The 527,012-nt window shown below is 40.2% G+C and overlaps 25 protein-coding genes, 16 long non-coding RNA genes and 24 other non-coding genes across 88 annotated transcripts; 39 read left to right on the forward strand and 26 right to left on the reverse strand.

Annotated features, from left to right (window-relative positions):
* Positions 1 to 12,769: 12,769 nt before the first annotated feature.
* Positions 12,770 to 99,395, reverse strand: LOC136178147 (uncharacterized). The gene is made up of 3 exons (XR_010665512.1): positions 99,194 to 99,395; positions 88,715 to 88,831; positions 12,770 to 12,918 (listed from the first exon to the last, which is right to left on the reverse strand). It is a non-coding gene; the product is annotated as an uncharacterized lncRNA (long non-coding RNA).
* Positions 99,396 to 109,066: 9,671 nt separating this feature from the next.
* Positions 109,067 to 118,446, reverse strand: arl13b (ADP-ribosylation factor-like 13b). Of its 4 annotated transcripts, none has more exons than XM_029281459.2 (10): positions 117,864 to 118,446; positions 114,415 to 114,485; positions 114,066 to 114,312; positions 113,453 to 113,558; positions 112,996 to 113,198; positions 112,512 to 112,626; positions 112,256 to 112,415; positions 111,970 to 112,092; positions 111,096 to 111,164; positions 109,067 to 110,533 (listed from the first exon to the last, which is right to left on the reverse strand). In XM_029281459.2, the coding sequence occupies exons 1-10, from the start codon at positions 117,920 to 117,922 to the stop codon at positions 110,457 to 110,459; spliced, it is 1,230 nt and encodes a 409-aa protein (XP_029137292.1). In that variant the 5' UTR covers positions 117,923 to 118,446; the 3' UTR covers positions 109,067 to 110,456. The 4 variants fall into 4 exon arrangements, with proteins under 4 accessions (XP_029137292.1, XP_020510864.1, XP_020510863.1 ...); XM_020655208.3 differs by having other exon boundaries at positions 109,067 to 110,409; positions 114,066 to 114,315; positions 117,864 to 118,444; XM_020655207.3 differs by having other exon boundaries at positions 114,066 to 114,315; positions 117,864 to 118,444.
* A 1,691-nt stretch (positions 118,447 to 120,137) lies between these two features.
* On the forward strand, positions 120,138 to 122,547 carry LOC110000002 (gamma-glutamylaminecyclotransferase). Its single transcript, XM_020655205.3, has 2 exons — positions 120,138 to 120,258; positions 121,435 to 122,547. Exons 1-2 carry the CDS (start codon positions 120,253 to 120,255, stop codon positions 121,933 to 121,935), a joined length of 507 nt encoding a protein of 168 aa, XP_020510861.3. The 5' UTR covers positions 120,138 to 120,252; the 3' UTR covers positions 121,936 to 122,547.
* Positions 122,548 to 122,559: 12 nt separating this feature from the next.
* On the reverse strand, positions 122,560 to 178,076 carry LOC110000001 (FERM, ARHGEF and pleckstrin domain-containing protein 1-like). Of its 3 annotated transcripts, none has more exons than XM_065951827.1 (28): positions 177,798 to 178,076; positions 171,255 to 171,483; positions 151,156 to 151,260; positions 149,296 to 149,338; positions 149,043 to 149,121; positions 146,163 to 146,260; positions 144,856 to 144,970; positions 143,489 to 143,636; positions 143,112 to 143,207; positions 142,856 to 143,022; positions 142,701 to 142,769; positions 142,532 to 142,607; positions 142,204 to 142,384; positions 134,332 to 134,543; positions 133,833 to 133,919; positions 131,572 to 131,705; positions 130,683 to 130,764; positions 130,475 to 130,536; positions 130,097 to 130,272; positions 129,868 to 129,998; positions 129,693 to 129,761; positions 129,510 to 129,599; positions 128,879 to 128,961; positions 128,264 to 128,376; positions 125,509 to 125,669; positions 124,704 to 124,811; positions 123,594 to 123,745; positions 122,560 to 123,438 (listed from the first exon to the last, which is right to left on the reverse strand). In XM_065951827.1, exons 2-28 carry the CDS (start codon positions 171,426 to 171,428, stop codon positions 123,363 to 123,365), a joined length of 3,087 nt encoding a protein of 1,028 aa, XP_065807899.1. In that variant the 5' UTR covers positions 171,429 to 171,483; positions 177,798 to 178,076; the 3' UTR covers positions 122,560 to 123,362. The 3 variants fall into 3 exon arrangements, with proteins under 3 accessions (XP_065807899.1, XP_020510860.2, XP_065807898.1); XM_020655204.3 differs by having other exon boundaries at positions 133,833 to 133,922; XM_065951826.1 differs by lacking the exon at positions 177,798 to 178,076 and adding an exon at positions 173,815 to 173,943 and having other exon boundaries at positions 133,833 to 133,922.
* Positions 178,077 to 178,995: 919 nt separating this feature from the next.
* Positions 178,996 to 179,069, reverse strand: trnai-aau (transfer RNA isoleucine (anticodon AAU)). The gene has a single exon. It is a non-coding gene; the product is annotated as a tRNA-Ile (tRNA).
* Positions 179,070 to 179,296: 227 nt separating this feature from the next.
* On the forward strand, positions 179,297 to 197,425 carry LOC110000003 (N-chimaerin). Its single transcript, XM_020655206.3, has 15 exons — positions 179,297 to 179,336; positions 179,647 to 179,718; positions 182,365 to 182,403; positions 182,499 to 182,554; positions 185,371 to 185,402; positions 185,603 to 185,716; positions 186,896 to 187,022; positions 187,698 to 187,859; positions 191,472 to 191,549; positions 192,257 to 192,341; positions 192,758 to 192,931; positions 193,871 to 193,948; positions 194,567 to 194,704; positions 194,838 to 194,943; positions 195,047 to 197,425. Exons 2-15 carry the CDS (start codon positions 179,700 to 179,702, stop codon positions 195,216 to 195,218), a joined length of 1,380 nt encoding a protein of 459 aa, XP_020510862.1. The 5' UTR covers positions 179,297 to 179,336; positions 179,647 to 179,699; the 3' UTR covers positions 195,219 to 197,425.
* A 2,060-nt stretch (positions 197,426 to 199,485) lies between these two features.
* Positions 199,486 to 199,558, forward strand: trnam-cau (transfer RNA methionine (anticodon CAU)). Its single transcript has one exon. It is a non-coding gene; the product is annotated as a tRNA-Met (tRNA).
* A 3,886-nt stretch (positions 199,559 to 203,444) lies between these two features.
* Positions 203,445 to 203,517, forward strand: trnak-cuu (transfer RNA lysine (anticodon CUU)). Its single transcript has one exon. It is a non-coding gene; the product is annotated as a tRNA-Lys (tRNA).
* A 210-nt stretch (positions 203,518 to 203,727) lies between these two features.
* trnag-gcc (transfer RNA glycine (anticodon GCC)) lies at positions 203,728 to 203,798 on the forward strand. Its single transcript has one exon. It is a non-coding gene; the product is annotated as a tRNA-Gly (tRNA).
* Positions 203,799 to 206,205: 2,407 nt separating this feature from the next.
* Positions 206,206 to 206,276, forward strand: trnag-gcc (transfer RNA glycine (anticodon GCC)). Its single transcript has one exon. It is a non-coding gene; the product is annotated as a tRNA-Gly (tRNA).
* A 1,183-nt stretch (positions 206,277 to 207,459) lies between these two features.
* Positions 207,460 to 207,530, forward strand: trnag-gcc (transfer RNA glycine (anticodon GCC)). The gene has a single exon. It is a non-coding gene; the product is annotated as a tRNA-Gly (tRNA).
* A 1,406-nt stretch (positions 207,531 to 208,936) lies between these two features.
* trnag-gcc (transfer RNA glycine (anticodon GCC)) lies at positions 208,937 to 209,007 on the forward strand. Its single transcript has one exon. It is a non-coding gene; the product is annotated as a tRNA-Gly (tRNA).
* A 1,482-nt stretch (positions 209,008 to 210,489) lies between these two features.
* Positions 210,490 to 210,560, forward strand: trnag-gcc (transfer RNA glycine (anticodon GCC)). The gene has a single exon. It is a non-coding gene; the product is annotated as a tRNA-Gly (tRNA).
* Positions 210,561 to 213,612: 3,052 nt separating this feature from the next.
* trnag-gcc (transfer RNA glycine (anticodon GCC)) lies at positions 213,613 to 213,683 on the forward strand. Its single transcript has one exon. It is a non-coding gene; the product is annotated as a tRNA-Gly (tRNA).
* A 997-nt stretch (positions 213,684 to 214,680) lies between these two features.
* On the forward strand, positions 214,681 to 214,751 carry trnag-gcc (transfer RNA glycine (anticodon GCC)). Its single transcript has one exon. It is a non-coding gene; the product is annotated as a tRNA-Gly (tRNA).
* Positions 214,752 to 215,249: 498 nt separating this feature from the next.
* trnad-guc (transfer RNA aspartic acid (anticodon GUC)) lies at positions 215,250 to 215,321 on the reverse strand. The gene has a single exon. It is a non-coding gene; the product is annotated as a tRNA-Asp (tRNA).
* A 1,269-nt stretch (positions 215,322 to 216,590) lies between these two features.
* trnag-gcc (transfer RNA glycine (anticodon GCC)) lies at positions 216,591 to 216,661 on the forward strand. The gene has a single exon. It is a non-coding gene; the product is annotated as a tRNA-Gly (tRNA).
* A 1,051-nt stretch (positions 216,662 to 217,712) lies between these two features.
* trnag-gcc (transfer RNA glycine (anticodon GCC)) lies at positions 217,713 to 217,783 on the forward strand. Its single transcript has one exon. It is a non-coding gene; the product is annotated as a tRNA-Gly (tRNA).
* Positions 217,784 to 218,655: 872 nt separating this feature from the next.
* trnam-cau (transfer RNA methionine (anticodon CAU)) lies at positions 218,656 to 218,728 on the forward strand. The gene has a single exon. It is a non-coding gene; the product is annotated as a tRNA-Met (tRNA).
* A 1,117-nt stretch (positions 218,729 to 219,845) lies between these two features.
* On the reverse strand, positions 219,846 to 224,172 carry LOC110004991 (uncharacterized). The gene is made up of 3 exons (XM_020660471.3): positions 222,940 to 224,172; positions 221,598 to 222,793; positions 219,846 to 221,280 (listed from the first exon to the last, which is right to left on the reverse strand). Exons 1-3 carry the CDS (start codon positions 223,974 to 223,976, stop codon positions 220,220 to 220,222), a joined length of 3,294 nt encoding a protein of 1,097 aa, XP_020516127.3. The 5' UTR covers positions 223,977 to 224,172; the 3' UTR covers positions 219,846 to 220,219.
* A 54-nt stretch (positions 224,173 to 224,226) lies between these two features.
* On the reverse strand, positions 224,227 to 226,420 carry LOC109999104 (uncharacterized). The gene is made up of 6 exons (XM_065952265.1): positions 225,730 to 226,420; positions 225,533 to 225,604; positions 225,365 to 225,430; positions 224,814 to 225,217; positions 224,446 to 224,565; positions 224,227 to 224,286 (listed from the first exon to the last, which is right to left on the reverse strand). The coding sequence occupies exons 1-4, from the start codon at positions 226,418 to 226,420 to the stop codon at positions 225,180 to 225,182; spliced, it is 867 nt and encodes a 288-aa protein (XP_065808337.1). The 3' UTR covers positions 224,227 to 224,286; positions 224,446 to 224,565; positions 224,814 to 225,179.
* A 2,037-nt stretch (positions 226,421 to 228,457) lies between these two features.
* On the forward strand, positions 228,458 to 228,530 carry trnam-cau (transfer RNA methionine (anticodon CAU)). The gene has a single exon. It is a non-coding gene; the product is annotated as a tRNA-Met (tRNA).
* A 1,220-nt stretch (positions 228,531 to 229,750) lies between these two features.
* On the forward strand, positions 229,751 to 229,821 carry trnag-gcc (transfer RNA glycine (anticodon GCC)). The gene has a single exon. It is a non-coding gene; the product is annotated as a tRNA-Gly (tRNA).
* A 917-nt stretch (positions 229,822 to 230,738) lies between these two features.
* trnam-cau (transfer RNA methionine (anticodon CAU)) lies at positions 230,739 to 230,811 on the forward strand. Its single transcript has one exon. It is a non-coding gene; the product is annotated as a tRNA-Met (tRNA).
* Positions 230,812 to 232,031: 1,220 nt separating this feature from the next.
* Positions 232,032 to 232,102, forward strand: trnag-gcc (transfer RNA glycine (anticodon GCC)). The gene has a single exon. It is a non-coding gene; the product is annotated as a tRNA-Gly (tRNA).
* Positions 232,103 to 233,019: 917 nt separating this feature from the next.
* On the forward strand, positions 233,020 to 233,092 carry trnam-cau (transfer RNA methionine (anticodon CAU)). The gene has a single exon. It is a non-coding gene; the product is annotated as a tRNA-Met (tRNA).
* Positions 233,093 to 233,497: 405 nt separating this feature from the next.
* trnag-gcc (transfer RNA glycine (anticodon GCC)) lies at positions 233,498 to 233,568 on the forward strand. Its single transcript has one exon. It is a non-coding gene; the product is annotated as a tRNA-Gly (tRNA).
* A 375-nt stretch (positions 233,569 to 233,943) lies between these two features.
* Positions 233,944 to 234,014, reverse strand: trnag-gcc (transfer RNA glycine (anticodon GCC)). The gene has a single exon. It is a non-coding gene; the product is annotated as a tRNA-Gly (tRNA).
* Positions 234,015 to 237,341: 3,327 nt separating this feature from the next.
* Positions 237,342 to 237,414, forward strand: trnam-cau (transfer RNA methionine (anticodon CAU)). The gene has a single exon. It is a non-coding gene; the product is annotated as a tRNA-Met (tRNA).
* An 888-nt stretch (positions 237,415 to 238,302) lies between these two features.
* On the forward strand, positions 238,303 to 238,375 carry trnam-cau (transfer RNA methionine (anticodon CAU)). The gene has a single exon. It is a non-coding gene; the product is annotated as a tRNA-Met (tRNA).
* Positions 238,376 to 243,294: 4,919 nt separating this feature from the next.
* Positions 243,295 to 264,323, forward strand: zgc:65895 (uncharacterized protein LOC393546 homolog). Of its 4 annotated transcripts, none has more exons than XM_065951797.1 (3): positions 243,303 to 246,085; positions 260,938 to 260,989; positions 262,498 to 264,323. In XM_065951797.1, exons 1-3 carry the CDS (start codon positions 244,071 to 244,073, stop codon positions 262,762 to 262,764), a joined length of 2,334 nt encoding a protein of 777 aa, XP_065807869.1. In that variant the 5' UTR covers positions 243,303 to 244,070; the 3' UTR covers positions 262,765 to 264,323. The 4 variants fall into 4 exon arrangements, with proteins under 4 accessions (XP_065807870.1, XP_065807869.1, XP_065807871.1 ...); XM_065951799.1 differs by lacking the exon at positions 243,303 to 246,085 and adding an exon at positions 257,269 to 257,381; XM_020658333.3 differs by lacking the exon at positions 243,303 to 246,085 and adding an exon at positions 260,300 to 260,646.
* Positions 264,324 to 282,144: 17,821 nt separating this feature from the next.
* LOC110002663 (coiled-coil domain-containing protein 122) lies at positions 282,145 to 285,929 on the reverse strand. Its single transcript, XM_065952266.1, has 6 exons — positions 285,902 to 285,929; positions 285,436 to 285,551; positions 284,119 to 284,517; positions 283,847 to 283,963; positions 283,406 to 283,479; positions 282,145 to 282,301 (listed from the first exon to the last, which is right to left on the reverse strand). The coding sequence occupies exons 1-6, from the start codon at positions 285,927 to 285,929 to the stop codon at positions 282,205 to 282,207; spliced, it is 831 nt and encodes a 276-aa protein (XP_065808338.1). The 3' UTR covers positions 282,145 to 282,204.
* A 713-nt stretch (positions 285,930 to 286,642) lies between these two features.
* Positions 286,643 to 290,447, forward strand: mtrf1 (mitochondrial translational release factor 1). 2 transcript variants are annotated; one of them, XM_020658337.3, is made up of 10 exons: positions 286,643 to 286,780; positions 286,862 to 287,193; positions 288,166 to 288,263; positions 288,342 to 288,423; positions 288,498 to 288,605; positions 289,179 to 289,351; positions 289,432 to 289,549; positions 289,644 to 289,780; positions 289,882 to 289,980; positions 290,133 to 290,447. In XM_020658337.3, the coding sequence occupies exons 2-10, from the start codon at positions 287,025 to 287,027 to the stop codon at positions 290,274 to 290,276; spliced, it is 1,128 nt and encodes a 375-aa protein (XP_020513993.1). In that variant the 5' UTR covers positions 286,643 to 286,780; positions 286,862 to 287,024; the 3' UTR covers positions 290,277 to 290,447. The 2 variants fall into 2 exon arrangements, with proteins under 2 accessions (XP_020513993.1, XP_020513992.2); XM_020658336.3 differs by having other exon boundaries at positions 286,716 to 287,193.
* Positions 290,448 to 290,794: 347 nt separating this feature from the next.
* On the reverse strand, positions 290,795 to 293,724 carry wbp4 (WW domain binding protein 4). Its single transcript, XM_020656912.3, has 10 exons — positions 293,589 to 293,724; positions 293,354 to 293,426; positions 293,210 to 293,272; positions 292,857 to 292,983; positions 292,595 to 292,777; positions 292,434 to 292,504; positions 292,274 to 292,349; positions 291,945 to 292,168; positions 291,609 to 291,862; positions 290,795 to 291,513 (listed from the first exon to the last, which is right to left on the reverse strand). Coding segments are annotated over exons 1-10 (1,275 nt in total). The 5' UTR covers positions 293,591 to 293,724; the 3' UTR covers positions 290,795 to 291,311.
* A 1,199-nt stretch (positions 293,725 to 294,923) lies between these two features.
* LOC110001431 (tripartite motif-containing protein 16-like) lies at positions 294,924 to 297,632 on the reverse strand. The gene has a single exon (XM_020656923.3). The coding sequence runs from the start codon at positions 297,294 to 297,296 to the stop codon at positions 295,632 to 295,634; it is 1,665 nt and encodes a 554-aa protein (XP_020512579.2). The 5' UTR covers positions 297,297 to 297,632; the 3' UTR covers positions 294,924 to 295,631.
* Positions 297,633 to 304,721: 7,089 nt separating this feature from the next.
* On the reverse strand, positions 304,722 to 314,347 carry LOC110001420 (uncharacterized). Its single transcript, XM_065952267.1, has 2 exons — positions 312,575 to 314,347; positions 304,722 to 307,171 (listed from the first exon to the last, which is right to left on the reverse strand). Exons 1-2 carry the CDS (start codon positions 314,243 to 314,245, stop codon positions 305,429 to 305,431), a joined length of 3,414 nt encoding a protein of 1,137 aa, XP_065808339.1. The 5' UTR covers positions 314,246 to 314,347; the 3' UTR covers positions 304,722 to 305,428.
* A 3,241-nt stretch (positions 314,348 to 317,588) lies between these two features.
* On the forward strand, positions 317,589 to 317,660 carry trnae-uuc (transfer RNA glutamic acid (anticodon UUC)). Its single transcript has one exon. It is a non-coding gene; the product is annotated as a tRNA-Glu (tRNA).
* A 1,310-nt stretch (positions 317,661 to 318,970) lies between these two features.
* Positions 318,971 to 328,811, forward strand: gk (glycerol kinase). Of its 2 annotated transcripts, XM_020656920.3 has the most exons (21): positions 318,971 to 319,187; positions 321,018 to 321,091; positions 321,191 to 321,297; positions 321,389 to 321,466; positions 321,657 to 321,736; positions 321,919 to 322,056; positions 322,136 to 322,245; positions 322,380 to 322,446; positions 322,682 to 322,699; positions 324,331 to 324,366; positions 324,456 to 324,523; positions 324,615 to 324,657; positions 324,748 to 324,828; positions 324,926 to 325,004; positions 325,192 to 325,288; positions 325,368 to 325,452; positions 325,550 to 325,670; positions 326,365 to 326,508; positions 326,587 to 326,673; positions 326,986 to 327,072; positions 327,531 to 328,811. In XM_020656920.3, exons 1-21 carry the CDS (start codon positions 319,095 to 319,097, stop codon positions 327,539 to 327,541), a joined length of 1,704 nt encoding a protein of 567 aa, XP_020512576.2. In that variant the 5' UTR covers positions 318,971 to 319,094; the 3' UTR covers positions 327,542 to 328,811. The 2 variants fall into 2 exon arrangements, with proteins under 2 accessions (XP_020512576.2, XP_020512577.2); XM_020656921.3 differs by lacking the exon at positions 322,682 to 322,699.
* Positions 328,812 to 328,960: 149 nt separating this feature from the next.
* Positions 328,961 to 334,411, forward strand: nfkbiz (nuclear factor of kappa light polypeptide gene enhancer in B-cells inhibitor, zeta). Its single transcript, XM_065952211.1, has 11 exons — positions 328,961 to 329,980; positions 330,067 to 330,209; positions 330,942 to 331,036; positions 331,367 to 331,692; positions 332,152 to 332,257; positions 332,344 to 332,490; positions 333,082 to 333,145; positions 333,238 to 333,407; positions 333,518 to 333,628; positions 333,723 to 333,890; positions 333,991 to 334,411. Exons 2-11 carry the CDS (start codon positions 330,131 to 330,133, stop codon positions 334,027 to 334,029), a joined length of 1,305 nt encoding a protein of 434 aa, XP_065808283.1. The 5' UTR covers positions 328,961 to 329,980; positions 330,067 to 330,130; the 3' UTR covers positions 334,030 to 334,411.
* Positions 334,412 to 334,815: 404 nt separating this feature from the next.
* Positions 334,816 to 336,210, reverse strand: n6amt1 (N-6 adenine-specific DNA methyltransferase 1). 2 transcript variants are annotated; one of them, XM_020656918.3, is made up of 6 exons: positions 335,867 to 336,207; positions 335,698 to 335,784; positions 335,508 to 335,598; positions 335,333 to 335,416; positions 335,119 to 335,260; positions 334,816 to 335,046 (listed from the first exon to the last, which is right to left on the reverse strand). In XM_020656918.3, the coding sequence occupies exons 1-6, from the start codon at positions 336,001 to 336,003 to the stop codon at positions 334,940 to 334,942; spliced, it is 648 nt and encodes a 215-aa protein (XP_020512574.1). In that variant the 5' UTR covers positions 336,004 to 336,207; the 3' UTR covers positions 334,816 to 334,939. The 2 variants fall into 2 exon arrangements, with proteins under 2 accessions (XP_020512574.1, XP_020512572.1); XM_020656916.3 differs by having other exon boundaries at positions 335,119 to 335,416; positions 335,867 to 336,210.
* Positions 336,211 to 341,133: 4,923 nt separating this feature from the next.
* Positions 341,134 to 356,672, forward strand: LOC110004720 (dynein intermediate chain 2, ciliary-like). Its single transcript, XM_020660217.3, has 21 exons — positions 341,134 to 341,258; positions 341,355 to 341,420; positions 341,560 to 341,637; positions 342,698 to 342,778; positions 342,974 to 343,091; positions 343,340 to 343,395; positions 343,545 to 343,703; positions 343,883 to 343,942; positions 344,039 to 344,167; positions 344,426 to 344,510; positions 344,621 to 344,738; positions 344,923 to 344,966; positions 345,132 to 345,379; positions 345,711 to 345,800; positions 346,405 to 346,483; positions 346,628 to 346,725; positions 349,184 to 349,332; positions 351,169 to 351,268; positions 351,673 to 351,852; positions 353,827 to 355,467; positions 356,514 to 356,672. Exons 1-20 carry the CDS (start codon positions 341,229 to 341,231, stop codon positions 353,926 to 353,928), a joined length of 2,070 nt encoding a protein of 689 aa, XP_020515873.2. The 5' UTR covers positions 341,134 to 341,228; the 3' UTR covers positions 353,929 to 355,467; positions 356,514 to 356,672.
* A 496-nt stretch (positions 356,673 to 357,168) lies between these two features.
* Positions 357,169 to 358,713, reverse strand: LOC110001423 (uncharacterized). Its single transcript, XR_002278773.3, has 4 exons — positions 358,651 to 358,713; positions 358,352 to 358,533; positions 357,681 to 357,758; positions 357,169 to 357,379 (listed from the first exon to the last, which is right to left on the reverse strand). It is a non-coding gene; the product is annotated as an uncharacterized lncRNA (long non-coding RNA).
* Positions 358,714 to 358,844: 131 nt separating this feature from the next.
* On the forward strand, positions 358,845 to 361,027 carry LOC136178154 (uncharacterized). The gene is made up of 2 exons (XR_010665526.1): positions 358,845 to 359,655; positions 360,327 to 361,027. It is a non-coding gene; the product is annotated as an uncharacterized lncRNA (long non-coding RNA).
* Positions 361,028 to 361,632: 605 nt separating this feature from the next.
* On the reverse strand, positions 361,633 to 362,154 carry LOC136178152 (uncharacterized). The gene is made up of 2 exons (XR_010665524.1): positions 362,053 to 362,154; positions 361,633 to 361,849 (listed from the first exon to the last, which is right to left on the reverse strand). It is a non-coding gene; the product is annotated as an uncharacterized lncRNA (long non-coding RNA).
* Positions 362,155 to 362,965: 811 nt separating this feature from the next.
* On the reverse strand, positions 362,966 to 364,010 carry LOC110001429 (uncharacterized). The gene is made up of 3 exons (XR_010665521.1): positions 363,856 to 364,010; positions 363,579 to 363,755; positions 362,966 to 363,348 (listed from the first exon to the last, which is right to left on the reverse strand). It is a non-coding gene; the product is annotated as an uncharacterized lncRNA (long non-coding RNA).
* A 5,733-nt stretch (positions 364,011 to 369,743) lies between these two features.
* Positions 369,744 to 371,312, forward strand: LOC110005817 (uncharacterized). Its single transcript, XR_002279182.3, has 4 exons — positions 369,744 to 369,824; positions 369,942 to 370,202; positions 370,752 to 370,829; positions 371,128 to 371,312. It is a non-coding gene; the product is annotated as an uncharacterized lncRNA (long non-coding RNA).
* A 219-nt stretch (positions 371,313 to 371,531) lies between these two features.
* LOC114920669 (uncharacterized) lies at positions 371,532 to 373,358 on the reverse strand. Its single transcript, XR_003808993.2, has 3 exons — positions 373,206 to 373,358; positions 372,728 to 372,912; positions 371,532 to 371,956 (listed from the first exon to the last, which is right to left on the reverse strand). It is a non-coding gene; the product is annotated as an uncharacterized lncRNA (long non-coding RNA).
* A 1,226-nt stretch (positions 373,359 to 374,584) lies between these two features.
* Positions 374,585 to 375,359, reverse strand: LOC110005816 (signal transducer and activator of transcription 1-alpha/beta-like). The gene is made up of 3 exons (XM_065952209.1): positions 375,245 to 375,359; positions 374,774 to 374,909; positions 374,585 to 374,692 (listed from the first exon to the last, which is right to left on the reverse strand). Exons 1-3 carry the CDS (start codon positions 375,338 to 375,340, stop codon positions 374,610 to 374,612), a joined length of 315 nt encoding a protein of 104 aa, XP_065808281.1. The 5' UTR covers positions 375,341 to 375,359; the 3' UTR covers positions 374,585 to 374,609.
* A 5,452-nt stretch (positions 375,360 to 380,811) lies between these two features.
* Positions 380,812 to 382,842, forward strand: LOC110001426 (uncharacterized). Its single transcript, XR_010665542.1, has 3 exons — positions 380,812 to 380,997; positions 382,052 to 382,228; positions 382,459 to 382,842. It is a non-coding gene; the product is annotated as an uncharacterized lncRNA (long non-coding RNA).
* Positions 382,843 to 385,157: 2,315 nt separating this feature from the next.
* Positions 385,158 to 388,918, forward strand: LOC114921712 (uncharacterized). Of its 2 annotated transcripts, XR_010665516.1 has the most exons (5): positions 385,158 to 385,232; positions 385,472 to 385,552; positions 387,201 to 387,487; positions 388,067 to 388,144; positions 388,442 to 388,918. It is a non-coding gene; the product is annotated as an uncharacterized lncRNA (long non-coding RNA). The 2 variants fall into 2 exon arrangements; XR_010665515.1 differs by lacking the exons at positions 385,158 to 385,232; positions 385,472 to 385,552 and adding an exon at positions 386,871 to 387,079.
* On the reverse strand, positions 385,339 to 432,258 carry LOC110005164 (uncharacterized). Its single transcript, XR_010665520.1, has 7 exons — positions 432,064 to 432,258; positions 431,209 to 431,358; positions 412,420 to 412,476; positions 387,546 to 387,586; positions 387,301 to 387,462; positions 386,181 to 386,342; positions 385,339 to 385,480 (listed from the first exon to the last, which is right to left on the reverse strand). It is a non-coding gene; the product is annotated as an uncharacterized lncRNA (long non-coding RNA).
* On the reverse strand, positions 389,082 to 391,554 carry LOC136178151 (uncharacterized). The gene is made up of 3 exons (XR_010665522.1): positions 390,533 to 391,554; positions 390,055 to 390,239; positions 389,082 to 389,276 (listed from the first exon to the last, which is right to left on the reverse strand). It is a non-coding gene; the product is annotated as an uncharacterized lncRNA (long non-coding RNA).
* LOC110004785 (uncharacterized) lies at positions 400,379 to 400,988 on the forward strand. The gene is made up of 3 exons (XR_010665573.1): positions 400,379 to 400,514; positions 400,596 to 400,651; positions 400,876 to 400,988. It is a non-coding gene; the product is annotated as an uncharacterized lncRNA (long non-coding RNA).
* LOC109977827 (uncharacterized) lies at positions 404,154 to 407,604 on the reverse strand. 3 transcript variants are annotated; one of them, XR_010665519.1, is made up of 5 exons: positions 407,590 to 407,604; positions 405,533 to 406,426; positions 405,141 to 405,340; positions 404,514 to 404,591; positions 404,154 to 404,217 (listed from the first exon to the last, which is right to left on the reverse strand). It is a non-coding gene; the product is annotated as an uncharacterized lncRNA (long non-coding RNA). The 3 variants fall into 3 exon arrangements; XR_010665517.1 differs by having other exon boundaries at positions 405,141 to 405,415; XR_010665518.1 differs by having other exon boundaries at positions 405,141 to 405,415; positions 405,533 to 406,543.
* LOC136178153 (uncharacterized) lies at positions 407,857 to 411,739 on the forward strand. The gene is made up of 2 exons (XR_010665525.1): positions 407,857 to 408,774; positions 409,622 to 411,739. It is a non-coding gene; the product is annotated as an uncharacterized lncRNA (long non-coding RNA).
* LOC110004602 (signal transducer and activator of transcription 1-like) lies at positions 417,913 to 419,009 on the forward strand. Its single transcript, XM_065952046.1, has 4 exons — positions 417,913 to 418,054; positions 418,390 to 418,525; positions 418,607 to 418,662; positions 418,887 to 419,009. Exons 1-4 carry the CDS (start codon positions 417,959 to 417,961, stop codon positions 418,980 to 418,982), a joined length of 384 nt encoding a protein of 127 aa, XP_065808118.1. The 5' UTR covers positions 417,913 to 417,958; the 3' UTR covers positions 418,983 to 419,009.
* LOC114919855 (uncharacterized) lies at positions 420,026 to 423,286 on the forward strand. Its single transcript, XR_010665523.1, has 5 exons — positions 420,026 to 420,084; positions 420,376 to 420,560; positions 421,332 to 421,388; positions 423,001 to 423,041; positions 423,140 to 423,286. It is a non-coding gene; the product is annotated as an uncharacterized lncRNA (long non-coding RNA).
* Positions 432,259 to 433,869: 1,611 nt separating the features above from the next.
* On the forward strand, positions 433,870 to 436,063 carry LOC114921206 (otospiralin-like). 2 transcript variants are annotated; one of them, XM_029280869.2, is made up of 4 exons: positions 433,870 to 433,934; positions 434,642 to 434,708; positions 435,633 to 435,656; positions 435,747 to 436,063. In XM_029280869.2, the coding sequence occupies exons 2-4, from the start codon at positions 434,654 to 434,656 to the stop codon at positions 435,926 to 435,928; spliced, it is 261 nt and encodes an 86-aa protein (XP_029136702.1). In that variant the 5' UTR covers positions 433,870 to 433,934; positions 434,642 to 434,653; the 3' UTR covers positions 435,929 to 436,063. The 2 variants fall into 2 exon arrangements, with proteins under 2 accessions (XP_029136702.1, XP_029136701.1); XM_029280868.2 differs by having other exon boundaries at positions 433,890 to 433,934; positions 435,615 to 435,656.
* A 1,037-nt stretch (positions 436,064 to 437,100) lies between these two features.
* Positions 437,101 to 444,844, forward strand: LOC109997737 (NLR family CARD domain-containing protein 3). Its single transcript, XM_020652333.3, has 11 exons — positions 437,101 to 437,311; positions 438,190 to 438,269; positions 438,363 to 438,479; positions 438,725 to 438,847; positions 439,381 to 439,459; positions 439,580 to 439,808; positions 440,240 to 442,016; positions 442,097 to 442,270; positions 442,849 to 443,022; positions 443,145 to 443,191; positions 443,289 to 444,844. Exons 2-11 carry the CDS (start codon positions 438,223 to 438,225, stop codon positions 443,825 to 443,827), a joined length of 3,306 nt encoding a protein of 1,101 aa, XP_020507989.2. The 5' UTR covers positions 437,101 to 437,311; positions 438,190 to 438,222; the 3' UTR covers positions 443,828 to 444,844.
* Positions 444,845 to 444,999: 155 nt separating this feature from the next.
* Positions 445,000 to 461,433, reverse strand: LOC109997738 (potassium voltage-gated channel subfamily H member 8-like). The gene is made up of 15 exons (XM_020652334.3): positions 460,897 to 461,433; positions 457,152 to 457,385; positions 456,508 to 456,636; positions 456,278 to 456,423; positions 454,413 to 454,671; positions 453,237 to 453,394; positions 452,893 to 453,100; positions 452,371 to 452,703; positions 451,968 to 452,167; positions 451,269 to 451,518; positions 448,999 to 449,213; positions 446,505 to 446,782; positions 446,324 to 446,424; positions 446,192 to 446,244; positions 445,000 to 445,408 (listed from the first exon to the last, which is right to left on the reverse strand). The coding sequence occupies exons 1-15, from the start codon at positions 460,970 to 460,972 to the stop codon at positions 445,226 to 445,228; spliced, it is 2,823 nt and encodes a 940-aa protein (XP_020507990.2). The 5' UTR covers positions 460,973 to 461,433; the 3' UTR covers positions 445,000 to 445,225.
* Positions 461,434 to 462,718: 1,285 nt separating this feature from the next.
* On the reverse strand, positions 462,719 to 484,917 carry LOC109997733 (uncharacterized). 2 transcript variants are annotated; one of them, XR_010665572.1, is made up of 5 exons: positions 484,772 to 484,917; positions 484,572 to 484,647; positions 484,384 to 484,452; positions 484,260 to 484,290; positions 462,719 to 462,796 (listed from the first exon to the last, which is right to left on the reverse strand). It is a non-coding gene; the product is annotated as an uncharacterized lncRNA (long non-coding RNA). The 2 variants fall into 2 exon arrangements; XR_003809500.2 differs by having other exon boundaries at positions 484,572 to 484,917.
* Positions 484,918 to 487,369: 2,452 nt separating this feature from the next.
* LOC136178170 (uncharacterized) lies at positions 487,370 to 493,636 on the forward strand. The gene is made up of 10 exons (XM_065952121.1): positions 487,370 to 487,610; positions 488,377 to 488,505; positions 488,730 to 488,905; positions 489,064 to 489,223; positions 489,792 to 489,940; positions 490,242 to 490,369; positions 490,472 to 490,542; positions 491,163 to 491,300; positions 491,830 to 491,883; positions 492,131 to 493,636. Exons 2-10 carry the CDS (start codon positions 488,445 to 488,447, stop codon positions 492,235 to 492,237), a joined length of 1,044 nt encoding a protein of 347 aa, XP_065808193.1. The 5' UTR covers positions 487,370 to 487,610; positions 488,377 to 488,444; the 3' UTR covers positions 492,238 to 493,636.
* Positions 493,637 to 494,659: 1,023 nt separating this feature from the next.
* On the reverse strand, positions 494,660 to 497,315 carry LOC109997743 (ankyrin repeat domain-containing protein SOWAHC-like). Its single transcript, XM_020652343.3, has one exon. It carries the CDS (start codon positions 497,313 to 497,315, stop codon positions 495,693 to 495,695), a length of 1,623 nt encoding a protein of 540 aa, XP_020507999.2. The 3' UTR covers positions 494,660 to 495,692.
* Positions 497,316 to 498,250: 935 nt separating this feature from the next.
* cep70 (centrosomal protein 70) lies at positions 498,251 to 504,608 on the reverse strand. 8 transcript variants are annotated; one of them, XM_065952000.1, is made up of 18 exons: positions 504,565 to 504,606; positions 503,878 to 503,898; positions 503,448 to 503,547; positions 503,166 to 503,289; positions 501,840 to 502,029; positions 501,376 to 501,551; positions 501,148 to 501,207; positions 500,966 to 501,065; positions 500,807 to 500,895; positions 500,214 to 500,285; positions 500,065 to 500,134; positions 499,821 to 499,973; positions 499,435 to 499,587; positions 499,179 to 499,347; positions 498,817 to 498,925; positions 498,645 to 498,724; positions 498,383 to 498,475; positions 498,251 to 498,350 (listed from the first exon to the last, which is right to left on the reverse strand). In XM_065952000.1, the coding sequence occupies exons 2-17, from the start codon at positions 503,887 to 503,889 to the stop codon at positions 498,414 to 498,416; spliced, it is 1,719 nt and encodes a 572-aa protein (XP_065808072.1). In that variant the 5' UTR covers positions 503,890 to 503,898; positions 504,565 to 504,606; the 3' UTR covers positions 498,251 to 498,350; positions 498,383 to 498,413. The 8 variants fall into 8 exon arrangements, with proteins under 8 accessions (XP_065808072.1, XP_065808069.1, XP_020508000.2 ...); XM_065951997.1 differs by having other exon boundaries at positions 498,251 to 498,475; positions 503,878 to 503,958; positions 504,565 to 504,608; XM_020652344.3 differs by having other exon boundaries at positions 498,251 to 498,475.
* Positions 504,609 to 506,982: 2,374 nt separating this feature from the next.
* LOC109997753 (double-stranded RNA-specific editase 1) lies at positions 506,983 to 522,019 on the reverse strand. The gene is made up of 10 exons (XM_020652353.2): positions 521,864 to 522,019; positions 514,327 to 514,401; positions 511,749 to 512,713; positions 510,789 to 510,903; positions 510,321 to 510,489; positions 510,083 to 510,237; positions 509,832 to 510,000; positions 509,072 to 509,253; positions 508,710 to 508,888; positions 506,983 to 508,375 (listed from the first exon to the last, which is right to left on the reverse strand). Exons 1-10 carry the CDS (start codon positions 521,961 to 521,963, stop codon positions 508,199 to 508,201), a joined length of 2,286 nt encoding a protein of 761 aa, XP_020508009.1. The 5' UTR covers positions 521,964 to 522,019; the 3' UTR covers positions 506,983 to 508,198.
* Positions 522,020 to 527,012: the final 4,993 nt, after the last annotated feature.

A 527,012-nucleotide genomic window follows, 5' to 3' on the forward strand; every position in this document is an offset into this window, starting at 1 on the left:
TCGTCCTTTAAAAGACCTTTTTATCGCTGACATTTTGACATTAAGTGCAGAGGAAGTGGGTATGATTTGGAACAGTAACAACTACTGCTAGGAATTTAGTGAAATTAGTGCCAGGGACTGGTGCAATGTTACATTCTGTCTGATGGCCATCACACACTTTAGAATAAGTGTTCAAGGCAGGACTGTTTTGTCCTTTACTCTGGATCTCTGGTTCCAGCTTGAACCAAATGGTGACTTTAAGTCTGCAAGGTCAGGAGGAGAAGAACAAGAAACTGTAGTAGAAGAAGAACTGCTGGAGATAGAAATAAAAATTAGAAGTAGTAGAATATGCATAACCAGAGGAAGAAGAGGAAACATGTGAAGGGAAATGGGAAGAAGAAGAAGACCATAACTTACCAATTGGGGGGGACAACAAGGTGAAGGAAAGTCGTCAAGATAAACCTGACAGGAACAGCAAAGACATATTTATGATATGAAGAAGGTAAAGTCTTTGCACAAAGCACACGTTCGTCATCAGAGCAGCAGCATGTTGTGTTCAAGATGAGGGACTAATGTACAGCCTGATTGCATTTACTGTGTTATAAACTGAATGCTATAAAAACACTTCTTCCTCTAATGATGAGTCACACCTTCTGCCAGGAGAGAAGCTTGCTGCAAACACAGAAACACAACTTTAGAATCTGTTATGGAACAGAACATCTCTCCCATACTTCAAATACACTTAATTCAGAACCAGTAGCTTTTTCATAAATGAATCATAGATTTATGTGTTTCACACGCTTTGGTTAAGCGCACTATGAAACCAAAATAGAAAGTTTGATGCCGGCAAACCAAAACAATGAGCTGAAAGACATTAAAACCAATGCCGAGATCTGAAGGGTTCATCTACATTTAAAGGATGTTACGCAATCAAGACACCTTCAGTGTGTCTTCAGTGTGAAAGTGAACCATCAGACACCAAACAAAGATCAAAATGTGTTTGCAGTCTCAAACTTTCAAATGTATGTTAAAGGAGGAAGTTGCATCCATCACATATTTCTAGACGGTATCGCTGAGCATCAAGGCTTCAGATGATGCAGAATTTGAAGCAGATAAGAAAACACAGCAGCGAGTGAAGTGGATGATACTGCCGGCTCAACGGTCAACATTGTTCAATTGTTCAAGAATGACACCCAGCTAAAAAAATTAATTTAAAATAAAGTCCCGTACAGATGTCGCACCTCTTATCCCATTTCCTCTGTCTCAGCCAGCAGCAGATCTACTGAGACCGCCTCTATAATCAGCCTGGATCTATTTTCCTTTCACTAAAGACAAATCAGACACAAGCCCTTTTATCATCATTTAGCTGAAATCATCGAGTCAATCCTGTTTCTCAGCTCAGATGGAGCCCGATCTACAAGCGAGACAACTTTTTAATTCGCGGGGAATTTTTCTAGCCGCATACCACATCCATAATTAAGTGCCAGTCATAATTATGTGAATCTTTGTAGTGGTGTTTGAATTAGATTAAGGTAGTATGTGAATTAGATTTCAATCTCCAAATAGCCCCGTGTAGGCGAGCACCATCAGAGCTGCTTATGAAGCCCTCAGCAGCTCCATTTAGTTGTTTTCTCATTAATTCTCAGAGTGTGTGTGTGTGTGTGTGTGTGTGTGTGTGCGGGGTGTAAATATCACAGAGAAAGGGAAGTTGGGAAAGTCAGTCGACGCTGCAGGAGCTGGTGCATTTCACTCTGAACCTGCATCCACAAACAAATCCATCCTACTCTTTCTTCATGAGAGAATAACACATACGTCTTTATTAGACCGCGGGGCGAGAAAGAAAAGGCTTTATTATATGTTGGGTTTTTTTTGGCCTTTAAAATACACCTCTGCAAGTTCACTAAGCCCTGCTGATCCCAAATAATATGCATTGGTAGAGGTGTAAGGGAAAAGAAATGTGGAACTGCTTAACATAAAGATGCAGCTTGTCTCATCCATCAGCGTGAACACAAAAACACAACACACAGGAGGCTGCTTATTACCGCCCCACAAAGACAAACTGAAGTTAACTGAGTGTGCTGCATGTTTGAAAGGTCAAAAAGAAAGAGTACAGCTTCCATTTCTGCACATAGTTCACTCTCTTCTCCTGTGTTTATAATATTTTTGGAGTAATAACAGAAAAAGGAGCATTAGCTGAAGGGAAAGGTGTCACTGGATTTATTGAAATTTGCCTTCTGCTGCAGAAAACACACTGCGTGACAGTACATCGAGATACTTCCAGCGCATGTTTTGATGGTAGAAAATACTCCTGAAGCATCTAAAGGTGGAGGTGTCAGGTGTCTGAGTCAGAATCAAAGAGAAGAGGACTTCTTCCCAGATCCACCAATCACAGACGTTCAATGATCACAGAGGGAGAAATCCATCACAGAGGAGGAAAGGAGGAAAATGTCATCACTGACAGAAGACTCAAAAGACCAGGATGCAACGCAGCGAGTGCAGGTGTGTTGTAAGTCGTGGGAAATATCTTCTTTTTGGAGGCTGATTTGACAGAAATAAATGGAACATAATCGTTTATTTTTTTGTCCATGCTGAATAATAATGATGCATGTGTTGATCGGTCTTCTTGCCCCTACCTGGAGATCAAATGTTCTCCTTTTTCTTCTCACTAATGATGGAAAACTATTTTAATAATGTGGGGAAAAAAGTATTAAAATGCATTTTTAATCTAATTAAAAGATCTGCAATTGGAAAAATTACCTGTGAGAACTCCTTTGGCTGATTTCTAGTGTTAATCAATAAGCACTTTTCTTTTCATAACTTACATAAAGATGAATTTGATTTAAATAGTGGAGGGGAATTAATGCATTTTGATCTGCGCTCCTGCAATATGCAAAGATATTTTTTGCACTTTTAAGGATCTGAATTCATATCCACTGTATTAAAGGTTGGTCTCACTCTGAATCCTCATGGAGTTATGTTTTTTTTTTTTTAAATAATAGTGCTACAGCTACAGTTCAAAAAAGAAAAGGAAGAAAAGGCACCCTAAAGAGACTGTTGAAATAAATATCTACATCCTAACTATTCAAATTCACAAATTCAGGAGAGAGATGCTTGGTACTGAAGTCTTGGATGGTCCAGATAATCAGGTTTTCCTAAGGAGAGTATCAAGAGCTTTCAGAAAAGGAATAAAGCACTTTAGAAAACAAGAATTCAGGGTGCTTTATGAACACTGGAGGTCTCACTCACTCTTCAACTTCTATTCCACAATAAATTTCACCAGTTCTGCCTGTGAAATGATTCTTTCTTCATACCATGTACCAGGCATGGAAAGATATTCCTCAGAAATAAATACAGACAAAACATTTCATCATAAGTCTAAAAAAAAAAAGGATGAAAAATACACATTTCTGAATTTGAATCACAAGAAGAGGACCATGGAGGTGTAGCTAAATGTTATCTCTGAGGTTTTAAAACTGTAAACTGCATTTCAAAGTCTTTCTCTGGTAACACTTTCTATTACCAATATGAACAGAACACCAGCAGGTTAGCCTAGCTTAGCATGAAAAGCTATGATTTGCTTTTTTGGAGGGGTTTTTTGTTACCAATAAAAAACTAAATGTCTTCTGGTTTTGCCTAAGCTCACTTATTTCCATGATTTTCCCCGATTAGTTTGAAAGAACACAATGAAGCTTTCTTTCCCACTATCTTGGACTATTTCTTCAAGTTCCAGATGTACACTGAGCTAGCTTTAATGAAGTCCAACACAGGTGAGGATGGAGGCAATTTGCAACATCCATCTAATGAACTCATTGTCTCTTTGCCCCCTTTTTGCAGAGTGTTTGATTCATTCATTTAGCAGAAGCATTACGCTGTGTTTGGCTTTACATCCATCAGGGTACATAAGCTCGGAGGTGATTCATCTTAAATGGGCAAACGTCTTAAACCTGGTGGAGAAAATAGGCTCTGGAGTGATTTATTGGAATTTAAAAACTAGTGTTGTGTGGTAGATTTGAGTACTCGAGACTTCTTAGCATCATCAGAAAATTAAAATTAATTTAAACTGTAAGTGCTTCACGACAAAATAAAGGTTAAACATATCTTAAAGGTGTTCCACTCTAAAATAAAACTCTTCCCTTTCACTTAATTCACATAATTAATGAATTCCCATTAACCCTAATACATACTGAGTGCTTAAATCAAATAACCTTCTGGCGATTTACAGACAGATTAATTATTTTTAAAGCACTTCAGTACATTTCAGTTTAAAGAACTCCAGTTTGATGCTAATATTTTAGCTCTTGTGTCCACTGTAACTCTTTTAAAGGATAAGCAGCACTCCCATCATGTTCTCCTGATCCCTACTGGTTCACTGGAGACATTACTTAGAAAGACAAAAGAGCACAGAGGGGTGAGTAGAAGTAGTAAGACACCCCCTTAATGCTCATACTGCTGGAATAGAAGCACTGAGTGGAGGCTTCAAAACAAGTAAAGAAATCATACTTTTTAAATTCTTCTTGAGTAAAATAATTACGTTTTTTCATTAAGATTGACTTAAAGTTACAAACGCACTAAGGGGGGATAACAATGTGTAGGCACTACTTCACTTTCAAAGGTGTTCAGAGTGCAGGAGGTGCTTACCAATGTGAGTTTGATACATCAGCACATTGGTGTCCAATTGAAGGGAGGTGGGAGGTCTGAACAGTTATTGAGCCAAACAAAGTAAGAAGTTTAGATTTCTGCTATCAAGGACTCACAAAAAGAGGCTGCTTCCCTATGAGGCTTCAACTTTCATGGTAAACAAGATTTTGAAGATGAATGAACTTCCAAACTCCCTCTGCACCTTTAAGAAAAAGCTAAAGACCCAGCTCTTTATGAATACCTACTAACTTAATGATGATGGTCTCCATATTATTGATGATGATGATGGTAATGACGATGGTTTTTGTTTGATAACGATGACTTATAAGATGGTTTCTATACTGATTAGAGCTCTCAAGAACTGCCCTCAATGTTGTGCTTTGCCTCTGGTCACTTCCTGTCAGCACCTGTGTGTCCAATCAGACTCAAAGCTGATCGTTTGCTCTTACTCACATTGTTCCCTTTTTTCTAGATCCTTGCTTGTGTTGTTCTTACTCTCTGATGTACGTCGCTTTGGATAAAAGAGTCTGATAAGTGAATTGTAGAATTGTAGATGTTTCATATTTTGTGTTCAGGCAAAAGTCAATTGGCCCGCCCCCCCTCTTCCCCAAATTCCAATGTTTGAAAGTGTTGGGTGCAGGACAGTGAAGTAGCATCTCAAAACTTTCTTTGAGTATTTGTTAACATTCCAATATTGATGGGCAAAGTTTTCACATTTCTGTCTAAGTCTGGTAAACAAAAATGAAAGTTTCTGCTCTTGATTTTCAAACTGGAATGTGATTAATAGAGAGTGATGTAACAGCTGTACTTTCCCTCCCTCTGGCCACTCGGCTGTTTTGTGAGAAAAGATAGACGAATTAGAGGGTGTTCTATCAGGAGGCTGGCTTCCTCTGGGCTGTGTCTGTTTCAATGCGGCTGCCTTAAGGCCTGGTTCAAAGGCTGAGCAAAGATAAAAGCCTGGAGAGGAGGGGGGAAAGGAGATGATGTTGTTTGTCATTGCTTGTTAAAAACAAACTATTGAAGATCATTGAAGGTCCCATGCTTTCAACACTCAGACCCCAGGCCTTGAACAAAACAACCGAGGAAGTGAGGCACTCATAATCAAAACGAGAGTCCTCTCACACCCCCGTCTTGTTTCCCTCTCGGTAGTGACTGATGTTTTGTCTGCGGATGTATCACACAATCTATTACCAAGTATCCTCGGGGTACTGCACCATCATGTTGGGGTCAAAGCACTTCCAGAACAACATCTTCATAAATTTGCGGCTTCATTGCAATGTCTTAGATGCTTCAAGATATTTTTTCATCTCCAGGCGAGCTGCCCCCTGGGCTCAAAAAGAAGTGGGCATGTCTAGTGGCTGCAGGAAGGTATATTACTGAACAATGGGCAAGAGCACAGCAGCCATTTTCTTAAATAAGGGAGCTATGGGTGGGCTGGATTGTTTGTAGAAGGCGGTAATGATTCTGGATGCAACAATTAAAGATAATAATACTTGAAAAAAATAACAGATTCTTCCCATATCCTAGAAAGATCCTTTAAATGCACCTAAGAAAGCATGCAAAAAGATCCACAGCTATTCTGTACAGCATAATGATCGTATGTCATGATGGAAGAGAGCCCCTTGCTGCGGCCGCTGAATGTAAAAATATGGATAAATATGATTCAAAAGCTGCATTTTTGCATGTCTGGGTAGGGGAGCTAAGTGGGATCACAGCCTTTTTTAGATCAGATGTAAGACCCGGTTTAGCCGCCACCCCCCCTTTTTCTGCAGCCACTGGATGTATGAGAGAGTGATTCCAAAGTAGCATCCAGAATCAATGGAAATGGCTTTTGAGACATTATCTTGGTGCGACAAATATGTCCGTTAAAAGGCAGTTTTCATTAACGTGTGCTCAAAGTGGAAAAAAGAAAAGAAAAAGGAAGCCTTGTCAATCAGCATCAATGGGAGATTCATTGGACATTCAAGCCATGAAAATGCAAATGTGAACGTTTCCTTTTCATTTAACGTTTGTAATTAATTTCTTAAACAACAGAGGCCTTCTTCCTCCACACATTAATTTCATCGGTCTGCAGAGGCATATCGTAGCCTTTTACAGAATTAGCACAATTAACCACCGCTGAATAATGATCGCCCGGCCATTTCAGATCGCTCCTGGCTCTTTCCACTCCATTTCAGCGGCATTACATCTAACCGCCTGACAATAGTGAGCTCGTATTTGTCCAATATATGAACGCATGAATTATTGATACTCTCCGCTATATCTGTTGCCGCTTTCCCCCCGGGTGCTCTCATGTCGTCATGATGTTAGATAATGAAAAGAGTGAAGAGACAGATTTGCAATTTCTCTCCAAAGTGGCCGTCACCAGCTGTCTTAAGTCTTTTTTAAGAGTCCTGTGTTTCCTCATGTATTGAAGAAGCCACAGCAAGCCTCTCAGGAAAAGTGAAGGAATTGAAAACCATGTTTTTACTCTCAAATTCATCCACATGTTGACAATCTATGAAGCTACAATCTATTCTTATACCATATATATCAGGATTTGGACATTGAAGGAGCTGCGTGATGAATTCAGCAGCACTGGGAGAAGAAGTTTTCACAGAGTATATGATAACATAATTTAAAATGGCTCATGTATGTCAGAATATAACTGGCCTCTTGGCCTCTATGTGCAAAGAGAATAACTTCACAGCTACATGACAACAAAGATAAAAGAAACGTCTCATCCTTTAAAGACAAGTTGAGTGATTTCTAAAGTTGGGAAAAAAGTCTGAAGGCATCGTGCAAAAACCTTTCTAAGAAATTCAAAGAGAAATACTTTGAATTTCCTCTTAGATTAAAAAAGAAGCTCACAAGTGGGTCGGACCTGTAGAAGGGCTCGAACAAAAACAACAGCTGTCTGATTAATCATGTTCCATGAATGAGCCAAAAATGATCAAACGTTTGAAATGAAGAACTTGTTTTTCTCTCGCTCTATTCATAAACCAAGAGGTTGAAGACATTTTTCAACGTTTTGAAAAGAAAAAATGGAAGACCTTCAAGTGTCTTTACCAGTGGTTCTCAACTGGTGGGTCGGGACCCAAAAGTGGGTCACTGAGCCGTCGAAAATGTGAAAAAACTGTCAAAAGGTTTTTGAAACATGTCTGTTTTATTGCGTCTTTTCCCCTCGGCTTTCTGTCAGATGTTTTGTTCTGGCTGAAGCCCAAACACCATGATGCTGTTGCACAACCCGTGTCTTTTCACATTGGTTGAAAAGATATCAAAACATTGGGTTGCAATTCTCTTTAGGAGTTGGTGGTGGGTCCTGAGGCTAGACCGGTTGAGAACCACTGCTCTCTACTCCAACAAACTTTTTATTTTATTTTACAGCTGGAGTTTATTAACAGATTGAAATGATTATTGTCAATCTTTGGTCATATGTTTGTGTCACATCCTCATGCACAGGAAAGCTTGATTAAAGTATTATGAGTTTTCTTTGGGAATATCTCACAATTCTGTTGGTTTGATTACGAAACTTGTTTTTTTTTACTTTTTTCAAAGATTTGTCAAACTGAGTGGACTCGACTCCATCGCGTTCCTGGAAAGTCGACACAGCTCAGGGTTGCGCATGAACTTTTTCCAGAAGCATCTGAAAGTGTCAGTTCTACATTGTTGCTCTGTTTCTCTCATATTTCAGTCCGCTGTTGACAATCTGACATCACATCAAGACATTTCCAGGCGCTGAGCTGAAGTTTGAGGAGGCAGAAAAGAGAAAACTCAGCCTCACCTCAAGCCTCAAAGATAAATAACAGACTTTGACACCAGGCTCATTGGAATAAAGAGCAGGGTCGTCTTTCTAGACTCATCACTTTGCACCAAAAAGCATGTCGGGAGAAATCCATCTTAGAACACATTTCTCTCTGTAGACTATAATGCAAAACAGCCACAGGACTTTTTCACTGATCTGTCATGCTTTGTGAGGCAAGTACAAGCCTTTCTTGACATCCCTTTTTTTTGTAATTTGAACAAATTTTGCAACTCGCTCTCCACCTGTCCTGCATATTCTGCCTCTTTTCTTCAGGGGTTGGAAAGCTTTGAGGGAAAGGTGGTTAAAGGTCGACAAAGTCTGGGCCAATGCCGACTGTATTATGCTCATTTGAGCCAAACTGGTGTCAAGGAGGAGGTTTTGTGAAGTCTTGGAGTTAAAGTACATGGCTCTTAAAGGATTTCATTGAGGCTGAGGTTGGCGCTATTAGCCTGCAGCCAATGAGGCGGGTAACCTCAGGGCGAACAACTTTGTCTCAGAGTGGATGTCGTGGGCGTGCGGTGAAAAGAGGAGGTCAAGCACATAAAAACGATCAGCTTGTATGTAAATATATCATCAGTGTAGGTTTTGTAAGTGTTATCCGCCTTCCTCTGCTAATTGGATATTCGAATCCAATTTGGAATGGAAAGAACCAACCTTGTGAATAAAAAATTTAAAAAATGTGCCCACACGTTTCTCAAGAATCCTTATTTCTAATAATTCGTCCAAAAATCTTCTCAATGACTCCCTCCACTTATCTCCAAACGGCTGTGTGTAAAAAGGAAAAAAAGAGCCCTCCATCTCATTTCAACCGGCGTCTATAGATCTGCTGCTGCAGTCCTTTTTCATTCCTCCCCAAGGATCCTGGACCTTGATAGAGTCAGACAAGCGTATCAAGCCACAGAGTGACACAATCTTTATTACATGCATGGTGGCTTGGAGGGGGTGCAGGATTCCTGGGAGAGGATATGATGAGTTAATGGCAAGGAACTATGTTTGATATGGGATGGCAGTTGTTGTCCGGGGTGTATCTCCCTCTCACTGTGAATCTACCAGAAACTGTTGAAAGTTTGATCAGCAGCCACAGAGGACAGACGGAAATCTGACCACGTTTTTGGTTTTTTTTCACCATTATCTATTTAATAGAAGACGTTTACATGGAAGCAACCCACTGGATGAATGTTTCTCATTGGGTTTCAGAATTTGAGACACAGGGAGACCAATTAAACCAAAAATAGACAAAAGAAGTTAAAGTACAATCTGTGGGCAAAAGGCTGTGGACTACCATGAGACTACAAAAGCTGGAAACTATCTGCTGAAGATGGAAAGCTCAGGAACCCCACTGACACTGAACTTGACAACTTACCTCAACTCTAACTCTAACCCCAACCCTCAATATGGCCTGTACACAAAAAAAGTAAATTGGTTCATACAAATTCCCTTTGGGAAAATGATGTCTCAGCCAGTCTGCAAAATAAGTCAGTGTTCAACTTCCTAACAAGCAGACCAATAGCCTTTAAATGCCAACCTCTCAAGAACACCTTTAGAAACTCTCCACAATCATCCAAACCACTGCAAAAACACACTTTACTGCTCCGACAAACCGGGCAAAATGTTCCTCTGTGGGTATCTTTGATGTTCAATGTCAACTTTAAAAAGTAACTACATGAAAAGTTATCCATTTTTGGAACAAGCCTTTAAAATAGGAGAGTTGTGTGAGATTGTTGGCTTCAAATCTTATTTTTTTTTGGCATTTACATTGGAGAAAAACTCCCAGCAAGTTGTTATTTCAGACATCTGCTGAATCTGCCAAGATTTCTGTTCAATAGCCCTTTATTTGTAGTCTGAATAACATACAATTTTAGTGTGTTGGAGTTTCTGAATTCGGTCTTGAAACAGAAAAGCATATTTCTAAGGCTATATTAACTTAAATAAAAAAATTACTTTTTAGCCGGTGTCCTGGATGCATTCCTAACAACTGAGAGCTGTTAGAAAAGTCAGTTTTCACTCAAAGTCTCATCAAGGACATGACAAAAGTTGTCCATTTCCACAGACTGTTTGGATAAAGTCTTACTCTTGCTCACTTTGAACCAAACAAACAGCAGCAAACCTCTACATGCAGCATATTCATTAGTCTAATAACTGGTGAAAAAATATTCTGCCTCACAGAGGACAAAGTGGGCCACATGGGATTTGGGCTACATCTTACTGAAGGCCAACTGGAGCAAAGTTTATCCGGCACTGACAAAAGCAAAAAAGCTCAGCTTCATAAACCGAGTGGATCTCAGTCTGAGCCCGACCTTGGACTCGTATTGCATGTTGTGCCCCCTCTGCTCTTCCAGGCTGCACTGGCTACATCAAATAAAAGCACACACAAAAAAGTCCCAAAAACCTTTAGGGAAATAGCAGCACTAAGAAATAGAAGCTTCAGAAGCCTCAACCTTCCTCCCACAGCTCCACATGTCACTTCTGTCCTGAACAGAGCGAGTGTCTGTGCTGCATAAATGAATCACAAAACCCAGAATGAAGACCTCACTTTGTAAGAAATCTGAAAGGACCTGCAGCTGTCTCATGTCCCTGTCTCAACTTTTCAGTTACTTTTTAGAATTTTGGTGCATGCAATTGTTTGGCATTAGGAAAACAAGATTATGGTTTCACATCTTAATATATGAAAGTAAACTGGGTTCTTCAAATAATGCTCCCTGATGCTGTATCGTTGTGCATCATGCTGTTTTTATCTTTTTCACTGTTATAATACTAAATTATGTTATCGAGTTAGAAAGTCATCGTGGTTAATTGTATTTCATTGCATCATATTGAGTCATATATTGTTTTATTTTATTTTATGTATCGAATCATGTCGTATCATAAATGTCGTATGTTATCCTATTTGTGATATATCGTCTCGTCTCTCAACACGTCGTACAGGGAACACATTTTTTTGAAAAATATCTAGGCCTTAACTGAATTAAGCTGTGACGAATGGGGCATAATTAAAGATTTAACAGTTTTGTCTGCACGACTACAAAAAAAACCTGTTGGGAAAAACTGTGTTTAGGGAAGCAAGAAAAAGCAAGTTAATTGGGGACAACAGTAGCGGCTAGTATAAAAATAAATACTACAGTCTTCCAGTCTGAGATGGGACACGAGCCCAGATCTTCAGGGATCATGTTAAATTCCCAAATCCTTGAATAATCCAGTGATGTATGAATAAAACACTTCTTCCTGTGCTTGAACTAAGTTTATATTTGTAAATAATGAACGTAATTTACTGTAACTCCAAGGAGATGAGAATGCTTCACTTGCATACTTGTTTCCAGACTCAAATTTAACAATGGACTGCAGGTGAGACATCCACTGAACCCTTTTCACCTCCGACCATTGTTCTAACATGTCTAAAAATAGGATAATTACCTCCTTTGATGGTACTAAACATTACCCTTGGAGATAAATTATAACCTGTGAAATAGTACACTCTGAATGCTTTCTACCTGGAAAAAAAGGAAATGCAGTTTCTCAGCATTTGAGACCCAGCAGATGTCCCGTAGAGAGAGTGTATCTTAGTAGCATATGCTCTCTAAAACGGCAGAGTTTTTATTTTGAATACCCAGCTCTTTCCTGGCCTGCAGGCGTGAATGTAACTGGACGTCTTTTCAACAAATCCAACTGTGAAAACAGAAGTAACTGTGCGGCTCTGCACACCACAAACATGCAGTTGTTGTGGCCCGGGGTGCGGTTCTTAGAGGAGCGTTGCAGCATGGGAACACACTTTTCTAAACTAACAAAACTCCTGCAGAGAAGACGCTGGACCACAGATGATCACTTCACATCACTTACCTGACAAAGATACACATCAACTGATAAGTGATCAGCACAAAATGAAGGTAAACAAGAAGCAGGAGACAGTGTTTACAGAAGAAGGTCATAGTCTCTTCCCAACTTGAACCCTTACAGATATACCTCACATTTAAATCTTATTCTTCTAAAAAGTAGAATCTGAGTTTTGAGAGAATTCTAGATTTTCCCACATTAGGCTATGTGTGTTTGTTAAAGAGTAACGTGTGAGTCATTCCCCTTGAAGTGAAAGCTCTTTTCAGACAAATGCACACACATATTGAGATACTGCCTCCTACCAGTAAAATTAAAAAGCAGTTCATGGAATATGTGTCGTATGAAGGTGTTAAAGGTAGACTTTGATGTGGATGACAGGAGACGTGAAGAAGGGAAGTGGAAGGTAAGACGGGTTTTCTGTCTTGATGTATCAGGACATCAGGAGGAGAATGTTAAAAGTCAGCCTCGGAGAAGAAGCAGTGACTCAGTGATGTGTGTTACATGACGCTGATTATGCATTCTTACCAGCACACCGCTGCTGCTGCTGCTGCTGCTGCTGATGTTAGTGTCAAATCCAGCTTTTCTGAGTCACACCCAAGTGGGATGGAGTTTGGAGAAGCTGCGTGCCATTTTCTCATCTTACTTCTTCTACTTATCCCCCCGTGTGGCAGCAGATGGGGCTCCCTTGCCTGGTGACACAGACAGAAAACACACACAACAAAAACATGACGCTGCGGAACAATCTGTGGACGAGCCTGGCAACCAAAACCCAGGGGATGACGACGAGGCCTCCAGGAGTTCAGCTCCTCCATTATTGAGGCGGAAGACTCACTTTTAGTAGCATGAACGACACTGTAGGATGGTATATTTTCTTCATCCTTAACATGAAAGTTATACGCTTTCCAAACATTACACAATCCCACCAGGGTTTTGCAGGCTTTTCATTTTTTTCACATGACCAAAAATCACAGTGAGCAACTCAAATACAGAATAATATTGACACTTCTAGACATTGATGTGTGACGATGCCAAATTAAATGTGCAAAAACAGTAAGAAATTACAGTAAATAGCAACTGCATGTTAGATTTTGCACTCGGTGTGAGCATTAGAGTGACATCCAAATGTGCAATGAAGAATCTACACGTTATTTTTGGGTGCTGTGTTAGTATAAACCATTAATAAAGGGACAGAGGGGATTTCCTATCTCTGATTGGCCCAAGGATTCAACCCAAGGCAAAACATAGTGGCTAAGTGGAAAGCTAAATATATCAGCATGGGGAAATGGAACATGAATCAGAAGAAGACATCAATTGTTTGGTTTGCGAAAAAGAGTCTGAAAGAGAAAAACACTGACTTGATATTGAATCTCCTACAAAAGAAGCAACGACCTCAGTGAAGGCCTTGCTAGAAAGCATACAGTGTACTGAAGAATAAAATATAAGGAATGGTCAAATGGAGTAAAATTGCTGCGATTGGAGGCCACACTAAAATCACAGGTTTGGTTTTAATGTGCCAATTGTTGTGGTCAAGACATTGCAATAACAAAAAGGTATTGAAGTGAGTCTACTGAATCTATTGGACAAATACAACTTCATGTCTAAATTATAATAGGGTTAGTCTTCCATTAGAAGTTCCTGTGGGCAATATTTTAGGATGTATTAGGTTGTATTGTGGATCTTTTAAACACTAAGAGATGTTGATGGTCTATATTTAGAGAGATCATCCTTCAGGACGTGACTCAGGGTTAAGCCCAACATGTTGGCAAGGCTCCAGTCTGCTTTACTGTCCTTCAGAAAGAAGCTCCATTAGCTCCCGGGGTGTTTTGTTTTTTTCTTTCTCTGCAGCGTCTGACCCTGTGCATTGACCTTCCTGCAGAGAGGGGTGAAGCAAAAACAGAATTGCCCAGCAGGGATCACTAAAGCATGTAATTCATTCATTAATCCTCCTCGCCTTCAATTAGGAATATGTGCGTTCGGCTGATATGTGGGTTTAATATGAGTGTGTGATTTTGGGGAAAAAATGGTCCGGCCTTTGCAGTTAAAAAAAAAAAACTCTGGGTGTCTGTTCTGGTAGCAGGAATTGGATTAAGTTCCCATGACTGATTTGAAATATAAGGATTTAGCATTATTTCACAGAGAAGGTCAAATAATGCAGAAACAGGAATATTACTGACACACAAGACCCATGAGAAGCTTCAGGACCCTTTTTTATTAAAGCGACGCCTGACAGCATTATTATCAAAGCAGGATTTTACAGAGTTTCTCACTGGATTATTCTACTGACACCTGATGCAAAACACTGGCTATTGCATCACAAACATTGGAAAAGCCAAAGGTGCAGCTTGCTTTAAAGTTTCTACTCAGTTCACTCAAAGTTTTCTGCTCTTTGATACTGACAGGTTGTTGAAATTAGAAATTATTCATTTGAAATCGTTGCAACAGACCAGAAAGATACCTGCTGCTTTTGATGAAATAACATCTTCCACACTTAAACTATATCATGAATACATTCGTAATGGCAAGTTGATGAAATGTAGACACTAAAATATGCAAAAAACGTATATTTGCTGCAAGGGCGTGAGGTCAGGACACACAGATGGTTCTCAGTGTGAACTGGAACGAGCTGCAGCATAAAAATCTGACGCCCGGTCTCATCCCCTCGAAGCTAAATCAACTGCGGCTATCCAAGATGGGGCTCATCATTTAACAAGAGTCGACTCACCCCCCAAAAAAAGAGACTGCCATCGATAACCTCCACCCTGCACCCTCCTCAGGGCTGCATGACTCTGGTGACTTTGCAACAAAAAAAGACACGTCACCAGGCTTAATTTAATTATCTTCCATCTTTATTGGCTTAATTGTTTGTGACAAGATGTTCACAGACACACCGGCGAGGTGGGGGAGGGTCGAATGATATGCTGATGGGTAATTAATGTGTTTCTTAATCTGAATGGAAGCTGTTGGGTTATATGTGGATCACTTACCACCTTTAATTCAACAAACGAATCCTTGATCGAACAGATTTAAAGATTCCTACGTGTGATTCTTTTTGATGGGCATACAATGATGGAAACTGCTTTAGAGAAGTGATTATTCCTTTTGCAGAAGCCACACCTGAGCAGCTCTATTGTTTTCTATGCAGTAAAGCCGCCCCGCTGTGCTCCTCCAACTGGTTTGTTTGTGATAACCTGAGAGAACTGAGCCCAGAAAAAAACAATTAATTAAAGCGCCTTTATACATCAAGAAGGCTTTGAAAAACTGGAAAACTAAATGGTTCATTTGTCCTCGATGAATGCCACTAATACAAAGAGCGACCGATCCTATTCAAACATACTTCTCTTATGATTAATCCCGTTTTGTTATGAAAACTGAGGGGATGCATTCATCAAATAGTGTAGTCCGTCTGAGTGCTATTCCAATAAGGCTGAAGTGATCCAAAATTAAACTGCTCGCCATGTTCTCTGCTTCTCAGCGCAAACACAGCTGGACTAGTCTTTAAAAGACTCTTAAAGGGACAGTACACCAAATAAAGCCACCCATAAAGCAGTGGCAGAAAAAAGTTTGGATGCTTTATATTAGATTTGAAAGAAAAAAAAGGTTATGAATTAAATTAAATACTGTCAAGGTTTCCATCAATTTTGTGAATAGTGACAAAACTACCCAGCCTTCATTTGAAACAAGAGCGAAAAGATTTAAGGTCCCATCTCTTACAAAAGCCGATTTGAGCAGTATAATTGGTCGTGTTTGACTACAAGGTCTTTTTTGCTTCACCCCGTAAAAGTTCATTCATTTTTTTGTAAGTACAAACACATTTTTTTTTATCCATTCATTGAATTTTTTGAAAAGCCTCCTAGGGTTCTTGAGGCAAACTGGCAATTAACAGGGATACACTGCGATGGAAAACAATCAGTAATTTAATTTGTCTTTTGGCCTTTATTTGAGACCGATCTAATTGGTCAAGGCCCAGGCTATTATTGAAGTCAGGCTTTCATTTTTCAACCAGCTGTTTTTTGAGGCAACACTTATCGTCTTTATCGGGTTAAACAAAAGAAGACGACTGATAAATAATAATGCTAGCTATGATTTTTCCATGAAAGTGTGCACATATTTGCTGATTTTAACCTGCACAAACCGGTAGTGTTTGATGAAAATTCTAAAGAAGAGTTGTATGTAAATCTTTAAGCGTGCTTTAACCCGTCTTGTGTGATACCTACCCTATTGCACCGGTTAGATTCAGTTTGTTTCATTACCAGATTAAAAAATCCTCACTGGCGCTTTAAGGACTAAAAAAACAGCCAAACAAAAGGCAGCCAAACATTCCCCAAACACAATCTGTTTTTCTTTTTAAATGAGTCGCAGATTTTAATAGGCAATCAATAAAAAGAAAATAAATTTCTATCGTTTTATTTACACCAAAAAAGGAGAATTTTAGACTTGCTTATGAGAATTTCCTCAGTTGGCAACAAAAAAAAAAAACACAGAGCTTTTTTTTTTTTAACCCATTTCAAAGATCCACAATTAACACGATCCAACAACTCTGTTTTCCAGAGTACATTACAGTCATCAGTAAAAAAAAAGAGAAACAGGCTGAATATTTTAAAGCTTTGTCAACATCTTATGCTTCTTCTTTAAGCTCAACTTCTTCCATTAAACATGTGGATACACTTTAAATCATACAAAGACAGTCACCAATTGGGCCTTTTAATTTAACACCACTTGAACAGTGGTGTTTCTATTCAGGCATTTAAGTGAGAACAAAAGGGTGAAACGTGCAAGAAAACTAACCAGTGGAAAAATGAACAGTTGACAGGCAGGTTAGGGTTCTAATTAGCTGAGGCTGCTGGAGGTTTCTTTCATTATAGGGACTCTGTGGCACAAAGGACTCGTGTAGGGGTCTAAAAAGTACTGAAATACAAAAGGAATGTACTTTAAAGAGGCTGATTTTTTTTTGGTAAGGGTGAATTTCCTGAAGCCATGGGTAAAGACAAAGGACTAAACATTGACATGGCAATTCTGTCGTCGTGACTCTTATTCCTGTCAGGAAAGACTAAAAGAACATGATGTATAGACTAATCCGTCAATGCAAAGATGTTCCAGACTGTCCACGGTGTAATCAGAAGGTGAAATTTTCAATCAAAAAGGTGACGAGTTACACCTGACCTTACGCCTGTGATCCTGTCAGTGCATTTAATCCAGTGTCAGAGGGGAAATTTCTCACTTCTCTGCACTGATGATCAGTGGATTGGAAGATCCCACGTCCTGCATTGTTGGATTCTGACACTAATACCGAGTCTGTTCCCTCAGTGTAGTACAACATAATCCCTACAGGCAGGGCGGTGTGGTGAAATTTGGACCTGGTGTCTATGAATAGATACCGTCCAGTCTTTTTAATATGACACTGGTTCTTCCTCCGTTGAAGTAATGAGACAATAGACAGGACTTAAGGATAACAAGGCCGACCAGCGGTGGAAAGCCGAGATAACGAGGCCCCTGACAGACAGCTAAGGTAAGAAACGGCTGGGAACTCGCAGCTCCTCTCTCATTACCACTCTCTCGCCCTCGGAGTGTAAAGTTTTTTGCTCAATGTCGAGAATATGCCGGCGTGGGAGCTGTGACATCCCCTCGACAATGAGCAGAGGATGCCAGGAGCTTGTTTTGCCATTTTTGATGACAGGCTAGGATTTAGTCGAGCTGACAGCACAACTTTTTGGGATCAAATGCGATGGACATACATAATGTGGTTGGTTTTTCCGGGTTTAGAGCTGCTTTATTTTGAACGCAGTATGGAATTAGTGTAGAGCTGGTTTCATCCCTAATACACTGCATCATTCCTCCCAGTAAGTCATATTTGTATTTGACTGAGATGTTTTTCTCAGCGCTGTGAACACCTTGTTAGTGTCTGGGCAGAAACCAAGAGAAGGAAGCATTAGGCAGAGGGACGTTCTTCCATAATTGGCTATATTCCAGTAAATGTAGTTTCTTCTAACTTTAAGTAGGGACTTGTCTGGTTACTTGTGTACATCAAATTGAATGTGGGGTGTCAATTTAAGTGAAGAAACATCAAAATGTCTCCTCTTTGAAAACAAATACATGGCCTTGTCTGTCTGCAGTTATTGTGAGTATCAAACTGAGTTCTTGCATTTGATGCTCTGTTATTTTCATTAATGTTCTGTAGTTTTGAAGCAATCACAAAGCACTTACCTCCCCTGGAGAGTAAACACTCTCACTCCATTTGCACCAACAGGCGATTTAAAGTCTTAAGTTAATTCAACCTGCATGTTTTTTTTGGACTTTGTGAGACCTTCCAAAACCAAAAGGCCCCAAACTCTCCTTAATCAACAGTGCCGATAGTGCCATCCTTCATTTAGATTTAAATTCAAGGCAAGGTCCAATTATCTGCCTCTTCTGTCTATACCGACCCATTTTAGAGCTGTTTAGAGTGGTCCGGCTGCCAACAAAAAACCCTCAATGTCGTTGTGTGTGTGTGTGTGTGTGTGTGTGCGCAGGAATAAGAGAGAGATTCATGCGAGTGTTGGAGTAACTTTCCAAAAATCCTTCTGCTTCATTGGCACTTAAATGAACCGATCTGTCTCCGCACAAACATCGAGGGGTTAATAGGATGCTCACAAAAGCCCTCTGGGAAAAGTCCTTAGTACCCCTACCTTCCCATGACTCCCTGCACAGCGGGGCGGGGTCTGATTCATGAGGACAGCTCACATTAAACTGTAATGGCCTCACCTCCGTTTCTTACATTTCTTCTCCTTAACCCCATAATTCTCACCCTTGTTAGAATTTAGAGGTAACAAGCAGCATGTGTCTGAGTACATTCTGCAAGGAAATAGGAGCAAACACTAAATTTGAGACTCTGTTTGGGACAATTAAGGTGAAAGATAGTCAGTAACTTACTGCTAAAAAATAAAATATAGACTTAAACAAACGTAATGCAGCTCATACTGATGGGCCGCCATTCATGTGTGGTGGTGACTGTGTCTGCAGAGAAACTGTCCTCGGCCTGGATTTTCATGTTTAGGTCGACTCAGGACGTTTACCCCCACCCAATCACAACGCACAGGTGAGTTTTTGACTGGATACAAATAAGCGATTGGACGCCATTCAAACAATATATCGCATTGTGGACACGGGCATAACGGATATTAAGAGAAAATATTATCATATCGAGGTGGAATGCAAACATGTTCACACATCAGTTTGTTTAACCTTGTGGCACCTTTTTGTCTGTTTGCATCAGGTCTAAGAAGGCCAACGTTTTGTGTACTTTACCGTGTATTGTGTGTTTTTTGTGTCAACACGACTTGAGTGCTCACTTCATCGTTTGATCTGTAACGCTTGTATATTTGCTACTTTTTGAATTACGTCTGAGACAAAATCATTACAATGAAAATGATAATGAGCACCTACAATTCTACAATTCACTTAGCAGACTCTTTTATCCAAAGCGACGTACATCAGAGAGTAAGAACAACACAAGCAAGGATCTAGAAAAAAGGGAACAATGTGAGTAAGAGCAAACGATCAGCTTTGAGTCTGATTGGACACACAGGTGCTGACAGGAAGTGACCAGAGGCAAAGCACAACATTGAGGGCAGTTCTTGAGAGCTCTAATCAGTATAGAAACCATCTTATAAGTCGTCGTTATCAAACAAAAACCATCGTCATTACCATCATCATCATCAATAATATGGAGACCATCATCATTAAGTTAGTAGGTATTCATGAAAGAGCTGGGTCTTTAGCTTTTTCTTAAAGGTGCAGAGGGACTCTGCAGATCAAACACCTAATGTTTACAATCTGCTGAAGTCTTTCTTGTTGGATCTGAGTAGCCATGAAGGTCGCGGTATGGACGACATGAGCACCAAATAAAGACTTGTTTGAAAGCAGTCAATGCAAAGAGATCGGATTTCTATCCCCATATTTATAATTTGTCTTGAAGGAAGTATTGAACTGGCTGTTTAGCCAAACAACAAACATAGGAGTTCTTCTTTCTGTTGATTTTTGCTAATTAACACTTAACATAAAGTGCTGCTGAGGCTTGAGGGGATGTCATTAGTTTTGTAGGCATTTACTCAAGAAGCAAAGTAATGGACTGATAACATTTGTGACTTGATGATGAAGAGTCGGGGGATAGAATCACAGTCATCCTGTTATTGCAGTTCATCGAAATGGAGCCATGAGACTGTTCATCAATTTCATGACAATCCATCTACTTATTATTAAGACATTTCAATCAAAGAAGACACAGAGGATCATACCAATACGTGGGATTCATCCTCAGGGAACTATTAATTTGTGTACAGAATGGCAGAGCACTTCATCATTTTGGAAGTTGTGGACCCACCAACAGCAGGAGTGGGAAGTGACAAATTACATCTCATCATGTTACTGTAATAGAGTAGCTTTTGTTTTGTTTTTTGCTACTTGTAATTTTACTTCCATCTGCTGATGTTCAACTAGCTATCACTATCAAATAGATATTATATGTATATGGACAATGTTTTACTCCCGTCAGTGTTACCTGCAATTAAAGCTCCCTGCTCATGCTTCAACAAAACTAAGGCTGAGTTTCCAGACGCTTTTCGTACTACAACCGCATTTTTTCTGTATCTTCCCATGGACGGTCACCTCTAGAAAGGGGTGGAGCCAGAATTGGAACATCCCGTCCCAGACTAGATGGTGGAAACACATGTTGGAAAAACACGGTAAAAAGCCGTTTTACTGTAGATAGAGAAAACAGCCGTCCAATAAGTGTCTTTATTTGATGATTGCATACCATAACTTAAAAATGCAACTACTAAAAAACTGGTCAACAGTTAAGCTGAAACCAATTACTGATTTAGACGGTTTAAATTTGTTTCAGAATACAGAGTGGACATACTGCCTAGTCAAACAAGTCGTATGCTTTCTGAAGGTATAAACACCATATAAAATATGTCATGTAATAAATTCTTTATTGCACTAATGCCATGTATCTGTTCAATGAAATGCATGGACATGTTCATGTTTTAAACCTTCCTCTAAGATATGCTGACACACAAACAACGATAGACACACAAAGTGATAGGGTATCATTCTTTGCGGAGTGATAAATATATCTGTTTGAAAGTTGAATGTTTTCTATTAAAACTGTATCTCAAGCAGCTTTGTGCACTAACGCCTGCTTTCATTTTTTCTATGTATTGCAGATGATCTAATCTAACCTTACTGCCTGTTTTTTCTCTTTTATATATATATTCATGGATGCAATAATGCCAACATACTCAGACCTGGCGTTAATTTGCTCCGGTCTCTATCTGACATATAGAAATCTACCATGATACGCCATAGGTAGTGTAGCTGAGTTAATTAGTTTTCTTGAGCAGGCATGCTGGTAGCATTTATCTCAGTGAGAGATCTCAGTGACATTTGTCCCTGCAATACACAACTACAGTACACAGAGCCTGTAATTACTGTAATTGCTGCAAAAGGCCAGGGACATAATTTGAATATAATTTCTTTAGGTTATTTCTGCTATCTCTGCAAGCTAAAAGAAAAAAATATATATATAAAAGCATCTAATTTATTCTGTGACTAATCTCATTCATGTTCTTACAACCTTTCTGTGACCACTATGGAAGTACAGGAGTGGGGAATTTAATCACTTACATTAGATTTTATACTAAGATAAGTACAGCCGTGTAAGGCCCATAAAATAAGCTTCATTAGCTCGTAGGTTTTACAGGTGCTGTTGTGGTTGGAGCTGCCAGAGAGAAGGATGGACTGAAAAAAAACGAGCATGCATCGATTGAGACGGGGAGAAAAGAAGGAGAGAGAGAAAGGCAGACAGGAAGTGTGAAAGAGGCAGAGAGAGATTGATGTTCTTATCCCCCAAAGGAGAGCAGACTCTTGTGACAATAGTGCCAGTAAATCAAAAAACAGACAAACCCTTCTGAGTGTCCTTCCTCTACTTCAGACCCTAAATTTTGATCACAATAAGGCAGGTGTGTAAATACTGCTGGTTTAATGGAGTCAAGGTGTCCATCAGTATCCACGGAAATAAAGGACGTAGTATTTTATTATCCAACGAGCTGGCCTTTTCATCTATTACAACGTTTTTTGAAATAACATGTAAAGAAAAGACCTACATTACTTTGCATTTGTTATCTACCTTGACGTTATTTAAAGAGGGCTGCTCCTCTTGCAGTCTAGAAACAAATTTAGGGTAGCAGCCACACCTTACAAATTGTTCAATATCGAAAAAAACATTGCAGCAACAAAACTCAAAAAGATGATTCTGATGCCAATGGCAGTCAAGCGAGTGTGTTAGGAGCTCATCCACTCCTGATCAAATCTGATGGAGGAACTGCAAGAAAGTCAGAACGATTGAGTAGCAGAGGATTGTTTGGAAGGCCCGCTGTGAGTCGGATGAAGTGCTTTGGGGCTAATGCCAGCGATTGTGTTTTTTAGGATCAGACCCTTATGCCTAGTCTTAAAAAAAAGATGAAAGAACAAGATTGGTGATATTTTTCTGCCTGTGGAGTCCGTCATCCTTTCCCCTAACCCATTTCTTTTTATTTTCATAAAATGTGGAGGCAGAGAAAAGGCATGCTTGCATGTTTAGTTTTGCCCGTGTGACCTGCCAATGCTGCAAACAAGGGAATTGTGTGATTTACAATGAAAATTGTCACTGTTTACCACCTTAAATAGCTAGTGTAAAAGTGTTCATATGGGGTGGAAACACATGCTTTATTTAGAACAACACAGAAGTAAGAAAATAAAGTTGTTAAGCAATGACGATGCAACCCTAAACTAAGAGTGGCTATTGGTTCCGGCTCAAAGTGAAAATCTAAAGGACCCTGTAAACGGTGTCTATATATAGATGAACCCAGGTTGTACATGTTTGTGAAAGGGAACAAGCCACTATTACTGCTGTGGCATTAAAACCACAGCATAAACACAGTGAGCTTATAGAGGATTTACTTTCACTTCTTTGCCCTAGAAATCTGTCTATTTTGTAGAAAATGTAACAGGCTTTTCTTTTAAAGTCTGTGCTGTTATCAGTGCGGGCAAAATCCACAAGCCTGTGCTCCAGAAAAATTAACGTCACTTTAATTCATCTCTATTAAATCCTCAGGTTGGGATTTTAAGCAGCATGCGGATGGTGAATGCACCTGAGACACTTTGCTGCTGAGTTCTTACTAACTGAGCTGAGTTCCTCACTGACATTTCTTCCACCAATTTAAAGTGTTTCAAGTCAAATTATGTGTTTAATTTGATTACAATGCAAAAACTTCTGGATGCAACTTGGTTGACTTATAATCATACAGTACTGCAGCAAGCTGATTGGCCTGAGGAGGTTTTTCTCCGAGCTGTCTAAACGTATTTCAAAGCAGTGTTTTGACATTGGCAAAACTTCCACATTTACATTGGCAAACTCAATCTGTTGGTTGGGTGAAGGCTGACAGTGGTTGACCCACATATTGTTGCTTCTAGGTGATCACGGTAGAAATTGTGTGGGAAGAAAGCACAAGACATAAAGTAGCTGGAAGATTAATTATAGTAAGCGTTGGATGTCTGGGAAATGCAATTACGTACATCCATTGTTGAATGTCAGCAGCCCATAAAAAGCAAATACAGATAAACCTGAAGCAAAAGCTGAAGCACAGCATCAGCCAAGACAAGACAAGCCTTGCTATCAACAAAAACATAGCCAAGGCCAAGGTGCCAGCAACACCAGATACCACTCCATCCAACTGGAAGAAAGAGCTGGAACATTTTAAAACCTTCATCCATCTTGAAAGGATTCAGAAGCAAACATTCAAGCCCAAAATCTGAAGGCTATATCCGTGTTTGTTTCTGAAAAGGCACATCTGGATCTCAAAGGGAATGTTCCAAAACGATCAACTGGGGAAATGGCACAACAGTTTAGAAAGACATAGAGTAACAAATCATCGAACCACTGAAGTCCAGATCTTTGTCAACATCTTGAATATGCCAAACACTCCGACATCAAAATATGCAGGAGAAACTTTGAAAAAAAAAAAAAAGGAAGTGGATTGGGTTAAATACAAAATATTTGACAAAAGCCTCAAACCAATGTATTCAGACAGACTCTAACAACAATCCCACAAGGGAAGAGGAAACATAATTGGCCCTGAAACAGCTGGAAGATGTCAATGGACACAAACAAAGGAACCTAAGTACACTTTGACAGAGCTTTGTTTCTCGTTTCAAGGTCTCTAAAGGTAAGTAACACTTTGATTATTGGTGTTGGACCAATGTTAAGTGTCTAGCAGAATACTTTGGGAAATGGTCTGTAGAGCAATCTGTAGTTAATGGACAAAAACCTTAACCAAAAATAGCACCGTTAATCTAATTTTTAACATGGTGTGTGGGATTTATTCACCAACAGTTGTGAATTTACAGTTTTAACCTTCAACTTTTTTGGCAACAGATAAAACCTAAAAAATGTGAACTGTCATATCTGAGGATGTGCCATTTCTTTTGATATCAAGAAACGACCGTTTTGTTTTAATTTATTTATTGGCTATTTAACAGATTATCCTCTTCTTAAAACATATTTTTTGTGTAATTTTAGAGCATTTCTATTAGTTATTAATTATAATAACTGATTGGGGTGAGGTAACAAATCTCCTCACACACACTGGCGGCCAGCTTCTGACAGCCCAAGATGACACAGTTAACAGAAATTGGGTGTCAGTATGTCTGATCTGAAGAGGCCATAAGGCACATCACCTATGAATGAGATTAAAGTGCTTTTTTATGGTGAGTAAGGGGGAGAATTACTCGCACAAAGGGAAGTCTTGCCTTTCATGTCATTAATATCATAGATGTGCCCTTCAGTGACACATTACTATTATTAAAAAGCAGCGAGGATTGAGAGTCTTATAAAACATCCAGTAAGGCTGAAGAAACTCTGTACTTGGCTGGGAAATCTCAAGCAGTGCCAGTTGACACTTTGGGCGAAAAGCAGTGTTTCCTGTTTGCTTTTATAGGGCCTCTGCCTACTTACATGCTAAATTACCTCTATTAGCCTGAGATAGGTTTAAAAACAACCTTTTTGATTTTATATTAGAATGAAACCACTTATTAGTATCATGTATCAGCATAATAGTTTTTTTTATAATCCTTCCAAAGTGTGTTGTGTGAAAGAAAATATGGGAAAATCCTTCAATAAACAACACAAAAAAAGTATTTGTCTGAGCCACATATTTTGCTTGGATTGGTTGTTTTTTTTGTATAAACTTCAGCAAATAAATATTAAATAATAAGAGGACAAACTTGACTCCAGGCCACCATGATTCTAGTCTATAATGTAGCCAATGAGTGTTTCTCCTTGCTTGTATGAAAGTGATAGTATCGTCCATAATTCTTTCTGTCAAACCCATTATTTTCAGCATCCAGCTTCTGAGTGTTTTATGTCGTGTAGGAGAGGGTGACCTCTGTTAGCGAGAGCCATGTGAGATTTAGTTGAAGGCATGGTGGGTGCTCACGTTCATTAAGAAAGATGACTGATTGAGCAACAGGAGGAACAGTACATCATTGCCTCTGCAATGGAGAAAAGGGTTGTAGTAAGCAAACAGGAAATGACAGGGAGGTCAACATGCAAAGATATGAATCCTCAACTTCCGACAAACTTGACAGTCGAGATCAGCTCTGGGAGTTCTCACTGCACACGCTCTTTCTTCTGTCTGTCAATCAATTATTTGTTTTTGTCTTGCCCCATGACCTTGAGATAAATAAATGGTTCAGCTTGAATTCCCTCATCAATATGGGTGGGAAGATTAACTTCTAAATATCAGAAAATCTTTACAAGAGTCAGAGAGTAGCTACATCAATACAAAACAACGTTTACAGAACAATGGGAGCGAAAGAATCAGGTTTCCTTATTTGAGAGCTTCCAGGTTAATATTTAGCATTCTTATTTGAACAAAGATCAAAAACGATCCCTTCATTTAGCATTTGGTTACCATGGTGATTCAATCCTCTGGTTACTTAGTTATCACCTGGTAAATAACTTTATGGATATAGAAGACTAACTTAATCCATGATCATTTTCAAAACCTTACGGGGTTGTGCATGTATCTTAACATACCTTAACCTTGGCTTTTTAACGTCCTAAAACTCTATGACTTCTACTCATTTACAACTTTCACACATGCAAAGTTGTGTGGTTAATAGAAATGGTAATGCATCGTAATGCCTGACACGCATTGTGTCGTATTAAACCACATTTCTTCATAAATGTTAAGTGGTATCATTCGATATGTTGACGATACAACGCTCTTTGTTTCTAATTTCAGACGATGACATGCCTGTTAACAGGTAAGCTATAGGGAATAGCTTTCAACAGAGGCTGATAATGCTAGCCTTAGCATCTAACACCACTTCCATCTGTTTACTGAGGCTATATGTGTTTATTGGAATGACATAGACACTGACAGGGAACAAACCCAGTCTGGAGCATTTAAGCTTTTTAAATTGCTGAAACTGCTGAAGTTTTAGTAGATTTATTTCAGTTATTTATTATGAAATACAATTGAGAGAAAAAGAAAAACAATATTGTTTAACTAAGTTTGTGATCATTGGAATTGAATGGGTCATATAAAGTTTATACTGTTCTGCTTTTGGTCTTTGTTCCTATTATGTCAGAATACGTTTTTTCACTAATAACTCATTGTTAACAAAAAAAATGTTATTCTGCAATATATATTATATAAGCCAATAAGATTTTTAAATGCTCTTTTGTGGTTAAACAAACAGACTGTTTTCTGCTGCAGCCTTGTTAAAGAGCAGCCAGGCCAAGCCACTTTTATCCTCATGTGAAACACTCTCCTACATTGCTCTTTGCACCAATTAACTTTCTCCTTCTGTTTGTGGCCATTGTGTTAAACCTCACAACACGGCATGGTACATACAAAGAAGACTGGGTGCAAATTAACCAGCAGCCTTGAGGGGACACTAGTGTAAATGAAATGCCCTTGCATCATGATTTACATATGGAATAGGTACAAACACTTGAAAATTGCTTTTCCATTGTGATCTAATGGCTTTTAATTGCCAAACAGACTGGATAACAGCTTAACTCTCCAGAGGAGATCTGAGGTGTGATACGTGGTGCATATTTAATCTTTCTGCATTTGTGATGACATCAAATGCTAATGCTTTTTCCTACAGAGTGTTGGGATTACAACAACAAAATAAAAGATAACAACAGGCAAAAATGTTGTATCAAAATGAAGATGTTGGACAAAATAAATGTTGGTTTTAGAGGTCATGTTGTGAGTGTGCAGTTTATTTTCCTTTACATAAGAACACACCCTTAAAGCACTGACTTTCTATACTTTATTTCTAAAAGTTGTGACAGAAGTTTCAAACTATTGGTGTTTGACTGGGCTCATACTGGCACTCTGTCCCGTGGTTGAACTTGTGCTAGTAAAAGTTGTTGACTCATAGTGCTTCTGTCCCTTCATCATCCCTCCAAACTTCCATCTGCCTGCAAGTAATGAACTGCGTATCTGTGCCACTGACCTCTTTTGTCATACCAAAGGGACAGATTTGTTCTTTATCTTCTCTGTTCTTGAAATAAATTAGACTGGCCCAGTAAAAGACAAGCAGCAGAGGTTGTTTGTGTTTGTCAGGAGTGTGGTGTTTTTTAATGGCTTTGTTTGGCAGTGATCTTTCTGACTTCACTTGAACAGCTGGAAATCTATTTCCCCCTCTGCAAAGTTAAACATGCAAAGTGTTTGTTTCTATAATTCATGTTGTGTTTGCTGTAACAAACGTGTAGACGAAGATAAGCAAACAGAGCCTTCCTCCAACAGGGCTTAAGCACTTGACTTTGTGCATTTTTCATCAGCGGTGACTCAAATTTAAAGTGCTGCTGCCGGATACAAACCCAGGCTCTACAAAGGGTTGCTTTAAAGAAGGAAACTCTGATTTCCTTTTTGTGTCGCACATGTTTTTCAGAGCGAAGGGTCACTAAACTTCCATACAAAATATTTCCTTTTATAGCTTGCTATGCAATAATGAGTCTCTCTGGGTCCTCGATTGACCCTTCCCTTATCCTCACTTCCTTTACTTACTGTTGCTGTGCGGGTTTCTTTTCCCACAAGGCATAGCGGCAGTTATTGTGATAATGGTGGCAGATGTACTTTAAAATTAAAACTTCAATCACCGGTTCTCAAATATACAATCAGACGTGAACTTTAGCAGCTTCTGAATTTTATCCAACAACAGGGAACAGGACAGTGGAGGTTGTAGCTACCTAATGTACACTAATGCTTCAACTGAAACACCAGGAACTAAGAAAACTTGACAATACTTACATGATATGATACGATAAAATACAACACCATACGACACAAAATGACTCAGAGGTTTTAACAATGGCTCTAAGGAAGCAAAAACAACAAAAAGATATTGTGTGGCAACCAAATAACAAATGCACATGAGAGCCTGACCAGGTGAAGCTGACACACTCAGAAACACTTCATCCTCTTGTTACATCACTGTGGTGGTTGCTTTTGATTGCTGAATGTTAACGATGCCCTTGAGTTCTCAGTTCAAATAGATACGATTGCAAATAAGAAAACTGAATTGTAATCCTGAAGTGTCAGAGTTAAGTAATATAAAGCTGTGTTGAGTATGTGTGAGTCACCATGGTGGTGCTTTGAGATAAATGCTAACATGCTCAGAATGAAAACACACTCGCTTACTCTTAACTTACTCAAGCAGTGCATGATATCTAATTAAAATGTTCATTTAACTCATAAATCAGTGTTAGCAACTAGATCTTATATTTATGCCGTTGAAAAGAAAAGAGGCAAACCTCTTGTGCAGAAATCTTGATGCTAAGTTGTCTGTGATTGGAAGATCAATGTTTAGGCATAAGTAAGCTACATGGCCTTATTTTGAGATTCTCTTATACCAGAGTCAGCAGAACTTGAAATAAAACCTTAATTAAGACCACATGTTTGCAGATTTAGAGCGCCATTTATCACACCAAATGCCACAACATTAATATATCTTTAATTTCCTTCATGATGAATATGCTGGGGCAAGAAAAGCAGAAGGTTGTAATTTAAAGGAAGTAACACCAAAGAAGGAAAAGTCCTCCCCGGCTGCAGTGAAGCTCAGCTCTCAAAGCTCTTGCAAATCTCACAAAACCCCCGGCCGGTGCCTCGTAACAGACTTCATCAAGCCACGGCTTCCTGAGCAGCTGGGCCGAAGCCAGTGAAATGTCTCAGAAAGTATAACGTTGTGATGGGAAAATATATTAATATAAAAAAAAAAGAAGTTATCTGTCAGCCCTGTGACTCAGACACGCCGAGCTCCATGTTGGCTGGAGGGAAAAATAAAACTGACACAGGTGTCAGCTTCACTCGTCTTCTTCACAATTACATTTTATACCGCCAATAAAATTCATCATTTACTGCTATTTTTAGATAGCACGTATAGTGTATTTACTCATTTCTGCATGCAAATGAGTCCATTAAAACAGTTATGAGGGGAAAATCCATTATGCTGAAGTTACAATGGCAGGAATGCACGGTTGTTGTTATTCAGGTCAAAGTTTCGGTGGTGCTATTATGTCTGCCGAGCAAAACACGCCGGAGAAGCACGGCGGCGCTGCGCTTTCATCACCCGCTCATTTGCCAACTTATAACATTCACCATCATGCTGTTTATACCCATATAAATACAGCACATCCATTTAAATAAGGGTGGGAATTTAATCTAGAGGCAGGTTTATCTGCAATATCCCCCCATTAAATGTTGGGAAAATAAAAAATAAAGCAGTTGGAACAGCCGCCTGCTCGTTATTTTTTGTTATATTTAATTCATGTTGGGCACATTTTTTCCGCGTGGATGCTGCTACCCAAAAGTGTTGAAACAATAACAGCAGGAATCATGGCTGTGTTGAGGCATAATGTGGACGATCATGACAGATGCTGGCGGTGTAAGTAAGCCGCAGATTTAGGGCTTGGAAACAGCAGACGGTCACATTTGAGCTTTGGATTGTTTGCTGCTCAAACTTTATCAGAAAACAGGCCGTGACCAAAATGACCCCATCACAAGAAGAATAAAGGTCTTGGAAGATCTTTAGTGGCCTGGATCTGCTTCTTCAAAATGCCTTTTTTTCATCTTTAAGAAGCAAAGGTCATCGCTAATCAGCCAAGATATTTCTTTCTTGAGTGGCCATTCCGGCTTTAAATCTCAAACGGTGACAGCCTCGAATTATGCATCAAAAACACAGCTCCCCCCGTCCCTCAAAGATGCTCAGAGCACATTAAATATAAATCACACAGGATTATCCAGAAGGCTGTGTCACATTTTAAACATCATTTTCCGTCCAACATGACTTGTAGTGACCAAAAAGAGAGCATCGGGGGGAAGAACCCGACCAGGCGGAGATAATAGACGGAGCAAAAAGGGGGCGACGCAGGGCCGGGGAAATGTAAGCACACTGTTCCAAAAAGCGTCCTCCTCCATGATGTATTGTGCGCCTGCTGAATTGGATGAGGCTCATATGTAAATCAACTTCTCTCTCTCTAGCTGCTTTGTCTTCCTCCTCGGCAGGTGTGTAACCTCTGGCAGCTGAATTTACTGTAAGCCCGGGGAAGAGACAGGTATCAGACAAGCCGAGCCGTGCTTCTCCAACCTCTTTCTACTCCCTCTTTGGCTGTCAAGTACAGCTGTGTTTGAGTTGCTTTTTGATGCTCTGCTGCAGTCTTTTTGAGGGGAGAAACAATGATGCCACGCAGCAGATGTTGCATACTAATGCTTTGGGAAAGGTGGGCGGCTGTGAATGTTTTCTGCACTTTCCGAGAGTGCAACAAAGCGAACAAATATGAGTAAGTATTTTGATTAGAACAGATTAGTGGGCCCTTAAGAATCAGCTTTTTGCTGATGTTCCTGCAGTCCTTAAGCAACTAATTTAGTTAAATTACCACAAGCATCATCAAGTCTACAAGTGGGAGAACAATTTATCTGTTAACACTTAAAATTACATATAAAGATGAAATAAACAACATTCAGTAAACAGGAAAATAGCTTTATAAACCTGTTAAAATAAAACTCCATGTAGGGAACAAAATGCAGAAATGCTTCCTTGGTAAAGAGCAGGTACATTGAGAACGCACTAGAGGGGTAAAACAAGCTGTTTTTAGGGAAGCAGAAAATATCCCTTTGAGCACTTTAAATAATCAAACAGTTACTGAATAACTACAAGATGCAGACAGGAGGGGGCTTATCCCTGTCCTTAAAATAGGAAAAGAAAGTACTCATAACAATTAGCAGGCATACATCTATGACTCAGCCTCTGCAGGAATGACAATGTGCACCACCTTTAAGAAGAGGGTGGGTGATGAAGAAACTTGAAACAAGATCCTAATTTAACGAGATATTGAGAATAAATGTAGGACTAAATTAAAAACCAGGAATAATAAAATCTCTGCAGGTTTTTGATTCCATGTGAACTACATCCCATTGTCCTATTCTAAACGTTGTTTGAGCAGCCAGTGAATGTTATAGTTTAGGGGAATCAAGATGCACAGAAGAGACGGAGATAGTGAACTCACAGTCGACTCCAAAGATGTTAACAAAAAAAAAAGTCAGACGAGAGCCGTAGGCGTAAGCAGAAGCTCGGCCTGCAGCACGATCAGACGTGCTGATCTCAGCAAACAGTGTCGAGGAGACACTGATTATGAGACTATTCTACTCAGTGCTTTACAGCATTTCATCATCTCTACTTTACATCATAACACTACAGTCTTAACATGTGTGATAGTGTTAATCACACACACACACACACACGCTTTTTGTTGTTGTTTGTTTCCCTTTACTCTCAGCTTCTTTTCATTCTAGGATGGTATATAATATCATCCTTTTTTGTTTTGTTTTTTGTTTTTGTTTTTTGTTTTTTTGTTTTGTTTTTGTTGACCGAGTGGTTTCATATCTGCACACTTGTAAACAAATGTTTCTTTGTTATAGTGTGATAGAAACCTTAAACACATTTATAAATTTGATATAAAGGGATGTTTTTTGCTTTTGTTGAATGCTGTGGTGTGTCTTTCTTCTTAAAGCGCACACATGCATCGAGAGAGAAATGCATAGAAAGTGCAGAGCGATTAAGCCCCACTGTATGTAATAGGATTTCTCAATGGAGTTAAAGGAAGGCCATGTTGTGGGTTTCATTCTGAACTAAAGTGAATAAGAGAATAAAAGAGTCAAACACAGTAGAAAGCAAAGGATAAGTGAACACAGTGGATGAGCGCTCTGGTACAAAGGCAGCTTCTTGTGGGTTTACAGTGAAGACAGAGGGAACAAAGCGTATCTGCAGAGGGGGGTTTTTTCTGACCCATGGGCATTTTAAAGCCCTGTATGAAGAAACAACATGCTCCACTGAACTTTTTAACTCGAACCGGGCATTGAATCTTCGGCTGGTGAAATATTTAATAAATAAAAGAACACACGATAGCGCCAACATTAATATTTAATGTGCCGCACAGCAGCGTGGAGCCCAAGTCCCCTTCTCAGCATGCTATTGGCACAGGACGAGCGAGCGGTGGCCCACCAGCAGCTCCGAGTCATTCATATGCAAAGAGGGAGGGAGTGTTCTGCACGGATATCTCAATCTAACAATCAGAATATGGATGCCGTGCTATACATGGTATTTCCTCTGGGTGCGTTGAGGTTTTGAACTCGAAAGGGGAGATTTTCCTCAAATGTTTTTCTCTGCGACATCATACTTGCAGCAAGAACATCCCAGGATGTAGCACATTTTCTGTGGAGTAAAATTCAGCCTCACACAAAGACATGACGACTGATGCAAGGAACTTAAAATATGATTTGTACCCCAAAGTATTGAGTCAATATGAAAATAAGACCTCATTTCTGATTGTTATATCCTTTTTTTTGTTGCATAAATGATGGTAGTGAAATACCTTTAATATGCTTCTTAGCAGTTTACAGCACATCCTGAGTTCTGGTTTATTCCCTGTTTAGTGTTTGCCATTTATCACAATTATCCTCCACTGTTTGGGCAGCTTTTACATTATAAACACAACAGAACCGAGCAGAAATAATGGGCCAGGACAATTTGTCACACTGTGCAGCAGCATTAATGATAGCAATGTTGTTTTTCCCTTCAGCGCCAACAAGTGTTTATTCATCTTCAACCTTAATACACACTGTGTCATCTGCCACTATAAAACCATCAAAACGCTACAGACGCTTTGTTGTTAATAACTGGAGAAAAAAAAAAAAACAACACGAGGCGAGGGCCAGTCCGGACAAGCAGCCTTGTTGCAATTCTGGCAACACACTCCTCCGCCTGTCTCTCTAATGAACCTGCCGCATATTAATCCCTATCACTAATGAGGCCATTCAGAATGATAAGCTTCCCCAGCACTCGCTAATGAACACATGCTAAAGCTGCCCGGGCCTCTGCTGAGCGCTCGCCGGCCCGCCTAAATCACGCAGCAGCACCTGCCTGTCACCGGGCCTGACTTCAGCGAGGGGACGTCTGGAGACCAAACAGATTACAGCTCTGATGTGATGAGCAGTAAAAACTTGTGTTGCTTCAGAGGTCATGTTTGAACAAGGGGACCAGGAGGTCGTTTTTGCAACACGGCGGTGCAACACGGCCGAAAGAAAGATAAAGAAAGTGAGACAACATGATGTTTTACTGCTGTGGTTGTTATTGTAAGAAGATTTGATCATATCAGGAGATCAGAATATGTGAGTCTAATGACATCCACTCCTTTCTCATCCAGTATGAATACATAAATCAACATCTGTAGACAACAACAACAACAGAAATAATAAGAAGTTAATGAGGCCGCTCTCCAGCAAAATACATTATGAAGGTGGAGCCACTCTTTTACTAAAAAGGCTCCTTACAATGCATTAGATAACCTCTCATAAGGAAAAGTGGATAATGACTAATCATAGTAAATTGATAATGTAGGTGATTTCACAACAAGCCAACATGATGCTGAGTCATTTCGTCTTTTGACCAGACAGATCAGACCACACAGCGTACACCAAGGATACATCGTTTAGGATTCATTACTGTCCCAATGCCGAGATATTTATCAGTCTCTGCACAAAGGACCAGGATGTAGCAGTCAATGGAGATGACCACATTGGATGACAGCTTGTTTTGAGTCATGTCATTCTTAAGTATCTTGTATTGTGTTTCTTGTTTACTTTTTCTGGGTTTAAAAAAGTACATTTTATGAATAACGCCGTCAAACACGGCCTCTGTAAACATAGCAAACTAACAGGTGGGTGTTTTTATATCCTCGTCTAGTTTCACTATGCAATCATCTGTGCATAGAAATATACAAAGAAAGCATCCCAGACTGAATCAGAACAAGTTGTTGCATATTTTTAGGAATGTGGAGAGAAAGAAAATTGGTTTTAAAAGACGTGGCATCGGAGAAAATCAGGCTCAGTTATGTGCAGTTATGTCTTCTTGAATGTGGCCGGAAAGCTCCGCCATCAGGAAGGTTGTGTTCAAGCAATCGCCGCCAGGTAGTCTTTCACCTCCGCTGGGGTAAGTCTTTTGAAGCCGGCCTCATTACAGATCCCCACCTCGAGTCAGTGTCGCCTTGCATGCAGAGAGTAGGTCGCCTAAGGTGGCCCCGGACACATTAACATCCAAAGTGGGGCCTAGTCAATCGGTACCAGAGTCTTCTGCTGTTTTTCTATCAATTCTTCTGCAATCTTTTCCTTCAGTGAATTATTCCAGCTTAAGGGTTTAAGATTTGAAGAAAAGGTTTGTGCAGATTCTTAAATAAGTGTGTCATATTCAGAGTCAGACAGGTCGAACAAAGAGGGTTTTAAGTGGTCTGGAAAATACTACAGGTTTGAGTTCACCCTCCAAGTGTCAAAAGTGTTGTTACACCTTTGCTTTAACCTGTGAGCGTGTAATAAAATCATTCAGGAAGTGTTTGAATACCAGCTGCACACAGGGCCAGGGATGGCTGGAGTTTTGCCAGTCCTTTGTTTTAAAAAAAACAAAAAAAACAAGAGCTAGTGTTGAGTTTGTCTAAAAGTAATTTACAATGAGAGATTTAATAACTGCATATGAAAAGCTACTCAGAGCTATATGAGAGGGGTTTTCCCTGCCAAGTTTCTGACCGTGGAAAGCTGCCCAGTAAGCCAGGTAATCAGCAATCATCGCTATTCCACTTAACTCCTCTTGAGATCTGGGGAAACTCCTTTGGCAAACCACTTTTCTTTACAATATGTTTTTTTTAGTTGAAAATGTTTGGGGGTGAAATGTAATTTATGTCTGAATATGTTTTTACCTTCACTTTCAAATGAAGTTAATGTTTGTATACCTTAAAGGAAAACTGTACACTCAATTGCACAATACTCAAGACATTATTTATTTTTTAAAGTGTAATGAAGGCTAAGAAATGTTCTGCAGCCTTAACAGAACAACAAGCTGAAACTCTATTACTAAAGCTGATATAGGGAGGTGAATATTGTTACAGGCTATTCTGCTGCTGTGTGATCACTATGCAACGTTTCCTCATAAAGTTGATTTAAAATAAATGCAATTTGACTTTCCTTTTCTTCCCGGTGAAACCTGCAGTTGAAAATTACTTTTGAAAATAGGCAGTTAAAGTTGGGCTGCTGTATTTTCTCTGACTTAAATAAGATCCATTGTGGCTACGTGTTACACAAAGTAAATGTCAAGTAGCTCTTTTAAAGAAACCCAGAATTGGCCTTTCATCCTTTCTTAAATGAGTTGCCTCCCTGTGAAAATTAGGAATAGACATGAGAAATAAAAAGTGACCTTACAGCGTCTGTCAGAGAAGCGTTTCTGCAGCAGGATGTTTTACTTTAGCGACAGCAGATTGCTTCTTCCTCGAGTCACAGGACCTGCTATGACATCCTCATTTGTGACAACTTGACAACTGTTTCCCTTTCCCCACATCACATATCCAGATGTTAACTCTTATGTGGAGTTGTCATTTTGCTCTGTGTGTGTGTGTGATGAAGCCCACAGGGTGTCATGATATAGTGTGCAGCAGTTAGAATGACAATGCATGCTGGCTTTCAATCTGCTTACTGCTCAGCCAGAGAGACAGCTTCACCACCAGGACCCCTGACATGTCTCCCTGCAGAACACAAAGCCTGTGCTAGGTTAAAGGATTTTTGCAATGTAGTGATGTGTAAGGGTGTAAATGTATACACCTTGGCATGAGCCAAAGGAGTCAACAGCTGCACCATTTAGTCAAAAACAGACAGTGAACAACCACAAGTATTGATTAAGCCTCAAAACAGCAAATCTTTTCTCAAAAGCATCAAAATCTGAAGATCTAACTCTAGCATGCGACCTCAGACTGTACAAAATGTGGATGTAGTCTCAGTGATGTCACTAAATTGGATTCTTAAGAGGCTTTTTGAAGCCGTATACGACGGGAAATGCTGATTCCACCTCGCTTTTGATCCATCTAGGAACAGGCGAAGAGAAGGAGCCTCCTGACAAACATCTACAACACAGCCACGCGCCTAATTATGCAAATGTGTATATGACTTAACCTTAATGTCATCGAACCAGGTGAGTTAAAAATAACAAACCTTGTACAGTTCTAACCAATAGAGAAATAAGCTACTCAGAAGAGAACTGTTTTTCTTTGTCCCAGGCTGTTAACATGTTTATTTCTGATGTACAAATTGCCATTCTGTCATGGGACCTTACTTTGTTTTGAAACCTGCCTCATGTGGACAAACGAGGAACTGCATATTTCTTTTGCACTTCTGCATTGGCCTAATTTTTCAACAACAGAGGAATCAAAATATTGAAATCAAAATTGCACTTTTAGTTGGACACATATTAAGAATCAATACACGTCCATCAAATGTTATTAGATACACATTGTTAGTGAGACAGTGTCAACCATTGCCTTACTCTGAAGCTATTTCTCAGTTTTTGAGTCACTTAAAAGCAAATTCATTATTATAGGAGTTCAGAGAGAGAAACTATTCATTACTCAGCGCCTACAGCGGCTTTATATTTCTTTATATTCAACACTTTTAATTAAATTCCTGCTCTAGCGTCTGCAGATATTCAGATACAGATGCATCTGTTTCTAAGTTTGTCTCGTTCTCCCTCATCTGCATCGGCATGTAAAGGTCGGCTTTATTATGTCCGGCCTCCTTCAGCCCCACCACACCGGGCCACCTGAGCACGGTAGATGGGCGTATGAGCGTTGTGACATTTCCACTAACCAGAGAGGCAGTGGGCCTGTGAGAGAAGTCAGATCATGTCGCGCCAAATGAAACAGTCAATCCCTTATATGACGCCCCCACTGCCACATTCAATAACTTTCTCAAAGCCTCAAATAATTTGGCGCGTCATTATTAGAAAAACAGACACTGATGTCTTTGCTATAGACACCAAATGTCAGTAGATATTGTGCTGGTGTGGGGTTATTTCTCCCCATGGACAATGTTCAGCATTTAAGCCGCAGTGAGGGAGATTTATGTGATACCTTGACATTTTCAAGCCACGGCCGTCGGATAAGATGAGGAATTTAACAGCTTCTGTTTTTGAAAATAGAGGATAAGAGTCTGCACTTTCTTGAGTGAGCCCAGCTAAAAAGAAATAAGCAACCAAAATACAAAATGCCAGAGGGAGAGTGCGAGGGATTAAAGTTAATTTTTCATGTGGCCGTGTAACACACAGTAAGTGGGATTCTTGCACTGCAATGAGGAGCATTTACAAACCTCAACTAGCCTGCTGTACTGCTGCTACATCTGCTGAATGTGAAATGGAGTCGGAGACACTTTCAGCTGGCTGAGTCGATTACCAAATGCTCTCTCTGAATGCACCCCCCCCCCCCCCCCCCCTCACAATCGCGTTACGATCCTGCAAAAAACATAAAGCGGGAGGCGTGCACTTGCCAAATAGGCGTAGAGCGCATTATGGTCCTCCTCACTCTGCCTTTCTGCAAACACACCTACGTCCTCATATCACTATTTCAAAGTCAATCGTTGGTTTAACACATTTTGGTGTTAATGCATCACAGAGGAGGGGGAAAGGTGTCCGTGTGAGAGTAGGCCACTGGGAAGACTGATGGATAGCATTACGCCAAACGGGCCATTATGAGCGAGCCGTGGATCATAAACAAATGACATAACGATCACGAGGTGCTGTAGGAGTGGAGGGGAAGATGGGGATTCTATCTGGCTACACTAAACGCAGCCGTTAACATGCTCCACTTAAGATAAATCAAGGAGTTACTGAAGGGGGGCCATGCTGGTCCAACACTGGTGCTCTTAAACGCCAAACAGTCCGTCAGAGCTTCCTTTATCTCTCCATCCTTTTTTCTTTTTTGTCTACAATGTAGGAAAACACCACCCTCTTCCTCCATCTTCCTCTCTGTCTTTGTAGCAGCAGTTAAAAAGCGACGGAGCGGCTCGGTCATTCCGGGGCCTCCGTGATCTATGTTGATGACACCGACTCGCAAGCACCTACAGTCCCGCAAACTCCATTTGAAGTGACCTTAGTCATAACCCGGTCTCACACCGCTGGCTCCGATAGATACCGTCATATATTATAAAAGGATCCTCAAATTGGCCCTCTGACAATGACTTCCACATCACAGATTAGTAAATCAACAACTACATACATGCGGAAATATACAAATAGCTGTAATTAAGTGCACAGAGGGGTATTAATCATGATAATGGGCTGTAGAGATGTGGAGTTCTTAAAGGGACGGTCCCATTAGCTAAAGGCTTTGGAGTCTCACAAGGTGAACTTCAGCGGGACTTTTTTATTTACTAACAATGACTATTGTTCTTTCATTAGTACAAATAATGTGGGATAAAATTAAGACAAAAAAATGAAAAAGCCAATAAACCCGCTGGAAAAAGTACTGATATATTTGTTGAAGCCAAATAGTTGATTTTGTGATTTATTGGATATTTTGCATTTGTTTATCAATTTTGAGTTGTTAATTGATTATTTAAATGAATTATTAATTAACGCCGAGTGGTTGAGGAAAGGACAGTGCATAATAAAAACTCCGCGCCACACTTGAACGAGCTGCAGCGGCTGCTAATGAATATCAGCTGTGCCCAGTCGGGGACCTGTGTTCCCAGGTATGCAGTCACATTGTTTTTAGACTGCAGCAAAGCAGACACAGAATCTACACAAAAAAGAATCTATCGCACCGGCCTGTTTCTCCTCCACCCAGGTAAGAAAAGAATGCTAAAAGTGTCTGTTAAGAAGAGGAATAAACAACCTTAAAAACAAAGGGAAACTTGTGGTTAATTGGGCGCGTCTAGCAGCGCATATCCTGGAAACCTAAAGAAAAGTATTGCACTTTTAATATAATATATAAATCCCTTCTTAAAACGTACTTTTACAGACTTTCTTTTCTGTGATGTCGTCTTCTTAAAGTCTTCTCTTTCTGGTTTTACTATTTTTATCTTCTTTTACTTCTTACTCTCCTTTTATTTATGCTCTTATCTTAACTCCTTATGTTTTAACTTAAATGTTTTATCTTACTTTGTCTATTTATTTTTCATATTTATATTTACTTTGTATTTTTATTAATATTATAGTTTTTTATTTTTGATCCTTTATTCACTTGTTTCTATTTCTTTTTCTGCTCTTTCCTTCTTATTGCTGTTATCTCTTTATTTACTTTTATCTCTTTTAGTTTCTTACATCTTTTTAAATCTTTGGTTCCTCTTGGTCTCAGCTCGTGTTGTTGGGTTCTTGTGTTTCCTGGGTTCTTGTGATGGTTCTTGTGATGGTTCTTGTGATGGTTCTTATGATGGTTCTCGTGTTGGTTCTTGTGTTGGTTGTTATGATGGTTCTTATGATGGTTCTTGTGATGGTTCTTGTGATGGTTCTTATGATGGTTCTTGTGATGGTTCTTGTGATGGTTCTTGTGATGGTTCTTGTGATAGTTCTTATGATGGTTCTTGTGATGGTTCTTATGATGGTTCTTGTGATGGTTCTTGTGATGGTTCTTGTGTTTCCTGAGTTCTTATGATGGTTCTTGTGATGGTTCTTGTGATGGTTCTTGTGTTTCCTGGGTTCTTATGATGGTTCTTATGATGGTTCTTATGATGGTTCTTGTGATGGTTCTTGTGATGGTTCTTGTGATGGTTCTTATGATGGTTCTCGTGTTGGTTCTTGTGTTGGTTGTTATGATGGTTCTTATGATGGTTCTTGTGATGGTTCTTGTGATGGTTCTTGTGATGGTTCTTGTGATGGTTCTTGTGATGGTTCTTGTGATGGTTCTTGTGATGATTCTTATGATGGTTCTTGTGTTGGTTCTTGTGATGGTTCTTGTGTTGGTTCTTGTGTTGGTTCTTATGATGATTCTTGTGTTGGTTCTCGTGTTGGTTCTTGTGATGGTTCTTGTGATGGTTCTTGTGATGGTTCTTGTGATGGTTCTTGTGTTTCCTGGGTTCTTATGATGGTTCTCGTGTTGGTTCTTGTGTTGGTTGTTATGATGGTTCTTATGATGGTTCTTGTGATGGTTCTTGTGATGGTTCTTGTGATGGTTCTTGTGATGGTTCTTGTGATGATTCTTATGATGGTTCTTGTGTTGGTTCTTGTGATGGTTCTTGTGATGGTTCTTGTGATGGTTCCTATGATGGTTCTTGTGATGGTTCTTGTGATGGTTCTTGTGTTGGTTCTTATGATGGTTCTCGTGTTGGTTCTTATGATGGTTCTCGTGTTGGTTCTTGTGTTGTTGTTATGATGGTTCTTATGATGGTTCTTGTGATGGTTCTTGTGATGGTTCTTATGATGGTTCTTATGATGGTTCTTGTGATGGTTCTTATGATGATTCTTATGATGGTTCTTGTGTTGGTTCTTATGATGATTCTTGTGTTGGTTCTCATGATGGTTCTCGTGATGGTTCTTGTGATGGTTCTTGTGATGGTTCCTATGATGGTTCTTGTGATGGTTCTTGTGATGGTTCTTGTGTTTCCTGGGTTCTTGTGATGGTTCTTGTGATGGTTCCTATGATGGTTCTTGTGATGGTTCTTGTGATGGTTCTTGTGTTGGTTGTTATGATGGTTCTTGTGATGGTTCTTGTGTTGGTTCTTGTGTTGGTTCTTGTGATGGTTCTTGTGATGGTTCTTGTGATGGTTCCTGTGATGGTTCTTGTGATGGTTCCTGTGATGGTTCTTGTGATGGTTCTTGTGATGGTTCTTGTGTTGGTTGTTATGATGGTTCTTGTGATGGTTCCTGTGATGGTTCTTGTGATGGTTCTTGTGATGGTTCTTGGGTAAGGGTTAGGGCTAACCCCTAACCCTGCAAATTTGACAGCTGAAGCTGATGTGTGAACGCAGCAAGATCAATTCAGGGAAAGTCATCCCAGGTGGGCAGGTGATGACGTTTATAACCAGAGAACATCCAGTGAGGTCTTAATGCAGGTAATGAAACGGCTTCATTCTGTTTTCTGCTCACCAGGATGTCCTCATCCAGCCTTTTGTTTACACTGTGAATACATCCAATTACATGTAGCACTGATATAAAGAAAGACCCCCCTCCCTTTTCTACAGACTCTTCTTTGTAATCTGTATAGCTCCATCTATTGTAGCAGAAACTTAACAGCCTTTAATTAAATGACAATAGTTCATTATTTCTTGTTCAGTAGGTATTCATTTGAGTTCTATGCTCTTTATGTATCTATTTATTATTCTAATTTGTGGGTTTTTTCATGCTTGTGCATATTTTCTTTATTTTCTTCCTACTTTAAAAAGGCACAATAAAGGACAGGTAATGCAAATCAGCTCGGGCTATAAGCGCTGTGGTTGCATTTGATTACATTCTGGTCGCCATGCAAGTCATTTAATAAAATCATATTAATTAAACAGTACTCTGTTTTTGATTTTTAAAAGGCCTAAATGAAATGTCTCTCTAGTAAGAGTGGTTTAAATGAATCCACTTTCAGCACTTTTGCACTTGAGAACTCCACTTGTATCATGTATTTAGTCTATCATCCATTAAGAGTGCCAAACATTCAGGCTAAGTCATATTTTTAGAAGCCTTTAAGGTTAATTTTCTTTTGATTTTTTTATATTTTTTGCAGAAGCACCAGGTCAAAGTTTTATTCTGAGTGCTCCCATTACACATTCAGTACAGTAGGTATCTCTAGGTTTCAAAGTGTGTTCTTGGATTCAAACTGAACTTGAGTTGTTCTCTTTGCTTTACTCGACGTCTTTCTTGTTGAGTATCTGCCTGTCAATCAAAACTAGCAAGCAGAAGGGAGAAACATGTCAGTCCAGAGCTACTGCATGAAAGCAAAGAACTTCCTTTAGAACTGGCTGAGCAAATTCAACTTAAGCCAAATGACTTCAATTAATACTTGATGTGATCTCATTTGAGAAAATATTACAGAAAGGGCCAATATCAAAACATTGTAACTCCACATTTAAGTCCTCTATATTGAGTCACAGATGAAGTTTGAGACATTTGAAAGTTGCACAGAGGTTTTACACAAGCCCCAGAGTCCCATACTGTGTCTCTGAATTTATTCATTACTTTCTTTGTGTCTTCTTGCATTCACAGCCAATCATTTCTTGTAACCCTAGTCCCTTCAGAAAAGAACCATATGTTGGAAATATGAATTCAGCTGCCAGCAGACTCCATTCTGTGCCAATATTCAGTATTTTTCTCCCAACTTCTCGCCCATACTTTGACTGTTTTTCTCTCTTCTTGGCAGGATGGAGAAGTCGACTGAAACTCAAACTAATTAAATTGTGATTGATGAGTTAGAAACTCTTGAAGGCAGAGTGACCAGTCCCAGCGACTCAGCAGCAGGGAAACCCGTGGAATACATTAGGGGGATTAAAAGCAGAGCTAATATACTATGATATAATTTGACAGCTAAATGACTAAATGAACAAAGAAGAGAGCAAACCTCTTTATTTCTGAAAGGACCTGACTGTCAAATGAGGGCATCAACCAAAGCCCCTTCAGAAAGTGCTCGATTCAGCCGAGGTGAAATGAAATCAATAACAATGTTCTCACTTACAGATACGTAGCCTCCACACGCTGCTCGATGCTCTGCCCTGCAGGAGAACTGTGAAACACCATAACTGTGTATACGTGGAAGAGTGAGAAAAGATGATAATAATAGAACAATGGTTGGGAATATTCTCTGCTTTTTTTTTGTTCTTTTGATCTTGAAGTATACCGGTCCTTGCTAGTTGTTACTGCAGACACATTAGTCCTTCACAGATCAAATCTAAAAAAGAAGATATCTAACTTAAGAGCGAGATGTATAGCATGAAGATATAAAACACACGACTGTGCAGAGTTGTCCCTTACTTAGGATGTTGTATTTGTAATCTTCAACCATTTTTTTTGTTTTTGTAAGTGTTTTGCATGTCAAAAAGAGTTTACTTTTTCTGAATGGTAGTGCACAACCTGCACAAACAGATGTTATAAAGACTGCCCATTTTGAGATTTCAATACCGGAGGTGTATCACCTGCATTGTTTAGTCATCCATGCCTTTTAAATCTGACAGAGCAGATGCAATAAATATGTCGACACAGATTGCATGAGGAACTGTGCTGTCTTTTGCAGATGCCAAGTCAATTTTCCAGTGTCCAAAACCATCGCTTTGTCTAAGCCTGCTCATAGAGACGCACAAGGTACCTCTGCATAATGGCTTTCCGATGTAAACCCATCAATAATATATATATGACAATCACGGTAACTGCTCTTGCTGACATAGTAGAAAGATCGATGGGGTCCTTGGACTTGCTCCCAGGAGACCGTGGATCATAGCGTTGCCAGGGTTGAGTAATAATTTAAACCATCCCCACAATGTTTTCCTCAGCCATGATTTTTTTTTACAAATCGTTTCAGCGCATGTTTAACCACATGTCAGAAAGAAAGAAAAGAGGCTGCCTTGAGACGGCAAAGGGGGATTTGACAAAGCATTTAACATCCTAAAATGACAGTAATCCCTGTGCAGGCTGTTCCAGACTCTGCTGGTCACACCTGAACTTGAATTGAGGAGTCGTTTTCAATTTAAACCAGCACTCCACAAAGTGTATGTACTTAACAGAATGCCATCTTTTTCTCTAAATACATGATTACAAACTAATGGTGGAGAAAAGTTGTTTCAAAATGGCGCTGTAAGCATGGTCCGTATTTGTCTAAGCGTGATTTGTGCAGCAAAGCGACTGACTGCAGTACTCAATGAAATGATGGAAAACGGTTGCATGCAGTGGGTGATGGTGACGGCTACACTCTCAGGATTTCATATTGGACACGGCCAACTCTCTGGATGAAAACTGTCATCATTTGGTTTCTTATTTTCAGAGTTTAGATTTTCTTGTTGTTTTAAGTTCTCATTCTTGTGCTGTGCTGTTTCCCGTGTGTGTTTTCTAGGTTAGTGTTTCATGTGTTATTTTGTAACTTCATATCCTCGTGTATCTTTATGTTCTAGTGTGTTTTGTTTCATTCTTGAGTTCTGTGTGTCTTTAGTGTTTCATGATTTAGTTCGTAGTTGTCCTCTGTGTTTCCCTCCAGTGTGATAGCCCTGATTGTCCTCACCTGTGTTTGATAACCCTATGTCTATTTAGTCTGTGTGTTTCTTCCCCTCTGTGTCAGTTCATTTTTGTTTGTTGTTACGTCAGATGTTAGTTGTCAGTTTCCTAGTGCTTCCTTGCGGCTCCTCGTTTTCTCCTGTTGGATTTTGTTATGTTTTGTTTGATTATTAAATACTTTTAGTTTATTCTGCACTTTGTTTTACACACCAAACCATAACTAAAACAAAAGCTATTAAAATGTCTGTGTAGGCTCTCAGTCATCCAGGTCATGGTGAATTCCAAAGCTTGATCCAAAAGGCTGAACTGGACCGGTTGAAGATCTTGAAGACGTTTCACCTCTCCTCCCTTCTTCACTTCCTCTCTCTATCTCCGTCCACCACCAAGTTTAGAACTGAAGAAGCCTTTTGGAGGATAATGAGAAACGTTTTAAGATCTTCACCCGGTCCAGTTGCCTTTGGATCAAGCTTGAAAGGTAATAAAAGGTCATCTTATACACGGACTTTTACAGAACATGGAAGTGGATTACTAAATCTGTGACAAACTCCTGTAAAGGTCAGGCCAACATTTGTGTTTTGTAACATCAGTAACGTGTCCTGGAAGAGTTGTTGTTCCCTTTGTCTTCTTTATTAAATGATCAGTTTGGATTGGAAAGATGAACAAAGGACAATACCCAGCCACCTCTTTTGTTTTCTAAAAGGTTCCACAGAAGATTAAATGGAACGTAGAGTCAAATCAGATGTTTTACTTTCATCAAGTGTTTTTAGTTCAACAATCCTGCCTATTGTGTCTTCGCTGAGCTTGGCGTAGGAGTCAAACAAGGAAGGGATTGTTGAACATAAAAGAAGTCACCTTTGGATGATACTCGATTTCTTTGTCTATGTCGGACTGCTGAAGCCTCGTAATAACACATCATTTAGCTTTAGTGGATTTGTTACAGAGAGAGAGCTTTCTGCGCAGCTGGCCTTGTGAGCACTGTGAGACAGATTAAAGTTGAAATGTTTGTATCTGTTTCCACTAAACTGAGCTGGACATATCGTTAAAAATGTTAAACAATCCTCCCTCCTTCTTGTTACTGAGAAGAAGAGACAAACACACAGTATCTGACGCAGTGGTCAATTTACAAACGACAAAAATATAAAGCAAAGTGCAGCAAAAATTGCACTTAAACACCAGTTTCCATCAGCTCCGCCCTTAAACAAAAAATCAACACGTATACTTTGAATGGGGCATTTAGCATTTAAAAAAAAAAAAAGTCATCCCGCCTTTCAATCCTGCAATTTAAATTTTCAGCCGCATCAGATTGCCAATTACAACAAGTGTGTGATTACAGTGATCATTTTCAAAATGACCGTCCCTGAATGTGCTGTCACTCGGGCACATTTAATTAAACCAATCAGAGGGAGCGCAATGTTTGCCTCTCCAACCAGTCATCACACAATCACAGAGAGTCCCTTTCTACAAGCTGTTCGCCTTTTATTGGACACTTAAAGGCTTGTTGTGGACAAAGATTCATGCTTTTATAGCATAAAAGCTCAAATTGTGCTCATTTTGACGATTCAGTAAAATAAATAATACTATAGTTTGCATTTGATTGGAGGGCCTACATCTACTTGTTTTTGATGTTATCAAAATGGACCATTAAAATCCTTTCTCGCTATCAAAAATGAGAGTGGCACTGTGGTGAAAACACCATCTTGAAATTGTTTTTAAATTGTTCAAACCTGAAGTAGAAATCATCACAAATGTGTTCCAAAACTGACTCAAAAAGAAAAATATTCTCCTGTTATTCAAACATGAGGGAACTTTTAATGGCTGACAAGTTTGCAAAAAGGAAATTAAATTGTGTCGTTGCATGACCGGAGAAAAAAAGAAACTATTGATCTGATGAAAATCAATTAAAGCATTGTGAAAGTTCAAGGTGACGGATTTGAGTGTAAAATCAAACACTGACTAATGGAAAAACAAGTATTAATGATTGTTTAGGTGTACCATTCATGTTCTGACAGCTGTTCACTAAAGACCTCTAAATAAAGCTCATATATTCCTAAAGAGTCAGCACAACCTGCACCAACTTTAAAACAACAGTCCAATCACAGTCCATCGTTGATTTCTAAACTCAGAGCATTTCACCCGAGTTTGTTGAGGTGTAAAAGCTGTTGTTGTTGGAACTTGGTGTAGTCCAGGCCGACCACGCAGATGTGAAATATCCCCAGGCTGTGAACTGAATGATGTCATTGGTTAATTGAGCTATCATTACACATTATGACGAGTCATTACACGCAGCACAAATCACAGGAGAGGGATGTTGTGGTCTGCAGGGGAGGGAGATCTCAATCTCAAATAAAAAACAAAAAATTGCGAGTGCAACTTAAAGGGTGGATTCCACAAGTTTGACAGATAAGAAGGTGTGTTAAGTCAATATGTGGAGCGCTTTAAACGAGGAAAAAGAAAAAGGTTTCTCTGGCTTTTTTCTTAAAAACGTATCATCAGGGGTTATCTCGACCTTGACTTGGAGATGAACATTCTCTTTAACAGAAAGGCTTTCTGCTGGCAAAAATTAAGCATCACTAAGAATCAGACTTTTTTTTTTTAAGTTTGGCAGAGCATGAAAGCCAAAAATAAAGAAAAGTGCAATAATAACACAAACAGGATTTGGTTTTACATTCACTGGAAGCATCTCATGCCCTGTAAGATTAACTCAGTGATCCACTACAGGGGCCAGACCCCCAGGTTTGGAACCACAGGACAGACCAGTAACCAGTAAGTATAAGAAGATATCAGCAGATTTTCCTTGAATAAGCTGCAAGACTTCAAGAATACCACAACCAAGTAACTTCATCATACTCCAATGCAACTTTCATGCATAATTTGTCCCAAAATTCACTCATGCACACGTCATCTCAAGAGAGGACTAAAGTCCAAAACACATCGCCAACTCAGTGCAGCAGCTTGTCACATAACACGCGTCATTAAATAAAACAAGTCCTGTTCCATCCAGCAGGCCGGCATGAAGCATTTCATGTAGGTAGACTGCACAGACAAACGCTCTGCTTTCAACACATTGGACTGCATCACCTGGCATTTATAAAAAAAACAATTAAAAACATGAGCTCTTAAATTCAGACACCATTTAAATGCTCAGCTCAGAAAGAGAAAAGACGGCGTTCCAGGCTCTGTTTCCCACATTTTGAAAACATTTACGAGGTGAATGTCAAACCGTATGTGTCAGAAGCAATTCTTAATCAGGCTGCTATTTCTCCGCTTTGAGCGAAAATAAGTTATCAGCCTCACTTTGACCAAATGTTCCAGTTGCTATGGTTACCCGAGCAAAAGGATGCCAAATCTGCCGTTTCTCCTTCTCCTAGGAAATGATCTATGGCACCTTGATTGGTATATTCTATTGACATCCATCATTTTTTGTTTCTGTTTTCATCTGCAGAGCTTAATGTGCTGCCGTCCACAGAATGTTATGACTAATCTGTCCGGTCTGCAGCGGTCAGAAGTGTGGCGACCTTTGTTGAAATCCTCAGGGCACTTTCACAGAGGAGTTTTCACAGCATCAGATCTCCCTCTTTTATGTTTTCTATTTTTTTTTCACTTTGACTGGAGAGATTTTCCCAGTTAAAAAAAACAAACAGGATAAAACAAACATGTATTTCATTGGCAGCATCAGTGTGGTTGATCAATAAATCAACAGAGAACGCCCGGTCTGGAAATTCCTTCTGAGCCTATTAAAATTAAACCACAACAGCAAATAGAATTAGATAAATCACACTGTGTGTAACATGTGACTCCTCAGTAGAGTTTCTACTTTTAAAGACTCAACATAATGTACTGTATTTCAAAATAAATAAAGTTGTATCTCATGACATTTTTCTTGCAGGAACATTTTTTATGAAAGATGTTTTGGGGGCTTTTGGGGGCTTTTTTTTTTTTTTAGAGAAAGGACCGCAGTGTCCGAATCAGGGAGAGAGAATGACATGCCCAAAAAGGAGCTACAGGCCAAAGTCCAACCCGGGTCGACCTCTTTGCCACCTCCGTACATAAGGAGCGCGCACCAACCACTACCCTACCGGCGCCCCTCGCAGGAAATATCAAACTTTGTCGAGGATGTCAATTTCCTATCTTTTCAACTTTACTTTTCCTGCCTGACTTTGGGAAAAACTCTTTTTAAACATTATTTTAAAGTGATAAACTATTCGAGGGAGTAATGCATTTCATAACTTTGCTTAACCCAAATGAACAGAAACATTTCCATTGTGAGCATCATGAGGCCGAATCTTAATTGCAGGTAATAAAATGACTTTCTTGTAAGTTGCAAAAAGGCTTAGCCACAACATCTGGCACAGATGAGCATCATCAAATTACTCGCCTTTCTTTAAAATGTTGTTCAAGCTTCACAAAAAAAAATGATTGAGGTAGCCAGCTGCCGGTAGAGTCGGATGAAGGTTATATTTTACCCTGCTGCACAGTTCTCACAAAATATTTCACGATTTGTAAGAGGAAAATCATGTCTTTGTTTTTGTGAAACGCTCACTCTGATGAAGTGCAAAAAAACGGCTTTCGGTCTGATTTTGAGTTTTTTGTCAATTTTCTTGAAGACCTCTGCTGAAAGTCTCCTCATACATAAAGAACGTACACAGAGGGCCATTTGTCTGGCAAACTCCCTGCACATGTTTTGGGTAGAAAACAGAATAGAAGAATGCCAAACCATCAGTGTTTTAGTGTTGGTCCTCAACGCCATAAATATATTGTTTCAAAGCTATAACACAGTCACCCACCACTGCTAACATTAGCCACAGTCAGCAAACCAATTTGCCATTTAAGCCGTCATAAAACACACTCATAAGTCAGGCTTAAATCAAACAGTTTGCTCCTTTTCTTGGATTTTAAGCTAAGATAAGCTAACAAGCCCTTTAACTTCTTCGTTTAAAGTTTAAAAAATGTCAAACTTGTCCTCAAAGTATTTCAAAATATCGATTCAGTAAGTTTTTTTTTTTTAGTTTGGCGAGAAGTTGCAGGCGCTTTGATCTTTGCATTATGTTTGAGAAATGGGTTTTGAAAGGCACAGATTGTGTATAAAAGACAGAAGAAACCTCATTACGTTAAAAGTACTCTATATTCTGTTCTACACATTCTACCTGTTTATACAGTGACAAGAGCTCGAGCTTCTCAGGCAGATTTGTGCTTCATTAACACCTGAAACAAGGAGTAAATGCGACCTTCTGTTTTACCTCAAATTGGATAAAGTAGAACATCGCTTTTGATATGAATTCAGAGTTCAGAATATATCTGATTTACATGAGAAGCTGCCTCATTGCCTCTTTGCTTTGTACGAGTGGATTACTTCACCCTACGTTCCATCTGTTCATCCCATTTACTGTACATTTCCTTTCATGAGTAACAGCGTGCATGCTTTAGTGAAAACACAGCGCTGTGTTTGCAGCTAATGCTCCAGATTAGTGAGTGGAATCATCACGTGGCTTATTGTACAGTCAGGATAAATCAGCGCTAATAAAGCACTTGAAGAGAAAGGCATGCTTGCATTTTGCAGCTTTTGGAACTATTCTACCAATCAATGCAAAGTAATGAGCTCCATTACCATAAAACAAGAGCTATTTGCAGAAGTGTGGCTCTGTCAGATTCAGAGGGAAACTCGGCTTGATGTTATGGAAATGAAGGAGCTGCATGAATATGGACTTGATCAGGGCAAAACATGTGACATACAACGTGAAAAGATGGAGTGCAAAACAAACTCGTGTCTTAGAAATGCAGCAGTATGATTGCTCAAACAATGAGCCCTCTGGTTGTAAACAATGACACTGAGCTGCTGCTGCTGTATATTTCATTACTATCATGGTCTCATATCAAAATTCCTATTTTTACAGCAGAAATAAATAATCCTTCAAAACCTGGCAAAAAGCATGTATTTGGTTTCTTACCTCATGTCTTTGTGGTGCATGGGATGCTTTTTTTAACTCGTCTGTTTTGATTTTTTGAAGTCAGAGAGCTCCTTCTACATTTGCATGGTAAGAGGAAGAGCTGTATAGTTGTATGTAAAGGCTGCATCAGGTTAAACAGGCATATCGAACAGAGCAAAGTGTAACCACACTGAGCGTAGGCATGTTCAGTTCACCTGCGAGGAGGCCTCGAGGCAAGAGGTGCGAGCATTGCAAACATCATTTCTGAAAAGATGACACAGCTAATCATAAGACGATACACTGCAATAAATTGTGCTCAATTAAGACTTTTCATCTCCTTCGATTAGTCTGAATTAAAATTTCAGTTTAATCAACATGGAGATGAGTCAACAGGAACTTCCTTTGTCTTATTATCAAACTGTTTTAATCATTTCTGTGAGGATTGTTGAGCTATAATGAGCACATTTTGTGTCAAACTTTTATTTATCTTTTCAACAAAATCATCAATTATCTGTTTTGATTCTGTGTAATAAGACTTAGAGATACTGGATGCTGTTTTAATTTTGTGAAGGTGCACATCAGTTTCTTGTGTAACCAAAATGTGTTAATGTTGTGTCTTTGATTCACAGTCACAGAGAGAAGCAGAATGAAATGAAAAACCACAGAGAGGGAGCGACTGCGCACACTTCCAGCCTCTGAATGACTGAAAGTCAAGTAATGATTTAAGCAACACGACATTTAAGAACGGCAGGGGAAGCAACTTTAACCAAATCTAATATCACAGCTTAGGATGCTGTTTGTGATTCACAAAGCGCCGTGCATAATAAATGGCTTTTATTCAAACTCACACAAAAGAGGCACAAAGTTCTCCCTACAGATTACGTAACTCGCCTTGAGCATATAAAAGCAAATATGTACTCCGCAGTTTGCAGGATGAAATGAAATGAGAGGAAGAAACAAAACAAGGGAGGGATTTCAAATGTTTAGCAGAGCTGAACCCTGCTACCGCTGTTCCTCCTACATGCTGCATGATGCTGTCACTAGTTGTACTCTGATGTCTTGCTTCAGGGCAGGTGAGGACTCTCAGGATCAGCCATCCACCTCCACCTGTAACTTATCAAAACTCACTGTCAAAGTTCTCCGTCTGCAGCTAACTTACATTTTGGTATTGTTTCAACTTTGTCCTCATTATGCAGGATTCACTGAACGTAGGTTTTTCTGGTGCTGGGATGCAGCAGCAGCATCCTGCCCTTAGCTGCATGGTAAATAGGGGCACTTATGTAGCAATTTCTACCTAAATAGAACAAAGTGTTTCACACTTCCTGTCATTAATCCATTCATACACCATCCCTGTCTCGCAGTAATTACATTTATTTGCTCGTAATTGGCTCTCTGAAGTACGCTGTGATGAGAAATGTACAGGCTGCCTGCTTATGTCTTCCAGTAAAGGAAGCGCTACATTTATAAGCAGACTTGTCGGGGGACGTTGGACAGTTATTGGTGAATTAACAAAGACTTGATTTAAGATGTGAATAGCCATAAACACACCATTAACTGCTGTCATCACTTAGTATATTGAAACATTGACACTCCAGCACATAAAGCCCCTGAAGTTTCTCAGTTCTGTGCAACTCGGACTTCTAATGTGTCCGCTGCTGCTGCTGCTGCAGGAGTTGTGATTGCACAGTTGTGCTGCAACTCTCCTCACCTTAACTACATGTGGCTATTAGCACTGGTGCTAACTGGACTTTACGTTTTGATAATAAAGTCAATTTGCATAAAAGAAGAGCCAATGTGCCCACAAATGTACTCATGTTAACTCATTCTATAAGTGACATTTTGAAGGGTTATGAACTCCGCCTCCTCTATGTTAACAGGACCAACTAGATAAATCTAAATAAATGTAAAATACAGTTTAACATGGTTTATATTATTATCAGAATCAGAATTAGAAATACTTTATTAATCCCAGGGGGAGATTTGTTAAATATAATTGGTTGATATGATGCTGGTATTTGTTAAAGTTTACACTTTTCAGAGAGGTTTAGTTTTAATAAGTTATTTCATATTAAAACGTGGGTAAAAACAACATGATTGACAGGTTTGTTGACAAATGGGGGTCCCGTAGCGTCCCTTACATGACTAGCAGGATGAGAGGAAATATTAAAAATAAAATAACCTAAGAATCATTCAACTCTCCATAACCATGAGTGAATCCGTCCTGCTTTGGACTGCGCCGACCTGAAGGATCCGTTCTGTAAACAGTTTAAATGTGTGCTTTGGTTAGCAGAAAGGGCAACATGCCAAATCCACTGCAGAGTCTACTCCGGCAACTTCGGCTCCAGAGCAATATGTCAGCGCCTGTCGGGAGTTTTGGCTTCCCTTTTGTACCACAGGATGAGTGGGAGCTGTGTCGCTGATCTCTGAGTTTAACTAACACATCCATAATTTGACATTCAGCATTTCTCAACTCATCAGCTAGAACTTTTCTAAACATTGTGCAGATTACAGTACAGTACATGTATTTGGGAGCTAATGTAGGGACATGTAGCTAATGTTCCCCATGTGAGAAACAAACAGAATCTACCTGTGAAAACTGAAAATTCTCCTGTGACACGATAGTGAATAATTACCCGTTTCCATGGGAAACACTTACACAGCTCTCTCCTGTATAAGCAGCACAAAGCTCCTGACAATACCTCCCATTCACCTATTCAGACACGTGAAGCTGCCATGGAGGACGGCGGCCAATGTCTGGGTTTAGTGTTTCACTGGAGGAGACAATGACATGAAGCCCAGCAGGAGGAGACAAATACAACACACTCCAGAGCGTTGCTGCCGATCAATCACCTCTTGATTGATTTGTTAAATGTAGTTAATTGTGGATGGAATAAAATGGGATAAAAGCAGAACAAAACATGCACGGTTAGGGTGTCAAAAAGACAATTTAAGGTACTTTAACTTTGCATTTCCTGCCAATTTATACTTTAAACCAACTTCATGTCAGAGTGAAGCACTTCTGCACTTTTAAGAATTGATATACATTTTTTTAAACAAATTCTGAATCCTACAGCACAACACCTATTTGTGCTTTCTTCTTCTTCTTTTTTATTAAATGGTGGTTAACAAACAGCTTTCAGACGTGCTACAGCCACCATCTGGCAGTAATACCTCATCTCAATCAGACGCTGGTGAAAACAAAGTCAGAACATATATTTTTTTAACATGAGATTGTAGTCGCTTTTCAATTCTTTAGAAATAAATGAAAAGGTATTTGCTTAAAACCAGGCTCAGAAAGCTCAGAAGGTCTTTATCTCCTATTGTTAAGGTGGATTGCTGCAGGGAGATCCACAACATGTGCAGTTTAAATAGTGATTTGTTTAAATAGTGAATGTTTTACAGTCTATGAGTCCAGTGCCCTTTCTGTGTCTTGATGGAATTGGATCTGGATTACTTTGCTGTGTTTTTAGGCTAAGATTTGATGATATGCATTCTATGACCTTTTTACAGGAGCTAATTGTGATTATGGGAGCGGTAATAATAACACTGACAGCATTTGAAGCTGCTGTATTTATATTCACGGCTGCCGTCATCATCCCTGAAGAGTGAACTGTGAGTCCATAACAACACAACCAGCCTTCCTGTCAGCAATAAATATGAATTCACAATGCTCAGAGTCAGAATAACTTTACTGTAGGTACAGGGAGTTAGATTTAAGACTGACTTTAAGGTGACTGACCTTCATGAAGCTGCAGGTCGACTACACACTGCTGCTGGAAATGTGTAGGTGTAAGGACGAGGTTCATGTGCTGCAGCTACGCCGAACAAAAAGAAAGTTTCAAACCCTGAACTGTTGTAAAACGCTTCTTATGCTTTAACTTTTATATGCTGAAAATCAAAAGAGACTTATCTTGTGGTTTTCAAATAGTCACTATTATTGACCTGCTTGTTGTCGTTCCAAAAGGCAGCCGGGTTGACAGGTGAACTCTTTTTTAATAATCTCCCTTTTTAGTGCCAGCAAAACATTTTTGAAACCTATATTCCTTCTGATGTGTCATTTTGAAACCTAAAGAGAGGAAAATGTAATATTTTCAAAGGACTGACAAACATGGTACAGGGAAGCTGAATGGTTTTAAAGACGTATTTGAGGACTAGTAACTAAAAAAATAACAACATGCTTGTAATGTTACCTAACTGCTGCTAACTCTTCAATATTACTTGTGCAATAACTTTGTAATTCACTGCTTTAAATCGTCTATTTATTTACTCAGTCGCTGCACTTTAACTTTAACTGTCTTTTTATTTATTTACTCATCCAGTCACTGCACAATAATAACTCTATATACTCTGTCACTGCACTATAACTTCACTTATTTGCACTATATCTCTACATTTATATTTGTTTAATTAATCAGTCACTGCAAACTGATAACTGTATATACTCTTTCAGTCACCACAACTGTCTATTTATTTATTATTATTATCATTCATTCACTGAACAGCAACTGCTCTGGCCACTTTTTGCATATTTCTCTCGTTGTTTTTGTAAACGCTGCTGTTTAGGATTGCTGCTAACAAAGTTTTGTGTCCTTGTATACAATGATAATAAAGATTCTATCTGTCTATGTAGGATTATCTCAATGTTTTGGTAGTTACAAGTGACCTAATCCTTCATGAGAACTTGCTGATGCATCACCTATAATCTGCCACCCTAATTCTAAAATAAAATAGGTTTAATAAATTTATCTTAAAAATACAGAGGCTGTTCTCCCTCAGAGCGGGCGGCACTGATTTGAATCCATCCTGTGGCTCCTTTCCCGCATGTCATTCCCCACTCTCTCTCTCTCTCTCTCTCTCTCTCTCTCTCTCCTCAATTTCTAACTCTATCTACAGACTGTGAATGTTTTCAGTGGAAAATGTAATAAAAGGCCGTTTCTGCTGCATTCTGTTAATCTTCCAGTCAGACATCGCGACCCCCCGTCGGCAGCGGTTTCAGGCATTAGAACAACTGCATAGAACTGCAAAGACTTGTAAAAAGCCAACTTGAAGACATTTATTCATGGTCCATACTAATATATCAGAGCTTGTTGTGGTGTTATGGACAGCTTTATACAGGAACAGTTCAAAACCAGCAGAAACAGACTCATGCATGGTTGATACATTTAAATTTCCTTCCCCTGCTCACGCTGCCCAATGTTGGGTCCCAGCAGAGAGAATTATTAAGCAATCATCTCATTTTCAATATTTACCAAGGTTAATCCCCACAGATTAGATATTCCAACTGTTAATTGTGAAATTTGTTGGGCGACAAACAAGTATCCAGGTTTTCCCATGTTGTGATCTGTGAAGTCGACTCCGATTAGCAGCTACCCGCGCCAACTCTTGTAAGCAGCCAGCTGGTGCAGCAAGAATGAGTCGCCCAAAACATGCCAACTTGGATTTCTTTGCCGATGACACAAGCTAGAGCCAAAACACACATCTGAAGACGACGGCCAACACAGCAAAATGGACTGAGGACGATCTAAACACCACAATCATGAAATGAAATCTTAAGACGTAGATTCTCATTTGGAGATGTGTTCTAGTCGTCATTCTTCCTTCATGGTGAATCACAATAATGTCACTTTGAATGCATCTAATCTCAGGACTACATATCTGATCCAAATGGTTTGCAACCAAAGCCTTATTTGGCTCAAGACTCATGTGGTGAGAAAAGCTTGAAGCTGCATGAGCTGAGGAGAAAGAGCTTTAAGCTGCAGAGCATGATGGGACTTTTTGGACACTGTGGGAGAGGTGTGAATCTGATTTAAAATACGACTGTGTAATGACTTGGCTTGTGTCGCGACACAAGTGTTAAAAAGGAAGTAGGCAGTTTTTTGTCCCTACCCGATAGCCTGTGCCCAATTACCTCAGATCCACAAGTCCACTTCTTTCTGGTCCTCTCCATTAGAGGGGAAAAAAAACATTTTTTTTTAATGGCACTTCTGAATTAAAACCTTTTAGCAGTCTAACTATCCTCATTTATACATCTTTCAGTGAAGCATTTGAGTGGTTAAAGTGATCATATCCCTGTCAGACATCGCACCACTAGAGCTTGAATATGTTTGTAAAATGGTTGTTTTATTGTGTCTAATATTAAAATAGAGTAATAACCATTTGCTAAGGTCGAAGTTTAATTTCAAACAATAAAACAGACAAACCAGGAAGCAGTACTTAAATTTCCCTCAGGTACTCTTCCATATATAAAAGGAGTAAAAGAACAACCAGATACAGGACTTCCTGCACCATCAAATGCTGCCCCTTTGCCCTGCGCTGAGCCTTACAGGCAGTGCTTTACAGCCTGGGGCTGCTCAGTAATTAGTATGCATTTATAATCACAACAATCAAATATTAAAGGTAGGGGTTACAGCCTCTAAACTATATGATTAACACATCACTCAAATCAAGCATATGCACAGAACTGGAGTCTATTTCCTAACACAATGGGTGTGATTGTTTTGCATTTGTGTTTCTTTTAATCCCTCTCCATTAATGTTTATTCAAACTTTAGGTTTTACACCGAAAAAAGTTGCATCAACTGGTTGCATCAGATCAGCTCTGTGCAGATATGCATCTCACTACACTGATAACGGAGGTCCAATACTGTGCTTCTTTGTACCCACAGAAAGAGACAGATTCCACTCATGTCAGTGTGCCTCCACAGAGAGGCCCAAAGGTCACGCTCGGCTTTGGAGGCACTTGTTGTCTCGCTCAAGGACACCACAGTGTAGCAGATATGAACTCACACAGAGGCCTGAAGCTGTGGTTAGAGGTCAGTCTCTCATTCTTCCAGCCAACTGTCAACACTAGATGTAATATATCATCACACAAGTACTGCAAGAGTCTTAAAGGGCTTATTTCCTCGCTGAGTGGATTACTGTAATGGCCAAAGCTTCCTTTTAGAGACTCTTTAAAGCAAATCTTTACGTTTAATAACTTAATGTAAAAACTGTAACATTATCCTCATCGTGCACATGCAAACCTTTTATGAAAACATGTAAAACTCTACCTCAAGTTCATAAACCAGCTGTTAAATAATCACATATTCATTATCAAGCTCATCTCAGCATTTTTGCACTACTCCACCGAAGCCAAATTCCTCATGTGTGCAAGCATACATGTCCAATAAAGCTGATTTAAAGTGAAAAACATTCTTGTAAATGTTACATTTACAGCACTATGACTTAACATTTACAAATACTCAAAAGCAAAACAACTGATAAATACAACCGGGTATGTCAGGGACCCAGAGTAAAGCATCAAAGCATGCTGGTTGAATAGGTCAAGAAGGAACATTTTTCTGTGTTAACTCCTTCTGTAAGTGTCACGTTATGTACACAAGGCCATTTTGTGGATCCACTGTAAGTAGTTTAGAATTACAGCCATATGTTTGCTCTATTAGTCCCATTTTTGTTACACTCCTTGGGTTCAGCATCTTTTTTATGTTCATACCCTTTACCTTGATAAAAACTGAACACCACCATTTTAGGTCATCACACACTCAAATGGGAAAGTTATTGTGTGTAAAGAGCACTTCATTCCATTCATGTAATAAAGGCATTGGGGATGCAGTTTGGAGGCCACCAATCTTAATGGAATCTGGTAGTTTCCCCTTAAACGTCTCCCTCGCAGGCTTTACTCTCGGCAGAGCAGCAGATACAGATCAGACAGCGTCGGAGAGGATAAAGTTCAGCAATGAGGGAGATTTTTTCTTTCCCCTCACATTCACAGCTGATGGTTTTTCTCTCATACAGTACATGCTTTGTTACAGGTGTGACTTATCCTTTCAGGACTGATGTATGTCGAGGTATTTCCTTTCATTTAGCTGCTAAACAAACAAACGACAGCATCATATGAAAGATTGACACATGACCAGATTCATCACTGAAATCGATTGACAGCATCACACTGTGACATCTTGTTTGTTCTGAATGACAGAGGCAGCAGGAAGCATATGAAGCCTAAAGGTTCTTGGAAAGGAAAAGAGCCTAAGGGGGGGCCAGAGGTCCCCCTACCCACCAGGAATCAGTAAGTTAGTTGTGTTAATGTCTTTCATCCATGACTGAGTGTGGGGGGGTTCAGCCTCTGTATGAAGGTAGGAAGTAAACCACTAAGAAATCAAAGAAACGCTCATCATCAACAAATGGAATCAAAACTAGAATGTGAAGCACAACAAGTAAAAATAGGAGCTAAACAACAACAAAAGGAAGCAAAAGCACCACGAGAAGATACAACAAACTTTAGGGGACGCAAAACGACCTTAAAGAAACACCAAAGAACTACAAATCGACCACTGAAAAGACACAACATGACCACAACGAAAACTAAACAAACTGGAAGGGATGCAAAAATGCAAAGAGATTAAAAATGCACCAAAATGCATTGAAGGGATGCAAAACAAACTGAGTTAAAAAAAAAAAACAACCCAAAACTGAAACAAAATGACCAAAAAAAAACAACTAGTGACGCATACCAAAGCACAGAGGTAAGAAAAGCAAACTTTGAGGGTCAAACAGTAAAAAGAGAAGCACAACAACCAAAAAATGTAAAAAAGAAACAAAATGACGCAGAACTACTACAAATAAAAGCAAAAACAACAACAAGGAGAAGCTGTTTGAAAGGAGAGAGAAGCAACACACTAATGTGTGAAAAAGAGTTGTTAAATGACCTAAAGAAGCATGAAAGAATAAGAATAGTAAGGGTTATTTGGTATTTATTCATTACACCATATATGTGAATATTTATGAATTATGCATACTGTATTTCTACCCAGAGCCAGGGCTTTAACTGTGAGTGTTGGCAATATTTTTGCGAGCGTGCCCGGCTCTGACCCTCCATGCAACAGTTTTTAAACCCGCCTCTGCTCTGGAAGAGTGAGAACACTTAATGCAAGGCCGCTTCCACGATGCAAGGTCATGTCCCGCTGATGTTCAAACTGAGAGTACATTCATTCATTTCCTGAACTTTAACCCTCTCTATTACACATGCTTAACCTTCCTCTTCTTATGGAAATAATAAATCTATCAAAAAGTCCTCACGGGGGGGGGGGGGGGGTCACATTTAAGGTTTCCTGTTTTCTACTGGACCCATACACGCTGGCTGTTAAATAAATGTCACTCACAAAGGCACACAAGCAAATCATAGTCATTAATTTGAAAAAATCTAATTCAGTGTGACATGTTGTTTGTTTGATCGTTGTTACCCGTGTGTGTGAGTGTGTGTGTGTGTGTGTGTGTGTGTGTGTGTGTGTGGCAGAAACTGGCTGAAGACGGAGAGTTGCTTCCTGTAAGCGTCTGAAGCCAATGATCCATGACACTAATGATTCATGAGCGTGTGACATGTAATGTTTTATATTGCTGCAGTGAAACTTTTATAAATGTCACCAAAAAAAAAAAAAGGACAGCAGGATTAGCAGGCGGAGCTGTGCTAGTCATAGATGTAGATACCAGAGCTGAGCGACGGCTGGGATTGGTTGCATTTTTGGGAAATTATTAATGAGTCATGGTTTTAATGCACCGGGCGATTTCATGAAAAGCCATGTGTTGTGAGTTTTGTGCTGAGTGTCAACCTGCAACATGCTCGTTATATTTCATTAACTTGGAGTGTGTCGCTCTGCACACTCTCAGTTCGGCTCCTTTTATTGTGAAAGCTAAGCAGTTGTCTTAAAAAGGGCGAGGGAGACGGGAAAAGTGGGCAAAGACTTCAGTCCAGCACAGGCTAAGATGTGTCAAGGTCACCTGGTAGCATCAGCATAATGTGTATGCCCAGAAACACTTATCCTGACAGATGGAGAGCAGAGGTGCCAACAGTGTGACACCAGAACACTGCATCCTTTTAACCTACATTTAACTGAATTATTAGACTGCTTACATGCAAATGATGCATTTATTAAAACATGAAAAAGAGTCAGAAAAGTGTGGCCTGACACGGTTTAAAGTCTGTGAGGGGAAAACTACAGTTTTTACAGAAGTTTGTTAAACTTATGACAAGTTTCAGTTTATATTTTTCTTTATTGCATTCATTTATTTTTGTTTGAAAAATATAACAACAAAAAACAAGCAACCCACATAAAATTTTAAAAAATTAAAATAAAAAAACCCACACACACACAAACCCAAAACAAAAAGAGTGACACACACGTCACCAATGACATAACCATGATTCAGTTTTTGCAACCAAAGTAATGTTTACATACGTCCCCTTTTCATTATATATTTTATTAAATTAAGATATCACCACATTTTCCCCTGCCAACCTGTGTCTAAACATCCTCCATCACGTGTTGCCATGGAAACCACCTGTCAAGGAATTTTGTATTTTGCAGTCTTATTTTGAAAGTTATCTTTTCCATTATGTAAATTCCTTTGACAACTAATTTCCAAGACTTGTGGATTTGGGGGGGGGGGGGAGGTCTCTCTCGCCAGTTCAATGTTATTGCCTTCTTGGCTGCTACGAGACGTATATGTAATAAATAAATCTTATTTCTGCTTTTCATGGTTTCTGGGACAGCCCCGAGGATGGCCAGTAGAGGGACCCTTAGTAGGTGGAGGTTAAATATTCCATCTGGAGAATCAAAAATCTGTCTCCAAAAGTTTTCTAGGTGAGGACAGTCTCAAACTATATGAGCAAAGTTAGCAGATTCGTCTCCACAGTTCCTCCAACACAAACTTGATTTACTGAGGTCTATTTTTGAAAGGATGCTCTGAAAAATCTGTTCACTATTTTTCTTTATTTCAAAGGATAATCAGAGTGTAGTCATTTTAATTGAAACTGTAATCACAGTTCTTGAGTTTTGAAACCTCTCCAGTGAGAGCACAGCCTATTAAGACATGTAGAAGAATATCTGGCAGGACATCATGTTTCAGGAGTTTTCAGAACCACAGCTCACCTCGGACTGAGAAACTCGACATTTCATAAAAGGAATGAAAACATTTCTTGGCTGCTCTACTTTTCACAGCGCTTGAAGGTAATTATTTCAAAAGAGGATCTACAAAATGTTAGTTTTTAAATGTTTAGCACGTATCTTAAATGATGTTCAACATGGTTTTTTTTTTGTAGAAGTCGGAACATGATCTCAACCCATACATCAACCCAGTTTTTAAACTCCAGTGGGAGGATTCTGACTCAAAATCTATGACATCAGACAACATTCAATGGAGGAATAATCAATGTAAGTAAGGAGACAAGAGCTTGAATGCATGCTGCATACAAACAATCTATTATTTACCAGTGACAGAGATGATCTTTTATTATTCAAACGCAGAGTTTAAACATGTTAAATGTAGGTCTGATGATTTACAGATCGACACAGCAACAACCAAATGAGCTTTCTTTAATAACAGTTTTATTTTTACCAATAAATGTGCTCACATCCCTGTAAAAAAAAAAAAAAAAAAGAATCTCCTCAGGCATATTCACTGTATCCACAAAAACTTGGTCTGCCTTCCTCTGACAGCACAGAAGAGCAGCTCCAGTTCTTTTTTTTTTTTTTTGCCTTTTGATGATTTCTTGGCTCTGGTGCTCATGTTTGCAAATCTAGGCTGAGATTACAAAAATAACATTAATTCTGCTATAGACGGATTTTCTTTCACTCCCATAGGTTCTGAAACGTATGCGTAAGGGCATTTCTTTTGATTCAAATTGGAAATGTGCTACAGCGGGTTTATTTTTAGACAGGAGCTCCAAATATGTTTTTTTTTCCCCCGACTCGTACCTGCTGTCTTTTTGAAACTTTATGCTTGAAGTCTTATAGCCAAAGAAAAAAAACCTTTAGCAAAGCTGTAGAAGAATGCAGACAGATTTAAAAGACACTCCTTACACCAGAGCTGCTTCTCTGTATGACCCTACCTGCCAACATGGGTCAGAACCGGTACTGAACATTTATTTGCACAGCCTCGTCGATTTAAAAATATCTGGCCGGCTCCCCCTGTTCACCGGCTTGGTAATGAGACTGACTGTTTACTCTCAGATTGTTAGTGCAAACAACGACACTTGTCTGTGCCAACTTATCGGCAGAGCTCAAATTATTTATAATTAGCGTTTCATTTGTGCCCCAGGTCACGGGCACACTGGTAATTGCAAACCTCATTTTACAAGAAAGCATCCAGTATCTCCCCAACGTGGCAGAGAAAAGCTTTAAATCTTCTTTAGAGGCACAGCATTGTTGTTTGGCTCCAAGTTCCCTTGATTTCCTTCTCTGTTTGAAGGTATTACTCACACACACACACACACACTCACACTCACACACACAAAAAGATTCCCCTTAACTACAGAGGCAAATCCAAAAAAAAAAACAACTGCCACATTATTTACCAAATTATTCCCCTTGTCAAACTCAGAAGAATCAAATTTAAAACCTCACATTGTCAAGAGTTTTAGCATCTCTGTCAACAACAATGGTATAAATTACAATCCTAAAATATATTATGCAGGCTGTGTTGAACATCTATGGAGCCTATTAGTATACTAAAACAATCCCAGTGTAATAACCATATAACCTGTCGACAGTAAAGATCACCTCTTAGAATATTCTGTTTGACCCACATTTGAATTTTGAATGTTGCACAACTCGTTCAGTCCGTTCTTTCAGTTCAGAAACAACATGTTTTCATACATTTGGTCAGTCCATGCACGCTGTGTGTTTGAATCTGATGCATGTATGTTTAGATTCTGTTATGTGTGTAGGTAAGTTTGCATGCTTGCTTGTCTGCACTTTGTGTTTTTACTCATGCACGCTCTCCTGTATGTTAAGAACTCTGTAACTATGTTTTAAAGATTCTGCACAATTATATTTCCTTTAACAATTAAATATGTTTAAGCATGCAGCAAGCATAAAAAATGTATGAAGAGGCCTATACGGAAAGTCACCAGCCTGGACAGAATATACACAGTCTATTTCATGATCATGCATAAACAGCATTTCTGCAGCTTCTGCTCAGCCAGCGATTCCATATGAGGATTATTGGGGTGCAAAGTTACTCACAGCTTCCTACATTTCATCCAAAACTCAATCGCAGTTAAACCTTTGCAACATTTAATTTACTCATTTCATTTGGCTAAGTGTTAAAACCTGTAACAGACACTTCTGAATGCAACAGTGAGAAAACAGAAGAGGGTCATTGTAGAGCAAATCATAATTGAAACACTGATTAGCTTTGATGATATGGAATCAATGGATGGAAAGCAGAGATTCACTTCCTCAGCTCTGTACGCAGTGTGGTCTCACCCACAACAACTAACACCGTCTAAATAATTCAAAGACCTGGGCCACTGGAGCCGAGCTAAAATATTAATGAAATAACACAAGTTTCTGAATTCGAGCAATTAACTTGAGTCCCAGCATCTCTGCGGAGTTGTCCGCACAGTGGGAGGTGGAATCTAACCACTCGGAGCATTTGAGATGTTTTTATGAGGGGGGGGAAAAGTCCAAGTGAGGCTGAGGAGATTATTTCTTTGCTAATTATTGGATCAAACTACATAATAAAGTATAGTTGGTGCTGGGAATCATTGCGTTGGAATTTATTTGGTCCTTTTCTATGAACGTAACCTCTCACCTGATTCCACTGAACCAGCTGAAATTACTCCCGCTGCGGAGAGCAGTCGAAGACAAACAGCAAAGGAAAAGGTCTGGATTCCAGTCCCTGTGACCCAGGTTTAACTCTTTGCTCTTTAAAGTTGCTAACTTCTTTTTTCTTTTTTTATCATCACCAGAATTTGACCTTAGCTTCAAACTTAAACATACAAAGTTGTAACGTTGAGCGTCCTTCACTTCAGCTCTGTTTCTCAAAAGTTTATCTTGAAGGGAAATTAAGTAACTCGTGCCAAACAGCAGCCACTGTGGCTACAAGGTGCAATCACAGGCTAACAGGAAATTAATCTTAAATTCTCAGGATTCCATTTGATCATTTGCTTTAAATACATCCTTGTTGCTGATGTGAGTGCTAACATTGTACGTGTTGAATCAGGATGGATGACTAAAAACTTGAAGTCAGATCTATGTCCTGCCTTTATTTCTCTCCTTCATATTGTTTATGGAGGTAAGAGGAGGAAGACACATTAAACACACATGCATGCTGTTGCCACGGTGCTTTCAGTCTGCTGTTTTGCACAGGCCCTATAAGGAAAAAAGTTGTGGAATCGTCTCTTGGCTCTGCTCTCACTTTGCGAGAGTACGCAGTCCTATGACCAAAATTTCAAACATGCCAAGAATTCATCTGACCCCTCGTGCCCCGTGTTCACCGCACAGCAAACAAATCATGATGGAGCTGAAATCCGCCCCAGACTTCAATATGTATGCCCGGTCTGAGTGAGAGAAAAGAGATCTTTATTGTTTTTCAGAAGTTACAAAGTCTGACTTGGAGTAGTACAAAGAAGTGCAGAAACTCCAACATGAACCTTTGTGGTCGTGTTTCAGAAAGTGACGCACACCCTGTTGTGTTGCACAGTGCAAACAAAGCAAACTGTCTTTGAAGAGAGTTTGGAGACTTTGCTGCCAGTTTCCAAAGATCTTCTGACAACCAAAAAGTGTCTTGGAGTGTCGCTGACTGATCAACAGACCAAAGGTACAGCATGTGTGCTCCATCCACTTCCCTTTAATGGATCCCTTTAGTGAAGAGGGCCTGTTTATGTGTGTTCATACAGAATCGACTTGGCGTCTCGTGGTAGGTGGAAAAAAAAGGAAAAAGCTCTGTTTCAGTAAACTTGTTGACTTGTGACTGCAAATCGTCCAATCTGTGCCACCCAATGTTTGCAGAGACAAAGCTAAGAGCTGCTGCTGTTTACACAGTCTCCACTCGTCTGCAGCAAAAAATAGCAGCTCCCTGGATGTGGAAGGCTCGCTGTCAGATCGCTCTCCAAGAGAAAACTTGGCAACACCCAAAGGCTGCACTTTTTTCATTTAGCCATACCTCTGTTTGTGCATGATCTGATTCTTGCCGTGACAAAGGCTGATAAATTGTCAGACAGGTTGACTTCTGATTGGCAGGTGGAGAAGACAAAGCCAGCAGAATATCTTACTATTTCTCCCCTGGAAAACTATGACAGGCATCAGTTGGTGTTTGGGAAGTTTCTTTGAGCTAAGAGGGCCTTTGTAAGCGATTTTCTGTGGACTCAAACTGCCAGTCAAGTCGGGGTCACCTTTAGATCCCTTGAGAAGCTGGTGGACCCCCCGCTGGGTTGCCCAGCATCCCGCCAATCCTCGAATTAACTCCAAATGTCGGCTTGTGGACGGAAAAAACACAACTATACTTTTTCTTAATGAAAGATTCTTTAAGTGAGTAAAAGAAGAGTAAACCAGAAATCCAAAAACCAACACTGGTAATGATTAACTCCTCTGAACATCAGTTGTTTTTTCAGTAAGCTGCCTTTTGCTGAGTCCATAAAAACCTTGCTTAGGGCCCTGCCAGTCATTTTACAAGTGCTGATCCTCCTCCTCCTAAGCGGATTGGGGGGATGTTTTGACGTTTTTTGCCAGCCTCGGTCAGCGATAAGGATGACCCGGTCATCTCGCAGCAAGCTCCCAAACAACACTGTCTTTTCTTTGGAGAAAAAGACAACACACTGTGTCCTTAGTGGATGCCCTTGCACGGAAAAATGACAGTGTCTTGTGACAGCAACTACACAAGAGAGGAATAGGAAGAAACTGTCTTTTCAAGCAGTTTTCTTAGTTTTATTTTAGGGCAATTTCTAAGAAATGTTTGGCTTCTCTATGTATCAGCTCTAAAAAAAGACTTAGATAAAAGAGGTTAAGCCTCTGAAAAGGATTCTGTGACTCTTCACAATGAAGCATACTTAAACAAAGAAAGTCAAGGTGAGCAGCAGCGTAACTCGAGCCCACTGACAGATTTTTTTCCATTTCATTTCTAACCCTTTCATCTGCATTTATTAATTTAAAGTTCTGCCACCTACACAGCGCTTTGAGGTGTCAAAAAATTGCCAACTGTGCTCCAACGCTGAGCATTTCCCCAGAAACAAGATTGTGCAACCAATTGGGCGAGCAAATTGATCCAGTTTACAAAGTCATTTCTTTTGAGAATTAGTACGTGTAGCCAAACGAGGAGCAAAAAAAAAAAACGACAAATTAGATGGTGTAACCTGCGTTTAAATTAGAGCATGTTCCTTTATATTTTCAGATTTTATTGAATTTAAAAGCCAGCGAGAGAAAATATCACCTTTCATCGCTCAGCGGTGCATTCTGTGAGAAAGTGACACTAATAATGGCCTTGTGTCGAGACGTCTGTCAACTCTGCATTCTCTGCATCGAAATAAATTCTCCACAAAGGAACTATGTCGCCTGCTCTTTGATTGCAGCCAGCAACGTCTAATTTGGTAAATTTTCACCGCTGAAAGGGTGCCAATTTGCAGAGCCGGGAGAGGAATTTTCAATTTAGCAGAAATCACATCAAAAGTCTGCATCAAACCCACCGCTCGGAAGTCGAAGTACGTGAGATAGAGACCACACAGAGGAGCGATGAATAATACATCTATGGCAGAGTGGATATTGTTCCACAACTAAAGAACATTTTACACCTTACTTGATTTCATTTGGTCAATTATCTCCACTGTATAGACTTTAGAAACCTTAATTTAACTCACATCCCATTTATTTACTTACACTGAGATTTCATTCAAATTAAATTGTCTCATTAGTGAAAATTAGAGCAGAAATTAGAAACCTGCTGCAAGTTTTACACACGTAAGCGTCAATGGAGTTCATTTATTTGCTGGACTTAAATCATGAATTAAGATTTAAACTGCGTGTATGACCGTACAGCAGATATGAAGCTTCAACCAGCAGCTAGTCAGCTTAGCATTAAGATGAGAAACAAGGGTAAACAGCTGACCTTGCCCTGTTCAAAGATAAATAACTTTACCAACTACAACACTTTATATATAAAAATATATGTCCTTTTTTTCCATATGTACAAAAATTAGGTGTACAAATTCAAAATTTGAAGCTTTGATAGGAGCTAAACTCAAATGGATATATGTTTTTCCTTAAATCTTTGTGATTTAAAAGACTGTCTGACTGTCTGACTGGAGTATCTCTTTTGAAAGGGTTGACTAAATATCATAAAAATACATTATTTATTCCAATAAATCAATTAATTTCAAGGTTACAACAAAATAAATAAAAATAAGAAAGTCCTCTAAATGTATGTCACAGTGATAGGAATGCCTTTGACCTATGAAATGCATTCATTCTAGTGTTCCTGCTGTGGCTGGTGTCTACAGTCAAGTTAACCTGATAAATGAGTCGCGTTTCAAAGAAAGCCCGTGTCCTTGGTGGGCGCAGCTTGTGTTAGTGTTTCGCCTCGCTGATTGATAGTGGCGGATGCTAATTCCGTGGCAAATGATGCTATTATTCAGGGGCTCAAATTGAATTACTTCATCCATTGGATCTGCTTAACATTTTCCCCGTGGAGACTTTAGCAACCAGTGTAATCTCCCCGACTTACTTACAAGTCCCGTTTGTCATGCCTGGTGTCTCTGTCCCTCCTGCTGGATGTTTTCATCCCAGCGTTCATCTTAACATTCATCATTAAGTATTTGTTTGATCAGATTTCAGCGTTTTCTATCTAAGGACTCCCATAAAACCGTGTAGTTATAAATCTGCTTCTGAAGTCTTTTAGATAACTCAAATCTCTGCAAACTTCAAGTTAACTGTAATCATTTTATTCAGTTCTTCTATTACAACAGAAGCTTATTTTTAAGAATTTTGCCCTTCTCAAAAAGTAACTGAATGGACTTTTTTTTAAAGCATGGGTGTGTTTAATCACATGTTATGTATCCATTGTTTTCACAGTGAAAAACCAGACCTATTCTTTCCCTGTTGCCGCATGTACTCTTATGTCACAGCTCTGTTTTTCTGCTTGAAAGCATCCCCGCTATGACTAACAATTGGATTTATTTTCATTCCTAATGAGTCGAAAAAACAGTAAACAGCGAAACAATCCAGATAAATGAAAGCAGCAGTGGCTCAAATTAAAAAGCTGTCAACCTCTTGATGGATCAGCCAACAAGTGTTAACCATGTTTTAAAGAAATCTGTTGGGGGCACTTCAACACAAGGTGCAATGCTAGTGAGAGTGACAAGAGTAATGGTGTGGATGCAAAGAAAATGTAAAATACTAAGGCTAATTTATTCAGTAGAAAGAACAGTATCACAATTATTGTTTGATCCAGTGATGTGTAAGGCGTTGAGATAAAAAACAAAGATTGATCGAGCTGTGTGGGCGTAGATTGTCAATTTAGATATGATATGAAAATGTTAAATAAGAGGGTTTTTAGATTTGGTATGAAGGACACGGAGACTTCAACACCTTTGTTTCTTACAGCTGGGTATAAATACTAAAAATGATTAAATCCTGTGACTGACTTTTAATTACTAAAAACAAACTCTTTAGTTGTATCTGGACAATGTGCTAATCTATTCAATATGTGTTATATGTTGTATTGTAATTAGGCAGATTATATTTTGATGCATGTTCAACTGGAAAAATATGAAAGCAATGTCTGTGTATATGTTGAAATAGTATTATAACCCCTACAGGCCTCTGTATCAATACAAAACATGTTGTATATCTCATAAAAGGGCTGTCATGCTACCGGAATATTTAACTTCAAACTAATACTTCCAACCATATCTCTCACTCTGAATTAGTTTCTTAATTACCAAAGAATTGCAAGCCAACTCCTGACCTCTGTCTGAAAAGCACAAATACAGTATGTTGGAACCATATTGGCTCTGAAACGTTGCCAGTGTTTTTGTGCAATTAAGACGGTTCACTTCTTCTGCTGTCTGTTCTGAAGGGACGTAGATGTCAATTTCGATGGACCACAACTGCTCTCTCTCTCTTGCTCGCAGCGAACTCTGGTGAAAATATGACTGAAGTATGTTTTATAGGCTTCTGTTTTTTTAATACTAACCCTCCTGGTATCGAAAAAGACTCAAAATGTTAATAATCTTAGCTCAGAATAAGCTCAAATATGTCTCGCTAGCTCCCACTTCAGTTGCATATTTGACTGAAAAGCCGACGTTTATGAAAACCAAAAAAGATTAATATTATTAAATAGCAAAACGATAAGAGCTGTTGTCCTCTGACGATGAATAAATAACAACACAGTTTAACAGGGACCGTCAGGTAGCTGCAGTTTGACAAGGGTGCACTGTACTGTATTTAACAGCTGCTGTCCATTTCAGATGTCAGTTGATAAACATGTAATGGACAGATTTGTAAAAAGCATGGAAAGCACTGGCCTGCAGAGATGATGATGCATTTTGAGGACGGCTTCTGTGCTCTTGATGGATGATACACAAAACACCAGTTAAGGACCATTACTGCATGGAGCCAATTTTCCTGAAGAGCTTTGACATTGAGGCCATTGCCTGAGCTGCAATACAATCCAGAGGCCTTGTGATGGAGAGGTACAACTTAAAATAGTCCGGTTAGTGATGTCCCTGCATGGCCTCGGGCGGCTCATGGGCTCTGATTTGGTCGAGCGATTTAAATTCAGGATGTAAAATTTGCTGAGTAATGTTTGCATTAACTGGCTTTACTGCATCAACCACAGGAAAGGTTCAAATGCATCCCCACACTGGAAAAGGTATTCAGTCTCATACTCAGATGTTGATCGATCTTTTTCTGTGGTGGAACATGAAACATACAGAGGTAGCTACACAAACACACAGCAGGCAACCTGAATCAGTCACACAATGGGTTCAGCATTTTAACTCAAATGAGAGGAGGACTGACCTTTTCATCAGTGACAGCCAAAAACAAAAAAGACAGTTTACTAAATATACAGAACAAGAAATACATACTCTGGTGGATCACTTACTACCTTCCCTATCAGTTTATTTCCAGATGTTCAGATGTTGAATGACTGCATCAGCAACAGATGCAAAGGTAATTTGTCAGTGGACAGTTAATTTTTAAAAACTGCTTTGGAAAAAAAAAGAAATACCAATAGCTTTCAAACATATAATTCAAGTAGCTTTTTATTCATAGAAAGCAAGCAACAACAAAAAAAATGCAGCAAATGCATAAGTGACCTCAACGTGTCTACTGTAAGATTTATCAGACAGCAAGAAACCATGAGAGTTACTGTATTAAGTTATGGATACCTCTTGCGCAGCCTTGCTTCCAATTTCCCCTAGTGGCTACTCTTTGCATTGCAGTTCAAATTCACCATGTGGCCCAGAAAGATGAGTCAGTAAAACAAGACATCTAATATTGCAAAAAAAAAAAGGTACATTCTGACTCTTTAATGTTTTATCCAAACTTGTCTGGAGCAGAGAAATAAAAGTACAATTGAACTACAATGAGCTTGAACTCAGCATGTGCAGGCAGAAGAAACCCTACTGCGCATGTAGTTGTTGGCCACCTCAGAAATAACACTGAAGCCACAGCCTTAATTGATATATAAATCAGGGAGCAGTTAGAGTTGAGGTCCAGGTCTTAGAAATACATGGTTTTTCCAGAAACACAATTACAAATCAATGCCAAGTGACTCCGTGTCTGCTCGGTTTGTAAATAGTCAAATTGCATTTTTCCAGCAGCTTGTTATGCTGCCTCAAACTTGCAAAAAAAAAGTTACATTATAAAAAGGAATATCTGATGAATAATGCATTGCATATTCCTTTTTTTTTTATCATCAACATCACAAGAAAGTGTAAAAAAAAAAACAGCATCCAAACTATATATTTAGTAAGTTGTTGAATTCCGACTAGATGAGATCTCTGCACAAACACAAACAAAGCAATTTAGTCTATTCTCTTGGCTAACTTTGCTGACAGGATTTGCCTGTAATGTTTGTATTACTGTCACAGTTGCTCATCTGCAGCAAACCTGCAGGGCCTATTTGTGCAAGGAGTATCCAAGAGTGATGAGCCAGGACGGCTGAATATAGCCACAGAAACCAGTTGTCTTCACTCTGAAATGGGAAATCCCAGAGCGAGCGGCGGCCTGTCACTTCCATCAACGGTGGGATAATCCCAGAGAAGAGACGGCATTTTTATTGGCCTGTGTCTCGCTCCAGCGCCAAAACCACCCGTCTAATAAGTCAGTGATGCCTCTTTCTTTCCCTGCTCTCACTTCCTCTCGATCTGAGGCCTTCTTTTACTTACAGCTCTACCTTTTTTTTATTTTTTTTATCTTCTCTGACCTCAGGTAGACAGCGGAGTGATTTATGAACACCAGCCTCTTTGGCTGGTAGGTGAGGGACTGAAAACACTGACATAATAGTCCCCTGTTGAGGTCTTCTTTTATATAAGGGAACCTTAAAAGTAGAAGTTAAGTGAATGTTTTGAGTCTGGTGCTTTATTCTTTGTTTTGTTTTCCTATCAAATAGATTCCTGCAATTATTTTGTGCTTACACTTGCCTTCAACCCGGTTTATTTATTCATCTGTTGAACACACAGGTGGAGGAATTCACACAGTTATGAAAAGAGAGGAACATTCTTTCAGCATCGATTAAGAGTTTTATATAAATGTACCATAAAAAGGACTGACTTACCTGCTCTTTTACTTGAAAGGACCTTGCACGCTTTGGCCTTGATACATGCACAGGTTTATTAGATTCTTTGCAGGAATCAGCACAACCGCAATGATGTACGGCTGATTGTTGTGTTCAGGGTTTTCTGTAGCTTCAGCAAGTTGGTACTGATGTTTATGTCTTTATATTTTACTCCTAACTAACAATTATATGACATCTTCAGTCATTTACTTAAACTTTAACACACAATCATTTGTCTAAAAGTCCATCTAGTTTATTCCACTATTTAAGTTATTTTCACTGTAATTGTTTGTGTGGGCTGATCATGTGTGTAGCATGATGAATCTCTTAACATATACAATATCTAATTGTGCATTATTATTATTATTAAGGTTAAGAATCTGCTTCATTTGGACAAGCAATGTCATTAATAAATGCTGAAACAAATAAAGAAGAGGTAACACTTGGAGCATCAATGAGCTGAAGTCACATTAGATGCTGTCCATTGGTTTCTTAGGTATTGACCATGAGTATAATGTCATGAAAGACAGACAGCGTTCACTTGCTGTTGAACTCATATTGGAGTATTTGACTGCATTTATTTGCCATCTGTTTTCTCTTCTACCACACAATGGTTTAAAATCTTTTCTGAGTGAAATTCACAAATACGCCGGGTTTTTCAAACGAGTTTGAAATTGGACTTCCTAATGTTCAACAGCTGCTACGTTCATTCACGCCCTAATATTGACTAATTAGACATCCAGTTAGAAACCTGCAGCAGGTACCTGAAGTACGAGAGCTCTCCACCACCTACCTGCAAACCTCATTACGCAACACAATCGCTTTGTAAATGGCAGCAAAGTGCCTGACAACATTAACAAACAAAACACCTTTCACTGGATTTGATACCATTCACATGATTCTGTTTCCTTGCTTATTGAGTGAAGCGAGTGCCACAGTACATTTAGGAGTTTGCCCTACAGTGTCTTCAAAATAACTGCCTTTAATGTGTGTTACCCAACTTCAAAAAGTGTGAGCCATATCAATATGTCACTGGAAAGGTCTCAAAATAAGCTTCGAGGAGGGGAAGGGTTTGAGAGCAAGCTTCTCTAATCAGCTCTCTAAAACTCCAACCAACGACGGTGTGAAAGCGGCCACAAGCAGCAGTGAAAATGCAGACATTTAACACTTCTAACTGCAGCTACAGAACCTTCAGTCCGTTATTAACAGAATCGTTTCACAGCTCGTCGTGCTTTTTGTCTCAGCAGGCAGCTTCCTGCTTCACTCTAAAACGTGCATCGACAAAGTTATAGCATCTAGCTGGTGAATACAGCGGGGAGTATTCAGCAGATAATGACGCGTATGTTACCGTCATGAATCAGAGCGAAAGGAAAGTAAAGGTTGTGCTTAGGTCACAAAGTCTCCAGAAACAGATCAACCAGAATGATTATGTTGCTCTACATCTGTAAGAAGCAACTCTTTGCTAACATGTTTGTAATGTCGACTCTCAAAACACCCACTGGAGTCCTGTATAATTAAGTGCAATATATTTATTCTATACCTGTCACCTGCAAATGAATTGTATATTGTATACTATATTATTTAATTGTATTTCTTAATTGAATATTTGGTTTTAGTATTTGTATATTTCTGATATTAGGCATCTATAGGCTTGCTCCAACAATATTTCGTTGTACTTGTACAATGACAATAAACATATCTTATCTTAAAATGTGAGGATATGTAACTATTTTGTGAACAACTGTCACTAAGCGGTTAAAAATGGCACGTAAAATGAATATAAATCAAACCAACAATAAAACAGATGAGTGTCTGACTGTTTTATCTTGTTTTGTAATTTATTCAACTTAAATCTCTATTTTTGTCAAAGTTATTTTAATTAAATGGGTGTTGTGCTGTATGTGTTGTATATTGTTCTCGAGTCCAAGACAAATTTCAAAGACGATAAAGTGCATCGTATAATCTCATTTTGTATCGTGTATTTTGGTGTTGAGACGTTTGGTATTGTATTAAATCTTATCTTAAAATGAGCATTTTCAATATTTAAACACTAAATCAACAATGCTTAGTTTTCCTCTCTCCATGTCCATATCCTTTACCTCTTAACTTAGTTGCACCAGTGTTTTATGTGATGTTGGTATTATTTTCAGTAAATCCTACATACTGGTGCCATCAATGCTCTATCTATATTCGAGCATGTTATGCTGACACCTAAAGTACCAGGATGGCTGACGGATCACTTAGTGTTGTGTTATTTAATTATTTCGTTATCTCAATATACATTTGTGTGACTCGTTTTTTTCAGATTTACATCTTCAGTGGGAACAAATGTGCTTGAGGCTGAGTGGCACATTCAGGCTGGGGAAGTCAAAAAGTATAAAGAAAAAGACTGACATGTTGTTTGTTTTGGTCTTTTCTGTGGATTGACAGTAAGGAAGAAATATGGAAAAACATCAGCTCTATGCTTTTATGTTACGTCAATGGTGCTTTGAATAAAAATACAGCAATGCCTAAGTGTTTCATGATGTGTGACAAAGTGACAAAGACATTTTTAGCTGTGTCTCTGCTACATCTATAAAAGGGTAAAACTATTTACTTTTCTGCCTTCTTTTCATCACTTTTAAAAATTCACTTGTGCGGCAGCTTTTAGTGCGATCTGAGAGTCTATATTGAAAACAACAAAAAGCATCACATATGCAGAAATTCTATTTTACCCACCGAGCTAAAAACCTCCCGTTTCCCTCCCATTTCTTCCGCTGCTGTCTTAATGGATTTTTAATGGGTATTTCAGAGGATCCAAGAAAGGTTGTACTGGTCTTGCTTGAGTCACGGTGAACAGATGGCATCCAGGCAGGGAAAAAAAAGGGAGGGGGAAATCAAAGAGTTTATTGATCCAGCAGCTTAATTAAACAAGACTGAGTGTCAGTGCTTGGACTGCATAGTGACTGAACTTCACAGCATCTGGTATGAAACGGGCCAGACAGAGACAGCATAAAAAAGGTAGAAAATGAATGCAGGGCGCAGGAGATAATGCCGACTTCACTGACACACACGTAGTGTATGTACACACACCTACACACATGGTTCAAGTCTCCGCAGAGCTACAGGCTCAGGAAAGCATTTGAAGAGGAGGAGGAGGAGCACGACAACAATAACTCTACAAGCTCCCGATGGATTGTGGAATATCTCTTTGCAAAATAGACTCTATCTGCAGTTTGTCACCCGTGGGTTGCTTTGGCATTACATCTTGTTGTGCATGTTGATTTTTGTGTGTTGTGATTTTCTTCCAAAAAAATTTCAGTCGACGCTAAAAAAGAGCAGAAGTCGAACGAACTCGCGGCAGAAAATGAGCATTTTCCACGACAGCTAGTGACATCTTTTCAACACAAAATATGTAAATAACATGTTTTTAAGGAAGTCAGCGCACACACTAACACACACCTGAGCTTGTCCAATATCGAGCCAAGACTCTATCCCGGGTGGGTCTGTCAGAGGGAGACTGATGGAGGCTGGCAGACAGGCGTTTAGGGAGGAGTCCGTCTGTTCCACAGTGTGGCAGAGCCAGCCACCATCCATCTCCATTATACACATCCACATGCCACTGGGCAGGGAACAACTCCTCTGAGGGTGACCAGAGGAGGGTGTGCTGGGGGAGGAGGGGTTTGCAGAGATGGGTGCATGAGGAGGGAAAGAGGGGATGTCTGTCAAACTCTTGTTATGCTGTTGTTCCCGGCTCCTCCTCAGCTCCCTACATGTCGCGCATGTTTGAGTCGCTGACAGAGAAAGACGAGCCGTCAGAGGAGGGACATGATTTGAATGTCTGAAAATCCGTCGTCTCTTTATACCCAACGTTTCTATTGATTTATGTTATCTTGTTCAGACTTCTCACATTTTATTTATTCATTCTTCACTGGCTAGTCCCCTCTCAGGCCGAGGTGACTGCTGCCAACTCTGGACAAATTGGCAGCTGAGAAGGAGAGAGTAGCCTCAGGTTAAGTGCTGCGCTTAAAGGGAGACGATTTCACTTTTAAAACACAAAATAAGCCAATTTTCCTCTCACACATAAGGACTTTAATTCATTAGCAATAAAACCAATTCAATGCACTCAGGTGTTTGACACCCAAAGCCCTACTTGGGCTGAGATGACGTGTTTGATGGCTACTTCTTCTATGTATAGCTCAAGTTTTAGTCAGATAGGTGCTCACTTCACACTCCTTTTTGTTTCACCAGAATGTCGTCGAATGAAAAACTTTTAAGTGTCTTTTAATTTGAAAATTTCATGTCATTTTTTTGGCCACTTGTTGGGGAATTATGCAGCCCACAGAGGTAAGACGCAGATACAAAAAAAACACATTAAAAAGCTATTTGAACCATAATTTCCAAGGTTCAAAATTAACTTTCATATGCAAAGAAAAACACTTATGATGGATAAAGTGGAATTGCATTTTGTGGATTGTAAATATAGTCTTACCTCCACAAAGGTATTTTTTTAACTACATGACTGCAGAACATTTGTCAAACAGAGAAACAGGAAAAGCTGCCAGATATGAGAAAGACCATAACAAAACCTTTAATTACCAAACTCAGTGACAGCTGAGGCGGCAGGAAGAGACCAAAACTTGACAACAGTGAACTAAAAACTCTTCAAAATTCTCCACCAACTTTTCTCTTTGTGGTCTCTGACAGCGGGGCACAAGCATGATCTGTAATGGGCCTAAATGGATTTAGAAGATATGAATAAGCATAAGCTCCCACTTAAATGGCAGGCGGGGGGGATATGGTTACCATGGGAACAGCAGCCAAAGACTCCCGTGATGCGGGGTTTATCAATCACATCCAATCGATTTGAACTGAACAGGACTAATTATTGGGAAGCTGTGTGCATGTTTACTCCTCTCAAAAGCACCTCGCTGAACTGGAATATCAAAAGAATACAGTCTGAGCACTACTTTAAAATCCACATCGATTCATTTGAGTTATAAACATCTGTATTTGTCTCCATCTCTCCCCCTTGAAGACGCCACTTGATGAGCTAAAGTGAGCTAGCTATGGATGTTGCACGTGTCGATTCTCAGAGCCGTGTTGGTCCCAATATGAGACAGGCTTCTGTTCTTTGCAAAACACCTGAAAAAGCTGGATTGTGGTTTATTAAGGAGGTAGACGTCAAAAGAAGGTTAAATTCATGTGTAAAAGAGGTGGAGTTATGATGCCCTTTTAATGATGATGGTTATATTGTGCTAGTTAGCTGCACGTGCTAACAACTGCATCGTCACTCAAGTAATTCTCGCTTCACAAACTAGAAAAGCACAAAAGAATCTTTCTTGAATCCTCCTTTTCTTCTCTTTTCTCTTCTTTACGGATTACACCAGTTTAAGAGATAGCTTTCCCCTCAGACACAGGTGAAGAGGGTGTGATGTTAAAAATGGAGGCACGCCAGCTGGTGTGTAATCACTGTTTTAACCTCCCTCCTGGTCATTAATCAAAGTCAACACAGTCAGGCAGGAGATGTGATCCTCCAGCTTCGTCCGCCCCACACGGCGAGCCGACGACAGAGACAGGCAGCTAATCAGGGAGCCTACGGTTAAAACGCTGCGGACCTGGATAGAGTATTAATTTGAATAAGTAGTGATTTTAAAAAGCCAGTGAGTATTAGTTTAAATGTGTTGGAAGTGCAGAGCCTTGCCGAAGGCGAGACTTACACCTGTCATTTAAAATCTGCAGCCCAAGACCACAGCGCATCACATGGAGCTCAGCTCTTTTAATACATGCGTTTTGCACATCGAGAACGAAACCATTTTCCAAACCTATCCACTCAGTCTCTGTGGTGTAACATAAACAGCGTTTTGGTTGGTATGTTTTATCTTTAATCCTGCCCAAAAAGCATTAAGATAAAGCATAAAGGAGAGTCAAGCTCAAGGTTCAACCAGAAGTCATTTGCGATGAATGTGGGTTATCCGTTTATGCTACAATTGCACTAAAACGATGTTGAAATCGTAATGTGTTCTGCCACATTTTGATGGAAAATGTAATTGCTGCTTGGATTATGTTCTCAGACAATGTTTATTTGCTATGGATTTTGTATCGCACATAGGTCATTGGAGGTCCTTGGGCTGGATTGAGGGCATACAGAGTGCACACTACATCACAGTCTGGGGTTTGCATCCCTAGTTTTTGTATTTCTTCAACTAGAGGAAGCTTTTGTTAAGACATTTACGTTCTGGTTAAATCATTTAGAAAATACCTGCATTGAAGTTGTAGCAGAAATGTGCAATTCCTAAGGTATGTTACAGTTGATAAAAATGTAATCAGGGGAACATTACAAATCTATTATAATGAAAATTTAGATTCTTCTATAATTGGGTTGGCTGTTTATCTCTGTTGCATTTAATGTCACCAATAAACCAAACGTGTGGGTCTTCAGAGTTTGCAAATTAAGGTTGTTAATAAACACCAGTGTGATAGGTTCATGTTATTATCAGCCTTTTGTTGTTTTGTTAAATGAACCACAAATGTGTCTTAATTTAGGTGCTGCCGCCATTAGAGCAGATAAAATAAAGAGATATCTAAAATAATGCATTTAATGTGAGCTAACAGATCAGTACTGTTAAATCTGAAGATGTGTATCTATAAATGTAATTATTGTTCTTTTTTTCTGCATTTTTAGTCTAAAGTTTGATTTTAATTACAGGCCTACAAGCGTCACTTTCCACTAACTTTACTTCTGTTTGGTTTCTTTGTTTGTTTTCTGTCTTCTGTCCACGTCTCGTAAACCTCCTCGAGCAGTCAGTGGGGAGAAGTGTCGCACAAAGCTGCTCGAGTCATCATCGTGAGCTCGTAATCTCGGGTTTAAGTGAAACTAAAAACAAATATCTTGACTGAGCTGCGTCACAATGGGGAATTTAAGTCGACAAATAGTCCAAAAGTTTTAATAAATAGCCAAACACATGGCCTGTGTTTCTGGAATTGACTATATTTTTAGGATTTAGAGCTGCGGATTATCAGCTGGTAATAAAAGGCTCTTGATGTTTGTTTTGTTTGTGGCTGTGACGATCACAAGGAAACAGAAAGACAATTTTGAGAAAGTATTTTCTCCAGCTGAGGATTTACACAGCAAATAATGTTCAAAACCACTTTGTATCCTCGCTCTTGTAACGCACGAGGCCCACTTCCTCCTCATAATTCATTCCTGTGTTGAAACCAGGAACTTATTAGCTTCTTTAAATCTCAAGGATCTGGGTTCAAGAACCTGCGACCCCACAAAATCTGGGAATTGACGCGGCTTTAAATAATTCACTTTGGCTCCCCGAGTCATCATTTATGATTTATTTTCATTAGGCGAGGCGCTGCTGTCGTGCGACTCGTTTCTACGCAGTAAACAGCCTGCAAGACAAGCTGCAGCTTCATAAAAACACCACGAGCATCTTCTAAAGTCACGGCTGTGGAAAATGCAGCTAACAGGCGTCAGTTGTTGTCCTCAACACCTCCCGAACCCCCCCCCCCCCCCCATCCCCCTGCTGGTACTCCCTCCAACGGTTGTAAAATAAGAAGTGCATTAGTGAGATAACACCTCTATTACTTTTAACAATATTGCTGCTACTCGGTGGAAACCCGCTGTTGGTTGTTAGTCACACTTATCAAGTCGAGGGAAGCGCAACTTCAAAAGGCGCTCAGATCTGAGAGCCAAGCAGTCAGCCATTAGAGAAGAAACAACATATTAGGCCTGCTGTGTTTGATGGCTCCCTCTTCCAACTTAGAATGACAGTGTGAAATTACACTAAACTGATTTGGAACAGACCTTCAAAGTTCAACCTCAGGACAGCAGCATAGGTTCTTTATTTATTTTCTGCCGACATGGTTTATTGAGAGTGTTTGTTCTCACTGCAGCAGAGCTCTCCTTACACAGCGCTGTGTCCTGAGCCTGAATACATTACCATGTTATACAGAGGACGCATACATTTAATGCATGTGTTTTTTGTTTTTTTAATGGAAATGGCTCAGAGCAATCATGTTTGTTCCAGGTTGATTAGAAGGAGGTGGTTAATGAAGCTTTTTTTTTCTTTATTTCTCCTGCAGATTAATTGACATGTGAATATTGATTTAAGGAAATAAAAGTAAGGGCACAGAGAGGCTGAAAGGCATGTGCAGAGGGAGGAGTCTTCAGCTTTGAAAAGTCTCTTTTGGGTTCATAACACGTGTAAGGACATTTCTGCAAAACAACCGCAGCAGTGGAAAACTATCGAGGCAGGACTGAGGCGTAAAGAGCATAAAACAGCAAAACCATGACGTGCTCTAAAGGTTAGCATTCTTAATTTTGCAGCAGAATAAAAAAAACACATACCATGTGTTTGCATTTAAAACAGTTAAAGCAATCCAACTTGGTATATCTAGATGTTCAATAAAACTAAAAACAGATAGATATAACCGAGGTAAACAATTCTGTTGCAGCATCACACAGCATTACTTATTTAGCTGGTTTTATTTAATACTGTGCAGTGTTGAAAACAGAGCAGTCAATCAATTTGGGAGCGTGCAAGAGTGTGTGTGTGTGTGTGTGTGTGTGTGTGTGTGTGTGTGTGTGTGTGTGTGTGTGTGTGTGTGTGTGTGTGAGAGTGACGGCACCCTATTTTTCACTCCAGCAGTTGTACATTAAAGGCTTATACTGTACTTTGTCTTCTTCTGACTGTCTACACTGTCTGAGCTGCTGCCAAATGAATATAAAGTGCAGTATGTAAGACTCACAGGTAAACAGTTGGTGGTAGACGTGATTTATACGTGTACATTATATTTAATCTGCATGTGAGCGTCACCCTGCTCGTGCATAACTTGACGCCATACTGCGCCGGGTGATGGGGAGATGGGATCTTCTTTTGCCGAATGAGTGATGACAACAGAGAAGTAATCCATATCCACACCTACATGCTCTCCTGCTGAGGCTCATTAAAGATTTTGGCAACTCAAGTCACTGCAGACTCTGGGGAAATAAGAGAGGAAGCCAAGGAAACAGCGACCGCATTCTCAGTCACCCAAGGAACATGGTGACACAGAAATGAAAAAGTAAAATCAGCTGTGCTTCAAAATGTCAGAGATGTATGTGAAGCTCTTCCATAAAGTTCTTATTTTATGTTTGCAACGTAACTTCAAAAATCTTAGGTGTCTCTCTTTTGGGTAGATTTTTCTCCGTCTTCTATTATTTTATCCAAAAATCAGCTGGTGTACTGTATGTCGGTGTCAGATGTGTGGGGCGGTGGAGGGGTGCCGAGTTGGGTCAAGATAAGTTTGTTTGCCTGGAGGCAGATCCCGAGGGAGGGGGGGGGGGGGGGGGGGGGGGTTGCACGATACTGTCCGTTCAGCTATCACAGCAGTGAAGGGCGTTTGGACATCAGGAACAGCCGAGTGTCACAGCCTGTTGCTCTTACAGGCAGCGGGACAAACGGTCAGAGGAGAAGGTTACATTTAGAGTCAGAGACATTTGTGTTACAGTACATTACTGTAAAGCTGGCTCTACATAGGCAAAAGCTCAATCAAAGCCCCAGATTAGACCAGAAACTGAAGCACTGATGACATGCTCTTTAATATTTAGGGCCTGCAGTCTGCGTCTGTGTGTACAAAGTCAGAAAATGTCCCTCAACTCACTCTGTAATCAAAAAGAAGCCTCTGGCCTTGAGCTTCATTTAGTATCAGCCTGGGTTTTTCTAACACCATAGAAATTAGATTTATGCAATTTTCAGAGTCGCCAATTTTGCTGCAACTTTGTGTGCACCCGTTCAAATTGGAATGTCTCGAAAAGTGTGTTAAGGATTTTAGCTCCATCCACTGCGGCGCAGCTCAAATGTGAAAACTGAACATTAAATCTCGAAAATATAAAAAGGCACTCTTAAGAATTTCTATGGCTCAGGCAGGGCAAAGCTCCTGCAGAAATGGGCTCTTTTACTCCTCAACCTTCTGCATCTGTAGCCGGGGGGAGGGGGGCTTTTGTGAAGTGACAATGGAGTGGATGGCCTGGGTCATGTGCTATTATTGTATTTTTGTGTGAAATTGCCACATCAATGAGGGCAGGTAGGTTGGGAGTGGAGAGGCTCACTAAATGTGTTCCAGCTTTTCTGATATGCAGGAGAGGTTTTCTTTATTTCTTCTTCTGACTGAGAGAGCTGGAATAAACAGACTGCGCTGGTTTGATTATGACACACACATGTTAGACTCTGCAGGTAGCCTCATTTATAATTCATTGATTTTTTTTTTTACTGTGAAACTTGCATTAGTCTTTTAGGTCCGAGAGGGGAGAAATGCTGTAATGTTCATCATGTTCAAACCAATTTCATTTCCACAGAAGAAGAGCGGCGTTCTGATGATAAGGATTCAGACCTCGCTCTACGTATTCAAGTTCAGGCTGAGTTCAGAACTGGAACGCTCCATGTCTATTTAGCAAGCGACGCAGGCTTGCAAAAACATTTTTAAAGATTAATAAAGCAACTATAGTGACTATCTAATGTCCAAACTTCTTCTCTTGCCTTTAGTCACTCGTACAGGTGTATGGAAAGTTCTTGACGTGTAAAAAATAAACAAATGTCCAAAATTAAAGTACTTTCTGATGTTCCAGTTTGTTGTCACATATGAAGCAGAGACTAACGTGATGATGATATGATGAGTTGTTATTTCAGAGATTATACTGTTGTCGTTCTTTTGTTGTGTTAAATATCCTACTTGTGTTATCCTGTGTTACGTTCTGTTACGGTAAGAACCGGATGTTCCTGTTCACCTGTGACATATAAACACTCAACCAACCACCTGACCAATTAACCCAAATGATCAATTATCACCACCTAGTGCCCAAATTGAATAAATAAACCTATAAACTAAAGCCATAGAAATAAAACACACACAAACACTAAATTGGCTCCTACAGCAACGTTGACTCATCTTTTGGTAAACAAAAGCCGTGAAAGACTGAAACTGAGTTGCATCCTGCTCAAGGGTATCGCCCTTCTCATTTTAGCATCAAAAAACACATGAATTAGGAACACAATTATACAAAGCCACAAAAAAATCTGCAGTCCCTAAAGTGTCCACTTGAGGCGGTCTGCAAAAGCCAAAGAATCCCAAGTAGGTCCCATATTGAGTATTTTCACCTGATAATGCAGTACATGTAGGATGATACCTTACTTAAAAATAACATGAGCACATCAGCACAGACTCATTTAAATGTCCAGGTGGGGAGGTGGGGGGGGGGGGGGCGTCATGGCTTTTGTAAGCAGCTACTGGCTGTATTTTCCCCAAGATCATTTAAGTATCTATCTATCCTCCCTCAAGAGAACTTTGATATCTATCTTCTCAAAAAACGGTACAGTACTTTCAATAAAGCCTTTGACTTTTATATCTTCACCTTTGCAGTAATAAAATGTGCATCATTGTGTAAAGCATCTGCAATCCAATGGATGCATAAAAGAGGAAGAACATCCAGAACTTAGATCTTACTTTTCCTTTTCAAAAATCAACTCTGAGGACGCTCTTACCCTCGTCTCACTCACTGATTTATCCAATTTCCTGATTAATACCCCTCACCGAAAAATCAATCCAGGGCTCTCCCTCTCTCTCACACATGCTTCAGAGGGTAGCCATCTTAACAAGGCACATCTCCATCAAAAAGACTCTGATTGAGACATTAGAGCAAACATTTGATTTTTTTTTTTTTGGTTGCCAGAAGCGTCCTGAGTCTCACAGGTATAGAACTTGAGTAGATCAAGAGTGGAGCCGACCACGCTCGCTCTGCCCGTCTTCTTTGGCAATATCTATTATGTTGGTTTCATCAGGTCAAAATCCTGCTCTCCAGATCAAAACAATCTTTGAAGTCTTTTGATGCTCTGAAAAATATCATGGATGACTGATGGATGCACGCAAGGTCTTTAAATCCAGAGGTTAAGACGCAGAACACACACACACACACACACACACACACACACACACACGAGAGGCTTTTAGCCAAACATGTTGGGACACACTGGAGCTCTCTTGGCTCCTGGGTTTAAGAAACAATCTTCACATTTAATAAGAAGACAAGATAAAGGTGTCAGACTGAACTGGTTGCAGACACTGGGTAATGATGTTTTCTGTTTTTGTTCAGGGGAAATAAAACCAAGCAGAGAGAATAGACACAGTTTCAAGGAATGAGAAGAAAATCATTTCCTAATTACAATGAATGGACTAATATTTATTATGGAAAGCTAGGGAGACATTTTATTGCTAATTTAAATTGAATTTACTATTTTTAGTCGAGGTGCTGATACAACTCTGAACACACATTTCAAGGCGTAATTAAATGTGTTTTTTTAAACTTCTGAACATAATTTCCAATTGCCTGCCTCGTGTCTCTCAGTTTCTTTAATTTCTTCAGCTGACGGAGGAAAAAAAAAACACAAGCTTTGTATTTTTAGGTAGCGTACGGGTTTGAAAGCAAACACGATAGGAAATTGGTCGCTCATACTGAGTCGGTAACACATCATTCATATTTGAGCAAAGAAACACACTTCCTTGGGATATAGTGCCGGAGAATGGAAGCTTTGATTGTGAGCAGCTATCAATATCAGAGCCACTCAGCCTGACACCGGCGGCTATTTACATGCCGTTACCTCATGTGAACTTCCAAAATAAATCCACCAGCTACTGAACCTCAAGGTCAAGGATTTTATAGAGCAGCCTTTGTAACATCTCTCAATTACTGGACTCAGTGAGCGCCTCAGGAATACCAAGACAGTAAGGATCAAACACGAGCACAGACATCTTCCACGTCCTGCGCCCTTTCAACTCATTCGTCCTCTCTCCTGCTGTCTGCTGCAACACAGCCCAAAGCTGCAAAGTCTAGACTCAAGAGCAAAGGTCGTAAAGCACAAAGAAGTACGTTGCTCAAGGAGATCCACTGAAAACACTCAAATCTTAGATGAGGTCAGGTAGGGAGAAGTTTTAAGACTTTGAGGAACTTTAATAGTGCTGAGAGGCAAACTTAAGAACTTATCAAGCTTTCTTGTCTTGCCTCAAAATGTTTTATGAAAACAAAGCAGGTTAACGAGTTAAAGTGGAAGCAATTATCGAAAGGATTATAACTCCTCTGTTTCAGACAAAAGTAGACAAAAGCAGGCTTTTCATTTAAAGCGGTTAAGCAGAGATTTCCAGCTTTCTAACATTTGTTCCTGAGTTTTTGGAAATTTAAATGTGTTTTTTTGGGTCCTTCTGCACCTTCCCTTGGATGCTGGTTATTTTTTCCACATGCTTCTACCCCCCCTTAATTGAAATTCTGCTGTTTTTAAGATCATCTCTTCCTACTCACTTCATGCTTAGCACAGAAATATACTACAGTAGAGCACAGAGGTGGGCAATCCTGCAGCTCCAGCCTTGATCTGTAGTTACTTTCTTTCAAAGCAGTAATTCAAACACTTAGCAGCTGGACATTGAGAAGCCACAAAGCCACGAGTGTGCGGCTGAATAAAACATGCATCATAAAATCAGATATCAGGGACTCCTAAACCTCATGGGCCCGTGTAAAAGTTAGACTTCACTGATAAACAAAATTGATTGCCCTCGCTCTCTCTCTCCTCCCTGAGTTAATTGCCTTTGGGGCGTTTCATGTTAAAGCTTAGCACCGCGTTTGCTTTTAAATTATTTATTCATATGGCAAATTATCATCCTTTACGCTTCCTCTCTCTCTTATTTAGCTCTTACTCGATTTTCCTTTCCAGCGAATTTCAAAAGGTCCAAGGTGAGTGCCGTTAAAATATTTCTGTCATGAATAAACCATTTCATGTCCTCATGCAACACCACTATTAAGAAATTTACGGTTTGAATTAGTGCAGCCAACATGCCCTTGCATAGCATCACAGGAAATGTGTTACACCGCTGTGGGATGTGTGTTCACACAAAACAGTGGAGATGAAACATGCTCCTCTGGGGTGGCAGTCATGACAAACGTTCACAAATATGTTAAAACGCTGACATTTCAAATTGCACAAATAAGGGTTAAAAACCTTAAACAAAAAGGGTGGTATTTTATTTCCTGCCCTTCCTGGAGCCACACAGCTCTTCTACATTCCTCTGCAGCTCCACTACCAGCTGTGTCAGGTTGGAGGTTGTTTATCTTTTATTAAAGATTTCTTTGGCAGTGCTGTCTTCTCCCCATACCAAATTGTCACACAGGCATGCTTTACATTCCTGCCATGTTTGGGATTCATACAGCAGGCTGAATAATAAAGCAAAATGAGACCATTTACACCATAACACCGGCATATTTTGCTCTAATCGGCTTGTGGGTTTGATTTACTGATGGAAAAGCACATTTCTGCTGTTACAAAATGGATATACAAATAAGATATGATTGTTAAAGTGCATATGTATTAGGCTAAATGAAGGGATTTTGGATCTGCTTCTATAATTGCAAGTTTATCCATCTTAGACATCCAGCAGGTTTCCTTTTTGAATATCAATTGAAAACAATTTTAGCATACTGTAAATAATAAATATATTTCCACATTTTAAGAAGTCAGTCCAACCAATACACTGTAATTGGTAAACTCAAAGCAGATCAACTTTACAAGCAAGGATTCTCAACAATCAACACCTTCAGTCAGTGACTGTACTTTTTCTCTTCCATTCTTTGGCTTCAAATGCAACCAAACAACAAAACAAAAACTGAAATAAAGAAGCCGAGCACCGCTATCCATCTCTATTTACTCCCCTGACTTCTCTATCTCTCCACAGCTCAGTAACTTTCTGCCTCTTTTTTTTTTTTTCCAAGCAAAACTCTTTTTTTTCTGTATCTGTTGTTTCTGTTTATCACTCTGCAAACTTTCTCTTCTGTCTGCAGGAGACTTGATTTGTTTGCCACAAGAGAGAGAAGGTCCAAAGGGAAACAGGAAGGAACGTTAAAGAGGTATGAATTGTACATCTGGTGAGATCCATGAGGATGTCGGCTTTTGCATTAATTCAAAAAACTGCAAAGAAGTAGCAGCCTGGTGAGGGAGCTTACACGAGGCACATTTTTACAATAAATGATTTCTGACAGGAGACTCCAGCAAATATTTCAAACACTGTCACAACATTGGTCATGTCTCCCTATAAATGCCTTGACACCCACATTACCACTGGTGTCTGCTTAAAGCTGCCTCCACCTGCATGAGGAGTGCTCAAAGCACCCCAGAGGGCTGTATTGTCTCCGTTAATTCACTCTGGTGGATTATCATAATGCTCCCTGAGTGTTCGTTAACATGTTGCGGAGGATTTTGTGCTGCTATGCTGAATTCCCGCAGCAGGGAGCTTCTCCAAGAGCTGAATCATACCGACAGACCAAACTGAGCCTGAATTCACGTTTAGAAGTGTGTGTCTGTCAGACCTACAGCTGAGTCAGACACAGTGCGCAGCTTGTTCACAATGACCAGGAGTCTATTTTTGATTCTTTCTGTGGATAGCTAGGAAGAAGAAACTATGGATTACTGTTGCATTGTGACTTTACTTAAGCTAACACACTGTGTAGAGCATCAGCTGTTGGATCCAAGAGCTTTACATTCAGCAGTTTTTCATTTGGATAAACACAAGAAAAGATCCAAAAAAAGCCGAAGGCAAAAGCAGCCTGAGGACAGTAACACTGTCACATTAAAGGGAAGATGTTTTGAACCATCACTGCAGAAATAAAAAATCTAAAAGTCAAAGCAACCACCATGACGAAGTCCCGTAGAGGAGCTCTTAACAAAGAGGATCGACTTAGCATTTGGAATCAGTTGAATAACGTCGTCTGACAACCTAATTGATGTCATCAGCTGGGAAATGAAAAGCAGAGCTACAAGCTGATTGTGTGGAGTTGGAAAGAGGTTAGGCAGGGAAAGTTCAAAATGTGCTGAGTGATAAAGTAATGATTATAAACATAACATTAAGTTGTTTTTAACTGCGATTCATTTAAATGTGTTGACTGCAAAAGATCATATTGCCAAAATGAAACTGAGATTTCTTTTGCAGCTCTAGTTTTATAGTCTGCAGAGAAAAGCTCCTCTCACTCCACCAGTTAAAATATGACCAGACACATAACAACTACAGGCTCAAGTTTGATCCCGTCTATATTAAGGTCATCTTTTAGATCTCCAATAATCGCTGTCAGCCTTTTAATACTAATTACAACCTTTCATCTAGCAAAAACCCTGACTCTCGCAGAACACTCACACAGCCTTGATGTTATAATGAATGCGTTTTACTTGCTGCCAAAATAAGAAGCTTTGGAACGAAGACGCAGAGATCGGCGTCTGTGACTGCACCTTTAACCAGCAGAATAAAAAATAACATGCAGGCGAGGATAAATAGATTACATGCCCAATCGTCACTGTCTTTCAAAAACACATCATATCCTGCTGGTGTCCATGTCTCCGAGTGATTAATGGTGGTACACTGCACCTCGCACTCACCTGCATTCAGCTGCTTGATTGATGGGCCGCTATGCTTGACAGATGGACAGATGTGGCACGGCAGAGCACCCTGGCAGGGAGCGACACCTCCATCCTGACACCACCGGCTTCCACTTCCTGCTTAGCAAGAAGAGGGAGAGAAATAAAAGATAAGTCCTGCTTTGTTTTTTATACATTAGTTGGTCAAAACAGCGGTTTACATTGTGTAAATATCACAGAGAAAAACATGAAACACAAGTGACAGGTGACCAGGTTTATGCGTCCTCTGAGGACTTGTTTCCACTACAAGGCTTTTAGATAGGAAAAGCGTTGCCTGAGGGCTCGCTGTTGGCACCTTTTGGATATAGTGTTTGCTTCTCAACTCTGGTTTAGTGGAGGCTGGGTTCAAAAACAGATTCAGGAAGCAGCAGCAGAGACATGAAAAAACCATCTTAAGTAAAAACTCAAACATGGAGGCTGAGAAATCCAACGGAGTACAAACAGGAATATTTGAAGGTAGAAACTGTCAGAAAAGGAGGGAAAGTGCACACTCAAAACTGGAAATGGGCAGAGCTACTTTCAAATGCTCAACAGGTGAGCAGCCAGGTGATTGGTTCGGCTGGGGCCCTCTGGTGGACTGGAGGATGACTGACTCCTTAAAGAAACAGGAGCGTGTTTCCAGTATGAAGCTGGAACAGTTCAGTTGGTTAAGTGATCAAATTGTGCTTTAATTAAAAAACAGTAACTCAAAGAAATACAAAATGCTGCTTATAAATGTATAGACCTCGATGATGCATCATTAAAACTTCATTCATCACAGGAACTTGAAAAAGAAGCAAAGCTAAGACAAATAGAATAAACAAAAGAAGAATACATCGAGGCAGAATAAGATTAGATAAGTCAGGTAAAAAACTAAATGTGTATATTCTTGAATAGAAATATATCAACACTGTTTTGTCGGAGGTGTAAAAGGGACGACATTTTCAAGCTAAGCCTTGAAGTCATCGATGATTTCTGAAAGCTGAAATAAAACACAAGCCAAAGTTATGCATTTACTTTTAAAAACCGAGAGATGTTATTTCACAATATCAAGTAAACGTTTGGAATTTTTGCAACCGCGATACAACAAAGCACCGCCCGCCTACAGTCCTCTGTCATGTCGTGAAAACGATGGACTTGTAAGCTCAGAGAGGCTTTTGTGGTTAATTGAACGTCAATATCATCTACAAAGAAAATCCAACCTCCTCTGTCGGCTCACTGTGAATGCATCCCACACCATGTGTACGCTCAAAAATAGCTTCTTAAATCAAAAAAGCATCTCACTCAGCCTCCAAAAGAAGATTTTTCTTGTTTTATTTAAACCCGCTCCACATTTTTATATTATTGCCTTCTTTTAAAACATTTTTGCAACAGTGCTTTGTGACACCTTCCCTCAACTCTCCATCCACCCTACCAAAGCTCGCTGCTCTACATCTGAGCTACAGCACAGGAGCTGCTGAGAGACCCTCTGTTCTGAGCTGCTGGTGCTGCAGGAGTGAAAGCATTGGTTTCTGCAGACACAGTCATAAATCATACGTCTACTAATGGCAGTTCCAAATGAGCTCTCTCATCAGACGAGACATGTGCCTTGCTTTGTGGGCTACTTCGGGCCCCACTATAACATCTGTGCGCTCTCGAGCTGCTGTGCATGATACGGTGAGATGTTTGTCGCGCCTGTATTCATTAGGAATTGTCTACTGAGCTAGAACAGTTCAACTGAGTGTCACTTAGAGCAAACCTGGAAGAGCAGGCTGTGACAAACAATCAGGAGCACACAGTTCTCGCTGTACAATTTTAAAGTAATATCTGCAAAAAATGTTACATGAGCCATGCATGCAATGGATTTCAACGGAAACTGATAAATGTGCAAGCTCTGATTACTATTTGATGATAGTACTGCTTTATGTTTCAAGTATAACAACGTCACAGTTTTATGTCTTTACCCAAAATCAGGTTCAAGTTACAATGTTTTCCAGAGGAAGTTACAGTTAGCAGGACTGGACTTTTATTTTGAAAATATTTGACATTGAACGGATTAGGTTGCAACGTCACAGGATGGACTACCAGTAAAGTGTGCTGCAGGATCCATCACAGTTGAGATTGTTAGGCTGAGCGTGACACAAATATAACTTTTAAAGATTTAATATCCCTTTGAACTCTTGCTTCCTGTTGCTGAAGGACCCAAAAAAGAAACAGTACTCGCCCATATTAAAGTGACCGAAACCCGCTCAGGGCAAGGGTGAGAGCTTTAAAGTGCACTCATGCCAAAGTGATGATAATCCAGCAGCTGATGCGACACCCGGCTCTGCAACCATAAATTAAAAGTGGTACTGTATTCTGCAGCCTGTGAGACCGTGACACAATTTGATGTCTAACCCCAGAGGGGGTCAGTGTCTCTTTTTGAGTGCCAAAAGCATTGAATGTTGGGTCTATTGTTCCATTTGGCAAGCGTATAATGGAGTTTTAGAGGGGTGTGCTGGTGCTGTATGGAGATAGGGCTTGAATGGAGGGGAATGTAATTACTATACCTGTCTATGCAACAATGGATAACCACCTTTGTCGGCCCTCACTCCACTCTCAGAAGCCAGACGGCAGGAAGCTGTTGGACTGCAGGAACACAAAAGCCGCCCTTGCTGCGACGCCCAAATCAGTGTCCTGCACTCGCGCTCAGACAAGAGATATGTCAGAGTCCTCTTTAAGGAGATCTGTGTATCTGGATGTGGACGTCTGCTGTGCTGGCAGCACCGGCTTCTCCTGAGTTATTTAACTAAATTGTGGCTTAAAAGTGACATGTTTAAGATCGTACATAAACAAGAAAGGAGCGCTACGCTGCAGAATATTTAAGGTGCAGGGAAAGAAAAATGACAGGTTATAACTGCAAAAAACAGGGGAGGGAGGGTTTTATGACACGTCTGGTTAAAGAGGTCTAAGTTGAATCATAACTCTGTCACACTGTCAGTCATATATGTTTTGAGTACCTGATGTCTTTATTTGAATTTGTCACATTTTATTCTTTACTTACTGAGCCATCTGATGGATTTTATATCCCAGCACTGATTTTGTACGGAAGCTGAGGATGCTCATGTTGCACCTGTTTCTTTTTTTAGATGTTATTATCTTAAGATCACTGGTTCATTATTTCACTTTCTTGAGAAAACAGACGTCTTGAGATGAAGTTAATAAATCAGTTATCTAATTTTTAAAAAAAAATAGTTTTGTTTTTCAGATATCAGGAATGTGATTACAAAATTTATAGATGGCATCTTGATAACTGTGAAACCGATTCAAGCTGAAAAACAACGTCGATTTTAGAGTTCCCATTATTGATCACAAACTAGATCGTTCTTCTATCGCTCTTCAACACAGGCAGAAGCTCAACTGTTGGTTTCCTGTTTGAGATACCGCTCAGATCTGACTTCAGGAGGAAACTAGCAACAACAAAAATGGATAACTCGTTTGGGATCTTTTTACAGAGATAAGAAAAATGCACAAACGATCATGATAAGCCGAGCTCTGATCTCGAGATAGAAAATAAACTTTTGATCAGGAGATAATCTCATGAGTAAGACAAAAAAAAAGGGAAATTTCCTTCAAGTTTTGTGAATCGTTGCTTATAGATGTTATCTGTATTTTTGGTGCAGCTTATTTGCCGTCTTTAAAAGCATTACGATTCCAACAGGAATGAAAGAGGGAGTTTGAATCTTATCTGGCAGAACTGGAGGAGTTTTAACGACACATTAAGGGTCTGGCTTCTTTCACTTTTTAATGGTTGCACATCCATTCATTGTCTTCCACTTATCCAGGGCCGGGTCGCTGTGGCAACAGGAAGTTACCCCAGACGTCTCTCTCCCCAGCAACGTTTTCCATCTCCTCCTGGGGGATGCCAAGGTGCTCCCAGGTGAGGAGGAATATATAATATTACCTCCCTTGTTTATTAATTAGTCACAGAAAGTCTCCTGCCACGTGCTATTATATTGTTTTGCGTCCACTGAGGCCCTGGCTGGTTATCACTGTAACAGACTTATTCTACAGTATCTTTCATTAAAATTTCAAGTTACATCATTTACTACCTCCTCCCCCTCGCCTCAGAGGGATTTGCTCTTTTTAGGACTTCTAGGTCCTCTGGGTTATCATGCATTCGACCCACTGCAGCCAATTACAGAGGAAATGCTCCGTCAATGCCTCTTGATGTGACCCTGTCATTTGGTATCATGATAACAGGAGGAACAGAAGAGAGAGGACAACATGGCGGTGATTATAAGCATGCTGTGAATGATGATGAGTGATGTAATATCATGAAGAAAATGACACAAACTAGGCGAAGGTTGCATAAGGTCCTGTATCTGGGTTTTCAGTGTTCTCTTGTGATTCTCTCTGTAAAACCCGGCGTTCGAGCTTTATTTCGGTTATAGAAGAGTCTATAAATAAACTGAAGTTTGAAATCAAAGCCCCGTGCAGGAGGAATTGAAACTGTCGTCCTTCAAAGCGTGTGGCTGCTTTAGTCTGCACTTGAAAAAATAAAAGGAGCGGGAGCAGATGCTGTGGCTTGGCAGGTAAAAAGCACTTGTCTTGTAAACAACAGAGCGCTGGGCTCCATCCAGGAACCTCAGTGTTTTACCAAATTGTCAACCATCATGAGCTGCTGGAAGCATCCCTGCTGGCACATGCACTCAGACAGGTTTTAATCCATGAAGACATACTGTTTCCATGTTACATTTGAGTTCCACGTTTTATTCTTCTAATGCATTCAGAGGAGATCTTTGCATTAAGAAGACGTTACAAGAAGCTCTTAACGAGTGCAGCTCGGCACTATTAAATCTATTTTATTACTGCTTGAACTCATAACAAGATTGATTTCTTAATGCATCAGGTGAATAAGCTTCCACACGGCGCTCATAATGATAAAGTATGACTCCCCAGGTATTTGAATACACTTTGACAAAGCTGGTTTTGGTGAATGTCATGTATTAAGCACATTTGAATCACAGCACTCAGCACTTTGTTTTGGTTATTGGACGTGCAAATCACATGTCACAAGTGTTACCTTACTTGACCCTACCTGCCCAGTACTAAACAACAGAAGGACAACACCTTGAACATACAAAAATGCAGCTTTTAGCGGCTAATTATCTCAAAATGTTTCTTTATTTCAGTCCCGGCATCGGGCATTTGCGCAAAAATACTCACCTTACTGACTTTATAAGGTAAAGGGATGTCAGTATATAGACTTAAGAAGGTGTTTTGAAGGGCTAATAGTTAAGATAGTTAACCTACATAGTATTCAAATTCTAAGAAAAATCTGAAAAACAATCTACAGCCCAAATAGTTTACAAATGTTCAGTAGATTTTAAAATCCACAAATATTCAACGGAAATTTTAAAGCCACAAAGTTTGTAAATTCTGCTTACTGCTGGTGGAAACAGGTGGATGTAGTCTGGGGGAAGTTTTGCAGAATCCATCACGGCTGAGTCTGATTCTCCTGTCAATGGAAATACAAAAACAACCTTAACTTTTAAGACTCGTTTCTCTTTGAGAGCAAGGGGACAAAAATAAGAAGTGGTGCTACATACAAGGACTGAAATATTTCATACCTGTCTTAGCTTTCTTTTTTTCTTTGAGTGTAAAAAAGTTAACTCTTTTTTTGAGTACCAAAAAAGAAACTTACAAGCTCAAGTGCTAAAATGAAGAACCGTATAATAACACTGAAAAATGAATCACTCAAATTGAGGAAAAGCTGGAAAATTTGAAGAATTTTTTGATAATTTCAGTAAATTTCTGTCCGTACCAACTAGAACATCATTTTACACAGTATTTAAAATGCATGTTTTCTTTGCAAGTATTTAAAAAAGCTTTGTTTTTTTGTATGTTTTGCTAAGTTGTGTTGATTTTTAAGCACATGTAGCTGCCATCTGCATCAGCTGTGGTTCTGGTAACTTGTTAGCATGCTTGCTCTCACGTCGGGGAGTCGGAGTCTTGCTCAAGGACCCTTCAGGAGGGTGGACTCTTTCCAAAGTCTGGCTCTCTATTTCAAGCTGCAGGAGCCTGTTTACCCACTGGGCCTCCCTGCCACTCCACTGTGTTTTGCCATTCTTGCAAGTTGAAAAAGTGTCAAGCTGGAGCAGATTTCTTTTCATACCGTGGCCTTCCTCACTTTTTTCGGTGACAGCTGCTGACTTGGCACATGTGCATCACGCTCTTAAGCACAATCTCAGCTCGGACAGCAGCGCTGACGGTGCATCGACGCAGAGGACGCTTGGTGGATCTTTGTGATTGGCAAAAAAGATATCAAGTGGAAGGACCAGAGCTAAAAGCAATTTTCAGGAGCTGAGGGGGAATATATTGAGGTCAAGTGAACTTCATTTTTCCCATATTCACTTTACATGAAGTCTGGTCTTGAACACATTCATTATGTCTGAACAGCAGTCCCATAACAGCTCAACGCTCACTCCTGAATACTGATTTCCTTCAGCTCTCTTGATGATCTTATGAAATAATAAGGCTCTACGAGTGAGGTCTTGACAAAACATGAGACCTAATTTCCTTCTTTTTTTTTTTCCTACTTCTTTTGTGTTTTTTCTCCGACATTGTGTAATTGCCCTCATGTGGTATGATCATGTGACAAATAAACCTTCTAGTTCATTAGTTTGACTTGCACAGCAGATGTAGTAAACATGCAACGATATATTTTATTTTCTCTGCTTGTTTTTGAGATCTTGACTTTTATATCTTGTTTTTCTCATTATTTCGGCAAAGCTTCTTTTCCCTCGATAACAGGAGATCTAAAAAAAACCCTAACAGGCTGCTCGCTTTAGTGCTCATGTAACTTTTGGATTATGAGTTAAATCAGTCAAGATCTTAAAAAAAACAACAGGAAATGAACCGTTATCGCTATGTTATGTATCTGGTGTATGTTATTTCCACTGTTCCTGTTTCAGATTTTCACTTGTTTCAGGATTTTTTGTGTTCTTACATTGTACATCTGCCCCTTTTATTCTATAATTTTGAGCTTGATTAAAATGTAACTACACCAGTAACTATAATAAAAACAGCCATCTGCTCATCTGTAGACTTGTCGATAAAGTCAAAGAGGAAAACAGCCTTTTAGCTTTCAAAAAAAAAATCAAACGGCCGATAATTGCTCATCTTTTGAAGCTTCTTTTTTTTTTAAGTGCTCAGCTCTCCCTGAAGGGCCCTGAAGAGCCCTCACACCACACCCAAACACACTCACAGACAGATTGACAGAAAAGGTAAAATGTGCTCGGATGCATGATTTTATGGTTACTCCGATGCCTGTCTGCGATTCTGCAAAAGGCATCTCACTCTCTGGGTTTATTGACCTGCTTCTCTCTGCCTTGACTGCAGTGACCATCAGATCAGCCATCCTTTGCTTCGCAGTTTATGAACTTCAAAGCCGCGCGGCCACGAGCGAGCGAGATGATGGACTGCGGGGCCGTTAAGGAGAGATAGCACGGGGGGGAAGAAGGAGCCAAGGCTCTGCTCCTGGCTGTTTAATTTCAAATGAGGGGGATGACAAGGCATCCTGTGAGTGCAAAGTATGGGTGGGCTGATAAGTAGTAAATAAATCAGAGCAGCAGCACTCTGACGCACAGGACCCTGTGATGCTTCCTAAGTAGTAAGTAGGAGTTTCTGATCAATACCTACATTTATAGGGAAGACAGCAAAGAGGAGAGTTTGTTTGTGTTCTTGGAGAGCTTCGGCCGGAGAGATGAAGGAGTCGAGGCAGCAGAGGAGGAGGAGAGTTCTATTTTTTAGTGGTCAAAAAAAAGAATCGATGAGATGACTTGTGAAACTTTCACAGATATATCCGAGTTAGAAGAAGGCTTGCCTGTCCACATACGATGCATAGGTTTGTTGTTTTGGGAGAAAGACTCTTTTGCATTCTGGGTAGTGGAAGATAATAACCATTCTCCTGCCAGTGTGGTGAATATGAACAAGGACATGATTAGCTTAATATAATTTCTTGGCCATTTGTTGGCCAAAATGCATTTTTTGATAGCCCAAATGTAAACTTCTGGAAAAGGAGCAGTACAGCACCAGCAGTTCAAATAACTTAATGCGGCTTTTCAGTGACGATTTAATAAGGCGAAGGATCATTAATTATTTGCACCGAGCAAATGTTTTTTTGTCTTTCAATCAATGCTACATGTCAACATATTAACGGGATCAATCAAAGACCAAAGAAGAACATTTTGGCCAACAGAAAACCTATTGAAGCCGTTTCATTACATGCAAACATCCCATCAGTAGTGCGCTTTACAATCCGTGGTCGGGCATCTTTCAGAGGGTATACATGTCATCAACCCCTCCCACCCGCTGGCGGTGAATTATCCTGAGTTGTCACATCGGCTCACCCCGACTTCTTGTGGAAATCTGAGCTGAGACCAGCCGAGTCTATAGGTGAAACATCGCTGTTTGAGTTAACACATTCATCTCTTCCCAGGACTTTTTGGGCATGCATGCATAAGGCTTCAGTTCAGTCCAACTTTTTCAGCTCAGGGAGTTCTTTAATGGAGCACAAAGACTATTTGATGTTTCACTTTCAATAGCCCAGAGCAACAGAACTACCAACAAGACAAGAGTAAGCTGTGTAGCTGGAGGAGAGTGTTTGCTCAACCTGCTCAAGCTCTTCACCTTCTAGGTTATTGTAGGAGCCCAATAATTGGCACTCCCTAACGCCAGCAGCAGAAACTTTATGAACCGCGAGAGTGGGTTGTGGAAAGCTAGAACAATAGAAAGAAGAATTGTTTACAGGGAGAAATCAACATGTTATGCTTTTGGTATTAAAGCATGCTGAAAACATTGAGTTCAGAGTGGATACAAGATTTAAGAAAAACTAGATACCCAGAATAGACGAGATATAACGTGTTAATAAGTGAGCATGAGACGTGCTGGGAGGCTGATTCTGTCTCCTGTTGACAGGGAAAAGCTAGCTGTTTATTTTCATTATGCTAAGCTAAGCATTACCACACTGAGTAAAGATTGGTATCCATCTTCTCTAATCAAATTTAAATTAGAATTCAGATAAAAAAATGTTTTCTTTAAAGACAGATAATCAAGTGAAACGTCTTCTTCCTACATTTAACTTTGTTGTGCCTGATGTGGACACACACTAAACCGGTTGTTTCCTCTGCGGTAAAGATTATTTTGACCGAGATTCAATTCTATGCGAGGCCCGAGCAGAAAGAAAAGACAATCACATCTTTAAACGTGTCCAATTTCTAACAATTACAAGAAAAGTGTTTTCATAAAACATGATGCACAGGAGATATTGAAACTCCCATCATCCCCGAGCAGGTTTGATAATAAAAGTGGGCAACTCAGGGGAGGAAGACTGCAGGAGGATTTTATAAATACAACTAACACTCACTTCCAACATTCAGATTTCAGCACCTGGACGGCCAAGACCTGAATAAGTAATTTCTCCTTTATTTAATCTGAATAGACTTAGTTTGTCTTCAGATCTTGATTGCTAATTTCCAGCCAGACAATTGCCTGTTGCACGCGTGTGCACGTCTGAAACACTTTGTGCCTGCATGATGAATTTAATGAGTTTGGTCTTTGTGGAGAAAGATGACCTTCTAAAACGATAAAGAAAAAAGAAGACTGTCTCTGATCAAACAAAATAACAGCAAATGTCGTCCCTGAGGTCCAGATAGATGAAAGGTTCCATCTGCACCTCTCTGATTTCGTCTGGGTCTGATTAAAGGCGGTATTTCTCCACACCTCTACACCATGCATGCCCACACACACACCTAGAAACATCCGATGACACACACAGACAAACAACTACTGGAGCGCACAGATTGGCCGGCATAAAAAAAAAAAGACGGCAGAGGAGTTTCTGTTGTCAGCAACTCACTCTAAAAAAAATAAAATAAATCGACATCACGCATGAAATGAAGGAGCAAAAGGTCCTCTCATGGTCCTCTTCACAGTGCTTGTGTTTTGCAGTGCTCATCTCACATTAGGATCTCATCTGCATAGCCATATTGCACTCTGACACACCGACTGATTACACCATTATGTTTACCATTAGAAAATGGAGCATTAAACAGCAACTGAGTGTTTCATGTCCAGCTGTGCAGAGAGCGTGCTGACAGATATACGAGAGTCAGGGCAAGAGCAGGTCTTCACTCAAAAAGGGACCACAATTAAGCTCACAGTGAAAGAACAATCATAGCTTGGAAAAACAATTTTAAAGCTTGTTTTATAGAGTTTGAATGCTGGCCTGATTTTTCCTCCAAAACTAAAACATGTTCATTTTTGGAATCAAAACTTTCAGCATGACATATCTCCTGCTACTGACAAGCTCTCAGCTTGAGTACAAGATTCTTCAAAACCTTTCTGGAGGCCGACTTCTCACCTTGAGCATGTTGCCCATCATAAACTTTAAACTGAGTTGCTTTAGCAGAATATCACAAGGTCTAAAACAACACTGACCTGATGCTCATCCTCTCAGGTGATGATTTCCGCTCTGTGTGGCTGCTCTCCTCACTCCACTCTCACTCGTCTGTAATCTAAAAAAAAAATAAAAATCACATTTAGAGAATCTATCTGAGACTTGTTTTACAACATCCACTCCACAGTTAGCCCTGATTTGTTCACTTCTCATCTGGCACTGCACTAAAAAGCTTACAATGGCTTTGTGGGCCGTCCACTGGAACCGGTCCCAAACATCACAATGAAGAGCAGAGTTACATATTGATCAGGATAAGTACTGTCCTCTAACTACAAGGCTGGTTGAGCTTCTTTTAAGCACAGACTGAATTAACTCAAGATTAAGGCACAGAGTCCTGACTGTAGGGATCTCTTATTTACCTTCATCACACCCTTAAGAAAAGTATAAAGGGATAACTAAAACTCATGCAGCTGAACATGTTGTCTCCCTTAGCATTTTCACTGATTACCCTCTTGACGTAAATAAAGAGGAAGAAACGCTAACAATGCTAATGTTTATTAGCCTGCTGACACCTACGACTGTCTCCTTTCATAGCAACTCTCGCTTCACTAAGTCTGAGAAAGATTTGAAATAATTCAATTTGTTCCCTCAGCCACTCCAGCAATTCAAAGTTTTTTTTACAACCTTGTTTCTGCTGCTGTAAATAAATGACATGTTGGAGACCTTGAAGGGACCCAGTGTGTCTGTGAACTTGCAAAAGTAAAAACGATGAAAAGCTCGTCTTTGATGAATCTTATCAGATGTCCTCCTTTAACAATAGCCTGTATTTACGCTCTGCAAAGACCTGAGCTGCATTTTGCCGTGGAGGGGAAGAAGCCACACAGACTGGGTCACTTGAAGTGAAGCTCTATAAAAACATACATCTCTCCTTTTGGCAGATCACTCGTCCTGCTGTCTTCTTCATCCCCCAGTGAACAATCATTCTTCAGTACCTTCAATACAGTGCAGACACTTATTTCCCACTGCCTATTAACATCAGAGCTACAATTTTTGCTGTGATTTGCCTTCATGTGCTCTCAGAATCAGACACTGGACCGCTGCCGACATGCATTCATCATGCAACATAATGATTTCCTATTTCAGCTCTGACTCACTTCCTGAGGAGACTATCTGGCTGAATATGTATCTTTTGTTTTTTGCCTGGGGGCAAGGCAGTATAATTTAAAAACAATAATCAATATACCATGAATCAAATGACAAGTGCTGATTAAAACCAGAGACCACTGTTTCCCTCAACTCCAGGGAGAGTTTCAGCATCTTTTAGCTCATATCTCCCCTCGCTTTGATTTCCTGTTTTGGCTCAGTTTCACTCTTGGCAACCGTAGCTTTTGTTTTCAGAATTTACCAGCATTTATTTTATTCATTTATTTTTAATGTGTAAAGCTTTGATCAAATCTACAGTGTGCAAACTGCTGAGAAGCAAATAGCAGAGAGAAAAAAAAGTTAGTTTGTGAACAAAGTTAAGCATTTAATCATTTTTTCTCCAAAAGTAAAATAAATGTAATGTGAGGCAAAATGAGTGGAGCAGCATACTAACATTTATTAAGTGCTGAAGTTGAACGTAGCTCTTTATCTGCAGCCTGTGTAAATACAGAAACTACATTATCAGTTTGTGAAACATGACACACATCAGTGTTGTTTCTACATCTCTACTGTTACTCTAAAGTCTGGGTAACCATAGCAACAGACCAAATACATTAGGCACGTCTCCATGTTTATTAGTAGTAGAAGTTATAATATTTTTGCGTTGGTCGTTGTATCTTTTTGATAAACACAAACACTGGTCATTTGGTCAACTGTTCATGTTCAAATGTAACAAAAAAATATATAAAAATTCACATTTAGGGATTATAGCAACAGGTAAAAGGTAAAGCTCCCATAAAACCAAGAAGCAACCAGACAAGGTTAGCATCAAGCTACTGAGATAGTTAACACATTCAATTAATTGGTTAATTAGCAATATTATGTGTATTATGTTTACTTATCAGGAGGTAAAGGAGGTCAAATAGAGTAAATTGTGTTCTTATAAATACCAAACAGCCAGAAATGCGACTCAAGTGAAGAAATTAAAATTCACACCGTTTTTAGTAAGAGTTACTACTGCCCCCAAGTGGTAGTTTACAGTATTTTCAGTAACACTACTAGAGGTTATTCAGTCAAATATTCATTTTCAATTTAAGAAGGGGGACTCCTGTTGATATAAAGCTTTAAAACATCTCTAAAAATAAAGTTAGCTAACTGCAAAAAGTGAAAAAACAGACAAAGATAGCAACTGTTCCAACTCCAGCAACTCCATTTTTTTCATCAGGAGTTTAGTTAGATTAAAAATATACTTACATTCATGAAACTGTTGGACACATGACTTCAACTAGCAGCTAAAGTTGCTCCTGTGTGTGTTGGTTGATTTATGGCCGTCGTGTTATAATATGGTTATTTTTAGTTTAGTTTTAAGTTGATGGTCTTCCACACAGGTGTTAATGCTGTTCATTAATTAGTCAAATTTAACAGGTGCAAATCATATGGCTCCATACCATTTAGTGTCCCAGCAAACTGAGTCAATGAGTTTGCAGGAGCCGTTCCTGGAACTCAGCTCATAATTAATCGCACCTGTTACTCAAGAAAAGTGGTTAGAAAAGTAATAGAAATATTATCAAATACATTTTAAAAGTGTTTGGGAATGGTCCAGCTTAGAAAAGTGTTTTGGTTTTATTATTTCCAACAGTAGGATGAAGTTAGCCCCTGAAAGTTAGGGTTATATTTCTCACAGTAGAAAATACAATCCTCCTTCTTCTGAGCTGTGAAACATTTAACAGCCTGGCCTGAGAAACCCTGCCACAGAAAATGGATCAGAAAAGATCAGAAGTATAAATCAGATCCAAACCATAAAAGGCTTTTCAAAGAATCAAAACACTCAAATAAATTAAAATGAGGGAGTCTCAAGCTGAACTGTAAAGGGAGCCAGAGTGATTCATGAAATGCCTGACTGGGGGGTTATGTCTTTAAAAACCATTTAAACAACTCCTCACTATGTGTATTCTTGCTGCAAACTCATTGTTGCATCATGAAGGGTGTGCATCAGGGTTTTCTTTGTTGGTTTTCACATTCTCTCTCCCCCTCTCTCATCTTTCTTCTCTCCTGTGGGCTCTTCAGCAAAAGCAGGAAGGCTTAAAAACAACAACAACAACAACAACAACACCTTGGAGGACTGGCATCAGAGTGTTTTAGGTACCTGACAGCTCCCTAATGATTCCTTTCTGCCTTTATCCTCCACCGTCTGCAAGCAAGTAATTACGGCCCAACACAGCATGGATGGGTCCTACATTGGGAACACAAGTGTCTTCTGTGTGGTAGAAAAAAGTTGCACTTTAGATTAATCTCAGTTGTGTGCATGCTAGGACATAAAGCGACAAGATGGAAAAGGATAAAAATACATAGAAATCAAAGAAAAACAGCAAGCTTGTTTGAATTCGGCCTGTCAGAAAGAGCCACACAATGAAGAATAAATAACTCCCTTGAAAAATCTTTGTGTTGTGCTGACAGTTTCAGCTAAATGACGCTCTACTCAGCCTTTTCTTCAACCTGAAATTACTTCCGTTACTTTGCTCAGCAATTCCTATCATATGATTTGCAACTCAGTGACACATCTGCAATCAAAATTCAAAAAAGTTACATTGAGGGTCAAACACAAACGCACACTTTTCCCATTCATTGTCCTTGACCTTAGACCTGTAAGCTATCTCTCAGCCTTGCCTTATAAGCAGCTCTGTGGAGCATATAAACCAATACTTTAGTTCCACTCTGGCTGATTCCAGAGTATATTGATGCACACCCACAGCTGGGCTTTAATTAAACCTGTGTGCCATCGATGACCTGTTGAGCAACTGATATCAAACACAGAGATTCAGCAGTTGAAGGGAAACCTGCACAATCATCCCATTCACTTAGAACTGTGCTAGAAAATCATGAAAAAGCAGAACATGTCCTGCACTGCAAAAACATGCAAATGTATGTTTGGAGCACCTTTGTGTTTTAGGAAGGTTCTGATCATGACATTTCCTATTAAGGTTTGAGTCCCACCAGGAACCTTTATGTAACCTTTATGTAAAAGGGAAAAACAATCTCGAAAACAGGTTATAAGGATCTAAAGACGTACATGTTTTTCATCAGCAGTGATGCTGGAAAAGTTATTATGATAAAAATAAAAAATAAACAGTTAAACCACTTGGCAATGGAGCCTTTGTGCAAGATGCAAAATACAACAACTTAAAAAAAGGCAAAAAAAAAAGGGAAATTTACAAAAATAATATGCATGTGATGTATGTTTTATTGATGCTGCGTTGCCCCAAAATGAAGGCAAAAAGTATTCTTTAATTGTCCTTTAATTGTAAAATCTAAACCTTATCCTTCCTGCAGGATTTTAATTAGTAAATAAACACACCTGTTCCCGGTGCACCTCTCTTGCCCCTGTATTGCCTCAGAGCCGGCCCTCTTGTTCCCTGGAGCCACCCTCACACTGCCCTGTCAATCAAAGACCTATGGCTCCCTCTGTGTTGAGCTGTCTCACAATCCCCACACACACTAGCCCCCTGTTTTTCCCAGATATAACCTCTATCTCCTCATTCACCTTTATCTCCTGTCTTTTCCCCAAATTCACTCGCCCATTATTTGCGTTTTTTTGCTTCCTCTCTTCTATCATTCTCCCCGTGAACACCTCATTATCCCTTATCTGCTTTGCTTATTCTCTCTCCCATCTCTCATTGCCTTTCTCCTCCCTAATCTCCACATTTTACTGCCTCTCTGCATCTCCTTCTACCTCTCCTTTTTTTATTTTTCTGACCTCAATCAAACCCTGCATTGTGTCCCTTTCCAGGTGTGTTAAAACAGACCGCAGAAACGGAATTAAACAGCACACGAGCACATTGTTTTAGACGAGCACTCTGTGTACAGCGAGGCTATTGGATCAGAAATGATATTATAATGTGGCACTGAAATAGGTGCAGCATTAGCACAGCCGAGTGCATTTGTAGATAAGGGCACTAGATAGCGAGGGGCTTCGGCTGGAGTGCTCCACAGGGCGGTTTCTTCATTTACATTAAGCGTATTCATCTTCAGCAATGGGTGCAAATTGCTTTTGTGGAATCAGGCCTGAATCTCATGAGCCAGCACTTATCAGCTCTCCTTTAAACACACCACCTGGTGCCAGTTCTCACCCACAATCACTTTTAGTAGGTATAAAACTGGATATATTTATTTGATTATGTAATTTCAGTGACTACTCTGTGATTTAAAGTCACCTTAAATGGGATTTTTGTGACAGAAGCTGCCTTAGGGCTGCAGCAAATGATTACTTTGATTAACATTTAATTAAGTTCAGTCAATAAAACGTCCCAGGCACGAGTCGACGTCTTTTAACAGCTCCTTTTTATTTTTTATTTTAAACAACAGTAGAAACCCCAAAGGTATTCCATTTACAATCATATCAAGAACAAAAGCAGAAGAAAAAAAACATAATTGAGGTGATAATGCTTCTACAGGGGATACACTGCAGAATGGAAACAGCACATAAAGAGCACTTTCAAGTTACTAAATCACCATTGCTGCACTGCATAACGTCGGGTCATATTGAATTATAAGTAACAGCCTTTGAGCAGGAAGCGGTGCTTTAATATGGGAGTTTAGTGATGGTATGTAAGGCAGTGGATTCAAATGTTGGGACCCTCGACTTCCTTCAGGGGTCAATCATTTTTCTATAGGAGCAGGAAAATCTTAGTTGTAATTTCAGTTATGTGAAAGCAACAACCTTCCACATGAAAAGAGACTAACAAAATAAAAGTTTTCGATGTTTTTCATGCTATAATCATTCTTGCAAACGTCAGCTTTTTTGGCAACAAGTTAGCTATAGGGGACTATGGTCAATATTTTGGGGTTTCCTGTGAAGAAACATGTTAAGGATATCAAAGACTAAACTCCTCCTTCCTTACTACAGTTGGGATCTAACTCTTTTTATTAGTTTACAGTTTGATCCAATTTCAAATGTACCTATATCGAAGTCTTTTATTTTGAAAGGGTAAATGTCTGCAGGGAGATAGCGTTCTGCTATTGAAACATTTGACCTCTTGCAGATTGTGAAACAGGAATCAACATGTAAAAAAACAGAAAAACATATTGTTTTATAAGTGTCCAGTTTGCACCACTACATGATAAAACTTCAACTACACAGATTGCATTCAGCCAATGCATGATTCTGCCTCTTCCGCTCACCACACAGACTCGTTTTCCTGCAATCAACCGGCTCAAACCTGATTGGTTAGTACCTCTTGGAGTAGCAGCAGACACTAGAACACTTCTTCCTTATCTGCAGATGTTTGTAGAGATTGCATGAGAGCAAAGCTTCCAACTAGAAGACTACATAGCTGCTTGTGGCTTCATGATTTGGATGCCGTCTACACCAACAAAAACACTCAGTTTGCACTTTCACATACTCCCCTCTCTGCTCTGTATGGAGGCCTAATGTCCATTTAACCCATCAATGTGCACATTTAGCAGCTGCTGTGTAGCTGTACACTCTTTTAGGACCTCAGTACATCACATGCTTCAACTTTTCCCTTTTATCCCCTTTGTTAAGTTATATAATTAGCCATTAACACTGCTTCCATTTAAGGATGAAGGCTGGGTGATCTTGGGTTAAAATAGCTACTGAGCTGCTGAGCAACGTTTTGTTGTTTTGTTATCAACAGGATTCGGTCAGACACTCAGTCCGGCCCCTAGAAACATCCAGAAAAACATCATTCAGCTCAGACACACAGCAAGAATCACAAGTGTTAATGGTGCACCCAACTCTGTGGAGCTAGTTATGTTCAAGACGATTTCTGGCGCTGCACTGCCCTCTGCAGGTAATAAGATGTAACTGCACCGCTGTTTCTTTCTGATGGGGATTATCTGTCTTCTTCACTGTCTGTTTTAATGGAGCAGAGAGAGAGAAGTTGCTTCCTGCAGTGACCAGATGCCTGCAGCGAGTATTGTTGTTGCATTTCAAGAGCTGCAGTTTTAGAGAGTGATAAATGGCAGGACGACAAGACGGAGCTGAAGAGCTGATGGGGAATATTTTTGAGCAGATGCCAGAGAAATAATTGAGTCCAGATTTAGAAAAGAATGTTGGAAGGTTGCCGAAATTTTGCAGGTTTCCACGCTGAAATCCAATTTTGAACATCATATTAGGAAAATTTGAAGAAGTGGAAAAAAAAGTTATTATTCTTCCAGATTATTATTTTGGAAAAATTGGATCAAATTTAAGAAATAGAGCAGAGACTGCTTGACATTGACTTCACACTCCGGGGACCCCAGACATCCAAACCCCTTCAGCTTTTTGCTAAAACTATTATTTTATCAATCATGTGATCGTTTTTTTTTCTACCGTGTTGCAGATAAACATTCATTTTAGATCACTTTAAGGATATTTCATGTGTATTATTGTGGACAGAGGTAGAACAGCCAGGGTGAGATTTGACTTTTCTCAGTGTAAAGTAGGTACAGCCAGGTGAGTTTGTATTAACAAGGCTGAAAATGAATGCTGCACGCCTGATGCATGGATAAGATGCAGACAGAGATACTGCAAGTTTGTTTTTCTCTTTTCCTCTGATGCTTATTGATGTGTCTCAAATGTAATGATAATACAGAAAAACACGACATTGGGCAATACCACCGACCCAATAACTGATTATTGAGGCAAAAAATAAACCAAAAGATAGCTTATAAGTTATTGACACAGATTTAAGTGTGCATAATTCATGTTTTTCTGGAGATATTTTCTAAACTGGTTGTTCTGATAATGTGTTCTTGATGCTCTTATTGAACATATTTGCAATATTTTTAACCTTATCCAGGTACTTTTCTGCATATCCCTGTTACATCCTCTATTCTGCATGTTGTTTTTTTCACCGGTAGGAGTTTTTCTCAGAGTCTACACACACAGCATGTTGTATACTCTACAAATCCCTTTCAGGCACTTTTTGTCATTTGTGGTTTTATGAGCTAAATTGCCCCAAACAGCTTGACTACACAAATTGGTTTGAGATCTGTGGAAGGCTAACTTATGAGTCACACTTCTTTCACACACTTTAAACCATACACTGAGCCATGGGGCCTTGTATATAAGAATCTGTCTTTCTTCTGTAATCCATTTTTCCCTTCAATATAAGCTAAAGAGCCTGAGCAAAGTGAGAGTGTTTTGTGCAGGTTCACAGAATAAACTTGGTGTCAGATTGACATATTCCCCATACAGACGCCTGTAACAGCAGAACATTTTTATACGCTCAGACTCTGCAGCCACATTTGCACAACAATGTAGAGCGACATTTCATTGTGGCAGAGGGAGAGATATCCTCCACTGAAAAAACCCTCAATGCAGACTCTTTTTATAATCCTTCAGCTTTTGTGGCATTTTTGTAATTTGGTATACGCTCAAAACTTCTCAAACTACATCAGACACATGACAGGCAGATTTTTGGGGGCATTAAAGGAAGTCAATTAAAACACTTAATCACAACGCACCCTCCTGGAGAGTTCAAACAGATGGATGTGAGAGTGTAAGTATACAGAGAACGGGTATTGATGGTTTAAAGATTCTTCTTTAGGCAACGGCTGCATCTGCCGCCCTCGACCTGCAGGACAAAGCGTTGCTGCAATCAATTCCAGCTCCGTTGTCATGACATAATTCACCTAAATGAAGCCTGTCTGTGGAGAGCAGTAATGAGGCAGCAGCACATTATTGCAATGTTCCTGTTAGCAAGTGATGCGGCCTGTAGAAGCTCCTATCAGATGTTTGACAATGGCTACATTTATTTTTGCAGGAAGCCGATTGCTGATGCATTCTGGCCCCCCGTTTTTTCTGAAGTGAAACTGATGCCAAAGTGAAATTGTCCTGCATTCTTTCCACGACTAGCAGGGGCGATTGTTAAAACCTAAAAACTCTGTAAACATTCTATCTAGTGTCAAGTCTTGTCCATCTGTCGTTCTCAACTGCTCGAGCATCCGGACCCACAACAACCTCCTAACAGTGAGATGCTGACCCACATTTCTGAACATTTTCAACAAATCAAATGTATTTAATGTAAACTAAAAAATGTCTTATGAGACGGAACAAACACCACAAAACACATCAGTGTGAAAGTCAACCAAAATGACAGAGAATGAGAAGGAAAATGTTTCCTCTGACATGCGTTAGGTCAGCAGCCTTTTGTCAGCTGAAAAACAAAAATGTGCAACATAAATGAAACTTCAGTCGGGCTCATCAAGGTTCAAGTACGTACCTGTGCATCATCTTGCACACACAAGATAAAGACTTGCTTGTGAGGTAGTTGCGTTCACATTGAAGGAGCAGTGGGTTAATGAGCCACACATTGGAGGTTATCTTTGTGCATTTAATAACTAAAAGTGATCACCTAATGGGACGTCAGGTGCTCTAGTAGAGGCAGCTTCATAACATATTATTATAACCTCATCTGACTGTTTGCTGGCCACCATCTTTGAGTAAACTATGATTTTTTTAAACAGAAAACCATCATAAATTCAGTATTTAATAGATTCTCAGAGATTTAAGTGTTAAGTTAACAATAAAAACAGGTTCAGGCTTCTGCGTGTAAGATGAATATTTGCAGGAAGAATGCCAGAAATCCTCTGAGATTGTCTGAGACTCTAAAAGTGAAACCGCTCGAGGGTTTTTAAGATTAAAATCTGACACTATCCATCATTTTGTAGTTGTTCCCGACAAACACCTCCGTGCAGCTCTTTCTAATCTACTTGTATCTGTTAAGAACGTAGAAATACAGCAAATAGAAGAAAAAACCCAGCCAGGATTAAATTTAAAACATCTTTTATTACGCTGTTATAAAAATCCAACAGGGTAGAAAAAATATTTTGTTCAAACATTGATGTAGAAGAGTGAGTCGGTGCTGTACTGCAGATTGGAAATATAATTTTGTAGTTTTAAAGTGATATTTCGTGTGCTTACTTTTGCTACACATACTCTCAGGTGCTCTGACCCAATATCTGCTGCTCCAGGTGAAGATGTGCTGGAAAACTTTCTCCTCCTCAATCGTCCCGCTGTTGCTCTTCCAAAGCCTAATTGGGCCGATGGAGTGTTTTTTCTCTCTCCCAGATTTGTTTTTGTACGTTCATAGTTGAACTTTTAGTTGTTTTCGGCTCGTTTTAAAGTGAAGATGGGTGCAGGAAAAGTGAGGAAAGCTGGAATAATAAGAGTGCTGGCTCAGACCTGGGGGGCCGCCTGAGAGGCTGCAAGTCTGAGGCTGATTCCCGCCTCGGGAGAAATATCACTTTAAAAGCAGGTACACAGTGTAAACAGCAGAATGCGTAAAAAAATCTGTAGCCCTGTAGACAAATATATTTTTATACGTTTACATTTTTGACAATAAATAAAAAGACAAGATGATGCTGCCGGCGAGAGTACAGATATGACAGATTCTTTTCTTGGCCTCAAACTGCACAAATTACATTGAAATGTCGAGACATCCATGACAACAGCTGACCAATTAACAACCTTTATGTAGTGTAAGAATGGAAATTATTCCCGCAATGCATCTGTGACGACTACCTCCCCTTTCAAGCTGTGACTCTTGCTATAAGAGTGATGTTTCTACAAAATTAAAGCACTCAGCTGTGTGAAAAGCCACTTTAAACCTCTATCTGCCTTTAGCTCTACATTCAAGAACATCCCCAATGTCATATAACACTTCTCTTATAGTACTGGATCCAAGGTGTACAAATTTAACAGTAAAATATGGTCATGTTTAATGGCTGCGTGAATACAAATCTGTTGTTCTGTAACATCCATAAACATAAGGTTATAACAAACATATTTACATTCTTTGTCAAATAGAGTCCAAACTGTGTAACACTGACATCAACAGTAGAAAATAAAGTTTCAGGAGAGAGTTCGGCACCAAACGTGCTTTTGTGGAGTGAAAACAGAACCGGATATCAAACCAGGTCAGGCAGATTTCAAAGTTTTGCGCTGAAATGTGTCCATTTTGAAACGGGCTCCGAGAAGGACTTCAGTTCCCATGATGCTCTGTGACTGCAGTGTTTCGGTAACTCACAAGCTCCCGACGGCAGCAGTCGTCTGCCTGTCTGTCTGTAGTGTTTGTAGTGTCTCTCTGCCTGGCTGTCTACACCCCGCTCGCTTGAGACAGAAAGCAAAAAGATGATTGGACGAGCTCAATCTCAAGGTTAAAAAATGACATCATGAGTGTCGCCGTTAGGCCGCGGCCTGTTTGCGACAGGCGGGAGAGGCTTCTTGTAAAACTCTGTGGGAGGGAAAAGAAGGGTCGACTGTGTTAGAAAACTACATCCATGGAAACCTGAAAATGAAAACCACATGAGTCAGAGCGAGAGAATAAAAAGAGGAGAGATGTTAGAGGTGAGATGAGAAGAGTGGGCTGGATGAAAACACAGACAGGCCTTTGAGCTGATTAAGATGTCTGCCACCACGAAGGATCCAAACACATTCAAGCTTATTCCTGGTGAGAGGCAGGAGAAGAGAGACAGTGATCGGGGTCGGGGGGGGAGGCTAATTAACAGTCGACACACATCTGAAGGCAGACAGAGTTCAGTGTTTCCTCCGCAACATCACACTGACTCACAGCCGCTGCTAATATTCACTTCTTCTTTTTTTTTTTATGAGGAAAAACTAAATCCACAGCGTTATTTTGCAGAGGAAGCACTTGTTCATGTCGTGGCAGTTAGTCCACAAGATGACAGCGTTAATGAGAAGATGAGTTTAAAACAGATGCAGTAATGAGGTCATTCAAACGGTGAGTGACAGCGAGGGATGAAGGGTTAATAACCGGACGGCTCATGCGTCTTTACCGGAATGTTTCGTCTCCCCGAGCGGCTCGAGTTTTGGCAGCCTAGAAACTTTAGGCGTGGCCCATCCCACTAAAATACATGAAAAAAAAAAGAAACATGTAGAAAATAGTAACAAAGAAAGATCAACTTTTCAAACGGGCACTCGAATGACTTCTTTACAGATCAGAGCCGTCGCTCCAAAATGAACATCAACTTAAAGAGAAGACTCAAACTGGACAGAGACGTCATGAAGCAGCTACACATCATCTTATTTCATTGTTCTAGCACGCAAAAATACATCCACATCTCGTCGTGAGGAAGGGTTTTACATTTCATATTCGCAAGGCGGCTGTTTTTCAGTGATGTCACACTCAGGTGGGGAAGTCGACATTCTTCTGTGCAGCTACAAACTGACAAATGGGCTGAGCTTTGCTTCTTTTTGATTCAGTCGATTATGAAAAAAAAAAACAGATTGTATCATTTTAAAAAAGCATCCAAAAACTTTGACAACCTTGAAACTTGAAATGTGTTCCCACATCTCTGAAGATTGTACATAGTCTCTGTGGGTGCTTATCAATCAGGAAGCGATGAAATGAAAACAATTTGTCAGACTCTTGCCGTTTATAGGACTCGCAACTTGCGACAAAACAGCTTCCAACCCCGAGCGTGACCTTTATAGAAACATGGTCGCTGTGTGATTTTGATTTATTGCACAACAAGCCACTGCAGTGCTTTTTCTCCAGCTGCTTCCCCGTCAGAGCCTCCTGCTAATGCACAGGATGTAAACTGTGATGTGACGAGGCAGCAGGGGGACATTTGTAGTCCCTTAACATCATCACTTAAGGTGTTTAAATCAGGCTGATGTGGAAATAAGTGTGATGACACGCTGACTGACCTGGTGGAGGAGGAGGGGTGGGGCTCTCTGTCGGGCCGTCCTCGGTCCTCAGAGGGTCCACGCGGTGCTTCCTCTTCAGGTGCAGCTTCCTCGTCTTCTTTTTGTCCTGCTCTGCAGTTGGGACTGTGAGCATAGAGAGAGGTGTGACCCAGGATTCAGCACAGACAACAAAAGCACCTCCCAATTTATCCCTTAACATATTCTACTGCAGTCTTTACTACCCTGAATCTATCACCTTCTCAATCTCTAATATTCAGGGAGATGTTTGTATGCACATAATACTCACCTGAGCTGCCGTTTGCTGTCGTTTGTCTTGTGTCGTGTGGCCCTTCGTTCTCATCCTCGTACTCTTCTTCCTCTTGTTCGACATCTGCCATCTGCTGGTTGTTGCTCTGAGTCTCTAGCAGCTCTCTCTGCCTCTTCCTCTCTTTCTCCCTGTCCTCGTTCTAAGAGCAAATAACAAACGATTCAAGCTTCACAGGTCGACACTGACCATATGCCTGTTGTTGTTGTTGTTTTTTTGCCAAAGAGTTTCCACACACCTCACAGATCACGTTGTTGATTGGCTGAAACGGGCATGGCAGGTTTTCATCATCAGGATCCTCTTCCTGGATCTGCCTGCCCTCGCGTTCTGCCTCCTCTTGCTCCTCTCGGTCTCTGCAGGCAGAACAAGGTGTTAAACTTTTGGGGCGTAATGACTCACACCTTCTGGTTACATGTTCAGATGAACTGATCCCAGGTCAGATTTAATTAGTCTTATGTGTACTACTTTCCAATAAACACAATATTTGATGCATTTTTTTTTAATGCAGTTTTATGCATTCTGACATTTCTTCAAGTCTCTTCCTTCATTTGCTTTTCCAATGTGGTCACCCTCTCCCTCCTTCATATTTCCCTGCATGCATTTCATTCTTTATCTGGCTCTGAATGATCTAAGCTCCACAATACAACAACAACAAAGTCCTTGTACTCAAGTTTAACAATGTTGGATTTGTTTCCCCTTGAGTTAGCCCATCGTGTCCTCACCTCTCCTCTCGCATCAGCCGTACTCTTTCTGCCCTCTCCTTCTTGTCCTGATCCTCCAGAGCGCGCTGCTCGGCCGTGTCCTTCTGCACACGCTCAGTAATGGCCTCGTAGTCTTTGGCAATATTGTTGAGGAGCCACTTCAGGCCTTTTTTAATGGACTTGTCAATCTTTTTGCCGTAGCCCAGAACGGCAGAGCAAGGCTCCTGGGGCAGAAACACAAATGGAGACATCAGATTTAAAGACACAACACAAACTTAATGTGGTTTTTCATATTTAATTAAGCAAGAATCTGTGTCAGGAGAGCAGCCAGAAAAACTTTCTTCCTCCATCTGTCCAATATATAAATAACTGTTCTTTCTTTGTCTTTTTTTTTTTTTTATCTGAAACTGTATTTCAAATGGCAAACACCCTTAATGTCATTCAGCTGGCGTCCCACAACAGGTGCACAAACACTTACGATCTGACACAGACACTTGTTCTCGTTAACAAGCTTCTCTAACGACAGGTTCTCGATGATGTCTGCTTCGGCCAGCGCTCCCTCCTGGTCCTGTTTGTTGGCAAGCCTGAAAGCAGGAATCTAGAGTTATTGGAGTCTGCTGCTGTGAATGAAAATCCTCCCCCGAGAATCTGCTCAACTAGTTTCAGGAAAAAGAAAAGGTGAAGTAATTTCAAGGGCAGTTATCAAACTCAATTTCTGCAAGGTGCAAAGTTATTTTGCTTTAAAAATCTTATGGAAATCTTATGGAGATGTGACTGCGGCCTTATTATGGATTTTTGATTAGAACACTCGATGCATACCAGCCGAAACACTTTAAACTCTCCGTGCATCAACCTGTGCTTTGTGTCCTGATTACTAAGTAAGCAGACGTGTCCAGGAATCATCCTGCTGTGCACGTATTCACCAACAAATTCAGACATTAAGAGGGGGCAATTTCTCCAGAATGTCCTCGTCTTCTACATCTCTCTGCCTCCCCCCCTCAGGTGCATTATGATTCTACAAACATGTTCAATGCACAACACTTTTTTGTTGTTGTCTTAGGTTTACATTTCCTGGATGTAGGAGGACTCACACTAGCACAGGTTTCCCTGCGATGCGCGGATGCTGCAGGACCTCGGCCATGGTTTCCCGTGTCTCCTGGATCCTCTGAACGTCGCTCGAGTCCACCACGAACACCACGCCGTGCGACTCGGAGTAGTAGTTCTTCCAGATGTCGCGGATCCTTTTCCCTCCGCCCAGGTCGAAGATGGTCACCTCGAACTTGCCCTGCTTCAGGTCGACCTTGGAAAACCCCACTGTGGGAGCCACATCATGTGGATCTTCTGAGAAAATAAGCAAACAGGAGGATTTTACGACTTTAATAAAGGAAGACAATGCAGAATATTAGATGTCAACAATCATTTATAGCAAAAGGTCCACACCTCCTTTTATTCCTCGTACTGTGGAAGTCTTTCCTGCGTTATCCAGACCCACCATAACCAGAGTCACTTTCCTGTTGGGCAAGAAATGGAACAAAAATGAACACCAAAACAAGAGCCACGTGACGCAGCCTTTGGCATAACTAGCATTAGCTCTGATTACCATCTGCGGGCACAGATAAGCCAGATTTATTATCTGGATGACCAACGCAACCAGAGTCCTTTACTCTGACTCAGTGAGCAACTGCCCCGTGGAAAACTAAGAGCAATAAAACTAAGACAAAATATTTGTCATAAAACAATAATCACTCTCTTGTCTATTCTAGAGGTAGAGCCATCTTTTTTTGGGGGGGAGATAAATTGACTCTTTTTTTTTCTGTTGATCTGTAAACATTTCCAGTTTTCAGAGATAAACAACGCTTGTTATAAATCAATCTGGATGTTGACTAAAAACACAAATCAGGGCAGGCAACAGGTGATGCACTGCATGTGTGCATGCCAACACCTGGGCAGTAAGCTGGGAGACTTTCACACGCAAGACACTTAGTAGTCTAGACATCGAAATAATGAGACGTTTCCATCAAAGAGGGAATTTTAATGTGCACTTTTCCTACATTTTTACCCTAAAAGAAGACTCAATATAGTCTGACTACATTTACCCCAAAAGTATCAGTCATATAGAGAAGAAGAAGTTTAACATATGTGCTCTCGTTTTAGTACTTGAGGGCCTGGAGACACTCTTTAACGGTCTTTTGACACAAAATGAAAGAGTGAAAATTATGGCACCTTGAAAACCTGTTTCACTGAATTTTTAAGCTTCAATTAGAACAGCAATCACAGGTGTATATTATACTTTTTGGGGTGAAATGTTGTCTAGAAGTAAAACACAAACATAAACCAAAACAAAGGTCTGAGTTGCAGGATAAACAGAGACTACAAAGCTTCACTTAAACACAACCCATCGTTGTCTAATGGATGAGGACTTAACTTAGAAACTTGCGCCGAAAAGACATCAACCGCACTATCCATCTAACTGTCATCTGGAGCCAGCTGGCCTTCATCGGGGCAGCCACTTGACGTAAACCCTCCAAGAAGTGAAGAACTGCTCGCCCTGTGTCCGCTAACCCATAACCCTCCGTCCACGCTGTTACTAACCCCCTTACACAGCAAGATCAAGCCCAAAGAAAGAGACCCACTGACCAGACCTGGCTGTGGGATTAGGTGAGGATTTCTGACTAAGTCCAAAGGACCAGATGTCTCACATGCACCACGTGGTTTAAGGCCTCCCTATAACATTTTCTGGTCCTGCTATTTTACACCTGTAGTGTTTTAACGACTCTGTAACGAGGGAGAATCCCTTTTTCTTTTTTTTTAAATACACTGGAAATAATGACTGGAGGTTTAAGGCATGCTCTTAAAAAGCTCTGGACAATCAGGAATGTTGTATTGTCTTCACCCCAAGACGAGTCATTTCATTTCAGTATCACTTCATAAAAAAACATTTCCTAAATTACTTTGATCAATTATTGAGCTGTTTGCCATATAAATGTAGCAAACGGGCCTGACAAATAGATCTGTAATGGTTAACAACTCAGTCAATCAAAGCTAAATACACAGCTGATTATTGTGATAATGGTTTTTACTATTTTTTTAACAAGAAATGTTAAAAATGTGTTGGTTATAGCTCCTTAAATGTGAGTAGTTTCTGCTATATTTGCTGTGTATTGCAGAAAAATAAATATTCTTAGGAAAAGAAGCTATTTGAAGACATCACTTATGGCTCCTTGGGAACTTGTGATGAGTGTTAATCTTTAAAGTATAGTAAAAGGGAAGGCCCATTATAATTTCACGAAAAATTAAGCAGATGAAAAAACCCTCCTCAAAAGATGATATGAAACCATTTAAAATTGAATGTTGAATAAGTTATCTTTCTGTAAAACTCTGAAGAGATTTATTGAATAATGTTTTAAGTTCTAATAATAACTTGGGTCAAATAGGGAGTATTTCATATTAAAAAAAACATGTACCTCATGAAGAGGAGAGATTGAAGCAGTTTGAATCATTTGAACTTTGCTGTAAGAGCCTTCTTTGCATTACCCTGGTTGAATAGTTTCTAAAGAGCAACACAAGTTTATGAATCAACTATGTTTGATCAGTGTAACCTGTCATTGGCTATGATAGATAGATAGATAGAATCTTTATTATCATTGTATACAAGGACACAAAACTTTGTTCGCAGCAATCCTAAACAGCAGCGTTTACAAAAACAACAAAAATATATTTGTGTTGATATGAAAGAGAAATATGCAAAAAGTGGCCAGAGCAATTGATGTTCAGTGAATGAATGATAATAATAATAAATAAATAAATAGACAGTTGTGGTGACTGAAAGAATATATACAGTTATCAGTTTGCAGTGACTGATTAATTAAACAAATATAAATGTAGAGATATAAGATAAGATAATCCTTTATTTATCCCTCAACGGGGAATTTACAGTGTTACAGCAGCAAAGAGCAAAGATTGTAAACAGAAAGTGAACACAGGACACAATTTAAATATAAAAAGAAAAATTAAGAATGTACAAAAAAATAGATACTAAAAAATAGAATGTACAGGATTATCATATCTTTCTATATTTATATTTTTTTAATTAATCAGTCACTGCAAAATAATAACTGTATATATTCTTTCAGTCACCATAACTTCACTTATTTGCACTATATATATATATATATATATATAGTATTTATTTATTCATTTTATTTTAAAATCTATTTTTGTACATTCTTAATTTTTCTTTTTATATTTAAATGGTACTGTGTTCACTTTTGTTTGCTCTTTGTTGCTGTAACACTGTAAATTTCCCCGTTGTGGGATAAATTAAGGATTATCTTATATCTCTATATTTATATTTGTTTAATTAATCAGTCACTGCAAAATTATAACTGTATATATTCTGCCACTGCACCATAACTTCACTTATTTGCACTATATTTTTATATTTATTTTTTATTATTTTTTATTTATTCATTTTATTTTTTTAATCTATTTTTCAGTATCTATTTATTTTTTTGTACATTCTTAATTTTTCTTTTTTATTTAAATTGTTCTGTGTTCACTTTCTGTTTGCTATCTTTGCTCTTTGCTGCTGTAACACTGTAAATTTCCCCGCTGAGGGATAAATAAAGGATTATCTTATTATTGTGCAGTGACTGGATGAGTAAATAAACAGTTTTAGTGCAATGAATAAATAAATAAACAAACAAACAAACAAACAAACAGTTATGGCTGTTAGTAAAAGTTGTTTGAGAAAAGAGGATGGTGACAAACTGCTGTCATCCAGTGGAAATAAGAGAAAACAGGAGAATCTCTACTACAGCAGGGACTACAAACTACAAACTATAAAAACTACAAACTCCTGATTTAAACAGAATGACGTCATTGTGTACCTCGCAGGCTCTCGCCATCGTTTCAGCCAGTTGCAGCAGTTCGCCATCAGGCTGAACATCTCAGTCCGAGTCCAGAAGACTGAGGTCAAGAGGTCAAGAGGTCATCGCCCCCCCCTCCTCTTTAAACAGCTGATCGACTTTTCCTCTTAATTAGCCACATCGCTGGCTAACTTACGACAGCAGCAACTTAATCAACTTTTACCAACATAAAACACAACAAGTGTTGATGAAACAAGTAACCATTACCATGCGGTATAAACAAACGTAGTCTTAAAGATCCGCAATTTACAGAAATACCAAATGTTCGTCCCGTTATCTCCGGTTACCTGAAGCTAACGCAGCTAGCTATAACGGGACCTTAGTATCAGTCTCAGCATCTTGTAAACGAGTCTTCTACCATATTACAGCTGAAAGCGGAGCGTAGTGTTAGATTTAAATAGTTTGTAATGTAGCCGAATGCAGCGTAACTGCGTATTTCACTCAAAAACACGTTTGCTGCTTAGCGTTAGCTGATTCTGTAGCTGCCTGTTTTGTTTACGCCGTATCTTCTGCTGCTAGGCTGCAGACGTGCTGACGTCATCGTCCCCAACGTCAAACCAGCGTCAAATCAGCGTCAACAGTCCCAGATTTAGCCAAGCGCTTGGAGAGAGAGCGCCCCCTTGTGGGCAATTATAAGATAAGATAATCCTTTATTTATCCCTCAACGGGGAAATGTACAGTGTTACAGCAGCAAAGAGCAAAGATAGCAAACAAAAAGTGAACACAGCACAGTTTAAATATAAAAAGAAAAATTAAGAATGTACAAAAAAATAGATAGATACTAAAAATAGATTTATAAAATGAATTAAAAAAAAAGATAGTCCAAATAAGTGAAGTTATGGTGCAGTGGCCGAATATATACAGTTATTATTTTGCAGTGACTGATTAATTAAACAAATATAAATATAGAGATATAAGATAATTTATCCCACAACGGGGAAATTTACATTGTTACAGCAGCAAAGATTGCAAACAAAAGTGAACACAGTACAATTTAAATATAAAAAGAAAAATGAAGAATGTACAAAAAATAGATGCTAAAAAATAGATGCTAAAAATAATAATAATAATAATAAATACAATAAATAAATAAATAGAAAATCATAAAAAATAACAAATATAAAAAATATAGTGCCAATAAGGTAAATTATGGTGTAGTGGCAGAGTATATACACACACATAACTGGACAATTCACTCTGACTCTGTGCAATAATAATGTTATATTAATGTCATATTATATTTACCAAATCCACTTTGTGCAATAACATGTTACACTTTTAAGAATGTACAAAAAAATAGATAGATACTAAAAATAGATTTAAAAAAATGAAAAAAGGGTGTAAAGCATACATAAAAAAATATTTATGTATTTATATTTTCTTTAACTAATATACTTTTTATACTTCTAATTTCCTACAAAAGCTGACAGTAGGTCCAACAAAAGATGATTGATTTATCTTTTTTTTAAATCTATTTTTTAGTATCTATCTATTTTTTTGTACATTCTTAATTTTTATTTTTTTTATTTAAATTGTACTGTGTTCACTTTCTGTTTGCTCTTTGTTGCTGTAACACTGTAAATTTCCCCGTTGTGGAATAAATAAAGGATTATCTTATCTTATCTTATATTATGCATTGTAGGACTCTACTTTCTCTGTCATGTTTTTACACTTGTTTAGCAGCATCTTTACAGGTATATTGAGTTGTAGGTTCAAATTTGATTCATTCAAATAAATTACTGATACTTCTGTTTTAAAAAGGTTAAATATTATCTACATTTATTTAAAAAATAAAATTACATATTTACATATTAGAAAATAATTATAAAAAATATATTATTATTATATTACAAAAAATAAGAATTGTAATATAGTGCCTTTTGAGGCAAAGATGGATGCACTTTAAATCTAAAACTGAGTAATAATCTCAATTCAATCCAACAATTTCTCACATGAAACACTTCAATCTGCAGTCCCAGGAGAGTGGCAGAATGAATGAGTCTTGAAGCCCAGCATGATTTATTATCATAATAAATAAAGTCGTAGTAATCATAAAAAAGGTTAAAAAAATATATAATAAGATATGATATGATGCAATTTGGTTGAATATTAGTGATAGTAAGAAAGCAACATAATAAACGATAAACGTAAATAAATGAACAACAACTCGTAGCTTTGGCGCCCCCTTCTGTTCGCGTCAGGGATGTCTCGTTCTGTCATCTTTGAGTTGCTACTGCGCATGTGCATGCCCCGGATTTTGGCTTGAATGACGTCCTCTTATGTGAATTCGAAGTGACACGTTTCGTCGAACTGACCCCGATACTTTGAATAAAGTCATCATCTTCCTCACATGCAGGTATGTTTTCAGAGACAGTTTCTGCGTTTTCACTTGACTTGTACAACAGGTCATCTGTAGGCTGCAGCTTTAACAGGGTTCTCTGTTGTTCCGGATTTTCAAAGTACGATTTCATTTGTCACCCGAGCAGGAGTGAGGACTTTATTGGCCTGTCTTATTAATGATTGAATCAAAGATTATTGCAGCAGATGCTATGTTATCAGCAGTTATTATGTGTGCATGCATACAGTACGTACCTTAGGGAAATAACCCTGACACAGGTTATTGTAGTTGCATACATTTGTAAAACATATACATATATGCTTTTTCCCTGCTGCCGTGAGACTTGTAGCACAGGACACTAAGATGGGAAGGAAGTACTTCACCCCACACCTCACAGTGCAACACAAGTGTGCAACATTAACCTGAAAAACTAAAAACAGTGCAATTATATAATGTGAAAAATATGTGTGCAATAACCTCAGGTGCAATAAGAAAACATATTTATAGTTTCATCTCATTGTTCAGTGTTCCCCTTTGTTATTTTTTTGTATTATATCTTTGCTTTAATACAGTTTATAACTTCTGTACAGTTTATTTTAAATCACTTAGCTGTTACTACAACTTATTTAGTTTTACTTTTACATTTTTTACTCATTTTTTTCTTATGTTATTCTATTTTATATATAATTTTAACTTTTTTGTAGAAGCTGACTCAGGGAGAAACGCACAATAATTCCAATGTACCTGTACTGTTCTGTGCAAATGGAAATAAACATGTATTCTTTTCTATATGCCACCTATCCTGGCTGCAACATTAGGCTGAAGTGATGCATTCATTATTATGGTGCATTAACAGAATATGCTTTATTCTGAAATGTACTGGAGTAACATTTTGTAGGATGGATTTTTAAATGTTACAAATCAATTACAAACTAATTGAATCTGTCATATTGTTAGTGTTACTCCATGTGTTGTCCCCACACTGTGTAGTTGAGCTTCCACCTGATCAGGCTGTAAGGTCAGAGAGACGTTTCTGCATCTGAAATGTACTGAAAAGAGTAACTGGGACATCTTTTAAGACATCCCATAATGTAGCCTATGCATGAATTTATTCAATAAATTAAAGATATTTAGTAAATACAGAAAGGGATGTTCCTTTAGCATGACCCTGACACTTGTGTCTTTGTTTTAAAGGTGCGTCTGTCCTCCTGCATCCTCATGACTCGTGTCTTCGTCTACGGCACCCTGAAGAAGGGTCAACCCAACAACTACCGCATGTTCGACAGCTCCAACGGTAAGGCGGAGTTCCTCGCCTCGGCCTGCACCGTCCAGAAATACCCGCTGGTGATCGCCACCAAACACAACATCCCGTTCTTACTCGACCTCCCCGGCCAGGGCAGCCGGGTCCGAGGAGAGATCTACAAAGTGGACGACGAGATGCTGGACTTCCTGGACGACTTTGAGAGTTGCCCCGCCATGTACCAGCGGACTCTGGTGAAGCTGGAGGTGGAGGAGTGGATGGGGGAGGAGAAGGGGGAGGAGAAGCCGGCAGCAGGGAGCATCACGGAGGCGTTTGTGTACAGCACAAACACGTACCAGCCCGACTGGCCCACGCTGCCCTGCTACGGGAACTATGACACACATGGAGACCACGGGCTGGAGTATGAGACCAGAGAGTCACGAGAACAGAAATAACAGAAATAAGATTTATTAAACACTAATCCCTCTGTGTGTATCTGGATCCTGCTCCTTCAGAACATACTGTCTCTTTAAAACACTCTTCATGTTTACTTTATTAACAAGAGGCAGGTTGAGTTTTCTTAATGTCAACTGTTTTATTAAACTTGATTTATTTCCTTATTTACCGACCTGACGTGCAGCTGTTTAGAATCCAGGAGGATTTTCTTCTTGCCATGATTACTTTCAGCACCTCGCTTAAGAACTGAAATAACCATAACATCGGTCTTTGTGTTACTGTGAAGAAACGTTTACATGTGAAACAAAAGAGAGGACTTGGACCACTTACTTTAAAACACAAGAAATATGTTCTCAGGGTTTCTTTATGCTGTTAACTGTTTTCACTCCATTTAATAAAAAGAAGGAACACGTCCTTTAAAGCTGCTGTGAGGAACTTTCAGGTTATGTCACCTATGGCGCCCCCCTGTGGACAAAGTGTAGCTGACGGTGACATTCTTTAGATTTTTGCACTCAAATTCCAGTACTGTACTTCTTTTTATTAACATTTTCCTGAATGGTTTCTCACATTTCTGTTGTCTTCACCTCTTAATAAAGATCAAAACAAAAGAGCGCCGAGTCGTCTTATTTCTCTCATCAACACAACTGTTTCTCATCTTTATTAAGAAGTTTAAAATCTAGGAGAACCTCAGAGGATACAGAGGAGGAAGGTATTTGGCAAACAAACCAGTGAATCTCTGTTGGCGTATGAAGCAGATTTTTTTGTCCTTTGACGATAAAAAGCAACATGAGTGAAGGAAGCAGAAAAAAAAGAACATTTCACAGTGTATCAAAGAACTGTACAAAAAGTCGCCTTACAAGAAGGAAAAGATGGATGTTACGCAATTGTGTCCAAACTGGCAACACGTTTGATTCATCTAGTTCCATTTTCAGACAGAAATAATACTCTTGTAACCACGAGTGTGTTCACATGCACACCATTATTCAACAATTTTATATACATTTTCACTCTCATCGTCGTCGTTGCCAAGTAGAAATATGTGACGTCGAGCACAAACTGGTGCTTTGGTGTCTGAAGCAGTTTGTGTGTTTCAGTCAGGTTCATCTTTGCTTCCAGGGAGAAGAGAAAATCCATGTGTGTGCATGTGAACATTTAACAGCAAAAATCATAATTACAGTTAAAAAAAAGAAGATCTCCAGCAAGATTCTGTGTTGCCAGTTTGGCCTGGAAAAAAGTAGACTGACATCAGACACTAGTGGTGCAGAAAATGTGCGTACAGGGGGGGGTGAAGTGGGACGACCTCTTTTAATTGGAGTGGATTTAGCGCCTGCTGTGTTGCATCATGATTGGGTTTCTAAAACAAGAGTCTCTTTGTGGTGTTTGTGCAGCCTGAAGTCCACAGTCTCTCTAAGGGAGGATAGCTTCATCAATAAAGGTCTTTCCTGCTGCTGGGCAGCGAGCGGCTGGCGGAGCAGGTGGCGCTGCGGATCACCTCCATCCACCTGAAGAAGAGACTGAATTACTGAGGATTCTTTTTGAAAAGCATGTAACCTTGTTGGCATAACAGAACAAGTTGTTCTTCACCCAGCTCTGTTAGCAGCTCAAAAGAGACGTTTGTCTGAGTCAGATTTCTAAAAAGAAAGAATAAAAAACATACCTCTCAAACGTGTACTCGCTCTCTGATCTGAAGTAGTAGACGTGGGATTTGAAGTGGAGTTTGAAGACGTAGTCTTTGTGGATGTTCTCGGACTCAGACGGGACGGTGACAGAGTAGCCGAGCAGAGGGAGACTGGCCAGAGGATAATCATCCTGTGAGAAGACCAATAAGAAGGACAGGAGGTTCAACCAAGACTCAAGTCTTCATATCTGCTGACCTCTCTGGAGCTTTCTTTAAGACTACTGAGAGGGGCCATCATTCTACTCCTGTGTACATACATATAAAAGGGGTTCATTTGTGGAATGCTTATTAAGAATGTGTAGTTCACTTTCCAGATTTAAATTTTTGTTTAAAAAAAATGGTGCTTAACAAATATAAAAGGTCGGTTTAATTATTTTTTGAGAGTGTGACTTCTGTTTTTTTTTGTTTTTATTTGTTTCATTTGGTTTGAAAGAAATTCTTGGAACAAATGTTGTTCTGATGTGTTTTTTGTTTTTGTACCCAAACTACTCGTGTCTTAAATAATAAGATTTGTAATAAGGGGAGGTGGAATAAGATAAAGCTTCAACACCTTTTCAGTCAAGATGTTTTTGTTTTTTCTTGTGACTGAAATAAATGATTACTACTACTACATATCCAGAGAGAAGGTGACACAAAGAAATAAAAAGGGGGGAAATGATATTGAACAGAATTAAAGAAGCAATTTGACTTCACATATTTGCACATAAGAACAATTATATATTCCCTATGTTAAAAAAAATGAAGTGTCAGAGATTTGACATATTGCAACCACTTTGCCCATCATGTAAATCTCTGCTGTTACATCTCTATCTCGACCTGCATCATCCACCTCTTTCCTTTACCGCGATAAATATGCAGATTACAATTTTTGTCCAAACTTTTCACTTCAAGGGAGAAATAATTCAGAAATCTGGTTTTGAAATCAAAGGTGTTAAATGGTCTGTATCACCTTATGGTCATTTCCTGTTAAAGAACCCAAAGTCTGCCTCCTTTGCAGCAATCTAAACATTTAAACTTGAAAGTGTATGAAGACACTTTAAGACCCCTTCATAACTTCTTCACGATGATGCCGTTATCAGTGCAGCTTACCTGGTGTGACTTGTAGAAGAAGAGGCTGAAGTTAGTGAAGACAACCCAGAGCTTCTGCCAGCCGTTGCTGTTCTTAAACTTCCTCAGCAGGTTACCCGACAGCTGGTTCTGGAAACACAAAAAGACAAGCCAAGGATGAATAAAACCCAAACGTGTGTCACTTATCCTATTAAAGTTTGAGAACTTGGAGACAAAGCATGAACAAAAACAATACATGCAAAACAAAGACATCCACATACAGTTGCATGGCTGTAAGAGTAATCCAGAAATAAAGTGCACTTAAAATATAACAGGAAGAAAACATGTCCAGAAGTCTGATCCAGAAAACATATTCTCTCTTTTTTAATAACTTTTACCCTCCATTTATTAATATTCCTGGAACTTTCCCCACATGGATCAGTACATTTGAAGCGGTCGTGGCTTTTGCAGTACCTCTCTACTCCAGCAGGTGTCACTAAAGGACAGGCTGTTTGTTCTGTACCAGCAAACCACAGAGAGAGAAGAGACATGGGCCCTGGACTACTGGCCGCTAGTAACGTCAGCGTGAAAAGACAGGAGGTGGACAATGTGCAAAAAGACAAATGGAAGATGGAGAGAGGAAAGAAGAAGAGTGAGAGAGGCAGAGGTGAAGAGAGGAGGAGACAAAGACAGACATGAGAAAAGTAGGACAAAGGACGTTGAGTTAATGGTCCTTTGTCTGTGGAAAAGAGGACAACACACAGAGCTCAACATGACAACCACAGAGAGGAAAAAAACAGATATGTGATGTAAGAGACAACAAGAGACACTGAGCACAGACTGGTACCTCCACAGCCACACTGAAGTCCACCATGGACACGCTGGTGTTGCGATGCCAGCACACGTGCACGGTGGTGTTGCCACGGTGACCCTGACGCTCCAGAGAGGAGCGTGAACCGCCGAGCTCATCCTCCGACTCCAGATCAGCTCCAGTGTCCTCCGACAGCTCTGGGGAACGATGACACGTACAAACAAGCTGGTTCGATATATATTGGGTATAACACATCCATCATTTCATCAACATTTTTTATTAGAGAGCATTTCAGTCTTAAAAATAAAAATAAAGAGCAGAGATTAAAACTTCAGAAGGGAACAAAATGAACCGACTTTCTCTTCACACTGTCTTCATGATGAGATATAAAAAGCTGCAGAGAGGAGATCTTCTTCAACAGATATGAACACATTAAAGCATTCATCTCCACCTTGCTTCTCCCTGAGCTGAAGCGCCATGTAAGTTACACACACAGCTGGATGTATTAATAAATAACGTCGGCTAAATAATTCAGATTCAAATCATTTTTTCCATAAAGATCTATTTTGGGGATTTTTGCCCCAAGTAGAGAGAGTGGGGAATGACTTGTTGGAAAGGAGCCAAAGGTCGGACTCGAACCCAGGCCACGCACTTGGAGGCCAATATCCACCATGCACGTGGCGCCACAATTCAAAATGATCTAAAAACACAAATATGAAGCTTTATAAATGACATAACACCACCGATCAGCTGCTACATTTAAAGTATGTGCAGGTCAGTCAAACTTAAGAAACAGATTTAAACTGAGCGTTCAGTTGTTAAAGGATTAGAAATGATTCAAGTATCGACCTCCTGTGTTTAGTTAGCTATCAGGAGCTCTTACTGACAATGTTTTTCATGGAAGATTTGAAGAACTGCTGCGGTAAAGACAGCCGACGGTGTTTGAAGAGATCATGAGGATTGTTTAGTTATGTTTAACCGGCTAATGTTCAGATACTTTAACTGGTTGCAGATGGAGGTGAATTACCTCTGGACCCACTTGACAGCGTACAGCACTGAGTCTGGGTCTCCTGAACCTTTATTAGATCCCCTTTGGTTGTAGATGTGTAGATCTTTAATACAGAACAAGCTGCAAAGCTGTGATCAAAGCTACTTCAATACAATCTGGACAAAAGAGAAGAGTTAAATATCCCTTTTGTTGCTCCTTGTAAGCCAATACTCTTCTAGTGTTTGGGTTAAAAATCTACATGGCAGGTGATTTAGCTGAGGCACAATGGAGACGTCAAACCAAAAGGTCACCAGGTGGAGTCCTCGTGGAACATCATGACAGACGATTAAGATGAAGAATGAGGTAAAAGAAGAGAAGAGGAGGAGGAGGCGACAGCTGGAGCCTGGACCTGCTTATATCAGGTGACATTGGAAATATGATGAAAGACCACCTGGAACAATGAAGTGAAAATATTCATGAGGTGCTCAAAGAGGATTTTCTTAGCAGGAAGGGGAGGACTGATCGAGGAGATGATCTATTTCCCTTTGAGACAAACCTTAGAGGTGAATGTAAATATCATCAGACTGAACACATCACAGCTGTGTCACTTTAGATTTAGTCGCTGTGGGAGACAAGTCCTACATGAAAACATGTCTGAGAGTCTGTGTGGGGCTGTGATATGACTTCCTGGTTCCCTCAGGATCTCAGACAATTCTGTTCTTATTCTCACAGATCCATTAGTTAAACCCCAAATCTGGTTTAGTTTCCACTTTAAACGTGTCAAATATTAAATACTTGATTCAAAGCTTACCTGGATACCAAATCAATTTGTCAACGGCGATTAAAACTTTGAGAATATGACAAATAAGCATGCACTAAACAGCCAACCAGCCTTCAGCAGTCCGGCGTTTACCTGGAAGGTGTAGAGCTTAGTCTAGCTCATGAGTTTAAATATTTAGGCCTAACATTGGACCCAATGTTAACATTTAAAAAACACATCAAACAATTAACAAAGACGGTCAATTTTAATATAAGCAGTTTTAGGCAGGTAAGATCCTTCATGAATATCAACGCTGCTCGAATGTTTTTACACTCGTGGATTTTTTCACACTTCATACTGTATCACCACATGGTCACTTCCTGCTGGCAACAACATTTAAACCAACACAATCTCTTTTCAAAAAGGCCATAAAACTCTTTGACAAAAAGCCATTTTCGTTTCACCATTGCACTCTTTTAGATAAACATTATTTACTAAATTTCCATAATTTGGTTCATTTTAAAAATGTTTTATATATAAAATTTTGCACGGACTTGCTCCTCCTCCTTTGAAGGACTTTATAAATCTGAAGTCTGCCAGTGGGATCGGCACCAGGGGCCCCAGCCCGAGGAGACTGTGAGGCCCCCACACAGACGCACTACATTCAAACTGTTCTGTCAGTCAAAGGAGCTAAATATTAGAATATTCTCCCACTCACAATAAGAGACTCACAAACATATGCATCCTCCAAAACACACCTCAAACAAGTCTGTGACCACCTTTAACCTTTAACCTCGATTATTGTCTTGTGTCACTTGTGCCTTTGTATTTGTAATTTATCTTTCTGTTACCTGCCTAGAGACAACAGATGGAAACTAACACTTCTGCTATAATCTGGCACTTGTTACAGCTGTTCATTAATATGCACACTGTCCCTAACAACTAACTAACTAACTAACTAAATAAATAAATAAATAAATAAATGTAGCATGACACAGGTGTAATGTGCACGTGTTTCAAAACCTCTTCTAAAAGTCCCTTACTGTTCTCAGAGAGGCTGGTGGACAGCAGGTCAGTGTTCGGGCTGCTGCTCTGCTCCGCCAGGTCGATGGCCATCCTGATGTCCTCCACCCAGCGCTCCATCTCTGACGCACAGCTGGGTGAAGGAGGAGGAAGAAAGAAGAGGAAGATGAGGCATATGACAATGTGTGTCTTTATGCATCTGCATGTTCTGGTCATTCATCTTCCTTAAGCAAACAAAATGAAATTAAGGATGTCAAAGTATGAGAGGATGTTTTATTTTAATTCTAAATAGTCATAATAAAGTGGAGCCATAAAGGTTTTAATGAGTGACTGAAGGACAGGAGAGGACAACCAAACTGTGGTGGAGGATGAATCCATATTTAATGATCTTGACCTCCATGAATCATTCAAAGTGTTTCTTTTAGAGACACACTTTTCATTCATAATGGATGAGTCAGGAGAAATTATGTCATGTCTTTGTTCTCTCTCTTTCCCGCCCACTCCGCTTTGTTTTTGTATCTTCATTTCTTTTAATTTCCATTCTGCCTTCTGCCTCCAAAATCAATGAATCATCTTTCATTCGATTAGAATGATGTAACACAACATGTATGGGATGTTTGGAGGTTTGTTTTTACCTGGCTGCCACCACCACAGACTGGCGCTGTCCGAACAAGGTGAACGAATGAGGGACCCCCCACTCCTCCTCGCTTTCTCTGATCTGCACAAAACACATAAAACAAAAAAAAATCATTTACACGCACATCCAACCTGAGCTTAAATCAGGATGTGTCATGTGTAAAACATCACAAAGTTTAAGTCAAACACATGCAACTGTTTGTTTTCTCAGGATCATTAAATATGTTCCCCATTATCTCAGGATAACAAAGCTGGATTTCTCATTATAAGCGGTCGATTTATCTCATTATCGCAACAACAAAGCTTGCTTTCTCCTGATTATGGGATGATTTTCTGGTGATCTAGAAAACCAGACAATAGGCCGGTCACTGCGATGGGCCACACCACGATGTTGCCTTCACTAATGAAGGAAGTTAAGACTCTTTCTGTTGGTTTTGTGCTTTTGAAACTCTGTGGAAACGAGATAAACAAGTTGAGATCTTGAAAGTAAACAAAGTAAATCAAATGTGGGCTCAGATAAGATTTACAATCACAACGTTTGAATTTCTAACAAAATATTACCACATTTCAGAAACTGAAACATAATTATAGGACATCTAAGCATGTTGTCATGGGAACACGGTCACATACCGTCATGCCGAACAGGGGGAGCTGGCCGTGAACTTTAAACTGGTTGGACGGCGTCATTCCCCGACTCGTGTACACCAGAGAGTCACTGAACTGAACGTTAGAAGAGAGAAAAGAGGAAGAAGTGAAGCCTTTTGATTTCACTCTATGTGAGCTTTATTTTGAAAAGGAGCTGTGATGTCGTACCAGGAAGAACATCCTCTGCTGAAGGCCCTTCCCTGAGAGTTTACTGAGACAGCCGAGCCTGATGAACTCCTGTCAGTAAAACACAAGAACGAGGTAGAAAGAAAGAGATTCATCATTTAAGCCTCAAAGACGGATGATATTGTAAAGGAGTGGTTAACACATCAAAGCGTCTAACCCTTCCGGGGGTTGCGAGGTTCTCGATGCCGGTGAGGTCTTTCTTCAGCTCTAGGAGCTTCTGGAAGTTCTCCATCTTCATCATGGTGCCCTGGAGCTGCAGCGCCATCTCTGAAATATCTGCCAGTGCAGCTGAAGGGAGCGGGAGGCGGATGAGGAGACAGTTATGAAAAGGAATATGTGGGATGAAAGACGTGCGGGTTGAGGTGAAGACGATAAACAAACGTTACCTCTGCAGTCCCTGAAGTCTTCGTGTGTGGGCGGGTAGTGCTTGCAGAGCCGCTCCAGGATGAGTTTGTAGTGCAGCAGGCGGTGGAGAGGGCGGAGGAGGAAGATGTTGAAGGGCAGGTAGCACACTCTCTGCTGCTCAAAGTCTCGACACACGGCCTCCACCTTCCGACTAGACCTGAGGACAGAGGAGGAGGGACGGGTGTGGCTTTTTGAAAAGCTCTCCAACATTGTTTCTTACACTTTTCCTCTTCCTAGCTATTGTTTATTTCATACTGCAAATATGAAACTATAAAAACATGAATGAAGCATCAATACATTCATCATGCACACTGAACTTGGACTATTATTTGCGTCTTGTTTCGCTGCGTGTCACCGACCTGCAGGCTCGTTCAAGCTCCACCAGGCACTCTGAATGTTTCTGAAGATGAATCGTCAACTGCTGCAGACGCAAAACAAAGAAAATATCTCATTTACATCTTTTATAAGACAGCGTCTATCGTTTCTTTACATGTAAACCAATTCTTAAACTGACACTAAGACGTTACGGTGCAAAAAGAAAACGAGGGTGAGAGGAGATTTATTTACCCTGAGTCCCTGAATGTTCTTCAGAAGAATGTCACCAATTCGTTGATAGTCTCCTTTAATGTGTGCGTTGGAACGACCCTCCCTGAAACAGAACACAGAATTCAGAGCTTCTTATATGTGCAGTAACATTTCTTCACCAGGAGATGTCAGTAGAGAGCTGAGTTTGTGCTCACTAGAAAATCTTTACACATTTCCCACAATCTCATTTATGTTAGAAGAAAGTCCTTGGGCTGTGTTAAATTGGTGGGGGGTGTGTGTGTGTGTGTGTGTGTGTGTGTGTGTGTGTGTGTGTGTGTGTGTGTGTGTGTGTGTGTGTGTGTGTGTGTGTGTGTGTGTGTGTGTGTGTGTGTGTGTGTGTGCCCTCCCGTCTGTCATTACAGAAATAACAGAGACTAGATTTCCCAAAGGAGGGAGTGCCAGGGGAGTCATACACATACGTTTCCTCACAGCCACGGCTTCATTTCTATCAAAATGTGGACATTTAAATGTGGTCATCAATGATGGTTTGTGACTTAAATATGATGAGAATATTTTGTATTCTTCATTATCATCCTATGTGTCTCCACTTAATGAAAACAAACTAATACAGATAAATACAATCACAGTATTCTAGTTTTTGGACTTATGTAATGATAATTAACGATACAAACAGTGAAACAGAAACACTACAATGTGATGAAATTCTTTGTTTTTGTCCTGCCAAAGCACCACAACACCAATAATCTCTAATTCTTCTCATTACATCCAGAAATCCCATCCTATCCGATAAGATACTCTGAGGAGTCATTAACTCGTCTGTACAGAAAGACAAACAGTAATCATGGTGATGTGATTGATTGAGGCTGCAGGGTTTGCTGGTGTCTCTAAATAAGCTCAGTCAGATACTGACCACTGCGCCAGCCGCTGCTCCACCTCTTTCAGGAAGCCCTGGTGAAACTTGTAGACCGGGTCGTAGTTGGAAGAGATCAGGTCTTTAACCGAGTCCGGTAAGACCTCGTCTTTTTCTGCAACACTGTGGAAAGACTACAAGAGACAAAACACGCACCGTCATTAAAAACATTCAAAACAAGTTCAAGTGTGCTGCTCCCTGTACTTACAACGAATTACAAAAAGATCTGAAAGTCAATCTGGACGTTAAGTGACGGACACATCTGGCTGTAGATGTTCTCCCTGATGTGTTTGTGGACATTTGTGTCTTTTAATGTTTAATGATGTATTTTTTTATTGGTATGTTTGGCTGCTCGTTGTCTGTGTGAAACTATGTGAACTGTGCTGCTGCTGTCAGTGAGTTTCTTTCCTGGTTAAACAAAAGTAAAAAATAAATGTGCTCCAGCTCCTGACGATCTGAGCAGCCATTATCTGAGAGCAACAATGAGGCATTAATATGCAGGAGGTGAAATCTGAGGGATTTGTAAAACATCCAAATCTCCCCAAATCAGACAAGAGTGAGGAACAACACACATACAGAAACACACAGAAACACACACACACAGAAACACATAGAAACACATAGACACACACACACAAAGAAACACATAGACACACAAAGAAACACACACACACAGAAACACACAGAAACACATAGACACACACACACAGAAACACACACACATACCACTGATAAGATTCAACCAGACTCCTTCCAGGGTCAGAATGAGGGATTTGTAAAACATCCAAATCTCCCCAAATCAGACAAGAGTGAGGAACAACACACACACAGAAACACACAGAAACACATAGAAACACATAGAAACACATAGACACACACACACAAAGAAACACACACACAGAAACACATAGACACACACACACACCACTGATAAGATTCAACCAGACTCCTTCCAGGGTCAGAATGAGGGATTTGACTTGAAGGCAAAGTGATGTGTGTTTGCACTGAGGATCTCCACACACACACACACACACACACACACACACACACACACACACACACACACACACACACCTGAACCTCACAACCTCTGACACAGAGGTGTTATATTCCCCTCTCAGAGTAAATCACACACCGATATGACAGACAGGAGAGCGTCCAGCTGAGGGGGCAGAGAGGAAGGGTGACAGGGAGGGAGTGAGGGAGTGAGGGAGGGAGTGAGGGAGGGAGTGAGGGAGTGAGTGAGGAGAGACGGACGGTGCCAGCCTAAGAAAAGATTTAAGAGGGTTTAAAACAAAAAACAAAAAAGAAGTGCCAGCGCACGCCGTCCTCCCACATCAAAGACGGGGAAATGACTGAGGAGGAGAACAGCTGAGAGGAAGAAAAAGACACAACAGAAGGGAAACCTGATATTTCTGAGAGGTCAAAGGTCACCTACGTTTAATAAAATTGATCTTCAGGCAGGTGCTTGTGGTGGTCTCTACCCATTACCCTCCTGCTGCCTACTTTCCTCTGGTTTGTTTCAGACACACAGTAAAAACAGGCTCGTCTGAGCTTCACTTTCATCCCAGGAGCGTTCCCCTTTGTGTGCATTTTTGTGGTTTTACTTGTAAACTAAAAGAAGCGGGGAGCTAATAGTCAGTCTAGGAAAACAAAAAAACATGTTTGGTGGCTGAAAGAGAAGCTCACTTAGAAGCAGTTTTTTTTCTGTTCGTCATCCGTACTGTAGAAGACAAAGGCCTCACATGTTGAACCTCCAACATAAAAAACGCCCTTTTTTTAGGATGCGGGTCAGAAAAAAGAGAAAACGCTGTGTTTTATTAATCTTACATGGCAGAGAGGACAGCCAGCTTGTGATTTTGCTTCACAATAAAAAATAAAAACAGAGTATAGCTACTACTGTTGATGGTTAAGCTTTCCAAAATGAGGCCGCTCAGGCTGTAAAAGACACAGAACTCACGTCCATATTCCTGAACGAACAGACTCTGGTTCACTGTCCCGACACATGAGCTTGTAAAAGACCAATTTTAGTTCACCGTCCTGAAATTCTAACCAACTGTGAGTCACTTTTCCTGCTCTTAGGTTTTTGTTTGTGTACCACAGGGCTGTGTATTCAAGGAAACGTGTTTACTCCCAGCCGGTCCGGCCTCTGGGGAAGACGGCTTTTCAAACATCGCTCTCTCTCTTTGTCAGTCAGATGACAATGACCTCTCAGTTTCCACTGACAGAGAAAGATACAAAGTCAGAAGTGTGTGTCTTACCTCTGTGATGACCTGCAGGTCTTTGAGGTAGGTCCGCTCCGTTGTCAACAGTTCCTTGGCTATGAAGTAGGCCTTATCTGTGGGAAACTTCTGGACACAAACAGAAAGATGAGATCCATCCATCCGTCCAGTCGTTCAACAAACCACAGAGACATTTCTTTTTATTTCTATGGAAACAACAAGCTGGACTGCTGCAGGGCTGTGCAGCGGGAAATCTGCTGGATTGCATTTTAAATCGAGCAAATATTGACAGGATGTTTCTCCTTACTGTTGCTTTTCTGTTAACTTGAGATCTCTTTCTCTGTTTTTTAACTTGGTTCTTTAGTTTTGGGGCTTTCATTATCAAAACCGCAGATCAAGACTAGAGTGTGTGCAAATTTGTGATTTGGGAGGTATATGTAAAAGTGATTTTTGGATTTCTTATTTTATTTAAAGCTTGAAAAAGAAACCTTTTTATGAAAGTGTCAGAGTTTAGATTTTTCCATCTCTGCATGCCCACCTTCCTCCTCGCCTCCTCTTCATCATCATGGCGGACACACCCGGCGTCAGTGAGCAGCGGGCTGGTGAGAGGCGACAGCTGCTGTCTCTCCGGACTCTGACCCGGTCCGTGCAGGACGCCGATGCCGGCAATGCCTTGCCCGTGTACAGAGCCGTTGCCGTTGACGACCACGTGGGGACTTCCCGCTGGAGAGTCCTCTGAACCGGGACTTTCTGTGGCGTGGAGAGGGAGACGGGGACAGGGAAGAGAACAAAGAGTGAGATAAGGGAGGCGATGGCAAGGGAGGATAAGGGACAGAGTTAAAATAGTTTTTTGTATAATCCAACTACTTTCATGAAATCCACAGCCATCTGATTATCTTTTAATTCACACTGACACATTTAACACGTTTTCCTCAGACTCTTCTTTATTTAGTAAAGATTCCCCAAATACGTCCTCATGTGTAGTTTTGACTGTATGGCGATGAATTTCAAGGTCAGACAATCAGAGCTAAACTATGATCGAGGACTTTAGATGAGCCGCTGTCATGTTCAGGCAGGGCGCCAAAAAAATGTGCTACTCCAGAAGTGTTAGTAAAGAGCTATGGACGATCAGTTTGATTAGAAGAGTTCATAAAGATCATATCAGTGCGTTATAAGGGAAGGGGAAAGGAAAGATTAAACTAGAACACAACATAATATGATCTATAGATTTGCAATGACACCTTAAATCATGTTTTTTTTTTAAATGGAGTCTGGTCTGTAGTGCGGATCTACTTCTGGCAGCTGTTTGGTAGAATACAATCCAGACTAGAAAGTGACCTCTCACTACAGCTAAAGTCACTACAGAGGTTTTCTACATGATACTAAGTGAAGACTGTATACTTGCCCAGGTGCAAAGTTTCCACAGAGTCCACTGTTACACACCAAATTGGCAACCACTGAGTGCAGATCTGTGACGGGTGCTATAAAAGAACTTACCACAAAACACACAACAAGCTAACACACGCTTAAAAAAAAAAAACACAAATCTTTTGAACATAACACCCAGCGAATCAACAACAACTAATCTACAATCTAACTACGACGACACAAGACACAAGTGGAAGGAAGGGGTCACAAATCAGGCAGAGGTGGGTGGGTGGGTGTATGAGGGGCGGGGCAGATGACGATGGACATGGTTTTCTACTACAGAAAAATCTGGAGTCCCTTAACTTCGAACATATAACTTTTGTTTTTTATTGACACTAGTGCACACAATCAGTTACAGCGTTAACGAGAGATGAAGGAGAAAAAACCTTAAGGAAAAAAACATCCAGTCAGTGTTTTGTGAGGAAAACAAAAGGGACAGATGTGCAGAAATATAAAGTGTTACAAGAAAGACAGAAAACCAGTGAGTCAGAGCATTTTTCAGCCTTATAGTCAGTGTGTTAATTTACTTTTGTAAACGGGAATAGAAAGACTTCCTGGCAGCTCTTCGTCCAGTTAGGCCGCACACTGACCCTTTTTTTTTTCCATTTTTAGTATTCATTCTGATTTTATCCTTTTGGGATGTTGCAAGAAAGGAAAACCTGCCAACAATCCAAGAAGAAATGTAGAAGAACGGCCAGAAAGTCGATTTATTCCTCCAAAAGAAGTCAGTGCGTTATGTAAACAACAAAAGGAAACACAATGTGATGCTAAAATGCCACCTGGTACCATTTTCATGTCCTAAATTCATCAATTGTTTTGTTTCTTGCCAAGAGAAAGATGAGAGGATTGACACCACTGCTAAGCTTTTGTGGTAAATAATAAGCTTTTCAGCTTAGCTTAGCATAAAGAAACATAGATGGCTAAAGCAAAGCTAACACTTTGTTAAAATCGCAATTTTCTTTCTTCAATTTGTGCAGCTTTTGAGATGCTGAATATGTTGCCTTCAAACTGAGCCAGGCTAGCTGTTTCCACTGTTTCAAGTCTTTGTGCTAAGCTAAGCTAGCTGAATGCTGGCTGTCGCTACATATGTACTGGAAAACAGTCTTCAGTCTGTTTTGCTAAGCTAACTGTTTGCTGTAATTTCATTGTTTTTCAGTATTGTGCTAAGCTGAGCTACCTGGCTGCTAGCTGTAGCTTTATGCTCACTGTTTCCAGTATTTATGCTAAGCTAGGCAAACTGGCTGCAAGCTGTAGCTTTATGCTCACTGTATAGTCACTGTTTCCAGTTTTTATGCTAAGCTAGGCAAACTGGCTGCTAGCTGTAGCTTTATGCTCACTGTAAAGTCACTGTTTCCAGTTTTTATGCTAAGCTAGGCAAACTGGCTGCTAGCTGTAGCTTTATGCTCACTGTATAGTCACTGTTTCCAGTTTTTATGCTAAGCTAGGCAAACTGGCTGCCAGCTGTAGCTTTATGCTCACTGTATAGTCACTGTTTCCAGTCTTTATGCTAAGCTAGGCAAACTGGCTGCCAGCTGTAGCTTTATGCTCACTGTTTCCAGTTTTTATGCTAAGCTAGGCAAACTGGCTGCTAGCTGTAGCTTTATGCTCACTGTAAAGTCACTGTTTCCAGTCTTTATGCTAAGCTAGGCTAACTGACTGTTATCTGTAGCTTTATGCTCACTGTTTCCAGTCTTTATGCTAAGCTAGGCTAACTGACTGCTATCTGTAGCTTTATGCTCACTGTTTCCAGTTTTTATGCTAAGCTAGGCAAACTGGCTGCTAGCTGTAGCTTTATGCTCACTGTAAAGTCACTGTTTCCAGTCTTTATGCTAAGCTAGGCTAACTGACTGCTATCTGTAGCTTTATGCTCAATGTTTCCAGTCTTTATGCTAAGCTAGGCTAACTGACTGCTATCTGTAGCTTTATGCTCACTGTTTCCAGTTCTTATGCTAAGCTAGGCAAACTGGCTGCTAGCCGTAGCTTTATGCTCACTGTAAAGTCACTGTTTCCAGTCTTTATGCTAAGCTAGGCAAACTGGCTGCCAGCTGTAGCTTTATGCTCACTGTTTCCAGTTTTTATGCTAAGCTAGGCAAACTGGCTGCTAGCTGTAGCTTTATGCTCACTGTAAAGTCACTGTTTCCAGTCTTTATGCTAAGCTAGGCTAACTGACTGCTATCTGTAGCTTTATGCTCACTGTTTCCAGTCTTTATGCTAAGCTAGGCTAACTGACTGCTATCTGTAGCTTTATGCTCACTGTTTCCAGTTTTTATGCTAAGCTAGGCAAACTGGCTGCTAGCTGTAGCTCTATGCTCACTGTAAAGTCACTGTTTCCAGTCTTTATGCTAAGCTAGGCTAACTGACTGCTATCTGTAGCTTCATATTAACTGGACAGTTACTTTGTCTGTAGAATATGAAGCTGACATATCTGGGCAGTTTGCTTAGAGCAGAAGAAGGGTGTTAACATTCTCATCTAGTTCTTGGTGAGAAATCAAATTATTAACTATTTTACAATTTCAGTGTTTACTCCTCAAATTACAATCTGATTAACTTTAATTTTAGCATAAATCTAGAGTATTTGGTTCTGATTAACTCCATTAGCGTACAAATTACAACATGAATACAAACTCACAATCTATCAGTCTGTAAATGTACAATACAAGAAAATTACAAAATGCCTCAATGGAAGTGATTTGCTGCAAGCGCCGTTTGGTGACAAGTGAAAGGAAACACAAGGTGGACTCAACTCCAGTATCCGTGTGTGTGCGTGTGTGTGTGTGTGTGTGTGTGTGTGTGTCCATCATCAGACAATACTCAGACTTTCACACCTTACAATTAAAACGTCATTACTCTCAAATGTGTCTCTTTTTTTTCCCCCTCACGTACATTTGCATTAAGCTTAACTTTCACATGTCTGTCTACCATCGCCCTCTCACTCTGTTAATAAGAGAGCTGGAGTTGAGTCAGCCATGTTTTCTCATGGTGCACAGAGGAGAAACCCGGGGCAAAAACACTAAATGGTTTTGAAATATTTAAGAAAGAGAGTGCGGTGCATCATGGAGGGATAGAAACTGTGATAGAAGACGGCTGGTTAAGTTCTACAGCGGGTACGTTTGTGTTACACCGCATAAAAATACCTGTTAAACATTTAAAACCATTTGGAGCCCCGTCACAGAAACAACATGTGAGCAAAAAGCAGAATGACAGAAAAGCAGTGACTCTGCTCGTCTGGTTAACATGCATTCACAGTAAAGGAAACATGCTGAAAACAGTGGCTGTACAAAGCATGGAGCATGAACATTTGTATCAGGAAAAAAAAGCAAAAGCACTGAGAAAAGAAAAGAAAAGGTTTGGAAAGAGGGGGACTGTCTCATGACATCATGATTGTGACATCAATTTGCAGCTGAACCCTAACCTCACTCTTTAAAGGAGCACTAAGGCTCGCTGAGTCGTAATATATTTACCGACTAGGGGCCAAGAAAGTCCCTCTTCATTTGCTTCTTCTTTTTTTTTTTTTTTTACACAAAGTTAGTTAATAATTCATATATGTCTGAGTGGATCCAAATCAGAAAAATTCAGAATGCTCATTAACAATATAATCCATAGCACTGGTATGTAAGTGAAGGAAATTAACCAAAAATCCCCCTAAAACAAAGTCAGTAAAAAAGACACATGCTAACAGGCTCAGAGCGATGATGGGAACTGGCTGATGTTTGACAGCCGTGTTTGCAATCAAAGATTAAGGATGTTTACATTAGCTTATTAGTAAAATAGATTTAAAATATACAAAGCTGAGGCTGATTGAAAAATGTATCGGAAACATTGAAATATTGGCCAGCAGCAAAAAACTTCTGTTGGAAAGTTCAGTCAATCTTCTGATTTTTGTCTGGCTGTTTTCCACCTCTTGATCGTCTTTTTTACTGATTTTGTTTTGGTAGTCGTACAGACGTTTAAGTTTTATTGAGATGCAGAGCACACATGTGAAGTCCAGTGTAAGAAAAGAGCGCATCCCAATTCAATGTTCAAAAACATAAAAGCGTGTGTGTCACTGAACGTACAGCCAGTAAATGACATTCATGAGGATGAAGGGCCAGCAGTGCACACCTTCAATAAACAGCTCACTGAAACAGAAGTGAAAACAGCGTACCAAGAAATGAAAGGTAACAGTGAGAAAACGTTTGTTTGTGTGTTTTTAGTGCGTAACAGGGGCCAAGCCGTGCAAAGCAGACAGGTTTCCATAAAGATGTGTGTTTGAGAATCGCTGTGAAAGAAAGAAAAACGAACAAAAGAAAGAAATAAAGGATGATAATAGCCTGTGATCAACCAAGACAAGAAACATAAGTGCCTATAGTGCATCGTCATTATCAAAACACACACAAGTGTAATAATAGGTAGGTTCACCCTCTCACTACTGTTTAAATTGGTGCAGCTCTATTCCTCCATTATTGGAAAATACAAAAGAGAATCACTACAAAACTTCCTACCACAAACATTCAGATTACAGTGCAGGTTTCCCACGACAGACAGACAGACAGACAGACAGACAGACAGACAGACAGACAGACAGACGGACAGACAGACGGACAGAATTAAAGAGAAAGTGCTCCAAAGAAACAGACGTCCAGCTCAGCTCTAAACTCGAAAAGGCAGACCGGCCGATCTCTGGCTGATTTCCGCAGCTACACACACATTTTACACAACCAATCAAGTGTATTACTCTAAGTACAATCAATCCTCTACAATATACTGTACAATTAGAGGGGAATATCTCAAATTCAACAATCCACATTATCATCGTGTCTGTCTGATCAACCACAGACAAACTCTACAGACGTCTGATCTGACATTAAACTGTCTCCCCTGTGAAAAAAACCCTCCAATGACTCCCCTCAGCTATTCTCTGAAAGCCCTTCTATTGCACCACACAACAGTCAAATAAGTATAAAAGTTTGATTTAGACAAAATGCTACATTAGGATTCTACAAATGTGTAAATGTCAGAACAACAAACAGACTTCTAAAAAGGTACAACGGCTCTCAAAGTGAGCTATCAAGTAGCATTTATCAACAACAAGCAACCATTGCTGCAGACTGACCTGCAGGATATCAATACTATCCAATGATTCTTTTTTAAAACAATGCTTCATCCGCTGTAATCTGTAAATGTATTTGCACTCATCATCTACGCTGAATATACAGTTTTTACGACATGGCACATTTTAAGGAAGATTTATTTTTTTACCCCTGTGCCTCCAGGCTTCATTGACTCTGTTTGACAAAGCCAGCTAAGTTTAAACTAAAGTCAACCGTTTGCTTAAAGTGTTAAAACGTACAAAATTCAATACAAAATTGTGGATTATTGGGTTTAGAAACAGTAGACGTATTATCGGTTCAACCTAAAAGAGTGGAATCTACTTCTTATCTCAAGTAGAAAACCTACAAAATGTGAAAAAAAGTAGCTTCACATACTCTGAGAATGAGTTAAAAACTTTAGAAAAAGTGTTCCAGGTGTGTCACAGCAAGGCTAGAGTAAAGTGTTATCAGGATTCATGTTCTGTATTTCTGTAGTGACAGTCGACTGTTTAACACGTTAACAGTCTTCATTAATGTGGATGAATTTGATTTCTATGTACACACAGGACGAGGATCGGTTCTCGTTCAGCAGCTGAAAACTCTCCCTGCTACACTCTCCTCGTTAAAGTGATAACACACCTCCTCCTCCTCTCCCTCGCCGTCGCCCCCTTCCTCCAGCTGCAGACTCCCGAAGCTGAACTTACTACGGGGCATCGGGGACGAGTTCACGCCGTTCGAGTTCACCGAATTCATGGAGCTGACGGCGGCGGGGTTTCCGTACATTAGCGGCTGACTGTACGCGCTGCTCCCCGTGTCCGACTCGGTGTCGCTGGTGTCGGAGCCGCTGCTGGTGGAGCCGTCGATCATTTGGACCGGCTGGTTCAGATTGTTGTTGTTGTTACCGGGTTTCCCTTGACGACCGAACATTCGCTGAACCGTATTGGACCTCGCCTGACCCGGAGCCAAAAGGTTGCCCGTGTGATTGCCGTTAGTCATGATCATTCGCCGCTCTATTGGGGCGGAGCCGGGCGTTTGAGCGTGCACCCCTGAGCGATGGGCGCTGTGGTGTTTGATGGGAGTGGACGTCATCCCGCTGAGGATGAAGGGATCCGTGTCGGAGCGGTTTCTCATGTTGTTGTTGTTATACGGTTTGGCGAAATGTGGCGCAGTGCGGTTGGCGGTGATCGGGGAGTAGCTACCGTAGTGGTTTGGCGGGGAGATAACGGACGCTTCCACCTGGGCTCCGGGCCGTTTAGTGAAGTAATGCCCGGCGTCGTCCCAGCGCGGGGCGGAGCGCGGCTGCCCGTGCCCGTTTGTCACCTCGGTGTGACTGAGAGAGTTCGTGCGGTGGTGGAAGCTGCTGATCACGGGGCTCGAGCACTGACTGCGAGTGCCGGTTCCTAACGGTCGCCCGGCAGCTGCGCCGCGCTTCTCTCGACTCTGGAAGATTTCATCCAGGAGCGTGCTGTGGAGCGGGAGGCGACCGTGAAACGAGCCTCCGTTCGGGACGATTTCATCATCTGTCAGCTCGTGACTCCCATTAAACCTGTTAGCCTGCTCTACAGCGCTTCTGTTACCCACAATACCTTGCTGCTGCTGCTGCTGCTGCTGCTGCTGAAGCCCAATCATCCCCTGCTGCTGATGCTGCTGCTGCTGCATTAGCCCCTGGTGATTTGTGTGGTAGAACCCATTTACAACCCCAAATAAGCCCTGATTTTGCCCCCCATTGCGACCTCTCCCCCCGTCCTTATCACTGTTAAACACATGAGACTCGTCCGCGTTGCTGTCGTTTGCATTGCTGTGGCCCCTGGAGGCCCTGCTGTTCTTAGACACATCACATTCACTGTCTATGTCGCTGCAGTCTATGTAAGGGATAGACGAGCTGCTGCCTTTGTTTGCCCTGCAGGATGGACCTGGGTTGAGGAACTTGGGGTCCGCTCCTGTGCCGTTGTGGTTCTGCGGGGACTGAGTTGGCTCGGCGTCATGGAAGCCGTTGGCGGAGGACGCGGCCGCCGGTTGCTCCTCTGAACCGTCAGCTTGGTGGCCCAGTCTGGATGATTCCGGCTGGTCTGCTAACGGCACAGACATGGCACTCTACAGGAGGGGACGGGGGACAAAAACAGAGAAGAGGGACAAAGAGAAACAGTTAAAACGTCTGAATGTTTTATTTAAATACACAAAGGAGGATAAATTAAGAAATGAATGAAGATGAGTGTTTCTGATAGATTCTAAGTGTGTCACCTCTTTTGGCACTTGTGATCTGAAGGAAGACGACTGAGGAGACATGCCGAAGTTGGACAGGATCTTACTGTGCTTCCTGAGAGAAAAAGAAGGAGAGAATCCGGTTACTCGTGTATATTCAGAGTAGTTTCTGTTGTTGAAGTGAGTGAAACAAAAGAGGGAACTTCACCTTTCAAATGGGACCTTTTTGAGCTCAGAGTCTTTCACATAATCGATGATCTGCTTCTGGGTTCGCCCGCTACGGGAAGAGAAAAATACGAGATTAGAAAATAAAACACACACACTATGGCACAGATCCACGTTCCTTTCTTCTCCTCTCCTCACCTGAAGCGGAACGAGGATCCTCTGGTGAAGAGGATGGGCTTGGGTTTGGGTTTGGGCTCCTCGAAGAGTCGGAAGAAGGCGTGATACTCGACGCAGATCTTCCAGAAGATCTTACAGCAATCCCTGCTGGCCATGGCGAACTCCAGGGTGTCGTGGTGAGCACTCTGCTGCAAGACGGAGATGCAGATACACAGTGAGTATGACAGGAGGGATAGATGGATGAATAGACGACTGCATGAGAGTGATAGAGACTCACAGCGGGGTCAGCTCTCAGCTTGATCAGGAATCTTTTGCGTTTGAAGCTGAGCTTTCGAACCTTGGACCAGTTGAAGGCGTTGATTTTGGTGTATCCCTGAATAAAAGACAAAACATCATAAAAACCTGAGTAATTGTTTTGATTTAGATTACCTAGATAGAACACCTCCAAACTGCAGTTGAAGCTCCAGGTCCGCTCTAAATAAAACAAAAAGCAGCAGAACGATCTCCAGAGAATATGATATATCACTCCTTTCAAGAAAACATTTCAGGAATGTACAGCTCATGCCTCAAACCTGACTCTGGAACATGTCAAATTTCACAGAAACAATGCAAGGCCTCGAGGAAAACTGTGGAGTGTGAGGTCGATGGTTTTACCTGGAACACCAGCACCCCGGTGTGCGCCACAGCCAGGCTGAGCTTGGTCCCCTCCCGGTCCTTCGCCGGGTGCAGACGGACGCCGTACATCTCCAACCGCCGAGCGATTTCCAGCAGCTGGTAGTCCGACTCTGCAGGAGTCTGCCCGCTGTGGAGGAGAGAAATCGATCAACCCATCAATGACTAAACCTAAACCATGTATCGTCAACAAGCCAATGAATTAGCAGCTCATTTCATTCTTCTTCAAGCTAAAGCTAGAAAAATACTTTCTTGATTTCCCCCCCGTATACCAGATGTTAGACACGTCCCAGTCCAGATTTATCACGATTGTAGTAACAATAAACATTGCAGGATCAGATGGCAGCACCCTCTACACTATGGGAGGGGAAAAAAAAAACTGCCACAAAAGAAGTTTCCTCACAAATCTGAAAATAGCTTCCTGTTTCCTGTATAAGCTGCTGAATTAGCCACTTCCTTCCTGCGTCGGGTATGAGGGTGGTTGAAGGATGGGAGAGGGAGGGGGTTAAGGAGCCCGCAGTGTGGTGCAGGGTGTGAGTATGACAAATAATCAAGAGCGTGGTTTGGTTTTATGAGGCTCGTATGTGCGGTTAAAGGATCGACTTTGGGGGAATTGGAATCTCCAGAAAACAAAGACGTGTGTGATTTTTTTTATGTGTTTGCAAACAGCAGCAGCTTTAATGTAGATGAGGTGTGTTGTGTGAATGTGTGACCTCAGGGGGCACAGGGGGAGCGCAAAGTGGTGTGTTTAGTGGGCAGCCACCTCTGCGGGGGAGAGATTAGAAGTGTGTGTGTGTGTGTGTGTGTGAGTGTTTTTCAAAGATAAACATCTCAACAGGAGACAGACTTACAGTAAGGGTTGGGTGTAATGGGCGTGTTTGCGAGTGCACGTTTGGTTACACAGATAAACATCTGTGTGTAGAAGTGTGCAGGTATGTGTGTGGTTGAGTCGGTTTATGACACTTTTAAGATTAAAGCCAAACAGAAACTGATCCCCGGTCAGACTTAAGCTCGGCTCAGCATTGTTTTCCAGGCAAGGATAATCTTAGAAAGCTATTTTCGGGTAAACAATGCCGGCCCTCTAACCTTTACTTATTTGTCCTTTCCTGGGTCGTTAAAGCTGCGCTGTGCAGACAGATCTATCTGCAGAGTTTGACAATAGAGGTCTGCTTAAAAAGGTGAACGTTTACAGCGTAAGTGATCCTATACATAATCAAATTCATTCAATATTTTGCGGTTTTGCCACCATGCAGAGTGAAAACAGACTGCCCTCTTTTCATCTTCTAAACAAAGGATGCATATACTGCAGTAAAGGAGAAGCATGTGTGAACTAGTGTGTGATAACTCACACATGCTTGCGGTGGCAGTCGGTGATCTTATCTCTGATGGCGTCCTGGTCGGGCAGGTATTTATTGTGGAGGAGGTGCTGCCAGCTCTGGGTCTCATCGAAATCCCCGATCTCAGCTGAAGAGGGCAAACAGATGAATTATTTATTTAGAGTGCAAACAAAGAAATGAAATACAACCTAAAGAAATACATTCTTTGTTTATCCTCCCTCCTGTTGGATCTATTTTCTCTTCTACTGTACATCAGATGAAGAGTAGTGATGCGTTGGGACTCCATCTGTCCAAAACCAGCAACAATCATTGCGTACCACCCGCAGGTACACAAACAGGCACAGCACTGGCGGTTACCACGGCAACCGAGTGATATTCTTTAGCATGCTGCGCCGTGGTCGGCCGCTGCCTGCTCGACTGAATTGAATCTTCCAATCCGACATCCTCCACACACGGTGCAGAATAATAACAGGTAGCTTGACGGGCAGGTTGCATTTGATTCAAATAGCATGCATGATGTAAGTGAAGAAGTACTGATGCCCTATGAAGGGAGCAGGCGGGGCCAACAACATATCAAGTCCCTGCAGCAGGAAGAATTAGGATTATGGTCTCATCTGCCCTGCTGGAGTGAGCTGAATGCAAACAAAAGACCCCAAATCACAAGCTCCTCTTCCTTCTTGTGTCTCAAATCTCAATCACGTCTTTAATAAACATCTCTGCAGTGAGCGGAAACACTTTGACGGATATTCAGCACTAAAACTTGAACTGGAGACACACAGCCCAGTACAGTAAGTGCTGCTGAATTACCCCCGTAGGGAGCATCTGTCATGTGTTTGTGTGCTGGATGATTTATGGTCTTACACATAAGCACAGCATTCAGCCTTTTCTTCTCTTATATCGGATCTGACACTGAGAATAAAGCCCTCTGCAGACATGGAACATTTCAAATATCTGGCTTTAAAAAATCTGTTTTTCAGTATTAGACATGGGGGTCCCTTACATTTACGTTTGGCGTTATTAGGACATGATAGGACGTTTAACCCTCTGCTTTATTCTTGCATTTACAGCTTGTTTTTCCACCAAAGCCTTAATGAAGGATGATCATTTGTGATCAAGTTGCTTAAATTCTGCTGCGTATCAAAGCATCTGAAGCAATACATCAAGGAAAATGTAGAATATAAAGAGGGCAGATTGGATTTTGAACAGAAAAGGATTCACCTGAACAGTTTAGAATAGTTTCCTGACTTTCACATTAAAGGTCTCTATCTCCATCATATTCTTTTGACATCTTAACCGAGGCGTTTGTGAGCGGTTCTTACACTGTATGATGTGGGAGACCATGAGGGCCGCGCTGGTGTCGTTACAGATGAGGTGACCGCAGGCCAGGTCGCGTTTGATCTGCAGGGCGAACAGATACCTGGAGGAGGGAAAAACAGAGAGACGGAGACCATTAAAAATACAACACAGACAGGAAAAAAAAAAAAGAGTGAAGAAGAGAAGCCTTGAAGGTGAATGCATCTTTTATAAACTATCAAACTGCTGACATTTATACACCATAAACACACACATACGCTTTAATACTTTGAAGCTACTCACTTGTAACCAATCTCTATTTGAGAAATGCATTTTTGATACAAAATCAAGAACTACATGTATAAATTCTGCCTATTTATTAATTTTGGTACATATTTTCAGGCTAACATCAAAGCTAATAAAAGACCAAACACATCAGCAAATAAAGAAGGGCAAACTACACCACAGCTCAGAAACCATGAGCGCCTTTAAACAGAGTTTGGCCGCTTCAGCTGCTATTTTCATGCTGTTTAAGGACGAATAGAGGACTGGCTGCACATTCTACATCAGAGTGTATCTGAGTGTGTATGTGATTGGGAGATTAATGGTCCTGCAGCAGCTTTTTTTTTTTTTTTATGTGCTATCCAATTGAACCTTTTCATGCTACATGATTATCTCTTATAAAGTTAATGAGGTTCAGAGAGTTTTGATATCTTTATGTTTCAGCCTGGGGTCATTTTCTTCTCTGGAAAGCTGCAACAATTTCAGCGAAAACATCATGCAAATTTAAACTGTTGAAAAAGATACTCAGTTAAGGGGGCTGTAGTGCTGGCTTTAATGGATAAGATAAGATAATGGGAGAAATAATATCTAACCGCTGGAATGAAACAGTCATCCTCTAAAATGTCTCTAAAAGTCTAAACTTCATTATATTTGAGCAGCACTCATTTGAAAGTGTCCCATTGTCAATAAAAGGCTAATTGAGTCTGATGTCTTCACACAGATCTTTCAAACATCTGTCAGTCCGTCTCTGCTCACATTATCCATCAAAGGAAACGCAGACAACAGAGAAACACTGTGAGAGCCGAGCAAAGGAAATGAAGGCGGTGTGCCCATATCCTGTTTAAAGCTGGACTCAGCTGGCTCACTGTGGGACAACATGACATCAGGGGAGTAAACTGGCCGTCTGAGAGGCTAAAGAACGCCGATGGAAAACACATGAAGTGTTGATTCCAGGTACAGTCCTCAAACTTCTGAAGCAAGACTTGTATTTTGTTGTACTTCAGGATACTTTATGTTTTTCTCCACTGCTGCTTTTTCCTAAATGAAGCCCCGTACAGTCAGGATAAACTGATGTATCCGTTTACAGAGCAGCCAGGCAAACTCATTTTGTTTTAATACAGAACGCTGGTATTAATGATTGCTTCTGAACTCATGGTGCACAGAATCAGCAGCATCACGCCTGTTCAAAGACAGAGAGGGGGGTTATAACTTTAGAGGGAAACTAAACTTGAAACAGCATGATGCGCGGACCAATTTAAAAAGTATGTGTATTTCCATTTGTGGGCTGGTTCTGTGGAATGGTCTTGACGAAACGATTAAACAAAGTATGAACTTAATGCGATTTTAAAAAATGTACAAAAGATATATCTTTGAAAAGTACAGAAATGAGGAAGGAGAATGTAAATCTCACAGATGTTAATGGTGCCTGTTCATTTTGTTCTGTTTTTTTTTGTTTTGTTGTTTTTCTTAATTTTTTTGTATTGTCCGTTTAGTTTATTTTATTGGATTTTGCATTTGTTAATGGTGAAGAATGGAGGTAGGACTTGACAAGTCTAGACTTCTTCATATCCCTTTTCGAACGAGTCAAATGTGTATTATATTGAAATTGGCTTTTTATTTTATTTTTATTTTATACAGATTTTTTTTTTCCATTTGTTTATTCATTTTCATCTATTTTTAATCATTCGAAATAAAGAATTTAAAAAAGCTCTCGTTAACTGAAAATGTATCAATCATATCAACCACAACTATTGTTTTACTCTGCTTAGAAGTAAAACAAACGGTGATATAAGACTGAATTATTCAAACAGATGTTAAATCTGAATCTAAATGAATGTAGAAAGAATCAAATTGGGTTTCATTCACAAAAATGACTGAAGAGTTATAACTGTGGATCCCCTGACACAAGAGAAGCACGTTGTTCACTTCCTGTTTGGCTCTCTCTCTCTCTCTCTCTCTCTCTCTCTCTCTCTCTCTCTCTCTCTCTCTCTCTCTCTGTTGAATCCAGCTGGGCATTCAAGAGAGAACTGCAGCATCATGGGAAAATCAGGAAGGTCAAATCATTCTTCTATTTGTGTTTTGGTTATGTGATGCCAAATGGTGCCGAACTGGAGCTGACACTTGAAGTTCTGACTGACTTTAGAGAATGAACACTTCCTCGCCAAGAAATGAGGTGAAAGGTGGAAACTTTTAAACTTTCGAAAAGACTATTTTAAACAGTGTGCTTCACTGAGGCAGCTGGATGTCTTGGCCTTCCATAGCTTGTTTGTTTACAGAGAAACAACTAAATCACACGACACAACAAGTGGTCACAGAACTCTTTTTTTCACAGCCGGGCTGAAACAAGAGATTATCTAATGAGCCCTTGATCCCAGACAGGACCAAAAAAACTGTTAGATGGGATGCCATGTGGGTATAAACGTGTTAAAAATAATATGTGGCTGGCCGAGAGAGACAAAGGGTCCAAAATAAGATGCAAGCATGTTCTAAAAAGGTCTCTACTTTATGTTCAGACCCAGCTGAGAAAATCCTCGTGAAGGACTGAAAACCAACAGCAAAACAACACGTCTTTTAATCCATCTCCCTCCTCGGGTAGGTGTGGTTTCTGTGCCGAGAAGACCTACCGAGTCAGCTCCTCCAAGAGCTGCGTGTGGTCAGGAGGGAAGAACTTGACCACGAAGCGAAGGATGGTGTTTTTAGGCCCTGAGGGAGGGGAAAAAGAAGGGATGAGTGTATGTGAGTTATCCTTCAAGCAAGGACAGAATTATACTTTAAAGCTTGTGGACCACTTAAAGAAAACAAATGTAAATGTACAGCTTCAACATCAGCAGAGCTCATGAAGGTAATAAAGATCACATGTGTGTGATAACGACTTACTTCTGATTTGTTTCAGTGTCGGCTTCAGCAGGTCCAGCCACACCTAAAGAGGACAGGCCGAGACTTTAATTAGAGCGTGTTAAAAGACTGAGAAGTTCTCCTAATGTTCTGTTGTCAAAATGATTGTGGTCTTTGTGTCAAGTGAAGTAAAAAAATCCTGAAATAAGAACAGGAGTGAAGCTACGCCTGCATCTAGAAAGATAAAAACGTAGCTGTGATCTCACTAAATTTGCGTCCCACATGGTATATTAAAGCAAAATTGACAAAAAGAAAACCCAATGGTTTTGGTTTAGAAAGCTCAGTAAATAATAAAAACATTAAATCTTACAAACGTGTCTCTTTTGAGAACTCTGATGTAATCATATCTATTCAGAAGTACAATCAGTTTACTGCACATTGCACAAGTTTACTTTTTCTTTAAATTTTATTTTGTTTTGTACCTTTTGCACAATTTAGAATTTATTACTGTAAATATTATTTATCTTATTTATTTTATTTTATCTATTTTACCTTATTTTATTTTACCTCATTTTATTTTATCTATTTTACCTTATTTTAATTTACCTTATTTTATTTTATCTATTTTATTTTATCTATTTCACCTTACTTTATTTTACCTCATTTTATTTTATTTTATCTATTTTACCTTATTTTATTTTATCTATTTTACCTCATTTTATTTTATCTATTTTACCTTATTTTAATTTACCTTATTTTATTTTATCTATTTTATTTTATCTATTTCACCTTACTTTATTTTACCTCATTTTATTTTATTTTATCTATTTTACCTTATTTTATTTTATCTATTTTACCTAATTTTATTTTATCTATTTTACCTTATTTTATTTTATCTATTTTACCTTATTTTATTTTACCTCATTTTATTTTATTTTATCTATTTTACCTTATTTTAATTTACCTTATTTTACCTTACCTTATTTTATCTATTTTACCTTATTTTATTTTATCTTACCTTATTTTATTTTATCCATTTTACCTTATTCTATTTTATTTTACCTTACTTTATTTTATCTATTTTACCTTATTTTATTTTATTTTATTTTATATTGGTTGTATTGCACCGTGGGACGGAGACAAACGCAATTTTGATTCCACTGTATGTCTGGCATATTTTGAAATTGACAATAAAGTTGAGTTTGACTTTGATAACTGGCCGGTTTCCCAGGAAGTCTCCTTCAGATTAATGTTTAATCTAATCGTAATCAGAGCAGAGAAACTGGACAGTAATTATAGCAGTGTTGCAACACCAACATGAAAAACAGTACCACACAAATGCAGCTTGTAGAGGATCGCATCATGCAGTCGGGTATAATTTGAATCTTGGTTGTTTATCGCAGCTATAAAATCGTCACTGGCCTTCGTAAACAAGATAAGAAATGCTCAGTTATCTTTTTGATTTATAGCAGCTAGGTCTGTCTGCTCCTGTGTTTGCGGGCTGTCAGGATTTCGTCAGCATTACTTCATCTACTCTATCGATTTTCTTCTAAGCTGCTGCTCTTTCGCCTGAGGCTGTAAAACGCACAGAGAGTTTCTGTTCCAGCACACTGACGTGTTTGTGTGTGCATAGTGATAGATTTTTCTTTTTTTTCCGAGAGCTACAGACCGACTTTTCTCCTTCAAATCTGCTGCAGACTCTCGCAGCAGAAGAGACAAAACAGCATCTAAAATCTACAGACACACCCATGGAAAGTACAGCAAGTGTGCAAATCATTGCAAGCAGCTGCTCTGCCATGAAAACACATGGAATAACCGAGTCCAGGTGGAGGCTTAAACCAAGAAAAGATGGAAATGAAAAAGGAGATAGGTGTGCAGAATTTTAATGTTTGCGTCTCCTACCGTCATCTTGCGCTGGTCCTGGTACTCCAGTCCAAAGTAGTCTCCCTCTACCAGGTTGAGATGGACGCAAATCAGGTCGAACAGCACTTTGCCGGTGGAACGTTGCTGCAGGAAAAGAGCAGAGGAGGGAAAAGACTAATTAGATTAAAATAACAGAGGAAACCAGAGGAGAATATGTGTCACCTAGCGGGTGATTGGTCCTAAAAACACACACACAAAAGACCTGGGAAACAAGCACAAAATTTGCCCTTTCCCGGTTTAACAAGCAGCTGACCTTTGACCTTGCAGTGAGGTCTAGGATTGGGGTTTTGGGTCTAATGAGTAGCTGGAGGGCGAGGCTCAGCTGGGAGAGCTCAGAAACAACAGAAACACCAAGGAAAAAGGGTCACAGTGTTGCTATACCAGATCCTAGGACTGCAGAGTAAGCATGTTAGCATGTTAGCGGGAGGAACTAAACAACTTCTCCTCCAGAGTTTGGGGCTTTCCAGAAAAGACTGCAGCACCAAAGCCAAAATTAGACACTTAGAGCTAAATGTGTCAGCATGCTGTTCTACATTCAGAGATAATTGAAGATAATGTGTAGTTTTATGAGGGCAAGCATTCCTCCGCACACGCAAGATCATGACTGGATCAGCAGATCGGTTCAGTTCATGCTTCACTTGTAGTCAAAACATAAGCCATGTGTAGACCTTGAGATCAAGAGAGGCAGGTGTTGCTCTCTGAGGTTCTATGTAATGTCTGTGTTTCCACGTGTAATATGATGAATACACTATATGTGCAATTACTATAGAGAGAAAAAATGAAGAGGACTGGAATCAGAGCAGCGAAGGCCAAAGTGGGAGCCAAGTCTGTCACCATCTGGCTACCGTGTGTGTGTGTGTGTGTGTGTGTCCATCTGTTTCTGTGTGGTCAGCCTGTCTGTGGAGACACACCCTCCATACTCACTCTCACACCAGTCAGTCCTCATGAAAAAGTAACACTACTGGACCAGGTAGCGCAGAGTAACACTAAGCTACCTGTGTGTGACTAAGACGCTGTGAAAGTGACACAAGTTTGCACAGGATCCGGTTCTTGGTTGCTGTAATCTTGGTTTAAGTAGAGGTTAAAGGAGGAGAGGAGGGAGTGGGAGAACAGGTTGGAAGAGGATCCCAGAGCAGGCGGCTTAACGGTTATAAAAGTGGTTAAGAAGAAGAAACACAAAAGAGGTCTTGCTACTGAAGAAGTCCTCCCTTCCTCAAGCTTAAACCACAAATATGTTAGCTTGATTGGCTTTATAAACTGACTGTACTTTCACTCGGCTCTGCACAATTTACTCAACTGAAAACGTGCATGCAAACTTCTTGCACAAAATGTCCAATTTAAACAGTAGAAGGTCTTGTTTCTGCAAAAAAAAAAAAAAAATCTGCCTTGGAGGAGACACAGGAGCTTTATCATGTGACCCAGAAAACACAAAGCACATGCTGAGACAGAAAGAGGAGAAAGCTGGTGAAGTATGCTGGAGATTTAGACTTTTCAGTTTGAGGAAAAAAGAAGAAATATATCTCTCATACTTCCAAGTTGCAGAAATTAAGAGACTGAAGATAAAGACGGACAAAGAAGGGAAGACTTTCTGAAGTTATGAGAAAGTCAGCCATGTTTTTGTCGTCCTTTTTGTGCACTTGCAACTCACAGTTGAAATAAAGTTCATCTTGAAGCTCCTGATAGTTTTTTCTTTTTGCTTTTGCAGCTCATAAAGAAGCATCAATGTTACTTTCAGGGTGTTTCATAACCATTTAAAAACTCCTCACAGGAGCTTTAATTAGACTGAGGCAGATTCCAATTTCCTTTAATATCTGCAAACCATTCTCCGATCACTAAAGTAAGCCTGTGTGAATGCACTGGGGAGATATCCTATGTCACATTCAAGTAATGTAAGACACTGGAATGCAGAGGGGAATGTCATTGAAGGAACAGTGGTGAAATCTTTAAATATCAATTCTCACTTAAAATAACACCGGGTCACGAACACACCATGCGGCTTCTTCAAAATCAGGCAGAAAAACTCAATTTAACCGTGTGAAAAGAAGCTGTCATGAAAAGGAGAGTGCAGAAGAGCTGGAAAGTGAGGACGGCAGGATCTCAAAACAGACTTTAAAGCGAATGGGTGTGTTGAGAATTGACTCTTTTCGGGCACAGAAGCAACACACAGTAGAGCAGGGCCAAGAGCCTTAAATCTGTCCGACAGAGCGCTGACAGAAATGGCAGCAGAAGTTCTAATCTGTTTGAAGAGAGTGTGGAAAAGTCAAGTAGAAAGACTGAGATGATAAATCATGACCTGCAAAATCCCAAGAATACTCAATGTCATCCAGTTTTTTCAGGGTTTTATCTCAAATATGCAGCATTTCAGTTTCAGTAGTGGCTTAAAATCTTGTTTAAACCATTGTGGTTCCAATGTGCCTTTCACTTACAGGTATAGTTTCCAGTCATCTGAGGTAATGCCAGTTCTTAATCCCCCCCTCACCAGCAAAGCAGGTCCACTTTGTAGCACGCTGTGGTCAAGTCTTTAACGGTCAAGACTCAAGGTCAAGGATGGCCTGTCGTTTTCTCTCTAGCTTAAAACACATGAAATGCTGTGGGAATTAAACAAAGTTTCATACTAAGCAGCTCCAGAGTGAGCACACAAGGAAAACAGGGAGGAAGCGGCTCTTCAAAATGGGACAGACCAGCCTGTTTTCATGATGTGCCTTCATTTTGGCAGCAGCTTCAGAAGAGGAAATGGTCTCTTAGCAGAGGTCAAACATGACATATACAGTATTTGGAGGTTGTACTCTTTCTGGGTAACATGTAGGTACAGTTAGGGTGTAAGTGATAATACAAACCCTTCTGGAAGGTTCATAGTTTCAAAGTTTGAAGGCTCAGAAATAACACGTGCGTGTGTTTGTGAGTTGAAATGTTTCAGCTGACCAGAAGCAGACCGGGCCCTGCAGAGCGCACACTGAGAGCCTTTCAGTTCAAATCACAATCCCTTCATTCAGCGACGACCATCAATGAGCCTTTCTTAGTCAGCCAACAACACACACACACACACACACACACACTCTGATACACACAGCCACGTTTTTTTATCATGTCTTGGAGCGTGATTTTTGTCCTATCTAGCAGATGTTGTAGCGATACTTTGCAAACCCGGACATATTGAGCTCTCTCTCTCTCTCTCTTCTGCGTTTACATAAAACAGAGCATTCATTGGCTCGTGTGCTCGCATGCAGGCACACAATTAAAGAGGCTGAGAAAACAGTTGAAGTCAGAGTTTCCTGCTGCAGCACTGGACCGTAAAAGCAACCTGCAAAAGGCCAAGGTCGTGTCCTTAAAGGCCGTTTCACACAGCTGGCCTTTGCTCCTGACTTTTAGAGATAATTAGAAGGCTAGCAGGTCTAGCAGTGAGCCTTAAAAACCAAATGTCCATCAGCAAACTGCGCTGAGAGCTGGCTTCAAGTCCAAGTCCCCGAGCCAGAAAGACCTCCAAAAGGTTGAGCTTTAATAAGACGTTATCAAAATAGCTCTTGACATGGGAAAAGGCTCAACAATCAACACTTTGGTTTGCAAAGCATGATTCTAAGTGCAACCGATTCGCTTAAAATATTGAATATTTCTGCTTGTGACACTACTAATGAGGACAATTCTACACATTTTTCAAGTCAAAATTAAAGCAGAGGATGTCTCCATGTCTCCTCTTTCTGTTAATCTTTCAGAAAATGACTCATTTTTGCAGCCAACTAATGTCTAATTATGACAGTGGTGCCCCCACACAGAGTGTATGTTAGTGGGAGGTATAAAAATATACATTGCTGTCAGCTGGGAGGTTGACTGTGTTAGCTCCCCTGCGGTGTGTTACTGACAGATCACATGCCTCGAGTCAACTGTGTCCACACAAAGAACCCCCAAAGAGCAACACATTGGTGGCAAACGTGCAAACTGCCCCCCAAAAAAAGACACTCAAAATGTGTCAGCTTAATTCTAATCACACAATCGGCCTAAAGAAAGAGAGAAAGTGGGCTCATGGTTATGCCTTTTCCTAAATCTTTGATTTCTCTTTCACTTCCTTGTTACCTCAATTACTTACATAGCACCTTTAATTTAATGTTTGCACTGCCTGTTATTTAATGTCTGTTTTTTGATCATTTTGCACGATCTGCTTTTTAAACTGTAAATATATAAACAACACAACTTCAGAAGGTCAACACTTTTTTTTTTTTTTTCTATTTTTTTATTTTTTTTTTAATTCATTTTTATTTATTTTATTCTTATTTTTTATATTCAGGTCTAATTGCAGATTTTTTTTCCTCACCTGTTTTTAGGTTCTTGTTTTAATCTCACATATATTTTTATCCCTGCACGGGTTATGAACATTTCTTGTATAAGTCTATTTTTAATTGCACAGTTTAAGTTTGATTCATCTAGAGGTATTCTTTTAATCTTTTTTTCAGGTTAATATATATATATATATATATGTGAGGGGGGCGTCGGTTTTGTGGTTTAATTTGTAACAAATGTTTTATGTCATGTCTTTGTAACCTGCTACTGGATGCTTTGAATTTCCCTCAGGATCAATAAAGTCTCTCTCTATCTTGTTGGTTGTCTAAACTCCATTTAACCAATGACACTTTGCCTATTGAAGACACTCTGCCTATTGAAGACACTCTGCCTATTGAAGACACTCTGCCTATTGAAGACACTCTGCCTGCCTGTGTGGGGTGGGAGCGCCCCTAATCATAATATCATACATGTCTGAGATGTATGATTCCATACCTCCAACGGACTATTGCAAAAGCCAATGAGAGCGAGCAGACCCAGAGGCGTCACCAACTGCATGTTGCTTACTTTCACAGCTCACAGCTCACAAACATGGAAGCTGACAACAACACAACTTAACCCAGAGTCAGGAATGTGGAACAAGAAGACCAGCTCGTGGACATATGGCAACAACGCGAGTGCCTTTATAGTGTCTCATGTGAGACATACCACAACAGGGCGGACAAGGAAACGGCTAATACTGCAAGTGTTTGAAACTTTCCAGGGACAGAGACAGTTCTAAAGCACACAGAAATAATTAAATGCTTGCTATGTCGGAAAATAAATAAATAGAAATTCATCTAAACGAGAAAATGCTTTGACCAGAGCTTTAAAATCATGCAATTAGCTTAGCATATAGAGACGATGTGGTCTTGTTTCCTCCTCTATTTTGAGGTTTATTTTGCATTTTCTCCCATGTCTGGACTCAAGTTGACCGATTGCTCTCATCATATTAGGGACAGCTGCCAGTAAACTGTCAGCACATAATATTTAAGAGTCTTTCTGCCAAAACACAGCTCAATGCTACCCAGAAACCCCTCAGCCAGCAAAAACACACTACCTCTACTGCTGCTTTTTAATCCCACATTTCTCTCATGCTACAAGGTTAGTGCCTGCCTAAACTGGGATGTGGTATATCAAAGTAATTACTCCGCCTTTTTTTCCCTTTTGAGGCCTATAGAAAAGAAAGCCTCCACATATATCACTTCATTTTCTCTCTTCTTTGTCTCCTCCAGTCTCAGATGGAAAGTTAATGAAAATCTAAAGAAAGTGTGTATAAAAGTCACACCAGTCGTCTGCTTCTCACATATTCCACTCACTACATGAAAGGTCAAGATAGACGTATTTTACCTATTAATTATTTTGTTTTTCTTCCTCCGCTCTCCTTTTCTTCCCATCCTGTGTTGCCCTGCAACCTGGGGCCAAGCTAAATATTCTCACCATCTGTCGTGGCGTGCTGAGGGTTTACACAGCCTCCCACAAGCGTCATCGATTCAAATGACCTATGAAACCTCAAAAGAAATATACTTACGTGGCATTTGTAGTATTTAAAACCTTGAGTTACTTATGAATACATACTTCTTTTAATCAAAGTTGCTAAAAGTGGCCACCAATGTGCAGACTTTCCGGGAATTGAAATCAAGATGTCTTCCTTCTTGCCATTTGTTATTTTCAAAATAAGGTTTCAAGACACGCTAGAAACAACAGAACCTGACTGGGGGGCGAATTGGCATGCAGTAAAAGGATGTTTGAAAGGTCTGCAGTCCTGCACTCTGACTAATGTCAGCAGGGATAGAAAACAGATGGGTGAGACTGATGATAAGAAGTCTCCACGGGGGGAAAGACAGGAACAAAAACACCTCAAAGCTGCTCCGTTTCTTCTTCTTCTTCAGTTTCCCTGCTATATATTCCAGCAGGGATCATTTCAGTGAAAGTATGTGCTGTTATTACATCTGATATGTCTTTAAATTGCACTCTTACTTGGTTTTTGTCCTGACTCACAATTTAGCAGCAATGGCCAAAAAAAAATCGACTTTCTGTAAGAGAAAAATGTCCAAACAAATCAAACAATTTGTTCTTTAAAAAACAAAGTGCAGGGTTAGAGGACATGAGAGAGGTGTAATCGATGTGGAAAGATAAAGCCTGATAATGAAAGAGATAACTCCACCCTGCTGAGAGGCTGCCACAGAATCACCTGAACCTTGACTAAACCTCAGTGTGGCTGTGAGTGTCCATGCTAAGCAGTCATTTGAGCCGTAAATCTGTTTTTCTTTTCATGGTGAACCTTATGAACAAGGTGTTCTGGGGAACCAACAGTCCTTTTGGTTAGGACGCCACATTTCCAGACCATTTACTGAACAAAAATGTAAAATAAAATAAATTGGAGATTGTCAGACTTGTTCCCCAAGGCACCAAATAAAGTGTGTGTCATGTTTAATAGTGTGAACACACACACACACACACACACCGGCTCCTTTCTTACACAGTACATCATGCAATCTGTTTGAGTAGTTTCATGTAATTGTCAGAGAGCTAGTTGTTCAGCTTTGGAAGTGATGCTTGATTTGACACTTGACATGCTTTCCACACGAGAACAATCCCCCCCCACTGCTGTTCTTCACCCCCCCCCCCACACACACACACACACACACACACACACACACACAACTGCTCTGCTTTATGTCAGTGCAGGGAATCATTCAATGACACTGTGGTGCAAGCAGAAAAAGCAATGGTAGTTGGTCAGCAATCTGGTCATATTTTTTTAGTTTGGCAAAAAAGCGATAGTTGTATAGCACTCAGGTTGTTACATTATTTTTTATTTCACTGGAATCTGGTTGTTTTTTGCAATCAGCTGATGCAGAAGTTTGGGTACATGAATTTGAGGTGATATCACATTGTAAGCGTTATGTGCTATCTTTAAGTACGACAGCTTGTAAAAGATAAATACAGCTTGGGGAATATTTAACTGGGTCTGTTGCAAATTACCATCGGGGGGTTTAACTATTGCATTGCCACAGTTTACTATATAGAATAGGAACAGGAGCGTTTAATGCAAATGACTAATAAATATCTTTAATGTCTTTGTAGGACATTTCATATTGCATCTTGTCTTCCTTTTTTTGTGCCTTTATTAAGTTAAATTTCACCCTGGTGTAACACAACATGATACTGTACAATACTGTACAACTTACACCAAAATACCAGCGAACAGCAGGACAGATGGGAGAGGCTTCCTCCCTCCTCGACTGTCCACCAATCACATCCTGCAATTCAGATTACATTAAACAGCTTAACCTACTGGCAAGACGTCAGTCCTGGTTCCTCCACTCAGCCAGAAGGGAAAGGACTCAAAATCACAAACAGATGGACACACATGCACACACGTCCATGTGTCTAACTGGACTGTTAAATAAACTGCATGCTGGCAAAATACCTGCTACTATTGTCAGCAGCAGTGACAGCAAGGCACTGTGGGAGATCTGACTGGCAACACCCTGATGGGGGATGATGAAGAGAATGTGTACAGGCTTCTGGGAAGACAGCAGTGTGTCTGAGTGTGTGTGTGTACCAGACATTAAGGCCCACACAATACTGGAAGCAGACAATTAAATCAGGCAGCAGAGGGGAATACGTTCACACTGCTGTGCCATTAAAAAGCAATTGGCGTCTCGTGTAGGATTCACTTGTACGACGCCTCGTGCAATAATGAAGTCTGTAAATCTCGCAACAGGGCTTCTTTTGTTTCCAGAAAGCCTCCAGCGCTCCATCGAGAATCTGAATGATAAAATGGGAATGGTGGACCGCATGGCTCAAGCTTTTTCAGGCTTTTATCCTGAGTGTCTCACAGTACCAGGAGTGTAAATTCAGCGTGGGTAGCTGCTGTGGGAACTCGAGCACTATGCATGCTTTAGCTTCAAGTGCTGGCTGAAAATATACCAGAGGTCTACGATGATGAGTCAGGAAAGACTTTGGGTTTTAGGTTCACTTATTCACTACACTTTTAACTGCATTAGGTAGAAAAATAAAATCATGTTTTGTAGTTTGATGCAGTGATTTGGGGCCCAAACACTGATACATTAACACATACCTTATGGATGCAGCTCAATTAAACCATTAATCTCTGTTTGGCACACTTCTGTTAGCTGACTTTTGGGTCATAAGTCAACAAAATATGAGCACACATTGAGTAGGACTTCACTACCTCCTGCTGAGTCCGAACCAATTAGAATGGCTGAAGAATAATCATGTTTTTAGTTTTTCATCAGTGATAAAGTCATCCATTGATGGCCCACTGTAGATCATTGTTTGGACTCAAAGAAGACATACTCATTCTGGGGGTCATAAGTCAATCCCATCTGATTGATATGATTCAGTGTGTCGTGTACTTTCTGTGGAAGCCATCATTGTTTATGTGTTTGGCAACTGCTTGGAATTAATTAAAAAATGGTTCTTGTAACTACTACTGGAAATGTCATTCAGGGTTTCTTAAGTAACAGAGGATACCAGTGATAGCTGGCTGCACACCCATGGGTCCACTGCCAACAAGGTTGGCTAATAGCTAATTCGGCATCTTTTAAATGGTGCCAGTTGGCTGGAATGTAAACTTACATAGGCTTTTTAATGAGGCTCAATTTGTGGCCTGTTAGCATCACTGAAGACACATAGCATCTGTAGTTTGGAGAGCTCGGTTGTGATAATACAATAAATAAAAGCAATACATTAAAATATAAAAAATAAAACCTTTTCACGACCTCAGAGGCAACAACAGTATCATACAAGTTGTGGATACCTTCCATGCCGTCGTCTTTAGAGCTTTAGTTTACTCACCCCATTTAACCTCAGCTAAGAAGTAGCCCTTAAATCAACCCCCGAAAGCATGCCATGTGTTTCTGTTTTGCACGTGTTGCCCAAACGGACGATTTACGAGCCACAAAAAGGGTGTGGCAACACAACTGAATATACAAACTATGCCTGTGGTAAACATGTGTGTGTGGTAATGAGGGTATATGGATGATTAATAAGTAAGGGAGAGGGTTTAACCATGCCACAGCAGTCGCTTCTTTATGTAATTAAAGCTTTATATCTCAGTGATATTGAAACATGTCAATCAATTTATCTCAGTAGAATTTCTGCAGCCACTAAAGCTCAATTTAAATGTTGCAGAAAAGCAGTGCTGATTAAAAAAAAGCATCACTTCATCCATTTAGGAGTTAAAGTGACAGACTTAAATCAAATGAATCAATCACAGCCGGAGCTTGCAGTGCGGCGACAGTGATCCACGAGGGGATGCAAAACTGGGAATTCCCAATTAGGGCTGTGAAGGAAAAGTCCCTCCACACATTTGAAGTGAGTTATGATTGGTGTGACTTATAAAACTGCAAGAATGATGACACTTAGGCATGACGAAACATCCTGACAGACAGAGCAGCGTGATGTCTGGAAAAGCAGGAGGAAAAAAACAGAAAGGTGTAGAGAGGTGAAAAAACCCAAACTGCTCTTTCTCCCACACGTCTAATTGCAGCCAACATTCCTCTGCGAGTTTCTCTGAGAGACGAGCGGCGGGAGACTGAGGGACACAGCAGGGGAGAGTGGGAGACGCCATTGAATTCCACAGAGGCTTCTGGGAAACGTCCAAACTGAGGCGCGGGGGGAGCGAGGACGGAGATTAAGAAACACTTCACCTTTTGAAAATAGATCTCGGTGCTGCATGCTTCCACACAACAACACCAGGAGATTTAGAGGGGAGGGCAGGGCGCAGATCTGAGACAGAGATGTCACCGGACTCTATGAAGGGGAAGAAATCTCATTTAAGATACTGAAGCTGACACTGGGGATTTAAGGTGCTCGCTAAACTCTTAGCATGACTACTTAAGCATTTCTTTTCACAAAGTTCCAACACCAAGTTCAACAGACTCTCAGGTTGAGTAATTGCACTTCATATGTCTAGTATTAGATCCAATTAAAACACAAAAGTCACACAGTAAGACAAATAAGGCAACAAATCACTGAAGAGGTAGATCCGCAACTCCTCTGCTCTACAAAGTAAAAATTCTACTGTTGTTTTTATTAAATCAATGCAGTCTGGAGGCTTAAATAAAGCAATGTAAATGCTTTTTGTGGTTTAAAAAAAAAAAGGATTTTCTCTTTCAGTATCCTTTCTGTAACGAGGTCAGACACTAAACATAACATAAACAGTGTTTCAGTGGATGTAGTTTGGCTTGCAGGGTGCATGTGCCTGTAGGGATACAGTGGCAGCCATTCAAGCTGACGACTGGGTCAATCAACTGGACCAAACAGATTGGACCTACAAACCAACACATGCATGGGTTTTTATTCTAACATCAGATAAAATACCTGCAGGACCAGGGTGACATCGATTATGTGTTTGGTATGTTTGAGATTCTTTTTTAATGTATGGTGGAGCATGCAGTCAGGGGATATCACATACTGATGTTGAGATGTGAAAAGTAGAACCAGAGGGAAACAATAGAAAATATTCTTTAACTTCTCTCCAAAACAAAGCAGATATGTTTTTAACTGATGGCAAATCAATTCAAAAGAAGCAGAAGAAGGTTCAATCCACCACACCCACAATCAGTTCTATAGTACTGCCATGAAGATAAATGTGGATATGATGCTTTTATATCTGAGTTTATATCTGAGTGTTTCTGGTGTGAGAATTCCAGCCCTCATCCCTCTAACTCCAGCTAATTCGCTGGTGACTTTCTCACCTGTGCCAAGGGGAAACCCTGACACAAGCTAACTACTCTCCTCCATCATCAGCTGCAGAGACAGCTGGAAAGAGAAGCCACAAAACCCTAATGGCTTTGCACTTACAGACCTGTCCGACTCACAGCAGCGAGGGAAGAGAAAACGGCTAACCCCCCCTTAACTGCCTCAAATTCTAGCTTTCAGGTGGAAGAGAAAAATCTCAAGTCAAGCACCATAATGCAGCAGGAATGATCTGATAACAACAAACAGGAGTGCTGCCTGAAGCTCGCTCCCGTGTCCAACACCAACACTTCAATTGTAGCTACAATTCTTCTTTTTTAAATAAAACAGCCTCTGCCAAGTTAATTTTTCATATAGAACAGGAGCTCTAAATGAGTTTTGGCTGCCGTTCACGGTGTCTGGCAGTCATGATAAACCTACCAGCATTTGGCGAGCAGCTCATGATAATTTCCCATTGTGTTTAAAACAACAACATTGAGGTATTACAAAACCGAACTGGAATAGAGGTTGTGATGACAAGGAGACTGAGGTATTGTTATAGCATGTTAAGCATCAAGATATCACAGCGTTCATCAAATATAGGAAGCAATTAATATCCCACAGTAGAGGTGAAACTGCTATTTTTAAGCTTGTACTTGTAATCTGTAAAATCCTCTCATTTCCAGCTGGGGTTTGGTGCAGCACAGAGAATCAGGGGAGCAGTGATTACCCTAAATGGGGCCCAGCTCTTCCACTTTCTAGCCTCCTCACTGGGGACCTCATTCACTGCAATTACATCTGAAAAAAACAACAACAATCCCATCTGCAGGCAGACAGTGTGTGCACATTCATTCGCTTCTGTGGGAGACGGATGTGTGTCTGTATACATCATTCTCCCTCTGCCTGCGCTGTGATCAGGCCTCTTTCTCCGTCACAGTCAGCGACACACCATGTCTCTCTTTTGTCCCCTCAGCAGGGGCCCCTTCGCTTCTTTCCGGCACCATTTCAGTCACAATCTTTCAGTGATTGTCTCTCCATCAGCGATAGGAATAATCTCCACGTCTCCTTTGCTCATTCTCTCCTTCTTAGCTCGGAGGCAGCTCCGTCTGTGGCCCTGTCTTTGAACTCAGCACGGCTAAATGCTTCCACGTGGCTGCACGCGCACACACACCCACCTTGATGGCAAAGTTACAAAAAAAAAACCCTGTATTGCAACAGAAGGGCCTCAGTGACATGTTGGAGTTCCAACAGAATGTCAAGAAAGTGTCAAAACGAGTTAAATCACCTTCACTTTCAAATGTATTTGTGAAACTTAAATAGTATGTGACTTCATTTATCCTCCCTTCATTCGCTCCGCTAGCAGGTCAAAGTTTGGGCTCGAATAGAGAAGGGAAAGTAAAGACTCAAAGTTTCGGAGGGGAAAGTAAGTTCTCAGTCAGAAGTTGCTTTTTGTGGTCCCTCACCACAGGAATGAGACAGTGAATGCCAACCATTACATAACACAGAGCAGTTCCTCTGTTTGAAACTCTGTATGCAAGCATGCTGCATCTACATGTTACTCAAACTTTGAGTTATGACAGCATTATTCCAAAACCAGTTTTTAATGGATTAAAATCTCTTCTCTCGCTGGTGTTAATGGGATTGCAATGAAAAAGCAGCGTTTTCACCAATTCAAAAGAAAGGACAAAATGTTCAGAGTAATGTTTAAGTTGTTTCTCTCTCTCTCTCTCTCTCTCTCTCTCTCTCTCTCTCTCTCTCTCCTTTTTCACTCCTGAAAATGTCTTAAGGGTTCCAGGGCAGTCTGTCCCTGACATCTTCCTGAGTTGTCTGTTCACAAATGCACCTCAAGAGCCGCCATCCAATCATGCAACAAGGGTTAGCACGGGTACAATTAGAGACCTTAAAGGCTTTATATGCTAGCGATCTTTATTCTGCTGGTATCTTCACACTGCATGTAAATTTACCTGAAATGAGCGTGATCTAGAAACACAGTTAAGCAGTGAGTACAGTATGTTATTCTTCTTTTCTCTAGTCCCTCAATTAAACAACTTTTATACTCGAGGGGAGGAGTCAGCCGGCCGCCCAGGCGATGTAAACAAAGTGAAGATAGGACTCTGAAAACTCTGAAAACATCACAGACAGTGGGACATCCCATCAGCATTTAATGCAAATGACTAAGAAATATCTTTATTGCCTTTGGAGGACATTTCATATTGCATCGTGTCTTCCTTTTTTTGTGCCCTTATTAAGTTAAATTTCAGTCTGTCCCTGACATCTTCCTGAGTCAGTGGTTACACCCATTGTAGACAGTCATGACTCAGAGTTATTTTCAGAGGAGATACTTGATTTCTACATTTAAGTGTGAAAAATCACAAATAAAGACTTTAAGGTGATAGAAGCCTGGGAGTAATGATGTTTAGTTATTAAAATCTATGAGCTTAATAAATCAGTGTAGGTCTGTAGTGACTAAGAACTGAGGAGATGATGATGTGCCACTCATGTAATTAAACGATTAAAATAACAAAACATTATTAAGTCATGGTTATTCCCATTCCTGTCTATGAGCGTCATGAGGGGGAGAGTATTACATCTGTAAATCCTATCAAATATCTTTTTCAATAGGACTGTTACTAAATAGTCTTGAGTGTGTCAAAGCAGGTTCGAGCATGACCATTCCACACATGCTCTCGCTGTATGTTCATTCATATTGGCCTATAAAGTCACATATCCATGGTTTAATGAGTCTCATGTGAGCTCAACATAGGTTTAGTATGGTACAGTGCTGGATTGAGCAGACACAGGGGGGGGGGGGGTCTCTAAAGGACGATGATGAATGTGGCCTGCCAAAGCTACTGTTAGTTCTCTAAGCGCTCCAAGACAGCAGAATGAAAGGAAGAGATTATTCTGGAGATCAGAGGCGAGGGCTTAGAGATGGAGTGTGTGGATAGAGAGTGAGAGAAGGCTCGTCTCAGCGCGGGGTCATAAAGCGTTTGAGCCTCACCCTGAAATGACTACACTTTACCGTCTTTAAACATCACCTTGGCTCTGCCCACACATCCAAACCGCTGAAACTTAACTACCAGGAACACTGCCAACTTCAGTGCATGCACAGAAACACAATCATAGTTTGGCTCCGAGCTCCCAAACACACTTTTTCTCATCTTTTTCACATTGTCTCTCTTGTCTCTCTCTGGTGTAAATAACAGAAAATAAAGGAACAAAGAGGTGGAAATAAGAGAATCTCAGCTCAGTTTTAACATGCTGCAGGGTAAAATACTGCAAAAGGGGAGGTGAAAAGTCTGGCTGATTCTCGTAAAAAAGTAAAATACAAAGAAGTTTGTAGGATTAAAATAACTCCAGGACTTAGTCTGGACAAAATAATAACTGTCTGGTTTTGTGCATGCTAATTCACTAATGCGAGGCAGCATTACAACTAATTTCCTCTGTTCTTGTGAGAGGCATATTGCCAGGGTTTCAGCTGCACAATAAGGCAGACATACCAAAGGTTTGGAGAGGGAAAAGTGTGCCTCTGCAAAGAACAGAAAGGCCAGCTCTAAAATGCAAAGATCCTCCCTCAAAGTGATGAATTTATGCAGTTAGACCGAGAGAAACACAAATAAAATGGAAATGTAAGAATACAAATATCCATCTGTAACTCCAATGCTTCTTTTGTCTCTTCTCTATCTGCTCCTTCCACATGTATCAGTTACTCCTGAGGTGGCCGACAGCACAAAGGCCCATCCATTTGAAATGTCAACAGCTCCGCATCGCAGCCCAGAAGAAGTGCGTTGGTGCATAATGTGTGTGTGTGTGTGTGTGTGTGTGGGGTGGACTTGTAGCTCGTTTGTCAAAGGCCTTGGGGGAACCGCTAGTCCATCAAATGATGTCGTCTCTTAAACGGCTCTATCATCCTAATCCCCCCCTAGAACCCTCCCCCTTTCCTTTATAGTTCTGTATCTTTCCCCAAAACCACACACACACACACACGCACACACACACACACACACACACGGTCAGGAGCCATGGCCAAAGTCACAATCCAATCACGCAATAAATACCACACAGCGATCTTATTGCACTAAAACACGCACACCAACGCTAACACACAAACCTCTTTAACCTCCCCTGCTATCTTTGTTTTAAGCTTCCGGCAGCGACTGAGAGGGTCAATCTTGATGTGGATGTATTGGATGGCGCGGTGGGGATTAAGGTCAAGACCCCGGAGGCAAAATATTAAGCAATCTGACGCTGCTGATTGAGGGATTAAAAGAGGACCCCACATGCAAACGTGAAAGGGAACATGCGGCACCATACGTGCAACCACTGTAAGAAGAAAATATGAATCATCCACACTTATTTGGTTCTCAGGGAGGGCAGGTCCATGGGGGGGGGGGGGGGGGCAGCTTTACTGGGCTCAACTGTTCCCCTGCGAGTCAGCACAGCTCCATCTTTGCCATCATGATGCTTTGCAAGTTAAAGCTGGAATATGACGGTGTAGCATGGCTGATGGAGCGACTTGCACATGCAGGTGTAATGATCCAGTAGAGAAAAAGAACGGTTCAAAAACCAAGGTATGTTAAAGACATATGATTAAAACACATTGTTTTATCCCACTGTTTTTGCAGGAACCAAAACATGTCATTTTAAAGCCACTGCTGGATTGTTTTGCTTTTTCTTCCTGGCCTCCGTTTCTCTGTGATGTTTATTCCAGAGGGGATAATAGTGTGTTTCATATCCTATCATAATGTATGGTATCATATCGTGTAGTGTTGCATTGCTCCTTTTTTTCGCTCCTGTCAACAAATCCAGTAAAAAAAAGGTTGAAAACCGAATTATTCTCCATGTATGCATGTGTATGTAGTTGCATCAGCAGTGAACGTTGGATTTATCACAATACAGTGCATGAACGAACAAGTCAACAGGTGCATGTTCATTTTGTTCTTTTTTTTGTTTTGTTTTTCTGAATCGCTCGATTGGAGTATTTTTTTTTTAATTGTCCGTTTATTTTATTTTATTGGATTTTGCATTTGTTAATGGTGAAGAATGGAGGTAGGACTTGACAAGCCTATTCTTCCTATCCCTTTCAAACGAGTCAAATGTGTATTATATTGAAGTTGGCTTTTTTATTTTATACAGATTGTTTTTCCATTTGTTTATTCATTTTCATCTATTTTTTTAATCGTTCGAAATAAAGAAATATAATAAGAAAAGAAACATGTTGTGGCTCTGAAAGAACATGATCCTGATCCTTTAGGGGGGTAACACAACACTTTCAGTTCAAATAAATGCATCTCATGCCTTCTGGATTTAGAGGATAACCTGTGGTATTATTTGAAACACTCCTAACTCGCCCTATTAGCACATTTGGCTTGTTTTTTCTGCCTTTCAAATCTATTTTTCTCCCACAAAAGGAGCACACATTGAGTATGTATTGGTTTCTGCGAAAACAAAAGCGGCCTAACACTTTATACTGTGCCTGAAGGCATCATTTGTAGACACAGATGGAGGACTGAAGCTGCTGCTGCTTTGCTCACGCTACACCTTGTAAGTAGATGCAGTATGAAAGAGGGTACTGTAAGACAAAAAAAAAAAACACTATTTGCTTGATTTTGCCACTGAAACTGAGCTGAGGTTGGAAACCTTAACTGAATCCCTTTCTGAGTGTTGCACATGCTACTTGGTATTTTCCATTTGGAAACAGGTGTGAGTTCCAGTAACATGAAGTCACTTGACCCTTTTCCCTCTGGTTTATTCTTCTCCACCACTAAAACCAAAACTGTTTCCTTTGGAACATCACAAAAGCTTAAACCTCACGATAAACCGAGAGACTCCGGGACAGGGAGGATGATTTTGGGAGGGGGGGGGGGGGTAAATCATACAAAAACAGTTCCTCTCTGACACATATAAACACTGCAGTATAATGAGATTAAACTGTGATAACATCAGATATCAAAGGACTGAGTCAACGTTTAGTGCTGGACCAAAGATGAAGAATATCATGTATCTGAGCTTGTAAGAACACCGCGTCGATGATGAGTATGTGAATGGATTCACTGTAACTAAATGACACTGGACCACTTGAAACCAGGTCAAAATAAATGAGTAACATATCTTCTCTTTTATTGTTGGTACATGCAAATACACACACACACACACACACACACACACACACACACAATGATAAAGACACACACTCAGAGCACATCGTCTTTAAATATTTACAAGGTGAGAGTGAGTGATGATGTTCTGCACTCACACACTCCTCTAACATGCTGCTTCTATTCCACATTAATAATGAAGCCTCACAGTGTGTGTGTGTGTGTGTGTGTGTGTGTGGTTATAGTGGCCACTAATGCAGCAGCCTATGTTTTATGAATGGAAGGTATACACAAGCAAGGTCAATTTCAAGTTCAGCGCAGAAAAAAAAGGAATCCAAATAAAACATGTCAGTGATTTTCTGTGCCTCTTCCAGTTTAAGATCTCCTGTGATCCAGCATGTCGCCCCTCATGGGAATCTGTCCCATACAGTCCGTTTACATAGTCCGCATTCCCAACAGAAAGCCTGAGGATACAGCTGATTTCATCAACAACAGAAACGTCATAACACTGCTTTGAGGCTGAAAGCCGAAGAACGCAGAGTCCGTCACACATGGAGCCAAGACGTGTAGTTGTGATTCAAGTCATATGTTAACCAGAATTATTGGAATGTGATTCACTCATACGCCTGAATCATTTAATCATGAATAATAAAAAAAAGTGATTTCTGGTTAAATTAGCCTGATTGAGATATATCACATGAACCCCCATTTTTTCTGTTTCTTTCTCTGCTCATTGGCTGCAACAGGCAAACCTGACTCAACTGTTTTCCCACTAAAAGGCAGACAAAAACAAGCGGCCTCATGAGTCTTTTAAAACACCGAATAAAAGTGATAATTCAACATCGCACTACAGTCGCTCAATTCAACATAACAACAGAACTGCAGCATGCCCAAGGTGTTATTTTAAAATGTGACATCAAATGATGTTTCGGGAACTTTACATTTTATTGCTCCTATTCCAAACCCCCCCGGCTGAGGTTTTGAGATTACAGGCCGAGTTAATGAGTAGTTCATTGGAAGGCCTGCTCTCCCCACGGTGAGAAAATGCCCCACAGAGTGCCGACGTTTACAGTGCGAGGCTGCAGGCTTATCTGTTGATTCACACGTTAGTCTACACCTCCTGCACAAACACACCGAGGGGCATTGAAGCAGGAAAAAAACGGATTAGGCGAGTCAAGCTAAAAGACAACAAAGCTTCACTTATTGCAGTGAATGTGTGATAAGCAATAAAAACAGAGGTGGGTTCACTTTCTGCTCTTTACTCCACCTTTTGCTCTTTATTTTTCCTTCTATCCTGCATTTTCTGCCTTCCTAACATTTCCGCTCTAACCTCCTGCTGCTTTAGACTTTGCTCTCTTGATTAAACCAAGGAAATATTTGTACATTTTGGTGTTTTTTTAGCCATGCTGCAGTCGTCGGATGATGCTCTCCTGTGGTGAGAGCACTGACGTCTAAACATGCTGCACAGAGATAGCATTTTAAAATCCTTGTGTGAGAAAGGCAAGAAGAAGACAGCAAGGGAGGCACTCCTGTCATAAACACAGGCTGCTGCTGCTTTGAGGAGAGCCGCAGCTTCAGTTTCCTTACTCCAATTTGAGAAAACATCAGTTTAGGAGGTTTGAAAAATTCTAAAAAAAAAATCACACATGCAGATGACACCCCTGAACCAAAATCCCAGCCCCTCCCGTCAAACTGTCCGCTCAGCTACAGGCGCACACATCCTCAGGCTCTGACACACTAACGACCACGTACATTCTTGGCATTTTCACAAGGGCCAATTACGGCTCCTTGAAAACTGGCAGCTCTGGATGTTCGACAAGCCAGCTGAGACATTGTGACTCTCTGGAATCCAACTTAATTATCATCACAAAAACTCCCAAATTCAGAGCCGATAATGCAGCGGCTGGTGTTTCTAAAAGGCGTGCAAATTGCCGAGGAGGGCGTGCGACCGACGTTTCTGTCAGCTCGCGGTATGCATTATTTCAAGACTACTCCCGGCATACCAATGCACAGCAGCACAGATGTCATTAAAGCAACTGCCTGTGAACCCTCCCAGAGGACCCTGATCTCTGAACAGCATTAGGAAGCTACCGTATACAAACACAGGCCTCCAACTCACTGACATGCAGGCACACACATGCAAATACTCAAAACACCTCATCAGAGTGAGGACTGTTTTGTTAGGCTAAAAAATATACAAATAAGTCTGTTTGTAAGGGATTCATCGGAACGGCCAGAGACAGATAGAGGACGAGTGAAATATGCAGATTTCTATCAAATTTGAACCAAAATCTGCAAAAAGCGATATGTGTGTGTGTGTGTGTATATATATATCATTTCTGCAATTTAGACCATGTGCAGGACATTTCCACATCAGGGGGTCTGCACAAAGATGTGGTGTGCTGTAAACTGGAAGCTGGCTTCGACCCCAGTTCCTGTGTCTCTCAGGGAAGTAGAGATATGAGATAAGGGCTGAAGGTAAATGGATCACAGTGGGCCGTTGTTTTCCAACCACAACTAGCAGTGGATTACATAAAAGAGTGAGGAAGGAGAATTTGAATATCAGCAGCTGTAAGCCACATTGCATGTCTTTTATCAGACCCCTTTGAGTATTTCTGACAAACTTTTTAGCTTGCAAGTAATTGTTCTGTGTGGGCTCTGCACAGATGTTGTGTCCCTATGCTAAATGTACTCACAAGGCTTTTATTCTACACAAACAACTGCATTAAACAATGTTGTTAACTTCAAACAAATTCTGCATCTGTTCAGCTTTGATGCTCTCGTTCTTGTGCTGCATATACGGCATTATTTGTTAACAGGTCGATATCTGCTGGTGACATCAGGCTCTACTTATAACCTAACATCTGTAGCACATCTGGATCAGGAAGTGTGTCGAACAGTCGTGGAACAACACATGTAGTCCGATCAGACAGAAACAAAAGACATTCCACTCACCGAAATTTGGAAGACTTCTTGTGTGTCATCGAGCATCTGAACCCTGATGGAGACTTGTCTCCCGGGAGGCTGTGTTGGAGGGCGCAGGCCCGGCTCCAGAGTGGACACCCCGAAACTGTCAGGGGCTCCCAACCTCTGCCCGGCTGTAGACGGCCTGTCGGCTGGTTCCACCATGGTGAAGGACGCTACGGTTAAGGCTCTCTTGAACCGCAGGAACCTCTTCTCAAATCTGGAGGAGAGAGGAAAGAATACTTTAAGATGTGTTTACTCAAAATGTAAGGCTGCAGTAAAAGCAGCAATGTGCTCAGGCTGTGATTTTCAGATATTTTGGGATGTCTTAAACACACAGTTGGCAGTTTAACACAAGAACGAATCAGCATTTCCTCAAAGAACCAAGCTTGTACAGGAGCCCTCATCCTAAGTAGAACAGTTGCATCACATCCTGTGTGCTGGTCGATTCTAAACAGAATTTTCCTTGTAAGGCATTCCTGTTTTCTTTTTATAGGGATGGTGTGGGTGTTCCACAAGCAAAGATTTTTAAGGGGGAAAGACAACATCACTAAGAGCATCAATGCTGCTTTCTGGTTAAAATGTTCTTAAATGTGTGGAAAAAAATATTTTAAAAATGAGTGTACAAACGTAGAAACAATTGCTTAGGGGGAAACTTTCTGCAAAATATGCTGAAGAAACGTGAGAAAAAACCGTCCACATTTGTTCAGTCTGGGTTTAATTGGCCCTGCACAATGTAAAAACCACCAGACATCCAGTCAGTCAGTTTTCAGCTGGGATTTGATTCTGGTCACGATGATGAAAGCGGTGTATAAACCACAGTATGACAGCTAAATTTAAAGTTCAGCCGGTGCACAAAGAGGCAGGCAGACAGTCTCACACCTTGCTCAGACACACTTCTCCCAGCTGCAGCACATGCAGGTGGGATTTACGGCGTTTCCTCCAAACCAAACACAGCGCTCTGTTTAAGACCAGTTCAGACTTGAATCAAAGCCTCACAAGTGGGGCAGATGAGATACGGTCTGAAAACACACAAAGACACCCCCCCCCCACTCCCTCTTCCTCCCTCTCTGTCCTCAACAGGCACAAACTTTTCAGCGCCCCCCACCTCCATCCCACACTTGATAAACCTCAACCTCAGACAATAAATATCCTCGCAGACGGTTGGTGACATCAGGGCTGGGGAATGTCTTAGAAGACAGTCGGGTGGGGGTGGGGGGGGGTGGGGGATACAGGAATGAACTTTGCTGACATGCAAACACAGCGGTGTTTATGTGCCTGAGTGCATCAAAACTCCATAAAAGAATCTCTCGGTTTGTTTTGTCGTTGCCTTCTCTGAGGTGAAATCAATGTTTTTGTCTTTGTTCCAGACACACCCAAGATGCTCAGGGTCTTTACAGGATTACTTGTCAATACATCAATAAGTCATTAGGGACCTACTGAACATCATGTTGATTAACAGGTCGTCAGATGGGACTTCTTGAAGGTTAAAATCCTCTATTTTCTAAAGCAGCACACACACACTGCATTCTTGATTTGGAAAAAATAGATCTAGACCAAAAAGGCAATAAATCAGTCAACAGAAGCTTTTCAATTAAACATTTTAAATGGTAACATCGAGTACAGCTGCTATAAAAAATGTATGATCAGTTTGAGTCATTACTAGAGGTTAAAAAAGTCATTGCTTTCTGATTGCAGCTGATTCATTTCCTCCTCTTTGACAGCAGACTGAAACTCTTCAGCTGGCAGACAGACCGGATATTTTAGGATGTTATTTTAGTCTTTTGGAAAAAACATTTTTTTAAGCTATTTTCTGAAACTTTAGAGCGAACGACTAATTGATTTCTCATGAAAATGTTATCCTTTAAAGTTTAATTGTTAGCTGCGGTCCTAATATTAACAGATAGGCAGAAACAATGACACATAGACTGTCATGGCTAAGTTATCTGTATGAAGATGGTTTGAGTATTTTATGTGTTGTTGATGGATTAGAAAACAGAGTTTGTTCGATATATCAGATTTTTTAAACTGGGCTACAATGGGACGGGGGCAGCCCATTGTTTATCTGAATAAACAGACCGGTGTAAATATTTGGGGACAGTAAGAAGGAAAGGAGTCAAACAGCCAGCTGTTCTAAGCATCCTTCAGTGAGGCTTCAACATGTCCACAGTAAGGTTTATATTTTAGGACTGAGTACATGCAGCATGTCATCAGGTTGATTTAAGGGCTGTGTGATCCCAAAGATTCCCAAAGAAATACAGCTTTCCTTTGCCCAAATCTGGAGGGAAAAAAGACGGGTGTATAATTTGTGGTCTTAATGAGACTGTTCCAAAAATCCACTGAGTGGCCGTCACTTTTCTTTGTGCGGCTCAGACAGGAAGTGGAATCACACTAAGTTAGAACCAGATTAAGATAAAACGTCGGATAGTTTTACGACAAGAAACTAATCCTTGAAGTCAGACACACTGGTTCCAACTTCTTCAAAGTAAGGATTAAATACATTTCTCCATAAAGGCACGATCGGAAATGACACAGCCGGCGACAAACTGACCTTTGACCTCAGTGTTAAAAGTAGAGCGATAAAAGTCTTCTTCCAGCATCTACCACAACAAAGAAGTATTGCATACTTCCAATGAAGTGTTTTTGCAGAACTCCTCATCTATGTAGCCTTTTATTCACAATCCCTCCCCTCCACCTGCACCTCTCTCCACCTCGGTGACAAAAGCTGAAAATGGAAACTGGAGCCGGGCCAAGGAAGTGACCTGCAGTCATAAAACGGGGCCTGACAGTCAGGTTACTCATTACACCTGTGGGAATGTTCCGTTTGTTCCCGTGTGCTACTTCCCCTCTGCGCTGAAAGGAACGCTCTGCTCTGTTGTTTGTCAGCATCAAATCTTTATAAATACTGTGAATGGCTGCTCGACAAAAAGCTCAACCTTTGCAGAGACGTTTCTTAAGCGCTATACATCAGTCACTAAACAAGCAGGTGCCAATTACCCTGATGAACACCTTCCTGCAGACAGTAGGGTCGCTCTGTGGTGAAAATGTCTACATACTCTCCTCATGATGGTTACATTTCAAGCTTTTTAAAAGTGAAACTTAAGTGAAATAGTCGCTTCCCACTCTAAGGTATAACAGGAAGTACAGTATCACTGACAGGGGAATTATTGACTAAAACCAAGCGGCTCTGAACCTGTCGTTAGGTTTTCTCTCTGAGGTCCAACAATTATTGTTTCATTCGTCTTATCGGGTTGACGTTGCTCAATGCTGGTTCCATATATCAGGAATATGTTTATTGTATTTACAAAATTAAAGTAACAGTAGTCTATAATCTTGATTTTAAAATGATAGGCTACTGAAGTCAAACTGCCCACTTTGTGAAGCTCTTGTAGCCTATTTCAACTCTAAAGCAGCCAACATATGCTATGTAACAGCATATCACCTTTGTATTAGGTCCTTTTGTTAGGTCAAACTGTAAAGTGGGCGAGCCTTCATCATGATGATGGGGAAGGAGAATAAACAGAAATTAAAATAGGCTACTGTTGATACTGTGAGCCGCGCTTCATAAACCGTGTTGCAATGTTTCAAGACATTGTCTAACTATTTGATATTATTGACCTAAAGGCTATTCATAAACGCGCAAAAAATGATTGTGATTGGAGGTCATATGTTGAATTTTCATTATAAAGTGGTCCTATGTTGTGTCATCAATCTTTACCTCTGACATTTGAAAAACTCAGGTCTTGCTTTGTTTTAAAAGTCAGGCTGAGACAGGATTTCCAGCATGGCGGCGGCTGACGATGAGCCTCAGGAGCCCCCTAACGTAGCAGATAGCTGAGGTCACTCAGGCTCACTTAATATTTACAGTGACTAAAACACACAAATACAAGATCATGAATCACAACTGCATCTTACTTATCTAACACTGGCTGTGTTCAGCTCTATTCTGGAGGCGTTTCACAACAAGAGAGTGAAATATTGAGAAGCAGAAGTTTCCTCCTGTCCTCAGAAGTGGCTCAGGGATTATACATGGGGTGAAGTTGAGCAAGAGAGGAATACAGAGTGAGCTGATCACACTGCAGGCACAAAGGAAGCCACTGTGGGAGCTTCTAGCAGCCCAGGCTTTAAATCGGAGGGACTGAGGCCTCTCATGCAGCCTTTGAACTGAAAGTTTTCCCAAGAGTTTGTAGTGAGGGGGGGGGGGGGGGGGGGGGGGCTCTGGGAATCGGATGTGAGCGTGAGTGTGTGTGCATGAGTACATCTTCAGAGAGAGGGCTCTAACTTTATCAGGCAGTAATCCGGTTTTAATCCTTCTGTTGTCAAGAAGTAATAATCAAGTCAACACACACAAATGGAATCATTACATAATCTGGGTTTTTATATTCACACATAACGTTTGCATAATGGGCAAGCAAAATAAATAAGCATGCATCCTACACTTTGATAAGAGGATTTTTTTTAAAGTGACAGGAAATGAAACCACAGGTCAAATGCAGCCACATCGTTAATTGTGTTGATGGGAACAGATTAAAAACACAGACACTGTGCTATGAAAGAGGATCAAAAGAAGGATGTGAAGTGAGGGGGGTTTCACTGCTACACAGCTAAGCTAACCAAATGTGTTTCAGTGTTGGAGATTTAGCACTAATCACTGAACATGATTGTGTTTATCTCATGATAATGCCCTCAAATCATCATTAAGTCTATTTAATTCAGAAAATCACTGAAGATGCATGTAAAAAACATCATACAGAGCATGATGGACTTCTATAAATATCTGGTTTTAACCGATCAGCTGTCTAAAAACACTAATATCTTCATTTGTTTTAAAGACAAAAGGAAGCAGCTAAATGTATTTTTGAGATGCTAAAGCATGTGGATCAGGGACGGGCAACTTTGGTTACAGCAAGGGGCCACATTCATTTAGTTCTCACTGCCAGAGGGCCAAATTGTAGGATACAAAGACGATTACAGTCTCAACATATACCAGTGATCAAATATTATCATGGACATATTTCTGGTTTTCATGATTTCATGGCAGATTTTGTCATGTGTTCTTCATGTTACCAATGAATTGATGTGTAAAAATTGACCTGAGGGCCACGTTGAGGGTTAATGGGGGCCGCATGTGGCCAGTTGCCCACCCCTGATGTGGATCATCAAGGAAATCTGCGCTTTCTTGGGGAGATTTCTGCAGGAAGATGTCACTAAAACATTGTGGTAAACTCTTAAATTGGAAGGTCATTTTATCAGAGTGCATTAACTGAAGCTCAGGAAGAAAAGCTAAGATAGTGAGGATGTATATTCTCCAAAGGTCTAGGCCGACACATGCTTTCATTTCCTGTTACTTGTTGACATTATTGCGCTCAGCTTTGAACAAACAGCTTCTGAGTGTATCCAACTGAGCTGAAAAATGACACCCACAGGCATCTACTACAACCTGACAAGTACAGGTGAAGCCGAGAAGGCGAGACCAATGACTTGCGCTTGATCGTACGTTCTATCAAGGTGACACTCTCCACCCCGCCGAGCCATTAAGCTGCTCTACTCCCCTCAGGAGGGGTCACTACGCTGAGGTTATGAGTGTGCAAGAAGGTGAGGAACAACGATCGTCTTGGCTGTGATATTGATTGTGAAAGTGAATGCAACCAGGAGCAAGGTAATAAGGATCATGGGTGCTGTTCCCCCACTGACCCTCGCTCTGAAAGGGTGGGGGGGGGCAATAAGAGCAGAATCACCCTTCAGAGATCAATAAAAGGAATTGTCACCTCATGGGTGCCATATGAAGAGTCTCCAGTGTGAGGGGACAAAAGCATTGAGCCATTTTCTGCATGCACAAAGCAGCTTTGTCAAGATAAATAAAACAGACACTCCTACATAAAGCTCTAAGAAAAGGCACACACATAAGAGTACAGTTGGCAAGAGTGCAAGCGCCAGGATGTAGGTTAGCAGAGTAATCCTTCAGCCAGGGTAAAGATGTCAGTAGGCTAAGGCAGCCACATCACACCCAAAAGACAGTGTGTGTGTGTGTGTTACCTGTGTGTGTGCTCAGTGTTACTGTGCATTAAAAATGACAAGCCCATTGTGAGGTATGGTGAATGGGAAGGCTGAACCAAATATCAAAAAACACACAATATAAAACATCAACTAAAGCAGCCGAGAATCCAGCTCAAACCTAGGATCCAAAAATTGGCAACTTTGAGGAAAATGTTGCAATGTGTGTGAATGTTGAAATGACTTCCTAAAGAAGGATATCTTGTTGTCTATCACGAAGCTTACAGCAAAAGAAGAAGCTCTGCTAGACCTCCTAAAGCTCAGCCGATTAGGAAAACGAACAGGCTGCTTGCAATCGCTTCTACTTAGGATACCAGGCTCATCAAACATCACGCACTGTCGCCTTAAGAAGCAAAAGCGCTTAAAGTCGAAACCAGTATCTGAATAAATCTGAATCTAAGTACATGTGCATTATAAAAAGGAGCAGAAAGGGGCTACGTGTAACCTCGCTTCATAAGCCGGATAGCATGATTTCCTTACCCCCCTCTCTTTCTTCAGAATCCACAGATTGTCCGTCTGTGAGAGCTTCTTCTTCTTTTCCTCAGTATTTCCTAAGCAGACAGTAAATCCCACACCGCGTTGTGTTGGAGTTCGGGTTGATCTAAAGTCCTCCTCTCGCAGCCGAATCGCTCCCTCTCAGGTGGGACGTGGTTTCTGCGCGGTAGCCATTGAGACAAATGTGGGGAAACCTCGCATTGAGCTTTCTACTGGAACAATAAAGAGCGACACACACACACACACACACACACACACACACACACACACCGCCTCCAGCACAGGCAGGCACCCCGGCACTATGAGTCAGGCTGAGGGACAAACAGCGCCACCTCATGTAAGTGTGGGGGAAAAAGGTTATGGAGCAATAAGGCTTCAGAAGATTAACATATTTCTACACAATACACAGTAACATAGTACAGTTAACATTATGTATTTTTTTATTATATGTTGTAACAATAGCAGAAATGTTTTGAAAAGGAAAGTAGTAGCCTATAAAAGGTGTTTAATGTTGCATAAATGTTAAGCATGAGTTGTTTTTTTTCTTTCAGTTTTCTGCATTTAATGTTTGCAGAGGTCAAGACTGTGAAAGTGAAAGGCCTATTTCTTATATAAATGTCTTTAGTGAATATGTTCCATATTATATCTAATTACAAATAGACTACAGGTGTGAAATAACCGCCTGGTGCCTTATAGCCTACTGCCTGGGTTATTGAAAATATAATGTCCTTTATTTAAAAATACTATGTTCCACTAACCCTATAGCCAAACGACCATGACCTACTGTAAGTAGCTCTTTTTAAAATCATAAACTTTTAACTTCACATTCATTTGAATTATGCCAATTAAGATAAGATAGATAAGATAAGATAATCCTTTATTTATCCCACAATGGGGACATTTACATTGTTACAGCAGCAAAGAGCAAAGACTGCAAACAGAAAGGGAACACGGTACAATTTAAAGAAAAAAGAAAAAAATACTAAAAAATAGATTTAAAAAAAATAGATCAGCTATTACTTTATAGAATCTGATTTTAAGTGAACATTTAAGAGGTTTATAGAATATCATGCCATATTTGACCTTTACAATAAAATGTTTAACCTGTACAATAAACAGCTAGAATACGTGTGACTTACCTTCAGGAAACTTGAGAATTAAAGAATAAAGAAAAAATCGTGGTTGGCCCGTACGGGGATCGAACCCGCGACCTTGGCGTTATTAGCACCACGCTCTAACCAACTGAGCTAACCGGCCATAGCAACAGCATCGTAATAATTGTTGATTTAAATTCCCAATTAATTACTAAACTATTAACTATTAACTAAAAAATAACTAGGACACCTTGCTAAACAACCGAGGTAACCTCCATTACACTAAAACACAAACTTTAAAGCGGGAATGACGTCGTCTTTTCTCGCAGCGCGGTAAGCGTCAGAAGTTACCATGGTTACCCTGGAGAGAGGGCGAGACTGATCACGTGACCCAGCAAGATGGCGACTACAATGTAGAATGGATGTGAATGTGAGTATGATCAGCGGACGTTTAAATTGATAAACCTCTGTGAAAAAATGTCGTTTTTAAGCAATTACTCGTCGATGTGGTGTAAAGTGACGTCAGAGCTGATGTTTTCTTTGTAGAATAATGGAATAAATATCACTTAAATCCGTTTTATTCTCGGTTCAGGCTGTAAAGTGACGCTGACCAAACCCGCTAACGTTAGCTTTATTATAATTAAGACGTTTATTGTTTCTCCTTTCTCTGCTTTTTCTTTGTCTTTCTTCTGCGTAATCAAAGTGTGAACACTTAATCTATTTTGTCTTCTCTATTTCAGGATTTAAAATAAGTGGATATTTGGATCAGCTGGTTAATTATCACAGAATCAAGATGGCCCTAAATGTGTTTGGTAAGCAGCATCATGCCTTCACTATCCTGCAAAACAAAAACACTTAAACTGTCCACACAATCAATTTAAAGTCCAGACAAATGAGTTGCACGCAGAATATTGGAAATGTGGCATTTCTTTGTCTTCTTAATGAGGTCAGACTTGACCTTTGACCCTAATGTGGACGTTAAGGCACCCTGCCTTTGCATTGCCTGTATAATAATAACGGGGTCATTCCGTTAACTTCCATTTGATTCTGTATTTCACTTGGGTGGGGCGGCTGTGGCTCAGTTGGGAGAGTCGTCGCCTCGAGGGTTCGATCCCCAGCCGGGCAACATGTCCGATGTGTCCTTGGGCAAGACACTTAACCCTGATTTGCTCCCTCTGCTTCGGTGGCGGTGTATGAATGGGATTAGTTGCTTCACAGCGATCACTACCATCAGCGTGTGAACGGGTGTGACAGGCGGTGTAAAAGCGCTTTGAGTAGTCGGAAGTCCATTTACTTGGTTGCATGGTTAAAATAACACAACAACACTATTTCTTTGCTACACTTTAGTGAAGCTGCTGTGTGTGTCAGAAGTGGTTGGGTTGAGACATCATTAAGTTAGTAGGTATTCATGAAAGAGCTGGGTCTTTAGCTTTTTCTTAAAGGTGCAGAGGGACTCTTCATTCCACCACCGGGGGGCGACAGAGGAGAAGAGTCTAGTCAGCATCTTAGGACCCTTTTGTTACTTTGCAGATAAAGTGATTTTCACACAATCCACATGTTTATAAATATTTATACATTTTTATCGATAAAGCAAATGAATTAAATCTCTCACTTTAATCAAACTTTAAGTTTTCTGCATGCTGCAACTCCCCGACTGCAGGAATTCATATTTATGGAGCAATTTTATAATGCTGGTGAATGTCTATATTTACTAAAATGATCTAAATATTTCTTCAAAATTCAAGATTTTTATTTGTCACATGCTCATACAGATGTGCATGCAATAAACACTCAAATTACTAATACACATATATACAGAAAAATAGAATATAATGTAAAATTTAAAAAAGAATTATTTGAATGTACAAAATATATAATATAGAGTAATGTAAACAGTGTAAAGTGTCCAGGGTGTCAAAGTGCAATGTGCAGATTGGAATGTGTGGTGTGTGTGCATCATGTAGTCACAGTTCTGTTTTGTTTTTAACTGAGGAGAGTGGAGTTAACAGTCCGGACAGCCTGAGGAAAGAAGCTCTTCCTGAGTTTCTGTGCTTTGTAGTGGCACTTTATGAGTTGCACATTGCAGGCAAAAACAACTTTTTTTAAAAGGAAACATGAAATAACTAAGTTTAATACTATGAAGTACTTCAAACAGTGTCATTATGTCCCACACAACGTGCACCACTTCAGTAAGAAGAACTATGTTTCTTTTATTTGCTGCCCACAGAGACACTGTCAGTAAGCCAGCAGTGGATATGTTTTGTCTGGTTTCTTTTGAGTGTGTCTATCTGTGAGGGAGTGTTGCCTTGAGAAAGAGGGGGAGACACTTGCCCGGGGAGGATTTGGAGTTATTTTGAAGACAGGATACCGGGACGACAAGTGTTGAATAGATAAGGCGTGCAGAGTGCATAGAGACAGGAAACAGGCTGTTAGTTTTAAACATGCAGGGGAGATGGAAGACTTTATTCCTGAGTTTGCAAGATGCTGGGATGCATATCCATTTTTATTATCAGGATCAATCTATTTCCTACCTATTTTTAAATGCAACAGTGGAGCCAGATGGATTCGATAAAAGGTTATTTTCTCATGGACTGGGTGCAGTTTGCATGCAGATATTTTTCTTGTAATTGCACATTATTAAGTGTATCCAAAGATATCCAAGCTTTGTTCATTGGTCAAAATGACAAAACAAATATGAACCCATAACAAACAAGTGTTAAATCCACAAGAACATGACTGCTGTAAATGTGCACACTTGTGTTCCACTGCGAGCTTTGACAAATGAATGTACACAGCACAGAATGGGAAGGATTTCACAGTCAGTGGAAATGTTCTGCAGAGTTCAGCCAAACTCCATATGATCGCCTGGGGCTGTTCATTATTCTCTAATGAATCACAGAGACACACTAATATTTATACCAGGCTTGTTTATGATCTGCAATGAGGAAACACTCCCTATATAATGCTGATATCGTTTACACTTCATTTAAGGCGTGCAGGCCTGAGGGCTGTGACGGCTAAAGCTTGTCTTGAGTGTTGGAAAGATTTCAGTTTGAGCTCATTTGCATTTTATTACATTTCTGCAAAAACAATACAAATGAATCTTTCTTTTAATGCTTCATAACGGAGATGTTTTCACTAAGTCACCTGAGGCTCTGTTTATACTGAGGTGGGCATCATCAATGAGACTGAAAGAATGCTGCATGAAAATGATAGAGAATAAAGTTAGAAATCTGTTAAGCCATTGTATTACTTCTTTATGAGGCAATTCAATTCCAAAAACTGCTCCATTCCCCTTGGCAAGCTCAGGTTTTAGCAGTTAATTTATTTGCAGCACACGTTCTCAAATAAATACCCTGTAGTGGTGGTGTCGATGCTTCCTGTGAAGACTGTTTTGTCCACTTGGGGGCGACATAGCTTAGCAAACTCACTCTTAACTAACTCTGTCTTCCCTTCAGATCATGATGAATACAGGCCACCGGTGTGGAAGTCTTACTGTGAGTATTTCAGAAAGTTCTTTTTGACATGTTTTTCATTTGAGTGTTTTGTTTTGTTCAAACTGATGATTTTGTGTTTTTTTTTTCTGCATCAGTGTACCAGCTCCAGCAGGAGGCGCCGCACCCTCGCAGACTCACCTGCACCTGTGAGGTAAGAAAAACACAACCACTGTTATTCTTCAGAAATCCGGCTTTGCTAAATGTTTTTCCATTAAATACACAAAAATAGATGGAAGTGTATGGAATGACGTTTTCAAACTGATGATACAACCTCTGTTACAGATCTCCAGCCAAGTTTTTAACAGAGAGAGAGACTCTCTAAGTTGCACTACATTTGCAATGTGTTGGGTATCAAATGTTGCCGGTGTATTTGTGCAGGGTTGACAGTGTGAAGGAATTTTCTTGTAATTATTGGTAATTAAAATCAAGAAGTGACCCAATATTGGGCACCTAGGTTTGTTTCTGTGGTCTCGAAACAGGTAATAATATAGTTAGATTTTAACTGGTATCATATTGTATCTGGACTGGACAAACCCAGTATGGATAGAAATGAAGCATTGCCCTCGTCAGCCCTTGATTTAACAGCAGGTATAAGTGATCATTACCTATTAAAACAACACTTGTTTGGATAAAAGCCTCAAGCTACCTGAAAATCTCAGTGTGTCTTTGTGTGTTTGTATAAGTGTGTGTTTGTGAGTGTGTGTGTGTTTGCCTCCTTGGAGACTGCATTCGCTGACTTCGCTTTGTAGCAGGGGCTGATTGTTTTTCCAAGAGTTCACCAATCCATTGTCTTCAGGGAAAACATCTGTTAATGCGATAGAAAAATGTAGAACACCTCCTGATTCTTTTTTTCATGTTGGTACAAGAACTTTTAGTATCAGTAGAAAGAAAAGCCGGCATACTGCATGAGTGAAATTAAGTATTTTTCCCCCTAAGTTTTATTTGCGGTTTAGCTTCAGGCATCCAGGTGTTTAAATAAAGTTGCTGATCAGCACCTCTGCATCCAGATGTGTGTGGAAGGGGTCCATACGATTTGGAGATTAAAGGTGGTGGATATAGTGTTTGTGTTAATCTGTTTAAGACAGTCCTCTTACAGCTTGTTGGATGGATGTTTGTGTGATGCTAAATGAACAGCTGTTGGCTCTCGTGCTCTGGCCTGGTCAGGTAGTCGGTGGTGCTGCTGACCCAGTTATACAACCAGCAGACCGGCTGACAGACGGAGTCCAAAAGCCCCCCCTTCCCCCCTCCATGCTGTCTACTGGGAGTTCAGCCATATGTGATTTAATGATGCACCAATAAGCACTTATCTATGGCTGGTAGTTTTTAATTTACAGCATGTTGAGGTGATCTAAACGGGCTGGAGGCCGCCGGGTTACAACATCATTTACATGAAAACTCTGTGACCCTCATTTACAAATATTAAAGGATTGATATCAGTGAATAAGCTCTTTGTAAAGGGAGTACAACTGGGATTTGTTGACCTTGGACTATGGCTTATTCTACAGGCATCTTTAATATTTAAGTTCACATTGTAGTCTACACATCTGACTAAACCATTAAAGATACTGCAGAAAAACTGAAAAGCTTCACTTTTTGGATAAACTTCTGCAAAACGGAGCTTTTTCAACATTTTCAACAAGTTAACAAGTTTGTGAATCTGAGTTTTTTCTGTTTTAGATTTTACCCAAATCCTTAATAATTCAGTAATTCACACACCAATACTGAAATATTGAGCAGTTATTTTTCAGTATTGATGTGTTACAAACCCTCTAAACCAGTTAAATGAATGCTGCAGATGACTGGTGGTGGTTATTGAGAATGATGCTAATAAAAAACCTCTTATCATTCATCTACATCGTTCTACACAACCTAATACCAACCCCACATTATATGTGAGTTAAAACTTAAATGGAAACACACATCGATAAAAGATTTCTCCAAATCAATCCTACAACGTGTCCGCCTTGTTTCTGCTTCCTCTGGCGTCAATATGGCGAGTCCAGTACCTGTACTGTTCTTGTCTTGAAGTGGAGAAACTAGTTGATAACAGTAGCAGTAGTTGTAGAGAAACGTCTACATTTTCTCTGCTACAGGTGACTTCTATAAGTTTGTTTTACAAATACTGCCAGGCAGTGTCTTTACTTCTTTACATATTCTTCCTGTGTGTTTTTGTCATTTCACTCTGTACCCATTTATTTCATCATACCAGTCAAAAAAACACCACACTGTTTCTGCACAATGGTGCTCCTCCAAACAGCTTATTCCCTCCGGCTCAGCACTCTGCTATGTGAAGTCAAGGATGTGTTTGCAGCATTAGTTCTGGGTTTTAGTCTGTCTGCTCCATGCATGGATCCCCCTGAGGCCTGACAGCAGTGTTGGAGTCCAAAAGGTGCACATGCATGGCTGATATGAAGAAAGCTCTAACACACCTCCCCTTACTCTCTGACTTGTAGCTCTGGATTTACCAGTTTATAGTTGGATTTGTTGTTTTGGCTGTTCTGTGACACATCTATGATATAAGTACTGCTCCTGTAGCTCGATATGTAAGAGTAGATGTTCCTCTCTCTCTCTCTGTTTCTTTCACACACAGCAGCCCGTTTAATATTCAGCGTGGTCTGCTGGTTCTTGGTTGATTTATTGGCTCCACAGCAGTTTTGTAGAGAACAACAGAATGTTCAGCTTCTTTTTTTTGTTATCCGACTCTTGCAAATATTCCCTGCACCCACACTCGAACACACGGACTGGAGCACATACACACAAACACTGGTTACCCAGCGAGGTTTAAATACAAGTCACGAAAAAATAGGCCAAGTCTGGGAAAAAAAACTTTTGTCAAAGTTGGTTGTGAACATTCAATCTTGCTTGGAAATCTCTATTTTCACTTTGCTCTTCTGCTAAGTTTAATTCTGAACGTGTGTCATTTTTCTGCCCGATTTGATTAATCCTGTTTTTTTATTCTCCCTGCAGGTAAACAATCGACCTAAATACTATGGAAGAGAGTAAGTAAGCCTTCTCTATTTAAGAGATTCATGTGTGGCACCTCAAAGCTCTTGCCATCACTTTGTTTTAATTACAAATAAATGTCATTGGGCATGCAAAAGCACACTTTTCGGGGGGAAATATTTCTTTGATTTAGCAGCGCACCTCTCCAACATTACACCTGCAAATTCACAGTTTGGTGTGTCTCCCCCTCATCCAGGTACCATGGGATGATCTCCAGAGAAGAGGCCGACCAGTTACTGAGTCAGGCCGAAGGCAGCTACCTCATCAGGGAGAGCCAGAGACAGCCGGGCACGTACACACTGGCTCTGAGGTACACAAAGAAGTGTGTCTGTGAACTTAGCTGTCTTAGAGGGATGTACAATTTGAGCTTTATTTGTGTGCTGTAATCAGGATTCTAGTGTCTTAACCACCGCTGCAAAACCAAATCCATTAACAAATCTTGAGATATACTGCAGGTCGAAGCCCTCATCAATTTGGGTTTCACTTTTCTGCTTCTGTTCTATCTGTGAATCTCCTGAGACCTTGCAGCTGCTTGACCTCCCACACCTTTTTTCTCTCCGCTCCTGCACGTTTTTTGTTTTTTTTGTAAGAGAAAGAGAAGCAGTGTGAACAGTAAGCCTGTCTGATAGTGTATGCTCAGACCTCCAGGTGCTGTCAGGTGAGGGGGGGGGTTTAAAGGCGAGAAGTCGAGCTATAAGCTGCTCAGAGGAGATCATCTCTGGACTCACACGTCCTCCTTCACAGAGCCTAACAAGTCTTTATCTTTAGAAGCATCCAGCTGCCCACTTAGCGTTAGCCTGGTTAGCATATTAAATGTCAGTGTGTGACCTCTCGTTCTCTCTCAGAAGGTGTCACACTTTATAAACGGGTGCATGGCATAGTTTGAATTTGGTTTTGGGTCAGTTTCATCTATTCATAGCCGCGTCATTCTTCCACCTGCACACTTCCCTCTCGCTCTCTCAATCCCTGTGGTTTTTTTAATTACCTTCCATAAATACCCCCCTCATAAACTAGAGTTACCGCTTTGGGTCTGCAGAAAAGGAAGAAGGTTGGATTTTGGGTTAATGATCTGACGCTGCTGCTTTATGTGGCGCTGGTTTCATTGTGATCCACTGAGGAGCAGATAATGTGTTGGCCCAGTTAAGAGTCTGTCCATCAAGGCTTTGCCTCTCAGAGTTTGTGCCAGTTTGGGACTTTTGATTAGCCCAGTAAAGGGCTGCAGTAGAGGAAAATAAAAAAAACATTCATTTTGGATTAAGCCGTTGGAATTTTTTAGTTCTTAAGCTTTTCTGATTCATTCAACTTTCTTTCCAGTCTGGTCACCTTGATCACATTTTACATCCAAAAGATGTTCAACTAAGATTTTGAGAGATTATGATCCAGCGCGGGCACGATGCAAATCCAGTCAGTGTGTGTTCACTGTGTATAATCATCAAATTCACTGCTAAATGATGCTAATGCTAAGGTGTCACGTTCCATTCCTTTTCAGATTTGGGAACCAGACGAGAAACTTCCGTCTCTACCACGACGGGAAGCACTTTGTCGGAGAGAAGAGGTTCGAGTCCATCCATGACCTGGTGACAGACGGCCTCATCACACTCTATATCGAGACAAAGGTGTGTGTGTGTGTCTGTGTGTGTGTGTGTGTGTGTGTGTGTGTGTGTGTGTGTGTGTGTGTGTGTGTGTGTGTGTGTGTGTGTGTGTGTGTGTGTGTGTGTGTGTGTGTGTGTGTGTGTGTGTGTGTGTGTGTGTGTGTGTGTGTGTGTGTGTGTGTGTGTGTGTGTGTGTGTGTGTGTGTGTGTGTGTGTGTGTGTGTGTGTGTCCATCTGTCTGCTTCGTTTCTCTTCGTAAACACACTCTTATTAAAAAAGCAGAACAGAACTTTTTTTAATCTTCACTCCAACATTTAGAAGTCTTTATTTTCTGTAAACATCTGTATTGAGGCACTAGCTCGTCAGGTTTTAGGTTGTTCATAACACAGGCTGCACACAACGCTGAGTAGTTGTAATCAACGGTTGTTAATGCTGATTAGGCAGCATTAAACTTTGAGGTTTCAGCAAATCTTCGCTTGGTAAAAAAGTATTGCTCACATCATACCAGCTCCTCTGAGTCCCTGAGGAGAAAACATATTCCACATTAAGATTTTCTGTTTGTTTAGACATTACCAAAGTCAGGGGAAGATGAAACACAAGTCAAAATGTTGTTTCACAGGCAGAGCATGAGAATGTTGTTGGTATAAACCTGCTGCTAAAGCTAAAAGATTAATTTAAAGTTTGTGTCTTTTCTGTCAGGCCGCGGAGTACATCGCTAAGATGACCATAAACCCCATCTATGAACACGTTGGCTACACCACCTTAAACCAGGAGCCCACCCTGAAAAAGCACCTGCCGCTCAGCCCCGAGGCCCCAGACGGACCCGCTCCGGCCAAAGACGACTGCAACGCTGAGGAGAGGGTGAGGAACACAACCCCTTCTTCATTTTGCTGTCTCATTTGGTTGTTATTTGGCCTTGTTGCATACCTGCTGAAAGAAGTTTGGTGACCTATAAGCTCCTTTGAGGAACTTTCTGTTTGGGTTTGTTTTTGTGCCCCTTGTGGACAAAGTGGTGACATCAGTGGTGAACAGTTAAAAACTCGCTTTAAAGTTTCTTGTCATAAAATAGAAAACCGGACACATTTCCTTTCTCATTATTCGAGCTTTAAGATCCTTTTAGGGATCAATTGATATCCTCAGAACTCATCACTCTCTGCTATATGATATGGATTTTTGACTGAAATTCATGCAGGAACTTGGAGCCAAAAGCATCCTCCAATTAACATATAACGAACCTGGAAGCTTGAGGGTCTTTTGGGGGTTGTTTGGAAGAAGAAATAAAGTAATGTTGGCACAAAATCCTGGCAAAAGATGTATAAATATTCCCAGGAAACCAGACAGAAAGAATTCCTTCAAATGAACAATTAGAAGGTAATTTGGAGCTTTTAGTACGTCTCTTGGACTGAGTGTTTTGCATATTTCAGTAGAACAAATTTGAACGATAATTCATCGTTGATATCTCAAAATTGTAATCAGTTAAAAAAAAAAAACAGAGTTTAGCTGTGGAAAATATGCAGGAACTCTGAGAAGAGCCATGTTTATAGAATGGATTAATTGCCAAAAAGAACGAGTGATGAATGAGGAAGTTTCGGCCAGTTTCCCTTCATTACATTTTCGACTGAAGCCAGAAGACACAAGAACAGATCTGTCTTTCTCAATGTGAAATACATCTTAAAGCAGGAGTGTTCTTGTGTTTATAGCATCATAATATCTCCAGAGTGATGTGAAAAGTATAAAACAATGACTCACACATGTATAGTATCTGAAGTGTTGGATTGTGAACCTGACATGTAACTAAAAGAAAATCCCTGCAGAGAGGTGAGTTGAGGCTAAAGGTGAGGAAAGTTCCTGTATTTACTGTGCTAAGATGGAAGGATGAGCGTTGGTTAAAGAAAAGGAGGAGGAGGATGGATGCAGAGGAGAGATGGCCTCCAGCCAAGGCCTCTGCAGTAAGATTACATAACAGCAGCTCGCCTGCGGAAACCTTCCATCTCCAAAAGCTGTCTTCTTAGTATTCAAGAGCGTGTTGGAGTTTGTTGTTGTCTCATTTGTTTTGCACTCATTTCTGCAGTGATAAGTTTGTTTTCTGAGTTTAGTTTTGCACCCAGAGGGCTCTCTGAAAACTTTTTTCTATAGGTGGAAAATGCAGAGAGAGTGAGTTCTCTGTAGGATGCAGGCGCTGGATGCAATGTTTGATTTTGGCTTTGCAGCTGTGCGATTGTGCAGCTGGTTTCATGAAAAAGGAGCCGTCTGTGCAACTGCTCTAAAACTGTGAAACTCAAGTTTATATACAAGCACACATTATTGTTTTCTATTCTCACACAATGAACAAATGTATCACCAAACACACCAACAGGCTCATAGCAACATGAATATGTGCTCCACCAGTACTGAACCTCCTGAGGCCTTGTATGACCTGCAGTGCATGACAGACTGTGCTGCACCTCATACATCACTGTCTATGCTGCGCGTGTGTGTGTGTGTGAGTGTGTGTGAATTGGGGGTGGCCCTGCGTACGTGTGTGCTTTCATAATTGGCTGGATTTGCAGACAAAGCAGTGCGGCTCGCGGTGACATTGAGACCAGAGGTGGCTTTCTGTAGGGACGACAAACGCACACAAACGGGAAATGCATATTTCATGCATTTGTTCATTTTTTGCGCCGATTATCTGGGGTTAAATGCGGTTTAACAGCCCCTCTGAGGGCGATTAAGACTCGACTCAGGCGATGAGTTTTTAATTTTTAATTTTTAAGGCCTTGTTTTGAGAGTAGGTTCACTTGAGGGTGACATGAAAACGTGGTAACCAGATTTAAGCCTTTAATATGAGAGATAATCGAGAAAAACATTTACCCTAACTCTTAAAAAAAAAACCTATTTTAGAGGATAAATATGCACAAATGTAGAGCTTAGATTTTTGTTGCATCTTTTTAAATTTCTGTCGCTACTTTCCCACAAATCTTGGCTCTTTATTCCAAAATTCCCTAAATGTAAAACCTTAAAGCTTGGGAATATTTCCCATAGAGTCAAAGGACTTAATGCAGTCCTCCTGTTTGTTTGTTCACAGCCAAAAAATGTCAAAACAAGCCCAAACATCCTCCCACCAGAGGCTGCACTTAACCAGAAAACCAAAGAAATGTAGCCTTAAACTATTCTGATATAATGCTGCTTGTATGAGGAGGAATAACGGCTGACCTGGGAATTAGATTTTTTACAGGGCCGTGTAAGGACAAGCAAGAAACAGCCACAAAAACAAGACTCGAGCTGTTGTTTACAGCTGGAAAATCTGTGAGAAATTGGTGTAAAAAAGAAGAACAATAGATTAATGTGGTGGCAGAGAGAGGCAAAAGAAAGAGTGGAAACAAAGAGGGGGAAAAAGTGTGAACGAATGAATGAAATAACAGCATTTTTCTCAGTTCATTCTTTCCCTCCCTCTCTTTCCCCTGCTCTCCTGGGACAGGAGAGGTGGCAGAATTGTTTTTCGAAACAACAAGAACGGCGGCTTCTGATTGGTTCCTTCCTCTCTCAATGTGACCTGTTAAATTCATCCATTACTGCACCGTAGCACCCCTCCTCCTCTTCATCTTCTTTCTCTCTCTCTCCGCCTCTGTCACCTCCCTCCTCCGCTGGTTCTGCCTGCCGAGTGTGTGGAGGCAAAGCGGATTAACACACACACACACACACACACACACACACACACACACACACACACACACACACACACACACGCACACACACGCTGAGCCATGTGGGCTGAAGCGCTCACCTACACGAGACTCGGAGACGGGGATGCACATTCTGCCGCATCAGTCGGCTTTGTAGGATTTACAGGACGCTTTTCAAGAATTTTAGACCCATACAAGTGAACTTTTTCTCATATTTATAGATTTGTTTTGTTCCCTGAGGATCAGATTCTGACTGGCTTTTGTTTATCTTTTTTTGTTATGATCTGGGATTGCAGCACACGGCAGCATCAGTATGCAGAGCTAATCTGATTGGCTGATCTTTGTGGTACTAAAACAGCAGGATTGGTCGTGTTTTTGCTCCTTTATTTGGGATGTTGTTGTCGGCTGCAGCTTGAAATTATTAGTTTTTTTCCTTCTTGTTTTTCAAAGAACTTCATTTTTCCCTGGCTTCATATTCCTTAATGAGATTTTAATCTCTAAGTGAGCGTTAATTTATTTTCACAGTGTGAGTTAATTTCACATTCAAACTACAGCTCCCACAATGCCGAGCCGAGAATCCTACACGGTAAAAAAAGGTAAAAAGAAACCCCGCAGGCGAGTTGAGAAGGATACGGGTCAGAAAGGCTCTTTATTCACAGCAGCTCTGGGTTTGAACGTCAGCGCCGGTTCCATTCCCTCTCTGCCCGTCTCCGGCAGCAACCCGGACCCTGCAAGGGTGCCGACCCCCTCCAAACCCACCTCCCCTGCTTCCACCTTCTGGCAACCAATCAGATCTTTTGCCCTTTCGCAGCTAACATCGCTGGTGCGGCGGGCCACCCTGAGGGAGAGCGACTTGGCGCCCAAGTACGAGAAGGTCCACAACTTCAAGGTGAGCCACTCCCCTCGCTCCTCCATCCTGTTCTGTGTGTGATGTCTGGAATCGCTGATTCAGCTCACAGGGTCTTATTCAAATTCACCTCAGAGAGCATGGAGCACACACACACACACACACACACAGACACACACACTCACACACACTGACAGAAACACACATTTGTGCATTGACATCTCTCATTTAAAGCTTCTTTTCACGATTTAAGATTCACACATTTGCATATTACAAGTAGCCATTAGTAAAGAGCACAAAGGTCAGAACCCCACTGCACTGAGCTCAAGAGGAAACTGGACCAACACACACACACAGACACACACACACACACACACACACACACAGACACACACAGGAGCTCCTGAGTGGGGTGGAGGTTATTAGCATTTCATTATATACACTCTAGAGCCAATTTCTGCATTAAAAGAGCAGATAAAAATTCTATAAATGCCTTTCAGCTCTCCTATTGTGTCTCCGTTGAGCTTTTCTCTGTGTGTGTCCATTCTTGTATGATAAAGATAATTACTTGTATTGGAGTAAGCCCGGTCTGTCTTTTTCTCACCTTAATCTCAGTGTAGACCTTTTGAAATATTCACTTATTGAATGCATTCTTCTCCCTGTGTGTTTTCATTGTTATTTCTTTGCTGTTGATTCTGTGCTACGTTTGCTTTTAAAAACCAGTTTCCTTTTTCTTCCTCTTTAACCAGGTTCACACATTCAGAGGCCCCCACTGGTGTGAGTACTGTGCCAACTTCATGTGGGGTCTCATCGCTCAGGGAGTCAAGTGTGCAGGTAAAACACTCTGAAACTTAAGATTTTAGATACTCTTTCAATCGACAAAACTGCAAATGAACCCCAAAAAAAAGCTGCTGCTCCTCTCTTGTGTTCAGCATGTTTTGACTCCTTTTGAAAAATCGTGACTCCAAACTGAGACAGCAGGCTTAAAGTTAGTCACTTCAGCTGTTGACTCATCAACTTGAAATGTTGAAAGAGTCAGTTTTGTGCCTGAGAACAATCTGTCTGTGTGAGTGTCACTGGATGAACTCAGCCTCTGCAACACCTACGCTTGAGTACAAGTTTTACATTCCCGTTGCATCACATCTTTATCAACAGAAGGATATTATTCTGATGCTGCTTATGAGTCCTCATGCACACAAAAGACATTTTAAGTGGGCGCACGGTGATTTAAAACTCTCCTCTTCTGACAGATTGTGGCTTGAACGTCCACAAGCAGTGCTCCAAAGTGGTGCCGAACGACTGCCAGCCGGACCTGCGGCACGTCAAGAAGGTGTACAGCTGCGACCTGACCACGCTTGTCAAAGCCCACAACACCAAGAGGCCCATGGTGGTGGACATGTGCATACAGGAGATCGAGGCTAGAGGTGAGAAGAAGAGAAAATGAAGAGTGGGCATGAGGGTTTGTGTGTGACTCAGTGGTTATATAAATGTTGACACCCACAGGCTGTGCTTTTTTATGTAAGATGTTGGAGAAAAATAAGCAGAATAAATGTGTGTAGACATGAAGACCTACTACTCCTTCTCTCCTGGGATGGAAGACGTCACAGGGGAGATGCAGCAGACAGGCTTTTATTGACTACGATTTGAGACCTGAGTGAAAACGCATCGTGAAATCAATGCAGACACCTGACTTGAAGTGATTGAAGTTGACAGAAGCTGGAGAACAATCTATTCCTTCTCTATCCCCCCCCCCCCCACACACACACACACACACTCTAACTCTCTCTCTCTAATCAATCTTTATTGCACCCTCCCCTCCCCCCTCCTCTTCTCTCTCTCCTATTTCGTTTTCATTCACACAACACGCTCCATTTGCACGACATGCGGAGAAAGAATGATCACAAAAAGTCGATATCAATTTACAGGATGACCACCTAATCTGAGCAATCAGAGTACGGTCATAAAGAAGTCAGGGCAGCAGATAATGACTTTTTGGGCAGGTTGAATTCTCAGCGTATCGATAGTTATGTCAAGATATTCAACCTGTTTATCAGAGAATAAAAAGGAAAGCACAAACATGTTCATTCTTAAACCCTAACCCAAGGATGTTTTTAAGGATTTGTGCTTTTTAAATGAATTATCCGTGACTGTTATTATCAAATAACCCTGTGTGAGCATGAAAAGGAGTCTTCAACTTACCCAGAAGTGTAACACTGAAGAGCTGAATGTGGAGAATGTTTACTTCTTTACTTTAAAACTGAGTCACACCTATTATTATTGTTATTATTATTATTCTTATTAGAGCTGCTCGATTCCCTTCATTTGTCATGTAAATGTTGTTGTGTCTCCTCGTCTCGCCTCAGGTCTTCAGTCGGAGGGTTTGTACAGAATATCAGGCTTCAGTGAGCTGATCGAAGACGTCAAGCTGGCCTTTGACAGAGGTGAGTGTTTGTTCTGAAAGAGTTTCCAATAAAGTTTCAGTGAAAGCACAACCTTGTTTTCATAGAATAGAATAGAATAGAATAGATTTACTTTATTGAGCCCAAACTGTGAAATTGTGGTGTTACAGCAGCAGGTTATCTAACACACAATATGAGTAAAAAACACAATGTTAACAAATCTAAACACAATATAATATTAAATACAAAGTAAATAAGTAGTAAAAATATTAAAACTAAGAATGAGAATATATACAACCAGGATTTAACTTAGCATTACTAGACTTAAATATGAAAGATTAAATGTAAATGTGCAGAAACAGAGCAGTAAATGGACAATGTTGACATTAGTTAAAGTGCAGACATGTTATCAGCAGAAACTATTCAATATAAAGGAGAGTAGACAGATGAAGTGAACATGAGTGCAGGGATCATTTGTAAATGTAACATGTGCAGAACAGATGACAGTATGGAGAGACAGATGTGATCATGATGACAGTTCTCTGCTCACATGAGGTGAGCAAAGAAAGTGACCGTCTTCTCCCTGCCTGATAGTGACATCATCGCTGTTTGTGTCATTTTGTTTACGCCTCCTTTCCGATGACTTCCTTCTTTCCTCAGACGGAGAGAAGGCCGATATCTCCTCAAACGCTTACGAGGACATCAACTGCATCACGGGAGCCCTCAAGCTCTACTTCAGGGAGCTGCCGATCCCCCTCATCACGTACGACGCACACCCACGCTTCATAGAGGCCGCAAGTAAGTCCTCAGGGGAGACGCAGGACTGATGGAGGACAGTTTGTGTTCTAAAGATGTTTGTGAAAGGTGCTTCTTGAGGTGTTCTTATTCACTTGAATTGATTTGTTACCTAATCGACTGATCTGTGTGTCAGAGATCACAGATCCAGAGAAACGCCTGGAGGCCGTACACGAGGCCTTGAAGCTGCTGCCGCCTGCTCACTGCGAGACGCTGCGATACCTCATGGCTCACCTGAAGAGGTCTGAATGTCGTACCTCGATGTGTGTTACCTGAACCTGCCGCTAAGCTAAATCTATTTCTTTAGTTTTGTGCTCACTCTCCCCGCCCCCTCTCTCCCTCCAGAGTCATCCAGGCGGAGAAGGAGAACCTCATGACCAGCGAGAACCTGGGCATCGTCTTCGGCCCGACGCTGATGAGAGCCCCCGAGCTGGACGCCATGACGGCGCTCAACGACATCCGCTACCAGAGACTAGTGGTGGAAACGCTCATCACCAACGAGGACGTGTTGTTCTGAGAGGAGGCGGGACGACTTAGCTTCTCCTGTGAAAAGACGGAAGGAAGAAAAACTGACTAAACCAGAAGATGAAGAAGAAAAACAACCTGAAACTTGGACTTAAAGTTCACTTCACGTTGGATCGACGGACAATGAAGGATACATCGACTTTGGACAGGAGGAATCACTTTAGGACAACAAGGTGGAAAAACGCAGCGTTTCCAACTTTTCTCATCCACAACATGTCAAACTCAAACTGAAGACGTTATTCTCAAGCCTTACTCGGTAAAAACAGACGACCTTTATCACTTTTGGGCAAACAGGAACACCTGAATTATTGCCTCCATCATTTGAAGAGATTAACAGCAGCATTATCAGTGACGCATTATCAGTTTGAATGTCGTGTCTTTTTTTTTTAAACGGATGCCTTGACGTTTAAGCTCTTCCTGCTCAACATGTTATTAGCATTGTTAGCCTCGAGCTAAGGAGCCACGTCTGCGGTTTCAGTGAGAAAAAGCTGCTTTCTCATCAACATTTTCCTCCAGTTCTGGAGGTGAGAGGCTGCTCCCGACCTCCTTTGGTCCTCCTCAAGCGGAGAAGAAGATGAAAACGCTGGCTTCCACAGCTGCAGACGGCTGGATGAATGAATGAGTGAATCTCTTAAATGGAGTTAAAGTGACTTGGACCTCTTCCTCTCTTTTAAAAAACTCTTTCCTTTACAGCTCCCTCTGCTGTTCCATTTGCTCAATGTAACTATATCATTTCTTTAACAGCTTATTCATTTTTATTACTAATATAGAAAAATAATGCCCCCTTTAATCTCTAGTATAAATGTTGTTTTTAACTGACCAATAACATCTGATCCCGGCACTGAAGGAGCTGCAAATGAAACAGTTAAACATGTTTTCTCTTCTCAACCAGCCTGGTGTTTTTTTGTTTTTAAAGCTCAGTTTGAAGTGGAAGTTAAAGACGATTTCTGCTGTTATTTGCCGCTCTGCCTACTCCTCAACCCGGACTTTAAATCTATAAATAAGCAAAGCATCTACAACCTTAACTGGGTTATATATAACACAGAGAGGCAGCTGGAGAAGACAAAACACCCCATCATGAGTGACAATGTGAAATTATGGGTTTTTTTATAGCAATATTGTCATTAAGCCGTGTTGCCAGGCAGATTATGTGCTAAAACGTACTGATAGATTTTTTTATTGCATGTCTGGCTGCAGTTCAGTAATTATGTTCTAGGCGTGTCGGCTTAATTGGACCTGATGGAAAAATTCAGAAGCTTTAGTGTCACTGAGTATTTGAGAAATAATGAAACTCCTCAGCGATGAAGCTCGACTAAACAAGAACCCCTTTATGAGTTTTCACTTTCAGCGTGCTCGTTTCACATTCAAGTCTTTCATTTGATGCTTATTGTTGGACTGTCTGCAGCTCTGGCATCTAACTGTGAAACTGTGAGAAGTAATAAGACTTACACATCACTAAAGACGGCCAGTTAGAGTTCTGTTTATGATGCTTTAATCTGAATACTTTGAACAGATATGTGAGCATCAGCTACGGCCTAAACATTAACACTGAAGGTTATTTTGAGATGTTGTGGCCATGTTGTGATGTAAGAAAGCAGTATTAATGTGGGACGAAGTTGCCAATCATGAAGGAGTGTATTAGCTGTGATCTTTCTTTTTTTAAAACTTGTGCCATTTAGAAAGGTGGAGGCGTAGGATGAATGCCTTGTGCATGTACAAACCCCACCTTAACTAACACTTAAACCTCCTCTTCATTGGTTTACTACCCCCATTTCTGTCGGGGGGGGGGGATTACTTTGACCTGTTTCACAAAGCAAAGTGGGAGTTTGTAAAATATCAAACTGGATGTAAAATAAAAGTAACATGATCTTTTTCTAACCTGTGTTTTTATTTGAACAGTTTAGACTTTATGTTGTTTATTCCCCGTTTATCTAACATGTACTAACCACAGTAAGACTAACCTGATGAGCCTTCAGCGATCTGTGACACTTGCTTTTTTTTTTTTTGCATCACAAAATGTCTTTTTTTATTATTATTGTCATTGCTGTACAGTATTTTCTATATGGTTTATGCATGGTGAAATTAAATTATTAAAACATGTCTCCAGCCTGATTATGTACACTAACATATGAGTGGGAACATATCGCAGCTTTTCACTAAAATGAACTCAGCATTCATTAAAACATGAAGTTTTTGGTCCATTCTGTTGTTCACATACGTCTGCTGCAGTTTCACCAAAGTCAAATGTTCTACTTTATTTGTTTTCTTCTCAGATCCTGTAACGTGGTTCATGTTTTTAGAAAAGCTTTCTACATTTAGTTCAGGTCATTAAATGGTTAAACAACAGTCTGCTTGTTTGAAAAAACTTTGCATATGTTTTTTTTTTCATAGTTTACAAAAAAATGTGGAAAATAGTAAAAGCTGTAGATTTAAAAAAACAACAACATACACGTTACTGAACATTTTCTATTTTAGGAATATTGTTCAGCGCTTGTTAACATGAAAAAGAAGAAGAAGATAATGTGCCGATCTTAATCAAAATCTTCTGATTCTTCATTTGAAGTCACGGGCCGCAAAAAAATCCCCTCAAGGGCCGCAAATGACCCTCGGGCCGCACTTTGGACACCCCTGGTTTATGAGTATCAATTTGGGTATAAAGTGCAACAAAGTAGGCCTGCTTGTTTTTAGTGACGCGTTGTTTTTGCAGTAACTAGTCCCTGCGTAGTAATCACTTTGTAACAGCAGGTAAACTTAGTCTGATGTGATTTAATTGAAGTTCTTTCTGATTGCGGAGTTAAATGTAAGTTTTCACTTTTTGAACTGAACAGGTGAAAAGTTCATATTTCGGCTAAACTTGCGCAACCTCTTCTCCTATTGGCTGCTGCTTAATTGAAGGCGCCTCAGAGTCTGGACGGTTACAGAGGAGCTGCAGGGCCACAGCATCGACGCATCGCTGCGGCACATTATCCTGCAGGTTACTTTATTGTTACTTTATTGTAAATATTGTAAATTAGTTTATCTTTTGAAGTTTAACCTCAGTCATCGACGGAGGAGGACGATGAGGAACAGAAGAAGTTTCAGCAGCTCCATACCAAACTTAATGCGCAGGACACTTGGAGGAAAACGCAGCAAAACGTGTGAAACCCAGCGACATTAAGTGAGTAACTGCCAACCTTATATTACAGTAAGAGTTTAAGATTTTAATCTAAAAAATGGTGCTTGGATGTTAGCGTTTTAGGCTCGCACGGCGCAAGTCTTAGCTTAAAGGCTGCGGTGCCAGAGTCAGCTGATTGTTACATATTTATTATCCTTATTGAGTTTTAAACAGCTGAAATGCAACTTTTCTTTGCGGTTAAATGTCGCTCATGCTCAGGGTTTACGCGTTTGTTGCCATTTTAAAGTAATTCGCGTAAACTTTTAAAAGCAATTTCTGGAAAGTTATAGTGGCATTGCGTGTTGTAACCATGTGGCGGTGCTGCTAACTTCGTGCTAATGTGAAAGCTAATCTAGTTAATGCATGTTTTTGGCCGCAGTTTAAACTGGCGAAATTAAATTATTATAAGACTATTCTTTTTAAGGTGGTTTCCTCTCTAGTTTTTACTCCATGAGTGGAGATGTTTTAACTGAATACATCCAAAAATTAGAAGAAACTTAGAAGACATAGTCATAGTTGATATGCATTTTTTTATTTAAATCGTTTTTAAATTATTAACAAAACTAAACGGATGAATCGTACTTATTATTTGTGAGCAGTGTATTTAAATTGGAGTGGTGGAAATCCTGCAGCTCCTGCGAGAAGCGCTTTGCCTCCATCTGGTGGACAATGAGTGGTACTGCATCCACCAGATAATATTCGCTTATGTTAATCGGTAGCCAGAAGCGCTTTGCCTCCATCTGGTGGACAATGAGCGGTACTGCAACCACCAGATAATATTCGCTTATGTTAATCGGTAGCCAGAAGCGCTTTGCCTCCATCTGGTGGACAATGAGCGGTACTGCAACCACCAGATAATATTCGCTTATGTTAATCGGTAGCCAGAAGCGCTTTGCCTCCATCTGGTGGACAATGAGCGGTACTGCATCCACCAGATAATATTCGCTTATGTTAATCGGTAGCCATTGCTGTAGCCGGTGGCGGGATAACAACTGCCCTTTGTGTGTTATAAAGCTAATTATGTACCATCGTTTAATTATTGTGTATTATACATAGATAGACTCGGGGTGGCTTTTTAAAGGCATCCGGGTTCTTAGTGTTTCAGGCCTCGTTGGCGCAGTAGGCAGCGCGTCAGTCTCATAATCTGAAGGTCGTGAGTTCGAGCCTCACACGGGGCATGTCTTTTGCCTCCTTACTGGTCAGCCACATTTTCCCTCCAAGTAGCATGAGTATACTAAACGGTTGATAAAACATTATATATGAAGTGACTAGAATATGGTATGACCACACTCTTTTCATATAACTGTATGCAATTGTTAGTAGTGAGCTGATTTAGAAAGGCATTTTTCCTGTTGTCTACAGCAGTGGTTCCCAAAGTGGGGGTCGCCAGCCACCAAGAGGGGGGTCGCGATGTAGTCTAATGTCATATAAGACATATTATCATTAAATTAAATTAATGTGTACATTTTAATTGTTTTTAGGCTGTTTTTTTTTTTTTTTTTTTTTTACTTTTTATTTGTTATTTCCAAATTTAACAACAAAACATACACAAACACACATCAAAGTAGTGAGGGGCTCTGTGTCTATATATCCTCTTAAGTCTTTTCTGCACAGCAGATATCACTATCTGTCTTTTTATACTGGTAATCAGTCCACTTTTTGTGAGTTATTGGCATTCATCTGCCCACACTGTCTCCAACATTGCTGAGGAATACCGAGTTGCTTATTTTTTATTTGGGGTGTGACAAAAAAAGCGTATAACATTTTTCCACCCAAATTCCCTCCACCTTCTAGAGCTTGTGGACGACTGTTGTGTTTCACAAATAGAATGCCAGTCACTCTTTGACAAGTTTGTATTCAGTTCTAGTTCCCATTTAGTCTTAACATACCATGTATTGCTTCCATTCTGTTTCTGCAAACTTCTATAAAGTTTAGAAACAATCTTTGATGGAGTGTTTTTGTAAGCACCAATCAGAGTTTCAACCACCTTGCTACCTTTAGCTGAGATTTCTTTTTTTATTTCTGTATCATAGAAATGTCTGAGCTGTAAATACCTAAATAGGTCCCCATTCTCTAGCTTAAATTCTTGTTTCAGTTTCTCAAAAGTTTTAAACCTTTTTCTCTCTATGAGTGTACATATAGCTGTTATTCCCTTTTCACTCCACTTAGCAAATGTATTATCCATCACTCCAGGTTTAAATCTAGGGCTCTGAGAAGGCCATATCAGAAGTTTACTATCCCCTTCCAATTTATACTTCTTAACGACTTCAAACCATGTTTTCAGTGTTCCCTCTAAAATAAAGTTCTCCACTTTTTTGTCTATACTTTCTTTTCCACCTAGTCTGGCCTGGGGTTGAAACTGCATCACGTTCAGCTCAATATGTTTCCATCTAGCTTGGTACTCTGAAGAGCACCAACACACAATGTACCTCATTTGGGCAGCATAAAAGTATTCCTTAAGATTCGGGAGAGCTAGACCTCCGTTCTCCTTGTCGATTTGAAGAGTCTTGAATTTTACCCTTGGTCTTTTACCTGCCCAGATTAGCCGAGATATTTGTTTATCCCAAGTTGTAAACTGAGATTCTGGGACTCTGACTGGTAGTGAGAGGAAGAGATACAGCAACCTCGGCAACACATTCATTTTCACTACCTCAAGTCTTGAACTAAAGTCCAATACTAGTGTTGATCATTTTGTCATATCTTTCTGTATCTTATTGTTAATAATGCTGTAATTTGCTTCATATATATTATTCAGGTCTTGAGTGAGTAGCTCACCCAAATACTTCATTGATTTTGCTTCCCATTTTAGATAATACTTCTGACTGATTAGCTGGTTTGGTTTGTAGTTCAGAGAGAGTACTTGTGTTTTTGTGATGTTTAGTTTATAACCAGATATCTTACCGTAGTCATCTAAAACTGTCATAAGTAGGGGGAGAGTTGTATTTGGATCCTGGAGGTAAGTTATAATGTCATCTGCAAATAATCCAATTCTATGTTCCTCCCTTGCTATGTTGACACCTTTAAATTCTTTGTTTTGTCTGATGGCTTGAGCTAAAGGCTCTATGAACATTGCAAATAGAGAAGGACTCAGGCAGCATCCCTGACAAGTACCTCTGAACAGTTTAAAACTGCTCGTCAGATGGCCGTTGATTTTGATTCTGGCGGTTGGGTCTTTATATAAAGATTTAATACACTTCATGAATTGGTTATTAAATCCCAGCCTTTCGAGCACTCTGTACAAAAAAGGCCAACTAACCCTATCAAATGCCTTTTCTGCATCAAGACTTATCAGGGCTGCTGTCAATTTTTGTTTGTTTACTTGATCAATAATATGAAGGGTTCTCCTGATGTTATCCTGTGTTTGTCGTCCTTTTATAAATCCGGTCTGGTCCTCGTCTATTAAATCAGGCAAAAAGTGTTCCATTCTAGCTGAGATTATTGATGTAAATAATTTATAATCTACGTTTAGAATAGAGATTGGACGGTAGGATCCGCAACATTCTCTATTCTTACCTTCTTTAGGGATGACAGATATCACAGCTTCTTTCCATGAAGGTGGTGTCATTGCTTTATTGAGTGTCCAGTTGAAAGAGTCTAGCATTACAGACGCGAGATCTTCCTTAAATATCCTGTACCACTCATTCGGAAAGCCGTCACTCCCAGGGCATTTATTTGTTTTCAGTTTTCTGATCGCTATGTCCAATTATTTTCTTGTTATGGGTGCAGTTAAATTATCATTTTGTGTTTTTCCTATTGAGGGTAGATCTAACGATAATAGGAACTGTTTTATTTGTTCTTCCTCTACAACCTCAGACTGTGAGTACAGGGTTTTGTAATAGTCTTTAAAGATTTCTTGAACTTCTTGCGGTTCATAGGTTATTTTATTGGTTACCGGGTCTCTGATCTTGTGTATTGACTGTTGCATTTGTTGTGACCTGAGTCGTCTCGCTAATATTTTTGTTCATCGGCTCCTCCACGGGAAAACCTCGCTTCTTTAGATCCCGCAGCACCTCCTGGGCACTTGCGTACGTTCGGGGTCCAGTGTTCCAGTGAATCCGCATGCTCGTGTACGGTGTTTGAAAGCGGATCCCTTTTTCCTTCAGGACTTTCTTTATTCCAATATACTTTCTTTATTCCAATATACTCTTTGCGGACTCTAGGTCTGTTAGTTTTCGCTGCAGGGCCTTTTGCTGTTCCAGGCAGGTGCAGAGTGCCTCCGTCGCCTCCGAAGCCCACTCCTCCACCTGCTCCACCCGTGTCTCCGTTTCGCCAACTCGGTCAGACGGACCCTGCATCTCCGTTGAAAGGCCGTCTAGTTTTCTCTTGATTTCTTGTCCCACCTGATTAAGCTCTTTTCTCAAGTTATCGTTATCCCCCTTTAGGTCATCCTTTCGGTCTTGTATCGCTGTAAGTATATTTTCGGGGTCTAAGCTTGAGCCTGGGATTTTCTGCCCGCTTGCACCTTTAGCTGCGCTGCCGGTACTAGCTTGATCTGCTACGGTGTTAGCTTTCACCGCCGAGGAACTTTTATCCTGATATTTCGGCATTTTTTCTTCTTTAAGGCCTTTTGTGATCCGTCTCCCACTCATCTATAACCAAACTGTTAAGTATCGTTTTTTCGAGTTCTAGGGAGGGTATTCCTCAATACGTCTGGGAGAGCGATTTCACGTGCGTCCAACTACTCCATCAGCTAACCGGAAGTCCGTTTTTAGGCTGTTTTATTATTTTGTGTTCCTAGTTTTTGGATAGGTTTATTAGTGTGTGCGTGGCCGTCGCTACATTATATGCCTAATGAACCACCTTAAAGAACAGTTGGGGGTCCCCAGTTTCTGTCACCCTTATTTTGGGGGTCTTGACCTGAAAAGTTTGGGAACCCCTGGTCTACAGTACCTACAGTTATTTTAGATTATCGATTGGTAAAGAATCAAATACAACACATTTATGGAAGAAGCTTGCATGCATGCTTTCCAATGCAGATAACACATCTCAGACGATTTTTATCAACAATACTTAGGTGAGGGTGATGAGACGTTATATAAAGGGAACATTTCATGTTTAAAACAAGCCCGGCTAGCTCAGTCGGTAGAGCATGAGACTCTTAATCTCAGGGTCGTGGGTTCGAGCCCCACGTTGGGCGCAGAGTTTTTTTTTTTTTAGCCTGGTCCCGCTTGTTCATTCATTTCTTATGCATGGTGTGGTTTACCGCCTCTATTCATAGCTGCAGGAAAAAAAACACATTTTGTGACAATTTTCATGACGTGAACCGGCTGCTGCGTTGCATATGTTTGCTGTCCATGTTGTCACAGTCACAGTGAAGAACCGCCTAAGGGAACACTGAGGTATGTAAGCATTGGTGGTTCAGTGGTAGAATTCTCGCCTGCCACGCGGGAGGCCCGGGTTCGATTCCCGGCCAATGCAACATCCTTTTTTATTCTTATTATATTTCGGAAGGAAGTCTTTTAGTGAGTCACCTAAAATCAGTGTGAAATGAAATCAATTGTTACAGTGGATAACCTTCCACGTAATGTAACGTAACAGCAGGTACGGTAATATTAACTGAGCATCATGCTGCTTAAACGTGATAAATGTTCTGCATTGTCTTCCACACACACCAATTCAACAGTCACAAGTTGATCATATTGTAAATTTAATGAAGCTCATTCAGAATTTGCACTAAAAAATGTTTCGGTGATTGTGACTGTGTCTGTATTTAACACCTTTGAAAGGAAGGTGTTAATGCAGGAGACCAGTGTTACACACAACATGCTGCTGTTATTGTAGTTAGGAGGAGACATAGGCACAATCAAAGAAGACATAAAGATCGTGTTTTCCCCCACACATGTTAATATGTTTCAAATGTCATGCATTTATTTTTGATTTCGCTTCAATAATCGTTAACGAAGAGAAACACCAGGATTAAACTACAGGCTATTGTTGCCTTTTTATAGCCAAAGAAAACATTCTGAACATTCACAGCCTCTGCATTCAAAAGAATTTCAACATTTATATTTATTTCTTCCTATTTCCCTCTTTTCGGCATTTCCTTTTTCTCAGGTTGTGCGTCTCGCCCCCTCCGGTGCGCTCCTCTCCATTAATGTGCTCGTCTCCTCCCTCTAAAGCTGCTGATACTCTGTAGGACGCTTTGATTGGGGCACCTCCCCAATAAAATACTATTTTATATTTTATAAGCAGTTTGCCACCACACTGCACTTTTACTCTCCAAAGGCATATGAGTATGTGCGTGACAACTTTAACAAAGCTTTACCACACAGTCACACCATCTGCACAGCTGATCCAGGATTTACTGTAGCATCTTTTACAGCACTAAAAGGTCATGTACAGGCAAACAGAGAGAAGGGAAAGAAACTTTTTGAGGAATTACAGCGAAAAAAGATTCTACTTTGCATACAGTACATCCTCTGATAAATAAAGTGAAGTATTTTGATTGCATTTCTGTGGTGTTCCTGTAGGTGACCATGATGCAGCCAGACTTAAGCAGCAGGTTGTGAAGGTGGACGCCATCATCTTGTCTTTGCAGTGCTGATTCTGAAGAGAACACCTTCACATAGGACTCAAAGGTAAAATTATCTCTCATATGATTGGACCGTGTTATTGTAACCGCCATCGGCATCAAAGTAATTTTAGTAACAATTTATAATCCTTCTTAAAATGTAAAGGAAGGAAGTCTTTTGGAGTCACCTAAAATCTCAATTAGCTATTGAGTGGACTTCACAGTGCACTCATGGCACACAAACAGTAACATTTTGTGGATGATGTGGCTGAAGGAAAAGGTCGATTGTCTCTCGACTGGAGGGTCGAGGGTTCGGTCCCCTGATCCTGCAGCCGCATGTTCAATGAGTGTTGGGTCAAAAACACTTGACCTATTCTTACTTCTGCTGCTGAGCAGGGACAATGTGGCTTAAAGGGTAAGGTTGACCATCTCTCGACCGGAGGGTTGAGAGCGTGGTCCCTCGCTCCTGTGGCTGCATGACTGATGTCCAGGACCAGGTTTTGCTCCCACTGCTGCACAGCGACAATGTGGCTCAAGGGGTAAAGTCGATCGTCTCCCGACTGGAGGGTCGAGGGTTCGCTCCCCTGATCCTGCAGCCGCGTGTTCGATGAGTGCTCCGTCAAAAACACTAGACCTAGTATTATTCTCGACTGGTGAGTCGAGAGCTTGGTACCTGGCTCCTGCGGTAGTATGTCTTATGTGTGCTGGGGCAGGTCACTAGACCAGGTTTTGCTCCCGCTGCTGAGCAGGGACAATGTGGCTTTAAGGGTAAGGTTGACCGTCTCTCGACTGGAGGGTTGAGGGCTTGGTCCCTGGCTCCTGTGGCCATATGTCTGATGTCCAGAACCCTGGCTCCTTCTGGCCGGATGTCTGATGTCCAGGACCAGACCGGTCAAGACAGCTAAAACTAGGTCACTAGATCAGGTTTTGCTCCTGCTGCTGAGCAGGGACAATGTGTCTTGAAGGGTAAGGTTGACCGTCTCTCGACTGGAGGGTCGAGAGCTTGGTCCCTGGCTCCTGTGGTCGCATGTCTGATGTCCAGGACCAGGCTTTGCTCCCGCTGCTGCACAGCGACATTGTGGCTCAAGGGGGGGAAAGTCGATTGTCTCGCGACCGGAGAGTCGAGGGTTCGCTCCTCTTCTCCTGTGGCCGCATGTCTGATGGTCCCCGGTCAAGACACTTTAACTGGCTTTGCTCTTGCTGACAACGTGGCAGGGGTAGATCGTCTCTCGACTGGAAGGTCGAGGGTTCGGTTTCCGGCTCCTGCAAGTCCTCCTGATTTTTTTTTTAATTTAAAATTCACTTGCTATGTAAGCATTGGTGGTTCAGTGGTAGAATTCTCGCCTGCCACGCGGGAGGCCCGGGTTCGATTCCCGGCCAATGCAACATCCTTTTTTATTCTTATTATATTTCGGAAGGAAGTCTTTTAGTGAGTCACCTAAAATCAGTGTGAGATGAAATCAATTGTTACAGTGGATAACCTTCCACGTAATGTAACGTAACAGCAGGTACGGTAATATTAACTGAGCATCATGCTGCTTAAACGTGATAAATGTTCTGCATTGTCTTCCACACACACCAATTCAACAGTCACAAGTTGATCATATTGTAAATTTAATGAAGCTCATTCAGAATTTGTACTAAAAAATGTTTCGGTGATTGTGACTGTGTCTGTATTTAACACCTTTGAAAGGAAGGTGTTAATGCAGGAGACCAGTGTTACACACAACATGCTGCTGTTATTGTAGTTAGGAGGAGACATAGGCACAATCAAAGAAGACATAAAGATCGTGTTTTCCCCCACACATGTTAATATGTTTCAAATGTCATGCATTTATTTTTGATTTCGCTTCAATAATCGTTAACGAAGAGAAACACCAGGATTAAACTACAGGCTATTGTTGCCTTTTTATAGCCAAAGAAAACTGAACATTCACAGCCTCTGCATTCAAAAGAATTTCAACATTTATATTTATTTCTTCCTATTTCCCTCTTTTCAGCATTTCCTTTTTCTCAGGTTGTGCGTCTCGCCCCCTCCGGTGCGCTCCTCTCCATTAATGCGCTCGTCTCCTCCCTCTAAAGCTGCTGATACTCTGTAGGACGCTTTGATTGGGGCACCTCCCCAATAAAATACTATTTTATATTTTATAAGCAGTTTGCCACCACACTGCACTTTTACTCTCCAAAGGCATATGAGTATGTGCGTGACAACTTTAACAAAGCTTTACCACACAGTCACACCATCTGCACAGCTGATCCAGGATTTACTGTAGCATCTTTTACAGCACTAAAAGGTCATGTACAGGCAAACAGAGAGAAGGGAAAGAAACTTTTTGAGGAATTACAGCGAAAAAAGATTCTACTTTGCATACAGTACATCCTCTGATAAATAAAGTGAAGTATTTTGATTGCATTTCTGTGGTGTTCCTGTAGGTGACCATGGCTTTGCTCTTGCTGACAACGTGGCAGGGGTAGATCGTCTCTCGACTGGAAGGTCGAGGGTTCGGTTTCCGGCTCCTGCAAGTCCTCCTGATTTTTTTTTTAATTTAAAATTCACTTGCTATGTAAGCATTGGTGGTTCAGTGGTAGAATTCTCGCCTGCCACGCGGGAGGCCCGGGTTCGATTCCCGGCCAATGCAACATCCTTTTTTATTCTTATTATAGTTTGGAAGGAAGTCTTTTTGAGTCACCTAAAATCTCAATTAACTATTGAGTGGACTTCACAGTGCACTCATGGCACACAAACAGTAACATTTTGTGGATGATGTGGCTGAAGGAAAAGGTCGATTGTCTCTCGACTGGAGGGTCGAGGGTTCGGTCCCCTGATCCTGCAGCCGCATGTTCGATGAGTGTTGGGTCAAAAACACTTGACCTATTCTTACTTCTGCTGCTGAGCAGGGACAATGTGGCTTAAAGGGTAAGGTTGACCATCTCTCGATCGGAGGGTCGAGAGCTTGGTCCCTGGCTCCTGTGGCTGCATGACTGATGTCCAGGACCAGGTTTTGCTCCCACTGCTGCACAGCGACAATGTGGCTCAAGGGGTAAAGTCGATCGTCTTCCGACTGGAGGGTCGAGGGTTCGGTCCCCTGATCCTGCAGCCGCATGTTCGATGAGTGCTTGGTCAAAAACACTAGACCTAGTCTTACTCTCGACGGGTGAGTCGAGAGCTTGGTCCCTGTCTCCTGCAGTAGCATGTCTTATGTGTACTGGGGCAGGTCACTAGACCAGGTTTTGCTACCACTGCTGCACAGCGACAATGTGGCTCAAGGGGTAAAGTCGATCGTCTCCCGACTGGAGGGTCGAGGGTTCGGTCCCCTTATCCTGCAGCCGCGTGTTCGATGAGTGCTCCGTCAAAAACACTAGACCTAGTATTATTCTCGACTGGTGAGTCGAGAGCTTGGTACCTGGCTCCTGCGGTAGTATGTCTTATGTGTGCTGGGGCAGGTCACTCGACCAAGTTTTGCTCCCGCTGCTGAGCAGGGACAATGTGGCTTTAAGGGTAAGGTTGACCGTCTCTCGACTGGAGGGTTGAGAGCTTGGTCCCTGGCTCCTGTGGCCGCATGTCTGATGTCCAGAACCCTGGCTCCTGTGGCCGGATGTCTGATGTCCAGGACCAGACCGGTCAAGACAGCTAAAACCAGGTCACTAGACCAGGTTTTGCTCCTGCTGCTGAGCAGGGACAATGTGGCTTTAAGGGTAAGGTTGACCGTCTCTCGACCGGAGGGTCGAGAGCTTGGTCCCTGGCTCCTGTGGTCACATGTCTGATGTCCTGGACCAGGCTTTGCTCCCGCTGCTGCACAGCGACATTGTGGCTCAAGGGGGGGAAAGTTGATCGTTTCGCGACCGGAGGGTCGAGGGTTCGCTCCTCTTCTCCTGTGGCCGCATGTCTGATGGTCCCCGGTCAAGACACTTGAACTGGCTTTGCTCTTGCTGACAACGTGGCAGGGGTAGATCGTCTCTCAACTGGAAGGTCGAGGGTTCGGTTTCCGGCTCCTGCAAGTCCTCCTGATTTTTTTTTTAAATTTAAAATTCGTTTGCTATGTAAGCATTGGTGGTTCAGTGGTAGAATTCTCGCCTGCCACGCGGGAGGCCCGGGTTCGATTCCCGGCCAATGCAACATCCTTTTTTATTCTTATAGTTTGGAAGGAAGTCTTTTTGAGTCACCTAAAATCTCAATTAACTATTGAGTGGACTTCACAGTGCACTCATGGCACACAAACAGTAACATTTTGTGGATGATGTGGCTGAAGGAAAAGGTTGATTGTCTCTCGACTGGAGGGTCGAGGGTTCGGTCCCCTGATCCTGCAGCCGCATGTTCGGTGAGTGTTGGGTCAAAAACACTTAACCTATTCTTACTTCTGCTGCTGAGCAGGGACAATGTGGCTTAAAGGGTAAGGTTGACCATCTCTCGATCGGAGGGTCGAGAGCTTGGTCCCTCGCTCCTGTGGCTGCATGACTGATGTCCAGGACCAGGTTTTGCTCCCACTGCTGCACAGCAACAATGTGGCTCAAGGGGTAAAGTTGATCGTCTCCCGACTGGAGGGTCGAGGGTTCGGTCCCCTGATCCTGCAGCCGCATGTTCGATGAGTGCTTGGTCAAAAACACTAGACCTAGTCTTACTCTCGACGGGTGAGTCGAGAGCTTGCTCCCTGTCTCCTGCAGCAGCATGTCTTATATGTGCTGGGGCAGGTCACTAGACCAGGTTTTGCTCCCGCTGCTGAGCAGGGACAATGTGGCTTAAAGGGTATGGTTGACCGTCTCTCGATCGGAGGGTCGAGAGCTTGGTCCCTGGCTCCTGTGGTCGCATGTCTGATGTCAAGGACCAGGCTTTGCTCCCACTGCTGCACAGCGACAATGTGGCTCAAGGGGTAAAGTCGATCGTCACTAGACCAGGTTTTGCTCCCGCTGCTGAGCAGGGACAATGTGGCTTAAAGGGTAAGGTTGACCGTCTCTCGACTGGAGGGTTGAGAGCTTGGTCCCTGGCTCCTGTGGCCGTATGTCTGATGTCCAGAACCCTGGCTCCTGTGGCCGGATGTCTGATGTCCAGGACCAGACCGGTCAAGACAGCTAAAACCAGGTCACTAGACCAGGTTTTGCTCCCGCTGCTGAGCAGGGACAATGTGGCTTAAAGGGTAAGGTTGACCGTCTCTCGATTGGAGGGTCGAGAGCTTGGTCCCTGGCTCCTGTGGTCGCATGTCTGATGTCAAGGACCAGGCTTTGCTCCCGCTGCTGCACAGCGACAATGTGGCTCAAGGGGGAAGGTCGATTGTCTCGCGACCGGAGAGTCGAGGGTTCGCTCCTCTTCTCCTGTGGCCGCATGTCTGATGGTCCCCGGTCAAGACACTTGAACTGGCTTTACTCTTGCTGACAACGTGGCAGGGATAGATCGTCTCTCGACTGGAAGGTCGAGGGTTCGGGTTCCTGCAATTCCTCCCGTGGCCGCATGTCTGATGGTCCCCGGTCAAGACACTTGAACTGGCTTTACTCTTGCTGACAACGTGGCAGGGATAGATCGTCTCTCGACTGGAAGGTCGAGGGTTCGGGCTCCTGCAATTCCTCCCGATTTTTCCGAAAATTTCAAATTGGTTTGATGTGTAAGCATTGGTGGTTCAGTGGTAGAATTCTCGCCTGCCACGCGGGAGGCCCGGGTTCGATTCCCGGCCAATGCAACATCCTTTTTTATTCTTATTATATTTTGGAAGGAAGTCTTTTTGTCAGTCACCTAGGGTGCTGTACAACGGCAGTTAGAAAAGATAGCTACACTCCTTACTTTGCCACATGCTACATGTGTGAGAGTTTTTTCTGCAGTTGCCTCAAACAAGACAAAGTACAGATCAAAGGTGAACATTTAAAATGAACTTAGAGAGGCAGCTGAAGCAGACAGAGGCACCCCAGATTAAAGCAGATCTGTAACACAAAACAAAGCCCACACCAATCATTAAAAACTTGTAGGACTGAAACTATAAATCTTAAAAGCAGATTTTCATTAAAAAAAATTATATTAACAGCTATATAGCCATCAGCTCTGCCGTCCCAAATCTCCTTCCAGGTGCTCTTAGCACGAGTGCCAAAGCCAACCAGCTGGTCATCTTCCAATGAGGCTGCCATAACCACTTGCCTCATAGGTTCAGAGAGACTGGATCTCAGCAAAACTGAGGGAATAATTGACAAAGGACTGTAGGCTGTCCTTGCTATGCCCTGCAGTCACACTGTCACCTGATGCTTCCTCCTTTTGCAAGTTCTTAATAAGATACATTGTCTACCCTATATCATTCTCCAAAAGCCACCTGAAAGACTTCCCTTTATACTTCCCAAACTGCAGGATGTAGTCTCCCAGCACCTCCGTACGGTCTGAGGCATCCCCTCCTCTCCGACGGACCACAGCCAGAGCATTCTGCTGAACAAGGTCAGCCCGTATGGGGGCAGACTTGTCCTGCAGAGTGGAGTCCTCCTTAATTCTTCTGGCTTCCTTTGACGGCTCCTAGAGGAGAAATCCGAGTGGTCCCTTGCAGAACACAACACAGACTTTCCCTGGGAAGAACAACACTTTCATGTGCATCTTTACCTAAAAGAAAATAATAGAATTTTAGATTCATTTTAATCAGATACAGTGAGAAGATATTTGTGAAAAAAATACCAGAATATTTCAGATCACATATTAATCCCACTCAAATAGAAATGGCCAATTAAATATTTTATAGCAGCAAAACTTCTATGATCTTCACTAAAAAGTTCAGAAGGTCAAAAAGACAATAGTTTTTCACACCTTTCTGATCTTCATCTACTCTGGGATCTAAGGGGGAGGAAGTGTGTGTGTGTGTGTGTGTGTGTGTGTGTGTGTGTGTGTGTGTGTGTGTGTGTGTGCGCGCGTGCGCGCGCGCGTGTGTGCGTGTTTCTGTACATCTGAGAGTCTGCCTGAGAACTAAAGGGTAAGACGGTGGGGTGGGAGCAGCAGGAGGGGGAAAGCACAGCATGTGTGAGCAAGAATAGAGGGGGGAGTGAGAGGGGCAGTAGATGTGGGAAAAAAAACTGTGTGCCTAAGTGTATGAGTTTAAGTGTATGAGTTTGGAGAGGGGCAAATGGGGCAGGAGAGGAGTTCCTATCAAATAATTGAGGAACAAAATGACATTTGATATTGTAGTTAAGACTTAATTTGACTCTGAAAGATAGTGTAACACCCATGGTCCTGATAAAAGTTTACTTTACTTGACCATTAAATAGATAACGTTTGTTTGTTAAATCAAGTTTGATAGTGTAATTTATCACGTTATTGCACCAATATTGTCTGACAGAGAAAATAAATAATGATAAATTGACCGTATAGTTTTAAATTTATGCCAAACAAAGTCTCTTACCTTTGATTAGTGAATACTGCGTGATGAGAATTCGAAGAAAGTAGATAGTGTCTTGTCTCCACCGCAGTTCGCTCTGAATGACAGGTTCTGAGGGCACGCGACTTCTGAAGAAAAACTCGGGACAGCGCCACTAAGTCGTAGTGGCCAAAAGTATATTACATCCGTAGTGGTTTAGCACTACCATAGAGAATGAATGGGAAACGGTTCAGGGCTTTTAGCTAAACAATTCTCGACTGCGGCGTGGGAGGCCCGGGTTCAATTCCCGGCCAATGCAACATCCTTTTTTATTCTTATTATAGTTTGGAAGGAAGTCTTTTTGAGTCACCTAAAATCTCAATTAACTATTGAGTGGACTTCACAGTGCACTCATGGCACACAAACAGTAACATTTTGTGGATGATTTGGCTGAAGGAAAAGGTTGATTGTCTCTCGACTGGAGGGTCGAGGGTTCGGTCCCCTGATCCTGCAGCCGCATGTTCGATGAGTCTTGGGTCAAAAACACTTGACCTATTCTTACTTCTGCTGCTGAGCAGGGACAATGTGGCTTAAAGGGTAAGGTTGACCATCTCTCGATCGGAGGGTCGAGAGCTTGGTCCCTGGCTCCTGTGGCTGCATGACTGATGTCCAGGACCAGGTTTTGCTCCCGCTGCTACACATCGACAATGTGTGGCTCAAGGGGTAAAGTTGATCGTCTCCCGACTGGAGGGTCGAGGGTTCGGTCCCCTGATCCTGCAGCTGCATGTTTGATGAGTGCTCGGTCAAAAACACTAGACCTAGTCTTACTCTCGACGGGTGAGTCGAGAGCTTGGTCCCTGTCTCCTGCAGTAGCATGTCTTATGTGTGCTGGGGCAGGTCACTAGACTAGGTTTTGCCCCCACTGCTGCACAGCGACAATGTGGGTCAAGGGGTAAAGTCGATCGTCTCCCGACTGGAGGGTCGAGGGTTCGGTCCCCTCATCCTGCAGCCGCGTGTTCGATGAGTGCTCGGTTAAAAATACTAGACCTAGTCTTACTCTCGACAGGTGAGTTGAGAGCTTGGTCCCTGTCTCCTGCAGTAGCATGACTTATATGTGCTGGGGCAGGTCACTAGACCAGGTTTTGCTCCCGCTGCTGAGCAGGGACAATGTGGCTTAAAGGGTAAGGTTGACCGTCTCTCGATCGGAGGGTCGAGAGCTTGGTCCCTCGCTCCTGTGGTCGCATGTCTGATGTCCAGGACCAGGTTTTGCTCCCGCTGCTGCACAGCAACAATGTGGCTGATAACGTGGCAGGGATAGATCGTCTCTCGACTGGAAGGTCGAGGGTTCGGTCTCCGGCTCCTGCAAGTCCTCCTGATTTTTCCAAAAATTTAAAATTAGATTGGTATGTAAGCATTGGTGGTTCAGTGGTAGAATTCTCGCCTGCCACGCGGGAGGCCCGGGTTCGATTCCCGGCCAATGCAACATCCTTTTTTATTCTTATTATATTTTGGAAGGAAGTCTTTTTGTGAGTCACCTAAAATCTCAATTAACTATTGAGTGGACTTCACAGTGCACTCATGGCACACAAACAGTAACATTTTGTGGATGATGTGGCTGAAGGAAAAGGTCGATTGTCTCTCGACTGGAGGGTCGAGGATTCGGTCCCTTGATCCTGCAGCTGCATGTTCGATGAGTGTTGGGTCAAAAACACTTAACCTATTCTTACTTCTGCTGCTGAGCAGGGACAATGTGGCTCAAAGGGTAAGGTTGACCGTCTCTCAACTGGAGGGTTGAGAGCGTGGTCCCTGGCTCCTGTGGCCATATGTCTAATGTCAAGGACCAATATTTGCTCCTGCTGCTGCACAGCGACAATGTGGCTCAAGGGGGTAAGTCGATCATCTCTCTCTTGCAAGTCCTCATGATTTTTCTCGTAAAATGAAAACTAGATTTGACAGGTAGCATTAGTGGTTCAGTGGTAGAATTCTCGCCTGGGAGGCCCGGGTTTGATTCCCGGCCAATGCAACATCCTTTTCTATTTTAGAAATAAGCAAGAGCTCCTCATACACATTCACAGACATGCGCACTACACTGGTGTTGCACGATATACTGGAATGTTTTTTATCTTTTCTGTACTATGTATTCAAAACAGTTCAGTACTTGAATTCCCAGGAGCTCCGCACTTTTTGTAGGTTGATTGTAGCTCCTATGTCAGTGACTGAGAGAGTATGGTTCAGACAGAGAATTAAAAATTGTTATCTGCATGTCCACTAGGCTGCAATATGAACAAGGTAGTCAAGTAAGACTGTCAATGTAGACGTTCCATGACATTCATTTAAGTGCGGCCACGAGTTGGAAACATTGACACGGCCTGGGCCTAATGCTGGCAGAGTCTCCTCCAGACTCTACGTATGGTTTTGTGAAACTCTCATGCAAGTCCGCATGATTTTTCCGAATAGTGAAAATATGTATGGCATGTAAGCATTGGTGGTTCAGTGGTAGAATTCTCGCCTGCCACGCGGGAGGCCCGGGTTCGATTCCCGGCCAATGCAACATCCTTTTTTATTCTTATTATATTTTGGAAGGAAGTCTTTTTGTCAGTCACCTAGGGTGCTGTACAACGGCAGTTAGAAAAGATAGCTACACTCCTTACTTTGCCACATGCTACATGCTCTGCTCTTTATTCTTATTAGATTAGAAAGTCTTTAGGGTAAATCACCTTTGATTTTATTTAATTTTAACTTGAATTTGCTTTAAGTGAATTCATTGCTCTTGCATCAGTCTTGTAGGATTTAAAGTTGAGCCCAACAGGTTTTTCACAGGCGTTATGTGATTTCCTGAAATTATTTATTTTCAGTGTAGAAACTTACTATGTTTATACTCAAGAAGGAGATTGTATCTTTTATGTTCACAAATGGTTACACAATGATAGTTAAGATTGTTTTATTGTTATTGAATTGTTCCTTTATATTAGGAAAATCAGTACTGCAAAATGATGTCAATTTTTAAATTGTTTTGACAAATGACAAACAGAGGAAAAGGTATGTACACTCCCCGTCGGGGAATTGAACCCCGGTCTCCCGCGTGACAGGCGGGGATACTCACCACTATACTAACGAGGAGGTGCGTACAGTTGCCTTAGTGAGCAATAAAATTTTGTATATATCTTTACTAGATTTCAAACCCTTTTGATTGGAATGATAAAATGTATTAAGGAGAAGTGCCCCATAACACAGATTTAAACAATTTTGTGAACACAATTTGAGAGGAATGTCTTTTGTGTACAAAGAAAAGTTCCAAGGATTTCAACACAAGAAAAATTAGCGCAGAATCACAAGTGTTGCGCTTATATTTTGTTTAGTGCAGATTGAAAAGACTTTACAAAGAACATATTCTTTCAGACGAGAACGAGCAGGAAACGGTCACCTGGAAACAATATGTTAATAAGAGAAAAAAAGCTCTGTTCCCATTAGGGATGCAACAATACAGTTAGCCCACGGTTCAATACGTACCTCGGTTTTTTGGTCATGGTTGACGGTTCGGTTCGATTTTGACGGCCCGGACCGTGAAAATGTTTTCTAGGCAAATTTTACAGAACAGCAAGGGATTTAGAAAGCGAGCTACTTTTTTCATTATAAAATTATTTATTTTACTTTGAAGCAAAAATAAATACAGGTGCTCTCCTTTCAGCCTATTGCAAAGTCAGGTTTGATTTGAACATGAAGTAAACTACAATTAGCTCAATGAATGTCAACAATAAAGTGCATTGGTGGCATACTGTCATATTTCTCTTTTAGTTACGATTATCGCTCCTCTCTTATTCTTGTAATGTTCAGTATTGTAAATATTTTGCGTAATAACAGCAGATCAGACGATTTAAGAACTCTTCAAAAGACATCAAACCTCACACTGAAGGTTCAGACGGTTTATGAGCAGTTTTTAATAAGAGCAGTGAGGGTGACGCGCAGACAGAGGAGCACTCAGTTGGACAGACAGCAGCCTGCCATATAGTTCACATACTTCACTGGTTAACATGTAAACTGTGGAGCAGATGATCAATTTCACTTTTTGTTTCTTATCCGTCCACTTATATGCGTAATGGCACGTTCCCCCGACTCTCGCTCACCCGTATAGCTCTCCTCTCTCTCCCTCTCACCTTCGCGGACCCACGGTTATCTTTTAATGTATGTTTTTGACATAATGAGGGAGAGAGGCTGTCGGAAAAAAGGGCGTTTGGGGCTGTTGATATACCTGGACGAGTGGGAAACACTGCGCAGTACATGTTTTCAAACACTGACTTATGAAACCGCAATTCACAAGTCAGTATTGAACCGTGGAGTTCCCATGACCTTTGGTTTGCGCTGCATAGTGCGATGACCTTGAACATGTAAGCATTGGTGGTTCAGTGGTAGAATTCTCGCCTGCCACGCGGGAGGCCCGGGTTCGATTCCCGGCCAATGCAACATCCTTTTCTCCACCGTACGCATACAAGGAATTTGACTTGGTCTTTAGGTTTAAAACTGTCAACAAGGAAGCATAAAAGCAGCCCCGTGCCTATAGGTCACAGAAGAGTTATATTTTATTACCTGGACGAGTGGGAAACACTGTGCTATATAACTACTTATATTTTATTTTTATTTTCTCCTTGTATTGGGGGCATCATGTACACAGACAGATCAGACACATGTAAACTCAGGATCACCTCTGAGCTTTACTGCTGTCCTTTTAGTTTTGCAGGATTTTCTAGCTGATGAATTTTCACTTGGGATCTTCTTATCTAATTAGAAGTTCAGGGAATTTTTGACTTCAACCCTTCATTCAGTGTAGGCTGGGACAGCACACACTGGCACTGTAGCGAGTCTAGCTGTTGTTGCTAGCAACTTATCAAATGACGACGGAGGTTGATCGTGTTGTTGCAGTATTTTATCTTGCAATTACCTACCTTTTATTATTCTATTTATAAACCTTTTGCATAGCTTGCATTTTTCGTAACACCTGTCCAACTCACGACTTCCTGGTGTTTGCAGAATTTGAAACGCTCAGACGGTTTATGAGCAGTTTTTAATAAGAGCAGTGAGGGTGACGCGCAGACAGAGGAGCACTCAGTTGGACAGACAGCAGCCTGCCATATAGTTCACATACTTCACTGGTTAACATGTAAACTGTGGAGCAGATGATCAATTTCACTTTTTGTTTCTTATCCGTCCACTTATATGCGTAATGGCACGTTCCCCCGACTCTCGCTCACCCGTATAGCTCTCCTCTCTCTCCCTCTCACCTTCGCGGACCCACGGTTATCTTTTAATGTATGTTTTTGACATAATGAGGGAGAGAGGCTTTCGGAAAAAAGGGCGTTTGGGGCTGTTGATATACCTGGACGAGTGGGAAACACTGCGCAGTACATGTTTTCAAACACTGACTTATGAAACTGCAATTCACAAGTCAGTATTGAACCGTGGAGTTCCCATGACCTTTGGTTTGCGCTGCATAGTGCAATGACCTTGAACATGTAAGCATTGGTGGTTCAGTGGTAGAATTCTCGCCTGCCACGCGGGAGGCCCGGGTTCGATTCCCGGCCAATGCAACATCCTTTTCTCCACCGTACGCATACAAGGAATTTGACTTGGTCTTTAGGTTTAAAACTGTCAACAAGGAAGCATAAAAGCAGCCCCGTGCCTATAGGTCACAGAAGAGTTATATTTTATTACCTGGACGAGTGGGAAACACTGTGCTATATAACTACTTATATTTTATTTTTATTTTCTCCTTGTATTGGGGGCATCATGTACACAGACAGATCAGACACATGTAAACTCAGGATCACCTCTGAGCTTTACTGCTGTCCTTTTAGTTTTGCAGGATTTTCTAGCTGATGAATTTTCACTTGGGATCTTCTTATCTAATTAGAAGTTCAGGGAATTTTTGACTTCAACCCTTCATTCAGTGTAGGCTGGGACAGCACACACTGGCGCTGTAGCGAGTCTAGCTGTTGTTGCTAGCAACTTATCAAATGACGACAGAGGTTGGTCGTGTTGTTGCAGTATTTTATCTTGCAGTTACCTACTTTTTATTATTCTATTTATAAACCTTTTGCATAGCTTTCATTTTTCGTGACACATGTCCAACTCACGACTTCCTGGTGTTTGCAGAATCTGAAACGCCTCCATAATCTTTGCTTGTAGTTTTTCTTTTACTGCCACCTATTGGCGTTATTGTGAATAATATCTGCTTCAATGCACATATTTGCAAGGAGCGCATGATGATTTAATGCCAAAGCGAACCCTGATAGAAACAAAACCCTTTTAAGCTCATATGAAACAGACAGCTGCAGCAAGAGGTGTATCAAATGTTCCTCCTTCCTCTTAGAGCGCAGACCACTAAAGAGTGTTGAATTAGGGCAGAGGCTAATTAAAGCTTATTTTTGTTTGAAAATCCATTCAGATATTTGTTTTCCAGGCCTCGTTGGCGCAGTAGGCAGCGCGTCAGTCTCATAATCTGAAGGTCGTGAGTTCGAGCCTCACACGGGGCATGTGTTTTAGAATGTCTTGATGTTGATGACACAGATCTGAAAGGTGTGCATTCATATTAGTCAGATACAGAACACTCCGGATTTCTCCATAATGAAGGATGGCAGCGTTGTTTACCCGCGTGCTTGTGCTTGTGCTCGTGCATGAACTGTACCATGCAGAAACACACCTCTGACGTGTGCCATGGCCAAGGACTATGGTCACAGGTACATAACGGTTACACTTGTCAAACAAGCTGAACTTTAGGGGTGAAGCGTCCTCAGGCACGGTACGGATTGCCAGTCTGACCACGCCCTTAGCCTGGGAACTGGCTGACAGCAACAGATGGAAAATGGTAAAATACCTCACTGGGGAAAGTCTGTTGTGTTGCTCTTACCCCTGTATTTTCACAGAAATTGTCACTATGCGAAACAATCGTGTAGACTTGCATGAGAGAGTCTTACAATTATGAGTTTGTACATTCATATTTATTGTTCTATTTTAAAATCCACCCCTTGAACCCAGACTACACTCTTCCCTCAAAGACTAGAGACAATATATGTGTATTTGTCTCCTGCAAGTCCGCATGATTGTTCCGCAAAGTGAAAATTTGTAAGACATGTAAGCATTGGTGGTTCAGTGGTAGAATTCTCGACTCCGGCGCGGGGGCAAGTTGCGAATAGCTGTAACAGAAAATCAGCCAATAGGATTAAAGTATCTTTTTTTTTTTTCAAAGGTGTTCGAATGCTTGCTTCAAATCCCCACTGAGACAAATCTGAGATGTGATTTAGGCTATTGTGTTGTGATGAAACACATTGTTTAATATTGACTTTAATAGATTCCCTTTGTTGTTACCTTGTTTATTGAGAGTGAAGTACCTGAAGTACATGTATAAATCATTTTAGTTTAAAAATCTAATTTACTACTATTTACTAAGATCTGAATATGTCATTGATTTCCTTGTTTTGTGTACAGATTAAATCATGCACACCTTCTAAAAAGTAATATAAAAGTTTGAAACCGCATTAAAATGTCCATGTTGGTGAACTGGCAGCAGTACATCTTAGCATATTTATTCAGACCCCATAAAGCATATGAGACAGAAGGTTTTGTATATAAATGGCACATTTAAGTTGAAAAGAAGCTATATTATTTTAATTCCAAGCAGTAGAAAAGACAATAAATTTCAATTTTTTCATGAAAATAGTTTAATTTACAAGCAAGTTATAATGGATGGTGGGTGGAAGTAGGGTAGTATAAGATAAAAAGCAGCATCAGAACATTCAGTGAAAGTTATAAATACAAGGTTAATTTAACATTCTCTTAAACCAGTGAAAAAAAAAACAGAAAAAGTTTGGGAACCACTGTCTTAAACACAGAGATATAAGAGCAGTCCAATTTCAATATTTACAAGTAAACACTTTCATATTTATATATATACATACATCTATTCAAAAATATTTTTTTATTTACACAGAACAAAAAACAATAATTATATAAAAACTTTGAATAGTTTACTGTTTCCTTTCATCCACCCATCTTTGTCTCTCTGCCTCATAGAAAGGAGACGCATGAAACTCTTTCCAGCTCATCTCTCTGGCCATTCCCTTATTGCGGTACAAAGAGTATACTTTAGAAGGGCAGTAGATGTATTTTCCTGCCACTCCTGGGAAGCCCGAATGGATGTGTGGGCTGTTCGGCCCCTGTTTCAGTTCCAGGTGACAGAATCTGCAGAGGCGGCCAGCTTGATGGGGGTCTGGCCGTTTCCTTTTTTTTTCCACTTTCTCTTCCACGCGTTTTTTGGTTTCCTCCAGCTCCCTCTGGAAGAAATCTGTACTTGCAAACTGCTCAAAGGGCATCTGGGCATCTGAAAGTCCCTCAGCAGCATAACTTTGATGCACCTTCTTTGAACAATAGAAATAGCGCACAGGCCCCTGTTGGAAAAAATGGTGGATGGAGGATCCATCAGTCCCGTATCGAGACTTGGGCTGTCCACAGGCAAGACACGTCTTCGTCTGCCTTTTCTTCTGCTCTGGCTGGGGCTGCTGTTGTTGCTGTTGCTGCTGCTGCTGCTGCTTTTCCAAGATGCCCTCCACAATTTTCTCAAGGGAGTCTTGGGTTAGAGGTGTGGACTGGGCAGGTGTAGGGGGCTTGACAACAGCTGCCTCCATGGTGACCACAGGAACACTAGATGTGTCACTCCCCTCTGTTAAAGAGTGCCACAGCTGCTGAGTGTCCAGAAGTTTTTCCTGGCTTGTGTTTAAGGAGGAACTAGTGTTCAGAAGTTTTGCCAGGTGCTTCACATAGCGAGATATGTGCAGCCTGGTTGTGGGGTGCAGCAAGCTGTTTGGATCTGTGGCTGACTGATGGACCATGTCTGCGTAATCTTGATCCACAAGCTTCAGGCGGTCCTTCTTTCCATGGTGCTTCTGCAGCAAACTGTCAATAGCCACTTTCATGGGTGCTGTCCAGCGTGTGTGGTCCAACACAAAAACTCTTCCGCCAGTTTTTATGGGTCCAGTGCGGGCACTCCTTGGTGAGGAACTCAGAGGCAGCGGCAGGGCATGTGAGATTTCTGGAACACATAAAGCAACAATAGTTCCTCAGTTGATAATGTTATTACAGTACAATATGATGCTAAATAATATGTCCAAATCATTATATTTACTTTATGTGAATATATGTTTACACATACTTGTTTTGACATATCTATTCTGTACATAGCTTTATTTATACAATATACTGATTGTTTTACTCATTGCTTTAAGTCTTATGTATAATTCTTATTTTACTCATATTTATATTCCTGTTTTTCCTACTGCTATATGGTGAGCAACTGTAATGTTCGAATTTCCTGTGGGGATTGATAAATTATTTCTGATTCTGACATACCCATTGCTGCTGGAGGATCCTGGACTTCTTCTGGAGGCATCTCCTGCTTTGGCAGTGCACCAGCAGAGAGTGGATGGCCGATTGATGGTGCTGGTCCAGGGAATGGCACGCCAGAGGGCAGTGTCCGACTGGAGGAGGGTGCCACGTCTGGAGCTTTATCTTCAGCAGGAGCAGCAGGTGTCTGCAGGGGGGGCGGAGGCATAAGAGCGGCAGGCTCATCTCTCTTTAGAGTTCTGTGTTTGTCCCAGTCCAGTGGAACTGGACGGCAGCCCGGCTCTCTGTACTGAAGGCCAAACCTCTCTCCAGTGTCCCTGTCTGAGAGGAGAAATGCAGCATACTTCTCCTGCCCTGTCACTCTCATGGAAGCAGCATTTAACTCGCACATTAAAGCTGGGTCAAAGACAGCAGGGAGGTTGACACCTGGCTGTTTAAGGTCCACCAGCCGCTGGTAGTTCCATCGTGCTACCCCTGTCATGCCCTGGGCCTGGAACAATTCAGGGGAGACATGAGTGCCAGTGACCCAGTGAGCCTGGTGGAAATGGTACCCCTCTTGCTGTGATGTACCTCTGACAGGGATCCAGATTGGGACTTTGGCACCTTCACCAGGTACGTGGTTCAGCTGAAGAGTTCCTCCGTACCTGTACATTATGCCCTCGGAGAGTTCAGGGTCACTGAGGCACCCACGGAGAATGTGCACTCTCTGAATTCGCCATGTCTTCAGCATGGATGGCTTAAAGAGTGGGACATTGTTAGGGTCCGTCGCCAGGTGAAAGTGACTCAGGACTCTCTCCACTCTGTCCAGCAGCTCTGTTGGATGGGGTATTTTAATCCTGCAGTGCTCCCGTGTGTGTTGTTTAGTGGGATTGGCTGGATGAATACCACAGAACCTATAGGCATCCTGGAGCCTTTTTAGGTCTTCCTGATCTACAACACAGAAGGCAGCAGAGAGGAGCTGGCAGAAAGTGCTGAACAGAGGGTGATGCTCAGAGGTGCACTCCCGTGAAAAGCGCCTCAGACAGTGAAACAAGTCCAGTTTCACAACAATGTTGTCGTTATAATGTGATCGTGAGGCACAGGTGTTCAACTGCCTTCCGGAGGTCGCTCCAGCAACAATGGACGGGGTAGTCTTCCAGGCATCCCAGTGCAGATGTTCACCAAGGATGCAGTCAGGGATCTTAAATGCAGCACAGCAATCCCTAATGTAAGGCACAAAGACACAGAAGAATTTAAAAAAAACATTTAAGAAACTAAATTGAATTAAATATAAATAAATTATTTTTTTTAATTACAGAAAACTGTGCCAGTTTGAATGAGATTGAAAACAGAAGATGGCTGTGCTCACCTGTCCATCCAATGGTAGCCTGCCTTTTCCACTCCAGCATTGCTGTACCTCTTGGCCATCCCCTGGTACATTGCCTCCAAGGACCTCTCAGTCTCAGACTGAACCATCACCCAGGAAACAATGAGCCAGTGTTCATTCATTACAGCATAACTAGACATCACCCCAGAGGCCAAGGTCACCTTCCTTGCCACTTTCCTGGTGTGGTCAGACCTGAAAACATGCCCAAATGTTCCCTGCAGGAGCCTGGACATAGCTGGCTCTTGACGTTTAAACTCCTCTAGCAGGCAGTCAGTCAGGTAGAAACCGGACACAGAGACTCCACCCCAGCCATGTTGCTCGTCATATGGCCCAAAAGTGCGTGGCTGGTTGTCTTTTCTTAGAAACTGCCCAATGGTCCTCTGACCATACACTCCAGCCTCACCATCTCTCACATTCTCTATGGCTTGAAGGTATGCCAGGTGAGCTCGCTCATACTTCAGGTGCATGAGCTCATTCACCTGGTTGGCCATATCAGTTGGTGACTTGCCAGTGCGCCTCAGCTCATCCATGACAGACTTACAAATGGCCTTCTTGTAAGTCAGGATTGCAGGCAGAAGGTTGGTGAAGCGCTTGGGCAGTTTCTCCAGCCATCGCGGACTGTCAGCGAACCAGTTCTTTCGGCAGACCTTGCAGCAGAGTCGCGAGGAGAGGATAAAATATTGGCCACTGGTGCCGACAATCACCCGAGGCCTGCCCACCCCTGCAGAGACCACCTGTGGATGAGGACAGCCATGGAGACAGGGCAGGATGTAATTGTTCCTCAACCTGACCATGATGTCACTCTCAGGTTTCCAAATGAAAAATGAGTGGAGCTGAAAGAAGTTGGGGGATGGGAGCTCAGCCACCGACTCTATCAGCTCAGGTTGTGGAGGAAGACGCCACAATGAAATTGTGTTCCCTGGATTACGCACTGGACGAGACCCAGGCCACAGCCCGAGATCCTGAAGCTCTGTCCTCATCCAGAGCTTCTGGTGCTGTGAACAGCTCCAGCTGCTCATGTCATGGTCATGCCCAGGCACAGGAACAGGAACAGGAACAGTAACAGGAACAGGAACAGGGGGCTGAGCTGAGTCAACGAGGGTTTAAAAAAAGAAAGACAATAGAACATAAATAATTATTATTATTATTTTGGTTCAGATAATTATTAAAGGTTGCATAGTTTAAAGCAGAATTAACAGAACATGTTAGTGTCAGGAGTCAGGAAAATGGAGGGAATGTTTACATTCTCTACGTTCTTACCATCTTCAGCACAGTCTTCAAGTCTATTTTCATTTTGTGCAGAGGTGCGAGCAGCACTTGTGCTGGGTTCTGAAAAAGGAGTGCAGTCTTTCTGTTATACATTTGTACAGGCTATAAACATAAAGACATGATGACAAAAAAAAAGAGATTGTGAAAATCATACTCAGCTAGCTGTGCATTAAGCAGATATGAACATCAGCCCTACACTAAAATGGAAACATCCTGTACCTGGAGTTGACTTAGGCCTCTCTGGTTTTGTGGGACCAGCAGTCTCCTTGACTAGGAATGCCAGCTCTGGTGGAAGGGGCACAGGTGTCTTCCTTTTCACACCCGATGAGGCTGATGCAGCTACAGGAAAGTTAAAAAGCTCATCATTAATTTCATGAAATTGTGATTATTTTACACTTAATCACGTTATCCTCCTTATCCGACATCAATCTCTTGCCTTATGTAGGCTTGTACATATTAGTTTATTGTTTGTACATAGACAACATAGTGTACTGGAATCTAATTCCTTCTATGTATAAAGATACCTAGCTAATAAAGCTAGTTTAGATTCTGATTCTGATACAAGAACAGTATTACAGTATTTGTACCTTCAACCTGTGATGCCTGCAGTGTAGTAGTAGTTTTGGGCAGAAGTTTGGACAGCGTTGCGGAGGGAACTAGAATAGACAAAATAATCAGTCATTTCAAAATTCACAAAATATGCAAGAGTTGTTGTTAGTAGGAACTCAAACAGTCAAGCTTACTTTTCCTGCTTCTCAAAAATGTTAAATGTTAAATTGTCACAGACACACCAAATTAACTTACAATACTAATCACTACTCTCTAGTCTAAGCAGGAAGAGCATTATGACTTAATGAACAAGCATGCATTTAACTTTTTAAATACAACATGCATAGAAAAGAAAATGCTTACTTACCCTCATAGTGTTTGCAATCAATTCATCGTGGCAGTGATCAATTCATAGTCCTTAGGACAGTTATTATAACGCCAGCTAACAGTATTATTAAAGGAACACAGCCGGAACATGGCCAGAACACAAACAACACAAAGAAATAGTTTAAGTCGAGATTCAGTTTTGGGGGGCAATTCATCATGTAAAAGAATCGTACTCCAGTCCTGAAACCTATTATTTAAAAACCTGTCTTTGCTCCTGCGGACACTCCTGGTATGGCAGCTGCTGGTATGGATGCTGCTGACGCAGCAACTGGTTACAAACAGAAAATGGGAAATAACAGATATCAGATACAACACAGAGTTTGCCACCGTCAGTTTTGAGAATCAGTCAATGTAATAAAAGTGTACTTACAGGTCTGCACTTGTAGTTTAGAGGATGTCATGCTTATCATTGCACTCTCAAGCTCTTCATCCTCATCCATCACTGTGGTCCAGACAAATATTACAGGGTACAAAAAAAGAATAAGTTTACCCAAATTAGGATAAGTTAAAAGTATTAGTCACATGTCATCAGAAATGGCAAATACAAATATAAATGAATTAATTTACCCAGGGGTTTGGGGACCCTTGAGGCATGTTTGACAGGTGGGGAAGCAGAGGCAGATTGCTGCCTCTTCTGCAGGTACTGCTGCAGCTTGAACATGCGTGTACCTGGGACACAGCTCTTCCCCAAAATGAAGGTTGCATAGCCATCAGCTCTGCTGTCCCAAATCTCCTTCCAGGTGCTCTTAGCACGAGTGCCAAAGCCAACCAGCTGGTCATCTTCCAATGAGGCTGCCATAACAACCCCTCCACTTGCCTCATAGGTTCGGAGAGACTGGATCTCAGCAAAACTGAGGGAATAATTGACAAAGGACTGTAGGCTGTTCTTGCTATGCCCTGCAGTCACACTGTCACCTGATGCTTCCTCCTTTTGCAAGTTCTTAATAAGATACATTGTGTACCCTATATCATTCTCCAAAAGCCACCTGAAAGACTTCCCTTTATACTTCCCAAACTGCAGGATGTAGTCTCCCAGCACCTCCGTACGGTCTGAGGCATCCCCTCCTCTCCGACGGACCACAGCCAGAGCATTCTGCTGAACAAGGTCAGCCCGTATGGGGGCAGACTTGTCCTGCAGAGTGGAGTCCTCCTTAATTCTTCTGGCTTCCTTTGACGGCTCCTGGAGGAGAAATCCAAGTGGTCCCTTGCGGAACACAACACAGACTTTCCCCGGGAAGAACAACACTTTCTTGTGCATCTTTACCTAAAAGAAAATAATAGAATTTTAGATTTATTTCAATCAGATACAGTGAGAAGATATTTGTGGAAAAAAATACCAGAATATTTCAGATCACATATTAATCCCACTCAAATAGAAATGGCCAATTAAATATTTTACAGCGGCAAAACTTCTATGATCTTCACTAAAAAGTTCAGAAGGCCAAAAAGACAATAGTTTTTCACACCTTTTTGATCTTCACCTACTCTGGGATCTAAGGGGGAGGAAGTGTGTGTGTGTGTGTGTGTGTGTGTGTGTGTGTGTGTGTGTGTGTGTGTGTGTGTGTGTGTGTGTGTGTGTGTGTGTGTCTGTACATCTAAGAGTCTGCCTGAGAACTAAAGGGTAAGAGGGTGGGGTGGGAGCAGCAGGAGGGGGAAAGCACAGCATGTGTGAGCAAGAATAGAGGCGGGAGTGAGAGGGGCAGTAGATGTGGGAAAAAAACTGTGTGTGCCTAAGCACCTGAGTTTAAGTGTATGAGTTTGGAGAGGGGCAAATAGGGCAGGAGAGGAGTTCCTATCAAATAATTGAGGAACAAAATGACATTTGATATTGTAGTTAAGACTTAACTTGACTCTGAAAGATAGTGTAACACCATGGTCCTGATAAAAGTTGACTTTACTTGACCATTAAATAGATAACGTTTGTTTGTTAAATCAAGTTTGATAGTGTAACTTATCACGTTATTGCACCAATATTGTCTGACAGAGAAAAGCCGGTAAAGTCCTGCACATAGTCCTGTACATAAACGAACTACCTGCTATAAAACCTCGGGTGATAAGTCCATAAATTGACAGTTTTAAATTTATGCCAAACAAAGTCTCTTACCTTTGATTAGTGAATACTGCGTGATGAGAATTCGAAGAAAGTAGACAGTGTCTTGTCTCCACCGCAGTTCGCTCTGAATGACAGGTTGTGAGGAAGCGCGACTTCTGAAGAAAAACTCGGGACAGCGCCACTAAGTCGTAGTGGCCAAAAGTATATTACATCCGTAGTGGTTTAGCACTACCATAGAGAATGAATGGGAAACGGTTTAGGGCTTTTAGCTAAACAATCCTCGACTGAGGCGCGGGAGGCCCGGGTTCGATTCCCGGCCAATGCATCATCCTTTTCTCCACTGTACGCATACAAGGAATTTGACTTGGTCTTTAGGTTTAAAACAGTGGTACAATGGTAGTTAAGGTGCAGAGCTTGTGTTGTTGACGCTGCAGGGAATACTTCGGATTTTAAAATAATGGATTTGGGTTGAAAATAGGCCTTGTTGGCACAGTAGGCAGCGGTGGGAAACACTGCACTATATAACTACTTATGTTTTATTTTTATTTGCTCCTTGTATTGGGGGCATCATGTACACAGACAGATCAGACACATGTAAACTCAGGATCACCTCTTAGCTTTACTGCTGTCCTTTTAGTTTTGCAGGATTTTCTAGCTGATGAATTTTCACTTGGGATCTTCTTATCTAATTAGAAGTTTAGGGAATGTTTGACTTCAACCCTTCATTCAGTGTAGGCTGGGACAGCACACACTGGCGCTGTAGCGAGTCTAGCTGTTGTTGCTAGCAACTTATCAAATGACGACGGAGGTTGATCGTGTTGTTGCAGTATTTTATCTTGCAGTTACCTACTTTTTATTATTCTATTTATAAACCTTTTGCATAGCTTGCATTTTTCGTGACACATGTCCAACTCACGACTTCCTGGTGTTTGCAGAATTTGAAACGCCTCCATAATCTTTGCTTGTAGTTTTTCTTTTACTGCCACCTATTGGTGTTATTGTGAATAATATCTGCTTCAATGCACATATTTGCAAGGAGCGCATGATGATTTAATGCCAAAGCGAACCCTGATAGAAACAAAACCCTTTTAAGCTCATATGAAACAGACAGCTGCAGCAAGAGGTGTATCAAATGTTCCTCCTTCCTCTTAGAGCGCAGACCACTAAAGAGTGTTGAATTAGGGCAGAGGCTAATTAAAGCTTATTTTTGTTTGAAAATCCATTCAGATATTTGTTTTCCAGGCCTCGTTGGCGCAGTAGGCAGCGCGTCAGTCTCATAATCTGAAGGTCGTGAGTTCGAGCCTCACACGGGGCATGTGTTTTAGAATGTCTTGATGTTGATGACACAGATCTGAAAGGTGTGCATTCATATTAGTCAGATACAGAACACTCCGGATTTCTCCATAATGAAGGATGGCAGCGTTGTTTACCCGCGTGCTTGTGCTTGTGCTCGTGCATGAACTGTACCATGCAGAAACGCACCTCTGACGTGTGCCATGGCCAAGGACTATGGTCCCAGGTACATAACGGTTACACTTGTCAAACAAGCTGAACTTTAGGGGTGAAGCGTCCTCAGGCACGGTACGGATTGCCAGTCTGACCACGCCCTTAGCCTGGGAACTGGCTGACAGCAACAGATGGAAAATGGTAAAATACCTCACTGGGGAAAGTCTGTTGTGTTGCTCTTCCCGCAGTATTTTCACAGAAATTGTCACTATGCGAAACAATCGTGCAGACTTGCATGAGAGAGTCTTACAATTATGAGTTTGTACATTCATATTTATTGTTCTATTTTAAAATCCACCCCTTGAACCCAGACTACACTCTTCCCTCAAAGACTAGAGACAATATATGTGTATTTGTCTCCTGCAAGTCCGCATGATTGTTCCGCAAAGTGAAAATTTGTAAGACATGTAAGCATTGGTGGTTCAGTGGTAGAATTCTCGACTCCGGCGCGGGGGCAAGTTGCGAATAGCTGTAACAGAAAATCAGCCAATAGGATTAAAGTATCTTTTTTTTTTTTCAAAGGTGTTCGAATGCTTGCTTAGTGCAGGTTCAAATCCCCACTGAGACAAATCTGAGATGTGATTTAGGCTATGATTTAGGCATTAAAATGTTTTCTAGGCAAATTTTACAGAACAGCAAGGGATTTAGAAAGTGAGCTACTTTTTTCATTATAAAACTATTTATTTTACTTTGAAACAAAAGCAAATTCAGGTGCTCTCCTTTCAGCCTATTGCAAAGTCAGGTTTGATTTGAACATGAAGTAAACTACAATCAGTTCAATGAATGCCTCTCACGTTCGCGGACCCACAGTTATCTTTTAATGTATGTTTTTGACATAATGAGGGAGAGAGGCTTTCGGAAAAAAGGGCGTTTGGGGCTGTTGATATACCTGGACGAGTGGGAAACACTGCGCAGTACATGTTTTCCAACACTGACTTATGAAACCGCAATTCACAAGTCAGTATTCAACCGAGGAGTTCCCATGACCTTTGGGTTGTGCTGCATATTGCAATGACCTTGAACATGTAAGCATTGGTGGTTCAGTGGTAGAATTCTCGCCTGCCACGCGGGAGGCCCGGGTTCGATTCCCGGCCAATGCATCATCCTTTTCTCCACTGTACGCATACAAGGAATTTGACTTGGTCTTTAGGTTTAAAACAGTGGTACAATGGTAGTTAAGGTGCAGAGCTTGTGTTGTTGACGCTGCAGGGAATACTTCGGATTTTAAAATAATGGATTTGGGTTGAAAATAGGCCTTGTTGGCACAGTAGGCAGCGGTGGGAAACACTGCACTATATAACTACTTATGTTTTATTTTTATTTGCTCCTTGTATTGGGGGCATCATGTACACAGACAGATCAGACACATGTAAACTCAGGATCACCTCTTAGCTTTACTCCTGTCCTTTTAGTTTTGCAGGATTTTCTAGCTGATGAATTTTCACTTGGGATCTTCTTATCTAATTAGAAGTTTAGGGAATGTTTGACTTCAACCCTTCATTCAGTGTAGGCTGGGACAGCACACACTGGCGCTGTAGCGAGTCTAGCTGTTGTTGCTAGCAACTTATCAAATGACGACGGAGGTTGATCGTGTTGTTGCAGTATTTTATCTTGCAGTTACCTACTTTTTATTATTCTATTTATAAACCTTTTGCATAGCTTTCATTTTTCGTGACACATGTCCAACTCACGACTTCCTGGTGTTTGCAGAATTTGAAACGCCTCCATAATCTTTGCTTGTAGTTTTTCTTTTACTGCCACCTATTGGTGTTATTGTGAATAATATCTGCTTCAATGCACATATTTGCAAGGAGCGCATGATGATTTAATGCCAAAGCGAACCCTGATAGAAACAAAACCCTTTTAAGCTCATATGAAACAGACAGCTGCAGCAAGAGGTGTATCAAATGTTCCTCCTTCCTCTTAGAGCGCAGACCACTAAAGAGTGTTGAATTAGGGCAGAGGCTAATTAAAGCTTATTTTTGTTTGAAAATCCATTCAGATATTTGTTTTCCAGGCCTCGTTGGCGCAGTAGGCAGCGCGTCAGTCTCATAATCTGAAGGTCGTGAGTTCGAGCCTCACACGGGGCATGTGTTTTAGAATGTCTTGATGTTGATGACACAGATCTGAAAGGTGTGCATTCATATTAGTCAGATACAGAACACTCCGGATTTCTCCATAATGAAGGATGGCAGCGTTGTTTACCCGCGTGCTTGTGCTTGTGCTCGTGCATGAACTGTACCATGCAGAAACGCACCTCTGACGTGTGCCATGGCCAAGGACTATGGTCCCAGGTACATAACGGTTACACTTGTCAAACAAGCTGAACTTTAGGGGTGAAGCGTCCTCAGGCACGGTACGGATTGCCAGTCTGACCACGCCCTTAGCCTGGGAACTGGCTGACAGCAACAGATGGAAAATGGTAAAATACCTCACTGGGGAAAGTCTGTTGTGTTGCTCTTCCCCCTGTATTTTCACAGAAATTGTCACTATGCGAAACAATCGTGCAGACTTGCATGAGAGAGTCTTACAATTATGAGTTTGTACATTCATATTTATTGTTCTATTTTAAAATCCACCCCTTGAACCCAGACTACACTCTTCCCTCAAAGACTAGAGACAATATATGTGTATTTGTCTCCTGCAAGTCCGCATGATTGTTCCGCAAAGTGAAAATTTGTAAGACATGTAAGCATTGGTGGTTCAGTGGTAGAATTCTCGACTCCGGCGCGGGGGCAAGTTGCGAATAGCTGTAACAGAAAATCAGCCAATAGGATTAAAGTATCTTTTTTTTTTTTCAAAGGTGTTCGAATGCTTGCTTAGTGCAGGTTCAAATCCCCACTGAGACAAATCTGAGATGTGATTTAGGCTATGATTTAGGCATTAAAATGTTTTCTAGGCAAATTTTACAGAACAGCAAGGGATTTAGAAAGTGAGCTACTTTTTTCATTATAAAACTATTTATTTTACTTTGAAACAAAAGCAAATTCAGGTGCTCTCCTTTCAGCCTATTGCAAAGTCAGGTTTGATTTGAACATGAAGTAAACTACAATCAGTTCAATGAATGCCTCTCACGTTCGCGGACCCACAGTTATCTTTTAATGTATGTTTTTGACATAATGAGGGAGAGAGGCTTTCGGAAAAAAGGGCGTTTGGGGCTGTTGATATACCTGGACGAGTGGGAAACACTGCGCAGTACATGTTTTCCAACACTGACTTATGAAACCGCAATTCACAAGTCAGTATTGAACCGAGGAGTTCCCATGACCTTTGGGTTGCGCTGCATATTGCAATGACCTTGAACATGTAAGCATTGGTGGTTCAGTGGTAGAATTCTCGCCTGCCACGCGGGAGGCCCGGGTTCGATTCCCGGCCAATGCATCATCCTTTTCTCCACTGTACGCATACAAGGAATTTGACTTGGTCTTTAGGTTTAAAACAGTGGTACAATGGTAGTTAAGGTGCAGAGCTTGTGTTGTTGACGCTGCAGGGAATACTTCGGATTTTAAAATAATGGATTTGGGTTGAAAATAGGCCTTGTTGGCACAGTAGGCAGCGGTGGGAAACACTGCACTATATAACTACTTATGTTTTATTTTTATTTGCTCCTTGTATTGGGGGCATCATGTACACAGACAGATCAGACACATGTAAACTCAGGATCACCTCTTAGCTTTACTGCTGTCCTTTTAGTTTTGCAGGATTTTCTAGCTGATGAATTTTCACTTGGGATCTTATTATCTAATTAGAAGTTTAGGAAATGTTTGACTTCAACCCTTCATTCAGTGTAGGCTGGGACAGCACACACTGGCGCTGTAGCGAGTCTAGCTGTTGTTGCTAGCAACTTATCAAATGACGACAGAGGTTGGTCGTGTTGTTGCAGTATTTTATCTTGCAGTTACCTACTTTTTATTATTCTATTTATAAACCTTTTGCATAGCTTTCATTTTTCGTGACACATGCCCAACTCACGACTTCCTGGTGTTTGCAGAATCTGAAACGCTCCCATAATCTTTGCTTGTAGTTTTTCTTTTACTGCCACCTATTGGCGTTATTGTGAATAATATCTGCTTCAATGCACATATTTGCAAGGAGCGCATGATGATTTAATGCCAAAGCGAACCCTGATAGAATCAAAACCCTTTTAAGCTCATATGAAACAGACAGCTGCAGCAAGAGGTGTATCAAATGTTCCTCCTTCCTCTTAGAGCGCAGACCACTAAAGAGTGTTGAATTAGGGCAGAGGCTAATTAAAGCTTATTTTTGTTTGAAAATCCATTCAGAGATTTGCTTTCCAGGCCTCGTTGGCGCAGTAGGCAGCGCGTCAGTCTCATAATCTGAAGGTCGTGAGTTCGAGCCTCACACGGGGCATGTGTTTTAGAATGTCTTGATGTTGATGACACATAGATCTCAAAGGTGTGCATTCATATTAGTCAGATACAGAACACTTCGGATTTCTCCATAATGAAGGATGTCAGCGTTGTTTACCCGCATGCTTGTGCTCGTGCATGAACTGTACCATGCAGAAACACACCTCTGACGTGTGCTATGGCCAAGGACTATGGTCACAGGTACATAACTGTTACACTTGTCAAACAAGCTGAACTATAGGGGTGAAGCGTCCTCAGGCACGGTACGGATTGCCAGTCTGACCACGCCCTTAGCCTGGGAACTGGCTGACAGAAAATGGTAAAAGACTAGAGACAATATATGTGTATTTGTCTCCTGCAAGTCCGCATGATTGTTCCGCAAAGTGAAAATTTGTAAGACATGTAAGCATTGGTGGTTCAGTGGTAGAATTCTCGCCTGCCACGCGGGAGGCCCGGGTTCGATTCCCGGCCAATGCATCATCCTTTTCTATTTGTTTGTCTTATTTCAGAACACAGGAATGTGTATATGTTCCATTTTCTTTGGATCTCAGACCTGGGAATGACGCCCCGTTCCAGATGCAAGTTGGCAACAATTCAGACAAGCAACATGGACTCCAGGAGTACCTTTGTTTTTTAAGCTAATGCCTTGGCGATAACAACACACTACGTGATAGTGTGCGCATGAAAATAACACATTTCCACAGATAAATAGCTTTAACATATGATATGGTGTACCGCTAAGTAGAAGACTCAGTTGTTTTAAATCATTCAAGCTTAACCTTCTAACCACAAGCCATGCATGTTTTGTATTAAGACGTTATGTACATATGAAGGCCTTTTCCAAAACCGTGTTGCATTGGCCGGGAATCGAACCCGGGCCTCCCGCGTGGCAGGCGAGAATTCTACCACTGAACCACCAATGCTTGACATATATGTTTTTTTCTGTGATTTTTCGCTGAAGAAAAGGCAACACATGAGCCTGTTATTAAAACACCACTCCTGGAGGAGATTTGACCGTTCTCTCTCTGTTACTTCACTTTAAGATACTTTGACAGCTTGGTATCAGTTGCTTTCATTCCTTTGTGAGATCTTTCAGAATTGTTGGCCCTTACAAAAGATGATGCAATGTCACTACTCTAATAAACATAGCTTTTTTACAAAACCTTGATCCTTCTATGATATAGTCGTTCTGCCAATTTGTAAGAAGACATTCTTGAAAACTGAAAATAATGAGCTTAAATCTTAAGCACATTCATACGTCACTGAAGTGTTTTACCATTTTCTCTTCACGGTGTTTTTAATAAGATGTTGCTCTTTCTTACCTTCCCTTCTGTTGAGGTGTGAGATCCCTCAAACTCTTGCAGAATAGAAAGCAGGTGATTTTGGTTAGTGTCCTCCAAGGGCAAGATCATCACTCCAACAGGTATCTGTGTTTAACCAGGGACTACTCTTTGTTGACTCACACCGTAACTAGTGTAGTGAGGTCCAACTCACGACCTTTGGATTATGAGTCACCAGCTGACACCTACTGTGCAAACTGGGATCTTCTGTACATTTGATAATTGGTTATGTTTATTTTGTCATCTACAGGTTGTGAGTTTGGTCCTCATAATGCAAGTTGTTAGTTATATGTGTAGTTTTGTTTGACATATTGTGTACAGTATAAACCTTTGGTTTAAATGGTCTGACAGAGCTGAGGCAGCGCTGCAGAGCAAATGAGAGAGCCAGGACTGAGGGCTAAAAAAAAAACATTTTTGAGCCCAGACACAGAACAGACAGCAGTGCAAGAGGTATATTGTGGAAGGAGCTCATAGGAAATCCCCAAAATTGTTGTTGCATTGGCCGGGCATCGAACCCGGGCCTCCTGCGCCGCAGTCGAGGATTGTTTAGCTAAAAGCCCTAAACCGTTTCCCATTCATTCTCTATGGTAGTGCTAAACCACTACGGATGTAATATACTTTTGGCCACTACGACTTAATGGCGCTGTCCCGAGTTTTTCTTCAAAGCGAACTGCGGTGGAGACAAGACACTATCTACTTTCTTCGAATTCTCATCACGCAGTATTCACTAATCAAAGGTAAGAGACTTTGTTTGGCATAAATTTAAAACTATAGGGTCAATTTATTATTATTTATTTTCTCTGTCAGACAATGTTGGTGCAATAACGTGATAAATTACACTATCAAACTTGATTTAACAAACAAACGTTATCTATTTAATGGTCAAGTAAAGTAAACTTTCATCAGGACCATGGGTGTTACACTATCTTTCAGAGTCAAATTAAGTCTTAACTACAATATCAAATGTCATTTTGTTCCTCAATTATTTGATAGGAACTCCTCTCCTGCCCCATTTGCCCCTCTCCAAACTCATACACTTAGGCACACAGTTTTTTTTCCCACATCTACTGCCCCTCTCACTCCCCCCTCTATTCTTGCTCACACATGCTGTGCTTTCCCCCTCCTGCTGCTCCCACCCCACCCTCTTACCCTTTAGTTCTCAGGCAGACTCTTAGATGAACAGAAACACACACACACACACACACACACACACACACACACACACACACACACATACACACACACTTCCTCCCCCTTAGATCCCAGAGTAGGTGAAGATCAGAAAGGTGTGAAAAACTATTGTCTTTTTGGCCTTCTGAACTTTTTAGTGAAGATCATAGAAGTTTTGCTGCTATAAAATATTTAATTGGCCATTTCTATTTGAGTGGGATTAATATGTGATCTGAAATATTCTGGTATTTTTTTCACAAATATCTTCTCACTGTATCTGATTAAAATGAATCTAAAATTCTATTATTTTCTTTTAGGTAAAGATGCACAAGAAAGTGTTGTTCTTCCCGGGGAAAGTCTGTGTTGTGTTCTGCAAGGGACCACTCGGATTTCTCCTCTAGGAGCCGTCAAAGGAAGCCAGAAGAATTAAGGAGGACTCCACTCTGCAGGACAAGTCTGCCCCCATACGGGCTGACCTTGTTCAGCAGAATGCTCTGGCTGTGGTCCGTCGGAGAGGAGGGGATGCCTCAGACTGTACGGAGGTGCTGGGAGACTACATCCTGCAGTTTGGGAAGTATAAAGGGAAGTCTTTCAGGTGGCTTTTGGAGAATGATATAGGGTACACAATGTATCTTATTAAGAACTTGCAAAAGGAGGAAGCATCAGGTGACAGTGTGACTGCAGGGCATAGCAAGGACAGCCTACAGTCCTTTGTCAATTATTCCCTCAGTTTTGCTGAGATCCACTTTGGGAATCACTGGTTTAAGAGGATGTTAAATTAACCTTGTATTTATAACTTTCACTGAATGTTCTGATGCTGCTTTTTATCTTATACCACCCTACTTCCACCCACCATCCATTATAACTTGCTTGTAAATTAAACTATTTTCATGAAAGAATTGAAATTTATTGTCTTTTTTACTGCTTGGAATTAAACTTAAATGTGCCATTTATATCCAAAACCTTCTGTCTCATATGCTTTATGGGGTCTGAATAAAAATGCTAAGATGTACTGCTGCCAGTTCACCAACATGGACATTTTAATGCGGTTTCAAACTTTTATATTACTTTTTAGAAGGTGTGCATGATTTAATCTGTATACGAAACAAGGAAATCAATGACATATTCAGATCTTAGTAAATAGTAGTAAATTAGATTTTTAAACTAAAATGATTTATACATGTACTTCAGGTACTTCACTCTCAATAAACAAGGTAACAACAAAGGGAATCTATTAAAGTCAATATTAAACAATGTGTTTCATCACAACACAATCATAGCCTAAATCACATCTCAGATTTGTCTCAGTGGGGATTTGAACCTGCACTAAGCAAACATTTGAACACCTTGGAAAAAAAAAAAAGATACTTTAATCCTATTGGCTGATTTTCTGTTACAGCTGTTCGCAACTTGCCCTCGCGTGCGTGGCAGGCGAGAATTCTACCACTGAACCACCAATGCTTAAAAACCCAGGAATTTCCCTTTATTTTCGAACGGCAAAACACACAAGGCTGTTATTCAAACGCACCTTTCCTAGAGGAATATTTCACCATTTTCTCTCAGGTCTGTCATTAAAAATATCTTTAATTATCAGAACCAGTTGCTTTGCTCCTTTATGGGATCTTGCAGAATTGTTTTACAGAAATCTGTAATCTGAGTTGCACACCCATGTAGTTGCAGTGAGAGATCGTGTTAAAGCATGTGTGTGTTTGAAAATCCACTCAGAGAACTGTTTTTCAGGCCTCGTTGGCGCAGTAGGCAGCGCGTCAGTCTCATAATCTGAAGGTCGTGAGTTCAAGCCTCACACGGGGCATGTCTTTTAGAATAAGATTTACCTTGAAAAACAGGTTAATCTGATTTGCTTTAAATATAAACCTCATCCATACATGGTAGTTTCTCTGCAATATGTCTCCACTACCTATAGGTCACTGTAGACTTATATTTTATTTTTATTTGCTCCTTGTATTGGGGGCATCATGTACACAGACAGATCAGACACATGTAAACTCAGGATCACCTCTTAGCTTTACTCCTGTCCTTTTAGTTTTGCAGGATTTTCTAGCTGATAAATTTTCACTTGGGATCTTCTTATCTAATTAGAAGTTTAGAGAATGTTTGACTTCAACCCTTCATTCAGTGTAGGCTGGGACAGCACACACTGGCGCTGTAGCGAGTCTAGCTGTTGTTGCTAGCAACTTATCAAATGACGACGGAGGTTGGTCGTGTTGTTGCAGTATTTTATCTTGCAGTTACCTACCTTTTATTATTCTATTTATAAAGCTTTTGCATAGCTTGCATTTTTCGTAACACCTGTCCAACTCATGACTTCCTGGTGTTTGCAGAATTTGAAACGCTCCCATAATCTTTGCTTGTAGTTTTTCTTTTACTGCCACCTATTGGCGTTATTGTGAATTGCACTGTTGGCGGTGTGTCTTTCAAAACTGCCATCGCAGTTTCAGTTCTGTAATATCTGCTTCAATGCACATATTTGCAAGGAGTACATGATGATTTAATGTCAAAGCGAACCCTGATAGAAACAAAACCCTTTTAAGCTCATATGAAACAGACAGCTGCAGCAAGAGGTGTATCAAATGTTCCTCCTTCCTCTTAGAGCTCAGACCACTAAAGAGTGTTGAATTAGGGCAGAGGCTAATTAAAGCTTATTTTTGTTTGAAAATCCATTCAGATATTTGCTTTCCAGGCCTCGTTGGCGCAGTAGGCAGCGCGTCAGTCTCATAATCTGAAGGTCGTGAGTTCGAGCCTCACACGGGGCATGTGTTTTAGAATAAGATTTACCCTGAAAAACAAACGTGTTAGTTGTTGCATGTTGAATGCTTTGTTGTTGATCTTAATTCCTTTGAGGTTAAACTTTGTCTAGATGCTCTTCCTGCAATACATCCCCACTGGCTTTAGGTTACTTGAGTTATATTGAAAATATGTTATCATGAACTGGTTTGGAGCTTTAAAAAAAGCTTTCAAGCATATATTATAATATTTTTTAGCAATATTGATAATAACTTAATTCAAGTCTAGCACAGAAGCTTTGATAATGTATGATTTTATACACACTCTGGAATTTGTCAGGGACCATAAACTTCCTTGTAGTTATTTTCATTTTTTTTTGAAGGCCAGCCTTATTGGAAATGCAGATGAGAAAGAACACAAGCCACTGCTCGAGAGGATTGCAGGACCTCTTGCTTATTAATTTCATTGGAAACTTCACTCTTCCTCATCCATTCTGATCAACATTAAATACCATGCTTGTCGAGGAGAATGGGATACAAACTCTGAAGTGCAATCTTTAAAGCTTATGGGTGTTGGGACAGATAGTCAAAAAGAGATCTTGCGTGTAGTATCGCTTTAAGAATGGTCAGTTCTCTCCTGTGTCACAACACACCATTAATGTGGGTCTAAAATGTCATATCTGTTTCCATAATAAAGCCCCTCTGTATGGGATTTTACAGGAAAAATGTCAATGACATTACAACTGAGACATAAGGCTGATAGGTCGCCCTCATTTAATTAATTTCTGGAATATTTCCTTTAAAGAGCAAACATTTACAACCATACACTTGCACAAAAGCCACTAGATGATGTCAGACCAGGCTTTCCTATAATTGCTCCCACCCTTTCCTGCAGACAGGAACAGTTTGTGAAAATGTAAATTAAGGGGCATTGAAACACATTGAAGTGCATGCAGATAACATTTTAGTGGACACTCAGAACAGAAAAACAAACATTTTTAAAACCTAACCTATGGGGGGGGGGGGTAAGGAAAGTAATGATATCATGCATCATCTAAATGATGGAATAGCTTGAACGGTCTTTCCCTTTATTATTAATGCTTTGAATTATCTTTAAATGCTTCATCGGCAATGCAGTCATCCTAAGTATTAACTATTAAGAGGAAAATAGAGCACATGGTGAAGGATGTGATTATGCATATTGATGTTTTTGTTAAGAAGGGTTCAAATTTGAGGTACTATCACCATGGGGCATCGAGTCAGGATGCAGGAATCGAACAAGACTTGAATTTATGTAACAGGTTTATTTCTCTTCAAGTTCGGTGAATCATAAGGGTAACAGAAGACACACATGGGATTGAAAATCCATGCTGAAAGACAAATAAAATAATATTAGTACAATAAACAAGTCAAATTACTTAAAATAAAGATAAAGCAAGTGCTTAGGACAAATTAGAGTAGCCTAGATAGTAACTAAAATAGGAGTAAAAGTCACCTTACCATTGTTGGACTGTCTCCCCATGTGAGGATGAAAACATGAGTGTAAAGGAGTGCAGTCTTAAATAAGGAGTAGGCAGGTGAATTCAATCTAATTAATTAGTGACAGAGTGCAAACAACAACCAATCAAGAGAAGAGAAGAGAGGAGAGAGTGAGAAACCAGGAAGTGTACTGAAGGAGGTGCAGTAGGAAAAGAGAGGAAACAAATAGTGATCTTTACTACAGTATTCATAACAATAAAAAATGCAGCAGGTAGATGTGGAGCCGACTGTATTATCATTATGATCTTATTAAATGTTCTACTGATCTGTAACTGAAGCAAGTTAGAGTGCAGGGAATAGCTGTAGTTATGCATTGGCTCATTGCAAAGAATTACCATTAAGAGATACCTTTAATATTTGTGGCAAATATAAATATTGTAGGGAAAACCCCACAGTGCTCTTTTTAAGTAAAAAGAAAAATGTTTCTAATAATGACTGTCTTGTGTTTCTTTCAGTGTGGACTGTTTCAGGCTCAGACCTTCAGAGCAAGTGCAGGCTGCACCGGGCATGTTTTCATTTTGATTAAAATGCATGTGGAGTACTGACTGTATATGCATTTCACCCACAGTATACATTTTTAAGTTCTAAAACAACTCTAAAGTCGTGGATCACTCTGAAACTGGCGTGTAAACAAGATTTTCCACCACTGAGACAGAATTGGTCAGCTTTATTTTTCTTATCCTCTATCCTTGTTTTCTTTTTCTATCAAACACTTATCATATCGGATCAAATTGTTTTAATTATGTGACTGAAATAAATTCCACTGGACTTTTGTTTTCCTATATTAACACCTTATTTCAATAATGTAAATCCTTTTATTTTTTTCAGGTAACCTGGATATTTTTAGGAAAATTGTTTGTATGAACAATTGAAATTATCCTAAAATATTAAAAATTGATTTTTAAATACTTGATAAATTGATAAATATTGTCTTTTTGATATTTTTGAGATGTTTTTCTAGATGTACTGGTACTTTTAATACCTTTTGTCCAAATGTCCTTTAACACAAATACATGTATAGAAAACTTAACATACTGTATACCCAGAAGATTACACAACCCTCCTGTGTCAATCCAAACAGACTAAATGTCCCATCAGTAGAGGTTCTGGTGGAGGTCCAGGAACAGTATGGACATTCAGGTTGAACGTTTACAGAAAGCATGGCTTACATTTCTCTGTTTACCTTCTTCAGTTTCAACATTGCGTAACCTTTGGAATCAGACTTCAGAGTGGAACTTTCCCAGAGGCCGGCCCTCCCCTACAGGTGCATGTGATGTGTTTATGAATAGCCGTGATGCTGACATGTTGGAAGTGCTCTGACCAACATGTCTCAACTCTTTTCTCTGAACTCTGGCAGCACATCAGTCATACCTCCTTCTGTAGGTTTAACATGAGAATCTGTCGCCAGAAGGCAAGTTCATGGATCAAACTTTTGAGTGGTTTAGTGCTGTGTTTAATCTGTATAGGAGGGTCTGTACAAAGTCCTAAGCCTGGTGGATTTATACCCAAACAGGTTGAACAAGCTGGCCCTATATGGGACAAAGGATCAACTTAGTTTTTGTGTCAGGACTTGATTTGCATGATGTGTTGTCAGCAATGATTGGCTTATTATTATCCTGTCCATCCAAAGGTTATTTGAATGAAGAAAATTCTGACTGAAATGTTCAAAAATGTCAGTATACTTAAATGGGCTTTGTTAAATATGTATTACAGGACTTGAAAACTAGTGTTAAGGGCCAATGTTAGATGAGGGTGGAACTTGTTAATGATAACCAAATATTAGGTCAATAAAAAAACAGAACACTAATGTTTGGAGCAGCTTCAGAGACATCAATCAATACTGTTCAGTTGTCACAGCTGGCTTATAGTAGCACTTCCCGAACAGCGGGGTGAGAAGAAAATAAACAAACACAACCCAGAATCTGATGGTGCCTTTAATTGCTTAGTAAAAATTGTAATTTCGACAACAGATAGGCCTGCACATGAGTTAAGGGATAATAGGAATTAAAGATCAGTACATTTTCCAATATCAAAATGTTAAAATTGTAATGAAATGAATAACTGTAGTGAACAAAAGTAGGATTGCTATCTTATCAACCTAATATCCATACTGCATAGATATAAAGATTGTATAATATATAAAATGTAAATATAGTACAAATAGATATGTAGATATAGATGTATGGTTTGTACAAATATATAAATTATAAAAAATCATAGTATATCAAGTTGTATATGTGTATGGAAAATCATTGGATTGTAAATATCAAATATAGTATAAATATAGTATAGCAAATTGTATATATAGAGAGATTATAAGGAACACAGGAAGTTAATTTAATTTAATAAATATTAATTATTGAGCTGTGGAAAAGGGGTAGGATTAAATAAGTTTTATACTTCCTACTCCTTTTCAGGCATAGCAATTGAATATATGTAATTTTCTTTTTTTGTGAAATAAATAAAACATTGTTTTTTGTTTATTGTATTTTCGTGCTTTTCATTTCGTGTTGTATTTTTGATATGTCTGAAATAAATTTAATCAATCAATCAATTTTTTAAAAACTGAATTCCCAGATTCATTCATATTCTACCAGACAGATTGATCATCATCTTCCTTTTTATAAAACCAAACACGGTCAGTTTTCCATCAGATATCGTGGGGTACAAATATGGAATTCCAAAAAACACATTTTTAAAAGGAAACTGTCTTCACATTTAATCCATAAGGTCAAACTCTCACTCATTCACTCAGTTTTTAATAGATGAATGCCTGTTTCATTTAGCTGATGGAGGGTTAACATTCTCAGTCTTTCTATTGTATGTCTAAGTGTGTGTGTATGAATACGTGTATAGGTTACTGTATATGTGTTTATATTTAATTTTGTTTTGAAATTGTGTAATTCGATTTGTTTAGTTGATTTATTTGTCTCTTAAGAGGTGAGGTCCCTTGTATTTAAAAACACTTTTTTACCTACTGCAATTGCACTTTATAACGACTCCCCTTTAAGTAAGGACAGAGGACATTTAAACTTTTAAACTTTAGCCTGAGCTGCATATATCAAACTGTATTGTGGGCTCATGTTTTTATTGTATGGGTGGGATATGTATGTATATATGTGTTGTGTGTGTGTTTGTATGTATGCTGGCTGCTGGAACACCTAAATTTCCCTGCTGGGATGAATAAAGTATATCTTATCTTTATCTTATCTTATAAGCATGTTGGCTTCTTGACCTCTCCTGACACACCTTTTATGTTTTTGTTAAAACTATTTTGATGTGTGCTAATAAATAAAATTAAAAAATTAAAAATCAGGATTGTGCATATTCCTACTTTGCAGTCGAGCATGAACGTCGCAGCAGCCAAAAGGAAATGGGCAGATACGCGCATGCGCGGTTGTAGTGTTTGCATTCCTCCCTCCCCTCCCAGCCCGTTAGCTGCCGCTGGTCACCGGCAATGATACAGCAAACACGGACTCGGTGAGACGCATCGAGATGGACTTAACGAGTACTTTCTACCACTACAAAGACGGATATTACTTAGACGACCTTTTCTTTTGACAAGGGACGGTGTTTATTCTTCGTTATTCTTCGTTTTTGCTTCGGGGAGGGGGGAAAGCGGAGGATCGACGCCCGGAGAGAAATGGATGCGACGGTTGGTTTCCTGCGACACAAACCGGCCAGCTAAGAAGCGTCCACACTCACCTGGAAGACCATCTGAGGGCACCTTTACAACCCAGGACTGTGCTTAATTACTGGTTTCCAACTGTGACACTTACAGTAACCATTAAAACCAGTTCTAATATCCACAAAGAGCACCGCTAATCCGGAGCTAACTGGCGGCTAACTGGATTCTTTGTTTATTTTATTTTACTCGTTGGATTCGGTGTTTGTTTCTCGATGGAGTTTGATTAATACAAGTGTTTTGAAGTGGGACACAAGCTGTAAGCTGTCCTTTCTGGGCCACTTGATTCTTTAAAGGACATAAATCATCTGACTTCTCACTTTATGGCTCCATAGTATCGCGATACTGCAGCTGACCCAGCTTGTTTCTCACTTTATGGCTCCATAGTATCGCGATACTGCAGCTGACCCAGCTTGTTTCTCACTTTATGGCTCGTTAGTATCGCGATACTGCAGCTGACCCAAGCTTTTTGGCCTTGACTAACTCCTTTGCAAGGAAAGGATGCACCACCAGGACTTTTCTGGAGAGCCTCCCGGGACTGGGAGCAGGAAAACGTCTTTCCACTTCAGGAGGGGCAGCAGCGGGGCGTCCGCCACTTCCACAGCCGCTGGAGGAGGAGTTACCTCGGCTGATGAGAATGCAACCCCGGCTGGGTCTTCTTCTCCTGGACTCCTCCACCAGCAGCAGCAGTCCCAGGTGTCTGGCACTCAGGTGAAGAAGAAGAGCGGCTTCCAGATCACCAGTGTCACCTCAGCTCAAATCAACGTGAGCGGCAACAACAGTCTAGCAGATGACACGGAGAGCTACGACGACATGGACGAGTCTCACACCGAAGACCTCTCCTCCTCCGATATGCTGGACGTTTCCGTCTCCAGGGCGACAGACACAGGTGTGCCAGAGAGAAGCTCCTCCGATGAGACTTTGAACAGCCTCCATGGCGTGGACACACCTGGACTGGTGTCGCCCAACGAGCCTCTTCACCCTCATTCCGTCCCTCAGGGGTCCCAGCAGCAAACCTCGATGGTAAATGGGACCGTGTCTCATCATTATTATCCTCAGCAACACGGCCAGTCCCACCATTACTCTGATGGTATGGGAGGAGGTGAACCAGCTCTTCCGATTGCACCGTTGGGTTGTTCAAGCCCAGCTATGAAAAGTGGGCTTAGCCAGTCCCAAAGGCCACCTATGTTGGATAACACAGGTCTGACAACGCAACCATTAGCCCCTATTGTTGATGTTACAGCCACTGATCCACAACTACAAGGTGGTGTGAACATTTCTAATATGTCTGCTGCTGTTCCACCTTCTGGGCCCGCAGGTTTTGACAACACTAACGTGAGCGTGCAAGGTGGAGGATCAGGCCCGTCTGCTGCTGCTGCTGCTGCTACTGCTCCCAACACTCAAACCCAACCCACCCAAACTCAGACAGGGTCTCGTTTCAGGGTGGTCAAACTAGATACTAATTCTGAGCCGTTCCGAAAAGGAAGATGGACTTGCACAGAGTATTACGAAAAGGAGATTCCTCATCCAACGACAGCTGAGGCACCAAAAGGTGCAGAGGTGGCTGCAGAGACTGAGGCAGGTAATGCTGGGATTAATCAGGGGTTACCTGCTGTGCAGCCGCCTCATACGCTGCAGCCCTACCAGCTGCCGAGCCAGGACTTCACTAGTCCACAAGCAATGCAGAGCCCGCCACAGGGGATGGCCCAAACTGCTCCTCTGTCATATGTTTCACCCCAAGACGTGGTTGCTGGGGCTCACATGCAAAAACCAGTGGCTCCTCTGACTACAGCAACACCACAGACTGGTGTTAATCAGTCTCCACCTGTAGTACCACAGCAGCTGCCCTATGCTGTGGATCCCCACCAGGCTCCACCCCAGGGAGGTTATCCTGCCCCTCAGCTCCATGCAGGAGGCATGCCCCTGGGAGGTGTCCGTCAACCAGACTTCATCCAGCCCACAGCTCCCTTCCAGACCCAGGTTCAGCCTCCGTTGCCGCATGTTACAACAGGAATCTCCATAGCACCAGTTCCAGGGGTCACATCCCAGCCAGCTGTCGGCATCACCCAGCAGCTGCCTCATCAGGGTCAGGGGGCCCCCCTTGCACAGGGAACCTTCACAGGACAGCCACAGAACCTCCCATCTCACCCACAATCACGAGTCCAGCCCTCCTCCAATGCTACAGGTCCAGTAGCACCCAACTATGGTTCTCCATACATGCCTCTCACAGCTGTACTCCAGCCGCTCCTCAACCCGGGCGCAACCTTCACCCACGTCCCGGGAGGAGGAAGCTCGATCAAAACATCGCAGCTGGAGGACGCACAGAGGATTCTGCTCCAGCACCAAGGCCTTCTTGGTCTGCCCAGGCTGGGGGCGGCAGGTGGAGAGGGGGCTGCGGAAGCCGCTGTCGCTGCTGGGACTCTGGCCCATATGGGGATGTCTGCTGAGGCGAGCGCTTTCATGGTCGCTGCTGCTGCAGGACTCAGGACTCAGCATGCTGAAGGAGATGACGACAGGTGAGAACGGACAGCATGTGCTGCCAATTTGTTTAATCTGTTGTTAACTTTGTTTTGCTAAAAGAGGTTTATTCAAATACTATTTTTGGTACATTCTTGTTCAGGCTGCAGCTGGGTTTACTATTATTCATCGCAACATTTCATTATAATGAATTTTTTTGCAGTGTATTAACAATACGTCGTTGGTAAAGGTGCAGAAACCACCGTCATCGCGTCTAGCTTCTTGTTACACCATCCTTTTTCATTCAGATCCAGAAGTCCAATGTCACATTGGCTCTCTCCCCTGAGGCAACTTTCTGTCAGCCTTCATGAGGCAGTGGGTGAAAGAAAGCTCACTGGACACTGGCATTGTAAAAATATCAGTGGCTGTAATAGAAGCAGAGGAGCTGCTGAGTCACTGAGGGTGCCGGATGACTCAGCAGATGCTCTGCCCCCGTCGCACCCCTATGATCACACATCCACTTCCATTACATTAGGACTCTTTGTGTCAGTAAGGCCACATTTTCTTCACGCTACCTTTCTCTTTTCTTCTGAACTCCCTTATCTCTTCAGGTTTTGCCAGTTGCTTGATACTAAATCTGATGACTTGTATCACCCTCAGGGATCTGTGCCATGGTTTATTCATATGCACAATAACTCAATTCTATGTTGCTGTTAGTTTTCTTGCACACAAGTGGTTACTTCAGCTGCAGGTGGTTTCTTTAAAAAGAATCTGGGAAAAACATCTGATGCCCTATTTGAAAACACAGCGTCGGTCTTTCTTTCATAGTCTGTGGACAGAATCAGGAGTTGTGTTGCATTAATCAGATGAACCCTCGCTGCAGAGAAATGGAGCACTGTTGTGGCAGCAGGCTAGTGTTACCACTGTACTGTCCTGCTTTCTGGTTTAGCAGGAGATTCATGTTGTGAGTACAACAATAATGCCTGCAGGGGACAGAGGGACTTAAATGGCCTCACCCTGTCCCCATAACCGAAATAGAAACTTGTTCCTAAATGTTGTCGCTTTTATTTAGCTGTTAGCAACAAATTTAAAAGCTCTAGGTGAAAAGAAACCCAAATGGTAACATGATTCAAAAACTGAACCAGTAGAGATTTTTCTAAACACAGCAGCTGAGCAGAAGCTACATGTTCATGTATTTTCAGCTGTTCTTCTTCTCTTTGAACTCAAAGAACTTTGAGACGGGGGGATTCAACAACTGCTGCTTTCATGTTGACATAGTCTTTGTAATATTTAGCTGCAGACAGAGCGGGGCTGTTCATTGTGTGGAGGCTTTTGTCAGCAATCTGTGGCACCCCATCATGACTGTAAGAGTGTGTCTGTGTGCATGGTCTCTGCATGCCTTCTGTGAGTATGTTTCCATCTATCTGTCTGTCTTGCGGTGAATCGGCCACTGTCCTGCAGACCATCCATGTGTGTGTCTGCTTTGTTTATATTCCTGCTCATGTCACGCTGCGATCTGTCTCTGCTTTCTTTGCGTCTCGTATTGTCTTCCTTTCCTTCTGCAGCCTTTGGTGCATCATTTCAGCTTTTTTTAACTGTTCTTTTCAACCCTTTTCCTTCCCCTGCATACGTGCATGTTTCTCCAAAGCTTTTAGCATCCAATCCAGTGCCAAGTTAAAGTCAATTTCCCCCTTACCATCATACATTTACAGCTGTATTTACATTAGACGACTGCTCATGGGCAGTGGTAATTAAAGAATCAGTTCGTTGTTAAGATCTCACAATGTTCAAGAACATTAAAAAGGCCATTGCATGAGTATCTTGTATTTTAAATGAGAGGCTTAGCTGTAGAGAATGGGTTTAACATCGACTTTGAATGCTTTTCATTCTCTCTTGCGGTGTTCACTTCCTGTCAGAGTCTCTTAAAGCTTTACACTGTCATGCCTTTTTAAAAGCTGATCTTCACACAGCATGATGCGTGACTGCTGTCATGTGGTATAACAGGGATGTTGAGAAGGTGTGTCTACATTTCTATTCACCTGTTTGTTTGTCTGTCAGCGGGGTGGATGTCAGTGAGAGTGCTGTAAGGAACGATGATATGAATCAGGGCTTTCATCAGGTCCTCCCCAGGTGGAATTTCAGCCTGCAGGTCAGAGCTGCTGGAGTAATTTGACTTCTTGAGAGCTGTCAGTTCACAGTCGCAGGAAAACGCACTCTTCCAGTTAAAATCACACCTGTCATTTGTCTTATCAGAGTTTGTCGCAGTTCACTGTAAAGATGTCCCTTTAAACTGAATCATAGCTTCTGCAGAGCTGTTAAGGATGAACGTGTTGTATCATTTCATGAAGCAACAGGCCTTTGAGCACAGTTAGTGTCCTTTTTTTCCCCAGTACAGCATGCTTTGGTGATGTGCCTAAAACCAAATGATACCTTATGAATAGCCATGCCTGCAGGAGTATGTAGAAAAGCTTTAGTTTTATGGCTTCACTTTGGAGTAAGTCAGCCTGGCAAAACTTTTTTCTTAAGTCAACACTTTTCAGCAGAAGGTTTTAAAAACGTTTCCTTTTCCCAGGTGTTGATTCTTTTATGTTCATTCATTTGACACAGCGGTAATGTGCATTCCATACCCAGCCTCATGTCAGAGATGAAGTGTCATAGAGCGATTTATAAAGTGGTTTATGTGCATGTCGTCATCCTCTGGAGCTGTAAAAGTTGAAGGTGCATCCTGCAGGGATTATTTGCCTGTAAAACTTGCACACATCATTTCTCTTTTAGTTTGGTTAACACCTTTTTAAATGAGAATGTTTTTCTAGTATTTTATTGCCTTTTAAATGGAGTTAACATGTGATCTGTGGTTGAAAGATATTGAGCACTCACAAATTTATAGCTTGAATTAAAAGGGCCTTGTTCTGCAGCAGGCGTGTTTTCTGTTAGTGAGCTGGTTTCAAACTGCACTTCCCAAACTCTGATGAAGCTCTGCTTGTTTTTCAAAACTTCAACAAACATTTACATTTCATGACTTTTGGGCATCAGTCCCTTTTTTAAACACATGATCAGTCACAGATGAAAGCTCAAGTGTTCCCTCTGAGTTGATCTTTTTGTCATTTCAAGGCGCTGCAAGTGATTTTGCCCTAAGCTTTTCTGGTTTTGATTTAATGCTTGTTTATTTTTTGTCATGAACTTTAGCCATTAAGTCCTCCCATTAGCATTTACACAAAGATTTGGCTCCTTCACACCATCTCTGAATATTTGTGTGTGATGCCAGTTTGTGCCTGAAGGCTGTTCTGCTGATAACCTATCAGATGTGTGAGTGATAATAAATTGGCTCCATCGGCTTCCACTCATCATGATTTAAGTTTCACTTTTGCTTTTTACGATGCAGAGGTGTGGACAAAAGCTTGAGCTGCTTTTGTTTTTTGGAGGTGCCAGGGTCTTGAAGTATCTTAAGAAGATCCCCATAATGCTGCATGTTTTACATTAATGTAGACGTTGCAACCATATGTGGAGTACGTTGAGTCACCCATACAAACAAAAGTAGAATGAGTCATACGAACAATGTCTTTGTGAGCCATTGCTCTCGTGAACACACCCCAAGATAAGATGAGCAATGATTATATACACCTAAATGACTCATTCATTCACTCTAAATTAATTGAGACTTGTCGGTTTAAAATGTCAAACTGAAACCTCAATGGAGTTAATTTCAGAGAAATACATCTGTGCAAAATTAACTCTTTCGTTTGATTACAAGTTTTAATAATTCATAATTCTGACACATTTTCAAATGTTTTTTTGGTTGTAGCAGCATACACTCATTCCTAGTTAAAGCCTTCTTCCATGCCAACTCTCGTATACTTTGTGACTTTGCATGGACTATTTTCCTGCTTATCTAATCTAGATTCACCCCTGCTGTGTCAACCCTGCACAAAGTCCAGATTATTCTTAAAGAAAACCTCTTTTAATAATCTCTAAAACTTTATTGGACCCACTTCTGCCTCTGTCTCCATAAACTCACACTACTTATAGACCAAACAAAGCTACAAAAACAGGACTTAAAGTCGTTAAATGTGTGGAGTTGAACATATGGAAGTGTACATTTGCATTTTGAATTATTTCCTGTTTCCTATTTCCTGTACATTCCTTGTCTGGTTTCAGTGTATTCTAAAACTTGACGCACATTTTGACCTTTGGTTAGACTTAGATCTTATCATTTGTTTTGCATTTTTCTGATGAAATAAGGGAATACACTCTAAAGCCTCAGCTCTGCTGCTGTTTCTTTATCTGATCCTCATCACAGTAAACTTTAGGTGCTTATGTTTTACAAGAAACAGATGTGCTTCTGTGGGAACTCTCTGCCTCTTATGTCCTGTACTTGAGTACGTCATGTGTGCAGTATCTGAAAGTTCAATGTCAGGGTTTATTGGGTTCTTGCTCCTGTTCAGTGGATCTTCTAGTTTTGGAGCAGCTTCCTTTCTCTCATTTGTTGGGCGGCGTCTCCTGAATGTCAGAAGCAGTTTAACACCTGTTGCTCATTAACTCGTTTGTCTGTTAACGAGATGTGACATCAAAATCACGCTTCAGCAGAGACATTACATAAACTGTCATTCTCTTCTCTCACTGTGTTGTACTGCCATTATCCCACAAGGGGGCAGTATTGGCTCATAAATCCCCGCTCCTGGTCAGTAGTTGTTTTATATAACTGTGACGTGCTTTGAGAATCAGTGACCTAAAATGTGCCTTGCAGCAAAGTGGAAATGTCCTTCCTGCACGCAATGTTTAAGTCTCAAACTAATGCGTGGCTGACTGTTAGACATGGGGGTGTAGCCTTTTAATAAGTGTGTTTTCTAGCTGTGGAATGTCTCAGTGGGACAGTTATTGACATAATATTTCCTTTCACAGGGTTTGTAACACAGCAGGTGTGCTTATTTTAAGAGATGGAGTTTGCATGCGCCCGTCTGAATGACTGATAACTGAGTCAGACTGTTTGCTTTTTCTGGACGCCTTTTTATTTATACTATTGCAAAACGCTTTGCTGTCACATGACAGAAGATACTATCATTTCCCAGCTACACAGATTTGATCAATCTGACTTTTGAGTCTCTTGACCTGCATTGTAATGTCATCAACTAATACTTGGATTTATACTAAAACAAATATTCAACTGCAGAAACATTAAAAAACTAGGGCTGAAAGTCATCACAATATGATGACCGGACATTCTTTAACAATATGATATTTGCTAATTCCCAGAAGACTGCAATCGATGTGATGTGATATCAGATACATTTTTAATTAAAGAGAAAATAATAGAAAATACGTCTTTGTCTTCTTCAGCATGCAAATGCAGAAATTAGTATTTGACTTGTGTTTAGTGGTGCACAGTAAATGAAATAGAAAATGTAAAACACATAACAGATTGAATTAAACATAAAAGTCATGAATAAAATAAAAGGACTCATAAAGACAGGGTTCCATATGATCAACAAAATCATCTCTTACTATTTGAATAGTTCATCAATAATTGAAGTGTTTCTTAATGTTTTATTTTAGCGTTAATCCTAAACATTTCAGTGCCTCAGTTATCTGCTTTTCTTAGTTGATCATTACATTAGTAGATATAGAAGATGTTCTTTTGATCATCTGTTCATCTATGTGACACCGAGTCTCAGTGGTCTGACGTCATTATTCATGCATCACCCGTTCAGACTCCATCAGCTTTGAGTCCTGGTGGAGATAAGACTCAAGGGATTCTCAATCTGTGTCTTGGTGTGATCTTAATGCATCTAGATCAGAACATCATCCCGCTCTGCCCGATCCGGTTTTAGGAGGCATGGGCGGGTTGGTTGGGTTTAAAGGGGGTGCTGCTGCATAGCCAAGCAGACGGGTGTCACGTTTGCTCGCCTTGTGCCTCCATGGCGAGCTGCAGATTCTTGAAGAGAGGCGCAGGGCCACTGAGAATGGAATATGTGTCCATGCATGTCTCGGCTCTCGCGTTTACGAGTTCCCTGACACGGTGGTGTGTACGTGTGTGTGTGTGTGTGTGTGTGTGTGTGAGAAGCTGGAGGTGTTTACAGTGGAGACATTTTTTAATGGTGCAGAACTGTTTTTCCCTTCAGGCTCAGGGGACAAAACATGAACGGAGGAGGAGAGGACATATTTCTGGTTTTGACTGGTTGTGCCACGAACGCTCCTCTGGCACCTGTACTTAAATGTAGTTTTTATAGAACTTCACCCTCTGGCTTTTTCTCACAGAGGTAGAGTCAGTGCACTTTACAGGAGAGAAATGTGATACTTCAGATCCTATAATTGAATATTTCGGTGCCAAAACACATGAAGGTGTCCAGCTGAGCTCGCTGCAGGAGCACAATATACTGCTGAGCGTTTTCCCGCTAAGGAAATGACACAAGAAACCAGAGAGGGAGACTTGGATTTCATTGCTACATGTTGTTGTTTTTAACCCTTTTATGCATGAAAGATAAAAATTTAATAAAAAGAAGTTTACTTTTTTTTAATAAGTCAAAAAGAATACTGATTAGATTCAATCAATTATATTTTCAGAGGAAGCTGCATATCTGTTTACTCTCTGTTTGCTCTGAAAATGTCAGTGAATTATGACATCTGAAGACTTCACTATAAAATACTTGATAATGTTTATTAAGAAAATACAAAAGAAAAGAGAAATCTGAAAAGGAGCCACATGGCAGAATCTAACTTTAACTTTGACGTGACAGATGTATTTTCAGTCAGATGTTAATGTCCAAGAACAAATAAATAAAAATCAATTGCTTACATCAAATATGAAACTTTTCTGTGGTCTGAGAATAATAGGATTTATTACATGATGTTACCCTTAGTTCTTGATGGATCTACTTTTCCATCAACCAGTCTGAATTAGGGATCTTATTTCTCATCACAACAAAGTGACATACAAATGCTTCCTCTTGGTTGGTGCACAATACTACAACTTAAAATGACCTCCAGATATCTGCACACTGCATTAGACGCCATGCATGAAAGAGCTGAATGATCATAACTTTAAGAGGAAAAACTCTAAATAGACAGCGAGTTATCTGGTAGAGCATGTTGTCGGTAAAAAGCAACGAATATACTCTTTTTACACACATTTTTTTCTCATTTTTTTTGTCTGTTTTTAGATGATTTGGGGTCTAAAATATCAAACTCCTTTTGTTATGTGTCCACTCTACTCCCTGTCTTAGAAAAACATGAATCCCCCTGATAGTGACACTCCTCGGTAAAGAGCCAGCTTCACAGTGAAGAGAAAGGATAATCATTTCTGTGTGAAGCCAGATGTGTGTGTTTTTGGTGTCAGAGCCTCGACCCGTCCGACTGTTTAAACACACTCAGATCGCTGCATGAAGTCTGCACACCGCTGAGACCCTCGAGCAAAGTTTCTCAGTGGCTGCTGGGAAGATCCTCTCTCTAAACGCACTGACAGCAAGCCCCCAAAAACTGTGCACATCAGTGTGAGCAGAGGTCGGCAAAACAACTTCCTGTGACGCTTGAATGTTTTCAGGTTGTGTAACGTTGGCTTGTGTAACATTATCATGGATTAAAGTTGCAGAAGGGGGCTTTGGAGTTCCAATTTTGTGTTTGAAATGTGTCACACGGGGCCGGAAATGATTAATGTGTGTGGATCCAAAGCTTTTTAAACTACTAATGTACTTATGAAAGATAATTTCTCTCTATTTCGAGGGTTTCTAGAAAGACGATTTAGCAGGAGGAGATGAGATATCTGCTGTAGTTTTTCCCTAATTTTGGATAATCCTCCAAATCTCTGGTATTTGTGCCAAATCATCCATGCTGTCTTGTCATTTCTCTCCTTTAAGGCTTCTTTTTAAGTTATGATTTATCACACATAGTCCTGACTAAATGTAGAAGGAAATACCTCCCTCTGTTATTTTTACTCCTGTCAAAAATGTGTCCACTCTCATAGTGAACACAGAATGTGTCAGGGTGTTGTAAATGAATCCCTCGTCCATCAGCAGAACGAGACCTGTCCGGGGTGTCAGTGAACCAGTGGAGATGTTCCCGCTCGGCCTCCTTCCATCCCCCGTCTCCCTCCTCTGGCTCCTCCGTGGCCCGTATGGCAGAGGAGGCAGGTTATGTAAGGCATTGCGTGCACGGCAGCGACCGATTCACTTTCGCACCAATGAGCCGCTGCCCTGGAGCTGTGTGATGCCATGAGAATTTTGGGGCGTTGGTGCTCTTTGTTTTTGTCTGTGTTTGGGGAAAGATGGAGGTGGAGATCTTTGATTAATACCTTGGTACAGGAATGGACTGAAAAAATAATTGGATGCTGCAGGTGCAAATTTGATTACATGACCGTTAACTGTCATTTTTTTCTTTTTCTAATCTCCCTCATAAATTCTTTCCTTCCTCTTTTTTTGCTTTTGATTTCTATATTTGGCAAATGGAACCACTTCCTTTGCAGAAGTGTCCCTTTTAGTGTGTGCAGTGAGGTTGAGCTTGCTGTCGGCCCTGGTTCTCCTCCATGTAAATGCAGTTGAAAGCACTTGAAACCGGATTCCTCCAGTTGGCAAACATAGCCTCACACATACAGCCTCACACACACACACACACACACACACACCACAAACGGGATGCATGGACCGGCGCAGCAGACACACGCAAGCTAATGTCTCACAACTGCTTCGGGACAAGTGATGCCGAAGGAGGCCGGGCGAATCACAGGGCGGCACACAAACCAGATAAATAAAGGGGATGGAAACAAACAGAAGCCCATGTCAGTGTCTGACATGTTATATAGTTTTGCACTGTTTTGCTTTCAAATGGGCTGACGTCTTTTCCTCTGCTGCAGATTTGTGGTGGAGTTGGATCCGACTCAGGACCACACACTTGCAGCCCGAGTGTCTGAATGGCTCCCTGAACTCGGCCTCGCTCTGCCTTCACTCAAACAGCACAATAAAGTGAGGCGGAAGCGTTACTTACACTCAGCTGGATACTTTTGTGAGAGAGAGAGTGTGGATAAAAGGAGGCTTGTGCTTGAAGGAGGGATGCCTTCAAGTGTATGTACAGCAAGGAAGCATTTAACGCTATTGATTTGACACTTTCCCTGAGCATCTCGAGCCACTAAAGCTCAAAGATATCTTCTGTGCTTATAGCTAAATCTCTTTTTTTATAGATACACGGACATACTTTCAGAGATACTGTGTAAATGTACTGTTTTTCTGTTCATCTGAAAAAGTAAAGAATGAACATTTCTTTAACTCTGTCTCATGCTTAAAGTCTACCAGCAGATGGGTGTTCCTCTTCTCAAATATAGCTCGGAGTGAAACTTAATATTTTAACTATGAGGGCAACACAAGCACTATCCGCTCTTTGCTTTTTATTCCTCCACACGCCACTTATGTAAGCAACACAGGGTGTGGCGAGGATGTGCGCTAACACCATTTATTTATCTATTTAGTTTGAAGGAGAGTGAAAGGTGAACTTGTCGTGTTGTGAAGGGCTCAGGAAGGAGTTAAAATCCCCTGCTAATTATTTAATTTAACGTTTGGCATGTGGAGCGCTCATTACTAAGCCTATAAAGTTTAATAGCTTGCTGGAACTTGGACCGAGTGCTTCAGCCAATAAGGAAGGTTTAAAATTGTTAAAGTGACTTTGACATCCTTCTCAGCCTCTTCACTGTACAACAACGTCAAGCTTTAGCATAGCGATGAGGTAATATATGGGTCAGCTCTGTTCACATGCAACATCCACAGGCTTAGGACAGATGTGGATACATAATGAATGAAAGCATCTCATCCCTGATGTCACAACCTAAAGGTTGCTCGCTATTGGCTGAGCAGAATCTGTTGTGCCATCAGCGATTGGCTGACAGTAAAGCTGTCTCCACGTCAGTGAACAAATTTCTAGCCTTTGTTCCAAGCGGGCATGCGCACTTTGACCCCAAGCCTGCAGGTACACAATGTGCAGATATAGAGTCAGTAAACACAGCGTTGTGTTTTTCTATGACTGATAAAGTCCTGAAATAATTATTGTCACTGATCAATAACAGTCTGGACCAATGAACACTTTTAGAGACATTTCATTAGTTTTAATTTCTCATGTCTGTGCTTGTCAAGTGTTTCTTGGATTAGTGACACATACATTAAAGGGAAGAAAAGAAGCTGTGACCTTGGCCTAATGAGGTTAATAATTTCCCTGCATGCATCGAGCTGAAACACGCCAACAATCTCACCGTCACACCCCTCGCCCGCCATTTTGTGATCCACACAAATGCGCCATATCCTCGACCGGGCTTCCTCCTCCCTTTGTTCTTTAAAGTCTGTAAATGTGCACTGTGTCTTTTACTAATGAGATTCAATGATGCTGATTGATGATGATTCATTGATGCTTTAGGTTTTTAGCCTTGTATGACCAATGTAGCATCCAGGTAGCTGTCTTGTTTTGATGATCTTTGTGCAGACCGTGTTGTGGACTTTGTGATGGGTGCTACACGTGAGCCATGCTCCACTAGAGAGCCATGCTGGGAGTGTGTGCATGTCCAGTGTGCAACCGCTGACGAGGAGTGACAGGACCGATTAAGGCAGGCACGGTTTAACTTACACATTCTCCTTCAGATGACTTAAAACCGTGTTCTGTTTTTATCATCAGCTACTTTAACTCCAAAGTGATGCGAGGTACCACTCCTGCGTCCGCCACCATCACAGGGAGGAGGAGGAGGAGCAGGAAGGGAGTGGCTTGTTGCTGTGTTGACGAGGGTGTGTGGTCAAAAGTAGCTCATCCTATTGGACGGCTCACCGTAATCTCTGCTGACTGTTTATATAACAACAGAAGGGGAGGGGACATGATTCCTTATTCGGTGACATCACAGCCCATCCTTCTGTCTCCCCCTTGCCGTGCGCCCAATCGCCTGAGAAGCCTATATGTGATATCAGCTTAGAAAGGGGGCAATCAGAAGGACTTAACACACTGAAGTGCTCCCATTCTGCTCCTGTCCCCGTCCTACACGGCACCATCCTGGTCTCCTTTGTTGGTCAGGCTCCCCTAATGTGTTGCTCCCACCTCTGAGGGGAGTGCGGGGGTCAGGACCAAAGGGCGCAGGCCAGGAGGGACGGAGGAGGTGCAGTAGTAGAAGTAGTGTCAGGGTTTGTTTTGGGGGACTTTAGGTGGAGCTGTGTGTGTGTGTTCACAGGGTCTTGGGGGGGTGGGGGGGGCGCTGAGGTTTTTTTTTTGTCTTCTTACTGGAGTGAGTTTTAGCTTGAGTGTATCAATGAGAGAGAAGGGGCTGGCCGGGGCAGGAGGAGCGCAGGGCAGGAACGCCATGGCGGTAAAGCTGCTCTTCTGGGAGCTGGAGAAGCATCTGAAGAGGTAACGATGGCTATAGTATTGTCGTGTTGTCAGGGGGGGTGGGGGGGTCTGCGGTGTGGCGAGGGTTAAGTCCGCCAAAGCAGCAGCCTCGAGGTTTAACAAAGGTGGACATCAACTGGGGGTGTGAGTCAATTTATCTGTCTGATTATCGTTGTGATGTATTTGACTGTTGTCTGACTTGTTGAAGGTAAAAAAAAAAAAAAGCTAAATTTGCTGCAGCTGTAGCACCTGAAGCATTCCAAAACATATCTCAGACACCTCTACCTGCATCACTTCAGCATGTTTCAACTCCCGCTCTGCTGCTCTCGAGGGCTATGAATGTGTTTGAGAACACAACGTTCTGTTCTTCTGCACACGTATGTTCAATTTGCCTGACTTGTGTGTGAGAAGAAGGCGTGTTGGGCTCATGTTCATTCACTGACACGTGGTCCGGGCTACCAGAGCTCTTCTCCTCTTCGTATTATCTGCTTTCAGTTTAACTGTCAGAGATAAGCGTCATGGTCCAGTTCCCCAATTGATCCATTTGTGCTGTCCTCCAGTTTCAGCACCCAAGCCCAATAAAACAATGCGTCTGCACTCTGTCCAACATAATATCTACAATAAAAACATCAAAAAATGTACATCTGTTTTTTTACCAAACTCCCAGTTTAAGTCTTCCATTTAGCTTAAGGGTTGTTTTTTTTTTTTCCATAAGCACACAGGGTTCCCACAGCTGTGTGTACATGTGTCGCTCCTCCTTTGGAAAACAGAAAAAGCGGATGTCCATCCAGACGTTATTTTCCAGTTCTCTAAAATCACCCAATCCCGCCAATGTCCTCTGTATCAAACAACCACACTAGATAGAGCAGCAGTGGAAGTGAAAAACAAAGACACAAGCAGCAGTGACATATTCTCATGTCCAAACTGCCATGTTGACACGCAGCACCACTTCCTACTTTGTTAATGCTCCAGCCAGAGACAGATCTAACAAAATAATGTGCACAGGTGTCTGAAAAAAACAGCTCCTGCATCTGCTGCTTCCAGCTTCAGATGAAACATGTGTCCAGTCAAAGTCAATGAACCATACCTGTTTTGGTTTCCCTTTGCCTCTCATCTTTAATGTGTTTCCTTTTCTTTGCTGTTTATCTAAACCACGTGTTTCCGTGGTGATGACGTCAATTCACACCAACGCAGCGTCCCAACACATTATCACATTAGCATACCTGCACTGATTACTACTCAAAGTGAAGTATTGATCTAATGAGCTGAGTAATTTACACCCAATGAGTACATCTGAAATAATCCAGTATCTTTTATTATGTAAGACGACTGTCCTTTGACGAGGTCAGATGTAACACAACACTTGAAAAAAGAGCTCGGTCTGATGGTTACTTTGATTATCTTATTTCTTTTATTCTCAGTTAATCTTTAAAAAAACGGTCTTCAGATCACTTTCTGCATCTGACCAACCGTCCAAAACATTTTTAAACCTTCATAGGAGAATAAGAAATCCACTAAATATCCACAAGAGAAGATTTAACGGACACATTTCCTCAATTTTGCTCATTCCCACATTTTCTGTCACTCGATTTATTTTACAAATGGTTCCAGCTCTGCTTAATGCATTTACACTTTCTGGATGGTTTTAATACATGTTGAACCTCTGAGTGCTCTCAGGATTTGTCAGTCATTTGAGTCGACTGACAGAAAATCAGTCGGGGATTGATTACAAATACGACAATTTCAGTAATTGAAAAGTCTCTGGCTAGGGCTGGGCGATATATCAAGTTTTTAAGATACGTATATTGATATATTTTTAAACGAGATATAGAGAAAGACAAAATCAATTATATCAATTTAGTTTATGTTGAATTAAAATAGCCATAGAGCCATAGTTTCAGCTTAACAATTTTTAATATTAAGTGTCCTTTTGGGGTTTAAAACATAAGGTTTGTGATGGACATTTAACATTTTTGTGACTTTTTATGGATGACTCTATAAATGGAAATAGAAGCTAGTTCTGCACTAGTTCTCCTCCTCCACACACTACATTTAAACAGTCCAAACCCCATACAATCCTCAATTTATTACATTATCTACAGACAGAATCTTTGAGTCTTCACATTAAGGTGGCTTACTTCATCAATAAATTATTAACTATAAAAACTGCTGCCTTTTTAAAATGTATTTTTCTTGAATCTTTGTTTGGGCTCTGGTCGGGAATCACACGTCCAAGGAAAGCCTAAAAGCACACATTTAGGGAAGCGCCAGAATGAGAGGGGTGGTCCTGTTCTCAATGTATAGAACAAAGTGTTCCTCGCTCGCTCTCTCAAACTGATCTGAAGACGACAAAGGAGCTCAGCTTCCACCGTTTCTGCCATATGACCCTTTCCTCCTGCTCGCACCACTCTTCTTACACCGTCATTGTAAATGATTATTTACTCTCACAGGTGACAGCTGGGCAGTGCTGAGGTCAGCTTTTACTGGGAGGTCACATAGTGGGCAATTGATTATGTTTACTCAAATTACATGGAGCCTTGTTTAGTGTGTGCGTGTGACCCCTGAGTGTATAACATACAACCGCTAGGGGGAGACATTGTAACACATAAGCGCTTAAAAGTTTTCCCATCACCTGCAAGCCATGTTGAAGCATGAAAGCAGACATGACAGCACTTTCCAGTCAGTTGAAGTCATAAAGGAGAGTTTAAATCATTATTACCGCTTTCCAATCAGTTTCTGAAGTTCTAATCTCTCTACAGTCCCTTATGGTGCTGTTTCGGATGGATGCGGGCTTTTATAGCGGATGGTGCAGTAGGTACAGAAGTGTCTTATGTATTATTTCAACGGAGGAACTCTCCTCCAATCAGAAACGCCGCCGCGTCACTCTCTCGCATATGTTATGCTAATGAGCTCCCCGCTCCGCCAATCACGTCTCAGCTGGCGCTGTTCCCAGCATGAATTATCCCGAGCAGGAGCCGCGGTTTGCGGAGCTGCTGCCCGCCGCTTCAGTCTTTTGTGTGCTCCGTCCCGGCTGTGAGCTCTACGAGCTCCCGGAGAGCAGACCCAGCGTCCTGCCGCACAATAATGCGCGATTTTTTCTACTTTTATACCACTGGATTTCCAGTTTGAACAGCCGAAAGGGAGGTTTTAATGGACGGGGTAGCATGAATTCCCAGTGTTACACAGTGGCGATGGATCTTGGCGTTTGTCAGCTGAGGAATTTCTCGATATCGTTTCTGTCCTCTGTGCTCGGGAAGGAGAGTGCATCAGTCCGGCTTGACAATAGGTAATAATACCCCACTGAGGATGTAGTCTGTGTGATATTCTGTGGGTTATAAATGAGCCTATAAGTGTTGCCTCATTGATTCTCCGCCATCAAAGTCAGAGCTTAAATCTCGACCTCCATTTGCTTTGTTGCAGACTCTCATTACTATTTGTGTTATCTTTCCACATGACAACCTATTGACATTGACATCAAACCCCAGTGCAGACAAATACTCATCAAATACACCTGCAGTCATCGACTATTGTTAAATCTTATCTCATAATATAATGACTTTTTCTGTTTGTCTTTCAGCTCTTCTGGTGCAAGTGTGGTGGCTATTGATAACAAGATTGAACAAGCAATGGTAAGCTTCTTTTAAAACCATCCATTATGTCTGCACAGTGTTTGTCAATAGGCCGTCTGATGCTCCAGTTGTACTGTATGTGCTGCACAGTTGTTATGTAACCCAAGCAGAGAGCCCTGCCGCTGCATCACCTGCAGTATGCATTTCTTTAATTTGATTTAAACCACATGTGCGTGACATTCACCAAGAGGGGATAGGAGAGATGTTATTGAGCAATGAATGAATGAATGAAAAGCATGATGGCGCTTTTCGGTTCTGTATTTTATTAGAAAACAGTCCGCACATGCGCAGTTAACGTCGTTTTTTCTGCATGTATGCACCTGCTGGTTTTTTAATTAAAGCAACAGGAGTCACCGGTTCTGTCACGATTCGGACATATGACCTCCGGTTTGTTTCAACTTGATTTGGGCAGGTTTAGGTTCACACGCTATCCCCCCCTCTCTCTTTTCCTCATGCATGTTCTCTCTCTCTCTCTCTCTCTCTCTCTCTCTCTCCTCCCTGTCCCGTGTTGCTAGGCAAGCAGCAGCCTCCCCGCGGCTCGGTATAAATAACTCGTCCGCCGATTGGCTCCTCCCACCCCGGTGCAGGAACATTTTGTTCCCTCACTGCGCACCGGGGCAGGGAGGAGGAGGAGGAGGGGGAGGGGGAGGGGCGGGTCCACAGAGGAAGGGATGCTCAGATTATTAAACTGCAAATCCCACTTCAGTAGGCTGGCACAGCAGCCAGGCAGCATGCATCACGGGAGTTATTCTCTCAGATTGGAAACGCTCTGGGGAGTTGATGTTGTGTTTCCAGAGTGACAGCTGGCACTTGATGGGAAGTGATTTACGCTGCAAAATTTAGCCTTGGCAGTCTGCTGTGTCACACGTTTTTTTCCCCTAACAGCATGTCTTTGAGTCACTCACATGTCCCTGACTCACTTTTCCTGCAGTTAATCCACAGTTATTTAAAGAAGTCCCTTGTCTCTATTTATATGTTGAGTTGTGAGTAAATAAAACCGATGTTTAAGCCATAAAACCACTAAGGAAAACTAAGAAATCACCTCAGGATGGGTTAGGAAGTTTGCGTGAATCAGAGAATAGTTGTGATAAAACCATTTGTTTTTACAGATTCCATTAATGCAAAAGAAAGAGAAAGGTCTTCACCTGCTTTTTGTCTCGAGATAACATTTGTTGTGAATTGCTGCTTACAAATAAGGGAAGGGAAGCAAATCCAAGTGAATGAGAAACTGTAACCACATAAAAACTAGATTATCGGATTAGTTGTTTGGAAGACATGTTGTTTGATTTAATGATGTTTGCAGCTCTTGTTTCATTAAGACTTTAATTTAGTCGTCAGTAAGTTGAAGTGCAGAGAGAAAGTAGCCATGAGAATAAATCAGAGCCTCTGTTAACAATAATGAAAATAAGAGAGTAACTTAAAATCTGAACATTTGAGAAGCCGAGACAAGCAAATCTGCTGATTCATCAAGCTAACCATCTCTGTGTCTACTCTCCCTCCGTCTTCAGGACCTGGTCAAGAGCCACCTCATGTACGCCGTGCGGGAGGAGGTGGAAGTGCTGAAGGAGCAGATCAAAGAGCTCATCGAGCGCAACACACAGCTGGAGCAGGAGAACAACCTGCTCAAGACCCTGGCCAGCCCCGAGCAAATGGCTCAATTCCAGGCGCAGGTCCAGACCGGCTCCCCGACCGGCAACGCCCAGCCTCTGGTGCCACCTCCGACCGGAACCACACAGGCCCTCCCCTCCTCACAGAGCTCCGGTACATCTGCGTAACACAGAGGCTGCACAAAGGAGGCCCTCCTTTCTGAAGACGAGAGATATGGAGGATGGGAGGAGGAGGAGGAAGAGGAGGAGGAGGAAGGGGTTTCGCCATACTGTGAACTGACTCTAACATCCAGACCGACTATGCCACCGTCTTCAAGGATCGCACGCTTCAACTCAACCGGACAACAGACTTTTCTTTTGTTGCACATTTTTATTTAACTGAAACACTTTGGAGTTGCACCGGATTGCGAGTGAGTGAGTGTGTGTGTGTGTGTGTGTGTCCGCCGCTTTGTCTCCGGCTTTTTTTATTACCTGCTTCAGACAATCGTCGTTGTCGTGGTGAAGATGCGGGGAGTTGAGACAAAGCTGACAGGAACTGAGAGTCGAGCCTTATGGCTGCTGTTGTTCAAGGAGGAGCTATCGTCCAATCAGAGGACTTGTCGGCGCTGTCCGATCCCTCGCAGTGTGACCCATGGAAAATGTGCCATCGTCTTGTTAATCCCGGTCCCACCTGAACCCAGCACTCTCCATCTTGCATTAAGTGTTTTCAGTGCTGCTGTCTGTGCACTTTTTCCCCCAGACGACATCGACAGAGGACAAACTTTAAAGATCTCTAAGACCCATCTGGAATGGGAATTTTTCTTTTTCTTTCTTTTTCTTTTTCTTTTCTTTCGGGTCTTTAATCCTCGCAGACGTCAAAATATTCTGGGTTGAGGAAGAGGGAGCGTTATAGAAAATTATAACATATATATTAACTATTCCTCATTGTTCACTTCAAGAACTGTTCTGAGGTTCACGTCGCCGTCCCCACCCTGAACGCACTCGCCCCCCTTCTCTTGGACGGAGCATTAAACATTTATGCAGGGAATCATTTTTTTTAGGGAGGGATTGTTTTCTGCTCTTGATGACGTAATAATGTCCTCGTGTTGTGCAAAAATACTTAATGAAAGAGCGAGTAAGTAGGACATGACTGTTTCTAGGTTTGTACAGATTATTTCCAATTAAACTCTGCCAAGTGCCTGGTTTCTAACCATAGATACATATATAGGACTTTTTTAGTTGTTTTATTCATGTGTGTATATATTTATATATATATATATATATATATATCTATGGTTTTGCCAGGTTTTGAACTACCTGTGATGTCATAACTCAGGGTGGGAACAGAAGAGGATTATTGACCTCCCCCACTATGACGCTGTCTCCCCCTGCGGTGACACACGGCTTCGTACTGTACGTGAACTCTCCTCTGCCGTCACTCAACACACTCGCTCAGATTACCTGGACTGTTTTACCATATTTGAGACGTGTGTAGTTGTTTTTTTTTTTTCTGTCTTTTTTTCTTTTCTCTCTCTCTTTTGTACAGCCAAGTGTTTTGAGTTGCTCGTAGTGCAACTTGAGTGCTGAACACAATAATGAGACACTTGGCGAGAAAAAAAAACCTTAAGGAAAATGCCTAGCACAAGTATGTTGATGTTTTGTGCATGTTCCTCAGCCCATCACTAATGTGACGTTACAATTGCACTAGACAGTTGCACCTCAAATAAAAAGTGAAACGAAAAAAAATACATCTGTACTCTTCAGTTTGATTTATTTTGGGGGGAGATTTGGGTTTTATTTCATGCATTTTGGGTTTATTTAAAAACAAATCAGAGTTAATTTACCTTTAAAAAAAATCTAAATATGAATGCAAAAAACAAGATTTAGCCCAAGCTTTTCCAAAACATACAAACATAGCTGGATTTCTCTTCGACTCTCCTGTTTTCTCCCTAATATTAACCATGAATGCCTCCCAGTTGACCCCAGATAGACCAGTGTGACAACCAGTATATCTGCGACCTCACCATGCCTCATTAGACATGCGCAGAAGCAGACCACCATGTAAATATTTATGTATAGATTCACTCTCATTGGTTAAACACGTCCGAGCCCCCATAAAGCCCGTCATATGGTAGCTCCGCCCACCACTCCCTCATATGGACGGGAGCGCGCATGCCGACGGGAGCGCGCATACGGAGGAGGACTGCAGCGGCCCAAAACGGCGTTTAGAATTATGTTGATTCGGCGACTTTAAATGCTGCATACGTTGTGTGTTGTGAGTCTATAAATGACCTTTCACATGTTTTAAAGTTCTTTTGGTTTTTTCTTTTGGTTTTTTAAATATTTACTAGTCTGTGTTTTTGCACAAATCACAGACGAGACTGTAACGACGATTATTAACGGAAGAAATGCACAGAAATGTTATTGGTTTAAACATAAAAACATACTCATAAATACTTACCATGTCTACGTTTTAATCGTCCTTTGATTTGTATTTTAACTGTGATGATCGGCATTCATGTTCAGGATGAATGTATCTTGTAGATATAATCTCCTCCTAAATAAATTAAAATTCCCCAGGAGATGCTCTGAATAAACCGTATTCACCTGCAGTGACACAATATTTAACATGTAGTTTGTTATTGACACTAAATTAATCTTAAGGCAATATAAAGTTAATTAAAAAAAACTTCTTTAAGGTTCATATGAATAAAATCTTTAAATACACTCATAGTTTCAACAAAAACAATTATATCCGTTGTACTCAACTTCAGTGTGGAGATACAGGGGCACCACTTTTACTATAATTTATTATTATAATTTTATTAACTTACAAGAAGAGGTTGGTAGAGCATAACTTAAAAAAAAATGTTACAGAAAATGTTGTAGCAAAAAATAACAAGGCAGACAATTACATAAAGCTACTAAAAATAATGTTCTATTGTCAAACTACAATTTAATGTACCTCAAAGGGTTTTACCTTAATAGTTGTATTTTGCCATTAAATCAGATAAGCTATTTTGCGATACCTAAATATTATATATTAAAGAAATGTAATGTCATGATTTCAGTTTAGTAAGTAATGTTACAGTTTCATCAAAAACTGAAGAATTCAAACTATTTTCATTGATTCATCCACTTTAACTGTCAAGGCCATATCTTACCTGACTGAACAAAAGCTTTGTGTGTCTGTTAGAAAAACTTCACACTGCACAGCAACATCCTAAATCAGCAAAGTGATGTCTTTTTTAGTATTTACATGCTGCTTTAACAAAAACAAACTTCTTAAAGTGATCAAATCTACTTCAATCAAAATATTCCTCTAAAATGTTTCCCTCTTCTTGTCGACCTCTGGTTTAAAGAAAATGAGACCTGAGGAGGATTGAGAGGAGTGGTTTATACATCTATATACAGTAAAGGGCCTGGACCTGTCCTGATTTGACCCCATCCACTCCGTACTCCCTCCTCAGGTCGGTCTGATGGTCTGATCCTCCATCCTGACCTCGAAGCGGCTGATAGGCTCGGTGGATCAGACGCCACTGCCCCCGTGTCCAGATGGCACTTTCGTAAATCCCATTTCATTGACAAAAGGTGTTTTCTTCACCGCTGTGGGTACAGGATGTTCTCTGAGGACGAGGGATCACACAGGGATTAACCTCGGCTATTTGTGCCGCTGGCCATGTTTGTAGTCACAAACATAGAGGGCAATTATTTACATGAAGTGCTCCATCAAATACTGTACCATCTTTAGGTGTGTGGACCTGTTGTGATGTTTTTTAATGTATCTTCAATATTTATTTATTTTGAAATGGACTGCTTTTTTATGCGTTTGCTGTTATTTTTCTCGGAGATTTAACAGAAAATCACACAGATAAATGATTTTCACTCTGGCCTGCTGTTTCCAGACACACAAACCCCCAAAATCCACCCCCAAAAAATCCTCTTTACGCCCTATTTTTTCGGGACCTCCCTCTGAGCTCTTCCTTATTGCTTAGAAAGCAGGTGGCCTGCTGGTTAAACCCCAAGCGTCCAGACTGTCAGGGAGGCCCCCATCTGCGGGGATTAAACCGTGTCCGGAGTCAGGGCATATGAGACACACTTCATGTTTGTACACACAGAAAGAAGAACCTGTTAACAGCACTCTCAGCGCTGTAAAATCTGACACATTGCAGGGTGGAAAGCAGATTTTACAGCTTAGTTCAGAGGAGAAATGCAGCCTTTTTAATGGCCACATAGAAAGTTAATATCCCCTTTAACACTCAGAATACTCACACTCACATATCATTGACCACTACACGCTGTCATTTACACCTTTGCTTTAAAACGTAACAAATTATAAGATGTTAAAAATTGCTTATTTCAACAATTTTGAGTGTTTGAGTTGACCTTTAACAGATCTGAACTCATATTTCCAAAAACATGAAATGCACAGTTTTAGTGTTTTAGCTAAAAGCTGTAGGGACTTGGGTTGGGAACCAGAGGGTCGCCGGTTCAAGTCCCAGTGCGGACCAAATCTGGAAATTAGTCTGGTAGCTGGAGAGGTGCCAGTCCACTTCCTGAGCACTGCAGAGGTGCCCTTCAGCAAGGCACATAACCCCTCCCTCTGACATCTCTCCATTAGTACATGTGGATCCTGTTTGTGCATGTGTGTGTATAATGTTCAACAACAGAGTGTTTGATTTGTGATGAATAAAGTACATCTGTGTAGTAGTAATAATTGACACGTCATCAAGTCCCTTTTTGTACATTTCTTTGTCCTGTTAATCGGATTGAAGAGCGATTCTGTTTGAGTGTTTTTCTTTGGAGCTTTCTCGTTGGAATGGAGGATTATTCTGTTAGCAGTGAGAAACATATCTGTCCTGTCAATGTTGTTTCCAGGTATAGCTGTTGCTGGGAGGAGTCCCCCCCCCCCCCTCCCTCCCACATGCACATAAGAATTCAGACAAGTCGACTACACTAAGGTTAAGAAAACATTTTCATATTATTCCCTACACACACATTTTACTGATCAATCAAACAGTTTGTGATAGACCCCCCAAGTGGAGTCCAGATTTCTGTCACATGTGCACACACTGACACAATCACACCCCAGCGCTTCCAACTCAAGTCAGCTGCCGCCATCGGCCTGAGGCACCTGCACCAAACACACACAAGGGCTGAGTCTAAAGCCCTCGAAACGTGTGTGTGTGTGTGTGTGTGTTTGAACATTCTCGGACTTAAAGCAGCTCTACTACGCTGGAGATAGTTAATTGGATGAGGAAGTCATCCGTAGAGTCATGTGTGTGTCTGTGTGTGTGTCTGTGTGTGTGTCTGTGTGTGTGTCTGTGTGTGTGTGTGTAGCAGATGAAGAGAGGTGTGAACATACGGCTGCACACAAATAGAGCCACGTTGACCACAGGAGCTTTTTCACATGCACACATAGAATATGTATGTTAGTCCAGCTAAAAACACAGAAACGTTTCCAGCGTTCTGTGGCAGAACTTTTCAAATCGAGTCCGTCGTAAAGAGTGAAAATGAGCCCATCGAGAGAGGCTGAGACGCTGGAGAAAGAGGAGAAATAGGTACAATTACAATCGCTGATAAAGGAGGACACTATGGAAGCAAATAAGAGACATAATTATTTGAATTTTAAGCCACTGAATGTCAAATATTGAAATGTAAACACCACTGAATTCATAGCACTGAAACATGAGGCCTCAATAGAGTTTTGTTTTCATTCACAAACTACAAGAGCAAAGACAAAGACCTTGAAGCCCCTAAAGACAGGAAATCTGTTTTTGCACAACAAAGCATTGTATTTCCTAGTTAGACATATCTACAATCATAAACTTGTCATAATCGCTTTTCCCAGTGTGAAAGCTCAGCAGCGATGTCCCCCTCAATGCTCTCTCTCTCTAAAATAAACACCTCAGTCCTTCTATTTCAGAGAAGTTTGAAAGGAGCACATGCTGTGAACAGTGTAGGCTCCTGGTGACCCTCCCTACCTCTCTGTTCATAACATGAATTATTCATCAGATCTAAGAAGTAAAAGTAACTATATGAAATAGGCCTGCAGTGAAAAGTCCCCTCATCCACACAGTCACTGCGTCTGTTTGTCCTCGTTTGTCCTCCGCCCAAAGTCACACACCTCAGAGGCACGTGCCCCCCCAGCCTAAGTGCGATCGGCGTCTGATATTTCAAAACAAACTGCGTATGGAGGGAGACACGTCGCGGGCGCCCCGTCGTGGAGAGAAGGGGATTATGGGGGATTACGCCCCCCCTCTCTTATCCTCCACTTTTCCTCCCCTCAGCAGTGTGAGTTGTCCAGACAGGCAAAGTTTTGACACTAAAATCTGCCCCCATCCGTATGAAACTACAGTCATTCAGCAGCTTACAGGGCGGATCATTTTCTCTTTCTCTTGTTGATTTACTCACAGAGCTCCTCCATGCTGCATCGACCTTTCTACACTCAGCTGTCTGTCTCAAACATTCCTGCAGTCTGGTCTGACTGGTTCCTGAACACCTGACTCATTATTATTTCAGCTTGAAGACGCAGTTTCTGTTTGCTGTTTGCCATCTGACAGAGGATTTCCAGGAAAAACAAAACTTTGAGGCCCCGGAGTCAGATAATAAAATATAAGAAAATGGATTTAATCCACCGTATTTTATCTTTTAATCTGTGAAATCTTTGTAAAGCACCATAAAGTGACATTTCAAGCGGTTCAGAGATCAAATCTGCTTGTAAATAGCAGAATATAGATCACATTTACTGTGGTGTGAGTTACAAAGTCTTTAAATGAAAGCGAAACTCAATAACACATAATAGTGACTCAAAATGAAACTCCAGTTCTCCTTAAGTGCACTTCACTTTAATCCTTTGTTTGTTTTGGCTGGCATGCACTGTATTTCTATCTGTCTCTGTGTAAATGTATGAGTATGTGTGTGTGTGTGTGTGTGTGTGTGTGTGTGTGTGTCCTCTAAATGCAGCCAGACAGTCATTACACCATTGTTGAACTCACACAGCAGGAGAGAGACAACAACAGGCCCAACGACGCGACGTTGGTGTAAAGAGCTTTCCTTCTAATCAGGTTGTTTATGGCACAGACCGTTCCAGTTTATTAACGGGACGCTGGAAGGACGTTCAACTTTGTGGTGTCGTACAGTCAAGTATAAATGTGTATCTGTGTGTGTGTGTGTGTGTCGAGGCGGTGTGTTTGAGGATGCCTTTAGAAAAAGACAGATGTATAATATTCTGCAGAGACATGATCAAATAAACCGCACACACATCTGACAAAAGACACTTTTAAAAAACACATTATTCATTTTAAGCCTGACCACGTCCTGTTTACATCACCGCTCTGTGTCTGATCTACATTGCACTTTGTCATCGTATATGCCACAAAAGCAAAGCCTTTGTCTCCGTCCAGCCTGAGACAGAAATCAAAGTCGAGGGTCGGGTTCAGAAGTTTCCTCCAGGAACAACATCTGCAAGTCTTCATCCATACATTTGGATTTCTTTGCATATTGACGGATGAGCGTGGGGGCTTTAGTAATCCTGACGTAGAAAGAGTTTGTGCTTAATGAGAATAAGAAAAACCCTTGCAAGATGCACGACTCCCATTGTGCAACATCTGAGCTGGAAATATGACAAAGTCAACTGAGGACGTCTTTAGGAGCAACTCTTGTTCATCATAACTTAATTAGCCACCTAGCTACAGCTGATAACATCTGCATGCTACAGCTAAGTGATTGAGGCCAAGTAGATAAGATAAGCCTGCTCAAAGTCAATAATTCAATCAGCCACAATAATACATGTTCACTGCCTATGTGCTGGAGAGAACAGGCAGGCGTTAGCGAGGAGATAATGCCTCACACTGTGGCATCAATAATAATTGATTTCCGTCCTTGCAAAGACTGACATCAACGGAGACGGCTCGTTCTCGGACAAAGTGCTGATCTGCAACAATCACAGAGGCTGTCACAAAGCCAGCGTGAGCATTTCATATGTCCTTCCTCTGCCTGAGCGCAGACAAATCCACTCAGCACTTAACACCACTGACTAGAGGAAGGAGAAGTCTCGGCCCTGTGTGACAGCAATGTGACCTAAAACCACAGCCGTCTCAAAAATAGCTTCTGCACGGACGATCGATACGAGGGCGACCTGACTGAGAAAGACTTCGCTCAGGTCGAATCGATCCAGTCGTTGTGCTCTTACATGATTTATATCACCAGTGCTAGAAATCCAGACTTTTTCCTCCTATGCTAATCCATCACAACCGCTCCGTTTGAGCAGGTGTTCCCCAAATGGTAGAAAAAGCCAGAGGCCGCCAAATAAAGTAGGAGCACAGATCTGTTAAAAGCAATGACCCTGGATCAGTCCAGATGCTGGATGCTTTGTGCAAACAGGCAACTAAAGGTTTCATGTGGTTTGACATCTGCCTGCCTGCCCTTCACAGAAACTCACAAATCCCACTTATTGTTTGCAGGGGCTAAAAGTGGGCGTGCTCCGTGTACAGATAATTTGACACAGCAGAGTTAAACAAACTCAGACGTTCCCTAAAGGCATATTTACTCTAAGATCTAATCTCCTCCTAACTAGCGTCCCAGTGCAGCTCAACAGCTGATATTATGCTCCGTCTCATGCATGTCTTCATTCAGTGTTTCTATAAGTCTACCTCTTTGTATCCTCCACGTCCTTGAAACCTCAGTCAGCCTACGTCTGGTACATAATGTTCAACCGCACACACACACACACACACACACACACACACACTCGAATATATAAACACACAGGCAGTCTGAGGTCAGCTTCTATCACTGCACTGTTTCCTGTTTGCTTCCTATTTCTGACACAGGAACAGAAATCAGCAGTCGTCTCTTTCTTCCCCGAGCGTGCCGTCCTTCACTCTCATTTCCACTTCCACTATCTTTTAGGAAAAGGACAAACAGAAGACATGCAATTATTTTTTTTGCATATTACACTGACCCACAATGCATCTTTGTCTTAAACTTTAAAGCCCCTGATAATGTAAGGGTAGCTGACAACTAGCTTGAGCTTCATCTTACTGCATCAAAACAGTGTGAGAGATGGTCATCAGTGATTTTATGCATATATATAAGGAAGTCTAGGATCTAACTGACATAATCCATCCATCCATTACCTCACACCCTGAGAGACAGACAGACAACCAGCCGCACTCACATGCAAACATACCGGCAATTTAGAGTCACCAATTGACCTAAAGAGCATGTCTTTGAACTTTGGGAGGAAGGGGGAGTACCCAGAGAGAACCCAAGATGCACAGGGAGAACATGCAAACTCCACACAGAGAGGTTTGAAACAGGAAGCCCCCTATAGCTGTGAGGCTAACTGAGATAAGAAGTAGGAAACGCTAATTGTATGGAAAAGTGTTTCTTAAGGATTTAATTTTTTTAGAAAAGGGCGTCTTTTCCAAGTCTAATGCTTTTGTTATTTGTCCCATTTTTCATATAGTCCATCTCAGGCTAAATATTCTTGCGATACTTTGAGTTTTCTTCAGGATTGTGTGCACGGCTGCAGGTTTTTTTTTCTGATTGAAAGAGCACGGTTCATAGAAAAACAGCTTATCTTGCAATGTCAGTGACTTCAAATAGTCCCCATTACCTCATATGTTGGATCAGCATTAGGAAAGGAAAGTACTTTTCCGCGGGCTCCAATATCTGTGAAACTGTTTGCATATGTCATAACTTGCAAACTCTGGCAACAGTCTTGAATACCATGTCAACTTGTGAGATTGACAAATTGACTCTCTCTGTGAACATACCAAACTAGAACCCTCCCGAGAGACACTGATAGTAAATCGTTGGAGTTCCAGTGCAGCACCTTTTATTGTCAATAAAGTGCAGTGTGACAATCAATAAAGGGTTCCCTGAACATTTTCTCCTTTATCTTTATGTGAATAGTTTGTTGCATAAGCAGCCAATAAAATGTAGGTGATATTTAAAGACGCACATGAAATCGTCAACTCGATAAGGCCATCTGTTCCCAAAAATTCCATGTGTGCCTTTAAAATGTCTCCCCCCCTGAGAATGTGTCCGTCTCTGGCACGTTTTCAGACCTGCTCCAGGCAGAGCAGCGGCACGTGGAGCGACATCAGCGCCAAGGAACAGCGGAGTGTAGCACCAGCACATTCAGCTGGAGATCCTTTGTAAACATGCAGATATATCTGAAGATCACATGAACACAAATTAGCATTGCAGCATTTAGCACAGGAGATGCAGATGCTGTATTCTTTCCTTATTATAGGTGACATCATATGTTTGAAGCTACTTATGCAATAGCCAATCAAAAGATGAGACTTTGGATTGGATAGAAGCACCACCAGCTGATTTAAATGTACCAGATTTTGTTACACAGGCACAGACATGACTGTGGCTTAAAACAATGCTGTAAACAAAAATGTGGCAACTTTCAGAGACAGAATCTCAACAACAAGTTCAGATTTGGCTCTTTTTATAACAAAACTGTCAAGCTTTTACATCCATTGTTTAAAATGTTTGTGTGTTAACCTCAGTCGCCACCAAGAATCTAGAGTTTCTCTGCGTAAAGCGTCCATAAAAATAGAAGTTAAACGTGCTTATCCCTTCATAATCTACAACAATGCACGGATAGAGGACGAGTCTGCAGCCTCCATTGCATGTGATACATCAGTTTTATTTATTCATGTGTCTGGAGACGCTTTCAAACGTTAAAAAAGGAAGATAAAATGTGCAAAAGATTTTTTTTAAATGGACGCAGACATTCATCCCTTTTTGTGTAAAATAATCAATCTATAAAATCAGAGTCACACCACATAGATTGAAAAAAAGATCCAATAGATGCACACATATGCTGAGTTGATATTTAGGTCAGCAGCACTCTGGGCGGCGCAGCATTGTGAATCCCCCCCCCCTCCATTCTTCCCCCTCCTCTCTTTTAGCTGAGGGGTTTCAGGCTTTGAGAAGTACAGGGTGTTCCAGCACAGTCTGTACATATAGTATACATCCTACTCGCACACACACACACACACACACACACACATATAAATACATGCAGCAGAAGAGGGTCCGCCCAGCCACACAGACATTTCCATTCTTTGCATTGTATTTGATATTTCTCAGTGTGGTCAGACAGTAGGACACTGTGATTTTCGAGAGTAAAGTACTATGAGACATTTCCCTGCCAGGAAACAATACACTTTGGTCGTTATCTTGCAGACTAAGACATACGAGTTTTTCAGGACAACTTAAAGAAATCGTTTGATACGTTCGGCCGCACAATGAGGCGTTATGTACCTCATTTCTATGACATAACATTTCTACGATAATCTAACTATCTCCACAACTTTACAACTCAAAAATAACACATCTGGTCTCGCTTCAATCAGCGCTCTAAAAAGCTGAAATGTTTTCCGATCATTAACACACTCTTCAGTTGTGTCTCTCATGCTGTCACCGCTGTACATTGTTATTTGTCACTATTGATTTAATGCCTCTAAAAAGCACAGTACAACCTCTGAAACACACTGAGCTTCCACAATGATCCATATCTCCTCTCACCCCTCTTCAAAATGTTCCCAAACAAGATCTGATTACTGTGTTTGTAACGTTAGAAATGTGGGAATTGAAGCTGGGCACCACTCACACCACCTCAGACTGATAAATGTGCATAAAGAAACACACACACACACACACACACACACACACGCACAAAGTGTAGTAGAAGCTGTGAGAGATGGCGAACAAAAGCAGAGGAGGGGTCAGTGTTGGGAACGCAGTCACGACACAGCAGAGTGTGGGCACAACGTGTTAAAAACTGTACATGAGGAACACTGCTTCTTTTCAGGCAGCTTTTTTACCCTCTCATTGTCGCTGTGTGTTATCTGTCACTTTTACAATCCAAAGTGTCAAAGCTAAGGTGACATTAGCTGCTGTTGCGGCTTACAAAGAGTCCTAAATAAGAAGACAAAGACGTGACAGCGAAGCTTGTAATGTGACATGTTTTGAAGGATTGTGACTTGAGGGAGACTTGAGGGGCCAGAAGACCGACATGCTGGAATGAAACAAATCAGCATTTCTGAAAGTGTGACAAAGCCAAAAAAAAAGTGCTTCACTGCTCTGATTCACCGCTCTCCATGCTATCCAAATGTTCTGTGAGGCCTGCGGACACCCAGACCGCTGATGCTCTCTTAAAAAAAAGGAGAAAAAAAAAACGCCCAACAGCAGGAAAAAGGCAAATATTGGCGTCTAAACACCCACGCACACACCTGGTGTACAGTTCTAAGTGGTAAACAAGCAGCCTCTTCACAAGCAGGGGCTGACAGAAAGGCTGCCGGGTTTGTTTGCATGATGTGTTTATCTCAGTCTGAAGCGCTTTTGAAAGTGCCAACGGAGAGGAACAGCCATAAAGAGTGGCCTGGAGTTGTTGTCTGATATTCAACAACATACACTCCTAACGCTTTTTAAAGGGGTCTGTTGGAGATCAGGTCAGGACTCTTAGTGTTCTGTTCACCTGATTTGTCACATCGAAATACTGCAGCTTTATTTTGTAGGAACACTGAACATCGATAAGTACCAGAGAAAAAAAAGGATTCAGTTGTTTGTTCGAACAGAACGACATGTTTTAACCTGTCTGAATTATAAAACCCTTTTTTACATTTTGATTTCACAACAGTCCTTTAACGAAGCTCTGCCTGCACTCTGACTTTGTATGTTTCCATTAAATCCACAAAGGCGACATATCGGTGTCCCAGTGTGACATTTTACATTGTGCTCAATGTAACGGGAACAAAGAGGCCTACACACACACACACACACACACACACACACACGCACACGCACACACACTTTATATCTGTACAACTGTCTTCAGTTAGCAGATGAATTGAATACTTGCAGGTCGTTAAAGCAGGAATCGTTTCAGTCTCTACCCGCCGTCTCATGTAATCATGTAAACATTCTGCTGTTAGATGACACCAAAACATTTGTACACTTTGGGATTTTATGGTTTGTCTGGATGAACCCACTGAGCGGGCGAACAATGAACTCCATAGGAACATCAAACTCAATATAAGGTTTGTTATTTTGTTCCCGCTCATATAGAAACATTTGAGGAACAGAACAGGGCGGGCGAATGGGAGGATGTTCATTTTTCATTGGCATAATGCCGTGTGAACAACAACAACAAAAAACTCTTGCAGAGTGATAAAGCAGCAGCTGTGGTTTCTGTGCGCCTGTGACTGAGGGCATAAATAGGGAACAGTGTGTACGGGACGATGCAGATTTATTCCATCTCTATATGTCGGTGAGAAAATGATTCTGTGGGGAGAGAGGAGTGATTTGGGTTTTTGTAGTTGGGTCCCACCACTGCTTCCTTCTCAGTTTCATTCATAATTTACTACCCCACTGTGCTGTCTGCAATTACGATAAAGAGAGGAAACAAGCCGAGGCAGAGCCCCCCTCCTCCTGCTCGCACGCACACTCCTTCTTATGATGTAATGGACGACCTGGGACTCCCTGCTGCTCCCCCTAGCTGCCCTACTTTCCTGCTGCGGAGGAACTAAATAGGCTCCTTCATCACTTGTGCCGCAGTTTGGCATGTAAAACATCCAGTGTCCTAGACTGCAGTGTTTATTTACAATGCTGTAAATACAAGCTGTCTGACTATTCATGTTACAGGATAGGATCGAAATACACACAACAGTCCTCAAATTCAGGACGGTAACGCGGAGAAAAGGCTTTAAGATCAGGCTGTTTTTTAAAATCTGGATCATCATGTTCTCATCAGATTACAAGGAAGATAAGCTGCATATTGATCCTGTTGTGGAGTATGACGCTGTAATAAAACACACGGCTACACAGCTCGCTTCAGCCCAGACAAAGCTGCTCACTTCAAAGAGAATGTGTGATGCATATTTAATGCACAGATCGAGTCTGAGATCTACGCGAACATCGTTCAACACTTTGTAAGATCTGTGCTGAACACAAACATGCTAATGAAGCTGATACACAAACTCATGGCGTGTCTGGTGCAAACATAACAGATCACTGTGGGATGAAATCAAAAAGCTAGGATGGAAAGTAACTCGGTTTTTTTACTTGACATGAGCAAATGCATTTTTCAGGGAAACATCAGCCTGTCATGTCGGCACTGGCCTCCTTCATCTGCATTTATCTTTTCAACATCGTTACTTTGCAAAGAAAGATTCAAAAGAGGAGCGCGTAGGATTGAATTTCAACGTCCGCTCTACACGGTTTTACAGTTAATTAAGCCACCAAACAATATAAACAACGGCTAACTTACACACAGCCAGACAGCACAACAAAAGGCTTCATGCATCAACAATATTCTTTTTTTTGGGGTGCTGGTGGCCGAGTGGTTGGTGTGCACGGCCCATGTACGGAGGCCCTGGTCCTTCCTGGGCTCAAATCCAACCTGAGGCTCGTTTCTTGGGTGTTGTTCTCCCTGATTTCTGACTCTATCCGCTGTCCTGTCTCTACAATGTGGGTATAAAAAGCCCCAAAATAAACATATGTAAAAACAACATTTTAAAGAGTACATTTCCTCCGTCTCCTTGAGAGAAGTGCTGGAAGATTCAAGATAGCCAAATGCTGAGCAGCCTTTAGAGAAGTGACTCACTGTTGGTTTGTGTGGGTGTGAAGCTGCTGACTGCACGCCTCCAGATGTACATTTGGCAGTTGGGCCTTTTACATCACATTCTGTAAATATATGTGTATATTATTATGAGTTACAGCGTAGTCATGATTCATTTGAGTCTAAATAAATCAGTTTATGTCACAATTCCTGTCCCAGTGTGTGGGCAAGCAGTCACGCTTCTAAAAGCTAACGACACATACAAGCTGCCCACATGTATTATATAATATAAGCTGCTTTATGGACAAAGAGTTACAGAACGTGTCATAATGTAAACTGGACTGTTATCTGTCTGGTGTAAGAAAGTGTGTATGAGTGTGTTTGTTTGCGTTGCTCAGGTACATAGCCGGGTGGGGCTCCGTTACAGGCGTGTTTGTTGGTTAAAGGTTTCCTTTATTACATCTATTTCAGGCCCGGGCTATTTTCTGGAGAGACCTCTCAGCTACGTTATGCTCTGCGTGCCTCGTATCTTCACACTCCCCAACGCGAAGTCACGCTCGCACTGTGGAGCGCCTCATGCCTGTGCACATCCAAACATTCCTCAGATTAATGCCCAACCACGCCCTGAAATAACTCTCAACAACTTCACCTGGTTTCTGTGTATAGTCTGCGCCAGAAGAAGGGCCCAACCTAAAGAGAATAAACAAAAGAACGCCCTCAGGACCCACCCTGCTAAAGCTCTGAGAAGAAAAAGAACCAAAGGAAGGATTTAGTCATCAGTGACTCATCATTATTATTGTATATCTGAGCAGATTAAAGCAGCATGCAGTAACAGGCGGGATGTTTACAGTCAGCAGGTTCTGTCTGTAAACAGGCGTGCGTGTGTTGCTGCTGTTTAGTCTAACGAGAACCAACGGGATCAATTAGAGACCAGCAGAGTCACTGTGCTCTCCCTTGTGTTGGGATTTCCCATCCTCACTTCGTTTTAATTTGGTTATCCAAGCGCAAACTAAACACTTTTTACTCCTTGAAGTGACTGACACGGACCTGTCTCATAAATCAGGATTACTGCTTTCAGAGACGGGACGCGGTCTGGGAGACGGTAATGACCGATGGTACAAACAAGAGAAGCAAAATGAACTCCTTCAGGTCTCTGGAGCTCAATCCACACTCAAGGTGACCGAGCTGTTGCCCGAGGGGGGTCTACCCAGCGTTAAGCTTCTTAAGGCCACAGCAAAACAATTACCTGCCGGTTTCTTCAAGCAATCCTCAGATTGTTTTTTAACCCCTGAAACTGAGAATAACAAATCATGTGTTCTGAAATTCTTCTCATATATTTCAACTGTTTCGCTCTCAGGATAATCATGCCACCTTTTCTTGGGTGTGATTCAACATCTGATGTCACAAAGGAAAACTCAACAGCTCAGCTGATTGTTTTCACACACAGCCGGTTGAGGTGAAGTTCCCACTCACTCCTCCTCCTCACCAGCTGCTGGGTGGGAGTGAAGGAGGGGAAACGGTTCTACAGTTTAGATCCACAATTTGATGTAATATTTTACTTTTGTTCAGAATAAAATACAAATATTTACAGGGTCAGATATGTAAAAAATACACCTGACTTAAAAGAGTTAAACATGAAGTATGATGAGTTGTGTATATTTAGGGGTGTGGCCGAGTTGACTGACTGACAGGTGAGTGGGTTGTAGCTTCTTCTTCCAGGAGGCTTGAACGCCTCATTAACTCAAACTCTTTGTATGTTTCTAGAGTAATCGAAAGTTAGGGCGATCTAGCATTTTCAATATGCCTCAAAATGGTTCTTCAGAAAGCAATGGGTGACATCACTGAGACTATTTCTGTTTCATACAGTCTACAGACGGGGCAAGGACTCTAAACTGTCCTAAGAAGACATTTGTTATCCAGGCTAAATTAACTTTGATGTCTTTGATGATTAAAATGAGACGATTGTTCACCACCAGCGTTTTTCTCTGGAAGCTTCAGTTTAAAATGACCTGCTTCTTAGGAACTGTCCTCAGAGGAACTTTTCTGGGAAACACGTTGCGAGCGAGCAGCAACACAGCTTGTTATTGTAAAAGTTAAGAGGCTGTCAGTGTCAAGCGGCAGACGCAGATACACCATTTTCTTGGAATGTGGCCAGACCGTTACGGATGAAATGGATCTGACTTGTTCTAAAATCACACAAAAAGATGGAGATAACATCCCTGAAAGCACGTGCTTAATCGTACACATGCTAAATCACATAAACAAGGGTAATGCACAAACACCCACAATGCATCAGCTCTTTTCTACACCGTTACTGCTATGTTGGCCTCTCTGCCAATATCTGCAATAAAATACTCAACCTACTACATTAGTAAGAGATCAGGAATGTACAAGACTCAAGCCAGGAACACAAATATTTCTCTTGCAGGCAGGTCAACTAGTTCTGCCTCCAGACAACAAACACAGGCAGCGAGCCAGGAGGAGCAGCGAGCCAGGAGGAGCATCCAACCGTAAACTTAACCTGCACGAGTTGTAGCTCAACGTTTATTGCAGCAAAGAGCAGCAACGACCAGAATATGAAATTACAGGTTGTCATGTTCCACTCTGCGTCTGTGACAAACTGTGTGTATACCTTCAGGGTAAAGATTTATAGCTTGACATTAACGGTTGAGTCTTTCTGCAACCATCCAAACAGATATTGTCACAAATTCCTTGCACACCTGCACTACCTGCTCTCTGTACCTGAGGTTGTTGCAGCAGCACAGCTGATAAGCAGTGCAATGCATTTACTCCAAATGAAAATCTGCACAGAGAAATAACAAGCTCAGCTTTTCTGCAGAGCTGCCAGAGGAAGTTAGGGCTTACTGAGCGTTTGTGTTGGTGCATTCATTTATCAGAAAGCAAAATGAGGAGAACACAAGGTCAAAGAGGTGTTTCGTGTATGAGAGAGGGAGGACAGCTAAGTTGTTTTTTTTTTTGCTCTGGCATCAGTACAAAACCTCAAGAGTTACCAAAAGCTAGAAGAAAATGTATTTACAGATGAAATACCGGACTAAAAATTGATTGTTTCAGAAAAAAAAAACCTAAATCATGACATGCTTTTTGGTTAATTTTGTATAAACTCGCTCTCTGTGTTCTTTATTTCTGCAGCCAAGTATATTTTGATGAGATGGTTGATGCCAAAGTGGAGAAGACAAACGTGTCACAGCCAAATAAATAAAACAAGCGAGTGGTGGACGGCTGGTGTTGAATTCATTCTCTAGTCAGCTCGGCTTAATTAGCTCGGACTGGGAGAATATGAGAGGCAAGAGATTCTCACTGAGTGGAAATCCCTCAAAAATATCAGCTGACTTGGCAGAAAAGTATGAGGAAATACAACTCAAGGGAAAAATGCATCCCAGAACTTTTCTATGTTTATCTTGACGTTTAGAAGAACATATTTGGGGCAGTTTGCTGCACACTTGATTTTGTGTTACTCTCCATTTGTGTGTGTGTGATTTGACAGTTTGGGAGCTGAGCAGCGTCAACAGTGCAGAGCAGAGGGCAGTCAGGCTGACAGCATGCTAATGAGGTCAGCAAAACAGAGCAGTGCTGCAGCACGGCCGGCTGAAACGGGCTCCCCTGACGCACCTATAAGGAAATGACCCACTAAACTACAATATGCGGTTGAGAGGGAAACAAAAACAGTCTGAGCTCTAGAGAAACACATCACATGTCCTATAGCTCTCACACGCTCATACAGACGCTCAGGTGGTAAATCAAGAGTCATACGTACTACTCCTTTAACTTTTTCAAGATGATGGGAAAAAAACTCAGTGTGATGTAATTCTCAATTCTACATGGAAATAACAACATCACACCAAAGGGAAGATCGTGTATTGTTCAATATTGTAACTTTTTTGTAGAGTAAATGAGAAAATCTGAACAAGAAATGGGTGTGATTACAGAATCCCTAAAAGGACATACATCCATCAATTTTTCTGCAATTACGTGTCATTTTCTCGAACTATTTTTGTGGTTATCTCGAGTTAACGAGAAAACAACTGAAAATTAACTTGTTATGACAGGAACAGGAGTGTTATTATCCTGAGTCATGGAGAGAAATAATGAGGGTTCTTGAGAAAACAAACAAAATGTACTCGTTATGTGTAAATGTGAAGTCATAAATGTCTGAATGCACGTCCAATAAGCGCTTCAGTTTGTGGACGTTCATGTCTTACATTTTCTGTAGAGCCAAAACAAATCAAACCATTGAAACGTAAATTTCTGCTTACATTTGTGATCATGGCGTTTCCGGGGCTTGAACAATTTGATGTCTTTTCGTTGTTATTATATAAACAGCACAATATTGCATGCACTTGATATTACCACATACAGTTGCTTGAGTACATTCGAGTTTATGAAAAGGCAGTTTTTGCTGTTTAATTAGTTTTGAGCTATGGCTGAAGTAGCACAGTCACGCCCTTGTTAACCGGCAGTGGGACTGTCACCTCGCAGGCCATCATGCGACCTAGTGAAGCGGCAGCTGGAACAGCGTGTACCAAAACAACAACATCGCTGCGACAGTTAGAGCAGACACTTGGCTTTTGTTGAGCGCGGGGTCACTGTTTTGGACACTGACCGGACAAACTGTTTCAGTGTCAACACCCGACCTAAAATCCCATCCCACGCCCTGATGACTTTGATGAAACCCTCCTGCATGGCCTCCTCTTATTACAGGAAATAATCAAATAATGTGTTAGCAGTGACTTATGGAACCACTTCTACTGTTTTATTTTTACAAAACGTGTTAATTTAATGATGAACTCTCAACCACAACTCTTGTATTGATATCAAACGACTTCACTGTCTAGGTGAGGGATTTGTGAGAAAGTTAAGCAGATACAGTTGGACATTCTTTGGACACTGCTGCCCCCTGTTGATCACTTGTAGGTACTGCAACGACTCTTCCTTAAACTTTTTACAGACCCATTCCAACATTTGGTCTTGATATAGATTACAGCTCATAAAACACATTTACCTTAACATGACTCTACAGTTTAATGATCAGCGGCCGCTGAGTCCTGCGATGACCCCAGCTGCCTCTTGAGCTCTTCCAGCTGTCTCTCCAAGTGGTAGATATCGTCTGACAGTTGTCTGACAAAAGCATTAGGTAGAGTTAAATGTGAATATTATGGCACTGATAGCCTCCTGTTACGTTACAACAAACAGAGGCCGCTTTAAAAAGTAATAGACATGATTAACACTGCAGTCAGTCGTGGTGCCTTATTGGTGTCCTAGTAAAAAACCTGCTTGTACATTTACTGCAGTTACTTTGTCATGATACAAGTAAAAGTCAATCAATATTAATACACCAGTTCTGATAGCACAGCGTATCCCCCCAATTAAAAAATAAAAACCTTATGTTGTCTTACCCTGCTATTGAATGCCTAAGGGAATTATTTAAGGAACTATCTTGAAGTTTTGTTTTGTGTTGTTTATTTATATATATTTTTTTCTAATGGTTTTTACTTCATTTACTGTCTTCTTGCTCCTTGTCCTAGTATGCATGAGTGTGAATGAGACTCCTGGGTAGGCTACGGTGGAAACAGGCTACCTCTGGAGTGGGAGTAGGATTCCTGACTCGTGGATGGGCACGGGGTTAACTGGGATGGGCGGGAGAAGGCAGGAATGGGGTTTATAAAAGATGAACACAGTCAACTCTTATGCCAACTGTATGTTTTCTTATCATCTGTGCAAACTAATAACAAGATTTTTGAAAAATAGAAGATAGGCACCCTGTACTGTATAATATCTTGTTTTAATTAACAAAAATTGCGGTCTAAATTGCACAAATTCATTGGCAACATTTCGGTACTGAAAGTCAACAATTTACTTGTGCAATTTCGACAGCGTCTCAGCGTCTCCTTCCCTGATACTCCTCTGCTCTCTGTCTGTTTGTAAGAAACATGAATGTAACTTGTGTATCTTTATGATTTATCAGCAACAGGACCTGTGAATTTGAAAGGACCACTGTTGCTTGCTCTCTTTCACTCACAGCAGCTTTGGGTTAAAGTATGTCTGACAGGTTTTCAGTACTTTTCGGTAAAATTAATGAAAATTACAGAGATAGTATTGTTTTAAAACAAGTGTTATCAAAAGTGACAACCTAACACTGTAATAAAAGCAACAGATTTTGTCTTAATTATATTTTTTAGATGATGTAATGTTCAGTTTTATATTTGCATTATTTTTTTGTACCTCTGAACTGCTTGGGCTCTGCTCATCTGGCAGTGGAGACGCCTGACTATGGCTTCATATCGCCTGTTCTGGATCTGACCGAGTGGAAAAAACACATAAATTAGAATTCTATGGGGACTGAACAGGAACTCAAAAAACATTTACAGGCTTATGTTTTAATTTGTTAGGTACAAATGAATGTTTTAAAATTAGTGTAGTATTTATATAAACCATAAAACAAAGTTGAAAGGAATTTCTTTATTGTGACAACTGAGTTACTCTAGTAAAATGTGTTTGTTCTCTCCTGTTAGTTGGACATTTCCCAATATGTCAGGATATGTTATACACTAAACGGGTAGTTATCTGATCAAGGAAAATAATATTAAAGTCAATGGATGAATGACAAACAACTGTTAGTCTGGCTTAATGATTCAATAAGTTTAAAACTTCTATTTGGCGTACCTCTATGTCTTTCTTTATCTGCGTATGGAGCTCGAACTCTTGATGCAATTTCTCCCTCTTCTCCTCTAAACTCTTCCTCCTCTCAGAAATCTCCTCATTCAGGGCATCAATCGCTCGCTGTAGAAAAGTAAACGTGAAAAGTTAAATCATTGCAGAAACTGCCGATCTCTGTGGAAACTAACAAATAAAGAAGTGAAAGATATATTAGCAGAGTAAAGGAGAGATTTGTCTAACACAATATTGACCAAATTACACCAAATATGCTTCTCTACCTTCTCCATCTGCACTGTGTTCCCATCCGGATTCTCCAAATCTTCCTTCAGCTCCTCTTTCTTCTGTGTCAGCATCCTGACCAGCTCGCTCTTCTCCTCCAGCTCTCTTTGGGCCTCTGTCTGACTTGTAGCATGCAGAACAGCCGCCCTGTGACCCTCCATCTTTTTTCTGTAAGTGCTGGACATTTCCAGTGCAATGTGAGCATTCTCCTCCTCCTCTATTACGCCCGTCTGGAGTTTGCTGTTTTCTTTGCTGAAGGATACACAGCGATCATGCAGGACTTTAATCTCCTGCTCCAGGTGCTCTATCTCGCCCTCCAGCAGGAGAGTATCCCTCACTTTGGCTCTCAGATCCTGCTGCACTAGCTCTTCTTCCATCTCAACATCTTTAAGGGTTGACTGGAAAAGAAGGAATATTTTTTGTATTTGTGTCTAGTCTCCAGTTATACACTTCTGAGATGCAAAGGCAAATAAATAAGCAGGTAGATACCAATAAATACACAAGTAAATAAGTGTATAAGTGAAAATATATATCATGTTGAAGATATTCTTTATATTATCTGTAATCTAGTACAGCATGCTCACTGCACCTTAATCTGTATATTATAATCTGAAGAATATACTTATATTTATAGCATTTATTTATATTTATAGCATCCCATTAATCCAGCCATATATACCCAATCATTCACTTTTTTGTCTACATCTGTAAATTCTGTAGTTACTTGTACATAGCACAGACTCTTGCACTTTCTGCTTATTTGCACTTCTGGTGAGATGCCAAACCTCATTTCGTTACTCTAAACTTGTATATGTGTAATGACAATAAAGTTGAACCTCATCTCATATATCAACATTATATGTTTAGGCCATTTTATGTAACTTAAGGGCATCTATTCCACTGTTATCAACTTAATTCTACCTCTGCTTTAAGGTGGTATGAACAAAACGTCTTTATAAACTGAACATACAAATTGTATAAAACTAGAATAGAACAGAAACATGTAGAAGTGTAACAGAGTTAATGATTCCACTTGGCATAGAATGTCTTTATTTGACTATTTCTATTGTTTAAATACTGTTTATAATTAATTCTAATGAGTATCCACTGGGACTCTGTGTAACATGAGCGCCCTCTGCTGGTGCCCCTGCACACTGGCAAAGATACACGGGCTGCACCGCTCAAGTCTGCAGGGGCACCAGCAGAGGGCGCTCATGTTACACAGAGTCCCAGTGGATACTCATTAGAATTAATTATAAACAGTATTTAAACAATAGAAATAAAACAGAAGGTGTGATTGTGAGTTAGAGGTGAACCTGCAAAGAGCTGAGTGTCTTCTGTTTCTCCTTCAGGGCTGCAGTCTGTGCACAGCCATGTACACTAACATCCTCTACAGCTCTGGTTAATGAAAACTCTGGTTTCTCTACTGTTTCTGAGGGACAGTTCATAAAACAGTATCATAAGACATGTTAAGCCAATTAACACAACAATTAACAAACAATTAACAAACTTAAGTAGCCAACTGCCAGCATTTAAATTCAAATTCTGTTTATTTGGCTTACATAGTTAATTGATTATAGTTAACTGTTATACTAGCACAAAATTGCAAACACTGTTTAGTGCTTTAGACACACAGATAGGGGATTAACACCAATTAGCAAAAGAGCTAACTGACTGACGTTTTTTTTTATACAATTTAATTTATTCTGTTGGCTAAAACATTTTTCTGTACTAATGAATTTGTAAATAATCGTGTTTTAAAATAAAATATTTTCAACCTACCATCTTCATGAGCACTAAAGTTTGACATTTTAATAATAATTTAACTACTTTTTGTTGACCTGTCAATAATCCTTAACGATATAACGTCAACGTCCTGGATTCAAACGAGTTTACGTCATTACGTAATTACGTCGAAAGCTAGCTAGCGTTACTACATTTACGTATTGTATCAGTATTTTGTAAAGTAAGAACTGATTTATTTGAAAGGATATAAGTGTATATTTTCAGTATAAATATATATATATATATATATTATATTTAGCTATATAGACATGGATAAGACATAGAAACATATTTATTTATTTATTCATTCATTCATTTATTTAATTAAATAACATTTATTTAATTTTCTTCCTTCTCTTTCGTTTTAAATTATTTTATTGTATATAAATATATATATTTTTTTTTTCTTTATTGACAAATTTAACATGTACAAAAACTACATTTACTTATTATATCAGTATTTTTTTAAAGTAAGAACTGATTTATTTGAAAGGATATAAAATGTATATGTTCAGTATAAATATATATTATATTTAGATATATAGACATGGATAAGACATAGAAACATGTGTATTTAATTATTCATTTATTATTTATTTATTTATTTAATTTATTCATGTATGTCTGTATTTATTTAATTAAATAACATTTATTAAATTTTCTTCCTTCTCTTTCGTTTAAAATTATTTTATTGTATATAAATATGAATCCAGTCTGAATTGTAAACCTGCATCCCTTCTGAAAACTCCGGTACAATAGGTGGCGGTATGCACCTTTCTGCATTGCAATTTGGCAAAAACACACACACACACACAAAAAGAAGAAGAAGAGGAAGACAGACCAGACAGACTCATAAACACCTGAACATAACGTGTGGTAATCATTCTCGTTTAAATTGCTCTCTTAATGAAGTCAAATGCTCTTGAATCGCTGGTTTAGACTATGCTCTTCGTGCAGCCGTGTACTTCACACCAACAGAGGAAGAGGAGGTCCATGGAGGACACGAACAGGACTCACAAGTGTGCAACACTGGGGTACAGTGGCACAAAAACGCCTCTGTCACAGGGATGTGGGGGACTTGTACAAGACTGAGAGTGTTCAGAGGTATCTCCAGCAGCTCATGGAGGAGTACAGAGATGTCTGCAGGAAGCTTCAACACACACACCTCAGTGAAGCAGACAGAAAAGTGCTCATGAAGAAACACACAGAGCTGCTGCCTGTTGCAAGTGTGTTTGAGAGCATTGGAGAAGCCCTGAAAGACCTGCAGGAAGTCCTTTCACTTCTACATAGTGAGTCGTTTCTTTGTGTATCTATGTATGACAGACACAATGGAGAGATTAAGAAGGTATAACTTGTATTTGGGAGCTGCATGTCACAGCTTATGTAAAGCCATATTTAGTACTTAGCACCTTTAATTTAGTGTTTGCACTGCCTGTTATTTAATGTCTGTTTTATGATCATTTTGCACGATCTGCTTTTTAAACTGTAAATATATAAACAACACAACTTCAGAAGGTCAACACTTTTTTTAAATTTATTTCTATTTAATTTAATTTAATTTAATTTAATTTAATTTTAATTTAATTTAATTTAATTTAATTTAATTTTTATTTAATTTAATTTAATTTAATTTAATTTAATTTAATTTAATTTAATTTATTTTTTTATTTATTCTATTCTTATTTTTTATATTCAGGTCTAATTACAGATTTTTTTCCTCACCTGTTTTTAGGTTCTTGTTTTAATGTCACATATATTTTTATCCCTGCACAGGTTATATACATTTCTTGTATAAGTCTATTTTTAATTGCACAGTTTAAGTTTGATTCATCGAGAGGTATTCTTTAAATCTTTTATTCAGGTTAATATATATGTATGGGGGGGGGGGGGGGGGGGCGGGGGGGGGCGTCGGTTTCATGTCATGTACGTCTTTGTAACCTGCTACTGGATGCTTTGAATTTCCCTCAGGATCAATAAAGTATCTATCTATCTATCTACTTAAGAGATTTCAAATAGTGTTGCGGGGTTGTCTGTGAGTCATTGTTAAGCCTCTGTATGTCTTTAAATTAAGCATTTCTGTATTATTAACGCCTACATGTTTTAAACTTTCTCTGGTTTGACCTCTAATTAAAAAAAGGTGAGTAGTACAACATGATATTGTCCATGTATTGCCACCAGAAACAAATATGTAGTTATTCTTTAACTGAAGGTTATGTTTGTGTATTTTGCTGACACGTGTCATGCTCTCCCCTCGACTGCAGGTTCAGCTGGCACCAAAGAAGAAGACCAACAACTCACCCATCTGTTAAAAGAGGAGGAAGCTCTTATGTCTCGCAACATTTTAACCTTAAGAAAAGACGTAATAACCTCGCAAGTTTAAATACAAATATTTAGAAATGTGGAATTGTATGTAACAGTGTGTCTTCTCTCCGTCCAGTTGATCAAAACTCTCGTGCCCTCCGACCCTCTTGACTCCAGTGACGTCGTGCTGGAGGTCGTATCAGGACGAACAACAGGAGGTACAAAATCAGCTCGGCAGATTTACTCGACCCGCACTATAGACTTGACTTTTATAATCTTTTGAATGTTTCAGGTGACATCTGTCAGCAGTTCACCAGTGAAATGTTTGACATGTACGAGGGCTTTGCCTCTTACAAGAACTGGCACTTTGACCTTTTAAACTACACGTCTGCTGAGTATGGTTAGTCATTTTCTGTATTTTCATCCTCTGAGTTTATGTGAAAATTGGTCACTCAAAAACTTTTGAACAAGACTTATATTGTGAGTTAGCTGATAATGTGTGTGTAAGTTTCCAGTGTTGAAAATATTTTTCAAACATGGTTGTTTCTAGCTTCCATTTTTATTTACTTCCATTTTTATTTATTGCCACTGAAAACAGAGCTGTGGATAATGGATGACGTGTGTGTGCATATGACCAGGGAATAGTTTGACTAATCAAAGAGGGATGTAGCTAATAACACCATAAGTTTCTGTGTTGCATTGTAATAAAATAAGAACAGAGCAATTGTTAGTGTTATTAGTTCCAACTGTCATAAAACCTGTTTTAAATGCATCGTGTCAAATCAAATCACCAGGAAAAGGCACTTAATACAAGTGAAAACCAGACAAGAAGCATTGGTGTCTGATCCCACATATAGATCACATATATTGTAGTGTAAACACTGATCCATCCTGATGGCATTGTAAAGATTTTGGAAGCTGTTTCCACTTCTCAAACTACAACTGCATGTATTTGACTGTGCCTCTGTCTCAGGCGGTTTGCACCATGCAGCAGTAAGAATAGCCGGGGAGAATGTGTACAGACATCTGAAGCATGAAGGAGGAACACACAGGGTGCAGAGGATCCCTGAGGTGGGCCTGTCCTCCAGGATGCAGCGTATTCACACAGGAACCATGACTGTTATAATCCTGCCTCAGCCCGTGGAGGTAAAATCTGCAACTTATTTTGTGTTTTATAAGCATGATTAAAAGTCTTCATTTCTGGTCTGGCTGGTTTTTGTTCACAGTTTGACATCCAAATTGACCCAAAGGATCTTCGCATCGACACGTTCAGATCTCGAGGGGCCGGAGGTCAAAGTGTCAACACAACAGACAGTGCAGTGCGCATCGTTCATCTTCCCACTGGTAAAACTGAACAGCTCCAAGCGGCATTGCCCCAGAATCAGTTCTGTTTCTATTCATCCAAACATCAGTTGTTGTGTCTCTCTCCATTGAAAAGGTGTAACAGCCGAATGCCAGCAGACTCGCTCTCAGCTGCAGAACAGAGACACGGCCATGCGTGTGCTGAAGGCTCGGCTCTACCAGAGCATGATGGGTAAAGAGACGGAGCAGAGGCATACAGCAAGAAAGCAGCAGGCTAGTGAACTTCCTTCTTCAAAGGGAAACATTTGTGATAATCACATTTTAACGTTTAATTCAATCTTATCGATTTACTCCTTTTTGTTTTCTGACTCCAGGTGGGCACTCGTTCTCAGTCGGAGAGGATTCGCACCTACAACTTCAGCCAGGATCGTGTCACAGACCACAGGACTGGATATGTCACTCGAGATATCAAGGTAGAATCTGCATGCATCATAAACACGTTAGATTTATGTTTAAAGTAGCAAACATCTCTTTTACAGGGAAAAAAAGACAATAAATTGCATTTTTAGTCAGGTTCTTTTATTCCACACTTTTCTTAATTCAATGTGTTTTGGTCCATGTTCAGGAGTTCATGAGAGGAGGCGAGGCTCTCCATGATCTGATCTCTGACGTCCGTGAACACGCAGAGAGGGAGGCGCTTATAGAGATGGTGGAGAGCTGCAGCAGCAGCAATCTAAACTCACAAAGGCCTGGAAACCCCTCAGAGTAACATGCAGGCAGTTGACTATCAAATGCACAGAAAAAAGCAATTATTCATTTTTGGGCTGTTCTATTTATTTTGACAGTAGTGCTATTTATGCTTTAAGCTATTTAAGACCAACTGCAGCTCAATCAGATGTCATTTGAGATGTTTATTTTTGGTAATAAAATGTTAAACTCATGCAGTTTGTTTTTGTTTTGTTAGAAATTTAAATCATGAGGATGAGTCACTGTTAAAGGATGCAATTGCAGTTTTTAATCTGTGATGTGTTGACGGTAAACACACTCTGGAGCTGTTTTTTAATAGTTACCTACCATTATGCTGGTTTTCTGCCAATTAGGGTGTGAACCCACCTATCAGCTTCATCCACACACTCACCAAAAACATGTCACACCCTGCATGAGTGTGTTTGTGCCAGCTGATTGACAGCCTTCACTTCTTTCGCTTTAGAGTACGTCTAAAATCAATCCTGATAATTTGTGTATTATCTGTGGTTGAATAGAAATAACCTCACTGACAAAGTTAAATATTTTAGAACCTGGACATCACGTTACCAATCTTTATTATCTTCTATCCAAACTGCTTGATGAAAGTAAGACATTAGAACTGATAGATATTGTAATTATGCTCACACAAAGATTCCCCACCGCATTTTCACAACTTCCAATGGTAAAAAAATACAGTTATGAAAAATAAAAAATATATTTTTTTAAATCTAACCTCGACATACTATGGGGGCAGAAATTCATGAAATGATCAAACAATTTTGTACACATGAAATAAGAATGTAAAACGGGTTGCACACCTTCCCCATGACAAAGAAAAAGAAATGGATTGTGGGGAGTGGTGGACATTTTTTAGGATAAGAAATTCCTCCTTTGATAAGTTTCTCGGGCCAATATGTCAGAAACTGTTTACACGACTGAATGATATTTGTGCTTCTTGAGTAAAAATACAAATGTTGCATTAAGATGTCCCAAGAGTTCCTGAAACAGTCACATTTGTTTGAGTCTTGTTCTGGTTGGAGGTTGACATGTGTCCCAGTCAGTCGTCATTGTCTCTCTGTCGGATGCTCCTGGATTTGCCGTTTTGTGTCTTGTTTTTCCTGAAGGAAGTCGATCCTCCCTCCTCTCCCAGGGAGGTGATAATGCGTTCCTTGAATTTGGGTTTTGGCTCTGGGGGCAGCACGGAAGGAGCGCTGACTGTGCCTCCCTCCCATTGGGGCAGCTGCAGGTCCACATTGGCACTTAAGAGGAAAGAGGAGGAAAAGTTAAAGCTTTTTTTTTTTTTTTTACAGTCTTTGTTGCAAATGAATCAGTAGATCAACCTTAAATTACTTACTATGGATCCTTCTCTTCCTGGATCTGTTCCCAGACCCCGTATGGAGTGGCGGCTTTCGGCCTTTTAGCCGGTGTCACCCTTAGTGTCACCTTTTGTGCCACCTCTTCCTCTTTCTTCCCCTCAGGTTCAGCAGTTGTGCTCGAGACCTCTTCCTCTTTCTTAGTCTCCTCAGCATCCTTTTTAGCAGCATCGTCATCACTTACTTTTTCCTCCTCGCCCTCCTTTTCTGAGGACTCGGCTTCTGCTTGCCTTTTCTGGAAACAAAAGCAAAATGAAACCAATAATGTGTCAAAGAATGATCCTTCACTCCCTCATTCCTTGGACAACTCCTCTTACCCTGAAGCTGATCTTTGGGACACTCTGCTGCTGGCCGGTCTGTTCCGGGACCTCAGGCTCCTGTGCTGTTGAGGTCCCGTTGGAGCTCTCCTTCTCCTCCTCTTCCCCTGACGGAGGCTCTGGCTGAGGAGTTGAAGGCTCCTTCTGTCTCTCTCCCTCCCAGTTAGACTCGGTTCCAGGCGGCACAATGGAAGGAAAGTCTCCTGGTTTCTCCCAGCTGGACTCTGTGTGGTGAGGAAGATAAGAGCACATGATCATCAGACAGTTTATTCAAGAGAGGGGAAAAAGAAATGTAGTCGTTATTAAAATAAGAAAAACAAATATTTGACCTCCTGTTTCTGTGTTGTAGTAATATGTGTAACCTTCAGGACTGAAAGCTTCCATCCAAGTACCAGCTGAAGAGCTCTAAAGAAAGAGCAGACAATTGTTACCAGGCGTCACATTTAGTTTGAAATAACTAGAAAGCTCTGAATTTAATTAATGATTAACCTTCATCTGTGCAGGCTGTGCAGAGGTGGAACAATGTCCCTGGAAACCCTCTGGTGTTTCCCACCGAGATTCTGAAATGTAAACACATAGACAAGATCAGCTTTCAGAGGAAGAGTCTGTTGGACAAACACAAAGTAGAGGAAAGTGTTGGTGAGTCCCACCTCCAGTTACTGAGTTGTAATAGTACGTGTGTCCATCATCTGACTGCCCTTCCACCCAGACTGGCTCTTGGTTCCGTTCTCTGAACATCTTGCTCGCTTTCTCTTTTTTCTGTTGTTTTTTAGGTTTCGCTTGAGGCGGCGGCTTTCTTGGGACTGTTGTCGTCGGAGCTGGAGGACTTACTCCTATCACAAAAACGCATCACGTCAAGCCTCAGCGTCGCGCGCAGAAAAAAAAAACGTGTTCATGAATGTGAGAAGTTACCTGCCGCCTCCATTTCCATCCTCTTCAGATCTTCCTGGTACGCCTTCATTGCAGCTTCCTCCATTGCTGCAAACTGTTTGGAATTTTTTTCGTCCTGCTTGGCCTTGTCGAGGCTCTTCTTTTTAATCTGCAGAGAGAACGACAGGATGATTGGCAGCATGTGGCAGCCAATAAGAGGGCAGCTTTAGGGATGAGTGTTGTGTTAGAACCTTATCTCTCCTGCCAGTCCTGAGATGAGTGCCAAAGAATATCAAGTTTTTGTGAGTAATTAGTTCTCTTACCCGTGTGTGTCATGTGCTCTTTAATGACTGTGTGTGTGTGTGTGTGTGTGTGATTGCAATAATTGCTTATACCTCAGAGATTTTTGCAGCCACATTTTCTTTGTGGTTTTTCCCTCTTTCATGGAACTCAACACTCTGCAAAACAAAAACAGAGACACATGAAGAAACTTCTGATGAGTGAGTTAAACAGTAAAGTGTATCCTGTGCAGGACTTACAGGCTTATTATCCGCAATCCAGCACTTGCAGTACTGACAGAATTTCCTTGGTTGTGACTTCCAGTAGTCAGCCCTGCAAAGAAGAAGAAACTCAAATGACCTCACTGTTTCAGAGCATGTTTAGCCTGCGAAGCTAACGCAACAACAGAGCAGAAATCCTGCTTATTGTGGGAAAAAACAACGTGTTGTACATCAGAACGAACACAATAGGCCACTGAGTGTTTGCAGTACTTACATTTTTATTAGTTTCGGTGGTTAAAATGCGAAGAAGAACTCAAAACGGACCAAAATGAAGTAGAGCCGCTTTGCACATTTCAAGAGTGACAACACTGTCTCTTTGTGATGATGTCATCGCGAGTCGACGTTTTCTGACTGTCGGGGTTGAAAACATTAAAATAAGATTACAAATAAAATAAAAAAAGATCATGTACAAATGTGTAAAAGAAAATGTAACCTTTTTCTAAAAGAAAAGAAAATCCACTTCTATCCCACATGTTTGGTCTCTGTGTATTGTAAAAGAAGCCATGTTTATAATTCTACAGAATACACTTTTGTCAATAGCTGATATATTTTATATTTTTTAAATCTATTTTTTAGTATCTATTTTATATTTTTTAAATCTATTTTTTAGTATCTATTTTTTTTAAATCTATTTTTTAGTATCTATTTTTTTAATCTATTTTTTAGTATCTATTTTTTAGTATCTATATTTTAAATCTATTTTTTTAAATCAATTTTTTAGTATCTATTTTTTATTTTCTAAATCTATTTTTTAGTATCAATTTTTTATTTTTTAAATCTATTTTTTAATATCTATTTTTTATTATCTATTTTTTAGTATCGATTTTTTATTTTTTAAATCTATTTTTTAATATCTATTTTTTGGTATCTATTTTTTAGCATCGATTTTTTATTTTTTAAATCTATTTTTTAATATCTATTTTTTGGTATCTATTTTTTATTTTCTAAATCTATTTTTATTATCTATTTTTCATTATCTATTTTTTAGTATCTATTTTTTTTTTTAAATCTAGTCATGTGTCTATACTGCCCCCCAATGGACAAATGTGGAACTACATTTGTGTTTTAAAAAACATTTTTTCTCACTTTTGAGAGTGAGGGGGCGGGAGACATTGCCATGGTAACAGCAAGCTCAGCCAATCAGAGATGTCGTTGTGACACTCGTGGGTCATGGGTTGTGAAGTTTTTTTCAAAGAGATATTAAAGATATTATAAAGAGATTGTTTCATACTGGGGTAGCTCGAGGTCAGTGTACCTTGGATGGTTATTATATTACAGCCAAAAATCAAATCCACTGTTGGAGAAAATGAAGGAGATTTTTACTTCCAGCTCCTCACTGTTGAGCTCTATGACTCTATATATGTTCAAAAACACTCTAGAAGAGGATTTTTCATAATATGTCCCCTTTAAATGTTTTGACTTTTAACCTCATACTTTCGACTTATTATGAGCAAAAAAATAATTCTCAACAAAGTCAAGTTTTCATTTTGATTTTTTCAACTGGCGGAAATGGGCTTCCATAGTTTGCAATGAAGACAAGAAGAAAACATTTAGTTCATGTGAGTTTATTCAGGATGTAAAACTTCAGTTTGTTCACACATCAAATCAGTAAAGTGTGTTCAATCATTTCATGAACACATTCACTTCATCCACACAATCACTTTGTTTGATCAGAATCTCCACTCACAGAAAACAATGATTTATCTCCTTATTGATTTAATCAGGAGGATTACATTTTTAAAACACCTCAGAGGACATTTTTACATCACTTTGAATATGAACAACAACATTTATTCTGACTAACTCATTTCTTTAAGTGTGATTTTATAGATTTTCTACAAATGTACAAAGTGGTGAGAAGAGAAAATCAGCATAAAAGGAAAGTTTGCTGCTCTCTCTCTCTCTTCAGACTCCTGAATCAGAACAGAAACAACAGAAAATATAAATGTATGAAAACAAATCATCAAACATGGAGAGTGGAGAGAAGTTGATATTTATCACTCAGAGAAATGTCAGTTCAGGTGAACAAAAGTCATCCTGAGCAGTGAAAGAGTCCACGGCTAAACAGACACAGGAAGGAGTGTCACTTAAAGACACTCAAACATTTACAGAACAGACGAGAAGCGGTCAAAGTACCGCCCATAAAGTTTGACTGACAGGTGACCACGATCAGATCTCAGCAACGAGCGTGGATAAAAATCAAGTTGAAGATTTAAAACACAGCAAGTTAAACATCTGTCTCGTTAATGATTTCTGTCTATTTCAGTTTACACAACTCAGCAGAGTCTCCAACATAAACAAACCAGAGTCCAGCATGTAGAGGCTGAGTGAATGTGGTCTGGACTCTGTGGAGGAGAGTCATGGTTTCAGAGATGCTGTAGAAGGACAGAATACCTGCTCTGTGATCCAGGTACACTCCTACTCTGGAGGACCGAGGACCTGAGACAGGAGTGATGACTTTGTTGTAATAAAAGTTATAACTGTTGTTGAAACACTCTAACACCCAAGATTTGTCATTACGTCCAAATCTACACTCACTCCCTGTTCTGCTGATATTCTTGTATGTGACTGCTACACAAACTATTCCTCTCTTCTCCACTTCCCAGTAACAACGTTCACTCAGACTCTCTTTACTCAGGACCTGCCACCAATCAGTGAATCTGTCTGGGTGACTAGAATAAGGTTGGTTCTGACCCGTTAATGTTACTTTTCTGTTCCCATCAGATAATAACAGCTGTGTGTGTGCTGTGTTTGGATCCAGTGTGATGTCACATGAATATTGTAAGAACTCAGCTCTGGTCTTGGGCTCTGGTTCTGACAGTAAAACATCCACTTCATTCACTGTCTGTGAGATGTTTGTCCATTTCTCTCTCAGGACGTCCTGTAGTTTATCTCTGACTTCTGACACAGCCGCTGTCACGTCCTCAAAGTACCTCAGAGGACGGATCTTGATGCTGGATGAGCGTGTAGATTCACTGAGTGGTGACAGTGAGGGGTAGTCGTGTAGAAACTGGTTGTGGTCCTGTGTGTGTGACAGCTTCTTCATCTCAGCGTCTCTCCTCTTCAGCTCAGTGATCTCCTGCTCCAGCTTCTCCTGAATCTCTCTGACTCGACTCACTTCAGTTTGCTGCTGGGATCTGACCTGCTGCTTCACATCAGAGCGTCTTTTCACCATGAGACGGATCAGCTCAGTGAACATCTTCTCACTGTTCCCCACTGTTTTATCAGCGGAGCCATTGATAGCCTCCACCTCCTGTTGGAGCAGCTTCACATCTTTCTCTCTGTCCTGGATTCTCTGCTGGATGTTTTGTCGACTCACCTCCAGCTCTCTCTGCTTCTCGCTCCTTTCTGCTGCAGCTGAGACTGTGTCATGACCTTTGTGTTCGTCCTCACGGCAGAGATAACAGATAGACTGCTGATCAGTGCGACAGAACATCTTCATCACCTCATCATGACGAGAGCAGACGTTCTCCTGGAGCTTCTTGGAGGGCTCCACCAGCTTGTGTTTCTTTAATGGAGGTGCTGCATAATGAGGCTGGAGGTGTTTCTCACAGTAAGAAGCCAGACACTGCAGACAGGACTTACAGGCTTTCAGTTTTCTCCCGGTGCAGACATCACAGGCCACATCTTCAGATCCAGCATAGCAGTGATCAGCAGGAGCAGCTTGGAGTCCAGTCTTCTTCAGCTCCTCCACTAAATCTGCCAACATGGTGTTTTTCCTCAGGTCAGGCCTCGCTGTGAAGGTCTGTCTACACTGAGGGCAGCTGTAGACTGTCTTCTCATCCTCTTTATCCCAGTGGCTTTTAATACACTTCATGCAGTAACTGTGTCCACAGGTAAGAGTCCCCGGATCCTTCAGGAGATACAGACAGATCGAACAAGAGAAGGTTTCCCGGTCCAGCTGAACTCCTTTCTGCGCCATTTCTCCTCTCGGTAACAACGACTGTCTGAGATTCACTTCCTCATAACTGAAAACAAGTTTCACCTTTGATCAACAAAGCATGTGGATGTGCATGTGACTGTGCAGGTGTTGTTGGTTACACCCATCCTCAAACTGTAGATCTAAAGGGGAGGGAACCATGAAGTATGAGGACAGAGTGCAGCAGGCTGTGAGCAGGAAGAAGAGGGAGGGCTGATCGAACTACGATTCATTCCAGGAAGAGGAGCGGTTTGAGAGAGATACTGCAGAGCATCATCTCTGTGTTGTAAGACTTATGCAGACCACAAACAAAGGACTGGATGGGTTTATTTCACATGTTGTGGGTCAGTAGACGCTCAGGTTACCTAAATATATGTTCAAAAACACTGTACACGTGGATTTTTCATAATATGTCCCCTTTAAATGTTTTGATTTTTAACCTCATAATTTCGATTTATTATGAGCAAAAAAAAGATTCTCAACGAAGCCAAGTTTTAATTTTAAATTTTTCAACTGGCTGGAATGGGCTTCCATAGTTTTTTTTTAACGTTTCTCCCTGAGTCAGCTTCTACAAAAAAGTTAAAATTATATATAGAATAGCATTATAAGAAAAAAAAGAGAAGAAAGGTACAAATAAAAAATGAAAAAATAATAATAAATAAGTTGTAGTAACAGCTAAGTAAATTAAAATAAATTGTACAGAAGTTATAAACTGTATTAAAGCTAATATATAATACAAGAAAATAACAAAGGGGAACACTGTACAATGAAATGAAAATATAAATATGTTTTCTTGTCTCTACTTTCTACATCTTTTATTGCACCTGAGGTTATTGCACACATATTTTTCACATTATATAATTATTATATAAGAATATCATGACTAGAGTTGTCAGGATGTTTAAACTTTGACACGATTCCAGTAAAAATCAGACGATATCTAAACCCGCTTCAATCAAAAAAGGCATCAGAAGTAGAAGTGCTAGATATCCAATGTTGGATAATAAAAATTAAAAAAAAGAAGTAGGGATGAAAAACTCAGCCGATTCTTTTGTCTGACTCTTCTCCTCTGCTCCTAAACGTCTCACGTTCAGAGTTCAGGCATAGGAAGAAGAAGTCAGATCTCTTCCTTACTATCTTAAAACCACCATGTTTGTTACTCTGACATTAAGACAGAGCATGTTGACGTCTTTTCATAAAGCCTGTGGGGAAACAGAGGAGAAGAATACAACTGCAGGTCTTTAACATGAAGCTCACAGATATCCAGGTGAAGGAGGGGGAGGGGCTGCAGACTGACGCTGACACACCCCGACTATGGATCAGATTTAATCCCCCTCAGCAGATACAAGCCCCGCCCTGAAAACATGGATACCTGTTACGTTCCCCGTACGTTCCCCGTAGTTCTAGGGGATGCAGGGAACAACAAATTTATATTTACCCGGAATCAAGGTGGAGACCAGAGTTCGGTTTCAAAAATAAGAGTCGCTGTCTTTATTTGTACAGGAAACACACAAGCAATAACCAGCTTTAGGTGCACCTTTTGTTTTTTTATTTTACCCGAAGTGTAAATCTGCCAGATTCTGTCCATCTTTACACTGCTTGTTGTGTCTATACTACCCCCAATGGACAAAATGTGGAACTACACTTGTGTTTAAAAAAAAAAAAAAAATCTCACTTTTGAGAGTGAGGGGGCGGGAGACATTGCCATGGTAACAGCAAGCTCAGCCAATCAGAGACGTCGCTGTGACACTCGTGGGTCATGGGTTGTGAAGTTTTTTTCACAGAGATATTAAAGATATTATAAAGAGATTGTTTCATACTGGGGTAGCTCGAGGTCAGTGTACCTTGGATGGTTATTATATTACAGCCAAAAATCAAATCCACTGTTGGAGAAAATGAAGGAGATTTTTACTTCCAGCTCCTCACTGTTGAGCTCTATGACTCTATATATATGTTCAAAAACACTGTACAAGAGGATTTTTCATAATATGTCCCCTTTAAATGTTTTGACTTTTAACCTCATACTTTCGACTTATTATGAGCAAAAAAAGAATTCTCAACGAAGCCAAGTTTTCATTTTTATTTTTTCAACTGGCGGAAATGGGCTTCCATAGTTTGCAATGAAGACAAGAAGAAAACATTTAGTTCATGTGAGTTTATTCAGGATGTAAAACTTCAGTTTGTTCACACATCAAATCAGTAAAGTGTGTTCAATCATTTCATGAACACATTCACTTCATCCACACAATCACTTTGTTTGATCAGAATCTCCACTCACAGAAAACAATGATTTATCTCCTTATTGATTTAATCAGGAGGATTACATTTTTAAAACACCTCAGAGGACATTTTTACATCACTTTGAATATGAACAACAACATTTATTCTGACTAACTCATTTCTTTAAGTGTGATTTTATAGATTTTCTACAAATGTACAAAGTGGTGAGAAGAGAAAATCAGCATGAAAGAAAAGTTTGCTGCTCTCTCTCTCTCTCTTCAGACTCCTGAATCAGAACAGAAACAAAAGCATATAAATGTATGAAAACAAATCATCAAACATGGAGAGCGGAGAGAAGTTGATATTTATCACTCAGAGAAATGTCAGTTCAGGTGAACAAACGTCATCCTGAGCAGTGAAAGAGTCCACGGCTAAACAGACACAGGAAGGAGTGTCACTTAAAGACACTGAGTTTCACTTCCTCAGAACTGAAAACAAGTTTCACCTCTGATCAACAAAGCATGTGACTGTGCAGGTGTTGTTGGTTACACCCATCCTCAAACTGTAGATCTAAAGGGGAGGGAACCATGAAGTATGAGGACAGAGTGCAGCAGGCTGAGAGCAGGAAGGAGAGGGAGGGCTGATCGAACTACGATTCATTCCAGGAAGAGGAGCGGTTTGAGAGAGATACTACAGAGCATCATCTCTGTGTTGTAAGACTTATGCAGACCACAAACAAAGGACAGGATGGGTTTATTTCACATTTTGTGGGTCAGTAGACGCTCAGGTTACCCAAATATATGTTCAGAAACACTGTAGAAGTGGATTTTTCATAATATGTCCCCTTTAAATGTTTTGACTTTTAACCTCATAATTTCGAGTTATTATGAGCAAAAAAAAGATTCTCAACGAAGCCAAGTTTTAATTTTAATTTTTTCAACTGGCTGGAATGGGCTTCCATAGTTTTTTTGTGCGTTTCTCCCTGAGTCAGCGTCTACAAAAAAGTTAAAATTATATATAGAATAGCATTATAAGAAAAAAAGAGAAGAAAGGTACAAATAAAAAATGAAAAAATAATAATAAATAAGTTGTAGTAACAGCTAAGTAAATTAAAATAAACTGTACAGAAGTTATAAACTGTATTAAAGCAAAGATATAATACAAGAAAATAACAAAGGGGAACACTGTACAATGAAATGAAAATATAAATATGTTTTCTTGTCTCTACTTTCTACATCTCTTATTGCACCTGAGGTTATTGCACACATATTTTTCACATTATATAATTATTATATAAGAATATCATGACTAGAGTTGTCAGGATGTTTAAACTTTGACACGATTCCAGTAAAAATCAGACGATATCTAAACCCGCTTCAATCAAAAAAGGCATCAGAAGTAGAAGTGCTAGACATCCAATGTTGGATAATAAAAATTAAAAAAAAGAAGTAGGGATGAAAAACTCAGCTGATTTTTTTGTCTGACTCTTCTCCTCTGCTCCTAAACGTCACACGTTCAGAGTTCAGGCATAGGAAGAAGAAGTCAGATCTCTTCCTTACTATCTTAAAACCACCATGTTTGTTACTCTGACATTAAGACAGAGCATGTTGACGTCTTTTCATAAAGCCTGTGGGGAAACAGAGGAGAAGAATACAACTGCAGGTCTTTAACATGAAGCTCACAGATATCCAGGTGAAGGAGGGGGAGGGGCTGCAGACTGACGCTGACACACCCCGACTATGGATCAGATTTAATCCCCCTCAGCAGATACAAGCCCCGCCCTGAAAACATGGATACCTGTTACGTTCCCCGTACGTTCCCCGTAGTTCTAGGGGATGCAGGGAACAACAAATTTATATTTACCCGGAATCAAGGTGGAGACCAGAGTTCGGTTTCAAAAATAAGAGTCGCTGTCTTTAATTGTACAGGAAACACACAAGCAATAACCAGCTTTAGGTGCACCTTTTGTTTTTTTATTTTACCGGAAGTGTAAATCTGCCAGATTCTGTCCATCTTTACACTGCTTGTTGTGTCTATACTGCCCCCAATGGACAAAATGTGGAACTACACTTGTGTTTTAAAAAACATTTTTGTCTCACTTTTTGAGAGTGAGGGGGCGGGAGACATTGCCATGGTAACAGCAAGCTCAGCCAATCAGAGACGTCGCTGTGACACTCGTGGGTCATGGGTTGTGAAGTTTTTTTCACAGAGATATTAAAGATATTATAAAGAGATTGTTTCATACTGGGGTAGCTCGAGGTCAGTGTACCTTGGATGGTTATTATATTACAGCCAAAAATCAAATCCACTGTTGGAGAAAATGAAGGAGATTTTTACTTCCAGCTCCTCACTGTTGAGCTCTATGACTCTATATATATGTTCAAAAACACTGTACAAGAGGATTTTTCATAATATGTCCCCTTTAAATGTTTTGACTTTTAACCTCATACTTTCGACTTATTATGAGCAAAAAAAGAATTTTCAACAAAGCCAAGTTTTCATTTTTATTTTTTCAACTGGCGGAAATGGGCTTCCATAGTTTGCAATGAAGACAAGAAGAAAACATTTAGTTCATGTGAGTTTATTCAGGATGTCAAACTTCAGTTTGTTCACACATCAAATCAGTAAAGTGTGTTCAATCATTTCATGAACACATTCATTTCATCCACACAATCACTTTGTTTGATCAGAATCTCCACTCACAGAAAACAATGATTTATCTCCTTATTGATTTAATCAGGAGGATTACATTTTTAAAACACCTCAGAGGACATTTTTACATCACTTTGAATATGAACAACAACATTTATTCTGACTAACTCATTTCTTTAAGTGTGATTTTATAGATTTTCTACAAATGTACAAAGTGGTGAGAAGAGAAAATCAGCATGAAAGAAAAGTTTGCTGCTCTCTCTCTCTCTCTTCAGACTCCTGAATCAGAACAGAAACAAAAGCATATAAATGTATGAAAACAAATCATCAAACATGGAGAGCGGAGAGAAGTTGATATTTATCACTCAGAGAAATGTCAGTTCAGGTGAACAAACGTCATCCTGAGCAGTGAAAGAGTCCACGGCTAAACAGACACAGGAAGGAGTGTCACTTAAAGACACTGAGTTTCACTTCCTCAGAACTGAAAACAAGTTTCACCTCTGATCAACAAAGCATGTGACTGTGCAGGTGTTGTTGGTTACACCCATCCTCAAACTGTAGATCTAAAGGGGAGGGAACCATGAAGTATGAGGACAGAGTGCAGCAGGCTGAGAGCAGGAAGGAGAGGGAGGGCTGATCGAACTACGATTCATTCCAGGAAGAGGAGCGGTTTGAGAGAGATACTACAGAGCATCATCTCTGTGTTGTAAGACTTATGCAGACCACAAACAAAGGACAGGATGGGTTTATTTCACATTTTGTGGGTCAGTAGACGCTCAGGTTACCCAAATATATGTTCAGAAACACTGTAGAAGTGGATTTTTCATAATATGTCCCCTTTAAATGTTTTGACTTTTAACCTCATAATTTCGACTTATTATGAGCAAAAAAAAGATTCTCAACGAAGCCAAGTTTTAATTTTAATTTTTTCAACTGGCTGGAATGGGCTTCCATAGTTTTTTTGTGCGTTTCTCCCTGAGTCAGCGTCTACAAAAAAGTTAAAATTATATATAGAATAGCATTATAAGAAAAAAAGAGAAGAAAGGTACAAATAAAAAATGAAAAAATAATAATAAATAAGTTGTAGTAACAGCTAAGTAAATTAAAATAAACTGTACAGAAGTTATAAACTGTATTAAAGCAAAGATATAATACAAGAAAATAACAAAGGGGAACACTGTACAATGAAATGAAAATATAAATATGTTTTCTTGTCTCTACTTTCTACATCTCTTATTGCACCTGAGGTTATTGCACACATATTTTTCACATTATATAATTATTATATAAGAATATCATGACTAGAGTTGTCAGGATGTTTAAACTTTGACACGATTCCAGTAAAAATCAGACGATATCTAAACCCGCTTCAATCAAAAAAGGCATCAGAAGTAGAAGTGCTAGACATCCAATGTTGGATAATAAAAATTAAAAAAAAGAAGTAGGGATGAGAAACTCAGCCGATTCTTTTATCTGACTCTTCTCCTCTGCTCCTAAACGTCTCACGTTCAGAGTTCAGGCATAGGAAGAAGAAGTCAGATCTCTTCCTTACTATCTTAAAACCACCATGTTTGTTACTCTGACATTAAGACAGAGCATGTTGACGTCTTTTCATAAAGCCTGTGGGGAAACAGAGGAGAAGAATACAACTGCAGGTCTTTAACATGAAGCTCACAGATATCCAGGTGAAGGAGGGGGAGGGGCTGCAGACTGACACTGACACACCCCGACTATGGATCAGATTTAATCCCCCTCAGCAGATACAAGCCCCGCCCTGAAAACATGGATACCTGTTACGTTCCCCGTACGTTCCCCGTAGTTCTAGGGGATGCGGGGAACAACAAATTTATATTTACCCGGAATCAAGGTGGAGACCAGAGTTCGGTTTCAAAAATAAGAGTCGCTGTCTTTAATTGTACAGGAAACACACAAGCAATAACCAGCTTTAGGTGCACCTTTTGTTTTTTTATTTTACCCGAAGTGTAAATCTGCCAGATTCTGTCCATCTTTACACTGCTTGTTGTGTCTATACTACCCCCAATGGACAAAATGTGGAACTACACTTGTGTTTAAAAAAAAAAAAAAAATCTCACTTTTGAGAGTGAGGGGGCGGGAGACATTGCCATGGTAACAGCAAGCTCAGCCAATCAGAGACGTCGCTGTGACACTCGTGGGTCATGGGTTGTGAAGTTTTTTTCAAAGAGATATTAAAGATATTATAAAGAGATTGTTTCATACTGGGGTAGCTCGAGGTCAGTGTACCTTGGATGGTTATTATACTACAGCCAAAAATCAAATCCACTGTTGGAGAAAATGAAGGAGATTTTTACTTCCAGCTCCTCACTGTTGAGCTCTATGACTCTATATATGTTCAAAAACACTGTAGAAGAGGATTTTTCATAATATGTCCCCTTTAAATGTTTTGACTTTTAACCTCATACTTTCGACTTATTATGAGCAAAACAATTATTTTCAACGAAGCCAAGTTTTCATTTTTATTTTTTCAACTGGCGGAAATGGGCTTCCATAGTTTGCAATGAAGACAAGAAGAAAACATTTAGTTCATGTGAGTTTATTCAGGATGTAAAACTTCAGTTTGTTCACACATCAAATCAGTAAAGTGTGTTCAATCATTTCATGAACACATTCACTTCATCCACACAATCACTTTGTTTGATCAGAATCTCCACTCACAGAAAACAATGATTTATCTCCTTATTGATTTAATCAGGAGGATTACATTTTTAAAACACCTCAGAGGACATTTTTACATCACTTTGAATATGAACAACAACATTTATTCTGACTAACTCATTTCTTTAAGTGTGATTTTATAGATTTTCTACAAATGTACAAAGTGGTGAGAAGAGAAAATCAGCATGAAAGAAAAGTTTGCTGCTCTCTCTCTCTCTCTTCAGACTCCTGAATCAGAACAGAAACAACAGAAAATATAAATGTATTAAAACAAATCATCAAACATGGAGAGCGGAGTGAAGTTGATATTTATCATGCAGAGAAATGTCAGTTCAGGTGAACAAAAGTCATCCTGAGCAGTGAAAGAGTCCACGGCTAAACAGACACAAGAAGGAGTGTCACTTAAAGACACTTAAACATTTACAGAACAGACAAGAGGTCCAAGTACCGCCCATAAAGTTTGATTGACAGGTGACGATGATCAGATTTCAGCAACGAGCGTGGATAAAAATCAAGTTGAAGATTTAAAACACAGCAAGTTAAACATCTGTCTCGTTAATGACTTCTGTCTATTTCAGTTTACACAACTCAGCAGAGGCTCCAACAAAATAAACCCCGAGTCCAGCATGTAGAGGCTGAGTGAATGTGGTCTGGACTCTGTGGAGGAGAGTCATGGTTTCAGAGATGCTGTAGAAGGACAGAATACCTGCTCTGTGATCCAGGTACACTCCTACTCTGGAGGACTGAGGACCTGAGACACGAGTCTTGACATTGTTGTCATAAAAGTTATATCTGTTGTTGAAACAATCTAACGCCCAAGATTTGTCATTACGTCCAAATGCACACTCACTCGAACTCCCTGTTCTGCTGATATTCTTGTATGTGACTGCTACAGAAACTCTTCCTCTCTTCTTCACTTCCCAGTAACAACGTCCAGTCAGACTCTCTTTACTCAGGACCTGAAAACACCATTCAGCGAATCTGTCTGGGTGACTAGAATAAGGATGGTTCTGACCCATTAATGTTACTTTTCTGTTCCCATCAGATAATAACAGCTGTGTGTTTACTGTGTTTGGATCCAGTGTGATGTCACATGAATATTTTAAGAACTCAGCTCTGGTCTTGGGCTCTGGTTCTGGCAGTAAAACGTTCACTTCAGTCACTGTCTGTGAGATGTTTGTCCATTTCTCTCTCAGGACGTCCTGTAGTTTATCTCTGACTTCTGACACAGCCGCTGTCACGTCCTCAAAGTACCTCAGAGGACGGATCTTGATGCTGGATGAGTGTGTAGATTCACTGAGTGGTGACAGTGAGGGGTAGTCGTGTAGAAACTGGTTGTGGTCCTGTGTGTGTGACAGCTTCTTCATCTCAGCGTCTCTCCTCTTCAGCTCAGTGATCTCCTGCTCCAGCTTCTCCTGAAGCTCTCTGACTCGACTCACTTCAGTTTGCTGCTGGGATCTGACCTGCTGCTTCACATCAGAGCGTCTTTTCTCCATGAGACGGATCAGCTCAGTGAACATCTTCTCACTGTTCCCCACTGTTTTATCAGCGGAGCCATTGATAGCCTCCACCTCCTGTTGGAGCAGCTTCACATCTTTCTCTCTGTCCTGGATTCTCTGCTGGATGTTTTGTTGACTCACCTCCAGCTCTCTCTGCTTCTCGCTCCTTTCTGCTGCAGCTGAGACTGTGTCATGACCTTTGTGTTCATCCACAGGGCAGAGATAACAGATAGACTGCTGATCAGTACGACAGAACATATTCATCACCTCATCATGACGAGAGCAGACGTTCTCCTGGAGCTTCTTGGAGGGCTCCACCAGCTTGTGTTTCTTTAATGGAGGTGCTGCATCATGAGGCTGGAGGTGTTTCTCACAGTAAGAAGCCAGACATTGCAGACAGGACTTACAGGCTTTCAGTTTTCTCCCGGTGCAGAGATCACAGGCCACATCTTCAGATCCAGCATAGCAGTGATCAGCAGGAGCAGCTTGGAGTCCAGTCTTCTTCAGCTCCTCCACTAAATCTGCCAACATGGTGTTTTTCCTCAGGTCAGGCCTCGCTGTGAAGGTCTGTCTACACTGAGGGCAGCTGTAGACTGTCTTCTCATCCTCTTTATCCCAGTGGCTTTTAATACACTTCATGCAGTAGCTGTGTCCACAGGTAAGAGTCCCCGGATCCTTCAGGAGATCCTGACAGATCGAACAAGAGAAGGTTTCCCGGTCCAGCTGAACTCCTTTCTGTGCCATTTCTCCTCTCGGTAACAACGACTGTCTGAGATTCACTTCCTCACAACTGAAAACAAGTTTCACCTCTGATCAACAAAGCATGTGACTGTGCAGGTGTTGTTGGTTACACCCATCCTCAAACTGTAGATCTAAAGGGGAGGGAACCATGAAGTATGAGGACAGAGTGCAGCAGGCTGAGAGCAGGAAGGAGAGGGAGGGCTGATCGAACTACGATTCATTCCAGGAAGAGGAGCGGTTTGAGAGAGATACTGCAGAGCATCATCTCTGTGTTGTAAGACTTATGCAGACCACAAACAAAGGACAGGATGGGTTTATTTCACATGTTGTGGGTCAGTAGACGCTCAGGTTACCCAAATATATGTTCAGAAACACTGTACAAGTGGATTTTTCATAATATGTCCCCTTTAAATGTTTTGACTTTTAACCTCATAATTTCGACTTATTATGAGCAAAAAAAAGATTCTCAACGAAGCCAAGTTTTAATTTTAATTTTTTCAACTGGCTGGAATGGACTTCCATAGTTTTTTTGTGCGTTTCTCCCTGAGTCAGCTTCTACAAAAAAGTTAAAATTATATATAGAATAGCATTATAAGAAAAAAAGAGAAGAAAGGTACAAATAAAAAATGAAAAAATAATAATAAATAAGTTGTAGTAACAGCTAAGTAAATTAAAATAAACTGTACAGAAGTTATAAACTGTATTAAAGCAAAGATATAATACAAGAAAATAACAAAGGGGAACACTGTACAATGAAATGAAAATATAAATATGTTTTCTTGTCTCTACTTTCTACATCTCTTATTGCACCTGAGGTTATTGCACACATATTTTTCACATTATATAATTATTATATAAGAATATCATGACTAGAGTTGTCAGGATGTTTAAACTTTGACACGATTCCAGTAAAAATCAGACGATATCTAAACCCGCTTCAATCAACAAAGGCATCAGAAGTAGAAGTGCTAGACATCCAATGTTGGATAATAAAAATTAAAAAAAAGAAGTAGGGATGAAAAACTCAGCCGATTTTTTTGTCTGACTCTTCTCCTCTGCTCCTAAACGTCTCACGTTCAGAGTTCAGGCATAGGAAGAAGGAGTCAGATCTCTTCCTTACTATCTTAAAACCACCATGTTTGTTACTCTGACATTAAGACAGAGCATGTTGACGTCTTTTCATAAAGCCTGTGGGGAAACAGAGGAGAAGAATACAACTGCAGGTCTTTAACATGAAGCTCACAGATATCCAGGTGAAGGAGGGGGAGGGGCTGCAGACTGACGCTGACACACCCCGACTATGGATCAGATTTAATCCCCCTCAGCAGATACAAGCCCCGCCCTGAAAACATGGATACCTGTTACGTTCCCCGTACGTTCCCCGTAGTTCTAGGGGATGCAGGGAACAACAAATTTATATTTACCCGGAATCAAGGTGGAGACCAGAGTTCGGTTTCAAAAATAAGAGTCGCTGTCTTTAATTGTACAGGAAACACACAAGCAATAACCAGCTTTAGGTGCACCTTTTGTTTTTTTATTTTACCGGAAGTGTAAATCTGCCAGATTCTGTCCATCTTTACACTGCTTGTTGTGTCTATACTGCCCCCAATGGACAAAATGTGGAACTACACTTGTGTTTTAAAAAACATTTTTGTCTCACTTTTTGAGAGTGAGGGGGCGGGAGACATTGCCATGGTAACAGCAAGCTCAGCCAATCAGAGACGTCGCTGTGACACTCGTGGGTCATGGGTTGTGAAGTTTTTTTCACAGAGATATTAAAGATATTATAAAGAGATTGTTTCATACTGGGGTAGCTCGAGGTCAGTGTACCTTGGATGGTTATTATATTACAGCCAAAAATCAAATCCGCTGTTGGAGAAAATGAAGGAGATTTTTACTTCCAGCTCCTCACTGTTGAGCTCTATGACTCTATATATGTTCAAAAACACTGTAGAAGAGGATTTTTCATAATATGTCCCCTTTAAATGTTTTGACTTTTAACCTCATACTTTCGACTTATTATGAGCAAAAAAAGAATTCTCAACGAAGCCAAGTTTTCATTTTTATTTTTTCAACTGGCGGAAATGGGCTTCCATAGTTTGCAATGAAGACAAGAAGAAAACATTTAGTTCATGTGAGTTTATTCAGGATGTCAAACTTCAGTTTGTTCACACATCAAATCAGTAAAGTGTGTTCAATCATTTCATGAACACATTCACTTCATCCACACAATCACTTTGTTTGATCAGAATCTCCACTCACAGAAAACAATGATTTGTCTCCTTATTGATTTAATCAGGAGGATTACATTTTTAAAACACCTCAGAGGACATCTTTACATCACTTTGAATATGAACAACAACATTTATTCTGACTAACTCATTTCTTTAAGTGTGATTTTATAGATTTTCTACAAATGTACAAAGTGGTGAGAAGAGAAAATCAGCATGAAAGAAAAGTTTGCTGCTCTCTCTCTCTCTCTTCAGACTCCTGAATCAGAACAGAAACAAAAGCATATAAATGTATGAAAACAAATCATCAAACATGGAGAGCGGAGAGAAGTTGATATTTATCACTCAGAGAAATGTCAGTTCAGGTGAACAAACGTCATCCTGAGCAGTGAAAGAGTCCACGGCTAAACAGACACAGGAAGGAGTGTCACTTAAAGACACTGAGTTTCACTTCCTCAGAACTGAAAACAAGTTTCACCTCTGATCAACAAAGCATGTGACTGTGCAGGTGTTGTTGGTTACACCCATCCTCAAACTGTAGATCTAAAGGGGAGGGAACCATGAAGTATGAGGACAGAGTGCAGCAGGCTGAGAGCAGGAAGGAGAGGGAGGGCTGATCGAACTACGATTCATTCCAGGAAGAGGAGCGGTTTGAGAGAGATACTACAGAGCATCATCTCTGTGTTGTAAGACTTATGCAGACCACAAACAAAGAACTGGATGGGTTTATTTCACATGTTGTGGGTCAGTAGACGCTCAGGTTACCCAAATATATGTTCAGAAACACTGTAGATGTGGATTTTTCATAATATGTCCCCTTTAAATGTTTTGACTTTTAACCTCATAATTTCGACTTATTATGAGCAAAAAAAAGATTCTCAACGAAGCCAAGTTTTAATTTTAATTTTTTCAACTGGCTGGAATGGGCTTCCATAGTTTTTTTTGAGCGTTTCTCCCTGAGTCAGCGTCTACAAAAAAGTTAAAATTATATATAGAATAGCATTATAAGAAAAAAAGAGAAGAAAGGTACAAATAAAAGATGAAAAAATAATAATAAATAAGTTGTAGTAACAGCTAAGTAAATTCAAATAAACTGTACAGAAGTTATAAACTGTATTAAAGCTAATATATAATACAAGAAAATAACAAAGGGGAACACTGTACAATGAAATGAAAATATAAATATGTTTTCTTGTCTCTACTTTCTACATCTCTTATTGCACCTGAGGTTATTGCACACATATTTTTCACATTATATAATTATTATATAAGAATATCATGACTAGAGTTGTCAGGATGTTTAAACTTTGACACGATTCCAGTAAAAATCAGACGATATCTAAACCCGCTTCAATCAAAAAAGGCATCAGAAGTAGAAGTGCTAGACATCCAATGTTGGATAATAAAAATTAAAAAAAAGAAGTAGGGATGAGAAACTCAGCCGATTCTTTTGTCTGACTCTTCTCCTCTGCTCCTAAACGTCTCACGTTCAGAGTTCAGGCATAGGAAGAAGAAGTCAGATCTCTTCCTTACTATCTTAAAACCACCATGTTTGTTACTCTGACATTAAGACAGAGCATGTTGACGTCTTTTCATAAAGCCTGTGGGGAAACAGAGGAGAAGAATACAACTGCAGGTCTTTAACATGAAGCTCACAGATATCCAGGTGAAGGAGGGGGAGGGGCTGCAGACTGACACTGACACACCCCGACTATGGATCAGATTTAATCCCCCTCAGCAGATACAAGCCCCGCCCTGAAAACATGGATACCTGTTACGTTCCCCGTACGTTCCCCGTAGTTCTAGGGGATGCGGGGAACAACAAATTTATATTTACCCGGAATCAAGGTGGAGACCAGAGTTCGGTTTCAAAAATAAGAGTCGCTGTCTTTAATTGTACAGGAAACACACAAGCAATAACCAGCTTTAGGTGCACCTTTTGTTTTTTTATTTTACCGGAAGTGTAAATCTGCCAGATTCTGTCCATCTTTACACTGCTTGTTGTGTCTATACTGCCCCCAATGGACAAAATGTGGAACTACACGTGTGTTTTAAAAAACATTTTTGTCTCACTTTTGAGAGTGAGGGGGCGGGAGACATTGCCATGGTAACAGCAAGCTCAGCCAATCAGAGACGTCGCTGTGACACTCGCGGGTCATGGGTTGTGAAGTTTTTTTCAAAGAGATATTAAAGATATTATAAAGAGATTGTTTCATACTGGGGTAGCTCGAGGTCGGTGTACCTTGGATGGTTATTATATTACAGCCAAAACTCAAATCCGCTGTTGGAGAAAATGAAGGAGATTTTTACTTCCAGCTCCTCACTGTTGAGCTCTATGACTCTATATATGTTCAAAAACACTGTAGAAGAGGATTTTTCATAATATGTCCCCTTTAAATGTTTTGACTTTTAACCTCATACTTTTGACTTATTATGAGCAAAAAAATTATTTTCAACGAAGCCAAGTTTTCATTTTTATTTTTTCAACTGGCGGAAATGGGCTTCCATAGTTTGCAATGAAGACAAGAAGAAAACATTTAGTTCATGTGAGTTTATTCAGGATGTAAAACTTCAGTTTGTTCACACATCAAATCAGTAAAGTGTGTTCAATCATTTCATGAACACATTCACTTCATCCACACAATCACTTTGTTTGATCAGAATCTCCACTCACAGAAAACAATGATTTATCTCCTTATTGATTTAATCAGGAGGATTACATTTTTAAAACACCTCAGAGGACATTTTTACATCACTTTGAATATGAACAACAACATTTATTCTGACTAACTCATTTCTTTAAGTGTGATTTTATAGATTTTCTACAAATGTACAAAGTGGTGAGAAGAGAAAATCAGCATGAAAGAAAAGTTTGCTGCTCTCTCTCTCTCTTCAGACTCCTGAATCAGAACAGAAACAACAGAAAATATAAATGTATGAAAACAAATCATCAAACATGGAGAGCGGAGAGAAGTTGATATTTATCACGCAGAGAAATGTCAGTTCAGGTGAACAAAAGTCATCCTGAGCAGTGAAAGAGTCCACGGCTAAACAGACACAGGAAGGAGTGTCACTTAAAGACACTCAAACATTTACAGAACAGACAAGAGGTCCAAGTACCGCCCATAAAGTTTGATTGACAGGTGACGATGATCAGATTTCAGCAACGAGCGTGGATAAAAATCAAGTTGAAGATTTAAAACACAGCAAGTTAAACATCTGTCTCGTTAATGACTTCTGTCTATTTCAGTTTACACAACTCAGCAGGGCCTCCAACACAATAAACCCCGAGTCCAGCATGTAGAGGCTGAGTGAATGTGGTCTGGACTCTGTGGAGGAGAGTCATGGTTTCAGAGATGCTGTAGAAGGACAGAATACCTGCTCTGTGATCCAGGTACACTCCTACTCTGGAGGACTGAGGACCTGAGACACGAGTCTTGACATTGTTGTAATAAAAGTTATATCTGTTGTTGAAACAATCTAACGCCCAAGATTTGTCATTACGTCCAAATACACACTCACTCGAACTCCCTGTTCTGCTGATATTCTTGTATGTGACTGCTACAGAAACTCTTCCTCTCTTCTTCACTTCCCAGTAACAACGTCCAGTCAGACTCTCTTTACTCAGGACCTGAAAACACCATTCAGCGAATCTGTCTGGGTGACTAGAATAAGGATGGTTCTGACCCATTAATGTTACTTTTCTGTTCCCATCAGATAATAACAGCTGTGTGTTTACTGTGTTTGGATCCAGTGTGATGTCACATGAATATTTTAAGAACTCAGCTCTGGTCTTGGGCTCTGGTTCTGGCAGTAAAACGTTCACTTCAGTCACTGTCTGTGAGATGTTTGTCCATTTCTCTCTCAGGACGTCCTGTAGTTTATCTCTGACTTCTGACACAGCCGCTGTCACGTCCTCAAAGTACCTCAGAGGACGGATCTTGATGCTGGATGAGTGTGTAGATTCACTGAGTGGTGACAGTGAGGGGTAGTCGTGTAGAAACTGGTTGTGGTCCTGTGTGTGTGATAGCTTCTTCATCTCAGCGTCTCTCCTCTTCAGCTCAGTGATCTCCTGCTCCAGCTTCTCCTGAAGCTCTCTGACTCGACTCACTTCAGTTTGCTGCTGGGATCTGACCTGCTGCTTCACATCAGAGCGTCTTTTCTTCATGAGACGGATCAGCTCAGTGAACATCTTCTCACTGTTCCCCACTGTTTTATCAGCGGAGCCATTGATAGCCTCCACCTCCTGTTGGAGCAGCTTCACATCTTTCTCTCTGTCCTGGATTCTCTGCTGGATGTTTTGTCGACTCACCTCCAGCTCTCTCTGCTTCTCACTCCTTTCTGCTGCAGCTGAGACTGTGTCATGACCTTTGTGTTCGTCCACAGAGCAGAGATAACAGATAGACTGCTGATGAGTACGACAGAACATCTTCATCACCTCATCATGACGAGAGCAGACGTTCTCCTGGAGCTTCTTGGAGGGCTCCACCAGCTTGTGTTTCTTTAATGGAGGTGCTGCATCATGAGGCTGGAGGTGTTTCTCACAGTAAGAAGCCAGACACTGCAGACAGGACTTACAGGCTTTCAGTTTTCTCTTGGTGCAGACATCACAGGCCACATCTTCAGATCCAGCATAGCAGTGATCAGCAGGAGCAGCTTGGAGTCCAGTCTTCTTCAGCTCCTCCACTAAATCTGCCAACATGGTGTTTTTCCTCAGGTCAGGCCTCGCTGTGAAGGTCTGTCTACACTGAGGGCAGCTGTAGACTGTCTTCTCATCCTCTGTATCCCAGTGGCTTTTAATACACTTCATGCAGTAGCTGTGTCCACAGGTAAGAGTCCCCGGCTCCTTCAGGAGATCCTGACAGATCGAACAAGAGAAGGTTTCCCGGTCCAGCTGAACTCCTTTCTGCGCCATTTCTCCTCTCGGTAACAACGACTGTCTGAGAATCACTTCCTCTTAACTGAAAACAAGTTTCACCTCTGATCAACAAAGCATGTTACTGTGCAGGTGTTGTTGGTTACACCCATCCTCAAACTGTAGATCTAAAGGGGAGGGAACCATGAAGTATGAGGACAGAGTGCAGCAGGAAGTGAGCAAGAAGAAGAGGGAGGGCTGATCGAACTACGATTCATTCCAGGAAGAGGAGCGGTTTGAGAGAGATACTGCAGAGCATCATCTCTGTGTTGTAAGACTTATGCAGACCACAAACAAAGGACTGGATGGGTTTTTTTCACATGTTGTGGGTCAGTAGATGCTCAGGTTACCCAAATATATGTTCAAAAACACTGTACAAGTGGATGTTTCATAATATGTCCCCTTTAAATGTTTTGATTTTTAACCTCATAATTTCGACTTATTATGAGCAAAAAAAAGATTCTCAACGAAGCCAAGTTTTAACTATAATTTTTTCAACTGGCTGGAATGGGCTTCCATAGTTTTTTTGTGCGTTTCTCCCTGAGTCAGCTTCTACAAAAAAGTTAAAATTATATATAAAATAGCATTATAAGAAAAAAAAGAGAAGAAAGGTACAAATAAAAAATGAAAAAATAATAATAATAAGTTGTAGTAACAGCTAAGTAAATTAAAATAAACTGTACAGAAGTTATAAACTGTATTAAAGTAAAGATATAATACAAGAAAATAACAAAGGGGAACACTGTACAATGAAATGAAAATATAAATATGTTTTCTTGTCTCTACTTTCTACATCTCTGAGATACAAGCTCCGCCGTAAAAACATGGATATCAAACACACATGAGGGGTGGAAGGTGACGGCTCCTCTGCACTGATTTGTTTACTGGTTGATTTCTGGGTGAGCATGCAGACAGGAGAGGAGACTCGGGCTTAAATCAGAGCAGCAGTCGGTCTTTGGGAGACCCTCAGAGAGACTCTTATGACCCAAACGTCTTTGCTGTTTGGTTTCTTTGTCTTTGGATTTACAGCACACACACCGTACACAACTGACTTCAAAGAGTCTTCAAATCTACAAGTTTTTTGAAAGTTTGATTATTATTCTTGTAAAGAATCATCAGACTAGGGGGGATCATCCATCTTTGTCATGGTGTAATGGTGCATTCATGTGGTCTTGGAAGTACGGTGGCTGGGAAGTGCAAAGCAAAATTACAAGATGTGAAACACTTTTACAAGCGCTGAGACAAATTTACAAGAGGCAGAACACTTTCACCAGTCCCCAAACAAACTTACAAACGACAGAATCTTGATGTAAAGGGAATGTACTGCGGCAAAACAAACAAAATGACCCCTCACTCGATCTATTTCGGGTCACTTCCGACATTTGGTACATTCCTATTTTGTTAAGATTCTGTCGTTTGTAAATTTGTTCGGGGATTGTAAAAGTGTTTCACATCTTGTAAATTTGTTTTATAAGATGTAAATGTGTTTTTTCCTTGGTATAAGTATTTTGGTTTTGTAATTTTGTTTTCTAAAATGTAAAAAGGTTTTTCAAAATGTACATTTTTATTTTCTTTGCACTTATCAGCCACCGTAATTTCCCCACTTCCGTTCCGTGTCGTGGGGGACAATCAATGTACAAACGATTTGTAGTCTAAAAATAATCCATTTTAGTTTAAATAAATTAAATACCTACGATTGTAGACAGAATAGCTAATTCTTCATTTTTATATATTTTCATATGAACTAACTACGCTCTGAAAGGTGAGAAAAAAATAAAATGTTTTTTAAGACACAAATGTAGTTCCACATTTTGTCCATTGGAGGGCAGTATAGACACACCAAGCAGTGTAAAGATGGACAGAACCTGGCAGATTTACACTTCCGGTAAAATAAAACAAAATAAAAGGTACTACTACTGTAGCTTTCATGGAGACCAAATCATCTGCTAATAAAAAACTAGTGTCATCGTTTAAAAGCTCACATACATAAGCGTACTCTAATGTTTAACCCGACGAAGCTTTTGTCCGTTTTTCTTTAATATCCCGCTAAAATAGCAGCGTTTTTTTAACGCTACGGTTTTAGAGTCTCCCAAAACCAAATTAAATTCCAACAATCGAGTCAGACACGGTCATATATTTATAATGTTGATAAAGCGTTGAACCCAAGATTAATAGTTAAAAAAATGTATTCAGAAAGTTTTACTTTGAAAAGTGAAAACGGAAGTAGCAGGTAAATGTAATTTCCCCTAACTTAACAACAGTTTGACTGTAGTTACTAATCATGTCCACTAGATGGCAGCCTAACAATGCTTTTTCATCAAACACCCAATATTTCCACTTTTCCAGTTCGGGGTCGCGGGGGACAATCTACGATCGGTTTATAGTCTACAAAGAAGCCAATTTTACTTTAAATACAATTAAATACCTACGATTGTCGACAGAATAGTCAATGCTTAATTTTTATATATTTTTATATGAGCTAACTACGCTCTCAAAAGTGAGAAAAAATAAAATGTTTATTAAAACAGAAGTGTAGTTCCACATTTTGTCCTCTGGAGGGCAGTATAGACACACCAAGCAGTGTAAAGATGGACAGAACCTGGCAGATTTACACTTCCGGTAAAATAAAACAAAATAAAAGGTACTACTACTGTAGCTTTCATGGAGACCAAATCATCTGCTAATAAAAAACTAGTGTCATCGTTTAAAAGCTCACATACATAAGCGTACTCTAATGTTTAACCCGACAAAGCTTTTGTCCGTTTTTCTTTAATATCCCGCTAAAATAGCAGCGTTTTTTTAACGCCACGGTTTTAGAGTCTCCCAAAACCAAATTAAATTCCAACAATCGAGTCAGACACGGTCATATATTTATAATGTTGGTAAAGCGTTGAACCCAAGATTGATAGTTAAAAAAATGTATTCAGAAAGTTTTACTTTGAAAAGTGAAAACGGAAGTAGCAGGTAAATGTAATTTCCCCTAACTTAACAACAGTTTGACTGTAGTTACTAATCATGTCCACTAGATGGCAGCCTAACAATGCTTTTTCATCAAACACCCAATATTTCCACTTTTCCAGTTCGGGGTCGCGGGGGACAATCTACGATCGGTTTATAGTCTACAAAGAAGCCAATTTTACTTTAAATACAATTAAATACCTACGATTGTCGACAGAATAGTCAATGCTTCATTTTTATATATTTTTATATGCGCTAACTACGCTCTCAAAAGTGAGAAAAAATTAAATGTTTATTAAAACAGAAGTGTAGTTCCACATTCTGTCCATTGGAGGGCAGTATATGCAGTATTCATAAACCATTAATGATGGGGAGATGTGCGTGGTCCCATATGGTCTAGCGGTTAGGATTCCTGGTTTTCACCCAGGCGGCCCGGGTTCGACTCCCGGTATGGGAACTTAACTTTTGTGTATTATTTACAGGCTCGTTTATTTAAATACGAAAAAATAATCAAAGCAAACATACAATTTTCAAGTAACGCCATCCGGTGGTGAAGGCTTCGGGCCCGCAAAGAGTACAAGTTTATACTAGAAATCCTAGTTAATAAGTTAAATGATATAATATATATAATTTTAACTTATATGAATTATATAATTTAACTTCAGGCCTACATGATATAATTTTATTTTTTTTATTAACCGCAATTGCCTTTAAATATTATCATAAGGATTCAAATGTTACCCAGAGACATTTATTAAATATGTAATTTCATGAAAATTTTGAAAACAAATATTTTCATCAAGATGATTTAAAAAGCAGATTATTGCTTTTTTTTTTCCTGAAAAGGTCTTGATTAAATAATAATAATCTAACAACCGTGTTCCCTTTTTAATTCATTTATACACAACAAAATATATAATTTCCAATTTATCTGTATACAAAAAAACATTATTTTAGACATCATGTACAAGAATGTATTTAATGTAGACAGCTGATAATAAACTGTACATCAAATGTATTTTAGTTAACAAAATATTAGTTTTCCTCTTTTTTATTTTAACAAACGTTTTCTTTCACAATTTCACATATAAACATATGGACATATAAATATATATATTAACATACACACTATTATTTCCCAACATATAAACATTTTTGTTAAATCTAGCAGGATTGTTAGAAAGATTAGTGCTGACTTATTGAAATTCTTGTTGTTTTGACTTCTGTCCCTTGTTGATTTTTTTTGTCCTTGCTCAGTTTGTTGTCTGTTTACATTTGTCTGATGTTTTCTTTGGGAAAAGTTTGATTTTTATTCATTTATTTTTATATATAATCCCCCTAGTCTTGATTTATGTTTGAATTAACTTGCTCCTGTGTATTTTGCTGTTGTATGTTCATCCTCTTTAAGAGTTTGTATAAACATTTTTTGTATATGTTAAATTTGTCAATAAAGACGGTTAAAAAAAAAATACATTTATACAGAATAAAATAATTTAAAACGAAAGAGAAGGAAGAAAATTTAATAAATGTTATTTAATTAATTAAATAAATAAATACACATGTTTCTATGTCTTATCCATGTCTATCTAAATATAATATTTATAATTAATATATAATATAATATAGTATTTTTTGTATATGTTAAATTTGTCAATAAAGACGGTTAAAAAATAATAATAATAAATAAATAAATAAAAAAATATATATTTTTTGTTCCCTGTTGTTGCTACTCGACATTTTGCGTCATCATTGAGCTCCAGAACGATCGTGACGTTTGAACTCCGCGACTGCCCTACTGCCCCGTCTTTGGTTGCGCTTGAGCCGCCCTGCCGGTGCAGGTAAATCCGTTTCCTATCCTGTGCTTTGTGTGCCAAAGCTCCGGGGGCTGTCCATGCACGGCACCATGGCTGCGTCCTCACACCGGATCATGCTGGGCCCGCTGGTTGCTGCAGTGGACCAGGGTACGAGCTCCACACGGTTTCTGGTAAGACACACCGGACCCCCGTCGTTATTTGAATGTGTTATATAATCCTCATAGACATGTCAAAGCTGCATGTGTCCTCTAACGTAGAGCTTCAGCTTCCAGAAGTTAGTCTGCAGACTTTTAACGTGTTTGTTAGTCGCTAAACGTGAATAAATCATCTGTTTGTTCAAACAGCTGTGAATTAATACGGGAGTTTAGAATATCCAACGGTACCTGAAGGCAACAGTGGAGTATTTATCTGAGGGGCTTAGAACATAGAATATAATAGAATAGAACAGAGTTGTAAATGGTGTAAATTAATATAATAGAATAGAATAGAACAGAGTTATAAATGGTGTAAATTAATATAATAGAACAGAACAGAACAGAGTTATAAATGGTGTAAATTAATATAATATAATAGAACAGAACAGAATAGAGTTATAAATGGTGTAAATTAATATAATATAATAGAACAGAACAGAGTTATAAATGGTGTAAATTAATATAATATAATAGAACAGAACAGAGTTATAAATGGTGTAAATTAATATAATATAATAGAACAGAACAGAGTTATAAATGGTGTAAACTAATATAATATAATAGAACAGAACAGAATAGAGTTATAAATGGTGTAAAATAATATAATATAATAGAACAGAACAGAGTTGTAAATGGTGTAAATTAATATAATATAATAGAACAGAACAGAGTTATAAATGGTGTAAAATAATATAATAGAATAGAACAGAACAGAGTTATAAATGGTTTAAATTAATATAATAGAATAGAACAGAACAGAGTTATAAATGGTGTAAATTAAATATGAAAGATTAAATGTAAATGTGCAGAAACAGAGCAGTAAATGGACAGTGTTGACATAAGTTAAAGTGTAGACATGTTATCAGCAGAAACTATTCAGTATAAAGGAGAGTAGACAGATGAAGTGAACATGAGTGCAGGGATCATTTGTAAATGTAACATGTGCAGAACAGATGACAGTATGGAGAGACAGATCTGATCATGATGACAGTTCTCTGCTCACATGATGAGCTGCTGGAGAGCGCTTCATGATCAACAGGCTGACAAAACTTGTTAGTTTGGTTTTCTACAAAAACAAACAAATTGGGTGGATGGAGACGTTATTGCTTGACAAGGAAGGAAATGAAATACAGCTACAGGAAACTAATTATTAATGTTGTTTTCAAGACAAATTGAAGATTTTAAAGGGTGCTGCTATTTCTTATGGTTAATCCAGGTTTGTCTGCTATGTTTTGCTTTCTTATTTCAGAAGTGTACAGAACAGATGTAGTTTTTGATCTGGGTGTGGCCAATAGGAAAGAGCCAAGACTTTAACTGACATGAGTCATCTCAAACTGCAAGCTTTAATGCCACACAACATGTGCTGATGTATTTATAGCTGTGATAATCGTACCATTAAAACTGGCTGTGTGTAGTTACTGTAATGCTGCTGTGTGCCAAATACCAACAAAACTCTCAAATGATGACTCATGATAGTCTTTCTCTCTCTCTGTTGTCTCCCAGGCGTTCTCCTCTTTACTTCACTTCAATGTATTCATTTCTCTCTCTTTTATTTTATCATCAAAATGTTGAAGTTGTGCTTTAAATCGACAGAAAAGTCATGTCGCTGATAAAAGTGAAATATAACATAATTTTAAGAGTCAAGAGAAGCGGGTTTTGGATTTAAAGGATCCCTCCACTGTTCAGAAAACCTAAAAAAACAACAGAGAATTAGAAATCCCCTCATGTCCATGATGGGTTACCTATTAAAAGATTGTGTGCAGGGTTAGAGTGGTGATGCGTTTTCTTTATCTCTTTATACTGCAGGTGTTTAACTCGAAAACAGCAGAGCTCCTCAGCCACCACCAGGTCGAGATCAAACAGAGCTTCCCCAAAGAAGGGTAAGAGATCAAATCCAACACATCTTCTAAAAGATGCACGCTCACTTTTGAAACGTGCAGATGTGATGAGCTGCGATTATTCAACCGGATTATTTTCAGATGGGTGGAGGAAGACCCCAAAGAAATCCTGCAGTCGGTGTACGAGTGCATGGAGCGGACTTGTGAAAAACTCACCCAGCTCAACATCGACATCTCAAACATTAAAGGTGGAAATGCAGTGCAACGTCATTTTTTTAAATGTATTTGAAAGCAGTGATTTTCTGTCTTGAATCAGTTTAAATTGTCCTTTACATGTAGCGATTGGAGTGACCAACCAAAGAGAGACCACGCTTGTTTGGGACAAAGAAACCGGGGAGCCTCTCTACAATGCGATCGGTACAGCTTTCATGTTTCCTCCTCTCTTTGTCCATCTTTTCATCCATACTCATATTTGTACCACCTTTACAAGGTCAACCAGTCTGACTCTGTCTCATGATGTCATTCCTCTACCAAACTGTGGCTAACACAATCAAACAGCAGATGTGTTTCTGGTCACTCTAAAATAACGGCAGTATTTCATTTTTAGTTTGGCTGGACCTGCGGACTCAATCAACAGTGGAACGTCTCATCAACAAAACTCCAGGAAGGAATAAGAACCACCTGAAGGTGAGCTCCTCGGCCTCATGTTATCATATTCAGCACAATATTTGATACAAATATCAACATTTTTCTAATTTAATGGGAGCTTTAATAGATGATTTTGCAGTTTTCTCCCAGCCTTTTCGGAGCAAAGCTTCCAGCAACATTTAAAGAGAATCTTTTTTTTATCTTGTTTTTTCTTCCTGCAGCATAAAACAGGGCTTCCGATCAGCACGTACTTCAGCGCAGTGAAACTCCGCTGGCTGATGGACAATGTGGACGAGGTCAGGGAAGCCGTCGTCTCTCACCGCGCCATGTTCGGCACCGTGGATTCCTGGCTTATATGGGTGAGTAAAGACTTCCAGGCCCCAACACTTTCCATAAAAATCTGACTTTTGATGTGTTTTTTAATTGACTATCCCTCAGTGTTTGACCGGGGGTAAGTCAGGCGGCGTCCACTGCACAGACGTGACCAACGCCAGCAGAACCATGCTGTTCAACATTCACACATTGGACTGGGACCCTGAGCTGTGCAAGTAGGACATTTCATTCCTCTTCCCTGCTTTCTGACAGACTTCACAGTTTGACTTCAGATCATGTCAAAGCCCTTTATATTTTCCAGTTTCTTATTGACCCCGGTGCTTTATCCCTTTCCTCTCCTTCCCATCAGGTATTTTGGTATTCCCATGGAGATCTTACCCAGAGTGAGGAGTTCTTCAGAGATCTATGGCCTCATGGTAAGACCGCACAGATCTGTCACTTTAATGTTGAGTCCACTTCCAATTCAAAAGTAAAACTTGTATTGTTCTGATTTCATTGCTGTGTGACTACACTGTGTTTGCTGGCCACTAATATGACCACAGAGGTTTGATCGTCTGTTGTCAGACTGTTTTTAAGTGCATGAAGGTTGTCTGAGAAACTCTTTTAGGCATTTTTTACGTGTGCCATTGTCTTCTCTTCTCTCACTGGTAGAAAATAAGTTCTAGCCTGGTAAGTAAAACCTCGCCATCAGCTCTTCCCCTCATCATGCAAAAATAACCCCGCCCTGCTTCTCCATGGCCAGAGTGAAAACAAGCCATCCCACAGTGCATTTCCAACACTCATGTTTCAGGAGCTGTTGAACATTTGGTCCCTTTCTGCAGATTATGCTTCTTTGTTTATCATCGATTAACTAACAGACATTTGCCGTTCGTATTCAAACACACCTTGGCTGCAGCACAGCAAAAACAATCTTCAAAACTCGGCCTTTTAACCTCTTTTGCATTGAGGTGGTAAAAGAATTAGGGCACAAATAAAACAACCAATAGGCTAATAGTATCAGCACATATGGGCCTTTACAAAAGTACACATCTGCAATATAATGGTGCATGTGTCAGCATTTTTTTTTTTTACAGCAAATATAATGCAGAAAACAAAAGAATGTGTGGATTTGGAAATGGTGTTACTGCATACTTTAGCCAGCAGATGGCGCTGTAACTCCACATCTTACAGTATTACAGGACTTCTGAGTATGTTTGAATCATCATTTTGGTCCAAATTAAAAAAAGAGCCAGCTTGATAAAGACCTAAATATGCCGCCGTATTGCTAATTGTAGTTGGTCTAAACTGTCCCTGGCTCTAAGTGCAAAAATAAAATTGAATGTAACATTCTTAAACAGCGACCATAACTGTAAGAAAACGACATTATTAAGTATGTGAGATTTTTATGTATGCAATTCAAGCCATGTGATTGGCTGCTGCCCCCCCCCCCTTTGCTTTGTGCTGGATACAAACAATTGTGAATGGGTGCATGGATAAGGATCAAAGCTATCAATGTATTATGTTGCCCCCTAGTGGCCATTCGTCCATAGCTTATAACAGACACTCATTCACAAAAAGCAGCTCTTTTTCTGTTGTTTTAATGCAAACACACACAAAGAAGTTCATATACTAACACTTTTACACATGCAATCTATTGGGAATGTACTGGATGGCCCCCTGTTGCTTCTGTTATGGCATGCTACTAAACTGGTTGTCGTTCTCGTCCACAGTATCACTGCCAGCATCCTGTTTGCTCGAAATCTCTTCACTCTTGGGCACCGTTTTATTTAAACCAACTAACCAAAACAACAGCCTGATGTAGGAGTGAAGACATTTTAGATTTTTACAGGAGCACACTTTCCCTTCACTGTGAAAATGTGGTAGAATAAAGATCGCTATGTTTCAGTTATTTGGCTCCATGAAGTCAAATAATGAGTAATTCCCCTTTTTTGTTTTCAGTGTTGTTGTCGTTTTACAGTTCATGACATGACATGATGAATCTGAATGTTTTTTAACAGAGTAGTTGCTGTTAATTTGATCTTTTACCATCAAATGTGTGTTTGTAGAATCCAGTTTTTAATCACATCGTTGTCATTACTTCACTCAAAAGTCATGCAGGGTTTTTTTTATTTAAGTAAACTGGGAACGAAGGTGAAGTTTTTCCATTTGATATCTGATCGGTGAGGATGTGTTCAAGACCAGAATTCTAAAAGAACCACCAAAAAACAAAACAAATAAAACCCTAAAAAAATGTAATTTGAATGTAAATGAAGCACACTCTCTGCTAACTCATTAAACAAGCTCGTCTTTCCTCTCGACAGAAATCTGGAGCTCTTTCCGGCATTCCCATTTCAGGGGTAGGTTTCTCTCCCACTCTCCAACATTACTAATATTTACTTAAAAATTTCTGAACGACTAACATTGTGCCTCATCTCTTTAAAAAAAGTGTCTCGGGGATCAGTCAGCAGCACTTGTTGGACAGATGTGTTTTCAGGACGGGCAAGCCAAAAACACGTAAGTAGCTTTGTGTGATTTTGTATATTGTGGTTTTCTTGGAATGTTTTAATAAAACATCCAGTAAAAGTTAGATTATTATGTGTTTCAGGTATGGTACTGGCTGTTTTCTGCTGCGAAACACTGGAGCAAAGGTACATTATTCACCATTTGTACTGTAAAGACACACTTAAATATATATAGCACATGTTACATGAAGCATTTTCCTTCCTTTTGTTTTGCAGCCTGTTATGTCCGACCACGGCCTCCTGACCACAGTGGCATACAAACTTGGCCGGGACCAACCTGCTTGTTATGCACTGGAGGTACAGTATAGAAAAAATCTACAATCTGACAATAATCCTCTCCCTCTGTCTCTCTTGTAGTGACACATCTGTCATTCCTTCTGGTTCTTCTTTCCAGGGCTCTGTGGCCATCGCTGGAGCTGTGGTCCGCTGGCTGCAGGACAATCTGGGCATCATCGAGTCCCATGAAGAACTTGGTAAGCTCTGCTTTCGGTCATCCAAAATGTGACATTCAGCATCCTTAAAGACTGTGGTGCTGTTTCTCTTATAGATTTTCTGTAAATCGTTCTGAGGGAGTTTTTATCCCAACAACTGGAGGAATATGAATTTCTTCATATGTTGCTTGACTGATGGCTTCATGTTTCTTTCTTTTTCCCCGTGCAGAGAAGTTGGCTGCATCGGTCGGTACATCCTACGGTTGTTATTTTGTTCCTGCATTCTCGGGTCTTTATGCACCTTACTGGGAGCCAAGTGCAAGAGGGTAAGACCAACAACGACTCTGTGGTGTGGAAAACAACTTTCAAGTTTATTGCAACTCTTTTTTTTTTTCTGTGTCACAGGATCATCTGTGGCCTGACGCAGTTTACTAACAAGCGTCACCTCGCGTTCGCTGCACTGGAAGCTGTTTGCTTCCAGACACGAGAGGTGAGAGCTACATCCCTCACTGAGTTCTTTCTCTCAAACTCTTTTTGGTAAATCTGGTATTTTTTTGGTGTAAATTACATCATCTGTGTGGATGCAGATACTTGACGCCATGAATCAGGACAGCGGCATCCCGCTGACTCAGCTGCAGGTTGACGGAGGAATGACGTCCAACAGGTTGCTGATGCAGCTGCAGGCCGACATCCTCTGCATCCCCGTTGGTGAGATTTCCTTCTATGATCGTACTTTTCATAATTGTCTGTTTAACGTGGGTCAAAAGGGATCAGTGTTAACATGTCAAAATGAAAGTTAAGACAGCCAGTGAAACGAAAGCTGACAATGATCAAACTGGTTCCTCAACAGCATGTTTTACCCTCAACAGCATGTTTTACCCTCAACTGCATGTTTTACCCTCAACAGCATGTTTTACCCTCAACAGCATGTTTTACCCTCAACAGCATGTTTTACCCTCAACTGCATGTTTTACCCTCAACAGCATGTTTTACCCTCAACAGCATGTTTTACCCTCAACTGCATGTTTTACCCTCAACAGCATGTTTTACCCTCAACTGCATGTTTTACCCTCATCCGGCTGCAGAAACTGCACATTTATCTGATGTGAAGCTGGCGGAGGATGTCATGGATCTGGGTCACTCTAACATCTTAAATACTCGGGGGCCCTTTTTACAAAATAGAGACATGATTTTACTTTTAAGTGCATCACATGGAATAAATAAAATCTACAAAATCCTGTCAATGCTGAGAAAATGTAGTTAATGCTCATTTACATATTTTGTTTCCACACCTATACAGTCTCTAACAAGCAATCAAATCTGACAAAATAACCACGTCAGAGAGTCATTTGTTCACATAGTTTTTATTTCTAGTAAAGAGTGTATTGATTGTTATTTTCAGTGAAGCCGTCCATGCCTGAGACCACCGCTCTGGGTGCAGCGATGGCAGCCGGAGCAGCAGAAGGGGTGAGCGTGTGGAGTCTGAGCCCAGAGGACCTGAGTGAGGTCACCTCGGAGAAGTTTGAGCCTCAGATCAACCCTGAAGGTACAGTCTGTTGTCTCTCTCTCTCTGAAGCATGTCTCTAATCTGTCTAACTGTTTTCTTTGTGTATGTGCTCTGCAGAGAGTGAGTTTCGGTACGCGCGATGGAAAAAGGCGGTGCAGAAATCCATGAACTGGGAGACCACAGAGCCTCTTGGTAACGGAAACGGTAGGCACTAAATATAAGGCCATGTGACATTTAACAAAATCATCACACGCTGGATCAGCAGTGCTAGGTATTTTAAGAGCAGGCACACTTTCTAAGGAGATAATAATTATGTAATAATGTTCCTGGTCGGTTTGATAACACTGTTTTTATCTGCTCAAAGATGATACATTATTGATTTTCTCTTTGGACTTTTATGCTAACATTGATATCAGAGAGTTTCTGTAACTCTACTTTTTGTATCATCTTGTGGTGTTGGAACTAATTCTTTTCATTCTTCTCTCTCTTTTGTTCTTTGCTTCGGATGACTTAAAGGTGAATCTAGTATCTTCAGCAGCGCCCCGCTCGGCTTCTACATCTTTGGCAGCATGTTGATGTTAGTTGGTGCGAAATACCTCGCAGGTCAGTGTCTTCTTAAAGTGTTCGATTCTATTAGCAAAAGGATTACTGACTAACATCTGTGCACTCAGATGTATGAAGAGTCAAGTTATTTAGGTTTAAGTGCACAACACTGTTGAAGTTTTTGTTGGGAGTAAGCAAGCAAATATCAGCAAGAATAAAAATTAATTATTTATTTATTTATTTATTTATCAAGTGAATTTCTTGGTGCTGTTTGGTCTCCTAAATAAGAGACGTTTTCTTTATGGAATTAAGTTTGAAGTGAGAATTTAATATAAAAAATGTAGATCATACTCTCAGTTACACAACTCAATTCATCCTCTAAACTTCCCATTAGCATCTCAGTTATTTATCCAATAAAAAAAGATAGCCTAATGCTACGCCCTTGAAATCCTAGACATGTGAACAAACCATGTTACATGTTCAAGAATGAACTCCAAATGCTTTTCCTTCCACGTCAGGCCACCATTAGGTTCCAGCTCCTGGAGGCGTTGAAACAAAAAGGAAAGTAGAAAACAAACACTCTCCACGTTGGACCGCCTCCTGTCCACTCGGTTGCACTCTTTCCCCAAACATAAAGGCATTCCAGGAGAAAGACACTCATGCTGAATCTCCCCGCTGACTGGATAAACAAGTGACAACTCACTAATGGGACTTTCTCCTGATTATCTGCCTCCTTTTTTCATTGGAATGCTTTTTTATTCTGCAGGATACATGAACACAACGGTACATTTTTATTTTAGTGTGCATGCAGTATTTTATTTAATTTTTTTACAGTATTGATATCAATCTCTGAGCTAATTTATGGAAGCTCCAACAGTGGTTGTTCAGATTGTCATTATCTCTCCACAGACGTTACATGTAGTTTGCGGTCTTATTTGCATCCCTAGTGGTTCACCTGGTGGCCCAGACTCTCAACCAGGAGCTACAATAGAACATTTAGTGCACTTTATAATTGTGTTCTGTCTTGTGGAAGCAGTGTACTAACAGAGTCTAAAATATATTTTTTCTAACAAGTGGAATTAAGACACTGAAAGGTTAGTTTTAAGTTAAATGAAAACAAGGGAAGGATGAAAGTGAATGAACTGGTACATACTCTTGTACATACTTTTTGTAAATAAATAGTTGGGTAATGTGCGATGAGGAATTGGCAACAATTTCTGGATTATTTTTGTTCACATTGAAAATATGAAGACATGTGAATAGAGAGGAACACAAATTAGTTTATTTCTGTGAATTTGGTACGTAAATAAATCTGTAAAACAAACAAAGAAGAACGTTAAGACCACTGAAGCAGATGTTGGTTATAGATGTAATGAATCAAAAAATATATTTCAACAAAACTTGTGATATCAGTTCTCTAGCCTCATGCTGATACCCTTTTTTTGGTGCTAATTTTGACGCAACATGAGAGGAAACTAAGTCTTTTTAAAAACTTGAACTGCTTTAGAAAGGTGCATTGTTCCATGGTCTGCACAACATCTGCTGAATTATGCAAAAATCTTTGTCGAACAAATCACATGCATAGCCGACAGTTAATAATCGAGAAAGCTTTTTCTTTTTTTTTTTTGCATTAAAATGTTCAGAGATTGATATTTATTCCTAATAAATGTGTTGTATTTGACTTCTGTGATGACCTGGAAAATAAACAGTCAGTTTATTTATTTGGATGAAGACAAGAGCAGATAATTAGTTTTAAGTGATTGGTGAGTATAGTCCAATAAATGTATGAAATAACAGAGTTTAAAGACTCATTGTGTTCATTTAAACACTTACAAAAGGGTATTTACCAATGAAGTTAATGACTATGAACGTTTAACTCTCTTGTGCACAAAAAGAGCTTTTCATTATCTCGAAATCTATCAGACTTATCAGTTTGTTTAGAGGATTTTTCAAACATATTTCCTCATACTTTGTTCAAGTGCTAAAACAGAACAAGCATTCTGATTTGGACCAAAGGATCGCTCAACCTGCTTTAAAAGGGGAAATCCCCAAACACTTGATACGCTCAAAAGGAAACCAACAAACAGTCCAACAAACCTTCACTTTCATTTAATTTAAAGTTTTGGACTTCCGTTTGCACATTTTAAGATTGGACATGTTTTTTTTTTTGTTTTTTTTTTAATATTTATGGTTTTAAGGTGTAAATGGGGCTTATGTGTATCAAAATAAGTGCATTTATCCTAACTAATGCACATATTTATCTTTATTTTGTATCTTTTATGTAGCCTAGCTATTTTTAATTAGTATTTCCTCTTATTTCTATTTTTAATACTATAATTGCTCCAGTCTTTCAAGCTTCAGTTGTTAAATTTGTCAATGGGGGATCAATTAAGCCTAGAAGATTTTTCCCCCTTCTCTTTAATGTTTCAGTTATGGCTCAGCAGGTCAGCTTTTCTTAAGCATAAAGCTACAATGAGCCTAACTTTAAAAAAAACAAAAACATAATAGTGTGTGTGTGTGTGTGTGTGACATTGGGTAATCTTATATTTTAACGTTTGCTATGCAGTTGAGTTAATGGATAACTTGAAGAGACAGAATTGTTCATGGGTTTTGCTTATGTGTCCAGCAGATCATCCCTCATTTGCATTTCAACTGACCCTTAATGTCTTATTTTACTGTTTGATGAGTGGAATTCAAACTGGCTGATAAAATGAGTTTCAGTCGTTTTGCACATTTAACTTCTTGTAGATAAAGATTGACTTTTGTAGTTGTTTTTCCTTAAATAACAAAAACAAAACCGGTTTACTCTTTGAAGCAGTCTGTGATGTGACGAAATCTGTCTGCATATAAAAAGCAATTTTAACAAAACACCAGGTTCACCTTGATCTGCCATGAACCAGGAAGTGGGGGTGTGTTGCTTAGCAGTTTGTTCCTCATTTCTGGTCGTGAAGTACAACAGTGCAGACAGGTGAGTCAGTGATACAGTACATTTGTTTAGTACACCTTGTCAGTGACGCTTGACTGCATTGTGCTGACAGCCTCTTTACATTCCAGGCGTGCTTTGGATGAGAGTAGAAACTCAAAGTGGATCTGAGTGTTTTTAAATGACTGCTTAAACATGTTGGATCCAAAAGGGAACGAGATCAGAGGGAGCCAGCTTCAAGCAGCATGGACCGACTTCAGCCAGAGTAACAAAGGTTTGTTTTCATGAATACGGTAACCAGATATTCACATTCAACACGTAGGCTACTTCAAGTTCTAGTAATTGACTCACTTCTGTTGTATAAAGGCAGAGGGGAAATGGGAAGGCTACTTCTTACTACTTGAAACCTTAGTTAAAGTATGAAAGCATTGTACCATGAATGGTTGGGTTGTACAGAAGCCCTAAAAGGACAGACATCCACACAATATTTCTCCATTTTCCTGTGATAGCAAATTCATTTTGATTTTTTTTTTCTTAAGATCTTAAGAAATCTGCTAAAACTCACATGACAACCAGCGTTAGTATCACTAGATAAGGAGATAAATAAGTGCAGAGAATCTTGTAGCAGCTGAAATATACTCCTTATCACGGGAAAACAGAGTTAGACAAAGAGTATTAATGCATGTCTGCTTATGGCTTCTGTACTTATGAATGTGTATTTCCTTCAGTGTAATAGATTTTAAAAGTTGTACTAATTTCCCTTCTTCACATACTTCACAACATTCATTATGTTATATGGGCTCATGTGTTTGTAGTGTAACCACCCACTTCTTTACAGTGATTGTTATTGAAGTGGCACTTATGTGAATACTTCTTTTTGTTGTTTGCCATTTACATCCCATTATATTTTCAAATGAAAACTCTCCTTCTTTGAGACATCATTACATCTTTCCATTTGATCAAATAGATCTGTGAATAATCTTTACTGTGCTCTCTCCCCCTCCAGTTTTCATCAACGCTGATCCCAAACTGCCAGATTACACCCAAGCTTTTCCCAAGAAAAACACCACTGTAAAAGAACTGCTGATGATGAGACGACAGGTGAGTCACAGGTCGAGCAGGTATGTGTACAAGTATATGGACATGATAAGACATGTTTAAGAGCATTTCAATTGTTCGGTTTGGATCTGTCAGAGAAAGTTTCCTGTTCGTATTTGTTGCTTTTTTTTTATCTTGGAGTTTAGATTTTTCATTTTTGGGCTTTTATTTAGATAGAGAGAGAGACTGGGGATTTGACATGCAGGAAAGGGGCCACAGGTCGGACTTGAACCCGGGCCGTCCTCTCACAACCTAACCCCTTTGCCCCTTGGTTTTATGACATTCGTTTAACGTGCTGAAATGAAAATAAAGCGTTTGATTATTCTCTTTTAGAAATGGAACTGCTCACGGGACGACGTCAACTTGGAGCAGAAGTTGAAGATTCCAAAGTCTGAGGCGTTTGCAAACGACATAAATCTTCATCAACTGGGCCCTCCAGCACCAGTTTACTCCACGATTACTAATCACTTCGTCCCTGCTGCTCCAGAGTATAGTCCCAATCCCCTGCAACAAATACAACATCCACCTCTGCAGGGACAAATGGCTCCAGCGGCTGACGTCAAAATGTCTTTGTTTCACTGGCAAATACTGCAAGAGGTGAAGAGAGTTGGAGGAGTTTCTCCTGAGCAGCTGAACATGCAGGATTCAGACGGTGACACGTATGTACTGATGAAGAAAATGATTCATTCAGATCAGTGATTGTCAGTAGGCAGAGAATTTAAAATAGTTAATAATTAATATATCTACAAAGTATTCATGTGACACCTACCCTGCGTCAGTGGTTTCAGGCTTTAAAAACAACAGCATAGAAATCATCAATCTTCTCGTTGATCGTCTTGTTTGCTTTTGTGAGTCATTTAATGGCATCAGTTTTAATTTCAGTCTATTTAATAAAAACTTCTCACAGGAGCTTTAAAATAGTAAGTAAAATGAAACTAAACACTGTCTCTTGTTAGCCACCACAAATAAAGAATAAATCTATAATATTTATGTCAGCTACAACTTAAAATTTTAAAGTAGAAATTGTTAGGTGAAAAAAAATAATAATATTGAGCTACTTGTCCAATATATATTGAGCTATAGAGTTGATAAACTGTGTATAAATATATGTTATTCAGGTATCTTCACATAGCCGTTGCACAAGGGAAACGGGCTCTTGCTTTTGTGCTCGCTGCAAAAATGGCCAGTTGTGGCTCCCTGGACATGAAGGAACACAATGGGCAGGTAAAAACCAAAATCAAGGCTTCATGTGTGCGTCCTTTAAGAGCACTATATCACATACTAACTGCATTGTTGTACTTTACACACAGACAGCTCTTCAGATAGCCGCCGCCACAAATCATCCCTTCATGGTCCAGGACCTGCTCCAGCACGGAGCCGATGTCAACCACAGGGACCTGTGGGGCTGCTCTCCTCTGCATGTGTGTGCTGAAAAAGGCCACTTCCTCAGTCTTCAGGTGCGAGCTCGCCGTAAAACACAAATCATACTCAAGTAGAAGAGATTAAAATCTGCAACTGGATCTGTCAATGTTTGACTTTGTCACGGGAGGGGGCTGGAGTCGATCTCAGCTGTCATTGGGGAGAGGCGGGGCACACCACAGACTGTTGATACTACACCTGTCTTTGTTTGAATTTCTCTTTATTTCCTTGTCCTTCAAAATGAAAATTAGCTCATTGAGAGTTAAACTCATGAACTCCAGAGTCACAGTTAGCAGCCTAATATGTCCTGGGACTTTTTTTTAGCCAGACAGCTTAACTTTCTAAGAGCTTTTTTAAAAGTTTCTTATTCTACAAAAATGGTCCCCCATGACCTCAGACATGCACTCTGAGCTTATAATATATAGGAAACCCTGTTTGTGATCGTGAATCTTTAACACTGCTAAGGTACAGTGTGTCTGACTTGTTAATTCATAACTTTTTATTAACCCTGTTACCATGACAACCTGTGACTCAGTGCACTCCACCAACTGAGCTTCATTTACATGATGGGTCATATTGTTGCCGTGCCTTAAACAATTCATCTTGAACCTGTTTTTCTTTTTCTACAGAGCATCTGGAGGACCCTGATGGGGAGTGGGCGAACCATTGATATAGAAATGTATAATTATGAAGGTGAGCATACTTATTTAATCAGGTAATGTCAGTATTGCTGATGCCTCTGTGACATATCGTTCTGATTTAACACTTGAGTTGTCTACCTGCAGGTCATACACCGCTGCACACAGCTGTGTTGTGTCACAGTGCTGTTGTTAGAGAGCAGAGGCGTCAAGGAAATTCTTGTTCATTCATGGTGATGGAGCAGGAGCGGAAGAGACAGAGTTATATTGAGTGTATTAAGACTTTGCTGCTCATGGGCGCCTCCTGTGGGACAAAGGTAATTATTGCATTTCCATGGTCTGAATAAACCTTGAACTGGTTGCCTTTGTTTGGTGGTTTGTTTTATTCCACATATTAATGACCCTGTTTTGATGTTTATTCTTTAAGGATTTAAAAAGTGGACGCACGTGTCTGCACATGGCTTCTGAGGAGGCAGACGTGGCGCTGTTTCACATTTTCTTTGAGGAGTCGTCCACCCTGCAAATTGTGAACGCTAAGGTCATTTTTCAATGTTGGTGCAATGAAATCCAATTAAAAGTTGGGCAATGCAAAAAAAGTGCACATCTTTAAGTAGTGCTTCTGTGTGTTTCAGACATTCAGCGGAAACACAGCCCTGCACATTGTCAGCTCTTTACAAAACCACAACAGGCAAGTGGAAATGGTGAAGCTGCTGATGCGAAAAGGAGCCGACCCCGGGATCAGGAACTTTGAGAATGATCTTCCGTCTCAGCTGGTGCCTGAAGGCCACATAGGGGAAAAGGTAGAGTATGGCTACATTATGTTTTCACCTCAATTTGAAACATACCGTTATGAAGAGCAGGATGTTTATGTGCTGTAAAAATGTCTCTTTTCTCTTGTAGGTGAAGAAGATCCTGAAAGGGAAGTATTGTCATGCTTAAGTAAAGCTCAGGAACACTGTCAGTCAGATAGTCCGCTCTATTATGTAACTATTTGCCCAAACAAGGCAGATGCTGGTTGTTTCCATGAAACATGCAACTTGTTCATTACCATGTAATGCTTCAAGAAAAAGTTATTGTTTGAGATGTTTGTGTTGTAACTCTTGTTTCAGGCAGATCATGTTTGAAACTTCATGTACAATGAGTGAATATGTATTTAGTAGTTTTGAATGATTATTCATTTTTATATCATTTGCCTTTTTTTAAGTAGAATGTTTAGCTGCATTTGTTTTCAGATATATGTAATTGCCACACATTAGGTGTTATTTTACATGGGTGATCAGTGTACACTGTTGTCCATTTAAAAGCATTTTTAGAGTTTTAAGGTTGTCTTGCATGGATTTTTTATTGTCAATTAATTTTTGCAGCCTCATAAGAAATGTATTGTGTTTATTAGTATAGGAACAAAAAAATAAGGCTCATTTGTTAAATGGTTTGGTTTTAATATTATAGTCCTTGTTCATATGATCAACAATCACAATCAGTTACAGTTTGACTCTTAAAGCACAAAGAGCCCAGGTTTGATGTTGTGTGAGGTCCTTGCATTAATGTTGCTTAAATATCATGTAATATGAATCCTCAGTAATGACCTTTTCAACAAATACTAGGCTGTGTTAAATAAAAAAAGTTTGGACATGAGTGCAAGTGCATCCCAACAGGACACATGGGACCGCTTTGCTTTCAAATTCAAAAAACATTTGTGTTAATTATTGAAGAAAGACTCCAAAATTGATGCATGTTAATATTTTATTTACACTGGACATGAGATGTTTTCTTCACTCAAAATCAGTTCTGCAAAAATATACGTTATTTAATCCGTTTAGAGAAGATTTATCAGAAAGTTTCATGTTCGTCAGCTCCGATGGAAGCGCAGCACAGACAGTCTTTCGTTCCCAGCTCTCGTGGACAAGCAGGACTCTCCCTTCAAACCGTGCTTACATAGTGAGTGGATGATTTCCTCTGGTGGAAAATAAAGATAACTAGTCATGAAATGTCACTAAACAATCACTCTCGAGACAGCGCTGAACTTACCTGGATCGTTCTCAGCTATAGTGATGAGGTAGAATAAACCTTCACTGGAGAGCAGCTGAGCTACCAGAGGCAGAAATCGGTCTGTGACCTCTCGTCCTCGTTTCCCACCAGCCCAGGCTGCTTCTATACCTCTGCTGCCAACCTGGAAGAAAGGCACAATATCTTTAACAATCCTCATCAGCAGTAAATAAAAAGCTGTAGAGAGCTGGATCACCTCCTCTGAAGGGGTGACCACATAAGGAGGGTTGAAGAGGAGGACATCCACTTTCCCGCCTAGTCGAGGCAGAAGAGAGTCCACCTTAAGTGAGGAAAGAGAAAAACACTTATAAATTCAAATTCTTGCACAAAAAGCGTACTTTACAACTGTAGTAGGCTATTGAATGCCTCACCAGGGATGTGAGAACAGGCTGCAGTGACACATTGTTGCAGGAAGCGGTCTTTGCTGTGCACTGAGCTGCAGCCGGATTCACATCAGTGCAACTAAAAAAAAAGAGACCACAGATGATTTCCTTGATACATTCAGAATAGAAAAGCTTAAATTTCCTAAAATGATGTGATGAGAAAGTGTTCCACACTCACAGATAGAGAGCTGAAGGTCCAATAACTGATGCCAGGAATGCTGACACCACTCCAGAGCCACTGCCCACCTCCAAACACACGCAGGGGCTGCACACAGCAGAGGAAATAAACACGCATTCATGATGTGTGAACGTGATGCGTTCAGGTACAATCATGTAACTTTTCAAACCTGATGAGCTGGAGTCTCTCTGCATCCTTTTCCAACGCGTCAATCAGTAGAAACGAGTCCTCCGCAGGCTCGTAAACGTCCCTGAAGTCTCCCCGTCCCGCATGAGAGTATAAAGGTGTGGGGAAACCTGTGGTCATGTTTGCGTCTCAGCTGCAGGAGAGGAGTTCGGAACTTCTCTGCTCCTTCACGTTTGGTGGGTAAATGTTACCTTCAGTGTCATGAGCCGTGCAGCTCTGTCGTTTTCATACATTTGAGTCACTTTTACTCACAGAACAGCTCACGTTCTCCACATTGAAGCTAAGCAACCAACTTCCGCGTATACGACCTCACGTCACCGTGACGTAGAAGACACGGACGTACAGTAACCTCTCAGATGTTAAAAGCGTGAAACGTAGAAGAGTAAAAACAGACAGTTGATTCTCTTTGCTCTGTATAACAATGTAGGAAGGAATAGATACTGTTATACCGTTGTTTATATTTTACTATTATATATTACCATTATTTTTCTTTAGTATTATTATATTATTAGTTTAAAAAAAACATTTATATATTTTTTTTAAATTTATTTTGTATTTATTGTTATTTTTTAATATGTATATATTTTATATATACTTTTATAAATTATTATTTGTGTTTTATGCTCGTCTTTACTTTCGCCCCCTGGTATGGTCATGTTATTGTAATGTATGTGTCTATGTCTGTGTGTGTATGTATGGGCGAGGAGGGGGGTGTGTCACACTACCAAAAAGAAAAAGGAAAAATTGTCCTTAACGATTATTGTATCATGATACCTGTCAAATTAATAGACATATTTCAAAACAGTAAAAACAAACACTAAAATTAAATGTAGTTTAAAAACAACGAAAGTGTAAAATATATTCCAGTTTTTATGTTTGATCACAGAGGACACAGAGGTATTTTAAAATATTTATTGTATTCGTTCATGAAACGGGGACACATGTTATGAGCATTGCTTAAATATGTCAAATACAAAGTAGATGACATGCATACTGGCTTCTGTCCTTGTCTATGGAGCGTTTGGGATTAAAATAGAAGCATTGTGCTTTCTGAAATAATACTACTGTTGAGATGTCATAACTGGCTTGATTCCCTGAGCTCAATTAGGAGCAACAATAATCACCTGTGCTGGCTGCAGCAAGGATCCACAGGTGAATGAGATCCCCAAATCAGGTCTAAAGGGAAGGAGAGGTCATTGCTCAGTTTGCTCTCCAAAGGACTGTTTTTTGGTCTATGGAAATCACTGATTACACTTTGTTTCAAATAGTTCGTATACAAATAAAGCACATTTTCATAATAGGAAAACTATTTTCAACCATCTATTATACTTATCCAAGAAAAAAGGTTTAAACAAACTGTGAAAAGACTTAATTTGTTAATGGTTGGAAATTAAAGTGACTACACCTATAACTACTACAAGATTAATGTGTTTGTAATGTTAGTAAAGTATTAATGTTTCCTTTTGTATAAAAGCAAGCGTGTTTGGATTATTTCACTAATAACAAATCATTTAAACAGTATCTATCCACATTTGTAGATTTATACATCTAAAAATGTATGTTTTTGTTAAAGGTTCAAATTTGATGTAACTATCACCATGGGGCATCAGGTCAGGATGCAGGAATCCAACAAGACTTGAATTTAGGTAACAGGTTTATTTCTTCAAGTTAGGTGAATCATAAGGATAACATAAGACACACATGGGATTGAACATCCATGCTGAAAGACAACTAAAATGATATTAGTACAATAAACAAGTCAAATTAGATTACTTTCTGAAAGGAAATAAAGATAAATAAAGTGCTTAGGACATATTAAAGTAGCCTAGATAGTAACTAAAATAGGAGTAAAAGCCACCTTACATTGCTGAACTGCCACCCCATGTGAGGATGAAAACATGACTGTAAGGCAGTGCAGTCTTAAATAAGGAGTAGGCAGGTGAATTCAATCTAATTAATTAGTGACAGAGTGCAAACAACAACCAATCAAGAGAAGAGAGGAAATTGAATTGAATTTAAATTAGCTCAATGAGCTGTAAGATGTACTCATATCAAATATTTTAATCATAATAAAAAAAGCAGTTTTAATCAAATTGATTATTTCAATTAAATCAATAAAAAGGTTTGTGGTATTTTCATTAAGAAAACCAAATGACAATAAACTAATTAAATTGATTAAAAAGTAAGTTTGAAAAGTAAAATTAAACCTAAGAAGAAAAGGTTTAAGGTAAAAATGTAGCTTTAATATAAACAATGATGTAAGACTCTAATTAAAAGTTATAGGGTGAAAATAAATGCATTTTATCGTTTATAAATCACTTTATATGGAGAGGGCGCCCTCTGGTGGTTAGTTATAAGAATTAAAATAAATGCATTTTATCGTTTATAAATCACTTTATATGGAGAGGGCGCCCTCTGGTGGTTAGTTATAAGAATTAAAATAAATGCATTTTATCGTTTATAAATCACTTTATATGGAGAGGGCGCCCTCTGGTGGTTAGTTATAAAAATTAAAATAAATGCATTTTATCGTTTATAAATCACTTTATATGGAGAGGGCGCCCTCTGGTGGTTAGTTGTTGGTTACTGCACTTCAATAATAAATGAATCAGACTGCTGTTTCTTTGAGTAAATTAAACACAGAAGGCTGGATGAAGAGCTTTTACTTTTAAATTAAATAAATGAAGTCTATTCATATTACTTGAGTAAGATGAACATTTAATCTCTGAGCTCTGTGAACAGTAATGTTTAGAAAATCATTTTACCTCTGAGCTGCAGCACAGAGCGAGGAAACACCTGCACACACCTGTACAAAGAAACAAGAAGAAAACCCTGCATTCTGAGTTCAACCAACAACTTTCAACTAAAACGACATATCCGATTTTAATGAGCACTATGTAATGTGACTAATGAGACTAAATATGAATAAAGACAGACGACGTTGTTTACAAATTATTAAGTCTTTTCATTTAGTTTTAGATAAGTATAAAAGGTGGTTTCTAAATGATCTGAATTCAAACAATGTTGGTTGGTAAAGTACTGTATGCTATACAGAAGTAACTGCACTATTTATATTTTTCCACACATTTATGTGTTGGAAAAAAAGGTTAAAAAGAGGATACATTTCTGTTATAGTGACTGTTGGATGTAATTGCAACCTATCGCCAGCAGAGGGCAGCAGTGTAGTATGAATGTATGATGCAGCGGTTAATTAGACCTGACTTGTTAACCTCCAGGTGAGTTATATTGTAATATTTACAGTCTATGGTTGGTTTTGGTGAGTGCTTTGGGATGTATTTTGTGTTCTTTTGGCACTTAAAAAAAGATTTACTTTCCCAAATCTCCTTGTTTTTAATACACCAAATTCTTACTATAACTTTAGTGCCAAAGGATAGGCTGTCCTATCTGCCTTTCAAAGTCCAAAAGTGGGGCACAGATGGCCTAGCGGTTAGGATGCGCCCCCATATACAGAGGTGATAGTCGTTCAAGCAGGCAGTCCAGGTTTAAGTCTGACCTGGGGCTCTTTCCCTGCATGTCCTTCCCCACCCTCTCTCCTGATTTCCTACTCTATCCAATACCATAAAGTCAAAAAGCCCAAAATAAATCTTATAAAGCCTGAGAGGACCTGGAAGAACAGGGGAAAGTTTAGACTAACAACAGAGCCTCACTAATGAGGTTTTATTTGACATATTTAAAACGACTTGCTTCCTCCTCAAACAGTCAAAACAGGTGAAAGCATATGTAAGTGGAACTGTAAATGTCAGAAAAAACCCTGTGTTGTTGCTCAGTCTTGACAAATGAGCTTCAGTGGTTTGAGTTGATTTCAGACTGAAGCTGAGGCCGCAGTCCAGAGCATTTAAATCTAAATACAGGTGCTGTGTCACAGCTCAGTGGGACCCATTGATGTGAGAAATATAAAAGCAGCCTTGTCTGCTGGACACCATCCAGACGTGTTAGCAGGGTACACCCAGCTCTGTGTATGTTAACATCATGGCTACGTGAGTAAAAGCACTCAGACCTTCCAAATAAAGAGATTCACGGCCCAGAGGATTCACCTGCCGGCCTGGACTGGTCCGTGTTTGGGGTCAACAAAAGTGTGTTGTTGTAGTGACAGTTATCAGCTATTAGTTTTGTTATCAACAATTTACAGTAGAAGATGGTGTTATTAGACCTTTGTCATATAGCCAAAAATAAATAAAAAGCATAGATTTAGGAAAAGCTGAATATATTTCCAAGTATCCCAACTGGGATTTTTTTTTTTTAAAGAGGAAATGAGTCAGTTTCCTCTGGAATTTCTTAAGGTCTTATGTTTAAATGTGGAAATATAATCAAATAATAATATAATCAGCAGCATGTAGTTTCAATGATCCCACCTCACTCCTTTTGTCAAACAAGCAGCAGTCATCTCGTCTTGTTCCAGCAGAGGACCAAGACATTGTGTTGATGCATGAGAATATATCTTGTGGTGTTATTTTTACGCCGTCCCATGTTCACTTTTTTATTATAATAAATTATTCATAAATCAGTTTTTTCTTTGAATGTCTACAGTAATTTTAAATCTGAAAATAGTAGTTTTGATTTCAATGACCTTTCATTGACCCAGAAACCCTCTTGTGGTTTACAAGGCATTTGATATTAATTTGTAAACTCAGTTATTATTTCTGTTTGTGTCATATTATTCCACATAAGCATAGATATAATAAATGTTCTATTAAGAAGCAAAACAGCAGTACCGCCTTACTTCCGGGTCAATTGAATAATGATTAGACGTCCGGCCAATCACAGAGGAGATCATGTAGAAATGCGTAGTGAAGGAAATCCATCATTTGATTGTGAATATGTAATCGGAAGTTTTTACTTGTTTAATCATTGTTTTTATTTTTTTAATGCAGTCATTTTTTAATGTAAACCATAGTTCCCATAAGTGTTGTTTGTTCTTGTTTTATAATAGATAATAATAAATAATAATAATAAAACTATCCAATATATTTGAATAAGACTATAGGCTACTTTCTAGCAAAGGAACTGTTTACATTGGTCAATTAATTCTCGACATTGTTCGGGTTTACTTCTCCTTTATATCTTAAAATGACAAAAAAAACGTATTAATTTTCTCAAGTTCTGATAAAGTTAAAATCCAGATACATTTAATCAGTGACTCAGATTGACTGTGCTCCGTGTGATTGTTATATTTACTTTTTTTTGGACCTTTATTTGTGACGAGCGAGACAGCTGGTTGTCATGGCAACCCATATACAACAGCAGCAGGAAGCTACTGAAGAGCGAGTCTCTCCCCTTTGGGTTTTTTTTAAAACAAGTCAGTTCATAGAACCGCGCTGTTCAAAATGTCTGTGCCTAAAAACAACGTGAGAAAGGTAAATGTCAACTTACTTCCTACCTCAAGTACAATAAGTGTGTTTTTCCTTATGTAACATCAGACCACTGAGGGCGTTTACTATTGTTTGATGCAGGCCTCAACTGTTCAGAAAGTAACGTTACCTGGTGCGAAGGCAACCAAAGCTGCAAGTAAGAAAAAGGTGGGTCAACGAAATACCAGAAAGTGATAAAGTTCTGAATCAGTGGATTTGGCTTTCTATAGGGATGAGAAACACATTTGCTACTACAACATCATATATATTTAAATTAACAAACTTAAATGTCTTTTGTATCTGACAGGATGAGGATGGATGGGATGACTGGTCCCACGGGAAACCCCTTCAAAAGCCTCCAGAACAACTGGAGCTAACTGAGGCTGTAAGCTGTGTGTGTGTGTGTGTGTGTGTGTGTGTGTGTGTGTGTGTGTGTGTGTGTGTGTGTGTGTGTGTGTGTGTGTGTGTGTGTGTGTGTGTGTGTGTGTGTGTGTGTGTGTGTGTGTGTGTGTGTGTGTCCTTCATTTCTCAAATTTAAAGGCTAACTAAACCCCATATTTTCAGTTGAACTGCTCTCACTTATGAGGGGCCGATTGTAAAAACGTTGTTTTATATATATATATGTATATATATATACATATATACATATTATATATATTTTCAACATTTAGTTAATATCCTTCACATTTAGCTCGTTTTACAAATAAATAATTGCAAAGTTATTTATGATATAGATATAGATTTAAGATTTAGATATAGATTTAGATATAGATTTAAGATTTAGATATAGATTTAACATATCGATATAACATTTCGATATTTAACATTTAGATATAGATTTAACATACAGATATAACATTTAGATTTAGATTTAACATTTAAATATAGATTTAACATTTAGATATAGATATAACATTTAGATATAGATTTAACATTTAGATATTTAACATTTAGATATAAAATTTAGATTTATTATTAAATATTTCTTCAACACTTAAACTTTGCAATTGTTTATGTGTAAAACGAGCTAAATGTGAAGGATATTAACTAAATATTGAAAATATATCTAATATATATATATATATATATATATATATATATAAAACAAAGTTTTTACAATCGCCACCCCATAGTCACTATGCACATTTCTAACACAATATTTCGAATTTCAATACTTTGTACTCAAATGCTGAGATTTGGACTTGAATTGATCCATAACAACACTTAATACTCAGATACAAAGGTTTATAGTTAGTTTAGTTACTCTTTAAGAAAGCTGTCTTGAGGGAATTGGCACAGACTTTTCTGTGTTTTCCAATTCCCTCAATCCAACTTGAAGTGTTCATTATCATATTTTACTCAGTGTTTACATCACTACCTCTCAAATTAGACTGAAATGTCAAACTGTGATGTAATGTGCTTTGCTTTATTACTGATATCTTTAGGAGCTGAAGGAGGAAATCACAAGGACATTGACTGCGAACAACCCACATGCTCCCCAAAATATTGTCCGCTACAGCTTCAAGGTAAGAACATTTTATACAGGCTGATTACGTCACCTCACACTGTTTCATGAAAAGTTTCTGAACTAGCTTTATTGTTCCCAAAGTTTGTTTCATACCATTAACTACTTGATTATCTTTTTTTCCTGACAATTATACACCAAAACTCACAGGAATCTCTGCTGTAATTCCTCAAATAAGTCTCCTTCTTTCCCCTAGGAACGTTCGTACAAGCCTGCCCTTGTTGTGGATCAGATGGCTGTTCACTTTGTGATGGAGGGCAACCTCGTTTATCAAGACTCGAATGAAGCTCGAAGACTTGAGGGCTTCCCTGAGGGTAGTTCCTTAAACATTTTACAGTAACACTGCATTTAAAGTTAACATGTTATTCCCTACAGTAAAAACTGCACACATGGCATGTTCCATAGTTTGTTGTTAAGGCAGGCAATGTTTTCTTCTCTGCTGTAGTACATACATGGTGCCACAAGGTGTCACTTTCAGCATATGCCCTGAAAAACCAGCAAATGTCATGAAAAACAATCAGCTCATTAGTCAATTAATGATTTCATATTTGTTATTTTCCAGAGACTGTGAAAGCCAGCACTGAGGCACATCCTGATGAGGAGAAACCAGATACCCCAGTGAATACATGTTTTCTTTATTTAAATCAGAATGCCGGTTATGTTGAACGATATACATTCAATTCTTACAGATGCAAGCAGGGTCCTGTTAATTCACATTTTCTTACGAGAAAGTGACTTGAGCTAACTTAACTGTTTGTTTTCCACAGGTTACACCTGTAGAAGATGGAGCGGAAGCAGAGAAAGCCGGAGAAGAGTACAGGCCGGACAGTGCTGCCTCCAAAGCTGACAAGAAGGAGCCAAAAGTTACAAAAAACCAGTTCAACTTCAGTGAAAGGGCTTCCCAGACCCTCAATAACCCACTGAGGGTAAGAATGAGAAGATGCATCTTGTCTCATACCACATCAAACAGCTTTAACAGAGAAGCTGGAAATGTCTGAAGTTTAAATATTGGATGGTTAGATGATAAGGCACATACTAATAATGATGTGTGTATACTCAAAGCCATTGGCCTTTAGTTTTTGACATCAATTCAATTTTCCTGCAGGAAAGAAGCTGCCAGACTGAACCTCCTCAACGCTGCACCTTCTCTGCCAACGCTAATCAGGTTTACGCTTTCTCTGACTTTTTCCAAACACAGTTGAGTATCACTGAATACATGCACTCACAAGGACCAACTGTAATATTTCTGCTCCCTTTGCAGTGGGAGATCTATGATGCATATGTGGAGGAGCTGCAGAAACAAGAAAAAAATAAAGAGAAGCAGAAAACCATCCAGTTAAAGAAAGATGGTGACAAAAAGAAGAAGAAGATGATGCTGACGGAAACTCAGGTAAATTGAGTACTCACTAACTTCTCTGTGTCATCTTTGGCAACTTTGGATTAGACAAAAAGAGAAGGTCGATTTTTGAGTTTCAAAGTAAAAAACATACAAGCAATGAATACAATCAAATTTGGTTTAGAAGCAATCCATTCAAAAGCAGCATACATATACACAAACGAAGGTTATTCCTTTAGTCTAATAAAAAACGTATCTGCTTTAAGGTTTCTGCACTTTTCCATATGAAATGTTGTCATGTGTCTGTTATAGAATGATGACATCAACAAAGTGGGCAAGGTAGCCAAGATCATTGAACGAATGCTCCACCAGAATACATTTGATGACATAGCACAAGGTAAATAAATGTCAGTGAAAATAGCAAGACACAGTTCTAAATGTAAATCTCATTTTGGGAGAAAAAAAAAGCTTTTATTTCCTCCCTCATTTCCTTTTTTGTTCTTTCAGATTTCAAATACTTTGAAGATGCATCTGATGAGTTTAGGGGCCAACAGGGGACTATTCTCCCTCTGTGGAAATTCCACTATGACAAAACCAAAAAACTGTCTGTCACCGCCCTCTGCTGGTAAGGTTGTTTAACAACTCAGCCAACATTCCCATGGATTAGAATAAAGTTCATAGCTATTCTGAGAGAAGAAACAGACTGCCACACTATCTTTTGTTTTAATGGTAAAGAGATTGACTTTGTACTTTACCTATCATTAGTTGCATTTCAAAGCTGTGCTGATTGATGCATCTCTCCTCAATAGGAATAAAAAATATCCAGATCTTTTTTCCGTGGGACTCGGATCATGTAAGTACATTAATAAAACGGATTCATCAGTAAGCTCTTTTGGTGAAATATCTGAGTTTTCCTCTGACCTTATTAAATCTGATGTTTGATTGTTAATATATGTGGAGCAAAGTCTGTATTTGACCTTTTTTTTTTGCCTTTTTTGCAATCTCCTCTCCCGACCAGACAACTTCACCAAGCAGGGGCGTGGCATGCTTGTCTTCTATTCATTGAAGAACTCTGCCTTCCCAGAGTACATCTACCCCACCAGTTCCAGCGTCCTGTGTCTAGACATCCATGAGCAGCGTTCTTACCTGGTGGCCGTTGGCTTCTATGACGGCTGTGTGGCTGTCTATAACCTGAAGAGGGAGGGCCAAGAGCCAGTGTATAAGAGCACAGCTAAAACTGGCAAGCACACAGACCCTGTCTGGCAGGTGAGCGTGAAGGACAAGGTAGAGGTGGTGAGCGTTCAGGGTGTGTCTTACTCTCTCAATGAACTTTGTCTTGTTTTGTGAGTTTATATGAAAGTTTTGCTACTTTGAAAGCTATCACAAATCAGGTCATAAGAATTGGAAATAGACTAATGAACCTCAACTATGCTAAGCTTCGATAACTCCCTTACCTCCCTAAGAGAATTATGTGCTGGAATTAAAAGAAACGTGTCCCATAATTGTGTCTAGTTCAAAGATTATTGTGTCTTTTTCCAAAATTATATTTTGTCACCTTTTTCCCCTGGTAGATTTATTCATTTGTATCTTTGCTCAGGTGTGCTGGCACAATGATGACATGGACAATAACCACAATTTCTATTCTGTGTCATCTGATGGCAGAGTTGTGTCCTGGACACTCATCAAGGTAATCAAAGATTAAACGCATGTATTCCTGCTGCAACGTTTACACTTCTGTTGTAGTGTTAGAGGCAATTTTCTCTTATTTATGTTAAAGTCCCCATGAAACAGAACTTTGAGAGTATCCAACTGCCGTGTCAGGACATATTTCCAACTGAAACAGGATAGAACCAATCACAAGAGAGCAGGCGGGACATACACTCTGATGAATGGTCTCAAAATAAGCAAACGCCCCTCAGTGCAGGATGAGTCATGAGAAATTTGAAAGGTTTTGCAGGTAGAGAAAATACAGTCATGTTGATGTTAAAATACACAGATATGGCCGTATTGACTTTAGGCAGATAAGTAAACGTTTAACACAGGAATGCTGGATTAAAACAGGGGAAATATATGTTTCAGTTCATAAGGACTTTAACTCAAACGTGCATCTCATGTAATGCACCTTTCAAGATGGACTTTAGACACATTTGTTTGCAGTGTACTTGTTTGTATGTCTATTTATATTTGCAATTGTTTGTATGGTTGTTGACGTTTGCCTGTGTTTACATTTATAAATTGAACGTGTATATACTGTATCAGTGACTTTACAAAGTGTGTTTGAATGCTTGCAGAACGAGCTGGTTTTTACCGACGTTATCAGACTGTCACTGAATGCTGAGGACAAGCCAAGCGCACAGCAGGCAAGCACAGGTAATACCTCTTTTTCTCACTGACAGAGTGTATAAAATATCACTTATTAATGCAAAATAATCCACTTTATTAAGATCTGATTTCAGTTCATATTTGCCTCAGTGTGTAACATTATATAATTTATGTTGTCTTGTCCTCTTGTAGCCTTCTCTTCTCTTCTAGCCTGTGGAACATCAATGGATTTTCATAAACAGATTGACTATCTCTTCCTCGTTGGCACAGAAGAGGGGAAAATACACAAGGTATGTTAAAGGGTTCTAATACGCAGAAGGTAATTTCTACACTTTCCTCAGGCATGTGGGAAAGCAGAACACATCAAAGTATTACTATTTAACAATAATATGATATAGAAGACAAATCAATGATACACAATTCATTCTAGCACAATCATCTATATAGTAATGCTTTACAGTCCTTAAAAATGGCAGAAATCTTTTTGAAAAAATTAAATTGTAAGTACCTGAATGATTGACTGTATTTATAATCCTCTTTTTTAAGTCTGGGTTGACAATGGTGTAAAAATCAATTCAAATAAGAGCCAGTGCCAACATTAGAGTACTGCAACGTTCAAGGCTGAGAATGACTTTATCCCTAAATGATCCTTCTTTCCATGCTTAACTTAAATCATCGTTTAGCCTGACACTGTCTCCCCCAATATCTATCCTGTAAAAAGAGTTCAAAGATATCCTGCTGAGCTTGATAGTGTGTGTTCAAGAAAGGGTACATGTGCTTTTGCCTGTGCATGTGGCCTGTGGAGCAGCTCAGGCTGACATTAAGGGTTTAATAGAGGCTTCCTCTGTCCACATCAGAATCAGACAGCTGGTCCCTTTTTGGTTGGCCTCCCCCCTTCTCCATGCTTTTTCTTAAATGCTCTTGTTTCCAAAGGCAGAAAGACACAAATAAGTCCTTATTTGTTTGCTGTGCCCCATTGTAGCAGTAATTTAATATCAAGAATGTTTTGAAACAGCTCACTGTCTGACACACATCATTGAAAGTAACTTGTTTTTATTAGAGTAAACCAAGTGATTGAGGCATGTCTATCTCTAATGGTCATAAGGAGGTAACAGTGATGGGAGTTGAGGATCATTCTTCCCTGATTGGCATGGAAGATCAAATAAAAACACCAATGTCAAGCACCCATTTAGACTGGTGCACACAATGATTTGAAGGCAATGATAAAGTGCATTTGAAGCCCCAGAAGGATAGATACTATTTTTATCCACTGAACCCATGAGCCAAGAAGTCCATACATTCTGTTGCAAGAGGATGCAATACAGAAATAGCAATTTTAGATATTATAATTCATGATTATAGTTATTTTAATCTAAGAAGAAGATGTTATTTATTAATCCTTCGAGGCAGTCTCTGGGCAATGGGGTGGTCCACCCAAATGTAACTTGTGGTTGCCAATAAGCAACTTTTGGCTATCGGCCATCTCTCTGGAGTGAATGTCAAACCCTGACTGGGATTGCATTATTTTTCCATCATATTTTTTGCATTATTAGCTTTTGACCCAAAGAACAAACCCCATTAAAACTAAGACCAACATGTATTTGAAACTTGGTCTGTGTTGCTCCACCTGACGTCTGTGTCCAAATAACTTTTTACCTTAAAACAACTTTTGAAACGATTTTGATTACATCATAGTGGCTTTGAGCCCGACAACATGATTAAAGGTATAAGGCCATCAGGGAAGCAGCAGACTGATTTTCTACTTTATTTGATGGTTGCAGAAAATATTTGTACGTGCCGTCTGAGAAGCAACACAAACACTTTTGAAAAATCACCTTACAGATATATGGGGAGACAGAACGTGTGATGAAATTCATTCTGCCTGTCACATTAAGGTCAAGGGCCACAGAAGACCCGGGAGAGAAGCGATGAGTAATCTTCACCTTATAGCTGCAGGTCAACCATCAAACTGTCAGTGCTTAAGAGTGCAGCAGCTGTCCCCACAAGCCAGCTAGATGTTTTATCCTTGTCCACTTAACTTATCCCTTCAATCTACTTCTGCTGGCGTATTGGTGCTTTTTAAACCACTTCCTGTCAGTTGCAGGCAAACTGGAAATGTATATGGTGATTCAACACTGAACCATAGGGGATTACTCTTTTGGGCATAATGCTTTCAGCCATATTGATGTTTAGCTTTCTTTAGTCAGCAACAGCCCAGAAAGACTTTTCCAGCAGCTTTAGATGTCAAAGTACATGTTAGAAATTCAACTCAAGTCATGTCTTATAGGTTCCATATATGATCTGTTTACTGGTCATGAAGACTTCTGCTCAGCTTGTTGTAAAAGTATTGTTAATGACGCCTTGGAAGACAGGGCATAGTGACCACCAACAATAACATTTGAGATTACTGTGTCTAGATCTGATTAAGCTGAGTCAACTGGGCTAAAGAAAAATTGGCAACTTGACAGAAATTGAGTTTTTCAAATATGAATATTAGTCATTCAAATGTTTATTATATAACTTGCGTATATCAAAAATGTGCATGATGCAATTTAATTTATGAGAAAATAAACAGCACACAGAAATGATCCTGTGTTCTTAATAGAGATATCAAACTTCTTCAATGTAGTGGGTAAAGTTGCAGGTGCATCAATCACTGTTTTTTCACTAACTGAGTATTTGATACTAAATAATAATATATAAATTCTGCGTGTATACCAAATCAAGACGCTGTCTTTTCTTTCCTAGTGCTCCAAGACTTACTCAAGACAGTACCTGGAGACCTACGCTGCCCACAGCATGCCAGTGGACACGGTCAAATGGAACCACTTCCACCCAAACGTTTTCATCTCCTGCAGTTCAGACTGGACAGTCAAGATCTGGGATCACACCATCAAGTAAGACACATTTAGAGAGTGAGCGGGTGATACGGGTGGTACCACAACTATGAAAGATTGTACACCTTTTAGTAGTTACTGTAGTCATTTACACTAGTTACAGTAGTTCTCTTTTCCTTTATCATCAGATGTCATTTCCAGCACTGTGTAGTTTTTTAGCTGAAAATGATTTTCATTTTATAAATCAAGATGCGCAAACTGTACAGCAAATTCATGACAGAAATGTAGGAACATAGCATGTTGATCTTATTATTGAGGGGCGTCTCCAATGTACTTGTTGCTGTAGTAGACATCCAAACCGGTCGACTCGCTTGAAGAAGAGAGTGACACCTGTCTTAAAGAGTTGAAGTGAAGCTCTACTGTGCTGGGTAAATGAGGAAGGCTATGATTAGGAGGAGTTACAGAATAGCCAAACTAATCTGACTCTATTTATGTTATTTCTTGTCGGAAACTTTGCTTTGGTCTGTGTTCAGGTGAATATACACATGAAGGCTCTAGATAATAATCATTCCTGTATTCTCTCATAATATCAAATTTGGTCCTTAGTCATTATTATCTTCCTATAATCATTATGGACTAACATAATTTTCCTATCCGACAGTGTGTCCCATTTCTTGTCAGCAAAGGCAGTTTGACTGAATAATGATCGTAATCATCCACCCATTATGAGACAAGAATGATCAATTATATCCCATACATACCACACATAATGTTTCCCAGAGAGTTTGACAAGAAAACTTCCACAAACTTCACCAGACTGTGAGAAGTTAGTGAGAGCTTTACACTCCACACGACTGCAAAATTCAATATTATAAATAGTTCTCATTGAGTTGAGGAGCTTGCAGTGATGGAAGAGACTTAATCAGGGTCGGCTCATCACACAAAAGTTTAGCTTGATAAGTTTGCTCTGACTGTACAGGATGTTCTGAGAGAGAACACTCTCTCATGAAAGACTCTGGGCCAGATTTATTGTGCCTGATTTCTGACATTTGAATGTCCACCAGAGGGCATGTTATTTCTCACAAAGGCACAACAACATGGAAGCACAGTTGAGAAACATGTGGCACAGAATAATGAAGGTTGTTTGTTGTGGTTGATTATACATGTTTATTAAGTTCATGCTACTTGTGAAGGCCAGTTTTGCACATAAAGTAGTTACTACTGTGATATACTTATGCTAACTCAAACCTATGTTTAGAATATATAGTACATGAAAATAAGTGTATCAGTCTTTTGTATAATAATAAATATACAGCAGGTTGTTGTACATGTGAACACATTGAATAACCAATATTCATAAAATATCAATTCTGGTGCAAAGTGCTTCCTTGTATGTATGTAGATTTTTCCTTCAGTGCAAAATTCAACCTACTGAAAAAGAAACCTTTGCTTACCCTGTCTCCCTGTCTCTTGCACACACACACACACACACACACACTCAACCCTTTGAGTATTGTTATTCAAAGAAGACCTGTAAGTGTCTGGTTTCATATCGCTTTTCTTTACTTTGCTTCTGGTGGGGTTTCAAGTTAATAATGTGAGGAAACAGTGTGCAAGAGCCTCCTGTTCTATCTCCACCTGTTTTCTCTGCCAGGCTCTGGTGATGCATTGTGCCTGGACAGATTGTAACAGATAACCTTAGATGGCAGTGTAAAGATTGTATCAGTCACTGTATTATTTATAATGAAGATAGATTTAGCAAACAGTCTTAGTTTTGCTGATGATGTCTGACTCTAAATTAAACACAAGCTGATGATTTGCAGTTGACTTTCATGCAAGATTATTATACATTTCAACTTCCCTGTCCAATCTTAGATGTCTGTGTTCTGTTTTTAGCACTCCAATGTTCACCTTTGACCTGAAAGCAGCTGTTGGTGATGTAGCCTGGGCTCCATACTCCTCCACTGTATTTGCTGCTGTCACCACAGATGGAACAGTAAGTGTCCCTATAAACTTGTGTTTTACAGCCCACAGCTTCACTGACGAGTTTTGCACACAGAAAAACACATGCATATACACAAACTGACAGGAATACACACTCCTTCACTTAACACCCATCCTTGCACCAGATGCATGCATCCCTGCAGAGGCTTGTGCTCCATCATTCCTCTTCTCACATAAAAGACAACACCATACCAGGTATGAAAAGGCAGCTTCTTACAACAGAGGAGGCATGATATTACACCCATCAGCCTAAATATGGGGGTCGTCGACAAGATACATTTTTCTCTCTAAACCCTAATGCCAAACTTCTAAAATGTCATTTCCAAAAGATGGTCAGCAGTGACAAACACATAAATCAAAAGCTTCATTCTTTTCTTTATGCTCACTTTTTTTCAGGTCCATGTTTTTGACCTCAACATCAACAAGTATGAGCCCCTCTGCCAGCAGGCGGTGGTGGCCAAACATAGGCTGACTCACATTGAGTTTAATCCCATCCATCCTATCATCATCGTGGGCGATGACCGAGGCTATGTCACCAGCTACAAACTCTCCCCTAACCTCCGCAAGAAACAGATGGTAAGAGTCTCACTGAATCATACTCTGTTATATATATATATATATATATATATATATATATATATATATATATATATATATATATATTTGTAAGTACTTCTTATATTTCATTTTAGTCAAGTTCTTGCTATTTCACTTTATTTCCATTGTTAACTGTTTTTTTCACCAATACAAGACAAATTCCTTGTATGTGTAAACATACTTGATTCTGATTCTGAATTGCCCCTGTTGCACTTTCACTTCTAATAACTTGGGCTTACTCTTTCACTACACCTATTTAAAGTCTGTCTTGAAGAATAAGAAGATGAAAACGCCTTTCCAAACGTAGCTGTTTATCCACTCCATGTTTTTTTCTCTAGCTTTTATGCCTCTGTAAATAGACTTTACTGCCACATACAAATGGAGTTGACTGCTTTACAAATGAGGTATCAAGTCTTTATTTAATGTAAAGCACTTTGGTGATGTTAGTTTACGCTGCCGTTGAATGGCCTTTTGTGTTCTCTCACCTTATACACATCTTATCTGTAAATAAGTTTATAATAATAAGATTCTAGTTTTATTCATTACTGCCACTTGTTCCATGTCAATTGAAACAGATCAGATGATTCATTCTTTGCAGAGTGCTGACCTCAAGGAACAATGCCCCCTTCCAAGTAACTCATTATCAGCAACATTAATCACCTGTGTTTCTTTCTGTTTGCTCATGTCGGCCACATAACAAATAACCTTAGGGAAGTCGAGTGTTCTTGGTAATTGAATAAGCACGTTGGAGACATATTACTTGAAAGCAGAAGATAAATTGCTATTATTTGCATGTTTTCACTGAAAATCAACGTGAAAATTAGGATTCAACAGAAACTACTGCCACCCTGGTTTTAAGGGTGCCATATTTGTTTGCTCTTCCTGCTGTCAAACAGGTAATATATAATGAGGGAACAATCTAGAAAAATATGTCCTATATACTGAAAGAAGGTTGTACTGTAGCTGAACAGGGAATCAAAATCCACTTCAGTCCATTCACAATTGTTGAGTCACTGAAGACTCTGTTGCCACTGATGACACAAATGAGCTGCAGAGTCCAGCTGAGTCACAACACTTTAGTCTGTGCCCATTTACTATCAGCCTCTCAGCCTCTCCAGTTTCCCTTTGTGTTCTTCACAATGGTGCAAGTAAACGAGACAAATTCTAATTAGTAGAGTCGTATGAATTTCATGTATTTATTTGTAACGTGTTGTTCTGCATTATAAGTCGTATTGTTGCGCACAGGGATTTTTCTTCTCCCATGTTGAACATGATTAACTTAAAACAGATAAGAGTGTATCTTTTCTTTCCTTGATGCCACGTGAGGTCATCAAAAACACAGTTTCTTCTAATAACACAAATGACAGCTGTCAGTTTAGCTTCAGGGTCTTCAGATTGTGAACGCTGGCTCACTATTTCATGCACTGAAATAATAAGCTGCATTCATTCACAGTCATTATTGTTAGTTACAACTGTGGCTTTGACTGCTCCAACATACATGTGACAAAGATTTTAAGGACACTGTAAATGTCTTGATGCATCCCCTGAGAGGTCTTGTTAAGTTTAAGTTTACCAAGTCCACATTGCATTGGTACAGGAACTCTTCAGTAATATCATGATGAAGTTTGTCACAGTCGCATGCTGAAGCTGTAATGTATGTAACCACTCAAATTTCCTAACAGGAAAACATGTGATAGTCCAAATCAATTGAGCGAAGTTAAATTATAAAAAAGATTGTATCAGGCTTCAAATTCAGTTTGATTAAAGCCTGTCATACATGTAAATGAGCTAACAGAAGTACAATGAACTCCTGCAGCAGGATAATTTGCTGGTAATTAAAACAACCTAAAATGACCTTACTTACTATTACTACTGCTGTTCAGTTTAGCATGTGGTTTTCTGACTATCTCTGCGTGTGTGTGTGTGTGTGTGTGTGTGTGTGTGTGTGTGTAGATGAAGAAGGGCCAGGAGCAGCCTAAAGGCCCAGAAGTGGAAGTGGTCAAGATGGAGAAGCTCCTCAGTCTGCTGAGGGAACCAGAGCAAAAGACGGTTTAAATCTGCGAGCTGGAGTTTTTGCTGTTTCGATTTCAAAGGAATATAGTCACCAAACTGAAAATGAGATTTTTTATCAGTATTGGCCCCTGCTCAAATTCTTCTTTTGTTGTTCTGTTGAGATGTTCTACTTTGTCACAATAAAATGCAACCATAACACAAATCTATAACAGAGTCTCTATGGTTCCCGTATCAAATAACACTCCCAGTACATAATATTTAAAATTAAATATAATTCATATATTTATTTACAATTATTTACATTTGAAAGAGCCAATACAACAACATTTTCAATACATATAATTAAATGACAAACAATACAAACACAATAACCTATTTTACAGTAAAAGCGTGATGCCAAATTAAACCTAACTGAACCATGAGCTATTAAAGGTAAACATAGACAAACACTATCTGTATGCCTTTTTTGTGACACAAATACTATAAAAATATCCTAATTCATAGGACACTGTATTAAAAGTATGAATTTGTGTTTGAAAAACAAAACACCTCTGAGCTGCGTGTTAAGGTTTCCTGTAGCCCTAAGTCTGAGCTTTTTTTTTAATCTAAAGAACTGTATGTTTAGCTTTGCTTTTCAAAAGTGATCTAACACTGCGGGCTGAAGCAATAAAACTAAAAAGCCACTAAGTTTGTTTTTGTGCTGCTGATTACCTGAATGACAATCAACCAATCCATAAATATTGATGACCCCTACATCTATTTCACCTAAATCTATCATAGGTGACATGTCCCCCTACCTCACCACACCGGAGAGGTCCAAGTGTATCTCAAATTACATTGTTGAAAAATATATTGCCTAATATGTCATGGGAACACAATCTGCTTTCTTCCTCAGGAGTGAAACGCTCCAACGTACACAAGAATATGCAATCAATGAAGTTACACTTCAGATTCTTTGAGAGACTAACATGCACGTGTGATTAACAGACAATGGATTTTAATTAACATAAGCAGTAAACAGTTGCTTTATAATTAAAAAATATATTAAAAAAGAGCAAATATGTTATCTGTGATTAAGTCAAGTCACATTTATTTATAAAGAAATAAAACAAAGAAAGCAGTTTGAATTTGTATCTAGAACAAGAAAGGTGAAAAAAAGAAATTCCGAATGTAGTAATTCAGAGTGACCACAGGAGGGCGCAATTTCACCTTTAAACTCCATCTTTACACATTAGTATCTCAAACTAACTTCGGAGCTTCAGTACAAAGTTTTCACTCATCCCGTGTCTTCATAAAAACAATAAATTATATTAATAAATATTTTTTTATCAATAAAACATTTGATTTTTGACTTAGTCTTGTTTATGTGTTCTCTTATTTATAACTTTTTCATTTCTCCGATAGAAACTTTCTGCGACACTTCCGGTTGAAGCTTCCGGTAATCACGCCCAGGTGTGTTCAGGTGTTCCCAGGTGTGTATATCATTGTTTCGAGCAGGTAAGCGGTGCGGACCGCGTGTAGCGTGGCAGCATGTTGGAAGAAGAAGGAGCCGGGGAAGGAAACATGAAGTCTAGATACTCGGTGAGTAATTAAAAGTCCAGTTTTGTGTGAAAAGCTACGAAATAGAAACACGTGGGGCTGCTAACACCTGGGCTAATGCTCATGGTGACGTCATTACAAATGTTTGTTAAGCGGATAAAACGTCAGAGTAAGATGATGATGATGATAACGTTTATCAATATTATGAAGGTAACGCGACGTTTTCTTTGTCTTTTCAACTTGTTTTCTCCTGTTTTTTATTTTTATTTCACCTTTATTTATCCAGGAAAGTCCCATTGAGATTAAAAACTTATTTTTCAAGGGAGTCCTGGCCAAGAGGCAGCAAAAGTTAAACATTTACACTCTCAAAATACAGACAGCAATTAAACTTATAAAAAACAGTTATCAATTAAAATGATATAAAACAATTACAAGTAAAGGAGGTCGTCTCAAGTGCTCTCGGCCTGGATTTAAAAGCATTCAAAGAAATCAGTTCAGTTATTTTCCAATTAATTGTTTAACTTCACAACACCGGGTAAAAGTAAAGCCAAAGTTAATAAACTAATATGTAAATTAGTTAATGAGAGGTAAAATGATTTTCTAAACATTACTGTTCACAGAGCTCAGAAATTAAATGTTCATCTTGCCCAAGTAATATGAATAGACTTCATTTATTTTATTTAAAAAGTAAAAGCTTTCTGTGTTTAATTTACTCAAAGAAACAGCAGTCTGATTCATTTATTATTGAAGTGCAGTAACCAACAAATAACCACCAGAGGGCGCCCTCTCTATATAAAGTGATTTATAAACGATATAATGACTTTATTTTCAACTTATAACTTTAATTAGAGTCTTTATTCTTGTGACAGTTAATGTATGGTAAAGATTTATTATATTCTACATTTAAACTTTAAATTTAAGTTTGCTTCGGTCTCATAGAAAAGCCTTAAAGTGAAGTTAAACACAGATCATTTACAGTGAATGATAAAACCCAGGTTTATTCCAATCATCACAATGTTGTATAATCACAAACATTTTCTGAGTTTTATTAACTTGATGAACTAAAATTAGTTTTTCTTCTCCAACAGGAACTCTGTTGACGTCTTCCAGGAGGATCCCCCGTCGGTGACCGTCTTTCTGCTCCGGTAGGAGACTCAGCTTTCTTAATGTTGTTTTATTATGTTCCAGGTTTTAGGTCGTATAGATGTTTAGACTCAGTTATTTTAATCATTTCATCCTTTATATAGTGGAGGAACATCAGGTGTTTAATGAAATACTACATCTTTATAATCCTTATTTCATTAAACACCTGATGTTCCTCCAATCCAAAAAGGATCAAATGATTAAAATAACCGAGTCTAAACTTTTATACGACCTAAACCTGGAACATAATTAAACAACATTAAGAAAGGTTTGAGCTCCTACCCAATGGGGATGCCTGTGAAACCTTATTGTGCTGATGTAATAAAACTACTGCTGTATCCATTCTGCATCAGTGACTTGTGTTACATCTGTGCTCTGGTCATCTGCCAGCGGTATTTTATTTAGTTTACTGTGTGCATTGTTACTAGTCTTGAATTATCTACCAATAAGCATGTTTCCTAATGGAAAATTCTTTTTAAAAAAATAATCTAAACTTTCCTTCAAATCTAACATCTCAAGTTCACAGCTGTGTGACAAAAGAAACTACTACAAAACATGTATAAGGAATTAAAGATGCTGACAAGACAAACATGAGACAAATTAAGACTTTAACATTTTATTATCAAAGTGTCTTTAGAGAAAACTGCATATGAAAATTAAAGAAAACAGAATTTAATCTATAACTAAACAAAAGCTGAAAGAAAGCCAAAAAAACACAAGGGCTAACAGGAACAAGTAAACTTTAATCTGAAGAAACTCCTTCCAGCTGCAGCACAGATCCTACTCTTCAGAGTTCAGAGCGAGGAAACACCTGGAATATCAGACACAAGAAACAAAGACATCAGGGTTCAAAGTTCATTACAGGTTGCATCTATGAGTAATTTACAGCTAGGATTGTACAGAACATGAAGTAAAATGGGCCATTCTGATACATTAATAATTTTTAATCATTTAATTAAGTCAAAATAATCTACATCTACATCAAAGCAAGAGTCAAGATTAAAATTTAAAAGTTTGTAGCAGCATGTAAATTTTGAATATGATCTTTAAAGAATATGACTATATGTGACTCAAACGGTTAAAATAAAACAAGAGCCAAGAAAAATACTCACCAAATGTTGAAGGAAGTGAGGCAGCATGGTGTAGCAGACATGCTAACAGCTCTTCATCTTGTTTCGGTCAGGCTGCCCCTAAAAGTGTTAAAAGAAACACATCACAATTAGTTTAAACTTCAAAATGTTTGTTATTGTAAAGTGTCTGGAGATAACTTTTCTAATGATTTGGAGACAAGTGAATAAAAAAGGACTGATTTATGAAAGTTAACATTCAGTTTGTTATCATGTCACATTGGGCCTGTTTTTTTGGAAAGTAACTACTGCTGTGTCCATTCTGCATCACATTGACTTCAGTACCTGGGGGGGAGGGGGAGAGAACATCTGTGATCAGGTTCAGCTGCACTGCATTAGTCCTTAATGTCGTTGGTTATCTGCCAGCTGTGTTTTAATTAGTTATAGTAGTTTACGTGTTTATTGTTAGCCGATAAATCTGTCGCCCAAAAGGAGAAGTCAATCAAATCCTTTTGAGGACCAAGACCTTCAACCTCGTCATACAGAGCACTGATAAGAACTTTAATTATCTGTGGTTTTTAACATTCTCTCTCTCTCCAATTTGTCTGTGTGTGTAGAGCTGCTGCTTGAGTGTGTGAAGAACAAAGACTTAAAGAAGGTGAGTGACAGTTTCATCTCTCACTACAGACCTTTGCACCTCATTCCTACATACTCACATGTGTCTTTGAAGTGAATCATCAGCTGCAGGAGCTGCACCTGAAGGGAGCAAAGAGATGCTCCTCTACATCCTCCACAGGTGTGTGTGTGCAGTCCTCCACATGTATGGTGCACGTATGGAGTGAGTCAGAATGTTAGTTACTCTTTTGACTTATTCACCACATTGAATAAGGAGTGAAAACTACAACACACAACAACATTTAGTTTAGTCATTACCAAAGTTCTAAATTCAAACAATAAACTAATACAAGACAAAAGAAAGCTTAGTTGTTAACTTCAGTAAAGTGAAGGAGCTTACATTTCTGTTGCTGCCTGCTCTGTGCAGCTTTGAAGATTAAAGAAGGAACCCTCCACTTCCTGCTTCCTTTATAGGCAGGGCTTGATCAGTCACTTCCTGTAGCAGTCTCTGACAGGCCAACAGGGGGTGCCATTGCACCATGTGTAGCTCATTAATAGACTCCTCAGTTGTTGTTTTTTACAATTAATGAATGTATGTGGGTTCTTTTCAACATAGGAATATGATGTTTTTTTCTTTCTGTATTCTAGTGTTTGAATAAATGGGAAACTTTCAATGACAGGCTTGTAAAACAATAAGTCAGTTCAATCAATCTTTATTTTGTAGAGCTGCTGCACTCACCCTATCTGTGCTCTGATCTCTGTTCAGTCTGTATGTAATGATATATGTGCCAGGAGGAGCTGTGCTGGCTGCAAGGTGAGGACACAAACACACTTTGTATTGTCTCTAATCTGTTACACACCAACATCAACATGAACTCATTTATTTATTATAGGACTGGAACACCATTTAAAGTGTCATGTTGCCTTCTAGTCTCAGACTGAGACCTTCATGGAGTCTCAAGGAGACATGAGGGTGTTCCAGAAAAAACAATAACTCTATTTCTCGGCCTTTTTTTGTTAACGATGCTGAGGTCACCAAACCAACAGGTCACAAAAGTTCAAATGGATCAAAGTCCAGTTCAATCAGTCAAAGATCACCTGTCTGTTTCTCTGTGAATCTGTTTTATCAACAGGAAGTGCTCTGGAGTACAACAGGAAGTGCTCTGGAGTACAACAGGAAGTGCTCTGGATTTAGCAACAGGAAGTGCTCTGGAGTGCAACAGGAAGTGCTCTGGAGTACAACAGGAAGTGCTCTGGAGTACAACAGGAAGTGCTCTGGATTTAGCAACAGGAAGTGCTCTGGAGTGCAACAGGAAGTGCTCTGGAGTGCAACAGGAAGTTATAAAGGAAACAGGAAGTTGAGAGTTCTTTCTTTAATCTGCCCACAGCAGGCAGCAACAGCAATGTAAGTTCCTTTACTGAACTTAAGGTGTAGCGTTAGCATGTAGCTTAGCATTAGCCTTGTTATGCATTGCATCTGATGTAGCACACCATGTGGTTTAGCATTAACATGTGGTTTAGCATTAACATGTGGCTTAGCATTAGCATGTAGCTTAACATGTGGCTTAGCGTGTAGCTAATGTCATCTATCTGCAGCTGTACTGAATGAGGTATTTTAATCCTCTGCATCTTCAGTGTCACAGTAACTTTGTCTGTTTGGTGATGTTGGATTAGCAGAGTTTAATAACACACACACACACACACACACATATATACACACACAGTGGTAACACATGTTTTTATTTCTTAACACAAGGCTTTAAACAGAAAGAAGACGATTGAAACAGCTTGAACAAACTTCTTATTTTATTTATTTATTAATAAATATTTATAATATTAATCATTTCTAATATATTTTTAAATATTATAAAATATTTTATTTTTTAACAGTTTTTATTTTTACTGAATTCCCCAATTTAAATGCAAATCAAACATTTTTAACATTCTCTCTCTCTCTACAGATAGATGATCCCACACCTGTGCACCTCATTTCTACATACTCACCTGTGCATGCTTTGCTATGACGATTGTCTTTGTTGGTCCAAACTAAATCGAAACATTGTCTTTCAATTGCAGGAGCTGCACCTGAAGGGAGCAAAGAGATGGTCTGCCACATATTCACCACATTGAATAAGGACTGAAAACTACAAGACACAACAATAAACTAATACAAGTTCTTGCTAATGCTAACCTACATGCTAATGCTAACATACATGCTAAGCCACATGGTATGCTATTAGATGCAATACATAACACATTATAACAATGCTAAGCTACATGCTAATGCTAAACCTTAACTTCAGTAAAGGAACTTACACTGCTGTTGCTGCCTGCTGTGGGCAGCCTTGAAGATTAAAGAAACAACCCTCAACTTCCTCTTTCCTTTATAACTTCCTGTTCCCTCAATGACCTACAGAGAGGAGAGTTGTCTTCTTGGTCTTAACATATCATATAAAAACTGTCTCCACTCACTTCACTGATGCTCCATATTTTACTGATGCTCCTTTTAACTTTGAACATTGTCCATTTACGACTCTGTTTTTGCACATTTACATTTAATCTTTCTATTTAAGTCTCGTAATGCTAAGTTAAATCCTGGTTGTATATATTCTCATTCTTAGTTTTGATATTTTTACTACTTATTTACTTGGTATTTAATATTATATTGTGTTTACATTTGCTAACATTGTGTTTTTTACTCATATTGTGTGTTAGATAACCTGCTGCTGTAACGCCACAATTTACCAGTTTGGGATCAATAAAGTCATTCTATTCTATTCTGAACTTTCATACAACACTTTTAAATTAAAGGCTCTGACATGTTAACAAAACTTCACACACACTTCATTTTCTTCTCCATAAACCCCTACTTGTGTTACTCTCCAAACACCAGGGGGAACTTTGCCCCCCCCAGTGGTTCCCAATGCTGCTGATTAAAGAATCCTCAACCTAATTTGTGAAATGTCCACATCAATTCTTTCTTGCTGTTATCATATCATGTATACAGTGTCTCTAGTTTAATTAATGAAGTCATTAGAATGGTTATGAGTAAGCTAGTTAAAGTATGGTTATAAGAAAGGCAGTTACAGTAAGCAAGCCAACACTCTCAACTAACTTTCATCAACATTCTTCAAAAAAGTGTCTGAAAAAAAAGTTCAGCCACACTTTATTTCTTTTTTCATAACCCCCTACTGATGTTACTCAGGAAACACCAGGGGGAACTTTGCCCCCCTAGCGGTTCCAGGCCCCGATGCCGTGGAAGCTGGAATTGAACCAGCACGTACCCGTTGCAGAAGCAAGGACGATCCCACTCGGCCACCGGCCCCTTCACACTTGGAGATGTGTTCCGGGCGTATTTATCATCGTCATTTTGGATTTTGACTTTAAAATTTGCCTGATAAGATTCAAACCCTCCATCACCAGACACAGTGGGATTCAAACCCAGGCTCCCCACCTACAGAGCTTGGAAACCACAATCTTATCCACTTCACTACTGATCCCTTCACACTATGACATGAGCTCCGGGCGTATTTATCTTCATCATTTCAGATGTTGGACTTTAAAATTCACTCAGTCCTGATAAGATTTGAACCCACAACCTCCAGAGTCCAAGTCCTCCTTCTATCTCCTGAGCCACACAGACAGATACTTCATTATGTTTCTCAGATCTCTTCAGTCTTTCCTTTGGACCAACACCTTTAAGAGAATGGGGTGTGTGTGTGTGTGTGTGTGTGTGTGTGTGTGTCTTTAAGACCGACACCTTTAAAATTCACTGAGTCCTGATAAGATTCAAACCCACAACCTCCAGACTCCAAGTCCTCCTTCTATCTCCTGAGCCACAGAGACAGATGCAGACTTTCTTTCTCCTGCTGGATCTGTGTGTTGTTTTGTTCAAGTCTAAGATTGTTTTTTAAATATTTGTTAAATAACTGATTTATTGGGGGGTGACGTCCTGCATTTGTTTGGCTTCCTGACTTGGCAGAAAGTAGGTGGAGTCAGGAAGGCCATTAGTCCAACTGGGTACACCTGAGTCCATCAGGACTCTGCTTCTAAGTGGCTTCCAGTCTAACTTGTCTCCCCTCTCTTTCTCCCAGGCCTCCACCAACTGCTTTACTTTTGTTCACACTTTCCAACACGACACTCATCCATACATTGTATTCATGACTGATTTACATAATTATCATTATTTGATAATAAATTCACTTCCTTTTAAACCTTGTTTCATGTGTGATACCCTTCCTTTGTCACGTCCTGTAACAACTCTAAAATGAAGATGTTATGATGTCACAATTATAGGAGAATATACATATATTTAAATGATCATATACAAACACTTTTTAATGTAAAAACTACCTCATGTTTACAGTATTATCCTATTTATCCTTGTACATATTTGTTTATTGTTGATATTTAATATTATACCTTTGTACAAAGACAGCACAGTTTACAAAAGTAAACTTGTGTTTAAGCATACCTGGACAATAAAGCTGATTCTGAAGGATTTCTGTGGCTTTGATAACTGTTGGAAATAAACTCCTCAAAAAGTTTGGAAACATTATTTTTTCAATTATTTGGCCCCTTTAATAAAACTAATTGGTGTTGTATTTTATATCGTTGGAAAGCCTGATGAGTCACCTTTACAACGAGGTATAACTTGTAAGGATCGAGCAACGCAGCTAAACGTTTGAGTAGCGCTCTAAAAAAATGTTCCAAAATGGACACAGCAGTAGTTTTATTACAATAAAATATTGAACAGACATCATGACCTCTGTGTTTTGTACATGTTACATCAGCACAATACAATAAGGTGTCACAGGTGAGGGGGTTACATCCAGCCAGTCCCCTTCCCCCCCACTATTCTCCAGCTTCATTGGGTAGGAGCTCAAAAGCTTTCTTAATGTTGTTTTATGTTCCAGGTTGATGTTCCTCCACTCTAAATCGACTTCTTAGTAGCTGATTAAAATAACTGAGTCTAAACATCTATAAGACCTAAAACCTGGAACATAATAAAACAACATTAAGAAAGCTTTGAGTCTCCTACCTGAGCAGGAAGACGGCCACCGACGGGGGATCCTCCTGGAAGACATCAACAGAGTTCCTGTTGGAGAAGAAAAACTAATTTTAGTTCATCAAGTTAATAAAACTCAGAAAATGTTTGTGATTATACAACATTGTGATGATTGGAATAAACCTGGGTTTTATCATTCACTGTAAATGATCTGTGTTTAACTTCACTTTAAGGGTTTTGGATGAAGCAAACTTAAATTCAAAGTTTAAACGTAGAATATAATATAGTACAGACAATACAAAGTGTGTTTGTGTCCTCACCTTGATGTCCTCGTCTCCATCATGTCTCCTTGTCATTGGCCTGAATGTTTGTGTGGGCGTCGGCCTGCGTGCTCTCCAGCTGTTTGCTGCGGTTCACCAGAGACTTGACCTCAGACTTGAACTTGCTGATGTGAACTCCTCCTCCACCGCTGAGCCGTTCCCCTTTGACTCTGAGGACTGAGGACGAGGGGGAGGTTACAGATGTTGAGACTGTGAAAGATGTGTGTGTGTGTGTGTGTGTGTGTGTGTGTGTGTGTGTGTGTGTGTCCGTTCTCACAGCTGTGTTGACATCACTGGTGCCGATGATGGCGCCGATGTCACTGAGGTCTCGTAGCAGCAGGTTGAGGACCTCGGTAGCTCTCTTTCTCTGCAGACCGTTCAGCTCAGAGACACACACACACACACGATTGTGGGATCGTCCTTGCTTCTGCAACGGGTACGTGCTGGTTCAATTCCGGCTTCCACGGCATCGGGGCCTGGAACCGCTAGGGGGGCAAAGTTCCCCCTGGTGTTTCCTGAGTAACATAAGTAGGGGGTTATGAAAAAAGAAATGAAGTGTGGCTGAAGTTTTTTTCAGACACTTTTTTGAAGAATGTTGATGAAAGTTAGTTGAGAGTGTTGGCTTGCTTACTGTAACTGCCTTTCTTATAACCATACTTTAACTAGCTTACTCATAATCATTCTAATGACTTCATTGATTAAACTAGAGACACTGTATACATGATGTGATAACAGCAAGAAAGAATTGATGTGGACATTTCACAAATTAGGTTGAGGGTTCTTTAATCAGCAGCATTGGGAACCACTGGGGGGGGGGGCAAAGTTCCCCCCTGGTGTTTGGAGAGTAACACAAGTAGGGGTTTATGGAGAAAATGAAGTGTGTGTGAAGTTTTTTAACATGTCAGAGCCTTTTATTTAAAAGTGTTGTATGAAAGTTAAGAATAGAATAGAATGACTTTATTGATCCCAAACTGGTAAATTGTGGCATTACAGCAGCAGGTTATCTAACACACAATATGAGTAAAAAACACAATGTTAGCAAATCTAAACAGAATATAATATTAAATACAAAGTAAATAAGTAGTAAAAATATCAAAACTAAGAATGAGAATATATACAACCAGGATTTAACTAAACATTACTAGTCTTAAATAGAAAGATTAAATGTAAATGTACAAAAACAGAATAGTAAATGGACAATGTTCAATATGTAAAATAAAGTAAATAGTAATAAAGTAAAATATGGAGCATCAGTGAAGTGAGTGGAGACAGTTTTTATATGATATGTTAAGACCAAGAAGACAAGTCTCCTCTCTGTAGGTCATTGAGGGAACAGGAAGTTATAAAGGAAACAGGAAGTTGAGGGTTGTTTCTTTAATCTTCAAGGCTGCCCACAGCAGGCAGCAACAGCAATGTAAGTTCCTTTACTGAAGTTAAGGTTTAGCATTAGCATGTAGCTTAGCATTGTTATAATTTGTTATGTATTGCATCTGATGTAGCATACCATGTGGCTTAGCATGTAGGTTAGCATTAGCATGTAGGTTAGCATTAGCAACAACTTGTATTAGTTTATTGTTGTGTCTTGTAGTTTTCAGTCCTTATTCAATGTGGTGAATATGTGGCAGACCATCTCTTTGCTCCCTTCAGGTGCAGCTCCTGCAATTGAAAGACAATGTTTAGATTTAGTTTGGACCAACAAAGACAATCCTCATAGCAAAGCATGCACAGGTGAGTATGTAGAAATGAGGTGCACAGGTGTGGGATCATCTATCTGTAGAGAGAGAGAATGTTAAAAATGTTTGATTTGCATTTAAATTGGGGAATTCAGTAAAAATAAAAACTGTTAAAAAATAAAATATTTTATAATATTTAAAAATATATTAGAAATGATTAATATTATAAATATTTATTAATTTAATAATAAATAAATAAAATAAGAAGTTTGTTCAAGCTGTTTCAATCGTCTTCTTTCTGTTTAAAGCCTTGTGTTAAGAAATAAAAACATGTGTTACCACTGTGTGTGTGTATATATATATATGTATATGTGTGTATATATATATGTGTGTGTGTGTATGTGTGTATTATTAAACTCTGCTAATCCAACATCACCAAACAGACAAAGTTACTGTGACACTGAAGATGCAGAGGATTAAAATACCTCATTCAGTACAGCTGCAGATAGACGACAGATACTGTAGCTACATGCTAATGCTAAGCCACATGTTAATGCTAAACCACATGGTGTGCTACATCAGATGCAATAAATAACAAGGCTAATGCTAAGCTACATGCTAATGCTAAGCCACATGTTAATGCTAAACCACATGGTGTGCTACATCAGATGCAATGCATAACAAGGCTAATGCTAAGCTACATGCTAATGCTAAGCCACATGTTAATGCTAAACCACATGGTATGCTACATCAGATGCAATAAATAACAAGGCTAATGCTAAGCTACATGCTAATGCTAAGCCACATGTTAATGCTAAACCACATGGTATGCTACATCAGATGCAATAAATAACAAGGCTAATGCTAAGCTACATGCTGATGCTAAACCTTAACTTCAGTAAAGGAACTTACATTGCTGTTGCTGCCTGCTGTGGGCAGATTAAAGAAAGAACCCTCCACTTCCTGTTTCCTTTATAACTTCCTGTTGCTAAGTCCAGAGCACTTCCTGTTGCACTCCAGAGCACTTCCTGTTGCACTCCAGAGCACTTCCTGTTGATAAATCCAGAGCTACAGATATAAGAAAACCGACGAGAGAAACAGACAGGTGATCATTCAAACAAATGCTTTGATTACGTGTGGTTGTGTTGAATGGATGTTTGTAGGAACCTCAGCATCGTTAACAAAAACAGGCGGAGAAATACAGTTATTTTTTAAAATAAGGGCCAATCAGAAGTCTTGGAACACCCTCATGTGCTCCCTGAGACTCCTTGAAGGTCTCGGGACTAGAAGGAAAAAACAAGAAATAACTTAACTCCATTTCTAGTTTGATTTAGTTACGACCACAACCTTCCCGGTGTTACGGTCCAAGTGAGTAAAACGTCCCCTGCACACAAAGATATTTGTGGTCTTGGTCTTGGTCTTAGTGTGGTCATGACTACAACACTACGTGCAGCACCCTCTGCATGCAGAGTTCAGACTTCTGCAGACTGTTGGGTTTTTAAATGACATGACACTTGGATCCGGGGGCCTTGTTGTTGTTATGCTGTTATGTTGGTTATGTATTTTATGTGCCATTGCACGTTAGTTTGGAATACCCCAGGGTTTGGTTTTCCCTCTGATCATTCAGCAGTCTGGACAGAAAATGTGGTGTGATGTGTTAGCTGGTACATACATGAGCTTCTGTCATGAGTCTCTCCTGCTCCAGTAACAGGCCCTGGTTGAAACAAAAAGGAGCTCGTCCATCATCCTCTGCTTGTCTTGGATCTGGTCTCTGAGGCGGCTGAGCTGCTTGTGGTGGTTCTCCAGCTGCTCCTCCAGAGTTTTGTGGAGATGTATAAACAGATTAGAGACAATACAAAGTGTGTTTGTGTCCTCACCTTGATGTCCTCGTCTCCATCATGTCTCTCTCTCTCCTCCACCTCTTGGCTCTTCTGGTCGTAGTTGACGGCGAGCTCCTCCAGCGCCTGCAGCACCTCCTTCACCTCCTCCTTCAGCTGGTTCTCCGTTTGCAGCCGGCACAGCTCCTCCTGGGAGGGACGTGGGGTCAGAGTGAGTTCATGCAAAAATGATCATCCTTATGAAATCCATGTTTAAATGAAAATAAGAAAATGACATTAAGTAATAATAATTGAGAAAATGAAAGTATTTTAAGCAGGTTGTCTCCAAACTGTGCTTCTAATGTTGTGTCTTGTCTTTGTCTTTAGTCTATTCTTGTCATCCAGCTGTTTGTACAGGTTGCTGATGTCCTCCTCGTATTTGCTCCGCTCGTTGCAACAATATTATTTGACTTTTCTTTCACAAAGGTAAGAAGTATTTTCAGTTGAAAAAAACAGTTAATTTAAAATGAGTAATGTATCATAATGGCTCATTGACTTTTCACGTATTGTTCAATCCTAGCTGTAAATTAGATGCACACGTTTGAGTGCTCCTAAAGTAAAAGTCTGTGATAGTCCTTTTTAACTTAAAAAGTAAATGTTTCCTTTTAATTTATGTTTAATCTAAACTAGCTCAATGAGCTGTAAGAAAAAAATAATTAAATTAAATAAAAATAAATTCAAACAAATTAATCATTTCAATTAAATCAATAAAAAGGTTTGTGGTATTTTCATTAAGAAAACCAAACGACAATAAACGAATTAAATTGATTAAAAAGTAAGTTTGAAAAGTAAAATTAAACCTAAGAAGAAAAGGTTCAAAGTAAAAATGCAGCTTTGATATAAATAATTTATCAAACAATGATGTAAGACTCTAATTAAAGTTATAGGTTGAAAATAAATGTATTTTATCGTTTATAAATCACTTTATATGGAGAGGGCGCCCTCTGGTGGTTAGTTGTTGGTTACTGCACTTAAATAATAAATGAATTAGACTGCTGTTTCTTTGAGTAAATTAAACACAGAAGGCTGGATGAAGAACTTGTTGTCTTAGTTTACCTGTTGTTTTATTTACCTTTTAGCTGTTGCTTTATTTCCCTTTTACCTGTTGTTTAGTTTTATTTCCGTTTTAGCTGTTGTTTAGTTTTATTTCCCTTTTAGCTGTTGTTTACCTTTCAGCTGTTGCTTTATTTCCCTTTTAGCTGTTGTTTAGTTTTGTTTACCTTTTAGCTGTTGTTTAGTTTTATTTCCCTTTTAGCTGTTGTTTAGTTTTGTTTACCTTTTAGCTGCTGTCTTGTAGCTTTTCTGTGCAGTTTTCTTTCAGTCGTAGTTTGTCTTCTTAGTTTGTTGTTTTTATCTTTCTGTCTGTAGTTTTGTTTAGTTATAGATTTAGTTAAACGTTGTATTGTCCGTTTTCTTTGATTTGTGTGTTGGATGAAACTTACTTAACTTACTTAATATAATGTACTTCATATAATTTAAAAGGACATACTAACCTAAAGTCGTCCATTGTTACCACCATGACATAAGATTTGATTTATTATATATACATATGGTCAATCATATAATAGGATAATATGGTTCAAAGTTAAATATGGATCATCAGTGACGTCACTAGAGACACTGTTTACATGATATGTGAACACCAAGAAAGAAACTATCTGTCTGCCTCTCCTCTCTCTGTATCTAGGTCATTGCTGAGTTACTGGACGCCTGCAGGTTAGCGTCTGAAGTGTACCTGTAGGTCTGTCTTCATGAGCGAGGCTCCTGCTTCAACCAGATAATGACAGATAGTTCTTTGACACAGGGACGCAGCTCGGTGAAGGACCGTCTCCCCCCTGGTCAACAGAAAAGAGAGAGAGAGACAACATCACCCGAGGAACAGACATCAACCCCCCTGCTGCTTCTTCTTGTCTTGTGTTTATGATGGCACATATATCATCACATATAGACTGAACAGAGATCAGAGCACAGATACAGGAACAGCATCATCATCTACACTCTGTTAACATTTAAATAAAGTGTTTAGCATTTTAAAAACCTCATGGTTTCAGTTCAATGTTGGATGTTTTCAAGCACAAATAGAATCTGTACTTACTGCAGTTTTTCTGTAAGGACTAAAAACTACTTAAAGGCAGGGTTGGTGATTTTCTCCAGATCCACTTTTTAAGATTGTGGTTGAAATTGTCTTTTGGTCCTGACAATGCAAGCAATGAGCTGAGGTCCATTTCTGGGGTGTGTGCAGACACAGCACTGAGGGAATGCTACTTTTAGAAAATGATCAACCCTGCCTTTAACCCAGACAAGACTCTCTCTTACCTGCTGTTTGTAAAGTGTCTTGAGATAACATTTGTATTGAGTTGGCGCTCTACAAAATAAAGATTGATTGAACTGACTTATTGTTTTACAAGCCTGTCATTGAAAGTTTCCCATTTATTCAAACACTAGAATACAGAAAGAAAGAAAAAAACATCATATTCCTATGTTGAAAAGAACCCACATACATTAATTAATCGTAAAAAAAAACAACAACTAAGGAGTCTATTAATGAGCTACGCATGGTGCAATGGCATCCCCTGTTGGCCTGTCAGAGACTGCTACAGGAAGTGACTGATCAAGCCCTGCCTATAAAGGAAGCAGGAAGTGGAGGGTTCCTTCTTTAATCTTCATGGCTGCACAGAGCAGGCAGCAACAGAAATGTAAGCTCCTTCACTTTACTGAAGTTAACAACTAAGCTTTCTTTTGTTTTGTATTAGTTTATTGTTTGAATTTAGAACTTTGGTAATGACTAAACTAAATGTTGTTGTGTGTTGTAGTTTTCACTCCTTATTCAATGTGGTGAATAAGTCAAAAGAGTAACTAACATTCTGACTCACTCCATACGTGCACCATACATGTGGAGGACTGCACACACACCTGTGGAGGATGTAGAGGACCATCTCTTTGCTTCCTGCACTGGCAGCGTGATGACGTCAACTGCAGCCGGACGAGTCGAGTGAGGTGAGGTGGGCTCCCTTCAGGTGGGGCTCCCTTCAGGTGGGGCTCCCTTCAGCTGATGATTCAATTCAAAGACACATGTGAGTATGTAGGAATGAGGTGCAAAGGTCTGCAGTGAGAGATGAAACTGTCACTCACCTTCTTTAAGTCTTTGTTCTTCACACACTCAACCAGCAGCTCTACACACAGAGAGAGAGAGAGAATGTTAAAAACCACAGATAATTAAAGTTCTTATCAGTGCTCTGTATGACGAGGTTGAAGGTCTTGGTCCTCAAAAGGATTTGATTGACTTCTCCTTTTGGGCGACAGATTTATCGGCTAACAATAAACACGTAAACTACTCTAACTAATTAAAACACAGCTGGCAGATAACCAACGACATTAAGGACTAATGCAGTGCAGCTGAACCTGATCACAGATGTTCTCTCCCCCTCCCCCCCAGGTACTGAAGTCAATGTGATGCAGAATGGACACAGCAGTAGTTACTTTCCAAAAAAACAGGCCCAATGTGACATAACAAACTGAATGATAACTTTCATAAATCAGTCCTTTTTTTATTCACTTGTCTCCAAAAACAAACATTTTGAAGTTTAAACTAATTGTGATGTGTCTTTTTTTAACACTTTTAGGGGCAGCCTGACCAAAACAAGATGAAGAGCTGTTAGCATGTCTGCTACACCATGCTGCCTCACTTCCTTCAACATTTGGTGAGTATTTTTCTTGGCTCTTGTTTTATTTTAACCGTTTGAGTCACATATAGTTATATTCTTGATTTTATTCGTAGGGCAAAATTGACATGATGCTACAAACTTTTAAATTTTAATCCTAACACTCTCTTTGATGTAGAGATTATTTTGACTTAATTAAATGATTAAAAATTACTAATGTATCAGAATGGCCCATTTTACTTTTCATGTTTTGTACAATCCTAGCTGTAAATTACTCATAGATGCAACCTGACATGAACTTTAAACCCTGATGTCTTTCTTGTGTCTGATATTCCAGGTGTTTCCTCGCTCTGAAGAGAAGGATCTGTGCTGCAGCTGGAAGGAGTTTCTTTAGATTAAAGTTTACTTGTTAGCTGTTTTACTTTTCTTTCAGCTATAGATTTAGTTTAAAGTCTGTTTTCTTTAATCTTTATGTGGAGTTTTCTCTCAACACAATTTGATAATAAAATTTTAAAGTCTTAATTTGTGTCTTGTTTGTGTTGTAGTTGTTTCCTTCTTTGTCACACAGCTGTTGGATTTATTTTCATTTGAAGTTTGGATATTTTATAACAAATTTCCATTAGGAAAATGCTTATTGGTGGTAGATAATTAGAAAGTTTCCTCAGGAACAATGAAAGCTGTAAACTACTATAAACCACAGCTGGCAGATAACAGCCTAATCAACAATGTAACACAAGCACAGAAAGGACAGCAGTTTTATTACAATAAAATCTAACAGACATGACCTCTGTTTTTTGCACATGTTACATCAGCACAATACAATAAGGCGCAGGCGTCCACATTGGGTAGGAGCTCAAAGCTTAATGTTGTTTTATGATGTTCCAGGTTTAGGTCGTATAAATGTTCAGACTCAGTTATTTGATCCTTTTTGGAGGAACATCAGGTGTTTAATGAAATAAGGATTATAAAAATGTAGTATTTCATTAAACACCTGATGTTCCTCCACTCCAAAAAGGATGAAATGATTAAAATAACTGAGTCTAAACATCTATAAGACCTAAAACCTGGAACATAATAAAACAACATTAAGAAAGCTTTGAGTCTCCTACCTGAGCAGGAAGACGGCCACCGACGGGGGATCCTCCTGGAAGACGTCAACAGAGTTCCTGTTGGAGAAGAAAAACTAATTTAGTTCAAGTAAATAAACTCAAAATGTTTGTGATTATACAACATTGTGATGACTGGAATAAACCTGAGTTTCATCATTCACGGTAAATGATCTGTGTTTAACTTCACTTTAAGGCTTTTCTATGAGACCGAAGCAAACTTAAATTTAAAGTTTAAATGTAGAATATAATATAGAAACATTAAGTATAAGGTCTTAAGAAACATCTTGACCATACATTAACTGTCACAAGAACTAAAATTAAAGGTTTAAAATAAATGAATCAGACTGTTGTTTCTTTGAGTTTGAATCAAACACAGAAAGCTGGATTAAGAGCTTTAACTCTTAAATTAAATAAAGAAGTTTATTCATATTACTTTATCAAGATGAACATTTAATCTCTGAGCTCTGTGAACAGTAATGTTTAGAAAATCATTTTACCTCGGATTAATAATTAACATATTAGTCAATAAAGTTAAATTGAGGTTATTGTTTTATTTAAACTCTTCAATCTGATATTAGTTTAAATTATAAGTTTTGTTTTTAAAAGTTTACTTTTACCCGGTGTTTAAACAATTAGTTTAAGAGGAGAAAACAAGTTCAAAAGTGACCTTCATAATGTTGATAAATGTTATCATCATCTTACTTTGACCATGTTTCCTCTTAACAAACATTTAGCATGAGCATTAGCCCACGTGTTAGCATTAGCATACAGCCCCACGTGTTTCTATTTTGTGGCTTTTCACACAAAACTGAACTTTTAAAGACTCACTGAGTATCTAGACTTCATCTCTCCTTCCCCGGCTCCTTCTTCTTTCACCGCTTTGATCCACAGCCAGGCTGCCCGCGGTCCGCACCGCTTACCTGCTCGAAACAATGATATACACACCTGAGAACACCTGAACACACCTGGGCGTGATTACCGGAAGCTTCAACCGGAAGTGTCGCAGAAAGTTTCTATGGAAGAAATGAAAAAGTTATAAATAAGAGGACACAAAAACAAGACTAAGTCAAAAATCAAATGTTTTATTGATAACAAATATTTCTTAATGTAATTTACTTGTTTTTATGTTTTTTTTAAACTTTGAACTCTTGGTAACCAAGCAACATGAGAAAGTCAAACTCGGGTCACCATGGTAACTACCGGTAACTGCATTCGTTAGCAGGGGACGAAGCTAACCTGTTTTCCGGTCTTTAGGACACTGACTGAATTCTTACCCACAGATAAATTCAGTGTTCATGATGTTTACCTCCAGTTTCTCTCTTCCTCTCCCTGTCGTTCTCCAAAGTGTCCAAGAAGCAGATAAATTAGTTAGTTTGAGATACTAATGTGTAAAGATGGAGTTTAAAGGTGAAACTGCGCCCTCCTGTGGTCACTCTGTGAATTACTGCATTTGGAAGTTTTGTTTTTTTCACCTTTCTTGTTCTAGATACAAACTCAAACTGCTTTCTTTGTTTTATTTCTTTATAAATAAATGTGACTTGACTGAATCACAGATAACATATTTTCTTAATTATAAAAAGCAACTGTTTACTGCTTATGTTAATTAAAATCCATTGTCTGTTAATCACACGTGCATGTTAGTCTCTCAAAGAATCTGAAGTGTAACTTCACTGATTGCATATTCTTGTGTACGTTGGAGCATTTCACTCCTGAGGAAGAAAGCAGATTGTGTTCCCATGACATATTAGGCAATATATTTTTCTTATTTTCTTATTAGTGGTAGATAATTAAAGACTACAATAAACAAGTTTCCTCAAAATGAAAGAAAACAGACAATGAAAGCTGTAAACTACTATAACTAAATAAAACACAGCTGGCAGATAAGGGTTTTTGCTTTGAATCCATGTCTTTTTAAGCCTTTTCTGCCTCGTAATTATCGTGCAAAAATCTAAATTCTTTGACTTCCAAGTAGAGTGAATGTAATCACTGAAATGTGTCTAGAAGGTGACTGGTTACTGCACTGACCTGTATCTAACTTAAAAGTAGTGAGGGTCTTTACCACACCTCTAAGAGCAGATAAAATGATCATCAGAGTTCAACCACTGATGAAACAAAGACACTGAAAGAGAGAACAGAAAGAAGACTTGGATGAAATGAAGAAACTTCTCAGTTGACAGTTTTGGTCTCACTCCAAGTCTTCACTCAGAAAGAAGAAAAGAATTGATTTGCTTTCTTCAGAAGAAAAAAAAGAAAAGAGAGTGTTGCTTACAATCAGAGGACAGGTTATTTTGTCTTAGTCTGTCTTAGACAGACCCCTTTAAAAGACAGACTAAAGGGGTTTCACACTTGCAGAAAACTCCTGAAAAACTCCTGACATCTCAGAAAAGTGTCTTGACACTGAAGAAAGACGGCAGCACTCACCCGTCATTCCAAAGGGAAAGCAGGTGTCTTTTAATCACATCCAGGATTCCTTCGATCCACAACCAGAAGGAATACGCTTTCTCGTTCGCAGTCTGCTCACAGACAAATACATTTAGTTCAAAGAGAAGATGTAGTTTTAACTTTATGATGCACCAAAAAGACTCCATTAATATCTGCTAACCTGTACATGTTTCTCTTTTTGCAGCTTTTGGTTAAATTACAGATTTGAATACAGATTTTATTCATTTTTAACTTGTGGTATTAAAAAGTATCACAGATGTTGACGATCTTAAATCTCAGGCTGAATGGGGCTCACCTTGCACAACTTGGTCCAGGGGATTTGTCCCTCTGGGTTCCTCTTGGCTTTGGCTCCTGAAGATAAAAATAAATAAAAGTTAAAGGCCTGTTTGAAAGTCCTGCAGGTGTTTAGCTGTTAAAGAAAACTATTTCTACCGAGCAGTTTGTCAGCCAGCATGTTGAGCTGCTCCTGGTTCAGGCCTCGCTTGGTGACGGAGGAGAACTGCCAGCTGAGGACCTCGGACAGCTGACACCACTTGGCCTGCGGAGGGCTGAGGAAGAACTTCAGATTCTGAGGGAGAGGAGAGGAAAGAAGAAGAGATGGAAACACAAAAAGTCAAACCATCTGGTTTAAAACTACAGTTAAAGATACTCTGTTACGAATAGAAGACCTTTATTCAAAACCTTACTTCATTTAAAAAGCACAGGCATCAAAATATACTCAAAATGCAAACCGTAAAACAGCTATACACGCGTCAACATTTAGATTGTATTAATGGTCTGTTTATGAATTTAAGGTGGCAGCTGTGAAAGTTGTTTAAATCATTAAGATATCACCTAATTGTATCTTTGATATTTGTGATAAGTAAACATCTGTAATCATCAATGAGAGTCCTGGTTGTGTACCCTGGGCTCGGAGGTCAGCATGTTGTACCAGAGGATGGAGGCCCAGCCGCTGGGCAGCTGACAGACGTTAGAGATAACAACAACAGGCAGGGACATGGCCTACAACAACAAAAACAGCAACAAACATCAGGAAATAATCATAAACAAACTCATAAACTCTATAGTTTGACTGTAGTTACTAATCATGTCCACTAGATGGCAGCCAAACTCTGCTGTTTCATTTAACATCCAATATTTCCCCACTTCCGTTCCACAGCTTAGTAGCACTGCGTGTTTTAAAGTATATATTTCATAATAATTAAATGCTTTGTTGTGCTTCAAATGATCTACATGATGTTGAAGGTTTTAACTCTTTGTGGCTGTAATGTAACTTCTACACTTTACAACCACGGACTGTAAATATTACAATATAACTCACCTGGAGGTTAACAGCCTCGTCAGGTCTAATTAACCGCTGCATCATGCATTCATATTGCACTGCTGCCCTCTGCTGGCGATGGGTTGTAATTACATCCAACAGTCACTATAACAGAAATGTATCCTCTTTTTAACCTTTTTTTCCAACACATAAATATGTGGAAAAATATAAATAGTGCAGTTACTTCTGTAAAGTCTTCTTGTGTTTGTTTGTACAGGTGTGTGCAGGTGTTTCCTCGCTCTGTGCTGCAGCTCAGAGGTAAAATGATTTTCTAAACATTACTGTTCACAGAGCTCAGAGATTAAATGTTCATCTTACTCAAGTAATATGAAAAGACTTCATTTATTTAATTTAAAAGTAAAAGCTCTTCATCCAGCCTTCTGTGTTTAATTTACTCAAAGAAACAGCAGTCTGATTCATTTATTATTGAAGTGCAGTAACCAACAACTAACCACCAGAGGGCGCCCTCTCCATATAAAGTGATTTATAAACGATAAAATACATTTATTTTAATTCTTATAACTAACCACCAGAGGGCGCCCTCTCCATATAAAGTGATTTATAAACGATAAAATGCATTTATTTTAATTCTTATAACTAACCACCAGAGGGCGCCCTCTCCATATAAAGTGATTTATAAACGATAAAATGCATTTATTTTAATTTTTATAACTAACCACCAGAGGGCGCCCTCTCCATATAAAGTGATTTATAAACGATAAAATACATTTATTTTAATTCTTATAACTAACCACCAGAGGGCGCCCTCTCCATATAAAGTGATTTATAAACGATAAAATACATTTATTTTCAACCTATAACTTTTAATTAGAGTCTTAAATCATTGTTTGGTAAATTATTTATATTAAAGCTGCATTTTTACCTTAAACCTTTTCTTCTTAGGTTAAATTTTACTTTTCAAACTTACTTTTTAATCATTTTAATTAGTTTATTGTCGTTTGGTTTTCTTAATGAAAATACCACAAACCTTTTTATTGATTTAATTGAAATGATCAATTTAATTAAAACTGCTTTTTTGATTATGATTAAAATATTTGATATGAGTACATCTTACAGCTCATTGAGCTAATTTAGATTAAACATAAATTAAAAGGAAACATTTACAAGTTAAAAAGGTTGTTTTAAAATTCTTCTTCCTTGCCTTGATTTTATTAACTTTCATATGCTCATAACTCTTCTTCACCTACCTTATGTTCTCGATTAACATTCAAAGATAATATTAAGTTCATTGATAATATCACAGATCAATTACAACTCTGAATATATATCATATATATGTATAAAGCTCGCACAAGTTAAAGGTAAACAAACTTGTAGAATTATTGTAAAAGTTATAATATAAGATAAATCTGTTTAGATGTTTCTTAAGACCTTATACTCAACGTTTCTATTTTATATTCTACATTTAAACTTTGAATTTAAGTTTGCTTCGGTCTCATCCAAAACCCTTAAAGTGAAGTTAAACACAGATCATTTACAGTGAATGATAAAACCCAGGTTTATTCCAATCATCATGATGTTGTATTATCACAAACATTTTCTGTGTTGAGAGTCCTGGTTGTGTACCCTGGGCTCGGAGGTCAGCATGTTGTACCAGAGGATGGAGGTGACAGACGTTAGAGATGACAACAACAGGCAGGGACATGGCCTACAACAACAAAAACAGCAGCAAACATCAGGAAATAATCATAAACAAACTCAAAATAAAAAAACAGGTAATACTACTGTAGCTGTCTGCTCCATTTATTTATGTGATGAAGTTCCCCATGATTAAAAATAACAGCAGCAAAGTGTTTTAAAGTATATATTTTATAATAATTAAATGCTTTGTTGTGCTTCAAATGATCTACATGATATTGAAGGTTTTAACTCTTTGTGGCTTTAATGTAACTTCTACACTTTACAACCACAGACTGTAAATATTACAACATAGCTCACCTGGAGGTTAACAGCCTCGTCAGGTCTAATTAACCGCTGCATCATGCATTCATATTGCACTGCTGCCCTCTGCTGGCGATGGGTTGTAATTACATCCAACAGTCACTATAACAGAAATGTATCCTCTTTTTAACCTTTTTTTCCAACACATAAATGTGTGGAAAAATATAAATAGTGCAGTTACTTCTGTATAGCAAAATTCTGTATTTTCTTCTTGTTTGTTTGTACAGGTGTGTGCAGGTGTTTCCTCGCTCTGTGCTGCAGCTCAGAGGTAAAATGATTTTCTAAACATTACTGTTCACAGAGCTCAGAGATTAAATGTTCATCTTCCTCAAATTATATGAATAAACTTCATTTATTTTATTTAAAAGTAAAAGCTCTTCATCCAGCCTTCTGTGTTTAATTTACTCAAAGAAACAGCAGTCTGATTCATTTATTATTTAAGTGCAGTAACCAACAACTAACCACCAGAGGGCGCCCTCTCCATATAAAGTGATTTATAAACGATAAAATGCATTTATTTTAATTTTTATAACTAACCACCAGAGGGCGCCCTCTCCATATAAAGTGATTTATAAACGATAAAATGCATTTATTTTAATTTTTATAACTAACCACCAGAGGGCGCCCTCTCCATATAAAGTGATTTATAAACGATAAAATACATTTATTTTAATTCTTATAACTAACCACCAGAGGGCGCCCTCTCCATATAAAGTGATTTATAAACGATAAAATACATTTATTTTCAACCTATAACTTTTAATTAGAGTCTTAAATCATTGTTTGGTAAATTATTTATATCAAAGCTGCATTTTTACCTTAAACCTTTTTCTTCTTAGGTTTAATTTTACTTTTCAAACTTACTTTTTAATCAATTTAATTAGTTTATTGTCATTTGGTTTTCTTAATGAAAATACCACAAACCTTTTTATTGATTTAATTGAAATGATCAATTTGATTAAAACTGCTTTTTTGATTATGATTAAAATATTTGATGTGAATACATCTTACAGCTCATTGAGCTAATTTAGATTAAACATGAATTAAAAGAAAACATTATCAAAATACACATTACATTAACAAATATCCCACCAGGATAAGCTCAGCACCTTTTTACCCATACTGTACATTTTATTGTATTATTGAACTGTTTATAAACATTTATTTGTATTTAAAGTAAAAGTTTTAAATGTGTGCCTTTTGTTGTGCCAGACTTCAGAAGTCTTTTATTTATTTGTATTTATTATTCAGAGTTTCTATAAGTTGATGAGGATCCGGCGCCCTCTCGTGGTGAGAAGATGAACTGCATGATGTCTTTTTATGGAAACAAAAACTTCAATATCATGAGACTTTATTCATTTAATGATCATTAACAACACTAATACACACAGATAGAGAGAGCTGTGATCATCACTGCCCCCCTGTGGTCACTGTCAGTAACTACAACACTGAAAATAATTCTTACAATGACATTTTTTCCCCGCATTATATTCGGATTATTAAACCTCTAAGTACTAGTCACCACGGAAATAACCCTAATGTTTACTGCCCTCCTGTGGTCAGAGGGAGTAACTGCAGCACTTTTCATACTATCTGTTTTATCTGATATTATTTAGTCAGAAATTTTTTTTTTAATCTTATTTCAGAGTTATCAAAGCTAATTAAAGGCAAAACAAACTTTTTTATTGATATGTCCGTCTTGTTCTTCTTCTCGTCTTCGTGTAGGTCGTGTCTGCAGCTCCTCTGAGGACACAAACACGTATCAATAAAGGAGACAGACATATGAGTTTAAAAACCTCATCAGACTGAAGATTCTTCTGTTTGTAGAAAAAACTGAACTCTTTAGTGCCAGTGGAGGGCACTGATTATTTCTCTGTATTCAGTTTGTTCAAATTTCCCTGATGAACATTGTTGTTCAAATAATGTGAAATAAATCCCTGAAAGTATTATTATTATTTCTATAATGGTGCCTGGTGTTTTTACTGAGGATCATCCTGACCCGTCTCTGGTGTTTTATTTCTGCTCTTCTTTGTAACTAGATGTCGTTGTAAACAAAGGAAACCTCAATGAGGCTGAAATAAAGGTCTGAAATGAAACAAAGTCAACTTTATTGTCAATTTCAAAATGTGTGGAATCGAAATTGCGTTTGTCTCTGTCCCACGGTGCAATACAACCAAAATAAGGTAAAATAAAATAAGGTAAAATAGATAGAATAAAATAATAGATAGATAAATAATATTTACAGTAATAAATTCTAAATAGTGCAAAAAGGTACAAAACATGGAAAATAAAATAAAATTTAAAGAAAAAGTAAACTTGAAGTGTGCAGTAAACTCAGTGTATTTTGATTATTTATTTAAAAAATGTGTGTATTAGTATAAACAGTGTTATAGAGCGCTGCCGTAAGCCCTTCTGACCACCAGAGGGCGCCGATATCTCATCAACACAAGCCTTAATACTGATTGGTAGGCTAAATAAGAGGCCGATATTCCATCTTCAATCGGGCTGGCTGTAATGTAACTTCTGCTCTTTACAACCACAGACTGTAAATATTACAATATAACTCACCTGGAGGTTAAAAGGTCAGGTCTAATTAACCGCTGCATCATGCGTTCATATTACACTGCTGCCCTCTGCTGGCACTGGGTTGCAATTACATCCAACAGTCACTATAACAGAAATGTATCCTCTTTTTAACCTTTTTTTCCAACACATAAAAGTGTGGAAAAATATAAATAGTGCAGTTACCTACCAACATTGTTTGAATTCAGATTCTTTAAATTATTTTTAACCATCATTTATACTTATCTAAGAAAAGGTTAAAACAAACTAAATGAAAAGACTTAATAATTTGTAAAATTGTTGGAAATTAAAGTGACTACACCTATAACTACCACAAGATTGAACATGTGTTTTTAAAGGCAGTAAAATATTAGTGTTTCCTTTGGTATAATAGCAGGAGTGTTTGGATCATTTCACTAGTAGACAAATCATTTCAACAACAGTATCTATCCACATTTGTAGATTATGAATCTAAAACTGAATGTTTTATTTATTTTCGGTGTTTTACTTAATTTTGTTATTGTTATTGTGTCTCCTAATTCACAATGAGTTCTCTACGTCGATACGAGCTTTACCTGAGAGTGACAAGCCGACGTCACTTCCGCTGCTGCGCATCACGCTCAGGTGTGCTCCTCAGGTGCGCCAAAGTTTAATATCGACCCTGGACCACTCGAGCGGATGACGGGTGTCCGAGTTTGGATGAAAATACTGCGAAAAGAAGCATTGGTTGAACTCAGAATGCAGGGTTTTCTTCTTGTTTCTTTGTACAGGTGTGTGCAGGTGTTTCCTCGCTCTGTGCTGCAGCTCAGAGGTAAAATGATTTTCTAAACATTACTGTTCACAGAGCTCAGAGATTAAATGTTCATCTTACTCAAGTAATATGAATAGACTTCATTTATTTAATTTAAAAGTAAAAGCTCTTCATCCAGCCTTCTGTGTTTAATTTACTCAAAGAAACAGCAGTCTGATTCATTTATTATTGAAGTGCAGTAACCAACAACTAACCACCAGAGGGCGCCCTCTCCATATAAAGTGATTTATAAACGATATAATGCATTTATTTTCAACCTATAACTTTTAATTAGAGTCTTACATCATTGTTTGATAAATTATTTATGTTAAAGCTGCATTTTTACCTTAAACCTTTTCTTCTTAGGTTTATTTTTACTTTTCAAACTTACTTTTTAATCAATTTAATTTGTTTATTGTCGTTTGGTTTTGGTTGTTCTTGTGACAGTTCATTTTGTAAGTCAATAAAGTAATTGGATATTTAAGATTACATCATTGTATGGTAAATTATTTATATTAAAGCTGCATTTTTACCTTTTAGTTAATTAAATTAGTTTTTAGTTTTTCTTAATGAAAATACCACAAACCTTTTTCTTGATTTAATTGAAATGATCAATTTGATTAAATCTGCTTATTTGTACAAACAGCTGGATGACAAGAATAGACTAAAGTCAAAGACAAGACACAACATTAGAAGCACAGTTTGGAGACAACCTGCTTAAAGATTCAAACTAAATACAAATACTTTCATTTTTTCAATTCTTTTTATTATTATTACTTTTTGTCCTTTTCTTGTAATAATTCACAGGATGATGAGATCAACCAACACAATCAGTGTGTGTGTGTGTGTGTGTGTGTGTGTGTGTGTGTGTGTGTGTGTCTGAGCTGAACGGTCTGCAGAGAAAGAGAGCTACCGAGGTCCTCAACCTGCTGCTACGAGACCTCAGTGACATCGGCGCCATCATCGGCACCAGTGATGTCAGCACAGCTGTGAGAACGGACACACACACACACACACACACACACACACACATCTTTCACAGTCTCAACATCTGTAACCTCCCCCTCATCCTCAGTCCTCAGAGTCAAAGGGGAACGGCTCAGCGGTGGAGGAGGAGTTCACATCAGCAAGTTCAAGTCTGAGGTCAAGTCTCTGGTGAACCGCAGCAAACAGCTGGAGAGCACGCAGGCCGACGCCCACACAAACATTCAGGCCAATGACAAGGAGACATGATGGAGACGAGGACATCAAGGTGAGGACACAAACACACTTTGTATTGTCTGTACTATATTATATTCTACGTTTAAACTTTGAATTTAAGTTTGCTTCATCCAAAACCCTTAAAGTGAAGTTAAACACAGATCATTTACAGTGAATGATAAAACCCAGGTTTATTCCAATCATCACAGTGTTGTATAATCACAAACATTTTCTGAGTTTTATTAACTTGATGAACTAAAATTAGTTTTTCTTCTCCAACAGGAACTCTGTTGACGTCTTCCAGGAGGATCCCCTGTCGGTGTCCGTCTTCCTGCTCAGGTAGGAGACTCAAAGCTTTCTTAATGTTGTTTTGTTATGTTCCAGGTTTTAGGTCTTATAGATGTTTAGACTCAGTTATTTTAATCAGCTACTAAGAAGTCGATTTAGAGTGGAGGAACATCAACCTGGAACATAAAACAACATTAAGAAAGCTTTTGAGCTCCTACCCAATGGAGCTGGAGGATAGTGGGGGGGGGGGGGGACTGGCTGGATGTAACCCCCTCACCTGTGACACCTTATTGTATTGTGCTGATGTAACATGTACAAAACACAGAGGTCATGATGTCTGTTCAATATTTTATTGTAATAAAACTACTGCTGTGTCCATTTTGGAACATTTTTTTAGAGCGCTACTCAAACGTTTAGCTGCGTTGCTCGATCCTTACAAGTTATACCTCGTTGTAAAGGTGACTCATCAGGCTTTCCAACGATATAAAATACAACACTAATTAGTTTTATTAAAGGGGCCAAATAATTGAAAAAATAATGTTTCCAAACTTTTTGAGGAGTTTATTTCCAACAGTTATCAAAGTCACAGAAATCCTTCAGATTCAGCTTTATTGTCCAGGTATGCTTAAACACAAGTTTACTTTTGTAAACTGTGCTGTCTTTGTACAAAGGTATAATATTAAATATCAACAATAAACAAATATGTACAAGGATAAATAGGATAATACTGTAAACATGAGGTAGTTTTTACATTAAAAAGTGTTTGTATATGATCATTTAAATATATGTATATTCTCCTATAATTGTGACATCATAACATCCTTCATTTTAGAGTTGTTACAGGACATGACAAAGGAAGGGTATCACACATGAAACAAGGTTTAAAAGGAAGTGAATTTATTATCAAATAATGATAATTATGTAAATCAGTCATGAATACAATGTATGGATGAGTGTAGTGTTGGAAAGTGTGAAGAAAAGTAAAGCAGTTGGTGGAGGCCTGGGAGAAAGAGAGGGGAGACAAGTTAGACTGGAAGCCACTTAGAAGCAGAGTCCTGATGGACTCAGGTGTACCCAGTTGGACTAATGGCCTTCCTGACTCCGCCTACTTTCTGCCAAGTCAGGAAGCCAAACAAATGCAGGACGTCACCCCCCAATAAATCATTTATTTAACAAATATTTAAAAAAAAATCTTAGACTTGAACAAAACAACACACAGATCCAGCAGGAGAAACAAAGTCTGCATCTGTCTCTGTGGCTCAGGAGATAGAAGGAGGACTTGGAGTCTGGAGGTTGTGAGTTCAAATCTTATCAGGACTCAGTGAATTTTAAAGGTGTCGGTCCTAAAAGACACACACACACACACACACACACCATTCTCTTAAAGGTGTTGGTCCAAAGGAAAGACTGAAGAGATCTGAGAAACATAATCAAGTATCTGTCTCTGTGGCTCAGGAGATAGAAGGAGGACTTGGACTCTGGAGGTTGAGGGTTCAAATCTTATCAGGACTGAGTGAATTTTAAAGTCCAACATCTGAAATGATGAAGATAAATACGCCCGGAGCTCATATGATAGTGTGAAGGGATCAGTAGTGTAGTGGATAAGATTGTGGTTTCTAAGCTCTGTAGGTGGGGAGCCTGGGTTTGAATCCCACTGTGTCTGGTGATGGAGGGTTTGAATCTTATCAGGCAAATTTTAAAGTCAAAATCCAAAATGACCATGATAAATACGCCCGGAACACATCTCCAAGTGTGAAGGGGCCGGTGGCCGAGTGGGATCGTCCTTGCTTCTGCAACGGGTACGTGCTGGTTCAATTCCGGCTTCCACAGCATCGGTGCCTGGAACCGCTAGGGGGGCAAAGTTCCCCCTGGTGTTTCCTGAGTAACATCAGTAGGGGGTTATGAAAAAAGAAATCAAGTGTGGCTGAACTTTTTTGAAGAATGTTGATGAAAGTTAGTTGAGAGTGTTGGCTTGCTTACTGTAAGTGCCTTTCTTATAACCATACTTTAACTAGCTTACTCATAATCATTGTGATGACTTCATTGATTAAACTAGAGACACTGTATACATGATGTGTTAACAGCAAGAAAGAATTGATGTGGACATTTCACAAATTAGGTTGAGGGTTCTTTAATCAGCAGCATTGGGAACCACTGGGGGGGGGGGGGGGGGGGGGGGGCAAAGTTCCCCCTGGTGTTTGGAGAGTAACACAAGTAGGGGTTTATGGAGAAGAAAATGAAGTGTGTGTGAAGTTTTGTTAACATGTCAGAGCCTTTTATTTAAAAGTGTTGGATGAAAGTTAAGAATAGAATAGAATGACTTTATTGATCCCAAACTGGTAAATTGTGGCGTTACAGCAGCAGGTTATCTAACACACAATATGAGTAAAAAACACAATATTAGCAAATCTAAACACAATATAATATTAAATACCAAGTAAATAAGTAGTAAAAATATCAAAACTAAGAATGAGAATATATACAACCAGGACTTAACTTAGCATTACTAGTCTTAAATAGAAAGATTAAATGTAAATGTGCAAAAACAGAATAGTAAATGGACAATGTTCAAAGTTAAAAGGAGCATCAGTAAAATATGGAGCATCAGTGAAGTGAGTGGAGACACTTTTTATATGATATGTTAAGACCAAGAAGACAAGTCTCCTCTCTGTAGGTCATTGAGGGAACAGGAAGTTATAAAGGAAAGAGGAAGTTGAGGGTTGTTTCTTTAATCTTCAAGGCTGCCCACAGCAGGCAGCAACAGCAGTGTAAGTTCCTTTACTGAAGTTAAGGTTTAGCATTAGCATGTAGCTTAGCATTAGCATTGTTATAATTTGTTATGTATTGCATCTGATGTAGCATACCATGTGGCTTAGCATGTATGTTAGCATTAGCATGTAGGTTAGCATTAGCAAGAACTTGTATTAGTTTATTGTTGTGTCTTGTAGTTTTCAGTCCTTATTCAATGTGGTGAATATGTGGCAGACCATCTCTTTGCTCCCTTCAGGTGCAGCTCCTGCAATTGAAAGACAATGTTTCGATTTAGTTTGGACCAACAAAGACAATCGTCATAGCAAAGCATGCACAGGTGAGTATGTAGAAATGAGGTGCACAGGTGTGGGATCATCTATCTGTAGAGAGAGAGAGAATGTTAAAAATGTTTGATTTGCATTTAAATTGGGGAATTCAGTAAAAATAAAAACTGTTAAAAAATAAAATATTTAATAATTTATAAATGATTAATATTATAATATTATTGATTAATTTAATAATAAATAAATAAGAAGTTTGTTCAAGCTATTTCAATCATCTTCTTTCTGTTTAAAGCCTTGTGTTAAGAAATAAAAACGTGTGTGTGTGTGTGTGTGTGTGTGTATTATTAAACTCTGCTAATCCAACATCACCAAACAAAGTTACTGTGACACTCAAGATGCAGAGGATTAAAATACCTCATTCAGTACAGCTGCAGATAGACGACAGATACGGTAGCTACATGCTAATGCTAAGCTACATGCTAATGCTAAGCCACATGTTAATGCTAAACCACATGGTGTGCTACATCAGATGCAATGCATAACAAGGCTAATGCTAAGCTACATGCTAATGCTAACATACATGCTAAGCCACATGGTATGCTACATCAGATGCAATGCATAACAAGGCTAATGCTAAGCTACATGCTAACGCTGCACCTTAAGTTCAGTAAAGGAACTTACATTGCTGTTGCTGCCTGCTGTGGGCAGATTAAAGAAAGAACTCTCAACTTCCTGTTTCCTTTATAACTTCCTGTTGCTAAATCCAGAGCACTTCCTGTTGCATTCCAGAGCACTTCCTGTTGCTAAATCCAGAGCACTTCCTGTTGTACTCCAGAGCACTTCCTGTTGACAAAACAGATTCACAGAGAAACAGACAGGTGATCTTTTACTGATTGAACTGGACTTTGATCCATTTGAACTTTTGTGACCTGTTGGTTTGTTGACCTCAGCATCGTTAACAAAAAAAGGTCGAGAAATAGAGTTATTGTTTTTTCTGGAACACCCTCATGTCTCCTTGAGACTCCATGAAGGTCTCAGTCTGAGACTAGAAGGCAACATGACACTTTAAATGGTGTTCCAGTCCTATAATAAATAAATGAGTTCATGTTGATGTTGGTGTGTAACAGATTAGAGACAATACAAAGTGTGTTTGTGTCCTCACCTTGCAGCCAGCACAGCTCCTCCTGGCACATATATCATTACATACAGACTGAACAGAGATCAGAGCACAGATAGGGTGAGTGCAGCAGCTCTACAAAATAAAGATTGATTGAACTGACTTATTGTTTTACAAGCCTGTCATTGAAAGTTTCCCATTTATTCAAACACTAGAATACAGAAAGAAAAAAACATCATATTCCTATGTTGAAAAGAACCCACATACATTCATTAATCGTAAAAAAAAAACAACAACTAAGGAGTCTTTTAATGAGCTACGCATGGTGCAATGGCACCCCCTGTTGGCCTGTCAGAGACTGCTACAGGAAGTGACTGATCAAGCCCTGCCTATAAAGGAAGCAGGAAGTGGAGGGTTCCTTCTTTAATCTTCAAGGCTGCACAGAGCAGGCAGCAACAGAAATGTAAGCTCCTTCACTTTACTGAAGTTAACAACTAAGCTTTCTTTTGTCTTGTATTAGTTTATTGTTTGAATTTAGAACTGATCTTGGTAATGACTAAACTAAATGTTGTTGTGTGTTGTAGTTTTCACTCCTTATTCAATGTGGTGAATAAGTCAAAAGAGTAACTAACATCCTGACTCACTCCATACGTGCACCATACATGTGGAGGACTGCACACACACCTGTGGAGGATGTAGAGGAGCATCTCTTTGCTTCCTGCACTGGCAGCGTGATGACGTGCAGCCGGACGAGTCGAGTGAGGTGAGGTGGGCTCCCTTCAGGTGGGGCTCCCTTCAGGTGGGGCTCCCTTCAGGTGGGGCTCCCTTCAGGTGGGGCTCCTGCAGCTGATGATTCACTTCAAAGACACATGTGAGTATGTAGGAATGAGGTGCAAAGGTCTGCAGTGAGAGATGAAACTGTCACTCACCTTCTTTAAGTCTTTGTTCTTCACACACTCAACCAGCAGCTCTACACACAGAGAGAGAGAGAGAATGTTAAAAACCACAGATAATTAAAGTTCTTATCAGTGCTCTGTATGACGAGGTTGAAGGTCTTGGTCCTCAAAAGGATTTGATTGACTTCTCCTTTTGGGCGACAGATATATCGGCTAACAATAAACATGTAAACTACTATAACTAATTAAAACACAGCTGGCAGATAACCAACGACATTAAGGACTAATGCAGTGCAGCTGAACCTGATCACAGATGTTCTCTCTCTCCCCCCCAGGTACTGAAGTCAATGTGATGCAGAATGGACACAGCAGTAGTTACTTTCCAAAAAAACAGGCCCAATGTGACATAACAAACTGAATGATAACTTTCATAAATCAGTTCTTTTTTATTCACTTATCTCCAAATCATTAGAAAAGTTATCTCCAAACACTTTACAAAAACAAACATTTTGAAGTTTAAACTAATTGTGATGTGTTTCTTTTAACACTTTTAGGGGCAGCCTGACCGAAACAAGATGAAGAGCTGTTAGCATGTCTGCTACACCATGCTGCCTCACTTCCTTCAACATTTGGTGAGTATTTTTCTTGGCTCTTGTTTTATTTTAACCGTTTGAGTCACATATAGTCATATTCTTTAAAGATCATATTCAAAATTTACATGCTGCTACAAACTTTTAAATTTTAATCTTGACTCTTGCTTTGATGTAGATGTAGATTATTTTGACTTAATTAAATGATTAAAAATTATTAATGTATCAGAATGGCCCATTTTACTTCATGTTCTGTACAATCCTAGCTGTAAATTACTCAGATGCAACCTGTAATGAACTCTGAACCCTGATGTCTTTGTTTCTTCTGTGATATTCCAGGTGTTCCCTCGCTCTGAAGAGAAGGATCTGTGCTGCAGCTGGAAGGATTTTTTTTAAGAATAAAGTTTACTTGATAGCTGTTTTCTTTCAGTCATAGTTTGTTGTTTTTATCTTTCAGCTATAGATTTAGTTTAAAGTCTGTTTGCGTTAACTTTCATTTGCAGTTTTCTCTTAAAACACTTTCAAATTGTGTTATGAAAGTCTTAATTTGTTTCATGTTGTCAGCATCTTCAATTCCTAATGAATGTTTTGTTGTAGTTGTTTCCTTCTTTGTTAATCAGCTGTGATATTTGTTTTCATTTGAAGTTTGGATTTTTTTTATAACATTAGATAAATACAGACAAGTTTCCACAGAACAATGAAAGCTGTAAGCTACTATAAATAAAACACCTGGCAGATAACCAGAACATAATTACAGAAGTCACTGATGCAGAATGGACAGCAGTAGTTTTATTACGATAAAATATTGAACAGCCATGACCTCTGTTTTTTGTACATGTTACATAAGCACAATAAGGCGTCCACATTGGGTAGGAGCTCAAAGCTTTCTTAATGTTGTTTTATTATGTTCCAGGTTTAGGTCGTATAAATGTTTAGACTCAGTTATTTTAATCATTTCATCCTTGTTATAGTGGAGGAACATCAGGTGATTAATGAAATAATGATGAAAATGTAGTATTTCATTAAACACCTGATGTTCCTCCACTCCAAAAAGGATGAAATGATTAAAATAACTGAGTCTAAACATCTATAAGACCTAAACCTGGAACATAATAAAACAACATTAAGAAAGCTTTGAGTCTCCTACCTGAGCAGGAAGATGTTGACAGAGTTCCTGTTGGAGAAGAAAAACACATTTTAGTTCATCAAGTTAATAAAACTCTGAAAATGTTTGTGATTATACAACATTGTGATGACTGGAATAAACCTGAGTTTCATCATTCACTAAATGATCTGTGTTTAACTTCACTTTAAGGGTTTTGGATGAGACTGAAGCAAACTTAAATAAAAGTTTAAATGTAGAATATAATATAGAAACATTAAGTATAAGGTCTTAAGAAACATCTTGACCATACATTAACTGTCACAAGAACTCAAATTAAAGTTAAAGCTTTAAACTAAATTAATCAGACTTTTGTTTCTTTGAGTTTCAATTAAACACAAAGCTGGATTAAAAGCTTTTACTTTTAAATTAAATAAAGAAGTTTATTCATATTACTTTATCAAGATTAACATTTAATCTCTGAGCTCTGTGAACAGTAATGTTTAGAAAATCATTTTACCTCGGATTAATAATTTACATATTAGTCAATAAAGTTAAATTGAGGTTATTGTTTTATTTAAACTCTTCAATCTGATATTAGTTTAAATTATAAGTTTTGTTTTTAAAGTTTACTTTTACCCGGTGTTTAAACAATTAGTTTAACAGCAGAAAACAAGTTCAAAAGTGACCTTCATAATGTTGATAAATGTTATCATCATCTTACTTTGACCATGTTTCCTCTTAACAAACATTTAGCATGAGCATTAGCCCACGTGTTAGCATTAGCATACAGCCCCACGTGTTTCTATTTTGTGGCTTTTCACACAAAACTGAACTTTTAAAGACTCACTGAGTATCTAGACTTCATCTCTCCTTCCCCGGCTCCTTCTTCTTTCACCGCTTTGATCCACAGCCAGGCTGCCCGCGGTCCGCACCGCTTACCTGCTCGAAACAATGATATACACACCTGAGAACACCTGAACACACCTGGGCGTGATTACCGGAAGCTTCAACCGGAAGTGTCGCAGAAAGTTTCTATGGAAGAAACGAAAAAGTTATAAATAAGAGGACACAAAAACAAGACTGAGTCAAAAATCAAATGTTTTATTGATAAAAAATATTTCTTAATGTAATTTACTTGTTTTTATGTTTTTTTTAAACTTTGAACTCTTGGTAACCAAGCAACATGAGAAAGTCAAACTCGGGTCACCATGGTAACTACCGGTAACTGCATTCGTTAGCAGGGGACGAAGCTAACCTGTTTTCCGGTCTTTAGGACACTGACTGAATTCTTACCCACAGATAAATTCAGTGTTCATGATGTTTACCTCCAGTTTCTCTCTTCCTCTCCCTGTCGTTCTCCAAAGTGTCCAAGAAGCAGATAAATTAGTTAGTTTGAGATACTAATGTGTAAAGATGGAGTTTAAAGGTGAAACTGCGCCCTCCTGTGGTCACTGTGTGAATTACTGCATTTGGAAGTTTTGTTTTTTTCACCTTTCTTGTTCTAGATACAAATTCAAACTGCTTTCTTTGTTTTATTTCTTTATAAATAAATGTGACTTGACTTAATCACAGATAACATATTTTCTTAATTATAAAAAGCAACTGTTTACTGCTTATGTTAATTAAAATCCATTGTCTGTTAATCACACGTGCATGTTAGTCTCTCAAAGAATCTGAAGTGTAACTTCACTGATTGCATATTCTTGTGTACGTTGGAGCATTTCACTCCTGAGGAAGAAAGCAGATTGTGTTCCCATGACATATTAGGCAATATATTTTTCTTATTTTCTTATTAGTGGTAGATAATTAAAGACTACAATAAACAAGTTTCCTCAAAATGAAAGAAAACAGACAATGAAAGCTGTAAACTACTATAACTGAATAAAACACAGCTGGCAGATAAGGGTTTTTGTTTTGAATCCACGTCTTTTTAAGCCTTTTCTGCCTCGTAATTATCGTGCAAAAATCTAAATTCTTTGACTTCCAAGTAGAGTGAATGTAATCACTGAAATGTGTCTACAAGGTGACTGGTTACTGCACTGACCTGTATCTAACTTAAAAGTAGTGAGGGTTTTTACCACACCTCTAAGAGCAGATAAAATGATCATCAGAGTTCAACCACTGACGAAACAAAGACACTGAAAGAGAGTACAGAAAGAAGACTTGGATGAAATTAAGAAACTTCTCAGCTGACAGTTTTGGTCTCACTCCAAGTCTGCACTCAGAAAGAAGAAAAGAATTGATTTGCTTTCTTCAGAAGAAAAAAAAAGAAAAGAGAGTGTTGCTTACAATCAGAGGACAGGTTATTCTGTCTTAGTCTGTCTTAGACAGACCCCTTTAAAAGACAGACTAAAGGGGTTTCACACTTGCAGAAAACTCCTGAAAAACTCCTGACATCTCAGAAAAGTGTCACTGAAGAAAGGCGGCAGCACTCACCCGTCATTCCAAAGGGAAAGCAGGTGTCTTTTAATCACATCCAGGATTCCTTCGATCCACAACCAGAAGGAATACGCTTTCTCGTTCGCACTCTGCTGACAGACAAATACATTTAGTTCAAAGAGAAGATGTAGTTTTAACTTTATGATGCACCAAAAAGACTCCATTAGTATCTGCTAACCTGTACATGTTTCTCTTATTGCAGCTTTTGGTTAAATTACAGATTTGAATACAGATTTTATTCATTTTTAACTTGTGGTATTAAAAAGTATCACAGATGTTGACGATCTTAAATCTCAGGCTGAATGGGGCTCACCTTGCAGAACTTGGTCCAGGGGATTTGTCCCTCTGGGAACTTCAGATTCTGAGGGAGAGGAGAGGAAAGAAGAAGAGATGGAAACACAAAAAGTCAAACCATTTGGTTTAAAACTACAGTTAAAGATACTCTGTTACGAATAGAAGACCTTTATTCAAAACTTTACTTCATATAAAAAGCACAGGCATCAAAATATACTGAAAATGCAAACCGTAAAACAGCTATACACGCGTCAACATTTAGATTGTATTAATGGTCTGTTTATGAATTTAAGGTGGCAGCTGTGAAACTTGTTTAAATCATTAAGATATCACCTAATTGTATCTTTGATATTTGTGATAAGTAAACATCTGTAATCATCAATGAGAGTCCTGGTTGTGTACCCTGGGCTCGGAGGTCAGCATGTTGTACCAGAGGATGGAGGCCCAGCCGCTGGGCAGCTGACAGACGTTAGAGATGACAACAACAGGCAGGGACATGGCCTACAACAACAAAAACAGCAGCAAACATCAGGAAATAATCATAAACAAACTCATAAACTCTATAGTTTGACTGTAGTTACTAATCCTGTCCACTAGATGGCAGCCAAACGCTGCTGTTTCATTTAACATCCAATCTTTCCCCACTTCCGTTCCACAGCTTAGTAGCACTGCGTGTTTTAAAGTATATATTTCATAATAATTAAATGCTTTGTTGTGCTTCAAATGATCTACATGATATTGAAGGTTTTAACTCTTTGTGGCTTTAATGTAACTTCTACACTTTACAACCACGGACTGTGAATATTACAATATAACTCACCTGGAGGTTAACAGCCTCGTCAGGTCTAATTAACCGCTACATCATGCATTCATATTACACTGCTGCCCTCTGCTGGCGATGGGTTGTAATTACATCCAACAGTCACTATAACAGAAATGTATCCTCTTTTTAACCTTTTTTTCCACCACATAAATGTGTGGAAAAATATAAATAGTGCAGTTACTTCTGTAAAGCAAAATTCTGTATTTTCTTCTTGTGTTTTTTTGTACAGGTGTGTGCAGGTGTTTCCTCGCTCTGTGCTGCAGCTCAGAGGTAAAATGATTTTCTAAACATTACTGTTCACAGAGCTCAGAGATTAAATGTTCATCTTACTCAAGTTATATGAATAAACTTCATTTATTTAATCTAAAAGTAAAAGCTCTTCATCCAGCCTTCTGTGTTTAATTTACTCAAAGAAACAGCAGTCTGATTCATTTATTATTTAAGTGCAGCAACCAACAACTAACCACCAGAGGGCGCCCTCTCCATATAAAGTGATTTATAAACGATAAAATACATTTATTTTAATTCTTATAACTAACCACCAGAGGGCGCCCTCTCCATATAAAGTGATTTATAAACGATAAAATACATTTATTTTCAACCTATAACTTTTAATTAGAGTCTTAAATCATTGTTTGGTAAATTATTTATATTAAAGCTGCATTTTTACCTTAAACCTTTTCTTCTTAGGTTAAATTTTACTTTTCAAACTTACTTTTTAATCAATTTAATTCGTTTATTGTCGTTTGGTTTTCTTAATGAAAATACCACAAACCTTTTTATTGATTTAATTGAAATGATCAATTTAATTAAAACTGCTTTTTTGATTATAATTAAAATATTTGATGTGAGTACATCTTACAGCTCATTGAGGTAATTTAGATTAAACATAAATTAAAAGGAAACATTTACAAGTTAAAAAGGTTGTTTTAAAATTCTTCTTCCTTGCCTTGATTTTGTTAACTTTCATATGCTCATAACTCTTCTTCACCTACCTTATGTTCTCGATTAACATTCAAAGATAATATTAAGTTCATTGATAATATCACAGATCAATTACAACTCTGAATATATATCATATATATGTATAAAGCTCGCACAAGTTAAAGGTAAACAAACTTGTAGAATTATTGTAAAAGTTATAATATAAGATAAATCTGTTTAGATGTTTCTTAAGACCTTATACTCAATGTTTCTATTTTATATTCTACATTTAAACTTTGAATTTAAGTTTGCTTCGGTCTCATCCAAAACCCTTAAAGTGAAGTTAAACACAGATCATTTACAGTGAAGAAGAGTTATGAGCATATGAAAGTTAATAAAATCAAGGCAAGGAAGAAGAATTTTAAAACAACCTTTTTAACTTGTAAATGTTTCCTTTTAATTTATGTTTAATCTAAATTAGCTCAATGAGCTGTAAGATGTACTCATATCAAATATTTTAATCATAATCAAAAAAGCAGTTTTAATTAAATTGATCATTTCAATTAAATCAATAAAAAGGTTTGTGGTATTTTCATTAAGAAAACCAAACGACAATAAACTAATTAAATTGATTAAAAAGTAAGTTTGAAAAGTAAAATTTAACCTAAGAAGAAAAGGTTTAAGGTAAAAATGCAGCTTTAATATAAATAATTTACCAAACAATGATTTAAGACTCTAATTAAAAGTTATAGGTTGAAAATAAATGTATTTTATCTTTTATAAATCACTTTATATGGAGAGGGCGCCCTCTGGTGGTTAGTTATAAGAATTAAAATAAATGTATTTTATCGTTTATAAATCACTTTATATGGAGAGGGCGCCCTCTGGTGGTTAGTTATAAAAATTAAAATAAATGCATTTTATCGTTTATAAATCACTTTATATGGAGAGGGCGTCCTCTGGTGGTTAGTTATAAAAATTAAAATAAATGCATTTTATCGTTTATAAATCACTTTATATGGAGAGGGCGCCCTCTGGTGGTTAGTTATAAGAATTAAAATAAATGTATTTTATCGTTTATAAATCACTTTATATGGAGAGGGCGCCCTCTGGTGGTTAGTTATAAAAATTAAAATAAATGCATTTTATCGTTTATAAATCACTTTATATGGAGAGAGCGCCCTCTGGTGGTTAGTTTTAAAAATTAAAATAAATGTATTTTATCGTTTATAAATCACTTTATATGGAGAGGGCGCCCTCTGGTGGTTAGTTATAAAAATTAAAATAAATGCATTTTATCGTTTATAAATCACTTTATATGGAGAGGGCGCCCTCTGGTGGTTAGTTATAAAAATTTAAATAAATGCATTTTATCGTTTATAAATCACTTTATATGGAGAGGGCGCCCTCTGGTGGTTAGTTATAAGAATTAAAATAAATGCATTTTATCGTTTATAAATCACTTTATATGGAGAGGGCGCCCTCTGGTGGTTAGTTATAAAAATTAAAATAAATGCATTTTATCGTTTATAAATCACTTTATATGGAGAGAGCGCCCTCTGGTGGTTAGTTTTAAAAATTAAAATAAATGTATTTTATCGTTTATAAATCACTTTATATGGAGAGGGCGCCCTCTGGTGGTTAGTTATAAAAATTAAAATAAATGCATTTTATCGTTTATAAATCACTTTATATGGAGAGGGCGCCCTCTGGTGGTTAGTTATAAAAATTTAAATAAATGCATTTTATCGTTTATAAATCACTTTATATGGAGAGGGCGCCCTCTGGTGGTTAGTTATAAGAATTAAAATAAATGCATTTTATCGTTTATAAATCACTTTATATGGAGAGGGCGCCCTCTGGTGGTTAGTTATAAAAATTAAAATAAATGCATTTTATCGTTTATAAATCACTTTATATGGAGAGGGCGCCCTCTGGTGGTTAGTTATAAAAATTAAAATAAATGCATTTTATCGTTTATAAATCACTTTATATGGAGAGGGCGCCCTCTGGTGGTTATTTGTTGGTTACTGCACTTCAATAATAAATTAATCAGACTGCTGTTTCTTTGAGTAAATTAAACACAGAAGGCTGGATGAAGAGCTTTTACTTTTAAATTAAATAAATGAAGTCTATTCATATTACTTGAGTAAGATGAACATTTAATCTCTGAGCTCTGTGAACAGTAATGTTTAGAAAATCATTTTACCTCTGAGCTGCAGCACAGAGCGAGGAAACACCTGCACACACCTGTACAAACAAACAAGAAGAAAACCCTGCATTCTGAGTTCAACCAATGCTTCTTTTCGCAGCATTTTCATCCAAACTCGGACACCCGTCATCCGCTCGAGTGGTCCAGGGTCGATATTAAACTTTGGCGCACCTGAGGAGCACACCTGAGCGTGATGCGCAGCAGCGGAAGTGACGTCGGCTTGTCACTCTCAGGTAAAGCTCGTATCGACGTAGAGAACTCATTGTGAATTAGGAGACACAATAACAATAACAAAATTAAGTAAAACACCGAAAATAAATAAAATATTCAGTTTTAGATTCACAATCTACAAATGTGGATAGATACTGTTGTTGAAATGATTTGTCTACTAGTGAAATTATCCAAACACTCCTGCTATTATACCAAAGGAAACACTAATATTTTACTGACTTTAAAAACACATGTTCAATCTTGTGGTAGTTATAGGTGTAGTCACTTTAATTTCCAACAATTTTACAAATTATTAAGTCTTTTCATTTAGTTTGTTTTAACCTATTCTTAGATAAGTATAAAAGATGGTTGAAAATAATTAAAATAATCTGAATTCAAACAATGTTGGTAGGTAACTGCACTATTTATATTTTTCCACACTTTTATGTGGTGGAAAAAAAGGTTAAAAAGAGGATAAATTTCTGTTATAGTGACTGTTGGATGTAATTGCAACCCAGTGCCAGCAGAGGGCAGCAGTGTAATATGAATGCATGATGCAGCGGTTAATTAGGCCTGACCTTTTAACCTCCAGGTGAGCTATATTGTAATATTTACAGTCTATGGTTGTAAAGAGCAGAAGTTACATTACAGCCAGCCCGATTGAAGATGGAATATCTGCCTCTTATTTAGCCTACCAATCAACATTAAGGCTTGTGTTGATGTGAGATATCGGCGCCCTCTGGTGGTCAGAAGGGCTTACGGCAGCGCTCTATAACACTGTTTATACTAATACACACATTTTTTAAATAAATAATCAAAATACACTGAGTTTACTGCACACTTCAAGTTTACTTTTTCTTTAAATTTTATTTTATTTTCCATGTTTTGTACTTTTTTGCACTATTTAGAATTTATTACTGTAAATATTACTTATCTATCTATTATTTTATTCTATCTATTTTACCTTATTTTATTTTACCTTATTTTGGTTGTATTGCACCGTGGGACAGAGACAAACGCAATTTCGATTCCACACATTTTGAAATTGACAATAAAGTTGACTTTGTTTCATTTCAGACCTTTATTTCAGCCTCATTGAGGTTTCCTTTGTTTACAACGACATCTAGCTACAAAGAAGAGCAGAAATAAAACACCAGAGACGGGTCAGGATGATCCTCAGTAAAAACACCAGGCACCATTATAGAAATAATAATAATACTTTCAGGGATTTATTTCACATTATTTGAACAACAATGTTCATCAGGGAAATTTGAACAAACTGAATACAGAGAAATAATCAGTGCCCTCCACTGGCACTAAAGAGTTCAGTTTTTTCTACAAACAGAAGAATCTTCAGTCTGATGAGGTTTTTAAACTCATATGTCTGTCTCCTTTATTGATACGTGTTTGTGTCCTCAGAGGAGCTGCAGACACGACCTACACGAAGACGAGAAGAAGAACAAGACGGACATATCAATAAAAAAGTTTGTTTTGCCTTTAATTAGCTTTCATAACTCTGAAATAACATTACGATTTTTTTTTCTGACTAAATAATATCAGATAAAACAGATAGTATGAAAAGTGCTGCAGTTACTCCCTCTGACCACAGGAGGGCAGTAAACATTAGGGTTATTTCCGTGGTGACTAGTACTGAGAGGTTTAATAATCCGAATATAATGCGGGGAAGAAATGTCATTGTAAGAATTATTTTCAGTGTTGTAGTTACTGACAGTGACCACAGGGGGGCAGTGATGATCACAGCTCTCTCTATCTGTTTGTATTAGTGTTGTTAATGATCATAAAATGAATAAAGTCTCATGATATTTAAGTTTTTGTTTCCATAAAAAGACATCATGCAGTTAGACAATTAGACCAGTAGGTGTCAGTAACACAGCATCTGAACACATTTCAAAATAAAACATTTTCTCTGTAATTACAACAAATCCTGTTCAAAGAAATGTAATGTTCTGCGACAGCTACAGCTTATGTGACATGAATTGTGCCAATTCACAACACGACATGTCCCAATTTAAAAAAAAAAAACATACTAACCCAGGGGTGGGCAACTTGTGGCCTGGGGGCCAAATGCGACCCCCATCAACCCTAAACGTGGCCCTCAGGTACATTTTTACATATCTATTTATTGGAAACATGAAGAAAACAAAATCTAACCCAAATAAAACACAGAAAATGTTTGTGATAATACAACATCATGATGATTGGAATAAACCTGGGTTTTATCATTCACTGTAAATTATCTGTGTTTAACTTCACTTTAAGGGTTTTGGATGAGATTTAAATTCAAAGTTTAAATGTAGAATATAATATAGAAACATTGAGTATAAGGTCTTAAGAAACATCTAAACAGATTTATCTTATATTATAAGTCTTACAATAATTCTACAAGTTTGTTTACCTTTAACTTGTGCAAGCTTTTGGGGGAAAGAAAATGCTGAATACATATATATGATATATATTCAGAGTTGTAATTAATCTGTGATATTATCAATGAACTGAATATAATCGAGAACATAAGGTAGGTGAAGAAGAGTTATGAGCATATGAAAGTTAATAAAATCAAGGCAAGGAAAATTTTAACTTGTAAATGTTTCCTTTTAATTTATGTTTAATCTAAATTAGCTCAATGAGCTGTAAGATGTACTCACATCAAATATTTTAATCATAATCAAAAAAGCAGTTTTAATCAAATTGATCATTTCAATTAAATCAATAAAAAGGTTTGTGGTATTTTCATTAAGAAAACCAAACGACAATAAATTCATCAAATTGATTAAAAAGTAAATTTGAAAAGTAAAATTAAACCTAAGAAGAAAAGGTTTAAGGTAAAAATGCAGCTTTGATATAAATAATTTACCAAACAATGATTTAAGACTCTAATTAAAAGGTATAGGTTGAAAATAAATGTATTTTATCGTTTATAAATCACTTTATATGGAGAGGGCGCCCTCTGGTGGTTAGTTATAAAAATTAAAATAAATGCATTATATCGTTTATAAATCACTTTATATGGAGAGGGCGCCCTCTGGTGGTTAGTTGTTGGTTACTGCACTTCAATAATAAATGAATCAGACTGCTGTTTCTTTGAGTAAATTAAACACAGAAGGCTGGATTAAGACCTTTTACTTTTAGATTAAATAAATGAAGTCTATTCGTATTACTTGAGCAAGATGAACATTTAATCTCTGAGCTCTGTGAACAGTAATGTTTAGAAAATCATTTTACCTCTGAGCTGCAGCACAGAGCGAGGAAACACCTGCACACACCTGTACAAACAAACACAAGAAGAAAATACAGAATTTTGCTATACAGAAGTAACTGCACTATTTATATTTTTCCACACATTTATGTGTTGGAAAAAAAGGTTAAAAAGAGGATACATTTCTGTTATAGTGACTGTTGGATGTAAATACAACCCATCGCCAGCAGAGGGCAGCAGTGTAATATGAATGCATGATGCAGCGGTTAATTAGACCTGACGAGGCTGTTAACCTCCAGGTGAGCTATATTGAAATATTCACAGTCCGTGGTTGTAAAGTGTAGAAGTTACATTACAGCCACAAAGAGTTAAAACCTTCAATATCACGTAGATCATTTGAAGAACAACAAAGCATTTAATTATTATGAAATATATACTTTAAAACACGCAGTGCTACTAAGCTGTGGAACGGAAGTGGGGAAATATTGGATGTTAAATGAAACAGCAGAGTTTGGCTGCCATCTAGTGGACATGATTAGTAACTACAGTCAAACTATAGAGTTTATGAGTTTGTTTATGATTATTTCCTGATGTTTGTTGCTGTTTTTGTTGTTGTAGGCCATGTCCCTGCCTGTTGTTGTCATCTCTAACGTCTGTCAGCTGCCCAGCGGCTGGGCCTCCATCCTCTGGTACAACATGCTGACCTCCGAGCCCAGGGTACACAACCAGGACTCTCATTGATGATTACAGATGTTTACTTATCACAAATATCAAAGATACAATTAGGTGATATCTTAATGATTTAAACAAGTTTCACAGCTGCCACCTTAAATTCATAAACAGACCATTAATACAATCTAAATGTTGACGCGTGTATAGCTGTTTTACGGTTTGCATTTTCAGTATATTTTGATGCCTGTGCTTTTTATATGAAGTAAGGTTTTGAATAAAGGTCTTCTATTCGTAACAGAGTATCTTTAACTGTACTTTTAAACCAGATGGTTTGACTTTTTGTGTTTCCATCTCTTCTTCTTTCCTCTCCTCTCCCTCACAATCTGAAGTTCTTCCTCAGCCCTCCGCAGGCCAAGTGGTCTCAGCTGTCCGAGGTCCTCAGCTGGCAGTTCTCCTCCGTCACCAAGCGAGGCCTGAACCAGGAGCAGCTCAACATGCTGGCTGACAAACTGCTCGGTAGAAATACTTTTCTTTAACAGATAAACACCTGCAGGACTTTCAAACAGGCCTTTAACTTTTATTTATTTTTATCTTCAGGAGCCAAAGCCAAGAGGAACCCAGAGGGACAAATCCCCTGGACCAAGTTGTGCAAGGTGAGCCCCATTCAGCCTGAGATTTAAGATCGTCAACATCTGTGATACTTTTCGATACCACAAGTTAAAAATGAATAAAATCTGTATTCAAATCTGTAATTTAACCAAAAGCTGCAATAAGAGAAACATGTACAGGTTAGCAGATACTAATGGAGTCTTTTTGGTGCATCATAAAGTTAAAACTACATCTTCTCTTTGAACTAAATGTATTTGTCTGTGAGCAGAGTGCGAACGAGAAAGCGTATTCCTTCTGGTTGTGGATCGAAGGAATCCTGGATGTGATTAAAAGACACCTGCTTTCCCTTTGGAATGACGGGTGAGTGCTGCCGTCTTTCTTCAGTGTCAAGACACTTTTCTGAGATGTCAGGAGTTTTTCAGGAGTTTTCTGTAAGTGTGAAACCCCTTTAGTCTGTCTTTTAAAGGGGTCTGTCTAAGACAGACTAAGACAAAATAACCTGTCCTCTGATTGTAAGCAACACTCTCTTTTCTTTTTTTTTCTTCTGAAGAAAGCAAATCAATTATTTTCTTCTTTCTGAGTGAAGACTTGGAGTGAGACCAAAACTGTCAACTGAGAAGTTTCTTCATTTCATCCAAGTCTTCTTTCTGTACTCTCTTTCAGTGTCTTTGTTTCATCAGTGGTTGAACTCTGATGATCATTTTATCTGCTCTTAGAGGTGTGGTAAAGACCCTCACTACTTTTAAGTTAGATACAGGTCAGTGCAGTAACCAGTCACCTTCTAGACACATTTCAGTGATTACATTCACTCTACTTGGAAGTCAAAGAATTTAGATTTTTGCACGATAATTACGAGGCAGAAAAGGCTTAAAAAGACATGGATTCAAAGCAAAAACCCTTATCTGCCAGCTGTGTTTTATTTAGTTATAGTAGTTTACAGCTTTCATTGTCTGTTTTCTTTGATTTTGAGGAAACTTGTTTATTGTAGTCTTTAATTATCTACCACTAATAAGAAAATAAGAAAAATATATTGCCTAATATGTCATGGGAACACAATCTGCTTTCTTCCTCAGGAGTGAAACGCTCCAACGTACACAAGAATATGCAATCAGTGAAGTTGCACTTCAGATTCTTTGAGAGACTAACATGCACGTGTGATTAACAGACAATGGATTTTAATTAACATAAGCAGTAAACAGTTGCTTTTTATAATTAAGAAAATATGTTATCTGTGATTCAGTCAAGTCACATTTATTTATAAAGAAATAAAACAAAGAAAGCAGTTTGAATTTGTATCTAGAACAAGAAAGGTGAAAAAAACAAATGCAGTAATTCACAGAGTGACCACAGGAGGGCGCAGTTTCACCTTTAAACTCCATCTTTACACATTAGTATCTCAAACTAACTAATTGATCTGCTTCTTGGACACTTTGGAGAACGACAGGGAGAGGAAGAGAGAAACTGGAGGTAAACATCATGAACACTGAATTTATCTGTGGGTAAGAATTCAGTCAGTGTCCTAAAGACCGGAAAACAGGTTAGCTTCGTCCTGCTAACGAATGCAGTTACCGGTAGTTACCATGGTGACCCGAGTTTGACTTTCTCATGTTGCTTGGTTACCAAGAGTTCAAAGTTTAAAAAAAACAGAAAAACAAGTAAATTACATTAAGAAATATTTTTTATCATTAAAACATTTGATTTTTGACTTAGTCTTGTTTTTGTGTCCTCTTATTTATAACTTTTTCATTTCTCCGATAGAAACTTTCTGCGACACTTCCGGTTGAAGCTTCCGGTAATCACGCCCAGGTGTGTTCAGGTGTTCTCAGGTGTGTATATCATTGTTTCGAGCAGGTAAGCGGTGCGGACCGCGGGCAGCATGTTGGAAGAAGAAGGAGCCGGGGAAGGAAACATGAAGTCTAGATACTCAGTGAGTAATTAAAAGTCCAGTTTTGTGTGAAAAGCCACGAAATAGAAATACCTGGGGCTGCTAACACCTGGGCTAATGCTCATGCTGACGTCATTACAAATGTTTGTTAAGCGGATAAAACGTCAGAGTAAGATGATGATAACGTTTATCAATATTATGAAGGTAACGCGACGTTTTCTTTGTCTTTTCAACTTGTTTTCTCCAATTAAACTTATAAAAAACAGTTATCAATTAAAATGATAAAAAACAATTACAAGTAAAGGAGGTCGTCTCAAGTGCTCTCAGCCTGGATTTAAAAGCATTCAAAGAAATCACCTCAGTTATTTTCCAACTAATTGTTTAACTTCACAACACCGGGTTAAAGTAAAGCCAAAGTTAATAAACTAATATGTAAATTAATTAATCAGAGGTAAAATGATTTTCTAAACATTACTGTTCACAGAGCTCAGAAATTAAATGTTCAGCTTGCCCAAGTAATATGAATAGACTTCATTTATTTAATTTAAAAAGTAAAAGCTTTCTGTGTTTAATTCAAACTCAAAGAAACTGCAGTCTGATTCATTTATTATTTAAGTGCAGTAACCACCAGAGGGCGCCCTCTCCATATAAAGTGATTTATAAACGATAAAATGCATTTATTTTCAACCTATAACTTTAATTAGAGTTTGTGTTCTTGTGACAGTTAATGTATGGTAAAGATGTTTCTTAAGACCTTATACTCAATGTTTCTTTATTATATTCTACATTTAAAGTTTGCTTCATCCAAAACCCTTAAAGTGAAGTTAAACACAGATCATTTACAGTGAATGATAAAACCCAGGTTTATTCCAATCATCACAATGTTGTATAATCACAAACATTTTCTGAGTTTTATTAACTTGATGAACTAAAATTAGTTTTTCTTCTCCAACAGGAACTCTGTTGACATCTTCCAGGAGGATCCCCCGTCGGTGGCCGTCTTCCTGCTCAGGTAGGAGACTCAAAGCTTTCTTGATGTTGTTTTGTTATGTTCCAGGTTTTAGGTCTTATAGATGTTTAGACTCAGTTATTTTAATCATTTGACTTGATCCTTTTTATATTGGAGGAACATCAGGTGTTTAATGAAATACTACATTTTTATAATCCTTATTTCATTAAACACCTGATGTTCCTCCAAAAAGGATCAAATGATTAAAATAACTGAGTCTAAACTTTTATACGACCTAAACCTGGAACATAATTAAACATTAAGAACCCTTTGAGTCTCCTATCCAATGGGGATGCTGTGACACCTTCTTGTGCTGATGTAACATGTAGAAAAACACAGGTCATGTCTGTTCAATATTGTAATAAAACTACTGCTGTATCCATTCTGCATCAGTGACTTGTGTTACATCTGTGCTCAGTTCATCTGCCAGCTGTGTTTTATTTATAGTAGTTTACCACTTTCATTATTCCTGAGGAAACTTGTTTCTAGTAGTCTTTAATTATGTACAAATAAACATGTTTCCTAATGGAAAATTTGTTTTATACAAGATAACAAATCTAACACTTCAAGTTCACAACTGTGTGACAAAGGAAACTACTACAAAACATCTATTAGGAATTGAAGATGCTGACAAGACAAAAAAAACACAAGGTCCAACAGGAACAGGTAAACTTTAATCCGAAGAAACTCCTTCGGAGTTCAGAGCGAGGAAACACCTGGAATATCAGACACAAGAAACAAAGACATCAGGGTTTAAAGTTCATGTCAGGTTGCATCTATGAGTAATTTACAGCTAGGATTGTACAAAACATGAAAAGTAAAATGGGCCATTCTGATAATTAAGTGATTAAAAATTATTAATGCAAGTCAAAATAATCTCTACATCAAAGAGAGTGTTAGGATTAAAATTTAAAAGTTTGTAGCATCATGTCAATTTTGAATATGATATATAAAGAATATGACTATATGTGACTCAAACAGTTAAAATAAAAGAGCCAAGAAAAATACTCACCAAATGTTGAAGGAAGTGAGGCAGCGTGGTGTAGCAGACATGCTAACAGCACTTCATCTTGTTTTGGTCAGGCTGCCCCTAAAAGTGTTAAAAAAAGAAACACATCACAATTAGTTTAAACTTCAAAATGTTTGTTTTTGGAGACAAGTGAATAAAAAAGAACTGATTTATGAAAGTTAACATTCAGTTTGTTATAATGTCACATTGGGCCTGTTTTTTTGGAAAGTAACTACTGCTGTGTCCATTCTGCGTCACATTGACTTCAGTACCTGGGGGGGAGAGAGAGAACATCTGTGATCAGGTTCAGCTGCACTGCATTAGTCCTTAATGTCGTTGGTTATCTGCCAGCTGTGTTTTAATTAGTTATAGTAGTTTACATGTTTATTGTTAGCCGATAAATCTGTCGCCCAAAAGGAGAAGTCAATCAACTCCTTTTGAGGACCAAGACCTTCAACCTCGTCATACAGAGCACTGATAATAACTTTAATTATCTGTGGTTTTTAACATTCTCTCGCTCTCTCTGTGTAGAGCTGCTGGTTGAGTGTGTGAAGAACAAAGACTTCAAGAAGGTGAGTGACAGTTTCATCTCTCACTACAGACCTTTGCACCTCATTCCTACATACTCACATGTGTCTTTGAACTGAATCATCAGCTGCAGGAGCCCCACCTGAAGGGAGGCCGCACCTGAAGGGAGGCCGCACCTGAAGGGAGCCCCACCTGAAGGGAGCCGCACCTGAAGGGAGCCCCACCTCACTCGACTCATCACGCTGCCAGTGCAGGAAGCAAAGAGATGGTCCTCTACATCCTCCACAGGTGTGTGTGCAGTCCTCCACATGTATGGAGTGAGTCAGGATGTTAGTTACTCTTTTGACTTATTCACCACATTGAATAAGGAGTGAAAACTACAACACACAACAACATTTAGTTTAGTCATTACCAAAGTTCTAAATTCAAACAATAAACTAATACAAGACAAAAGAAAGCTTAGTTGTTAACTTCAGTAAAGTGAAGGAGCTTACATTTCTGTTGCTGCCTGCTCTGTGCAGCTTTGAAGATTAAAGAAGGAACCCTCCACTTCCTGCTTCCTTTATAGGCAGGGCTTGATCAGTCACTTCCTGTAGCAGTCTCTGACAGGCCAACAGGGGGTGCCATTGCACCATGCGTAGCTCATTAAAAGAATCCTTAATTGTTGTTGTTTTTTACGATTAATGAATGTATGTGGGTTCTTTTCAACATAGGAATATGATGTTTTTTTCTTTCTTTCTGTATTTTAGTGTTTGAATAAATGGGAAACTTTCAATGACAGGCTTGTAAAACAATAAGTCAGTTCAATCAATCTTTATTTTGTAGAGCGCCAACTCAATACAAATGTTATCTCAAGACACTTTACAAACAGCAGGTAAGAGAGAGTCTTGTCTGGGTTAAAGGCAGGGTTGATCATTTTCTAAAAGTAGCATTCCCTCAGTGCTGCGTCTGCACCCACCCCAGAAGTGGACCTCAGCTCATTGCTTGCATTGTCAGGACCAAAAGACAATTTCAACCACAATCTTAAAAAGTGGATCTGGAGAAGATCACCAACCCTGCCTTTAAGTAGTTTTTAGTCCTTACAGAAAAACTGCAGTAAGTACAGATTCTATTTGTGCTTGAAAACATCCAACATTGAACTGAAACCATGAGGTTTTTAAAATGTTAAACACTTTATTTAAATGTTAACAGAGTGTAGATGATGATGCTGTTCCTGTATCTGTGCTCTGATCTCTGTTCAGTCTATATGTGATGATATATGTGCCATCATAAACACAAGACACCAAAAGAAGCAGCAGGGGGGTTGATGTCTGTTCCTCGGGTGATGTTGTCTCTCTCTCTCTTTTCTGTTGACCAGGGGGGAGACGGTCCTTCACCGAGCTGCGTCCCTGTGTCAAAGAACTATCTGTCATTATCTGGTTGAAGCAGGAGCCTCGCTCATGAAGACAGACCTACAGGTACACTTCAGACGCTAACCTGCAGGCATCCAGTAACTCAGCAATGACCTAGATACAGAGAGAGGAGAGGCAGACAGATAGTTTCTTTCTTGGTGTTCACATATCATGTAAACAGTGTCTCTAGTGACGTCACTGATGATCCATATTTAACTTTGAACCATATTATCCTAATATATGATTGACCATATACAATGGATGTAACAATGGACGATTAATGAATTTAGGTTAGTATGTCCTTTTAAATTATATGAAGTACATTATATTAAGTAAGTTAAGTAAGTTTCATCCAACACACAAATCAAAGAAAACGGACAATACAACGTTAAACTAAATCTATAACTAAACAAAACTACAGACTGAAAGATTAAAACAACAAACTAAGACAAACTACGACTGAAAGAAAACTGCACAGAAAAGCTACAAGACAGCAGCTAAAAGGTAAACAAAACTAAACAACAGCTAAAAGGGAAATAAAACAACAGCTAAAAGGTAAATAAAACAACAGGTAAACTAAGACAACAAGTTCTTCATCCAGCCTTCTGTGTTTAATTTACTCAAAGAAACAGCAGTCTGATTCATTTATTATTTAAGTGCAGTAACCAACAACTGACCACCAGAGGGCGCCCTCTCCATATAAAGTGATTTATTTATTTATTTTCAACCTATAACTTTAATTAGAGTCTTGCATCATTGTTTGATAAATTATTTATATTAAAGCTGCATTTTTACCTTAAACCTTTTCTTCTTAGGTTTAATTTTACTTTTCAAACGTACTTTTTAATCAATTTAATTCGTTTATTGTCGTTTGGTTTTCTTAATGAAAATACCACAAACCTTTTTATTGATTTAATTGAAATGATTAATTTGTTTGAATTTATTTGAATTTAATTATTTTTTTCTTACAGCTCATTGAGCTAGTTTAGATTAAACATAAATTAAAAGGAAACATTTACAAGACTTTTACTTTAGGAGCACTCAAACGTGTGCATCTAATTTACAGCTAGGATTGAACAATACGTGAAAAGTCAATGAGCCATTATGATACATTACTCATTTTAAATTAACTGTTTTTTTCAACTGAAAATACTTCTTACCTTTGTGAAAGAAAAGTCAAATAATATTGTTGCAACGAGCGGAGCAAATACGAGGAGGACATCAGCAACCTGTACAAACAGCTGGATGACAAGAATAGACTAAAGACAATACACAACATTAGAAGCACAGTTTGGAGACAACCTGCTTAAAATACTTTCATTTTCTCAATTATTATTACTTAATGTCATTTTCTTATTTAAACATGGATTTCATAAGGATGATCATTTTTGCATGAACTCACTCTGACCCCACGTCCCTCCCAAGAGGAGCTGTGCCGGCTGCAAACGGAGAACCAGCTGAAGGAGGAGGTGAAGGAGGTGCTGCAGGCGCTGGAGGAGCAGCTGGAGAACCACCACAAGCAGCTCAGCCGCCTCAGAGATCCAAGACAAGCAGAGGATGATGGACGAGCTCCTTCTTGTTTCAACCAGGGCCTGTTACCAGCTAACACATCACACTACATTTTCTGTCCAGACTGCTGAATGATCAGAGGGAAAACCAAACCCTGGGGTATTCCAAACTAACGTGCAATGGCACATAAAATACATAACCAACATAACAGCATAACAACAACCAAGTGTCATGTCATTTAAAAACCCAACAGTCTGCAGAAGTCTGAACTCTGCATGCAGAGGGTGCTGCACGTAGTGTTGTAGTCATGACCACACTAAGACCAAGACCAAGACCACAAATATCTTTGTGTGCAGGGGACGTTTTACTCACTTGGACCGTAACACCGGGAAGGTTGTGGTCGTAACTAAATCAAACTAGAAATGGAGTTAAGTTATTTCTTGTTTTTTCCTTCTAGTCCCGAGACCTTCAAGGAGTCTCAGGGAGCACATGAGGGTGTTCCAAGACTTCTGATTGGCCCTTATTTTTTAAAATAACTGTATTTCTCCGCCTGTTTTTGTTAACGATGCTGAGTTTCCTACAAACATCCATTCAACACAACCACACGTAATCAAAGCATTTCTTTGAATGATCACCTGTCTGTTTCTCTCGTCGGTTTTCTTATATCTGTAGCTCTGGATTTATCAACAGGAAGTGCTCTGGAGTGCAACAGGAAGTGCTCTGGAGTGCAACAGGAAGTGCTCTGGACTTAGCAACAGGAAGTTATAAAGGAAACAGGAAGTGCAGGGTTCTTTCTTTAATCTTCAAGGCTGCCCACAGCAGGCAGCAACAGCAATGTAAGTTCCTTTACTGGAGTTAAGGTTTAGCATCAGCATGTAGCTTAGCATTAGCCTTGTTATTTATTGCATCTGATGTAGCATACCATGTGGTTTAGCATTAACATGTGGCTTAGCATTAGCATGTAGCTTAGCATTAGCCTTGTTATGCATTGCATCTGATGGAGCACACCATGTGGTTTAGCATTAACATGTGGCTTAGCATTAGCATGTAGCTTAGCATTAGCCTTGTTATGCATTGCATCTGATGTAGCACACCATGTGGTTTAGCATTAACATGTAGCTTAGCATTAGCATGTAGCTACCGTATCTGTCGTCTATCTGCAGCTGTACTGAATGAGGTATTTTAATCCTCTGCATCTTCAGTGTCACAGTAACTTTGTCTGTTTGGTGATGTTGGATTAGCAGAGTTTAATAACACACACACACACACATATATATATATACACACACACACACACATATATATACACACACACACACACACACAGTGGTAACACATGTTTTTATTTCTTAACACAAGGCTTTAAACAGAAAGAAGACAATTGAAACAGCTTGAACAAACTTCTTATTTTATTTATTATTAAATTAATAAATATTTATAATATTAATCATTTCTAATATATTTTTAAATATTATAAAATATTTTATTTTTTAACAGTTTTTATTTTTAATGAATTCCCCAATTTAAATGCAAATCAAACATTTTTAACATTCTCTCTCTCTCTACAGATAGATGATCCCACACCTGTGCACCTCATTTCTACATACTCACCTGTGCATGCTTTGCTATGACGATTGTCTTTGTTGGTCCAAACTAAATCTAAACATTGTCTTTCAATTGCAGGAGCTGCACCTGAAGGGAGCAAAGAGATGGTCTGCCACATATTCACCACATTGAATAAGGACTGAAAACTACAAGACACAACAATAAACTAATACAAGTTCTTGCTAATGCTAACCTACATGCTAATGCTAACATACATGCTAAGCCACATCAGATGCAATACATAACAAATTATAACAATGCTAAGCTACATGCTAATGCTAAACCTTAACTTCAGTAAAGGAACTTACATTGCTGCCTGCTGTGGGCAGCCTTGAAGATTAAAGAAACAACCCTCAACTTCCTGTTTCCTTTATAACTTCCTGTTCCCTCAATGACCTACAGAGAGGAGAGTTGTCTTCTTGGTCTTAACATATCATATAAAAACTGTCTCCACTCACTTCACTGATGCTCCATATTTTACTTTATTACTATTTACTTTATTTTACATATTGAACATTGTCCATTTACTATTCTGTTTTTGTACATTTACATTTAATCTTTCTATTTAAGACTAGTAATGCTAAGTTAAATCCTGGTTGTATATATTCTCATTCTTAGTTTTGATATTTTTACTACTTATTTACTTTGTATTTAATATTATATTCTGTTTAGATTTGCTAACATTGTGTTTTTTACTCATATTGTGTGTTAGATAACCTGCTGCTGTAATGCCACAATTTACCAGTTTGGGATCAATAAAGTCATTCTATTCTATTCTTAACTTTCATACAACACTTTTAAATAAAAGGCTCTGACATGTTAAAAAACTTCACACACACTTCATTTTCTCCATAAACCCCTACTTGTGTTACTCTCCAAACACCAGGGGGGAACTTTGCCCCCCCCCCAGTGGTTCCCAATGCTGCTGATTAAAGAACCCTCAACCTAATTTGTGAAATGTCCACATCAATTCTTTCTTGCTGTTATCACATCATGTATACAGTGTCTCTAGTTTAATTAATGAAGTCATTAGAATGGTTATGAGTAAGCTAGTTACAGTATGGTTATAAGAAAGGCACTTACAGTAAGCAAGCCAACACTCTCAACTAACTTTCATCAACATTCTTCAAAAAAGTGTCTGAAAAAAACTTCAGCCACACTTCATTTCTTTTTTCATAACCCCCTACTGATGTTACTCAGGAAACACCAGGGGGAACTTTGCCCCCCTAGCGGTTCCAGGCCCCGATGCCGTGGAAGCCGGAATTGAACCAGCACGTACCCGTTGCAGAAGCAAGGACGATCCCACTCGGCCACCGGCCCCTTCACACTTGGAGATGTGTTCCGGGCGTATTTATCATGGTCATTTTGGATTTTGACTTTAAAATTTGCCTGATAAGATTCAAACCCTCCATCACCAGACACAGTGGGATTCAAACCCAGGCTCCCCACCTACAGAGCTTAGAAACCACAATCTTATCCACTACACTACTGATCCCTTCACACTATGACATGAGCTCTGGGCGTATTTATCTTCATCATTTCAGATGTTGGACTTTAAAATTCACTGAGTCCTGATAAGATTTGAACCCACAACCTCCAGAGTCCAAGTCCTCCTTCTATCTCCTGAGCCACAGAGACAGATACTTGATTATGTTTCTCAGATCTCTTCAGTCTTTCCTTTGGACCAACACCTTTAAGAGAATGGTGTGTGTGTGTGTGTGTGTGTGTGTGTGTCTTTAAGACCGACACCTTTAAAATTCACTGAGTCCTGATAAGATTCAAACCCACAACCTCCAGACTCCAAGTCCTCCTTCTATCTCCTGAGCCACAGAGACAGATGCAGACTTTGTTTCTCCTGCTGGATCTGTGTGTTGTTTTGTTCAAGTCTAAGATTGTTTTTTTTAAATATTTGTTAAATAAATGATTTATTATTATTGTTTGGCTTCCTGACTTGGCAGAAAGTAGGTGGAGTCAGGAAGGCCATTAGTCCAACTGGGTACACCTGAGTCCATCAGGACTCTGCTTCTAAGTGGCTTCCAGTCTAACTTGTCTCCCCTCTCTTTCTCCCAGGCCTCCACCAACTGCTTTACTTTTCTTCACACTTTCCAACACTACACTCATCCATACATTGTATTCATGACTGATTTACATAATTATCATTATTTGATAATAAATTCACTTCCTTTTAAACCTTGTTTCATGTGTGATACCCTTCCTTTGTCACGTCCTGTAACAACTCTAAAATGAAGGATGTTATGATGTCACAATTCTCTTAGGAGAATATACATATATTTAAATCATCATATACAAACACTTTTTAATGTAAAAACTACCTCATGTTTACAGTATTATCCTATTTATCCTTGTACATATTTGTTTATTGTTGATATTTATTTTTTCAATTATTTGGCCCCTTTAATAAAACTAATTGGTGTTGTATTTTATATCGTTGGAAAGCCTGATGAGTCACCTTTACAACGAGGTATAACTTGTAAGGATCGAGCAACGCAGCTAAACATTTGAGTAGCGCTCTAAAAAAATGTTCCAAAATGGACACAGCAGTAGTTTTATTACAATAAAATATTGAACAGACATCATGACCTCTGTGTTTTGTACATGTTACATCAGCACAATACAATAAGGTGTCACAGGTGAGGGGGTTACATCCAGCCAGTCCCCTTCCCCCCCACTATCCTCCAGCTCCATTGGGTAGGAGCTCAAAAGCTTTCTTAATGTTGTTTTATGTTCCAGGTTGATGTTCCTCCACTCTAAATCAACTTCTTAGTAGCTGATTAAAATAACTGAGTCTAAACATCTATAAGACCTAAAACCTGGAACATAATAAAACAACATTAAGAAAGCTTTGAGTCTCCTACCTGAGCAGGAAGACGGCCACCGACGGGGGATCCTCCTGGAAGACGTCAACAGAGTTCCTGTTGGAGAAGAAAAACTAATTTTAGTTCATCAAGTTAATAAAACACAGAAAATGTTTGTGATTATACAACATTGTGATTATTGGAATAAACCTGGGTTTCATCATTCACTGTAAATGATCTGTGTTTAACTTCACTTTAAGGGTTTTGGATGAGACCGAAGCAAACTTAAATTCAAAGTTTAAACGTAGAATATAATATAGTACAGACAATACAAAGTGTGTTTGTGTCCTCACCTTGATGTCCTCGTCTCCATCATGTCTCCTTGTCATTGGCCTGAATGTTTGTGTGGGCGTCGGCCTGCGTGCTCTCCAGCTGTTTGCTGCGGTTCACCAGAGACTTGACCTCAGACTTGAACTTGCTGATGTGAACTCCTCCTCCACCGCTGAGCCGTTCCCCTTTGACTCTGAGGACTGAGGATGAGGGGGAGGTTACAGATGTTGAGACTGTGAAAGGTGTGTGTGTGTGTGTGTGTGTGTGTGTGTGTGTCCGTTCTCACAGCTGTGTTGACATCACTGGTGCCGATGATGGCGCCGATGTCACTGAGGTCTTGAGCAGCAGGTTGAGGACCTCGGTAGCTCTCTTTCTCTGCAGACCGTTCAGCTCAGACACACACACACACACACACACACACACACACACACACACACACACACACACACACACACACTGACTGTGTTGGTTGATCTCATCATCCTGTGAATTATTACAAGAAAAGGACATCAAGTAATAATAAAAAGAATTGAAAAAATTAAAGTATTTGTATTTAGTTTGAATCTTTAAGCAGGTTGTCTCCAAACTGTGCTTCTAATGTTGTGTCTTGTCTTTGACTTTAGTCTATTCTTGTCATCCAGCTGTTTGTACAAATAAGCAGATTTAATCAAATTGATCATTTCAATTAAATCAAGAAAAAGGTTTGTAGTATTTTCATTAAGAAAAACTAAAAACTAATTTAATTAACTAAAAGGTAAAAATGCAGCTTTAATATAAATCATTTACCATACAATGATGTAATCTTAAATATCCAATTACTTTATTGACTTACAAAATTAACTGTCACAAGAACAAAAACTCTAATTAAAGGTATAGGGTGAAAATAAATGCATTATATCGTTTATAAATCACTTTATATGGAGAGGGCGCCCTCTGGTGGTTAGTTGTTGGTTACTGCACTTCAATAATAAATGAATCAGACTGCTGTTTCTTTGAGTAAATTAAACACAGAAAGCTGGATGAAGAGCTTTTACTTTTAAATTAAATAAATGAAGTCTATTCATATTACTTGAGTAAGATGAACATTTAATCTCTGAGCTCTGTGAGCAGTAATGTTTAGAAAATCATTTTACCTCTGAGCTGCAGCACAGAGCGAGGAAACACCTGCACACACCTGTACAAAGAAACAAGAAGAAAACCCTGCATTCTGAGTTCAACCAATGCTTCTTTTCGCAGCATTTTCATCCAAACTCGGACACCCGTCATCCGCTCGAGTGGTCCAGGGTCGATATTAAACTTTGGCGCACCTGAGGAGCACACCTGAGCGTGATGCGCAGCAGCGGAAGTGACGTCGGCTTGTCACTCTCAGGTAAAGCTCGTATCGACGTAGAGAACTCATTGTGAATGAGGAGACACAATAACATTAACAAAATTAAGTAAAACACCGAAAATAAATAAAACATTCAGTTTTAGATTCATAATCTACAAATGTGGATAGATACTGTTGTTGAAATGATTTGTCTACTAGTGAAATGATCCAAACACTCCTGCTATTATACCAAAGGAAACACTAATATTTTACTGACTTTAAAAAGACATGTTCAATCTTGTGGTAGTTATAGGTGTAGTCACTTTAATTTCCAACAATTTGACAAATTATTAAGTCTTTTCATTTAGTTTGTTTTAACCTTTTCTTAGATAAGTATAAATGATGGTTAAAAATAATTTAAATAATCTGAATTCAAACAATGTTGGTAGGTAACTGCACTATTTATATTTTTCCACACTTTTATGTGTTGGAAAAAAAGGTTAAAAAGAGGATACATTTCTGTTATAGTGACTGTTGGATGTAATTGCAACCCAGTGCCAGCAGAGGGCAGCAGTGTAATATGAACGCATGATGCAGCGGTTAATTAGACCTGACCTTTTAACCTCCAGGTGAGCTATATTGTAATATTTACAGTCTGTGGTTGTAAAGAGTAGAAGTTACATTACAGCCAGCCCGATTGAAGATGGAATATCTGCCTCTTATTTAGCCTACCAATCAACATTAAGGCTTGTGTTGATGTGAGATATCGGCGCCCTCTGGTGGTCAGAAGGGCTTACGGCAGCGCTCTATAACACTGTTTATACTAATACACACATTTTTTAAATAAATAATCAAAATACACTGAGTTTACTGCACACTTCAAGTTTACTTTTTCTTTAAATTTTATTTTATTTTCCATGTTTTGTACCTTTTTACACTATTTAGAATTTATTACTGTAAATATTATTTATCTATCTATTATTTTATTCTATCTATTTTACCTTATTTTATTTTACCTTATTTTGGTTGTATTGCACCGTGGGACGGAGACAAACGCAATTTCGATTCCACACATTTTGAAATTGACAATAAAGTTGACTTTGTTTCATTTCAGACCTTTATTTCAGCCTCATTGAGGTTTCCTTTGTTTACAACGACATCTAGTTACAAAGAAGAACAGAAATAAAACACCAGAGACGGGTCAGGATGATCCTCAGTAAAAACACCAGGCACCATTATAGAAATAATAATAATACTTTCAGGGATTTATTTCACATTATTTGAACAACAATGTTCATCAGGGAAATTTGAACAAACTGAATACAGAGAAAGAATCAGTGCCCTCCACTGGCACTAAAGAGTTCAGTTTTTTCTACAAACACAAGAATCTTCAGTCTGATGAGGTTTTTAAACTCATATGTCTGTCTCCTTTATTGATACGTGTTTGTGTCCTCAGAGGAGCTGCAGACACGACCTACACGAAGACGAGAAGAAGAACAAGACGGACATATCAATAAAAAAGTTTGTTTTGCCTTTAATTAGCTTTGATAACTCTGAAATAAGATTAAAAAAAAATTTTCTGACTAAATAATATCAGATCAAACAGATAGTATGAAAAGTGCTGCAGTTACTCCCTCTGACCACAGGAGGGCAGTAAACATTAGAGTTATTTCCGTGGTGACTAGTACTTAGAGGTTTAATAATTCGAATATAATGCGGGGAAAAAATGTCATTGTAAGAATTATTTTCAGTGTTGTAGTTACTGACAGTGACCACAGGGGGGCAGTGATGATCACAGCTCTCTCTATCTGTTTGTATTAGTGTTGTTAATGATCATTAAATGAATAAAGTCTCATGATATTGAAGTTTTTGTTTCCATAAAAAGACATCATGCAGTTCATCTTCTCACCACGAGAGGGCGCCGGATCCTCATCAACTTATAGAAACTCTGAATAATAAATACAAATAAATAAAAGACTTCTGAAGTCTGGCACAACAAAAGGCACACATTTAAAACTTTTAATTTAAATACAAATAAATGTTTATAAACAGTTCAATAATACAATAAAATGTACAGTATGGGTAAAAAGGTGCTGAGCTTATCCTGGTGGGATATTTGTTAATGTAATGTGTATTTTGATAATGTTTCCTTTTAATTCATGTTTAATCTAAATTAGCTCAATGAGCTGTAAGATGTACTCATATCAAATATTTTAATCATAATCAAAAAAGCAGTTTTAATTAAATTGATCATTTCAATTAAATCAATAAAAAGGTTTGTGGTATTTTCATTAAGAAAACCAAATGACAATAAACTAATTAAATTGATTAAAAAGTAAGTTTGAAAAGTAAAATTTAACCTAAGAAGAAAAGGTTTAAGGTAAAAATGCAGCTTTAATATAAATAATTTACCAAACAATGATTTAAGACTCTAATTAAAAGTTATAGGTTGAAAATAAATGTATTTTATCGTTTAGAAATCACTTTATATGGAGAGGGCGCACTCTGGTGGTTAGTTATAAGAATTAAAATAAATGTATTTTATCGTTTATAAATCACTTTATATGGAGAGGGCGCCCTCTGGTGGTTAGTTATAAAAATTAAAATAAATGCATTTTATCGTTTATAAATCACTTTATATGGAGAGAGCGTCCTCTGGTGGTTAGTTATAAAAATTAAAATAAATGCATTTTATCGTTTATAAATCACTTTATATGGAGAGGGCGCCCTCTGGTGGTTAGTTATAAAAATTAAAATAAATGTATTTTATCGTTTATAAATCACTTTATATGGAGAGGGCGCCCTCTGGTGGTTAGTTATAAGAATTAAAATAAATGTATTTTATCGTTTATAAATCACTTTATATGGAGAGGGCGCCCTCTGGTGGTTAGTTATAAAAATTAAAATAAATGCATTTTATCGTTTATAAATCACTTTATATGGAGAGAGCGCCCTCTGGTGGTTAGTTATAAAAATTAAAATAAATGTATTTTATCGTTTATAAATCACTTTATATGGAGAGGGCGCCCTCTGGTGGTTAGTTATAAAAATTAAAATAAATGTATTTTATCGTTTATAAATCACTTTATATGGAGAGGGCGCCCTCTGGTGGTTAGTTATAAAAATTAAAATAAATGTATTTTATCGTTTATAAATCACTTTATATGGAGAGGGCGCCCTCTGGTGGTTAGTTGTTGGTTACTGCACTTCAATAATAAATGAATCAGACTGCTGTTTCTTTGAGTAAATTAAACACAGAAGGCTGGATGAAGAGCTTTTACTTTTAAATTAAATAAATGAAGTCTATTCATATAATTTGAGGAAGATGAACATTTAATCTCTGAGCTCTGTGAACAGTAATGTTTAGAAAATCATTTTACCTCTGAGCTGCAGCACAGAGCGAGGAAACACCTGCACACACCTGTACAAACAAACACAAGAAGACTTTACAGAAGTAACTGCACTATTTATATTTTTCCACACATTTATGTGGTGGAAAAAAAGGTTAAAAAGAGGATACATTTCTGTTATAGTGACTGTTGGATGTAATTACAACCCATCGCCAGCAGAGGGCAGCAGTGTAATATGAATGCATGATGCAGCGGTTAATTAGACCTGACGAGGCTGTTAACCTCCAGGTGAGTTATATTGTAATATTTACAGTCCGTGGTTGTAAAGTGTAGAAGTTACATTACAGCCACAAAGAGTTAAAACCTTCAATATCATGTAGATCATTTGAAGCACAACAAAGCATTTAATTATTATGAAATATATACTTTAAAACACGCAGTGCTACTAAGCTGTGGAACGGAAGTGGGGAAATATTGGATGTTAAATGAAACAGCAGAGTTTGGCTGCCATCTAGTGGACATGATTAGTAACTACAGTCAAACTATAGAGTTTATGAGTTTGTTTATGATTATTTCCTGATGTTTGTTGCTGTTTTTGTTGTTGTAGGCCATGTCCCTGCCTGTTGTTGTCATCTCTAACGTCTGTCAGCTGCCCAGCGGCTGGGCCTCCATCCTCTGGTACAACATGCTGACCTCCGAGCCCAGGGTACACAACCAGGACTCTCATTGATGATTACAGATGTTTACTTATCACAAATATCAAAGATACAATTAGGTGATATCTTAATGATTTAAACAACTTTCACAGCTGCCACCTTAAATTCATAAACAGACCATTAATACAATCTAAATGTTGACGCGTGTATAGCTGTTTTACGGTTTGCATTTTGAGTATATTTTGATGCCTGTGCTTTTTATATGAAGTAAGGTTTTGAATAAAGGTCTTCTATTCGTAACAGAGTATCTTTAACTGTAGTTTTAAACCAGATGGTTTGACTTTTTGTGTTTCCATCTCTTCTTCTTTCCTCTCCTCTCCCTCAGAATCTGAAGTTCTTCCTCAGCGCTCCGCAGGCCAAGTGGTCTCAGCTGTCCGAGCTCCTCAGCTGGCAGTTCTCCTCCGTCACCAAGCGAGGCCTGAACCAGGAGCAGCTCAACATGCTGGCTGACAAACTGCTCGGTAGAAATACTTTTCTTTAACAGATAAACACCTGCAGGACTTTCAAACAGGCCTTTAACTTTTATTTATTTTTATCTTCAGGAGCCAAAGCCAAGAGGAACCCAGAGGGACAAATCCCCTGGACCAAGTTCTGCAAGGTGAGCCCCATTCAGCCTGAGATTTAAGATCGTCAACATCTGTGATACTTTTTAATACCACAAATTAAAAATGAATAAAATTTGTATTCAAATCTGTAATTTAACCAAAAGCTGCAATAAGAGAAACGTGTACAGGTTAGCAGATACTAATGGAGTCTTTTTGGTGCATCATAAAGTTAAAACTACATCTTCTCTTTGAACTGAATGTATTTGTCTGTAAGCAGAGTGCGAACGAGAAAGCGTATTCCTTCTGGTTGTGGATCGAAGGAATCCTGGATGTGATTAAAAGACACCTGCTTTCCCTTTGGAATGACGGGTGAGTGCTGCCGTCTTTCTTCAGTGTCAAGACACTTTTCTGAGATGTCAGGAGTTTTTCAGGAGTTTTCTGCAAGTGTGAAACCCCTTTAGTCTGTCTTTTAAAGGGGTCTGTCTAAGACAGACTAAGACAGAATAACCTGTCCTCTGATTGTAAGCAACACTCTCTTTTCTTTTTTTTCTTCTGAAGAAAGCAAATCAATTCTTTTCTTCTTTCTGAGTGCAGACTTGGAGTGAGACCAAAACTGTCAACTGAGAAGTTTCTTCATTTCATCCAAGTCTTCTTTCTGTTCTCTCTTTCAGTGTCTTTGTTTCGTCAGTGGTTGAACTCTGATGATCATTTTATCTGCTCTTAGAGGTGTGGTAAAGACCCTCACTACTTTTAAGTTAGATACAGGTCAGTGCAGTAACCAGTCACCTTGTAGACACATTTGAGTGATTACATTCACTCTACTTGGAAGTCAAAGAATTTAGATTTTTGCCCGATAATTACGAGGCAGAAAAGGCTTAAAAAGACGTGGATTCAAAACAAAAACCCTTATCTGCCAGCTGTGTTTTATTTAGTTATAGTAGTTTACAGCTTTCATTGTCTGTTTTCTTTCATTTTGAGGAAACTTGTTTATTGTAGTCTTTAATTATCTACCACTAATAAGAAAATAAGAAAAATATATTGCCTAATATGTCATGGGAACACAATCTGCTTTCTTCCTCAGGAGTGAAATGCTCCAACGTACACAAGAATATGCAATCAGTGAAGTTACACTTCAGATTCTTTGAGAGACTAACATGCACGTGTGATTAACAGACAATGGATTTTAATTAACATAAGCAGTAAACAGTTGCTTTTTATAATTAAGAAAATATGTTATATGTGATTCAGTCAAGTCACATTTATTTATAAAGAAATAAAACAAAGAAAGCAGTTTGAATTTGTATCTAGAACAAGAAAGGTGAAAAAAACAAATGCAGTAATTCACAGACTGACCACAGGAGGGCGCAGTTTCACCTTTAAACTCCATCTTTACACATTAGTATCTCAAACTAACTAATTTATCTGCTTCTTGGACACTTTGGAGAACGACAGGGAGAGGAAGAGAGAAACTGGAGGTAAACATCATGAACACTGAATTTATCTGTGGGTAAGAATTCAGTCAGTGTCCTAAAGACCGGAAAACAGGTTAGCTTCGTCCTGCTAACGAATGCAGTTACCGGTAGTTACCATGGTGACCCGAGTTTGACTTTCTCATGTTGCTTGGTTACCAAGAGTTCAAAGTTTAAAAAAAACATAAAAACAAGTAAATTACATTAAGAAATATTTTTTATCAATAAAACATTTGATTTTTGACTTAGTCTTGTTTATGTGTCCTCTTATTTATAACTTTTTCGTTTCTTCCATAGAAACTTTCTGCGACACTTCCGGTTGAAGCTTCCGGTAATCACGCCCAGGTGTGTTCAGGTGTTCTCAGGTGTGTATATCATTGTTTCGAGCAGGTAAGCGGTGCGGACCGCGGGCAGCCTGGCTGTGGATCAAAGCGGTGAAAGAAGAAGGAGCCGGGGAAGGAGAGATGAAGTCTAGATACTCAGTGAGTCTTTAAAAGTTCAGTTTTGTGTGAAAAGCCACAAAATAGAAACACGTGGGGCTGTATGCTAATGCTAACACGTGGGCTAATGCTCATGCTAAATGTTTGTTAAGAGGAAACATGGTCAAAGTAAGATGATGATAACATTTATCAACATTATGAAGGTCACTTTTGAACTTGTTTTCTCCTCTTAAACTAATTGTTTAAACACCGGGTAAAAGTAAACTTTTAAAAACAAAACTTATAATTTAAACTAATATCAGATTGAAGAGTTTAAATAAAACAATAACCTCAATTTAACTTTATTGACTAATATGTTAATTATTAATCCGAGGTAAAATGATTTTCTAAACATTACTGTTCACAGAGCTCAGAGATTAAATGTTCATCTTGATAAAGTAATATGAATAAAATTCTTTATTTAATTTAAGAGTTAAAGCTCTTAATCCAGCTTTCTGTGTTTGATTCAAACTCAAAGAAACAACAGTCTGATTCATTTATTTTAAACCTTTAATTTTAGTTCTTGTGACAGTTAATGTATGGTCAAGATGTTTCTTAAGACCTTATACTTAATGTTTCTATATTATATTCTACATTTAAACTTTAAATTTAAGTTTGCTTCGGTCTCATAGAAAAGCCTTAAAGTGAAGTTAAACACAGATCATTTACCGTGAATGATGAAACTCAGGTTTATTCCAGTCATCACAATGTTGTATAATCACAAACATTTTGAGTTTATTTACTTGAACTAAATTAGTTTTTCTTCTCCAACAGGAACTCTGTTTACGTCTTCCAGGAGGATCCCCCGTCGGTGGCCGTCTTCCTGCTCAGGTAGGAGACTCAAAGCTTTCGTAATGTTGTTTTATTATATTCCAGGTTTTAGGTCGTATAGATGTTTAGACTCAGTTATTTTAATCATTTCATCCTTTTTGGAGTGGAGGAACATCAGTTGTTTAATGAAATACTACATTGTATAATCTTTATTTAATCACCTGATGTTCCTCCAAAAAGGATCAAATGATTAAAATAACTGAGTCTAAACATTTATACGACCTAAACCTGGAACATAAAACAACACTAAGAAAGCTTTGAGCTCCTACCCAATGTGGACGCCTGTGACTCCTTATTGTATTGTGCTGATGTAACATGTACAAAAAACAGAAGTCATGTCTGTTAGATTTTATTGTAATAAAACTGCTGTCCTTTCTGTGCTTGTGTTACATCATTGATTAGGCTGTTATCTGCCAGCTGTGGTTTATAGTAGTTTACAGCTTTCATTGTTCCTGAGGAAACTTTGTAATTATCTACCACCAATAAGCATGTTTCCTAATGGAAATTTGTTATAAAAATATCCAAACAAATCTAACAGCTGTGTGACAAAGAAGGAAACAACTACACCAAAACATCTATTGGGGAGTAAAGATGCTGACAACACAAACATGAGACAAATTAAGACTTGAAAATTTTATTATCAAAGTGTCTTCAGAGAAAACTGTAAATGAAAATTAAAGAAAACAGACTTTAAACTAAATCTATAGCTGAAAGAAAACAAACTCCTTCCAGCTGCAGCACAGATCCTTCTCTTCAGAGCAAGGAAACACCTGGAATATCAGACACAAGAAACAAAGACATCAGGGTTCAAAGTTCATTTCAGGTTGCATCTATGAGTAATTTACAGCTAGGATTGTACAAAACATGAAAAGTAAAATGGGCCATTCTGATACATTAATAATTTTTAATCATTTAATTAAGTCAAAATAATCTCTACATCAACGTCAAAGTGAGAGTCAAGATTAAAAAAAGTTTGTAGCATCATGTCAATTTTGCCCCATGAATAAAATCAAAATATGACTATATGTGACTCAAACGGTTAAAATAAAGCAAGAGCCAAGAAAAATACTCACCAAATGTTGAAGGAAGTGAGGCAGCGTGGTGTAGCAGACATGCTAACAGCTCTTCATCTTGTTTTGGTCAGGCTGCCCCTAAAAGTGTTAAAAAAAGAAACACATCACAATTAGTTTAAACTTCTAAATGTTTGTTTTTGGAGACAACTGAATAAAAAAAGAACTGATTTATGAAAGTTAACATTCAGTTTGTTATCATGTCACATTGGGCCTGTTTTTTTAGGAAAGTAACTACTGCTGTGTCCATTCTGCATCACATTGACTTCAGTACCTGGGGGGAGGGAGAGAGAACATCTGTGATCAGGTTCAGCTGCACTGCATTAGTCCTTAATGTCGTTGGTTATCTGCCAGCTGTGTTTTAATTAGTTATAGTAGTTTACATGTTTATTGTTAGCCGATAAATTTGTCGCCCAAAAGGAGAAGTCAATCAAATCCTTTTGAGGACCAAGACCTTCAACCTCGTCATACAGAGCACTGATAATAACTTTAATTATCTGTGGTTTTTAACATTCTCTCTCTCTCTCTCTCTCTGTGTGTAGAGCTGCTGGTTGAGTGTGTGAAGAACAAAGACTTAAAGAAGGTGAGTGACAGTTTCATCTCTCACTGCAGACCTTTGCACCTCATTTCTACATATTCACATGTGTCTTTGAATTGAATCATCAGCTGCAGGAGCCCCAGCTGCAGGAGCCCCACCTGAAGGGAGCCCACCTGAAGGGAGCCCCACCTGAAGGGAGCCCCACCTGAAGGGAGCCGCACCTGAAGGGAGCCCCACCTGAAGGGAGCCCCACCTGAAGGGAGCCGCACCTGAAGGGAGCCGCACCTGAAGGGAGCTGCACCTGAAGGAAGCCCCACCTGAAGGGAGCCCCACCTGAAGGGAGCCGCACCTGAAGGGAGCCGCACCTGAAGGGAGCTGCACCTGAAGGAAGCCCCACCTGAAGGGAGCCCCACCTGAACCCACCTGAAGGGAGCCCACCTCACCTCACTCGACTCGTCCGGCTGCAGTTGACGTCATCACGCTGCCAGTGCAGGAAGCAAAGAGACGGTCCTCTACATCCTCCACAGGTGTGTGTGCAGTCCTCCACATGTATGGTGCACGTATGGAGTGAGTCAGGATGTTAGTGACTCTTTTGACTTATTCACCACATTGAATAAGGAGTGAAAACTACAACACACAACAACATTTAGTTTAGTCATTACCAAAGCTCTAAATTCAAACAATAAACTAATACAAGACAAAAGAAAGCTTAGTTGTTAACTTCAGTAAAGTGAAGGAGCTTACATTTCTGTTGCTGCCTGCTCTGTGCAGCCTTGAAGATTAAAGAAGGAACCCTCCACTTCCTGCTTCCTTTATAGGCAGGGCTTGATCAGTCACTTCCTGTAGCAGTCTCTGACAGGCCAACAGAGGGTGCCATTGCACCATGCGTAGCTCATTAACAGACTCCTTAGTTGTTGTTGTTTTTTACGATTAATGAATGTATGTGGGTTCTTTTCAACATAGGAATATGATGTTTTTTTCTTTCTGTATTCTAGTGTTTGAATAAATGGGAAACTTTCAATGACAGGCTTGTAAAACAATAAGTCAGTTCAATCAATCTTTATTTTATAGAGCGCCAACTCAATACAAATGTTATCTCAAGACACTTTACAAACAGCAGGTAAGAGAGAGTCTTGTCTGGGTTAAAGGCAGGGTTGATCATTTTCTAAAAGTAGCATTCCCTCAGTGCTGCGTCTGCCACCCCAGAAGTGGACCTCAGCTCATTGCTTGCATTGTCAGGACCAAAAGACAATTTCAACCACAATCTTAAAAAGTAGATCTGGAGAAAATCACCAACCCTGCCTTTAAGTAGTTTTTAGTCCTTACAGAAAAACTGCAGTAAGTACAGATTCTATTTGTGCGTGAAAACATCGAACATTGAACTGAAACCATGAGGTTTTTAAAATGCTAAACACTTTATTTAAATGTTAACAGAGTGTAGATGATGATGCTGTTCCTGTATCTGTGCTCTGATCTCTGTTCAGTCTATATGTGATGATATATGTGCCATCATAAACACAACACACCAAAAGAAGCAGCAGGGGGGTTGATGTCTGTTCCTTGGGTGATGTTGTCTCTCTCTCTCTCTTCTGTTGACCAGGGGGGAGACGGTCCTTCACCGAGCTGCGTCCCTGTGTCAAAGAACTATCTGTCATTATCTGGTTGAAGCAGGAGCCTCGCTCATGAAGACAGACCTACAGGTACAGTTCAGACGCTAACCTGCAGGCGTCCAGTAACTCAGCAATGACCTAGATACAGAGAGAGGAGAGGCAGACAGATAGTTTCTTTCTTGGTGTTCACATATCATGTAAACAGTGTCTCTAGTGACGTCACTGATGATCCATATTTAACTTTGAACCATATTATCCTAATATATGATTGACCATATGTATATATAATAAATCAAATCTTATGTCATGGTGGTAACAATGGACGATTAATGAATTTAGGTTAGTATGTGCTTTTAAATTATATGAAGTACATTATATTAAGTAAGTTAAGTAAGTTTCATCCAACACACAAATCAAAGAAAACGGACAATACAACGTTAAACTAAATCTATAACTAAACAAAACTACAGACAGAAAGATAAAAACAACAAACTAAGAAGACAAACTACGACTGAAAGAAAACTGCACACAAAAGCTACAAGACAGCAGCTAAAAGGGAAATAAAGCAACAGCTGAAAGGTAAACAAAAGCTAAAAGGGAAATAAAACTAAACAACAGCTAAAAGGTAAATAAAACAACAGGTAAAAGGTAAATAAAACAACAGGTAAACTAAGACAACAAGTTCTTCATCCAGCCTTCTGTGTTTAATTTACTCAAAGAAACAGCAGTCTAATTCATTTATTATTTAAGTGCAGTAACCAACAACTAACCACCAGAGGGCGCCCTCTCCATATAAAGTAATTTATAAACGATAAAATACATTTATTTTCACCCTATAACTTTAATTAGAGTCTTACATCATTGTTTGATCAATTATTTATGTTAAAGCTGCATTTTTACTTTAAACCTTTTCTTCTTAGCTTTAATTTTACTTTTCAAACTTACTTTTTAATCAATTTAATTCGTTTATTGTCGTTTGGTTTTCTTAATGAAAATACCACAAACCTTTTTATTGATTTAATTGAAATGATCAATTTGTTTGAATTTATTTTTATTTAATTATTTTTTTCTTACAGCTCATTGAGCTAGTTTAGATTAAACATAAATTAAAAGGAAACATTTACAAGTTAAAAAGGACTATCACAGACTTTTACTTTAGGAGCACTCAAACGTGTGCATCTAATTTACAGCTAGGATTGAACAATACGTGATTGAACAAAACGAGCGAAGCAAATACGAGGAGGACATCAGCAACCTGTACAAACAGCTGGATGACAAAAATAGACTAAAGACAAGACACAACATTAGAAGCACAGTTTGGAGACAACCTGCTTAAAATACTTTCATTTTCTCAATTATTATTACTTAATGTCATTTTCATATTTTCATTTAAACATGGATTTCATAAGGATGATCATTTTTGCATGAACTCACTCTGACCCCACGTCCCTCCCAGGAGGAGCTGTGCCGGCTGCAAACGGAGAACCAGCTGAAGGAGGAGGTGAAGGAGGTGCTGCAGGCGCTGGAGGAGCTCGCCGTCAACTACGACCAGAAGAGCCAAGAGGTGGAGGAGAGAGAGAGACATGATGGAGACGAGGACATCAAGGTGAGGACACAAACACACTTTGTATTGTCTCTAATCTGTTTATACATCTCCACAAAACTCTGGAGGAGCAGCTGGAGAACCACCACAAGCAGCTCAGCCGCCTCAGAGACCAGATCCAAGACAAGCAGAGGATGATGGACGAGCTCCTTCTTGTTTCAACCAGGGCCTGTTACTGGAGCAGGAGAGACTCATGACAGAAGCTCATGTATGTACCAGCTAACACATCACACCACATTTTCTGTCCAGACTGCTGAATGATCAGAGGGAAAACCAAACCCTGGGGTATTCCAAACTAACGTGCAATGGCACATAAAATACATAACCAACATAACAGCATAACAACAACAAGGCCCCCGGATCCAAGTGTCATGTCATTTAAAAACCCAACAGTCTGCAGAAGTCTGAACTCTGCATGCAGAGGGTGCTGCACGTAGTGTTGGTGTCATGACCACACTAAGACCAAGACCACAAATATCTTTGTGTGCAGGGGACGTTTTACTCACTTGGACCGTAACACCGGGAAGGTTGTGGTCGTAACTAAATCAAACTATAAATGGAGTTAAGTTATTTCTTGTTTTTTCCTTCTAGTCCCGAGACCTTCAAGGAGTCTCAGGGAGCACATGAGGGTGTTCCAAGACTTCTGATTGGCCCTTATTTTAAAAAATAACTGTATTTCTCCGCCTGTTTTTGTTAACGATGCTGAGGTTCCTACAAACATCCATTCAACACAACCACACGTAATCAAAGCATTTGTTTGAATGATCACCTGTCTGTTTCTCTCGTCGGTTTTCTTATATCTGTAGCTCTGGATTTATCAACAGGAAGTGCTCTGGAGTGCAACAGGAAGTGCTCTGGACTTAGCAACAGGAAGTTATAAAGGAAACAGGAAGTGGAGGGTTCTTTCTTTAATCTTCAAGGCTGCCCACAGCAGGCAGCAACAGCAATGTAAGTTCCTTTACTGAAGTTAAGGTTTAGCATCAGCATGTAGCTTAGCATTAGCCTTGTTATTTATTGCATCTGATGTAGCATACCATGTGGTTTAGCATTAACATGTGGCTTAGCATTAGCCTTGTTATTTATTGCATCTGATGTAGCACACCATGTGGCTTAGCATTAGCATGTAGCTTAGCATTAGCCTTGTTATGCATTGCATCTGATGTAGCACACCATGTGGTTTAGCATTAACATGTGGCTTAGCATTAGCATGTAACTTAGCATTAGCATGTAGCTTAGCATTAGCATGTAGCTACCGTATCTGTCGTCTATCTGCAGCTGTACTGAATGAGGTATTTTAATCCTCTGCATCTTGAGTGTCACAGTAACTTTGTCTGTTTGGTGATGTTGGATTAGCAGAGTTTAATAATACACACACACACATATATATACACACACACACACACATATACACACACACATATATACACACACAGTGGTAACACATGTTTTTATTTCTTAACACAAGGCTTTAAACAGAGAAGACGATTGAAACAGCTTGAACAAACGTTTTATTTTATTTATTTATTATTAAATTAATAAATATTTCTAATAAATCATTTATAAAATATTTTTAATTATAACATTTTATTTTTTAACAGTTTTTATTTTTACTGAATTCCCCAATTTAAATGCAAATCAAACATTTTTAACATTCTCTCTCTCTCTACAGATAGATGATCCCACACCTGTGCACCTCATTTCTACATACTCACCTGTGCATGCTTTGCTATGACGATTGTCTTTGTTGGTCCAAACTAAATCTAAACATTGTCTTTCAATTGCAGGAGCTGCACCTGAAGGGAGCAAAGAGATGGTCTGCCACATATTCACCACATTGAATAAGGACTGAAAACTACAAGACACAACAATAAACTAATACAAGTTGTTGCTAATGCTAAGCTACATGCTAATGCTAAACCTTAACTTCAGTAAAGGAACTTACATTGCTGTTGCTGCCTGCTGTGGGCAGCCTTGAAGATCAAAGAAAGAACCCTGCACTTCCTGTTTCCTTTATAACTTCCTGTTCCCTCAATGACCTACAGAGAGGAGAGTTGTGTTCTTGGTCTAAACATATCATATAAAAACTGTCTCCACATATTTTACTTTATTACTATTTACTTTATTTTACATATTGAACATTGTCCATTTACTATTCTGTTTTTGCACATTTACATTTAATCTTTCTATTTAAGTCTAGTAATGCTAAGTTAAATCCTGGTTGTATATATTCTCATTCTTAGTTTTGATATTTTTACTACTTATTTACTTTGTATTTAATATTATATTGTGTTTAGATTTGCTAACATTGTGTTTTTTACTCATATTGTGTGTTAGATAACCTGCTGCTGTAATGCCACAATTTCCCAGTTTGGGATCAATAAAGTCATTCTATTCTATTCTTAAGTTTCATCCAACACTTTTAAATGAAAGGGTCTGACATGTTAACAAAACTTCACACACACTTCATTTTCTCCATAAACCCCTACTTGTGTTACTCTCCAAACACCAGGGGGAACTTTGCCCCCCCAGTGGTTCCCAATGCTGCTGATTAAAGAACCCTCAACCCAATTTGTGAAATGTCCACATAAATTCTTTTTTGCCCCCCTAGCGGTTCCAGGCCTCAATGCCGTGGAAGCTGGATTTGAACCAGCACGTACCCGTTGCAGATGCAAGGACGATCCCACTCGGCCACCGGCCCCTTCACACTTGGAGATGTGTTCCGGGCGTATTTATCATGGTCATTATGGATTTTGACTTTAAAATTTGCCTGATAAGATTCAAATCCTCCATCACCAGACACAGTGGGATTCAAACCCAGGCTCCCCACCTACAGAGCTTAGAAACCACAATCTTATCCACTACACTACTGATCCCTTCACACTATGACATGAGCTTCGGGCGTATTTATCTTCATCAATTCAGATGTTGGACTTTAAAATTCACAGTGTCCTGATAAGATTTGAACCCACAACCTCCAGAGTCCAAGTCCTCCTTCTATCTGCTGAGCCACAGAGACAGATACTTGATTATGTTTCTCAGATCTCTTCAGTCTTTCCTTTGGACCAACACCTTTAAGATAATTGTGTGTGTGTGACCGTCTTTGAGTCTTTCCTGTGTATAGATACTGGCAGGTGCTTCACTATGTTCCTCTTGAGTCTTTCATTTAGGACGGACACCTTTAAAATTCACTCAGTCCTGATAAGATTTGAACCCACAACCTCCAGACTCCAAGTCCTCCTTCTATCTCCTGAGCCACAGAGACAGATGCAGACTTTGTTTCTCCTGCTGGATCTGTGTGTTGTTTTGTTCAAGTCTAAGATTTTTTTTTAAATATATGTCAAATAAATGATTTATTGGGGGGTGACGTCCTGCATTTGTTTGGCTTCCTGACTTGGCAGAAAGTAGGCGGAGTCAGGAAGGCCATTAGTCCAACTGGGTACACCTGAGTCCATCAGGACTCTGCTTCTAAGTGGCTTCCAGTCTAACTTGTCTCCCCTCTCTTTCTCCCAGGCCTCCACCAACTGCTTTACTTTTGTTCACACTTTCCAACACTACACTCATCCATACATTGTATTCATGACTGATTTACATAATTATCATTATTTGATAATAAATTCACTTCCTTTTAAACCTTGTTTCATGTGTGATACCCTTCCTTTGTCACGTGCTGTAACAACTCTAAAATGAAGGATGTTATGATGTCACAATTATAGGAGAATATACATATATTTAAATCATCATATACAAACACTTTTTAATGTAAAAACTACCTCATGTTTACAGTATTATCCTATTTATCCTTGTACATATTTGTTTATTGTTGATATTTAATATTATACCTTTGTACAAAGACAGCACAGTTTACAAAAGTAAACTTGTGTTTAAGCATACCTGGACAATAAAGCTGATTCTGAAGGATTTCTGTGGCTTTGATAACTGTTGGAAATAAACTTGTTAAAAAGTTTGGAAACATTATTTTGTCAATTATTTCACCCCTTTAATAAAACTAATTGGTGTTGTATTTTATATCGTTGGAAAGCCTGATGAGTCACCTTTACAACGAGGTATAACTTGTAAGGATCGAGCAACGCAGCTAAACGTTTGAGTAGCGCTCTAAAAAAATGTTCCAAAATGGACACAGCAGTAGTTTTATTACAATAAAATATTGAACAGACATCATGACCTCTGTGTTTTGTACATGTTACATCAGCACAATACAATAAGGTGTCACAGGTGAGGGGGTTACATCCAGCCAGTCCCCCCCCCCCACTATCCTCCAGCCCCATTGGGTAGGAGCTCAAAAGCTTTCTTAATGTTGTTTTATGTTCCAGGTTGATGTTCCTCCACTCTAAATCGACTTCTTAGTAGCTGATTAAAATAACTGAGTCTAAACATCTATAAGACCTAAAACCTGGAACATAATAAAACAACATTAAGAAAGCTTTGAGTCTCCTACCTGAGCAGGAAGACGGCCACCGACGGGGATCCTCCTGGAAGACGTTAACAGAGTTCCTGTTGGAGAAGAAAAACTAATTTTAGTTCATCAAGTTAATAAAACTCAGAAAATGTTTGTGATTATACAACACTGTGATGATTGGAATAAACCTGGGTTTCATCATTCACTGTAAATGATCTGTGTTTAACTTCACTTTAAGGGTTTTGGATGAAGCAAACTTAAATTCAAAGTTTAAACGTAGAATATAATATAGAAACATCTTAACAGATTTATCTTATATTACAAGTTCTACAAGTTTGTTTACCTTTAACTTGTGCAAGCTTTGGGGGGAAAGAAAATGCTGTATACATAAATATTCAGTGTGGTAATTGATCTGAATGAACTTAATATAATCGAGCACATAAGGTAGGTGAAGAAGAGCTATGAGCATATGAAAGTTAATAAAATCAAGGCAAGGGAGAAGATTTTTCAGCTGCTCCTCCAGAATTTTGTGGAGATGTATAAACAGATTAGAGACAATACAAAGTGTGTTTGTGTCCTCACCTTGATGTCCTCGTCTCCATCATGTCTCTCTCTCTCCTCCACCTCTTGGCTCTTCTGGTCGTAGTTGACGGCGAGCTCCTCCAGCGCCTGCAGCACCTCCTTCACCTCCTTCTTCAGCTGGTTCTCCGTTTGCAGCCGGCACAGCTCCTCCTGGGAGGGACGTGGGGTCAGAGTGACTTCATGCAAAAATGATCATCCTTATGAAATCCATGTTTAAATAAGAAAATGACATTTAGTAATAATAATAATAATTGAGAAAATTAAAGTATTTGTATTTAGTTTGAATCTTTAAGCAGGTTGTCTCCAAACTGTGCTTCTAATGTTGTGTCTTGTCTTAGACTTTAGTCTATTCTTGTCATCCAGCTGTTTGTACAAATAAGCAGATTTAATCAAATTGATCATTTCAATTAAATCAAGAAAAAGGTTTGTAGTATTTTCATTAAGAAAAACTAAAAACTAATTTAATTAACTAAAAGGTAAAAATGCAGCTTTAATATAAATAATTTACCATACAATGATGTAATCTTAAATATCCAATTACTTTATTGACTCACAAAATTAACTGTCACAAGAACAAAAACTCTAATTAAAGGTATAGGGTGAAAATAAATGCATTATATCGTTTATTAATCACTTTATATGGAGAGGGCGCCCTCTGGTGGTTAGTTGTTGGTTACTGCACTTCAATAATAAATGAATCAGACTGCTGTTTCTTTGAGTAAATTAAACACAGAAGGCTGGATGAAGAGCTTTTACTTTTAAATTAAATAAATGAAGTCTTTTCATATTACTTGAGTAAGATGAACATTTAATCTCTGAGCTCTGTGAACAGTAATGTTTAGAAAATCATTTTACCTCTGAGCTGCAGCACAGAGCGAGGAAACACCTGCACACACCTGTACAAAGAAACAAGAAGAAAACCCTGCATTCTGAGTTCAACCAATGCTTCTTTTCGCAGTATTTTCATCCAAACTCGGACACCCGTCATCCGCTCGAGTGGTCCAGGGTCGATATTAAACTTTGGCGCACCTGAGGAGCACACCTGAGCTTGATGCGCAGCAGCGGAAGTGACGTCGACTTGTCACTCTCAGGTAAAGCTCGTATCGATGTAGAGAACTCATTGTGAATGAGGAGACACAATAACAAAATTAAGTAAAACACCGAAAATAAATAAAACATTCAGTTTTAGATTCATAATCTACAAATGTGGATAGATACTGTTGTTGAAATGATTTGTCTACTAGTGAAATTATCCAAACACTCCTGCTATTATACCAAAGGAAACACTAATATTTTACTGACTTTAAATACACATGTTCAATCTTGTGGTAGTTATAGGTGTAGTCACATTAATTTCCAACAATTTTACAAATTATTAAGTCTTTTCATTTAGTTTGTTTTAACCTATTCTTAGATAAGTATAAAAGATGGTTGAAAATAATTTAAATAATCTGAATTCAAACAATGTTGGTAGGTAACTGCACTATTTATATTTTTCCACACTTTTATGTGGTGGAAAAAAAGGTTAAAAAGAGGATACATTTCTGTTATAGTGACTGTTGGATGTAATTGCAACCCAGTGCCAGCAGAGGGCAGCAGTGTAATATGAACGCATGATGCAGCGGTTAATTAGGCCTGACCTGTTAACCTCCAGGTGAGTTATATTGTAATATTTACAGTCTATGGTTGTAAAGAGCAGAAGTTATATTACAGCCAGCCCGATTGAAGATGGAATATCTGCCTCTTATTTAGCCTACCAATCAACATTAAGGCTTGTGTTGATGTGAGATATCGGCGCCCTCTGGGCTCTCTATAACACTGTTTATACTAATACAAACATTTTTTAAACAAATAATCAAAATACTGTGGTTGATTAAATCAAAACAAATGATTAAGTAATGATAATTGTGACTGCGTATGTAAAATAGTGTTGTAGTGACATACTATGACCAGTGGAGGGCACTGATTTTTCTCTGTATTCAGTTTGTTCAAATTTCCCTGATGAATATTGTTGTTCAAATAATGTGAAATAAATCCCTGAAAGTATTATTATTATTTCTATAATGGTGCCTGGTGTTTTTACTGAGGATCATCCTGACCCGTCTCTGGTGTTTTATTTCTGCTCTTCTTTGTAACTAGATGTCGTTGTAAACAAAGGAAACCTCAATGAGGCTGAAATAAAGGTCTGAAATGAAACAAAGTCAAGTCAAAGTCAACTTTATTGTCAATTTCAAAATATGTGGAATCGAAATTGCGTTTGTCTCCGTCCCACGGTGCAATACAACCAAAATAAGGTAAAATAAAATAAGGTAAAATAGATAGAATAAAATAATAGATAGATAAATAATATTTACAGTAATAAATTCTAAATAGTGCAAAAAGGTACAAAACAAAACGGTAAATAAAATAAAATGTAAAGAAAAAGTAAACTTGAAGTGTGCAGTAAACTCAGTGTATTTTTTGAATACTTTTGAACGTATTCCTTCTGTCTGTTTTAAAAGCATGATGTCACTATCAACCTTTACTTTTCTGTCCGAGGTCAGGACGAGTTTAAAGGATAAAGAAAAGCTGAGACAGACGTCCATTCATACTGTAAAGGTCAGAGGTCAGCTCAGCCATGTGGAGGGGAGGTGTGAGAGAGAGAAAACATTTAAAAACCTCAAAAACCCAAAACAGACGGAGCTGAAACATCCAGAAACCGTCAGGTCTGCAGGTCTCCAGATCAGGTAAGGATGTTTCCTGTCTTAGAGTCGCTGAAAAGATTCGAGTGTAAAAGCTGCTGTTTGGCGTTTAAAAAGTGTTTTTATGGACCGTTCAATTCTCTGAGAGTCTGTGAGTATGCGGAGACTGAGACAAGACCAAGACGATTAGTGATCGAGACAGAGACCAGAATTAAACCATACAAATCTCTGAATGTTTGTGAGTATGTGGTGTGAGACATTGGGAGCTGCACTCAGTGTTACACAGGTTTGTATAAAAGTAACGCCTCTGCAAGTCAAGACCACATTAACCGAGACTGAGACATACCCAAAACCAGAGACAAGACTCAGACCAAGGCAAGGAGAGACCGAGACAAGACTAAGACCTCAAATATCACTGAAAAACTATTATCTTGTGTGCAGGGGGCGTGTCTTGATTTAAATCTGGATTACGCCCAGCCTGAGAACGATACAAGACCGATTTTTTTTTTATTTAGATTCCTAGGATCTTCAAAACTTGGTCTTTAGATCAATCATGAGACTCAGGCGATCTCGAGTTCTACAGCTCTGCTAATTGTTATAAAACAGTTCCTGTTGGGCACATCCACAAAAACAACAAGAGGCCTTCAAATGAAAGAGTTCAGTTTTTTCTACAAACAGAAGAATCTTCAGTCTGATGAGGTTTTTAAACTCATATGTCTGTCTCCTTTATTGATACGTGTTTGTGTCCTCAGAGGAGCTGAAACATGACCAAGTGTTTCCTGCTGAGCGTGTTCGTCCTCCTGATGCTGATTCCGGCAGGTAAATAAAACTCCAACTTTTCATTCTGGATGTTTGCAGCCACATCAAAGATGCCTGGGGTCAAATTCACTTTATACCAAAGAGAACTGTAACCACTGATTATTTTTTCCTCAGTGTAACCTCATTCTGATGATCTAGTTTATTGTTTTTTTGTCACGTTAGAATATCTGAAATATAAAACCTCTCGAGCCTGAGAGGTAAAACTCAGGGCAACAGGGTCAGACAACATCTCTTTTTTCTCACCTGCTTGTTACTTTAGAGGATCTGTGCTGAAGATGATGAAGCAGCATGAAGAGCAGAAAGGGTTCACTCTTCTTATTTCTGTGAGAATAAACTGAGAGCAGGAGGAGGTCTCACTCAGACTGATTTTCACAAGACAGAAATTCTCTCAAGCAGCAACCTCCTGTGTTGTAAAATGAAGCCGATGCTGAAGTGTAACATCCTGCAGTTCCTGGAGTGTCCACTAGAGGCTGGCTGCAGAAGCACAGGAAGTCACATACACACCCATTCTAAAAAGCCTGTTTTTACAGCAGAGATGAACATGTTTACAGCCTGGTTCAAAAAACCAAATAGTTGTGATTAGCTCATGTCTGGATGGACACACACTGTACGGGGGGTGAATGTTTTGATGACTCATCAGTTTTGATTTGATGAAGGATAAGAGTTATTCACAATAAGGCGTGTAGCTGACCTGATTGACAGGTGGGCGCGGTGTAACGGTTTGTCAGGAGGTTTAAAACCCGCCTCAGCTCCAGCTCTCAGCCTGTCATTAGGTTGACTCAAAGTCAGACTGAGACAGCATTTCCAGCATGGAGACCGCCATCGAGGGGACTCCAGCGCCCCCTGCAGGGACATGTGGGTGAGGTCACTCGTTAATATTTACAGTCTGCGGTTTCTTCTTCACAGTTTTCTGTTTCGTTTCAGGGGCTCCGGAGGATGCAGGTGAAGGTGAGTGACAGCTGACTTCTTGTTGACTTATTTCCCACCTAACAAACAACCTGTCCCTTTAAATCTATGTTTCTATATTTCCCCCTGCAGGCGGGAAACAGAAGCGCAGCATCCCAAACTGGGCGATGACCTCCGACGACTTCTTCGGTTGGGTGGAGGAGCTCCGGAAACACGCCGGCTACGAGCAGATCGAAGAGCTGGCCAGGACCTTCTGGGCTCACTTCCCCTCCGCAGACCGACTTGGGTACGGAGCCCACGAACCGGACGAGTAGAAAGTTCAGTCGGATGGAGGACGGCGAGAAAGACACGACCTACACGAAGACGAGAAGAAGAACAAGACGGACATATCAATAAAAAAGTTTGTTTTGCCTTTAATTAGCTTTGATAACTCTGAAATAAGATTACAATTTTTTTTTCTGACTAAATAATATCAGATGAAACAGATAGTATGAAAAGTGCTGCAGTTACTCCCTCTGACCACAGGAGGGCAGTAAACATTAGGGTTATTTCCGTGGTGACTAGTACTTAGAGGTTTAATAATCCGAATATAATGCGGGGAAAAAATGTCATTGTAAGAATTATTTTCAGTGTTGTAGTTACTGACAGTGACCACAGGGGGGCAGTGATGATCACAGCTCTCTCTATCTGTTTGTATTAGTGTTGTTAATGATCATTAAATGAATAAAGTCTCATGATATTGAAGTTTTTGTTCCCATAAAAAAGACATCATGCAGTTCATCTTCTCACCACGAGAGGGCGCCGGAACCCTTATCAACTTATAGAAACTCTGAATAATAAATACAAATAAATAAAAGACTTCTGAAGTCTGGCACAACAAAAGGCACACATTTAAGACTTTTAATTTAAATACAAATAAATGTTTATAAACAGTTCAATAATACAATAAAATGTACAGTATGGGTAAAAAGGTGCTGAGCTTATCCTGGTGGGATATTTCACATAGGTCTGTTGAGAGTCAGTGTGGGAAGGGGGGAGGGGGGGGTTGAGCTTCTGTGTGACGCACAGTCAGCTATGGAGGACTTGTTTTTTTGCTTTTTGGGACTTCAGGGCTTCTGTATATCTACAGATCTATATATCTATATAAACATTAGCATTTCAAGGAGAGTTCAGGTGTTTGTTTTTAACCACAAACAGCTGTGACATCACCATTCATGAAACCAAAGATTTGACCACACAGGACTCTTCTTTACTCTGATCTTCGTGTTTGAGACTTTTCTATTGTGATATTTAGTTTGAATTGAACACAATTTGATGTAACACACAACTAAAATAACATATTTTTAAACAGAACTGAATGTTTGCAGCATGAAAACTAATATTTTATGACATATTATCTTATGTTTGCGTCATCACCTGCCGAGCAGGTGGGCGTAGTCTCTTAAGTGACACACAATAAACGACCATATACGGAAGCTCCTTTAAGGAAAGTTATGACGCGATTGTCTCGAGTCGAGGCGCTTCCTTGTTTTTCCTCTCACTTCGGGACTTGCACGCAGCTTCTGTTCTCCGGTAAAGTTTGAGCTCTTAAAGAATTTCCAGTTTGATCTTTGTTTGAGTGGAAACGGTGTGAATACTGAGTGAAGAATAGAAACCCTCCGTCAGAGGAAGACCACGTCAGACACTCACCTGTTCAGGTAAGTTGCAGCCGCTCAGTCAGTGGAAAAACCCAACGAGACAAAAAACCCCTAAGATTCCCTGAGTGAGTTCGTTTTCCTCACCGACACAGGCCGAGTTTAAAGTTTGAATTTATGTTTTTAATCTCAGACTGAGTGTTGTGTTTGTTGTGTGACTTCCTCAGACTGATCAGTGTGTGGGAGTAAAATGTAATGACCTTGTTATTATTACACCATGATTCATACACACTCGAGTTTACTGGCTGTCACATCCAGCATGCTGACACACTTCTCCTTTTCTTCTTTACCAGGTTTCATGTTAAAAATGCTCAAATCACGGATCTGTCAAACCAAACTCTGATCAAGAAAAGGAACAACTTTTCATTTACATTTATTTCAAGAAGTTTATCAATATATATAAAAAAGACAAATCAAAATGATTCACTTTGTTTAAAAGAAATAGAAACATTTATAGTTCATGGTTTTATTTCTCCATCAGTGTGAAAGTGTGAGGGGAAGCTCCGTCAGATAATTTCACAACTCATCACATCCTCTTTTCTGTTTTTATTTTTGAAGCTTTCATCATCAAATCGCTCAATGATGGCAGTTAGTAAAGCCAAACTGACTGAAAGTCTAATTTTTAGGCTTTATTTATATATCTTTATATTATTTATTATTACAGTCATGTTTCCCAAAGCTTCACCTGCATGATGATGACCCTCAGGTCTTTATTCATCATAACTAAAGTTGTTGTCGGTGTCATGTGTGAGGTTGACCCTTTGTGAACTTTGTGCTTCAAAAACAAACAAGAAGCAGTAACAACTGTCAGGTTTTTCAAAGTAAAAGTTTTACCCTGAAGTTACCATCTCGTTGATTGCGTTTTATGGTTTGTCCAACAGGAATGTTGATCTGTGAGACCACGAGGAGCCAACATGAGTCTGCCATATTTAATTAAGAGACAACTGTCGTTAAGAAACATGTAAGGTAACGAGGCAACAGGGGTCTTACATTTGTGCAGCAGCGTTTGCATCTTCATGGCTAAAAAACAAATGATTTATTTCCGGTCAATTAGGATCTTCCAAAGACCAGACTCCCTTGATCCTGGACCCAGCTTTGTGTCCTGCAGGAGTACAATGTCCATGGACGATCCAATCCAGTTTCAAAAGACCCCCTGTGGTCCAGAGCACAGGTGATGTTTTTACAACTATGCACCTCTCCAGGTGAAATGTAAACCTGCTTTCAGATCAGTAACATGTCCCATGAAGGAAAACTTCATCCTCCCTTCATAGACTCTATATCTCTTCTGTTTGGTTTTATTTTTTCTCTTCGTATAACTCTAAACTCATTCGACCAACAATGTTCAGTCAAAACAAACTGCGTGGATCCTTCAGGGTGATGACCATATAATTCAACCTTATTCATCTCTTCAAACAGGATCAAACAGAAACCTGGACCTGGACCTGAACCTGGATCAGAGATGAGCTGTGTGTGCCTCCGAGACGACGAGTCGAAGGCTGAGCCTATAATGTTTAACGGCGGAGTCTCCTCTCTGGAAGAGTAAATAAGAAATGAGTTGTGACAGAAATATGTTCAGAGAAGGATTTTTATATTCACTTCAGTTTTAGTTTATTTTGATCGGCTTTAAACATTTCATCCCCATGAAAAACACGCACAGGAGTTTTATAACGACAAATATAAAAAAGCTAAACAACAAGCTGTGAATCATTGTCCTCATTATGTCTGAACATTTTTACAGAACAAATTCTGTTTCAACGTCAAAATAAACCAACGTTTCAAACAGAAAGAAAGACACTTACTTACACATGCTGAAGTGTAACATCCTGCAGTTCCTGGAGTGTCCACTAGAGGCTGGCTGCAGAAGCACAGGAAGTCACATACACATCCATTCTAAAAAGTCTGTTTTTACAGCAGAGATGAACATGTTTACAGCCTGGTTCAAAAAACCAAATAGGTGTGATTATCTCATGTCTCGATCGGCACACACTGTACGGGGGGGGTGAATGTTTTGATGACTCATCAGTTGTGTTTGTTTCTATTACCTGAGCTCATTCTTCGTGGTTCCTCCACAGAGTCGACCTGCAGAGCTCAGATGTTACCTGCAGTCATTCTGCCCAGCAGCAGCAAACAGACATGGACTCCATATTTATGGTATGTACCAATACATCTGTTCCTTTTATAATAATCTCACTGATGCACTTTATCGATCCCATGCTCATCCGTCTGTCCAACTTCGATCTGATGTTTGGTTCACATCAAATTTTGTTCCAGATGTTGGAGGAGAACATGGTCACTTTTGTGAAGAACGAGCTGAAGAAATTCCAGAGAGTTCTGAGTTCAGATTACCCAGAGTTCTCAGAGAGTCCGTCCGAGGATGAGCATCTGATGGGCGGCGAGGATAAAGAGCAGTGGAGGAGGATCAGAGAGACGTTTCTAAGGATGACAGTTGACTTTATGAGGAGAATGAAGCATGAGGAGCTGGCTGACCATCTGCAGAGCAGTAAGAGGATTTATGATTTAAAATGCTGCTTGGATTCATATTCTTACATTTATTAAAGTCCAGAACACACACCGATGTTCATGAGGACACACGACCTGACACCCCCACATCAGTTTATCAGACAAGATGAAAAACTTATGCAACAATTAACTGCCCCTTCTGCAGTTTATCTCCTTATCACATTTCTTTCCGGTCATATTGTACTGTCAAAAAGTAATGCCCAATTTCTCTCAGGATCCAGTCAGATCCCACATTAAAACCAATCCAGTCCAGTTCCTTGAAACAACAGCGAATACCTTTCCAAAATTAACTTATAGTTTACATTGGATACCAGAAACGGGTGAAATACTGATAGAAAATCAGAGTGCCATCCATGCAAGTTGAGTATTTTGCCAAAGTAAGTAATCATTTGATCTTACTTGTACTTTCAGAATCTCCTGCCATGTGCCAACTTAACCTCAAATCTAATCTGAAGAAGAAGTTCCAGTGTGTGTTTGAGGGGATTGCTAAAGCAGGAAATCCAACCCTGCTGAACCAGATCTACACAGAGCTCTACATCACAGAGGGAGGGACTGGAGAGGTCAATGATGAACACGAGATCAGACAGATTGAAACAGCATCCAAGAAAGCTGTAAAATTGGAAACCAAAATCAGGTGTGAAGACATCTATAAACACTCACCTGAAAGAAATACACCAATCAGAAGAGTGATGACAAGGGGAGTGGCTGGCATCGGGAAAACGTTCTTAACACAGAAGTTCACTCTGGACTGGGCTGAAGACAAAGCCAACCAGGACGTGCAGTTCACATTTCCATTCACTTTCAGAGAGCTGAATGTGCTGAAAGAGAAAAAGTTCAGCCTGGTGGAACTTGTTCATCACTTCTTTATTGAAACCAAAGAAGCAGGAATCTGCAGGTTTGAAGAGTTCCAGGTTGTGTTCATCTTTGATGGTCTGGATGAGTGTCGACTTCCTCTGGACTTTAAAAACAATGAGACCCTGACTGATGTCACCAAGTCCACCTCAGTGGATGTGCTGCTGACAAACCTCATCAAGGGGAACCTGCTTCCCTCTGCTCGCCTCTGGATAACCACACGACCTGCAGCAGCCAATCAGATCCCTCCTGAGTGTGTTGACATGGTGACAGAGGTCAGAGGTTTCAATGACCCACAGAAAGAGGTGTACTTCAGGAAGAGATTTAGAGATGAAAAATTAGCCAGCAGAATGATCTCCCACATCAAGACATCCCGAAGCCTCCACATCATGTGCCACATCCCAGTCTTCTGCTGGATCACTGCTACAGTTCTGGAAGATGTTCTGAAAGCCACTGATGGAGGAGAGCTGCCCAAGACCCTGACTGAGATGTACATCTACTTCCTGGTGGTCCAGTCCAAACGGAGGAACATCAAGTGTGATGGAGGAGATACAGATTCACACTGGAGTCCAGAGAGCAGGAAGATGATCGAGTCTCTGGGAAAACTGGCTTTTGAGCAGCTCCAGAAAGGAAACATAAACTTCTATGAATCCGACCTGACAGAGAGTGGCATCGATATCAGAGCAGCCTCAGTGTACTCAGGAGTGTTCACACAGATCTTTAAAGAGGAGAGCGGACTGTACCAGGACAAGCTGTTCTGCTTTATCCATCTGAGTATTCAAGAGTTTCTGGCTGCTCTTCATGTCCATCTGACCTTCACCAACTCTGGAGTCAATCTGATGTCAGAAGAACCATCAACCTCCCATCAATCAACAATGACAAAATTCTACCAGAGTGCTGTGGACAAGGCCTTTAAGAGTCCAAATGGACACCTGGACTTGTTCCTGCGCTTCCTCTTGGGACTTTCACTGCAGACCAATCAGACTCTCCTGAGAGGTCTGCTGACACCAACAGCAAGTAGTTCACAGACTGGTCAGGACAAAGTCCAGTACATAAAGGAGAAGATTGAAGAGAACCCCAGTCCAGAAAAAAGCATCAACCTGTTCCACTGTCTGAATGAGCTTAAGGACCATTCTCTAGTGGAGGAGATCCAGCAGTACCTTAGATCCGGTAGCCTCGCTACTGACCAGCTCTCTTCTGCTCAGTGGTCAGCTCTGGTCTTCATCTTACTGTCATCAGAAAAAGATCTGGACGTGTTTGACCTGAAGAAATACTCTGCTTCAGAGGAGGCTCTTCTGAAGCTGCTGCCAGTGGTCAAAGCATCCAAGAAAGTCTTGTAGGTCTTTTTATAAATTGTCCGACCAACAATACAATTGCACAATAGTTTCTCATCACCTGCTTATTATTTCTATCTAGACTGAGCGGTTGTAACCTCTCTGGAAGAAGCTGTGAAGCTATGTCTTCAGTCCTCAGTTCCAAGTCCTCCAGTCTAAGAGAGCTGGAGCTGAGTAACAACGACCTGCAGGATTCAGGTGTCAAGATGCTTTTAACCGGTTTGGAAAGTCCAAACTGTTCACTGGAAACTCTGAGGTAAGACAAGGTCTTTAGGTATTGTCTGCATTTTTTTTTTAAATGAGTTTATTTATCTTATTAGGGTCATGGTCAAAGTTTAAACTACAGGTCTTAAGAGATTCAGTTTAAATTACTGTTTAAGTTTATGTTTGAATATATACAACCTCTTAAGCTCTTTAACTGTGTAAGCCTCGTGGTTAAGGCCTGAGTGATACACTCTCATAAGGGTTAAACATCCATGACACAATAGTGGTTACTACTCATCATCCCCAGCACCCAGTACTCAGTAGCCGCCTCCACAAGACTACGTGTAGACAGTCCTAGTCCTTCTACAAACCACAAGTAGACTTGAAATAGGTACCAGAAGGTATGCTAGCTACATAGATGACATGTTGTTATACATGGCTAAATGAGTCAAGACAGATGGCCAACTACCAAGAGTCTAGATCTGCATGAGGTTTTTCACAGTTGGAAGAAGCTTTTCCTTTGCCTTCTGCTAAAAGGACTACGGTCTAGACTTGTAATGACTATTGGGGCCATATTAGGATATTGACCAGACAAGTCATTCTTTATTGCCATATCTGCATTATTTGCAGGTTGTCAGGATGTCTGATCACAGAGGAAGGCTGTGCATCTCTGGCCTCGTCACTGAGCTCCAACCCCTCCCATCTCAGAGAACTGGACCTGAGCTACAATAATCCAGGAGACTTAGGAGTGAAGCGTCTGTTCGCTGTGCTGGAGGATCCCCAATGGAGTCTGGACACTCTCACGTATGTAAACACGCTCTCAATGATGATGTGTACACATTATGAAGCATAAAAAAGACTTAGAGTTAGTTTTCTGACTTTGTTAGGTCAACCCACCCTGACTTCTCTCTTTGTCTGTTTTTCAGATGTAACCCCAGCGGGGTAGAGTGGTTGAGACCAGGTGTGAGGAAGTGTAAGTATTTCTTGTTTGGATTCACAAAAACAAAACCCAAGTTGTTCTTACAAGAGGATTGAAACCATCAAACCAAACCTTCTTGTGTCTCCTTTAGATTTCTGTGAACTCACACTGGATCCCAACACAGCCCACAAATTCCTCAAACTGTCTGAAAACAACAAAAAGGTGGCTGATCTGAGAAAGGAGCACCCGTATCCTGATCACCCAGAGAGATTTGACTACTGGCCTCAGGTGCTGTGTGAACAGGGTCTGACTGGTCGCTGTTACTGGGAGGTTGAGTGGGTTGGAAAGGTTTACATCGCAGTGAGTTACAGTGGCATTGCAAGAAATGGAGACAGCGATGGCTCTAAGTTTGGAGGGAATGATCAATCCTGGAGTCTGACCTGCACTGACGGAGGATACAACGCCTGGCACGATAACAGCGGGACACTCATCCCACTTCCCCCGTCCTCTGTCTCCCACAGAGTAGGAGTTTATGTGGACTGTCCTGCTGGGACTCTGTCGTTTTACAGAGTCTCCTCTGACACCCTGACCCACCTCCACACCTTCTACACTACATTCACTGCACCTCTTTATGCTGGGTTTGGGTACGGGGTGAAGTTTAACTCTTCAGCTTATCTGTGCCAGCTTTAAGACCATCTGTAAGAGTGATAGCTTCCAGACTGTTTGATTGTTACAGTCTGGGTCAGTGGGCTGTTGAAATCAGATATTTTCTATGGAGCCTCAACCAAAGTATTTGCTTCCCATAGCTGCTAGCCTTTGCAATTTTAGTAAACGATGCTGCATGTTTTGACATTCATTCCCAGTTCTCTCTAAAGTCTGTAAACGCCTCCACCCAGGATCTATCCAACCGCTAAACACTTTAAGCTGCTGTTTGGCATCAGTGTTATTTCAGGGACAAAAGCGCAAGACAGTTCATGTCTGCACTGAAATTATTTTACTATTGCCCGATAAGTTGTTCTGTTTGTAAGTTCAGTCATTCTAAATCTTTGCTGGCCTGGTCATGGCTCGGGTCATGGAGTAGATATCTTTGTACCCGAGTCATGGGTAGTAGCTTCAACATGATGCATTCTTGTCTAAGGGAAAGAACAATCATGCTTGTGAGCCATTCTTGAAAAAGAAGATATGCTTGGAAGTAGCAAACCAAACTTAATAAGACAGCAGTATGTAGATGACTTCAGCATCAAAAGCTAATATATAACTGAGAATGTGCCAATGGAAACTCTGATTTACTACAGGGCTGTACTTCCTGTCTGTACTACTATTTCAGTATTTATTTTAAAATATATATTTTCTTATTGTTTGGTCATATATTAATGAATGTAAATACAGCAGTATCTTGCCTTAATGACAGAAGAGTGTCAACTTTTTGTTTGTCTGCCAACCGACCGATGAAATGTTAATTTTAAAATGGAGTGCCCCCAAATGTTCAGACTGATTAACTGCAACACTTCATATTGTTAGAATAACTTGAATCGACTGTATACAGGCTGCGTGTGAATGAAAGTGTATTTAATTAAAGTTCAGATTAGTTTTTGTCAAGTCTATATGTATGTGCCTGTCCATGTGATGCATGCATCTTTACTCTGACTGCGTTTGTGAAGTATGAAACATTATTGAAATAAATGTGGACAATGATTCATAGAGTTATCACTCGTGTTACTGTGGACATTAATTCTGGAGGAACAGTTTAGTGTGTGTCTGTATATAACATATTTTTATTCTGGGTTTGACTGCTTTGTTTCATGGACTTCCCTTGGGATTCATACAAATATAAAGAATTTAAAATCAGCCATGCTCACAAATACACTCATACCTCACATGTTTATTAATGAAAAGATATATAGTTCTCTCAACTCAATCAAACTACTTAAGTCTGCTTTTGAGAAGCAATGTCGAAAAAATGAAAAGAAAACGACATACATACCCATGTCAAAAATATGAAAAAAACAAAAATGACGTTCTCATATTCTCATGCTAAACTCAGTCGTCGTCATGCAGTTGGTGTTTCATGCCGGTCTGTCCGCTCCATCACAACACATATCTGTCCGTTAGTCTAGAGTCCAGAGAATCCTCGTGCTGGGTGTGAGGGGGCGGAGTCACAGCGTTAGGTATGATTAGGTTGGAAGTGTTGACGAAGAGCGGCTTGAGGAGACTCGTCACCTCCTGCAGCTCCTGAGTGACGACGCTCACCTGACGGGAGAGGACAGCCATCTGGAGGAGACGGGACATGTGATGTACAGAAACCAGTCATAAAGAAGGACAAGTGTAATACTTGGTTACTATGGTTACAGTGGGACAGGTTCAGGCTAAACTTGAAGACCAGGCTGTAAACATGTTTATTTCTGCTCTAAAGGGACTGACTCACTGCAGCAGACAGACTCTAGTGGACACTGGAGGAACTGCAGTGATTGGCAGTTTAAAGGTCCAATCAATAGGATGTGTAGTTTGAAATGATAAAGTGAGCTTACTATCTGATCAGACATTAAGGAAGCATGCTATGTTGAAGTGCTGGCTTCTCTGACAACAATGCAGCAGCCAGTATGTCCTTCTAACTTTAGATTCTGGTCCTGAATGCTCTGGATTTGTTTGGACCAGACGGCTGTTTTGGACGCAACGATGGAAGCGGGCAAGAGAGCTGGAACAGATAGAAGTGATTGTACCCGACCTAAAAAGCCTCTACATGTTTCTAATAAGCTCCATGAGCAGAAACGTGCTCAAACTAGGATCAATATTGGAGATGCTTTTGAAAAATGGAGAAAGGTTAGAACACAGAGCTGGATAAACACTGAAGCTTCAGTGTCCACCACATGGCAACCTGTGTGAGCATCCACTCTAGAGAGGAGGGGGGAGGGGGAGGAGACAGCTCTCTACAATGTTTTTAAATTGGACTGCAGTCCCCATTTTCAACACTAGGTGTCAGCGTTACATACTGCTCCTTTAAGTTTTGCATTCCATTTTCACAAGACAATAATTCAATGAAAATATTTATTTTACCTCCTGTTTGAGTTTATTGATGGTCTGCAGAGTTTCCTCTTCTTCACAGATACCTGAGGACACAAAGACAGAGAGTATGGATGTGTGTGTTTGTGTGTGTGTGTGCGTGCATGTGTGCATGCATGTGCGTACCTGAAAAAGGACTGGGGAGGAAGCTGTGAGTCGCACTGGGAGAAAAATCAAAGTTTTGAGCTGAACCGGTTCGACTCTCGCTCTCGATACCGTCAACAAATCTGAAACACACACACACACAATGTTTGTGCAGGTGTGTTATAATTATATAACCAGTTCAAATAGGTGTTTTGTGTCTTACCTGGGGGATAGCTCCCCCTGCAGGCTGTTGAAGCTCACCACGGGGACCTGCAGGCTGCTGGGGGATCTGGGGGGATCACCTCCTGGTTTGAGGATCCTGGGGGGGAGGAGGGGGGAGCGCAGAGGGGAACGGAGGGGGGAGCGCAGACCTCGACCCAGCCTGCCTGGGGGAGGCATGGGGGGGAGAGGGGAGCGCTCCCCCTCAGAGCCTGAACCCTCCTCGTCCTCCCTGATGGAGGGGAGCTTCTTCATCACCTCCCCGTCACCCTCACAGTCATCCTGAAGAGAAAAAAAAAGACAAAACAACTTTATTTATAACAATGTTTAGGTCTTCCTTTCACCCTCACTGTCGTCTGTAGAAATGTTTATAATAATTCTTTGTTCTTATGAGGATTAATTTATAAATGGGACACATGGGTCACTCTCTTTACTGTTGCAGTGTCAGAATTTATGTTGCAGTGTTCTCTGTGTGACCAGCAGGCGGAGCTGTTGGGCCATTTAAACATCTCTGACAGTGTCTCTCATTCACAGCCGCTGATATTCATTCAGTTCCTGCAGAGTCTCATTCAGACAATCATGAAACCATTCAGTTACTCAGACTCTGATAGATTATTATGAACACCTGAGTGACACCTGACGGGTAAAGTTGTCCTTTCAAAGTAAAAGCCCTGCAGTCAGAGTGATGGTAAGAAGGCGGGTTCATGTGTTTAATAAAGGTGATAATCAACATTGATAACAAACAAAAACAGATCACATCTTCCATCTCCTCATCTATCCTCCTCCCCCCCCTTCTCTGCCCCTCCCCCTCCTCTGTTTGCCTCCTCCCTCCTATCCACTGCTCACGTGCAGCTGCTATTTTTGGATCACAGAGGTTTAATTTTAGCTGTGTGTGTGTGGCTGTGCAGCACGTGTCTTCCTCTGTATGCAGCATGCAGCAAAAGGACATCAGCAGAGTGTGTGTGACTGCGTGTAAGAAGACAGAAAAGTGTGTGTGCGTTGCATGTTGACATATGATCATGTCTGTGTCTTATGCAAATTAGATGCACTATGTTACACTTGTGTGTGCGTGTGTTTATGCACACCAGGAAACACACAAACAATGCAGTTTACAGAATGTTGCATATATGTGTGTGTGTGTGTTCTAACCTGTAACTCAAATATGCTGTGTGATGAGTGTGACAGCTGCCTGCAGTAACAGCGTGGGCGCGTGTGTCTGCACGTGTATGCTAATATAATCCTGGCTCTCTCTCCTCCTGCGGGTTGTTTTTTCTATATTTATCATCACAGAGTATTTATAGCCCCACGCTGCCTCGGCTACTGCTGCTGTACAAAATATTTATGTGTGTGTGTTTAAGAGTGAGTGTGTGTGCATATACAGTAAGTGTGTGTGAGTAAAAGAGAGAGGGAGAGATGCTGAGTGGGTTGTGGGGTTTTCTGTGCATGCCAGTGTAAACTTTTGTTTGAGTTTTGTTTTGATGTATTTGAAGTTCTCAGATACAAACTCCCCATCATGACGGATGATAACAAACGTTAAAATAAAATGAGACATGAAACGTCCATCCCATCCATCCATTACCTAAACTGTTTTCTCCCCATTTGATGTTGCGAGGGCCTGGAGACGATCCCAGCTGTCATTGGGCGAGAGGCAGGGTTACACCCTGGACTGGTTGCCAGCCAATTACAGAACTGACATGTAGAGACAGACACACTCACATTCACACCTACTGACAATTTAGAGTCACCAGTTAACCTAACGAGCATGTCTTTGATGTGTGGGAGGACGGCTTCTCTGTCATGATGACTTTGAGAGGCTTCAAACAGATGAATCCTGCAGACTAAAGCCAACACCACAAGATGACTGGTTGTTATATTAAAAGTGGAGCAACGTCTGTAACTAGTTCAGAAAACTGTCGCTGCTCGTTACACTCTGACATGCATCAGTCTCCACAATCACCGGGTCTGTTTACGCTCTGTGCTCTGACGTTCAGCCACCTCCACCTCGCAACATCCACCTGGAGCAGTTAAATGTTCTCTCATCGCTCCTCAGACTGAGAAATCTGGACGCCATAAACCTTTCAAACACGAGGGATCTGTGTGAACTGATCCTTTGGTTCCTCTCGGTGTTTCTGCTCTAATTAAAGTCCCTCAAAGTAAAACTAGAGTCTGCGGAATCATCGGCTTGTTCATGTGGAACACACAGCTGAGTCCGCTCTTTAAATGTTGGCCTCATGGTCGTCTCCTCGCTCCTCACACAGATGGTTCAGTCGTTAAAGACAGAGAGCTGTGGGTGTGAACAGTCGCTGAACACACTCAGAAAAACAGACGGACGTCTCCAACACCGGTGGGTCCACTTCACAGCTCACACAGATACAGGCAGCAGAAACAACCAGAACTAGAAAAAACTGCATCTCTCAGGTTGTAGGTGACAGACAGGTGTAGTTACCTGGTGGGTGTGTGTGTCTCTCAGGTTGTAAGTGACAGACAAGTGTAGTTACCTGGTGGGTGTGTGTGTCTCTCAGGTTGTAGGTGAGGTCGTGCTGGATCTCAGAGATGAACTTGGTGGAGTAGTCCGGGTACAGACTCAGGACTTCTTGGAGTCCTCTCAGACTGATGAACTGAAGTTCACAGTAGGTCAGCGCCTTCACACAGGCGTTTGTCTTTATCACCTCGACCCGAGTCAGACAGTCACAGCCAATCAGATCGCCCCGCCCTGAAAACACAAGCTAACATGTTAGCACCACTTTTAGCAGCTCCAGGTCCTCTGCTTTTCATGATGCAGGAACCTAAAACAGTTAAAACCCTGATTTCCTTTCCACCCAGAGTGTGGACAACATTAAACAACACAAAGAGATAGACCCAAGTCACTTAGCGTCTTTAAATCGAGGAGGGCTTCTGGGAGAGAAAAAGGACTCTGCAGGTCCAACATGGAGGTTCACAGGTACTCCCATGCACACTTTTATTCCCGTTTAATCTTCAACTTTGCAGGTCAAACAAAAGTAGCACTCTTAGCGTTTAAATGGATCGATGAAGCCGGGTATACGTCTCATTTTGAGTTTGGGGCTGTCCATGGTGCTGAACTCCAGAAGGTGTTATTGTTGGTGTGTCTGTCAGCAGCAGGACTCCTCAAACAGAACTCTTTATCAGCAGGACAAACTGATGCATGAGGCTCAGTAAAGTTTCTTATTGTGGGGGAGCTGTCCGTGGTGCTGACTTCAATGCATGAGACTCTGTAAAGTTTCTTATTGTGGGGGAGCTGTCCGTGGTGCTGACTTCAATGCATGAGGCTCTGTAAAGTTTCTTATTGTGGGGGAGCTGTCCGTGGTGCTGACTTCAATGCATGAGGCTCTGTAAAGTTTCCTATTGTGGGGGAGCTGTCCGTGGTGCTGACTTCAATGCATGAGGCTCAGTAAAGTTTCTTATTATGGGGGAGCTGTCCGTGATGCTGACTTCAATGCATGAGGCTCTGTAAAGTTTCTTATTATGGGGGAGCTGTCCGTGGTGCTCACTTCAATGCATGAGGCTCTGTAAAGTTTCTTATTATGGGGGAGCTGTCCGTGGTGCTGACTTCAATGCATAATGCTCTGTAAAGTTTCTTATTATGGGGGAGCTGTCCGTGGTGCTGACATCAATGCATAAGGCTCTGTAAAGTTTTTTATGGGGGAGCTGTCCGTGGTGCTCACTTCAATGCATAAGGCTCTGTAAAGTTTCTTATTGTGGGGGAGCTGTCCGTGGTGCTGACTTCAATGCATGAGGCTCTGTAAAGTTTCTTATTGTGGGGGAGCTGTCCATGGTGCTGACTTCAATGCATGAGGCTCTGTAAAGTTTCTTATTGTGGGGGAGCTGTCCATGGTGCTGACATCAATGCATGAGGCTCTGTGAAGTTTCTTATTATGGGGGAGCTGTCCGTGGTGCTCACTTCAATGCATAAGGCTCAGTAAAGTTTCTTATTATGGGGGAGCTGTCCGTGGGGCTGACTTCAATACGTGAGGCTCTGATTATGGGGGAGCTGTCCGTGGTGCTGACTTCAATGCATAAAGCTCTGTAAAGTTTCTTATTATGGGGGAGCTGTCCGTGGGGCTGACTTCAATACGTGAGGCTCTGATTATGGGGGAGCTGTCCGTGGTGCTGACTTCAATGCATAAGGCTCAGTAAAGTTTCTTATTATGGGGGAGCTGTCCGTGGGGCTGACTTCAATACGTGAGGCTCTGATTATGGGGGAGCTGTCCGTGGTGCTGACTTCAATGCATAAAGCTCTGTAAAGTTTCTGATTATGGGGGAGCTGTCCGTGGTGCTCACTTCAATGCATAAAGCTCTGTAAAGTTTCTTATTATGGGGGAGCTGTCCGTGGGGCTGACTTCAATACGTGAGGCTCTGATTATGGGGGAGCTGTCCGTGGTGCTGACTTCAATGCATAAGGCTCAGTAAAGTTTCTTATTATGGGGGAGCTGTCCGTGGTGCTGACTTCAATGCATGAGGCTCTGCAATGTTTCTTATTATAGGGGAGCTGTCCATGGTGCTGACTTCAATGCATGAGGCTCTGTAAAGTTTCTTATTGTGGGGGAGCTGTCCGTGGTGCTGAACTTTAATCATGTTTTCTATGAGGATGTTTTTTACTCATATCTATTATGTTTAAAAAAAACATGTGCATTTATAAAGACATCACTTAATGACTGTCATACTTTCAAACTTGACATTATCCCTGAATATTAATAATTACTCATCTGTTACGTTTCACTTCAGATGAATTGAAGTTTGAGTCGTTTACCCAGGATGGCGAGCACAGTGTTGTCCTTCAGCACCTCCATGGAGCCCGAGCAGACGAAGTAAATGGCCTGCAGAGCGTCACCCTGTCGGATCAGGAACTCCCCCGGAGCGCAGAAGGAGGTCCTGATGATGAGGGACAGCGAGCGCAGACACCCCCTGCTGGCCGACTCGAAGAGCGACAGCTGCAGCAGCTCCTGGTTGAGGTGCATTGCGATGTCGGCTCGCAGCTCGTCAGGGAAGTCCTTCAATAGCTGGGAGGAGGAGGTGATGAAGGGAGAGGAGGATGTTTGATGTCAGCAGTTAATCAGGGTGTGATATGAATTTAGCTCTCCTAAGTTTGAATGTATCCTGCTTTATGGATCGTGTCTGATGATTGGCTCCTTTCAGAAGAAACGATAAAAACTGATCTGTATCTTCATAACGTGATTAGAGTGGTGTTTCTTTCTCCTGTCCTTTGTGTGTGATGATGATGTGACTGAGTGTGTAGGAGGGTGGAGCTAACAGGGAAAAGATAACCTTTCACCTTCCCACAGAAACTGAGACTTCACACATGATCAGGAAAAAACATGTTGACATTAAGGAGGACTGAAGGCTGGAGGTGCTAACGTTAGCCACACACAGAAACACAACTTGTCATCATTCACCTGCAGGCTCAGTGATCAAACAGGAAGAGAAGGTGAGCGGCATCACACCCTCGTACCTCACTGACGTCGATGCCGTTGTTCACGGCCCAGGTGGTTTGGAAACACTCCATCATGCGTTGCTCGAGGGCTTTGGGCAGCCGGTGCACTCTGATGAAGTCCTTCAGGTCTTTTGTTCGAGTGTGGTAGAGCGAGCGGCGAGAGTACATCCTCTGAATGATGGCTGTCACGTTCCCGAACACCACGGCGTGCATCAGCGCTGCAGAGGAGACAGAATAAGTGAAGACACTGAAGAGTCATGTGGAGAGTGACAGGCAGGGAGGTGTAGCTGGAGAGGAGCGACGGTTTATCTCCTGCCCATATATGGTCACGTCAAGCAGAAACTCAACTTTTGATCTCATATAGAGGACACACCGACCAAGTTTTACTCAGTATTTTCAGTGCTTCCTGTTTTCGTCTCACCTCCGATCAGCATGGTGCAGATGGAGAAGATCTTCTCAGAGTCTGTGTTTGCCGACACATTTCCGAAGCCCACGCTGGTCAGACTGCTCAAAGCGAAGTACAACGACGTCACGTAAGAGCTCCTGACGGAAGGGCCGCCGCTCAGAGTCGACCACGACCCGTTCAGAGTCCTGGATCTGGTCCTGCTGCTGTTCCAGTGAAACCCTGAGAGCTCTGAACTGTTCCACCGGCTGTGATTGTAAACCTGAGGCAGGTTAGCGACTCCGAACAAAGAGGATAGAGGTGACAGGAAGTACGGAGTGCCCAAACGTTTGGCGAGTTCATGGAGCCACCCTGAGGAGAGAGAGAGAACAAAAGAGAGGGAGAGAGTTCATGGAGAACAGAGAGACAGTGCAGCAACCAATTTACACAGGACGTACAAAATCTATTTTCACACCCCCTTCAATTTGTGGAAACGATACGGTTAACTTAATTTTCCATCACAGCTTGGTTCCACTGCACAAAACACACAGACGAACACACCTACGTCCCAGGAGGCGGGGCTGTTCCTCTCGATCTCACTTCGTCCAATGAAGTACCAGACGCAGGCCATCCAGTGAGCCAGCAGGGCGAAGGTTGACATGAGCAGGGTCAGGACCACGGCGCTGTACTGGGAGTACCGGTCCAGCTTCTGCAGGAGGCGCAGGAGGCGGAGGAGACGCACCGTCTTCAGGAGATGCACCCCAAAATTCTGCAGAGAGAGGGGAGTGATTTAAAGACCTGCAGATGATCAGGAGCAATCAGTACTGTTAATCACCTGAACTCCATCACCTGGTCAACCTACCCCTCTCAGGTGTGTGTGTGTGTGTGTGTGTGTGTGTACCCACCACGCTGATGTTGAAGGCGTACAGCAGGTCAAAGGGCAGAGCAGCCATCAGGTCGACAAACAGCCATGAGGTGACGTAGTGAACGCAGATGGAGCGAGCGTCGTACACCACCTGACCCGACGAGCTTACGAAGGTTGTGCGAAAGTTCAACACTATGTCTGAAACACACAAACATAAAACGTGTAAATGCATGGTGTTTAGGTTCAGCAGGACATAAGCAACACAACCTGCAAACGTACACGTTAATACTGGTTTGTAGCTGTGGAATCAAACAGGTGTCAATACTGATTGATTTTGACTAGAGTCATATCCAAGTTTAAAATCCTGGTATCTTGACAAAAAAAGCCGCAAAGTGCAACAATTCAAACTGAAATAAAGTGCAAAATGTAGCTGTTGTTAGAAGAAAGGGGACGATCATATGAATGGACGGAGTTGAAAGAGTCCCAAACATCAGCAGAGAAGAAGAGAAAAGCTTGATCAATGTTCCTCCTCTGCATCCAAACACATCAATGCTGCAGCAGGAAGTGTTCACCAGAGCAGCACTCCTGCAGAAAAGAAGCTCTCAGACTAAAGCACCAAACACTCAACTTTCAGGAGTATTTGTTAGACCGGTCACGGCAGCTCCAGGATTTATTCAAGCCTTAAAACTCCATTGGATCTGCAGAGTCCCTCTGCACCTTTAAGAAAAAGCTAAAGACCCAGCTCTTTCATAAATACCTACTAACTTAATGATGATGGTCTCCATATTATTGATGATGATGATGGTAATGACAATGCTGTTTTTTTTGATAACAACAACTTATAAGATGGTTTCTATACTGATTAGAGCTCTCAAGAACTGCCCTCAATGTTGTGCTTTGCCTCTGGTCACTTCCTTTCAGCACCTGTGGTCACTTCCTGTCAGCACCTGTGTATCCAATCAGACTCAAAGCTGATCGTTTGCTCTTACTGACATTGTTCCCTTTTTTCTAGATCCTTGCTTGTGTTGTACTTACTCTCTGATGTACGTCGCTTTGGATAAAAGAGTCTGATAAGTGAATTGCAGAAGTGTAGAATTGTAAAACATGGACACGTCTTCTTGAATAACCGGGTCTTAAGAACAGAACATGTGGTCTGATTTCCCCGAAGCAGGATACACAAAAATAACTACAGCAGCTTAAAGAGATCAAACCTCACCGATGATGAAGAGGATCTCCACAAGGATGTCGCTCACACTGGGGGGATTTCTTGCCGCTGACCCTCCGTCCTCTCTGACCTCAACCGCCGTGAAGCAGACGTTATATGGCACCGTCACCGCCACATAGAAGGTGGCCAGCAGAATCAGCCAGTCCCAACCGGCCTTGAATGCACCGTAGTGAAGCAGGATGAAGCGGGACTTCTGGATGTCGGCCACCTTATACTCTGGGATCGGGGTGGCGTTGGCTCCAAGAACGTTCTGCAAACAGAAATGTTACCAAGACAAAGAGTTATGAGTCTGACAGGATCAATATGGCTGTTTTCGAAACCGCATACTACTATCTAAATCAGTATGCAGTATATACTGTATACTGCATACTGAGTTCAACAGTAGTATGTAGTATGACTGCCAGTCGTCAGTTATTTTGCAGTATGCTTGGCCCCGGTTAAACTGGTTTTACTCAGCTGTGAATAATTTGTAGTAATAGAGCAAGCCAAGGACCCTGTAATTGCAGCTGCTTGTCCAGCTGTGGCACATGCACTGTACAGTCTACAAAGCAGGAAAATCCGAGGTGGTAAGACTTATAAATATATGAAAATGTCATATCTCTTATTGGTTCATAATGTGGCAAGATATTCAGTCAACCCCACCGACGACTTCAAACAGCTGCGCTCCGGCATTTTGATCTCTGACCTGGCACTTTGCATTGTGGGAAACAGTATGCGAGGTAGACTGGTCCGATGCATACTGTACAATTTTCCCGAATCAGTATGACATCCTGGTATTTTTAGCATACTGCAGATCTCGCAGTTGTTCACATACTGCATACTGCATTTTGGCCAAATCACTATGTACTAGTAGTATAGTATGCGGTTTCGAAAACAGCCTAAGTCTTTATTTGATTAAATAATCTGAGCCTTCTGCTGTCGGCGCAGATATTCAATCACTTCAAGCTCTGCTGCCACTCAAGCTGAGACTGATGCGAGAGACACATTAGTCACATTCATTCATTGTGACTAATGACACCTTTAATGATGATGTCATCATTCCAAGATGCTGAATCATCACTTGGTAAGAACAGTTTAACACATTTGTCTTATCCCAGCTGATCACTTTTACAAGCTTTCACATTTCTATTACTGAGAGTTAATTAAAGCGTTAAAGAGAGTTGTGCTCAAAACAAACAAACTGCATCAGCAAGTGCAAGTCTGTTAAATCATGCCTTTAACTTTAATCATTCTCAACTCCAAAATAAATCAAGACTGGAAGTATGAAGCCTTCATAGTGCCCTCTACAGGTCAGGGAGCATCAAGCTGAACAGGATGAAAGAATGAAACCAATACCAAAATCTCCAAAACTGCAGTCTGAGTCTGTCTCCTGCAGTGAGTCAGTCCCCATAGAGCCACATGTTAAAATGTCCAACTTTACAGCTGCAGTTCCTCCAGTGTCCACAAGAGTCTGTCTACTGCAGTGAGTCAGTCCCCATAGAGCCCCATGTTAAAATGTCCAACTTTACAGCTGCAGTTCCTCCAGTGTCCACTAGAGTCTGTCTACTGCAGTGAGTCATTGATCAATGGTCAAATTCCATTTCAGTTAGTAAACCAATAGGTGAGGTAGTGGTGGTATTTATTTAGACATGTGGCCATAATGAATGATTATCTGAAGAACTTGAACATGCAGAGTTCGTTCAGTGGTAGCTGATGTGATATATGATGACAGGTTTTACCCTCAAATATCAGCAGTGTTATGAACCTTTCAAACCCAACAGTAAAGCTAGAGTAGCACAAACTAAAGCTGTGTCACATTACTGTGCTTTCATATGTCTTCAGCTGTAAACTCTGCTGAGAGAATAAGAGTGCTTTACATTGTTGATCTTCAGCTTGCTCTTGCTCTTGTCCTGTCTCTGCAGATGTCCTGACAGCTGGTAGAGGACGGCTCGACTGCGACGACGCTCTCTGTCGAAGCCCGGAGGACAACTGACCTGTTGGACCTTCAGACCTGTCTCCTCATCTGGAAACAAACGACATGTTTCATGATACATAACATAATGACACAACAGGATTTAAGTGAGTTGTTGATCATTTTCTCTCGTACCTGCTTCAGACGCGTTGTTGTCCAGGTCTTTATTCTCTGTGATGTCTTTATGAGAAACCAGGAACAAAACCACTTCACTCTTCTCGTTCTTTATGGGAACGATGTCCAGCAGACACCAGAACCTGGAACCTGGGCGCAGAAAACACAGATCACAATCCTGAAACCTGAACCAGAATACAGATCATAAACCTGATCCAGAACACTGATCATAATCCTAATCCAGAACACTGATTATAATCCTGACCCAGGACAACACAGATTATAATCCTGAACCAGAACACTGATCATAGGCCTGATCCAGAACACAGATTATAATCCTGATCCAGAACACTGATCATAGTTCTGATCCAGAACAACACAGATTATAATCCTGAACCAGAACACTGATCATAGGCCTGATCCAGAACACAGATTATAATCCTGATCCAGAACACTGATCATAATCCTGATCCAGAACACAGATTATAATCCTGAACCAGAACACTGATCATAATCCTGATCCAGAACACAGATTATAATCTTGATCCAGAACACTGATCATAATCCTGATCCAGAACATTGATCACAGTCCTGATCCAGAACATTGATCATAATCCTGATCCTGATCCAGAATACAGTCCTGATAGTCTGGTTGATAATCTCACCATTCTTCTTGTACAGGATGATCTCAGTCTTGAACTCGCGGCGTTCATCCAGAGCCGTCTGCATCTGCGCTGTGATTTGCTCGCTGGTCTCGCTGCCGAACAGGAAGTGACACGTGCAGCTCTTCTGCATCAGCTCGCCACGAGCGAATCCGCTGAGCTCGCAGAAACCATCAGAGCAGTAAACGATGGGATAAAGAGACTGGACCTGAGCGTTACCCAGGACAAAGTTACTGTCTGAGGACACAGAAAGAGAGAGAGAGAGAGAGAGAGACAGACAGACTTTATTTACAGAGCTTTTATTTTGAAGGCATACAGAGTTGGAATTATTAACTCTCAGAAGACGCTTGTTTCTTCACTCTGACTGTGCGTGGCTGTTAGCGTCCCCTGTTGGTGATTTACAGAGAAACAGGGCCCACAAACAGCAGCAACACACAGAGACGCAGTTTGCTCTGCAGCGCAGTGAGGGTGTTAAAGTGAATCAGGCTCTGAGAACATGTGCTCTTCAATGACACGGCTCTGTGATGATTTATTATTTGCTGACACACACTGATCGCTCCATCGCTGACAAACCTCCACAGGAACAGGTCTGAAGATGTGGAGCCGAAAGTTTAGAGAAAGACTGAAGTGAATACTGAGCTATGAGATGAAAGTAAACCAACAGGATGTCCGTGCAGACGTGAGTCCATGCCGCAGGACACGCAACGCATAACAGGATAGAAGAAGAGAATATATGATCCATAAAGACGATACTTAAACCTGCAGGTTGTGATAAAAGTGAACGTTCTGATGATGAATAAATCCTGAAGAAAGTGAGTGAGGTTTGGTGGGTGACTCTCATATGTGGTGACGATTGTAAAAACGTTGTTATATATATATACACAGTGTATGTATATATATATATATATATATATATATATATATATACACACACACTAGATATATTTTCAATATTTAGTTAATATCCTTCACATTTAGCTCGTTTTACACATGAATAATAGCAAAGTTTAAGTGTTTAAGAAATATTTAATAATAAATCTAAATGTAAAATCTAAATGTTATATCTAAATGTTCCTTGGATTTAGATTTAACATTTAGATTTAGATTTAACATTTAGAGTTAGATGTAACATTTAGATATAACATTTAGATTTTACATTTAGATTCATTATTAAATATTTTGTTCAACACTTAAACTTTGCAATTATTTATGTGTAAAACAAGCTAAATGTGAAGGATATTAACTAAATATTGAAAATATATCTAATACATATACATATAACAATATTTTTACAATCAGCACCCCATACAGACAGTCATTCACTCCTCTGAGGTTATTAAAAGTCCAAAATTAAATAATGTGCCGACTGCAGCACTCAGCGTGAAGGACAAGAGAGAGAGAGAGGGAGGAATAAAGAATGAGAGAGAGAGAGGGCTGAACCAACAGAGAGAACTTGAGTCTGTATGAGGATGAAGTGAGAACAATTAAACTGAATAATTCACACGGTAATAAAACAGGATCGGTGTAATTGCAGGAAACTTCAAACCTGAGGATCATGGGAAGTCCGATAAATACTCTGAAACACATCAACCAGCGGCGTGTCCAGAGGTGGCACGGGCCCCCCCTCACTTAGCTGCTTTGGCGTGATGTGCAGAGCACGCTTTAAACATTTAAACTTGAGTCAACAATCCATTTGATGCTGCACAAGACAATCATCACTTAGATTTCCTGTCTTCCTTAAATGCATCATAAATTATCGACCTCCGTTTATCAAACAAACATTTCTAAAGTTGTTTCTTTCAGACGTGTTAATGTGAGAACATTGTTTGTTCTTCAGCTTCATATAAACTGAAGAGCTGCAGAGGGACTTCTCTGTGTGACTTATTATTTACTTTGAAACTGAGACTCACAGGAGACTGATGAACAGGGGCAGAGTTTATCTGAATGCAGCATATAGAAAGTCATTTATCTACACCAAACTAAGAGGAGATAGCCATCATATTTTAACTCAACCTGCTGATGTCAGCAGATAAGACTGTCACAGATCAGTTGATCCAAAAGCTTTCTGAAGTTACTAAAGGCATGTTGGATGTTTTATCACACGCATTGATGATCTTTCACTTTCTCACAGAGAGTTAAACTAAAAATAATAAAACATAAAAACCCTCCGGAGCCTCAGGTGAGTAGCGAGATCAGAGCAATATTTAACTTCACATCTGCAGCTCGTGCACCTCATGCTCAACATAAAGTGACACAACTTTTACGCTCATTTAAATTCAGTGCAGTGTGCTCGCCACAGTCCACCTCTGCATGCAGGTGATCCTCTGATCCTTCCCAGGACTCCCTGAGAGCAGACACACACAGCATCAGTAGAGAGGACCCAATAATCACACCTCCACCACCTGTGCAATGATCGCTTTATGACTGAACGTTGTGCTGTTTGTTTGCAGATTAGTGAACCTGGACGTGCAGAATTTGGTGTTGTACAAGCGCAGTGAGACGTCATGTTAGTGTGGATGGATCTGACGTGAGAACAGACTCGGTGTTGTCTCGTCGTGGTCGTCAGGTTTTCTGTGTGTGTTACATTAAAGGGGAAACAACTGACGAGTCCAGATGTTCAGCAGGACACACAATGAAGGTGTGGATAGTAGAAATCTGCAGCTGCCGACTGTGACAGAATGAACAGAGACCACAGAAGCTTTCTATGTATCATACAACACTTCACTGACACTCTCACTGAGGTGCTTTATAAGTCAGGGATCAAACGGTGGATTATGTCTTGTATCTATGAGGTTAGTTTCCTCTACACGCTGCTCTTTGTGTTTGGGATGTTGGGATGATGGATGGCTGCACATACATCAAACAGACTCAGACTAAATCAGTGCACCTGATGTGAGATACTCTCTGCTCTGTTCTCTGGAAAGACAAACAGCATCATGCTCTGTGAACAGCAGCCCTCTGGGACTCCGGTTCATTCATGTGCTGCAGGACTATACGAAGTGGGCGGAGCCGTTGGTGCGACCATTAATCTCCAGCAGAAGGTCAGCCACGTTTTCAGAGAGTGAGCACCTGATCACCACATATCATGGAGCGGTGTATAATATAAGAGACATGGTCGGTTATAACGATAGAGAGGATACATTTAGACATTTTTACTGGGTAGCTAAAGATCTAACAGCCAATCAGAGAGCAGAAAGAAACATGAAAACTGAGGGACAAGAAGGGAAAGAAGAATCAAGATACAAGAAGTGTGAAAAGTCTCAGTTTTCAGAGGAGCTTCAGATTTCCCCAGTTTACATGATGACAGAAACGCTGCTGTTTTTAAAAGTTTGCATTTTGAGGCCCCCAAAACGCCGGCAGATTGCAACAAATAGTGTTTAGCTGAAATGGTTGTCGTTTAAACAGAAACTAAACAAATGTGCTGGACTGAAGAAAAGCTGGGGGCTAAACAGGGGGCCATGCAGCTGATCTCAGCCCCGGGCCCCCTCAGCAGGGGAACACTGCCCTGCAGTGAAGTCAGACTCTAAATGATTGACAGCTGCAGCCCACAGCTGACTAAATGATGCTCATGAATGCATCAACATATTCAACACCATGTTTACATCAATATCATACACACACACACAGATGATTTAAAGCGGTCTGTCTCTCTGTCTCTGCAGGACTTGGTTAAGTTCAGCTCGACATCATGTCAACAGTCTGAACCGGAACATTCCGGGGTCTCAGGCTGAGTGGGATATGTACTCACGGGTCCCGTCGAAGCGCGTCGCGATAGTGTCAAGGAATGTGTTCTGCGGCGCGATCAGACCCCGCATCACCGGCATGCGGGACCGGGTGGACCCGCGCCTCTCCCTCCGCTCCGAGCCGCCATGAGCGTCCGAGGGGGTGGACACGAAGCCCGGCAGGAACCGGGACGAGCTCCCCGGCGCTCCTCCCAAACCCTGCAGGAGGGCGCCGAGCCGAGACACCCCGGACTCCAGGGTTCAACAGAGACCGGAGAAGATCCGGACAGAGCGAAGGAGACACAGGGGAGGGGGTCCGGGCTCCGAGGAGGAGGAGAGAGGAGGTGCTGAAGACGGAGGGAGCACGGTGGTTTGGTCACATTTACGCACGGGTGTGCTGCAATGTGGTCCCTCTCTCTCTCTCCTCCTCCCTCTCTCTTTTTATTCACTTATTATTCTCTCCTCCTCCCTCTCTCTCTTTTTACTCACTAGTCCTCTTTCTCCTCCTCTACCTCCTCCCTCTCTCTCTTTTTACTCACTTAGTCCTCTCTCTCCTCCTCCCCCTCCTCCCTCTCTCTCTTTTTACTCACTTAGTCCTCTCTCTCCTCCTCCCCCTCCTCCCTCTCTCTCCTCCTCTACCTCCTCTCTCTCTCTTTACTCACTTAGTCCTCTCTCCTCCCTCTCTCTCTTTTTACTCACTTATTATTCTCCTCTCCTCCCCCCTCTCTCTCTTTTTACTCACTTAGTCCTCCCTCTCTCTTTTTACTCACTTAGCCCTCTCTCTCCTCCTCCTGCTCATTGTGAATAATGTGTTGTATGTATTTTAATCTGCGAAGTTTCACAGCTCAATGTGTAAGATGAGTCAGGATGAGCACACATTCTTAAACTCTCATTGTCATGTTTCATGTGTTTCATTAATAGTGAACAGCAGATGAGACCAATCAAAGTAAAGCAACATCGTCCTCTACAGGAGACGGAGCTCAGGTGCAACAGGCACAGTCAGAGAAAATGTCAACCTTAAATATTATTAAATTATTATTTCTCTCTATCATACCCTCTTTCAGCATAGTCACTCGTCACATATCGGTTTTTTTTTAATGGCCTTATCTCTCATAGACTGTAACTAATACAAGATTAAAAATGTGTTTGTAAAGTAGTAAAATATTAGTGTTTTCTTTTGTATAAAAGCAGGAGTGAACCATAGCAACATCGTCTGTCTGAGATAATTTATTCAACTTTTAAATCACAAATTATGCGCCTAATTTAGTCTCATTAGTCAAATTACATAGTGTTCATTAAACTCAGCTCCGAGGTAAGATGATTTTCTCAACATTACTGTGCACAGAGCTCAGAGATTAAATGTTCAAGTAATATGAATAGACTTCTTCTATTTTACTTTAAAGCAAAAGCTCTTCATCCAGCCTTCCGTGCTTAATTTACTCAAAGAAACAGCAGTCTGATTAATTGATTATTTAAGTGCAGTAACCAACAACTAACCACAAGAGGGCGCCCTCTCCATATAAAGTGATTTATAAACGATAAAATGCATTTATTTTCAAACTATACCTTATAATTAGAGTCTTACATCATTGTTTGGTAAATTACTTATATTAAAGCTGCATTTTTACCTTAAACCTTTTCTTCTTAGGTTTAATTTTACTTTTCAAACTTTCCTTTTAACTAATTTATCTAGTTTTGTGTCGTTTGGTTTTGAAAGATTTGAGTTCCTACCCAATGGGGCTGGAGGATGGTGGGGGGAAAGGGGACTGGCTGGATGTAACCCCCTCACCTGTGACACCTTATTGTATTGTGCTGACTTAACATGTACAAAAAACACAGAGGTCATCATGTCTGTTCAATACTTTATTGTAATAAAATTATTGCTGTGTCCATTCTGCATCATCTGCATCACAGAGACTTCTGTACCTGGGGAGGAGAGAGAGATGTGTTACATCTGTGATCAGGTTCAGCTTTGTGGCATGTTTCCTAATAGAAAATCATCTCATTTACATTAAATGTTATAATAAGAAATATTCAAACTTTGCTTCAAATGATAATAGTCTGATTAATTTCTTATTTAAGTGCAGTAACCAACAACTAACCACCAGAGGGCGCCCTTTCTATATAAAGTGATTTATAAACGCTATAATGCATTTATTTTCAACCTATACCTTTTAATTAAAGTGCTTTTTTGATTAGGATTAAAATATTTGATATGAGTACATTTTACAGCTCATTGAGCTAGTTCAAATTAAAAATAAACATTTACAAGTTGAAAAGGTTGTTTTAAAATTCTTCTTCTTTGCCTTGATTTTATTAACTTTTATATGCTCATAGCTCTTCTTCACCTACCTTATGTGCTCCATTAACATTCCAAGATTATATTAAGTTCATTGATAATATCACAGACTTTTAGTTTAGGAGCACTCAAACGTGTGCATCTTGGGTCATTTACAGCTAAGATTGTACAATACGTGAAATTTAAATGGGCCATTATGATACGTTACTCATTTTAAATTAACTAACTGTTAAAAAGAACCACACTGACTTGGAGGAAGTTGTGTCTGCGGAGGAAAAGACTTTAAGACTACACTTTTCATCATTTCTGCGCAGGCTGGTCTCGAACACAGGATTATTCTCGACTCAATGCAGTGTTGCCAGATTTGGCGGCCTCTCCAGCACTTCAAAAGAAAGAGCTGCGAGACGGGAACTCAACTGTGAACTAGTGTAGAAAATAAATCATTTTAAGTCATCAGCAATGTGGTATATCATGCAAGTTCTAACAAAAATATTTGGGCCTATTATAAATATATTGCTCAATTGGAGGACACTGTGACCAACCTGCAAACACAGGACAACAGCGTCATAACAACAATTAATTGGCTACAGCTTGCGGCTCATCCTAACTAGCTAACAGACTAAAATTGTATAGTTTTTTTATTTTAAAAAGCCGCAAACCAGATGGACAGAAGCAACAAGGTGATAATGTGACAAACGAGGAACATGAAGATCAACAAGAAGATGACTACAGTGGACAGACAACAGGTGCTACCATCAACTAAAAGAGGTGAGTCATCCCTAGCGTCCGGTGCCATTTGACATCAAATGAATACTCTAATTTTAGTAAAAGTTAAGCTAACAAATTCCATAAATATCAAACAAATTCCGTTGTTTTTATTATTGATTCATAGTCTAGATATAATTTTCCTCACTATATATTCTTTTTTGTACTTTATAAATTTTTAATGCATAAAATGGGGTGTAATTTTGGAAGGACTTTATTTTAATTATTTTTCGTTTGAGTCCTGTGTGGGCTGCGCTTTTCTTAAGTAGGTGCTCCAAGGAAAAAGGTTTGGAACCACTTTCCCAATTTCTTCTCACATGGTTTTAAATCCTGCTGTCAACTTTGGCTTTTGCCGATTAACTTACGTTAAAATAGTATTTAGCAGCAGAGATACAATTCAGGAGGAGGATACATTGCTGTGTCAATATTTTGATCAGCGTGTTAGTGATATTGTGAAATATGTACATTGGTTATGAATAGGGTTGCCCATTTCAGTCATTTTTCGTAACTGATAGTTGAACACCTTAACGATCAGTTATCAATTAATCATTAATAATTTATGAGCTATAAAATGCCCATCTTTTTCTCAGTTAATTTTTTGTTGAAACCACTATAGCAGCACAGTAGTTACTTGAAAATTCATTAAATAAAACAGTTTGAACTATTAAAACAACAACAGCAAATGTTGCGCAAAATACGCTTTCGGATGAATAAAATCGCTAATGTTGACAAAAAATAGATTTACGACGAAAATGTTGACAAAAGTAGGATTTTCGACGAAAATGTGTTTTCGGATGAATGAAATCACAAATGTTGACAAAATTGCGCTTTTGGGTGAATAAAGTCGCAAACGTTGACGAAAATGCGCTTTCGAATGAATGAAACCGCAAATGTTGACAAAAGGAGGATTTTTGACGAAAATGTGTTTTCGGATGAATGAAATCGCAAATGGTGAAGTAGGATTTTCGACGAGAATGATGACGAAAGAGGAATTTTTGACGAGAAAGCGCTTTCAAGTGAATGAAATTGCAAATGTTGACGAAAGTAGGATTTTCGACGAAAAAGCGCTCTCAGATGAATGAAATTGCAAATAATGACGGAAGTAGGATTTTCGGCGAAAATGCGCCTTCGGATAAATGAAATCGCAAATAATGACGAAAGTAGGATTTTCGACAAAAATACGCTTTTGGATGAATGAAATTGCAAATGTTGACAAAGGTAGGAGTTTCGACGAAAATGCGCTTTCAAGTGAATGAAATCGCAAATGTTGACGAAAGTAGGATTTTCGGCGAAAATGCGCTTTCGGATGAATGAAATCGCAAATAATGACGAAAGTAGGATTTTCGACGAAAACAGGATTTTTGCCGAAAATGCGCTTTCAAGTGAATGAAATCGCAAATGTTGACGAAAGTAGGATTTTCGACGAAAATGCGCTTTCAAGTGAATGAAATCGCAAATGTTGACGAAAGTAGGATTTTCGACGAAAATACGCTTTCAGATGAATGAAATCGCAAATGTTGACGAAAACAGGATTTTTGACGAAAATGCGCTTTCAAGTGAATGAAATCGGAAATGTTGACGAAAGTAGGATTTTCGACGAAAATACGCTTTCAGATGAATGAAATCGCAAATGTTGACGAAAGTAGGATTTTCGACGAAAACAGGAGTTTTGACAAAAATGCGCTTTCAGATGAATGAAATCGCAAATGTTGACTAAAGTAGGAGTTTCGACAAAAATACGCTTTTGGATGAATGAAATTGCAAATGTTGACAAAAGTAGGATTTTCGACGAAAAAGCGTTTTCGGATGAATGAAATCGCAAATGTTGACGAAAGTAGGATTTTCGACAAAAATACGCTTTTGGATGAATGAAATTGCAAATGTTGACAAAAATAGGATTTTCGACAAAAATACGCTTTTGGATGAATGAAATTGCAAATGTTGACAAAAGTAGGAGTTTCGACAAAAATACGCTTTTGGATGAATGAAATTGCAAATGTTGACAAAAGTAGGAGTTTCGACAAAAATACGCTTTTGGATGAATGAAATCGCAAATGTTGACAAAAGTAGGATTTTCAACGAAAACAGGATTTTTGCCGAAAATCCGCTTTCGGATGAATGAAATTGAAAATAATAACGAAAGTAGGATTTTCGACGAAAAACCGTTTTCGGATGAATGAAATCGCAAATGTTGACGAAAGTAGGATTTTCGACGAAAAACCGTTTTCGGATGAATGAAATCGCAAATGTTGACGAAAGTAGGATTTTCGACGAAAAAGCGCTCTCAGATGAATGAAATCGCAAATGTTGACGAAAGTAGGATTTTCGACGAAAACAGGATTTTTGCCGAAAATGCGCTTTCGGATGAATGAAATCGCAAATGTTGACAAAAGTAGGATTTTCGGCGAAAAAGCGTTTTCGGATGAATGAAATCGCAAATGTTGACAAAAGTAGGATTTTCGACGAAACAGCGTTTTCGGATGAATGAAATCGCAAATGTTGACGAAAGTAAGATTTTCGACGAAAACAGGATTTTTGCCGAAAATGCGCTTTCAAGTGAATGAAATTGCAAATGTTGACAAAAGTAGGAGTTTCGACAAAAATACGCTTTTGGATGAATGAAATCGCAAATGTTGACAAAAGTAGGATTTTCAACGAAAACAGGATTTTTGCCGAAAATCCGCTTTCGGATGAATGAAATTGAAAATAATAACGAAAGTAGGATTTTCGACGAAAACAGGATTTTTGCCGAAAATGCGCTTTCGGATGAATGAAATTGCAAATGTTGACAAAAGTAGGATTTTCGACGAAAAAGCGTTTTCGGATGAATGAAATCGCAAATGTTGACAAAAGTAGGAGTTTCGACAAAAATACGCTTTTGGATGAATGAAATCGCAAATGTTGACAAAAGTAGGATTTTCGGCGAAAATGCGCTTTCAGATGAATGAAATCGCAAATGTTGACGAAAGTAGGATTTTCGACAAAAATACGCTTTTGGATGAATGAAATTGCAAATGTTGACAAAAGTGGGAGTTTCGACAAAAATGCGCTTTCGGATGAATGAAATCGCAAATAATGACGGAAGTAGGATTTTCGGCGAAAATGCGCTTTCGGATGAATGAAATTGCAAATGTTGACGAAAGTAGGATTTTCGACGAAAATACGCTTTCAGATGAATAAAATCGCAAATGTTGACGAAAGTAGGATTTTCGACAAAAATACGCTTTTGGATGAATGAAATTGCAAATGTTGACAAAAGTAGGAGTTTCGACAAAAATACGCTTTTGGATGAATGAAATTGCAAATGTTGACAAAAGTAGGATTTTCGACGAAAAAGCGTTTTCGGATGAATGAAATCGCAAATGTTGACGAAAGTAGGATTTTCGACAAAAATACGCTTTTGGATGAATGAAATTGCAAATGTTGACAAAAGTAGGAGTTTCGACAAAAATACGCTTTTGGATGAATGAAATCGCAAATGTTGACGAAAGTAGGATTTTCGACGAAAAAGCGCTCTCAGATGAATGAAATTGCAAATGTTGGCAAAAGTAGGAGTTTCGACAAAAATACGCTTTTGGATGAATGAAATCGCAAATGTTGACAAAAGTAGGATTTTCGGCGAAAATGCGCTTTCAGATGAATGAAATCGCAAATGTTGACGAAAGTAGGATTTTTGCCGAAAATGCGCTTTCAAGTGAATGAAATCGCAAATGTTGACGAAAGTAGGATTTTTGCCGAAAATGCGCTTTCAAGTGAATGAAATCGCAAATGTTGACGAAAGTAGGATTTTCGACAAAAATACGCTTTTGGATGAATGAAATTGCAAATGTTGACGAAAGTAGGATTTTCGACGAAAAAGCGCTCTCGGATGAATGAAATCGCAAATGTTGACGAAAGTAGGATTTTCGACGAAAAAGCGCTCTCAGATGAATGAAATCGCAAATGTTGACGAAAGTAGGATTTTCGACGAAAACAGGATTTTTGCCGAAAATGCGCTTTCAAGTGAATGAAATGGAAATGTTGACGAAAGTAGGATTTTCGACGAAAAAGCGCTCTCAGATGAATGAAATTGCAAATGTTGGATAAGTAGGAGTTTCGACAAAAATACGCTTTTGGATGAATGCAATCGCAAATGTTGACAAAAGTGGGAGTTTCGACAAAAATGCGCTTTCGGATGAATGAAATCGCAAATAATGACGGAAGTAGGATTTTCGGCGAAAATGCGCTTTCGGATGAATGAAATCGCAAATGTTGACGAAAGTAGGATTTTCGACGAAAATACGCTTTCAGATGAATGAAATCGCAAATGTTGACGAAAGTAGGATTTTCGACGAAAATACGCTTTCAGATGAATGAAATCGCAAATGTTGACGAAAGTAGGATTTTCGACAAAAATACGCTTTTGGATGAATGAAATTGCAAATGTTGCCGAAAGTAGGATTTTCGACGAAAACAGGATTTTTGCCGAAAATGCGCTTTCAAGTGAATGAAATCGCAAATGTTGACGAAAGTAGGATTTTCGGCGAAAAAGCGTTTTCAGATGAATGAAATCGCAAATGTTGACGAAAGTAGGATTTTTGACGAAAAAGCACTTTTGAATGAATGGAATCGCAAATGTTGACAAAAGTAGGGTTTTCGACGAAAAAGCGCCTTCAGATGAATGAATTCGCAAATGTTGAAGAAAGTAGGAATTTCATCGAAAGTAGGATTTTCGACGAAAAAGCGCTCTCAGATGAATGAAATTGCAAATGTTGCCAAAAGTAGGATTTTCGACGAAAAAGCGTTTTCGGATGAATGAAATTGCAAATAATAACGAAAGTAGGATTTTCGACGAAAAAGCGTTTTCGGATGAATGAAATTGCAAATAATAACGAAAGTAGGATTTTCGACGAAAACAGGATTTTTGCCGAAAATGCGCTTTCAAGTGAATGAAATCGCAAATGTTGACGAAAGTAGGATTTTCGACGAAAACAGGATTTTTGCCGAAAATGCGCTTTCAAGTGAATGAAATCGCAAATGTTGACGAAAGTAGGATTTTCGCCGAAAAAGCGTTTTCGGATGAATGAAATCGGAAATGTTGACGAAAACAGGATTTTTGACGAAAATGCGCTTTCAAGTGAATGAAATCGGAAATGTTGACGAAAGTAGGATTTTCGACGAAAATACGCTTTCAGATGAATGAAATCGCAAATGTTGACGAAAGTAGGATTTTCGACGAAAACAGGAGTTTTGACAAAAATGCGCTTTCAGATGAATGAAATTGCAAATGTTGACAAAAGTAGGAGTTTCGACAAAAATACGCTTTTGGATGAATGAAATTGCAAATGTTGACGAAAGTAGGATTTTCGACAAAAATACGCTTTTGGATGAATGAAATTGCAAATGTTGACAAAAGTAGGAGTTTCGACAAAAATACGCTTTTGGATGAATGAAATCGCAAATGTTGACGAAAGTAGGATTTTCGACGAAAAACCGTTTTCGGATGAATGAAATCGCAAATGTTGACGAAAGTAGGATTTTCGACGAAAAACCGTTTTCGGATGAATGAAATCGCAAATGTTGACGAAAGTAGGATTTTCGACGAAAAAGCGCTCTCAAAAGAATGAAATTGCAAATGTTGACGAAAGTAGGATTTTTGCCGAAAACAGGATTTTTGCCGAAAATGCGCTTTCAAGTGAATGAAATCGCAAATGTTGACGAAAGTAGGATTTTCGACGAAAAAGCGCTCTCAGATGAATGAAATTGCAAATGTTGGCAAAAGTAGGAGTTTCGACAAAAATACGCTTTTGGATGAATGAAATCGCAAATGTTGACAAAAGTAGGATTTTCGGCGAAAATGCGCTTTCAGATGAATGAAATCGCAAATGTTGACGAAAGTAGGATTTTTGCCGAAAATGCGCTTTCAAGTGAATGAAATCGCAAATGTTGACGAAAGTAGGATTTTTGCCGAAAATGCGCTTTCAAGTGAATGAAATCGCAAATGTTGACGAAAGTAGGATTTTCGACAAAAATACGCTTTTGGATGAATGAAATTGCAAATGTTGACAAAAGTAGGATTTTCGACAAAAATACGCTTTTGGATGAATGAAATTGCAAATGTTGACAAATGTGGGAGTTTCGACAAAAATGCGCTTTCGGATGAATGAAATCGCAAATAATGACGGAAGTAGGATTTTCGACGAAAACAGGATTTTTGCCGAAAATGCGCTTTCAAGTGAATGAAATCGCAATTGTTGACAAAAGTAGGATTTTCAACGAAAAAGCGTTTTCGGATGAATGAAATTGCAAATGTTGACAAAAGTAGGATTTTCGGCGAAAAAGCGTTTTCGGATGAATGAAATCGCAAATGTTGACGAAAGTAGGATTTTTGACAAAAATACGCTTTTGGATGAATGAAATCGCAAATGTTGACAAAAGTAGGATTTTCGACGAAAACAGGAGTTTTGACAAAAATGCGCTTTCAGATGAATGAAATCGCAAATGTTGACGAAAGTAGGATTTTCGACGAAAAAGCGCTCTCAGATGAATGAAATCGCAAATGTTGACGAAAGTAGGATTTTCGACGAAAACAGGATTTTTGCCGAAAATGCGCTTTCAAGTGAATGAAATCGCAAATGTTGACAAAAGTAGGATTTTCGGCGAAAAAGCGTTTTCGGATGAATGAAATCGCAAATGTTGACAAAAGTAGGATTTTCGACGAAACAGCGTTTTCGGATGAATGAAATCGCAAATGTTGACGAAAGTAAGATTTTCGACGAAAACAGGATTTTTGCCGAAAATGCGCTTTCAAGTGAATAAAATTGCAAATGTTGACAAAAGTAGGAGTTTCGACAAAAATACGCTTTTGGATGAATGAAATTGCAAATGTTGACAAAAGTAGGAGTTTCGACAAAAATACGCTTTTGGATGAATGAAATCGCAAATAATAACGAAAGTAGGATTTTCGACGAAAACAGGATTTTTGCCGAAAATCCGCTTTCGGATGAATGAAATTGCAAATAATAACGAAAGTAGGATTTTCGACGAAAACAGGATTTTTGCCGAAAATCCGCTTTCGGATGAATGAAATTGCAAATAATAACGAAAGTAGGATTTTCAACGAAAAAGCGCTCTCGGATGAATGAAATCGCAAATGTTGACAAAAGTAGGATTTTCGACGAAAAAGCGCTCTCGGATGAATGAAATCGCAAATGTTGACGAAAGTAGGATTTTCGACGAAAAAGCGTTTTCGGATGAATGAAATCGCAAATGTTGACAAAAGTAGGATTTTCGACGAAAAAGCGTTTTCGGATGAATGAAATCGCAAATGTTGACAAAAGTAGGAGTTTCGACAAAAATACGCTTTTGGATGAATGAAATCGCAAATGTTGACGAAAGTAGGATTTTCGACGAAAAAGCGCTCTCAGATGAATGAAATCGCAAATGTTGACGAAAGTAGGATTTTCGACGAAAAAGCGCTCTCAGATGAATGAAATCGCAAATGTTGACGAAAGTAGGATTTTCGACAAAAATACGCTTTTGGATGAATGAAATTGCAAATGTTGGCAAAAGTAGGATTTTCGACAAAAATACGCTTTTGGATGAATGAAATCGCAAATGTTGACGAAAGTAGGATTTTCGGCGGAAAAGCGTTTTCAGATGAATGAAATCGCAAATGTTGACGAAAGTAGGATTTTTGACGAAGAAGCGTTTTCAGATGAATGAAATCGCAAATGTTGACGAAAGTAGGATTTTTGACGAAGAAGCGTTTTCAGATGAATGAAATCGCAAATGTTGAAGAAAGTCGGATTTTCGACGAAAATGCGCCTTCGGATGAATGAAATCGGGAATGTTGACAAAAGTAGGATTTTCGACGAAAAAGCGCTCTCAGATGAATGAAATCGCAAATTTTGAAGAATGAAGGATTTTTGCCGAAAATGCGCTTTCAAGTGAATGAAACTGCAGATGTTGACGAAAGTAGGATTTTTGACGAAAAAGCACTTTCAGATGAATGAAATCGCAAATGTTGACGAAATTAAGATTTTTGACGAAAAAGCACTTTTGAATGAATGGAATCGCAAATGTTGACAAAAGTAGGAATTTCGACGAAAGTAGGATTTTTGTCGAAAAAGCGCTTTCGGATGAATGGAATCGCAAATGTTGACGAAATTAAGATTTTTGACGAAAAAGCACTTTTGAATGAATGGAATCGCAAATGTTGACAAAAGTAGGAATTTCGACGAAAGTAGGATTTTTGTCGAAAACAGGATTTTTGCCGAAAATGCGCTTTCAAGTGAATGAAATGGAAATGTTGACGAAAGTAGGATTTTCGACGAAAACAGGATTTTTGCCGAAAATGCGCTTTCAAGTGAATGAAATGGAAATGTTGACGAAAGTAGGATTTTCGACGAAAAAGCGCTCTCAGATGAATGAAATTGCAAATGTTGGATAAGTAGGAGTTTCGACAAAAATACGCTTTTGGATGAATGCAATCGCAAATGTTGACAAAAGTGGGAGTTTCGACAAAAATGCGCTTTCGGATGAATGAAATCGCAAATAATGACGGAAGTAGGATTTTCGGCGAAAATGCGCTTTCGGATGAATGAAATCGCAAATGTTGACGAAAGTAGGATTTTCGACGAAAATACGCTTTCAGATGAATGAAATCGCAAATGTTGACGAAAGTAGGATTTTCGACGAAAATACGCTTTCAGATGAATGAAATCGCAAATGTTGACGAAAGTAGGATTTTCGACAAAAATACGCTTTTGGATGAATGAAATTGCAAATGTTGCCGAAAGTAGGATTTTCGACGAAAACAGGATTTTTGCCGAAAATGCGCTTTCAAGTGAATGAAATCGCAAATGTTGACGAAAGTAGGATTTTCGGCGAAAAAGCGTTTTCAGATGAATGAAATCGCAAATGTTGACGAAAGTAGGATTTTTGACGAAAAAGCACTTTTGAATGAATGGAATCGCAAATGTTGACAAAAGTAGGGTTTTCGACGAAAAAGCGCCTTCAGATGAATGAATTCGCAAATGTTGAAGAAAGTAGGAATTTCATCGAAAGTAGGATTTTCGACGAAAAAGCGCTCTCAGATGAATGAAATTGCAAATGTTGCCAAAAGTAGGATTTTCGACGAAAAAGCGTTTTCGGATGAATGAAATTGCAAATAATAACGAAAGTAGGATTTTCGACGAAAAAGCGTTTTCGGATGAATGAAATTGCAAATAATAACGAAAGTAGGATTTTCGACGAAAACAGGATTTTTGCCGAAAATGCGCTTTCAAGTGAATGAAATCGCAAATGTTGACGAAAGTAGGATTTTCGACGAAAACAGGATTTTTGCCGAAAATGCGCTTTCAAGTGAATGAAATCGCAAATGTTGACGAAAGTAGGATTTTCGACGAAAAAGCGTTTTCGGATGAATGAAATCGCAAATAATAACGAAAGTAGGATTTTCGACGAAAAAGCGTTTTCGGATGAATGAAATCGCAAATAATAACGAAAGTAGGATTTTCGGCGAAAATACGCTTTTGGATGAATGAAATCGCAAATAATAACGAAAGTAGGATTTTTGACAAAAAAGCGCTTTCAGATGAATGAAATCGCAAATGTTGACAAAAGTAGGATTTTCGACGAAAATGTTGACGAAAAAGCGCCTTCAGATGAATGAAATCGCAAATGTTGACAAAAGTAGGAATTTCGATGAAAATGTTGACGAAAAAGCGCTTTCAGATGAATGAAATCGCGAATGTTGACAAAAGTAGGATTTTCGACGAAAGTGCGCCTTCGGATGAATGAAATCGCGAATGTTGACAAAAGTAGGATTTTCGACGAAAGTGCGCCTTCGGATGAATGAAATCGCGAATGTTGACAAAAGTAGGATTTTCGATGAAAATGTTGACGAAAAAGCGCCTTCAGATGAATGAAATCGCACATGAAGAAATTAGGATTTTCAAAGAAAATGTTGACGAAAGTGGGATTTTTGACGAGAAAGCGCTGTCAAGTGAATGAAATCGCAAATGTTGAAGAATGAAGGATTTTCGACGAAAAAGCGCTGTCAAGTGAATGAAATCGCACATGAAGAAATTAGGATTTTCAAAGAAAATGTTGACGAAAGTGGGATTTTTGACGAAAAAGCGCTTTCAGATGAATGAAATCGCAAATGTTGACAAAAGTAGGAATTTCGATGAAAATGTTGACGAAAAAGCGCCTTCAGATGAATGAAATCGCAAATGTTGAAGAAAGTAGGAATTTCGACGAAAGTAGGAATTTCAACGAAAGTAGGATTTTTGTCGAAAATGCACCTTCGGATGAATGAAATCGCAAGTGTTGACAAAAGTAGGAATTTCGACGTAAATATGTTGACGAAAGTAGGAGTTTTGACGAAAAAGCGTTTTCAGATGAATGAAATCGCAAATGTTGAAGAAAGTAGGAATTTCGACGTATGAAGGATTTTCAAGAAAAATGTTGACAAAAGTAGGGTTTTCGACGAAAATGCGCTTTTGGATGAATGAAATTGCAAATGTTGACGAAAGAAGGATTTTCGGCGAAAAAGCGCTTTCAGATGAATGAAATCGCAAATTTTGAAGAATGAAGGATTTTCGACAAAAATGTGTTTTCGGATGAATGAAATAGCAAATGGTGAAGTAGGATTTTCGACGAGAATGATGACAAAAGTGGGATTTTTGACTAAAAGGCGCCTTCGGATGAATGAAATCGCAAATGTTGATGAAAGTAGGATTTTTGATGAAAATGCGCTTTCGGATGAATAAAATCGCAAATTTTTATGAAAATTATTCTTTTGATGAATATTGCAAATTTTGAAGAAAGCACGACTTTTGATGAAAATATGATTGAAAAAACAGTATGAGTAAACAATTTTTATTGGACAATTTGTACATTTGTGAAAATCAAATGTTGATCAAAATAGGTTGAATGCAGACCTGTCGCAAATTGATGAAAGAAAGAATTTGGATTTCACAACCTCATTATGAAAAAATGATTTTTAATGGATAAAAAAAGCAATTTTAGGTGAATATATGACTTTTTATATAACAAATAGGACCTTTTAATTACATTAAACTAAATGTTTTTTTAAACAACCGCACCATTTGATGAAATCACCTCAAATTTAGATGAAAATATAATTTTTGATGAAAATACCATGACCAGACAGACACAAAAGCAATTTCACACGTACATTTCACAAACTTTTTATTTCAGTGCATTCTTTGGTGAGTTTTGGTGCATGTTCTATGTCCCAGAAATGCAGTTAAAGAGGCAGGTGAATATTGTAAGTTGCATTCAAAGATGTTCCTCGCTACGAGATTGGTGCTCGGTACTGTAATATTGTTTACAACAAGAAAAATCAACATGCATGTTTTGAAAACATGACTTACAAACTGTTCTGTTATCAAAGCTGAGAAACCCACTCATTTAGCTAAAACTGAACAAAAACAAACAAGCAAAAAAGTATAACCAGCAGCTTACAGACCTTCATTACCAGGAACATTCACACCCTAACAAGCCAACCATTGAATGCAAAATTGAATCAATCCTAAAATTTTCAACACCTAGACAGGCTTTCATTATACACAGACAGCAGAAACAACAAAGCTTTTTCATTTCACATTCCAACTTTTCACAGCTCAAAACACAAAGTATGATCCAAATAAGGAAAATAAATTTGATGTAAAATCCTTATTAAAAAAATGTACCCTTCAAGGCCGGCTGATTCAAGCAACCTCTCATGCAAGTAAACCAACAGCAAGCAGACCTCCTGTACAGGCTAAATACAAATCACCTGTATTAGTCAACAGAAGTGTCTAAACTTCCGTTGAATGCAAAGGTGAATCAGTTACAAAACTGTCAAAAGCCAAAAACACAGCAGAAACAATACAGCACACAGCTAACTAGATGCAGTCCAGAGCAATACATCCAAATCATATACAAGAACACAGTCAGTGTGACAGGTAGTATGCGTCAGACATGACTAATCATTTCATTTAATTCTCTGTTATTATAGTTTTACCTTTTCATTAGAAGTTGTTTAATTTTCAGTTGGAAATGTATTTAAATATCTGTTAAGATTATTCAGTCAGTTTAATAAGAAAGGAATACAGATAGTTTATATATATGCTTTTATGAGTGAGTTTATTGGTCTGTGATCTGTTGGTAATTCCTCAAGGCTCCAGAAGTGGGAGATCGCGCTCTGCTTCTTCACTGAATACAGGTGAGCAGAGGCCACATTTGTGTGTTTTCTTCATTCCTCTTTACTACTATTCACCCCTATTTCAGATAAATACTGTACACAAAGCACTATAAGATTGAGAAGACATGTTAGCAACATGGGATCTTCCAGGATCTAGTCGTAATTCTTAGAAAACATCTTGATTTTAAGAATTATTTTAGAATTTTGTCACCAGGAACAACTCTAAGGTACTTAGTACTTAGGAAGCCTTGTGAACACAGCCCCAGGCCTTCAGCTAAGGAGTTACTTAGAGGGGAAGGACAAACTGACACTTTCTGCCCTTTGCAGAATTCTTAGATGTCATTACCAGGAGAAAGGTGCCACAGAGTTATACAAACAACTCACCTCTGAAGCTCAGGGCACTAAAGAGACAGAATGTTCTGATAAGATGGAACGAGGCAGAAAATCTTGTTTGCTTCTCAGGAAGTTGTTACTGCCTTAAAATATGCATTAGTTCACAGTCTCTTCATGCATACTGTTTTAACTGGCCTGCAGAATGACAATATAAAAGTGACCTACAGCCTTACCTCCTGCAAACGAGCACTTCAGATGAACTGCTAATGGAGAAATTGAACATCGCCTGCAATAACGAAAAAGAGAGACGGGACAAAAAGAAACACATTGCTCCATCAAGGGGAACTAATGTGAGTACAGTCCAGTCAAGTGACGTTCCTGTGGAAAAGAAAAACACCAACCACCAACGCACAGCTACTCTGCCCCCGGAATCTGTTCTGATATGGTGTTGTTAAAAGATCTGAGGTCTCCCAAATCAGAGAAACCAGTCAAAGCAGCTAATGGTACAGAAATGCCATACATCGATGGGCTCTAAGTATCCTTAATTAGTTAATAATACCCATATTAGCACTAAAGGGAGAGCAACAGCAGTGTCCTATTATAGGCTTTAATGTTATTGAACGCCTTGTATTGGATAGTAAACATGGGGACAAAGAAAAGCTAGTGAAGGCAGTAAAAATAACTTTTCCTCATCTTAGGAAGAACAAAGCCAAGACCTTCATTAAGGCAGTGAGTGTAGGAAAACATTTGAACCTAATGTGAGGACAACAAATGAGAGAATCCGTGTGCCTAAACATGGCTCCATGCAGAATGAGTGTCCAGTACAGGCCCCACCTTTTAGAGAGGATAAGACCATTTTTTGAGCCTCATGAGAACCCCCGATGGCCTGAAGAACTAGACTTTCATGATACTATTGTATCAGTACAGGCAGGGCCCCAAAGAATATTGTTAATGTTCAAAACCCGACGAGTAATGACATCACACTGCCAGGGAGAACTTTTATTGGAACTGAGCAGTCTATTAGGTCAGTGTATCCTGTAAATTTCTTCAGAAAGACAGATCACCTGCCAAGTGCATCCATCAACCATGTCCGGGCTCAGACTTCCAGTGAAAAGACATGGGATCAAGACAGGGTACAATGGGATCCTCCTGTTGATTTGACACACCTTGATGAAAACCAGAAGACAAATGGTAACCCCAATGTTAAGAGAGGAGTCAGGGTCATTCTCCAGAAATTATGACGACATAGGCGATGTTGAAAATCAGTCTCAAAAACATGTTTTTCTGTTCCATAATCCTTAAACGAAGAAATGAAAGACTACTTACTTGATAGGACAAGGTTGGTGAGAAAAGTCCACTTCATCCTACTCTTTCCCCGTCTTCTTTGTTAGAAAAAAGGATGGTTCTTTGCGCTATGTATTGACTACAGGGAGCTCAACAGGAAGACTCACTCAGACTGCCATCCAATACCTAGAGAACAGGACATTATGGACAATCTGGGAGGAAACACTCTTTTCAATGCTCAACCAGGGTAAGGCATACCACCATCATGGCCAAAGACAGTAGACCCTTAACTGCTTTTGTGACCCCCTGGGGTCGAGTGGATCAGAATCCCGTTTTGACTCATAAATGCACTGGCAGCACTTCAGCACTGCACGGAGTGCTTGGTGGGTTAAAGGATTGAAATATGTGTGCCATATCTTGATGATGTCCTTGTATTTAGCAGAACTTTTGAAGATCATGTTCGGAAAGGTGCTGCAGCATTTGAGGGAGTATGGGATGAACTAAAACAAAGAAAATGTGAATGGTTTAAAGCAGAAGTGAGATACCTGGGGAGGATTGTGTCTGCAGCTGGGAGCAGGATGGATCCGCCTGATACTTCTGCAGTAAGAGCTCTGAAAGACAAACGGCCAGGCACTGTGGGTGAGTTAAGAGCCATGTTAGGACTTTTAAGTTATTACTGGCAGTATATAAAAGATTGTTCACCTATTGCCAGCCCCTTGTATGACCTGCTTAAAGCCCCTGCAAAGAGTTTTAGTATCCAGTACACTGATTGAGTGGAAAGATGTTAACCAGTCAACATTGATAGACTGTCTTGTTCAACGTCCTGTTCCTGCCTTCCCAGAGTTTCCACGCTGATGCATCTTACCAGGGACTGGATGCTGTATTGTACCAAAGGCAAAATGGAAAGCTTCATGTGACTGCTTATGGATCCCGGACTTTAACTGCAGCTGAGAAGACTTACCATCTGTATTTGGGCAGTTAGAGTTCTTAGCTCTTAAATGGGCAATCAAAGATTTTGTGATTACCTTTACTATGCACCATTCTCCACTGTATACAGGGACAATAACCAACTTACCCATGTTCTGTCTACTGCCAAGCTGAATGCGACTGGGTGCCGTTGGGCAGCAGAATGTTGGTATCAAATATGGCCCTGGTAAGGAAAGTATCGATGCAGACAGTTTGTCCCAAATGCCTTTGGATATAGAAACAGTTATGAAAGAGTGTTCAGAGGAAACGTCATAATGTTATTGGAGCAGCTACACAAGCAGTGGAAAATCAGGATGAATCTAACGTGTCTTCGTCCATGGGTTTCTCAAATCAATGTGAGATAAGATGCAGACAAAACATGGGCAAATTATAGGACAAATTACACAAGACCAAAAAAAAATGATCCAACTATTGGACCTGTGATTCAGTACAAACTGTATTGAATGAAACCATCAGGCCCAGAACTAAAACAGCTCAGTTCGCAGATCACCTGTCTCCTCAGAGAGTGGGACAGACTAGAGATCTAGAGTGTTGTACAGAAAAACTGCTTCATTGATTTGCAAGATGAGGTAAGACTAGTTTTGAAAGGAGTCAGACTATGCTTATTAAATGACTGGTTTCTGTGATGTGTGGTAAACTAGGCTTAACCACGAGATGTGTACGAGATGTTTTTCACAAGGATCCAAGGCAAGAGTGAGTCAATTGATGCATATGTGACTGACCTGAAAAAAAAGGCCAAGGACTGTGAGTCTGACCACCTCACAGACTCACTTATAAAGAGACCGCATTGTGTGTGGAGTCGCTAATGATCAGGTTAGAGCCAGACTGCTGAGAGAACCTGATTTATCATTAAGTAAAGCTGTTGATATCTGCAGAGCTAATGAAGCTTCACAAAGCCAACTGAAAAGCATTGCATGAGGAAACTGAAGTGGCGGTGACCAAGTTAAGTAAAATTACGTTTACAAAAAAGCCCAAAGACAGCAGTATGAATGATAAAAGTGAATGCAGAAAATGTGGATACAAACATGAGCCTTGCAAGTGCCCAGCTTTTGGTCAAACGTGCAAAGCGTGCTCTCGGAAAAACCACGATGCTCATATGTGTCTTATGAAGAAACCAAGAGAAACAACACTTTTAAAAAAAAAAAAGTAAATAAAACAGAAAAAATGAACTTAAGTACTTGGCCAAAAACTCAAATTCAGGTTAGATACTGGTGTAGATTTCAACATCTTACCCCTCACCATTTTTAAACAAGTGGCTGGGAAGGATGCAACGTTGTAGGAGTCCAGCTTCAAGTTGGTGACATATTCCCGCCACAGGGTGGTGCCGTTAGGTATGGCAAAGTTGATGTGTAAGTACAAAACTGCAATGCATGAGTTGGAATTTCAGATAATTAAAGCCAACTTACCAGCTATCTTAGGAGGAGATTCTTGTGCAGAAATGGGGCTGATGAAAAGAATCCATGAAGTGGAAAAACAAGTTGAAGCAGACATCCTGAACGACTACAAAGATGTGTTCACAGGTTTGGGATGTGTACCTGGACATTATCACATTCAGATTGATCCAGCAGTAACTCCAGTTATTCACCCTCCAAGAAAAGTGCCATTAGCACTAAAAGACAAAATCAAAACTGAACTGGAAAGGAAGTGAAGGAACTTGGTGTAGTTGAAAAGCAGACAGAATGACCTAAACATGGACACAAACCAGAGGGTTTTGGCAAATACAACTTGATGAGGACAGTTCAAAGTTGTGCACCTTTAACATGCCTTTTGGTAGGTATTGTTTCAAGCGGCTTCCCTTAGGTGTGTGATCTTCTCCGGAGGTTTTCCAGAAATGCATTGCTCAGAGACTGGATGACCTGGAAGGAGTTGTGAATGTTATGGACAACATTCTGGTATGGGGTGCTGACAAAGAACAACATGATAAAAGACTGAGACAGCTTCTGGACAGAATACGGAGCATCAATCTCAAGTTGAACAAAGACAGGTGCAAGATTGGAATGACAGATATGATACATTGGACACATTCTCAGTGCAGAAGGCCTGAAACCAGACCAAGAAAAGGTCAGCGCAGTAATGGACATGACACAACCACATGACAAACCTGCACTCATGAGGTTTTTAGGCATGGTGCAGTACCTCTCAAAGTTCATTCCGAACCTGTCTGAAGTGAGTGCACCACTCAGGAAACTGTTGGAAGGTGATGTTGTGTGGCATTGGGAAACACTGCAGCAACACAGTTTTGAAAGTCTGAAAAAACTGGTAAGCGATGCCCCAGTGCTCAAGTTTTATGATGTCAACAAAGAAGTCACGTTGTCAGTGGATGCAAGCTCTGAAGGACTGGGAGCTGTAATAATGCAGGAGGGGCAGCCTGTGGCTTATGGATCCAGGTCTCTCACTGACACACAGAAAATATATGCACAGATAGAAAAATAACTCTTAGCTATTGTGTAAGGATGTGAGAAGTTCAAACAGTATCTGTATGGGAAACAAGTACAGGTGGAGTCTGATCATAAACCACTTGAGACAGTGTTCAAAAAAGGACTCCACAAAGCCCCTCCCAGACTTCAAAGGATGCTGATGAGGTTGCAGGCTTTTGACTTGCAAGTGTCTTATAAGCCTGGTAAAGACTTGCATATTGCAGAAACACTGAGCAGAGCTTTTCTACAAGAACAGAATTAAAAACTACAAGTTAACCTCCTAACAGAACACCTGCCGATCTCAGAAGAAAAACTACAGCAGAGGATGATGAACTACAGCTTGTGATGAAAGCAGTTCAATCAGGATGGCCTGAGCAGCAGAACCAAGTTCCGACTGAAATAAAGAAATTTTGGACGTTCAAAGTAGAACTCACTAGCCAGGGGGTCCGGAGAAAGAGGCATAGATATCCTCCTCTTGCTTCTCAGCACAGAAGTCCAGGAGGTGGAGGGAGCCGGTCATCAGACAGCACCACACCGGCTGTTCTGTCATGTGTTGCAATGGCACCACCTGTTGGCCTGCAAAAAACTCATACAGGAAGTGCACTTGTTTCAAAGGAAACAGGAAGTGTGCACTCTATAAAAGGAACAGGAGGTTCTTCCTTTTGTCATCGTCATAGCACACGTGCAAACTGACTTGTGACGCTTAAGACAGCAACGGCTGTAAGTCATTTATTATGTATGATTGCAAGGTGGCTAGTCCTTAGTTGTTTCGACAGAATGTGGTTGCAGAATATGTATTTTGCACTTGCTTAATGTAGCATGCAGTTTATAATTGTATTACAAGTGAAATTTTTACTTAATTATGTTCAGTTATTTATAGCACCTTGCTAATCTGTGCATTTTCTTTGTTATAGTTTTTCACTCTGAATTCAACCTTGATGAATAAACAAGATCAACTGAGAAACTGACTCACTCATCATTTGAATGGAGTTTGGCTGACTGTCGAACTGCGTACCCACACACGTAGGGAGGACAGTTACACCGGCCAACCGGAGCCAGGAGATCTGTGACTGGAAATGCAGGAGTTCATGGATGAGCTTTTCCAGAGAAAGATGCTCAGTCTTTAGGCATGATAGTTCAGCAGGGGACCCCATGTCAAGTTAGCCTATCCCCAGGCTAAAAACAGGTTAGTGTTGTAACGTAACCCACATATAGGCTACTCAGCCTCTTAAGTGAACAATACACGGCTGAGAAAGGTTACATTTCACTACTGCGTGGGGCCAAAACGTCCGTCTAGGTCTCCTTTACTTCATTTCAAAAGAAACATGATGTTTAAGCTGGTGAAAAAGTGGATGAAAAGGTTCTTGATAAAAAGCAATGTCATGACACTATCCACACAGTTGTGCGCAGAGTGGGTAAAGACAGCTCTGACCTGAAAAAGGAAATGGGAGAGCCAGGATTTTATATTGTAATCATCTCTGCCAATGTGATCATGATTATTATCCTGTGCCACTTCAGCAGTTCCAACCATGCTCACCTGAGACAGTGGATCCTGTGTCCACTACCACACAGCCAGGGCTTGAATGTATTCAGTCTGGGGAAAACATACCTGAGTTGTAGCACAATACCCTACAAATCAACAAGACAACTACATTGATGATCCACCTGTGGAGGATGCTGTCCCCCTCACCTTTTCCAAGTGTTTCCAGCAATGATGAGGTAATGTGGCTGAGATAACAACACAGACGACCTAAGGTTTTCACATATGATAGACTTGGTATACCTACCTGTTAAAATCTGAAAACACTGCAAAAACATACAAACTATAGGGTGCCATGGATATACACAGTGCAGCCATACCACTTCCAGCACTTTTGGTACTAGAGTAGAAGTTAAAAGTAGAAACACTGCTCACCAAAGAAGATAGTTGTAACTGTACCTGTGGTCCTAAAATTGAGCCTGTTGCTGATATTGTGAAATATTTACATTTGTTATTAATATTTGCATACTAATGTAACTCAATATAGACAAGAGGAGGCAACAGTTGCATATGTATTCCTCATTCCTTTTAACTACTATTATCCCCTATTTAAGGAAGCAAATCAGCTATCAAGCAGAAAGAGAAAAAAGTAGCAAAAGATGGGAAAAAAGAATACAAAGTTAATAAAGTTAATAAATACAAATTGTTATATATATATATATATATATATATATATATATTTCAGTTGTGTCATGAAAATAGAAAATGTCCTTTTTTAAGTAAACACAAGACTTTAAGTGCTATATTTCTTCTTTATAAATGGTGACACTGTTCATAACAGAAGCTAAAAGCAGCCGAAAGTTTAAAAAAACAAAAACAAATCACTATCGTGAGATATGGTTTCTGAGGGCTACGACTTTTTAGGTTAATTTCAAAATGGAATTTTAAGCAAACAGACACATATCAAGTCTTACAAAAAAGTATCAATGTATCAAGAACATGCCTTCAAAACTGTTATTTAATAGCGTAGTATTCAGAAACAAAGCACCCAGGGCCTGCTAAGTTTAGAAAACCAAGCAAGAGGAGATTTTCCAGCAGCTAGCAGGCTTTGGGCCCAGGCTACAAACAACCACACAAACATTCAAAAGGTGGTGAACAAGCTGTTCAAAAGCTCACAAGCAACATAAAAACACAAGCAAAAATTATCAATATAGACCACCGTATCAAAAGCATGAATAGTACACTTTAATTCAGAAGCTTTGTTTCTAAAAAGTTGCATTTAAACCAACAAGCCAAGAAGAAGAAGTTGCACACCAACAGCAAGCAGACCTCCACACAAACAGCCGACAGGTGTCTGAAGAACGACTGAATGCAAAGTTCAATAAGTTCTAAAACTTTAAAAAGCCTCGGCGGGCTTTCTCACTCATCGTGTATACCCAGGCAGCAGAAAACAACACAGCAGACAGAGAAAAAGAACAAGACACAGCTCATAGCAAAACCTCCAAATCATCAACAGAACACAGCCAGCAGTTACAAACAAACAAACAAACACAGCAGCAAACAGGTTTAGCAAAGAAAACTGGTCAGGGGAGATAGACAGAAAAATAAATAATAAAAAATGGACTCACATTTGGAAGGTTTTTTCATGGCAAAATGTTCCTGTTAAGACAAGTTTATGAAGGTTAGTCATCAAGAAGAAAGCAGGTAGGCTACTGAGACAGAAAGTGCAACACTTCAAAGATTTCAACTCACATTTTCAAGTGATTTCCTTCCATGGCAACAAAGTTTTCATATCATGTCCTGTAGCCGCTTCAATCGTTCCTTTGAAAACAGTTTTTAAGAAAGTTAGCCATCAGGACGCAAACAAGCCAGCAAGTAGAAAGACAGATAGGCTACCCAGTGAGACATAAAATGTAAAAAGGAAAAAGTATCTGACTTACTTCTCGGAAGTTTTCTCTTTTCTATAACGGTGTCGACGTGTCCCAGTCTTAAAGTTAAGACCCACTGCAGTTGTCACTGTGAAGTATAATTCAGCTTTTTTTTTCCATCTTTGACCAAAAAAGCTAACTCCTAGTTGCTACTACCTACAGCAGGAAGCAAGCTGAAGTATCCAGCATATTTTGTTGATATGCTCACTTACTGTTGTTTGTAGTGAGAAAGAAGTTTGACAAGCTTCACAATTCAGTTCATTGTCTTCTTTAGCTTGAAAATATCACTTTGTTTTACTGTATTTCCCTTAATTGACTTGAGACTCAATGTTTGACTGTTCTCAACTGCTTCCCTGCAGACAACTGACTCGTGGAGAGGAAACAACACAGCTGTAATCAATGATGGTTAACGAGAGGTCTTTCCTGTATTGGTGTCTGAGTATGCCAGTAGAGGGCCAGCATGAGCCTCACCAAGGGTATGTTCACAGTCTTCTTAGCTTAGGAGCTCTTTAGGGGCTTTATCATTATTATTTCAAGACATTAGGATTGTTGAAAATAAATTTCCATGTAAATCACCTAGGTCTGCCTCAACCGAGATATGAACACTCAACCTCTTGGTTAGGAGTCACCTCTCCTAACCATCACACCACCATGTTGACTTCCTGTGTTTGCTCTTTTAGGGGGTTTGTCCTTTCCATTTCAGCATTAGGCTAGTTTAAAAAGTTTTCCAACAGGAAACAGATCAAGTCTGAGTGGGTGGCTTGAGATTTGATCATTCACTTTCTTGGATGGGGTTTACTTGTCTTAACCACTTCACTACCATGACATCTGTGTTTGCTTGCTCTTTTAGGGGCTTTGTCCTTTTTATTTCAGGACCGTAGGATAGATCAAAAACACCTCCAGATACCCAGACTAAGTCTGGATGGGGATAACTGGGATTCAATCACTCAACCTCTTGGATGGAAGCCTCCTCTCTTATCCTCTACACCACCATCACAGCTCTGTTTCCTTTTTTTAGGGGGGTTGTCCTTTCCATTGCAGTACATTAGGATTGTCTAAAATCATCTCAAATGGGAGACCAAGATTTGAACAGTCAACCTTCTGACTGGGAGGAGGTGATCTTATCCACTATGCCACTGTGCATTCTGGTGCTTTCTGTCTATTTAGGGGCTTTGTCCTTTTTATTTCAGGACATTAGGATCGATTGGCTAGTTCTAGAAGAAAAAAAAAAATCCCAGTTTGGGATCAATAAAGTAATTATATTCTATTAAAATCATCTATAATGGGAGAAACAGAGATTGTCTGGAAGGCCTCAACCAGGATTTGAACAGTCAACCTCTTGGATGGGAGTCATCTCTGATAACCACTGCTCCATCACAAAGTGTGTCTTTTTATTTTTTTTAGGGGGTTTGTCCTTTCCATTGCAGTACATTAGGCTTGTCTAAAAACATCTCAAATGGTAGATCAGGATTTGAACAATCAACCTTCCGGCTGTGAGACAGCCATCTTATCCACTATGCCACTGTGCATTCTGGTGCTTGCTGTCCAATTAGGGGCTTTGTACTTTTCATTTCAGGACATTAGGATCGTTCAAAAGCAGAAACAGAATCAAAATCAGAATCATTTTTTTATTGCCAAGTACATTTGCACATACTGGAAATTGACTTAGAAACCGAGATCAATGGATGGGCACAATAGGGATTTCATCATTAAACCTCTTGCATGGGAGTCTACTCCTTATCAACTTCTCCACCATGCCCTTTTTTGAGGGGGAGGGTTGCGTCAAGGAGGGGGAGGGTGTAGGGGTTGGTTTGAAAAAGGGTCTCAGTGTGTAACAGGAGAAGAGACATCTCCTGATATTTACAATGGGAGATAAACAGAATGTCTGCAAGGCCTCAACCAGGATTTGATAACACAACGTCTTGAATGGGAGTCTCCTCTCTTCACCGCTATGCCACCATCACATCTCTAGTTCTGTTCTTCGGGGGTTTGTCCTTTCCATTGCAATACATTAGGCTCGTCTAAAATCATCACAAATGGGGGACAAGGATTTGAACAGTAAACCTTCTGGCTGTGAGGCAGTCATCTTATCCATGATGCCACCGTGCATTCTGGTCTTTTCTGGTGCTTTCTGTCTCTTTAGGAGCTTTGTACTTTTCATTTCAGGACATTAGGATAGTTCAAAAGCAGAAACAGAATAATTTTTATTGCCAAGTACATTTGCACATACTGGAAATTGACTTGGTGTTTGGTGCAAAACAGTTAACAAAAAAACTCACTGGAAAGAAACCGAGATTCAACTACACAGCATCCTGGCTCTGAAACAGAAGTCTTATCCACTATGCCACCATGCAGCCTGTCAATGCAAACCCTTTTTGCAGATTTGTACTTTTCATTTCAGGACAGTAGGATAGATCAAAATCTTCTCCAATGAGAGAATCCCAGATCCTGTTTGGATGGGGACAACTGGGATTTGATAACTCACCCTCTTGGATGGCAGTGTCCTCTTGTAACTTCTATGCCACCATCATGTCTCTGTTTACTTTTTTAGGGGGTTTGTCCTTTCCATTGCAGTACATTAGACTTGTCTAAAATCAACTCAAATGGGAGACCAAGAATTGAACAATCAATCTCCTGGCTGTGAGGCAGCCATCTTATCCACTATGCCACTGTGCATTCTGGTGCTTGCTGTCTATTTAGGGGCTTTGTACTTTTCATTTCAGGACATTAGGATAGTTCAACAGCAGAAACAGAATCAAAATCAGAATCATTTTTTTATTGCCAAGTACATTTGCACATACTGGAAATTAACTTAGAAAATGAGATCAATGGATGGGCACAATAGGTATGTGATCATTCATCCTCTTGCGCGGGAGTCCTCCTCCTTATCCACTTCTCCTCCTTGCCCTCTTTTGAGGGGGAGGGTTGCATCAAGGAGAGGGAGGGTGTAGGGGTTGGTTTGAAAAAGGGCCTCAGTGTGTAACGGGAGAGGAGACCGGAGACATCTTCGGTTATTTTAACACACAGAGTGCTCATAGGATTCTGTCAACGGTAAGTTTAAAGTTTGAAGTTTGAAGTTTGAATGTTTTATTTATTTAGAGAAGAAGAAAAGTTGAAAAGTTTTATCTTAAAAGATTTTCTGTTAACCTATATCGACATATTTCAGAGAAGTTTACTTACGACCTTAAATCCACTTTAAACTCTGATGAGCTGCTGCCGATTAAACGTTCTCTCTCGGTGCTAGGAGCCCCCAAAAAGGAGGAATGCGGCCGCGTATTTCGAAAACTTGTTATTGTTTATGAAATGAAAATAAAATAAGAATTTAATAACAACGATAACAACGAGCCCTTTTCATTTTAAATTGGTTTTACTGAATAGTTTTTGAGGTAATTCAAGTTTAATTTCAGTTAAATTTCAATGAGAACTTTGATATTTTGGTCCTATTCAATATTTTATTTTGAAAAACCTATGACAGGTGACAATAAAATTTCAATGGATTCTTATTCATCATGTCCCTGACTGTTATCCTGAGTATTTTCAGAAGTTTTTACCATATAGTTTTTGAGATAATTAAAGGTAAAGTCTGCTAAAATTGCATAGAGACACTTTGATATTTTAGTCATATTTAATATTTTATTTTGAAAAATCTATGACAGGTGACAAAGATCTTTCAATGGATTCTTGTTCCTCATGTCCCTGACTGTTATCCTGAGAATTTTCAGATGAATGGCGTTAGTCGCGTCAGCTACATAAGTTCATGACCGAACAACTTTTTTTCAGTTTTGTGGAACCCACACTTTGCTTTTGCACTTCCCAGCCACTATAATCTGGAACCTGAACACATCATTTCGGTGTGAGTCCTGTAGGAACAGAGAAGAGGACACAATGTCTCCCGTGTGTGTGCTGCTGATGTTTGTGTGTCTGCAGAGAGGACAGGTGAGCACAGGTGAGTTCACATCACAGTCTGAGTCACACCTGAATGCTTATGGGGGGATGTTCTCGCCATAGTTTTGGTGCCTTAACGGACAGACTCTAGTGGACACTGGAGGAACTGCAGCTGTAAAGTTAGACATTTTAACATGGGGCTCTGTGGGGACTGACTCACTGCAGGAGACAGACTCTAGTGGACACTGGAGGAACTCTGTGTCCGCTCTACTTTTCTTTCTGCAGCCGTCCCTGAAGTGCAGATTCTGAACCTCAAGGTGGAGTACGGAGAGTCAGCCAGCTTGCCCTGTAATGGCTCCGCCTACCTGGGGGAGAAAGGGATCGTCACCTGGGAGACGAGTATGGGGAAGAAGGTGGCGATTCTGCAGTTTTTGGAGGAAAAAGAGTGGGAGAAGTTTGAGGTTAGACACTGTTTGTAATGTATGTTTGCAGAAATCTTCTCGTTGGTAATTTTCAGCGATATTCCTGATTGTTGTTTCAGTCGCTACAACTTTAAAATCACAGTACTATAAACACCTCAGTATCAGGACACTTTTGATTGACAGTCGTGTTTTCTCAGCTCCAGTCTGAGGTGCTGCTGCCGACAGATGAGCAGCTCCACGCAGGAGACTGGTCTCTGGTCTTTCAGCCGGCCATGCTGAGGGACTCGGGGACGTATCAGTGCATCTGGGAGGGACAAAGACAAGCGATCATGTCCACAGTTTGGCTCACAGTGAACGGTGAGAGAGAAGAACTGTCTCTTTAGAAATACATTCAGAATGTAATAGACTGATCTGCATGATTTCTGAACAAAAACACATTAGTCTAATTAAAACATTGAGCAGGACTTTGTCTTAATGGCCTCGTATCGAAAAAAAAGAAGTTTAAAAATCTGATACAGTGATATGAACCCTACATGGGTTGGACTTTTAGACTGAGTCTGAGCGAAGTCTGCTCATGATGCAGATCCGTCCTAGTCTGTTCATCTCTTAATCCGATTTGGAACTTATGACGGAAATGAAAAATTAGGTAAAAAATGACAAAGGCAATGAATGAATTGTTTTGGTTCCTCATCTGTTTCACACACCTTTCCTTCTTGGCTTGTACGGTCTCTAACACTCGAACACTTAAGAGGCGACCTCTGGCCGATGGAGACTCGACTTCTCCATCTCTCTGCAGACTCAAAGCCTGAAAACATGAAAGCACAGACCCTTTCACATGAGACAAGCCTTCAAGAAACAGTACTGATGAAGTGCACAGTATTAATTTATCTCTCTGTTCCTCCTTTCATGCTCCTCCCCCTTAAAGAGCCGCACATTGAGGACGACCTGCTGTGTTTTGAAGGTGAGACAGTGACTCTGAAGTGTTACCTGCCACTCTCCAGGAGTCAGATCCCCAGCAGTCTGCAGGTCGGGTGGACCAAGGACGGACAAACCTTAGAGTCGACAGGAGAAGAGGTACTCCTCGACTTTGAATACAGTTTTTATTACACATTGAACTTGACATGTATATTTGAGAGCATTGGGCCTGATATTTACAGATCTGGGCTCTAAATGACGATACGGTGAAAAAAGTGAAAGTCCTGTTTTCATCACTGTAGTCTCTCTGTGAGGTTCGTTTCTGTAATTCTGTAATTCTTAGAAGCTTCACTTTACTCAGCTCAACCTGCCTAATCAAAAAGCTTCCATCTCACTTTTCATCGACATCATCCAGAGAGATGATAAGCACCCTGATCTGTTGTTGCACCTTCTCTTTCAGCGTACCTACCCTGCTGACGACGCTCACCGTTTTCAAATATCTATAATTTCTACGGAAGAGTATCATCTCAAGATCAGCCCCACACGGTTAGGCGACAACGGAGCGTACCACTGCTGGTATAAAACCAGGTCAGTATCCTTTATGTGTGAAGTCAGCGCTCATACAGAGTTCATTCAGCGAGCAGTGTTCGTGCTTCTGTTACTTTAAATAATCTTTGTTTATACTTTCAGGGACTCCGAGTCGCCCAGGCCGGGGTTACCCAGCATATTCCATCTGTCTGTGCTGGAGTCGACCTTTAAAGGTATTCCAATGAAAGAACGATGAGGTTTTATCCTCTGATGTCTTTCAGCTTTGTGATAATGTTGTAGCACTTCAGACGGATTCATTAAAAGACACATTTTGCTCTCGTTCAAGCTGATGTGTTCTGCCAACAAACGACTCAATCACTGCTCAAGCTAGGGTCACCATACGTCCCGATTTAACTAGGACCGTCCCATTTTCAAGCACCGTGTCCCGAGTCCCCATAAAATATCTATAAAACACTAATATGTCCCGGTTTGGAACAGTCCCTATCCCAGTTCCCTAAAACAGTACCATGCAGCCTCTGAAGATGATGTGTTCTGCACACACTGCAGGTGTCCGTTTTCAGTCGGCCGCGGTGGAAACGCAGACACACAAAGCCGGAATAAAACAACAAACACAAACGGTGGGTACAGACAGGAAGTAGAACTGTTCCGGTAAATATTTGGTGTTCGAAAATACGGCCACCCGAGGTCAAACATGAGGCGTGAATCCTTCTTGGAGTCCAGACGTAGAAACTGGAAAACTTCAGGTTCCAGCTTCATGTGTCAGGAAGTGAGCTCAGTGTTTGTAAATGGCTTTGAATTCATGACTGTTCTTCACCTTTTATTTCATCCACAGCCACAGTATATACAGAAACCCATACCAGATGGACTTACAGGACGATAATAGTCACAGAAGACGACGCGACTGAAACCGTTACACCCTCATCTGACCTAAAAGCTAACATTCTGGACGTTCACGCACAGCCAGCAAAAGGTGAACCTAACCCGAAATTTACCAAGGAACAATGCGCCAAAGCAGAAGACAACATTTAACAACGTAACCACCAATCTGCATGAGTGCCATAAAAAACTACTCTGCACACCAAACCAAAACTTTGAGCTACAAGAAGCTAAACCTTCTGAAGAGCTCAGAGGTTTGCTGCTTGTTCCCCGACTCTGCAATGACCTTTTACCCCTCAGGAGACTCACATTAGCACCGGAGAACAAGCTTTCTCGCTGAATTAATCTACCCGGGTATCCACGGCCCACTCTGAATGTAAGGGCGCTCTCACACTAGGCCCAGATGCCCCGTATCGTGCAACTTCACAAAAGCTTTGCTAAATGTTATCAGTATTTGTCTGTTTTCTTTTTTTGCTGCATGTTTCTGCACGCTGTTGTATTTAACATCTGATACTTAACATCCTTTTGCATGACTTTTTCTGAAGCTGCAGTGTTTTGAGCTTTTAGGGCCACCATACATGCGACCTCATGTCGATGTGATGATGTTTATGTTGTCACAACAGAGGCGCAGACAATGGCGGCCCTCCAGGAGACGGTGATGTCACATCAAGATGAAGGTGAGCGTTCAAAAACTATTTTTAGTGATTGTGACTATAGACGTATTACATTTAGGAGGGTTACCACGACAACGACGGCCTCATTAAAGCTCCACTGAAGCGTTTCTACAGTGTTTAGTCCTGACAAAGATTTTTTATCCTTTGATTAAAACACAAGTCATCCACACGTGATGTTTAATCCCGATATCTGTGATTGGATGGAACTCAAACCATATTTCGTCTTAACGTGTTCATCTGCCCACCTCAGTGACGACATCCAAGTCTCTGCCCTGGGTTCGGATCGGGCTAATCGCTGGAGTCCTGCTGGTCACAGCGGTCGTTCTGTGTGTCCTGAAAGCTCGACAGAAAATATAAAAGAGGAAATGAGGATTAATGGATCGACCATTCTGTGAAATCATGATTGTATTTGAGAGTCTGCTGCAGACGAGCTTACCTGTTTGAATGAAGGTGTTTACGATGGTCGGACTCGCCAGAGATAAGAACGTGAACTGTTGATGTGGACGATATAAAAGTTAAAAAACAGAACTTATTTGGAAGCTTTGAGTTTGGTCCTTCACTCACTTTGTGAATGTCCAGAAGAAAGCCACTTTGAGGATTTCAAATTCTTTAAAAAAAATATTTACAGCCAACTCTTCAGAGTAGGGATGAAGTATCAACACAGCTCCGCCCACTTCTCCAAATATGGTCACTTCCTTCTGAGTCATCAGCTCTTTAAACATATTCTACTTTTGGTCAATCAAACAGGGTCTCCCTCAGAGTGTCTCTAAATACGACAAACCACTGAAAAAGTTGTTTTTCAGGTTGTCATTGTAGCTACTGGTAATGCTCAGGTAAACCCCGCCCTAACTCCTCCCCCTTTTTCGGGTCTAGTTAACTCTAAACATGACCCATAAGTGACTAAATGAATATTAAGCTGTAGCAAAGAAGACTTGAAACTACAAATTGAGACCATAAAACTGAAACCTTGTGGAGTCGCCCCCTGCTGGAGATGAGAAAGAATGCAGGTACTTCTTACAGACGGTGTATGATATCTTCCCTTTTGCTTGTTTTCATTAAATTGAAAGAAAGGAGTTGTCAGACTGATACATCGCTCCTTATAGAGACTGTAGGACTCTGTAGGGTTCAGGACTGAATCAGGAATAAGGAACAGGTGCATCCTGCTTAGATTGAAATCCAATATAGAAACGAGTCTGTGCCAAAGCTGCGCTGTACGAGGCCGTCATACAATCCATACAAACCTGAGCAGCAGTTCTCATTGACCTCTATGTGAGTGCAAACTCTGCACACGTTGAGGAGAAGCTTCATGAACTCTGCTGTGGGTTCGTCTGCAGAAACCGCTCTCTCCTGAAGGACAGACGTCATGGATATAAACGTTCATGAATTCAGTGTCATCGTGACATTAAAGCTCAGCAGTTAACACCTTCACACGCCTTGACCTCGCTCCTCTGATCTCTCACAGGTCTGACATTCTCCACATGTCACGTTTAACGTCTCTCTTAAACTCCGCCCACTGTTTGCATCCAGAGATGACTCTTTCTCTCTTTATAACAAACGCTGGTTTTTACAGTCGTTTCCACAGTTCTCTCTAATGTGGTGAATTTAGACTGCAGTACCCCTTTTAAACACTAGGTGTCAGACCTACATATTGCTCCTTTTAAACTAAAGATGAAGATATTCTTTGGTTCATAAACGACCTGTAATAAAGTGTTTCTTGTTTTGTGTTGAATTAAAATAAAGTTTTGTATCACCTGTTTTTTTGTACGTTCTGTACGTATCAATGTGTAAGTGACGCCTTCATGTGTGCAGAACATTATACAGTCAACGTATATTAATAGACTGTTCTAAGACACACACACACACAGAGCTCGGTGTAAATGACATGAATGTGCTCTTAGGGGTTCACGACCCAGAGACTTTGAGAGTTGCAGAGACTTTTTATTTGTTCAGAGTGAAGCTCTCTCCAGTGGTTCGACTTTAGTCTGCAGTACCCATTTTAAACACTAGGTGTCAGAGTTACACATTGCTCCTTTAAAGTAAACAAAGCGTGCTGTCTGACTAACCTGAGAGAGAGCTGCTCTGACTCATGATGACATCATGGAAAGTCACCTCCACATTCCTCCAGGTGAGAACTTTAACTGGCACCGACAGGTTCAGGTTGTGCAATAACTCCAGTTCTGACATGAAGCCCAGTGTTTGGGGATCGACTCCTAATCCTGCTGAGTAACACACCGAGTTATGTAACGGTTTAATACTTAAGATTTCTCAAACAAAGAGCGAGTTCAGCCTCTCTCACGCTGGTTTCTGTTGTTTTCTGTACCGTGAACTAAAAGAAAGAATCCCCTGTAAACACTTATAGTCTCCTCCTCCTTTTCTACTCGGTTATTTGATTCTTTCTGCTGCAGAAACAAAAACAAACAACTACATCAGTTAGCCTAACGAGCATGTGTTTGCACTGCGGGAGGAAGCCAGAGTACCCGGAGACATGCACGGGGAGAACATTCAAACTCCACAGAGAGGCTCCTGTCAGACGGGGATTCTAACCAGGAACCTTTTTAAGGGTTAAGTTGTTGCTGCAGAGCGCTAAGGGTTAATTTGTTGGCATGCCGGGCTGCAGAAATGTTCAGCTTTGGTCCTGATTACAGACTGAAGGTCGAGGCTTTAACTGGATCAAGAGAAGCAGGCCGACCTGCAGCGTGAGGAATGTCAGCGTGTTCACAGAGTATCTGCAGGGAGGGGGGGAGAATATCACAACATGAACTGACTCACAGGTGAAGGCTGGTAATGACAAACTGTTTTATTCTAAGTGGCTTCAAAAAGGTGAAAATGTGAGTTTAGAGGAGCAAAGAAACATTTCAGAGACCTAGGGCTGCACAATATATCGAGTTTTTAAGATATATCGATATATTTTCAAACAAGATATAGTGTAAGACAATATCGTTAACATGTATATAGTTTATGTTGCATTAAAATAATGTTACAGAGGTGTCAGGTCTCCTTTACCTCATCTCACTGATGATGACTGACTGTCTGTCCCTCTTAACCCTGCTCCTCCTCTCTCTCTCTTTTATTGTGTTTAAGGAACTTTTTTATTCTATAATATTACTTTTTAAATTCACAAGCAGGTGGTTTATTTTTCCATGTGTTTTCACTGTTAATAAAATACATATCGATATATATCGAGTATCCCCATTCAGCTAAACAATATCAAGATATGAGTTTTGGTCCATATCGCCCAGACCCATCTGTGAGCATAGTGAAGTGCTGAACACGTTTCTGTTCTGTGTATTAGTCAGGATATGTATGAACATCTTATAGAAACATTTAAACACCCCCATAACCATCATAATAATAATCTGCTGGATAAAGACGACAACTTTCTTGAGGCTTCAGATATCTTCTTCATTCGGCTGCACAAACATCCCGTCCCGTTTCACAAGGACTCAAAATGTTATTATTCCTCCTGTAAAAATGTCTGACGTCACAGAGATCGCCCCCGCTTTAAAAAAACACACAGGTCAGAGATTTAACCTCACAGGTCGCAGGGAGTTGTTGCTCTACCTTGAAAGACGACTTTGGATTCCAAATATGTTTGTTTTGTTCACACACACTCTCACACACACTCACACACACACAATCTTTGTAGCACAGAAAATGAGCTGCGGTAGAACATCAACTCCCGGTTCTGTGAGGTAAAATCTGTGTTTGTAGAGAGTGATGTCACAGCTGTTACAACAACTTTCAGTAGACACACTTTGATCCATCTTAACCCTCTAACTGTCCCCGCCTCCTGTCCCGTGTCAGTCCTGGTCTCACCCAAAGAAATGCGTCTTCGGTCTCGACCTGAAGGACGCCCTGGTGGATGTCTCCAGCTCGTCGCTGTCCCTGAAGGACGTGCTGTGGAGGATCTGCGACGTCCTATCGCGGAGTCTCTGCAGCCTGGGCCTCATCTTGCTGAGCGACGACTTCCTCCTGAGCGGTTTCTGTCGGGGCGGTCGATCCTCGCCGTCCACGCAGTCGGCGTCCTCCAGCTGAAGCCGCCTGAGTGGCTTCAGGTTGGTCTGGAGGACCTTGGAGAACCGCCATCGTGCCCCCTCGCTGTGCGTCTGGTCCTCTGAGTTGGAGCGCGAGTCGTACGCTCCGATGATGTCACGGATGTCCATGCTGACGCTGTTGGTGAGGTACTGGCAGGCCTTTCTCCCGCTGTAGTCCCTGATCTCCACGTCGGCGCCGTACGCCCCCACCAGAAGCTTCACCACCTCCATGTGATTGTGCATGGCGGCCACATGCAGTGGCGTGTACCCCGTGTTGGAGCGAGCGTCCACGCTGATGGGAACACTGTGCTGCTTGGCGAAGTTAATGATCATCGCGATGAGCTCGGGTTTCCCGTGTTTCGCCGCCCAGTGCAGGCAGGTGAACCCGGTGATGAAGTCCTTCCTGAGGACGAGGCTCGGCTCGGTGGCGAGGAGCGGGAATAAGCGGCTCCACTCGCAGTCAGAGGCGCACATCATCCACTCGTGCTCCAGCGGGTCCAGCGTCAAGGACGTCCGGTCGTCGTCCGGACCTGAGGTCAAGGAGGCGGAGTCACTGTCGCTCCTGCAGGAAAGGTGGACGGAGCCGCGGAACACCATGCTGCGTCTCACCTGGGGGGAGGAGCTCATCATCACCTGGATGAAATGCTTCCTGCTGCCTTTAGGGGAGCCGCTCCCCTCGCTGTCTGACAGACTGCATGCATCATCATCATCATCATCATCCTCCACCTCCACCTGTCTGCTTCGCCTGGTCACCACCTCCGCCTCCACCTGCCCTGCCGCGTCTACCTGTGCTGTGGGAGTGGTCTCTGCAGGTGCTGGCAGGTTGAACACAGATCCCTCGGCAGGTAGAGGTGATGCCTGGATCACTGATATTTCCGGTATTTCTTGTGCTTTTTCAGCCCGCTCCCTCGAGGACTCCTTCCTGTGAAGACTTCCTCTGTTCCCCATCTCACCTGAGCTGCTGTTCACTTCCTGAAACACACAGTCAGACCCCTCACTCTCCCCGCTGTCCCCTGCTGTGTCAGGTAGACTGCTTTCAGGTGAGGAAACACGCGGAAGTCTCACCTGGCTGTCACTTCCGAAACCTGATCCAGGTGCGTGAGGGGCCGGCTCCTCCGCTGCGTCATCGCCGCTCACCTGCGAGGCTGCGGGCTGTCTCTCTGCTGCCTTCAGGGACCCTCGGAAATTCTTCTTCAGACACACACACTTAACTCCGTCCTCCGTTTTCACGTAAGCCACGGTGTCCACGTACATTTTAAACCGGTTCCGCACTGCAGCCTTCTTCTGTGGATCCTCCGGGAAAACGGACCTGAAGTGCTCGATTAGCTCCGAGTTCTTCACTTTTCCGCCTCTCTCTTTCAGAAAGTCCAAAACGGCGTCCTGAGAACACTCCAACGCCATGTTTTTGAGTCACCTCCCCCCCACGGGGCTTTAACGGCGGGATAACGGTGTCAACATGCTCCCCTCCGCAACCGTCACACCGACTAATCCATCCGCAATGAAACGACGAAAGTAGATCCGTTATGATCCTGAGTGAACACCGCCGTGACGCAGAGTTTCTCTGCATGCCTCATTTCTATGCTAGAGGCGTTCTCTGTCGCCTAGCAACCGAGACCCAGCGGACTGTACCATTCAGCTCTGCCTGAGGGGGTCAACGAAAACATTATTTTTGATGGTTTTATTTTTATATTTTACACCTTGGAATATTATATATATATTTTTTTTTTATTGGAATGTGATTTAATTTAGATTTTAATATCAAAATCCATAAAAGTGGTCCTTAATAAAACTATTTAAGCAGATTTAGAATGATGTCACCTGTTTGTGAATAGTTCAGCTTCAAACTTAACAGTTAAAAACTTAGAAAAATATATAATAAAATGAATAGTTTATTCTGTTTTTATTGGCTCATCAGTATTGAATATTTTTTATTTCTCTTCCTCTCAGAAAAATAAAAACTTTAAAAAAAAAATCTATTTGTTTGTTTGTTTGTTTATCTTTTATATTTACGTGTATTTTCTGAGTCTTCCTTCACAAACACATCATTTTTTGTTTCAGTATTCTTATTATAATCTTTACTTGTCTTGTTAACACACCGCTCTCTCTCGTTAGGCTGAACATTTTAATTATCCTTAATTATAAAAGTCATCATCATTGTCTCATAAGCCTGTTGGGACTTTAATTTAACTGGATTGTTTGTTATGGAAACCTGCGCTGGTCGCTGTGTTCAACAGGACTGAAAAAGGCCGACACCCACCTGAGTCATCCAGGTGATCGCACTACAGGTAGATCAATGAATCACTGTCTTAGCACTTCAATAGACTCGAGTCGCATCATGTCCTTCAGAACCCAATTTTTATTCAAGAACAACAATCAAGTATTATTCTTCCCGCCTTTCAAATTTGTTGAGACTGCACCCACCAACCGGAGAGGCCAACACACACACACAGGCACACACACACACACACACACACACAGGCACACACACACAGGCACAGATCACTCCGCTGTGTGTTTTAAATCCTTCAGAGCAGGAAGGATGTCGTCCAGGTGACTCACACCTGAAACAAACACAACGACACTTCAGTGAGGTTTGGACTTGTTATTAATACGATTTTAACTTATCATCAGAGTCGCCGGGTTTGTCTGCGAATGAAACGTCTGACATAAATGACACGCTCGGGTGGAGATCTTTAAGCCACACCTCTCAGGTCGTTCATTTGGATTTACCTAAAGAGTCTAAAATGTCCAGAACGAGGGCGTGGAAAGCCGGGAAGAACTCATCGTGTTCCTTCACTTTGACGACGATGCTGGAAAATAAAAACAAAAAACAGTCACTGTAGTTCTGCTGCTCCTGCAGGATGTTCAAATCTAAATGTGTGTGCATGCTGTTTTTATAAACCTGTCTATGTCATCGTCTCCAAGCACATTATGGAGGCCAGCTTTGAGCTCAGAGCAGGAAACCAGTCTGGATACCTGGTGCACCACCTGAGCAGGAGGAGCTCTGCTGTCTGGAAAACAAGACAATCAACATCCTGTTCACCTGCAACAAAAAACTACAACAGCCTTCTGGACTTTAAAAAACAAAAGATACAATCTACACTCTTCTGGAGTAAATAAAACAGTCCCCGTAACGCTACTACAGGTGTTCCACAAGGGTCAGTACTTGGTATCTCTCATCACTTATACACATAATTAGCCTACTTGACTTGTGAAAACGATTGTAATGAAAACGTAGGACTGTGGCGATGCTTCAAAGGTCACCTAGCTCCAGGACGTCTCTCAGGTTCCTCATGGCGTTGGTCATCTCTCCCAGGCGGGTGTAGACCTCGTTCATACGGGGGTAAACTCCGCTGAGGGAGGTCACGTCAAACAATTTCTGGAAATGGGACACCATGGAGCCCAGAGTGAAGCGAGTCGGACTCCTGAGGACCTGAAGGACCCACAACATGCAGAGTGAGAAGCCAACATGAACGACTGTGGGTTTATTAATCACATTAAACACGGTGAAGTGCTGCACCTTCTCATCATCGGTGGACACGTTCTCCAGCATGGTGTCCACCTGCAGCATCATGTCCTCCACCTTCACCGTCTCTGCAGCGTTATGACCTTCATCAGACGGCTGCCACGGCATCAGTCTGACAGTCAGATGATTTAAACTCTGCTGCAGGTCCTGCAAACACAGACACATGGTGCAGTCCATCACGCTCAAGACTGAAGGATGAAACCAGTCTCCAGGGGTCACTATTTCTCCACAGAAGAGGATCTCATAGTGGGTACAACATTTTTAAAGACGTCCCCTGAGCAGGTTACTGAGGACTGACTTTTAAGCAGCATCGATTGTTTCCTGTTGCAGACTCCCTTTCTCTCTTACTCCTCATGAGACTGCGTGCAGGTGTTGTTTACCTTCAGTAGGTGGAGCTGCTGAGCCCAGACCTCCACCGTGGGAACGAGAGTCTGAAACTCAGCCAGCTCCGGACCAGCGCTGGAAGCTTTCTGCCTGTGGAGCCGCAGTGGAGCTCTGGGATTGGTCGTAATTGTTCTGATCTCGTCCAATAACTAAAAGTCAGAACGATTTTTATGTCAGATAAAAAGTTGATTTCAGAAAACAACATAAAAGTGACCAGCAGAAAGACGAAAACAGGACAACCTTGCGATAGTTGGAACACACGTCTCTGATGTTATCACTCTTTTCAGGCCTGTTGTCCTCTTTAGGAAACCTGCAATGAAGTAATTAGATCAAAAGAACTCTTGTTTACATGATTCTGTGTTTGCACTTGAATGCACCACTTGTCTCACCTCGTGTTATTGTGTAATATCTCCAGCCGACGCAGTTTGTGTTTGTAGAACTTCACGTCTTTGAGTGTGGGTCTGCAAAAAGAAACACAATCAGCAAGAACCTACAAGAGCCAAAAGCTGCAGTTCCTGTAGTGTCCACTAGAGTCTGTCTCCTGCAGTGACTCAGTCCCCATAGAGCCCCATGTTAAAATGTCCAACTTTACAGCTGCAGTTCCTCCAGTGTCCACTAGAGTCTGTCTCCTGCAGTGAGTCAGTCCCCATAGAGCCCCATGTTAAAATGTCTAACTTTACAGCTGCAGTTCCTCCAGTGTCCACTAGAGTCTGTCTCCTGCAGTGAGTCAGTCCCCATAGAGCCCCATGTTAAAATGTCTAACTTTACAGCTGCAGTTCCTCCAGTGTCCACTAGAGTCTGTCTCCTGCAGTGAGTCAGTCCCCATAGAGCTCTATGTTAAAATGTCCAACTTTACAGAAGCAATAAACATGTTTACTTCTGGCCCAGGGGATCAATAAATGCAGAAATGGAGCCTCAAAATCGGTCATCGACAAACTCATAAGTGACCTCACAGTGGTAACATCAACACACACAAACACACCTGGTCTCCAGCTCTTGTTTTAACCGCTCCACGTCCGTCTTCAGCTCCTCTATTTGAGTTTTGCTCCCTCTCTGCTGCTCCTGGTATGCCTGTGAGGAGATGTTAACGTCAGCTGTTTCAGAGGCAGATTTATCTGAAAACAAACAGCTGTGAGTTCACCTTGAGAACGGTTTTGAAAGATCTGGTCACATGGCTCGATGCTTTCCTGGTCTTCACATTATGGGTTACTTCAGAAGCTTCTGGTTCTCCTTTAAGAGACCTGCGGAGGGGAAGAACATCAGATTTCTTTTTGGTCTTTAAATCGTTAAAATCAGGTGAGATATGCAAGTTAGCGGGGATACCTGAGCTCGTCCAGCAGATGACTCATTTTAGTCTCATAGAAGTCGATCACTTCCAAAACCCTGCAGGTGGAGAGCAGGTAAAATGTAACTAGTCTCAAACTTGTAAAAAAACATTGATTTAATCTGCGTTAAAGCTTAAAAAATGACATCTATTTCTTAAGACAGAAGTGGAGGAGAGGAATGAATCACTCAATATCTCAAAATCTTTTATAAAAAAAGTGTTCTCACTGCTGCTCTGTTGGAGCCTCCTGCCGGCTGACTTTGTCACAGACGAGCTGGAAGGTGTGCTTCTGTCGAGCCAATTGTCGCTCTTCTTCTTTGATGGTGAAATAAAGTTTCCTCTGCAGCTGAGCCGTTTCCTCCTTTTGTCTGCTCAACTTCTGCTGCAGAGAGTGGCACAGCATCTGAGGAGGAGAACGATGTCAGAAAACATTCACTATCAAGCAGTCCCAGAAGGTTTTGACAAGATCAGTGTAAAAAGCTTAAAATCCACATTTGCCTGTTTGATACCAGGGCAGCAAAAATAGGAATCCTAGACACCCACAGTTCTATAATTTATGGTTTTGAATGATCACAGCTCAAAACTGCTCAAATTCCTCTTCATTGCAATTCAGAAAGTGTGCAGGAGTTTCCTGTAGTATTTCTGAGTTTGTCCCCACATGTTTGAAGAAGACGCTAATGAATGGACAGACCTGTGCTTCCAGTGCTTCCTGCCTGTCCTGCTGCAGCTGCTGACTGTGGCTCTGCTGTTGGACGGCCTTCCCGATGCAGCGGTCCTCCAGGTCCTGGACTCTGGTCTTCACCACGTCCAGCAGCCCCTCCAGCTCCGAGACCCTCTGAGACTGCTGAGCCGACCGACTCATGTGCTCCTGAACGTCTTCTCTGGAGACAGAACATTTTCACACCTGGTTTTACGTGACTCAAAGAGGAACAAAATGTTTCTGAATGTCTCCAGTAGAGGAAGTTGCAGGTTGCTGGCCTACCTCTGCAGACATTTCTTAGTTACTTTGACTTGTGCAGCAGCAGCAGACTACAAACTCCCGTCTTCTGTGAGGTCAAATTACTGTTTTTTAAATTGGGTCTGCCGGCTTTGAAGCTGCTTTATGGATAAACCAAATTAATCTTCCTCAATCTCAAATTGCCGCTGAGGATCACGTTGCTTACACTAAAGCCCAAAGATCTACTGGAGCCTATCAGAAGCGGTTTTGAACTTCAGATCTCGCCGAGGGATCATGCCGGTTTATAATGACAGTATTTGTTTTAAGGAGAAATGTGAGCCGCAGTGTTACAGTCAGCTGGTTTGTCTGTCATCAGGCTGAGTCTTCATACCTGCACTCAGGTGTATCTGTGTGACAGGAGGACAGGTGGTCGACACACTCGGCAGATACATTATTAAACAGATACCAACCACACACTGCAGGTATGTCTACACATCAGTACATTTAAACTCTCAGTTTTCACATCGAAAAGCCAAAGAAATGCCAGAAGCTTTAAAAAAATTTACTCCAATTACTTCACTGAATTCCATTTTTTATCAGTAAGGTTACTTTGGTAAATTCTTTACAAAAATCCCAAGAATGAAATCTCTGACTATTCAGAGCGTTAATGTTATCATATTAAATTAAGAAAGTAGTGAAGGAACAACCCCCTCCCCCCCCCCACTGCCCCATTCTATTTACAGTTTTATTTTTATTTTATTATTAATTTTTTTAATTGTATTTTTTTTTTTTTTAAATCTTAATTTAATTATCTTTTCTCTCTTCGTACATTTTCTTTGGATTTTTATCTATTTTTATTTCATTTTATGTTGTATTCTTGTTTGTATTCATGTATGTTTAAAAAAAAAATTATATATACAAATGTGCCAGAATGAACAAAATTTGTGATGAAATATGACAACTTGTAATGAAATAAAACAGCCTGCAATAAAGTATTAAAAAAAACCTGAGGAAGGCGAAGCATCGGGGTTGTGTATATTTTTCTTGTGGGATTAAAAAACTGGAGCATGTTTGTCTCACTTGAGCTGGTTGTTGGTCTTGATGAGCTCCTGGATGAGTGTCTGTCGTCTCTCCGAGTCTGTGAGCATCGTCCTCAGAGTCTGTCTCATCTCAACCGTAGACTTCTTGTCCAGCAGAACCAGATCTAAGACCAAATAAACGTCACTTATATCACACAGTTAGTAGCACACATAGGGCTGGACTACGGGCTTTAGGGAAAGGACAAGAGAAAAAACAAGATGTTTAAAGATGTAATAATTATACAGCCTGCAAATATTAAGATAAAACAAAGTAAAGACTCACCGTTGAGGTTCTTATTCTCCGCCGGATCCGTGAAGTACATCGCTTTAAAGCCATGATGCTGCAGGAGTTTGTTCACCACATCCCACTCTACCTGCTCCTGCTGCGAGACAATCAGAGGCGATAAATAAGAAACACTCAAACTTATAATAACACAGAACACGTGAGCTCTACCTGAAACTGCCTGAAAGTCCACAGATAAACAAAAGTCTTATTCTTTGCTTGTAGAAAATGAGATGTCCCGCTGTGCATGTCCATTCTTAACTCCTCTCAAGCATCACTATCACCTGAGTGCCTTTCTTCATTAAGGTGCAACCGGTGATCAGGTTTCTGCAGCTTTCGCAGCTTTCGCAGCTTTCACCCCCCCCCCCCCCCCCCCTCCACACACACACACCAGCTGACTATAACACACACAGTGTACATGCTGACTCACCTGATCCATCATTTCAGCCCACTGCAGGAGAAAGACTTAAAAGTTCCCAGCCATTTCTTACGCCGAACTCCGTTTAAAAATCTGTCAATTTAAAGAAGTTGGGCAGCGTATTAAAACACAAACATCACACAAAAAAATTTAAAACCACTAAAATGAATCTTGAGGTTGTTTTAGATAATTCGGCATTAAAATGCTGTCTGTATGTTATTACAGTAACATTAAACGGACCTTCTTATTTGAGAGCTTCTCCGCGATAACAGAGGCGACTGTAAATGAGTTTAGCGTTCCTGGCTACATCCTGCGCCGAACTCCGTTTAAAATACAGGCAATTTAAAGAAACTGAGCAGCGAATTACGAAGCACAGTCATTTACTATGTGACAAAACACCTTAAATGAATCATGAGTTCATTTTAGAAATATCGGCACTGAAATGGCATCATTATTTAATTACAATAACATTAAAAAGACCTTTTCTTTAAGCCTCGTTTAAGCGCTCTGTAAGAAAGTTAGCATGTAGCTTCACGTTAGCTTCTGTCGCTACAACTTCATGTTAGCAGTTAATACGTCACTGTAAGCGGATTTAATAAAGAACAATACCGGAATAAGTGACCCGGTAAATTGCCGGATAGTTTTTTTTCCGTTATATGCTGCTACTGTCAAATTACGGATGTTTATTATTGTATTTACTTTACGTGCCGGAGTACGGACGTCTCTTCCGTATTTCAAACAAGTGCGTAATCACATTCAGCCAATCGGAGGTGGGTGTTTGTCTCTCTGACCAATCGCTGTTCAGGACCGATATCAACGTTGTACACATGATGAGAAAACATATATCTGCGTTATTAAAGCTAAATTTAACATTTTATGAAACAGAAAACCATAAACTACATGATATATTAAGAACATTTAACAATGCACGAAACTCTAAAGCATTTTAATGACTTTAAAAGTGCTGATAACTTATTTTAAAGTCTTTATTTCTCTGCTTCTGTAGTTAACACAAGTGACCGCAAGGGGGCAGAAATGTTCCACCACATCTTAAACCTCATTTATAAATTTGACATGTATTAAAAAATGAATCCATGAGAGTTTAAAAACCTTTTCAGACGCTTTTTTTAAACTTAATTTGTAATAGATTACTTCAAGTGAATTGAATTTCCAATTAAAATAATACAAAATCCAAACTTTGCTTTAATAAATAAATTAAAAAGACATTAAAGACTCGTTTTCTTCCTCTGCTTCCAAAACAGAAATTTAAAATTCAGACCCTGCATGGACTCGAAGGTCCCACGTATTACACACCTTTGCTGTGATTTACATCAGGTGATGACATCACCAGGGAGCTGAGCCCATACCACCCTCCACCTGAAAACATCGATTTTAATATGAATCACTTCGATCCTCCTCTTATTGATTACTAATGTCTGACTGAATCATGATATATTACCATAAAAAAGACCATAGGATTTTAATTTCACTGTTTGATGGATCTGATGCAGTTAGTTTTATATCGACTGGTACCAGAATTAATAAATTAATGTAGAATAATGAATGTGCAGAGTCCAGATTTCATGAATAATTATTACTTAATTCTTCTTCTTCTCTTTTTTCTCTTTGAAGAAAATAATATAACATTAAAAGGCAGAAAACTTGTCTGGTGGTGCAGTGGTTAGCGCTGTGGCCTCACAGCGAGAAGGTTCCTGGTTAGAATCCCCGTCTGACAGGAGCCTCTCTGTGTGGAGTCTGCATGTTCTCCCCGTGCATATGTGGGTTCTCTCCGGCTTCCTCCCACAGTGCAAAGACATGCTCGTTAGGTTAACTGCTGACTCTGAATTGTCCTGTTGGTGTGAATGTGAGTGTGTCTGGTTGTTTGTTTCTGTATGTCATCCCTGTGGTTGGCTGGCGACCAGTCTAGGGTGTAACCCCGCCTCTCGCTCAATGAAATGTTCATGAATGTAAATGTTGAAGAATAATCCTTATGTTGAGTATAACGTCATCTTTGTGGTTAACGTCGGGAGCAGACAGCGGTCGAAACATCAGCCTCACACAGGGCACCATTAAGCCTCTAATGGGCTTTGATATCCGGAGGGAGGCGGGTGAGTTGGGTGAGGCGGGACTAATGAGGAGTAGTCCTGATGGATGGACGACCTCAGCCACGCAGCAGCAGAAAGAGAGAGAGAGAGAGAGAGAGAGAGGGAGGATGGGAGATCTGCTGAAATCAGCTGAAATAAAGAAAGAGAGAAAGTCATCAATCTCACAGAGAATCGACCTGTTTCACAAATGATGTGACGACTCATGGATCCTAACAATGCCATCACATGACGCATAAATCCTGACATAAATACTAAACAAAAACTAGAGATTTATTTAAGGGCCCAATCCTCCATAGGGTAGTGAGCCCCTCTTTGCCCCCTCTGCTACGCCCATGCAGAAACCACAACCTTTTTCTAGTTTTATTTGTAGTTCTGGTACCTCAACAACCAAACTGTGACCTTTTGTTTGTAGAGTGCACCAAAGATACCTGCTCACAGTGAGGTGAAGCTCAAACATGGGGTCAACATTGACTTTCTTGCAAACAAATAAAGTATATAAAGTAGTAAAAGGAAAGACTAATTTTCTCGGGAACGCAGGAACTTAATTTGTGGATGTTTTGGAGCAGGTGGAGGAGAGTGCTCACCTTGAAGCTCTTTTCTCTCACTTACATCCCAACTCTATCGCCTCCAATCATCTCTAAACTTCGCCTCCATGCAGAGCCGGAGCTTCTGTTCATATAGAAAGGTCCGTCATTTTAAAGGGGAGGAGGAGGGGGGAGAGGGGTGGGGTGATGATGGGCTGTCCCCCGGTGATGCACAGAGGACAGGTAATCCACAGTGAGATTATCAGACTCTCTCATGTTGCACAGGTGCTGGTGGCTGATAGGACTCAAAGTGAAAGTGTGCAGACGGCCCAGAGGACAGATTTAGATGTGAGCAGATAAACAGAAGCTGCTCGGAGTTTCATGTCAACAACAACAAAAGGAGAGGGCCGCATTTCACTCGGCGGAAGATCTTTGATAATGTGACACTTTGACTGAGGAAGGAAGTTTGACAAATAAAGGTGGAGGAGGACGAGTCTTAGTTATTTATTCAAACAGCTGTTACACTAAGATGATGAAATACCAAACACATCCACTACTTTCACCATAAACAAAAACATCCCAAATCTGTGTGGTAGGTTTTTATTCGGTCTGTATCTCAGTGTGTTGACTCGGCTTCTACAGGTTTCATATTTTCATGCTTTACAGGTGGAGCTCATGCATCAGGCCTCAGGCTCGGGATCACGCTCAGAGGGAATCCTTTTATACGTTCACTTCAGTAAAGATTCAAACACAAACGTCTTTGTCTCCCTTTTTATAAAGTTATGAGGCAGGAGCCGGAATATTCATGCTATTAAAATATGTAATGAAAATAAATAAATACATTAAGAGACATTTACCCTGTGAGTGTGTTTGAGGTTTTTACATCCAGAAGAAACATGAAGTTTACATGATGTGTGCCGGTATAACAGGCGATGTCAGTTTGGTTCATCAAACATAAAACAGGATGTTTGAATAGAATCACAAACGAACATTTGGAAGGAAGACAGGAAGACATGAGGAATTAAAACAAACTGTTAAACGAATAAAAACATTAAAGTTGAAACATTTGACGCTAGCTTCATCTTTGGTGATTTTTCAGAAACAGAAAGTCAGATTACTGTCGTTTGACGACCTCTGCACGACGTGTTCGACTCTCTTTGCATAAAGGTCTCTCGCCTGTTTGAGTCAGGATGTATTGAAGTGTCGCTCCAGTTTTTAGACGTCCAGGTAGAAGAAATGTCGTCTGAGATCACTGAAGTGAACATGAAACAAACCTTTAATATGCAGACATCCCGATGGTTTAAATTCATCAGACATGCAAAGTGAACTCTTTCACTCTTTACAAGTTCTCAAAGTCTCTTTGTACATTAGTCTTTTTATAAAGTTGCATAACTGAATATTTCTTTAAGTGCTGGCTGAGAGGAAGAAGGAGATTCAAGAATGAACGAGGAGTTTTTATCCACTGATTCAGACTTCTGGATTCAGCCTGAGACGATCCAGAGAAGTTAGACACAAACACTTTCAGAAAGTCAGAACACCTGCAGCAGCAGCAGCAGCAGCAGCGTGCAGTGTGCAGCATGCAGCAGCAGCAGCACCTGCAGCAATGTGCAGCAGCACCTGCAGGAGCAGCAGCAGCAGCACCTGCAGCAATGTGCAGCAGCAGCAGCAGCAGCAGCAGCAGCGTGCAGCAGGTGGGGTTTAGTCTCAGGTGGTGAGAGCGAACTGGTCCTGCTCGATGGGTTTCTTCACCCAGGCTCCGAGGCCAGCTTTGTGAAAAGCTCTGAACAGGCTCTGTTTGGAGTTGTGGTACTCGGCCGCCGCCTGCTTGGCTTCGTTGTAGCTGCCGGGCCTCGACGTCCTGAACCGCAGGGTGGACGATAGCTGCAGGGATGAAACCACACAAGAGCTCACTGTAAAGATTGAACCATGGGTGAACTACTTTTAACTTTCTGGAGAGTTTCTGAAGGTTACTGCAGGTCACTAAAAAAAATATTTGAGTCGATCCAAACAAACTGCTGAAGTAACTGACCAGAAGAAATGTCAGAAGACGACTACAACAACTCTCCAAACATTACAACTTGCACATTTTTTACAACATGCTGCTGCAAACAACAACAAGAACTTGTAACATGTCTTTGAGACCTAAAGGACTCAGTCTGCATCCGTCTGTGTTCTCCATCACTGACTCTCTCCGTGCTCTAGATTTGAGGGTTACCTTGCAGTGCAGGCGCATCCAGCGGCCGTACAGAGCATGTTTACAGAGTCGGGACGGTCGACCCAGGTCGTCCTTCCCCGTGGTGGCGTTGATCACCTCCAGACCCTGATCGCCCACCACCCAGTTCACGCTGAAGTTTGGAGCTTTTCCCGGCTGACGAGCCTCCGCGTTACTGATTCCTGCAGGACATGGATTCATTAGACCGGATACAAACGAACATGGAGGCCAAATGAAGAAGCGCAGTGCAGTTTGAGTTACAGGACGTTTCTCTTTGTGCAGATACAGAGGCTGTAAACACTGTGCAACACGGTCATTAATTCAGTATCAAAGAAGGTGTCGTTTGAGTGTTTTTTCTTTCTCACCGCTGAGCAGGGGTTTGTTGAGGCTGAAGGTCGGCGGCAGGTCCTCGATCTCGGTGATCCTCTGGTACATGGCTCTGGAGAGGTGGTCTGCGTGGTACAGGCTGCCCAGGATGATGCTGGAGAAGTAGAGGGGCTCGGTGAAGTAGCTCATCAGAGAGCCCTGGAAGCCCACCACGTTCCACCTGAGCACAGACAAAGATGTATGTTGTGTTTTTCTAGTTGTGTTTTTAAACTACAGACATTCAAATCTGCAAACATCAACCCTGTCTGAAGTAATTCGTTCAAAAACACCATCTGATTGGAGCTCAGAGGAGTCCCGAGGCTGTTAGCGACCTCCTGCAGATTCATCAGACGAGCTAATCAGAGCCCTGCAGGCGCCATGACACCTGACCGAGTGATTGCTCGGATAATTCAACCTCTTCACACATGCACATAATCATCAGGAGTCCTGCTGCTCGGCTCCAAAACACCCTTCAGACCTGGAGTGGCTCTGCGGTGCTGCATCTAACACGCTGAAGAGGGAAACTTCAGTTTGTGCAAAAGCTAAATTATAGATAATGCTGGTTTATTTACACACACACACACACACACACACACACAGAAACTGTAAACTATGCTGCAGGTTTTAAATGTGCTGATTCGTCCTGAGCACTGCCGCAGGAACGAATGAGCCACAAACCTTCAGAAAAAGAGACAAAGTTCACATCAAACCGGCTGTGTGTTGTTTCCTGTTTGTGGGTTTTATTCAGAGAACACAAACCTGGCGATCTTGTCGCTGCAGGACATGGTGAGCAGCCTCTCGCCCTGCAGGACCCCGTCCCACGTCTGGATGGTGTTACTGGACCGGACCGGGATGGTTCCCTCCCCGGACTCGATCTTAGTGCGGAGCTGTCCACGAGCTTTCCTGTTCGGGTGCCTGTCTCCTTGATCTGAGGGGGAACGACACACACAGTCATCCTCGTCTTTATCATTGGTTTTGAATTCATGTGTTGTAATTTCTCCTCCTCTCACCCTCCATTCCGGCCTCGTGAGGGGAGAAGATCCGGGCGTCTCCGCACGGCGACGTGCTGATGTAAAGGTGGAACTGGACGTTTTCTTTCAGTCGGAATCCTTGCGTGTTTTCACAGCGGGTGAAGATGGACTTCTGATGCTCCTCGTCATGGTTACTGCGGACAGAAAACACTTGATGTTAAAGTATGCAGCGTCAACGCCTCAGAGGACACGGAGAGTAACACCTGTCAGCTCTCACCTCAGGAAGTGCTCCAGCTGTGAGTACAGAAACCTGATGAGCGAGCGGCGAGCCACGATCTCAGCGTGACAGTCGTTCAGAGCAAAACCTCGGTCACTCATGTACTCGCCGTTGATGCACTTTGTCCCCGTGGAGACGCAGATCACCTCGGCCTCCTTCACATCCGTACCTGTACGGGACAGAAGGCCGACAGGAGGAGTTTAGAATCACTCTCTTCAAACATGTCTCTCTTTTTCTCATGAGAGTAGCCTTCTCTTTAACCTTTAAACAGGTTTATTTATAGCATCTTCATGTCAGAGTCGGGTCAGCTCGGATATCTTCACTAAAAACACAAAAAGCATCACGACCACCACGAGGAATAAAACCTGCAGCCGACTCAGAATCTGAAACACGGTGAATTCCTTCCTCTGCTGAGTCCCCGCGTTCAGTCCTGCAGCCCCCTCACCCCCTCTGATGAACTGGGTTTACCTGTTGTCATGACGACGCCCGCCAACACTTTCCGTCGAGCGTGTGGAGACGTGAAGTTCTCTGTCAGTTCGCTGAACTTGTCGACGACCAGGCGGGAGACGGCGTCCGCAAGGACCTGAAGGAGAAATGGGAAGAAAAAAAAAAATTGACCAGGATTATTTGAGGCCTTAATGGAATGTCTCAGAGGAGTGCATTGATTTATATATGTTTTCATTCCTTTGTTAAAGTTCTGACACAATTACGCAGAGAAAAGTGGCAGAAAGACGTTTAAAAAAAGAAGAATAAAGACGCACCAGTGCGGTAAACACAAGTGAAAGCTCTCCTTATCAGCTCTGAAACTCCATCTGAATATTTCAATTAAAAATCAGCCGTGGTGTGAATGACAGGCGGAGATGTGAGCGGCTTAGAACAGTCAGATCTCTGCTCCGCTGACTGCTCAGTGAGCGACTCGAGAGGCTGCGATAATGAACGCCGGTGTTTGAAAAGCACTCGGAGCGAGATGCTCATTAAGATAGTGGCTTTGTTAGCGGCGTGCAGGGATTACAGGCAGGGATTAGTTCACGTCTAAACAGATTCTCGGTGTGTTCGACGCTCCTGAGGCTTCTCCGTCTTCACTCAGACTCTGTCAGGTGGGTTGTACGGGGGAGGTCTGAACACGAGGATTTCTTTAGACCACAGAGATCTAAAACAACCGAATAATTTATAAAGGTCTGTTAACATATTTATGAACAACCAAGATGGATTCAGCTGACGTAACAACAAGTGGGAACTTCAGTAGATTAGAGGCAAACTGCATTAAAAAACTGCAGTTCCTCCAGTGGCCACTTGAGGCTGACTCCAAAAGTAAATTAATCCCCATAGAGGCCCATGTTAAAATGTTTTCCTCTCTTCCTGACTCCCTGCAGGACACAGCCCCTAGTGGACACTAGAGTATACGACACAAAGGTTCAAAGTTCTTACCTGTGGCAGGTGGAGCTGCAGTCCCTCTCGGGGTATCGGTTGTTTCGATGGCGCCTGGTCCAGCTGCATGTTGAATAGAGCGGAAAGAGCGGCCTGTGCAGCTCGAGCCTTTGCCAGTTTCTTGTTCCTCCCTGAGCCCTGAAAGCTCTGAGCGTCCACCCTCACCGACATCACAAAGTTCTTGGCGTGGCTCTCCCCGCTCTCCGACACATAGTCGTATTTAAGGCCCGGCCGCAGCTCGTTGAGGATCATGACTGGGTTCTTGCCGCTTGCTGGGGACATGAAGGGGTTCTTCCCGCTGGGTGGGGACATGAAGGGGGACGGGGGAGGAGGTAAGGGGGCCTGCAGCAGGTTTGGGATGGGGGAGGGGAGTAATGGGTACTCGATTCCCAGCGAGCAGAATGAACCGTTACCGTTGGGCGTGAGGTAAAACGGGTCGTCCACAGGGGCGGAGGTCTCAAAGGCGTTGAAGAGCATGTCGGGGAAGTCGGCCTGGTCCGAGGTGAAGTCTGTGTGGACCGACAGAGTCCGGCCCATCGCCATGTGGGCCTCTGAGGCGTTTGGAAACTGGACAAAGGATCTCAGAGCTTTCTCTGCTGCGCTCAGTTTGGCCTTCTTCTTGGTGGGACCTGATCCTTCAAAGAGCTGCCCGTTGACCTCCACAGTCATGACGAAGACGGGGGCGTGGACCGGTCCGGTCTGAGACAGCAGCTTGTACTGCAGGCCCGGTTTGATCTCGTTGAGCTGCATGAGGGCGTTCTTCGGCAGGATGGGCCCCGGGACTTTCTTACGCTTCTTGGGCCGATACTTGGAGTGCGTGTGCCCGTTGTTGCCCTCCTCAAGGGGACGCTTCCTCCCACCCCCAGCACTCCCATTGGGGAGTTGAGCAGCCTCCGCCGTGACCCCCCCTTTGGAGAAGAGGTTGCCCACGTTGCGGTTTTCTTTAACATCTGTGCTGCACGAACCTGCGGTGCCCAGAAAGAGTAACTCACAACGCCTTCGTTGCAGGATCTTGTAAATGTAAAATTTAGAGATTCCTTTATCTCTCTTTGCAAACTGAACAAGTGATGTGTGTTCCTTCATGGTGCAGGTTTAATCTCAACATATTCTTTAATCTATGACACAGATATAGGACTAGAAAATGGTAAATGATGCAAATAACCTAAACTTCAATTATTCTCAAGTAAAGCAGCCACAAACTGACTCCGTCTATTAGTGTCAGGAATCTACTTGTTCTATCTCTGGATGATCCTCGGTGCAGTTGGAACACAAATCACCCGGCCCGGTTAACAAAGCTGATGGAACTTAATGTAAATTTCCATTTATAACATCCTCCAGCAAAAGCTCCAGAGGTTACTCCTTTGGGTGCTCAGGACAGAGAACAATCCTATGAAGGCAGGTTTAGAGAGCTGGCTCGGAAAGAAAAGAAAAAAGGCTGCAAAGAACGATTTCCCAAAATAATTCTGTTTTTCAACTGAGCCTGAAGGAAAACATCAGAGAGATTAGGACAAGTTATGACATCAAATCTGCAGATTCAGACAGAAAAGCTCCTAAAAACGCTCGATAAGGAGGTTAGAAGGCTTTCCGATTCCATCAAATGACTCACAGGTGGATTAGAGTTATTCCTCCTTATATGAACTGTAAAAACCATTCAGTGTACAGTGAGCTGAGCTGACGACTGTAGAAGAAGAAAACAAGCGCGCTAACAGAGGACGGGACTCAAACACAATGGCTGATAAACCCTGCGCTACAACAGAGAGGGCTGATTAACGGTCTGCAGGGAGGAGGGGGCGCTCTGTTATTGTTGTTGTCATGCAGAAATATCCACACGAAGCTCAAACAGAAACTCTTCTTCAGAGTAAAAGAGACGAGAAACTGCAAAGTCAAAACTCTGAGGTCGGAGCGGTTCTGTTTCCGATTTGAAGGTCGGTCCTGTTCGCTTACATTTCAGCACAAAGTCTTTGAACAACCTTGAATGCTACGCTGCCTAAACTGTCCCACATAATCCACGTTTCCTCCCCGCTGGTTTCTCTTTGGTTTAGACAAAACACGGACAGGATTACTACGGTGGCCAAAGCTACAGCCAGCATTATATATTTCATGAAGGGACAGAAACTAAAGACTAAAGTCCAGCAGATGTAGCAAAGAAAGAGTCTTAAACATGGGAATGTTCTCTTTGATCAGATTTTACATCCAAAATCAGTTCATTTCAGTTGACTTTGCCCTGCATATTCTCTTATCCTCGCTGTATCCATGTTTTACCTCCAGAACAATCAGACCTGGGTTCATCCCGGGTCAGGATACTTCAGGGCAGAAATGAACCGGGCTTTAGGGAGCTTTTCTGTTGAGTCTAAAGGGGACACGCCATCAGAATGGACTCAGCTATCAGGACAGACACGCTGACCCCGGGACTTAACCCTGATCTGAACCTTCTGAGTGGGCAGAAAGAAACAGACGATGTTTTCAAGGAGAGAAAAACATCAGAGCAGCTCTGAAAGTTTTTACCTCCATGCATGAAATCATTCATCTGTACTCCGAGCTGATTCTGTAAACAATCAAATAAAGAGGAAAGACTCACTCATGGTTTCCTCTTCGTCCGCCTCCCCGGAGAGCAGCCTCTGCTGGTTTCGAGGTACCCGAGCTCCAACTCGACCTGAAGGAAACACACAAAGAAGACAAAGTTCAGTCAGGGACGCCGCCTTCAAAGACGCTTCTAGTCAAACTACCAAAGCAGCGACGTGGATCCTGATCGGAGAACGTATCCAACTTTGTTTGAGAAGATGGATCAGATATTTGTGCTTGAAGAGAGCGATCAAAGCTTTTTATTAAAGTGGATTACACTCAGCCGCTCTGTCTCAGATAATTACACTTTCATGTCGATTCTCAACAACGTGACATCAAAGTGTCTTTTAATCAAACCACAAGTTTGATGTCGGAAAATATGAGACTGTTCCGAAACTTACAGGAGTAAAAGACATTGTTGGTGACTTAACAGTGAAACTCCCGTCTTCTTTGATGACATTATTACGCTAGACGAGTTTGAAAATGCAGAGACGCTGTGCGAGCTGCAGGAGTCACAATCTGGCAAATCAATTGATTCTCAGCAGCACACGCAAATGATCTCAGTGGAAGAAAACAGGTGATAAAGTTAAAGGGTTCTTCCTCAGAGGTACTAAAGTTCAGAGGTACAACAGTCCCCGCTGTTGTGCCAATCTCTCTCACACTCTTGTAATGTTATGACATCATCATTAAATATGCAGTGTGATGATATTAAAGACAGAAGTTTTAGCTCTCTGTCGTAAAAAGAATGAAGTCTGTAGATTTTATAGTTTTTTTATTTAAGTGGTTTTAGCACCACGGACAGCGACACCTTGACCATCAAGTTAGAGATAAAAAAAACAGAAGATGGAAATCTATAAAAACAAAAACAACAGCCTCTCAGACCCCAAAATATGTAGCAATAGGACCCCGTTGTTTAAATATTAGTTCCTCTGGATTGTTGGGGTCGATGGCCGCGCCAGAATCTTTTGATAGTTTGGTTAAAACATGCAGTGTGTAAAGTTTTCTTCTGTTGGATGTGAATTAAAGACGCTCCCCGTTCAGTCACTTCTGTCTGATTGGGTAATTTTGAGAAAACGAGGTTTCTCAATGAGCGTTCCAAACCCTCCAGAAGTTTCCGTGTCTGTCACCAGTCGTCCTGATAACTACATTTGTTGACATTTGACTTCCTCTGAGTTAATTTTCTTCTTCTGTTATCTGGAGAAAAAAAAGGGAACCTAAGCCCTGCTCTCCTCCAGCCGGCTCACACAATGGAGCGTCTGATAACATTGTCATTTCTAATGTTCGCAGCCACACAGCTGAGTAGCGGCGGGGCAGGGGGGCCGTATCTGCACACAGAGCGGCGATTATACCCCTCCCGAGTCGTTCTCCCGTCAATCCCATCGGCTCCTCGTTTCACGCCGTTCTCCCTCCAGAGGAAAGCTGATTAGCTGTTTTCTGTGGGTCTAATTGAGGTTTTCTCACTTGTAGCTGAGCGCAGCAAACACGGTGGACTTTGTGTTCATGGATTTAAACAGAGAAAACATCCCAAGCTCAACATGGCATTATAATACAGACAGAAAGAAAACACAGATTTAAAGCGTTTCTGCATGTTGGCTAACAAAGACTCCAACATCAACTTTAAATGTTTGAAGGTTTTATTCAAAAGTTCAAGGGGATTTCCTGCTGGCTTTTCTGACAACAATGCAGCAGCCAGTATGTCCTCCTTCTAACTTTAGATTCTGCTCCTGAATGCTCTGGATTTGTTTGGACCAGAGAAGGTAGACGTTTAAAAGTCTCTGAACGTGACCTCATGGTCAGTTGGAGAACGAGCTCAGAAGGAGCTTGTTGTCTTGTTTTTCCTCGAGGGTTTTAAACTTTGAGAGAATTCTTTATATCGTCTTTATTTGTTTCTCGTCCGTGTATCTGTTCCTGGATTGTTTGAAAACACACACGGCGTTCTCCGCCTCGGCGTGTAAATGTGTCGACTCCAGAGAGCTGCTGTGGTTAGTGCGCTGGCGATGGATGATCTGCAGCAGGAGAGTGGGAGTACAAATAGATTTATTCATTTTGTCCTCTCCGTCTGATGGACTCCGTACGACACGCACGGTCGCGCACGCCACTTTCCATCCCTGCCTGCTGTTTATCCTCCAAAAATCTCATTTTCTCCTCCAATTTGTTGACGGCGCTTTGTGTCACTGCTCGACAAATAACGCTCCACATTGTGTGGAGGTGTGAAACAGCAGATACACCGGGAGTGAATGGAGGGAGGCAAAAAGGTTAACCGGTGCACGTTAAACAGGCGAGGTCAAAGGTCAAATACACGGCAGAAAAGCGAGCGTCTAGGTTTGATCCAAATAAATCCATCTGACACCAGAAGTCTCTTTCCTCGTCCATGTAGACATTTAGCCACGACCTGTACCTGACTTTTTTCACCGCTCTTGCATGGGAAGTGACAATTTCTTTCGACCAATCAACAGGCTGCAGTGTGTCTAGCTCCGCCCTTTAGTGTCAGATCGGTGCAAAGCTGAATTCACCAAACTGAATTCCTCCATGTCGTTGCTTTAAGCTCCAAAATAAGAGGAACGAATGAGACAGCGAGTTCTGCAGTTCTGTTTTTCAAGATGTAACGAAGACAAACGGACTTCCCCTTTAAGAAACTTTGCTGCAAATTTAAATATTCACTGTTGCTTCCCTGTAAGTAGATGTTGTTGTTTTACAGTGTATTGATATTCGTCGACAGTAATGGCCGCCTGGAAACAAAATCAATGTGAAAACTGATGGCAGGCTGCGAGGATCATTCATTGTTAAAAGGCTAAAGCGTGAGAAATCAATCCGTCTTATTAAGTCTTGGCCTCCTGGGGGGTAGAACATAAATTAAAACACTGTTTAGAGCTGTGGACATGTTGGACACGCGACCTGAGGGGGCGTTAGACCGCCATCAGGAAACCCTGTCAACGAGAACACAGAACCTGGACATCAGAGGTGACTGAGCAGACGGGGATAAATGGATTTCAGGCGCTCGGGGCGAGTTACAATCAGAGCTGGAGAGAGAGGAAAAAAACAGCTGCAAACATCTGTCACAGGACTCTCTCAGAGGTCTAATGTAGACGGATCGATGGCGGAGGAGAGGCAGACAGCGAGGAGGGCCTCAGACATGCGATGCTGACAGAAACACAGCCGACGCCGCTGCGCTTCTCTCACACACAAACTCCATTTTGTCGCCATGAAATGACATTTGTGAGACGAGCAGGAATTGGACCCTGACGGAGCGCGGCGTGACACATCGACGGGCAGGAGAGGGGATGAGATGGCGGACAGAGAGAGGAGAAACCTGGATGTTAAATCAGGAGAGAAAAAGTGAGGAAGAAAAATGCTTATCAACTTATAACTAAAGGAAAACATGAAGTTTGGTGTCGGATATGAAATTGAAATGAAATTCAAAGCTGACATTTCGCCCCCGTGATCAAGAAATTAAGACATTTCCGTAAAGTTTGCTCAATTCAACGAGATAATTGTCTGACCTTTTCAGCTCCGAAAGGTACAAAACGAAAAGCTTATTAACCCGCGATTCCTCCTGGAAGTTCCTCCTTTAGATTCACTTTCTTGCACGCCACGAGGCGGGACGGAGACGTGACATTTGAAACACATTACAAGAGAATCAGATCAGATCGTCTGCCTGATGGCGCCGCAAAAAAAAAAAAAAAAAAGTTTTGAATGTTTTAAATTAACCGCTACATCGCTGTCTGACTGTAACTAAGCATTCTGTGTTATCGTACCCTTTGGAGGAAATTTTAAGGAACCCTAAAGCGGCTATTTAAAGGGATTCTGTCGTCTGGTTTGAGGCAGTTTGAAGGATTCATTTAGGAAGTAGCCCCGCCCCTAACCCTCTCTTGGTTTATGGTCTATCTGACTCTAATTGGGACGTACATATTGAGTATTCCGAGAATGGTGGAGACCAAAACAGAGCTGCAAACTGAACTTACATTATTGACATTTTATTTCTCATTATTAATCTTCTTTAATGCTTTTTAAAATCCTTAAACGGCCCCAGAAATAATCATCCAATATTGTAAATCTTATAACTCGTCGTATCTGAAGCATCGTGACCTCAGATGACCTTGAGTGCTTCCTGCGGTCGTCTGTAGAGCTCTATGAAATCATATCCCTGTGTGTGTGTCCTCTGCAGCGTGCAAACTGAAAATCCTCTTAATTGCTTCACCTTCAGGCCGGCCGGCTCGTCTCTGTGCCCCCCAGCAGAGAGGACGCTACAGCGGCTTCGATAGTCTGCCGTCAGCAGCGCGAACGTCTCTGCGAGGGGGGAGGAAGGGGGCCAGTGTGATGGTCTGCATGGACGCCCTGTTGGTTAAGTGAGTCACATTAGCGTGTTGAATTGATAGAGCGCCGCTCGGCCCCTGCAGCTACCGCCCGGCCGCACAGCAAATTAAAGCCGTCATAAAGATTTCACAGAGAGGCTGTGAGAGCGAGAGAGACGTGTGAAGCCTCCGAGTGTCCTTCAGAGGCTCAGACGACTTTATTTCCTCCACTTCAGCAGTAAAAAAAAATGTTGTTCTTACTCTGTTTACTCAAGTTTTTCTAATACACAGAAAAAAAAAAACACCTGAACTCCTAAAACAGAGGCTGGACAGGAACTAAACAAGTAAACTAAAACGCCTCCTAAAGGGCTCTTTGACAGTTTGGAGACGTGGTCACTATAGAAACATACGGACAGAAAGATAGATTTTTAAAATGCAGGTTCATTAAAGAATGAACTGAGAGCGGCGACAGCACTCGAAGCACCAGAGATACACTTTGCTTGTTAGGCATCAGCAGACAGCTCCACCCCTGCCTCCTCCCCCGCCTCCTCCTCCACCTGCCCGTCAGTCCATCAGCTCCCGCTCTCTCTAATCCCGAGGCCGTGGGGTGTGAAATTCAACATCAGCCCTGAGCGCGCTCTCGGGGAGATAGCGGAGGACTCGGCCCTGACGAGGCCGAGGTGAGCGGAGATAACCATCTGTTGTGCTCAGCGAGGCCGCTGATGCAGAGAGGGAAAGATGGAGGAGGGTCGCTGAGGGCGAGGGGGGGGGGGGGGGGGGGGGGGGCTGGGATATCTCAGTATGAACTTCTGAGATCTTAAGAAAAAATTCAGGGAAAGGAAGAATATCACGACGACCTGCCGTCATGTCTGCGGGGAGAACAACTGGGCTGCAGAAACACGGCTCAGAGGTTAACATAGAGCTCTATGGGGACTGACTCACTGCAGGAGACAGACTCTAGTGGACACTGGAGGAACTGCAGGTTTACTACATTTTGAAGCCCTTGAAGTTGGTTGCTGCTTGGTCAAAAGCTTGTTACCGCTTTCATTTAGGGGGATTTTTAACCCCTTGCACTTCCAGAGAAAACAGCCCTGAGTATCGTTTCTTTCCTTCAAGTCATTTGTAGCAGAGATATTCTCGCTATTAGATGATGTTCTCTCTAATGAGAAACATCCCCGCTCCGCTGCTCCCTCCTCCTCTCAGTCCCAGAGCGTTCAGCAGGTAGTCAGCAGCAATTTTCAGGCCCAGGAGGCGCGGGCTACCTGTGGTAGCGTTAAATGAAAATGAGAGAGAGTGCCAGGAGAAGAGGGAGGGAGGGGAATAAACTGATGAAGTTACTCTAAACAGACAGAAGAGAGGACCACTGGTGGTCGGGGAAATATGAGGTAGAGCTGCACATATTAGCGTCACATTTAGAAATCCATAAAGGTCTTTGTGCACTAAAACACAGCCGATGTTTGACTGCAGCATCTTTGTTTAATCTGCAGCCGTCCCTTCATCATTTCTGTGTTCAGTCCTGATGAATTATTTCTTGACGCCGTGACACCTGACAGGTGAGTTTGACTCGTGTAAATACCTTTCTCTTTAATAGCGACGGGCGGGATGATCGTCTGTCACACATCCTGATTTTATCTGAAAACTCAGAGAGGAGAGAAGATACAGATCTCACCTGAAATGTGCTTCAATTAAAAGTCAGTGTTGGTTCAACAGGAGGCTCCTCCTCACCTGTCTGAGCGTGTGTGTGTGTGTGTGTGTGTGTGTGTGTGTGTGTGTGTGTGTGTGTGTGTGTCTGTGTGTGTGTGTGTGTGTGTGTGTGTGTGTGTGTGTGTGTGTGTGTGTGTGTGTGTGTGTGTGTGAAGGTTTCAGAGGGGAGTCGGGTTATCAGCAGAGCTTCAGGGGGAGGAGAGAGGAGGGGTCTGTATCAGCTCCTCCACATCACAGAGCAGACAGACACAGATCTTTAAAGCGCACGCACACACACACACACACACACACACACACACATACACACACACACACACACGCCCCTGAGTGGCGGCGGCAGCAGGGCGTCCTCGCCTCACAGAGCACATCGGCTTATAGCTCGTCTGAAATTCACTTTTGCTCCCAGTAGATTAAACTCACACTTCAGTTCATCTCACAACACACCGCTTAGCAGGGACGATGACGGGCTCCTCCTTGCCGTGCATGCAAATAACACCCCCCCCCCCCACCACCACCACCAAAAAACAACAACAACGCCCACTTAATGTTTGTAAACATTCACGTGTTCACAAGGAGCTTATTAGAAACATGCAGAGGCTTTTTAGGTCGGGTACAATCACTTCTATCTGAACCACTTCTCTTGCCCGCTTCCATCACTGCAACACCTGTTGACCTGATAACTGCTCTTATATCTGACAAACAGAGGGGCGTCCAAAACGGCTGTGTGGGGGGGGTCTTAAGAGCGCCTACCTTCTCTGGTCCAAACAAATCCAGAGCATTCAGGAGCAGAATCTAAAGTTAGAAGGAGGACATACTGGCTGCTGCATTGTTGTCAGAGAAGCCAGCACTTCAACATAGCATGTTTCCTTAATGATCAGATAGTAAGATACCTTTATCATCTCACATCTCACTGATTGGACCTTTAAGGGACTAAATCTGGACTTTAACGAGACATTCTGGTTCAAAGAAATCATTCCTGCTCAATAACTGAACTTCTTTATTGGATGGTTTCAGTGTCAGATACTCGTCAGGTAAATAAAGGAACAACAAACGTTTAGCAGCCTCTCCTTCTCTCATGTCTATAACATCCAGAATAAATCTTTAAAAATGAATCGTTTGTTGTGTTTGATCGGATGTTTTCTGCTCTCACGATCAGAAATAGAATAAAAAGACCTGACTTATGTGTGAGAGTGGATTTACAACCTGAGAATCCTGCATAACACTCTAAATCTATCCTCTTCTTCTCTTTCCTCCATGAAGTGTGTCAGAAAGTTACCCGAGGATTCATTCTTCCATGAAACAAAATCAACAGAGACTAAAATTAAAAACATAGAGCCACAGAAGACGCAAATAAACGAGAAGCTAAGTGAGCAAAACTCAGAGCCTGGAACACAAAGTCAGGACGGAACAACCTCTGTCCCTGCAGCAATCACTCCTCTCTCTCTCTCTCTCTCTCTCTCTCTCTCTCTCTCTCTCTCTCTCTCTCTCTGTGTGTGTGTCTGCCCCGCTCTCTGACTGTCAGGTGTCAGGACGCGGCGGCGGCGAGTGCACGAGTACCTTTGCGCTCAGAACGCTTCTTCCTCCTTCTCTTGAAGCGGCGGCGGATCAGACAGCTGTAAGCGGCCGCAGAGCGAGAGACGTCCAGCAGCAGAGTCATGATGGAGACGACGAGCGGATAATTCACCCCTTCAGCTCGCCTGCAGGCTCCAACACTAAGAGACTACTGAGAGCGAGCGTGTCTGTGTAACTTTGTACAGAGGAGGAGGAGGAGGAGGAGGAGGAGGAGGAGCAGAGAGCTGTGGTAAACAGTCTCCTCCCTCCTCTCTCTCCTCTTTTAAAATCTGAGCTTTGACTGAATCTTTAAAAATATAAAAATGACCTTTGAAATGTTCCTCCATCGCGCACAAACTAAGAGGTCAAAGGGCAGTCAGAGCGCCTAAGGGGCAAAAATGTTGTGGGGCTGTTTATTCCTTATTTTAGAGATAGGAAGTGGATAGAGAGAGAGAGAGAGAGAGAGAGAGAGAGAGAGAGAGAGAGAGAGAGAGAGAGAGAGAGAGAGAGAGAGAGAGAGAGAGAGAGAGAGAGAGAGAGAGAGAGCGATGCAGGAAAGGAGCCACAGGTTGGATTTGAACCCAGGCTGCCTGCTTGGAGGATTATAACCTAAACTCTGCACGTTACACTAAAGAGAGGAACTTTATTAATCAAATATAAATATAAATATCATGTGTCAGCGGTAAATTCTCCTCCTCCTGTTTGTCAAACTTTAAAGACAGGAAGCTAAAAAATAATAAAGTCAGCGTGACTTCATGTCTGATAAGAAATCTGGATATTTAAAATCAAGATTAATATTATTTCACCTTTATGTGAAGGTGTGAACTTGAACTTAAAGGCAGCACTGACCCCTGGTGGCTGACAGAGGAAGTACACTCTCACAGCTGAGCAGACACATTAAAGTGATGATGAGCAGATTTTGTTTGACAATCCGTCGAGGAAGACGACACGGGGGAACAGGTGAACACACACCTGAGCATCTCCCTCCACAAGATCTTTTCAAAATAAAAGCTCAACTCAGCTGACAGACAGAAGAGCAGATCTCTTCTCCAAACAGATAAAAAAATAAACCTGCACGACCACACACACAAACTCCTGTTCAGTAACAGGCTCTGAACTGGGTGTGTCCAGACTCTCTGGACTCTCTTCATCTTTTTTCAGGGTTTCACTTTTGCAGAATGTCACAACAACCATTTTATCTCAACAAGCATCGAGAAAACGGATCGATGTACCTTTACAGATCTGAAATCATGAAACACTTAAAGTCTCGTCTTTGAAGCCCGAACAACAACAACAACGACGACGACTCCGAAAAAGTGAGGTTTGCTGCAGACATCAGATTTATAAGCACGAGAGGAAATGTTGTTCGATCAGCTCAGGAAGGATTTGTTGGTCGTTAAATGAAGTTACCGTTCATTCAAAGTGTCTCAGAATCGTCTGCAGGTTTTTCTGCTGCAGCAAAAAGTCTGAAACTGAAACTTCTGATGAAAGAGACAGAAATTATCTCCTTTTAAGATTTTCCTGCAACAAAATTTAACTTCATAACTCTCCAAAAAGAGACCAATCAGAGGAGGAGAACAGGTGTAGCCCCTGAGGTGTAATGCTGTATTCAGCCCACAAGGTGGTGCTGTTTACCTTTGTTTGAACAGCGAGCACATCTTTCTATTGAGTCAGAGATATCAAACTCAAGAAGCTGCAGAGAGAGAGACGCACTCATTATCACGACCTGGAAATAATTCAATCCATCAAAAATACTAAACATGTCGGTGAGGGAACGACTTTGATGATGTCACGGTGATGTCATCATCGTTATCTCTCCTCTGAGACGTCATGATGAAGGGAAACGTTTTTAGGTGTTTGCATGTCATTTGATTATGTAGAGGGTCGTGGAGTGAACGTTGCATGATGGGAAATGTAGTGCGTGAGGATTCGTCTTGTGTCAAAGTCTTTGCAGAGGCAGGATAAGTGAACTGACCTGTTTGAGCGCCGTCGTCAGGAGAGCGTCTGCGAGGACTTAACGAGACGGATCTGAAAGACACAAAGACACGACGGTTACTTTCATGTTTGAATATTGATATACATTTTTATTTAACCAGGAGAGAACATCTGCAGACAGATGTGGACGCCTCCAAGTCGTTGAGAGCAGCTCGTTAAGTCTCAGCTCTGCTTGTGATTGGTTCAGAGTAAAGGGAACAGCAAACTGAAACACCTTTTTCTCCGGTTCAGTTCTTTTGGAACAGACGGTAAGAAAAGGTCCTGAGACTGAAGATGATAAGTCCCTGTTCTCGTCTGGATGATGGAGGTCAGAGGTCATGAAGGAAGCCGACCTCAGATAGACTTTTAACACGTGCAGACAACAAACAGGGAAGAGTGATGAACCTGAGAGGTCACTGATGCTCGGGGTGCAGAGCGTCCATATTTACGGACGACCATCGTTTCACATCTCAGGCCTCGACGTGGTGAACTTAATTTAATCTGAACAGCTTCCTTATAAAAAATAAAGTCCTTAAAATAATTAACTTAACAACGTCTAAGTGTGCAGCACGTTCACAAAAACAACAAATCTTCTTTTTCATGAAAGCCTCAAAGATTTAGTCTTGTTATCGTTTGTTGAGAGATGTTTAGGAGGATGATTGTGATTAAAAAAAACACAAACTAAGAGAAGGAGAAATAACCAAGATTTTCAAAGTAAAAGCAGCCCTAAATGTGTAAGAAGCATCATGAATCATCCTCAGAGCTGCACAGCGACCTTAAAATACCTCCAAAAAAACCCAACAGGGATGATTTTATCTTCTGCAGTTGCAAAAAAAAAAAAACCTGCTCAGATAAATTCAGACTCCTTGTTAGTGAATCTCTGAGCGGTGTTCGCCGTCAGCGTCAGGAAGTCAAACGTTAGTGTGACGGAAAAGAAGAGCCCGAGCGCAGGAAGGAGGATGTATGATTTATTTCTTTTTGAAATCCCTGCACACACACAGACGGATGAGGAGCGAACACGAGGAGGGGGATGTCTGCAGCCTACTTTCAAACATTTACATATTTTGCAGAGAGAGAGAGAGAGAGAGGGGGGAGTGATGAGATGTGAGGGGAGAGAGAGAGGAGGGAGGGGGAGGGGGGGGGCGCAGGGGTCTGACAAGGACAAGAGAGGATGCTGAGAAACAGAAAGTCAGCACTTTAAAGACCCTTCAGGGTCGATGTGAGAATCCACCAGACAAAACCTCCCTCTGAAAACGAGCGATTTTAGACGAGCTCCTCTTCAGCGGGACTCTCAGAGGATTTCTTACTCTGTGACATTTGTGTGTTGTAAATGTTTGACGTAAAGAAGATGCAGCTCAGGAGGGGGGGGGCTGCAGAGCTAGTGGGGGGGGGGGGGGGGGGGGGGGGGTGAGGGGGCTTTCCTCCCTCCTCCCCTCTGCATCTCATGCGTTTGCTTTAATCGCCCTCAGATGAGGCAGATGTGACGGGACGGAGGAGAGAGAGCCTGCAGCGAGGAAACCACACACACACACACACACACACACACACACACACACACACACACACACACACACACACACACAGCACACACACACACACACACACACACACACACACACACACACACACACACACACACACACACACACACACACACACACACACACACACACACAGCTGCAGAGGAGGTGTTATTCAGACCTTGCAGGGGTGTGTGTTCCCGCTTCAGCGTGTTAGCGTCACCTTTACGACTCCTTCACCTTCTACACGAGGACACAAAGCGCTGTAACTTCTCTTAAAGGACACTACACCTATTTTTACCTTCTGCAACTCTAGATTTAAATTAAAAAAAAAAGGGGAATAAGGGGGTGGGGGGCTGGAGAGGTTTTCAAGATAGTTTGTTGACATTTATTTTGGATTCTTTGACTTGAAATCAAACTCTGTTGCCTTCACAAGCTCGCCATGTAGAATGTGTATAAATGTGATGAAGTTTTCTACAGCTGATTATCTCCAAAGGAACAAAGAAGAACATTTGCAAACAGAGACAGAAAACATCGTCCTCCTCTCGTGGTCGTCGTCTTCTGAGAAATAGCCGTCAGTCAGTGGATTTATTTTAACGGTAGAGAGTTCTCCTGATCTCCACTCTCTCGGAGCCTCTTCTGACTCTGTTCGAGTGTTTGGAGGTGAAATCGAGAAGGTCATTCCTCCGGTCTGCAGAGCACCTGTGGGCGCATCGTGCCACAGATGAAACAAGTAAAAAAAAAAAACATGATTCTGCAGTGATGATTTCCTACAAGGAAACTTTGTGTTTCTTGCAGGATGACTGAGCGCTCAGGGTTTCCTTCAAAATAAAAGCGTCCTTATCAGCCTCGTCTCTGGTGTCGGAGCTTTTATCTCGACTGAACGAGTCCCCCGAGTGTTGTTGAATTACGGCGGCGCAGGGGCCGTTCGATTGGCTGTCTCTTCCGGTGCGGTGAAACGTCCGTCACACACACTCACACACACACACACACACACACACACACACACACACACACACACACACACACACGCCAACAGTTTGTCATTTACCCTCACATTCTCACTCGCCTTTTGTATTGACATCGAGGTGAAACCTGAGGACGCAGGCCCCCCGGGGGGACACTTCTTGCTGCGGGAAAGGGTCACACACATATGACCTTCAACGACACCGAACACACACTGTGATCCCATTCAAACCTGCAGCTTCCTTTTTGTTTTTTGTGGAGAAGAAACTTGAAACTTTTGATGTTTGTGCATGTTGGTTTTTTTCTCTTTTTGATTTAACTTGAAAATCCGAAATGAAAATAATGCGATGGACATTCTGATGAGTGGAAATTCACATTTGGATGTGACGTTGTTTTTACAGGTCGTGAGGATCTGAAGAAAGCCGTCAGCTGATCGTGTTCGTTTGTGATTTTTAGGGATGTGAAGCTCGTGGAGATTTTTCAGGAAACGACGTCACAGGACGTTAAAACACAAATGCATGTACTGGTGACCTTCACTCCTGACGCAGAGGTCAAAGGTTGAGCGGTAAAAATGTGAACTCAGATCTCAGCGAGTTTGTTTTTGTCTTCTTTCGTCACTCTCTGGTGCGTTCACAGTCTGCTGGGATATGACAGCGACCTGCAGCAGCTTCCTGGAGGATCCATCATGCAGACGC

This window comes from Labrus bergylta, chromosome 24 (assembly GCF_963930695.1).
Source record: "Labrus bergylta chromosome 24, fLabBer1.1, whole genome shotgun sequence".
NCBI lineage: Eukaryota > Metazoa > Chordata > Actinopteri > Labriformes > Labridae > Labrus > Labrus bergylta.

What these genes read in the sequence shown, in the direction of transcription:
- arl13b (XM_020655207.3), bottom strand. Translation starts at nt 117,922, where the DNA reads ATGTTCAGCCTGATGGCGAACTGCTGCAACTGGCTGAAACGATGGCGA. An exon ending in TCAACAACGTGATCTGTGAG is followed by an intron (nt 112,416 to 112,511) that starts GTGTGTGGAAAC and finishes ATTTGCTCTTAG; the next exon opens with AACGAGGACAGGGAGAAAGA. An exon ending in CGGGGAGACGAAACATTCCG is followed by an intron (nt 110,534 to 111,095) that starts GTAAAGACGCAT and finishes TCCCTCCCACAG; the next exon opens with AGTTTTACAAGAAGCCTCTC.
- LOC110000001 (XM_020655204.3), bottom strand. Translation starts at nt 171,428, where the DNA reads ATGGTGGAACCAGCCGACAGGCCGTCTACAGCCGGGCAGAGGTTGGGA. An exon ending in AAGAAGTCTTCCAAATTTCG is followed by an intron (nt 151,261 to 171,254) that starts GTGAGTGGAATG and finishes CTTTTCCTGCAG; the next exon opens with CAACGTTCCACCGGCAAAGT. An exon ending in GATCACAAGTGCCAAAAGAG is followed by an intron (nt 142,385 to 142,531) that starts GTGACACACTTA and finishes CCCCTCCTGTAG; the next exon opens with AGTGCCATGTCTGTGCCGTT.
- LOC110000003 (XM_020655206.3), top strand. An exon ending in AGAAGGTCCACAACTTCAAG is followed by an intron (nt 191,550 to 192,256) that starts GTGAGCCACTCC and finishes CTCTTTAACCAG; the next exon opens with GTTCACACATTCAGAGGCCC. An exon ending in ACAGGAGATCGAGGCTAGAG is followed by an intron (nt 192,932 to 193,870) that starts GTGAGAAGAAGA and finishes GTCTCGCCTCAG; the next exon opens with GTCTTCAGTCGGAGGGTTTG.
- LOC110004991 (XM_020660471.3), bottom strand. Translation starts at nt 223,976, where the DNA reads ATGAGCAGCTGGAGCTGTTCACAGCACCAGAAGCTCTGGATGAGGACA. An exon ending in GGCTACCATTGGATGGACAG is followed by an intron (nt 222,794 to 222,939) that starts GTGAGCACAGCC and finishes GCCTTACATTAG; the next exon opens with GGATTGCTGTGCTGCATTTA. An exon ending in GGATCCTCCAGCAGCAATGG is followed by an intron (nt 221,281 to 221,597) that starts GTATGTCAGAAT and finishes TATGTGTTCCAG; the next exon opens with AAATCTCACATGCCCTGCCG.
- LOC109999104 (XM_065952265.1), bottom strand. Translation starts at nt 226,420, where the DNA reads ATGCACAAGAAAGTGTTGTTCTTCCCGGGGAAAGTCTGTGTTGTGTTC. An exon ending in TAAACTACAAGTGCAGACCT is followed by an intron (nt 225,431 to 225,532) that starts GTAAGTACACTT and finishes GTTTGTAACCAG; the next exon opens with TTGCTGCGTCAGCAGCATCC. An exon ending in GTCCGCAGGAGCAAAGACAG is followed by an intron (nt 225,218 to 225,364) that starts GTTTTTAAATAA and finishes TAATACTGTTAG; the next exon opens with CTGGCGTTATAATAACTGTC.
- zgc:65895 (XM_065951797.1), top strand. Translation starts at nt 244,071, where the DNA reads ATGCACCACCAGGACTTTTCTGGAGAGCCTCCCGGGACTGGGAGCAGG. An exon ending in GCTGAAGGAGATGACGACAG is followed by an intron (nt 246,086 to 260,937) that starts GTGAGAACGGAC and finishes TTTGTCTTTCAG; the next exon opens with CTCTTCTGGTGCAAGTGTGG. An exon ending in ACAAGATTGAACAAGCAATG is followed by an intron (nt 260,990 to 262,497) that starts GTAAGCTTCTTT and finishes CTCCGTCTTCAG; the next exon opens with GACCTGGTCAAGAGCCACCT.
- LOC110002663 (XM_065952266.1), bottom strand. Translation starts at nt 285,929, where the DNA reads ATGTCAAACTTTAGTGCTCATGAAGATG. An exon ending in ACACAGTGCAGATGGAGAAG is followed by an intron (nt 283,964 to 284,118) that starts GTAGAGAAGCAT and finishes ACTTTTCTACAG; the next exon opens with CGAGCGATTGATGCCCTGAA. An exon ending in AGATAAAGAAAGACATAGAG is followed by an intron (nt 283,480 to 283,846) that starts GTACGCCAAATA and finishes CCACTCGGTCAG; the next exon opens with ATCCAGAACAGGCGATATGA.
- mtrf1 (XM_020658336.3), top strand. Translation starts at nt 286,821, where the DNA reads ATGCTCTTGAATCGCTGGTTTAGACTATGCTCTTCGTGCAGCCGTGTA. An exon ending in ATACAGCAAGAAAGCAGCAG is followed by an intron (nt 289,781 to 289,881) that starts GCTAGTGAACTT and finishes TTCTGACTCCAG; the next exon opens with GTGGGCACTCGTTCTCAGTC. An exon ending in ATGTCACTCGAGATATCAAG is followed by an intron (nt 289,981 to 290,132) that starts GTAGAATCTGCA and finishes GTCCATGTTCAG; the next exon opens with GAGTTCATGAGAGGAGGCGA.
- wbp4 (XM_020656912.3), bottom strand. An exon ending in GGATTGCGGATAATAAGCCT is followed by an intron (nt 293,273 to 293,353) that starts GTAAGTCCTGCA and finishes TTTGTTTTGCAG; the next exon opens with AGTGTTGAGTTCCATGAAAG. An exon ending in CTACAACACAGAAACAGGAG is followed by an intron (nt 292,169 to 292,273) that starts GTCAAATATTTG and finishes CTCACCACACAG; the next exon opens with AGTCCAGCTGGGAGAAACCA.
- LOC110001431 (XM_020656923.3), bottom strand. Translation starts at nt 297,296, where the DNA reads ATGGCGCAGAAAGGAGTTCAGCTGGACCGGGAAACCTTCTCTTGTTCG.
- LOC110001420 (XM_065952267.1), bottom strand. Translation starts at nt 314,245, where the DNA reads ATGGCGCAGAAAGGAGTTCAGCTGGACCGGGAAACCTTCTCTTGTTCG. An exon ending in CTGAGTTGTGTAAACTGAAA is followed by an intron (nt 307,172 to 312,574) that starts TAGACAGAAGTC and finishes ATGCTTTGTTGA; the next exon opens with TCAGAGGTGAAACTTGTTTT.
- gk (XM_020656920.3), top strand. Translation starts at nt 319,095, where the DNA reads ATGCACGGCACCATGGCTGCGTCCTCACACCGGATCATGCTGGGCCCG. An exon ending in CCGGCATTCCCATTTCAGGG is followed by an intron (nt 324,367 to 324,455) that starts GTAGGTTTCTCT and finishes CTTTAAAAAAAG; the next exon opens with TGTCTCGGGGATCAGTCAGC. An exon ending in CTGCTTGTTATGCACTGGAG is followed by an intron (nt 324,829 to 324,925) that starts GTACAGTATAGA and finishes TCTTCTTTCCAG; the next exon opens with GGCTCTGTGGCCATCGCTGG.
- nfkbiz (XM_065952211.1), top strand. Translation starts at nt 330,131, where the DNA reads ATGTTGGATCCAAAAGGGAACGAGATCAGAGGGAGCCAGCTTCAAGCA. An exon ending in CTTCAGCCAGAGTAACAAAG is followed by an intron (nt 330,210 to 330,941) that starts GTTTGTTTTCAT and finishes CTCCCCCTCCAG; the next exon opens with TTTTCATCAACGCTGATCCC. An exon ending in GCCACTTCCTCAGTCTTCAG is followed by an intron (nt 332,491 to 333,081) that starts GTGCGAGCTCGC and finishes CTTTTTCTACAG; the next exon opens with AGCATCTGGAGGACCCTGAT.
- n6amt1 (XM_020656916.3), bottom strand. Translation starts at nt 336,003, where the DNA reads ATGACCACAGGTTTCCCCACACCTTTATACTCTCATGCGGGACGGGGA. An exon ending in GGACCTTCAGCTCTCTATCT is followed by an intron (nt 335,599 to 335,697) that starts GTGAGTGTGGAA and finishes CTTTTTTTTTAG; the next exon opens with TTGCACTGATGTGAATCCGG. An exon ending in TATAGCTGAGAACGATCCAG is followed by an intron (nt 335,047 to 335,118) that starts GTAAGTTCAGCG and finishes ATTTTCCACCAG; the next exon opens with AGGAAATCATCCACTCACTA.
- LOC110004720 (XM_020660217.3), top strand. Translation starts at nt 341,229, where the DNA reads ATGTCTGTGCCTAAAAACAACGTGAGAAAG. An exon ending in TCTCTGCCAACGCTAATCAG is followed by an intron (nt 343,943 to 344,038) that starts GTTTACGCTTTC and finishes CTCCCTTTGCAG; the next exon opens with TGGGAGATCTATGATGCATA. An exon ending in ACACAGACCCTGTCTGGCAG is followed by an intron (nt 345,380 to 345,710) that starts GTGAGCGTGAAG and finishes ATCTTTGCTCAG; the next exon opens with GTGTGCTGGCACAATGATGA.
- LOC110005816 (XM_065952209.1), bottom strand. Translation starts at nt 375,340, where the DNA reads ATGTCCCTGCCTGTTGTTGTTATCTCTAACGTCTGTCAGCTGCCCAGC. An exon ending in TGCTGACCTCCGAGCCCAGG is followed by an intron (nt 374,910 to 375,244) that starts GTACACAACCAG and finishes CCTCTCCCTCAG; the next exon opens with AATCTGAAGTTCTTCCTCAG. An exon ending in GCTGGCTGACAAACTGCTCG is followed by an intron (nt 374,693 to 374,773) that starts GTAGAAATAGTT and finishes TTTTATCTTCAG; the next exon opens with GAGCCAAAGCCAAGAGGAAC.
- LOC110004602 (XM_065952046.1), top strand. Translation starts at nt 417,959, where the DNA reads ATGTCCCTGCCTGTTGTTGTCATCTCTAACGTCTGTCAGCTGCCCAGC. An exon ending in TGCTGACCTCCGAGCCCAGG is followed by an intron (nt 418,055 to 418,389) that starts GTACACAACCAG and finishes CCTCTCCCTCAG; the next exon opens with AATCTGAAGTTCTTCCTCAG. An exon ending in CCTGGACCAAGTTCTGCAAG is followed by an intron (nt 418,663 to 418,886) that starts GTGAGCCCCATT and finishes GTCTGTAAGCAG; the next exon opens with AGTGCGAACGAGAAAGCGTA.
- LOC114921206 (XM_029280868.2), top strand. Translation starts at nt 434,654, where the DNA reads ATGACCAAGTGTTTCCTGCTGAGCGTGTTCGTCCTCCTGATGCTGATT. An exon ending in CCTGATGCTGATTCCGGCAG is followed by an intron (nt 434,709 to 435,614) that starts GTAAATAAAACT and finishes TCTTCTTCACAG; the next exon opens with TTTTCTGTTTCGTTTCAGGG. An exon ending in TCCGGAGGATGCAGGTGAAG is followed by an intron (nt 435,657 to 435,746) that starts GTGAGTGACAGC and finishes TTCCCCCTGCAG; the next exon opens with GCGGGAAACAGAAGCGCAGC.
- LOC109997737 (XM_020652333.3), top strand. Translation starts at nt 438,223, where the DNA reads ATGAGTCTGCCATATTTAATTAAGAGACAACTGTCGTTAAGAAACAT. An exon ending in ACATGGACTCCATATTTATG is followed by an intron (nt 439,460 to 439,579) that starts GTATGTACCAAT and finishes ATTTTGTTCCAG; the next exon opens with ATGTTGGAGGAGAACATGGT. An exon ending in TGGAGTCTGGACACTCTCAC is followed by an intron (nt 443,023 to 443,144) that starts GTATGTAAACAC and finishes TCTGTTTTTCAG; the next exon opens with ATGTAACCCCAGCGGGGTAG.
- LOC109997738 (XM_020652334.3), bottom strand. Translation starts at nt 460,972, where the DNA reads ATGCCGGTGATGCGGGGTCTGATCGCGCCGCAGAACACATTCCTTGAC. An exon ending in CAGGGGGAGCTATCCCCCAG is followed by an intron (nt 446,425 to 446,504) that starts GTAAGACACAAA and finishes TGTGTGTTTCAG; the next exon opens with ATTTGTTGACGGTATCGAGA. An exon ending in CCTCCCCAGTCCTTTTTCAG is followed by an intron (nt 446,245 to 446,323) that starts GTACGCACATGC and finishes TTGTGTCCTCAG; the next exon opens with GTATCTGTGAAGAAGAGGAA.
- LOC136178170 (XM_065952121.1), top strand. Translation starts at nt 488,445, where the DNA reads ATGTCTCCCGTGTGTGTGCTGCTGATGTTTGTGTGTCTGCAGAGAGGA. An exon ending in GCTGGAGTCGACCTTTAAAG is followed by an intron (nt 490,543 to 491,162) that starts GTATTCCAATGA and finishes TTTCATCCACAG; the next exon opens with CCACAGTATATACAGAAACC. An exon ending in GATGTCACATCAAGATGAAG is followed by an intron (nt 491,884 to 492,130) that starts GTGAGCGTTCAA and finishes TGCCCACCTCAG; the next exon opens with TGACGACATCCAAGTCTCTG.
- LOC109997743 (XM_020652343.3), bottom strand. Translation starts at nt 497,315, where the DNA reads ATGGCGTTGGAGTGTTCTCAGGACGCCGTTTTGGACTTTCTGAAAGAG.
- cep70 (XM_065951997.1), bottom strand. An exon ending in GAGGCTCCAACAGAGCAGCA is followed by an intron (nt 501,208 to 501,375) that starts GTGAGAACACTT and finishes CTCCACCTGCAG; the next exon opens with GGTTTTGGAAGTGATCGACT. An exon ending in GAGAGACGTCCTGGAGCTAG is followed by an intron (nt 498,926 to 499,178) that starts GTGACCTTTGAA and finishes CTTGTTTTCCAG; the next exon opens with ACAGCAGAGCTCCTCCTGCT.
- LOC109997753 (XM_020652353.2), bottom strand. Translation starts at nt 521,963, where the DNA reads ATGACTCTGCTGCTGGACGTCTCTCGCTCTGCGGCCGCTTACAGCTGT. An exon ending in GGACGAAGAGGAAACCATGA is followed by an intron (nt 512,714 to 514,326) that starts GTGAGTCTTTCC and finishes TGGGCACCGCAG; the next exon opens with GTTCGTGCAGCACAGATGTT. An exon ending in CAGCTGGAGCACTTCCTGAG is followed by an intron (nt 510,238 to 510,320) that starts GTGAGAGCTGAC and finishes TTCTGTCCGCAG; the next exon opens with TAACCATGACGAGGAGCATC.